The 418,416-nt window shown below is 39.2% G+C and overlaps 12 protein-coding genes, 2 long non-coding RNA genes and 1 pseudogene across 23 annotated transcripts in view; 5 read left to right on the top strand and 10 right to left on the bottom strand.

Moving 5' to 3' along the window:
* Window positions 1-16,344, top strand: part of HSPBAP1 (HSPB1 associated protein 1) — a 60,053-nt gene extending 43,709 nt beyond the window's left edge. Inside the window, exons 5-8 of one of the 3 annotated variants that reach the window (XM_049628297.1) lie at window positions 728-899; window positions 3,661-3,744; window positions 14,015-14,125; window positions 14,253-16,344. In XM_049628297.1, the coding sequence (XP_049484254.1) occupies window positions 728-899; window positions 3,661-3,744; window positions 14,015-14,125; window positions 14,253-14,792 (907 nt within the window). In that variant the 3' untranslated portion in view covers window positions 14,793-16,344. Of the gene's footprint in view, window positions 1-727; window positions 900-3,660; window positions 3,745-7,860; window positions 10,807-14,014; window positions 14,126-14,252 lie in introns of those variants that run through there. The other 2 variants (XM_049628298.1, XM_049628299.1) reach the window with 2 other exon arrangements.
* Window positions 16,345-20,032: 3,688 nt separating this feature from the next.
* Window positions 20,033-62,275, bottom strand: PARP14 (poly(ADP-ribose) polymerase family member 14). 2 transcript variants are annotated; one of them, XM_049628290.1, is made up of 17 exons: window positions 62,011-62,275; window positions 57,109-57,242; window positions 56,315-56,348; window positions 51,671-51,913; window positions 48,732-48,968; window positions 42,057-44,305; window positions 40,903-41,139; window positions 40,121-40,342; window positions 37,780-37,858; window positions 34,964-35,113; window positions 34,596-34,658; window positions 33,657-33,824; window positions 30,000-30,206; window positions 26,701-27,300; window positions 25,054-25,187; window positions 21,219-21,393; window positions 20,033-20,640 (listed from the first exon to the last, which is right to left on the bottom strand). In XM_049628290.1, the coding sequence occupies exons 1-17, from the start codon at window positions 62,195-62,197 to the stop codon at window positions 20,351-20,353; spliced, it is 5,409 nt and encodes a 1,802-aa protein (XP_049484247.1). In that variant the 5' UTR covers window positions 62,198-62,275; the 3' UTR covers window positions 20,033-20,350. The 2 variants fall into 2 exon arrangements, with proteins under 2 accessions (XP_049484247.1, XP_049484249.1); XM_049628292.1 differs by lacking the exon at window positions 62,011-62,275 and having other exon boundaries at window positions 54,204-56,348; window positions 57,109-59,220.
* Window positions 62,276-89,686: 27,411 nt separating this feature from the next.
* On the bottom strand, window positions 89,687-111,286 carry PARP15 (poly(ADP-ribose) polymerase family member 15). Its single transcript, XM_049628288.1, is given in 9 exon segments — window positions 89,687-90,467; window positions 90,780-90,954; window positions 94,417-94,550; window positions 98,658-98,864; window positions 101,643-101,810; window positions 104,898-104,960; window positions 108,076-108,225; window positions 111,078-111,171; window positions 111,174-111,286. Coding segments are annotated over 9 exon segments (1,335 nt in total). The 5' UTR covers window positions 111,228-111,286; the 3' UTR covers window positions 89,687-90,177.
* Window positions 111,287-112,151: 865 nt separating this feature from the next.
* LOC125921016 (protein mono-ADP-ribosyltransferase PARP15-like) lies at window positions 112,152-135,694 on the bottom strand. Its single transcript, XM_049628289.1, has 4 exons — window positions 135,371-135,694; window positions 117,177-117,293; window positions 113,557-113,793; window positions 112,152-112,575 (listed from the first exon to the last, which is right to left on the bottom strand). Exons 1-4 carry the CDS (start codon window positions 135,371-135,373, stop codon window positions 112,315-112,317), a joined length of 618 nt encoding a protein of 205 aa, XP_049484246.1. The 5' UTR covers window positions 135,374-135,694; the 3' UTR covers window positions 112,152-112,314.
* Window positions 135,695-143,866: 8,172 nt separating this feature from the next.
* DTX3L (deltex E3 ubiquitin ligase 3L) lies at window positions 143,867-148,841 on the bottom strand. The gene is made up of 3 exons (XM_049628286.1): window positions 147,253-148,841; window positions 146,614-146,831; window positions 143,867-144,320 (listed from the first exon to the last, which is right to left on the bottom strand). Exons 1-3 carry the CDS (start codon window positions 148,828-148,830, stop codon window positions 144,251-144,253), a joined length of 1,866 nt encoding a protein of 621 aa, XP_049484243.1. The 5' UTR covers window positions 148,831-148,841; the 3' UTR covers window positions 143,867-144,250.
* A 3,258-nt stretch (window positions 148,842-152,099) lies between these two features.
* Window positions 152,100-188,509, top strand: PARP9 (poly(ADP-ribose) polymerase family member 9). Its single transcript, XM_049628287.1, is given in 11 exon segments — window positions 152,100-152,243; window positions 152,245-152,688; window positions 157,749-157,782; window positions 159,611-160,458; window positions 164,061-164,288; window positions 166,166-166,384; window positions 170,946-171,006; window positions 174,950-175,330; window positions 179,421-179,557; window positions 180,174-180,348; window positions 186,634-188,509. Coding segments are annotated over 11 exon segments (3,003 nt in total). The 5' UTR covers window positions 152,100-152,147; the 3' UTR covers window positions 187,014-188,509.
* Window positions 188,510-201,113: 12,604 nt separating this feature from the next.
* On the top strand, window positions 201,114-270,257 carry KPNA1 (karyopherin subunit alpha 1). Of its 4 annotated transcripts, XM_049628268.1 has the most exons (15): window positions 201,359-202,041; window positions 202,196-202,236; window positions 223,153-223,286; window positions 238,668-238,775; window positions 241,878-241,977; window positions 244,912-245,006; window positions 251,501-251,632; window positions 252,745-252,833; window positions 253,173-253,272; window positions 253,817-253,980; window positions 255,332-255,410; window positions 259,694-259,819; window positions 261,387-261,514; window positions 266,023-266,201; window positions 267,697-270,257. In XM_049628268.1, exons 2-15 carry the CDS (start codon window positions 202,233-202,235, stop codon window positions 267,882-267,884), a joined length of 1,626 nt encoding a protein of 541 aa, XP_049484225.1. In that variant the 5' UTR covers window positions 201,359-202,041; window positions 202,196-202,232; the 3' UTR covers window positions 267,885-270,257. The 4 variants fall into 4 exon arrangements, with proteins under 4 accessions (XP_049484226.1, XP_049484225.1, XP_049484227.1 ...); XM_049628269.1 differs by lacking the exons at window positions 201,359-202,041; window positions 202,196-202,236 and adding an exon at window positions 201,114-201,316; XM_049628270.1 differs by lacking the exons at window positions 201,359-202,041; window positions 202,196-202,236 and adding an exon at window positions 203,566-216,632.
* Window positions 251,470-266,025, bottom strand: LOC125921010 (uncharacterized). The gene is made up of 2 exons (XR_007457279.1): window positions 265,562-266,025; window positions 251,470-251,755 (listed from the first exon to the last, which is right to left on the bottom strand). It is a non-coding gene; the product is annotated as an uncharacterized LOC125921010 (long non-coding RNA).
* On the bottom strand, window positions 269,112-277,344 carry LOC125921009 (uncharacterized). Of its 3 annotated transcripts, none has more exons than XR_007457277.1 (3): window positions 277,255-277,329; window positions 271,596-271,667; window positions 269,112-269,256 (listed from the first exon to the last, which is right to left on the bottom strand). It is a non-coding gene; the product is annotated as an uncharacterized LOC125921009 (long non-coding RNA). The 3 variants fall into 3 exon arrangements; XR_007457278.1 differs by having other exon boundaries at window positions 271,596-271,670; window positions 277,255-277,326; XR_007457276.1 differs by lacking the exon at window positions 271,596-271,667 and having other exon boundaries at window positions 277,255-277,344.
* WDR5B (WD repeat domain 5B) lies at window positions 277,115-280,724 on the top strand. The gene is made up of 2 exons (XM_049628278.1): window positions 277,115-277,509; window positions 277,928-280,724. Exon 2 carries the CDS (start codon window positions 277,997-277,999, stop codon window positions 278,984-278,986), a length of 990 nt encoding a protein of 329 aa, XP_049484235.1. The 5' UTR covers window positions 277,115-277,509; window positions 277,928-277,996; the 3' UTR covers window positions 278,987-280,724.
* Window positions 280,725-281,662: 938 nt separating this feature from the next.
* Window positions 281,663-308,633, bottom strand: FAM162A (family with sequence similarity 162 member A). Of its 2 annotated transcripts, none has more exons than XM_049628280.1 (5): window positions 308,492-308,633; window positions 289,803-289,925; window positions 287,330-287,438; window positions 284,249-284,357; window positions 281,663-281,833 (listed from the first exon to the last, which is right to left on the bottom strand). In XM_049628280.1, the coding sequence occupies exons 1-5, from the start codon at window positions 308,523-308,525 to the stop codon at window positions 281,741-281,743; spliced, it is 468 nt and encodes a 155-aa protein (XP_049484237.1). In that variant the 5' UTR covers window positions 308,526-308,633; the 3' UTR covers window positions 281,663-281,740. The 2 variants fall into 2 exon arrangements, with proteins under 2 accessions (XP_049484237.1, XP_049484236.1); XM_049628279.1 differs by lacking the exon at window positions 308,492-308,633 and adding an exon at window positions 296,309-296,372.
* A 1,097-nt stretch (window positions 308,634-309,730) lies between these two features.
* On the top strand, window positions 309,731-335,887 carry MIX23 (mitochondrial matrix import factor 23). The gene is made up of 5 exons (XM_049628281.1): window positions 309,731-309,801; window positions 321,281-321,406; window positions 326,761-326,907; window positions 332,564-332,623; window positions 335,725-335,887. The coding sequence occupies exons 1-5, from the start codon at window positions 309,751-309,753 to the stop codon at window positions 335,773-335,775; spliced, it is 435 nt and encodes a 144-aa protein (XP_049484238.1). The 5' UTR covers window positions 309,731-309,750; the 3' UTR covers window positions 335,776-335,887.
* A 13,240-nt stretch (window positions 335,888-349,127) lies between these two features.
* On the bottom strand, window positions 349,128-361,181 carry CSTA (cystatin A). Its single transcript, XM_049628284.1, has 3 exons — window positions 360,028-361,181; window positions 352,148-352,249; window positions 349,128-349,274 (listed from the first exon to the last, which is right to left on the bottom strand). The coding sequence occupies exons 1-3, from the start codon at window positions 360,091-360,093 to the stop codon at window positions 349,146-349,148; spliced, it is 297 nt and encodes a 98-aa protein (XP_049484241.1). The 5' UTR covers window positions 360,094-361,181; the 3' UTR covers window positions 349,128-349,145.
* A 24,754-nt stretch (window positions 361,182-385,935) lies between these two features.
* On the bottom strand, window positions 385,936-386,652 carry LOC125921007 (60S ribosomal protein L8-like; annotated as a pseudogene).
* An 18,624-nt stretch (window positions 386,653-405,276) lies between these two features.
* CASR (calcium sensing receptor) overlaps window positions 405,277-418,416 on the bottom strand; it is a 29,553-nt gene continuing 16,413 nt past the window's right edge. The window contains 3 exon segments of the mRNA XM_049628285.1: window positions 405,277-407,352; window positions 408,636-408,789; window positions 412,185-412,415. Of these exon segments, the coding sequence (XP_049484242.1) occupies window positions 405,839-407,352; window positions 408,636-408,789; window positions 412,185-412,415 (1,899 nt within the window). The 3' untranslated portion in view covers window positions 405,277-405,838.

Genomic DNA, 418,416 nt, shown 5'->3' with positions numbered 1-418,416 from the left:
CCCTCTCCCTCTCCCTCTCTCTCTCTCCTTCCTTGTCTGTGTATCTTCTTATGTATACTTCTCCCTTCTTTGCCTCAAGTGTCCCCCCTTTATTGGCTGGAAGTGTGGGTGTGTCTAGTGTTTTGCGATTTAAAATTTATCGCCTCCATTTTTCAAAAATATTGAAGTGACTGAAACATCTTACAGTTTTCTCTTTTTGAGAATTCCTGTATTATATCAGTCTTTAGCTGTGGGTCATCGTTTATGCATTTCTCTTCCTCATGGATTAACCTAACACAGGTTTCACTTAAGGAATTTACAATCCAAACTGGGAGAAGTCTAGAAACTATTTGGTGGATAATACTGTGGGTGGCTCCTGGAGAAGATGAGAATACAGATATTTGAAAGGGAGGGGTTATTCAGGGTAGCTCTGGAATCAAGGACAGAATCTGATTGATGAGGAGGCAGACTCTGATCTGAGATAAGAAAGAATGATCTTACAAACTAGATCCTGTCCCAGCAATAGGGCTGCCTCAGGGCATCAGGAGATACCCACTAGTTGTTGCCTTACCTGCACCCCTGTCTGCATAGGAGATTCCACCACTGAGAGATGGGCCCAGTGACCACTGAGATTGCTCTTGTATTCCTTTATGGACTGAATGAAAATGAACACTTAGCCACTGCCTTCTTAGGTGTTTTTTCTCAAGTTCAGAGTCTTAACTTATATCTTTTTTTTTTTTTTAATTAGGAAAAGATGGCATCTCTTTCCACCTGAAGATACTCCTTTCCTTTATCCGACTAGAATCCCTTATGAAGAATCTAGTGTGTTCAGTAAAATCAATGTTGTCAATCCTGATTTAAAACGTTTTCCTCGGTTCTGCAAAGCTCGAAGACATATGGTTACCCTGAATCCAGGACAGGTAATGGGGGCTTTAAAACACTGATGACCTGTCAGCACACACCCCAGCTATAACTTCTCTCATGTTCTTATGCCACATGCCCCACCACCAGTACAAATGAGAATGATTTTCTTCCCTGCTGCTCTGCTATTAGAAGGTTTCAGACATATACTTCTTAGTTTCACAGGTCCTGGAACTATGGGAAAAGGGAATATAGCTCCTCCTACTAGTGAAGAGGAGAATGAACTTTGGAGGAAAACAAGAACTCACCGTGTTTTGTTTTGTTTTTTAATTTGAGAGAGAACATGCATGAGCAGGGGAAGGAGGGAGGAAGAGAGAGAGAGAGAGAGAGAGAGAGAGAGAGAGAGAGAGAATGAATGAATCCCAAGCAGCCTAAATGCCCAGCCTGGAGTCTGACATAGGGCTTAATCTCATGAGCTGTGAGATCATGACCGGAACCGAAATGAAGAGTCAGACATTCAGTTGAGCCACCCAGGTGGTCCTAACAGTCATTATTAATAATGTTAAGAGAAAGTGTCAAGGCATGGGTACTAGAGAAACTTTGGAATATTTATTCACAATTAGTATCTTTCCAACTATACTAGAACATAAATGCAGGTTGGAATGCATCCAAGTGATGGGGTAACAAAAGCAGAATGAACAGAGAATGATTTGCTGTTAAGCAAGAATGGATGTTCCTTTTACAAAGGACTGTCTCTGAAATATTCCAAACATTTTGTTCTTAGTGCTTCGGTCCAGTGGGGAAAATCACCTTTGCAACATTGGCATTTGCTGTCTGGTATTTTATTAACAATTTGAAAAGTTTTTTAGGTTCTTTAGGAGATTTTATTTCCTCAAGTGCTCCTCTCCCCTGCCTGTTTTCTTCCTTCACTCCCTTCTCACTGGCTCTTTTCCTGCTTCCTTTTATGAGTACAAATAATGTAACTTGACAAAGTTGCTTCAACCCGTTAGCTGTCACTCCCTAGACACCTATCCCCCAGCCTCTGACAACCACTCATCTCTTTTATATCTCTATAGATTTACCTAATCTGGACATTTCACTTAAGGGCAGTCATACAGTGGCCTGTTGTGTCTGGCTTCTTTCACATAGCACCAGGCTGTAGAATGTTATCAGTACTTCATTCCTCTTTATGGCTAAATGTATTTCATTCTATGGATATACATTTTGCTTATCCATTGGTCAGTTAATGGACATTTGGGTTGTTTCCAGTTTTTGGCTATTATGAAGAATATGGACACTTGAGTACAGTTTTTGAATGAACATATGTTTTCAGTCCTCTTGGTTATATACCTAGGAGTGAAATTGCTGGCAGTGATATGGCAGCACTGTGTTTAACTTTTTGAGGAATTGCCAAACTGTTTTCCACAGCAGCTACACCATTTTACATTCCCATGAAGCAATGAGTGAAGGTTCTGATTTCTTCACATCTGCACCAACACTTGTTATTTTCCATTATTACTATCATTATCACTATTTTATTATTCTAGCCATTCTAGTAGATGTGAAGTGGTTGGTAATTCGTCTTCTGTTTTCATAGCCAGATTTGAATGTGTGGTTCTATTATATCAGTGTGTCTTATATTCTGCTCATTCTTTAATCTACCAATGACTGGTTCCCTCTCTTACCACTTTACTGAAAGTATAACCTGATGGGACATTTATGACCTCCTAATGACTGAGTACAGTAGCCCTTTTTAGGGCTCAGTTCTCCTAAAAGGTGCTTCTTCCCATATCGTAGCTCCACTTTGTTCATAGCAAATGCCACCAGTTTTCTAAATCTCTGAAGATCATCCTATCTGCTCTGCCCAACTTCCATGGGTGCTAATCTCATATTGCATCTGGACAAATGCAGTCCTTCTTGACTCTGTCTGTTGCTTTTGTTTACTATATCTTCCATTTTAAATCTTAACATTTAATAATTAGACCATTATAAGAATCTCCTGTCCTTCCCAGGCTCTCCCATAATGTCTCTATTCTGACTGTCCCCCTACTAAAAACTTCTTAGCAACTCTTTAATGCTTACAGAGTAATATCCAGATTTTTTATTCTGAGTTCAGGGCCCTCCACTGGCCCTACCCTAACTCTCCCACCTTATCTCCCATTACTCTGTCTGTAATAGTAAGACTAGCCTACTTTCTGTGCCTCAACAGCCCCACCTCCCTGTGCTACTTCTCCCTCCTGACATGTCCTCATTCTTTCCTCTGTCTACATTCTCTCCTAACCCTGGTTCAGACCACACTTCCTCCATCTGGGCTGCCCCTGCCCTCCCTGGTTCCTGCCTGCATCTCCCACCTCTGACGTTCTCTAGCACCAACGTCCGATCCTCTAAGTTATCACTTATCCAGTGCTCCCTTTCCACCTATTGTTTCTTCATTGGCTTCATTTTTAGACCATGAGAAGACAAACTACTTCCTATATTTTTACCTATGCCCTCTTTCAGAATGCGTACAACTAGTTTGCATTGGAAAGGAGGAAAACTTAGAATCTCAGAGTCCTTTACTAATATTTAGATGCAGACAGAACAGGTTTAGGATTAAGGAGACTGGAAAGCTAGCAATATTCTTTGTAGAAGATATGAACTTATCAATTAAAAAAAGGAATACAAAGATTGCGTGTTTGTTTTTGTTTCTTGTTTCCCTTTCCGACAGCAATGTTACTATAAATTTGTATGTATTCCTAGCAGTTTCAGCTAGGGTCTGATTCTGACATAAAAACAAAATGTGCTGTTCTTGTGCTAACTTACTTTTTGTTTGTTTTTCAGGTTCTGTTTGTTCCCAGACACTGGTGGCATTACGTAGAATCCATCGATCCCGTCACTGTCAGTATAAACTCATGGATTGAGCTGGTACTTTTTTTTTTTTTTTTTAAGTAAATGTAATCCCTGCTTTTAAGGTATATATAGTCTGTCTATAAAAAAAGTTCCAGTATTAACTTTGGTTTGATATGCTATCATTGATGTATTCTATGCTGTGTTAATGGGTGTTTAGGTTGGAATTAGGATTCTCGGTGATGCACCATTCTTTCTTTTCAGGGCACATGATGGGCCCCAATGTTGGTGTGCAGGGTCTTCTCCTTTGACTAGTGTTATTAGGAGAACTGTGTTGGGCCTGTCTAGATCTGCCGTGTATGTTCCACATTACCAGTCCTTTCTATACCATCTGGGCCAGAGATAACTGCTTCTTGGTTCAGGGTCCTTATTACTAATTGCACAATTCTTTGTCCTGGCTTATACATTTCCTTAAAGTAGAGTCTTTGAGTGCCAAGACTTTATCATTTCATTTCTGCCAGAGGACTTTTCCCTGAAATATGCCCTGCTTAATCCTGGTCACCTGCTCTACTTGACAATGAAAATGGCTGCCCAGTGTGGTTCAACCAAGGCCTTCATTGCACCTGTGCCTCTTTAACCAGAGGCTTTGATTGCAAAGGTTTTGAATGCATCTCTCGTTTCTCTTTGGCTACTGTATCCTCCCCTCGGGATTTCCTCATCCTTTGGTAATGGGGAGGGCTTTGTCATGGGTGGAGCATAAGGAATACTAATCACAAGAAGCTGTACTATCGGGGATTAGGTGAGAGGAATGGTGGGAGATCTGTAGACTCAGTTAGTTACTCAGTTCTGCTGGTAGCATGCTGAATTGTAGTTGGGGCAAATGTCAAAATACCATCCACTCCCAGTCCTGACAGTGCTTCACTCTCAAGGTAGCTCTTTTCGTTGTTAAATATTGGAGCTGTCACCCGCCTGCTTATCAATGTACCGATTATTTCTGAAACTATACACAATTTTTTTTTAAGTAGGCTTCATGCCCACTGCAGAGCCCAGTGTGGGACTTGAACTCACGACCCTGAGATCAGGACCTGAGCTGAGATTAAGAGTCAGCCATTTAACCGATTGAGCCACTTAGGCACCCTGAATTTTTTTCTTTTTTAAATATTTGACGATACTTGCCATATGTCTCCTTAAATTTTTCTTTCCCAGGCTCAAAACCTCTGGTTTCTTTAATACTGTTTTTTATATGACTTTTATTTTTTTCCAGACTCTTCACCATTTTGGTCATAGACTTTGGAACTTGGTAGGTTTAAGTTTCAGGTCTGTACCTTTATTAGCTGGCTAACCTAGATAGTTAGCTAATCTCATTAAGCCTAAATTTCCTCACTTGCAGAATGGGGATTATGATTGCACCCACCTCAGTAGGGTAGTTGTGAGACTGAAGTTGGGGAAAACTAATCCGCTGCCTAACACATGGGAAGTGTTTAAAAACAGAAATTGCTATGAGGAGGAGGAAGGACTATTATGTCAAGAGTAGCCCTCCTAATGTACAAATACCAGGAGGCCTCAGTTCATGGAATATGATTTCTGTCTCACATGACTTAGATCCTAAATTTATTCAGTGCTGCTTATAATATTGCATTAGCCTTTAGGAATCTGATCTCACTTTGGGTTCATATTCAGCTTGAGAATATCCAGTGCTTTTGTTCACATGATCAGCTTCCATGTCTGGCTGCCCTCCCTTGTGAAGCTGTAAAGCTGGTTATTTAAACCTGCATCCAGGACTCCAGTCACCTCTCTCAGCTGTTGTCATGGTCATTTGGTTGAGCATTCCAGCTTGCCAAGATAGTTTTGAATTTGGTTCTCTTCTGTGTTGTTAGTGAACTCCTTCAAGCGGGCCTGTGCCCTTTTGATATGTCCTCATTCATCCTAGAATGTATCCTTGCTTTCTAGTACAAGAAGATATCTCAGGATTGCCTTGTATTTTCCTTGCCTCACACTTGGAAATCAGTAATTTCTCCAAGTGGTCATGGTTCGTTTCAGTGAGGGATGGTACTTAGAAACTGAGATTGGGGCTCTGAGGCTGTCGTTCGTTTTTACTGGTGTGTCACTGTTTCCAGACCTTTAAGTGATAAAGCTAGATTGTAAGATAGATAGATAGGTAGGTAGATAGGTAGATATGCATATATTTATATTTCTAATTCAAGATTAATATTATAAATTTTTTCCCTATTTGTTTCTGTGTTTTTATCTCTTCTCTTACACTGAAAATCCAGATCCATCCTTACAGTAACATCTACTTATTTCCTTTATTCACCTATATATGTTTAAGACGTTCACATTTACAGTTTCAAAATTCCAATATCAAAACTTGCAAATAAAATTTAAGATTCTTTTTGATCCTTTTTATTGTTAGACCATATTCCAGTAAGGGGTACAAAGTACTGTGTTTAGAAATTACTGTGAAGGGATTCTTTTCACTTGTGGTCATGTTACTAATTTTAGGTAGATTTGTTTGTTTCAGTGTGTTTTCAACATTAGGATTTACTTTTTTTCCCATTTTGACCTAATTTAATATTTTGAATACATTAATCATTTAACTTGTTAAAATGGTATTAAAAAGTATATGTAGAGAATTCTCCTTTTCCTCTCTGTCCCCTCCATTCCATCCTTCTTCCCTTGGGCAAGGCTCTGTTTTTAATTATTTCTAGTTTATCATTCCAGTGTATCTTCTTTGTGAACATATATGGAAATAATTAAGTAAATGAACAAATATATTTATGACTTTATATGTGAATAATAATATAAACAAACCTTTATATATTTGATTTATATGCTTATCCATATATATTCCCTCTTAGTTCCTCTCCTTTCTTACACAGAAAGTAATAAGTTACAGTGTTCTGCACCCTGCTTTTTTCACACAACAATACTATAATGCTATTCTGAACTTGACTACATGATATTACAGAGATATTTTCACTTTTTTCCCCAACAGCTGTTCAGTACCCCATTATATGGCACAGAATCATTTATTCACTGGTTCCCATGTGGATGGATGTTTGGGTTGTTTCCAGCCTTTTGTAATTATAAATAGTGCCAGTGAGTAACCTTGTGCACATGTTGTTTTATATTTGCCAGGAGAGTGTCTTTGGGTAGTCTTAAAAGTGGGTTAGCCAAATCACGAGGTAAATGGATCTTTAATTTTGTTAGGTTTTGCCAAATTCTACTTTACAGTGATTGTGCCATTTTGCATTTCCATCAGTAGTACATGATGTGTTTCTTTCCTCCACAGCCTCACCAACAGGATATATTGTTGAACGTTATTGCTTCTGATTTCTGAATCATAGTTAGAAAAACATTTCCTTTTTCCAGGTCATAAAGGAGTTTAGAACTTGGATTGTTTCATTTTTTTTACATTTAGGTCTCTCATCCACTTAGTGGTTTTTACTAATGTATGATGTAAGGTTGCGGTCTATTTTTTTTAAATTTTTTAATGTTTATTTATTTTTGAGAGAGAGAGAGAGAGAGCGCAGTGGAGGGGCAGAGAGAGAGAGAGCAGGAGAAACAGAATCCAAAGCAGGCTCCAGGCTCTGTGCTGTCAGCACAGAGCTCAAAGCAGGCTCTAACTCACTGACGGCGAGATCATGACCTGAGCTGAAGTCGGAAGCTTAACCGACTGCGCTACTCAGGCACTCTGAGATCTATTTTTATCTTTTACCAAATGATAATAGAATTGTCAGGGACATCATTTATTTTAAAGTCTGTCTTTTCTCTGGTGATTTGAAATGTTGCTTTAATCATATACTAGATATCTATGTGTACTTGGTTGGGTCTATTTCTTCCATTGGCCTTTCTTCATGTTCTTTCAACACTTCACCCTGTTTTATCTAGAGAAGTCTTACAGTATGGTTTTAGTATCTGTAAGGGCAGAAACCTTTTTTTTTTTTGCAGTGTTTCCCTGACTCTTCTTGAATTTGTTTTTTCATGTGATCTTTAGAGTCAGTTCATCTACCTTCAGGGAAAAAAATGATTGATATTTTTATTCCATTTATATTAAATTTTATATGAGCTGTATGGTGTTGAAATGTCCTATCCAGGAATGAGATATCTTTCTTCTCGTCCAAGTCTAGTTGTCTTTGTTCCAGGATTGTTTTAAAGTTTTCCTCACATTGGATTTGCACATTTCTTTTCAAGGTTTATTCCTGGGCATTTTATCTTTTTTTGGCTGCTATGGTAAGTGAGGTGGGTCTTCTCTTCCATTATATCATTTGAGTGGATGTTGTTGGTGTATATGAAGACTATTGATTTTTGTGTTAATTTGAATTATTTTCTTGTGTGTAGTGATTTTTTTATTGACTTTCTTGGGTTTTAAGGTATCTCTCAGATTATCTGAAAATTAAGATACTTTTACCTGTTCCTTTCCAATTTGTTTTCCTGTAGTTATTTTCCTTTGTCCAATCACATTGGCTAGTACTTCCAAATCAATAATACAAAATAATGGAGATAGGGGGCATCCTTGTCTTTTTCTGATTTTAGAGAGAATTCTCTAGTGATTTTTCTTGAAGTAAAATGCTGGATTTGTGGGTGAGTTGTGTGTGTGTGTGTGTGTGTGTGTGTATATATATATATATATATATATATTAAGTATCTGTCAATTCATTACTTATTTTGTTGGGGTTTTTTTAATTCAGGAAAGGTGTTAAACTTTGTAGAATGCCTTTTAAGCATCGATGGAAATGATCAAATAAGACTCCTCTTTAGTAAATATCTGGTATTTGAGTAAATTAAATCAATGGATTTTCTAGTATGGGCCATCAATTTCTGGAACAAATCCATACTTGGTTGTGATGTATTCTTTCTTAACGTACTATATAGAATACCATTTGTTCCTGTTTTATTTAGATTTGAGTTCACCTGGCCCCAAGATTTTAAAAGCCTTCACTATGGTCTTTTTAGAAGTTTGTTATATACTGTCTGTTCAGCTGTCTCTCTTAGAAGTTTTCAAAGGATTGGTGTCATTGAGTATACAAGTTACGCTGACTTAAAGTAGATGATTTCTGTCCTTCACCAAGCCAGAAATGTAGTTCCTTCTATAACTTCTATATACTTCACAGTTCATTCATTCTTCCTTGAAAAACTGGAATGCAGATTAGGAGCTGAGTAATTATTATCTTCCTCTGTCATGTGTTGCTTTTATCCTTATCTCTTCAAGCACTGAACCATAGTTTTTTCACGTTGCCAAATTTGACTCCAAAAACCCTTAGGTTTTAAAACGTAAAATATTCGGTAACTCAGGCAAACTCCTGACTCTGGTATTCTTGTCACAAGTCACATAGATTTGGGGAAAAAAGTAGAAATTTTAGTTCTGTTCAGGTGGTACAATATTCATCTGTTCTTTGTTTCTCTGTTAAAGTGGTGCAGATTCTATTTTAATATTTTCCAAAGGATAAAGTATATTCTCAATTCTTCTCAATTGTGCCTTTTTAAAATCTGTTTCTTTTAGTATTCCTCCTTATTCTTTTAGTATTGAAATATATTTACTTTATTAATATTTTCCCCCAAACTTTAAAGAATATTTTTGTTAATTTTTTAACAACTTTCCTCTTGCTCTAATAATTTTTCCATTTTTGTGTCTTTTGTGTTACATTATTTTATACATGTAAAATAATATATATGTAACATATTTGTAATGGTGTAATTTCGCTCATCCCCCCCCACTCCTCTCCTTTCTGGATGAAGGGTAGGGGGAGGTACAGCCTTCCAGTTATGGAATGAATGAGTCACGGGGATGAAAGGTACAGCATAGGGAATAGAGTCAGTGGAATTGTAGGAATGTTGTATGGTGACAGATGGTGACTACACTCGTGGTGAGCATAGCAGTGTATAAGTTGTTGAGTCACTATGTTGTACACCTGAAATGAATGTAACATTGTGTGTCAGTTATACCTCAATTAAAAAAATTTCTTGGAGGTTTTTGAGAGCTTCGAGGAGGTTTACTTCTTTTACTAGTTTTGGTAGCTTTAAAAAAGTGCAGCTTTTTAAAAGCCCATTAAGAAGCAAATGGACTAGAATAGAACTATTTTAGGATCCCAAATAAGTGCATTTGAATACTCTGTGGAAAAACAATAAAGCGTGAAGTTCAGAAATTTTAAGTATATTCAGGAATTGTGCGATCAATTATGGAAAGAGCCTAAATGTCCATCAACTGATGAATGGATAAAGAAATTGTGGTTTATATACACAATGGAGTACTATGTGGCAATGAGAAAGAATGAAATATGGCCCTTTGTAGAAACGTGGACGGAACTGGAGAGTGTTATGCTAAGTGAAATAAGCCATACAGAGAAAGACAGATAACATATGTTTTCACTCTTATGTGGATCCTGAGAAACTTAACAGGAACCCATGGGGGAGGGGAAGGAAAAAAAAAAAGAGGTTAGAGTGGGAGAGAGCCAAAGCATAAGAGACTCTTAAAAAATGAGAACAGGGGCGCCTGGGTGGCGCAGTTGGTTAAGCGTCCGACTTCAGCCAGGTCACGATCTCGCATTCCGTGAGTTCGAGCCCCGCGTCAGGCTCTGGGCTGATGGCTCGGAGCCTGGAGCCTGTTTCCGATTCTGTGTCTCCCTCTCTCTCTCTGCCCCTCCCCCGTTCATGCTCTGTCTCTCTGTCCCAAAAATAAATAAAAAACGTTGAAAAAAAAAATTTTTTTTAAAAATGAGAACAAACTGAGGGCTGATGGGTGGGAGGGAGGGGAGGGTGGGTGATGGGTATTGAAGAGGGCATCTTTTGGGATGAACACTGGGTGGTGTATGGAAACCAATTTGGCAATAAATTTCATATATTTAAAAAAAAAAAGTGAATTGGGGCGCCTGGGTGGCTCAGTCGGTTGGGCGTCCGACTTCAGCTCAGGTCACGATCTCACGGTCCGTGAGTTCGAGCCCCGCGTCGGGCTCTGGGCTGATGGCTCAGAGCCTGGAGCGGGCTTCCGATTCTGTGTCTCCCTCTCTCTCTGCCCCTCCCCCGTTCATGCTCTGTCTCTCTCTATCCCAAAAACAAATAAACGTTAAAAAAAAATTTTTTTTTTTAAAAAGTGAATGGATTTCATAAAAAAAAAGGAATTGTGCGATCATACTACAATCAATTTTATTTTATTTATTTATTTTTTTAATTTTTTTTTTCAACGTTTTTTATTTATTTTTGGGACAGAGAGAGACAGAGCATGAACGGGGGAGGGGCAGAGAGAGAGGGAGACACAGAATCGGAAACAGGCTCCAGGCTCCGAGCCATCAGCCCAGAGCCCGACGCGGGGCTCGAACTCACGGACCGCGAGATCGTGACCTGGCTGAAGCCGGACGCTCAACCAACTGCGCCACCCAGGCGCCCCACTATAATCAATTTTAGAACATTTTCATCAACCTGAAAAGAAACCCCTTGCGTGTTAGTAGTTGCTCCCCTCTAGCTGTAGGCAATCACCAACCTATTTTCCCCTCTAGCTTTAGGCAATCACCAACCTATTTTCTGTCTCTATAGATTTGCCAATTTGGGAATCATGTAGTATGTGGTCTTTTGTGGCCAGCATCTTTCACTCAGCATTATGTATTTTCAAGATTCACCTATGTTGTAGCATATATCATACTATCTTCCCTTTTTTAAAAAGCGTTTTAGGGGTGTCTGGGTGGCTCAGTCAGTTAAGCGTCCGACTTCGACTCAGGTCATGATCTCGCGGTCCGTGAGTTCGAGCCCTGCATCAGGCTCTGTGCTGACAGCTCAGAGCCTGGATCCTGCTTCAGATTCTGTGTCTCCCTCTCTCTCTCTGCCCCTCCCCTGCTCACGCTCTGTCTCTCTCTCAAAAAATAAATAAACGTTAAAAAAAAATTAAAAAAAAAACATTTTAACATTTTGGCTTTTTTTTTAAACGTTTATTTATTTATTTTTAGAGAGAGAGAGTGGGAGCAGGGGAGGGGCAGAGAGAGGGGGAGAGAGAGAATCCCAAGCAGACTCTGTGCTGTCAGTTCAGAGCCCGATGCCCGGCTCTATCTCACCGACAGTGAGATCATGACCTGAGCTGAAATCAAGAGTCGGTCGCTTAACTGACTGAGCCATCCAGGTGCCCCGATAATTCATTCCCTTTTATGGCTGAATAATATTCCACTGAATGAATATACTACATTTTGTTTATCTACTCATCACCTGGTGGATATGTGGCTTGTGTCGACTTTTTGCTATTATGAATAATGCTACTGTTAACATTTGTGTACAGTTTTTTATGTGAACATATGTTTTCATTTCTCCTGTGTGACCATCTAGGAGTGGAATTTCTGGATCATATGCTATATTAATGGATCCTAAGGACAGGCCAGCAGGCTGGAAACTCAGACAAGAGTTGAAGTTTAAGTCTGGAGTCTGAAATCTGTAGGATGGCTGGCAGACCAGAAACCTACTCACTCAGGGTCTCAAGATTTCTATTACAATCATGAGGCAGAATTCCCTTCTCCAGGAAACCTTAGTCTTTGCTTTTAAGGCCTTCACATGAGGTCCACCTACATTATTGAGGATAATCTCCTTAAAGTCAACTGATTGTAAAGGTTAATCACCTCTATAAAGTATTTTCACAGCAACATTTAGACTAGGTAGGGTTTGACAACTGGGTACCATAGCCTAACCAAGTTGACTAATAAAATTAACCATCACAGGGGCGCCTGGGTGGCTCAGTCAGTTAAACATCTGACTCTTGATTTTGGGTCAGGTCATAATCTCACAACTTGTGAGCTCAAGCCCTCACTGACAGCACAGAGCCTGGTTGCGATTCTCTCTCTCCCAATCTCTATACCCCTCCCCCACTTACAATCACTCTTTCTTTCTCTCAAAATAAATAAACTTTAAAATTAACCATCACATATAGCAACTCTGTGTTTAGCCTTTTGAGAAACTGCCAGGCTGTTTCCCAAGCAGTATTGTTTCACCAGCAGTGTACAAAGATTCTGATTTCTCCACTTCCTCACCAACACTTTATATTTTCTTTTTTATTATAGCCATTCTAGTGTGAAGTGGTGTCTTATCATGGGGATTTAATTCATTTTCACAGTGGTATAATACTGTCTTATATTAATGTACCCAGTTTATTCGTTCTTTGTTCTGTTGCTGGATAATTGAGTGTTTCCTATTTTTTGTTTTTATAAATAGAATATTCTGTTACACATGTACAAGAGTTTCTCTAAAAACTATGTACTTCTCTAGGAGTAGAATTGCTGGTCTGTAGAGTATACAGCACTCAATTTTACAAGATAATGCCAACATGTTTTCCAAACTGCTGTCCCAGTTTGTACTCCCACCATCAGTGAGTCTGTCAATGCACATTTCTCCACCACTTGGAATTATGAGACTCTCTTTCACCAATTTCATCAGTTTCTTGATTTGTATCTCCTTATTATTCATGGCATATTTTCATGTTTATTAGTCATGTGATTGCTCTTTTTTGAAATGCTTGTCTTCATGTCTTTTGCCCATTTTTAAAAAATTTTTACTTATTTTGAGAAAGAGAGAGTGAGTGAGCTCAAGCATGAGCAGGGGAGGGGCAGAGATAAAGGGAGCGAGGGAGTCCCAAGTAGACTCCATGCAGTCAGCGTGGAGCCTGGTGCAGGGCTTGAACCCATGAATCATGAACTCATGACCCGAGCCAAAATCAAGAGTTGGAGGCTTAACTGACTTAGCCACCCAGGCACCCCCTTTTTCCCATTTTAAAAGATTGGGTTGTTTGTCTTACTGATGTGTGCAGATTCTTTACATATTCTGGATATTAATCTCCTACCAGTTTTATGTGTTACAGACATCTGGTTTGTTTTTTCCCTTTTGGTGCCTTTTGATGAACAGAAGTTGATTTTAATGTAATTTATCATTAACGCTATAGTCTTTGCTTATTGTATCTTTAAAAAAAACGTATTTGGACTTTTAGCCATTCCATTCTTGTGGCCAAGAATGTTTATTACAATTTTTCTTCCATTCCTCAATTAGCTTATCAAATTCAGTGCTTTTTAAAAAAAAAAAATGTTAAACATGCCAACAAATGGAAAAAATTGGAAAAAACATCACAAGATGGCTCATACTTAAGGCCTATGTCTTATAGACAAGATAATACTTCCGTTTGGTTGGTGAAATATTCTGCAGCTCTTCTAGATGGCAGGTGATAGTGAATACATAAAAGTTGTGGTCTTCCAACAACATGTTCATTCCTTCTATAACAAAGCTTATATTAATAAGACAATAGGACACACAATTAAACTCTATTCTGTTTTAAGCCATGAGACATACAGACAAATGAAAAAAAATGTGTTTTTTGATATTGACTCAGGAAGAGGACCACCAAGCCCGGGTAGAAGAGGCAATCACACGCATACTTGTGTGTGCCCTCAAAACTGCAGAGGACCCACACAATACCAGAGCTTGGTTAAACCCAACTGAGGTAGGCCGCTTCTGGATTTCATCATGGCAATTAATTTCCTGTAATAAATCGACCCTGGCTAGAACATTTGCTTTCTAATTCATGTAAATGCACATATCCATTCTAAAGAGTTTTTCTTTTTCCTTAGGTTGAGGAAACATCCCATGAAGTCAATTGTCGGTACTTAAATAGAGCTGTTTCCGCCCTTTTCGATTATTACAGAACATCTAAGGTAGTAGAAATCCAAGCACTGAGAACAAACAGAGAGCACATGAAAAAGGAAGGATTAAATGTGCACAATCACATGGAGATGGAACAGACAGGTGGCCAGGACTTAAGCTTGGGAGTGGTAAAACAGGAGGCAGCAAGTCTCTTTGGCCCTGATCTGGTTCCTGTAATACTGACTTCTGAAGAACTACCCTCAAAGACAGGAAGTATATTTGAAGGTGATGGTAAAGACTTTGTTGGAGAAGATGGAGAACACTCTGGAAAATTGCATTGTACCAAGAGGCAACGAATGATGAGTAAAAGTGAGGATGCAATTGTGGAGCAAAATGCTTCAAATAGTAATATGGCTCCTTCTCAAACACTTATTTCTACAGATGACTTGCTAGACTGCTTGCTGAACCCACAAGTAACCAGGATAGTGGCACAGCTTCTGATACAAGGAAGAAGTTTGTGGTTCTAAGGAAAATGGCTTTAAAAATAATACTTTTAAAATATTTTTTGAAACGGTGTGATTTTTAAATAAAAGATGGAAGAGCAAAAATTAATGGTACATGCTTATAAATGTACTTGTTCTTACCTAATTGTGTTTCAGTCTCTTGCCACCTTCATTCATGAACATTGCTCCTTGGACAGACTGGCTCTTTGTTATTTGTTGGGCCTTCTTTCTTCAGTGACTTTGCCTTTCCTGTCCCATCCTATCCTTTCAGCCTACCTCAAGTCCCAGGTGTTCTTAACAGAAAGTAATCTCTTCAGCAGTCTCAAGCAGAGGTCAGCCTGCTGCTTGTTTTGTAAATAAAGTTTTATTGGAACACAGCCATGCCATTCATTTACATATTGTCTATGGCAGCTTTAGAGTTACAGTGTCAGAGTTGAGTAGTGACTAAGACAGCTGGCCCACAGAGCTGAAAATACTGTCTGTCTCCTTAAAAAGTTTGACAAACCCTGGCCTAATGCATCCATTGGGTGGATTCTAGCCTTGATCTGAAGTGATCACACTTGTGACACCTGCAGAATTCTCACTGGTTAACCCCTGCCATCTAGAGCAGGAAAAAAAGTAGATGGGGGTCCAATATAAGTCCTCTCTATGGAAGGAACTGAGACATCTAGAAACACCAGTCCTGGGAATGAAAAGCACTGGAGGTTACTGACTCCTGAAACTAACTAAAAGTTTGATTTAGTGAAATTGATCCTACCTACTTTCATTACATTTGCAAGAAGATCTGGGGATAATTATTACTATTACAAAGTAAGAATTTAGAATTAGAAAAGTATGTTGATTTCTGAGTAACCATTTGTGAAACAAATATATAACAGAAAAGATAAGCAAAATAATATTTTTTTTGAGAGCGAGTGGGGGAGAGGGGCAGAAGGAGAGAGAGAGAGAGAATATCTCAAGCCGTCTCCATACTCTGCACAGAGCCCAAAGCAGAGCTTGATACTACAACCCTGGGATCGTGACCTGAGGCAAAATCAAGAGTCAGTTGCTCAACTGACTGAGCCACCCAGGTACCCCAAGCAAAGTAATCTTTTCAGATGAATTGACAACTGTCTCCATCCTTCTCAGTCTTCAGACTCAGGGTATCAGTACATCCAAAAAAAAAGTATATGCCCTCTAGAAGAGAGGAAGGTGTTATATGAACATGCCTAGGAAAAGAAGGGTCTGGAAGAAACCTGTCTGTAGGACTTACTACCAATTGACCACTATATACCTATTTATTTGAATTACCTATTTATATAATTATTGTTTATTAACCAGAATGTCACTCCATGGGAGTATGGACCTGGTTTTGATTATTACTGTATTCATAGAGCCTTGATCAGAGTGTCCAGCATACTGTTGGGGGCTTGTTAAATATTGGGCTGAGTGGATTATAAAAAGAACTTTTTGGCAATACTCCATCAAATACATTGGAGTAAAGGATGTTGTGGCCAAGGGCAAGATGTCTGTTCCCCTTGGGAAGCGGATCCTTACTGCAGAAGTAGACATATTAATATAGTAAGTGAGACCAGCATTTTTATTTTTTTTTTAAATTTTTTTTTTCAACGTTTTTTATTTATTTTTGGGACAGAGAGAGACATAGCATGAACGGGGGAGGGTCAGAGAGAGAGGGAGACACAGAATCGGAAACAGGCTCCAGGCTCCGAGCCATCAGCCCAGAGCCTGACGCGGGGCTCGAACTCACGGACCGCGAGATCGTGACCTGGCTGAAGTCGGACGCTTAACCGACTGCGCCACCCAGGCGCCCCAAGACCAGCATTTTTAAAAAGTGGAACAGAATAGGTGATTTCAGTGAACTCTTTAGAAAGTGTATTATTTCATACAATTTTTCAGGAGAAGTATTTTTCCAGGATAAGTGTATTTCATAAAACTTTTCAGTTATATTTGTGTGTGTGCTAGGCCTGATATAAAGTATATTTCTTCATGTCCTCATGTAGGTTGGGGTCAGAGAAATTTGAAATATATTCTGAAATAAAACATTTAATTCAGTTAGAGGTAACAGTCTTTGACACGCTGAGACCTGGGAAGAGAGTTAGGACATTGGTATGAATGGATTTCTAAGTGTAAGTGGGTGATGGGAGATATTTCCTGATTTTATCGAGATGGAGATCCTGGCTATGTGTGGAGTATGGTAGTGAGGAAAGACAGTAAAAGGGGGAGGCCATCAGCCACCAAAAGGAGCTGGATCGCATTTCATCCTGCATTTCTCAGATAAGCATGCCTGAGTGAGTGAAATTATTAGATAAATGCATTGACCCTGCAGAGGCCAGAGGCGTCAAAGAATACAGGCTTATTCTCCCCTGTTTTCAGGACCGGGCCACATCTGGGTAGGGCAGTGGGTTCCAGCTCTGCTCACAATGAGAATGGAAGAACTCCAAACAAAATTTTTAGTGAGAATACAGACTCAGCATCACACCCAAAGTACCCAGGCATTAGCAGGGCGAACCTGTCCAGTTGGCACAGTGACTAGAGCCCATGAGCTTTTAGAGTTCCCCAAAATGCTTTAGATTCTTTTGAAATTAAAAAAAAAAAACAAGCAAACAAAAAACATGTAATTCAGCTTCAATTGCATTCACAGTTATATCATTTCAGTTGCAAAGTGTAATTGTTAATACTTTTTACTTTTTATGGAGTAAGGGGCCCATGAAGGCAAAAGTCCCTGGAGTCTTGAAAGTCCTACATGGCTCTGAGTATCAGGATATCAGAATCATTTGAGATGCTTGCTGAAAATGCATATTTCTAGGCACCGCTCTAGAGCTACAGAACCTGACTCCTTTGGGATGGGCCAGAACTTGTTAGCTCAGCAAACACCTTAGGTGATTCAAATACCAAAAATATTTAAGAATCTCTGGCCCTAGGGGAAACCCCCAAGACCTCTCACAGTCTCAAAGTGGGCTTGGTTTAGCAGGGACTTCTTATTGGGGTCAATTTGCCCTTCAGATTTACTGAACTAATCCTGTACTGTGCCCTTACTGTAATTTTCAGCTGAATATTATTAACACTCTGAGGACCCCTTGATGCTCTCGTGTTTAGTTGTAGTCTTGTATCAACAGTGGCCTGTGTTTATCATCAAGCTCTCCTGTATCTGCCCTTAAGGATAAAGAGGTTTACCACCAAATGTATTTTCCAAATATTTTATTCAAAAAGGAGGTAAATGACATACATTTGTTTAGATTGAGGATAACTATGACATTTACTGACAGGATCATTACACTTTGGTGCAATACACCCTGATACTCAGGTTTGCCCTGAGTTAACCAAACCAGTGGAAAACAAGAGCAAATCAGAGAGCAGGTCTCTCCTTTTTATTTCTTACATTCATTGTCAAGCCTGCGTTCAGACACCAGTGGCTGTGAAGCCACTCCTAAACAATAAGGAGTCTTTGCCAATCCACTTAAAAAACAAATAGCAACAGCAAGAAAAATTTCAAGATGTCCATTAATGAAGCAGTACCTGTGGCCCCCTCAGCCTCCCAAACTTGGAGTGAGGTAGTTCGCAGCAGCCAAGGAAGAGTGCCTTTAGCCTCCTAGCGACACCCCCTGGCATCAGTCTAGTCTCTTGGCCTACAGAGTTTCAAAGGAAGAGACTATAGTGGAAATCAAAGGCAGAAGGAAAAAGCCAAGGAAATATGAGGGTCATTCATAGATAACCTGAGCTGTTTCTGAAATGGTAACATTAATCAGAGGCCATATTCTGTAATGGGAAGAGCAAAGGGCTTGATGACACAAGGACCAAGATTGTGTTTCTGTCTCTGAGGACTACTACCTAGGTGACCTCAGGCAAGGAAGCTTCTTCACTCTGAGCATGTTTCCTCAACTTTAAAATGTGGATATGGGAGCGCCTGGGTGGCTCAGTCCATTAAGCATCCAGCTCTTGATTCTGGCTCAGGTCATGATCTCATGGTTTGTGAGGTTGAGCCCGCATAGGTCTCTGCACTGACAGCACACAGCGTGCTTGTGATTCTCTCTCTCCCTCCCTCTCTCTACCCACCCCTCAAACTCACACTCTGTCTCTAAAAATAAATAAAAATAAACATGAAAAAAATAATAAAATGGGGATATATTCTTACCTCATAGAATTGTTTGAAAGAATAAAATAAATACTCTATGTGAAAGCACTTATTATATTACCTGGTACAATCTAGGTGCTCAATGAATAGTGTCTGAATCTAAAATTTACCTGGGGGAAAAAAAAAAAACCACAACACTTTACTATCTAATAGATACTGAGCTAACAAATTAGCAATATGACTGCTTGATTCCTTTGGTTTATTTATGCACAAGTCTTTAAAATAATCAAAATTGAGTGCATAAAGAAAATATGCTATTTAATAACATTAGAACATAGTAGAAGGGTTTAATCTTAACCCTTAATCTTAACATAGTAGAAGGGTTTCATGCTGACAGTGTGGCAGGCTTATCTCACTGTTGTCACTGGGCAGAACTAAGACCAACAGAAGATAGATGAAGGCAGATTTGGGGTCAACATACAAATGGACCAGTCTGAGCCAGGGTTGCTGTGCTGCACAAGTGGGTGGGACACAACTCCCTTGGGCCACAAACTAGACCACAGCCCCTGAACCATGTGGGGCACATCTGCACTGTGATTCCAGAAGCCTGACTGGAGCTGTCCCACCTGTCATGGTTCTATTCCCTGTCGTACAATCTTCAATTTAAGGCAAAGTCTAGGATGTAAAAGAGATGGCTCCTACTTTGGGTTGGAGTCTGACTATGCTTTCTCTTTCTTAGTTGGTTTATAAAACGTTTCTAGAGCTTCTGTTTACATAAGGCACAGACCTCAGCCCAGGGATTAAAAAAAAAACAAAATGAGTTAGACACCATCCCTGTCCTCAGGGAAATCAGCAATCCTACAGTAATATTGTGCTCAGTAATATTGTGCTCCTCAAGGAATATGGCATCCCAATGTGATACCAGCTGTCTCCTTCAGCAGCAGCTAAAATTGCATGGCTGTGCCCTCTGACTTTAAGATGAACATTATTCTGAGGTGCCTGGGTGGGTCAGTTGGTTGGGCGTCCGACTTCAGCTCAGGTCATGATCTCACAGTCTATGAGTTCGAGCCCCACGTCAGACTCTGTGCTGTCAGCTCAGAGCCTGCAGCCTGCTTCAGATTCTGTGTCTTCCTCTCTCTCTGTCCCTCCCCCGCTTACACGCTGTCTCTCTCTCTCTCAGAAATAAACATTAAAAAAAAAATCAGATTATAAGATGAACGTTATTCTCTCCTTCCTGAAAATACAAATATGTTCTTTCCTTCTACAGATTTGATGTCCACAGTTGTGGACAAACAGTTGCAACTAAGTTATCTGATTTAAATTCTCAAATTTATTGCTCTCAAGAGAGGTACATTCCAGTTATGAAGGAGAAGCTGAAGAAAGTCTGATTTCAGTGATAAGTATCCTTTGATCTTAGAAAATGCTGTTAAGAGGGGGGAAAAAATCTGAACTTGTTTTACAACACAGTATGTATAGATGAGCAATGTCTTCTGGGAAGGATACCAAGATGTTAATATGTAAAAGTAATGAGGTACTCTGGGTAAGCCTGGTAGTCATAAAATACCACAAATAAACCCGGATTATGCACACAGTCTGTGACAGTGTCATACAGATCAGTAGGGTTGTCAGGGCTCTTTGGTGGAGGCACAATCAGTGATTGATTTCCACGTGTGTAGGTTCCAGTAAGTACTCGCACATAGTACATATGCTTTTTCCCATTTTTGTCTGGTCTGGAGTATGTATCGCTGGCAGAATAACAGGCATTGACGGCAAAATAGGTTCCCTTTCCATATGCCACAGCTGTGAAGATAAAGAAAGACATTTTTTAAAAGTTCAATTTAGTCTATAATCTGACATATTGACCCGGTACGTCAAATAATGTTATAATAACGTTCAGTTCTTCTCTCCAAAGCCTCTTAAGAATTTTTGTCATGTGTTTTAATTTTTTTAATGTTTGTTTATTTCTGAGAGAGAGAGAAAGAGAGACAGAGACAGAGACAGAGACAGAGCACAAACTGAGGAGGGGCAGAGAGAGAGGGAGACACAGAATCTGAAGCAGGCTGCAGGCTCTGAGTTGTCAGCACAGAGCCCGACGCGGGGCTCAAACTCGTGAAATGCAAGATCATGACCAGAACTGAAGTTGGACGCCCAACTGACTGAACCACCCAGGTGCCCCTCATGTGTTTTTAATTTTTAAAAATCACTTCTCCACCCCCGAGGGCCAGTCAGTCCTTCTGGGAGGACACATAATGACTCTTAACCCTGAAACTCTGGCTGCAGCACAGCCACCAACCCTGCAAACCACACTGTCCCTTGCCCAGGTTGGGTTCTCGCAGCTGACACCCCATTAGTAGCAGGCAGATTGCTTGCTGCCTTACCGTTTTTCCCAGCGTAACTGCGGTTAAAGCCATTTCGGTTGACATGTGGCACTGAGTCAACATCTGTCCCATGGAAGAGCTGCTTCTCATTGTTTTTATGTCCATACTTGGCATCCATGGCTTTTTTCTTTGTTTGGTAGCTATTCCAAAGATCTGGATTCTGGATCCTCTCAATCTACAAATCAATAAAGAAAAATATTCTGTCGGTGCCAAGAGCCTTTGGCAAGATACAGCAAATGAAACATGACCATTATTTTTCATAAATGAAAATTAAAATAAACAACAATTTCAATGCCAGATGGCACCTTTCTGCATTCAGAAATCTTTTTAGATCCAGTGTTTCACAAAAACAGACCGTGGGAAGAATATTAATTTCATTTTTTAACATCTTTTATGTACCACATGACAGCAAACAGCGTTTAGGATCTTAAGTCCTCGTTGTGTGAAGTTGGCTGACCAAGCCTCCCCAACTCCTGCTTTTCACCTCCAGTTCAAGGGCAGTTCAGTTTCTGTCTATGTCACTTTGTCACTTTGCCTCTCTCCTCCTCAGTCCTTTTGGGACACTGGTTCACCTGGTTAGCCATGTTCTAATTGTGGGAGAAGTGCTAGAGGGTCTGGTCCAGAAGGAAATTAATTAATGAAAATCAATCTCTGGTCCAGTTGGAAGAGTGGGGCATAAATCCTGGTGGGATAGGATCTGCTTGCAGACCACAGTTATGCTTTGACCATCCATTCTCTTTGGGAGGTGGCCTCCAGGGTTGTGGGGGAAATTCCTTGAGTCCTGGCTTGCAGGACCCAGGAGGAATCAGACAAATCTAGAATCTGTAAGCAAACTTGCTTGGGTTCTTAAAAAAAAAAAAAAAAAAAAAAAGGAAGGAAGGAAGGAAGGAAGAAAGAAAAGAGAAGAAAAGAAAGGAAAGGAAAGGAAAAGAAAAGAAGAAAGAAAGAAAAAAGAAAATCTAGGCAAGACAGAGCCAGAATGTGGGGCATTCTATAATACAACTGGCTTAACCTCTTTAAAAAATTCAGCATCATGAAAAATGATTTTTTAAAATGCAAGAGTATATTCTAGATCAGAAGAGACAAAGGAGACAAAATGACCTAATGCAGTGTGTGAACACATATTTGGAGAGGGGGGAGTAATAAGAAAGCAATTGGGGAAATTTGGATATGGACTCTATTAGATATTACTGTATTACTGTTAATTTTCTTATATGGGATAACACTGTTATTTAGGAGACGGTCTTTATTCATATGAAATATGTGCTAAAATATTTATGAGTGTCATGAAGTCTGCAACTTACTGTCAAATGCTTCAGCAAAACCTGAGAGAGTAAGAGAGAAAAAGCAAATGTGGCAAAATTACTGAATCTATGTGTAAGTTTATGGATGTTAAAAGTCTTAGTCCCAGGTCCTAATAGTCATGGAGGATGACAGCCACCTATTTTTCCTGTTAGTGCTTTCATACTGTCAGGGATTTCCAAAGAGGTGTCTTAAGTATTACCTAGCTCTACTTTTATCTGTTTCACACACTGGACTTTCACATAAGATTTTATTTTTAAAAAGTGTCTACAAAAAAATAGTAAAATCATTTCTCTGGCCGTCCACTAACACATGGCAAACCTCCAGAGCCCACTGTAGACATGGCTGGTCCACCGGACAGTCCTGCTCAATCTGGACTTGGCATCTCCTCAAAATGTGCCAGTCAGCCACTACCAGATGACTGTACTTGATATTTGAGATGAAACATATTTGTTATTGCAGAACCAGACCATCAAAGTGCCACACACCTGAATCACACTGTCTTGGTACCTCAGAATTGTTTTTGCTCAAATGGTTTACGTTGAGGATTAAAAAATGGAAGCTGTGGTACAAAGTTTGATATTGAATTTATTGTGAGGATGATTTTGAAAATATTCTCCAGGACTTGATTCACAGGATAAATCTCTCAGTAGCCAGTCTCAGTACCGTGAAAAGCTGTGAGTCTCCTGATTACATGATTTTCTTTCTGATTTATGAAAATTATGAATCTCAAGAATGCGTGTTTACTTCTTTGCCTTGTCTACCAGGAAGCTCAAGGAAACAAATCTGTGGTCCTTCTAATAACTACCTAGGAACTCCTGTTATATATTTTTGTAAATGATAATACCTCTGTATTATCTTATTTTTCCTACCCTCCTTTTCTTTTTTGTCCATTTTTCTTTATTTTATCTGAAGATATGATATATATCCTTGTTAAGACGCTTCAAATCGTTTTGAGTTATTATGTGCTTAACTACATAAATAAACAGAGTGGTGGCAGAAATAGAAAATTTGGTAAGAAAGAAAATGCAGGCCTTATTGGCAGACTTGTTTTGATGGATGAAGGGAAGGTACCCAAAGGTCTCTAACTTTACTCAGAAAGTGGTGGAACCAAGGACAGAAGTGGGGAAGGAAAGGGAAACAGTGAGATGAGTTAGATTTAGGGAAATTGATTTAGCAGACAGATATTAAAGCAGAGATATTTTTAGGCCATTGAGTATAGGTTGTAGGGGTGCCTGGGTGGCTCAGTCAGTTAAGCATCTGACTTTGGCTCAGGCCATGATCTTGCCATTCCGAGTTTGAGCTCCACGTCAGGCTCTGTACTGACAGCTGAAAGCCTGGAGCCTGTTTCAGATTCTGTGTCTCCTTCTCTCTCTGCCCTTGCCCTGCTCATGCTCTGTCTCTGTCTCTCTCTCTCAAAAATAAATAAACATTAAAAAAAATAATAAAAAATAAAAATACATGTTGTAGAGTATGATCAAAGATCCAGGTTGGTGATGTTGATTTGGGAGCTGTCAACATTGAAATAGCAGCTGAAGCCAAGAAGGGTAAAAACATTTCTTGATGAAGTACAGAGACAGAAGAGCAAACTATAAATCCTATGGGCAAAGCTAGGATTAGCAGTTTGGAGAAGAAATAAATAACAGGGATAACAAAAGGAAAACTAGTTAAAGAAGAAAGCATTAATATAATATTGCCATAGAGGTCAAATGGGAACATAATTTCAAAGAGCAACACTGAAGCTTAAAAGTGGAAGATGCCAAAATGAGGGAGACGAACAAGGAAAGGGCCATTGGAATTAATCACAGAAGCGAGTGCTGCTGATGTGTGAATGGTGGAGCAGAAGCACAGAATCCTGATCTGAGGGCCTCTGTGTGTCTTTGTGGTGTTTTCTAGTTATCGAATCCAACCCTGCAGCTCTATCTTTGAATTTTTACTAGCTTGCTTCACAGATTCTTGTGAATTCGTTTCTGCTGGGATATCAGGGTGGGTGGGGGAATGTTGCTGTGGGTCCGTTTTCATTTTCTTGGGCTAGCTTTTGGAACTTTTTCTTTTTCTTGAAGCTGCTGCCCTTGCTGTCAGCAGCCTCTTCAGGTCCGCTGCTGAGTGGCTCCTCCTTTGGAGGAAGAGAGTTTCCTCTTTTTGGGGGGATGTTCCTGTTTTCTTCCTCTACAGGGTCACTAACTGGTTCCTCTTTGGGAAAAGACTTCTTCCTTTGGGAAGGCTTCTACTGTCAGCTGTCTCTTCAAGATCACTACTAACCAGCTCCTCACTGAGTCAACACGTGTTTTTAGTATTCTAACATCATATCGCAATCTAATATTATATTGTAATAACTGACACGATCTCAATCTTAATGTCTCTGTAATTATAGTGATGGGAGTAGAATCTACAATCAAAAATCGAATTGCCATAAAATATTCTAATTCTGGGAAAACAATGTGGTTGCAAATGTATTTGTAGATTTATCCAGGACCATGATGCCACTCATCTCCACCATTCTTAAGAAACTCCATGTCAGCAGAAGGCTTACCTTCTCTATGTAGAAGTGCGAGCAGGTCTGATTAAACTTGCTTGCCACCGTGTCATATTCTGCATGACCAGGCTGTAGCTCAACCACACAGACATCCTGCTGTTTCATATCACTCCAGTGCTCAGGGATCCCAACTGCAAAGAGGACATTTGAGGACTCCCACACACCTGGGAAGGCCCATCCACACGCTCCTGGTATGCTCTGAAGAACTGAGTATCATCTGTGTTCTTACTTTATTATCTCCTAACTCAACGTGTTCAAGAAGTTTTTATCTTTCTCAGAGAATGTCTCTCAAAGCATGGCCCACAGACAACCTACATCAGAACCAATCTTAATGCTTGTTAAGAGAAAACCCCACAGGGGCGCCTGCATGGCTCCATCTTAGGTTAAGTGTCTGACTTGGCTCAGGTCATGATCTCGTGGGTGTGGGTTCGAGCCCCACATCAGGCTCTGTGCTGACAGCTCGGAGCCTGGAGCCTTCTTCAGGTTCTGTGTCTCCTTCTCTCTCTGCCCTCCCCTGCTCATACACTCTCTCTCTGTCTCTCTCTCTGTCTCTCTCTCAAAAATGAATAGATGTTAAAAAAAAAAAAGAAAAAGAAAAAACCCACAGATCTACTGAATCAAACTCTCTGAGGGGTGGAACCCATGTACCTGCATCTTAACAAGTTTTGATCATGCTCGGATTTAAGAAGTGCTGATGTGGTGTAACTCAAGCTGCATATTCTGTTCAGCCTCTAATCTGTCATCATTTAATAATTTAACAATAAATTATTTCCCTACAATGGTCTTGTTAGAAAAGTGTGGAATTTTGCCGGAACGCCTCACTACCACAAGGCCCTCCGCATCTATTCATTATTTTTCTCCCCATCCTTAAGAGCTGGGTGGCTGGCAGGTTTTGCTGTCTTCTCTTCTGCTAAACAGAATATCATACTTGATTTGTCATTCCCCTAGGGTGGCTCAGAGTCTGAGGAATTCATTCACACGGATCTCATGAGAGATAAAGATAATGTACCAGAAGCCAATTTACTAGTTTTCGGTGCAGGACCTGTGTGGTTCAAAGGCAGGAATGTCTATCTACACAACACAAACAGTCCCTTCTCGGGGAGTAGATCCAGTCAGAGAATTCCAAGGCTGCCTCCTGATGCATGCATTGAGGAAGACTTATGTTCAGGGCAGGAGAGGAAGTGAATTCTGGGAGAAGATCCTACAAGCTCCCAGTGCTCTCCAGGTTATCAGTCACAGAGAGAGTGCCCACTCTGACCAGGCTGTCTTCTCCTTTTGTTCTAGAAAACCTTGAGCCACTTTTCTTTAAAGCCCACGGCTTTCCCTCTTCTGACTGAAGGAGCCATTATCTCTGCAGCAGAACTGGCTCTGGAAAGCTGATAAACTGTAGAGATGGGAACAACTGCAAGGCTTGGGTACTGTCACCATTAAGATGGTCAGCCTCAGACTGTTGAGTGCATCCATGCTACGTTTCCCCAGCCATAATGTAAGTGCATTAAGCTCAGACACCAGGTTTTCTATTTTATCCCATAAGAGTTACCTGAATTTGATCTGCTTGAGTACAATTTCGATGTATGTACCAAATAGTGTTAAGCCCAAAGTAGGGGTAAAATAATGGATCACAAGCACACAGGTTTGACTCACCTTCAGATTTCATGAGGCGCCGAACAGGTAAACTGCGTCCTCCTGCATCTATAGCACTGTACTTGCACAGGTCCACGGTGTAGGTCTGGTGATTAACTTTGACAACAGCTATCCTTTTTTTTGCCTTCCTTGCATTCTCCAATTGCAGATTGATTATTTTCTTAAAACTATGAAAAGTGTCTTTGTCATAATATTGCCATTCTACAAATTCACTAATAAAATCTGCCTGGGATTTCTGTTCTTTGGCCAATCTAATTCTCTTGATCATTTCCTCAATTGCATTTCTAGCCTCTGTCAAATCTTTGCCAATCCCAAAAACTTCAATCAGAGGTCTTTTACTGTCCAAGCAAATGGCAATATTTAAGTTCTCCTGCAGCTCATTCAATTTCTGATATTCTTTTTCATTAAAATCTTTGATACACTCATCTTCATTGGTGTAAGGACACAGTTCCTTTGTAATCAGATCCTGTATCCAGGTGAGAGCGTTTTCCACACATTTTACATTTTCACCACACACCTGAAAACTTGCTGATTCTGTTTTCTTTTTCAAAACCAAAGGATTCTGCTTTTGGGGAGATTGACTCGAGGACCCCATAAATGCTAAAAAAAGAAAAAGAAAAAGAAAAAAAGAAAAGCAAAGAAAGGAAGATTAGCTATTTCTTTCTCTCTCTCTTTTTGGTTACTGTGCTGTACATTAATCTCCAGGACTTATTTATCTTATAACTGGAAGTTTGTACCTTTTGTCCCTCTTCACCCATTTCATCCCTCCTCACCTCCCAATCCCACCCCCTGCTGCCTCTGGCAACCACCAATCTCTTCTCTGTATCTAACAGTTTGTTTGTATTTTAATATTCCACATATTAAGTGAGATCATCTTATTTCATTTAGCACAATGCCCTCAAGGTCCATCCATGTTGTCACAAATGGCTGGATTTCCTCCTTTTTTATGGCTGAATAATATTCCATTGTCTGATATATATATATATACATATATATATATATGTATATATATGTGTGTGTGTGTGTGTGTGTGTGTGTGTATATATATATATATATATATATATATATATATATCACATTATCTTTATCCATTCATTTGTTGGTGGACACTTAGGTTTTTCAATGTCTTGGTTTTGTAAATACTACTGCAATGAATATGGGGGTACAGACAATCTTTTTAAGATAGTTTTTTTATTATTACCTTAAGATAAATACCCAGAAGTGGAATTGCTGCATCATATGGTAGTTCTATTTCTAATTTTTCAAGGAACCTCCATACTGTTTTCCACAATGGCTGGACAAGTTTGCATTCCCACCAACAGTGCATGAGGGTTTCTTTTCTCCATATCCTCCCCAACACTTGTTATTTCTTGTCTTTTTGATACTAGCCATTCTATCAGGTGAGGTGATTTCTCCTTAGGTTTTGATTTGCATTTCCCTGATGATTAGTGATGTTTATCACCTTTTTATGTGCCTGCTGGCCATCTGTATGTCTTCCTTAGAAAAGTGTCTATTCAGATCCTCTGCCCATTTTTAAATCCAATTATTTGTCTTCTCCTATTAAGTTGCACAGTTCTTTATATATTAACCCCTTTGTATATTAACCCCTATCAGATACATTATTTACAAATATTTTCTCCCATCCCATAGGTTGCCTTTTCATTTTGTTTATGGTTCCCTTTGCCATGAAAAGCTTTTCAGTTTGAGGTAGTCCCACTTGTTTATTTTCTGCTTTTGCTATTTGTGCTTTGGTGTCAAATCCAAAGAAAATCACTGCCAAGACTGATATCTAGGAGCTTACTCCCTGTTTTCTTCTAGAAGTGTTATGGTTTCAGATCTTTAATGCATCTTGAGTGGATTTTTGTGTATGGTGTAAGACAGTAATCCTGTTTCATTCTTTTGCATGGGGCTGTCCAGTTTTCCTAGCACCATTTATTTTAGCATATGTGCTGCTGAAGCAAGCACCCAAACACTATTTATTGAAGAGATATCCTTTCCCATTGGCTCCTTTGTTGTAAATTAATTGACCACACAGATGGTCCCCAACTTACAATGGTTCAACTTACTATTTGTCAACTTCATGATAGTATGCAAATCATACTCATTCAGTAGAAACTATACTTTGAACTTTGATCTTTACCTGAGCTAGTAATATGTGGTGGCATACTCTCTTGTGATGTGGGACACTGGCAGTGAGCCATAGCTTCCAGCCAGCCAGGCATTGTGAGGGTCAAAAACCACTACACTTACAACCATTCTGTACCTGTAAAGTCATTCCGTTTTCACTTCCATTATAGTATTCAATAAATTACACGAGATGTTCAACACTTTTCTATAAAATAGGCTTGTGTCAGATGAGTTTATCCAACTCTAGGCTAATGTGTTCTGAGCATGTTTAAGGTGGGATAGGCTAAACTATGATGTTTAGTTGGTTAGGTGTGTTAAATGCATTTATGACTTATGACATTGTCAATTTACAGTGGGTTTATCAGGATGTAACCCCACTATAGGTCAAAGAAGATATGTATATGTGTGGATTTATTTTTGGGCTCTCTAATCTGTCCCATTAATCTGTCTGTTTTTATGCCAATGCCATACTGTTTTTATTACTATAGCTTCATAACATAGTTTGAAATCAGGAAGTGTGATGTCCCCAGCTTTGTTCTCCTTTCCTTTTTTCTTTCTTTCTTTCTTTCATGTGCATGAGCGAGTGCAAGCAAGGGAGGGGCAGAGAGAGAGAGGGAGAGAGAGAATCCCAAGAAGGCTCCAAGCTGCCAGCACAGAGCCCAATGCAGGGCTTGAACCCATGAACTGTAAGATCATGACCTGAGCCAAGATCAAGAGTCAGATGCTCAACTGACTGAGCCACCCAGGCTCCTCTGTTCTCTCTCAAGATTTCTCTGGTTATTAAGGGCCTTGTGGGTCTGTACAAATTTAAGACTGTTTGTTCTATTTCTGTGAAAAATGCCTTTGGAATTTTGATAGGGATTGCATGGAACCTGTGGATTGCTTTAGGTAGTATGGACATTTTAACAATACTAATTCTTCCAACCCATAAGGATGGTATATTTTTTCCATTTGTCATCTTCAATTTCTTTCATCAATGTCTCATAGTTTTCAGAGTATAGGTCTTTCACCTTCTTGGTTAAATTTATTCCTAGGTGTTTTGTTCGTTTTGATAAAATTGTAGATGGGATTATTTTCTTAATTTCTCTTTCTGATAGTTATGTTTAAGATTAGCTATTTCTCATGTGACATCCATATTAGGAATATGCATTTCATAAAAAAGGTCAACTCACATGTTAATTTAGACGGCAGAGACTGTTGGGGAGAAGTCAGAGATGGTTCTCTTTTTTTCATGCTGGCCCAAAACACGTCCAGTAGGTGAGGCATAAAGATAACAACTTTAACTTTTTTCACAGACTGGACAAATCCTTTTTGGATAAAGTCTTCAATGGCATCAATGATGGCATCAGCAACCATACCTGGGTCTTGTTTGGCATTTCCTAGAAAAGCAAATAATAAAAACAGGAAGGGGTAAAGACCCAACTGGGGAGGCTGAGCAGTAAGTTGGGGATTCCAGTCCTCACAGAATGAATGCCCCCCCTGCCCAACTCTTTCATCATCTCAGGCTTTTCTAGCAATGCACGGTCAAACACTTTTGAGGTCCTAGATGCAACAGGGAGCTTCTATTCCAGGATGTCAGGAAGTCACTAGCCCAACAATGAACAAAGGACCCAGAAATCTAACTTTTGGTTTCTGATGTTCATATCTACTCTGTTGAGCTGACCCTACCTCACTGTGTTCTGTGTTACAAGGATAATTAACTATTCTCAGCTCATTAGTGTCCTCAAAAGGTCCATAAAAAGCAAAATATTCTAATATATGTAGAAATATCATACTCTTTTTCTTTTTTGCTCAGAGTCACCTGACTATATGCATGTATCTTTATTCTTCCAGATGTCTTTGGGGACCTGATTTAAACTAAGCTAATTTTGTAAGATACCTGGCGCTGTAAACTATCTGTTATAATCTATAATTCTTTGCACACAAGTTATCCATGAGCCTCTAGGAAATATTTTCTAGAACACTCAGTGAGATTTTAGCTGACTTTCTAGGTTTGAGGTGCCACCTAAGCAAGTCTTTTTCTTTGTATAGCACGTTCCATATCTTGTTTCCCAAGCCTAATGCCCAGGTAAGATCATGAAAAGTCCCTTGAAAAGTCCCATGAAAAGCCATGGAAGCAGTCACATACAAATAAATGGCAACTGGAAAATCACAATGGGGAGCAGTGTAAAAATCCCTTGACCAACCTGGTGTGGTAGACTAACAGCCCACTTGGATGTTCCCTGTTGACGGTGTCCACCTCTAATGCAGAAATGAGAGTAGACCACTCTGGCCTGGCTACATAGACACTTGTGGGAATGTAGACAAACCCTGTACAAAACTAAACAAATGGGTTTGTTCAGGTTTTTTTTTTTTTTTATTAGATGATCAGGAAAAGAGATCAATTCTCCTTTGCAAAGCTATGGTTATCCCGTGATTTTTGGAAGATTTTAAATGGGAGTGTTCAGACACATTCATTCACTGTCAACAAACATTTACTATGTCCCATCATGGGCTAGCTCTCAGCTAGGCACTTAGAACACAGAGGATGTGATATATGGGCATAAATAGGTATTCAACAGGTGAAGTAAGAGAAGCTGAGGGAAAGGCTATGCCTGATAGAACTGTAACAGGGGTTTGATATGCTTAGCCTGGTGTGTTCAGGGCAAAAGATCTGTTTTTGAGAAGGATAAATCTAGGGGTGGGTCTCCTCCACAGGAGCCCATATCTAGATAGGAGGCTATAATAAAAGTTTAGGCAAAATACCAGAGCTGAACAAAAAGAAGAGGCCAGAATGAAGAGTCAGGTACAGGGACTGAGAAGACAGTTGGGAAGTGAAGTCAGCAGGACCTAGTGACCAGCTGGGTTTATCTTTGACCCTGTGTTCCTTCTTTTTTGCCTCCCACCCACCAGTATGTGTGCATCATGAGTCGTGCTGTATTGCAGTAGTTTGTTTACATGTCTGTCTCTCACAGTAGGCTAGGTGCTCTTTATGGACTAGACCCTTTTCTGAGACATCTTTCTGTCTCCAGTGCCTAAACACAGTGCCTGGCACATGGCAGGCACTTGGTAAACATTTAATCAAATTAGTTAATAAGCTAATGAACATAGGAGTGATAAAGACTGTAGAGTCAAGGATTATAAGTAGAAAGTGATGCTTTTAACATGATCAGGGATACAAGAGGAAGGGCAGGTTCAGGGCAGAAGACAACAGAAGAAAGTTCATAGTCTACATTGAACTTGAGGTGCTTGCGAGTATCGCTGGACACCCACCCCTTCCCCCAGGCATGTGTCTGTAAGGAACCAGGGAGAGGGCTTCTTTTACTGCCAGAAGCTGTCTCAATCACAGTCCCAGTTCAACACATAAACACCACTAAAGGTCCTTAGTGCTTTAGTCTAAGAACCAAATCAGGTGGTGATAGAGACTGGTAAAGACAACAAGCAAGGAGAATCTGCTAACCTTGATTCATTTGTGCAGACCAGCAATGCAACCAGGTCAGTGGAAGAGACAACAGGTTTTCAGTAACCCAGAAATACTCAAACATGTATATATTTATATAAAATGAAAACTGCCTCATTTCCTTGTTTTTTCTTGGGAAGGTCTATGCCACCCTTGAATTGTCTGATTTCTTGGCCCAAATAAAGTTTATGTAGAAATACAAGACCAGAGCTCAGAAGAAAAACCAATGGAGACAGAGACTGGTGAGTCATTAATGCGTGTTCATAAAAGATAGATACACAGATACATAGATAGAGATAGAGAGATAGAGAAACAGGCAGACAGACATGTTGGCTAATCTCCCAAGATTGGATAATACTACATGGGGAATGAAAACATAAAGGGACTATAAATTATACTTTCAGAAATAGGAAAGTAATAAAATAGATGTAGCATTCCATGTGGGAACATTAAGAGGAATGGTAGAGAATTACAGAAATCAAAATAACAGAGGATTAGAAGAAGGCTCAGAAAATGACAAGGGTGGTTAAGTGTACTGAGCTAAGCTTTTGGAGGGCTTAGAATGCCAGTGGGCAACACTCAATTGCTGCACAATGGAATCACCAATCCAGGGCTCTTTGGGACCAATCAGCTATGTTCCACTTCAAGTCTGAAAATGTTTGCCTCCCGGACCAGCTCTCTTATGGAAAACTAAGCAGAAATTCCTAATCAATGCCCATGACTCAGATTCCTGGGAAAAGAGCTCAAAGAACATCACCTCACTAATGGTAAACCCAAAGCACCATCCTTATACATGAAGACCCACACAACTATTAAATAGTTTGAGGAAAACAAAAGAGGCAAGTAGGCTGAAAAGGGGAAATTTGGAGTTGAATTTATGACCCATTAGAACCAAAACCCATTAAGCTCTGGTGACTGAGAGTCTTCTGTGTGGACATGTCCTAAGGCCAACCCACGCAGCCAACTGTCCAAGAGGTGTAAGAAGAAGGCAGGAATATTCATCTGAGAGTCAGCAACTGCGAGGTGCAAGCGGATGCTCTGATGGAGCAGGGATGGAGAAGGGATGGAGCAAGAGGTTAAAGACTAAATAATGTAGGGGACAGAAAAGAGAGAGACTGAGGAATCAGACGGAATGGGTGGTTTCTTTCTTTTCTCTCCCTTCCTGTCTCTTCCCTACCAATTAGAGAGAGCAAATGTCACTCTAATTAATATTCAACACTGTCTTCAGTTTTCTTGATGTTTTCCTCTTACTTAAACCACCCACAGTCTTTGCTTACTCCCTCAGGGGGCTGCGTTGGAGTGAAGACCCTTACTCAGTCTCATCATTAACTATATTAACAGCACCAGATCCAAGGAAAGGTGGACGCCTTGATAGCCAGAGGTTACAAACCTGTCCCAATGGCTGGGAGGCAAATGGACGAGTAATTCCGTTTTTCACACTCTTGCAAAACATAGGAGATTGATCTCTTGACATCGTTTCCACCAATAACGTGAACAATATTTTTGCACCTCAATAATCCACCTTCGGTAATTATATAATCACTGTTGCCCTTTTGAACTGGGAAGCATAAAACAGAGAGGTACAAAATTAGATACTGAACCTACATTTTTTGTCTCTTTTTTTCATTTCATTTTATTTTGTTTTTTTAATTTACATCCAAGTTAGTTAGCATATAGTGCAACAATGATTTCAGGACTAGATTCCTTAATGCCCCTTACCCATTTAGCCCATCCCCCCTCCCACAACCTCTCCAGTAACCCTCTGTTTGTTCTCCATATTTAAGAGTCTCTTATGTTTTGTCCCCCTCCCTGTTTTTATATTATTTTTGCTTCCTTTCCCTTGTGTTCATCTTTTCTATGTCTTAAAGTCCTTGTATGAGTGAAGACGTATGATATTTGTCTTTCTCTGACTGACTAATTTCGCTTAGCATAATACCCTCTGGTTCCATCCACGTAGTTGCAAATGGCAAGATTTCATTCTTTTTGATTGCCAAGTAATACTCCATTGTATATATATGTACCACATCTTCTTTATTGAACCTACTCTTTGATTGTTTAGGAAGCAAAATGTTTGGTTTGGCACATAAAGCATTCTATGTGAATAAGAGACTCCTAAAATATGGTCTTTGATGAATCTTTTTTCTCTTTTTAACTGTGAGATTGCTTTTCACTTCTAATTGTCTATGCTTAGAAGTCTTTGGTCAAATGTATGATTTTAAGATTAATACGTTTTCTCCCCAATCCCAAGACTTTCCCCAGCCTCTCCAAAGCCTTCCATATTCAGCCTCCCACTTACAATTTTGAAGCAAAAAATAGTATTGTGCCTTACCTTGGCGAGAACATTCCATTTCCACATTTTGTCCAGCACATTCTAAAATTGCTTTGGACACCCCTACAGGAGAAAAAGCAAAGTTACAAACATGAATTTTAAAAAATGAAAATAATACATTTGAATCAGAATGATTGCCTCATTAACTAAAAGCTTTCCCGATCATCAAAGGAATCCTATCACCTGGTATTTCTGATAAGAAAGAAGAAAAATTTATAAACTACCAATTAGCAGAAACCGTGTCAAAATAATTTTAAAGTTATTAATTAACGTTAATAAGCCAAAGTTGTAGAAGCCAGTTTGTAGCAATTGTAGCAATTGTAGAATAGTTGACTATTACCCTACTCAAAATCTGACAAGTCAAGTACCTGCTTTGAGATTAAATGTCTTTGATGTTGAGTTTACAATCATATCTGCCTCTTCTTTGGTGATATCTCCAAAGGCCACTTGGAAGATGATGGGACCAATCATCATTTCATGCATTCCTACATCTGGGCTAAACCCAGTCCCATAGAAAACTGAGAAGAAAAATGGAGTCCATCACCAAGTTGGCAACAGTAAGAACAACTTAGATCACACACTCCTCACACGTGCTCCTCTCATACTTCTTCCCCCTCTCTGTGACTTCCGGCCCTTAACCAGCCCTGACTCTAAGCCCCAGTGATGGTCCATTTCTGAAAAAGGATTATAACATATAATACATATTGGGGCACCTGAGTGGTTCAGTCAGTTAAGCATCTGGCTCTTGATTTTGGCTCAGGTCATGATCTCATGGTTGGTGAGTTCAAGGCCCGCATCGCACTCTGCTCTGTGCACAGCCTGCTTGGGATTCTCTCTCTCTCCCCCACTCTCTGCCCCTCTTCTGCTCACACTGTCTCTGTCTCTATCAAAACAAAGAAATAAACTTTAAATATATATACGTATAATAAATACATAAAATATATATTTATATATAAATATATATAAATAATATCTATTATATAAATATAATAGATATAACATAATACGTATCAAACATGACTTCTGCTGCTGGCCAGGGTGAAGTCAGGCCCCCTAGCATCTATTTCACTCATGATTTACAATTGAAAATGCAGGATAAATACAAAAAAGCCACTAACTGAGAACTGAAAAGTAAACAGCAGGCAGACTGGGGGAGGAAGTCAGTACTTGAAGAAGGCACCTGGAAGGGGAGGGGGAGTTTCTCATTTTATTTTGTTTTGAAATATTTCCTCTTTTCTCTCCCAGCACTGGCCCAAGGTGGCCCAGTTGCAGAACTACGCTATAAGAATTCCTGTCTTTGTGGCCAGAGGATTAGGAGAAAGGGTCCCTATGAGCTAAAGAGTATGAGAAGTAATCATCATGGTTGTGCATAATTTTTCTTTTTTAATTCAGGCCCTGACTCAAGGTGGGCCCAGTCACAGAACTCCACAGTGGTACCACAGGGAGCATTCTGTATTTCTGTCCAGAAGAATCCAGAGAAAGGGCCCTTATGGTCTGAAAAGTGTGTATGTATGGGCAATACCTGAGGCACGCTCTCTCTCTCTCTCTCTCTCTCTCTCTCCCCCCGCCCCCTTCTCTCTCTCCCTCTCTCTCTCTCTCCACTTTGCCTACAAGGGCAATCTTACCATGCAAAATTATGAGGCAACCCAACAGGCAGCTTACACTCCCAGAGACGCTGTCTTTCTGGCCAGAGGATCTAGAAAATGGGCTCCCTTGAGCCAGAGAGTGCAGGAGTCCCAGACACGTGAGAGCTGGAGAAGGAAGCCCCTATTTTGTGTGTGAAGTGTGATAAATCCTGAACTCACACAGAGCTGCAAGTGTGGGAGCAGACCCAAGCAGCATAACAAAGGCTTTGAGAACTAAATTAACATTGGAACTGCTACCCACACAGAAGGTGAGACAGAACCTTAGAGTGAACTGAACGGACTGTCTGCTAGAACAAACAAAATGATCACCATTTTCCAGAGGATTGTTTTTGTTTTTGTTTTGTTTTGCTTTTTGAGAGACAGAGAGAGACAGAACATGAGCAGAGGAGGGGCAGAGAGAGAGAGAGAGACACGTAGAATTTGAAGCAGGCTCCAGGCTCTGAGCTGTCAGCACAGAGCCTGACGCAGGGCTTGAACCCACAAGCTGTTGAGATCATGACCTGAGCCAAAGTAGGATGCTTAACCGACTGAGCTAACCAGGTACCCCAGAGGATTTTAACAGGACCCAAGTTTCACAGCATAACACTTAAAATGCCCAGTCTATAATCCAAAATTGTTTGTCATCCAAAGAACCAAGCAAATGTGATGAGTTCTCAAGGATAAAGACAATCAATTTCAGATGCTAATCTCAAGATGATCCAGATGTTGGAATTATCAGACCAAGACTTTAAAGCATCTGCTATAACTATGCTCCCTGAGGTCAAAGTAAACATAGTTGAATTCATGGAAATGATTTGGCATGAATGGAAAAAATAGGGGCCCTGCAGAGAAATATAAACTATTTTTAAAAAGAACCAAATGGACATTTTAGAGCTTAAAAATACAGTATCTGAAGTAAAAAAATTCACTGGATGGCTAGTGGACAGAGCAAAGAGTCCATGAACTTGGAAGTGGATCAAAAGAAATTATCCAATGTGAAGAACAGAGAGAGAAAAGAGATTTTAAAAAAAGAAAAAAAAGAGATCCTGGGGCCCTGTGGAATGCTATCAAAACACTTCACATTCTTGTTATCGGGGCACTGGAGAGAGATCAGTGTGGTAAAATAATTGAAGAAGAGACTGAAAAATTCCCAAATTTGATGGGAAACATACACATTCAGAATCAAGAAGCCTCAGCAAACTCCAAACAGGATAAACTCGAATATAGCAACAGCAAATTTGACAGAGGAGAAGCATTTGGTTGGTACTGTCTCTTTAAATCTATCTGTTTGAGAAAACATGCCACATCATCCTTAGAAAATGGTAGCCTTATTACTACTTAAAAATCCATTGTACAGGTTATATAATTTAGCCTACCTACTCTTTCACTTTAGGTTACATAAACACAGCCAGTGTCTTACATGCTCAGGTGTATGGGATATAATTTAATATCTTCTTTATCAGTAATTGATTCTTTCATAAAAAAACATCACTACCATCTTTCACTGAATAGTTACTTAGCAACTAGAAATAATTTCTCATTTAAAAGCTTTACTGAACCTTGTTTATCTTCAGCCTTGGGAATTTTGTCACTGACGAAATTTCCATTAGTCCTTCTGGCGAATTCATCTGAAAATGCCTGGAAATACAAAGACAGTTTTGACCACTACAATCCTCAGTAGATGAATAAATTTGATTCATCAGGGCTTTTGATCTTGAATGCACACATACTCAGGAGAGAACAACTCTCAAAGTGTTATTTTCATAATAGATTTTTAAAACTATGAAAATAATACATATAACTCTGTTTCTACAAATGCATTCTAGGAAAACTATTAAATATGTGAACAAAGATATAAATTATATATAAAGCATATTCATTACATGCTATTTATAACAGAGAAAATATAAAACAGTTTACAATCCAACAGGAAAATGGTTAAATAAATTTTAGTATATCCATGTGTTAGAATATTTAGTAGCCATTTCAAATCTCATTTTCAGGGGAGTCTAGGTGGCTCAGTCGGTTAAGCGTCTAACTATTGATTTCAGCTCAGGTCATGATCTCACAGTTCAGTTCATGAGTTTGAGCCCTACATTGGGCTCTGTGCTGACAGTACAGGGCCTGCTTGGGATTCTCTTTCTCCCTCTCTCCCTCTGCCCCTCCCCTGCTTGCACTCACTCACTCTCTCTCTCTCTCTCTCTCTATAATTAAAAAAAAAAAAAAAGTACACATGTATAAAAGAAGGCCAGGATGAAATTCAACTAAAAGAATGAATACATTTTGTATGGTTCAAATTTTCTACAATGAATATGTGTTGTTTTCATAATCAGTGAGAGCAGGTATCTTGCCAGTTGTTAAAAAAACCCGCAGTATTATGAGAAAGATAGTCACATGGACAGAAACACTTTATTTTTTAACTTCTTATTTGTACCAGGAGAGGAACCATTAGGGGAGTAGTCCTCTCTGGGATAAGAGGCTGGTGTATGTATTCTAGAGTTAGTGAGCCTGTGAATTCCATTTCTTTTCCTGTTAGTGACACCATCAAATCATCACTTTATTTCTCCTTTTAAACAAGCAGGAGAGATTTTTTTGGGGGGGGGAAAAATGAGTAACTTTTTTGCTAAAAGACTGATACAGTAGCTGGAGGGGGCCAGGGAAGACTATAGAGCCAGGGTCTCAGGCTCATGGGCCTCTAGGGAAGCTCCATGTGTAAAGGTGAACAGCCGGTTGAAAGACTTTCCACAACCGAAGGGGGTTCTGGTATTTCTAGTCCCAACTCTCCTACCCACATGGGGATGTGCTGAGTTCATTCTAACCCCACCTTTTAGTTGTATCTCATCCTGACATTCTCCTCATGTTATTTACAAGACTACAACTGCTTTTTCTCCTATTTAGAGGACTACAACTTTTATATTATGTATTAAGATTTCCATGTTCATATGGAAGGGAATCCTATAGATTAAAAGAGGATTAAGGGATATCAGCTCCACTGCAATATAGGGGCCTTATTTGGATTCTGATTAAAACAAACAAGCTATAAAAACAAAATAAGGCCTTTATGAGACAATTGGAAATCTGAACATCATTTGGTAATTGCTAAAATAATGAAATGATTTTCAATTTATTTTATGTGTGAAATAGCACTGTGGCCATGTTACCTTTCAAAAAGAATCCTATTGTTTAAAATAAAATAAACACTGAATTGTTTATGGATAAAGTTATGTCTAGGATTTGCTCAAGAGACAAATACCATATGATTTCACTCATATGTGGAATTTAGGGGGAAAAAAAGATGAACACATGGGAAGAGGGGGCGGGAAGAGAGGGAAACAAACCACAAGAGACTCTTAAGGATAGTCAACAAACTGACGGTTGAGGGAGGGAGGTTGGGGGGGGGGGGAAGGGCTAGATGGGTGATGGGTATACTAAGGAGGGCATTTGTTGTGATGAGCGCTGGGTGCTGTATGTAAGTGATGAACCACTAAATTCAATTCCTGAAACCAATATTTCACTTTATGGTAACTAAAATTTAAATTAAAAAGATAAATAAATAAAAAGAAAAAAATAACATAGGAAGAGGGGAAATAAATAGAGATAGAAATGAAACATATTGGCCAGAGGTTGATAATTGTGATTGATGAGTAATGGGTACAGGGAATTCATTATACTATTTTGTCTACTTTCATTAATGCTTAAAAATTTCCTTAATAAGAAGTTAATTTTTTTTCCATATCCATAAATTTGCTTGAAATTTGCTGTGCTACAACTAGTCTACACTATTCCTTTACTTTCCCATGTATGGGAAATACATGGAAAAAACAACCTAATAGACCAAGAAGACATTTGAGAACATGAGGGCTCAGCTGCCAAAACAACCAGAAGTTAGTGAGATTGTACCTGAATATTTCCATGATCACTCGGGTGCAGCAGAAAGTAAACCTCTTGTAAAGTTGTCAGTTGAGTCTTGCTACTAAATTTTAACACTTCTGAAATGATTAATTCAGCAAAAATGGTTTTAGGAAACCCCAAATTTCCTGTTCCTATGGCTGGAAATGCAATTGATTTCAAGGATAAGCTCTCAGTGATTTCCAAACATTTTCTGATTATGTCTCCCATGATCTGAAAGGCACAAAGCACAACTTTATGCATCTTTCCTAGAATTGGGAGTCAGAACAAAAAGGACAAAAATTTAGCAACTTTGACCGTGATCTCTGTCTACTCCTCCGCTTTCAACAGAGGTGAAGGGCAGTCAAAAAAAGGAAAGAAGAGTATAGGAGCTGATGAGGAAAAGAAAAAGAGAACGTCAGAGGCCCTCCAAAAAGATCCAAACTTACTCAGCAATGAAGATAAGAAGCAGGGCAAAAACTGTTCTAATCCTTCATCCTCTTCCATTCTCCATGCCCTCGCCTTGCTATCCCCACTGAGGACGCGCCATTTTCCATACCTCTTAATGAGCCCCAATAATGACTGGGCGCTATAATCAATTTATATTATTAACCAGTCTTCAGAAGTCAGCTAGGGCTAAAACAAAACAAAACAAAACAAAACAAAACAAAACAAAACAAACAGCCCAAATGATAGAACCTGCTGAGAATGTGACAGAGAGACAAGCTACATTACCCTGAGAGGAGGGTCCAGAGGGCTACCCAATTTCCTAGAGAACCTAACTCCTGGCCCACCTTGTATGAAGATGTGCTGTCATCTCTCCAGTTCGGAGCCACCACGTGAAGCACACGGCGGCAGTGCAGACTGTGTCCGCTGGTTTGGAGAACTGTGCCCATGCCAACAATTGCCATTTGTCCGACAATGTTCAATTCCTCCTGGAGCTTTGGCCCAGCTTTTGCCAGGAGGGCCTGAGAAAGGGGCCCTCTATTAAGCTCAAGATCCATGGGAATGGAGTTGACAAGAACATCAGCCTTAAAGAGAAAGCCAACAATTTGTCTCAGATGCTAACAAAAAGCATTCATCAAGGAGGACTATGTTTGAGCCACGTGCTTGGCACGATGAGGGGGAAACTAAGATGATTAATTTCAGAGGTTGAAATGCCATCCAAGGCAAAGGGTTACTAGAAGCTTATTTAATTAACACTCTAGGACAACAGAGAGCTGTCAAAAAGCAATATATAAATAGTATGGGGTCACTGAAGCAGCACAGAGGAAGTGACTTCTGGGGTCTAGAAAACGGGAATCCCTGCAGCAGGCAGAGGAAGACAGGACAGTCATCTGGGAGGGGGCCAGCATGAACATAAGCCCGGTACGTTTGAGCTGTGAGCAGATTGGTTGGACCTGATAGAGACTTTCTAAATCAGGCTAGATTAAGGCACCAAGAGAAGAGAGGAGAGGGAATGTGACCAAGCGATGTTCACAGCTGCCCCGCATGGGTCACTGAGGAGTAACGTGGCTCACCCTGGTTCAGCGCCATTGACAAGATTCCTGTCCTCTGCCCTCATCAAATATTCTAATTTTTCTGTATCTGCTCTCTGTAAATTTGACAGGAAATTAACCTTAGATTTGCCAAAATATGACAGGTATAAAGGCACTGAAAAAGTATAAATGTGTAAGTGGTGAGGATAAGTGTAAATGTAAGATCTTCCTGTGGGTTTTCACATTTACCGGAGACCTAGCGATCTGAATACACTTGTAGTCCCCACGGTTAACTGGCCAATTGCTGTTAGTAAATGCCTCAATGAAGCAGCCCAGTTTTCTGAGGAAACCGGTTTTGAGGCCGGGAGGGCAGGCATGGGATTCTTTCCCTCGATCCTAATCTTCCTTTGGCAACAGGCTAACTGGAGTCACAGCACCTTGGTGGGTGTTCTGTAGGTAGGGACACTCACCGTAGCACTCTGCACATCCCCTTTCACCAGCAGGAGCCTCAGATTTCCCTGGGACAATGACATTTGTCCGTTTCCATGAACTGTTACCAAGCTGGGCTGGACTGCTGCGGGTAAACTGGGCAGCGAAGCGGCAACAGACAGGGAGTCTTCAAATACAGTTTTCACTGTCTCTGCAAAGGCCTCCACAGCCTTCTCTGCTGTATCCACAAGGTAAATCTCTTTCAAGGTATTTCCATCCTGGTTAAGCTGGAAGTTTTTCTTGATAGCCAAAACAATAGTCTTCACACACCGGGCTAAGGGAAAGCCAAAGACTCCAGAGCTGATAGCAGGGATGGCTATGGATCGGTACTTGTATTTTGCAGCCAAATGGAGACTTTCTTCTATAGCTTTCTTTAACTGGAGCACACACTTCAGGGCCTCATCTCCCTTCCACTTGGGCCCCACGGCATGAATCACATGCCGGTATGGGAGCTTTCCTGCTTTGGAGATGACGGCACGGCCAGGGGGGATCTTGCCCATCTTCTTCGCTATCTGGTCACAGTCTGCTTGGAGCTCAGGGCCAGCTGCTTTAGAAAGAGCAGCTGCTAGGCCGCCAGAGAGCTTCAGGTCCTCATTTGCAGTGCTCACCACCACTTCCACAGGAAACTGTGTCAAGTCGCCCTGTTGCACAATCAGAGAGACTCCAGGGGCCAGCTCTGCCCGAGAAGAGCACTTCTGTCCGTCAGTGCCACCTCCCTCCTTCTTCCCTCCGTTCTCCTGTAGTTCAATGAAACATCCAAATAACCGTTTGACTTCACTTTTATAATACTGTGCTTTCTCCTGGAAGAACTGGCTGACTCCTGGCTTATCAATATGGATGCTTTCAACACAGATGGATTCCCAGGCTTGCTTGATGATGTGCATGCCGTCCAGGACTTTAGCCTTTGGGCCAATTAGTAAAATGCCTTTTTTTTTATTCTCAGCATTGAAAATTACTTGAACATTTGTCTTCTTTATCTTTTGCCAGAATGGCTTTTTTTCTGTCTTCAAATAATCAATGATTATGGAAGGCTCTATTTCAACCAATCTCTCTATTTTCGTGTGTTCTTCCACAAAGTCAAAAAGCAAGCTATAGGTTTCATTCACTTCTCTCACACAGCCTGCAATGATAACCTCAGCTTTGGTTCCTGAAGTTAACTCATCGATTATTACAGTCTTTGACGAGGAATTATGTTTCTTATGCAATCTGTGAGTGAGCCCTTTCCATTTCTTGCCATTAAGAATGTCCTTGTCCTCAATGTCTATGCGCTTAGAACTTAAGGCACTGACCATTTGCTTTTCAGCATCTAATAGGACTTCAGAGAAATAGCTGGTTAGAAGAACAGCTGTACCCTCTAGCTCATAAACAGCAAGAATTTTCTGTGCTATAAAAAGAGACTTAGAGAATTCTGTACAGTCTACTTTTTGCAAAAATTGAAAAATCTCGGGGGGAAGCTGGATGTTTTTTTGAGCCATGGTGTACATCTTTTTCTGTATTTCACACTTTGCTTTATACACATCTGTGCGGAGTCCTTTGAAGCTCATATGTTGAGAAGCTTCATCATAAGACATCTCCATCTCTGGGCACTCAGTGCGGAGACGCTCCAGGATGCCACTGTGACACAAAAGAGAATACCTTCCTGGAGCAATGGCCACTTTTTCCTTTACACTTTGCTCTTCTTTTTTAATTTTTTGAATTGTACTTTCTATTAATTCCTTGATTTGTGGCTCAATATTCTGTACATCCTCTGATTTCCCCACTAAGGTTACAACCCCCATAAGTGTATCAAATTCAGTCAAAATCCTGTCGTCTTCTAAACTATTTTTTATGGTGTCCCACACTATGGGATCCACTTTCAGTGGGGTGACTTTATATTTAGACCTGATGCTAGAGAATGCTATGGAAACATCTTTCCGCCAAGTCCTGATCCTTAGTCTACCTAGACTGAATAATGTGGTTGCAGGTCTGATGGTAACTTCACCACTGAGTTCGGACCACATTAGTTCAGAGTGACAACGCCTCACTTCTTCATTTATCTCATCCATCAGATGGTGCTTTTTCTTCAAGAATCTCCATAAGGGAAGATCTAACGATTCTCTGAATGGTGCTGGAAGCTTAATCAGAGGTTTTTCCTTTCCGTACAAGGCCGTGCCCAAAGAGGCATAGTACGGAAACACAGAGAGCGGCATATTACTGAGGTCAAGTTTCTTGGTCGTGATGGTGTGTAACACTTAAAAGGAAAGAAACAAATAAAGTAATCCCAGAATAATGTATTTCAAGTGAAAAAAAAATCTTTTCTATTAGAGAAAAAAAAGCCTCGTGTTTGTAGAACTTTGATGTTATAACATGCTATTAAAAAGCATGTTATTATGCTCAAATATAAATAGATTTGTATTAATACTGCATAGGTATCCCTTGTTTAATGGAATACTTTCCAACCAAGATCACCCTATGGTGAAATTCTGCTAAGCAAATTCTATCTTCTTTTTATTTTATTTTATTTTTAAGTAATCTCTACACCCATCATAGGTCTCAAAATTATAGCCCTGAGATCAAGAGTCGCGTGCCCCACTGATTGAGCCAGCCAGGCACCCCTCTATTTTCTGTTTTCTGGTAACACTGATATATCACCACCAGATTAACAAATAGATAAGAATTTGTTCACAAGTATGGGGGCAATGTTTGGTCCCAGTGTAAAGAATGTTCTGGTGCTGAAAGCAAAGCTCACGTAAGAATCATGCTATTTGCTGCTTCTTATACAGTCTCACAATTTTAGGCTTCATAGATGATTTAGATTCCATTAATACCTCTAAGAGGGGGAGCATAATAATAATTACCATAGCTTACCATGTGTCAGACACCATTTTAAGTGCTTTACATATATTTATTTATTTAATCCTCACAATAACCCTTTGAGATAGAGACACTATTATTATCATCCCTATTTACAAATGATAAAACTGATGCTAGGAAAGGTTAGAGAACTCAAATAGGGTCATCTAATATTAGTATTATCTAAGATTTGAGCCAGTGTCTAACTCTCAAGCCAATGCTCCTGCTCCTTTACCAGGGGTTCCAAAGAGGATCACCTCCTAGTCATTAGAAAGCCCAACCCCAAGGATTCTGATTCAGTAGGTTCTGAACCTCCCCTTGTCCCTGCTATGACCCCCTCTCCTGCCACTTCTACTGGGAAAGTTCCTAGGGTGGGATGTGTGTGTGTGTGTGTGTGTGTGTGTGTGTGTGTGTGTATGGGCGGGTACTCTTCTTCCCAAAGCCCCTCTTCATTTTGTGTTAGTTATTAGATGGGCACAAGAGGTCTAAGAAGGAAGGGAATTAGAATGAACTCCAGTAACAAGTTGAATTAAAATAGCATCCTTGTATAAAGGTGTTAAAAATAATTTCCCCTTGTGCATGATTGTCTCTTAGGCCTGGAGCCAGACATCATGAAAAGGATGTGGCCTTCAGAGGTCATTACACATAATATGAACTTCCCAACATGGCTTTGTGCAGGATCCAAGCCTGGGCAGGATCACTAACGTGATCAAAAAGACAAGAAATAACAAGCATTGGCAAGGATGTGGAGAAAAAGGAACCTTCATGTACTGTTGGTAGGAATGTAAATTGGTGAAGCCAATGTGGAAAACAGTATTGAGATTCCTCAAAACATAAAACATAGAAAGACCAGACAGTCCAGTAATTCTACTAATGGGTATTTACTGAAACCAAACAAAAAAAAAACAAACCCTACTAATTAAAAAGATACATGTACCACTATGTTTATGGCAGCATTATTTACAATAGCCAAGATATGGAAACAACCTAAGTGGCCACTGACAGATGAATGGATTAAGAAGATGTGATTATACACACACACACACACACACACACGATGGAATATTAATTAGCCGTAAAAAACAATGAGCTCTTGCCATTTGTGACAACACGGACGGACCTAGAAGGTATTGTGCTAAGTGAAATAAGTCAGAGAAAGACAAATACCATATGATTTCACTTTTATGTGGAGTCTAAAAAACAAAACAAATGGGAGCACCTAGGTGGCTCATGTCATGATCTCATGGTTTGTGAGTTGGAGCCCCACATCAGGCTCTCTTCTGTCCCCCTCTCTCTGCCCCTCCCTTGCTTGTACTCTCCCAAAAATAAATAAAATACTTGAAAAACAAAACAAATGAACAAACAAGCAGACCCATAAACAAAAAACTGATGATTGCCAAGGGGAAGTGGGTTGGAGGATGGGCAAAATGGATAAAGGGGAGTGGGAGATACATTCCAGCTACAGAATCAGTAAGTCACAGGGATGAAAGGTATAGCATAGGGAATACAGTCAGTGATATTGCAATAGCCCTGTATGGTGACAGTAGCTACACCATACAGTGATCAGAGGATAAGGTATAGAGTTGTTGAATCCCTATGTTGAACATCTAAACCTAATGTAACATTGTGTGTCAACTATATTTCAATAAAAAATATATTTAAAATAATGAAGTAATAAAGTAATTTGCCCAAGATCACGAAGCTAATAAGCATCAAAGCCAGGATCTGTCTGACCCAAGAATCATCACAGATGACTCCTTATTGTGGCTTAAATTCTCCACCCTGTTTCCTTCTCTGTACAAGAAAAAGTAACTATATGTAAGTTATTACTAGGATTCAGTGAAATACTGTGATAGAAAATACAACAAAAGATCTCACCTATAACAGGTATTCAATAAGAGTTCCTTCTCTTAAGGGGCGCCTGGATGGCTTGGTTGGTTAGGCATCCAACTCTTGGTTTTGACTCAGGCCATGATCTCATGGTTCATGAGTTGGGCTTTGTGCTGGCAATGCAGAGCCTGCTTGGAATTCTTGGTCTCTGCCCCTCCCTGCTCACTCTCTCTCTCAAAACAAATAAATAAACATTTTTTTAAAAGTCTGGAACAGTTCCCCTCTCCTTAAAAAAAAAAAAAGAGTTCCTTTCCTTAAGATTTTGTGAATCAGGCTTTGTAAAATTGAACAAAATAATTTTAGAGTAAGTGCCTTACTTATTCCTCTTAAATAATCTGCATAAAGTGTAGACTGCTAAATAAATTATCCGTTTAATCCAGCTTTAGCTACAGTTTGCCTCATTACTAATAACCTGTTGTAAGTGGTGAGATGGCCCATAAGAAAAATTAATGGTATAGGTGAGCGGGAGATTAGGAAAGAGTGGAGAATTTAAGAGCATAGATTAGGGTCCAGTCTAGCCATGTTCAAATCCTGGCTCTATCATGTACTAGCTGTGTAACCTTGGTCAAGTTATTTGACGTTTCTCTGCTGCAGTTTCTCATTTGTAAAATAGGAATTACAGTAATAGCAATGCCCATAAAGCAGTGCCTGTGAATGTATTTTGTAGCACCTTGCAGGGTTATGCAAATGTAAGTCATCATCATGAGAAGGAGCAGCCAGAGAAAGAAAGGGAAGATCAGTATATCTCAGACCACGGAGAACACAGAGTTTGTGGGTTTAGAGCAAAAGGCATGGTCAACACAGTCAGACAGCATCAAGAGGTCAGGGCGAAGGGGAACCTCTGAGAGTACCCTGCTGTTCACAGATGCAGCTCTGCATAAAGTAACCCAGATTAAGCAGTTCCTGTTATTAGCCATACAGAATGTAATGTAGACATTCTGAGGACACAGTCAACTGCCCAAGCCTTCAAGAGGTTGGAAGCCCCACCATAAACTGGGAAGTTAACTTCTAGAGTAGACAGCTGTTAATCCCAAACCCAGGCTCAGGGAGATTTAAAGAAATTGTGACAGAAGCTCCTCTTTTGTCCCCTTGTCCAAGGAATACTAGGAATTTCATTCCATTTTAATCTAAACCATACCTTCACCCGTTTCCCTAACTCATCAAAGCCCAAGGGAGCTTCCTTCCCCTATGCTCATGAAGCAGTTTATCTTCAGTGGGTGGAATACCACGTGATCCTGTCTCATGCTCCCCCTGGTAATCCCAAACTCACTGTTCCTTCTTTCCCTAAAATGTCTGACCCCCTAATTCCTACTCCTCAGCCTTCACCTCCGAACATCAAGTGGAATCTCTGCGCTGACTTTGCACATGCCTCGGAGAACTGGCAATCTAATATCCACAAAACCCTCAGAAGTGTTTCCCTGAGATTCAGCTGGACATGGTTTTCACAGGGTTGCTGCAAAGAACTATCCAGCAGGCATCCAATGGATGCCACTAACCACCCCTATTAATTTCTGAATGATGATACTGACAGGTGAAAGGGGAAGTAGTATAGGAACTGTATGTGTTTCTGAGCATTTCTTTACCTAATCTTGTGGAAATTAACTTGAAAATTTCTACCAAGTATACAGCTAAAACACAGATCACCTCTTCTTTAATACAGTATTTCAAAGATTCTAAGAATTATGTATTTTCCATTATAGGTAGAGACTCATGAGAGAATCTCCTTATGTCTTCAGCATTGCTTCTCTAATGTTTAAATCACTGGGCCCATTAACTGTGATATCCCAGATGAATGGGATTACTAATTGGATTTCCAATGAAATTTATGAATAAAAAATAACATGCATCAGAACTCAACTGATAACTATTAAGATCCGCTAAAACAGTTTAGATTATGTCAGGTAGGTTTATAATGTCAAGCTCATAGATATTACCTTTTTTGTCAAAAAACTCAATCAGAGCTGAACTCTCTTCAGGCAAACACTGAATCCTGGCAATTCTTCCTCCTCCATATAGAGGATTTTCAAATAAACATTTCAAATTATAGTCATCAGCCCCAGGTGGCAGGTTTTCAACCCTGATTGTTTTTGTCACTTCCAGAAGTCGTGGAGAAAGTTGAAGTTGTTTCACTGAATGGTGCCTGGCACAATCATCAACAAATTTCACAGCATCTACAAATCAAAATTAATCAATCAATCAGAAAATTATGATTATATCTTTATATTATACAGAAGAAACTGTCTGAATATTAGTTGAGATAAAGGAGATAGATAAACACTCAATTTTTAGAGGCAATATTTTATTTTTATATGAGGATTTACATGCTTAAAACTCCTGGTCTCTGAACAGCGATACACATATGAATGTTTTACCTGGATTACTGCCACTGAGCTCTGTCCCTGCTTCCAGTCACAGCCCTCCCCCACCCCACTTGACATCTTACCCCTACCGGAGAGCTCTGTCTACAATACAAATCGTCTCATTTCACTTCTTTCTCAAGTCCTACAATGGCTCCCCATTACCTGTAGGCAGCAAGCATCAGTTCACACTCCTCAGCTAGGCTAAAAATGCCCTTGTTTGGCTATTTGAGTCTAAACTAATTTCCAAACATCACCTCTGGTTATTCTCTGCCATTCGTTTTATTTTCCATACTGCCAAAAAACCTAGTCATTATTTTGAAATCCTCATTCCCTTTTGCCTCCATATATACAATTTCCTATGCCTGAAATGCCCTTCTCTGATTTAAAAAAAAAATATCCTTGTCCTATTCCTCCTTCAGGACTCAGCCTGATTATCTCTTTGAAATTCATAGATATTGATGGTGGACCCACAATGTGACAGGTACTCTGCTAGGATCTGGGGATAAAGAAATGAGTGTAACAAGTCCTTGAAAGTTCACCACCTAGGAGGGAAGGAATCTTGAAAGCAAACAAAGGACCTATTGTAGGATCAGATGAGGCAGGAAGACAAATACAGGGAATCCCGCAAGGATCCCCAGAGAAAGTGGATGCTGATCTGAATTCTGAAAGATAAAGAAGAGATTAGCAGACAGATAAGGGGAGGAAACATTTCAGACAGAGAGAAGAGCAGTGGCAGGAAACAACAGTGTACCAGGGACCCCGCAGACTGGGATCACTGGAGTATAAACTTCATAGGCAAGCAAGGCAAAACCAAGCCACCTTGTTTGGGTTCCCCTTCCTCCCATTCCCCACAGCCTGCTGCTCATGGCTTCACCTCTTGCATCTGCCATTTTTCATTTACATATGGGTCTCCAACTCCATTTGAGGTCCTCAAGAGCAGGAACCAAGAATTATTCATCTCTGTACCCATAGCACCTAGCCTGGCACATAGTAGATATTTAAGAGTTTTGATTAATGAACAAAAGCAGGGCCATTTAGTTTTACCTTTATAAGAAATAATTATAAATTTGATATAAGAATAGCTCTTTCTTGAATCCTTATCATGTCTTAGATACTATATTAAGAGCTTTGCAAACATTATCTCATTTAATCCTCTTAGAAATCATATCAGGTAGCTACTACTTTCTCCATTTTACAGATAAGAAAAGTAAAGCACAGAGGGTAGTAACTCAGACAACCTCAGATAAGTGGTCAAATGTTGGAGCTAGAGTTCTGACTTTGTGACCTGTGCTCTTATTTAACCATTCTACTACCATGGCCACGGAATAGCGAAGGCTTGGAATTGGGAAATTTTCTTGTCCTTCTGAAGACGACTCCTCCCACAGACCTTGAAAAGCATTCATTTCCTGCATCCCATCCACTTACCCTCCTGCCTACGTGATGACCATGAAAGTACTAAGGAAATATATTGTAAAGGAGATAAGTGAACAGGGCTGCCTGGGTTCAAATCCAAGAATTTATTAGCATCCTGGCACCTCTGTCTCCTCAACTGTAAAATGAGGAATAATAATAATGATCTCAAAAGGTTGTTGAGGAGCTCAGTTGGTTAAGCATCCGATTCTTGATTTTGGCTCAGGTCATGACCTCCTGGTTTGTGAGCTCGAGCCCCACATCGGGCTCCACACTGACAGTGTGAAGCCTGCCTGAGATTCTCTCTTCCTTTCTCTGCCCCTAGACCCCTCTCTCAAAGTAAATAAACAAACAAAAAAAAAGGTTGTTGAAAAGAAATAAATACATGTACTGAGCTTACCATAGTACCTGACTTATAGTATCACTATATGACTGCCTGCTATTATTATTACCTTCCAATAAGTCCAGTTTGGTAACACGTATCAATATTTACTTATCCCAATAAGATAACACATGTGAAAATGCTGACTCCTCTGCCTGGAATCACTTTAATTTTTTTCTTTTAATGTTTATTTATTTCAAGAGAGAGAGCATGAGTGGGGGAAGGGCAGAGGGAGAGGGAGAAGAAGAGAGAGAATCCCAAACAAGCTCTGTGCTGTCAGCCCCATGTGGGGCTGGATCTCACAAACCAGGAGATCATGACCTGAGCTGAAATCAAGAGTCGGACGTTTAACTGACGGAGCCACCCAGGTGGAATCACTTTAATAACCTTAGACTTTAGATTTCTATTTGGGTGTGTTTTCTCTGTCTCTGTCCCTCTCTCTCTCTCTTTCACACACTCACACACACACACACACACACACACACACACACACACACACACACCACTCATACACTAAAGTCTGATTTACTGTATATATCAGAATTTAGTTTTAAAACAAAGTTGCTTCTCTTTCAAAATAAAAAAGCATCGATATTAACTTGGAGTCCTCTCCTACTAGCTACTGGAAAGAGTCCAACTTTCAAAGACATTAGCTGGATGTCTCAAATCCCAAAGTGTGGTGCAAAGAAAGATAGGTAAATACAGCATCACTTGATCTTACCTATACATTTTTGAAAGGTAACTACAGCAACATCAAAATCTCGTATTACTTCCACTTGAAAATCAGCATTGGACAGGCCACTTATGTTCTCCACTAGCAAGGTTAACATTATATCAGTTACATTTGCCTTGAGATTTTCAAATGCAACCAAAGAGGAAATATTTTCACATTCTTCTGAGGTATCTTCCACTTTTTCTGATCTTCTGTTGAGAGAAAGTTTTGTATCCAATTCTTCTGACACATCTGATTTTAGAAGGACAAAAAGATACAAGATGTTATATTAATCTACCATGATCTTAGCAAAGTAAATTATCTTAAGACACTGTCCTCTTTCCTTCTCATTCTCTTGGCTAACTCAAACAGATTTTAGAAAGCTTTTTGCTTAATGTAATTAAAAGTAAAATGGAGCAGGGTACCTGGGTGGCTCAGTTGGTTGAGTGTACAACTTCGGCTCAGGTCATGATCTCACAGTTCATGAGTTTGAGCCCCGCATCTGGCTCTGTGCTGACAGCTCGGAGCCTGGAGCCTGCTTCAGATTCTGTGTCTCCCTCTCTGCCCCTCCCCCTCTCTCTCTCTCTCTCTCTCTCTCTCTCTCTCTCTCTCTCTCTGTCTCTCTCTCAAAAATAAGTAAACATTAAAATTTTTTTAAATAAATAAAATGGAGCACTTAACAGTCTATTGTTATTATTAAGTTTGATTTTATTATATCCTTTCCTGCCTTGTCTCTCTGAGGAACCTGCCTTTTGTAGTATTTGACACATGCTTCTATCAAGCACCTTATTATAGTTATTCAAGTCAGCTTCTCAAAAGCAAGGGATATATTTATTCATCCTGTATTGCTGGCACATAGTATATTCTTGAGGTTCAATAGCATTTGCTGAATTGGAGATTTACTGCTTGGGCCACTGGAGGAAAGCGAGAATATCTTACGATGCCCATGTAACACGTTATGCTCTGAAAAGTATTAAGTTTTCATCACCGAAGAGAAAAAAAGGATACTTGCTGAATGACCAAGGAAGACACATAGAAAGTAAAATTGCCTAGAGAGCTGTATGTATATGTCAAGCTCACTGAACAGCAATCACCCCAGCCAGCTTATTCCTCTCCGCTGTTGGCCCTAAGTGAGTTCCATCTCTGTATCAGGTCAGTCTCACTCAGACCTCACTCACTCACTGCAGCATGATGTGTATAAGATCTTTAGACGTTCTGTGAGTGACTATTCAGTTGGGGCCCTTATTATATTCAAGGCACTAGAGGTGTACAGAGGGATGCATACACAAAACATGAAATAAGGAACTTACAGATTTTTCTCATGGAGGCATACAAGAAAAATGACAAAGGGAACCGACATTTGTAAAGGTTTATTATGACAGAGTAAAATGCTCTGTGCTCACCAAATCCATTTTGTTTTCTCTCTGAGCAACATTTCCCAGACTTCCCACAGTCAAGCTCATGTGGCTAATGGGATACGTGTGGAAGTGTGAAGTGTACTTCCAAGCCTGGCCAGTACAAATCTCCTTTATGTGACTCTCCATTCTCCCTTGCAGTGACTTTGGAGGCCACATATCAATAGTAATATTGTCAAAAGATGGAAGGAATCTGGGATTCCTGAATGACTGTGAAGCAGTCTAGACTCCCCCACTCCCCAGCTGCCAACTATATCGACCTATGATTTGTTACCCCAGTCGGATCACCCTCACACATACTCCTGTTACATGCTAGATGTAACACCACACACACATATACACATTCATGCCAAATAAAAATTGGCTTGAGGATTCAATAATAACCTAAATTATCTTTCAATGAGACAGATGTCATGAAGCAGGAGGACTGCTGAGCTGGGGATGAGGTTGCCTGAGTGCAAGCCCTGACTCAGCCACTCTTTAGCCATGTGACCTCAGGCATGTCTCTTTACAAAATGAAGAGTATTGGATTAACCGAATGGTTAGAGCCTTTCCAGCGACATAAGCTTCTATGACTATTAGAAGCTCCATCACAAGAGAGGCTTGAGGCTTGGTTAACTGCCAAATAAAGAGCATCAACAATCCATCCAGGAGTCTGAGAGAGAAAGAATGGGACTGGGCTGCCTTGGAAAGCCTTCAGAGAAAAGGGGAGGCTGAGTGGATCTTGAAAGCTCTCTAGAGTGTAGGTAGAGAGAAGTGGGATGGAAGGGGTCGTGAGCAATAGAAGTACAGGCAGGGTGCTGTGACTGCCCCAAACTACTTAGGAAAAGGTGATCTGACTGATGAAGCTCAAGGAGCACTTGTGTGCAGACAAAAGTGAGGCCAAAAAAAATCGTCTTTGTCCAGAATGTGGTGTGGACTTTATCTTGCAGTTGGTAGTAAGAGTGAGTTGTGGAAGGTTTCTGTGATAAGGGTGACAGGATATTCAGCAATAGTACAAAGGGCTGGTCAGATTTCAGGGGAAGGACATCAGAGAGACCCCAGATACAGGGCACTCCTGCCATACTGGATTTGTGAGGTAATAATGGGAGTCTGGCATAAGGGAGGGACAGATGAGGAAAACTTACATTGATCGTCTCTGTGACCGATGTCTGTGAAGGCTTAAAGAGGAGAGACGACTGAAGTTTCTAGTAGGTGACGGGCAGACTGGTTGTGTACTTCAAGAGAAATAAGGTAGCCGGAAAGGGTAGGAGGAGGAAGATGACACAGGTAGCTTCAGACATGGTGGCTCTCACATATTTTCCAACAGGAAGATCAGACACAAGGTCTGGAATTTAGAAGAGTCCAGGCTGGAAATATAGATTTGAAAAAGCCAGAGTTTGCTGACCACAAGGGCCAGTGTTTCTCTGCTCTTGCGTGTCTCTCTTCTACAGGTTCTTCCAACTGCTGGTTTCCACCTTTCAGACCCATCCCAACTCTGCTTCGCCGGGAATCGAACATTAGCTCAGGGCTCACATCCCCTGATGTTGGTGTGTGGCTTGATTGACCTATCCTTACTCTGTCAACTGCTTGTCCATCTCCAACTTCAGGATTTCGTGCATGCCCCATGCACTCTCAGGGCAGCATTCTCCGTTCTTATCGTTCCTGAAATACGGGACCTATTAGGGAACCACCTTCCACCCTGATTTTGCTCGTTCTGAAAACTATCTATACCATCCCAATTAATTTCAAGAGTCCTAGCCTTAGGCTCACTGTTAGGATTCAGTGTGGAGTAACCATTCAGCAAAGGACCTCCTCTTATGTCTCTTAAAGGGGACCATTAAGTATTTTGTCAAAGACTGCCCAACTTCCTGGCTGGTGACTATCATTAGAGTCTGGGTCATGTAAAAACAGGCTAGCCAATGAATCTAAAATCTCCAGTATGATGAAAATTCCACTGGTGGGTGGGGCTGGATGGCTCTTCCTTATACTTATTCACTTATACTTGGGGTTATAAGTGAATCTGAAATAGTGCTGACAAATCAGTTAAGACACAGTGAGGGTAAAATCTATGAAACCGTAAGAAACACAGACTCGATTAATTCTAGACCCAGGAAGTGGTACAGATATAAATTTACCAGTATAAAACCACTTCCTGGTCTAAAATTGAGTTTGAGGGTACAACACATAAGGCATTTTCCAAGAATAGATAAGGATTTAGGGGGTCACAATGAACACCGGGAGTTGTATAAGCCAGTTCCATATCTGAAGAATAGAAAGCAGGAATTACTCCAAACAGACAAAAAAAATTCCTATCTTATAAGAATCATGAGCTTCTAAGAAAACCATGCATCCTAGATTCTATAGTTTAATAGCATGTTAGATGAAAACAATCTATACATCCCTATCCAGTCGGTTTGCCAAGTAAAGGCAGCCCTCAGCTTAGTGCTATTTTCAAAAGAGAAGGTTGCAAACCTCTAAACATGTTCTCAAGACAATTTCAATTTTAGAGGACAATAATTTATACATTTTTTGGGATTCCTTTTGCCTATGATTTGGGTATATACATCATTTTATCTCTCTTACTCAGCCATTCAGCATAGGTCCTCATCCCTCCCCTTTATAACAGCATGCTTAGCCAGGAAAACTAATTGCTTCTTTAGTAACTGGCAGGTGGTACTACAGGCCAACATCCGGACACAAGTGAAGCAGCAGGATCCACAACAGCTACTAGGTTGCAGGCCGTTTCCTACAGCAGATGGGATGAAAAGAGCTGCTGCTGGCCTGGGGGGTGCTGCACTCACATCCTGCACCCAGCACTTAGAAGCCTTTGTCCACCCTCCTGTTGTGGCTCCAGAGGACAGCACCCTCCACACTCAGTGCTCAGAAATAGACTTAGCCACATACGGCACCCACTGACACATCATGTCTTTGCTTCTTGATGGGCTCTAAAGGTTGGCTTATCACCATCTCCCAGGCACCTCTTTGCTTCCCTTCAATTGCAAGGTGTCTCCCAGTCCCCACAGAGAGAGCTGTTTCCATGCTTCTACCTGAGCCCTAAGCTCTCAGGGGGTTTCCCCAATGCTCACCCTGAGAACAACTGGCCGAGAATATGTAGATAAGGCAGCCTGAGGCGTCTCTAAGCTGAGCACACCCTGCTTTGTGAAGTCAAGAAGAGAAGGATGACCCTTGCAGGTGCCATCTGTAATGAAAGCAAAACTGCTGGCGAAGGCCACCTGTCTCAGTTCTTTGACCTTACCTGGTTCTTTGACATGTTCTTTGCCTTCCGGTTCCTGAAATCCAATAGACAATAGAGTAGCATCAATAAATTACTAATAATTTCCTTACATTGAGAAACTGTCCCTGGGGACTGGCCTGGAGGCGTAGGGTCAATAGAAACAATAATAAAAAGCTCTAGCAATTATGCTGTTGAATGCACCTCGTGCATAGTGTTATATCTACTTAGCTCCAAAATCATTGGTAAAATGAGTCACAAATAACAGAAATTCCAATTAACACCAAGCGTTTGGGGTATGGAGTAAGCCCTAAATCTTTCCCCCCATTTAACATGTATTGAGTGTTTGCTATTAACCAGCACCGGGCCAGATGCTTTACAGAGGTTGTCTCTTTAATCCTCACAACAATCCAACAAGGTAGATACTATGACTATCCCATTTGACAGTCAAGGAAATAGTACATGCAGTATGGATCACTGTCCCCTCAAAGTGATGTAAAGATAAAGCAAACAGAGCAAGTTCCAGGTTAAAAGCACCCAGGACAAACAAACCCAAAAATTTATACCTTCAAACCACCCTTATTACAATCTGAAAATTCTGACTTTCCGAAAGTGCCTAAAATCAAACAAAAAGCGCCCCCTCCTTCATTATTCCATAACTACCTCATGACCACTCTCACTCCCTCCACATCTGTAAGGTGCTTTCTACTCCAATTTGATTTATACTTCTCATCCCACCGTATTCCCCATGTTGTGATTCCCTTCCCACACACCTCGGCAGAACATCCTACTTCCCTTTTACTCATGTTTTGACTTACCTTTGTTGGAATTTCCTCCTCAAAGGCATCCTGGACCTTGTCTGGGGCTGTGGGCAACTGGACAGTTAACTTGAATGTTCCTTTTCCTGGCCATATTAACTCATGGTTCTTTTTCTCCAGAACTTTTTGCCGAACTGAAGTTAAAAAAAAAAAACTGTCAAGAAATTTTTATTCACAAAATTACTCCATGATTTCCAGAGGGTTTCATCATCATCATTCAATGGCTTGGTCATTTTCCCAAGTGAGTCCTTGTGTGGTGAAAAGAGGAAAAGTTTAGCAAGTAGACATGGATTTCAATTCCATCTTTATACCTACTTTTTTTTTTAAACATTGGGCATGTTCTTTAATAAGTCTTACTTACACAGCCTCAGTCTCTTGTCTATAATAAGTTATTAATGAAGACTGTCTTGTACAAGTGTTGTGTGTTAAAAAACATTATAAAGAACTTAGTTCAGTACCTGATGTTCAGTAGGCACTCAGAAAGGTAGCAATATTTATTCCACAAATGAAGGAAAGTAATCAAAGCATGCCTCATGGTGAGCCAGTGAAGATTGGGTGCTGGGACATGGCATGATGACAGCTGTGTTTTAGGAAGGCGACTTGAGTGACCATGAGCAGAATGGCCAAGTGCCTAGTGCAAAAGATGTTTCACTCAGTTCTTTAACCTGTGATAAGACCCTCACATCCAGTAATAAAAGGAGTAGAAAAGAAGGGAGGTGAGAGATTAAAAAAAAAAAAAATAGAATTAGCATTCCAGGCAGCTGGGCTGTAGTGAAAAAACTGACCAATGAACATAGGAGTCCAAAGACTTGGATTCAAATTCCAACTCTGCCAAAAACTAGATGAGTGACATTGAGAAAATATCTTAACTTCTTGAGTCTGTTTCCTCCCTTAAAGCAGTGCCTGTGAATGAATTTTGTAACACCCACAAGAGTTATGCAAATGTAGGTTATAATTATGAGGAACGGCCAGAGAGAGAAAAGGAAAATCTGTACCTAAGGCCACAGAAAATAGGGAATGAGTGACTTTAGAGGAGAGGAGATGTGGTCAAAATAGTTAGATGGCGCAAAGAGGTCAGGGTGAAGGGGAACCTTTGAAAGTGCCCTATTACTCACAGATGTAGCTCTGACACGAATGTTGGGCTACCATGTTGTATTCTGATGTGGATGGTCTGAGAGGCCAAGGATATAGGGAGTCATTAAGAGGAGCTTGAATAACTTTCCCACCTCACGTATCCATGAAGGGGTAGGAGAAGTGAGGCCTTAACTGGATACTAACTTGGAAAACAAGCCCCATTAACAACATGAGAAGGAATGCCAGACTCTAATTTCGCTCTTTATCAGGCAGAAGAGATTTTCACACGGACTCTTAAGGGGCTGTCCTAAGCTAGAGTGAGGACTGAGGACTGGATAAGACCCCTGAAGCCTTAGAACAAGCCAAGTTTTATAAGCCAAGTTGTCTAGAGTCGTGGGCTTCTGTGATGCATTCCTTTTATTATTCCTTAGACTTTGGTAGAGTCCTATCTAGGCATCTAAATGCCAAAGCCTGTTCTCAGATTGTGCACAATATGTACGGCACCATTATTTCAAGAGAGCAGGCAGGAGCAATATCAGTAAGTGATCTGCAACAAGGAGAGGTGAATCTGGGAGGAAAAAGAGCTGAAACTCTGATGTCCAGCCACCCTTACCCCCTGTGGACAACCTCCCTTCTGCACTAACTTCAGACCACCTACATTTAATTTACTTAAGGAGACGGGTTTCCTTACCCCAAAGAGACTGAAAATAATCAGGAGCCAAATTATGACCAGAAAGAATGATAAATGCACACATCTGAAACACGGATTAAAATCGTATTAGTCAATTTATACTTGATGTTTCAGAAATTGAGTGAACTATTTACAAGTAAGATACAGCAGGGTGCCTGGGTGGCTCAGTTAGATAAGCATCCAGCTCTGATTTTGGCTCAAGTCATGGTCTTGCAGTTTGTGGGTTTGAGCCTCACATGAGGGTCAGCTCCTCGTTGTCAGCTTGGGATTCTCATTCTCTCCTCTCTCTCCCTCTCTCTCTGTCCTTCCCCTGCTCATGTGAGCGTGTGCACACACACACACACACACTCTCTCTCTCTCTCTCTCTCTCTCTCAAAATAAATAAATAAACAAACAAACAAATAAAAGTAAGATATAGCTTCTGAATACTTCTGTTTGCTATGCATTAATTTCTATAGAGAAGTGCTGTTGGGTTCATTCTTATTATGTGAATTATATGGATAAAGTTGTGCTACACTGTGGGCCTATACCTGTTGAAGCCAGTTCCTAGAGTGGAGGGTGGAGGGAATTCCTGCAAAAGAAAGAACACCCGAAGGACCCACTAGGGTGGGTCAACCATTGTTGGCAAATTTCTGATAACCTGTTACAGAGGCAATGGTTCCTCTGGTAGGAAACTGAAACTGAATAGGAACCCTCCCCCTCCCCCCAACCCACCCAGGGTCTTTGTCCATAAAAGGTTTTGAGTTGTACTAAGTCTGAGTTGTCTGTTTGAGAGGGGCCACTACTGTAGCCTGGGGATGGAGGTAGGGGTAGTGGGCTGGGCAATGTGAGGAAAGAAGCCTGGCCGGGACACTGAAACCATTTCTGTTTTCAGGGCTGGAAGAGAATGATGTTATTGACACAAAATCGTATTTTGCACTGTTGATATTTTTATGCCATTTGTACTTTCTTTTTTATGCCATTTGTACTTTCTGTAATCACATTCATTCAGGGTTGTCAACAAACAACAGGGTTTCTCAAACTTTAGCACACCAGGGGCACCTGGGGTGCTGTTTAAATGTGCAGATTCCCGCTGACCCAAACCCAGGTTTCCTAAATCTCTAAGAGAGAGCTGGGACTGTGTCTGTTTAGCCTGCTGTGAGTCAGATGCAGAGGTCTGTGGCCCCAATTTGAACTACTCACAAGGATAACGGGATTCTAAAGGAGAAGGAAGAAGAGTCCCTAAGGGCCAGGCTCATATGATGTGGACAGTTGTAATCAAAGTGGTAAAACTCCTTGAGGAAAATGAAACCCAGGGGACACAGCTTACATTGCACAGTTGCCTTCTCAGCATTCTTTGGTGAAATTAATCCTTGGAAAACTTGGTACTTTGTTTTCATAAGGGCTGTGAGCCTAACAGATCTCCTGTCCCCTACCTGCCTCGCCTTTTACACACTTAGTTGTGGACCCCTCTTCTCTTTGGGTTTCATTCTTTCCTTTTTGGATCTCTGCCTAGAGCATTCCAATTTCTCACATGTAAGCCTCATTGCCTCTCCTCTGGATCAAATACTTGTCCAAATCCAGCGACAGGAAGCTGGAAGCAGGGGTTGTCCACATCATTTCCTATGAGAGTCCAAAGGAAAAAGCGAATGCTCTGGGAACAACAGGTCACAAGCCTCTCAGTAAAGACCCGGTAGTGTTTTGAACAAGCAGATTGGTGGGTGCTTATCTGCCCCCTTTCCTAAGGGTGACAACAAACCGGAGGAGGACGAACTCAACCACTCAGCTGCCTGTGGGGAGGAAGCTTCCCACCCACAAAGCTCAAAACTCCCAACCCAGATCAACTCAGAATGTCACCCCTACCCCCAGGCCAAGGACCACCATGAAACCAAGGGAAGAGGTACCAACGCACCCTCAACAAAGATTCTGCGTGCTGATCAGCAGCACACGACCTTCTCCCTCCAATAACTTTCTATATTTACACCCAATGTGATTTTAGGCAGCACTTTTGTCCCCAAGTGACCCCAGAAACACTGGGAGAAAATCCCTATGACTCCTCACCTAAAAAAATAACTGAAGAAAAGAGACTCTCTCTCTCCCTCCCTCTCTCTCAGAGCATTGACCTCAGTTACCAAATCCAGAATACCACACAAATACGTATCTTCCATCCCCAGGCTGATTTTCATTGTTCAAGGGCTTGCTTGTCCTCACCTAGAATATTGCATGACTCTCCTAAAAGTTCAGATTTCCAAGCTCTCTCCCAAAAGAAGTCAAAGTACTTATTTTCAACCAAATTTATCTCCTGAAAGTATATTTGGACATGCCTCTCCCCTGCCAAGGGGGTGGAGGGCGTTCCTACTCTTTATGGTATCCTACAAGGCCCCCTACCATCTCAACTTTCTCTTGGCCTGAATTTCCTGCCCACCGTTTCATAAGAAGGAGGTTTAATAACAGAAGGCCTAAGATTTTTAAAATACAGGTGTCTCCTTCATGACCTTATGAAATTTCCCAGACCCCACGTGTTATTTTAGGACCCAGTCTGCAGACCTTGCTTGTACACAGGGATTAGTAGACTCGCTACTCAAGCCAAACCTCCCAGAGAGCGCCCTGCATGTTGCCTGAAGATGCCTTGTGCTTTCCTGCCCCCTGCACTGCAGCCCACGTGCTCCCATCTGAAGAGCCTTCCCCAACATTCTTCCTATCAGGAATTGAACTGGCTCTCAGGAATCAGTTTACATGTGATTCTCCCCGGAAGCTTTCTCTTCCCTTAAAATTGTGCTCCCATTAACCTCTGGAGTTCTAGAACAGCTGCTTTAATAGGAAGGAAAAAACTGCAATGGACTTGCAACTCTGCCACTAACACACTATGTAGCCTTGTAAAGTGAGGTGAATAAAGCAGCCTGTCAACTCCTTTCTGTTTCTCCGTGCTACATGTTGAACTCACTTGCGCGGTTCTGCCGCCACCTTCAGGCAACACCGGGAGCGCCTAGAAGCACTGCGCCCCTCGCGCGCTCTTCGTCGGTCCGGCAGCCCCTCGCCCTCCCTCATGGCTGCTGCTGGAGCCGGGAGGATTCTCCCGCTGCAGGCCCCAAGCCCAAGTTTACCCTGGGGGAAGACCCTGGTTGTCCCATCTCACACCCATCCCTCGCGCCCCTCACCGTCCTCTCGATGGAAGAACACTAGGAAGCGCCCCGGCCTGCCCGGTTCCTGGCGGACCTCACACTCCCCGCCTCCCGATCTCTTCGGGCTCTGGAAGTACATCTGCAACTTGGTGCTCAGGTTCTTCGGGGGGTCGGGGCCCCAGGACCCTTCGACCAACAGCGGGACGGAGCCTGACACAGCCATGGTCAGCTCCGCTAGGCTGCCTCTGCCGCCCGACCCACCCCAGCAGAGGGCGGCTGGTTTTGCCCCTTTCGGTTTCGTTTCCCAGAAGACTCCTCCCTGTCTTTAGTTTTTGGCCTTTGGCTCTGAACAGCTGTCCCAGGATTGAACTACTTACCGCCGCCCGCCCAGTTCTTCACCTTCAGGTCTGGCCCACAGCAAGTGCTGGGCATCGCCACTCCAAGCATCTGGTCTTCCTCCATTTGTGCACCTGCGTCCCAAAGCTCGGGCACTGTGTGCCACTCACCCAAGTCACAGCCGAAACCAGCGTCTTTGAGTCACGCACAATACCTTCGCAAACAGAAAGCTTCACTTTTTCTGGAGGCCAGCATTTTACAAGAAAATAGAATGTATTGACAAACTGTGACTCTTTAAAATGTGTAATGAAGTCCCCAAATAGGCCCCAAACAAATCATAAGAATTTTACCTTGCTTTTCTTTTGCATTTTGTTCCCTGATCTGTTAATATTATATGTCTAGAAATTCAGAAAGGGAGGGCCATACATTCACAGTTCTTTGTGGAATATTTAGTAGGTGCCATGCCCTTGGGATGGTCTCAACGAACATGGTTCCTGCCCTCATTGAGTTCACACAGCTGTGGGGACATAGGAATGATGACTGTGCAGTAGGTGCTTCAGGAGGAAATATACAGGTGTTCCTGGAACAAATTAGGAGGGCTTCTAGCCCGGTGTAAGAGCTCAGGGAGAATTTATGGGGAGGTGACATGTGACCCAAGGCCAAAGGATGATGGGGGTATTGATGCTAAAAGTAAAAGTCAATTATTTTAACCAGAAAAAAATGGGTTTATTTGGTAATAGCAGAGAACTGCAATTCAGGGCAAGCAAACTACTGCAAAAACCATCTGTTTGTCCAACAAACAAAACTGAGGACAAGAAGGAGGAAGTTGGGAGGGGTTGTTTTGCACACAAGGCTACTGGAGAAAGCAAGAGTTCAGGGTGATGACAGTTTCTCATTGGCTGAGTGGCTGGGGTAGTCAGTTTCCTGCTGGGGCTCCTCACTGATAACTCTCTCCTGTTGAGTATTCTTCTGTTGGGGTCTGTAATTGACAATTCTGCCTGTGACTGACATGGAGTGATATGCCGAGACAGCTCTTCCTTCTGGCCTTCCAGCTCCATTTCAGTGAGGTTTCCCTTTATTAATTTTCAAAGGGGGATAACCTTGGAGGGCTGAGAAGGGAGGGGTTCCCATAATGTAATTTACTTGTATAGGATCACTCTGGCTGTGTAGTCGCTGGAGTAGAGGCAGGGAGGTCAGCCAAGTAGCTACTGTGGTTTCCCGAGTGAGGGATAAGGGTGGTTGAGAGCAGGATGCTGGCAGAGGAAGACCTTCTGAGAAAGGGTGACATTCCAGTTTGACATTGAAGGCACAGATGCAGGACTTGCTGAAATATGTGGACAGTGGAGAAGATGCTCAGGTATGACTCCATGGTCGTCCATGGACAGCCTAAGCAACTGGCTAGACATAAGGGCATCAACCAGATGGGAGCATCACCTGTGGCCAGGAATGTGGGAGGGAGGCTAGCAATGTATGTACCTTTGACCCGTAATAAAATAGGGTGTCGGAGCACCTGGGTGGCTCAGTCACTTAAGCGTCTGACTCTTGGTTTAGGCTCAGGTCATGATCTCACAGTTTCTGGGTCCAACCCCTGCCTTGGGCTCTGTGCTGACAGTGCAGAACCTGCTTGGGGTTCTCTCTCTCTGTCTCTCTCTCTCTCTGCCCCTCCCCTACTCTCTCTCCCTCTCTCAAAATAAGTAAATAAACTTTAAAGATAAAATAAAAATAAATAAAAGAGGGTGTCAAGTGAGAAGAAGCAGTTATCATTCAAAAACCACCATATAAGGAAGTATCTCGTGGACTGCGGGGACCACATGCACTGTCTCCTGGTGAGGAGGGAGGAGAGGGACATGGCAGTGGACAAAGGACTGAAAGGAAGGGAAGGAAGTGGAAGCAGCATGCATAGTCAGCTCTTTCCAGAAGTGTGACTGTGAAGGAGTTAGCAGTGTATAGGGTTATAGGATCAGGGAGCTGTTGTTTTTGTTTTCTAGCTTTAAAAATATTTTAAGATGGCAGAGTCTTAAGCATGTTTAATACTGGTGGAACGAAGGAAGGGACGGTTGAAAATGCAGGTTGTGGGAGAAGGTGGGAGGGGGTTCTGGAGGCATTAGCTTCAGGCAGGTAACACTTTTCTCACTGCACCAGGACAGGAAGAGGTGGAGAACAGAGGTAGGTGACTATGGGGGTGCCTGAGTGGCTCAGTACATTGAGCATCTGACTCTTGATTTTGGCACAGGTCATGATCCCAGGGTGGTGGGATAGAACCCTGTGTCAGGCTCCATGCTCAGCATGGAGCCTGCTTAAAATTCTCTTTCTCTCTCTCTCTCTCTCTCTCTCTCTCTCTCTCTCTCTGCCCCTCTCCCCACTCGCACTCTCTCTCTCCCTAAAATAAAAAATTTTTTTTGAAAAGTTAAAAAACAAAAAAGAAGTAGGTGATTCTGACTGACTGTTGGTGGGAAGCTATGGGGATTCTCCCTGGGGGATCTGTTTGCTTCTTGAATGAGGTGGTGAGGTCTCAGGCACAGCCAAAATTAGAGCGGCTTCCCGTGCAGGATTGGACCTCACATGTTGCATTTTAATCACAATGAAACTAAATTTCAGGGTGAAGAGAATCAAGGATGGGCCAAAAGAGATTACTGACTGGGCTTTTATTCCTGCTCAGTAAGTAACAATGCTGAACTGTAGGCGGGTGTTTTCTCCTGCCTCCAGCTTTCTACCTGCAGGTGGCGCACATCATCCAGTCCACCGCACCCTGAACCCCAGCAGGGGAGGTGGGGAGGACACAGAAGGGCCAGGCATAGCTCTCACCACACTGTGGTGACTGCTTGCCCCAGGATGCCTCACCCCAAACAACAACTAAAATCAGCACCCTTCTTTCCCCAGAGTTTGGGATTCCAGAACTGGGCAGTTCATCTTTTTTTCCTTACATTATCATTATACAAGAAATAGAGTGAAACTGAAATCATTAATTTATAGTGGAATTTTTATTTGGCTATCTCTGGATTTTTTTTCAGGAATTTGGGGCACCTGGGTGGCTCAGCCAGTTAAGCATCCGACTCTTGATTTAAGCTCAGGTCATGATCTCACAGTCGTGAGATTAGGTGCCATGCTGAGCGTGAAGCCTGCTTGAGATTCTCTCTTTCCCTCTGCCCCTCTCCCCACTGCGCTCTCTCTCTCTCTCTCTCTCTCTCTCTCTCTCTCAAAAAAAAAAAAAAAAAGAATCTCCTTAATTATCAGCAATGTCTTAGGGCTGCTCAGACTCAAAGCCTGTTCATCATCCCTGGATGGAATGGGAAGGAGTTATCAGAGGATCAGGATGGCAGGTCTTGAAAACCAAGGAAAGAAAGTTCTAGGAAAAGCAAATTGCTCATCATCAGCCCCTGAAGTATTTGTCTTTTATCTTAAATGGTTTTGTCCCTATTCACTTGTTGAGTCTGTACCCTACCCCCTCCCACTGTGTGTTTATCCTCTCTCAATTCTCTATCTCCTGAAACTCATTTCCTTCCAAGGAAGCAAGTCCTCTCTGGGCGTGGGAGGGAAGTGGGAGTGGCCAACATAGAAGAGGCTATGTCCACCTATGAAAGGTGAAACGAAATGGAATCATTTATGTCGGGTTTTAAATTGGAGCTGGAGGCCACTAAGGAGGTAGGCCTTATGCCCGTCCTCACTGGGTGGAACTTCTGAACTAAGCCAAACCACAAATACTCCACGGACTCTGCATAAACACCTACAACTTCCTACATAGCTGACTTTTGCTCAGAGATAGCCTGAGCAACCAATTAGGTTTAACCAAGACTGGTTTTCTGCCACCAACACCAATCAAAATTCTTTGTAAACAACATAACAACCTTCCATGCTTTGTCTTTAAAAACCCCAGAGTTTTGCTCCCTAGGGAAACAATATTTGGGTTGCTGCCCAAATCTGTGTTGCCAGAATTGCAATTTTAAGACCCCAAATAAATGCTTTTGTTATAATTCTGTTCTGCCTCTTTTCCTGGTCAACACCCCTCATAGCTTCAGCTGATCTTGCTATAAAACCCACATCTGCATTTTGGGGCTAACTTCCCTTTCTTTACTTCATCTAAATTTCTCCTTTCAGCTTCTCTGCAGACTTCTATAACTTAGCATCAGGCTCCTTTCAACTTCTCTACAAACAAGCATCAGGCCCCCATTTCTCCCACGGAAGTGTATTTTGGGGAAAGGGTGGCTTTCCCGTCTCTTGAATCAGTGAGTTGTGAGTGCCTCATGCTCATCTCTCCACCTCACTTTGGTCCCGAGGCTCCTGGCCCAGTTCTCTACAATAGAATGTAACATCAGAAATAAGGCAAGCCACCCTCTGTTGCCACTCCAAATTCAGTCCTCAGGGGGAGTCACCAAAGGGACACACCCAGTTTCTGGCCTCACTCCCTGTATTCAGGTCCCCTTCAGAAGCTTTGTGTTCTTCGAACTTCCACAGGGTAAGTCCCTAATACCCGTCGCCCTGCCAGCATAGTAACAACCCCTAATGGTACTTTTTCCCAAATAGGAGTCATATAGGTTCACTAACATTATCATTGGGTGGGAAGTAGAGGGAGGATTCTGCAGAAGAGTTCAGAGTAGTCTAGATCTAACAAGTCTGTGCGAGGTGAACAGTAAAGCAAAGCAACAATCCTCCTGGCCACTGAATAAGACACACATGCATGTCTCAAGACAGGCATTAACTCTCAGAGATAATACACTCTAGATCATATTTTAAAAGAAAAACATAAAATATTTTACTCCCATATCATACAATGCATGACTTCCTCCAGTGACATGCTGTTAAATATTGAACAACCAGCTCTCTGGAGAAAAATAGTTTGCACATACGTTGTGGTTTATTATACATTTTGTGGATATAAAGATTGCATAGCACATACTTTGCAAATGATAATTAAATATATAATCCTCTTTATTGTAAATTTCAAATAACCAGTTGATCCTCACAGAACGTTTCAAAGATTTTTGCCCAACTCTTATCTTTGTAGCCAGCCTATGGTTGCAATTATGAGTGAGTATAATTCTTACATAAATGTTGGTTGATGCTTCTGTTTACATTAAGTGAGATGAAAATGAAACAAGGAAGACATGTGTCAGAACTCTTATCTGTCACTGACATGAGCTCCTTCTTTGCTGGATTGGATAATAGTTTTCAAATGCTGGAAGAATATTTCTTCATTTGTGTTCTTTAAAATGTAATGGATGCAGGGGTGCCTGGGTGGCTCAGTCAGTTAAGCGGTTAAACGTCTGCCTTCGGCTCGGGTCAGGACCTCATGGTTCGTGGGTTCGAGCCCCACATTGGGCTTTCTGCTGTGTACACAGAGCCCACTTCTGTCCCCCTCTCTCTCTGCCCCTCCCCCGTTTGCACGTGCTTGCTCTCTCTCTCTCAAAAATAAAAATAAATGTAATGGATGCAGACATGAGAAATGTTTCAATTTAATCTGCCTTATTAACATCTTCTCCATCGTTTTCTTAAGTCTAGACAATTAACAGAACAATAAATCAAGCCCTGATTTGTGGTGTTTGCCAATTTTGTGGTGTAAATATTCCCACTATGGCTGACTTGAGTTCCCAACATGATGTCACTGAATGCAGAGTTGAGAAGGGATAAACAGTAACACACCATTATATAATACTTTACCATACAGATACAATAGACAGAAATAACTCAAATATAGACAATAATAAAATGTAGTAAAATAATTAGGAAATGATGAATTTTCAGTATTTATTATTTTTAAAAAATATAATCTATTTTTATTTTATTTTACTTCTCATTTAAGGAAGAATTGTTTTTACTAAGGAAATACTGAAAATGGTTGCATAAAATCAAATGGTTCCAAAAGTCTTGCAGTAAAAACAGCAGTCTCCCCAACCTCAATTGTCCTTTTCATTGGCAAGCATTTCTATTCTCTTAGATTTTCCTTCTGGTAGTTATCGTCTTCATGTTTCTCCCCACCCCACCCCCATTAATTACTTTGGTAGTTTTTCTTTTTTTTTTTTTAATTTTTTTTTAACATTTATTTATTTTTGAGACAGAGAGAGAGAGAGAGAGAGCATGAACAGGGGAGGGTTAGAGAAAGAGGGAGACACAGAATCTGAAACAGGCTCCAGGCTTTGAGCTGTCAGCACAGAGCCCTATGTGGGGCTCAAACCCACAGATGGCGAGATCATGACCTGAGCCGAAGTCGGACGCTTAACCGACTGAGCCACCCAGGTGCCCCACTTTGGTAGTTTTTCAAATGAAAGCATGTCTTATGTCTTAAGAAGTGTAAATATTTTTTGACTTTTAGAGTTTATAAAAAAAAAACCTGAGCAGTCTCTTGCCCCACATCCTCCCTAGTTCTCCAGATATATGGCTTTTAACTTTTAGCAGTTTCTTCTGCTGTTTTTTTGCAAATAATTATTTGGTCACGTCTTAATTTGTTACTTTACACATTAGTGATTTCCTGATATGACAGATGAGGATTTAGCTCTTACACCACTATGCCCACTTTTCCTCCTATATTGTCCCCAAATAGTTATCAATAGTTATTTAAGTGCATTACAGACCACTTAGATTGCTGCTACATTCTTGTATAAATCTCTAGATAGATATGTAGAAGGTTTTCTCTTGGTATTTATCCATGAGTGAAACTGCTAGGTTGAAAAGTATGTGTGTCTTCATCCTTAATAAATATTGCCAACATTGTAAAAGGCTGACAATGTTAAGTATTGGTGAGAATGCCACGTCTGATGCATACGGGTTGGTACCTTACGACAGATTTAATTGGTATTTCGCCAGTTACTTGCGGGAATGTGTATGTTTGCATGTATTTCTTGGTCGTTTGAGTTTCCTCTTCTCTAAATGGCTTGCTTCTTTCTCTTATCAATATCTAAGTTCTAAAAATTCTGGCTACTAATAGTTTGCTGACGATGATCCTTGCAGAGAGCTCCATTGTGTTCTTAGGGTATGTGAGTCTGTGAGTCTTATGCACTATTGATTCCTATTCTTCTCTGTGATCTGTTTTCCCCCCTCTATGGAAGATTTTAGTAAATTCCTTTTTACTTTTGATGTTCTCTATCCTAAGTTTACTGCTGAATGTAAAGGGCTCAGTTATTATCTTAAGTAATTGTTCATGAAAACAAACACATGATGCTTCAAAGAATCTAATCACAGCAGGCATACCTAATGCATGAAATAACACACCAAACTCTGATGTTGTCAATGGTTTACAGCATACGTTTTTCTACACATACTACATACATTTATTGAAAATTTTAGGTACTATACACAATTTGCTTCTTTTACTTAGCAGTCTTTGGCATTTTTCTGTCAATATAATTATTAATACAACAATCTCTAAGAAAATTAATATCAACTCCATCTTACTATGAGGAAACTGAGGCACAGGAAGATTAAATACTTGCCCAGGTTCACATAGCTAGTAAATGGTCAAGCTAGGGGGGGCGCCTGGGTGGCTCAGTAGGTTAAGTGACCAACTCTTGATTTCGGCTCAGGTCATGATCTCACGGTTCGTGAAATGGAGCCCTGCATTGGGCTCTGTGCTGACAGTATGGAGCTGGCTTGGGATTCTCTCTCTCCCTCTCTTTTTGCCCCTCCCCCATGCTCACTGGCTTGCACGTGCTCTCTCTCTCTCTTTCAAAAATAGATAAATAAACATTAAAAAAAAATGGTCAAGCTAGAATACAAACCCAAGCTAACATGATGCTGTACCCGTGTAGTGACGTTCTACTAAGATCCCTTCTTCAGGGTAATAAACCAGTTCTCTAGCTGTTGGCAATATTCACTGTCCACAGCTCACGGCAGTATCTCACAGCAGTATCCTTCACTGGCCTTGCCTTTCCTCATCGCAGAGAATATTTCTGTCTCCTACATTTGAGTCCAGCTCTACCCCCAGGCCAAGTTAATCATGTCGTATTTATGTGGCCTCAATAACAAAGCTGGGATAGTGAGCTTGTGGGGAAATGGGGTCTCTCCTGTGTGATGGGTGATTTGTTCATTTCTCCTTGTAATTTTGCCACCTTATGAGCTTATCTTCTTTTGCTCAAACCTGTTTAGGTTTCAGATTTTTATATACAAGTGAATTGTTCCTTTTCATCATTAATGTGTGCCTGTCTTTCTCCTTTATTGATTCTCACTGCCTTAAAAATCCATTGTCGTATATTAATATTGCTCTGACCACTTTAATCTGGTTGGTCCTTGCTGAGTGTGACAGACACTTCGAGTAGGTTGGTTGGTTAGACACAAGGGCAGTCTCTCCTTCCTTGTCAGGAGAACTTCAATTTTGTTTCGATACTCAGCGGTGAAGTGCTTAGGTAAAGTACATACCCTTTCAGACCCACACTCAACTTATGATTTGGCTAAGCCAGTTTTAGTCATCTAATTACATTCTGGTGGGATTGGTTTAAACATAGTCATGTGACCCAATTCGGCAAAAAGATCTAAGGGGAAGTATGCTGTCTGTCCTAGAAAATATTTTCTTACTCCATAAAGAGACACTTAGGAGAAATCCTTTTTCCCTATTTTTTAAAAATGTTGTCAAGTGGATGTAATCATGGGAGATGCTGCAGCTGTTTTGTAACCGTGAAGCCCGATACCTCAGAAACACTGAGAATGGCAAATTGGAGAGATAGAGCCTAAATCCTTGATGGCATCATTAAAGAACCAGCCCTAGTACTACCTATCTCCATATTTCTTATTACATGAGTCAGTAAACATTCTTGTAGTTTAAGCCTATTTTAGTTAGGTATTCAGTTGCCTACAGCTGAAAGCATTCTGATATACCTGAATAACTTTTTAATTCCTTTTTGTCAAATGTTCTGTGTCCTTAGTTTGCTTGTATCTCTCATTAGCAAAATGTGGCTGCATTATTTTTAATCCAATTTCTTCTAATTAGTAAATATAAGTGTGTAGACATTATATATGACTAATATAGTAGGTCTTATTCCTACCATTTTGTTTCATGAATTTTTTAATTACCTATGATTTTTCCTTGTTTATTTTTCTTCCTTTCTTGTTTTGTATTAGATTGATAGTTTTTCTTTATTCCGTCTTTCACTCTCTAGTTGGTTTGAATTAACAAATTCTATACCTATTCTTTTGCAGATCTTAGACTTAATAGTCTAAAATTAATCAATACATCTTCTCAAACCTGAGAAAAATATATCCCTATCTTGCTATCCTTTTGTTGTGAACTGTTTTTTAAAAGCTTAATCTTTTTAAAAATAATCAATATATATTTTGATTTAACAACATGTTTGGCAATTTCTTTGTTTTTGAAGCCCTCTCCTTTCTTTTTCACTCAATTTTCTTCTTTCTAATGTAGACAATTACCCTTTACAGTTCTCTTTTCGAGAGCTTATGGATGGTGAACTTTCTCATTCTGTTTGTCTGAAAATGTCTTTAATCTTAAAGATTTTTTTTTATTTTGAAATAACGTTTACAGAAAAGAGAGAGGAGAGAGAGAGAGAGAGAGAGTGAGAGCAAGAGGAGTACAAAGAACTTTTTTTTTTCTGAACAATTTGAAAGTAAGTAGTTGATGTGATTATTTTCCATAATGTATAATGGTATTAATGTATCACAATTTTTTGATACTTAATTTTATTGAGAAAAGCAAACCACAATATGAATCCCCTAGAAGCAAACTCTGAGACAGAGAGGTGAGTGCAGAGGTTTAGTAAGGAGCCCTCTAGGGAGACAGATCTGTAAAGAATTGGGTAACACAGATCTGGGCATGGGGAGAAAGTGACTTGCAATATAGGTGCAGCTGAAGCCTCAGCCCAACCTATGAGGAACTGTGGAACTAAAACAGGTTTTGTAATTGTCCCAAGCTGAGGAAAGAGATCTTTTCGTTTGAATCTCTGCATCAGCCAGTTATGGGAGGGGCAGTTGTCTGCAGGCTCAGATCAGTTTACAGTGAGGGATGCAGCTGTGACCTGTCAGCAGCAGATAGTCCTAGCAGCTGGGAGAAAAGATAGTCATTCCTAAGATGGGGATCTGGATGGATACCCCTTTATGTAATATGGTGGTGAAGGCCTAAGTCAGATAGACTTGGGTTCAAAACTAATTCTGGATTTTACCAGCTAGGTGACCTTGGGCAAATTAACCAAAATCTATAAATCTTAGTTTTCTCATCTTTAAAAATAGATATAATGTTACTTTCTAGAATAGGGTGTTTTCAGGATTACATAAGATAAAAAGATAAGTATATAAACAGCACTATGTAGTACCTGACTCATAAGTTTAAATTATGCTGTTATATTTCATTAGTCTGCTAGAGGTCTGTTAGAGGTCTATCAATTTATTACTATTTTTAAAAAACTAGCTTTTAGATGTATTGATTTTTTTCTTTCTTTTCCTAATTTTGATTGCATTGATTTCTGCTTTTCTTTTATTTCCTTTCTTTGACTTGTTTTGGGTTGAATTTGCTCCTCTTTTTCTAGTTTGGTAAGACAGAAGTTTATACCATTGTCTTGAGATCTTTCTCTTTCTTAAAAAATATAAGCATCAGGGTGCCTGGGTGGCTCAGTCAGTTAAGTGTCTGATTCAGCCTGCGTCAGGCTCTGTGCTGACAGCTCAGAGCCTGGAGCCTGCTTTGGATTCTATGTCTTCTCTCTCTGCCCCTCCCCCACTCACGCTCGCTCACTCTCTCTCTCAAAAATAAATAAACATTAAAAATAAATAAATAAAAATATAAGCGTCTATCTCACCGTTTGTTTGGGGTGGAGGGCAGGAAAGAGTGATGAGGAGTGATGAAGTGGAACCTTTTTTCTGGGGCTCCTTAGAAAACATACTAGAGAGGGAACTGGGTGGCTCAGTCAGTTAAGTGTCCAACTTCAGTTCGGGTCATGATCTCATGGTTCATGAGTTTGAGCCCCACATCACGCTCTGTGCTGACAACTCAGACCCTGGAGTCTGCTTTCGATTCTGTGTCTCCCTCTGTCTCTGCCCCTCTCCCGCTTGTGCTCTCTCTGGCTCTCAAAAATAAAATAAACATAAAACAATTTTTTTTTAAAGAAAACATACTAGAATTCTTGGTTAGAGATTCTTGGTCCCAGTCTGCATCAGTTCTCTGGAAATGGCTAATAGTGGATATAGCTATTTCCATAGTTAGCCCTTGTCTTCCATATTAACCACAAAACTTTCATTCGCTTAATTTTATGAGTAAATATGTATATTTCTGGCTTCGTTAAGGAAAAAGCATAATTGAGAACTTACGATTTACACGTGTAGACTGTCAAATGGAAAAAATGATTTAATTATATCTACAATAACATTGTGTTCAGCGTCCCCAAGACCACCCACTGGTTTAGTAATTCTCTAGGTGGACTCACTAGATTCTGCATATGTAGTCATACTCACAGCTGTGGTTTTTTAAAAAAATTTTTTAACATTTACTTATTTTTGACAGACAGAGCATGAGCAGGGGTGGGGCAGAGAGGGAGGGAGACACAGAATCTGAAGCAGGGCCAGGCTCCGAGCTATCAGCACAGAGCCCAATGTGGGGCTCAACCCATGAACCATGAGATCGTGACCTGAGCCAAAGTCGGACGCTTAACTGATTGAGCCACCCAGGCGCCCCACAGCTGTGATTTCTTACAGAGAAAGACTACTAAGCAAAATTGGCAGAGGGGAAAGGTGTATGGGAAGAGGGTTAAGGAAACCAGACTTGAGATTCTCAGGGGTCACACAGGATATGCTTCATTCCTCAAGCATCCAATTGTGAAAATGCGTATGAAAGGTTATCTACCAGGGAAGCTCTTTGGAGACTCATTGCCCAAGGTTTTTTGGGAAGCTGGTCATGTAGGCAGTCTTTGTCAAGCCTGCACCAAGATTCCAGATACCCTGAAGGAAAGCAGATGTTCAGCACAAACCATGGTGTTTGTACAAACAGTTTAGGCACTCTGAGAGCCAATTCTCTTATCAGTTAGGGAATTGGGGGAACCCTCCCTAAGTTCAGATGCCAGCCAGGGGCCACTCTCGCAAGCAGGCCTTTCTAAAGATAGCAGTCTTGCTGTGTTAATTCTTTTCTACACAAGCATGTTCCTATCAAATCAATTGGATTAAGCCATATTCTTCAAAGTAGTAACTCGAAATACAAGGTGATCACCTGGGATTACAAGCTTTCTATAATTAAATTATAGGGTACAGGAAAAGTGGCTTTTGACAATATAACATCCAAATCTTTTTTTTTTTTCAATTAAATCCTGCGTCCTTAGTAATTTTACTCAAAAACTTTTTTCAAGTCCAGTGAGCAGTGAGAGATGTGGTCAAGTCCAAACTCAAACAAATAAAGTTGTAGAAATGTAGTTCATAGCCAGAACCTAAAATATACCCATAGCCTTGAGTTGGCACAAATTTTGACTAGAATTTGGCCACATAGCCAGAAACTTTAGAATAATTCAGAGGGTCATAAAGTCCTCCCTAAACCTCTGGGGAGACTTTGTCATCTTCTTGAGTCTCCTGAAAGCTCAGTCAGTTCCACTGAACTGATTGCCCTGGTTTGAACCCTGCCATTTGCACTCCAAAGACATTCTTAGAAACAAAATGGATGATCCACACTAAGCCAAAGTTTTCACCTCTTTTGAAGTATTTAGCAACTTGTGGTGGTCGCAGTGATGAACCACAAAGAGTGCCCTAGAAGGAGGGACTTGTAGACTCAGCTACTGGGAGTGCTCAGTCAACAGCCTTTAGCTCTTAGCCCATTAGGGATTGCATCAGCTGCACAGCTACCTTGCCCAAGGTCATGCCCTTCCTGGGGCAGTCCCCACTCCAATGACTGATTCTGGTAGGAGTACAGAGATTCAGCCCTTCCAGCCCAACGTGGAAAAACTCGGATGTGCCCTTTTAGTGCTCAAGCAACCCTTAGAGCCGACTGAGGCCGTTGTCAAGCCCCCACGGCAACTCGACCTCTTTTCCCATTCTTGCTTCCTCTGTTTCCCTTCCAAAGGTGCTGACCGGAAGGGCGCTCCCTAATAAACATCCTGCACATTACATTTCACATCAGAGTCTGATCCCTAGAGAAGCCAGCCTATAACATAATTGGGTATGACATTTTAAAGCATCTTTTCACTCTCTTGAATGAAGGCAGATCAGCAACTGGGAACAAGTGCCATCTGCTCAATCCGTGTGTCTTTCACAGCCCAACCAGAGCACCTTCTGAAGAAATCCCAGTGTCCTTCTGCCTTGCAGCTCAGATTCAAGGTATTTGGATGTTATATCTATCATCAGTCTGAAAGTACAGTCTTGTGGGTTTTTCTACGTACAATAAGGTGGATATCTCAAGGCCCTTCCATTCTAGAAGTCATTGCTCTGTGAAAGAGGTTTGGTAAATTCTGTTTCCATAAATTAGTCATATGCCTGAATTAAAATAAATAAAACCTTCATCTTACATATCAACTTCTTCCCTAAATTCCATAATCTGCCAGTGAAATAAAGACTTAAACATAGAGAAATCTCAATATAAATTACTCTCCTTTTGCATCAGGCAGCCAACCTCACTTTTAAACATTCTTGGCACAGCAGGAGATGAGTAAATTATTCGTTATCTTTTGCTACTGAACAATACTCCCCCGAATTTAGTGGTATAAAATAACAACAAACACTTATTATTATTATCTCTCGACATTCTGGCTCATGCTGGCAGTCTCCCACAAAGTCTCTTGAGGTTTGTAATCGGACTATGACTGAGGCTGAAGTCATCTCAAAGGCCATTTTACTCACAGCTGTCTGATTGCTAGACCGGGACAACCTGAAACAACCGGGAGCTCCTCTGGCATCTCTCCCAGTGTGGGCTTACCACATGGTCCCCCCAACATGGCAGCGGCTCCAGGGAAGCTCAGTAACTAAGGCATCTCAAGAGTGGGTGGGGACAGGCAGAGAGAGAGAAACCCAAGGGGTATCCTTTTTTATGACTTAGCCCTCAGAACTGTCACTTCTCCAGCATTCTATTGCCTAGAAGCAAGTCACTAAGCCTAGCCTATATTCAAGGAGAGGAGAATTGGACCTCCACCTCTTATTGGGAGGAGTGTTTCAGAACTTGCAGATGTGTTTGAAACCATCACATTGCCCTACATTTTTCTTTTGAGCTGAAAAGCAGTTGAGTTTCCTTTGTTTCTTTCTTGGTAGGTATTTCATCCTGGCCAAGTGATACATGTTTTCATATATATTCCAGAAAACAACAGGTAGTTATAAGAGTGACTTTACTGAGGGCTTGCTGTGTGGTCATTACTCAGTTCCCAAGTTCTCTATCCTGTTTGGATTATTCTTCACTTACTATCCAGATGAAATGTCCCAAGTTCCCCTCCAGTGCACTGCAGGAAGGTCAAGAACCCTCTCCAAAATACCGCTTTTCAAAGGACTACATTTTCCTAGAGAAAGTCCACATTGAAATCTGCTTCTTGGCTGCTATTTCCACACTGTAAGAACCATTCTTAGCTTGTAGGCAGTGAGCTGGATTTGGTTTGCAGGACAGTTTACCAACTCCCATGACAGGGCTGGGGACTCCATATAAGGTGCTTCCCTAAAAATAATGAAATATGAATTTTGCCACTGCCTTGGAAGCCAGGAGTCAGCTGCAGTTAGTTTTTTGTTTTAGATAGTATTTCTACCATACATATTTAGTCCCTGTCTTAATTTCCTGGGGCTGCTGTAACAAAGCACCACAAGCTAAGTAGCTTAAAATGACAGAAATTTATTCTCTTGCCGTCTAAAAGCCAGAGGTCTGAAATCAAGGTTATCTGCAGGGTTGGTTTCTACTGGTGGCTCTGGGTGAGAACGTTCCAGTGCCTCTCTCCTAGCTCTGGTGTTTGCCCCCCAATCCTTAGCTTGCAGCCACATCATTCCTTTCTCTGCTTCCATTGTTCTATTGTTTTCCCAGTGTCTGCCTGTGTCCACATTCACATCTTCGATTTAGGACAGTGGTCATCAGGTCAGGGCTTACTCTAATCCAGTATGAATTCATTTTAGCTTGATTACATCTGCAACAACCCTGTGTCCAAATATCACATTCACAGATATGGGGGTTGGGACTTCAACGTATCTTTTTGGGGGAGGGACACAGTTCTACCCACTGCAGTTTCACTTCTCAAATCACTTTCCGGAAGTGGCCAGGACCTAATAGTTCTTTTGTTTTCACTAACTAGGAAACATTCTTTTTTGCTAAACTCTCAGTTGCAGTATGCCCCCTCAAAATATGACTGTAGAAATTCAGGACATGCCACTCCCAAAACATGCTGCTTTGGTATATTGATTATTTTGAGCATTTATAGAACAACAAATGCAGGGAGAGGCTTTCTCTGAACTCCCCTTATCTACCTAAAGACAGATCCTCCAAAAAGGACTTTGTTGTCATAAATCCCCTCCCAAGGAATTTCATTAACTGGGGAGGACTGACTTCACAGGAGGTAAGACTAGAAGTCAACACCACACCAAGACAAACTTTGTCGCAAACTATCATACCTCCCATCTATTCTTCTAAGGGCCTATTCATCTGTCCTAAAGAAGGGACAGATTTACTCTCCTCTAAGAAACCTATGTCCCCCAACCCCTTTCCCTATTAATGGTGCTTAAGGGGGCGCCTGGGTGGCTCAGTCACTTGAGCGTCTGACTTCTGCTCAGGTCATGATCTCACAGTCCATGAGTTTGAGCCCCGCGTTGGGCTCTGTGCTGACAGCTCAGAGCCTGGAGACTGCTTCGGATTCTGTGTCTCCCTCTCTCTCTGGCCCTCCCCCGTTCATGCTCTGTCTCTCTCTGTCTCAAAAATAAATAAAACATTTAAAATAAATGGTGTTTAAGTCTGAATTCTGAGCCACCTCGGGTAGTTATCCATTCTCCCTGGGTATCTCCCACGTATACGTGAAGTATACATAATAATAAAGGTCTGTTTGCTTTTCTCTTGCTAATCTGTCTTATATTACAGGGATCTCAGCCAAGAATTCAGAAGGGTAGAGGAAAAATTAATTTTCCTCCACTACAGAACATTGCCCTGGAGTAGCAGACCTACCGTAGCCATCATTTACCTCTGACCTTTTTTCTATGAAAACATTAGTTTCAGTAAGGTTCCCATGACTGGCTGGAAACACCATCATCTTTCCATCTTGTCTAGTTAAGCAGGCAGCAAATAACTGTATTTCTATAAGCCAGTGAAATGCCCTTTAAAGAAAAATCTTTCTCTCTTATAACAATATTAAATTCTTTAAAAATCTAGTTTTAACAACCTTACAGGATAATTCACTATAAGCCCGTTGATCTTAACCCAACTTGAAACATTCCCTACTCTGTCCTTTTGCCTCCTTGGCCTATACATATTCATGGTTATATGATAGTTATAATGGATATGTATACATAATTTGGTATTCATCCCTTTATGTAACATGATTTCACCAAATATTCTCTATTTCCTGTATCATCTTCATATTTATCATTTTTAGTGTGTCACTAGAGTATATCATTTTGATACAGCACAATTAATCTCTATATTTCTGTATTGTTGGGCTCTTTGCTTTCTTCCAGTGTTTTATAATCATGAAATAAACATTGTATATGTATACTTTTGGTTTTTATTAAACATTATTTCCTCAGGATACATTCTATTCCTTGGTCAGGGGTTAGACATATTTATGATTCTTTCAATAACGTAGCATTTGCCCTTCAGAAAAACTGGATCCATTTACCTTGCTATCATTAATGCATGAGCATATCTGCTTTCCTGAAGCCTTGCAGGCTTTGGGGTCTATCACTTCTCAGAAGTTTTTCTAATTCTTTTTCAAGTACAAAATGAAACTTCACAGAAGGTTTAATTTGCAGTTATTTTGCCAAGAAGGTTGACTGGATATTTCAAAAATCATGATTTAAAATCACGTTTCTTCTTGTTGTAAACTGTCTTTTAATCATTTGTATAATGGATGGTTGGTATTTTTACCCATTTATATGAGCTCTTCGTACTTTTTAGTCATTAGACTTCTGTGTTTATGGTCAAGAATTTTCTCCATTCTTCTGAATTTTTAACTCTCAGCTTTATTGGTATTCCCGCCATCAGAGCTAAAACTATCTAAGGAATGAACCTGTCCATCTCTTTTTCATTTCTATTCCATCAATAGTCGAAAAGTGACCCCCCACTAATGCTAGTCTGTCCACATATGTGGGAGTGTATTTATTTTGATTTTAAAGTATTTAACTTTGGAATCACTTGGAATTTTTTTTGGAGAGTATGGCAGAAAGTGTGGGTCTTTTGAATATTCTCATTATTGATATTCTTGTGCACCAAGGGTCTCAAATTGGTTACCAGTACATTTTAATGTCTGCTAGCACAAATTCTCCTCATAATCCCTTTTGAATTTGGCATACTGTTTGACATTCTGGCCTATTTATTTTCCTATGTAAATAAAAATTATGTTAATGTTATGAAGCATCTTATTTCTAAATAGTGGCTGGTCACCTGAATCCAATAATGTGTTGTGCTGAGTTGAGGCTGAGTTGCAGCCCTGGTTAGGCCTCAGTTTACCTTGATTTTACTCCTGTCTCTTCAGGATATTCAGCAGAAATCCCCTGGTTAAATCTCGAATTCTAATCTTTGTCTCACAAGATTTTTGAAAGCTCTCTTCTGCTTCTGGAGGATTCTGCTTTTGTTTAAAAAAAAAAAAAATGTTTGGGATGTCTGTGTGGCTCAGTCGGTTAAGCGTCCAACTTTAGCTCAGATCATGATCTCAGGGCTCGTGGGTTCGGGCCCTGCATCCGGCTCTGTGCTGAAAGCTCAGAGCCTGGAGCCTGCTTCAGATTCTGTGTCTCCCTCTCTCTCTGCCCCTTTCCCACTCACGCTCTGTCTCTTTCTCTCAACAGTAAATAAAAGGTTAAAAAAATTTTTTTTAATGTTTATTTTGAGAGAGAGAGCCAAGTAGGGATGGGCAGAGAGAGGGACACAGAGGATCCAAAGCGGACTCTGTGCTGACAGCAGAGAGCCCAGTGCGGGGCTTGAACTCACGAGCCATGAGATCATGCCCTCAGCCACAGTGGGTCGCTCAACTGACTGAGCCACCCAGGCGCCCCTGCTTTTATTTTTAAACCTCAGCCTCATGCATCCCCAGATTTTAACAGACATTCTGAAGGGAACTTTCAAATCTCCTCCAGTAGCTCTGCTGGTCTCTCTCTGGTAGTGGTGTTCTATGGGCATGAGGCCCTGGATGGCCAGCCTCTGGCTCAGCCCAGGAGGCAGCAACGACCCCTGGGTAAAGTGGTTGTGGGAGGCAGCTTCTCCCTCACCAAGTTTCTCCTCTGAACTCTGAGCTTTTCCCCTTTTCAGTGACTCAGCAGCTCTCCTCTGCCTTAAAATAGATGATCTCTCTTTTGTTTGGACTTTTGGTTATTCGTGGTTTGAGCATTGGTCTGTCACTAGTTCATCCATCCTACTTGGAAACAGAGGTTCATTTCACCTGAAACACTTTCATTTTACCTTCATATATATATACTTTTTTTTTTAATTTTTAAAAGGTTTTATTTTTAAGTAATCTCTACACCCAATATGGGGCTCGAACTTACAATCCCTGAGATCATAATCTGATCCCCCCCCCCCCCCCTTCCTTCTATTTTTTTTTAAGCTTATTTATTTATTTTGAGAGAGAGAGAGAGAGAAAGAGGACGTGGGGGAGAGGCAGAGAGAGAGGGAGAGAAAGAATCCCAAGCAGGCTCCACACTTCCAGTGCAGAGCCAGATGCAGGGCTTGATCTCACAAACCTTGGGATCATGATCTGAGCCTAAATCAAGAGTTGGACACTCAATCAACTGAGCCATATAGGCGCCCCACTTAAAATCAAATCCTCTTTTTTTCTTCATTATTGAGATATAGTTGACATATAACATTGTGTACATTTAAGGTATATAAGGGGTTGATTTGATACATTTATATATTGCAATGTGATTCCTACAGTAACATTAGTAACACCTTAAAGTCTTACTTCTGTTTGATATATCCCTGTAAGGGGGAAAAAGTCTCTTCCTCTTTCTTAAGTTTTCCACCCATGGCCCTGTTTATTGGACTGACAAAAGACAGATTAAAAAGAGAAAAACAAGTTTATTAACCCGTGCATCATGGGTTACCCATGTGTCACATGGGTGTATGTACCCAGAGATGAGTAACTCAAAGATTTGGTTAGCACTTGAGTTTATATATCATCCTAGCAAAGGAACAATAAATTTTTAGAGAAGTAACAGGACGAAGGAAAAGACCCTGAGTCTCTATGGGTGGAAAATCGTGGGAAGGCAAATATATGGGAAACTACTGGTAACTAAAGACTAGGCAGTAAAATTTGTTTCATGGATTCCCCTGGTGCCATCTCCAGGCTGAGAAGGGTCTAATGTTTCCAGTGATTGAGTTTTGTTCTTTCTAGTAAAGAGGGAAGGGACGCCTTTGTTAATTTATATACCCTGTTTTTAGGCAAATAGGGAAAGAGTGGAGACCTTTTCTTATTACTTGCACTTGCTGCTTCTTAATTGTCTTCAGCTCAAGATAATTCTTACGTCAAAAGGCTATTTGGGGGTCACCTTCTGGTTTCCTTCATTCCTCAGGAAAGCCTCCCTTGACTTCTAAGACTCGGTTAAATCTTCAGTTAAGTACATCTTACAGCACTCCCTATTTCCCCTTTAATACTTATTGCAATTTTGACGAATTAATTATGTGATTATTCCTTTAATGTCTCTCTCTCCCCTGCTAAATTATGTGCTCCTTGGAGGCAAGAACTTCATCTATCTTGTTTATTGTTAGATATCCAGTACCTAATACAATGTCAGACATAGAGTCAATAATTATTGAATGAATCAATGAATATCATTTGTTGAATTAATGAATGATATTCAGATCAGTTTCTTTCAATTTCTTCATGCATTTTCGGATTGTTTTTTCTATTCTAATGCCTCATATTTTTTGCCTGTTTTTTTTTATAAATTTAAACTTATTTACTTAGCCATATGCTTAGTAATTATCAAAGATCTAGTTTACTGCTTTTTGACTTGAAAAATATATTTGCATTTGATTGCTATACTTTGATCAACTTTTAAATTTTGGCCTCTCTTCCTCCCCGGCTTCTTTATTTATGTAAACCCTAAGCAGCAAATAAATTGGTTTTGTATGACACGGCAGTGCTTCCCCCAACCATTATAGTTAGAGGTGGCAAACTCAGGGACTGGAATGAGTGATTTTTATTGTGATGATTAATTTTATGTGTCAACTTGGCTGGGCCATGGCACCCAGGTATTTGGTAAAAGATTTTCCAGATTCTTCTGTGAGGATGTTTTTTGGATGAGATTAACATTTAAATCCATGGATTAAAGCAGATTGCTCTCCACCATGTGGGGCCAGGGGCTCACTCAATCAGTTGAAGCCCTTAATAAAATAAAGCCTGACCTACCCAAAGCAAGAAGTCTGCCAGCAGACTGATTTTGGACTCAAACTGCAATTTATCCCTGAGTATCCAGTCTGCAGGCAGATTTTGGACTCACCAACCTTACACAAGTGTGTGAGTCAATTCTTTAAAATAAATCTCTCTATATTTGTATACACATCTTGTTGGTTCCTTTTCTCTAGAGAACCCTGACTAATACAGTTGTGTGCCTCCCAGGCTTTTTAATAGTAAATTTAATAGTGAAGGGCTTTTCTAACTTTTATAATTGGAAGGTAGAAATGACCTGGAAGCTCTTTTAGCAAAATATGGTCTAAAAGTTATGACAGATATGACACTTATATATACTGAAAAATTAATCATGCCTACATTTAATATTTTCTTTTTCTTTTCTTTTTAAAAAATACTTTAGGGTGATAGATAAGTGGGAAAGAAGGAAGGAAGAAGGGAAAGACAAGGAAGGAAAGAAGGAAGGAAGGAAGGAAGGAGGGGAGGAAGGAAGGATAAGAATCACCTCCCTCAGGGGCACCTGGGTAGTTCAGTCAGTTAAGCGTCTGACTCTGGCTCAGGTCATGATCTCACGGTTTGTGAGTTCAAGCCCTGCATCGGGCTCTGTGCTGACAGCTCAGAGCTTGGAGCCTGCTTCAGATTCTGTCTCCATCTCTCTCTGCCCCTTGTGCTGTGTCTCTCTTTCTCTCAAAAATAAACACTAAAAAAAATTTAAAGAATCACCTCCCTCAGGGCAAAAAATACTTTCACATCGTCTTCCTTCCCTCCACCTTCAGGCACTCAGTTTCCAGCTCCTCCTCCTATGCAGCAGCCTAACAGGGCTGGAGAAGGAATGACTATGACTTCCAACCAGTGTCATAGGTTGTGAAGATTTTGCAGACACTAAAGGAAGCATGGGCCTTGCTAATTGCTGGGGAAAGGGCCATAGGCTGGGAAAGGAGGGAAGGCTCAAAGTTGGGAGGAGTAGAAGAGGGAAGAGGGGAGAATGAGGCAGCGTAAGGAGGAGAGGAGGATTCCTTATTTTACATGCTTCACCTGATGAAGGTCTAGATGAGGACACTGCATGTATGGTCCCTAGGGATGAGTTATATCAGATGTATGTGATCTCCTTGTTCCCCTACAGTGAGGCTTCTTCCCCTAGGGAACCAGGAGTAACGAGCATTTGGAGCATTCCTCACTGGGTGGCCTACATGTGTTCACCCCACAAAGAGAGGGGAATAAAGTAACTCTCTCACTCCCACCTCCCCAGTTAGTGACAAACCTGAGCACCTCAATGGGAACAGAGCCCACTCTGGGGGATGACTGTGCCAGTGTTTGGATAAGGTCAAATTACCTCAACAGCCTCTACCCTCTGTGGAAGGGAAATGGAAATTCTCCTAAGGGCAAAGAATTGTTGAATCCGAGTTGAGACTTTGTCTTCTTTAATTTGGGAATTCGTTTACTTACGGTTTCTAAATGTACAGTCTCTTCTATCTTTCCTCTTTTTATTTGGTATGTTTTTAATTAGGCCTTATCTATGGTACACCTGCACACCCTGACTTGCTTTTCATAGTGGCTGTTCTAATTTATTCTTCTACATCCCCAATGCTCGATACTGTTAGACATTATTAAATTTTCCCAAGCTGATATATGTGAAATAATACGTTAATGATGTTGAGCATTTAAACGATCTATTTATTGATTATTCTAGTTTCCCTCTTCTGTGAACTGCCTTTTCGGTGGTCTTGTTCATATTTTTGTAGAGATTCTTGCTTTTTCTGTTGATGCATAGTTCTTGATATTGTCATGGATATAAGTCCTTTACTGGTTGTCTGCATTACAAATCCTCCAGTGTTTTTTTTTTTTACCTTATTTATTGCTTTTTAAAATTATCATACAGAAGTTTTTAAGGTTTAAGGTATAGTATTTGTTTTTTTAAATAGGTAATACATTTGTGAGATTCAAAATTCAAAAAGTATGGAGGTATGCAGTGAAGTCTCCTCCTATCCCATCTAGCCATCTAGTTTCCTTACTTGCAGAGAAGACAATGCAAAAATGCTATGATTCTACATTAAGTAACCTTGTACATATATCAATCATCCTTCACTTTTAAAGAAAAAAAAACATTAATGTTTATTTATTTATTTTGAAGGAGACAGAGCACGAACAGGGGAGGGGCAGAGAGAAAGGGAGAGAGAGAATCCCAAACAGGCTCTGTGCTGCCAGCATGGAGTACAACACAGAGCTCGACACAGAATTTGACATGGGGCTCGATCTCATGAACTGTGAGATCATGACCTGAGCTGAGACTTAACCGACTGAGCCACCCAGGCGCCCTATCACTCCTCATTTTTATCTGTATGACAAATTCCTAGCAGTCAGATCGCTGGGTCAAGGATAATGCACTTGTGATTTTGACAGTTATTGCTTCTTGTGTATCCTCCCAGAGATATTCTATGCATATCCAAACATGTGTTAACATTTGGAAGAATTTCTCTTATTTGCGCAGACTTGTATTTTCTCCTGCATTGTAGACTACGATGACCAGAAGGCTCTTTTGCCAATACTGACTGTTAGAAATATCTTTCTACTGGAATTTTGAAATCATTCACTTCACTGTCTTTAAGCTTCCAGTGTTGGTGTTGAGAAATCTGAAACCATTCTGATTCTTGATCCTTTGTATGTTTTATTTTCTTCCCTCTGGTAGTTTGTCCTTAGTGTTCCTGAAAATTTCCCATGGTATACCTTGGGATTAGTCTATTTTTTTTTTTTTTTTTTTTGCTGTTGTACTAAGCACTAACTACAGGCTTTCAATCTGGAAACTCATGTCCCTTAGTTTGGGGATTTTGGGAATAATTTCTTTCATTGATGATTTCTTCTGTGCTTTCTGATCTCTGGTTCTGGAATTACTATTAATCCAATGTTGGGCCCTTTGGAGCCGTCTCCTAATTGTATCCTTGTTTCCTTTTTTCCATCTTTGTGTGCTTTTACTTTCTGAAGTTTCCTCAACTCTATCTCCCATATTTTTCACATGTTATTACACTTTTTAATTTCAAGACCTCTTGTTTCTTTTTTTTTTTTTTTAAGTTTATTTTTGAAAGGGAGAGAGCCTGCTCAAGCAAGCAAGTGGGTGAGGGGCAAAGAGAGAAGGGAGAGAGGATCTGAACTCACAAACTGTGAGATCATGACCTAAGCCAAAGCTGGACACTTAACTGATTGAGCCACTCGGGTTCCCCCTCTTGTTTCTTTCTTTCTTTCTTTTAAATTTTTTTTAATGTTTATTTTTGAAGGAGAGAGAAACAGCATGAGCAGGGGAGGGGTAGAGAGACAGAGGGAGACACAGAATCTGAAGCAGGCTCCAGGCTCCCAGCCATCAGCACAGCACTGATGCGGGGTTCGAACTCACAAACCACGAGATCATGACCAGACCTGAAGTTGGACGCTCAACCAACTAAGCTACCCAGGAGCCCCTGCTGTCAGTATCTTTAGGGTAAAATTTCCTCTTGACGTGGACAGGTGCAAAGTAAAAATGTCCAATGTCTTGCCTGAAAAGTAAAAGTCTGGCTTCTGCTATTTTGGGAGTCAAACAGGGAAGGGGGCTTTGGGAGAGCTGTCCTCTCAGGATTTAGTATTTGTTATGCATTTGGCCACAGACTCCTCTGTTTTTGCTATAGTACCTAAGGCCTCATCTTCTCTTCTAAAATTTGGTCTTTGACCCTATTTCTTGACACAGAGTTGCTAAATACCTTGGAATTTCTTGGGTGTGGCAGTAACTTTTGTTCTAATGAAGTGACTTTTGCTGGTTTCCTGGATTTGGAATCAGTCACCTAAAAAGGTCAAGCCATGATTAGGAGGTTGGAGCTTTCAGAGCGCCTGGGTTATCGAACTCAAGGAGGGGGATGTGGGCACACTGAGTATAAATCAGTAGAAGCACAATCAGTCAGAAGTACAGGGAACAACCTAGGATTTGAGATTGGCATCTGAAGTGATGGGGAGGTGAGATAGTCTCATGGGGCTGAGCCCTTGTGGGATCTGATGCTATTTCCATGTAGGTAGTGTCAGAATTGAGTTAAATTGTGGGACCCCCCATATAATGTTGTAGAGAATTATTTATATTGGGAAAGACCCCACACATCTGTTGTCGGAAGTGTTCTGAGTGTGGAAGTGTAAGTAAAGGAGAAATAGAGAGCAACAGTTTTTCCTACACAGCTTGTAAATGTGATAATTCAATCAGTTAAGCTCATAAAGCATGTTCACTATAAGAAACAGTATTTGTTCTAATAAACAGTTTAGCAGAAACTGAATTGGTTCATATTAGCTGTAAATAATCTTACCAGCATTGTGATAATTAGCCTACCAGCTGAAAATGAATTCACAAATCCTGGGTTCAACTAACCTGTCAGCATATATACTACATGGAATCTGTTTCTCTACTCTAGAAGAAAAAAAAATAAAATGTTTCCTCTGATTCATTCAAGCAGAATGTGTGTCCTCATCCTCCCACAAGTAAGGGGAAGGATTAGAGGGAAAAGAAAGGAATGAGAAGGAGAAAGATGCTAAAAGAAGTAAACAGAGAAAAGGAGAGAAGATATATGGGAGAGTAAAGCCATCTGACTACCAGTCACAATTGTAGTTTAGGTTTTCTGGTCTCAGATCAATCAGGTACCATCAGCCTGAACTCTGGAAATCCATAGAAAAGAAACCTAGTTCATCAGTAGTTAGCAAAGTTAAAGCCTTCCAATTTTGGTTAACTGGAAACAGTGCATTATTAAGAGAGAAGTAGAGACTATTCTAGTCATATGTTTAGAGAATGTTAAGCCAACTGGGAAGGAGAGAGACATAAAAGGTTGAAAAACATGATTTGGCTTCAGACTGATGGAAGGTAGACTTTATAATACCTATATAATTATTGGGGTGTCTGAGCCTGGGTGGCTCAGTTGGTTAAGCGTCTGACTTTGGCTCAGGTTATGATCTCGCAGTTCGTGAGTTCAAGCCCCACTGCGGGTTCTGTGCTGACAGCTTGGAGCCTGGAGCCTGCTTTGGATTCTGTTCCTCTCTCTCTCTGCCCCTCCCCTGCTGACACTTGGTTTCTCTCTCTGTTTCAAAAATATAATAACTATATAATAATTGACTGGCTTATATTTTGTTTCTCAAGAAACGATCACAACTTTAATATCATGGGTGTATTATATTCAAGACTTCTATGTCTTCTTGTGAAGTGGGAGTATAGCAAAATCAAGTGGGGAGTCCTTGAATATTGGAGGAAACAGAAGACAGCAGTTTAGACTGCAAGTCAACTGCAATGTAGTTGCAGTACTACCACCTAACCTAAGTAAAAAGAGTCCTTCCATGTTTCAACCCGGCTTACTAGGATTCTACACTGGAGCTGGGAGCCAAGGCCCACGTAGTAGCAGAGCGTTATTTAACCTTGCTTTGTTCTCTAGGTCTTTATTTCCCTCAAGAAGTTCAGGAGGTGGTGTCTCATTGAAGGTAGATTATGGTCCTTTGCACCTCATAATCCAACCATATGTTTCTCTAGAAATATAGGGCACCCTACTTTGACATGACATTTATGTAGAAACATACAATGAAATACTATGCAATCATCAAAGTTATATGTAAGATATTTAATGACATGGGGGAAATAATACAGATATATTACAAAAGAAAAACTGGATTATTAAACTATAAGGAAAGACTATGACATTTTAAGACTTTATAATTATATATACATAGAAGGAAAATATATAGTGGAATAGCTTGGCGATTAAGATTATGTTTATAGTAAAAATTAATAACATGAGAGTAATACAATGTTAAATGAAAAAAAGGTAGATGCAATATTGTATAATTAAGTAATTGAATAAAGTGTGATTTTGACTTTGTTGAAGGTGGATGTAGAAGAAACTAGAAGGGAATGCATAAGAACGTTGGCAGTGGTTTCCTCTGAATGTTGCAGTTATGGGTGATAGAGTATGGTGAAGAGTGCTGTTTTCTTTATACGTCACTCTTTTTAATGTGCATGTGCTTATTTATGATATAAACCCATCTTAAAAGTCTTCAATTCTTAAAAAATGATGCTTCAGGATAAATAAGCTGCTAAACATTTCAAGAATTTGCCTGACTCCAATAGAAGGAAGAGATGAATCTGAAGGGCCACCATCTGTAAAAAGAATGAGATATGTACTGCGTCCTCCAGAAGGTGGAACAGTGATTAGCAGGCAATAGACTCAGAAGAACAGATATCAATTCAATGTAAACAATAGTTTTCCAATAATTAGAACTGTCTCAAATGGAATATCCTTAAGATGTGGAGTGTTAGAAGCAGTCAAGCAGAGGCTGAAGGACTTTTGGCCCTGGGAGTAGGAGAAGGTGAGAGAGAAAGATGAGAGGACAGTGGTCCTAGATGGCCTCTAGAGTCCTTTTCACTGATAACATTTTATCAAAGTATTAGTCATTCACTCATTTATACAGCCTCTAAGATGGTCCCCAGTGATCCCTACTGGGATCCATACCCTTGGGTAATTGCCTCTTACACTGAATGAGCTGATCTATGTAACCAATAGGTTACTATAGAAAACATGGAGTATGACTTCAGAGGCTAGATCATAAAAGATATCATGGCTTCTTCTTTTCTCTCTCCTGAATTGCTGACTGTAGAGTAAGCCAGCTGCAAGCAGTCTAGAGAGGAGAGGACTCCTGCCAACAACCAGCAAAAGCTGTCTAGCTATTTGAGTGATTCACCATAGAAGCAGATCTTCCAGCCCCAGTCAAGCCTTCAGATGACTGCATCCCCTGCCAACATCTTGACTCAACTTCCTGAGTCAAGAGACCCTAAGTTAGAATGACCCAGCTAAGCCATGCCTGAATTCCTTACCCAAAAAGCCACTAAATTTTGTAGTAATTTGTTATGTAGCATTAGATACTGGTACAACACATTTTTGCCTGATTTGTTCCACAACAGATTTGAGGTAATACTCTTTGATTCTGTCATTAAAAGCTGAGCTATTGCTAATAAGTATTCTTAAGGAGGCAAAATTCACAGTTATTACAGATGCACAACAGCAGCCTATTCATTTAATAGTACAGTTGGGCTCAACACAGTTTGATGTCTTAACATGTTCTGTAAGGACAACAGCTTGGTTTTAAAGTGATTCATCTTATGTCTTCTCTGCTAGAAAAAAAGTAATGTGCTCTTTGTTTTCCTACAGACTTGCTGTCTGTAAATAGCTGTAGCTATAATTGTGTCATCTACGTTTCTTAGCTTCCACCCATCAATGTGCTCTGAAGAGAGGTATGCTACAAATTTCAATAGAGCATTTTTAAAAGGCTGTTTTCAGCATTTTAGCACCTGACAAATTTTTATCTATAAAAACAGGCCAAAGGCAAAGACAAAACCCCTATAAATTGTTTTTATGAATAGACGACTAAATCATCTCTTTGAGATTAAAAAAAAAACAACCCCTATTTTTCAACACCTAAAAGTTATGAGATATTCTGGGTAAGCCTGATTATCAGAGAACACCACAAATAGGCTTGGATGTTGTACATTGTCTGTGACAGAGTCAAACAGATCTGTGGGATTGTGAGGGTTCTTTGATGGAGGGGTAACTAATCCTGCATATCCAAGTGTGTAGACTCCTGTAAGTACTCGCACAACATAAATATGCTTTCTCCCATTGCTGTCTGGTCTGGAGTACTTATCATTAGCAGAATAACTGGCATCAATAGCAAAATAAGTTCCCTTTCCATAGGCTGCAGCTGTAAAGAGAAACACAAAAGCCTTTCTAAGAACATAAAATTATCACAGTTATGTAGAACCATGCCCAAACCTGACACAAAAATTTTTTAATGTAGTTCTTGCCCACCAAAACCACGTTTCATCATTTCTAAAATTTACTCCATCTATCCTCAGAAGGTTGCCATCCTCCTTTCTGGTGACACACAATGAGCCTTATCCTGACAATGACAATATGGCTGCCATACATGATTCTACACTGCTTGGGTGTGAATAGTCAACGCTAGAACTATCATTCACCTCATTCTGGTTGGCCAGATTACTCACTTCCTTACCATTCTTCCCAGCATAACTGCGATTAAAGCCATGCTGATTGACGTATGGCACTGAGTCTGCAGCTGTCCCATGATATAGGACTCTCTCATTATCTGTATGGCCATTCTTGATGTCCATATGCTTTTTCTTTATCTGGTAGCTCTTCCAGAGCCATATATTCTGTATCCTCTCTATCTGCAAATGACAAAAAAGCAAAACATTTTGAAAATGACTTTAGAGCTCAGTATATTGTGTTTGTTGTAGATTTTTTTTTTTAATTTTTTTTTTCAACGTTTTTTATTTATTTTTGGGACAGAGAGAGACAGAGCATGAACGGGGGAGGGTCAGAGAGAGAGGGAGACACAGAATCGGAAACAGGCTCCAGGCTCCGAGCCATCAGCCCAGAGCCTGACGCGGGGCTCGAACTCACAGACCGCGAGATCGTGACCTGGCTGAAGTCGGACGCTTAACCGACTGCGCCACCCAGGCGCCCCTGTTGTAGATTTTTTAAAAAGCAATTTGGAGAAGAAGAGAAGCAGGAGGACTGGAGGAAGGAAATGAGAAGGAAAAGAAAAATAAAATGCAAATAAACAGCAAATTCAGAGAATAGGTAGCTTTCCACCTTTAGAAAAAGGCTAGGTTAAGAGTACCTATACTTTGTAATAGTGCTGATTATTATCTACTTTATATAACAGAACTTATAACTTACATAAAAATGTTTACCTGGAATTCCTGGAGATTTACTAACATTCAAATTCCTACTCAAAAATTTGTCAAGTAATGATTTCCTTAACTCCCTCTGATCTCTAAACCCATTCCATTGGCTTCTTCCAGTAACAGTTTTCTTGTATTGCTCTGATTATGGTCACAAATTACCTCATAACTGCCTAATCTAATGACTATTTCTTTCTAGACCTTCAATAACATTTCAAACCATAAATCATCCCCTCCTTGAAATTTTGTCTTTCTTGAAAATTTTTTAAAAATATCATTCCCTACAGTTCTATTTCCTTCTAGAAAATGAACTTATTAACATACATTCAGTAATCATCTATTGAACATCTACTATGGATCAAGCACTGTGTTGGATCTCTGCCCTCAGTCTAGTGGGGGAAAAACACAAGAAAAAAAAATCACTACCTCCCAGAGTGATAAGGGATGGGTTAGGAGAATACACATGGAGTATGAAAGCATAAGAAAAGGATCCAGATAATCTAGGTCTAGGGAGAGAGGAGGAAATCTGAAAGAATGATGTTCTAGAAACAAAAGAAGAAGAGAGTTCAAGAAGAATCGAGTGCACCCCCATGTTCACTTCAGCATTATTCACAACAGTCAAGATATGGGATCAACCTAAGTGTCCATTGATAGATGAATGGATAATGAAGATGTGATATATATATATATATATATATATATATATATATATATATATATGTATTTTTTTTCATAATAACATTCCATTATATATATATAATTCAATTATATATATGTATATAATTCTATTATATATATAATTCCATTATATATGTATATTCTATATATAGGAATATACTATATATATATATTTTCATACTATAGGAATATAGGATTCCTATATTCATACTATAGGAATTCATACTATAGGAATTCATACTATAGGAATAGGAATACTATTCAGCCATTAAAAAGCATGAAATCTTGCCATAGACCTTGAGGGCATTATGCTAGGTGAAATAAGTCAGACAGAGAAAGACAAATACCATATGGTTTCACTTACATGTGGAATCTAAAACAAACAAAACCCACAAAAAACAAACCAAAGCTCACAGATACAGAAAATAGATTGATGGTTGTCAGAGGCAGGGGCTGGGGGGGTAGACAACATGAGTGAAGAGGGCCAAAATTTACAAATTTCTAGTTATAAAAGAAATAAGTATGGGGATGAAATGCTCAGAATGGTGTTTATGTTAATAATACTGAATTGCATATTTGAAAGTTGCTAAGAGAGTAGATCTGAAAAGTCCTCATCACAAGAAAAAAAAATTTTCATAACTATGTATAATGATGGATGGTAACTAGACTTATTGTAGTAATCATTTTGCAATATATACAAATATCAAATCATGTTATATACTTGAAACTAATATATTTCAGTTATTCCTCAATTTCAGTAAATAATTAAAAACAAATACATAAATAAGAAGAATGGAGTGGTAACCTGTAGCAGATGTTGAGGAGAAGCCAAGTAATAAAAGCAGGAGGGAAAGTTTTTTTTGAGACAGATGAAGACCTCAAGGAGAGTGTTGAAATTTTGCAATGGAGAATGCGTGAGGGAGTTGACTGGAGGAAGCAATAAAAATTTCAGGCACCCGGACAGTGCTGCAGAGGTTGGGGACCATGAATTAATAATGATTTTATCCAGGGGCAGCAGGAGAGAAAGTAGGCTATGGAATTAATCCAAAGCTGAGGTGTTTCAAAATGGATATGATAGAAGGATAAGAGCCAAGAAAGTTGAAGATATTGGGTAAACACAATTGAACGAGGTTCTTGTACTCTCAACATCTTTTAACATCAATGAAGCATCTCTTCCTTTAAATTCTCTCCTTTCTGCAAGAGTCTCCCTCTTTTGATTCTCTTTCTTTCTCAGGAATTAAGTTCATTTAGTAGGTACTGTGTCCTACAATATGCTAGCTACCGTGCGATGTACGAGGAATGCAACTCCTACCTTAAGAAGCCCACTGTCTAATGGAGCAGTCAGGCATGTGAAAGCTTATGAAAGCACAATTTCTTAAGTGCTATAGTATGGTTAAGTACACTGTTGTATGGAAGTAGCAGCTAGATTTTTAAATGACTAGGATGGAAATATCAATTTCCATACCCTGCTCTGACATACATGGTATGATAATGACCTAATAAATTCCTGTACCGGCTAAAATTTTTATGCAGCATAGTGGATGTTGTGAGAATCTGAACATCCATTCCACTTCATTCCCGTTGTACAGCAACTCCTGGTTGGGTGGAGATGGCCTCACTTACAGCTCCCGGGTGCAGCCTAATTGGGTTTAACCAATCTGGATAATCTCATGATGGGATCACACAATGATGGCATCTGATAGCCCAGGTATAAGCCAGTCAGCACATAGCACTCTCCCAACACAGACTAGCTGTAGTGGTACATTCAACACAAAGCCTGGGACTCTAATCCAGTGGCTGTATCCCTTCTGTGGTATGTGAATGGAGGACATAGAGACCCCCTGATTGCCACCAGCAGCCATCCCACAATTATGAAGGGAGTCCAGCCTTTGGATGAAGGTGACAAAGCCAGAGAAACTGGATCCAAGACATCACTGAGTCACTGGATTCAACTGTTCCAAAGACCATCCTACTTCTGGACTTTCCATTAATTTCAAATACATTTCTTCTTGTTCAATCAGTTTGAGTGAGTTTGTTTGTAAATTGTTAAGTGAAAGGATCCAAACATATATATGTCGCTTTTGGGAATCTTCTTCATTACTGCTAAGGAAGGAACCATGAGATTTGAAGTCTAGGAGCTTGAGTGAGTCAAATTAAAATAAATCTAGTAAGGCATAAAGGAAGGAAGAGTGTTATTTTAAAAAGATATCTTTGATGTTAGTTCTTCAATATTTGAAGGAAGTAATTTTTTAGGCACAATATTACCTTCTCTATTTTGTAGGAAAGACAAGTCTCAGAGAACTTGTCCTTTACGGTGTCATATTCTGACTGTCCGGGTTGTAGTTCGATCACACAGGACAGCTGCTGATTCATGTCAGTCCAGTGTTCAGGAATATTATCTGGAAAGTTAACATTTGGTGAAAACACGATATCCATTTCCAGGGACCATTGAAAATCAGGGCACTTCCTATGCTCTTTTTTCTCATTCATCTAATCCTGGTCTTTGAGAAAAAACAAAACAAAACAAAAAGCTACACATTTCATAGTTGCTTCTTTTATCATCCTCAATTTGTCAAACACAGATGAAATGAATGGTTCTGACGCTAACATGACATATATTAATGCCTAGCTAAAATATTTAGGTAAACTTAGGTTCACTATAGCTTGAAATTATAATTTTCCTAGACAGCGCTGTGCAATTAATTCCATAAGAAACTGATTATAAACATGAAACCCGATTTATTGATGTCTTCATATTTATCAGTTTATTTAGCGTGGTCCTTTATTATTTTTCTTTTGAAACATGTACCTTGCCAAAGTTATTTAAAACACATTGTTTTGTACCCTATCTTCTACACGAAATAGAGAAAGCACTATATAAAGAAAATAGTGGAAATTCTAAGTGAAAGCTTTCATATGAGATGATGATGCTCAAAATTTTCCTTTGCTTTCCAATGGCTTCCGGAAACTTCTAACACATTGAGGCTACACACCAAGTTGCTGAGATGGCTTGATGAATAGAAATATGGACAGACTGTAGTAGAGAATAAAATGCCAGAAAATGGCACAATACCACAGATAAAGGCCAAAGGATTTCTCCTTACAAACAAAGCCAGAATTTGCTCATTGTTAGTGAAAGATATAATAATCCAGGAACTCACTTCCTGTTTAGCGAGTCCATCCAGGGAATGAAATTCTGATGACAAAAGGAAACATCAAACCCTAATCTAGAAGCTCTTTTCAAATTCTGCTTTAACTACTTAAGCAACAGAGTGTGTTGTTTCTGCAAATTAAATTCTTTCCTTTCTCCCACTGTCCACTCCCTCCAGATCTTTTGGCCTCATCATGTCTAGTCCTAGGTCTTAGAGTCCTCTTGGACCTGCTACATTCTTTTCTCTGAATACAGCAAGCAAGCCTGGGAAGTAAATATAGTTTTTCTTTGGGCTCTCTCTTCTTTCATGTCATGAGTTTGCAGAGCAGAAAATACCAGTGCTTGGAATCAGAAGACCTGATCAGCCTCAACCTGTGACCAGCCATAAGACATGGAACAAGTAATACCACTTCTGAGTGAATTTTCATGCTCTCTTTTGCAAAATGGAACTGATACAATCTGCTCTATCACCTCATGGGATTGTTTCAAATTTAAAACATAATGAAGGGTGTGAAAGCACTTTTAGGGAATGCCAAGTCCTTTATTAACATGGTTATTATTCTCAAAAAAACAATTAATCTTGATCTTTCCTACATCCCAGAGGTATATTAAAGGGGAGTAAAGCTTATGGAGAGCTACAGCTTAAGTCACACACTTAAACCACACCAAACCGTGCTACCTTACTCTGTGGACAAAAGATGACTGTGGTTGGACAATTTAGAGATGAGAAAACCTAGTCCCAGGAAGGCTGAATATTCACACATCCATTGTTACATGGAAGGCCTCCATCCAAAGAAGGAACAGAATTGTGTTCTATTGACTTGCAGCCCAGTGCTTCATGGGAAATAACACGATGGCTCTTTAAGTGTTTACCATGCACCAGTCACTTTCCCAAGTGCTTTTCCTATAAATCTCTTTTAAAAGATAAATGTCACTCTACTTTCCCATTCCTGATGTTTGGGATAAATGCCCCCCTGCACCTCTCCTTGTGCACCCTGCCTCAGTTTCCTCTCCACAGGTGGAGGTGGAATTATACACCAAGAATCCTGGCTCTGCTTTCAGCCTTTACTCTCTCCACCTTCACAGTCTCCATGGATAATCCAGTCCACACTCAATGGCTTCAACTCCCACCTACTTACACGACTCTCAAGTCCATGTCTCTAGTGTCTGATATTCAGCTGGTGCTCAGTAAAAGCTCTCTGAATCAATCAAAGCTTTAATGTGCATTGGAAAAGCAATTGTGGACCATCGGCTCAAATGCAACTTAAAGTTGTCCTCTGTAAATTCTTTTTTAAAGAAGTCCACATGATAAATTCTTATTAAAATTCAAGTTTGTGTGTCTGCCAACAAACTTCCTTTTATCTGACATTTTATCTGCATTATTACTTTCATCTAACAACGAAGATTATGTAAGGCAGTTTTGTTGTTTGTTTTTGCTCCAAGTGCCATAGGGTCACTGGTCTACTCATTTTAGTTAGCTTTTGTTTGCTTGTCCCTTTAACTTTCGTGTCTATTTTGTAAATTTCATAAGTCAATTTAAAATCTCGGTGTAAGCAGGGAATGGATGAACCAGTTTCACTTGATTTTTTACTTTACTGATAATGACTTATTGCTCTTGTATTTAAATACAAATTTTCCTCTACAAAGACCAAAGTGGGGGGCATGTTAATTTATATATCCCTAGATACTCTAGTAGGTATTATAATTTTTAACTATCCAGCAGCCTTTTCCCCTTCTTCTGATAAAAGCATCCTGAATTTCTTTTGGTGAACAACCCTTCCCCATTGCTTCGGAGAGTGATCCCTTTCAGTTCAAGTATAGAGCATATAGACTCTGTATTGCTAATTAGTGTAATTCCAGTTCCCTCGCTGCAATCATTACCTAAGTTGATTCAATCAGAATTTCAGCTATATGTGAACACCTCTGTTCCCAGGCATCATGTTCCTGATGATAAGTATATATTGCCACAGGATATACTCTTTCCTATTGGACCTGACCATATAGGGATATGAGCCTGAAGCTGCTAGCAGCCATCTTTCACCATGTGAAACCTAAGCCTAAAGACAACACAGCTGACAAGAGAGAGAGAGAGATGAAGAAAGTCAGGGTCTAGATTATATAATATGAGCACCAGGATCAAACTGGACCTGAAGCCAGGTATGAGTCAACTTTATAGTCATGTGAGTCAATTCATTCCATTTTTTTGCATAAGCCAGTTTAAATTGGATTTTCTATTATTTGCTATTACAAGAGTATTAACAGATCCAACTATTATTTTCATTTCTATTTAGTGCATGTGTGTGTGTGTGTGTGTGTGTGTGTGTGTAACTCTTACATATGCTGTATGTGGAGGCACATTGAGAAAAACAGTTGTCAGAAAATAGGTGTAGGGGTGCCTGGGCAGCTCAGTCGGTTAAGTGTCCGACTTTGGCTCAAGTCATGATCTCACCGTTTCCAGTTCCCAAGTTGGAGCCCCGCATTGGGATCTGTGCTGACAGCTCAGAGCCTGGAGCCTGTTTCAGATTCTGTGTCTCCCTCTCTGTCTCTGCCCCTCCCCCACTAGTGCTCTGTCTCTCTCTCTCAAAAATAAATAAACATTTAAAAATTAAAAAAAAAAGAAAATAGGTGTAGAGAGCACTGAAATTCCTACTGGTCGTGTCAGAAAACAATTTCCAGTTTAGGGAGGCTCCTGATGACAGGTACATTTCATCACTAGTGAAACTCACAGTGCTCTTTGAGTGAGTGCTCCAAATAAACAAAAACAGTGATCGCAAGAAGAGGCTGTTTTTCTAGGCAGTACAGAAGCCACAAAATGGGGGACAGAGGGGCAGGTCAACACAGATACTTAAGCATAATGCATACACACATACCTTACAGAGAAGTAGCTGGGAATCTGCCTGCTCATGAAGTAACACAACCAAATGACCCTGACCACTCTCTTCTTGCATCTGCTTCTATTCCCAGGCTAACTTGTCTGGTGGTGGATAATCAATAAACCAGTATTGGTCCACTTGTTCACAGCTACAAGGGACACTGAGAGTTAACACTAATCAATAAGTATATAATGAGACAACTAGCTAGGATTTTCAAAGCCTATCCTCCTCTTCCTGCTTTCTCACTTCTATCCTCTTCCTGTTCCTTTGCTATTCCTGTTTCCCCAGGAGTAATTTTGCCCCGCAGAAGAATAATCAGCTGACAGGAGGCTGCATTCCATAGTTCGTGCACTTTCCCCACATATTATAGGAGGCTGTCTGTAAAATCCTAAAACTGATAAAACACTGAGCATCAATATCTAAACATTTGCTAAGTGATATGAGAGAGAACCACATGATCTTTTTAAAGAAGAACATCTTACATGCAGTCTCGAAGAATGTGGACTGAAAGACGGGTGATGCAGAATTTTCTCTCTTTTTCATGTTGTCATAGAATACATTTAGCAGTTCAGACAGAAAGATGACAACTTTAACTTTTTTTAATGATGGGGTGGAATGTTTCCAGGCGAAGTCTACAACAGCACTGATCATGTCATCAGCAACTATGACTGGGTTTTTTCTGGCGTTGCCTGAAAAAGAAAAAATTTTTAGATGACAAAAAGAAGCTTTAGCTGGTGTTAGTCAAGTGATAATATTTGGCAGATGCAGTTTTTGGTGCCAAGAAAGAACGCAGCCCCTAACAGCCAGAACAGATCTGGCGCTCATAGCTGGGTGTTGGCGTTCTCTGGCTGAACTCAAACAACTTCATAGAACAGCATCGAATGTAACCACTCTGTGGCTGTGATGAGTCAAGTCAAAAACCACCGCTGGATAATCATGTCTGACCACAGATAAAAACACGAACACCAGCCAAATCACAAAAATGGCCAAACACTCTCCATCTTGACTAATAGGAGCAAGTGCTGCCTCATTTATAACCATGGCTTCAGCCACACTTTCTCCTGTTCCAGGTAAGACACCCAGTCATAGAACTATGTCTGCTTCCTTCAAGTATCCAATCCAGAGCAAAACCCCACTTACCCTAGACTGCCAGAAAGTCACCCAACACAAGCTCACATCCCTCAATGATTCCTTAACAACCCTTGGTGAGATGCTGTGTGGTTCTTTACAGTGCGTGCTCCTGGTGGTCTCTGACTAAAGGGCTTTGGAAGCACAGAGAAAGGAACAGGTGATTTGGGTGCAGAAGGTCTGGGTTTATGCCCTGGTTCTCCACTGATTAGCTGTGTGATCTTGTGGAAGTCATTTGATCCCTCTTACATTAGTTTGCTACGGATGCCATAACAAATTGCCATGACTGGTGGCTTAAGCAACAGAAATTTATTTTCTCACAATTCTGGAGGCTAGAAGTCTGATATCAAGGTGCTGGAAAGATTGGTTTCTTCTGAGGCTTCTCTCTGAGGCTTGTAGATGGTGGTCTTCTCCCTATGTCTTCACGTGGTCTTCCCTCTGTACCTATGGGTGCTCTAATCTCCTAACAAGGACACGAGTCGTATTGGATGAAGGAGAACCCTGATGACCTCACTTTAATTTAATTACCTCTTGAAAGACCCTATCTCCAAATACAGTCAGATTCTGAGGTACAGAGGTTAGGGCTTCAACATATGAATTTGGCCAGGGGAACATAACTCAGCCCACAACACCTCCAAACTTCACTTTGCTCATTTGTAAAATTGAGATGATAATAGAAGGTAATAGCTAAGAGACATAAGGACATGGCAGCTAAGAATATAGTAATGAAGAGCAAAATGGTAACAAAACCCACATAACATAAAAAAAATGTAATGGTTGCAATGTAAAGACCAGATTTCCTGGATTTGAACCTAGTTACACTGCTCACTAGCTATATGACTTTGTGCTTTAATATTTTAAGTTCTTATCTGCAAGATGGGAAAACTAGGAGTCAGGGGTGGGTCCAGGTTTTGTACGATTTGAAACTTATACATCTTGGAAAATAAAACAAAATAAAAATATAAAATTATGCATATAAGTGAATATTTAGACTAAAAAAAAAGAAATCCCAATAAAGTATAAATTTTAAAATGTTGAAAATCATATTCTCAAGTCAACTTTCCTTAACTATATTCCAAAAATGCTTGCAGCCTCTCCAATGCCCAGTGCCAGGAAAAGTCTGAGGAGTCAAAGTGGGAAGAAACAGTGATCCTAACCCATAGTGGTTAAAATGCCTTACTTCTGAAGCTTTACTAAATCATATAGCCATGTGATGGCTTTATTAGGGCCCTCTCAGTCCATTTTAAAAAGCCTGTGTAGGGGCACCTGGGTGGCTGGGTCAGTTAAGCTTCCGACTTCAGCTCAGGTCATGATCTCACAGTCCATGAGTCCAAGCCCCACGTCAGACTCTGCTGACAGCTCAGATCCTGGAGCCTGCCTAGGATTCTGTGTCTCCCTTGCTCTCTGCCTCTCTCTCTCTCTCTCAAAAATAAATAAATGTTAAAAATTTTTTAAATAAGTAACCTGTGTAATTGGGCATGAATGAATCATGGGTGGGTCATTAGCATCACCTTCAACTGAGAAGAAATTACTGTATGCTATGATAGAGATGGGGGAGGAAAGTGTTCCTCAAAACTGTGAACAGGACAGACCTGAACTTGTTGCTTAAAGGATGGCGACTGCATCCTATTCACTGATTTTATCCCTAGGAATTTGCAGTGGGCCTGGGAAAGAGCATTGCAATCTAGTGAATGTGCCAATGAGGAGCCAGTGAGAGATGCTGCTGTAAACCCAATGGGGGAGGTATTAAGGCTTTGGAAATAAACAGGAAGGCTGAAACAGAACAACCCCTGGAAGATTTAGTAGAATGTGCTGACTGTGCAGTCTGGGGGCACAAAGAAGCAGGGTACAGAACAGCTGGGGGCATCATGGCACCCCTGCAGGAGGAAACCAGGAAATGATGCAACTCAAGAAAAGTGGCTGTTTGCAAGGGATGATGATGATGTTGAATCTGGATTCTGATATAAAGTTTCCGGTAACAGAAATCTCCCAGAGGAGGTCTGGGAGAAGGAGAAATGCTGATCTGAGAGTCAGTGCAGAAAAGGCAACTGATATAATAAGAACAAATAAATCCCCCAAAGGAAAAAAAAATGAACAATAAGAAAACCATGAAGTTAAGGACCAAACATGGAAAGATACTTAGGGAACATACAATTAAGGACAAAGATGTATGAGAGAGGCATAGGCCCCATAGATGGCCCTCAGGGTCTGAAAGTTTGCCTACTCTGGTTTAATATCACTATCACTGCCTGGACTCAGCATGGAGTTCATGAACAGTGAGCCTAAGTCTAAAGGAATCTGGATTATTCAGAATCTCTGAGTGATGAGAGGCTGCAAACCTGTTCCGATGGCTGGAAAGGAAACAGAAGTGTACTTCCTCTGCTCACACTCTTCCAGAACAGTGGAAACCGTTTTTCTGACATCATTTTCCCCAAGAACATGAATTATTATCTTGCACATTAAGTATCCACCTTGTGTAATTATAAAATCTCTGTGAGGCTGTACAGCTGGAACAAAAGAAAGAAGGAAACACATAGCACATTACTTACAGGAAGCAACACGATGACCACTGAGAAATGAAAACAGCTGAACTCAGAAAAGCCGTGACGATTCCTGACCAAGTCCAGCCTCCCTCCATCCAGCTAGTTTCCCTCACTGGGACTGTGACAGGCTCATTTTCTTTACAATCAGGATTCTCCCCCCGCCCTTATTATTTTTTTTTTAAATTTATTTTTAGTTTTAAATTTACATCCAAGTTAGTTAACATACAGTGCAATAATGATTTCCCGTAGATTCCAGTGATTCATCCCCTGTGTATAACGCCCAGTGCTCATCCCAACAAGTGTCTTCCCTAATGCCCCTTACCCATTTAGCCCATCCCCCACCCACAACCCCTCCAGCAACCCTCAGTTTGTTCTCTGTATTTAAGAGTCTTTTATGTTTTGTCCCCAGCCCTGTTTTATATTATTTTTGCTTCCCTTCCCTTATGTTCATCTGTTTAGTATCTCAAATTCCTCATATGTGTGAAGTCATATGAAACTTGTGTTTTTCTGACTAATTTCGCTTAACATAATAACCTCCAGTTCCATCCACATTGTTGCAAATGGCAATATTTCTTTTTTTTTCTGATTGCTGAGTAATACTCCATTTTATATATATACACACCACATCTTCTTTATCCATTCATCCATTGATGGACATTTGGGCTCTTTCCATACTTTGGCTATTGTTGATAGCACTGCTATAAATATTGAAGTGCATGTGTCCCTTCAAAACAGCACACCTGTCTCCTTTGGATAAATACTTAGTAGTGCAATTGCTGGGTCGTAGGGTAGTTCTAGTTTTAATTTCTTGAGAAACCTCCATACTGGTTTCCAGAGTGGCTGCACCAGTTTGTATTCCCACCAGCAGCGCAAAAGAGTTCCCCTTTCTCTGCATTCTCGCCGACATCTGTTGTTGCCTGAGTTGTTAACTTTAGCCATTCTGACTGGTGTGCAGGATTCTTTTACTCAACAACTATATTGTTGATATTTGGGGTGCTTTTCAAAAGCACTGTACCTGCATTAATCCACTCAGTCCTCAAAACAAGGCTATCAGGTAGGTACTGTTTTCTCCATTTCACAGATTAAACAGAGGCTCAGAGAAGTAAGGTCCCTAGCAAAGGTAGCCTGGGATTTGAACCTAAGCAGTCAGTGTCCAGAGCTCTTAACCCCCAAGCTGCTGTCCAGAAGAGCAATTTATGTGCTCATTTAGCTAGATCAATTTTTCTAGGAGACAAAAGCAATGTATTCATTGGTGTGGAGGTGTGAATGGATGAAAACTCCTCCCTCTCTCTCGACCCTGAAAGCTCTTGAACACATGGAAATCACCAGAGCTTGTTTTAAGGCACTGAGTAAGTACCTGAGGAAGGTGGGCCTCTGGCAAATACAGGAGGAGGAGAGTGGGCCCACCCCACCCTGCCCAGGCACTCCCTGCTGCCCCTCGGGTGTCCCAATGGCTATCCCATCCCAGGCAGCCTCGGTTTCCAGCTTGTTCGATACCCTGCTTCATTCTCTGCTTCTGCCTTCCAAGGTACAGCTAGCTTTTCCAACCCACAAATTCCTGCTAACATCCTCATGTTAGTGGTCAGTATTCCCTTCCTCTAACCCCTCTCCAGGAATACATTCATTCCAGAGAAAACGTCTTAATCAGAGGAGAGCTATCAAGATAGAACTTTGAGGCACAAAAGCAAGTCAGTTGTGGGACTGTTTGTCAAACATGAGACCTTGTGACTTTTTAAAATCACACTCGTAGCTGATAGTCTCCTTGGCAAGACATGAGTCCTGACTTTGAAGGATAAATAGTTTAGCATCACTCTTACAGGTTCCCCACTGTGGTATAATAAAATACAAATATTTGATCTTTGTTCATGGTTCTTGGCTCAGAGTTCCTCAAACACTTTGGAATCTCCTGAGTAATAAGTCTTTTGTAAGCAAATGAGACGACTCTTGAGGGTTGTGAGGCTAGATAGCTTCAGAATGGGGGCTGGTCTTCAGAAAGACCAAGCCATGGTCAGAGTCCCACCCTCTGACCTCTGCAGACCTCCATCAAAAACAAAATTAATGATTTTTTTAATTTTAACAAAAATAAATTAATGATTTAATTAATTGTAACCACATAACGAAACCTCCATAAAAACTGCTGAAAAAACAGGATTGGGGAATTTCTGGGTTGGTAAACACATCTGGGTACCGGGAGAGTGCTGCATCTGGAGAGGGCAGGGAAGCTCTGCCTCCCTTCCCATATACTTTCCCCTTTGCATCTCTTCCATTTGGCTGTTCCTAAGTTGTATTCTTTATAATAAACTGGTAAATGTAAAAAAAAAAAAATAGTGTTTTCTTGAGTTCTATGAGTCATTCTAGGGTATTGCCAGACCTGAGAAGGGGGTTTTGTGAATGCGTGAATTTATAGAGGATGAGTGAGAAGTACAGGTAGCCCCTAGGACTGGCACTGGTGTCTGAAGCGGGGGAGTCTTGCAGGACTGAGCCCTTTACCCTGAGGGATCCAATGCTAACTCTACAGGTACATAGTGTTAGAATTGGAGAATTGGTTGGGGTCAGAAAACACCTCAGACCCACCCAGGCTCCACATTTCTTCACAACAAGTAGATGTGGCGCTATAGGAAGTAGAACAGGGTTGGGAAAACTGAAAGATAATTTATACAGCACTTACAGTTTACGTAACTTTTCACACTCATTGTCCTGATCCTCACAACCACGTGTGAGCCAGCCATTACCATACCCCTCCTTAGTAGAGTCATCTTACAGATGAGAGAAACAAAGCTCTGACAGATTAGATGGCATGCCCAGGAGCCCTCAGTAAACGGTTGAGCCTGGACCGTTGGGACCCAGTTCTTTTTAATAGTCAGGAAGAGACAGGTGAGATGGTGGGAGAAAGGACGTCTTCCACACGGCCACAGTTACACCACCTGTATCTGCTCTCCCAGGGAATCGACCTTTTTCCAAAGCACTCAACACTCCTCCTGTAGGTCCTATTAGAGTACTCAGCCCTCTAATTTGCAGTAGATTGTAGCCAAAAGTAACATGTGACCATACCTTGTACAGCACATTCACTTTCCACAGCTGGTCCGGCACCTTCCAAAACTGCTTTTGACACCCCTAAATAAGACATGTTAATGGTAAAAAGCATTAGTTAAAATCCAATACAAGACTGTAGCTTTTGTACCTTAGACTTTTATTCAGCTCGCCCCTTGGTGCGTAATTCATGGATACCCCCCCCATAGAAAAACCCACCTTTTCAATAGCAACCTTCATTCAGTAGCTGATCAATAAACAATCTGAGCTGCAGCATGATGGCGCTGCCCAACAGCCGACAGTCTCCTGTGTCTGCAGCTTTACAGGCTCCATTTGTACAGGGATAGTTTTGCGGTTATGTGAAATTGTTTGCATTCTACCCTTACTATCTTATAAAATTGAAAAATATAAAAATGAAAGTTCTGATGCTAATGGGAAGCATGGATCTCAAAACTAAAATAAAACTGAGCATTTTGCATAAGCTTTTTGGTTTTAATTTTTTGTTTTGTTTAGCTTTGTAGGCAGGTAGGCAGCTGCCTTCAGGCCTGTGAATCTTCTAGTCAAGGTTGTGGCTTCACCGCTTTGGTCACCACTAATGACAGCCGAGTTGAATGGCTAAAAACACAGACTATGCATTTTGACAGACTGTTAGAGTTGCCTCCACCATTTACCGGCTAATATGTGACTAGTCACTCTCTCACCTATTATACAGAGGCTAGCACAGTACTTCCCTCACAGGGTTATTTGAACATTAAAAGAGGCAATGCATACAAAATGCTTAGCGTGGAATCTGGCACACAGAAAGCATTGAATAATTATCAGTTATTTTATCATTTTAACGATCTATCTTCTATCCTCTATCTATCTACTGTGTCTCTTTGATTCTGTGTGTGCATTATGAATTGTCTCTTTTTTAAAAATTCCTTTTTTCTTAGTATGTGTGGGTCTCTGACTTTGCAATAATGGAGGTGTTCTTCAAACGTCAGATGATCTTCACCAGTCCATTCATGTTTAAGAGTGAGTTTGGGAGGACCATGTAAACGACGCTTGCTGACTAGTAGGCTTTAGTGTAAGGTAAGCAGGCAGTAAATACTAGGCTTTAAGGCAGCCGGTTTCTCCCCAGAAGGCTCCACCGATCTCATGCCTTGGAGGGCAGAAGCCGGTGTGCTGTTCTGGGAGCCCCACAAGGACAGGGGCTGGGCACTCACGGTTCAGTACAGAAACTTTCACTTGAATACTATCCAGCTCCCCCTTTCATCTCACCTGTGCTTCCTGCTCTAAGTCCAGAATCTCTCTGGTTCTGTTTCTCCAGAAAATAAACCTCCCATCTCTGGCCAAGGAAGAGCAAGGGAAGTTACTGGTGCATCGGATGGATGGAGGATAGAATGAAGGATGTGAGTGCTACTCATACAGAATTGCACCAATTCTTTTTTTTTTTTATTTTTTTTTTTACATTTATTTATTTTTGAGAGACAGAGAGAGACAGAGTACAAGTGGGGGAGGGACAGAGAGAGAAGGAGACACAGAATCGGAAGCAGGCTCCAGGTTCTGAGCTGTTAGCACCGAGCCCGATGCGGGGCTCAAACCCACAAACCGTGAGATCGTGACCTGAGCTGAAGTCAGACGTCCAACTGACTGAGCCACCCAGGCACCCCAGAATTGCATCAATTCTGTTTTCATCTCTTTACTTGTCCTCTGCCTTCCCAGGTACCTGCTGCCTCCAACTCTTGTGTCTCTAGGGTCTACCATTCTCTCCTGCTGATGCTAAGCTTTCACCACTCTGCTTCTCATATTCTAAAAGTACATTGTTGTCTCTTGTTCATTATTGGTCTCCCTCTGACTCTCCCTTTCCTTGTGGGTTTATGCCCTTTTATTTCCTTTACTGATGCTTTTTTTAATGTTTATTTATTTATTTTGAGAGAGAGAGAGAGAGAGAGAGAGAGAGAGAGAGAGAGAAAAGAGAAAGAGAATGTCCCAAGCAGGCTCCTCACTGTCAGCATAGAGCCCAACATGGGGTCCAGTCCCACGAACTGTGAGATCATGACCTGAGCCAAAATCAAGAGTCGGACGTTCAACCTACTGAGCCACCCAGGCACCCCTCCTTTACTGTTGCTTCAATAGAATTTTCCAAGGAAGCAGGAACAAATGTGTACGTTCAATTTACCATGTTTCACATAACTGAATGTTCTTTATGTCTGCATTTTGAATGACCAATACATTGGATGGATATTCTACATATTCACTTCCACATAGTAAGTTCCATGATATTTTGCAGTTTCAAAAATGTTTAAACTTCTATTTCTATTTATGTATTATCTTACCCTTTTAATCTCAAATTCAATGCTTTGTATTAAAAATATATTAACATAAGCTTATATGTATGTAAGTTATAAACAAATAGACGTGGAGAGGGCATGCTCAGAGGTGTTACATCAATGGAGCTGGTCAGATATTCCAGGAAAAATCAAGAAAAGGCTGAGTTTCATTTCTGGATCAGTGTGACATAGAGAAGGGAAGAATTACAAGAGGTGAGATATGAGTGCCAACTGAGTTACATAAAAAGGGAAATAAAAGGGGCACCTGGGTGGCTCAGTCAGTTAAGCATCTGACTTTGGCTCAGGTCATGATCTCACAGTTTGTGAGTTCAAGCCCCGCGTCGGGCTCTGTGCTGACAGCTCAGAGCCTGGAGCCTGTTTCAGATTCTGTGTCTCCCTCTCTCCCTATACCCTCACCCCCCGTTTGCACTCTGTGTCTCTCTGTCTCAGAAATAAACATTAAAAAAAATTAAAAAATAAATAAAACTTTCTTAAAAATGGAAAATAAAAATAGAACTTAAACTTATTAAATTAGAAATGTGGCATTTTGATAGGGCTAAAGTGGGGACGAGAGCTAACAGAGACTAAATCTGACATGTCAGTTACACTTCACCTTTACATGGTTACACCCTGTCTAATCCTCCTGTGGGAAATCAACATCTGACAGGCAGAGAAACTGAGGCTCAGAGAGGTTAAATGATATTTCCAAGGCCACACAATGGTAAGAGGCATAGTAGGGATTCAAACCCAGGTCTTTCTAATTCCAGGGCTTACCTATGTTCTGCTATATGCTCCATCTACTGAGGCAACATTAGCCACAATTTCCCTCCCAGACGTGAGTCATGTTAATAGTTACAGTCAACTACATTGCTTAAATAAAATACCTGATTTCAGATTAAATGTCCTTGTTGTTGAGTTTACAATCACATCTGCCTTTTCTTTGGTAATATCTCCAGTAGCAATCTGGAAAGTAACTGCACCAATTTTCATTTCATATGCTGTGAACCCAGGGTCGGAGACAGTTTTGAAGATTCCTGAAAAGAAAGCAAGCAAATGAAAGAATGGCTGGAGAAAGAACAAAAAGAATGGGGTCTTATTCTCTTCCCAGTCCTCTTTCTTTCTCCTGTATAAACCCAAACAGTAACATGCCTCCCAGCCTGTTAAGCTGCTGGGTTTTTTGTTTGTTTGTTTGTTTGTTTGTTTGTTTGTTTGTTTTGAGGAAATTAGAAAATAATGTTTTGTAGCAGTAGGAGTATCATTTTCTGAGTTAAATAGGATGAGGCAGAAACATCTGATTGGTCCATCTGCCAGTCTGCAAAAGTTGCTGTAACATTATAAGAAAGGCAAGAGGAAGGATAGAGGGCAAAATGCTCCCTCGTGTCATCCCTACACCTCTTGGGGACTTTTTTTCAGCTTTTTTGAAGTATGATTGACAAATAAAAATTGTAAGTATTTAATGTGTACAATGTGACGTTTTGACATTCACATACATTGTGAGAGGATTATCCAACTGAGCTGGTAACATACCCATCGCCTCACACTTTGTGTGTGTGGGTGAGTGTGTGCACATGCATGCGGGAGAGGTGAGAACCCCTGAGATCTACTCTCTTAGTAAACTTCAAAAATATGAAACATTAGGGGCGCCTGGGTGGTCCTGTTAAGTGGCCAACTCTTGGTTTTGGCTCAGGTCATGATCTCACCGTTCATGAGTCCAAGCCCTACATCAGGCTCCATGCTATCAGCACAGAGCCTGCTTGGGATTCTCTCTCTCTCCCTATCTGCCCCTCCCTCACTTGCTCTCTCTGTTTCTCAAAATAAATAAACTTAAAAAAAATTTTTTTAAAAGAATATGAAACATTATTATTAACCTTAGTCCCATGCTACATATTCGGTCTCAAGAATTTATTCATTTCGTGACTGAAAGTGTGTACCTCCAGTGATTCTTTTATTACCATTTAAAAAAAATTTTTTTAACGTTTATTTATTTTTGAGACAGAGAGAGACAGAGCATGAACGGGGGAGGGTCAGAGAGAGGGAGGCACAGAATCTGAAACAGGCTCCAGGCTCTGAGCGGTCAGCACAGAGCCCGACGTGGGGCTCGAACTCACGGACCGCGAGATCATGACCTGAGCCGAAGTCGGACGCCTAACCGACTGAGCCACCCAGGCGCCCCTTTTATTACCATTTGATAGAAATGGAAATGGTCTCAGTGGCTAGGTCATTTGTCTCATGTTCCACAACAGCTCACTATCTCCAAACATGAGCTTTTCCTGTTGCCTCACATCTCCCTGGGGTAGCCATATCGAGGCTGCTTGGAGGAAATTACCTTGACTGTGTTGGCACATCACCGTCCACTCTACACTCTGAGGCTTTACAACTTAGCTGCGCCATTTATACTCATCCCTTAAGCTCTTCAGGTCTCCCCTTCAACATGACACAGTGGCAACAGAACCACCTGCCCAGGCAGCCATTGTATAGATTAAATAATATATATGAAGGGGCACCGGGTGGCTGAGTTGGCTAAGCCTTTGACTCCTGATTTCAGCTCAGGTCATGATCTCACGGTTTGTGAGATCAAGCCCCACATCTGGCTCTGTGCTGACAGCGCAGAACCTGCTTGGGATTCTCAATCTCTCTCTCTCTCTCTGCCCCTCTCCCCACTCCTCTCTCTCTCAAAATAAATAAATAAACATAAGAAAACTTTAAAAAAATATACGAAAGCAATCAGTGAAGTTTAGTGTGTCGTATGCATTTTAGTTATGTATGCGTGTGTGTGGTTCTTCAAAGGCCTTTACTGGATGAGTCCTTCAGAGTGGGAGGACACAGGCCCAGGAGGCTGTGGGCAGGTCCTGCTCCCAGCTACCCACACCTCAGTGGAATGAACTCTAGGCAAGGCAGGCTCTAGCACATTCACTTCTCCAGGGGCACGGCCTCTTATCACATACATGTGTGCCAACAGCACATGGAGGCAAGAGCAGTGCTTCAGGCCAGCACATCCAGGGCATCCCCCTCAGCGTACTATGCCCGCAGCGGCCCCAGGTAGGCCTCCCACTTGGTGTGAGGATTTTGCCGCGGGTGAAGCGGCACACAGGGATGATCAAGGAAGCCACAGAGCGGTCGCCGGTCCCACCCCTGGCCTCTGTCTTGTTCCTCCATCTTCAATTATCTTTAATTATCATACCTTAGAAACCCTGGCCTCATTACCAGGGATTTGGTTCGTATCCTTATGGTACATGCTGGATAGCTGGTTTGTGCAAGCATCCCCTGAATGGCCCTGTTAATCACTATCCTGAAAATGTAGAGATCCTGTCCTCCCTCTACATTCCCATCAGGCAGAATGTGCAGAAGAGCATGTTGTTCAGTGTTCAAAGCCAGGGGCTGGTTGTCGGGGGTTGGCCAACCCTGAATGTCCTCTTATAATGAAGAGTGTCCAAGTGTCAGGCCTTGATCTCCTTGGAAATGCTGGCCACACAAGGAGGGGAAGGGCCACTGATAGTTGCTAGGGTAAGTTGCTGTGATATGAAAACTTGCTGCATATAGATCCTAGCAGTAGAGCCTTTATCCCGTCAGCCACTCCCGGACTCCCTGTACATAAGTTTCCCCAGTAAAGCTATGTCCCAGGTGGTGTCTCTTTTCTTTGGCCTCACTGGACCAACAACCACCCTAGGCTTAGACTTTGCTGGGGTGCAGTAGCATAGTGTCTGTGATTTATTCTTTGTGTGCTCAGACAACAGAACATGCTCTAACACATGCTGTAATACCCTCTCCATCACTGATTTGTTCCTCATGTGAATTAGCTTTGTCTCCTTCTGTTGGCCGTAAGCTACCACTGAAGAGCTACGAAGCAGAGGGAAGTAATTTCCTCAGCAGAACAACTTTGCCAGACCTTGGCCATCTCCAGCCATGAGAATCCTGTCCTTGTCAGGATTTCCTCTTGACCATTTGGTGAATTCATCTAAAAATGCCTGGAAATAGAAATATAGTTACCGACTACAACAATATTCTGTAAAAATATTAATCCAATTCTTTGGAGCATTGATCACCAAACATCATTTAGGAACAATAGTTCTCCCTAGATTTCCACTTACCCAGAGACTTTTTAATTAAAGGATTACAGTTCAACCTAGGAATTTTCGCAGTATATATCAGTGCTGATTTAGTTTATTTCAAGGAAAGCCCACAATTCTATCTCAGATACCTGAGAATAACTAAGACCTTAGAAAAGAACACTATATTTGATATCTTTTTAAAGTACTCATGTTAGTAGTTTATAGCAATAGCCCTTAAAGTCAGGTAATGAAAAGATAATAATAACTACTTCTGCAACCAGTTTTGATGCTTGCTATATGCTAGACACCATGCAGAACATTTCAAATACATCTTCTCTTAATTCCCGCATCAACTCGAAAAGGCATTATTGTCATATTCACTCTACACATGATAAAACTGAGATTCAGAGAGGTTGCCTCACTCAACCTTTAAATGGCACAATTGAAATGCAAACCTAGCGGTAACTTTCTTCTTTGTACTTTCATATTGCTTGCATTTTTGCTATAACTAAGCACAATTTATATAAAATCAATATAACTTTGTCAAGAGTGAAAAACAGATTTCGGTACTCAGAGTGGGCCAATCAGCTAAGGAGTGCATCTCAAGGAATGTCACCTTACGAGGTCAGGTGTCAGGGGTTAAGTACTTACTAACTGTGCTTTGACTGCTTCTCTACTACTGAATACTCTACTGATGTTTCTAGCTTAAGACCCTCCTGGATTTGGATAGACTGGCTATATTCTAGCCCAAAAACAACAACACCAACAATACCCTAAATTCTTGAGGTTTCTCTCAGTTGGTCTTTTCCCTATAAATAAAGCCATGACTTAGCTTTCATTCAGTCAGTGTTAAAATGCCTTGGCCAATTTTATGCCAATAGCTTTTTGCTTTTTCCTAAGAATTTATTAAGTACAAATTATCTTGCCTCTTGCTAAACTATCTGGGAAGGATTATATGAGTTCTCAGTGTTATAAGTCTTACGACAACTCCCTATCAGTAACCAACACTTATGGACAGGGAAGTGAAAACATTATTATTTATAGATCTACAAAGACATCTGACTACACTTAGGTTCACTTGCCCGAATGACCAGACGAGATAGGTAACCGTACCTGATGGATTTCGTTATCACCTGGATGTATCAGAAAGTGAACTTCTTGTAAGGTTTTCAGCCATGCACTGCTACTAAATTTGAACACTTCTGAAAGGATTAGTTCAGCAAAAGTAGCTTTGGGAAAACTCAAATTTCCTGTTCCAATCATGGGAAATGTGATTGATGAAAAAGATAACTCTTCCATAGTTGTCAAACATTTCTTGATTATATTTGCCATGATCTGAAATGTACAAAATACATTTCTGTAAGTTAGGGCTTAAGCTGGTGAGAAATAGAGAGAGCTACAGCTCCAAAAACTCTGACTAGGGCTTCTCTGCTATTCTTGGCTTTGTCCGGGTCTGGGGTGTCAGAAAGGGAACCTAAGAGGGAAGAGGACATTCCAGGGAGATTCTAACTCATGCGGGAAGAAGGTTCCAATAGTATGGGAATGGTCACATAAACAATGGTGTCTTGATGCAATTAAAAGCGATGTTTATGAAGAGTTTCTAACAACACGGGGAAATGTTTAAGTAAAAAAAAGCAGGACTAAAAAAATGTTTGGAAGGGAGTCTCAACTAAGAAATAAGTATGCAGAAAATTGATTCAAAGGGATTACAATAAAATGTTCACCAAAGTTATCTCTAGATGGCTGGATTATAATTTTTATTTTTGTCTTTGTACTTCCTGTATTTTGTCCAATGTACATGTATTACTTTTATATTCTAAAAAAAAAGAAAGTGGAAGTTAAGCTGGGAATAGAGGTGAGAAGTCATCAAAAGAAGGGCAATGACCCTTCATCCTTTACCACAGCTCTAGCTGCATCTCTGTTATGCTGAAGGATCATTACACTAATTTTCAGATATCATTCTCGGAGAACCCCAAGGATTGTTACTACTTTCAAGGTCAGTTATACTGTAATAACTGGTAGCTGTGATGGACTGTTCATGGAATGTAATAAAGATTTCAGTAAATTGACAAGGCTCAGTCAATACCAGGGTTTCTCAACCTGGGCCAGAAAAGTCTGTGTTATGAAGGCTCATGTATGCTTTGTAGGAGGCTTAGCAGCATCCCTGGCCTCCACTTCCTAGCTATCAGTAGCCAGTGTAACAAGCCAAATGTCCCCTGGGGAATAAATTCACTTTGCTTGAGAACCACAGATCTAGATCCTGCCAGAAGATTACCAGAGCTATCAATGTAGCAGAGAACTAAGGATTTTCTCTACCTGCTGAGAAGACCCTGCTCCATTATCCCAGCCTGGTGCCACGACATGGAGCACAGCTTTGCAGTTCAGATTGCAGCCACTTGTCATGAATATGCTACCCACTTTCTCCTCTGTTCCCTGCCTGGTGGCATATAACTCTTCCTGGAGCTTTGGACCAGCTTTCTGCAAAAGAGACTGAGATAGTGGTCCTCCTCCAAGCTGAAGATTCATGGGAACAGTGTTGACAATGACATCGGCCTTAAGGAAAACAGCAACATGTTTGTTAGAGTTCCAATCCATAGTTATTAAGCACCTATGACTTGCCAAGTATTATGAGGTAATGCACAAGATACGTTTGTCTATCATACTGACCTCCCAGCCCTACCCTCAAGGGGCTTACAATCTGTTGTTAGTACTTAGGTATTGTAATGAGGTGAGCCCCAAAACTTAGAAATTAAGGAAATATATCACCCACTACTGTTAAGTTAACATACGATGAGTCAGAGTAGGGCTACGAAAATGAGCAAACAGAAAGGAGAGTCAGAATGAAAGGTAGAAGCGGAAACAGAAAGATAGCTAGACAGATGGAAACAAAAACAGAACTCTGAAAGAGACCACTGAGGAAGAAAGAGTATCTTTTAGGCTCGCAGGAACTGAGAGTAATTGTTCTGACTTGATTAACATACCTAAAGAAAGAATGGGTCCATCTGAAGGGCAGGGGCAGGGAGGGGGTGCAGATTCTGGTATACCCTAAAGGCCTAAACAAAGGAAGGTCATTGAAGTGAAGGTAGGCAGTGTCCACTCAAGCCATTCCAGGGGTATGGGGATCTCCAAAGCTTGCTGAGGCCATCCCCTTGGTGAGATGGGGTCATGACCTGATGCCGACAGATGTTAAATATTCAATTCATCCAATTCTATTTGTTCCTATTTTGTATTCAAATTTAGAGGGCAGAATGCTTTGCTCATGTGGATTTTGAGTAGTCTGGTTCCTTGGGAGCTCTTCTTCATTGTAAATTAAAAGGTGTATATGTCTTTGGGCCACATAACAGTTATATTTCTCACTATCATGGGTCCACCTCAGTCTTGTATGAGGTTAGTTAACATAAACTAATCTCAGGACCTGAGAAGCTTCCTGCAGGGAAAAGTCAGTGAGCCTTCCACAGGGCAGTTGGTTAAGCATCTGCCTCTTGATTTCAGCTCAGGTCATCGTCTTACAGTCCATGGGATTGAGCCCTACATTGGGCTCTGCACTGCTTGGGTTTCCCTCTCTCCCTCTCTCTACCTCTCTCTCTCTCAAAATAAATAAATAAACTAAAAAAAAAAAAAAAGTCATTAAGCTTTCCAAAAAAACAAGATTCAGCCCATTTTCACCCTGCTCCCTGGTTACTGATTCCTACACAGTTTGGGGAAGCAATATATTAACATGTAAAACAGCAAAATAGTCTTAATGTTTATATCAGTTCAAGATAATCAAAAGAAACTGTGTTAAAAATACAATTAGTAATTGCTATAGAATTTCAAAAAAAAGCAGGAATCCTTTAGACTGGACTGGTTAGTAGAGTCTTTACAAAGAGGATAAGGGATGAATCTGGGACAGGGGAAAAGAAGGCAGTAAGCATTCTAGGTGGGTAAATATTTAAGAACACACACAGAATTGCAAAAGGTCAGAAAGCAGTCCAATTTAGTGAATGGAGAGTATTAATGGTAAGAGACAGGACTGGAAAGAGATTTGGGGCCAGATGATGTAAGACTTCGTAAGCTCACATTTTTTTGGGCTTTATGCTGCAGGCAGTAGGGAGCACCTGATAAATATGCATCAAACAGCTATGGAGAGAACAGACAGGAGGGTGAGAGGGGTGACTGGGGGTGCTGAAAGACGAGTTGACTGTGGGAATGAAAAGGAAAGGGCATGTACAAGAGACAGTGTGCAAGGAGGCTGGGAAACCAGTTGGATAGAGAAAGGAACTCAGAGAAGAAAGATTTAAAGGGCTCCAAAGTTTATATGGCACCATCCAACCATGAGAATAGGTATCCTGACAGGGTTGGCGAGAGTTTATCAACAGACTATGTCATGAAAAGACCTCAGTTTCCTCATCTATAAGATGAGGGTATGTAATATCTGTCTCAGATTGTAGCACTGATTGGGTGAGGTAAACTTTCAAGTGGTCTGTCCTAAGTGGATAATGATGATAGCTATCATTTTTTGAGTCTTCACTATGTGCCAAGAAGGTGCTAAGTGCTTTGTGTGGATTATTTTACTTGACCTACCGCACAGGAACCCTAATATTGTCATCATCCATAATTACAGGTAAGGACACTGAGACATAAGGGGGAATGTTGACCAAGATCATTGGCTGGTCAGTGGTAAAGTGGGATTTGAACCCTGCCAGGACTAACTTTGGAGTTGGTCTGCATAACCACTACACTATGCCTTCTAGAGTGAAAAAGAAACTTCCTATACTTTTATGTGACCCAGTTGTTTTCTGGTCTGAGTATGCTCACCAAACAATCTCATAATAGGCAGCTACAGAGCTCTCTATTACCCACAGCCATGGCAATTAGCTTCCTCTTTGCAAATTAAATAATTATAATTCCAGTTTTATAAATAAGTCTTCTGAACTTGATTAGTGCCACCTTTCTGGGTAAAATTATAAGATTCAAATTTTCACCTTGAAGCTCTGAGTCAAGGTCCTGAAACCATGTGACAAAGAGAAGGACTCTAGCTACTCTAGAGAACATGAAGAAACTGGCTGGCTGCCTCCCTGCTGCTATCTCATTAGATGCAGCAAAAGCAAAGAATATTTCCAGTGGCTTATAATCCATGAGTCTCCAAATTTCTCAGAAGAATTCTCCTTTCATTAATCTTGAGTGTATGCCATCTGGTAAATATCAAGTGTCAAAATGGTGGAAACTACAGAATTCTGAAGAAGAATCCACATCAGTAAATCTCTTCATATTAGAATCACCTTGAATTCTTTTAAAAACTACTGATCCCTCCCCCCCACCACATACCTGACCAATTAAAATCAGAGTCTCTAGGGGTAAGTTCTTGGCATCTATAGTTTTAAAAGCTTCGCAGATGATTCGGATGTGCAGCCAGCACTGAGTATCATGGATGTCAACTACAGATGGGGTATAGTGCCTGCACCTCCTGCTAATTGGTGATTCCAAGGGGAGGGGAGGGGGAGCAATAGAAGGGGAGGCAGCAAAAGCCAGGCTGAGCATTTAGTACCTGTACTGGTAATCTTTATCCTTTCTCATTCTGCCTGTGTCTCAGAAAGTGCTCAGACAGGAGCAACAGGGTATTTGTGAAGGATAATATTATAATAGGATGTGTATATGTCCTCCCCATAAATGTCGATTGGAACAGGAGAATAAAAACAGAACTGGGTTGAAAATAGGTAAAGATAAGTTATAGAGAAATAAAAGAGGTGCATATGCACAGCCTGGTTTGTGATCAACTTGGATCTCTTCACATGAGAACACATGGAATGCAGGGGATGGTGAGTATAGCCCTGCTTGAACCTCGGGTGGGTTTAACTTCCCAAATTTATATGGTCTTCATCTTTGACCTTAAATCACAGAACCAGTTAATTAGACGCCATTGTTTCTTGATGGATTTACTAAATAGTACCACTTACCTGGAAATAAATAACATCTCCACTTATCATCACAAGCTTTAGACCTTCTTTGGTTTGGGTTGAGGCTATCACATGTCTGTTGGAAAGATCATTTTTCCAGCTGGCTTGGTCTCTTGACTGTGGAGAAAACAGTAAAAATAATTACCAGGCAATGCTATCTGGAGACTTTCCTCATAGGTGTCCAAACAGAACCTATTAGATTCATCATCTCTCTAACTCAACTCATAAGCCAACCCTAAGATTCAAAAGCAAATAATGTATTACCACAATGTATTTAACACTTCAAATGCCAGTGAGCTCTTTTACTTATTCCCCCAAGAATTCTAGCTTAGGAGAACCTGCTCATATCCCCTGGCTCTTACTATTTAAAGGCACTTGGGTCTTATTTCCAGCTGTATGTCTTTTCTTTCTTTCTTTTTTATTTTTTTAATGATATTTATTTATTTATTTTTGAGAAAGAGACAGAGTGGGTAAGAGAGGGGCAGAGAGAGAAAGAGAGACGACGGGGGGGGGGGGGGGGAGACACAGAACCTGAAGCAGGCTCCAGGCTCTGAGCACAGAGCCTGACACAGGGCTAGAACTCACGAAACTGTAAGATCATGACCTGAGCCGAAGTCAGACTGAGCCACCCAGGCACCCCTCCAGCTGTATTCCTTGTCAGAGGAGTTTCTGTAGTGCCAAAGCCTGCTTTGCTTGCAGGTGTAGCAGAGAGGAATTGCAGGTAAATTAACGAGCCCTCCCACCACCCCCTCTCAAGTCCTCATCCAATGATTGATAGGAGTTCCTGTAAAACCACCCCAGCAACCTTGCCTTCCAGGTAGGCCTCACTCTGAGTTTCCCCAGTGAGATTAGTGGTAATGGATTTGAAAACACACCATCAGTATCTTTTATTTCCCTATTTAGATCATTTGCACTTGAATCCTGTCTCAGGTTCTCTTCTGAGGGAACCCAAACTAAGAAACACCCCTTAGTTCTCCACAACAACGCATTTATAACTTGACTATTCATCAGTCATAGAATTTTAGAATTTAAAGGGTCATCACAGATCATCCAGTACAGAAACTTCATGGGGGGGGGAGGGGGTGACCGGTGTACAAAGAGATGAAACCACCTACTTAAAGTCAAATTATTAGCTGTAAGGACACAATCCTTGAATCTGCCCTTCACAGAATCTGCAAGAGGAGCTGATCTGCCTGATGGTATTGTCACACTTACCAATGGTAAAAACATGGGATACATCACCACCCCATCCCATAAACCTTGTCATCCACATCTGTCACAGACATTAATTGGTATCAACACTCTTTTTCAATCAATGCAGATAGTTTCAGAATCTTGCTCAACGCAGAGCTCCAGGCAACAACTGTCGTTTGATCAGAGGTAACCCATGAAATGAAATGTATTTTCCATGCCTGATCTAACTCAAAAAGGATGTGACTTTTCTTTGCTTAAAATAATCTTAGAGAATTTTCCACACTCTACTTTCTATAACAAATAGGAAACTCCAGAAGGACTGGAAATGGGCTTGAACAGTCCTCTTCACTTGATCAAGAATTTCATTTTTTATACTCTCCTGCATGTACTGTGGTATGTTTGCTGCAAGCATTATCAATGACCTCCCACCCTGGTGAGCGGTGGGATAAATGGGTATTAAGAAGGGCCCTTGTTGTGATTAGCAATAGATGTTATATGTAAATGATGAATTGCCTAATTCTACTCCTGAAACCAACATTACATTCTGTTAACTAACTAGAATTTAAATAAAAACTTGAAACAAACAAACAAACAAAAGAATGACCTCGATCTCCCACCCTGAGAATTCCTCGGGTATAGACTTTTTCAAAGCACTGATATGAAGACTAGAAAACCTTTCAGAAGAACCAGCCACATTCTCTATCAAATTTTTTTTCCTTTTCAATGTTATGATTGGTGTCTTGTGTTAAATTCTTTTCACATCCTACAAACAACCTGTTATTATGACCACTTCCTTGACTATATGAGACTCAGTTGAAGTCCTATCATCCTCTATGCTGTTTTTTATGTCTTCCCATACTGCTGGTTTCATATTCAACTCGGTGACTTTATATTTAAAGATGATATGGCAGAAGTTTTTGGAAATGTCCTCTTTCCAAGTCTTGATGACATTGATCTTTGTTCTTCTTTGAGTGAGTTCAGTGGTCGCAGACCTGAATGTTACCTCTAGCCTCTTACAGTTGACTTGGTGCCATGTTACCTCAGAGTGTCACCTTCCCCTTTTATAATTTATCATTCCAATCAGGCGATGCTTCTTCTGCATGATCTTCCATATGAGAGGATGCAGAGCCACCCAAAATGGTGCTAGCAACTTTCTCAGGGGCTTCTTTCCATATAAGGCTACGCCCAAAGTCACATAATATGGAAACACAGTAATGGGCCTTTCATTGAAGACAAGCTTTTTGGCCAAGTAGGTGTCCACCACTAAAAAAAGAAAAAGCAAAAGGTAGGTATTCAGACAAAATCTTTGGCACAAAAAGAAATCCTGGTACTAATGAGACTCTGCAATATAGTATATCTCCCTAAAATGGTACCACCACTGTCAGGCAGCTCAATGAAAGATGTGACATTCATGAATGCAATGGACCCAATTCGCACTGAATGAAATAGATCTATTCCATTCATGTTTACTTTGTAGTGAAGGTCTGTACAATTAATCTGGTATTCCCATTGACATTCATTACAATATTGGGGAGGTGATTTTTTTTCTGAAAAAACAAACAAACAAACTTGGCTCTTAAAGATTCAATAAATACAAACAATAATGCATGAGCAATTAAAAATGAACTGTTAGAAGTAAAGCCAATACCATTTTTAAAGGAATAGTTGTAATAGTCAAAAATAGTTAAAAACAAGTGCATGCTGTAATAAAAAAAATTCATAAAATTAGTTCAGATTCCCTAGAAGCAGAGCCTGAGATGAGGATTCATGTGAATTATTAAAGTTGTACCCTCAGGAAAAACCTGTAGGATGTGAGAGACAAAGACAGAGAATGTGGTTCAGGTTAAGCCTGGCTTCTGCTAATCCTGCAAGGAGCTCTGGAGTATATAAATTGCATTATGGTGTTATCCCAACCTTGAGACAGGGAGCTGGGTTTTAGAACCTCATACCAGTCAGTTATTGTCTACAGGTCATCCTGGTTGGGTGATGAATGTAAACTCCCAGATACCTCCAGTTCCCAGGCCTTTAGTCTCCTGAAGGCAATCTCTCTGGAGAAGGTTGTGAGTCCTTCACAGCAATACCTATAGCAGTTGAATTATGAAAGAACCTAATAAATAAAAGAGACCCCAGGACTTTTGGAGAAGCACCAAAAGAAAGGAAGGGCACTAAGAAAAGTCCAAAGAATAACTGCACAAGTTTGGGAGAAAGAAAGTGTGGCTTAGCAGCTAGTATAAAAACATCTAAGGGATTTCGGTTGACAGTAAATTCTGTATAAATCAACAGTGATGTAGCTGTGTTTAAGAAGGAAAAAAGGGGGCGCCTGGGTGGCTCACTCGGTTAAACAACTGACTCTTGATTTTGGCTCAGGTCATGATCTCACAGTTTCATGAGTTCGAGCCCCGCATTAGGCTCCGTGCTGACAGTGCAGAGCTTGCTTGGGATTCTGTCTCCCTCTCTCTGCTCCTCCCCAACTCGTGGTATCTCTGTCTCTCTCAAAGTAAAAATAAATGTAAAAAAAAAAAAAGAAAGAAGAAGAAAAGAAAAAAAGTCACCAAATGCTGGGAAGCACATGGAGCAGTAGGAACTCTCATCCATTGCTGATGGGAATGCAAAATGGTACAGCCACTTTGGAGACAGTCTGGCAATTTCTTACAAAACTAAACATACTTTTACCATATGATCCAGCATTTGTACTTTATGGTATTTATCCAAATAACTTGAAAACTTATGTCCACACAAAACCTGTAAATGAATGTTTATAGTAGCAATATAGCTTTATTCATAATTGCCCAAACTTGGAAGTAACCAAGGTGTCCTTCAATAAATGAATGGATACATAATGGATATGATGCCTCCATAAAACAGAATATGATTCAGAGATAAAAGAAATGAGCTATGAAGCTACAAAAAGGCATAGAGGAAATATAATGCCTGTTGCTAAGCAAAGGAGCCCATCTGAAAGACTACATATTATATGATTCCAACTACATGACATTTTTGAAAAGACAAAACTGTGGAGACAGTAAAAATATCAGTGGCTGCTTGCAGTTTGGAGGAGGAAGGGAAGGGTGAATAGGTGAGCACAGGGGATTTTCAGGGCACTGAAATTATTCTGTATGAAACTATAATTGAGGACACATGACATTATGCATTTGTCAAAACCCAGAGAAGCATCCAACACTAAGAGTGAGCTCTAATGTGATGGAATTTAGTTAATAATAATGTAGCAATATGCTTTCATCAATTGTAGCAAATGTACCACACTAATGCAAGATGTTAATACTAGGGAAAACTAGGGGTAGGAGGAATTCTCCTTACTTTCTGCTTAATTTTTCTATAAACCTAAAATTGTTCTAAAAATAAAGTCCATTCATCTTTAAAAGGGTAGTAATGAGATTTGAGGCTATAATTAAAAAAAAAACAACATAGTAACAAGAATATGTATGGTGAATAAATAACCCTATTCTACTTTTGACTGGTAAAAATAGGCAATACCTGGGGTATGGTACTTAGTTTAAGGTGCCAAACATTGCAAAGGGATTATGAAAACTAGCTATGGTGTTCTGAAGAGGGAAACTGATGCTGTAAAAGGATTCAAAACCACATCACATGAGGATATATAAGAGGAACTGAATATATTTAACTTGCAGAAGTACAGATAATAAGTAGATGAAGGGAGCTGCACGTAATAGTTGTCATTAAACATTTGAAGGGTTATCTTATAAAGGATTTATTTCTACAACTTTAAAAGGAATAACAAGGACTAATAAGTAAAACATATTTGGGCTTCATATGCTGCTAAATTTTTTTAATAATTAGAACTGTCCTAAGGAAGAATGGGTCAACTTGGGGGACAATGAGTTCCCAGCCAAGCAGAAGATGGACCATCACTTAGGGATGTGATTTTACATCTAAGACAACCATTTTTCTTTTTGCGGGGGCAGGGGAGATTTTTCTCTAAATTAAATTCATTAGCCTATTTCTTTTCCTTCCTTCTTTCCTTCCTTCCTTCCTTCCTTTTTTTTTTTTAGAGAGAAAGAGAGCACACAGGTGTGCAGGAGTGATGGGGGGCAGAGAGAGAGGGAGAAAAATAATTTGCTGTGGGGCTCCATCTCATGACCCTAAGATCTTGACCTGAGCCGAAATCAGGAGTTGGATGCTTAACCGACTCAGCCACCCAGGTGCCCTGACTAGCCTATTTTCAAATACATGTTACCCAGTAGAAATAGTTTATTACAGTACTTTTATGTCAGAGGTGATAACAGTATCAGAATGAAGGACACCGAACTATTCAAACATCGCTTAATAATAGCACTTTATCCTGTAGCAGCTGAGACCTACATTTATCTAGAACACAATTCATATCTATTATTTCCCATCAAATTAGTAACTTATGCTTTCCATTCTTTCCTAATTTGATAGTTATAATAACTTTATTTATTGAATACCTGGTTTGTGTCAGGCAGTGTACAAATATTATCCTACTTAATCTTCATAACGACCCTGTGAGATAGGTTTTATACCCATTTTAAATGAGGAAACAGAGTAAGGAAGTGACATTGCTATCACTATCCAGCTAGTAAATTCTAGAATTTAAATACGTATCTTTGGGATTCTAAAGGCCAGTGATGCTCTATTTCTATATAGAAGGCTTAGGAGTGACAATCTGGCTAGAAGTAGGGGGCAGTATGTGGAACTTGTCTTAAAGCTGTATTTCCTTGGATTGTGTAAGTAAGATGGCACCAATGATCCCTGATAATCATGCCTTTCTATAACTTCCTTCCATCTTGTATCAAAGTTGGTCTCTGTGACCAACAGAATATGGCACAAGTGATGCTGTGTCACTTCTGACGCTAGATGACAAAAGGCACTATAGCCCTTGCCCCCTCCCCTGCCACCCTCTCTCTCTCAGATAACTCAGTCTGGGGGCAGCCAGCTGCCACATCACGAACAACCCTATGGAAAGGCCCTCAAGGCAGGGAAGTGAGGCCTCTGGCAGCAGTTATGTGAGTGAGCCTAGAAGAAACTCTCCAGTCCCCATCAAGCCTTCAGATAACTGCAGCCCCAAATAACAGGTTGATAGCAACCTCATGAGAGATCCTTATCTGGAATCACCCAGTTAAGCTGCTCCCAAATTCCTCACCCTCAGAAAGTAGGATAATAAATGGTTGCTATGTAAAGCCACTAAATTTGGTATGGAGCAATAGAAAACTAACACAGACCGTATGCTTATTTAGGATGGCTTGAAGAGGCAGGCTGGTGGAGACAGAGGAGATAAGGTTAAAACCCCTACCCCCTAATCCTTTGTGTCAAAGTCATTGCTGAATGCCAACCTCTGATAACTATGCAACAATATGAATTTTAAGGGTCTTAACAAAAAAATATAAACAACAACAAAAGCCTCAAAACCCAACCAAACAAAAACAAAACAGAATATAATAGAAAACAGAGTATAACGGTTCCTTAGCAAGAAATGCATGTTGCGGCAAAACTTTTTTTCCAAATTGCAACAAATGTTTTTGTTTTTACATAAGGTATGGGTTGAGATATAAAATACCTATTTTTATTGTGCCCCATGGTTTACAAAAAGTTTGTAAAATGCTGCACTACACCCTATATCACTCTGCCTCTCCTGATGGCTTCTTTAGCTCACAATGGTTGGAGTGCAGACTCAGGCTTTTAGCTAACCCAACTTGCACATTATCTCGAGACATTGACTGTGCTTAGCCACTAGCCATTTACCAGAGTATAACCATAATTAACTGTTAAAAAAAAAAAAAGCTCTTCAGATGTCAACACTAGCTAAGGACTAGGTGACAAGTATGCAAGAGAGATGGGACCTTCATATTTTGCAACTTTGAGAGGTTAGTATGAGTCCTAAGAATTACACCGTTTTAAATGTAGACGTCTGCCAGGTGAGGGATACCCACACTAAACATTTGTCTTCTCATAAAGTGCCAATTAAAAATGTCCAGTGGTGTGGGGTGCCTGAGTGGCTCCAATGGTCAGGTGTCAGACTTCAGCTCAGGTCGTGATCTCACGGTTCGTGGGTTCAAGACCCATGTCGGGCTCTATGCTGACAGCTCGGAGCCTGGAGCCTGCTTCAGATTCTGTGTCTTCCTCTCTCTGCCCCTCCCACGCTCGTGCTTTGTCTCTCTCTGTCTCAAAAATAAATAAACATTAAAAACAATGTCCAGTGGTATCAATTCATTGCTATATGAAGAATCAGATATTATTTCAGTCTAGTCCTAAGACTATTAGCTTCTTAAACCACTATTGAAAGTTAAGCTCCTTTTCTTTCTAGAGAGGATCTCAATTTTTGGCTTTCCTGCTTGACTGGTTTCCTTCCAAGCTATGTGAGAAAGATCCTAATTTTTGCTTCTCTTCTCTTGACCTCATTCATTTCCATCCCCCAGCCTTCTATCTCCACCTACAGTTTCAGGGATATTTTTTGGCTTTAGCAACTCTTCCTAAGGATCATAGTTAGGAGGGGATGTGCAGGTGAAATATGGCCATTAATAATGGTATTTATTTAGTCATATTATCTAAAATATAAACTACTCTGTGGCATAAGCTCTTTGGGAGTTTGTTACTACCTTTAAAATGGTTCATTTAATTTTCCAAATTCTTATCATGCTCTTTGAGAAGTGATCAGATTATGAATACATCTTGAAGCTAGAGTGAACAGGATTTCCTAAGACTAGGTGTGGGATATGAGAGACTCCCAGGTTTTGGCCTGAGCAAAAAATGATGAGTTTTTGGGGTTAAGTGTGGGGGCGGGTGGGGGGGAGGGGGGGGAAAGAGGGCTGGAGCCAATGACCAAGAAAGAATTCTTGAAGACGTCTTCAGTGCAAAAGGTGATGTTATTAAAGCACAGGGACAGGACCCATAGGCAGAAAGAGCTGCACTGGGGTTGTGAAGAATGGCTGGTTTTATACTATTGAGTTGGGGACGTAAAGTCAAAAGGGAGGTCTCCAGAGGGACTTTGATATGCTAAAGAGGACTCCTAAGATACCTGAGGCCTTGCTATTGTCAAGCTTTGTTTTCCCTCTACTAAGGCATTAACATTAGGATGGTAGGGGGTTCCAGGAGAAATGCTACACTCTGTATTTGCCTTAAGTATTTGTCAATGGGCTGCCACTTATGAGGATATTCAATTTTACCTGCCATTTTCTTCTTGCCTTTGTTTCCCATATCACTACTGAGGGGTGATGCTGGGGCTCCAGGAAACAGAGTCTATAGGTTTCTGGAGATTAGTCTATTGACAAGATTGCCTTTTTCTTGTAATTTACCAAGATATTTGTAAACTGATGGAGACCCACGTCCTATATGACTGTGGTTTCTATCAGTTAGTCATTTGTTTTCTTTCCTCTCCTTTGTCCTAGGGTAGCCAGCAGTGCCTGAGGAATATCACACATGTCCCACCTAGGGTGTGTGTGTGGTGTGTGCTAGTCTGTATTTTGCCCTCAGCCTGCCTCAAGCTCCCTCATCACTAGGAGGATGGAACTGCTATCAACTGAGATGGGAAAGCCTGTGGATAATGCAGGTTGGTGGCATAAGGTGAGAAGGACTGGGAGTTTTGTCTTGGACATGTTATATTTATGTCACATACTTTTAGGCAACCAGGTGAATAGGTCTACTAGCAGTGAAAACTGACATTGGAGTTTATGAGAGAGTCTTGACTGGAGACATGAATTGAAAGTCATGGATACATAGACAGTATTTAAAGCCACCAGATCTCCAAGGAACTGAGTGTAGACAAAAAGAAGTAAAGAACCGAGCTCTAAATTAAAAGTTGAAGAAAAGGTAAAATGAAGGAAGAATGAGAATTAGCAGCTACCGAGGTGGGAGAACAAAGTGTGGCATCCTAGCAGCAAGTGAACAAAGTGCACTTAGAAGGAGAGAGTTATTTATCATTGAGTCAAATGCTATGAAGAGATCAAGTAAAATTAAGCCTGAAAACTGGTTCGTGAATTTAGTTTAGGAGGTCATTGCTGACCTTGACGAGAGCAATTTTGATGGAATAGTGGGGGTAAAGCCTCCTCTCGGATGGATTTGAGAAAGAGTAAGAGGAGAGAAAATGGGGATGAGTAATGACAAACTCACCTGAGAAATTTTTCTGCAAAGGGAAACCAAAAATGAAGCAGTAACTGCAGAGAAATTGAGGTCAAGAGAAGTTTTTGTTTTCTGTTTTTTTTTTTTTTTTTTTTTTTTTTTACTGCACAAAAAACAATTCTTTCATCTAGGTCTTCACAAAGACCTATTCAAAGCCTTGAGTTAATTCATGGCATATTCCAGTAAGAATGGGTGGCTTTGATGGTTTTCCTAACCACTTGTGTGGCTTCTAATTTGACTTCATTTGTGCATGAAATGGTTAATAATAACTGTAAAGATTTAGAAAGAAGAGAATCAATTACCTTGGTAGTCAGAAAACTCAACCAGGGCTGAACTCTTCTCTGGGAAAAGCTGTGCATTTGTTACTCCTTCTCCTCCATTTGTGGGGTTTTCCAAGAAAATTGTTATGTAATTTTATCAACATGAGGTGGCAGATTTTCAATCCTAATGGTTCTTGTCAGTTCCAGAAGTCTTGGGAAAATCTGAAATTGCTGAATTCTATAGTGTCTGACACAAACATTAACAAATGCCTTGTCATCTACAAATAAAAATCAGTTTATTGGTACTATAATCTCATTTCATGGCAAAAGAAAACAGATTTTAAATAGTAACTTGATTTAGAGGCCATAACTAAGAATTAAAATTTAGATACTATATTTCTACATAAAGTTAAATTTCACAGTATCAACTTCAACCTATCCCACGTTGCTTACTGAGAATGCATGAGTGCACACTGGCCTCCACTTAAGACCATTTTGGGAACATGTATCAACAGCTATCTCTCTAAATGAAATCAAGTATGTGCAGCCATTGTGTAAGCTGATAATAATAATGATTATAATATGATATTGTTTCTTCACTCTAATTTCTCTCTGCCCCCCCCCCCCCACCAATTTCACCATATCTTGGTCTCTATTTGGACATGTCATTGTCATAAGAATAAATTTGTTTATGCTCATAGGAAATTTGAGGGCATAGTCACAGTGGTTAAGAAAATACACTCAGGGGGTGCCTGGATGACTCAGTCAGTTGCGTGTCCAACTCTTGATTTTGGCTCAGGTCATGATCCCAGTGTCAAGGGATCGAGCCCTGTGTCAGGCTCTGTGCTGAGCATGGAGCCTACTTGGAATTCCCTCTCTCTTTCTCACTCTCTCTCTCCTTCTGCCCCTCTCCCCTGTTCATGGTCTCTCTCTAAAGTAAAAAAAGGAAAGAAAAAAAATACACTCAGAAGTCAGAATATTACTAGCGGTGTGACTGTGACCAAATCATTTAATTCTCTCTAAACCTAGATTTCTTTATCTGTAAAATGGCAGTAATAACAGTACCTATCTCATAGTGCTATATGTTTTAAGAAGAAGCAAGTAAAAATTTAGCACAGTGCTTAGCATAGAGCAAAGCACTTGATAAATGCTAGTTATTAGGAGTACCGGAAATAATAATACATAATCCTTTGCAATTGTCTTACTGGGAGTTAGAAAGAGCACAACTTTTAAACAAAACCCACTGTGAGATGTCTAGAATCTCAAAGTAGGATACAAACACAATTCGCAAATGAAAGGTTAAAAGATATTGTCTGTCTTACCAGTATTTTTGAGAAAAGTTATGACAGCAACTTTAATATTGGGTATTATTTCCACCCTGAAGTCACCATTGGCTTCTGACCGGCCACTAATCAACTCCACAAGCAAGGAGAGCACATTCTCAGGCATGGTGTCTTAGATATTGTGAAATACAATCAAAATGGAGGCTTGTAAAGGGTATTTTGAAAACTCCTCTATTTCATCCTCTTCCATTTCATCCATTTTATCCACTCTTCTGAAAAGTATTACTTTTATACTGAGGTCTTCCAACTTAGCAATTTTTAAGGAGACAGATATGTTTAAGATGTTAGAAAGGCTTTGGCCTTTATATTACTTTCTGATGTTTTGGAAGAAAATAGATTTCACTCATTGCCTTATAAGAAAGAAAGAAAGAAAGAAAGAAAGAAAGAAAGAAGGCAAGGAAAGAAGAAAGAAAGGAAAGAAGGAAGGAAGGAAGGAAGGAAGGAGGAAATAAAGGAAAAGAAAATAGTAACTCTGGCTAAATGATCATGTAAAATTAAATATTATTCTTTGTAAGGTCAGATCTTCTCACCAAATCACAAGGAAAAAAAAAAACCACACAAACATGACAATAAATGATGGTGCTCATCCACTGACATAAATTACTAGAGCTATAACTTGTTACTGAAAAGAAAGAAGTTCCTGTTACTGCATAATGAAAGGGCAATCTACAGATAACCAAAGTACAAAAATACTACACATTCACAAAGAAGACTGGGTATGGGGTAGACATTTATGGGGAGAATAGAGACTATTGCTTTCATTTTTCACTGTTTTTAACCCTTGAAAGAGAAATAAAGGAACTTTAAGCATGATAAAGAGGCTTACTCTGAACTCAGAAGTTAACAGTATTCACAGTGAAGAAACATGACAGTCACTCTCCTTAGAAATGTGAAAAACAAAATAAAACAAAAACTAAAAATGTGCTCCGTTACCACTTCTATTTTTGATATATTTTTCAGAATTCTTCCTGGTCATCAAAATAAGGTGGTGAAAAGAAATGAGGATAAATATAGAAAGGAAAAGATATCCAAAACAGTCATTCTTTATAAATACTACAACCACATATTATGAAAAAATTTTAAAATCATCAACACCATGAAGACAATGAAAAGACAATCCATAAAATGGGAAAAAATATTTGTAAATCAGAGTTGATAAGGGACTCGTATCTAGAATATATAAAGAACTCTTACAACTCAATAATAAAAAAGCAAATAATCCAATTTAAAAATAGGCAAAGGATTTGAACAGATACCTCTCCAAGAAAGATATATATATGGCCAATAAAGACATAATAAAATGTTCAATTGTTAGTCATTAAGAAAATGCAAATCAAAACTGCAATGATGTACTACTCCACACCCACTAGAATAACTAAAATTTAAAAAGACAGACAATAACAAATGTTGGCAAGGATGTGGAGGAATTGGAACCCTCATACCTTGACAAACCCTCATACCATGGGACTATAAAATGATACGATCACTTTGGAAAATACTTTTGCAGTTCCTCGAAAAGTTAGAATTACCTTATGACCCAGACATTTTACTCCCAGATAAGAATATACCCAAGAGACATGAAACCTATGCCCGCACAAAAACTTGTTCACAAATGCTACGGAGAGAATGTGTGCCCCCAAATTTCAGGTGTTAAAAATCCTAAATCCTTGGGGCACCTGGGTGGCTCAGTTGGTTAAGCGTTCGACTTCAGCTCAGGTCATGATCTCACAGTCTTGAGTTTGAGCCCTGCATCAGGCTCTGTACTGAGAGCTCAGAGCCTGGAGCCAGCTTCGGATTCTGTGTCTCCCTCTCTCTCTGCCCCTCCCCTGCTCATGCTCTGTCTCTCTCTGTCTCAAAAATAAATAAAAACATTTAAAAAAATTTAAAAGATACCAACATGATAAATTATAAAATTTGACAAAATGGAAGCAAATATAACTTAAAAAACAAGATAATACCAAATGAAATGATAAGGGACTTTGGCCTGCTACACTTTAAAATGCATCTTTCCACAGCCTGGAACAAAATATTTGCAAAAGACAGAACTGATAAAAAAAAAAAAAAGCTGTTATCCAAAAATATAAAGAACTCTTACAATTCAACAATAAGAAAACAACCTGATTTTAAAATGGGCAAATATTATCATCCAACAGTGTATCACTGAACATTTTAGGTAAATAATACTCAAATATCAATCAATAGCCTCTGCCAGTGATGAGTGATTTACCATGTCTACGATCCTAGTTGCCTTCTTCTCTTCTAGGAGTAATTAATCTGAGTATGACAACTTAGTTTAGGCCAGAACACTAAGACATTCAATCTAATGGACTTAAATTAATTAAATAAGATTTTGACTCATCATCAGGGAAATACAAATCAAAACCACAATGAGACACCACCTTACACCTGTCAGAATGGCCAACATTAACAACTCAGGCAACAATAGATGTTGGCGAGGATGTGAAGAAAGAGGATCTCTTTTGCATTGTTGGTGGGAATGCAAGCTGGTGCAGCCATTCTGGAAAACAGTATGGAGGTTTCTCAAAAAACTAAAAATAGAACTACCCTACAACCCAGCAATTGCACTACTAGGCATTTATCCAAGGGATACAGGTGTGCTGTTTCGAAAGGACACATGCACCCCCATGATTATAGCAGCACTATCAACAATAGCCAAAGTATGGAAAGAGCCCAAATGTCCATCAATGGATGAATGGATAAAGAAGATGTACTGTATATATACAATGGAGTATTACTCTGCAATCAAAAAGAATGAAATCTTGCCATTTGCAACTATGTGGATAGAACTGGAGGGTATTATGCTAAGTGAAATTAGTCAGTCAGAGAAAGACAAAAATCATATGACTTCACTCATATGAGGACTTTAAGAGACAAAACAGATGAACATAAGGGAAGGGAAACAAAAACAATATAAAACAGGGAAGGGGACAAAACATAAGAGACTCATAAATATGGAGAACAAACTGAGGGTTACTGGAGGGGTTGTGGGAGGGAGGATGGGCTAAGTGGGTAAGGGGCACTAAGGAATCTACTCCTGAAATCATTGTTGCACTATATGCTAACTAATTTGGATGTAAATTAAAAAAAATAAAAAATAAAATAAAAAAATAATAATATTATGGGGGAAAAAAAGAATAGATGATGTTATAGGAAGTATACCAGAAATTCTGGATATAGTAACTTTATTCATAACTGCCAAAACTTCGAGGCAACTAAGATGTTCTTCTACAATAGGTAAATGGATAAATAAACATTGGTACAGCCAGACAATGGAATATTATTCAGTGCTAAAAATAAATGAGCTCTCAAGCCATTAAAAACATGGAGGAAACTTTGGGGCGCTTGGGTGGCTCAGTCGGTTAAGCGGCCGACTTCGGCTCAGGTCATGATCTCGCAGTCCGTGAGTTCGAGCCCCGTGTCAGGCTCTGTGCTGACAGCTCAGAGCCTGGAGCCTGTTTCAGATTCTGTGTCTCCCTCTCTCTGACCCTCCCCCATTCATGCTCTGTCTCTCTCTGTCTCAAAAATAAATAAACATTAAAAAAAAAATTAAAAAAAAACATGGAGGAAACTTAAATGTATATTACTATGTGAAACAAGCCAAATCTGAAAAGGCTAACAAATGATTCCAACTAAATAATGTTTTGGAAAAGCCAAAACTATGGAAACAGTAAAAAAAAAAAAAAAAAAAAAAAAAATAAAAATAAAAAAAAAAGCAGTGGGTACTGGAGATTAGAGGAGAGGGAAAGATGAATAGCAGAGTACAGAAGATTTTTAAGGCAGTGAAACTCTTTTGTATGGTACCATAATGGTGGATATATGTTACTAAACATTTGTCAAAAATCATAGAATGTAGTATACCAAGAGTAAACTCTAATGTAAACTATGAACTTTGAGTGATAATAACATGTTAATGTAGACTCACCAATTGTAACAAGTGTACCACTCTGGTGTGAGATGTTGATAGTGGGGGAAATTGAGGGGGGCCAGGTGGTATATGGGAACTTTCTGTATCCTCTGCCCAATTTTTAAAAATGTATCTTTAAGTAGTAATTATAAAGCTAAACAGTTCTAAATTAAGAATAGATGATGTGATGCAGGCAAAAATCTCTGATCTTGGCTGCAGCAACTTCTTACTCAACATGGCTCCGGAGGCAAGGGAAACAAAAGCAAAAATGAACTACTGGGACCTCATCAAAATAAAACACTTCTGCACAGTGAAGGAAACAATCAGCAAAACTAAAAGGCAACCAACAGAATGGGAGAAGATATTTGCAAATGACATATCAGATAAAGGGTTAGTATCCAAAATCTAGAAAGAACTTATCAAACTCAACACCCAAAAAACAAATAATCCAGTGAAGACATGGGCAAAAGACATGAAGAGACACTTCTCCAAAGAAGACATCCAGATGGCCAACCAATGCATGAAAAAATGCTCAACATCACTCATCATCAGGGAAATACAAATCAAAACCACAATGAGATACCACCTTACACCTGTCAGAATGGCTAACATTAACAACTCAGCCAACAACAGATGTTGGCAGGGATGCGGAGAAAGAGGATCTCTTTTGCATTGTTGGTGGGAATGCAAGCTGTTGCAGCCACTCTGGAAAACAGTATGGAGGTTCCTCAAAAAACTAAAAATAGAACTACCCTACAACCCAGCAACTGCACTACTAGGTATTTACCCATGGGATACAGGTGTGCTGTTTCGAAGGGACAGTTGCACCCCCATGTTTATAGCAGCACTATCAATAATAGCCAAAGTATGGAAAGAGCCCAAATGTCCATCAATGGATGAATGGATAAAGAAGATGTGGTATATATAATACAATGGAGTATTACTTGGCAATCAAAAAGAATAAAATCTTGCCAATGCAACTATGTGAATGGAACTGGAGGGTATTATGCTAAGTGAAATTAGTCAGTCAGAGAAAGAACAACCCATATACCGGGCGCCTGCATGACTCAGTCAGTTAAACATCCAACATCGGCTCAGGTCATGATCTCACGGTTCATGAGTTGGAGCCCCGCATCGGGCTCTGTGCTGGCAGCTTGAAGCCTGGAGCCTGCTTCAGATTCTGTGTCTCCCTCTCTCTCTGCCCCTCCCCTACTCACACTCTGTCTCTCTCTCTCTCTCAAAAATAAGCGTTGAAAAAATTTAACACAATTTTTTAAATGTTAATTTTAAACACTCTAAAAGTAATAGAATAAAGGTTCTATACTTATATATTTCTATAAATACATAATATATAAATATATATCTATAATCTACAATGTAATATCTATATATAATGTGATATCTGTAATCTATAATCTGTAATATTATTAATTTATATATAGATTCTATATTTATATATTTATAAATGCTTGTAAATATAAGAACATTTACTCTACATCATTTGGAGTGACAAACAAATAGATTCATTAAGAGGAATTAATAATCCTAAGTATGTGTACAGCTAATAATAGATTTTTAAAATATATGAAGCCCAAACTGATAGAACTTCAAGGAGAAATAAATCTGTAATTATACTTGGGGATTTCAGCATCCTTTCTCAATTACTGATAGTACAACTAGTCATAACATAAGTAAGGATATGAGGACTTGAACAACACTTTCAACCAACCTAATCTAACTGACATCAATAGAACACTTAACCCAATGACCACAGAATTTATCAAGATAGCCATATTCTGTCTAGAAAACAAATCTCAGTATATAAATTTAAAAGGATTCAAATAACACAAGCATGTTCTTTAACCACTGTGAAATTAAATTAGAAAGCAATAGCAAATTAGTGATAGTTCCAGCTCTGTGGATGAAAATCAACTGCCTTATGCTAAGTGGAAGAAGCAAGGCTCAAAAGACTATGTGCTGTACGGTTCCACTTATATGACATTCTGGAACTATCAGCACCAAAATCTGACCAGTATTTGCCAGGGACTCACCTTGAGTGAGCTTGATTCCAAAGGAACTGGTGGGAATTTTCAGGGGTGATGAAACTCTTTTTTCTATCTTTCTGTCTTTGTATCTTTTATACCTTGTGGTTGCTACACGATTGTGTACATTTGTCAAAACACAGACTGTACACTAAAAATTATAAATTTGCTGTATATAAATTGTACCTCAATTTTAAAAATGAAAGGATGTCAATAGCGTTCATATACACAAATTGAAGATATAATGAATGAAAAATCTCATTTACAATAGCAAAAAAAAAAAAAGAGATAAAGTATTTAGGAACAAACTTAACAAATATTCTATGTAAAAAAACTATAAACACTCTTTAAAGACACAAAAGTAAACCCAAACAAATGAAATTATATCCTTTGTTCTTGATTAGAACATCTCAACACTATCTCAAGATGTCAGTTGTCTGTAATTTATAAGCTTAATGCAAATCCAGTACAAATCCCAATGAGCTTTTTTTTTGACACTGATCATAAATCAGAAGTCAATCCTAAAGTTTATAAGATAAGCACATAAGAATAGCTAGGAAAACAGCAGGAAGGAAGAGCTCTTAAGGGAGCTAGCCCTGATATTAAAATATATAACAAAGCCTCTCTGCAGCAGATGAATAAACATGTCAATGGAATAAAACAGAAGTTCTAGAAACAGCCAAAGTACGTATAAAAATCTGGTATATGATAAATGTTGTATCTCAAGTTACTGAAGCAGTGCTAATCTTTTTAATAAATAGTGCTGGGACAAGTGGATACCCATTTGGGAAAAAGATAAAAGTTTTATCCATTCCTCAAATCATAAACAAGAATAAACTCCAAATGTATCAAAGATCTAAATGTAAAAAATAAAGCATTACAAATAAAATGCGTGACTATAACCTGGGCGATGAGGAAAGCTTTTAAAATATGCCCCAAATTCCAAATGCAATAAAATAAAAGATTGGTAAATTTTCCTATAAAAATAAAAACCGTTTGCATGGGGGGGAAAAGCCACCATAAGCAAACTCAGAAGACAAATGAAAGGTAATAGTTATAACATTAGTGATAACATTATTATCACAGATAAAAGATTAATATCCCTGATTGATAAGGAACTTTTGAAATTTGAGAGCAAAGAGACCAAAGATTCCCAGGAAAATGATGCCCGACACTCTACTCTCTTCCGAAACAAGTCGCGGCGGTAAGCTCCTCCCTAGGAAGAGAGGGTTCGAAGGCCCAGCGGTCTTCCGCGACGCCTGGTGCTGCTGTGTCGCGCGCCGCCCTCCGCACCCCCGCCCGTGGCGCCCCTCACCATCCTCCCGGAGGAAGGGGGCCAGGAAGCGGGTCGGGCTGCCGGGCTCCCCGCCGACCTCGGCCTCCCGGCCTCCCGGCCTCCCGATCGCTTGGGCTCTGTTCGCACAGCCACAAGTTGGTGCTCAAGTTCTTCGCGTGTCCGGGCCCGGAGAAGCACAGCGCAGCTCTCCCCAGCTTCGCCGGTCCACTGTCACCACCCCGGACCCACCCAACCGGCGTGTGCCTTTTCTTTCACTTTCTTTTCTGTGAAAAGCACTTCTGCCTTCCTTGCGGTCTTGAGGTTGCGAACAGCTGCCTAAAGATTATATCATCCATTGGGGACAGACATTGCTGTCACAAATTTGGTGGCCAGATTCTGAGCTCTGCGATTGGTCAGGTGTGGAACCCCAGTCGACTGCATCTGTTAACAGTGGGCATAGCTACTTTATATTATCATGGCGATTAAATGAGGCAAAGTATGAAATACTCTTCGAATTTCTTTGCATTAGAAAGAAATGTAAGTCTGTCATAAAAGCAAAGTGTCTGTAAAGGTGAACTTTCCACCTGGCTGGCTCAGTCCCTGGAGCATACCAGTCTTGATCTCAGGGTCTGGAGTTCAAGCCACAAGTTGGGTAGGAAGCCTACTTGAAAAAAAAAAAAAAAAAAAAATAAAGGAAAGAAAGAAAGAGAAAGAAAGGAAGAAAGAAAGAAAGGACAACATTAAAGGTGAGCTTTCCAAAAGGGGTTCGGGCCACATGTATACTCAAAATGGGTAATCGAAGAGAGTTTAATAAAGTAATTACCTATATAGGTGGAGGCAAAGGGTTAACAGAAATTGGTGAGAAATGTTGAAGCAGCCTCACCCTCCCCTTACCATCTAGACTGAAGGGACAAGGGAGGAGTGTGTTCTACACCTGTTACAGGAACCCAAGTTCGACTGCCCTTGGTTAGAAAGGCCAATACACAAGAAAGGAGTTTTGATTGAAACGGAATATAAGCTTTATTCAGGAGGCTGACCACCTGGGGAGAAGGCAGACTCTTGTCTGAAAACCTACCTCAAGGTTTCTGCCTGGCCGATAGATTTTTACAGGAACTTTAGAGAAGTTAATCAGTAAAAGGAGAGCACAGTGATCTGTAGTCTGTAGCAATTCTTTTTTATTTTATTTTATTTTATTTTATTTTATTTATTTTATTTTTATTTATTTTTGAGAGAGAGCACGAGTGGAGGGAAGGGCAGAGAGAGAGAGAGAGAGAAGGGCAAAGAGGATCCAAAGGGGGCTCCATGCTGACAGCAGAGAGCCCGATGCAGGGCTGGAACTCAGGAACCATGAGATCATGACTTGAGCCGAAGTCGGAAGCTTGTGGGACTCAACCATCCAGGTGCCCCTGTAACACTTCTTGGTTGCATGCAAACTCAATGGTGCCAGCCACAGAAGTTCTCATAGTGGTTGTGTTTTGGTGTGGGGGCTGGGTTGTGCAAGAGGGTTTGGTTCCAGTCTTTCTAGGAAACAATGCATGATCTATAGATATACCAAGAAAGATTTAGTTAATCAATCACACGGGCTAAATGTACTTGCTAAAACTTAGACTACTAAGTTGGCCGGAGGGTCAGAGGCAACGGCTTCAAACCTGGTAAGAGCCATATACCTACAGGAGAGAGCCATTCCAGGGGAGCCATGGCTGCTTTCCAGAGACAGCAAGGGAAATAAGTCCCCCAACCACTAGCTTCCCCTACCTTCCTATCTCTTTCTGGTACTTACCATTGTTGAACCTAACCAACAATCAGGGCACAGAATGGAGTTGATGCAGTCCCAAGGTAGTGGATTTTGATAGCACATCTGTATTAATAAAGATAGGTATAAAGTATTAGGAACACAAGGAAATAGGGGATTTGTAATTTGAAGACAAGTTTGGAGGAAAGTGTTACGGAACCAGGCTGGAATGCTGGCAGAAAAACCAAGTGGCACTCGGAGATCTTGGTGGATCCGAGATTTATTTAACACTGGCGGGCTCAGAGGGGACCGTTTCTCCAAAGATCTGAGCTCCGAATGAAGGGGGGAAGGGTAATTTATAGTTGTCAGCTTCCATATCTATGGCGAGTTTTCACACATGGCAAACAGGGCAAGAAGAACCTGGAAGAGGGGTCTCTAAGCTAGAGACCAGAGCTTGTTTTAGTCCCATGGGCCATCTTATGGTGTAAAACTTTATTCATTTTCCCAACATTCCCCCCTTTGCTGCCTTTTTAAAAATCTTTTATTAGGCATTACTTTTTAGCTCTGGCGGTTGGTACTCTGGGAAGGCTAAGATACGTGCTGCAGTTTGGCGAGCAACAGTGTTTTCAATAAAATGTACCAGGGTATTTAGTATGCAGGAGCCAATGGTCACAAGTAAAATTGTGGAAAGGAGGGGCCCTGCCAGGGCAGGGAGCCAGGGTGCCCAGTCTGTGAGATCCCATCTTCTCCACTGACTGATATTTTCCTGTTACCTATGTTGAATTCTTTCCTTGAGTTCCTTAACTTTAGTCCTGACTATTCCTGATTGGTTTACAAATTAGCAGCATTCCTCCCCCAGAAAGATACAAGTCCCTCCTTTTTCTGAAGTGAGGAGATCGAGGGCTCGCCTATTTTGGAGGGACACTGCTGCCAGGGAGTTTTTTTGGCTTTGTCAGGTTACCAGGGAGTCTGCCATCCGTTCCACGTCCAGCTTGTTGGTGCAGTCTCTCTCAGTCCAACAGCAAGAAGCAAGATCAGGGCTATGACACCAGTAAGGGGCAAGGGCTGGCAGAGTTGCATCCGAACCCCTGGGCTCAGTCCACACGTTGATTCCTCAAGCTTCTGCCGTGCACAGGCCAGCCAGCTTCTGGGGTGTGGCTGGAGCAGGGCTGGAGATCTCAGGGGCCAGTGTCTTTTTGAGGGTCAGTTTAAGCGGGTTGATTGGATCTGGATCACTTCTCCAGGTTGTGGATTCCCCTGAGTTGGCCTTCTTAACTCTGGAGTGATGGACCCATGGGGTGATACCTGAAACTGAATCCTCTATTTGGTTGTATATCTGTAAAGACCACCTCCAAGTCTTCGAAAGGGGCAGGTTTCTGATAACTGTCAGATCAGGTTTAGGGAAGATATGGTTTGCATATTTAGAGATCCATCCTGTTTTCTAGTTGTTTAAATACTCATATGCCCATGGGGTCTTATTATTATCCCTACAGAATAACAAACACAGAAGATTGTCTATGCATGAAACACTGTGGCAATTTTTCTGAAATTTACCTCAAGTTGTCTAGTTTAGGCAAACAACAAACATTTAAAGACAATCATAACTAGAATTTAATATCCATAATGGTGCATTGTTGAAACATAGTTTTTCTCTCTAGAAACCCCCCTTTCCAGAGATAGCCAAATTGAGACCAATGCATTTGTAGAACAAATCCAGTCTTAACAAACCTGGCCTAATTATTTACGTAAGCCCAGCAAGAATAGCGATTTATCATGAGGATCTTTTAAAGTTTGCTTTTCTGGAACCTTTTATAAAGAATCTCCAGGTTGAACTTTTAGTAGCCTCTCTAGGCCAGAAGCCAAGCCAAATACCTGCCATCAGGCAGGCCTGCAATACCTGTAGAATTGGGCAAATTCCTCTTCATGAGGTCCCCAAGATATCCTGAGGTTCCTGCACCTGCCAGGAAATGACCTTCTTTACTCACCTGGTGAAGCCGCTGGGAACTCTGTAAGCAAGGTATCAGGTCAACACTTCCAAGGGGCTTTATGGCTCCATGTTTCATAAAGCCAACCATAGTTCCTTAAACCTGTCTGGTCATATCTGAGTTTATGAATGTCACTCTCAAATATGACATTCCAGTCAAAGCCTTGGCAAAATAACCAGTATTTCCAATGGTGACCTGTTACAAGATGAACAGATTCTTATTGAACTTATGCAAACAATTGTAATTGCCATGAAATAAAGAATACTCACTGAGAGTTTTTGAATTTCAGGAGAGTTATGTAGAGAGAAAAGATAAATGCTTCAGTTTACAAATGAATACTTTATGACATTTCTGTATATCATAGATATCTTAAGAGAAAGTTTCCTTAATCTGGAAGAGCAAACATTAGACAACCAGCAATATTTTCAACAAGAATCACAAAACTATAATCTTCCTTAGTTCATTTAATCCTATGTTCCTAATTCTTGTTCAATTTGAATTCAGCTTTTTAGTTCTGGAAATTCTTACCCATTTTAGTATTAATCTTAAATATGTCGAATACCTGTATTTTTCCCCAAATTCCTTTTTATAAATCTCCTTGAAGAAGAAACACATTTTGTGAGAGAAAACAAACAATTATAAATGACAAAATCTCGGGGCGCCTGGGTGTCTTGGTCAGTTGAGCGTCTGACTTTGGCTCAGGTCATGATCTCGCAGTTCGTGAGTTTGAGGCCTGCATTGGGCTCTGTGCTGACAACTCAGAGCCTGGAGCCGGCTTCAGATTCTGTGTCTCCCCCCTCTCTCCCCCTCTCCCCTGCTTGCGCTCTGTCTCTATCTCTCAAGAATAAACAAACTTAAAAAAATTATTTTTAAATAAAATAAAATAAATGACAAAATCTCAGACACAGACATTGTTAAATATCTGATGAGAGTTCATTATGATGCAATTGACAAAGAAATTCGGTTATTTCTGTGACACATAACATTTCAAGTAATCAGAATATTAAGTGATGGCCTTATACCAAAACATTAAATCACTTTAGGACTTGCATATATATCTGGGCAGTTACAGCATTTTTACCTGTGCAATACAACCTAAGGTTTACCATTGTATGACAGTGCTTTTCCAAGTAACTTAGCATCCCAAATAAAAGGGCCTAATTGGTAAAAAAAAAAAAAAAAAAAAAAAAAAAAGACTTCATTTACCATTTAAATCCTGGGAAGTTTGTTAAAATCTTAGGAAGTTATAAGTACATCCCAAATAGGATTACAGATCATTACAAATCTTAAAACTTTATTTATTCAATCAAGGTGAAAATAAAAGATCCTAATGGTGAATGTATAGCATTATATATTGTTACCAAAACCTAGCTCCTTTAACATTGAGAAGTTTTAACTAAGTAATCAAAGACCTGAAACTTTGGTTTTCCTGGAAGACAAACCTTTGTTTGCATTGTCTTATCAAGAACAGATCAACAGTCCAAGAAAACTTTGTAATTTGAGCAGAGAGAAAAGCAGAATTTCAACCTTATACCAGTGTACTTGTAAAATTCCATTCATCTCAACCTTAGTCCATCCTGAGCACACATAGAATTCCTTTCCAAAGATTCCCCTTCATGAACCTTCTACAACTTTGCTTTGCCTTCAAACTTTGTCCCAAAGCCATTTCTCTCCAAATAACCAGTCTCATTTAGGACAAAATTACTTTCTTCTACCCTCAACAAAAATGTATTTCCATTCCTTATATCTTTCTTACATACCTTCTACTTTCCTACATACAGGGTTGCTTTCTTTATTTCCATCAGTCTTAAGCACACTTAGCAGAATTTTAACTCTTCGGAAACCTTAGTTTCCAATTGAGAACTTAGTAACCAACCATCAGAATTTTTTTAGATGGTAAATTCATGAACCAATTAAGTACAAAGCATGTTTTCCAATAGGTTCAAATAGCCTTAATTTCTCTGCAACAAGAAGTTAAAAACACAAACCTATGTTCAGTAATCAAAGCTTTAGCAATTCATTCTATTTGGAAAAGACTTATATGTCCAAAGGGGTGCACTTTACTCTTTGACCTTGAGGATGGGAGGAGGAACCAATGGTGCCTGAGGCACTGAGGGGGATACAGGACCCAATTATGTAGACCACATCCAAGTTGGTGCAGAAACAGCAGGGGGAGCAGAAGGCAGAAGAGGCAAGGTGCCAGTAGAAGGCAGAGAAGGAAAACCTAATTCAAAACCTTAACTCAGACAGAGGAACAGACGCCATGTTTTTTCCACCAAAGTGGAAATACGGAGTCCACATCAGGCAAGAGAAGACCGGGAATTTCCCCGAAACAAATGGAGTTTCAGCAACTGCTTGAGCTGCTCTACCAAATTAACTGAATCCAAGAAGAGGGTCATGGAGAACCAGAGATTTATAGCCCTTCAGTCAGAAGCACAGGTAACATCCTAGGCTTGCTTTTGGCATCTGAAAGGGGGGGGGGGAAGTCCTGTGGGACTGAGCCCATAGTCTGGGGAATCTGATGATGTCTCTGGGTAGAGAATGTCTGAATTGAGTTGAGCTATAGGACACCCAACTGGTGTCAGATAATTGCTTGTATGTATGGAGGGAAAACCCACACATGGAAATTGGGTGCAGAAGCTATCTTTAGAAAAACATCAAATATCTTTAAAAAAAATTTTTTTTTAAATGTTTACTAACTTCTGAGAGAGAGAGAGAGAGAAAGAGCACGAGTAGGGGAGGGGCATATAGGCCTGAGGCAGGGCTCGAACCCACAAACCGCGAGATCATGACCTGAACCAAAGCCGGACGCTTAACCGACTCAGCCACCCAGGTGCCCCAAAACATCAAATATCTTAATACTATTTTCAATTCTTTCCTCAGGGAAAAGAAAAAAGGAGTAGGGAAATAACACAATTTGTTCCTAATACATGTATAACTATATTTATTTATTTGTTTGTTTATTTTGAGAGAGAGAAAAAAACAGCAGGGGAGGGGATGGGGGGAGTGGGACAGAGGATCTGAAGTGGGCTCCATGCTGACAGCAGAAATCCTGACACAGGATTCATGGCACGAATCGTGAGATCATGACCTGAGCTGAAGTTGGAGGCTTAACTGACTCAGTCACCCAGGCACCCTGTATATAACTTTATTTAAAGCAGATACAAAAAAATAATGAAGCAGATACAGATGATAATACCATCACAGAACAAGAGCGGTAATCCAAAGGCTCTCAACCGCTGGCACCATGAAACTTGCCTTTGAGCACACATTGCAGTCAAAGATCCAGAACTTAACAGGAACCAAACTTTTGCTTTTTTGAAGCAAATTTAGCCAAAAGATCTGTAGACATAAAACAATCCTAATAGTAAAAATTTGAATCATCAAAAACTAAATGCATAATCTGATTTTTTAAAAAAGACCTATCCCTTAACTCTCTGGACAAAGGAAAAGATTCTGGGTTTTTAAGTTCTTCATATAGGACCACCTTGGAGGAAATCTACTTTGGGCACTGTGCAGGAATCCACTTCTGAGAGAAGCCCAGAATCATGGGACTCCTCAGCTTGCCCAGTTGGAGCAGGGTAGCTCTGGGGTGCAGAAGCCTTGGTGCCAGACTACCTTCTTCAAATCCCAGAACTTCTACTTATAAACGATGTGACCTTTGTCAAAGTACTTATCCTCTCTGTGCATCAGTTTTCTCAGTTATAAAATGGGGATAGTAATAGTATTAGTCCCAGGAATAAAGCCCTTAAAAAGAGGATAAAATAAATCTATAATAAATATTAGCTAAGCTATTACCATATGATTATAAAAAATGTATATGTGTGTGTATGTGTATCTTTAGGAAAAGAAAAAGACTTCCATCTTTTTTGGAGAGGGGCTGGGACATGGATAACCAGATAATTTGCTAGTATAATTTTCTTCTGACTTGGAAAACCATTTAAAAGTGCATTTTGACATGTCATATATTAATAGCAGGCTCAACTTGCTTTGTCTCTGTCCAGAGATAATACCAGGGAGAGAGATTTTAAGGAAGAAAACAGGACTTGGTGGGACTTAGTAAAAGAATGGAAAAACTATTATGGGGGCTACATAACTGAGAAAATGGTAGTCTGTGGAAACTAAGGAAAGGTTATTTATCTGGAAGCAGGGTATACTTAAAAAGTATAGTGATATCCAGAGGAAAAAATGTTCAGAAACGTGTAGCATTAGTATGACAGGACAAATGCACCCCATATGGCAGATTATAAAACTCAGGAAGGAGCAAGGACCAAGTTAGAGGACTGGTCAGAGTTCAGAGTTTAGAGGTTAAGTGTTCTGGAGTAAAGAAACTCAGTTTTCCACATCAGTAGTAAGGTCTCCAGATATGGCTTCCTTACTCCTGCCTCTGTCAAAGATTCAGGGAGCATATAACCCTCTGCTGGGTTATTAGTAACCTGAGTCCGGCAGCAAAGCATTATGAGGCACCAACTGCATACCAGGCTCTGTACTGTGAAAAATAATAGACTTATTCCTTTGTTGCCCAATCTCTGCTTCTGGCCACTTTTTTGGCCATGAGGGAGGGAGGAAAATGTGTGTCTCTAATTTTCCATAACCAAAGCCCTTTCCTCTGCCACTCATACTAGGATTTTACTTTTAGGGTAAAGAGAAAACAAACAAAAAAACCCCAAAAGGCTATGTCAGAGAGAGCAGTAGAAAGAGGATCAATTGACAGCTACTATTTCAACTGAAGAACACAGACTATTTCAGACCCCCAGTACTCCACTCCCTACTCCCCAAAGAAGACACAAGAATGAGGCACAACACCTCTGCAGCAAAATCACATTGATTTTGGAGCTTTCTTTAATTTTTAATTTTTTTAATGTTTATTTTTGAGAGAGAGAGAAAGTACAGGGGAGGGACGGGGGTGGGGCGGAGAGGATCTGAAGTGGGCTCCATGCTGACAACAGAGAGCCCAGTGTGGGGCTGGAGCTCATGAACTGTGAGATCACAACCTGAGCAGAAGTTGGATGCTCAACCAAGTGAGCCGCCCAGTCACCCCTGGAACTTTTATCTTCCATAAAAAGTAACACTCCAGAAATGACAGACTAGTAGATTCTTACTTCTAAACAGACCACTTCTTGAGATGAAAAAAATTTTAAAGATGTTTCTTCAACTGTGTCTTTTGAAAGCTTGGCTCAAGACATCCTTCCAGCAGTTTTCTTACTCAATTCCTTTATCTTTCAGCTCTTGTTTAACACGTTTCAAATAACCAGGATCAGGGTAGCCAAACCTGCAGAAGGAAAAAGCCCTTTAGCTTCTTCACAAATGGTCTTAAGAAATCTGTACAGTAGATTCCTGGCATTAACATTCAGTGTTGCAAACATTGAAAACAATCTTAAAGACAGATGACTTATAATCACTTGTAAGTGTGTGGAGGTGAGTCATTTAGCTGGTAAGTGAGCCTAGCTGTCTGCCCAGGATCTGCCTTCCAACAAGATGTTTTCATTTTCAGCTCATTGGTAAGCAGTCACTTTCCTAAAGTCATTCTATACTATATTTTTATGGAGAATAATAATTTTCTACAGGAGAATTTTCAAATTTGGTAAATTTTCAAAAGTCTCAGGATGCATTCCTTTTTTTTTAAGTTCTTTTTTATGTTTATTTTTGAGAGAGGGATAGAGTGTGAGTGGATGGGGGGGGCAGACACACACACACACACACACACACACACACACAGAATCCAAAGTAGGCTCCAGGCCCCAAGCTGCCAGCACAGAGTTACTAGCACAGAGCCCGATGTGGGGCTCGAACCCATGAGGAAACTGGACAGCTATATGGAAAAGAATAAAACTGGACCACTTTCTTACACCATACCCCAAAATAAATTCAAAATGGATTAAAGACCTAAACATAGACTTGAAACCAAAAAATTCCTGAAAGAAAACATAGGTAGTAATCTCTTGGATGTTGGTCTTAGCAACTTTCTTCTGGATATGCTCAGGCAAGAGAAACAAAAGCAAAAATGAACTGTTGGGATTACAGCAAAATAAAAAGTTTTTGCAATAAAACAAAAAGGCAAAATACTGAATGGGAGATGGTACTTGCAAATGATAAATCTGATAAGAGATTAACATCCAAAATACATAAAGAACTTATTACAATTCAACACCAAAAAACCCACACAAATAACCTGATTTAAAAATGGGCAGGGGACCTGAATACACATTTTTCCAGAGATATATAGATGGCCAACAGACACACGAAAAGGCACTCAACATCACTAATCATCAGGGAAATGCAAATCAAAACCACAGTGAAATATCACCTCACAGTTGTCAGAATGACTAGTATCTTAAAAAACAAGAAACAAAGTGTTAACAATGATGTACAAAAAAGGGAGCCCAACAGGTGGGAATGTGAACTGGTGCAGTCATGACGGAAAACAGTATGGAGGTTCCTCAAAAAGTCAAAAATAGAAATACCATATGATCCAGTAATTCCACTGCTGGGTATTTACCCAAAGAATACATAAATATTAGTTTGAAAAGATATATGCACATATGTTTATTGCAGCATTATTTATGATAGCCAAGATATGGAAGTGACCTAAGTATCTATAGATAAATGGGCAAAGAATATGTGATATGTATCTCTATCTATCTATATGTATATACACTCTATAGCTATGTAATAGAATATTACTTAGCCATAAAAAAGGATGAAATCTGCGGCACCTGGGTGGCTCAGTTGGTTGAGCACCCGGCTTTGGCTCAGGTCATGATCTCACAGTTTGTGAGTTCAAGCCCCACATCGGGCTTGCTTATGTCAGCACACAGCCCTCTTTGATCCTCTCCCTCTCTCTCTGCCCCTCCCCCACTTGAGCTCTCTCTCTCTCAAAAATAAATAAATATTAAAAATTTTTTAAAAAAGGATGAAATCTTGCCATTTGCAACAACACAGATAGACCTAGAGATGATTATGCTGGGTGAAATAAGTTAGAGAAAGACAAATACACCATATGACTTCACTTACACATCAGATCTAAAATACAACACATACACACACACACACACAGAAACAGTGTCACAAATACAGAGAACAAATTGGTGGTTGCTGGAGTAAGGGAGGCTGCTGGTTGGGGGAGATAGGCAAGAGAGGTGAAAGGGACTAAAAGGTACAAACTTCCAATTGTAAAATAAATTAAGTCACAGGGATGAAAAAAGTACAGGGAATATAGTCAAGATATTATAAATATTACGTCTATAATGTATATAATATACATTATATTATGTATATAACATATATATTGTATATACATGTAATATAGTCAGACTAACAACTTTGTATGGTGATAGTAACTAACTACACTTGTGGTAAGCACCACCTAATGTACACAATTGTGGAATCAACAGCTGCACACCTGAAACTAATATAACATTGTATATCAGCTATACTTCAAAAAAAGACTTTATTGTATCCAATCTCACTGCTATAAAGTCTCCTTATAGCCACATCCTCAAATTGCTGTATTTTATAACCTCTAAATCCTATTTAGCAATCATTATGTTTCAGAAGGTTCTCACTTTTGCGGGCCCCCAAAACGGGATGTTTTGTGGTGGATGTCATTCCATGTAATGACATCTGAGATTCCTAATACTCGAGACTCCCCCACCGTAAAAATCAGCTTTTGGTTAAAGGCCCTACGAAGCAGTCTCAAAACTTCGATTCCTTCCTCATTATTGGGCAGGTATGCTGTTCGTTGTATTCCAGAGTATGCCTTTCCTGGGTTTGGGTGCTTTTCCTGTATGAAGACAAGAAAATATCACCTGAAAACACTCCCATGTCTAAATTTTATTCTACAGATAGACATGCTCATTGTAGATAAGGAAAATCAAAAACAAACAAAATATTAAAGGTTTGTGCATATTCTCAATAATTCATATTTCTCCTCTCTCCCTACGTTCATGCTGGAAACACTATTCATCTTCTGATTTGCACCATTCTAACACATAATCACCACTCACTCTTTCTCTGCCTTAATAAACACAAAAGAGACCTAAGTTATAAGCAAACATTGCTACCTTTATCACTATTTAAAGCCCTTGCATATATAACCATGAAAATAATACCCTGGGAAATCCAGTAATTGGCAAGAGAACAGCCTCTTGCTCTGTAATTCTAACATACTGGAAAGAAACCCATGCACCTCAAGAAACACTTACTGTTTGAATGCCTCCTTTCATGTTATAATTAATCACAATGGAGCCACAGGATTCATAACCTGGAAGTGAGTCTCCTACGACAGTGACAGTCATGGTTCCCTCTGGCTGATTGCCTTTCTGGATACCATAGGAAGTCTGGCACACAGGACAGACCGGTTTATAGGACATGGCTTTGTTGATACAAGGGGAGCAGAATGCATGCTTGCACTTGGGTAGCACTTCTTTGTTACTAATCATGTCCATGCAGATGCTACATATGTCCTCTTCCTTGTCCATGTCTGACGCCCCAGAACCGGCAGAGTGCTGGAATGTGGGTGAAGCTGTTTTTGAATCATTACTGTCAATGTCCACGGATGTTTCATGGTCCTCATCCCATTTGTCTCCAGCTAATGGGGACATCCCCACTTTTTTAAAGATATACTGCTTTGCCTTTGCAAGGTGATCTGGCAATCCAATCAAAGTCATTGACTCTTGATTCAGTACAAAGTGTACATTTGGATGCTTTTTCCTAAAGCCATCAGCAAACTTGGTCCCATGTAAGTGCATTCTCTCTTTGCCCAAAGGTTTCAGTGAAAGCACTTCTCTCATCACCTGACATGACACATGTTGATAGACATCAATGAAACTTGCATAAGCATGGGCAGACAGATCTAATTCCTTGTCCTTAGGTTCAAATAGGATGCAGGTTTTCTCAGTGTTTCCTGAAACCTTACATTGAGTGTCATACTTTTTTTCTATCTTTGGTATCTCCTGGAGTATTTCAGCTTCTAAAAGCTTATACTGAAAAGTATCAACTTCAATTCCATTCATCATGCATCTGGGAGTTGATATTTTCACAGGTCCCATGACAAGACTTTTAGAGTCTTTCAGAGCAAAAAAACATCTGGCAGCTGAAATGTCATCTTGGGTCCCAAGGAGAGTTAATTCTCCTCCTTTCTCCTTTATAAGGAGCTTTGTAAACCGATGATTCAATTCCTGTTTGATTTTATTTGCCTGCTTACTGTCTGCGAAAGCAACACATTGTTGCTCCAGAAGTCCTGCAGTTTTCTGAAATTCACTGACAAAAAACTCCTGAGCTGCTCTGAGGTCACCTGGTTGATTCGAGGTGAAGTCTAAATAGACTATGTTCGAACTCTGCTGGATTATTATTTTTACACCAAATCTGTTCTGTATTGAGTCCATTTTATCAGGATAGATAAATTGGAAGTATTCAAAGAAAGGCAAGGGAATTTCAAAATGGCCACTTTTTTCTTCTGCCCTGTTTTTCGGTTCAGGGGAATAAGGGCAGCCGTTCTGGTGCTGATGGACTGGCTCCTTCTCTGTTGTCAAAGAGGAAGATTCATGTTTCTGCCCCCTTTCCCGGAGTTGCTTATTCAAGAAGTGATGTATTTTTTCAATATCTCCGAAGGTACCACACACCTTCTCAATTCCATTGTGCCCTTCCATCTTTTTGATGTTGGGGCAGATGGTGGTTATGTGTTCCCTCTGCTCTTTAGAGAAGAGGTCACAGTTCAGGTCAGCTGTGACACTAAGGAAGATCTGAAATTTTAAAAGGAACAAACAAAATCTCTCAGACATCAGCTCAATAGTCTCCTGTCAGGACAGTGTCTAGAGACCAGACAAATAGCCATTATGTCTTCCCTTAGCAGAGAGGGTGACTTCTTTCAAACCCTTTTTGCGGAGGGTGCGGTATGCTACAGCCCAGAGGTTCTCAGCTCTGTCTGCACATTAGAATCACCTGGGGAATGAAAACAAAGCAAAAGAAAAACAAACAAACAAACAAACAAGCAAACAAGCCAAGGACCAGGTCCATCTCCAGAGAGTCTGATGTAACTGTGGAGCCTGGGCACGAGGCGTATTTAACAAGTGACGTGGACGAGAATTCCGGATTCTAGAGCCTCCCACTCTCTCCGCTATTGGGGAATGGAGTGAAGGGAAGGTACTTCTGCTTTCGGGCCAGCAGCTGTGGTTCTCACAAGAGTCTGTGACCTTGGAAGGGAGTCATAAATCTGAAAAGGATGTTTTTTCCTATTCTTTTTTTTCCTATTCAGTTTTTTCACTTCTTCAATTCCCCTCCTTTTTAAAAACAGAAACAAAAACAAAAATTAAACACCTAACTGCATGCAGTATTGCTGGGCCCTCTAAATCCTGTCCTTTGAGAAGCTCTAACATAGGACAAAAAAACAGCAGTTAAGCTAAAAAGGACAGAGGCAAATTGAATGTAATCGAAAAGCCAGATTTCTATGATCTGCTCCCCTCAAGGTTTTTGCATGTGCTATTTCCTCCACATGTAACGTCCTTCCTCCAGATCTTCTTTCAAATGTTTCTCTGAATGCGGCCACTTCTTACACCTCCATCAGGACCACCCAGACTCCAAGCCACTGTCATCTTGCTCCTGGCCTGCTGCAAGCCCTCCTAACTGGGCTCTCACCTCCTGCTTCTGCTCTGGCCCCTTCTGAGGACACTCAGTCCTCCACACAGCAACCATTACATTACATTTAGAAATGTAAATCAGATCACCCTACTCCCCTGGTTCAAAATGATTGATCAGATGAATCCCCTAATATTGAAGTTAAAATCCAAAGTCCCTACCTTCATCCCCCCAAAAACCTGACTTCTGGCTACTTCTCCAAATTCCTTTCCTGTCACTCTCTTCCTTGCCCACTGCCTTTTAGTCACACCTGTCTCCCTCCCTGAAGCCTTGGGGTTGAGGATAGAAGCTCCTGTCTCAGTGCCTATGCACTTGTGCTTCCCTCTGCCTCAAACATTCTTACCTCACTTAGTTAGCTCCCTTACTTCATTCATGTCTCCACTCAGACACTATCTCATTTGAGAGGTTTTTTCCTGATATCTTATTTACAACAGTGGTCTCCAGATCCTGTGACAGTGCCTGGCACACAGCAGGCAGTTGATATTGATTGGTTGAATGACTGCATGGCTGGCTCCTTCTCATCACTCAAGTCTCAGGCCAAACGTCATCTCCTCAGAGAAACTGTCTCTGACTTCTGGTCAGAAGCAGCACCACTCCCTTCCCCTTCCTCACCCTGGCCCTGTCACCCTCTAAGGCAAAACCCTATTATATTTTCTTCATAGCACATATCACTGCCTGAAATTATTTTACTTATCTTGTTTACTTGCTTCTTGTCTTTCTATGTACCTCCCCACCCAGCAGGGACCTTGTCTCTTGTGCTCACTTCTATGCCCCAAGGCCTAAAAGAGTACCCGCCTCCAAGTCAGTCTTCAGCAAGTGGTGGTTGGATCAATAATGAAAGATATGGTGAATGGAGAAGAAGGTGCAGGAACATACCCACCTCCTTCTTTCAGTCCTCACCTTTTGGACACAGGAATCCACAGCATTAGGAATATGTTCTTTGTTTGGATGCCTCTCACCAGAAGCATCTTGTGACTGTGCCAGCGAAGATGTTCTGGGTCTTGCATTCTTGTCTGTCGGATTCTCAGTGGGCTCCAGAAAAACAGTCACAAGTTTGTTGTCAACCATAATTTGATGCTTTTCTTTCTTCAAGACTCTCTCTTTAGCTTCAATGGAAACATTTAACACACACATACCCATGGGAAAGGCTTCAAATAAACCTCTTATTCGCGCATCTGTACCCTGCCCCAGCAGCTTCCCAGGAAGGCTGCTCCCTGCATCCTGGAATGGTGGACTGATGACAGGGCATCTGTGCGGGAGCTATTCAAACTCTAACGGGGGCAGCTGTAGAAATGAAAGCTCATGATAATGGAATACAGGCTACTCTTTAAAAGTCGCGTTTCTGAAAATGTCTCCAACTTCCCATTTTAATGATATGGAATAATGTTCATTATATAAAGTTAAGTGAAAAGAGCAAGAATCAAAAATAGAATTCCTAAATGACAAGAGTTTACAGGTATCTAGGGGAGGGAAAGGTGTTCTTCCCAGAGCTAAGAAATTTGAGTCAGGATGAGGATACTGGAAAGCATCAACTTTAAAATGCAGTCTGATCAGGGGCCCCTGGGTGGTTTACTTGGTTAAGCATCTGACTCTTGGTTTTGGCTCATGTCATGATCTCACGGTTTCGTGAGTTTGAGCTCTACATCGGGATCTGTGCTGACAGCATGGAACCTGCTTGGGATTCTCTCTCTCCCCTTCCTCTGCCCCTCCCTCTGCCCCTCCCCTGCTCATGTTGTCTCTGTCTCTCTCATAAATTAACTGATTAAAAAAATGCAGTCAGATCAGATCACCAACCAACTGGGCACTACTGGGCTCTCGTCTCCCTGTTGGGTTGCATCTTTGGGCAGCAAGAGGCCCTCCCCCACCATTCCTCTCCCCACCAGACAGTGTGTAGCAAGCAAAACGGAGTCTCTTATGTCAAACAGGGGCCTGGGTCAAGCAATGACACAAGTAGTTAAAGGTACTGCAGGTAAGAGACATCGCTGGGCCCAGCATCAGCTGACACCCCAGAACTGATAACGAGCAGAAGCAGAGGAGGTCGGCAGGGGCCCAAGACCAATTAAATCCCTTTAAAAAGCAGGAGGGGATTTTTGTAGCAAACTGTCAGACTCTTCAGACATGACCTCTCTATGTCGGACCACTTAAAAAAGGCAGCTGCAGAGGAAGGTCCTGCCCCACTGATCTACGAAGAGAGCTGAGATCCTTCACCGCTTGAAAATAATAAGCAGTAAGTGCTGAGAGCTGACCCCAACGAGAGAGAGGCCTTATCTCAACTGCGCGCTCACAGACTGATGTCACCTTTGGTTCGTTAACTTCCTACACCCTTCTGTTACTTTGTTGTGTGGCTGGTCTTCTGTCCCGCTCCGTGTGCTGTGTAAGAAGTGAAGTTTAATCACATGGTGAAATGTCACTGAGTGTGGAATCCTGAACCTGCTTTATAATTGTGGTCAATTTTGCTATATATATGCCGAATAAAGCTGACCCTCTGTGGAAAGACACAATTCCTGTGTGCACCTTCACCCCGTGCTCACGATCCGGTGCTGTGCTTTCTCCCGCCCTCTGTCTCCTACGTCACCTTGACCTGGGTCTGCTTGGAATCCCTCAGGGCCGGGTCCCTTTGCACCCGCAGCGGCCCGATGCTCACCTTCCCTTTCCATGAACGTCACCTGGAAGGTGACCTGGTCCCTGGGGTCGAGGGGCTGGACGGTGCACTCCCCGCCGCCAGAGTTCTGGCTCTGGAAGTAGATTCCCAGCTTCAAGCGTGTTCGGGGGCTGGACTCGGACACCCGCACCAGCAGCGGGGACGGAGAACGGAGGGTCGAGGCCATGGCTCTCGGCGTCGTCGGGCTCCGGGGGTGCGTGTAGGCCGGGGCGCGAGTGCGCCGCTCCCCGCCGCCCTGGGCCGCAAAGTTTCAGTTTCGCTTTTCCGGAAATCCCTCCCCGTTTCTGCAGAGTCGTTCCCCCTCCTCTCTGGGCTGCCCTCCCTGCTGTGGCCCGCCCGCCGGGTGAGTAGGTCCAAGCCCCTCAGCCCCTGACCCGCCGCCGGCCTAGGGTCGGGGGGCGCTGCCGCTTCTCTCCTGCGGGCTCGGGCGGGGTGGGGGTGGGGGTTCCCAGGGCCCTGCGTCCCCTTGTGAGGATGGGGACGGCGCAGAGCTCTACGTCAAACTAAGTTTCTCCTGTGTTTATGATTCCTTTTATTAACTCTTCTTGTTGTTACTATTATTTGCGGCGAAAATGTAATTCACATTGTGAATTCGGGTAAAACGTACCTACATTTCTTTTAAAATTTGAATTTGTTTACCTGCATTATGACATGTCAGCAGTTATCTCCCTCCAACTCTATCTTTAGAGTGGCCCTTGGGACTTTTGTACCCTGAGGCCTCGATTTGGCTAACAGTACCGACCTGGGTAACGTCCTGCGTACCAGGGAATAAAGATAAGAGCAGAGGCCCTGACCTCAGGGGCTGGGAAAGGAAGGTGGACTTGTGAATAAAGAAGCAAAATCTTTTGAAGGCCTCCAAGAGTAAGTTGGAAGCAGAATCTTAATTAAGAGTGAGGGGTGGGGAGCATCTGAGGCACTAGGATCCCTGGGTCTGAAGCACAGAGGGAGGGGCACTTGGTCTTGGAGGAGGTGAGATGGGACAGAGGAAGTGTCTGGGTCAATGCCGACCAATAGAAATAGGATAGGAGGTATGTAGGTAATTTCAAGTTTTTTTAGTACCCATATTTTTAAAAGTATATGCTCATTGATCAGTTAACACCTGTGTCAATTGACCTAAGTACAAAGTTGTTCTTTACAGCCTTTATTACAATAGCAGAAGATTGGGAACTCCTTAACTATCCATAAATAGGGAGACCTAAAAGTTTAATAGCTTATAGTGCATCTATACAATAGAATGTAAAAAGCAGCAAAAAGAATGAAGAAACCCTTTATGTGGTAACATGGAAAGATCTCAAAGATACATGACATGAAAAAAGGCAAAATGCAGAAGAGTGTGTAAAAGATGCTACCTTGTGTGTAAAAATGCCTCTGAAAGGATCCATGACAAGCTAATAACATTGATTGCATCTGGGAAGGAAGCTTAGGGGTACAGGAGGGAGACTTTTCAATTTGTTGTAAATGTGAACCAGTAAACATTATACCTGCTCAAACAATAAAGTGTAAACTTGAATACATTTCAATCTTTATTTTCTTTAAGGTTATTTATTTATTTTGAGAGAGAGAGAGAGAGAGTGCACGCGCATGCACAGGAGGGAGAAAATTGCAAGCAGGCTCTGTGCTGACAGCACAGAGCTTGATGTGGGGCTTGAACTCACGAACTGTGAGATCATGACCTGAGCTGATACCATGAGTTGGATGCTTAAAGCTTAACTGACTGAGCCACCCAGGAGCCCCTACATTTCAATCTTTAAAAAGAATATATTGCCTCAAGGCAACAGGCTCTGAGGCCCTGAAATGAAATTTTGTCAGTGGGCAAGGAGAGTAGGGGCAAATGTGAAAGTAATTTAGGTGGTCAGGACCCAGTGATGGGTTGAATATGGCACAATGGAGAAGATTCTAGATTTCTGATTTGAGTGGGAAAATGGTATATCATTTACTGTACTGTGGAATCCAGGAGATAATGTGTGGATTTTGGAGGGGCTGGTGAGAACAGTAGGGGTTAGGGAGTAGGGAGGGAGAGATTATGGGTCTAGTTTTGCAGAGGCTGTGTGTGAGGGGACTATGGGACATCCAGGTGAAGTTGAAAATTGAGGATCAGGAGAAGCATAGCCTAGAGAGAGATAGGTATGGAAGTCATATTTGTGACTGGTGAGTTGGAGCCTTGAGAGTGGATGTGATCACCCTTGGAGAGTGGGTCGAATGAGCTGAGAAGCACCGGTCAGACAGATTTCTGGGGCATTCAATTAAAGAGTAGACCATGGAAGTGAATCCAGGCAAAAGGCCTGTAAAGGCAAGGTGAGAGGTAACAAAAGAACCCAGGGAAGTTGGCATAGGAGAAGCCAAGAAGGCAGAGTTTCAGGAAACAAAGAATGAAATGCTGTAGAGAACCGTCAAGTAAAGATTAAGACAAAAGATAGACTGCTGAGATTAACCATATGGAGGAGTGCTGGGGTGAGATGGAGAGCCAGACTACAGTGTGCCGAGCATGCAGATGGTTAAGAGGAGAGCCAACTCCTTCATACTACCCACGGAGAGAAAGAATAGGAACCATTGATGGAAAATCGGGAAGGCATTTGTTCTTACTGTTGTTTTTAAATTGGAAGAGACTGAATGGGGCAATATGTTCCTTGTTTCTAATTTCTTTGGGCTTAAGTGAACCCCACTCCCACTGCCAAGTCTATCCCTAGGTCTTCAAGGAAAATCCCTAGATCTGAAGGAAAAACAAGTACAACAGCATCTAAAGCAAAAGCCCACTGGAAGCCCATAGCCAAGCAGACACTGAAGCCATCCTTCTTTTGTGAAAACAGCAGTGCCCTCTAAAGGCAGAAATGTATCTTGTCGTTGCATTTTGGGATTCTATTGGACTTGCTGCTTTTCCTGATTCTTTTTTTTTTTTTTAATTTTTTTTTTCAACTTTTTTTTTTTTTTATTTATTTTTGGGACAGAGAGAGACAGAGCATGAACGGGAGAGGGGCAGAGAGAGAGGGAGACACAGAATCGGAAACAGGCTCCAGGCTCCGAGCCATCAGCCCAGAGCCTGACGCGGGGCTCGAACTCACAGACCGCGAGATCGTGACCTGGCTGAAGTCGGACGCTTAACCGACTGCGCCACCCAGGCGCCCCAACTTTTCCTGATTCTTAAGAATAATTAGTGCTCTGGGGGGGCGCCTGGGTGGCTCAGTTGGTTAAGCATCCAACTTCCACTCAGGTCATGCTCTCATGGTTTGTAAGTTTGAGCCCCACGTTGGGCTGTGTGCTGACAGCTCAGAGCCTGGAGCCTGCTTCGGATTCTGTGTCTTCCTCTCTCTCTCTGTCCCTCCCCTGGCTCATGCTCTCTCGCTCTCTCACTCTCATAAATAAATCAGTAAATCAATAAATCAATAAAAGAATGATAGTGCTGTGCTGCTGTCGATAGTGCAACAAAAGTTTTCTGCAACAGAGGCATTAGAAATCATTTCAGAGGCCTGAAGGCAACTATGTGGGCAACAAAGGTGAGCAACTGTATCTTCAAGCATTGCCATCATCATTCTCCTAAAACTTGCCAGTCTTCAATTCCTCCCTATTAGAGGGACAATTTTTAAGATACATTTTTTGAGAGTTTCTGATTTTTATCCAGAATATCCCCCCCCCTTTTTTTAAGTCTTATTTAGTTTGAGAGAGACCACAAGTGGGTGAGGGGCAGAGAGTGAGAGAATCCCAGGCAGGCTCCATCCTGCCAGCACGGAGCCCAGGCAGGGCTCAATCCCACGACTGTGAGATCATGACCTGAGCCAAAATCCAAGAGTCAGCCAGCTGCTCATCTGAATGAGTCACCCAGGCGCCCCTGACATTCCGCTTTGTACTTTGATCAAGGATATTTATCACAAACTTAGTAACACACACTCTTCACTGGCACAAGCACAATTTCTTCTTTCTTTAGATACCCTTCAGGCGTCTTCATGCACTCGTAAGTCCGGTTTTTCGTCATTTTTTTTTCTTTTGAATGCAGTTCTCAATCCTACCTCTTGGTTTCATCCTCCTCTCCTAGATATGTAAAAGCTTGCTCCATGTTTCAAGGCCTGGCTCTGCCCTTGCCTCTTCCCATAAAGGTTTCCCTGCTGTTGTCCACATAGCTCTTTTCTTTCTCTGAACTACGGGGAAGGTTTCAACCGGAACCTCTCTGTGAAGGATAGAAGGCGAACGAACAGCAACAACAGCAGCAAAAACAATGTGTGCTTCTTCACCAATGAAATTAAAAACTACTCAAGATCAGAAATCATATTTAGTCTTCCTATGGTGTATTCTTAGCAAATTCCCTGAGAAACTAGTCCGTGCTTATTTCATCGTTTCTATTCATTCCTAGAAGCAGGCAACCATATTTGGGAATGACAAGTTTATGCTTGGAAACACAAAACAGAGTATAAGCGGTTAAAGACCCCAGGGGCCTAGAGGATGGACTTTTCCAAGGTAGAAAGTGTAAGTATCTACACATGATGAACTTTGATCAGCACATGAATAGTTTTTCCTGTAACAGAATCCTGGGGTCTTTAGTTCTACTGGGCATTCTTCTTTGGTTTTAATAGCCCAATGAAAGTTTTTACCTTGCACCATGTGAGAGATGGGCAATCAAGAATGTGCTAATGTAAGCAACAGAGTCAACATGAGAATGGGCGTGGTTTGTTCGTTTGTTTGTTTGCTTTTCAAACAAACGGAGCTCAACGGGGCTTGAACTCCTGACTCTGAGATCAAGACCTGAGCTGAGATCAAGAGTCAGACACTTAACCCACTGAGCCACCCAGGTGCCCCAAGGATGGGTGATTTTTAAAAAAATGTCATCTCAGTATCGTTTTGATTCTATCTACTCATTCAGCAATTCTGCCTTTGCAGGATGAGTTGGGGAAGATAGGAGAGGACTGAAAATCAGAGAATAGAGAAAAGGCACCTCATGAGTTTAAACTGAAAATTCTATGTTCAGGCTTGTGTCCTGAAATAAACCATTGAAAGTAGGTCCTTACTGGTAGATGGGGAGGTGTAGCTGATGAGGTTCATGTGCCCATGTCTCCTGTTTTGTCTAGTGAAACCCCGCAAACCTTTGGAGATTGGAGGCCTCTCTGGGAGTTTGGGGTCATTTTGGTTTGTGACCTTTGGACCTTTTCAAGTGTTAATCTCCAACCCTTCATCTCACCCTGAATTAGAAGTTCATTGGCCTTCAGGGAAGTAGGGTAGGGTCAGTGTTTGCTGGGACATTTAGTATTTCAAGTATGTCAGGTACACAGATTAAACAAACACGTGTTCCCCTTCCCCCTCAAACTTAGTGCTTTTTGTGGGGTTTTTGTTGCTATGTATTTATTAGGCTGTAATTGTTATAAGTAATTCTGTAGTCGTTCATTTGCAATTTTTTAAAAACCATTTTATTTATCACAGGGTCCTGGAGCAGTGGCTTACAGTGAGAAATCAGGTAGGATCACCTCACTCTTGTTTCAGCGGATCTCTGCTTAGGCCTTTCCTCCTTGGAGAAAGGGGAATCTAGAAGCAGAATGTGTCCTCCCTCCCCAGGTGCTCAGGTGTGAGAGGACATCATGGTGACCCAGCACATTCCTCAGAAGGGAGACTGCTTCAGGGGCAGTGTGACACCAGCAGGCGTATTCTCTTAGTGCTCCCATTGATCTTTTGCTTTGCCCACCAGATGTGAGACTCTACTGACCACAGCCCCAGAGCTGATATTGGCCAGAAGTGACCCACTGATTGTCCTTGTGCTTAGCAAGTTTTATGAGCCGAATGGAACCTGCCTAATCACAGGAGTGGCCCATGTGAGATTTTTGAACAAAGCACAGGCCAACTTGATTTGACTATTCATATGCTGCCACCAGAGACTGAGGCCACCAGAGATCTTTCTAGGTGGCTCAGATTAAAAATGGGAGTTGAAGTAAAATGTAATTACTTACTATTTTATCTGTTTTGTGACACACATTTTTTCACATCTCTGAAATAGGGTTACTCCCTAACGGTCAGTAGAGTGCCTTGGCTTAACTGGCATCGTTGTTTCCTCTCTCAGTGGCATGTGATAATGATGGCTTAGGCTTCATGAAATACAGTGTCACAGGTTGGTTTCTCCAGGAAGCAGAAACTGAGATGGAGTTAGGGGTACACAAGGTTTATTGTGAAAGGAAAAGAAAAGAAACCAGACTGGGTGGTGGAGACTATAATGAAAACCTGGCAGAGCTCTGCCAGCCTGAAAGTACCCATTACAGAAGCCCTATGTTGAACGTGAATGACCGGGCTCAGCCGTTGATGGGTGCCACCCTGAGGATACTGTGACCTTGGCTGGAAAGCTGACATGGACCCTGAGGGACGACTAACAACTGGAAGCTGTTACCTTACCCTATTCCTCCCTTCATAACTGCATTGAAGTTTGGGGGAGGGGGGTCCGAGCAGCACATCTTATCTGCCACATACAATAAAAATACTTCTTAGGTTTAATTCCACCAGAATTGTGCCATGAAAGTAGAGTATGATGAAGAATCATTTACTGTAGCACTATCAGTGCTCCACACACTTGCTGGACCATGCCCCCACAGAAGCATCCTCAACCGGTGACTGATGGAAGTTGAATAAATATCAGGTTTTACCCCTCTGGTGGTAGAACTGAGACACATGATCTGCACTGCCCCCTAGTGAAGTGAAACTTCATTTGCTTTGTAACACACCCTGTATTCATTTCCTTCCTTGCAGGTCTTACTTCCTTTTCACTCCACCCTCCTCATCCTCACCCACCCCTGGTGTTTTCTAGGGTCACCTCCCGAATAAACTTACACTCAAATCCTTATTTCAGAGCCTGCTTTAAAAGAACCCAAACTGAGACACTGACAAAAGCAAACAAGTTAGGAATAAAGCCTCCATATATATTTGACTCATAATTAGGTCCTTTTCCATACATAGGCCTTAAGCATGGGTTCCCAGAATCACCGTATTTACATAGATTTTAGGAATTCGGGAGTCCCCATACACATAGTTTTCTCACCACCATCACTGTAACCTACCATTTACTGAGTACTTACTGTGTGCCAGACACAAAACTAAGCACTTTATAGGTGACCTCTCATGAACAACTCTTGTATATACGTGGTCTAGTTACATGTCTGGTTGAAAAAGAGAACCAGGAAGGGGGCGAGAGGAAGTTCATCTCTTTTGCACGTGGGAAGCTCAGTGTCCTGGTGTGAAATGGAATTACATCCTTTGCAAAGGAACCCTTGCTCATTTATTTTTTATTCTCTCTCCTTTTCCAGAGACTGCCACTCTTGAAGAAGGCTATGGTTGGCAAATTCCCATTGATCACAATGTCTTCACAATTTTAAAAAATAATGAGAGTCAGCTGTGTGAAGTCCTTCAGAATAAATTTGACTGTATCTGTACCCTCATCTCTCCATCCCCAGAAGGTAACAGTGAGTCTCTGCAAGTCTTCAGAGAAATGCTCATTCCTGGGTTGGAGTTATCTGTTTGGAGGGATGACCTCACCAGACACACTGTTGATGCTGTGGTGAACGCAGCCAATGAAGAACTTATTCACGCAGGAGGCCTGGCCCAGGCCCTGGTGAATGCTGGAGGCCCTGAAATCCAAGAGGAGAGCCGAAGGTTTATTTCCAGATTTGGTAAAATACCAACTGGTAACATAGTTATCACAAGAGCAGGGAGACTTCCCTGCAAGTTAATTATCCATGCTGTCGGGCCCCGGTGGGTGGCAAGAGATCGTCAGAGATGTGTCTGTAAGCTGCAGAAGGCCATTAGAAATATTCTGAATTATGTCACCCTTACCGAGTCAGACGTTGAGACAGTAGCGATTCCAGCCCTGAGCTCTGGGATTTTCCAGTTCCCTCTGGACTTGTGTACACAGACCATTGTGGAAACTATCAGTTTTTATTTCCAAAGGAAGCAACTGGCTGGTAATTTGAAAGAAATTCACCTGGTAAGCAATGAGTACCCTACTGTTGTTGCCTTTAAAAATGCTTCAGAAGTAATCCTAGGGGTGAACAAGCCAGGAGCCCGGGTGAACCAAGAAGCCACCCCACCTGTCAACACGATTATTGTAAACAATTTGACTCTCCAGATTGTCCAGGGCTACATTGAACAGCAGGAGGTGAGTCTTTGTTTCTGATCTCTTGCACTGCCAAAGGAGATCCCTGGTTACCTACCAAGTATTTTTTTTTTAATGTTTGTTTACTTATTTTGAGAAAGAGACAGGCAGGTATGGGGAGCACAAATGGGAGAGGGGCAGAGAAAGTGAGAGAGAGAGAATCCTGAGCAGCCTCTGCACTGTCAGTGTGGAGCCTGACTCGGGCTCAAATTCATGGGCTATGAGTTCATGACCTAAGTCCAAATCAAGAGTTGGACACTTAACCAAACGAACCACTCAGGTATTTTTCTTAATACATACTATTTCAGATGCTGTTTAGAAAGCGTCTTGTTAAGGCTAAGAGTATGAACTTCAGAGACAGTCCCTCTGGATTTGAATGCCAGCTGTGCCATTTGCTAACTGGGTGATCCGAATCGAGTTCATTTGTCTTCGGTCCTGGGTCTCCCCACCTGTAAAATGAGAATAATCATAGCACTTATATCTTAGAGCATGAATCAATACACATAAAATGTTTAGAATAGAGCTTGGCACATGATAACTATTTATGATTATTATTGTCATTATTCTTAGGTAGCATGAGGAAATAGAGCAATCTTTGATTCCAAGGAACTTGAAATCTATTATACTTTTTAAAAATGTTTATTTATTTATTTTGAGGAGGAGAGAGTGTGAGTGGGGAAGGGGCAGAGAGAGAGGGAGAGAGAGAATCATAAGCAGGCTCCACACTTAGCACAGAGCCTGATGTGGGGGTCAATCTCACGACCGTGAGATCAGGACCTGAACGCATATCGAGAGTCAGATGCTTAACAGACTGAGTCGCCCAGGCGCCCCTATTATCCTCTTTTTATGTAAGAAAAAAATTCTCTATTTGAAAAATCCCATTGGGGAAACAAACCATCTGAACATTTCTGAAGCAACCTATCATTATTAAACAAAAAAGTCTCAATACAAAATAAATTCGCAGTATTTAAGAGTATGTAAATTTGTGACAAGAATGTAGTAGACCAAGAAAGATTACTTCAGGAGACATGGGTTTTGAATTTGATCTCAAGTTATGATGGGTATAAACTGATGAGAGTGGCAGCCTGGCTGCTTAGAAGGACTTGATCAGAGAGACGCAGAAGTGGTGACAGACTGAAAATAATGGACGAGACAAGTCAGGACTGGTCAGGACCAGTCAGGAGATCTGGTGAAGCTGTAAGTTGTATACTTAGTATACTGCTATGTGTCAGGGGTTGTGGAGAATACAGAGGGTAACTTAGCATTTAGCCAGGGCTCATTGGGCACAAAAGTGAGGGCCCTGGCAAGGAGGAGAGAGAATCAGGGTAACATGAACCTGGATATTTCTGGGTTAGTGAAGCTCCCCTGTTGGGCAGAGCACCTTAAGGATGGGGATCATGACTTGTTCATCTCTGTGGCCCCAGGGCCCAGTCTGGGCATGCATGCATCTAGGTGTTCAGCAAATTATTGATGAAAAAGTTAAGGGGCAGCAGGGAAGAGGAAGAGAAAGAATATAAGGCTATATTCTTTTTATTTCTGACCAGTGATGTCACACTTAAGTTTCTCCTATGGCCACAATCAAATAGACTTAATCATAAGTGAGAAAATACCCCAAATCGCCAGCAAGACAATTAGAGAAGAAGACTGAGGGGACCCACCCCACAAGATGAAACATTTATTCAATAAGTCATTAATATGCCACTTAAAAAAATTTTTTAAGTTTATTTATTTTGAGAGAGACGGAGACAGTGTGAGCAGGGGAGGGGCAGAGAGTGCGAGGGGGAGAGAGAGAGAGAGAGAAAGAAACCCAAGCAGGCTCCGATTATCATGCAGAGCCCAACGCAGGGCTTGAACTCACGAAACAGTGAGATCATGACCTGAACCGGAACTGAGAGTCACATGCCTAACCGACTGAGCCACCCAGGTGCCCCATTAATATGCCACTTTAAAATTAAAGTGGAGGGGCGCCTGGGTGGCTCAGTCGGTTAAGCATTTGACTTCAGCTCAGGTCATGATCTCACGGTTCATGAGTTCAAGCCCTGTGTCAGGCTCTGTGCTGACAGCTGGGAGCCTGGAGCCTGCTTCGGATTCTGTGTCTCCCTCGCTCTCTGTCTCTCTCTCTTTCACAAATAAATAAACATTAAAAAAAACTTTTTTAAAATTAAAGTGGAGATATCCTAGTTGAATAACTTACCCCTTTCAGTTTACTTTTATTTTTATAAAAGTAAAATTTTATTCTATTTACTTACTGCCAGCACCATTAAGGACCTTAAAATTTTATTCTATTTACTTATTGCCACCACCATTAAGAACCATAAAATTAAAAAAAAAATTTTTTTTAATGTTTTATTTATTTTTTGAGAGAGAGAGAGACAGAGTGTGAGTTGGGGAGGGGCAGAGAGAGAGAGAAGGAGACACAGAATCTGAAGCAGGCTCTAGGTTCTGAGCTGTCAGCACAGAGCCTGACTTGGGGATCAAACCCACAAGCTGTGAGATCATGACCTGAGCTGAAGTCAGACGCTTAACTGACTGAGCCACCGAAGCGCCCCAAGAACTATAAAATTTTTAAAGGGTGCCAGTGCCCCCAGATTGGAAATTCCGATCGCACTTTCAAAACGAAGCATTCATTAACATCCATGAAAAGTACCTGGGTTGCCCGCAAAGAGGGCCAAAGCCATCAGGATGATTTAGGAGGATTTGAGCATGAGGGGAAATAAGGCCACCACCCCCTGTCACACAGCTCTCAGGGATGCCTAGGAGGTGATTTTACTGAAAATACAGCCCATGTGTATGTGCAGCTCATTGCTGAAAGGACAGACGAAGAACAGGTAAGAGCAGTTGCCTGTAGGACAGGTGGGTGAGTGAGGCATCCAGGGAACCCAGCACGAGGGAGGCCTATTTCCACTGAAGACTTTTTTCAACTCATTTGTACTTTCTTTAACCATGTACTGCTTACCTTAAAAATAAAAACATCAGGGGGCGTCTGGGTGGCTCAGTCAGTTAAGTGGCCAATTTGGGTTTAAATTATGATGTCACAGGTTTGTGAGTTCCAGCTTTGCTGCTAGCCTGGAGCCTGCTTCAGATTCTGTGTCTCCCTCTCTCTCTCTCTGCCCCTCCCCCACTCACACTCTGTCTCTCTCAAAAATAAATAAACATTAAAAAAATTTTAAAAATATAAATAAAAACATCAGGAGGTAGAAATTTGCTGAGAAATTTTATTTCTACTCTCTGTAAAACAAAACACAATTCACACAAAAATAGTAAAATGGGGCAGGGAATGAAACCATTTCTTGATAAAGGTTAAAGCAAATCACAGGAGATGCTTAGAATCTTGGAATATAGGGTGTATAAGGCAGCAAGGAGTTGACAGATGTTTGCAATAAAAAATTGTATCATTTATACATTTTACCTAATTTCTGAATCGGACAAATGGACTCATGGCAATCAAATGGTCATTCTTTGGACTTAAGAGTTTCTATCCACTGTCAAATGATATTTTGTGAATTTAGGGTCTTCAACAGTATTTTTAAAAGCTCCTCAGCAAAATAAAATTTAAGAAAGAGTAATTTAACAAAGATTCCTATCCATTTTTTTTTTCTTTTCAGACAGATGTAATTGTTAATTCTGTAAATCCACTGTATGGTCTTAAGTTCGGACCCGTGTCGACATCAATTCTACAACAAGCAGGAGAAGAAATAGAATTGGAATTTAACCAAAAAATTACTGAGATACCTCAAGAGTCTCAGTTGGTACTGATCACAAAAGGATTTAAATTGTCCTGTCAATATGTATACCATGTGTTATGGCATTTAAGATACCCCAAACTGACAACAGTAAGTGCAAAATAAGTTTGTCTTTACATAGTTCCATAGTCTGTGTAGTCTTTCTGGATTTCCATCATGTCATTACGTTTATTAAACATTGTTAAGTGGGATAGTCCTCATTTTCTACCACCCTGAAATATGGAAAAGGTGTTGTCACAAGTTATCTTAAGAAGTTTAAGGGATGCCTGGGTGGCTCAGTTGGTTAAGCGTCCGACTTTGGCCCAGGTCATGATCTCACGGTTCATGGGTTCGGGCCCCACCTTGGGCTCTGTGCTGACAGCTCAAAGCCTGGAGCCTGCTTTGGATTCTGTGTCTCCTTCTCTCTCTGCCCCTCCCCTGCTCATGCTCTGTCTCTCTGTCTCTCTCAAAAATAAATAAACATTAAAAAAATTAAAAGAAAAGTTTAATTTAAAATATTACATAACCCGTGTCTAGATTGTAAGTGAGCAAAGAGACATGGAAAGATCAGGGCTCCCTCAGTCTACACACCCACTCACCTCACCACACCATGACCCTGTCAGCCTTTTCGTAAGAGGGCCTGGAATTCAGCCTCTCCATATTTCCCTCCATCTGTTAAATGCCAGAAGGATCTGGGATTTCCCTTCCAGCATTATTCCAGGTAAATCTATTACCTAAGGTATCTTCCCACCTATGCCTGTGGTAGAGAGAGATTGGCTTTCTGGCCAGCTCTTCACCTGAGGCACATACAATGTACACATTAAAGAGTAGGGGGATGGGGTGCCTGGGTGGCTCAATTGGTTGAGCATCCAACTCTTTTTTTTTTTTAATTAAAAAAAATTTTTTTTAACATTTATTCATTTTTGAGAGGCAGAGGGAGACAGAGTATGAGCAGGGAATGGACAGAGAGAGAGGGAGACACAGAATCCAAAGCAGGCTCTAGGCTCTGAGCTGTCAGCACAGAGCTCAGTGCAGGGCTGGACTCACGAACTGCGAGATCATGATCTGAGCCCAAGTCCGATGCTCAACCGGCTGAGCCACCCAGGCACCCCAGAGCATCCAACTCTTGATTTCAGCCCAGGTCATGATCTCATGGTTTGTAGGTTTGAACCCCACATTGGGCTCTGTGCTGATAGTGTGGAACCTACTTGGTATTCTTTCTCTCCATCTCTCTCTCTGCCCCTCCCCTGCTCTCTAAATAAATAAATAAATAAATAAAATTTAAAGAGTAGGGGGTACCCCCTCAGATGTGGAGAAAGGCAAACAGTCCCCTTCTCTGACTTTATTTTGTCACCATTTCTGGTCCTTTGAGTAAGAGCCCTCTAAACCCAAACTGGTCCTCCAGTCACTCTCTACCCCTCAGTTTTCTGAGGCTCTTCCACAGACAACCTTCCTGTACTCGTATTCAGTCTGGATGTTGAAATGTTGATGGAAAGTTTAAATGTGCCAAATATATTAGCACTTCTTGAGGAGAAATTACATAGGACATTAGGACATATCTTAAAGACCCTGGATAAAGCTGCTTGCTTATTTTACCCTCTGTCTCCTTTATTAAACTTCCAAGAGCTCTTTGTTTTGACCTGGAAGTGGCAGGTAAGTGGGGATAAACTGATGTTTGGGTCTCTGACCTGACCTGGGGAGATGGGCAAGGCTACATTAACTGGGAGAAATCACAGTGCCCAAATGTCCTGAAGAGGATAAAACAGGCCCTCAATTATTTCTCATCATCTAACCTCTCATCATCTCATCATCATCTAACCTTATGGCTGCAATGGGTTTCCCCATGGAGTGGGGGCCTTTCCTGCTCTCTGAGGAGGCATGGACATGATCCTGAGGGAGAGTGGGAGGTTGGCATTATAAAATATGGGGGAATCAAGGGGTAAGTGAAATTTTATTTTGACTCAAAGGCTGATCTGTTTTTCCTACAGACACTGGGAATGGCAGTGAATGAATGTTTGCAGAAATGCCTTGAATTAAATATCACTTCCATTTCCTTTCCTGCCCTTGGGACTGGAAGCATTGGTATATGGATGAATATAGCAGCTAAGATTATGTTTAATGAAGTTTTAAAGTTTGCCAAATGCCATTTGAAAAAACAATTAACCGTAAAGTTTGTGATCTTTCCAGAAGAACTGGAGGTCTATAATGTAAGTTAATATCTTAGAAACGTCTTGTAGTTCGTTCATTCATTCATTCATTCACTCAGTAACATCTGTTTAGTATCTCCTGTGAAGACATGAGCTAAGCACCTGTACAACACAGTGATATTCTAACTTGGTGAATTTAATTTTTGTAAATTGCCCATCTCTGACCTAGTAAAGAATGTCATTATAGAAGCCATCTTTTCACTGCTACCTAACTTCCCTCTTTTCCTTTGTTGACATTTATTCTTCCCTCTGCTCCTCAAAGGTAAGCAAGTTTCTAGTTTTAGTATGAGGTCCTCTGCTCCTCTCTCTTCTCTCTCCCTACAAGAACACAAGTATTCTTACAACTTCTACCATGACTTCTGCAAAGTCCTGTCTTCTGAGTCACCTTCAGACCTGTACACCTAACCCTCTCTCATTTCCATTTGGTTATCTGATTGTCATCTTAAATCCAACATATTTAAAACAAATTCTTTATCTTCTCTCCAATCAACTTCTTTGGGCAAGTTAATTTGCTTTTCTGTGCCTCAATTTCCTTATCTTTAAAGTGGGATAATAGGGGCAGCTGGCTGGCTTAGTTGGTAGAGCATGTGACTCTTGATCTTGGGGTCATGAGTTCGAGTCTGTAGAACTGGGCGTAGAGCTTATTTGAAAAAAAAAAAAGTAAAATAAAGTGGGAATAATAACTACCCTCGTAGGGAGCTGTTGTGAGCATTAAATGAGCGTATACACATAAGACACTTAGAACGGTACTTGGCATACAGATAAGCCCTCCATGAAGGTCCGCTGTTGTTGTATCAGCTGTAAGGAGCTGTGACACACTGAATGCTGAACTGTATACTAAATTAAATGACTCGTTTGCTATCTTTTTTCCCCAATTAGATTATAAATTCTTTCACGGCACAGATATATTTGGCAGCTTTTGCCATGTCCTTGGTACTGTCCCCAAATTCAATCTGTTGTTTCTTAAGTTCTATGTAGATGACCTCAGAGGGAAGTTGGTTGTGTTCTGATGCAAAAGGGAGGGATGTGTGTGTAGGAGAGTGTGTCCATGTGTCTGAGTGCAGAGATCTGTGTGTCCAGCTTCCTTTGTTTTCACTTCAGCTCAGCTTTTTGTTTTAGAGTGGACAGATTAAGCTGAGTTTCTAACCTGTGAAAAGTTCCCTGATATAGTCAGCATAATTAGTATATAGTGCTGTGCTGTTCTGCCTTTAAAGTACCGTCTCTGTGCTTTATTTTTGCTTAGCTGGCACTTTGAGAAGACACTGTCAGGATGTTAAGGAAGAATAAAAAAGGAAGTGAAATAAGATACAGAAACTTAAAATAGGTTTTCAAGACATGTTTTTGATTCTGCCAATAGCAACATCCAAGTGCTAGTGCAACTTCCCAGGCGTGTGTCTGGGTTTTGGGTAGAAAGGGCCTTGCTCAGCTCTGGCAGGGAGAGTGGCTCCGAACACTAGTCCTCTGACTGCTCACTCTTCCACCTCCCAGCCTGTCTCCATGTGGGTGGTTGCCATTTTATCTCTCCCTACAAGAAAACGAACTTATTCTTATTCTAGCTTGCTCTTTCCTGGAACAAATGTAAATGTTCTTATTTCTTTTGCTGCCTGACTAGACACAGGGAGGTTTGTAGCATTTGCTGATATTCGTTGCCGACTTCAGGCTCTGAATGTGAGATCACTGAAGGTGGAGTTGAGAAGAAATGTTCAGTGAGCTCTTGTGAGCCAATGTCAGCCAGCTCTAGTATACCACTGTGTCTCATCCACAGCTGACCTGCAAGGTGACGGAGAGTTACCTAGCCAAGTAGCCTGCCTTCCAGACAAAATGAATCATCCTGTCTTTTAAATGAAATTCCCCCTAAAAGCAGAGCACTATCAGTGGGCCCAGATAAATGCCCCAACCATATCCCTGAATTGCTCATTAAGTATCATAGCCCTACAAGGGGAATTAACTGCAGCTAGAAAAGAAGGTTCATTCTCTTCAATACACAAACAAGAAGGTGCATGGCGGTTCAAATGAAGTAGAGAGGTCAACCACAATTTGAGGGCTCTCCTAAGGATTAATAATAGAAATAGCTGCCATGTATTGCATCAGTCAGGTATTATGCTAAGGAGAAGCTGTCTCATTTTATCCTCTCTTCAATCCTGTGATGAAGCCACGATTGTCACCCCCATTTTACAAACGGGAAAACATACAAAGAGGTTAATAGGCACACAGCTAGGCAAGTGGCAAACCAAGAATTCATCCTGGGTCTGTCTCACCTCAAAGCCTGTATGTTCTTAACCACTAAACGGGCACCTGGGTGGCTCAGTTGGTTAAGCAACCAACTTCCACTCAGGTCATCATCTCGCGGTTTGTGAGTTCGAGCCCTGCATCGGGCTGTGTGCTGACAGCTCAGAGCCTGGAGTCTACTTCAGATTCTGTGTCTCCCTCTCTCTCTGCCCCTCCCCTGATTGCACTCTGTCTTTTTCTCTCAGGAAATGAATAAACATTTAAAAAGTTAAAAAAAAAAACCAAAATAACGTGAGAGATGATACATCTTTCAGTTTTGTGACTCGTGAGGAATATCTTACACAGTAATTTATATTATACCCTGAACATTGATCATTCCTTCAGGTTTTCATCAATATTATAACCATGTTGGAATATGACTTGTGTATACACATATGTATAAACCTCTAGCCTTCTGATAAGCACCTGTTTTATTCCTAAGTAAGCCTTTCAATGAGGGGTATGTTTTCAGAAAGAGCAGAGAGCAACTTACACAGTTTCTTATAGGAGGCATTACTTTGGCAAGGTCCCTGCATTCCAGAGAATGGATTTGTCAGACATTTAGAGTTGACCTGACTCAAGAAGATCAACCAATACCAAACTTCCAATAAAGTGAGACTTACATTCACACACTTAAGAAATTTCCAATTCATGAATGACAGTGAGTAAATGACTCCCAAGCTGACTGAAATACTCGTATCTACCAGTATTTCATGATGATAAGGTTTACTGGATGGAACAGAGTATCTATAAAAGTCAATGGATCATCGTTCCTTTGGCTATTTAACAAATATTTATAGCATATCTACTTTGCGCCAGACACAATGTCTCAGAGTAAGGAATACCTTCTCTAGGGACATGCTGCTGACATCCTTCACGTTAGGTGCTATGGACAGTTGCTGCAGCCCTGAATCTGCCAGATACCTGCTGTCTGGGTCCACTTTTCCAAACCACTTGCAGACCATCTGCTTGCTATTCATACTTTCTATGTTATTGACATTGACTTAGTAACAATTTTCTTTCACATTTAGTTCAAAAGCCTTGCCTAGTTGTTTCTAACCCTGTAAAACATCCTTACTTTTTTTTTTAACTTTAGAGAGAGAGAGAGCAGGGGAGAGGGGCAAAGAGAGAAAGGGAGAGAAACTCAAGCAGGCTCCATGCTTAGTGCAGTTAGACGTGGGGCTTGATCCCAAGATCCTGGGATCATGACCTGAGCTGATATCGAGAGTCAGACGCTCAACCAACTGAGCCACCCAGGTGCCCCACATCCTGGTATTGAAAATGACTTCTAGAGAGAGATGTTTTCTATTCATTTTACATATGACAGATGTTATATTTATCAGCAGATAATGCTATCCCATTTGTTTTATTTCCAAGTCCTTGGACAGGGATGCAAAAGAAATACCCTGTCATGACCTCTCCAGGTACTAAATGTGGTACGACTGAGGGCTTTTTGCTCTGGATATAGCAGCTGCAAATACAATTGATGAAGAAAATTGTCCTACAGATTAAGAAACTTCATTGTTAAAGTTCAGGTGCAAAGCCAAATCTAGTCTTTACCTCATTATTTACCATCTTTCCAATGAAGTAATTACTGCCAATTGAATCAACTTTAGATAAGGAAGACACTGGGTAGTGGCTCCAAACCCTTGCAGAAATTAGTTTTTAAAAAAGACACTCTGTTAAAGGATCTGTGTGGCAACACACACAATTTTTTGTCTATAGAATTATGTAATAATAATTACAACAATAGCTAACATACATTGAACGCTTACTGTGTGCCAGGTAGAGTTTTAAGCACTTTACAAGAATTGATCATCTATTCAGTCTACAGACAACGTGTGTGCATATACCTTTTTTAAATGAATTTATGTTTTGTTAATTATAAGAACATTTACCTATATTTCTCTTCTTGAGTGACACATCCACAGCTTTAGTTCAGTGTCTAACATGCAAGAAGCAGAGCATGAATGTTTGTGGAATGAATGATTATATTTTGCCTTGGAATACACATTCTTTTTTTTTTTTTATATACCAGATTTTGGTTTTTTTTTTTCCAGTTTTTCTATTCTTGTTTCCCCAAGATATTCTAATAGATTGTGGTACTGCATAATTTGGGGCTGGAATTGCTATTCTCTAGCACTTACCAAAAGGCTGCTTTAGATTTGTGGCAGTGGGAATGGGGATTGACAGAGTGGATGAGGTCAGGTGTGGTATGTGCAGGTAGACGGAGGGATTTTGATGACAATGGCTGAAAGCCCCACTTATGACTCTCCTGTTTTTCTTCTTACAGGCTTTCAGTGCTGAAATGGCAAAGAGTAAGTCCAGGCTACGGGGTTTCAATAATTACAGTGGTGAGTACAAAATTTACAGCCTTAGAAGTAGACTCTACCCACCAGAAATTCATTCTCTTCTTTATCATCTGAACTAATGGAAGGGAGAAGAAGAAATAAGCCAAATATATTTCGCTATGCTCCTGCTTGGACACCAACCTGCTTTATATCTGATCATGATTCTATTTTTGCTCAGGCCAGTTTCATGATAGGAATAGAGAGAAGCTAAGCCACAGTGGGTAATCCACAGTGTGGGTAGTCCATTAATAGATAGCTGTCTATACTTTTTCCCTAAGAAAAAGTTCTGCCCTTCATAAGATGACGAAGCCAATTACTCTTTCTGCTCTGAATGGGGTTACATCTAAATGGAGATACTCATTAGTCATTCTAGAAAACACATCTAGGTAATACCAAATAGTAATAAATGGATTAAGCTGATGCTACCCAAACTTGGGTAATCACTGGGATCATAACAGAAACTTTAAACAAATAAACAGACAAACAAACAAAAATATGTATAGGCCCCAACTGTGTAGATTCTGATTCAGGAGCTCTGGGTCTGGGCCAAGCATGTATATTTTTCAATGGCCCCCTAGTCAATTTTGCTGCTGAACTAGGTTTGGGGATCACAGGACTAAACTAATCCTGGTTGGTGTTAGAGAAAGATTAACTTTGTCTCATAACTCCTTTTCTTTAGTGGAGTTTGAGTTGATGGAGTTAGAATTGCCTCCTGACAGCTAGGATGTATACTTCGGAAATAGTACACATCTACAGTATTCTAGAAATAGTATTTATCTACAGTATTCTATAAATCTTAAAAACACTAGACATTCAACCAGCAATAGAAACTCTCAGGCTATTTCCCAGTAGGGTCACAATGGTTTGCTTACACCCTTTAACAGAAGAGTTTGCTTATGGATATGCTGTGGTCCAGCAGTGCTGGAGAGCTGTGGTCTGTGGCTGTGCCTCTTAGGAACCTGCTTATTTATCTGTAAAACGATAATGACAGACTTTTGTGAGGATAATTGGAGATCATGTATGAAAAATGTTCTGTAAATGCAAAGCATTAAATAAAGGCCATGGAATAATGAGCAAGAGGATGGACAAACAACCCAGGTGGCCCAGAGGAGGGAGAGATTCCTTCTGACCGGAAGGGATCAAGAATGACTTCTTGGACAGGTGGATCTAAGTTAGGCTTTGAGGATGGCAGATTTTCAATGGCAAGAGCTGGTGGGGTTGGGCACCCGAGGTGAAGAAAACCCACAGAAGCAAATAAATGCAGTGCATATATGGGGAACTTCACTGAATCTAAGAAAGGTAGCTAGGAGTCTTAGATGAAGATAATATGGAAAAGGAACATACAAATGTCTCTATGTTGTTAGCCTGAATAGTAGGGCCAGAGGTTACCCGTTATTTCAGTAATTTTTGAGGGCAACTATAAAAGAATTATGATAGCACAGGACAATAATTGACATTTAAAATGGGTTAATGGTGATGATCTCAGGTTAACAAGGAAAAGTTGAACAAGAAAGGCAGGGAAATGTGTTTTCATTAGAAATATTTAAGTAATTAAATAAATAATTTAGCTAATAAATAACTAATGTGTTTTGATGCTAGAAGAGTATCCCTTAGTGATCTGAACCAGTAGTTACCCAGAAGAACAATTCTTTTTTTTCTGGTAGTGATGAATAAATGAAATATCACCATGTATTGCTTCTATTTTCTCCTAAAAAGTAATATAAGCTCCCAGCAGAACAAGGGTTAAAAACAAACAGACAAGCTCTTATGCCTCCAATTTAAGAACTCTTGTTACTTCTGTAGTCTAAAACATTGGATTTTATTTTTATTCAAAGGAAGCCACCCTCCCTCTCTTACTTCTAGGTCTATCTTGGTACTATTTCATAGTTCCTGGTACCACCCAACTGTTATGTAAGGGTAAAAGAAGCTAATTACCGCTACTAACCTGGGATCACTCCTGGGGAGGCAGACTGCCCACACCTACTAGCTCCATGACCACCACTTACTAGTCCTATAACCATGGGCAAGTTACTTAATAACTCTGAATAAGTTTCCTCATTTGTAAGAGGGAGCTGTTAATAGCAGCCTCCCCTATCCTGTAGGGTTGTTAGGAGTGAACAAAATAATTTATGTGAAGCACTTAGAGCAATGCCTAGAACATGGTAAGTGCTCAATTTACTTTTACCTTTCAAAATACGTTTTTGAGATTCTTCTGAATAGCTGAAGTTCACTCCTTTTTATTGCTATAATAATATTCCATTGTTGAAGAGCAATTGAGTCATTTCTAGTTTTTTGCTGTTACGAATGAGAATGTGAACTTTCTTGTACATATCTCCTGATACACACATGCAAGAATTTCTTTACAAGATATAATTATAGGAGTGGTTGTTCCAGTTTTATGTCCATCATGAATATATACAGGAGCCCCTGCTCTATATCCTTCCACAAACTTGGTATTGTCAGGCTTACGAATTTTTGCCAACCTGGTGGGTAATTTTTCATATGCCTGATTACCAGTGAAGATGAGCATCTTTTCACACATATAGGGGCCCTTTGTGTTTCCTTTTTTGTGAAATCTTTTGCCTGGCTGGCTACTAGGTTCTTTCTTTTTCTTGATAATTTGAGAGAATTCTTTATGCATTCTAGATACTGCCTCACCTATCAATTTCCTCTCAGTTAGTACATTGCCCCCTGAGTTTTTTTTTTTTTTTTTTTTTCAGTTTGGGTTCAGGGTCACTCTACTCCATCTAAGAGATTCTTCTTCTTTATATATATCTTTGCTTGTTATGGAGGGGGTGTTTAGAGAGGGGTACACATGGGTACCCCCTTTATTCCACATGGGTTGGAATAAAGTTCCATTATCTTTTCTGCTGGGATATACCATGTCAAGCAATAGGAAGTGCTAAGCTCCAGATTCTGTGGAGGTGTAACATGTCCTTTTCCATACAGGTGATATATAAAGAGGAATCCCAGGTAGTAGAATTATGAGTAGTTTTTCCTTTCATTATACTTGGGTAACTTTCTAATTTTTCAAAAATAAATGTACTATTTTTACAATCAGAAATACTCATATTGTTCAAAAAGAATTTTCACTCTTTAAGTTCTATGGCTTTCAGAGATGTTTGATTTCAAACTCGGTAGTAGCAAGAGGTTAAGGAAACTCCCAGTCAGCAGGAAATAAAGGCTTACCTCATTTTATTGAGCTTCACAGATACTGCTTTTTTTTTTTTTTTTTTTTTTTTACAAATTGAAGATTTGTGGTAACCCTGCATCGGGCAAGTCAGTTGGTACCATTTTTCCAACAGCATTTGCTCACTTTGTGTCTCTATATGACATTTTGGTGATTCCCACAGTATTTCAAACTTTTTCACTATTATTATGTTTGTTATGGTCATCTGTGATCAGTGATTATGACTCACTGGAAGCTCAGATGATGGTTAGCATTTTTTAACAACAAAGTATTTTTTAATTAAGGTATTTACATTGGTTTATAGACACAATGCACACTTAATACACTAAAGTATAGTGTAAACATAACTTTTTTCTGCACTGGGAAACCAAAAAATTCATTCGACTCACTTTATTGCAGTATTCATTTTATTGCGGTGATATGGAATCCAAACTGCATGTATGTCTATAATAGTTGGTTAACATCCAGGGTGATATCAAGGTGAACTCACCTGTGAATTGACAAATGCAACAGAGCAGCAGCAAGACATGAGAGAGCCAACCCCCTACAGGCTCCACCGTTCTCAAGGAGACTGTAAACCACACATTTAGATTTCCTTTGTATCCAACACAGCTCTCAGAGCTAGGCACTTAATTGAAGTTGCTGCTGCTGGCAGTGGTCACGATATCCTCGGGGCAAATATTGGCATTGGTGTTTTGTTCTGCTCCGGTTTAAGGCCCACCTGCCTTCTGTGGTTGTTCATGATAGTCTTTTCAGTCCCCCAGTTGACCAGAGAGGAGAAAAGAGAAAATGGGCTCAAAAGTAAATCTCCTGCCATCAGCCTGATGGGACGCAACATGGAAAAGATGAAGGAGGCCCAAGCGTGGATCCAAAGGATACTGACCCTCCAGGACCACCACATCATTGAGAATTATCATATACTCTACCTTGGAAAAAGGGAACATGACATTTTGACTCAGCTTCAGAATAATTTAAGGGTCTCTATCTCAGAGATTATCAGTCTGGAAAAGGTAATTTTAGAGATTAAAGGAGCCCAGGCTAGCCTCGTTGAGGTGGTTATGAACATTGAACATATGCTGTGTGAAGTTCAAGAGGAAATGGCAAGAAAAAAGGAGCTAGCCCTTTGGAGCTTGTCAGGTGAGTAACTTCCAATTGAGTTGAAAAGTCGGCTCTCCCAACTGTTCCTTCTTATGGGTGTGAGTGCACATGTATATATGTGCGTAAGATATAGCATGGGAGAGAGAACAAACCATGCTGGTTTGTGTTAAGCCATAAACTTTTATAACTGTTTTTTGGCTCTCTTTCTACCAGCAAGGTTAATTAGAAAATCAACACACACACACACACACACACACACACACACGTACGTGAGTGATTGGATTTACTTATGATGAAATGGATTGCCTAAGAAGCAGTTAAATGCCTAGCAGTTAAAAGCCTAGGATAACATAAGCCCAGGCTCTGGGGAAAAAAGTACATCCTTAATTCTACAAATGGAATGTTCAAATTTAGACAGACACATTACACTTGATTAATTAATTTCTTTGAGTTCTATTGCATTTATGTATTTGTTGCTAGCAGCATTAGAAACCCTAAAATTACTTTGAGCTCTCTCACCAAAGTAAATTATTCATTCTTACTGTGAAGTACACTCAAGTATCTCCCATGCAGCGGGGCAAAATTCATCATGATGACTGGGAATTTGGGTTCGGAGATATCCTTTTAACATAGCCCTAGAGCTAAGAAATTATACCATTGAAAATGCCACCTTGAGAAACAGAGACTTATTTCATTTATTTATTTGTTTAATGTATATTGTGTCTATGGTATGTGCCAAGCATTGTGCTGGGTGCTGGCGATACAGTGATAAGATGGACGTTGTTTCCACTCAAAATCCAAGTAAGGATACTGAGAAGCAAGCAGGTTAGTTATGAAAGAGGAGGGTGAAAGTGCTCTGGGAGCACCTCGGAGAGGCACTGTGATATTGCGATTTATAAGATATGTTTGGTCATTCAGATGACCAAAATATATGGTCATATACATTTGGTCTTCGTCAACATTTCTGGCTTACAACTCTCAAAGCCCTTGGATTTCCTAAGTGTTGAGAGTGATAAAGATGTCTTTTGTTATGTTAAAGAGGTGACTCTGGAAAGCCCCTAAGAATAGGACTGGTCACTAGGACACCAAACCCTGTGGTTGGAAGATTGGAACTTTCAGTGTTCCCCCACCCAACCTCCAGGGATGGGGCTAGAGGTTGAATCAGTTGCCATTGACCAATGATTTAATCAGCCACGACTATGTATGGACCTCAGTAAAAACCCAGAAGGACAGGTTCAGAGAACTTCCAGGTCAGCGAGCACGTGGAGAGTTTTAGTGCATATAAAAGTTGCATGTAGGGAGAGTGGCTTGCTAGGAGAGAGGATGGAAGCTCTGTACCCTGTCCCCATTCCTTCCTTGCCTTATGCATCTTTTCTGTCTGGCTATTCCTGAATAATATCCCTGTATAATAAACCAGTAATCTAGTACGTAAAATGTTCCTCTGAGTTCTGTGAGCTGCTCTAGCAAATTGATTGAACCTGAGGAGGAGATGTTTTGACCAGCTGGTCAAAAGTACAGGTAACAACCTGGACTTGCAAATAGTGCCTGAAATCCACAGAGAAGGTCATTGGAATCTCCAGTTTGTAGCTAGTCAGTCAGAAGCACAGGTGACAACCTGGCTTTTGACTGGTGTCTGAAGTATGTGTGCGTTGAAGAGCAGTCTTGTAGGACTGAACCCCTAACCTGTGGAATCTGATGCTATCTTTGGATAGACAATAGCGGAATTGCTTGGTTGTACATATGGGAAACCCTCCTACACACAGAGACTTTGAAATTGGTCTCAGGATACCAATTTAGGCACTTAACCCAGACTTGGGAGGTCAAGGGAAGGCTTCTCAGAGAAGGTGTCATAAATGGAGAATGAAGAATAAGTAGAGAGGTTCCTGGGTGTCTTAGTCAATTGAGTGTGCTGCTCTTGATTTCGGCTCAGGCCAAGATCTCATGGTCGTGAGTTCAAGCCCTGCTTTGGGCTCTGCACTAGACGTGGAGTGTGCTTGAGATTTTTCTCTCTTCTGCCTCTGCCCCTTCTCTGCTTGCTGTCTCTCTCTCTTTTTCTCTCTAAAAAAAAAAAAAAAAAAAAAAGAAGAAGTAGAAATTAGTAAGGTAAAGAAACTTTTCAAGCAATCAGACCATAGCAGGGTCTAGATTATGAAAGACTTTATAAATCACATGGAAGAGTTCAGAGTTTTTCTTGAACAAATGGGGAGCCTTGAAGGATTTTAAGCAAAGATAAGGTCAGACTTGTATTGTAGAAAGATCACTGTGATGTTGATGGGTTTGGTACAAAAATTCATATGTGAAATTTTAAAGGGCACCTTATTTTCACTTGTGTTTGTAAAAATAATTCAGGCAGTTGTGGTCAAAGTGAGTGGGGGTATACAATAAGTGTTTTATCCACATTCCCCAGAAAAACCAGTGTCAAAGAACATGCACAAAAATAATACACAAGGATAAGACCAAAGATTTTCATTTCTACTTAGTTTGAATTGTAATGACTGTGGATATTTAAATTGACTCTGATACTTTCCAAGAGAACAAGAGGCAAAAAAACCACTGGCCTATAAAACTTGTGGCATTACTTTAAACTAACTGCATTCATAAGGTTGATCCACTCTCCCAGCAGTTGGCAATTTAGTCATGTGAGTCCCATGTTCTGGTGCAAGGTGGCATTTTTGATAGGTGATGACTAAGCATATTATCCCACAGCAGTGTTTCAGAGTTTCCTACAGACTCACCCTCTCTTAATCAGATTAAGACCTTCATTAACAAAATGGATACATTTTCAATGAGTTATTACTACAAGAAACATCAACTATCCGTCAGAACAATAAAATTTAAGTAATAGAAGTTAGGGATTTCCTCTTTTATGCTGCTTTTTAAATCTTTCCTGGTGAGTGCTTCTTCGGTGCCCAACCCAGGGCCAGGCATATAATAGGAGCTCAGTAAATGAGTTGCTGAACTCAAGTGAACTGAATTCTATTACTTTACTTTATTAAGGTCAGCTATTGCTCTTGAGATTTAATTTACAGTCTCTTCCTTAGAAATTTCCTGGGTTTGGAGTTTCTCTGCTATGAAATTTTGTCCTTCCTGCTTTCCAGATTTACAACTTGGCCCCTCTAGTGACTTTCTTAGGATTTATTATCTGCTTTTTTGTGGTTAAATTGAGACCACTCAATTAAATAATGTGCTGGGAATTTTGTCATTTTTGTATATTTGGGTTTACGTCAAACTGAAAATAAACTGAAAGAAGAGAAGTCTTTTTGATAGTGGTGGTGGGGTCCATTTGTCCACTGTGTATTTTGTCCAATAAGGAGTTGCTGGGCAATAACAGGTTGTCCCTTGAATTTAAAAAGGAAGGAAGGAAGGAAAGTTAAGGGAGAAGGAACAAAGGAAGAAAAAAAGGAAAAAAGGAAGGAAGGGAGGAAAGACAGGACACCATAGACTCTGAATCTCCAAATTTTGCTCTTTGTGGTTGGGTGGCATATGAGTGATACATGTACCAAATATTCTGCCTTGCCACTTACAGAAGGCACTGATGAAAGCCAGGTTTATACTCCTGGGTATGTACCTATTAGCTATGTGATATCAGGCAAGTCACTTAACTTCTCTGAGTTTCAATTTCCTTCGTTGTAAAAGTGTGTTAATTATAATTATTTCAGTGGTGGTGTTAAAATGCTCAAATGACGTTGAGATATGAAATCTTTTTGAGAATCTTGGAGTTTTATGTAAATGTCATACTGTTTTTCATCATTCCTTAATGTTTTGTTATGCCTGTATCTTTTTGTTGATGAGCATCCTGGCAAGAAATATAAACATTACCTATTGGCAACACAATTCTATATCATCATTACAACATTGATGGGGGAAGTATATACTAATGCTCTTTTTTCTCTCACCCCCTCAGCCTCATAATCCAAATCATGTGAGGACAAATTTATTAGCCCCCTCTCTTATCCTATGACTTCTCATTATATGATACTTTCCTTGCATGCCTAAACATGTAAGGCATACAGTGTAAACTGGCTAATCTATTCCTTTAAACATCTATAATTTGTTTCATTACATTTCTTTACAAACCTTTTTCATCTCACAGAGTATTGAGACCAAGTTTTGTGTTACTCGTTTTTAGGACAATGGACTGATTGGCAACCAAAAAACCAGGATGAAATGAAAAGGAATACATTTCTGAAATGCCTTAAGCTTTCAACTGAGGAAATTCAGAATCAGAAGAAACAGTTTGAAAGCTGTGGTTTGCAGGTTATAAAGGTATACTTAATTAAGGGAAGGGTTTGACCTGTCGTGGGTCTATAACCAAAAGAAGAATTCACCTGCTGATGACTCTAAGCCAGCTGCTCATTGACCTGGAACCCTGGGATTAAGACTGAAAGTGGGGCAGGGATGGGCACCAGGAGGTAGAAATGATGTCAGGATATACAGAAGCACCGATGAAGATTTGGGGGAAAGTTATCTGCCTATCTTGAAGCAAAGTGAAAGAAATGGAATAGCATATACCACACTGTATTATAATTGTTTACCTATTTTTACCTCTCATTAAACTGTGGGCTCTTAAAAAGGCCAAGAATGTGTATACACTGTTGACCAATTCGTTACCACTTCTTGGCATATGGTGAGTGCTCAGTGAATTTTTATTAAATGGATTTATCAAAGAAGGGACAGGGAGTTTTGAAGAGACAGAAGTCAAAGTAGGAGAGGGTTGGGGCTCGGAGAGACTCTTTAAAAACTTTATATAAAAAGTAAATTGCTTGCAAAGTAATATGCACGTAAGAACCATTATCTTTGAAGTGGAGTATCAGGCACTTGAAATACGGGTTCTCACCCTTTTTTTTCAGTTTTTTCTGTTTTTCATATCCTTGGGTCATAGGTGGAGGAAATTGACAATGTGTTTCTCATGGCTGTCTTCCAAAGAAAGAAGAAAATGGTGGAAGAAAGAACACATAGGGATCCTGTGAGCCACAGGTTGTTTCAGCAAGTTCCTTACCAGTTCTGTGAAGCAGTATGCAGAGTTGGCTTTCAAAGAATGTACTCGATGCCCTGTGGTAGGTATTAGCCCCTCATCACTGGGGGGCTCTATATGTGGGAACTGGTAAGCAGACATCAGCAGATGACTCACCACTAATAGTATTTGTTGCTGTGGTGAGGGGATCGCTTGTAAGTGGGATTTTGTGGTAAAGTCATTTGGAAAGGGTCATATTTTTTATTTTTCCTTCATATTTTTTATTGCTGATGGGTTTAATGTTGACAAAAGTGAACGGTGAGACTACAGTTCACTGTTTTTCTCTTTTCTGTGGTCATGTGTTTTATCTGCAGAGAGCACCCTGAAGCTTTTCTCTCTCTCTCTCTCTCTCTTTTTTTTTTTTGGCTTATTTCCACAAAATTATTATCAACATTACCAAACCTCATCCCTTAATCAAAAGAGCACTTTCCTGAACTTCATAAAGTTGCTCTTTTCTCTTCCATGCTCTTCATTTCCTGTAGGCTGCTAGTGAATGAATTAGATATCTGGCAGGGGAAGTAAATAACATCTTAAGATCCTTTTCAGCTATGGGGCTTCTATGTGTAGCTCTCATGTCTCTTTTCAGTTGTATGAAAATATTGCATATTTAACTGCTGTTTTATCCCCTTCAGATGTCTCCAAAGGAGCCTAAGAAGTTTAGTGATGATCGTGATGGATACCTAACGATGAGGCTTGATTTTGCCTGATCTATTGACTATGTTCTTGATCTTTATCTTTCAAAATATATAGCATGATCCTTGCTGTGAAGCTAACTCCAACTCTTGATTTCTAGAAAGCAAAGTGTCTAGAAATCATCTCTTTGCCCCAGAGAGAACATAAGCAATACCTGGAGTAAAAATTGAACATGGAAAATTCCTGGGGGTAAAAACTCACAAGTGAATCCCCACCAAGAAGTCTTTGATTATAACTAGAAAAGTGATATTGGCAAAGTCTTAAAAATTCACAACATCCATTTGCTCCTAAACCCATTGTAACTGGCCTTCTCTGCACTCCCCCTCCCTACCCTTACCTAAACTATTCTAAGACCATCACTGTCCTATTTTTCAAATCCAGTAGTGCCTTCTTTTCAATCCTGTGGCAGACACTGCTAATTGCCTGCCTGACATCTGTACATGTCTTTTTCCCTAAAAGACACATACACCACCTCCCAAGGAAGACAGCCTCCAAATCTCATCTTGTCTCATCATCAGCTTCAAATCCAGAAAGTCCTCTCTTAAAGCTTAAAAGCAAAGTAATTGACCTAACCCACTTGTTATATAATGAGAGGAGAAGGAGCAGGAAAATTGCAATAAAAACTCCAATTTCTAGGGGTGTCTGGGTGACCCAGTCAGTTAAGCATTAACTCTTGATTTCAGCTCAGGTCATGATCTCACTTCGTGAGTTCGATCCCCGCATCAGGCTCTGCACTGACAGTGTGGAGCCTGCTTGGGATTCTCTCTCTCCTCTCTCTTTGCCTCTCTCTCTCTCTAACAAAATAAATAAACTTAAAAATAAAACCCCTCCCATTTCTAAATGGTAGAAGGAAAGTCACTGGTCCATACCACTAATCATACTGCTGGATAGGCATAGAGAGGATTCTCTATTCTGGGAGTGGTAAGACCCTTGTTTTCCACTCTGGGAAGAATCTTCCTTATGTGTTGCCACCCTTGGTCATTTCTAGGCCCTCTGCCTATCAGGGGTCCGTGGATTGCCTCAGGGACTAGAATGCTCTCAGGCTACTGTAGCCAGGCTTGCAGTTTCTTCAGCAATACAGTTCCTTTAAAACCTCAGCAGGCAGGAAACCTGTTTGCTTCTGGTCAAGTTTGTGTCTTTATAACCCAGCTAAAGGTCTTGTCTCCATCTAGTCTTTAAGCCTTAAGATTCTTGTCTTTTACCTACTGGCCTCTGTGCTCTGTCCATGTCCCTAGCTCTCAGCTTAACACCCACTGCCTGAGGCAGTTCAGATGATTAGAGTCATTATACCCATAATGTGACTGTACCAACATGTCTGTGGGGAGCATGCTTCACCAAAGGTGCTTGAGAAACACAGGAGATATTTTATTACCCCGAAATTGTTTTGCAACTCTTTTTTAAACCTAGTTTTTTTTTTTTGAACGTATATTCTGAGACAGAGAGAGAGAGCGAGCATGGGCAGAGGAAGGGGCAAAGAGAGAGGGAGAAAGAGAATCCCAAGCAGGCTCTGCATTGTTAGCACAGAGTCTGATGTGGGGCTTGATCTCACGAACCGTGAGGTCATGACCTGAGCCGAAATCAAGAGTGAGATGCTTAACTGACTAAGCCATCCAGGTGCCCCTAACCTAGTTTTCATTTGGACTACAAAGTCTTTTTTACCCTGCAAGGTTCCAAATTATGGGACTCTTGGTCAATTCGGATGGCTACCTATAGGCACAGGGGCTTCTATTAATGAAGTTGTATGTATATATTTTCTATATTGCCTTGTATTCCAGCCAGTTCATCTCTTGCTTGTAGGGCTTGGCTGAATGTAGCAAGAAGAAGAATACATGCTTGTGATTTTTTTTATTGGGTTCATCCATTCATTCCACAAGTGTTTCTTGAACACGTTCTATAAGCCAGGCCCTGTGCTAGGTGAGAGGAATACCACAGTAAACAGAACACACAGAGTTCCTACCCTTAAAATTTATAATCTAGTGAGTCCATCTGTTGCCCATTCTTTAAATGTTCGTGTTTTCTGGAGTGCAAAAGGAATCCTTCTCTTTTGTAACCCTACAGTGTCACCCTGGGTGATTGCACCCATTCCTATGGCTTCAAACTCCTACCTCTATGGATGACTTATGAATTTGTAACTCTGACCCCCTACCTCTCCCCTGACCTGCAGGTCCATATTTCTGACTGTCTTTTGAACATTTCTGCCTAGATGTTCCAGAGCTACCTCAGACTGAACTCTTTTCTTGGCCATATTTTACCCTGAGAAATATGCTTCCCCCTGCCCCCCAGTACTCCCTAACCTGACTAATACCATGACCATCTATCTACTGGGTCTCCTAAGCTGGAAACTCTACCATCTTCCACTCCTTCCTTCCTCTCATTCTTATGTCCAGGCAGTCACACAGCCCTACTGGTTCTCTCTCAGTGACCTTTGCAGCCCAGTCTCACCTTGCTATTCCTACTGCCTTTGTTGTTCTTCCCCTGGGCCTGGGCAATCATCAGGTCCTTTCCTTGCCTCAAAACCAACCCTATCCAACCTATCCTTTACTCTGCTACCAGAATTATCATCCTAAAAAAGTACACATGTTGCAGGGAGTATGGCCGGAGTTGCAAAAGATGAGCCTGCAAACATTAAGTGAAGGTCCTCATACTCGAGTCGGAATGAGGCTGGTCATTAGAAAAAGGATTGGAAGTGACTGGATAGGCAGTCTTGCATTTAACATGAGTGGTAATTTTTCAGGTAAAGGAGGGGGGTATACTTTATTGTAAGGAGGGGCAGTAGCCTCCAAGTTATCATTTGTGAGTGGCGGTAGAGGCCATTCTGGTGAAGTATCTTCCTCAGGCGCTATAGCCTTGATTTCTTCAGAAGAAGATTCATCCTCAAAACTATCAGATGTAAAATCCGACTCATCTCCTTCTTCTTGATGAGTTTTTAATTTAGGTGAACTTATATTTTGTTCTGAGTCAGACTGTAAAGGCTATAAAGCCATCTCAATTAAAGAGCATAAAGACCAAACTTTTAAAGAAATGATATCTCCATTTTGATGAGCGTGCCTAAGTGTTTTCATAATCAATCTCCGTTAAGGTTTAAAAGATTTTTTCTAGAAGGGTTAAACCAATAGCAATGTTTTTTAAACAAGTACCAGAGCTCATCAAAATACATGCTTGTTTAATATCTATTTTTCTAGTCGCCTACAAGGTAAAACCCCAAACCCCTTAGCAAAGCACGTAAGGCCCTAGCCCCACATTATTCACCCTCCTTGTCACTATGTTCCTCAACACTTCAGCCATGAACTGCTTAAGAGTTTCCTAAATGTGCTGGAGATTTCCTGCCTTTATGCCTTTGCATGTGGAATGCCTTCCTCTCTCATCCTTTTTTAGCCCGCAAAGTCCCATTCTTTCTTCCAGACATAGCTCAAATGGCATGTCCTGGTTGACACCTTCCCTAACTCCTGCAGGCCCAGGAACTTGCTTCTTCTTCTGTCCTCCTGCACTTCTGATATTCCTTTGTTACCACATCTGTAACTCCAATAAGTATCAAAATTTACAGTTCCACAAAACCTGGGTGTGGGTCTTGTCTTCTTTAGTGCTGTAAAATGGAACTTTACCTACATCTCATGCTCCTATGTCTGCAGATGAGGAAAACTCTTGATGGTTCAAGATGAACTCAGTCATTTTCAGAGTTTTCTTAGTCCCTTTGGGGTTTAAACTCAGTTCCTGCAAGGTGTTCCCCTTCTTCTCTTCTGAGAGTGCTTTAGATTATGGGACAGGCATTTGTGAGGAAGGTGGTTTGGTTCATGGTCTGCATCTATCTGTTCTCTGCCTCCCAATGTCCTCTGCTAGATAAGCCATCCTGGGCATCAGTCATTAGCACCCTCCAGTGCTTAAATTCATGGTGCCCTTTGCTCTTAGTGTCTCCACAGGGCACTCTGTTTTTCATGCTGAGGGAATTCCTTTCCAAGCCACTGTCTGTGCCTGTCCTAGAGCACAGGAAATTTTTGAGTGTGCACATCCTCCAAGCTGAAGTGCAAGGTCTTATATAGCAGTCCTCAACTGTTCTGGACATCTTCCCCAGCCATTGCTACTTTTCACTTAGATGCCAGACTGGAGGAGGGGGCTGTACCCAGTAGAGTCAGGCAATGGTTCCTTCTACTTTAGAAGTACCCGTCCCTGTTTTTCCAAGATTCTTGTTGTTCTGCCCCATCTTGACTCCCAGGGCTCTTTTGAGGGAATGGAGCAGTGAAGTGAGCCCCTTCTCAGAATCCCCAAGAGTTCTAGTCATGTCCTCTCTGGTTCTTCTCTTCCTACCAGGTGAAATGAAGAATTTTTATTTATTTTGAAGTGAGAAAATTATTCTGAGAATATCTTTCATCCTTCTCTCCTCTGTTACATATGGCATAAACACCATGCTATGAATTCTTTAGGTTTTTATTAATTTTTATTTATTTTTAAAGTTTATTTATTTATTTTGAGAGAGACAGAGAGAGCATGAATGAGGGAGGGGTAGAGAGAGAGGGAAAAAGAGAAAATCCAAGTGGGCTCCACACTGCTAGCACAGAGCCTGATGCAGGGCTCAAACTCCCGAAACCATGAAATCATGACCTGAGCCAAAACAGAGAGTCGGATGCTTAACTGACTGAGCCACCCAGGCGCCCTGAATTCTTTAGGTTTTTAGATTTTGGTTCAAAAAACCCTTTCTCTCTCATAAAACCTAACTTTCAAGACCACAGTCTCTGCTTTGATTAAAATTAATTACATAGGATATAATTATACACACACAAACACACACACACACACACACACACACACACACACACAAACTGACCTTATTCTAAGCTCTATCCTTTTTTCCCTGAGTAATAAGTAGGAAGAACTCAATGGGTGGAGGAATCAAGAGCAAGAAGAAACTCCCAGGAAATAAATCTCTGATTTTTATCTCAAAATGTTTGCTCTCCACATAAAATTGTGTTTACATGTGGGGAGTTCCCTTTGTGAATTGTTGAGACCAGGGATCATGTCTTAGTCATTTTTTTAAGCCCTAGAGCTGCATTGTCCAAATGGTTGCTACTAGCCACATGTGGCTATGGTGCACTTAAAATGTGGTTAATCTGAATTGAGACATGCTCTAAGTGTAAATTAATTACACTTGATTTTATTTGTTTATTTTTAATTTTTTTAATGGTTTTTTTTATTTTTGAGTTGGGGGTGTGTAGGGGTAGAGAGAGAGGGAGACACAGAAAGAATATGAAGCAAGCTCCAGGCTCCAGGCTCTGAACTGTCAGCACAGAGCCTGATTTGGGGCTCGAACTCATGAACAATGAGATCAAGACCTGAGCCGAAGTCAGACGCTTAACCAACTGAGCCACCTAAGCACCCCAATATATACTGATTTTAAAGACCACTACCAAAGAAAAGAATATACAATATCTCCTTAATAACTTTTATATTGATTACATGTTGAAATACCATACTGAATATAACAGATTAAATAAAAATAATTACATTAGTTTTACCTGTTTCTTTTTACCTTTTTATGTGGCTACTAGAAAATGTAATAGGACTAGAGAGAGTATACATGTTAGTACCCAAATAGGCAATATGATTCAACAGATCATAATGATCTTTTTTTTTCTTTTATCAGACCCAAAATATGGAGTTGGTATATACTTCACCAAGAATCTGAAAAACCTAGCATACCAAGTCAAGAATACATCTGCCACAGATGAACTGATCTATGTGTTTGAAGCTGAAGTACTCACAGGCTCCTTCTGTCAGGGTCATCATTTAAATATTTTCCCCCCACCGTTGAGTCCTGGAGACATAGATAGCCATGACAGCGTGGTTGACAATGTCTCCAACCCTGAAACCTTTGTTATTTTTAGTGGCACACAGGCTATGCCTCGATATTTGTGGACTTGCACCCAGGATCATGTACAACCACAGAATGACTCAGCAGGACCAATGATGCTATCTTCACAGCAGCCTTGGGAAAGATTCTCAAGTGGTAGCTCTGTTGATTAACCTCTGTTGATTAACCTCCACATCATTTTGACAACTGGCATGTCCTTACTTTGGAGGAACTATCCAAATAATGACCATCAGTAAGTCAGAGTGGCTTGAATATGTCAAATGGGTTGTCCATGTGGACTGATTGTGTTATTCAAGGGACCCACCACATCCTCACATCTTAGTTCTTTCATCTTTGTCTTCATCTCTTGGTATTGAGGTGGATAGATCCCAACTAAAACACTCTCAGGACCATTCCCTCTCCTTCAAGTTGTCCTTTCACTTCTTTTACTATAGGTAACAGCAAAAATGTTTTACGTGTAATGAAGGGATTTTTCTAGCATACAATCCAAGCCTTTTTAGTTTCTAAAATGGATAGTGTAATAGCAGGATGCTTTTGGATTTTCCAGATAATCTTATATAGTGTTTTAGATATCAAAATAAATCACCTTTGTCTGAGTAACTGGCTTTGAAAAGTTATATGTAAAATGACATTATTCGAAGTGGAAGGACATCAAAAGGCTGATATTCTACTGATATCATATTTGGATTCAGCCATATCAAGCAATGCCATTCAAGCATCATGAGGCCAAATGATTAATTCACCAAATATTTCTTGATCATCAGATGTGTTCCATTTTTCTGGATACTGGGGACATGATGCCAGACAAGGCAAATATCTTCAGGCAGCTGGCAGCCTGAATAATCAGAAATGCAGCTATATGATTGAGTATAATAAAAGAGGATTTACAGATTCTTTGGAAAAAATTAAGAGGGAGAGGAATAAATTAATCAGGGGTTGGGAGGAAGGCCTTCTAAAGAAAGTGAAACTCAAGATGAAACCTGAAGTATTTGTAAGAGGTAGGTGAAAGAGGGATGTAGCAAATCAGGAGCAGAGATGGAAGAATACTTTATGCAGAGAGAAAAGCTCTTATAAAGGCTGAATCCACTGTGACTTTGCCCAAATTTGACTTCAGAGTTCTGTAATGTAAAGGCCAGCTAATCTCACCATTTATCTCTTGCCTATTCTGAAATCTGTATTTCCCTATGCTTCCAAAATTTCCTCACCCTCATATCCTTACACAGAACACTTCTTCCTCCTCTTACTGTAACCAGCATTCTTCCTCTTTTTTTAAATCCCTTTCACCTATTTCACCAACCCCACCCACCTCCCCTCTGGTAACAATGTTTGTTCTCTATAGTTAACAGTATATTTCTTGGTTTCTTTTTTTTTTCTTTGTTTTGTTTCTTAAATTCCACATATCCGCGAAATCATATGGTATTTGTCTTTCTCTCCCTGGCTTATTTCACTTAGCGTTATATCCTCTAGCTCCATTCATGTTGTTGTAAATGGCAAGATTTTATTATTTTGGGAGGGGATGAATAATATTCCATTGGGTATATCTATACCGTATCTTCTTTATTGATTCATCTATCAAGGGGCTGCTTTCATAATTTGGCTACTGTAAATAATGCTGCAATAAACATAGGGGTGCATATATCTTTTCAAATTAGTGTTTTTGTATTCTTTGGGAATAGTGGACTTACTGGATCATATGGTAATTCTATTTTTAATTTTTTGAGGAATCTCCATACTGTCTTCCACAGTGGCTGCACCAGTTTGCATTACCACCAACAGGGCATGAGGGTAACTTTTCCCCCCACATACTTGCCAACATTTGTTGTTGTTGTGTGTGTGTGTGTGTGTGTGTGTGTGTTTTAATTTTTAAAGAAGTTTTAAAATTCCAGTTAATTGTTTGTTGTGTTTTTTTATTTTAGCTACTCTAACAGATGTGAGGTGATATCTCATTGTGGTTTTGATTTTCATTTCCCTGATGAGTGATGTTGAGCATCTTTTCATGTGTCTGTTGGCCATCTGAATGTCTTCTTTGGAGAAATGTCTGTTCATGTCTTTTTCCCAGTTTTCAATTTGATTATTTGTTTTTTGGGTGTTGGTTTATATATTTTGGATACTGAGTCTTTATCAGGTATGTCATTTGCAAATATCTTTCCTCACTTTGTAGGTTGCCTTTTAGTCTTGTTACCTTTGCTGTGCAGAAGCTTTTTATTTTGTTTTTCCCCTAAACCATGTCTCCATACTATCTACCTTCCCTAATGTGGCCTTTTCTCTCCCTCTAGTTGTGTAGTTTGCTCTGTCAGTATTCAGGTAGATTTTATGGGATTCAGAATGATTTGATAGTTATCTAATTGTGCTCTAGGGATGAGAGGAGTGTAGGGCCCCCCTACTATGCCCCACCATCTTAGCTCCTTAGAAGCTTTATTTTGATATAGCCCAATAGTTTATTTTTGCTTTTATTTCCCTTGCCTGAGGAGCCATATCTAGAAAATGTTGCTATGGCTAATGCCAGAGAAAGTACTGCCTGTGCTCTTCTAGGATTTTTATGGTCTCAGGCCTCATATTCACATCCGTGATCCATTTTGAGTTTATTTTTGTGTATGGTGTAAGAAAGTGGTTTGGTTTTATTCTTTTGCACGTAGCTATCCAGTTTTCCAACCACCATTTGTTGAAGAGACTTTTTCCCAGTGTATATTCTTGCCTCCTTTGTTGAAGATTAATTGACCATATAGGTGTGGGTTTATTTCTGAACTCATTCTGTCCCATTGATCTATGTGTCTATTCTTGTCACTACCATACTGTTTTGATTACTACAGCTTTCATAGTATATCTTGAAATCTGGGATTGTGATACCTCCAGTTTTGTATTTTTCGAAGATTGCTTTGACTATTCAGGATCTTTTGTCATTCCATATAAGTTTAGGATTATTTATTCTAGTTCTGTGAAAAATGCTATTGGTATTTTGGTAGGGATTGCATTAAATGTGTAGATTGCTTTGGATAGTATGGCTATTTTAACAATGTTTGCTCTTACACTCCATGAGCATGGAATATCTTTCCATTTGTGTTGTCTTTAATTTCTTTCACCAATGTTTTATAGTTTTCAAAGTATAGGTTTTTCACCACCTAGGTTGTTTATTCCTAGGTATTTTATTCTTTTTGGTATAATTGTAAATGGTATTGTTTTCTTGATTTCTCTTTCTGCTACTTCATTATTAGTATATAGAAATGCAATGAATTTCTGTATATTGATTTTGTATCCTACAACCTTACTGAATTCATTTATTAGTTCTAATGGTTTTTTAGTGGAGTCTGTAGGGTTTTCTATACATAGTATCATGTCATCTGCAAATAGTGAATCTAATATTTCTTCCTTACCAATCTGGATGCCTTTTATTTCTTTTTCTTGTCTGATTGCTGTGACAGTATTCTTCCTCTTGAAAGAAGCATGCTTCCTATCTCATATGGTACTGTCTTTGGATATGGTCAAAAGAGGCCCTGCCCTGAACCTCTGGTTTGAGAGGGCCCCACTCTGGTCTGGTTCTATGTGTTCTCATCTCTACAAGAGAAGTAGTCTATAGGGTGAAGAGAATGTATCAATTATAAGCCTTCATACTTCACTTCTAAACCACCCACTAGGTACCTGGAACCCCAAACTTTCTTGACTGAACAGCTCCAAGTCTATTTCCAGGGCCTAACTTGACCTCTTTCTTGGTTCTGTCCTCTTGAGGGTGGACTGTGCCACAGTCTGCATCAAGAATGGCCAAAGAGTGACTGTTTGGGTCATGGACAGGAGGGCTGAAGCATTCGTATGCCTGGGGGTAAGCTTGCGACATAAAGCTAAAATAGTGCTTAAATTATCTATAACCTTAAAGCTTATATTAAGAAAAAATGAAGGCATAAATTAATCAGCTAAGCATCCAACTTAAGAAAATCAGAATAAATTTGAAAGGATAAAAACAGAAAATAATGAAATAGATGCAAAAACATTACAACAGAGGGAATAAAGTAATAGCTATTTCTTTGTAAAGATTAAAATTCTTTTAAATGTTTATTTTTGAGAGAGAGAGAAAGACAGAGCCTGAGTGGGGGAGGGGTAGAGAGAGCAGGAGACACAGAATCCAAAGCAGGCTCCAGACTTTGAGCTGTCAGCACAGAGCCCGATGCAGGGCTTGAAATCACAAACCGTGAGATCATGACCTACGCTAAAATCAGATACTTAACAGACTGAGCCACCCAGGTGCCCCTGTAAAGATTTTAAAAATATGCAAATCTTTGGTAAGATTGATAAAGAAAAAACAAAAGGTACAAATAAAGAATTTGAGGAATAAAAAGAGGACGTAACTAAAATACATTAGAGATCTAAAGGTAATAAGATAATGCCAGAAACAATTTTGTGCTAATAAGTTGAAAATTTAGACAAAATATAGATTTTCTGTTGAAAATATAACCTATCAAAATTGATTGAAGAACTAGAAATCCTGAATTTTCTAAAATCTATTAAATAAATTGAATCAGCAATTGAAGTTTTACCTACCAAGTAAACAAATACAAGCTAAGATGATTTTACTGAGTTCTACCAAATCTTCAAAGAACAGATAATTCCAATTTTATATAAAATCTTCTAGAGAACTTTTTAGAGAAATAAGAGGGAACTTTCTCCAACAAATTTTTCAGGGCTAGTTTAACCTTGATACCAAAAATAGACAACCAGTATAGATATGAAAAATCCAGATACAAAGCACAAATCTGAAACTATTAACAAATATAGTTCAGTTCTGTATAAATAAATAAATCATGGTCAAGTTGGGTTTATTTCAGAAATTCAAGGATAATTTAACTTAAGAAAATCTGCTAGTGTAACTCACCATATAAATATATAAAAGAGTATGCTCATTTCAATGTATAGAAATAAGTCACTTAATAAGCAATTCATAAAAAACCTAGAGCATTATATTTCATAGTAAAACATTAGAACAATTCCCTGCAAAATCAGGAATGAGACAATGGATGCTTTCTATCACCACTTACCTTCTCCAATGAGTTAGAACTCCTGTCAAACACAGTAAACAACAAATTAAAAACATGACTAGTGGTGGAGAAATAAAAATGTCATTAATCAAAGGAAATATGGTTGTCTATAGGAAATCCAAGAAAGGAGCGCCTTGCTAGCTTAGTCAGTGGAGCATGTGGCTCTTGATCTCAGGGTTGTGAGTTTGAGCCCCAGGTTAGGTTTGGAGATAACTTAAAAATCTCTCTAGAAAAAAAAGAAAATCCAAGAAAATCTGGAGACAATTATTAAAATGAATAAAAGCATTCTGTAAGGTGCTAAATAGAAGTTATGCATAAATCAATTTCATTATTATGCATGAGAAACAATAAATGTAATGACTTTTTTTACCATTATAACAGCAACACCAAAAAAATAAAGTAACTAAAAATAAGTTTAACAAAAGAGTATAAAAACTTCATGAAAAACATCACAACATGTTTTGAAAGGCATTAAAGAAGACCTTATAAATAAATGGAGCTATATACTATATTGTCATCGAAAGGGAGACTTAATATAATAAAAATCTCTATACTCTAAAAATAAATCTTATCAATTCAATGAAATTTCAGTCAAAATCATAAAAGTTTTTTTCATAGAAATTGATGGAGTAATTGTAAAATTTATATTAAATAAAAAGACCCATGAAGAGCTGAGGCAATTAAAAGAATTGTTTTTAATGTTTATTTATTTTTGAGAACAGGAGTGTGAGTGCGGGTGAGGGGCAGAGAGGGAGACACAGAATCCAAAGCGGTCAGCACAGAGCCTGACATGGAGCTCAAACTCATGAACGGTGAGGTCATGACCTGAGGTGAAGTCAGGTGCCCAAGTGACTGAGCCACCCACGCTCCCTGAGCTGAGGCAATTTTAAAGAAGAAAAACAAAGTGGAGGTGACTTGACCTACAGCATATCATGACTTACTATACAACTACAGTAATTAAGATGTGTTACTGGTGCAGGGACAAACAGACCAACTGAATAGAATAGAAAGCTGCAAAACAGACCTATACCAATATGGAAATTTGAGAATATATGTATCTTGAGTGAATATATATATATATATATATACACATATATATATACATACAGAATACATTTACAAATATATATCAAATACATTTATAAATAAATAATATATAAAATATATAAATATATGATATACATAAAATATATACAAATAAATTTATAAATATATGAGATAAATATATCTCTTAAGTTTATATATTATATATACTATAAAAATTATATATTCTGCAATATTTATGATATACTTTTTCACATTGCAGGTTTTATGGTGTCCATGTATATATATGAATGACAGAGGTAAAGTTGTGGATCATTGGGAAAACAATAAACCAATCTTAATACATGGTCTTAGACAACTGGTTAAGGAAGTGGAATATTAAATTTGGATCTTGTGGGGATTCTTGTTGAAGTGACTTATTGGAGTGCTTTTGGGAATGTGGGAATCAAGGAGACAGCATAGGGCAGGGGAAAGCTAGCAAGAGTATAGTCTCAGCTGAAGACTAGCTTCAATATAATTCCAAGGGAAAGCTCTAGGGAAAAAATTGTACCATTAGAGTAAGCTGAACACTGTAGCAGCAGTTGGCTTTTTTCTTTTTTTAAGTTTATTTATTATGACAGAGAGAGAACAAGCAGGGAAGGGACAGAGAGAAGGAGAGAGAGAATCCCAAACAGGCTCTGGCTATTAGCACAGAGCCCAACATGGGGCTCCATCTCACGAACCTCAAGTTTATGACCTGAGCCAAAAGCAAGAGTCAGACGCTTAACCAACTGAGCCACTCAGGTGCCCCAAAAGTTAGCTTTTTGAAGTAATGTCAGTTGTTGGCCTAGGTCTGTCCTTGAGGGTGGGAGCGGGAGCCTTCTAGCAAGCTGACTCCTATTAGGCTTGCACTTCTTCAAAGATGGCAGTTGAGAGTTACCTGCCAGCACTCACATCAGGTTGGGGAATGGGTATATTGGCCAGATGGAGTAGATTCATTTCATTTCCCCACCCGTACAGGTGGGGAAGAGTGACCAATTGTCCTGATTTGCTTGACTTTCCAGGTTTTGGCACTGAAATTCCCACATCCTGGGGAAACCCTCCCAGGACACACAAAACATCCTGGTCTTCGATGGGTGTGGAAGGTTGGGGGAAAATTACAAAACCCATCCATATGACAGCCCAGAAAATAGGAGCTGAAAGCAATCATGCTGCATGTCAAATAGATATAGCAGATTCTTTGACGTCTGTAATCACTATCAATGTTTTTTCCCCTGCCCATTAATATTAGTAACCATGATTTGCAGTTCACAATAATTATCATCCATTGTTGCATTGTTCTGAGGAATATGACTTAAATGTGAAGTTTAAGTGCATTATAATCATAAGCATTAACAGTACACCTTTGGCTTTGCCTGTGGATTAACCGCTGTGCCTTTTACAAGTTGATTTTTTTTAACATTGTGAATGTGGTGACCATATTTTATAAGAGCAGAGATAATGAAATGAGAATGATTATAACACCAACAACAACATGATCCAGACATCACTGCATAAGAAAGATAAACAACTATGTAATATTAATGACCAATGGAAGACAATATATAGCTGGATTAGGAAGGTAAATAACAAAAACAGAGCATACTGCACAACATGCAGAAAGACTTTTGGATTGGCTATGGTAGAGAAGAGGATTTGAAAGCACATACGGAGACTGAATCTTACAAGTCTGGGATAAGACAGACAAGTACTTCAAAATCAAAAGTTTTTTAGTTTCTCAAAGATACCATTGCTCAACTGAAAATAGCAGCTGCTGAATTAGCTTGGGCGTATCACATGAACCAATGTGCATTATTGTATTGTACTTTCTACTGCTCTATGGAACTAAAAAAGGTTACATTTCCTGATTTAAAACAAAAAACCAAAACTCTCCTCTAGCCCTTTAGCCAATTTAACCTGAAAAATGGAGTTTCAAATTGGCTTCTTAATGTTTATTAAGATTTTTAAATGAAACCATGAACATATAACAAAGGGTGTTATATCTTGTCCAAAGACAAAGTAGCCTTGGCTCATTTATCTGCTTTCAGTGAAAATGTTAATTTGGACAAATTCTATTCAGTCTCCACACTACTTACCAAAGAAAATGAAACAATCTCATTTGCCAAACACCTTATACATAACAATACTAAAAAAAGGTGTGGTTTACTCACCTGTGATATGGAGGTTTTCATAATAGAAGTGTTTGGTCATTTCAGTTTCCTCAAAATATGCAGAAGCATTTAATTAAATTTTTGGCTTTATAGAAATGGAAGGAGTTAGCTACCTTAAACATGTGCCTACAAGATGACTATCATTGAGGGTACCTTGCTGGCTCAATTGGTAGAGTATGAGTCTCAATCTCAAGGTCATGAATTCAAGCCCCACATTGGTCATAGAGGTTACTTAAAAGATAGATAAATAAATAAAACCACATTATTTTAAAAAAAGATGACTATTATTATTGTTAGCCATAGAAAAGATGTTAAAATCCTGGCCTGCCATAAAATCATATTTTCATAGTGTGGAACAAGAAGAATGTCCTGTTCCAATTTGGAAATATGTTGAGGATGAGAATGGAAAGGACTACAGTGAAACAGAAATAAACATGCTGGTTCTCTAAAAATGTGTGATAATCTTGAAGAGGCCATAAGGAATCTAGAAAAAGATGAACCAACTGCACCTGAGTTATTCAGTGTTATACTAGGTTGAGTCAAAAACTCCAACAGATAAAAAAAAAAAAAGATGAATTTTCTGGAAATAAAACTGTTTCAGAACTTTTTAAGAAGTCCCCTCCACCAAAGGCAACCAAGTTAAACAGAACTTTCTGAATTTCTTTACTAAAATTGTAAACTTACTTGGAAGCTAACTTCAGTTTTCACAAGTTTAAATTACTTCTGTGCTCTAAAGCCATTTTCCCTGGAGAAGAGAAGTTTAACTTATGACGACATACAGTGTGCTTCAGAGTGTTTTTTAAATGATGAGGATTTTAGATATGGAGAGCTCACATGGTTAATTTATACATGCAAACACCCTGATTGACAAACATCTGGCTTACCAAATCAAGTCCATAGATACAAAGCAGGTAGATACTTTGGAGAGCTGGAAATGAATCCCTATAAATTTAGAAATGTGCTGTGCTCGTAAATAAAATTCTAAGTATTCTGTGCTCGCTTTTTGATAGAATATGTATTCACTTTAGCTATTATGTAAAAAAGAAAGAAAGACCTAAAGACTCCAGGCAATTCAGATAAGTAGTAATGGAAAAGGAAACAATGAATGAAAAAATTTCCACTGTATCATAGAACAAAGAAACATACCATTGTTATTTTTAAATTTAATATAGGTAGTATCTGTTTAATTAGTCCTACTGTATTTACATTCTCCTTAAAAAAAACCTCTTACATTTATGTTTCTTAAGAATATACAATGGTAGATCACATGATACTCTATTTGGAAAACCCAAAAGACTCCACCAAAAAAACTGCTAGAACTCATCCATGAATTCAGCAAAGTCGCAGGATATAAAATCAATGTACAGAAATAGGTTGCATGTCTATACACCAATATAGAAACAGCATAAAGAGAAATCAAGGAATCTATCCTATTTATAATTGCACCAAAAATCATAAAATACTTAGCAATAAACCTAACCAAAGAGGTAAAAAATCTATACACTGAAAGCTATAGAAAGCTTATGAAAGAAATTGAAGACACACAAAAAGGTGGAAAAACATTCCATGCTCATGGATGGGAAGAACAACTATTGTTAAAATGTCGATCCTACCCAAAGCAATCTATACATTTAATGCAATCTCTATCAAAATAACACCAGCATTCTTCACAGAGCTAGAACAAACAATCCTAAAATCTGTATGGAACCAGAAAAGATCCCGAATAGTCAAAGCAATCCTGAAAACAAAAACCAAAGCTGGAGGCACCACAATTCCAGACTTCACGCTGTATTACAAAGCTGTAATCATCAAGACTGTATGGTACTGGCAGAAAAATAGACACACAGATCAATGGAATAGAATAGAGATCCCAGAAATTGACTCACAAGCATATGGCCAACTAATCTTTGACAAAGCAGGAAAGAATATCCAATGGAAAAAAGATAGTCTCTTCAGCAAATGGTGTTGGAAAAATTGGACAGCAACATGCAGAAGAATGGACCACTTTCTTACACCATACACAAAAATAAACTCTAAATGGATGAAACACCTGAATGTAAGACAAGAAGCCATCAAAATCCTAGAGGAAAAAACAGGCAACAACCTCTTTGACCTTGGCCACTTCTTACTTGACATGTCTCTGGAGACAAGAGAAACAAAAGGAAAAATGAACTATTGGGACCTCATCAAGATAAAAAGTTTCTGCACAGCGAAGGAAACAATCAGCAAAACTAAAAGGCAACTGACAGAATGGGAGAAGATGTTTGCAAATGAAATATCAGGTAAAGGGTTAGTATTCAAAATCTATAAAGAACTTATCAAACTCAACACCCAAAAAACAAATAATCCAGTGAAGAAATGGGCAAAAGACATGGACAGACACTTCCAAAGAAGACATCCAGATGGCTAACAGACACATGAAAAAATGCTCAACATCACCCATCATCAGGGAAATACAAATCAAAACCACAATGAGATACTACCGCATACCTGTCAGAATGGCTAAAATTAACAACTCAGGCAACAACTGATGTTGGTGAGGATGTGGAGAAGGAGGAAAACTTTTGCACTGCTGGTGGGAATGCAAACTGGAGCAGCCACTCTGGAAAACAGTATAGAGGTTCCTCAAAAGATTAGAAATAGAACTACCCTATGACCCAGCAATTGTACTACTAGGTATTTATCCAAAGGATATAGGGGTGCTGTTTTCAAGGGGCACATGTACCCCAATGTTTATAGCAGTGCTATCGACAATAGCCAAATTGTGGAAAGAGCCCAAATTACTCGGTGATAAAAAAGAATGAAGTCTTGCCATTTGCAACAATGTGGATGAAACTAGAGTGTGTTATTCTAAGCGAAATAAGTCAGAGAAAGATAAATATCATATGACTTCATTCATGTGGAATTTAAGATACAAAACAGATGAACATAAAGGAAGGGAAGCAAAAATAATATGAAAACAGGGAGGGACACAAACCATAAGAGACTCTTAAATACAGAGAACAAACTAAGAGTTGCCGGAGGGGTTTTGGTGGAGGAATGGGCTAAATGGGCAAGGGGCATTAAGGAGGACACTTGTTGGGATGAGCACTGGGTGATAAGTAAGTGATGAATCACTAAATTCTATATCTGAAAAAAAAACAACAAGTTCTTTTAAAAAAAGAGAATATACAATAATATAGCTGACAAAATTTAAATATGCAAGAAGTAGTTAAAAGAGTTAAAATAATTTCTTGCACCCAAGGACAGAAAAGAACATAAAAATATTATGTTAAAAAATATTGTTATATTTTTCTTACACATTTTATTTACTTAACTATCATTAGTCCTCCTATTATGAATTACCACTTTTGACTAGTCCTGTTGCTATTTTAAGTAATAGCATTTATGCAACAGAAAAGAAATATAACAGAATATATAATTTCAAGTAAATACCTATTTTTCATGTTTTTATGTTAAAGTGATAACATATGAGTATAATTATATTATTATTTATTTTCACACCTATAAGATTGAGAAAAAAAAAAGCCAGACATTTTCAAATGGTAGCAAGGATATTTAGAAGAGAAACTTATATACTGCTTGTGAGTATAAATTGGTACAACCACTTTGTGAAATCATCTAGCAATATTTAGTGTATTAGTTTTCTATTTCTGTGTAACTAATTACCAGTAAAGCATTTTCACAGTTCCTGTGGCCCAGGAATCTAGGCTTAGCTGGTTTGCTGGCTCAGGGTCTCACAAAGCTGTAATCAAGGTATAAGTCAGGGTGTCTTCTCATCTGGAGGCTTGACTGGGGAAGAGTCACTTCTAATCTCTCTAAGGTTGTTGGTAGAATTTATTTCTTCATGGTTGTAGGGCTGAGGGCCCTGGCTGCTTTTGGGCTGTCAGCTGGAGGCACTTAGGTCCTAGAAGCCATTAGTAGATCCTTGCCACATGGCCCTCTCCTTAGGCAGTTCACAGCATGACAGCTCACTTCTTCAAGCCCCACAGGAGCATGTCAAGCCCCAGTTTGCTAAGATAGAGACTTATATAATGAAATGTAATCATGGGACTAACATCCAATTATCTTTGCCATATTCTATTGGATATTAAAATTAAGTCACATGTCCCACCCACACTTGATGGGTAGAGATTAATACGGCAACACCAGGGGGCAAAGATCAGGGGGCCATCTTAGACTTCTTCCTATCACAGTTAGTAAGGTTAAAGATGCAATATCCTAGGATCTAGCAGTTTCCCTACACACATGAAGATGTGTGCAAAAATTTTCATAGCAGCATTGTTTGTAAAAAAGAAAAACCCTATTGTTATACAATTTAAAAATGTCTCAAACTACAAAAAGATGAAGTCAGAGAGATATTCACTAATAAAACACATTGCGTGGTATGATAACATTTTTGTAAAAGTAACTATATATATATATATATATATATATATACATATGAATTTTGCTTCAGAAATGGCCTACTGTTGTCTAACAAATTCTCCCACCACTGAGAATCACTGGACAAAACACAAAAACATTAAGGCATGGAGGAGATACCATGGCAGTGAGAATTTATGGGTCCAAGATCTGTAAGAAAAGGGAAGCCACAAGAGGTGAGCCTGACATTTGCCATCACTTTTCCACCTGAGGTGATTGCTAATTCTGAAAGCAGTGGCTGAAAAACTGAGTGGAGCTTTTAGCTATCTCATGGGGCTGAGGAAGCTGGGCCAAGGACAAAAGGCCCTCATCAGGAGTAAGGGTGAACTGGAAAGAAACTAGTTTTCACAAGGACTAAGTCCAGCTCTGAATAGTCTCAGTTCCTGATTGGAATGAATTGATCTCTCCTCAGTTTAACGATGGTGGGGTATACTTGCCCCCAAGTGTCTCCCTTACAACAACCTCCCTTTCCCCAATCCCCCTGCTCAAACTCAACTCACTCTAGAAGATACAGCATTCACCAGTGGAGAATACTGATGTGGCAGGGAGAGATCCAGGACAAATGAACATTGCATAGCCTAGGATTCATGTAATGTAGTCCTCCCTTCCATACTTATAAATGAATTGAGCTACCAGACCTCTTTCACACTGCTTCTCTGCCAGTGTTTTAAATTGATCTGATAAACCATGTCACATGTGAGACTTTCTATTCTGTGACCTCTGCTTGGCTGGCTGGCTTCAGTCCTTTTTCTTTTGAAGGTACTGCTCAAAAAGAATTCCGTCAAATTTAACAGTAACAATTATTTGCCCAAATTTTCATTTGCAAGCCCTTGAGAGTGAAGCAACTATTTATGCTTCATTCAATTTCTTAATTGTTTTTGATACTTCTCATACATTATCAGGCATAGGGGAAGGGGGGGGAGGGAATACCCCGAAGTTTCCTCACACGTGCTGCCTGTGAATGCCTTAGACATGAGGCACTGACTTAAATTTTTTTTTTTTAATGTTTATTTATTTATTTATGAGAGAGAGCGAGCGAGCAGGGAAGGGGCAGAGAATGAGAAAGACACAATCTGAAGCAGGCTCCAGGTTCTGAGCTGTCAGACTCACCAACTGAACCGTCAGATCATGACCTGAGCCGAAGTTGGACGCTTATCGGACTGAGCCACCCAGACACCCCACGAGGCACTGACTTTTAACACTTGAAATACGCCCTCAGCCTTCATTCATTCCAAGGTTCGTTCAATAAACGTGTGCTAGGTACCAACCATGTTAGAGGCTGGTTATGGAAAGGTGAGGCAAGGATCCATCCGCCCTGGAAGAGCTACGAAGACAGGTTTGTAGACATACTTTTGCAATTCAAGCTAAGTACAGTCCTATGGTCCCTACACCACGATTCTCCAACCTTTACCTTTGACTACTACCCTCCTCCTCAGCGAAACCTCCCAAATCCTCGACTCTTCATTGGTTCCCGCTAACCTCTAGGGCTTGCAGAGAAAGACGGCTGGAAGACTACGTCTCCCGGCAGCCTCTGCATCAGGGCAGCAGAGCGGAGTGCGCAGGCGCATGGGTCGGCCCCCGCGCGCAGGCGCACTGCGAACGCCCGCTGAGCAGGGTCTTGCTGCTGGGTGCGCGGCGGCGGAGAGCGAGGGCCTGGTGAGCACCGGCGCTGGCCGGCTGTTGGAGCTTGTGCGCGGGAGAGGAACGGCGGGCAGGCAAGCGAGCAAGCGGCTCACCCCAGCATCGGCACCGGGATCGGTTGCCTTGAGTCTGGTGAGTGCGGGGCCCCGCGGCCTCGGCCCCTCCCCCTCCCGCCGGCGGATCCGGTAGTCCTCGGCGGGACCCGGGAGAGGCCCCGGGGCGAGGGCGGGCGCCGGACGGGCTCGAGCTTGGGTTCCTGGGCCCGGGCGCTCGCGGCGCGTCCATGCGTCACGGCCCGGCGGTCCTAACGGCCGCGCGGCCGGCGGAGGGGAGGGTGGGGGTGGGGATCGCTGGTGTGATCGCCATCGGGAACGCCGGTCGAGGCGAGGCAGGGCGGGGCGGCGGCGGGGCTGGAAGCGGCGCCGGGGACTGCGGGGCGCCGAGGCAGCGGGGCTGAGAGGAGGCGAGCGCCGAGCCTGCGCCGCGGCCCCGTGCGAGCAGGGGGCGGGGGTGGGCAGCGCCGGGTGCTGGGATTTGAGGCAGGAGGGAGCAGGGGGCGCGGGTAGAAATCCCGTCTCGGGAATTCACAAGTTACAGCCCGTGCTGGAGCCGGTGGTTGGGAGGGGGGGGGGGGGGGGGTGGAGACGGACGACTGCAGTTTACAGATGTCATAACAACATGGGCCTGAAGCGGCTGACCGGGGTGTGGTAATTATAGGAATGACAGAACTTAGTCTGCACACAGCGTGTGTAACTGGTGATGCGAGGGAAACAGCGAAGTATTCGATGAAGCGCAAAATGGGAGGAGAAAAACTGAAGGATGACTGGAGTCAAGGAAGTCTTGAAGGAATGTTTTAGGTTTGAATGAAAGTATTTAATGTTTCACTTTTAAGGGAAAGATTTCAAAATCATTGATTTTTAAGGTTTAAATGCCAAGTAAACAAATTTGAAGTGCTTTTTTTCTAAAACATGCTAAAATCAATATTACTTTTTCATCCTTTTTTCCTTTAAGAAACGGTTCCTTCAAAACCCCTGTTTCTCAGCAGTAGATGAGTAAGTGATTTTACCCTCTTGTTGCTTCCAGGCTCATTCTTGACATTAACTTGTTCTTGTATTTGTAATATTTTGGAACGGATCCAGAAGTTATTTCCCCTTAAAGATTGTTAAGATGCAATTTTAACTTTTTGAAGGCAAATGATAGTGAAGTATATTGCATTTTCACTGAAATCATTTATTCTTGGGGGGGCCACTCTGTATACTTGATTATAAGATGGAGGATGTGCGAGAAGGAATGAACATTTGAACTCCTTTCCAGGTATTTTGCCGAGTACTTTAGGTATGGTAAAACATTTAATGCTTACAGTAACTCTGAAGTAGATGTTAATTTTTTCCATTCTACAGATAGAAGCTTTGAAAGTCAGAGAAGTTAAGTAACTTACTTAAGGTCATCTAGCTCTTTTTGGAAACAGCCTGAAAACCCAAGATCACTGCCATTTTAAGAATTATTTCTCCCCTCCTTACATACCTCTTGGTTGTATATGTGTGTGTTTTTCAAAAATTATTACTTGGGGCGCCTGGGTGGCGCAGTCGGTTAAGCGTCCGACTTCAGCCAGGTCACGATCTCGCGGTCCGTGAGTTCGAGCCCCGCGTCAGGCTCTGGGCTGATGGCTCGGAGCCTGGAGCCTGTTTCTGATTCTGTGTCTCCCTCTCTCTCTGCCCATCCCCCGTTCATGCTCTGTCTCTCTCTGTCCCAAAAATAAATAAAAAACGTTGAAAAAAAAAATTAAAAAAAAAAAATTATTACTTAATGCATTCATTCAGTATATACTTAATGAGTGATTGTATGCCTTCAGACTAGGGATACAGACACCGCCAAAACGCTGTTACTACCCCCATGGAATTGATAGTGTGGAGGGGAAGACTGACATAGAGTGAATACAAATATTAACTGCTTGGCATTTTATCAGTCATTATAACTGAGCAGAAATTGTAACGTACTCTAGTAAATAGCAAGTTTAAATGGAATTAGACATGAGCCTTGAGGACAAGGTTTACAGTCTAGTAGAGAAACAAAACATATAAAAACCTAAAACCAAATGACAGAAGTAAACACCTCACCTGAAGTCAGTATACTTGCATTTTGTTACTTTAGGCCCTCTTCAGAGAACTATGATTTAATGTTACGGACATTGACTTTTATCTACGATTGGTACGTAAGAAAAGACAACATGAAAAAAATCTTCATTGCTTATTTATTTTTTGGGCCTTATGAGGTAGATACCTTAGAGACAAATTCTTTTTAAGAGCCCAGTGGTAGGCTTTTTTTTTTTTTTTTTTTTTTTTTTTTTTTAACAAATGACTGTTTTTATTAGATCATTTGTGTTTTGTAAGCCATCCTGTTCATCCTGTTGCTCTTCACACTTTGGCTATTGGGAGTGGGGTGGGAGTTCAGAGCTGTGTCCAACTTTTGTAATTTTCCTTAGCCTCAGCCATGTTATAAACTATATCAGATAGTTTGGAATTTCTCTCAGTTGTTTCCTGGACTATTTCTTTGTTGCTCTCAATTTAGTTTCTACCTTTTCCCTTTCATTTGAGATTAGGGATTATAGCTTACTCTTCTTATCACCAGTGTTTTAACACAATGTTTGCTAAATTAGCAATTGTCTTGATTTATGATGTTTGTGTTTTGAAGTCTGTCAGATTGTTTTTAGAAATATGTATGAATACTTTGCATAAAATCAATTAAGATTTTGGGCCATGCAAATAAAGGTGACTGACCTAGTGATGAAGGTAATTCCCTATTACTCAAAGTCTTTGTTTTAAGATCACTGTACTCTGCAGGTATTATGAATTCAGCCATAATAATGGAAGAAAACATTGGAAATGGTAAACAATTCAATTAGCTGATTGGGGCTGATTTCACTCCGTTCTTGCTGCAGTAAGCAGGAGGTGGCCCCAGGCCAACGGGGGGCCAGATAGGGCCTGCATTAGAAAATTTTGAGGCCCTGCAGTGAAAGAGCAGGGATGAAGACTGATGGAACGTGCAGTTCTGTTTTTTTGTTTTTTGTTTTTTTTTTTTTTAAAGATGTTACAACCCCACCAAATACAGATCTAAGTGATAAAATGTTTCTGACCTAGTATAGTAGATTAATTGGGGCAGTTCTTGAAAGCAGGCAATAATCCAGAATGTGGATAATGGGGATAATCTTCTTCACATAACAAGAATAATGCTGCCCTTCATATACAAAGATAAGTCTGCTTACTCATCGTGATTGATTTTCCAGCATGAGGAGGGATATTTGCTGAGTTGTCCATGAGTCTCTGTATTCTGACCAACAAGGCAGCTTGGGGTCAGAATGGGGGCTTGTAGCTAGGAAACAAAGACAAACAGGAGGGACTAACATCTATTGATGGATCAAGTACTACATTAATTGTTTTCACTTAATTATCCTTGCAAAACCACTTTGAAGAGGTGGTAACATGTATAGGGTGGTTAGGTAACTTGTCCTACTTCATGGAGTACATGATGGAGCTGGAATTCAAACAGGGCTATTTGTACTATGTTCACACCAACCATTGAAACTTGGTTTTTTCTTGGTTTGCAGTTCAGTCTTCCAAGCAGAATAAACTAGATTTAGTTGGTTTAGCATCATGAAATGATACTGTGAAGATCTACTTCACTAAAGGCTGAAGGAAGACTGTTCAAGTTCCTTCCTTTATTGCCATTAAAAAATACAATTTTTTAACTAGAATAATATGTGAAAAACAACTGTCCCCTGTCCTAGCCTCTGTACTATTAGAGGCTATCTTTTTTTTTTTTTAAGCTGTTTACTCTCATTTATTAATAAGTTGTTTCTATTGCTTTTTCATGATATAGCAATTTCAGGCATTACCTATGGACTTTCTTACACACACACACACACACACACACACACACACACAGCCTCTCCCTCCCAGTCTCTCAGTATAATTATCATAGTCCTTTATTAAGTCAATATTCAGAGTGTTTACAATAACTATGTAAATATTCACAACCGAACCATGTACTATTATGATGTCATTTCTTCTGTTAACCTATTTGTGTTTTTCCAGGAGTTAATACTTTTTTTTCTCTCTTTATTTCCTGAAATAGTTGTCTTAGAACTCTGTCTCTTTAATGCAATCTGGACTGGTTACTTTCTAGGCCTACTTGCCACCTGTTATCCTGGAACTTATCTTTACATCACTCTTAAAATTCTCTTTGCCTCTCTCCTGTTTTGGGTCTCGTGTTTCTCCTATTTTTTTTAGCCTCCTGAGAAAGAGTACCTGGGAAGTAAAAACTTTCTGAGATTGTGCATAATTGAAATAGATCTCTAGTCTATCTTAACATTTCATCAGTAATTTGGCTGGGTATAAAATTGTAGGCTTAAAAAATTTGAAAGTCATAGCTTGTTGTTTTCTTGTGTTCCATTGCTGCTGTTGAAGTCCAAAACCATTCTGAATCTTCTTTGTTTGTATGTGATCTTCCCATGAACAAACTGAGCCACCCAGGCACCCCAGAATATTATTTTTAACCCCTGAAATTCCATGATAATATGCCTAAATAAGTTGTTTTGTTTTAATTTTTTTTTAACGATTATTTATTTTTGAGACAGAGAGAGACAGAGCATGAACGGGGGAGGGGCAGAGAGAGAGGGAGACACAGAATCAGAAGCAGGCTCCAGGCTCTGAGCCATCAGCCCAGAGCCTGATGCGGGGTGAGATCGTGACCTGAGCCACCCAGGCACCCCATTGTTTTTTTAATTTAAGGGCACTTCATGAAAGCTTATAAGCAAGAATGCTTCATGTCATTTAGTTCTGGAAAATTTTTTAAAATTATTTTCTGGACTTTAGGTAAAAATAGTTTTCAAGTTAATTATGCTTCCCAGTTCTTGACACACTATCAGCAAACCATACAAGATCCTTTAAGTTTTTCTTTGATTTCTGAGCCCTACTTCCCCATTACCGTTTTCAGTAGGCATTCACTGCATTGTGATTGATATATTCCTTGATTATATATGAATCATTGAATAATTGTGAAATATGTAGTGGTGTGTGTGTACGTATTTAGTTTATTATGTTATAGACCTTGTCCTGTTTCTTACTTTTTTAAATTCAGCATTGTTTTTAGAGACTTTTCTGTTTTGTTGTCTGTACATATAATTGTGTGTGATGTTATTCCATAATACACATCTGGCACATTTTATTTTTCTTTCCCACCTGAGTTGCCTTTCTGGCATCACAAATACACCATGGTAAATATACTCTTGTACATTATTGTGGACCTGTGTGAGAAGTTCTCTGGGATATACACACAAGAGTGGGATTCCTGGGTTATAGAATAGGAGAGCTAGTTTATGTGCCTAGTAGAAGTATAGGAGGGTTCTTGTTTGCCCACATCTTTGTCAGTATTGCTTTTATTCAACTTTGTAATATTTGCCAGCAATGGATATAAAATGGCATCTCACTATTTCAGTTTACATTCTCTGATTACTAATGAGTTTGAGCATCTTTTGGATCCGTTCAAGTTTTCCCTTTTGAAAATTGTCTATTTTGTCCTTTGTTTCTCTTTCCTTTGGGTTACTGTCTTTTTGGTTTGCAGAGGTTCCTTGTGGAGGTTAGATTTGAATGGTCTGTTCCTTTTAGGCTTGGAAAATACCTTCTCTAAGCCTGTCATCTTTCTTTAATTTTGCCTATAGTGTCTCTCATTGAATGGGTATTCTAAATTTGATGCCTTGTTTCTTTGATAATCTCTTCCTCATCAATTTTTTTTGTTCTCTCTTGGAATTTGTATTTGGGTATTGGAACTCTTAGGCTGTTCTTTTAATTTTCTTTTCCTTCTTATTTTCCGTTACTTAGTCTTTTTGTTCTGCTTCCTAAGAAATTTCCTCAGTATTATCTTCCAACCTTTCTATTGAGTTTTTAATTTCTATCCACATTTTAAGTTTCTTAGAGCTCATTCTTCCAGTATCTTAAATTTTTTTTTAATGTTTATTTAATTTTGAGAGTGAGAGCACAAGCAGGGTAGAGGCAGAGAGAGAGAGGGACAGAGGACCCAAAGGGTCTCCATACTGATAGCAGAGAGCCTGATGCAGGGCTCAATCTCACAAACTGTGAGATCATGACCTGAGCCGAAGTTGGATGCTTAACCGGTTGAGCCACCCAGGTGCTCCTGCTATAGTATCTTTATATTGATTCACAGACACTATAATCCTTCTGAAGATAATAGTTTTTAAGTTTCCTCCCTCCCACTCCCATTTGCTGTTTCTTTAAGTTCCTTTTTTTGTTTCTATTGTTGTCTTTTCTGTATAGAGGCTTTCCCCAGCCTTCATCTTACAGGGTTTGCCCATTCATATTTAAGAGTGAAGTGTCAAAAATGGAATTGAAAACTCTGTAGGTGTGGCATGTTGAAGGTGGCCATTTATGGGAGGAGGGGACACTCGTAGGTCCTTTCTCGTGGTCTCATCAGTTTCCCGGATCCAGAAAGAGAACTTCCAGCCTCTTGCCTGGAGGATATATATACCTGGCTGCTATGTTTTGAGAATTCATCTTAAAAAGTAGCTGGAGTTCTCACTGTTCATTGTGTTCATGTAATCCTGTTTTCTGTATGGCACCTGTACTTAGAGTCTCTTTAGTTTGGTTTCTGCAGAGCAATCCTCTCAAGAACTGTAGGGTTGGGGAAGGGATGGTTGCTGGCTCTAAACAGTGGGGGAGGAAATCTGGTTGTGATGACTGTAGATTTTCAGCTAATCTTCTAGGTTTTAGTCCCATTCCTGTCTACCTTCAAAGATGCCTGTGAAGCCTCCTGCTTGCGGGCAGTGTGAATCAGCTTTTTTGGAGGTGTTTAGGCTTTAGAGTTCTCCACTTTGCTAATAAAATATCATTTGACTATTTGTTTTACAGCTTCTAACAAGGTTTTGACATCTCATCTGTGATTCTGTCATTCCCGTGGTTCATTCCTTTAAAAAAATGTTAATAATTTTAGCATCGATTAATCTACCAGATTTACCATTTTATTTCTTTATATAAACTCTTTTTTTCTATTTGAGTATAGTTGACACACAATATTATATTATTTCCTAAACTCTTTATTTTCTGATCTGTTCATTCTTTCCACAACATTTGAGGGACTGCTGTATGCTCAGTGCTATGCTTAGTATACATTTAAAATTTTTTTAATTTAAAATTAAATTTTATTTACTTATTTATTTATTTAATGTTTATTTATTTTTGAGACAGAGAGAGACAGAGCATTAATGGGGGAGGGTCAGAGAGAGAGGGAGACACAGAATCTGAAGCAGGCTCCAGGCTCTGAGCTGTCAGCACACAGTCTGATGTGGGGCTTGAACTTGGGAATGGCACGATCATGACCTGAGCCAAAGTCGGAGGCTTAACCAACTGAGCCACCCAGGTGCCCCTAAATTTTATTTATTATTATTATTTTTAATGTTTATTTTTGAGAGAGAGTGTGAGTGGGGGAGGGGCAGAGAGGGAGACACAGAATCCAAAGCAGGCTCCAGGCTCTGAGCTGTCAGCACAGAGCCTGACACAGGGCTCAGACTTGTGAACTGTGAGATCTTGACCTGAGCCAAAGTTGGATGCTTAACTGACTGAGCCACCTGGCACCTCTAAAATTACATTTTAATTTTTTTTTTTTTTAGCATTTATTCATTTTTGAGAGACAAAGAGTGAGTGAGGAAGGGGCAGAGAGTGCGAGTGAGACACAGAATCTGAACGAAGCAGGCTCCAGGCTCTAAGCTGTTAGCACACAGTCTGGTGTGGGGCTCAAACTTACAGACTGCGAGATCATGACCTGAGCTGAAGTGGGATGCTTGACTGACTGAGCCACCCAGGGGCCCCAAAAATTGATTTTTAAAAAAATTTCTGAGGGGCTACTGGGTGGCTCGGTTGGTGGAGCCTGCAACCCAATCTCGGGGTTGTGGGATTGAGTCCCATGTTCAGTGTAGAGATTATACTTAAAAATAAAATCTTAAAAAAAATTATAATTTCTGATCTTTAGTTGTTAATATGTTTTGGGAAGAAAGGTACATCCTATATGTGCTGCTTCTTAATTTGAAATGTGAAAACCCTCATAAGTGCACATGTGATAGATATATTACAGAACTAATAAATTCAGTAATGAATATGAATTGGATTAAGGCAAGTTTGTAAAGTTTTTTTTTAACATGAAGGAACTCTACACCAATTTTTGGGAAAGATTTATCTAAAAAAATCCAGCTACAAATAAATAAGGGAAGAGGTAGTTTTTCTTAAAGATCTAAAGTATTCGATCAGAACTTTGATGAAATAACAGAACATTGAGATGATAAAATTCTAGCCAAAAGTAAAGAAATTTCAGTGTTTTAGGTAGGCTAGGAAGCTTCACTGTAGTAAGTACATGCTTTCAGCTCTAGTTTTTGAAAGTTTTTTTATTGTATAAATAGTACAGTTGCTTACTGTAGAAAATTTGGAAGATATAGAAAAATATTAATTTGCTCTTAAAGTATTTGTATTCCACTTTAAAAATATAGAAAATAAGTTGGGTTTTTGTTTCTCAGCATCCAGATTTTTCATACGTTATTGGCCAGATTTTTCCCATGTTAGTATTGCTTTTCTCATTTTTCAGAATATTATTATCATTTCCATAACCAAGCCCTCAGTTTGGAAGTTTTAGGTTTACAATTTTTCATTGTAACAATCACAATGCAGTGAACAGTCTTACACATACTGCTAATTTTATTTCATTTGGGTGTATTCCAAAAGTAGAATTACTGAATCCTATGGTATGGATTTCTAAAAATCCTTAGTAAATATTTTCCTTTAAATGTTTGGATATTGAGAATGTCTTTGGTGAACATTGCAAGTTGGGAATCTGTAGATACTGGAAGGTGAAGTCAGAATTCAGGGTCAAAAGTTATAGTCAACTTCTCAGTGGAAGAAAATTTGAAGCTGGGACATGAGAGAAAATAGAGATTTCTATTTAGATTAATGGGGTTAGAGCTAGAAGATGGAACCAGAGATGAGCACCTATGAATTATGTCTACAGCATTGACTTTTCACAGTAGTGGCTTAGGGCTGTGTTTTCCAGGCTTTGCCCCCCCCCGAACACTAGAATGTTGTCACTAAAATAAAGGAACTCTTTGAATCACTTTACAGGGAAAAAAATGAGTAGAATATTTTCAATTTTATTTTTCTTCTCTAATTTTTATTAAAATATTTTAAAGGGGCCTGCTACCACTTGATTAGAAGTTGGTAAGAAAGGAGTAGTATTTACAAATGAACTGAAAGGTTTTTTATACTTAATTCATTTATGCTTAAATTTATAAATCCATAACTTATTTTGTAATCATATTTTGTGGTTTTGGGTTTTTTTTTTATATTAAAAGCATGTCATGTTTTCTAATTAAATTATGCTTAGTTTATATAATTAACTATATTAGTAATTTATGGTGTTTCACAAAGAATATTGTGAATGTTAAATATTTAGAGCTTTTAGTGTGTTGGGATTTACTGACTGGGTGGATTGACTCAGAACAGTAAATATATATCATCTTGAATATAATAAAATATAAAAAGATGTACAGTCAGTATGTTGGGTAGGCATTGGTATAGGATGAAAAGAATATTGAGTGAATCAAGGTCAAGGGATCTTGTAGGACAAAGAAGTTCAAATTTGATCTGAGATATGCCAGAGACTCACTCTGGGTCCTTAAGCATTGAGGTAATACAGCGGAAAAGGTGTTGAGATTAATCAGAGAGCTGTGTGAAGGATGAATTGAAGAACAGCGGAGTCCCAAGGTTAAGGAAGGGTGGGTTAGAGTTTTTTCAGTTATGTGGATATTAGGATGACAAGGACCTGGACCAGACTGGTGGCAGTGAGAATGGACAGGGGTAGATAAAATCAAACACTTGGGATAGAATAGTAAGGAAAATTTGATAATTAACTAAATGGACATGAAGGAAAAGGTGGAAGATTTCATTTTGGAAGAGTAGAGTGCATTCTGTTTTACCACCAGTTTTGCATCTGGTTTTTAATTTTGTTGCTTTCTTGGCTTTATTTCCTTAGAAACCATGGAAAACTAGGCACGATGGCTTTAATTTTTAAGGCTTCTGGTTCCTGAGAGAGTATTTTGAAAAATTATTGACAGTAACTTAGGTTTTTTAAATTAATTGTGTAGGTGATAATACACTAAAAATAATTGCTTAGGGTTAGCAAAATTGTTCATACTATTACTTTGTTGTTCCTTTTATAATCCTGTATAGATTTTGTTTCATTTCTTTGTTATCAAAGTTCCTTTCAATCCAATGTAAGCTTACGTTTCAACTGTATTTTGCATTGTTTTCCAGTAAAGCTTTTGCTTCACTATAATGTTTTTCAGTTGCAGATGCATATCAGAATTTACTTGGAAATCTTTAAAGGAAAAAACTAAACACCAGAGACCTAGTATGTGCTTCAGACTTATTAATCAAATTCTTTGGAAGTACAGCTGAGGTGCCTGTTTTTCAAAAAGCTCTCCCACATGGCAGATATAATCCCCTCTTTTCTCCATAAAGAGGGCGAACCAACCAATCTCAGTTATCAGTAGGGATGTAGAAATATTTAAGATTTTTTATTTTAATATATACTTTTTTTTTTTGAGTAGTTTTAGGTTCATAACAAAATTGAATGGAAAGTAGAGTTCCCATGTATCCCACTACCTTCCCCACCATCAACATTCGCATTAGAGTGGTACATTTGTTGTAATGAAACTAACACTGATACATGATTATCCAAAGTCCATAGTTTACATTAAGTTTGCATTCATTCTTTGTGTTGTACATTCTTTGGAGTTTTGACAAATATATCGTTACTGGCATCCACATAATCCAGTAAAGTATCATACATAATAGTTTCACTGCCCTAAAAATCCTTTCTGCTCTGCTGTTCGTTCCTTCCACCCTGCAAACCTTTGGCAACCACTTATCTTTTAACTGTTTACATAGTTTTGCCTGTTGTAGAACGTCATTTAATTGGAATCATACCCATGTGTTTTTTCAAAATTCTCAATGTGGCAGATATATCTCTGTACCCCACAAAAAGGAGGAGAGGAAGATATTATATTAAATAATCTCATTTATGTATAGTGGCATATAAATTTTTCTTTTATTTTTTTTTAATGTTTGTTTATTTTTGAGAGAGGGAGGGAGGGACAGAGCAGGGGAGGGGCAGAGGAAGAGGGAGACACAAAATCTGAAGCAGACTTCAGACTCTGAGCTGTTGGCACAGAGTCCGACCTAGTGCTCTAACCCACGAACTGCAAGATCATGACCTGAGCTGAAGTCTGATGCTTAACCAACTGAGCTACCCAGGCGTCCCATATGGGTTTTTTTTTGTTTGTTTGTTTCTTTAATTGAAGTTGTAGTTGATACAATGTTACATTACATTCAAATATACAACATAGTGATTCCACAACTCTATACCTATGCAATACTCACCACAAGTGTAGCTACTATATGTCACCATACGACATTGTTACAGTACTGTTAACTATATTCCCTAGTGTCTTCTTTCCCTTCCTTCCATCCCTGTGACTTATTCCATAACGGGAATTCTGTATCTCCCACTCCCCTTCATCTCTTTTACCCATCCTCCCACTCCTCCATCCCCTCTGGGAAACCATGTTTGTATTTATGGGTTGGTTTTGCTTTTTGTTTTGTTTTTTAGATTCTACATATAAGTGAAATCATAGGGTATTTGTCTTTGAGTTATTTCACTTAGCATAATCTCTAGGTCCGTCCATCTTGTTGCAAGTGGCAAGATATCTCTCTCTCTCTCTCTCTCTCTCTCTTTTTTTTTGGTTGGCTGAGTAACATTCCACTGTGTATATATACACCACGTCTTTATCCATTGGTTTATTGTCTATCAGTGGACACTTACTTAGCTTCCTTTTATACCTTGGCTGTTGTAAACAATGTTGCAGTGAACGTAGGGTTGCACATATCTTTTGGAATGAGTGTTTTCATTTTCTTTGGGTAAATACCCAGTTGTGGAATTACTGGATCATTAAATGTTTATTATTTTTGAGAGAGAGAGAGACAGTACAAGCGGGGGAGGGGCAGAGAGAGAGGGAGACATAGAATCTGAAGCAGGCTCCAGGCTCTGAACTGTTAGCACAGAGCCTGATGTGAGACTCAAACCCACAGACCACAAGATCATGACCTGAGCCAAAGTCAGATGCTCAACTGACTGAGCCACCCAGGCGCCCCAAAATGGTGTGAAAATTTTAAAGAAAATATTAACATAGAGTTTAAAAGGGTGATACACCATGACCAAGTGTGTGTATTCCAAGAAGCAATCATTCAATATTAAGAAATCTATTAATATCTCACCATACTTAATAGGTCGAGATAGATAAACTTGACCATTTTAATAACTGCCAAAAAAGTCATAAAAATTCAACACACATTTCAAGTTTTAGAAACAAGTAAAATAGATATGAATGGGTGGTAGGTACTTAGATGTCATTTTTTAAGATATCTCAAAACCATACTGCAACACAGCTGGAGCTAATAGATTGCTGGTAGGAATGCATGATGGTATAGCCACTTTGGAAAACAGTTTGACAATCTTCTGAAGTTAAACATACTCTTATCATATGACCCAGCAGTGTCGTTCCTAGTTTTTTTACCAAGAAAAATGTCAAGAAAAATGACAATATTTGTTCACACAAAAACCATATGTGAATATTTATAGTAGCTTATTCATAATTACCAAAAACTGCGAACAACCCAAATGTCTATCAGTTGGCAAATAGATCAAATGTGGAATACAGTGGAATACAATTCAGCAATAAAAGGAATGAATTATTGATAGATGCAACAAAATTGATGAATCTCAAATTAGTTAATACTGACTGAAAGAAGCCACATTCAAAAGGCTACATACTGGGTGGTTCCAGTCATTTTACATTCTGGAAAATGCAAAACTATAAGGATAGAAAATAAATCATTGAGTGCCTTGGGTTGAGAAGGGAGTGGATTTTCTAGAAAGAGACCTGACAGAACTTCTTGCAGTAAAGGAAATGTTCTCTCTTTGTGTTTACTTAAATGTTAAGTTTTACTGAATGTAAATTATAAATTATACCTCAATAAACCTGGCTTTTTAAAACATGTTTATTTTGAGAGGGATAGAGGGGTAGAGAGCATGCATGCATGTGTGAGAGCCATCCAGGAGCAGAGAGGGAGGGAGGGAGAGAATCCCAAACAGGCTCTGTGCTCTTAGTGCAGATCCAATGCAGGGCTAGATCCCATGAACCGTGAGATCATGACCTGAGCTGAAACCAAGAATCAGATGCTTAACCAGCTGAGCCATCCTGGTATCTTGTAAATACATATTTAATTCTTCCCCAAGAAGACAGTATTGTAAAGATGTTGAGTTTCTTTAACTTACAGTTAGAATGTTATCTGAATATCCAATGACTTTTTTTAAAGAAAGAAAAGATTGGACTAAGTTAATTACTTTTTTGGCCTGGGAACTTCTTTACGTTCTTATTGAGGACTCCAAAGAACTTTTGTTGATGTTATTGTTTTATATCTGTTAATATTTATTATATTAGAAATCAAAACAAATCTTATGTAAAGTGTTTTTTAATGTTTACTTATTTATTTTGAGAGAGAGAGAGAGAGAGGAAGGGGCAGAGAGAGAGAAGAAGAGAATCCCAAGCAGGCTCTGCGCCATCAGCTCATAGCTCCATATGGGGCCTGACCTCATGAACCGTGAGATCATGACCCGAGTTGAAACCAAGAGTTGGATGCTTAACTGACTAAGCCAATCAGGTGCCCCGAATGAAATATTTGGAACACAGAAATACACAGTACACATTCTATTAAGCGTCAGAGTAATGATGTCATCACGTCATAAAGCTTCTGAAAAACTTATGAGTGAAAGTGAAAAATAGCATAGGTAGTATCTTAGTAATATTATGAAAATAGTTCTCATGAAAAGCATTTTTTCACATATGATATTGTCAAATACGGAAAAGTTTGAACCAGTTTTGAGTTTAATGATGGTGGTGGGCAACTTCCTCATACATGCTGGTGTACATTGGTTCAGCATTTTAGAGAGTACTTTGATTCTCAGAATTTTAAATGCACGTGCTTTAGACCTTTAGGTTACACTGTTTAGAATTCATTAATGGATATAACTGAATGTGTGCAAATACATGAAGGAGAATATTGGTTAAAGCATTATTTGTGATAAGAAATTTGTGATAAGAGACAAACCTAATTGTCGTTAATGTTTAGTGTCTAGTTGTTGTATAAAAATTACTTTATTAAAAATAATTTATAGGCATTGAAATGGAAAGTTGTCCAGAGTTGAAGCAGAAGTGCAGAACTGAGTGTATAATTTCCCCATCCATGTACAATAAAAACCAGAAGGATATGTGTATACTTGTATAACCAGTTTTTGAAAGGATATGCAGAGAACCTGATGGTGGTTACCTTTAAGAGGAAGTACATTTCCATTTTTCTGTTTATGCCCTTTCGTAGTGTTCATTTTTTTAAAAATGTGAGCTATTTATTTATTTAAAATTTATTTATTTTGAGAGAGAGAGAGAGAGCATGTGTGCGTGCACAAGTTGGGGAGGGGCAGAGAGAGAGAATCCCAAGCAGGCTCTGTGCTGGCATTGCAGGAGCCTGCTTGTGCACTGCCAGCACATAGCCTGAAGTGAGGCTTAAACTTACAAACTGTGAGATCATGACCTGAGCTGAAATCAAGAGTCGGACACCCAACCAATTGAGCTGCCCCAAGCCTTTTTATAATTTGAAAGGCACAAGTGCACTGTAAGGATGATAGAAATTATTAGTTTGAGTGTTGAAATCATTTGTGAGTTCTCAGATTCCACCATTTAACAGGAAAAGAAAGAAAAAACAGGTGCTGGCATTTCTCATGTCTGTTTACTTTTGCAGAGCAGTTGCTCTAATCAAATAGGACTTCTTGATATTCTTCATCAGTTGTACTTTCTAACATCTGTGCCTTTTTCTTTGTACTCTTCTCTGTTTTGTGTGTCTTTCTCTTTTAACTTCAACTGCTGAAATCCTATCTATCCTTTACAGCCTAACTGAAACACCATCTTCTCTATGAAGCTATCCCTCATCACTTTAGTCAGAAGAGATCTTTTTTTGAACCTTTGGAACTATTTATAGCCATTTCTTCATTACACAAATATCAGATGTGAGCTATATATGGGCCAGACAGCGGGAGTATGCTTTCATCTTTTTTCTCTTCACCTTATAAGGTAATATCCCCATTGTGCACATAAGGAAACCGAGGCTCACAGAAGTTTAGTATTTTTTCTACGTCGTCATACTAAGAAGTAAATTTGAAAAGAGAGCTTCAAGGCCAGCACTCTTCTCTGGACTTGCTTCTTAAGTCTCTTTAATAAACAGAAGTAAGTGAATAGTAGTTTTGTATGAATATTCCTTCCCTGTTAGATTTTTTTTATATTAAAAAAATGTTTGCAATAATTTGAAAATTTCAAGAAGTGTATAAAAATCTCCTTTTTACCCTTCATCCACATTCCACATTTTATCTTTTACTCCATTTGTTTTATCATTTATTCTTTCTTTCTGTATATGTGCGTGTGTGTGTATTCCTGACATTGCTTTTCCTAAATTATGTGCCCTTCCAGCTCCATGTTGAGTGTAGGCTTCCAGTTATTGAAGTCTAATTGGCTTTTGGTATTGTTAAACTTTATCCAGGTCTTGCCCTGTTACTATAGACTTTCTCCTTTCTCTGACCTAAAACTTCTGATTCTTACAATGCTATATTGTGATATTTCAGAGCCAAAATGCTGTTTGCTTCAGGAATCCAGCTTTTTTCTCTAGATCATTTGTCAGCACCATTAAGTGATTCCTTCAGGATTATTTGCAAATTCTCATCTGCATTGCCCCCGCCTTTCAGTCTAGTAAAACTCAATCTGACAAAATGCCACTGGGTATATGTATCAGTCTGCTTAGACTGCCGTAAAAAATACCACAGATTGGGTAGCTTAAACAACAGAAATTCATTTTATCCCAGTTCTGGAGGCCAGAAGTCCAAGATCAAGGTGCCAACAGGGTTGGTTTCTGGTGGAACTTCTCTTCCTGACTTGCAAATGACCACCTTCTTGCTGTGTCCTCACGTGGCCTTATTTGTGGGCACATAGGGGGTTAGAATGGGGGAAGAGATTTCTGGTGTGTTTCTTCCTTTTTTTTTTTTTTTAAGTTTATTTATTTTGAGAGAGAGTGTGAGCAGGGAAGGGGCAGAGAGCGAGGGAGAGAGAGAGAATCCCAAGCAGGCACTGCACTAGGACCTAAGTCAGCACAGGGAACCCAGTGTGGGACTCAAACCCACGAACCGTGAGATAATGACCTGACCTGAAATGACCTGAAATCAAGAGTTGGATGCGTAACCCACTGAGGCACCCAGTGCCTCTTTTCCTCTTCTTATAAGGACACTTTTCACCCTCTCTTCCTCTTTTTATAAGGACACTAGTCCTACTGGATTAGGGTTCCACACTTATGATATCTTAATTAACCTTAATTATCTTCTTAAAGGTCCTATTTCCAAATATAGTTATATCGGAAGTTAGGGCTTCAATATATATAGTTGGTGAGGGTGGAGGAGTACAGTTCAGTCCATAACAGTAGAGCATCAGGTTTATAATCGGGAACGTAGGTTCATATCCTTGCTGTATCTTGTATTATGTAACCCTGGCCAAGTCACCTCTTTTAGCCTCCTGAGTCCTTAACTGTAAAGGATGAGAATAATAATTTCTTGCCTCATGTGTTTGTTAAGAGATTCAGGTAAAATAGATGATGCAACACAGCGCATTATAAATCAAATGATTCTGAATTCAGGTGTGCAATAAAATCATCTTAAAAGGAACTCTTCTGTGAATTCCAGTCTGACTGCACAAGGAGCTCTACAGACCCACTCCCTAGTAAAAGTGGGAAAAACTTTAAAAACAGCTGTTTAAAGCTTCTGGAAATGGCCCTAGGCTTCCATTTGGGGGAAGGTTTTCTTCTTGGGAGGAGCAGGACATCAGGATTTCTCTTCCCACCCCCAGGTGCCTGATGCTGATGCTAAGTTTTGGTATATGTGGTGGAGAGGTAGTTCTGGTGCCACCCACCCTCCTACCTACCTGGACAAAATACTCAGCGCCTGTAGGGGTTATCACTCAGAGAAGCGTGCTATTGTCTGTACTCCCAACTTGAGAGCCCTAGTTCAGAGATTTGGTTGGGTGGTTAGGGAGAAAAGCGGGTCATAAAATAGCTCCTCATCTCTTCTTCAGGGAATTAATTTACAAGGGAGCACTGATAAGAAGAATAGCTGACTCCTCAGCAGAAACAATGGAGGAGAGAGGCAGTGTAATAATACATTTTAAGTACTCAAAGACAAATACAGTCAACCAAAAATCCTATATATCCAGCAAAGCTATCTTTTTAAAATGAAAGCGAAATGAAGATTTTCCCCAGATAAACAGGAACTGAGAGAGCTTATTACTTACAGACCACCTTGCAAGAATGCTAAAGGAAGCTTTTTATCCTGAAAGCAAGTAATCTCAAGAGAGTAATTTGAATCCATATGAAGAGTACCAGTAAAGGTAATTATGTAGCTTTAAAAGAGAATATAAGGACATATTTTTTCTCCTTTTTTCTTAAAACTGATTCTTGGGCTTATAAGGTATGGGAATGTAGTATATTTGTAGCGTATCTGTCAATAGCACAGAGGAAGTGAGTGGAGGCAAAGCTATGTCAAGCTAAGGAAATGAATATAGGTGATAAATAATTATTACAGTGCATTATTAGGTTTGTAACATTAAATATATCTATAACAATAATTCCATCAAATGGAGGAAAAGGCAGTAGAACTATATAGCATAGCATTTCTACATCTTACTGGAATTAAGCGAGTAATAAATCTGAAGCTAGTATAAGTCTGAAGTTAAAATGTTATATGGTAAGCCCTTGAGCAGCCACTAGGGGGAAAAACTAAAAATACAGTGAAAAAGTCATTAAAGAAATTTTAGTGCTTCATTAGAAAATTTTCACCTAATGCAAAAGAAAGCAGTCAAAGTAATAAAGGAACAAAAAAGACATGAGACACATAGAAAATGAAAAAGCAGTTGTAAATAAACTGTAAGTAATAACATTAAACATGAATTGATTAAATTGTGTAATAAAAAAGGCAGAGATTTTCAGAGTATCCCAACTATATGTTCTCTACAACAGATGTACTTTAAGTTTAAAGATACAAATACATTTAAAGTATAAGGATGGAAAAGATCTGTTATGCAAACAGCAATAACAAGAACACTGGAGTGGCTATTATAATATCTGAAAAAATAGACTAAAGCAAAACGTGTTACCAGAGGTAACTAGTAAGTAGGTTACTAGAGGTAACTAGGCATCTGAAGTGAACGTGGGACATTTTCAAGGATAGATCATATACTAGGCCACAAAACAAATCTTAATACATTTAAAAGGATTGAAATAAAAAAGGTGGTCCTCTGACCACAGTGGAAAGAAATTAGAAATCACTAACAGAAATTTGGGGAACTCACAAATATGTGGAAATTAACATACTCATAAATAACCAGTAGGTCAAAGTAGAAATGAAAAGAGAAATCAGAAAATACTTTGAGAAAAATGAAAATGAAGTTACTACCTAAGAAAACAGTGCTTGGGGCGCCTGGGTGGCTCAGTCGGTTGGGCGTCCGACTTCGGCTCAGGTCATGATCTCGCGGTTCGTGAGTTCGAGCCCCGCGTCAGGCTCTGGGCTGATGGCTCAGAGCCTGGAGCCTGCTTCCGATTCTGTGTCTCCCTCTCTCTCTGCCCCTCCCCCATTCATGCTCTGTCTCTCTCTGTCTCAAAAATAAATAAAATGTTAAAAAAAAAATTAAAAAAAAAAAGAAAACAGTGCTTACAGGGAAACTTCTAGTGATAAATGCTTATATTAAGAAAGAAGAAAGATCTCAAATCAGTAACCTTCCATCTTCAGTCACTGGAAAAAAGAGCAGCCCAAAACAAGCAGAAGGAGAGAAATAATAAAGATGAGAGTAGAAATTAATGAACTAGAAAATAGAAAAATGGTAGAGAAGATTAAGGTAACCAAAAACTGGTTTCTTGAAAAGATTGACAAAATTGGCAAACCTTTAGCCAGACTGACCTAGAGAAAAAGGACTTAAATTAGTAGAATCAGAAATTACTGGGATTGCAAAAATGGAAAGGATTATAAAGGAATACTATGGACAACTGTATACCAATAAATTACATAGCTTAGATAAAATGGACAAATTTTTAAAGACAATTGCTGAAACATTTATATGGACACACTGAATAGTAGACCTATAGCAAGTGATGAGATTGAATTAATCATAAAGGTACCCACAAAGAAAAGCCCAGGCCCAAATGGTTTTACTGCTGGATTCTGCCAAACATTTAAAGAACAATTCTAACTCTTCCTAAAAATTGAGAGGGGTAATACTTCCCAACTTGTTTTATGAAGCTGGTATTACCCTGATACCATAGATATTATGAGATAACTATAGACCACTATCTCTTACGAAGATAAACACAAAAATCCTCCAAATACTACCAAACCTAATTCACCAGCATATAAAAAGAATTTTATGCCACAACCAAGTGGCATTTATCCCAGAAATGCAAGGTTGGTGTAAAGTTCACAAACCAATTACTGTAATGTATCAGTAAACAAAACAAAAAACAAAAGTCACATTGTCATCACCAAAGACATAGAGTTTTTGACAAAATCCAACACTCTTTAATTGATAAAAACATTAAAAAAAAAACCGAATAGAAGGGAACTTTCTCAACATGAATAAAGACACCTATGAAAAATTCAAAGATAATGTCATACTTAATGTTGAAAAACTGAATGCTTTTCCCCTAAGATCAGGAATAAGACAAGAGTGTCTGCTTTCTCCATTTATATTTAACATTGTGTTAGAGTATCTAACTATGGTACTTATGAAAAAAAAATACACAAAGTCATCAAGATTGGAAAGAAAGAAAGAAAACTGTCCCTGGCGGGTGACATGCTCTGGTATGTAAAAAATCTTAAGGAATCCACTAAAAAAATATTAGCGCTGATGCACAAGTTCAGCAAAGTTGCAGAATACGAAGTCAGTATACAAAAAAATCAATTGTATTTCTGTAGACTTATCATGAACAATCTAAAAGTGAAATTAAGAAAAAAATTCATTTGTAATAGCATCAAAAAAATTAAAACAGGAATAAATTTAACGAAGTGTACAACACTGAAAACTACAAGATATTGTTGAAAGATTCTAAAGAAGCTCTGAGTAAATAGAAAAACATCCTGTCTGTGGTTTGGAAGATTTAACATCAAGATGGCAATACTCCCCACATTGACCTGCAGATTCAGTATAGTCCATATCAAAATCCCAGCTCAGTTCTTTGTAGAAATTGATAAATTGTTCACTCCTAAAATTCACACGGAATTGCAAGGTGTCTAGAAGAGCCAAAACAATCTTGAAAAAGAATAAAATAGGAGGACTTATACTTCCTGATTTCAAAACTTAACAAAAATGGTACTCAAGATTATGTGGAATCAGCATAAGGGTATATACATACAGATCAATGGAATAGAGTTGAATAAAACCATATAGATATGGTCAATTTGATTTTCAACAAGGGTGTCAAGACGATCAGTGGAGGAAGAAAAATCTTTTCAACAAATGGTGCCTGCCTGGAACAAATGGGTAGCCAGTTATGAAAGAATGCATTTGGACCCTTACCTCATACCATATATAATAAATCGCGCAAAATGAATGACCGACCTAAATGTAAAAGCTAAAATTTAAAACTCCTAGTAGGAAATTTAGGATTTATAATCCCTAAGTATGACACTAAAAGCATGAGCAACTACAACAAAAAAATAGATTGATTTGGACTTCATCAAAATTAAAAACTTTTGTGTTTCAAAGGACACCATTAAGAAAGTGAAAGGACAACCTATAGAATTAAAATATTTAAAGAATATAAATCTCATAAGGATTTCTATCTAGAATATATAAAAAATTCTTACAATTCAGTGATAAAAAGACGACTTAACAATGGGTGAAGAATCTGAATAGACTTTTTTTTTATGGAGGATATACAGTTGGGAAATAAATTTATGTGAAATGACAGCAGATACCAAAAATTGTAATAGTAATTGTCGGCGAGGATGTGGAGAAATTGTCAACCCTTATGCCCTGCTGGTAGAAATGTAAAATAGCACAGCACTTTGGAAAAATATTTTGGCAGTTCCTGAAACGATTAAACAGTTACTGTGTGACCCAGTAGTTCCATTCCTAGGTATATACCCAAGAAAAAACATATGTCTACATAAAAACTTGTCCACAAATGTTTGTGGAAGCATTATTCCTAATAGCCAAAAAGTGGAAAGAAAGAACCCAAATGTCTATCAGCTGATGAGTAGATACAAAATATAATGCAGTATATCCATATAATGGGATATTATTCAGCCATAAAAAGCAATAAAGTACTGCTATATGTTGCAACATAGATAAACTTTAAAAATATGCTAAATGAAAGAAGCCAGGCACAAAAGATCACACATGTGATTCTGTTCATATGAAATGTCCTGAATAGGAGTGATAGGCAGATGGTATGCAGTTTCTTTTTGAGGTGATAAAAATGTAAAAAAAAAAAAAACAAAAAACAAAAAAACGTGTGGTGATGGTTTCACATGGCTGTGAAAATACCAAAAGCTATTGACTTGTACACTTTAATAAAGCTGTTAAAAAAAGTAACCCATTTCTGGTGTCCCTACAGAGTGAGGGTGGGCATGTATATATTTAAAAGGCTGAGCTATTAGAATAACAGAGCTCCTTACCATAAGCTAAGCTCATTTGTTCCCTTCCTCTCTCATTTTTGTAGAAATCATGACCACCCCAGGAAAAGAGAACTTTCGCCTGAAAAGTTACAAAAATAAGTCCCTGAATCCTGATGAGATGCGCAGGAGGAGGGAGGAAGAGGGACTGCAGTTACGCAAGCAGAAAAGAGAAGAGCAGGTAAATCCTTTTACCCTTTTAAATTTATTTTAAAGAACTTAATGTTAACATATTAAGCCTGAAACCACTTCTATTTTAGTTTTGACGGTGTTGGATGTGTGAGTGTGTGTGTGTGTGTGTGCGTGTGCATGTGTGTGTGTGTGTGTATCCCCTGTATCATAAAATCAACATGTTTTGGGAGTCCGGGAGAGGAGGTGATGAAAAGTAGAATACAAGAATAAAGAAATCTCTCAGGTTCTCATATTCCCAATACAACCACTGTTTAATATTTTGGCCTATTTGTTTTTAGTGTGTTTTATTTTTCTAAAGTTGGAGCTTCCTTAAGATTTTATGTGCATATTAATGAATTCTCAAGTGACCAATAAAACACTGCTTTTCATTACAATCTTTGATTTGAAAAGTTGTAAACATAGAAGATTAAAGAATAGATAGTGAACCTTATAAAATCATCCTATGGATTCAGTAATTGTCAGTAGCAGGCCATACTTGGTTCATGTCTATCTTTACGTTTCTTTATTATGTAGTATTTTAAAGTGAAATCTCAAGGAATATGTCTTTCTACCCCTAAATTCTGCAGGCTTCATTAGGACATTGATTTTTTATCTTCTTTTTTTTTTTTTTTAAATTTTGGTCATTTTTAACTTAACATCTGAACATCTACAGGAGAATTTGGGACTCTCTCTCATTTTACCTTCCTCTAAAAATGCTTAGAATGAACAGTCCATCCCCATCCCTTTTGGCAAAGAGATTTAAAGACATTTAGGTGACTTTTTTTTTAAGTTTATTTGTTTTGAGAGAGACCAAAACAGCGTGAGTGGGGAAGGGGCAGAGAGAGGGAGACAGAGAATCCTAAGCAGGCTCTGCACTGTCAGTGGAGCCTGATGTGGGGCTTGAACTCATGAAACCATGAGATCATGACCTGAGGTGAAACCAAGAGTCAGATGCTTAATTGACTGAGCCACCTAGGCGCCCCACGTTACTTTTTTTTTTTTTTTTTTTTTGCTAAGGAGAGATTTTTGAGCTTAGAAGGACCATTTGACCCCCACACTGCAAAAGCTCCATAAAAGGCGAATAAATGACTCCGTCCTTTCATACCTGAGAAATACGGTAATCTGTCATAAATATTTTGCAGTTAACAGTGAGCTGTTTTCAACATACACTGTTTTTTTGAGTAACACTGCATGGAAAATCCAAGTAGTTAAAGTCTAAGAGTACATTACAACTTCAGTGTTGTTTTTTTTTTGTTAGGGCTGTAGATATTTGAATCAAACAGTGTCATTGTTACTGTTATTTTTGGGCAAAGAGAGTTTGTAATATTATAATAAAGTTTATATTAAGTGTAGTAAATTAAGTTATGAGTTACCACTTAGTCATAAAAGGATGAGTTTCTCTGGGTTTCTTATTACCTCTTTATTCATCTCTGTGTCTTGAGGTGGAACCTTTTCTTTGAATAAACTTTTATATTAGCTTCTATTTTGGTAGTAAATTTCAGAAATCATAATAGCATTGTTACATATTTATATTCCTATATATGAATACATAAATATATGTACATGAGCCCAAGTATAGGTCTGAATATAGCCACCAGCTTATGCATCATATTTGGCATAAAGCCATTTGAAGGTGTAGTAATGATACTCTGCCATTAACAGTGTTCATATTATTCTCTTCTTGGTGATGGGTGATTTCATGTAATTAGACTTCATTGTAAAGTCTGTGTAAATAAATTTTTTGTATTCACTTACCTGCCTGAAGGCAAATGCTCCCTGTCCTTAATATATCAAGTGGCAAGTATGGTCCCATATATTGGGCTAAAAATATTTGTAGTTGAAATTCTATTGGCTTCATTGTATGAGATCTGAAATTTTGCTATGGCTTTAATAAGTTTCTGTGATAAGTTTTTGGAATACTGCTCTATTGAAAATCCTCATTTCTTAATTTCTTATGTGCCGTGTAACGTAGAAACAACTGGTAAAAACTAATCAGGCTTCTTAATACCATAACAGTACTTGTTTCATGCCTGCTTTGTAAAATGGTAAATATCAGTAAGATACAGACTCGTTTAGGTGCTGTTTATCTTTCCACAGTTGCTTTGTCATCTATTGGGAAACCTCACAGGTCTAGGCCAGCTGATGAGCTAGATGTGAGAGTAGCACAGGAGTTGATGTTGCCAAGTGCACAAAAGATAACTTGCTGCATCTTTATAGAGTTATCCTTTTAGCAGACTAACATTTAATTTTTGTTATATCTGGACAGCACTGTAAAAATGACCCCTGTATACTTGTCACTTACAGACCAAACTAAAATTATTTTGGGCAAAATATTTTGCTAGTTGGTATCATTCTGATTGAGCCAGTACTTATAAATTTGAATTAAGCAGACTCTTGTTAACTCTGAGTGAATAGGTAACCTAGTGCTGCTTAAATAGAAATTGCCTGATGTTTCTAGTTATAAGAAATATCTTGTGAAGTGAGCAAGTTGATAAACTTCCGGACAGGCAACTTCCATTAATTAACTTGGTTGACAAGTGCAGGCAACATGTAGTCTGTAGATAAGGCCTACAGATCATGATTGTTTTGGCAGTTTTTTCTTTTTTTAAACCTGTTTTTCTCTGAGTAATACATGTTGTTGAAAAAGGTAAATAGTACTACAGTACTTGAAACCAAACCACCAGTGTTCTTGGTCTCATTCCCAAGTAAGCCACTTCAATCCTCTTAACTATTTATTTATCAATTTAAAGTATTATCTATTGATGTTCTGTTATGGTGGGTGAAGATTTAAGCTCTTACACGACTTTTCCCATGTGTCTATTCTCCTAAACAGTTGTACTATCCTATGTAAGTATCATTTATTGCTGAGCTGAGTAGTATACCATGGTTACATTTCCTTTCTTTGTATTTGTTTTTCCTGGCATTAATTGTCTGATTTTTTTTTTTTTTTTTTTTTTTTTTTTACCTGCTTGGCTTTTTTTCTGATTCCTGGCTGCTTTTCCTTTTCTTTTACAGCTCTTTTAAGTTATTTTTATCTGATTTTCTACTTGCTTAAACTTCTCAGATAATTTATCACTTTCATATTTTTTCCTTTGGAGACCTCTTCCCTACATTTTCTGACCTCTAGCACCAGTCAGAATTGTTTGTCCTGTGTTCTTGCTGTATCGCTGTAGTCTTAGAACTTCCCTTAACTGGAAATTTCTCCTGTCTTATCTTGTCATCATCCTTGTGATGTAAGCGCTTTGGTGTTTTTATTTCAAATCCTACTTGTTTACCAGCAGTTGTGGTTTTCATGACCCATAGTAAAGATCGTAACAGTATCCTGCCATTCCATATTAAAAACACTGCTTGTGGATATAAATTTTGCAATGCCAATAGATGTAATTTTAGTGATTAGGCTTGATTTAGAAGTCCTGCAAATGCTTTAGTAGTTGTGAAACAAAATGAAATCGTAATGAAGAAATCCTTAAAAATAAACAAGAAGATTCAGCTGGGTCTAGCTCTGTGTCATGCTTGTGGCTAAACCACACAGAGAGGAAATACTTTAATACACTTTGAAATATGACAGAATGGTTAATTATTTCTGTTGGGCTGTATCTAAAGGACAAAAAGGAGTAGAAAGAAATCAACTGCTTTCGTAATCATACAGGATTGATCTTGAAACTATGCATATTTGTGTATGGATACAGTACATAATTATGTTAATATTAGGAACCTAGATCTTTTAGCTTCCGAAAGAATAGAAATATAAAATCAAAGAGGTTATATAAATTTGCATTGGCGATATCATTAGGGATTCATTATGTGTTTTCTTTTTAAAACACATGCACACAAACCAGCTTTGTCCTAGAAAGGCTTAGAAGTAGTGAAATACCTTGTATCAGTGAGCACCTCTAGCACCCTGAGACTGTGGTCATTAGAGAATTTTTCTCTTAAAGGAACAAGGTTTCTTGGAAAAAACACCTGATTCTTGATTAAAGGTAGGGAATATTCAAGGCAAATGTGTAATATTTTTTCATAACATAGAGCAAGGAAGTTTAAGACCATTGAAAATTGTGTTGAAAAGAATCAGGAGATAGCTTGAACAGGTTCCCATTAGCCAAAAGTGGGATTTTTTGAGTATTAGGGCACTTTGAGGACTTCTGCTTCCAGCCAAAGTGGAATAGCAGGGCCCAGATTTACCCTCCTACCTGAAGCAAACCCAAGAATAACCAGACAAAATACATGAAACACTAATTCAAGACACCAGACATTAGCCATTGAAGGACAGTGATCTCTAGAGATGGGAAACAAATGAGTTGAGCCCTGTCATTGCTTCAGCTTACTGCCCAACAGAGTTTCCAGGTTGCAACACAGGGAGAGGGAACTAAGGGCCAAAGCCTTCCTGAATTGAGGAGACAGAGCTGAGAGTCTGGAGAGACAAAGACATCCATTCATAGGAGGGAATACCAAAAGGGAGACTTGTGTCTATAGAGAGAAGCCTGGAGATCTTCAAAGTGTTTTTTTGAATATTCAGCAGAGTACTGATCAGCATATGTGCTTGAGGAGACTACTAAGGCAAGAGAAACTTATCATCCAAAAAGATCAGAGGGAGCAGTGCCTGGCCCTTACACAGTGCTGACACTAGTTCCTGTTCCTATAGCCAGACTGGAGAAACTCATTTACGGGGCCATTAGGTATTCAGGAGAGTCTTGCCTCAGTAGTGGAGATTAATTAGCCATAAATTTACTACTGCCCCAGACCTACCTAACAAATCATAAAAGCAAGATCTGAGAGGATCAAACTGCAGGTTTTGGTTTTCCTGAATTAGTAGTCATATAGGAAAAAGAAATAACTGGATTTTCTCTGTCTTCATTTTCAAAATGAATTGGTTTCTTAGCATCCTCCAGAGGGAGCAGGAAAGTCTGTTTTTTAATATTATTAGGAACTCATAGTGTTTAACATAAAATCGATGTATTTCAGTTTATTTTTTCTGTGTTTTTAAAAAAGCAACTTTATGGCTGTATAGTTGACATACAATGGAGTGTACACTTTGTTAAATTTTGAGATATGTATATGTGAAATCATCACTGTAATTAATATAGTGAACATATTTATTGCTATCCAACTTTCCTGGTATACCTTTGTAGTACCTTTTCCCCACCCTTCACCTATCTCCAAACAACTTCTGATCTGTTTTGGTCACCACTGATTATTTTGCATAAATGGACTGAAAAAATATGTATTCTATTTTGTCTGGCTTTTTTCAGTCAGCTTAATCATTTTGAGATTCATTTATGTTGTTGTATCAGTAGTTCATTCCATTTCATTGTTGAATAGCATTCTGTTGTACAGATAAAGCCACAATTGGTTTATCTGTTCACCTGTTAATGGCAGTTTGGATTGTTTCCAGTTTCTGGTGATTACAAATAAAACTGCTATGAACATTCATGATCAGCTCTTTTTATGGACATGTATTTCCATTTCTCTAGATATCTAGGAGGAGAATGGCTGGGTTGTATAGTAGGTGTGTACTTAAGCTGTCAACTGTTTGCTAAAATGGGTTGTACTATTTTACCTTCACATCAGCAGCATATGAGAGTTTCATTGGCTCCACATCCTTCTGAGCATTTGGTATGGTCAGTCTTTTTCATTTTATCTATTCTAAGGTGTGCATAGTAGTATGCCATTATGGTTTTATTATGCACTTCCCTAATGACGGAAGTTGAAAGCATGTTTTCATGTGTTCATTTGCCCCTTTGTATATCTACTTTAGTGAAGTCTGTTTAGTTTTATTTTTTAAAGTCTGCTTAGTATTTTAATTGAGTTGTTTTCTGGATGCAAGTCTTTTGTTGGATATGTGTTTTGTAAATATTTTCTCCTAGCTGATGGCTTGCCTTTTTGTTTTCAGAAGTGCTGTTTGAAGACCAAAGGTTTTGATTTTGGAATTCCATGTATGTTTTTTTCTTTAATGGATTATGCTTTTGTGTGTCAGATCTAAGAATCTTTGCCAAATCCATGGTCACTTAAGATTTTCTTGTATGTTTTCTTTAAGAAGTTTTGTTATAGTTGAAATTTAGGTCTATGATAATTCACATTTAATTTTTGTATATAATGTGAAATAAGAGGAAAGGAGCCTTTTTTTTTTTTAAACATATGGATTTCCAGTTGTTCAGGTGTCATTTTTTGAAAAGATTGTTTTACTTCACTGATTGCCTTGAAACCATTTACATTCAATTGACCATCTCTGTGTGGATCTGGCTTCTGAACTTCTATTTTGTTCCCATTGGTTTATTTATCTGTCTTATTTACCACACTGTCTTGATTACTGTAGCTTTTATAATGAGTCTTGAAATCATATTACTAGCTCTCTAACCTTGTTCTTTCCAAAAATTGTTCTGGCTGTTATAGGTCCTTTGCATTTTTATATGAACTTCAGAAACAGCTTGTCAGTTTGTGCACAAAAGCCTGCTCTGGGGATTTGATTGTGATTTTGTTAGATGTGTAGATCAGCTGGGGGAGAATTCCTATCGTAACAATGAGTCTTCTGACTCATAAGGACCGTATTTCCCGTTTATTTAGGTCTAAAATTTCTCTCAGGGATTGTAGTTTTTTTGTCAGATTTTCCCCTAAGTATTTCATAGTTTCAATGCTATTGTAAATGATATCTTTTGAATTTCAACTGTTTTCAACTGTTCATTGTTAATATTTAGAGTCCCCTGGGACTCACTGAGAGAGACGGTTCCCCTTCTTGGAGTGCGTCTGGGAGAGATGGCATTGCCTCTTTGGGGAGAAAAGAGCCGGTGGGCACCATTTCCCTCAGTATAGGCACAGAGACACCAGCTGAAGGTGGCTAACCTGGACACTGGCTCTCTGCTGCACTTTACTCCAAACTCCATGCCTCTGTGCTTTGGTGCAACTGCCCTCCAGGGACAAACCTGCACCAGTCTCAGTGCAGTGAGACCCTCCCTCAGAGGACCGGCACAGCTTCATGTCATGCCAGGTTCGTAAAGTTTGGAGTTTGAAAACTCAGTGGGCCTGCTTGGGATAGACCCCAAGGTGCAATGTACTGCTGGGTGGCCAGATGGCTAGGACACAGGGTGAAGGTAGTGAGCTAAGGGATGCCTGGGATACACCAGGGGAAATTGCTCTTCTGGGAGGGCTTTGTGGTGGTGGGATGTGAGTTCCCCTCTCTGGTGACTAGGTGGCTGGCTGAAATAATTTTCCTCCCTTACCCCTTAGTATAAACTAACGTCAGTAAGCAGCACAGCGCCAACCGGGGTGGCTTACATTTGTTACACTAGGCCCTGGTCTCCTGCCCTCTGCAGGTGGAGCTTTACTAAGGCAGTTGTACTTGAGAACTAGAGCAGCGGGCCCCTCCCCCAGAAGACCAGCACAGGCCCTTGCACACACCGTGTCTTTTGACCATGAGTTCTGTGAAGTTTCAGCTCTAGTGGAAGTACCATCAAGTCTCTTTTAACAAGCAGACCAGAGCACACCTAGTTAAAACTCACCATACTCTGGCCAATGTTCAGATAATCCCCACTGCCCACTGCAGGAAAGGAGACTCTACAGAGGACTGACCTGAGGGAAAGAGCAGTCAAACACAGCAGGAGAGTGCACACAGCATATACCAGAGTCATTTTATTTTATTTTATTTTATTTTATTTTATTTTATTTTATTTTATTTTATTTTACTTTTTTGAGTCACTTCTTTTTTAAATTTTATTAATTTTGTTTATTTTTGAGAGAGAGAGGGAGAGAAAGTGCAAGCAGGGGAGGGACAGAGAGAGAGGGGAAGACACAGAATTTGAACCAGGCTCCAGGCTCTGAGCTGTTAGCACAGAGCCTGATGCGGGGCTCGAACTCACAAACTGCGAGATCATGACCTGAGCCAAAGTTGAATGCTTAACCGACTGAACCACCCAGGCACCCCACACCAGAGACACTTCTGAAGCACTAGGCCTTGGACAGTATATGACCTCTTCTTCATAAAGCCATTACTCTTAGTAGCAGGAAACATAACAGGCTTTCCCAACACAGAGAAGACAGAGACCTAGACAAAATACCAAGATGTAGGAATTCATACCAAAAGAAAGAGCAAGTAAAAGTCATGGCCAGGGATCTAATTGAAAAGGTTGTTAAGTAATATTCCTGAACCAGAATGTAAGGCAACAATGATAAAGGTATACTCTGGGCTTGAGAAAAGCTTAGACAACACCAAGGGTCCCTTACCACAGAGATAAAAGACTAAAAAACTAGTCACGCTGAAATGAAAAATATAATAACCAAGATTTGAAAACAAATGGATATAATGACCACAAGAAAGGAAGAACTAGAGGAGTGAATAAGTGACACAGAAGATAAAATTATGGAAAATAATGAAGATGAAAAGAGGGAAAGAAAAATACTAGATCATGAATGCAGACCTAGGGAATGAGGTGACTCCATAAACCATAATAACATTTGTATCATAGGAATCCCAGCAGAAGAAGAGAGGGAAAAGGGGGCAGAAGGTTTATTTGAGGAAACTATAGCTGAAAACTAATATGGGGAAGGAAACAGACATCCAAGTCCAGGAGGCACAGACACCTCCCATCAAAATCAACAAAAGCGGGCCAACACCAGGACATATTGTAGTTAAATTTGCAAAATATAAAGAAAAAAAAAAAACCTTAAAAGCAGTAAGACAGACGAAGTCCCTAATTTAGAAGGGAAGACAAATAATGTTAACATCAGATCTCTCCACAGAAACTTGACAGGCAAGAAGGGAGTGGCATGATATATTCAGCATACTGAATAGGAAAAATATGCAGCCAAGAATACTCTGTCCAGCAAGGCTGTCATTCAGAATAGAAGTAGAAGAGTTTCCCAGACAAAAACTAAAGGAGTTTGTAACCACAAAACTAGCCCCACAAGATGACAGGGGACTCTTTAAATGGGAAAGAAAGACCAAAGTGACAGAGACTAGAAAGGAACAAAAAACATCTCCAGAAACAACAACAAAACAAGTAATAAAATGCCACTAAGTTTGTATCTATCAGTAATTACTCTGAATGTAAATGGACTAAATGCTCCAATCAAAAGACATCGGGTGTCAGAATGGATAAAAACCATCTGTATGCTGCCTACAAGAGACTCATTAAAAAATATTTTTTTTTAATGTTTAATTTGAAGAGAGAGAGAGAAAGTGGGGGAGGGGCAGAGAGAGAGGGAGACACAGAATCAGAAGCAGGCTCCAGGCTCTGAGCTGTCAGCACAGACCCCGATGTGGGGCTTGAATTCACGAACCATGAGATCATGACCTGAGCCGAAGTCAGACGCTTAACCAAGTGAGCCACCCAGGTGCTCCACAAGAGATTCATTTTATTTTTTATTAAAAAAAAATTTTTTTAATGTTTATTTTTGACAGAGAGAGAGACAGAACATGAGTGGGGGGGTGGGGGGGGGCAGAGAGAGAGGGAGACACAGAATCAGAAGCAGGCTCCAGGCTCTGAGCTGTCAGCACAGAGCCTGACGCGGGGCTCGAACTCACAGACTGCGAGATCATGACCTGAGCCAAAGTTGGGCACTCAACCGACTGAGCCACCCAGGTGCCCCACAAGAAATTCATTTTAGACCTAGACACCTCCACATTGAAAGTGAGAGGATGGAGACGCATTTATCATGCAAGTGGACATCAAAAAGAAAGCCAGAATAGCAATACTTATATCAGACAAACTAGGTTTTAAAACAAAGACTGCAACAAGAAATGAAGGGGGGGAGCACTATATCATAATAACAACATATCATATCAACTATTATTATACAATAATAGTAGGGGACTTTAACACCACACTTACAGCAATGGACAGATCATCTAAGAAGAAAAGCAACAAGGAAACAATGGCTTTGAATGACACACCGGACCAAATGGACTTAACAGATATATCTAGAATATTTTTTTCTAAAGCAGCATAGTACACATTCTTTTTGAGTGCACATGGGACATTCTCTAGAAGAGATCACATACTGGGTTACATACCAGGCCTCAACAAGTGCAAAAAGGTTGAAATCAATACCATGTATATTTCAGATCACAATGCTATGAAACTTGAAGTCAGCCACAAGAAAAAATGTTGAAAGACCACAAATACATAGAGGTTAAATCCATTTACTTGGAGGCACCTGGGTGGCATTCTACTTGGAGGTTAGTCATTCTACTTGGGGCACCTGGGTGGCTCAGTTGGTTAAGTGTTTGGCTCTTGGTTTCAGCTCAGGTCATGAATTCACGGTTCAAGTTAGAGCCCTGTGTCGGAGTGTGCTGACAGTATGGAGACTGCTTGGGGTTCTCTCTGCTTCTCCCCTGTATGCGCTCTCTCTCTCTCTCTCTCTCTCTCTCTTTTTCTCTCTCTTTCTCTCTTTTATTTTCTCTCTGTCTCTCTCTCACACACACACACACATTCTCTCTCTGAAAATAAATGAACTTAAAAAAAATAACATCTTACTAAGGAATGAATGGATCAGCCAGGAAATTAAAGAAATAAATACAGGAAACAAATGAAAACGAAAACACGACAGTCCAAATCCTTTGGAATGCCGCAAAAGGGGTCACAAGAGGGAAGTATATGCAATACCGGCCTACCTCAAGAAGCAAGAAAAATCTCAAATATACAACCCAACCTTATACCTAAAGGAGCTAGAAAAAGAACAACAAATGAAGCCTAAAGCCAGCAGAAGAAGGGAAATAATAAATATTAGAGCAGAAATAAATGATATAGAAATAATAACAACAACAACAAAAAACAGTGGAACAAATCAGCAAAACCAGGAGCTGGTTCTTTGAAAAAATTAATAAAATTGATAATCACCTAGCCAGACTTGTCAAAAAGAAAAGAGAAAGGACCCAAATAAAATCAGGAAGGAGAGAGGAGATCCACAACCAATACCACAAATAAAAACACTTATAAGAGAATATTATGAAAAACTATATGCCAACAAATTGGGCAATGCAAAAGAAATGGATAAATTCCTAGAAACATGTAAACTACCAGAACTGAAACAGGAACAATAGAAAACATGAACAGACTGGTAACCAGCAAAGAAATTTGAATCAGTAATCAAAAATACCCTAATAAACAGAAGTCCAGGGCCAGATGGCTTCCCAGGGGAATTCTATCAAACATTTAAAGGAGAGTTAATACCAGTTCTTCTCAAACTGTTCCAAAAAATAGAAATGGAAGGAAAACTTCCAAACTCATTCTATGAGGCCAGCATTACCTCGATTCCAAAACCAAAGATCCCACCAAAAAAGACAATTACAGTCCAGTATCCCTGCTGAACATGGATGTAAAAATTCTCAACAAAATGCTAGCAAATCAAATCCAACAGTACATTATAAGAATGATTCACCACAATCAAGTGGGATTTATCCTTGGGCAATAAGGATGATTTAATATTCTCAATGAATCAGTGTAATACACCACATTATTAAAAAAGATAAGAAATACATGATCCTCTCAGTAGATGCAGGGAAAGCATTTGACAAAGTACAGCATCCTTTCTTGATAAAAACCCTCAACAAAATAGGGATAGAGGGAACGTATCTCAGCATCATAAAGGCTGTATACAAAAGACCCACAGCTACTATCATCCTCAGTGGAGAAAAAAAGGAGAGCTTTTCCTCTGTGTTCAGGAACAAGAAAGGGATGTCCACTCTTACCACTGTTATTTAACACAGTACTAGAAGTCCTAGCCTCAACAATCAGCAAAAGGAAATAAAAGGCATTCAAATCAGCAGGGAAAAAGTCAGACTTTATAACTATTTGCGGATGAGATGATACTCTATGTAGAAAACCCAAAAGACTCTACCAAAAAATTGCTAGAACTAATATATGAATTCAGTAAAGTCACAGGGTGCAAACAACATACAATGATCTGTTGCATTTCTATATACCAATAATGAAGCAGCAGAAAGAGAATCAAGGAATTGATCCCATTTACAATTGCACCCAAATTACAAGATACGTAGGAATAAACCCGCCAAAGAGGTAAAAGATCTGTACTCTGAAAACTGTAGAACAAAAAAGACACTGAATAGCCAAAGCACTCTTGAAAAAGAAAAGCAAAGTTGGAGGCATCATAGTTCTGGACTACAAGTTATATTACAAAGCTGTAGTGATCAAGATTGTATGGTACTGGCACAAAAATATAAATATAGATCAATGGAACAGAATAGAAAACCCAGAAATGGACCCACAACTACATGGTCAACTAATATTTGACAAAGCAGGAAAGAATATCCAATAGAAAAAAGATAGTCCCTTCAACAGATGGTGTTGGGAAAACTGGACAGCGACATGCAGAAGAATGAAACTGGACCACTTTCTTAGGCAATGCACAAAAATAAATTCAAAATGGATGAGTGAGCTAAATGTGAGACAGGACACCATCAAATTCCTGGAGGAGAACACAGGCAACAACCTCTCTGACATCAGCCATAGCAGCTTCTTACTTGACATGTCTCTGGAGGCAAGGGAAACAAAAGCAGAAATGAACTATTTGGACTTTATCAAGATAAAAGCTTCTGCACAACAAAGGAAACAAAACTAAAAGGCAGCCTTCAGAATGGGAGAAGATATTTGCAAATGACATATCTGATAAAGGGTTAGTAATCCAAAATCTGTAAAGAACTTATACAACTGAACACCCAAAAGTCAAATAATCCAGTTAAGAAATGGACAGAAAACATGAATGAATTCCAAATTACGGAAAGAGTCCAAATGTCTATTGACTGATGAATGGATAAAGAAGGTGTGGTGTATATGTACAATGGAATACTACTCAGCAATAAAAAAGATGAAGTCGTACTATTTGTAATGAAGTGGATGGAGCTAGAGTGTATTATTCTAGGCAAAATAAGTCATAGACAAATACCGTATGATTTCACTCATGTGGCATTTAAGAAATGAAACAGATGAACGTAGGAGGGAAAAAGAGAGGCAAACCATCAAACAGACTCTTAAACATAGGGAACAGAGTGAGAATTGCTAGAGGGGAGGTTGTGGGGGGAGATGGATTAAATGGGTGATGGGTTTTAAGGAAGGCAGTTTTGATGAGCACTGGGTGTTACATGTAAGTGATGAATCACTAAATTCTGTTCCTGAAACTAATATACTATAATGTTAACTAACTGGAATTTAAATAAAAACTTGAAATTTAAAAAAAGAAATTTTTGGCCATTTTCCAAATATATTCCCCTACCCCAATCTTAGAACTCCAGTGCATGTGTGTTAGGCCACTTGATGTCCCACAACTGACTTATATTTTGTACAGTTTTTTCAGTCTTTTTTCCATCTCTTTTATTTTGGAGTGTTTATATTGCTATGTCCTTAAATTCACTAATTTTTTCTTCTGCAATATGTAATTGGCTGTTAATCCTATCCAGTGTGCTTTTCATCTGAAAAATTTTATTTTTCATGTCTAGGTATTTGCTTAGCCTTTTTGTTCATCTCTTCCTCTCTCTCCTCATGGCTGTACTTTTACCTTTCAAATATGTGGAATATATAACAACATTTATAATGCTCTTTTCCATTTTGCCGTTTTTGTCATTTCTAGGTGATTTTGATTAATTTTTCTCTCTTCTTTTTAGTGCTTCGTAGTTTCCAATTGAATTCTAAGAATTATGAATTTTATCTTGCTTGTTGTTGGAGTTCTTGTATCTTTAAATACATATAGTTCTGAATTTGTCATTGGGTTTAGTAAATTACTTGTAACGTTTGTTTTTACGTTTCATTGGGCTGGAACTTTAATATCCTTTAATCCAGGGGCTAATTTAGCTTTAGTGCTGTGTCCATTTCCTTCTGAGTGTTGTACTAAATGCCCTTTATATGTTAGGAAGTGTTTTCTGTGTGTGTGTGTGTTTTTTAAGTTTATTATTTTGAGGGAGGGGGCAGAGAGAAAGGGAGAGAGAACCCCAAGCAGGCTCTGCTGTCAGCGTATGCCTGACATGTGGCTTGATCCCACAAACTGTGAGACCACAACCTGCGCCGAAATCAAGAGTCGATGCTTAACCAATTGAGCCTCCCAGGTACCCTAAGTCTTTTCTATCTGGTTGAAACATGAATATCTCTTGACTGATATAACTGTCAAAATTGTTCTGCATGTTTGTTGGGGGTGATTCCTTTCCCAGCTTTTCCTTACACACCTGTGCTTATTAGCAGGAAGCTAAAGACTCATGGGGAACTTTCTGCAGATTTTTAGAATTCTCTCTATGTTGATCTGTTTATTACTCTGCCTGTGGATTCTAGTTGTCTTGGCCTCCTCATTTCTAAACTCTGTCTGCTCAACTGAGTGAGCCTGTAGACCCTGTTTGGGTGTTGTCTTCCCTGTGCGACAGCCTGAAAACTCTGTGTAGGTAATAATCTGAGGCAGTCATAGGGCCAATCTTACTTCTTTCCTTTCCTGAAGGATCAATGCCTGGTCTGCCTCTTATCCATTGGCCGAAACCTGTTATTTTATGCATTTGTCTGCTTTTAGACAGGGTTGCATAGGGTGAGAGGATAAGTTATTGGTCCTCTGTCATGGTTTGATGAAAAAGTGAACTGCCTGGGACTATTGAAGATATAATGGAGGGGCACCTGGGTGGCTCAGTCAGTTGAACATCTGACTTCGGCTCAGGTCATGATCTCACGGTTCGTGAGTTTGGGCCCCATGTTGGGCTCTGGGCTGACAGCTTAGAGCCTGGAGCCTGCTTCTGAGTCTGTGTCTCCTCCTCTCTCTCTCTACCCCTCCCCCGCTTGTGCTCTGTCTGTCTCTCTCTCTCTCTCAAAAATAACATTAAAAAAAAAAAGATACAATGAGACACCTTAGTGGCTCCCTTTAGGTAGAAATATTCTTGGCCTACACAAATTGACGATTTAAAGTTAGTTTTCAGGTAGTAGTCACATGTCATCACTGGTTGTTGGACGGGTTAGAAAAGTTGTGAAGTCTCAGTCCATTATTTTTGAGGTTTAGGAGGGAAGTATTAAGCCATTCTGACATCATTTTTATCCTTTCCCACGATGTATTGGTAAGACCATAGTGTTACCAACTTCACGTAAAGGAAAGGGGAATGGCCAAGCGTGCCTCGACTCCTTTTTCACCCTTACTCTTTTTATATGTCGTGCAGTGTTAGGCTTCTCTTAGTAAGTTTTACCACATCAGGTGTTGGTAACAGCATATTGTGATTGTTAATTGCATTAGATTATAAGACTGGAGAATTCTGAACTAGTTCCTCATCATGAAAGTTGAAGGTGGCACAACCTTTAGAATTTTTAAAATGATTTTCAAAAAGCTCCATCTTTTCCTTATTGCCTTTTAAGTGGGGAGCCTAGTTTTTTGATGTTTAACTCCTTTGTATTAGAATACTTGGTAATGATTTTTTATTTTTTAGTTATTCAAGCGAAGAAATGTTGCTACAGCAGAGGAAGAAACAGAAGAAGAAGTTATGTCAGATGGAGGCTTCCATGAGGCTCAGATTAATAACATGGAGATGGCACCAGTAAGTAAGATCATGAAAGAAACTCTTTTTAGTATGTTTCTGAAGATATGAGGCTTAGCTTTCTATTTGGGTTTTTTAAAAAGCGGTTAGTAAATGGCTACAGAAATTACTTGGCATTTCATTTTTGAAAAGAGGTCATATACTTAATATCCTGGTTCATTAGATGTTTTTTATAGTTTGAATAATATACAGTTAAACAGAATTAACTAAATTGTGAAGATTAATTCAGCTTTTAAAACTTAAAAAGATAATTGTAAAATTATTCCTTAAAAGTTGAATAACAAGGGATACTTTAAAGAAAATCCCAGTTTGTTATTCATTTCAGTTATCAAATTGGGCATGTTTATATGATTTTAAAAATTGGTTCCATATCACAGCTGTTGGCTTTTCTATTACAACCTGTTTTATAACTTTCTTGAGGTTACATGAGGATCTAAAAATTATGCTTTGTTTATATGGATACCTGTATAGATTTCTCATTAATCAGTTATGTTTTAATAGATCATATATAGTTTTCAAAAAAAAATCTTTCTTCTACCTCAGTGACCCAATTTCTTTCTTCATTTGCAACCTCTGTTACTGGATTCTTATTCTTCTTGAGAAAATAAGTTTTCTTCCTCCTCCCTTTTAAGCAAATTGTGACATATTGTGCACAGTATCCTATATATATTTTTCTACTTCATAGATCTCTAGTTTTTATGGACCGTTGTTTTTTTGTTTTTTTTTTTTTTTTGTTTTGTTTTGTTTTTTTTTTTTAATTAGGAGAGCAGTTTAAATCATTTTGGAATCTATGTAGATAGACATTGTAGCCAACACTATGATTTTTTTAAATTTTTTTTTTAACGTTTATTTATTTTTGAGACAGAGAGAGACAGAATGTGAACGGGGGAGGGTCAGAGAGAGAGAGGGAGACACAGAATCTGTAACAGGCTCCAGGCTCTGAGCTGTCAGCACAGAGCCCGATGTGGGGCTTGAACTCATGAACTGCAAGATCATGACCTGAGCCAAAGTCTGACGCTTAACCGACTGAGCCACCCAGGCGCCCCAACCAACACTATGATTTTGTGGTGAATTCTTCCAGGCCCTTCAGAAAGTCAAGCTGTCCATTTTTTTAAGTGGATATTAATAGGAAGTATTTCGTGGATTATAATACTAAGATTCTATAGAGGAAACAACTGTAGGAGATTGATTGGTTGATTTTAAGGAATTGGCTCATGTAATTGTTGGAGCTAGTAAGTCCAAAATCCGTAGGGCAAGTCAGTAGGCTGGAAATTCAGGTAAGTGTTGATGTAGTTTTGAGGCTTAAGTTTCTTCAGGAAACCGGTCTTTGCTCTTAAGACCTTCTTCAACTGACTGATTGAGGCCAACTCACATTTTAGAGAGTAATGTGCTTTCCTTGATTATACTAGTTTAAATGTTAATCACATCTAAAAATTATTCTTACAGCAATATCTAGATCAATGTGTGTTCAGACAACTGGCTACTATAAGCTAACCAAATTGACACATAAAATTAACTATCCTAGTAACATTCCTTGGCAACTTGGCATGTATACACAACTCCTTAAACCATACTGAGACTCAGATAAATAAATAACAAAGTTATACCTCCATGTGACATGATATAGTTACTGTTTGTGCAAGTAAAAATGTACTAACCTCCCCGGAAGAAGATGCAAAGTCTTTGAGTGATGTTCAGTTCTCTCCTTGATATCCTGTTACTTAAATGCTGGGATATAAAATTAACAGTGCTTAAATACCATGAATGTAAAGTCAATACATCTTACATTAGGGAATAAGAGGGAAGAAAACGTGTGTGTGTGTGTGTGTGTGTGTGTGTGTGTGAGAGAGAGAGAGAGAGAGAGAGAGAGAGAATGAATGTGTATATCCAAGTGTATCCAGACATTCATAACAGAATCATATAGATACCTTTGTTTATTCAGGTATCAGTTTTGTAAGTTTCAAAGTAGTTACTTTTCTGACTGTTAAGAGCAGAATGCTTCATTCTCCCAGTTGGGATTTGCCAAGTGTTTGGTAAAGTGCTGTTTACCAACCAGTGCTGTTGGTAAGCACTGTTTCCCAACCAGCTATCATTGACAACTCAATGCAGCTTTCTTCACAGTTCATCTTGTTGACTCTAATATTTCATGAAATGACAGGAATTTTATTTCATTCTGACAGGTGACCCTAAGAAGTAGGTTAACTGCTAATATTGGGGATGGGTTATAGTAAAAAGTGGAAAAGTTCTAAGAAAGCAAGAAAATAATGGAAAACTGAAAAGTTTTAATAAAGAAAATAGAAATTTTAAGTAAACTTGAGTCAGCTGTTGAATTTGGTAGCAGCTAGAATCTGTGAATTACACAGGATTATTCTATACTCCATAAATATTTATTGAACATCTTCTATACGCCAGCCTTCGGTGATAGAACAGTAAGATAGACAGGGTCTTTGGTTTTCACAAATCTGCTATACTGGAGGAATCTGGGCAGTAAACACATAACTGAGAAAAATACCTGATAGTGAAAAGGGTTGGCATAGAATTAAAATAGAGTGATAGAGATGGAGCAGTTCCTTTAGATTTGGAGACCATGAAAAGCCTTCTTTTAGAATTTAACAAATTGGTCTGAAAGACAAGGAACAACCAACCATGTGATGAGCAAGGAGAGGAAGAATAATAAACGCCTTCTCTTAGTATTTACTCATAAGATTACTTTCTTATTGTCATGAGCTTCTTTTTTCACAATATTTATTTATTTATTTATTTATTTATTTATTTATTTATTTATTTATAGATGGGGGAGGGGCAGAGAGAGGGAGAGAGCTGAGTGTGGAACCCACGTAGGGCTTGATCCCACAACTGGGAGATCACAACCTGAGCCACTCAGGTTGCCCCCATGAGCTCCTTAATGATAGACAAAGTATTTGGCTTTGTCACATCGTTGATCATCTCAGACATTTCTACATGTAAAGATTATCCTACCTTTGTGTGACTTTTCTAGATAAATATGATTAACTTAATAATGTTGGCCACAGTTTATACTGTCTTTGTTTTCCTTTGATTTAGAGTTACAATTTTATCATTTTTGCTTTTTTGTGTTTCCAGGGTGGTGTAATTACTTCTGACATGATTGAAATGATATTTTCCAATAGCCCAGAGCAACAGCTTTCAGCAACACAGAAATTCAGAAAACTGCTTTCAAAAGGTGAGTTCTGAGTATGTTAAAGTACAGTTGACCTTGAACAACAGGGGCTTGGACTGTGCAGGTCTACTTGTAACGCAGATCTTTTTTGATAAATTGAGTACAATATTGTAAATATATTTTCTCTTTCTTATGATTTTCTTAATAACATTTTCTTTTCTCCAGCTTACTTTATTGTAAGAATACAGTATGTAATACATAACGTACAAAGTAAGTGTTAATTGACTGTTGATGTTATTGGTGAGGTTTCCTGTCAGCTGTAGGCTATCAGTAGTTCAGTTTTGGGGGAGTCAAAAGTTAAAAAGGATTTTTGACTGTGTGGGGATTGGCGCCCCAAGTTTTGTATTGTTCAGGGGTTGACTGTATATTTTTTCATTTAGATAAAAAATACTACTTTCCCATATTCTGTTTTTCACATCACAGGTAAGTTGCTTTGGAATGTGTCTATCAACAGAATAAAAGGACACTTATAGACATACATATAATTATGAGCTATGGCTAATTTTCGAATTTATTTATTTATGCAATCTTACCAGGACCAGAAAGGAGCATTATTTTAATTTCTGAGCTATTTTATAAAAGACTTTAAAGTGATAAGAACAGTAGTCAGTATTTCATGTTAATTCAAATTGAGAAACTCCATTCTTTAAAAAAAAAACAAAACAAAATGTTTTTGTTTTTTTTTTTAAAGATTTTATTTTTACATAATCTCTATGTGGGCCTCGAACTCAAAACCCTCAGATCAAGGTTTGCATGCTCTACTGACTGAGCCAGCCTGGCACCCTAAGAAAAACTGTCAAAATATCACTTGAGAGGTGCCTAGGTTAAGTTGGTTAAGCATCCAACTCCGGCTCAGGTCTTGATCTCGTGGTTCACGAGTTTGAGCCCCGTGTCAGGCTCTGCTGACAGCTCAGAGCCTGGAGCCTGCTTCAGATTCTTTCTGCGTCTCCCTCTCTCTCTGACCCTCCCCCACTCATGCTCTGTCTCTGTGTCTCAAAAATAAATAAAAAGAATTAAAAAAATATATCATTTGAAAGATCAGTGTTATTGCTGGGCATGGTAATTATTTATTTATTTTTGGTATAATTAGGGTAGACTAGAATATGATACTTTTGCCATTCTGGGCAAGTAAACAGAACTATGACTCTGAACCACATTAAAATGTTGATAGTAAACATTGACCTTAAATAAATAGCTGCTACCCTTGGCCCAGTACTAAGGTATAGTTTTTTGGAGTCATTAGTGATAAATTAATATATTCCTTGAGGGAACTGGAATAAAAACCTATAACATATAATTTACATTTTTGTGTGATACAAAAATTACATTTCTCATGTGACAGTTTATTAATATTTGAAGGCTATTATCATGTACACTTTTCCCACTCCTCTTGTCTCTTTTCAGCGTGCTAAGCCTAATGGCTTTCTCACACCATGTGACCTTTTAGGGCCTTTTGCTGCTTTCTACTACTTTACTGCCTAGATTCTAGTTTCCTAGCCATCCCTCTTAAAAATGTGATAACTAGGGGCACCTGGATGGCTCATTCGGTTAAGCATCCGACTCTTGATTTCGGCTCAGGTCATGATCTCAGGGTTGTGAGATTGAGCCCCATGTGGGGTTCCATGCTGAGCATAGGCCTGCTTGACATTCTCTCTCTTCCTCTCTCTCTGCCCTTCCCTGGCACACATGCGTGTGCGTGCCCTCTCTCGAAATAAATAAACATTTAAAAAATGTGGTAACTAGAATATAGTACTTCAGATGTGCTCTCGTTACCCTAAGGTGAGGGGACAGATTGCCTTCCTTGTCCTAGGACTGTACGTTCCAGTAATGTACTCCAAGATAACAGCAGCAGTTATTTTGGTAGTCATGGCACAGTAATGGTTCACTGTATTTGCAGCCATCTAAACTCCCATAGAACTTCTTTTCATGCACATGTGTTTTAGGATTCATCTGTGAAGTCATGTAGATTTTTAAAAATATTTTTATAAATTTCAGTTGCTAAATCCTGCTTTATCCCTGTCGTTTTATTGCAAAGTTCAGCTTATTGTTGTTCTTCCTATATGTTATTTCTGTAATCTAGCATTTTAACTACTTCATCTTTATTATAATCATCAAATTTATTTGTACTACCTGAATAGTTGATAAAACTGTGGAACCAGGCAAAGAACAGGTCATCAGAGCGCTCTCCAAATTAACATTGAACCATTAGTCACCTTTGTTTCATTAAAGCTTTGGACTTGTCTAAGAATCCCTACTAGTACTATAATCTGTCATTTTTCTTGCATCGCTCTGTGAATGTCATCAAGAACTTTGTCAAATCTCTTGCTGAAATTACCATGTTGATTGTTTAGGACATTTTCTGTTAACCCAACAGGTTTCTACCAAATGATTTCATTTATAAAATACTCTGTTGTCATAAATGAAAAGTGAGATTAAGTTGGCAAGTCATCCTTAATGAATTCTTTCTGGCTCCTATTTAACACTGCAGTTGTAAAATTAAATCCTGCAGGCACATGCAGAGTCACCTAATCCAGTTTATTAAAACAACTTCTTTTTAGAGTAAAACCCCATCTACAGAGAAGGGGCTAGAAGGCAGAATTCTGAAATAATAACAGTGGTCATCTTTGGATGTTTTCCCCCCTACTTTCTTAAGTTTTCTAAAATTATAGAAGCAATGGCTTTAATTTTTGAGAATTCTGCCCATCATTTCCATGTTAACGCGTACTTTATTGTGAAACCTTTTGAGCTACCCTAGTCTCAAAGTGACTGCGCTCCATTTTACATTTAGAATTTTACATTTTATTTCTTAGATTTCCAACATGAAAGAGATGCTAAAATGGAGGGAGGGATATTATGAAGTAAATTTGAGCTCATAAATTCCTTGGATTGAAATGAAAGAATTATTTTCTTCTTTCCTTTTATTTTATGGGGAGACAGAACCTAATCCTCCTATTGATGAAGTCATCAGCACACCGGGAGTAGTGGCCAGGTTTGTGGAGTTCCTCAAACGAAAAGAGAATTGTACACTGCAGGTGCGAACCATTTTCATTTCTTGCCTCATATTTTAAATCCCTTTACAAACTTACATTTTATATACAGCTTTGTTACTTAGGTTAATTTATACAGTGGGTTCGTTTTTGATATGATGTTCCTGACAACCACGTTGCAAGCTGCTTTTGATAGCTTTGTCAACATCTAGGCCCTTGGTTTTACTCTTTAGAATTCATGTGATTTTTATCATGAAGAAGATTATTTTATGATGATTGTGGATAACATTTAATAGGGAATCGTTTGCAGTTGAAGAGTCACTATAAGAATCTAAGTGTGGGCTACATAAAATTTGGTTTTGGAAGATTTTTAGATTACATTGGTCGGCTTTGTCAGGGCTGTGTAATATGGGCTAGGTTAGACTCAGTAATCCCCAATCCTGGTCCCAGTTAATCCTTCCCATTCCCCTGAAGAGTTTCCAGGGAGATAGCCTTATGAATCTCCATGCTTCCTGCTGTGTTAATTTAGTCTGTCAGTACTGTATTATATAGGGGTTCTAAGAGGAAATTCTGCAACTTCTGGATTGGATAGTTTTCACAGTAAAGAGAACCACCTGTCAACTGACTCGTCCTGGGAGTTATCTAGAAATTTTTAAATACTGTTTTTGGGTTTTTTTTTTCCCCTGAATAAAGTTGGAGTTTTAGTAGACTGGCAATTTTTCAGTAGCTGTACTTCCTTGGAGTAACCAATTGAATCAGTTTCTGTGTTATTCTTTAACCAATACCTGTGATATCTAAATTCTCACTTATAGGATCTAATCTGAAGGGCTTGGCCCTTTAGAAAGACTCTGCAACTATAAAAATTGGTTAGGTACAAAGTGGATCACAAAATGAGGTTAATTTTCCAAGTATATCTGACAATAACAAGTTAATCGTAAAGGTAACTTTCACCCTCTTGTCTGCTTTTGCCTTATTCTCTGAGGCTGTAGGGAGGGGAACATTTTTATAAATGATAATAACCTCTGTCCCCAGGTTCCTTACTCTCCAGAGGATTGTAGGTAATTCATAAAACTTGATGCCTTGTCTTGATATTTTCTCTCCTTTCCTCCCATCCCGACTTTCTCCTCCTCTTACTCTCTTTGTTGCGGTGATGAGTTATTTCCAGAAGAAAAACAAGAAATCCAGAAAAGGTAGAGTACTTCAATGTCCCATCAGTTTTTCTTCTCCAGTTTGACACTGACTAATCCCCAAGTTCATTTGAATTAGGATTCTGTTTTGGTGGCTGCCTCTTGGATTGTAATTCTGGTCCCCATCTAAGGCCAGGATCATCGGACACCTGAAAAATAATCAGGTTCACCTAGAGAGCAAGGAAAGAGACTTTTATCAGAAAAAAAAAAAAAAAAAAAAGGAAATCCAGACAACCAACACTGCAGAGTACCAAGCCTGAGCCCTAAGCAACCTGCCAAGAGAACCAGAGGGACCAAATGAAGAGCCTTACTGCAGTTTATCATTTGAAAAAGCTTTGTAGGAAGAGGGAGGTAGGGAAGATTATCATTTTGTTCATGTTTATATCCTCTGACAGAGTAGTTCAGAGATCATGAATTTACTCCTGGATTGAGCAGTTTTTAATAGGTGGTCACCGATGTCTAGTTTCTTAATGTGTATAAATGAAGGCCTAAGATGAAAAAAGAGAAATGGGTCTTTCCACATCTCCATGTTCTCCAGTACTCCCTAAAGAGTGCAGTATGTCCTCTTAGTGCCCTCTCCTGGCTAACACATGTAAATTTTACATCATTTGTGATTCTAATCCTAGAGCTTGGATCTTCTGAAGACGAAAGCCTTTGGAAATCTCTAATTTGCGTCTATCTAAATTCTCAGATTCCACCCTTGTGCAAACTAATAATTAGGCTGAAAGATTGAGAAATCATTCCTCTGGAAGTGACCACCTCATGATTTTCAACTTAGCTGTCCAAAGACTCTGAGAGATAACCAGCTGTTTATTATATAAAGGTCATCATCTTCAGCTTTTCTTCGGTGTACGTTTTAAGTACAACATGGTATTCTCTCCAGTGTGGGCAGTGGGTAATGTCAACCACTCCAGAAGCAGGAGGAGCAAGTATATTGAAGGAGACCGTAGAGCCAGGAGGCTTCGTGCTCACATAAGTAGACGTGCTCTGGGCAGCTCAGAGGGTACTCTTTCCTTTATCTTCTTAGCACTAGGATGGAAGTTGTCCCTGGTAGTATGTCTACTTACTAGAAATTTGAATAGTGTGCTTTTGGAATGTGGCTTCTGCCATTTCTCTTCCAGAAAGAGAGTAATAATATATGGTCATAATTATAGCTAAACTCACTGATAAACCAAGTGGACAAACTTAATCCCTTCATTCTATAGATACAGAACTGTGAATCCTAGTGAAGTCTCTTTTCACTTACATTTTGGCTCTCCTTATGCCCAAATCAGTGAGGTACCTCACACCAGGGAGATGAAAATGCCTGCTTTGGGCAGTGCTTCCCAGATACTCCTTTGCTTTCAAACAAGGTGAACATGGGTGGAATCTAGGAGTTTGGAAACATAGTTTCATCTCCCTAAGAGCATTCTCAAGCTCGGTGACATGTAAGCCTCAGACATACTTGAACTTTTGATATGCGATTGGTCTGCCTTATGGTATATTCCCTGGGCCCACTTTGTTTGGTTTTTGAATCCAGGCCCAGCATGTTTGTACTGTCCTTTGCAGTGCTGAGATGTTGCATTCTGAAACCTTCTTACAGAAGCTTAGTATGAAAACAGCTAGAAATAAGGAAATTGCAACCTAGTTGCATTCATTAGGTACTCCTCTTAAAATTGTAAATTGAAATGAAATTGGTTTAGTTTCCCCATTTTTGCTTTTCTTGTCCCATGTAAAAGCTTAATGTGATAAACTGCAGTAAGCCTTCATCCTCCTATGCCTTTTCCCATCCTCATTGATCCCTCTACCTTTCTTTAAAAGGTTGCTCAGATGACTCAGGCACTGTTCTCTGCAGAGTTTGATATCTGGGTTTATTTTTCTGATGTGAGCCTCTCTTTTCACTTGCTCTCCAGGTGAGCCTGGCATTTGCTAGGAACCAGAGTGGACCCGGCAAAGTGGCCAGCAACAGAGTCCTGATCCAAATGGAGAAAGGGAACCAGGCGTACCTCAACCTGGAGTGGGAAACTTGATAGGAGGTCAGAAGTACTTCAGCTTTGGATTCTCATTTTCCTTATTTAAGGAACTGAGCACCAGAAGGTAGAGACTGAGAAAGGGAAGAGAGAAAGTATCAAATCTTCAGTGTGTCCTTCAGATTTCAACTGTAGCCTTATTTAGCAAGTCTGGACAGTGAAAAGTAATAGTGGACTGATAATTTTTAAGCAATCACAGCATGACAGGTAGTTTTCCTTGCATGGTACCATTCTTAGAACACTAAGAATATAGTAGTTTAAAGCAAAAAGAGGAAGTAAGGGTTATAGGTACTTTGGCTACTGCTTATTACTTAAGTGATGCCATTTCTTAGATTGTATTCATCATGTTACTGATGTTTTGAGTTTCACGGTTACTTATATTACCTTTCCTGGCCATTTCTATCATAACTTTATGCAGTCATTTTTGCAACAGGACTTCCACATTTCACAGCTCTCTTTCACGTTAGATTCTAATATGGGACCCAAGGCCGAAACATTAACAACAACAACAAAATGATGGCAGTACTCAAAGAGATGTTACATAGTTTGAAGTACAACCAGTTTTTTACAAACATACATATTAAACACATTTGAAAGTTGTTTCTTCCAGCACTTTAACAGGGCCTGTATGCTGGGGGGAATTTTCTCCCTCCCTCCTCTTTCTCATTCCTACATATGTACATAGCACACAAATACACAGATGGGCATAGAAAGTGGCGTAAATATAGCTTGATGAGTTTTTACAGGGTAAACGTCAGAGTAATCACTGTGTGTGCGTGAGAGAGAGAGAATGCTTTATTCATGTACAAACACGATTTTCAGTCGCCCCTCTGGTTCTGTTGATCATCTTCATCTGTCTCTGTCCCTGGTATTTTCCGATTTCTCTTCTTACCAAGGGAGGCCTTGAATTTTGCTTTCAGAGGTTATCATTATTGTGTACTTCTTAGTAATAAAGGTAATTCTGGTACGTTCTTCTTTTGCTGAGATATCCTAATTGCCAATTTTCTCCCATCTGTGTTTAGCCTGTTATTCACTTATTCCCCATTTTTCTAATCATTTTCACTCTATTTTGTTTTGCTTCTCCATTTCATTCTCTTCAGTAGCATCTGAAATTCCCTCTCATTTCTTGTAAGACCTTTGATACTAAACATCAACAGGCAGATAGCAGTTTGAATTCTTGCAGCAGTTAGTATTCTGATTTTTTCTCATTGATAATTCTTTAATAATCCTTTACTCAGGTTGCTGTTATTTCATTTGCATCAAAATCTCACTGCAGTCTGTTTTCTCTTTAATATGGATCGGTATGTGTGCTGATCTTACTCATTCTCTACACACTGCTTTTTCCTCACAGTTTTCATTACTTTGACTGGTCTCCGTGGTATCTGACAACTCTTTGTTAAACTTGGAGCTTGCTGCCTGGTAGGAAGGCTTGCTTTTGGCTTTTGTATTCACATCATCTGTCTCTCTTAATCAGTTTTAACTCTGCTAGTTAGTTTTCCTAGAAAGCAGAAGAAACTAGGTGAACCATTCTCTTTTTTAGCATCCCCTAAATAATCTGGCGTGTATCTCTGGCATACTGTTATTTGAAATTTCTTGCCCTAGATACCAAAACTCCAAGCAATTGAAAGATTCTTGTCAGTGTTACAGGTGTGTGTCAGAGTGAAGGGAGTGGCCGGGCTTCATAAGCATACTTGATCAGGAGACGGTAATCAAGTCCTCTTTGAATGGCAGTGTAACATTACGCAGATCATTAGATTGTTGGACCTTTTTTTGATAGTTTCCTCATTCATAAACCACAAAAGCCAGAATTCTCTGGGATGTTGTGAGGAACACAGGAGTATGTGAGTAATGCTTTCATAATACAAAGTACTGAACAAATGCAAAGTTTCAATTCAGCACTGGTTTCAAGAGTGATTTAATTATGGAGGTGATATATGATGGGATTTTTATTTTGTGATGTTCAAGTGTTTAGGAATCTGTTGAACTTCTTATAACAAAGTTACCAAAAAGAAAATATTGTCCCTTTAATTGTGGTGCTCCTAGCCTGGGCCTTCTGCTTACTGTGATATCATTGTCCCGTTAGGCTACTAGACTATACTGTGTCTCACTTGCGTATGTCACATTTATAGGTTTCTTGTAATGTCTCCTTTAAGTGTGTTCTGCTGTGAATTTGCTAGCATTCACATGGCTTTGGACTATGCCAATCAGATTGTCTTCCTTGTCTTCTGCCTCCTTCCCCAAACCCCAATGATGGATGATTGTTTTCCATATGACAACTGCCTTTCAGTTGACCCAAAAGCTTTAGAAGAGTCACAGCTCCACCTTTCAATGACTTTTTTGCTCTCCCTTTCAAGGGACATACCACTGATTTTTTTTTGCATATGTGCTTCATTTAAGGATAAGTAGAAGACAGAACAGGAGAAGGAAAGAAAACTAAAGTTTAATAAGAACTCTTAAATAGAATTTCAGGAGTCATTCTTGGATTTCTCCATATTAGGCCAGAGAGTCAAATTACTACAGAGATGGGCAGATTAGTAAAATGCTGTACTTTTTGTTGGCTATAATTTCCTTCATATCTTCAGTTTACCTAACTTTAAGAATGCTCTCTAAAAAAAGTTTTAACCTCTGTGCCTTTGTTTGGAGGCTTCTCATTTGTCAGAAGCTCTTAACGCTCTGAAGTTGCCATTTCTATTGTATACCAGTTAACTCCTTTTGGCCTACTTATTACTTAAAATATCTTTTGCCTTTTTTACTGTGCCTGTATCTGGCACATTTTACATTAACATCCTCTCCCCTTTACACTTTGCTTATCCTATAGAAATTATTTACTTTTATTTTTTATTAGATAATATACATGGTTTAATCCAAAAGGTACATAAGGTTTTATGAGATTTCCCTTTCACCCCTGCCTTTCCATGTAGGTAACAAGTATTTACTTCTTACAGTTTCTTATAGTATCCTTCCAGAGATACTCTGTGCAATAACTAAACTAATGCATATATTCCTTCTTAACCCTGTTAGAAAATATAGTATGATACTATCTTAATGTACACCGTTACACTTTTCTTCTCATTCTTATCTTGGGAGATCATTCATGTCAGCATATGAAGCAGTCCCTCATTCCATTCATGGTCTTATGTCAGTTCTACTCTGACCTCCTGAATATTCTTGTAGTCTGAAGTATTTCTACTGGAATTCTCCATTTAAAATTAATACAGAATCCATCTGATTATGTGCAAATAATTTCAGATTCTTTTCTTCATGTACAGAAAACCTTATTGTTATAGCTAAAAACAAGCTATTAAATGCTAATAAGATAATAAAATTATTTTTATCTTTATAGTTTGAATCAGCTTGGGTACTGACAAATATTGCTTCAGGAAATTCTCTTCAGACCCGGATTGTGATTCAGGCAGGAGCTGTGCCCATCTTCATAGAGTTGCTCAGCTCAGAGTTTGAAGATGTCCAGGAGCAGGTAAAAAAATGAAGCAAAGAAAAGCAGGTCAAAGAATACCATTTTTTCCTTTGGTCTTACATTCAGGGCCTCAGTTTTACCACCATGACAAGCCATGGTTCATCACAGGAGTGTTCTAGAAATCTAAACCAAAATAGAAAATACCATAGTGAATGTAGGCAGAATTTCTTCTGGATTCATAAAACCATTTTCCTTCTCCTTCCAACGCTGAAATTTTTAAAGTCCTATATACTTTTTATATTATTATCATTTTTAAGATGTTATCTTTAAGTAATCTCTACACCCAGTGGGAGGCTTTAACTCACAACCCTAAGATCAAGACTTGCATGCTCCAGCCAGGCGCCCTAAGCCCTGTATACTTTTTTAGAACATGTAAGCAGTCACTGGGCTTTTACTTGTAGGGATCTCTAGTAAGTAGCAGGTCTTTGCCACTTTCATGCAGAAAAAGACCTAGAAAACAGGAATTTTTTATTACCGCCAACTTTATCAAATTCATAAATATAAATCACTGCTAAATGAGTATGATTTTCTTCTGCAGCTTAATTGAGGTATGATTTACATACAAAAAACAGCATATATTTAAAATGTACAATTTAAAAGTTTTAAGATAGGTATATACCCGTGGAACCATTATCACAGTCAAAGACAATATATTCCTCCCAAAAGTTTAATAGCTTTCTGCATTTTGATGCTCTTACATTCTTTGATTCTTTGTTCATTGCTTTCTTTTGTAAATAAGCTTAAGATAACATTTTTAATCCACTGAATAAGCCATTTGAACCTCTGCTCTGTATTAAGGGCTATATGAAAGGTTACTTTGGTGGTGGGGAGTCCCCTGAGATAAAAAATATGTATAAGAACTGGTTGGTTCCTCCTTTATTTAATAAACTTATACCCTGAGTGTTCACATGTATACTTTATAATATTACTGATCATCTTCCCCCAGTCCCACAACTATTTCATTTGATTCCCTGATAATGAACTTAGAAATGTTCATAATGTCAGTGTGTACGTTGATTAGCTACCATATAATTTTGTAAAGAGTTATTGTGGTATTTTGGCATCTGAGAGAATTCTGTACAACCTGTCATTAATGAGTAATTTTTTCACAGGCAGTCTGGGCTCTTGGCAACATTGCTGGAGATAGTACCATGTGCAGGGACTATGTCTTAGACTGCAATATTCTCCCCCCTCTTTTGCAGTAAGTTTCTATTCTTACTATTTTTTTTGAGTAGTAAAAATATGGAAAGTTCCTCAGGAAGCAGTGCATTTTTAGAAATCATTTTGAAATTTCCATTGTTCTTTTTCATTACAGATACTTTCTTATTAACTTGTTCAGGTCATTTCTTCAGGCATTCTAGCTTACTCCAGTGCCAGTATTCTGAATTAGTGCTGTTAGAATTAATTCAGCTTTATTTTCTGGAGAAAAGCTATTTAAAGACGTGTTTATGAGTAGCATTAAATGATTTAGTACTTATCTTATGCTATCAGATAATTAATGTCTATTATATAGTTTACCATTGTATCATCATGCTTATAGGTTATTTTCAAAGCAAAACCGCCTGACCATGACGCGGAATGCAGTATGGGCTTTGTCTAATCTCTGTAGAGGGAAAAGTCCACCTCCAGAGTTTGCAAAGGTAAGGATTAGGCTTATGGAAATGGGCAGAAAAAAGTACAATTAAAAGAGTGTAGCAACAAATATTAATGTGAACAGAAAGATTGGTAATTTTGCATAAAATTTAAAATGTTAGAATTTTATCTGTTTCTACAGAAATAGGGCTTTTTGTTTCTGTGTTAATTTGGGATAAATTTTCATTGTAAAAATTAGCTCTGAATTACTCTTAAAACCCGGCAATTTTTGTTTATAGCACAGTAAAATTCACAATTTATTAGCTTTAGCACTTGTGAAAATGTCTTTGCTTCTTTGGTCCACAAAGAGTGTTTTTCAACAAGGAATCTCATTCTGAGAACTGGTATATACTTCAGTCTCTGAAATTATTTTCCTTGGTCTCAGCATTCCCAAAGATGGAAATGCCACTTGGCCACTTGTTACTCCATTTCTAGAAGTATTAATCACCCCAGAAATTACCAAGTGTGTGCTGCTTGCCTTTTGGAATTTCTCACCTCACTTCTGGCTTTTATTCCACTGAATTTCATTATCATGTCATCTTCCCTTTACAGGTTTCCCCCTGCCTGAATGTGCTTTCCTGGTTGCTATTTGTCAGTGACACTGATGTACTGGCTGATGCCTGCTGGGCCCTCTCATATCTATCTGATGGACCCAATGATAAAATTCAAGCTGTCATTGATGCAGGAGTCTGTAGGAGACTTGTGGAGTTGTTGATGTAAGATATCTTAAAGTGTGTCTGTTCTTTTGTCCTTATGTTAGTTTATTAGTTTCTAAATGCTGGTAAATACTAATTAATACACTGTACTAATTTATTGGGCTTTGGGCTGCTCTCTTTTGTAACTTATATTGATGTCAAATCTGTTTGTTTTGAGGCTTATATAAAGAACTGCTCACCCTTTTCTTATGAGCAGTCCTTCAGCGGGAACATTTGGAAAACTCTGTGTAATGCCAGTTAGTGATAAATAACCTGAGACCAACCCCTGGATAGATAGCGAAAGGCATATTGCCACTAAAAGTCATTCCTTATCTTTCTGTCTCATTTAGAGCTTAATCTAGACTGGTGTTAGACTCTGAATTTTATTTTGCTGTATCTCCTTGTGATGCCTTTGTGTAAACAATTTATGGCTGTATTAATCCAATTTTTAGACAGTTCTTTAGAAGAAAAAATTAGACTGATAACATAATGGGGAAATGGTACATTTACTAGCCACATGAAATTTAATTGAAGTAAGTACAAAGTAGATGAAAGGAGACATTACCCCAAATGTGATATGTGGAATGCATCAGATGAGTTTAATGTGCAGAATACAAAACTCTGAGAGTACAGCTGACCACAAACTGAGTACAGATGAACAGCCTAATGCTGTTATGAATTAAAGGCAGATGAAGCTGCACGAGGCAGAAGTGCAGCATTCAAAACCTGGGAAGTAACCTTTTATGTTCTTTAGTCACTAGATTATGGTGTATTTTAACCATTTCTTTTTAGTCATCAGATCCTAAAATAAATGTGAGAGAAATGGCCAAGTTTTGAGAAGAGTGATCAGTCTCATTAAAGGGAAAAGAAAAGAGAATTTTTAAGGGAAGTTAAAGCATATTAACCTGAAGTTAAGATTTTCAATAAGCTTTTTTCACATATGTACAGGGTTTCATGGAGAGTATATTTTTGACTGGTAAGTTGGCTGAGGTTTAATAGAAAGAGTTCACTCTTTGAAGTGTGGAGCCTGGCTCTCATTTTTAAGTTAGTTCATCTGTTGGCACATTTTCAACTCTGAGGCAGTGAAAACTGTATTCAAGAATGAGAGGGAAATCTTGGTATCCAGGTGATGAAATACCTGGGAAAGATTATTAGGAAAGATTTGTAGTTTTTATCCAAAAGTGCTAAATAAAGGGAAAGATAATTCCTCTAGGGGATATACGAAACCCATCCTCCTAGGGTTCTCTTAACAACTACCGTAGGTACCTTTCTGCTCTAACATCATGTTACATTATTTGGTTTGGATTTCAGCCCTAAGGAAAAGAGACTAAGGCTAGAACTCTTGCATTGATATTTCTTTTTATGGTTGCAGGCATAATGATTATAAAGTGGTTTCTCCTGCTTTGCGGGCTGTGGGAAACATTGTCACAGGCGATGATATTCAGACCCAGGTATGAATAAGTGGTGACTACTGTTTCCCTTCAGAAACAGTACATTGAACCCCGTGATTATGTTTCTATTACAGTATTTAACTCCATGTTTTTGGGGAGAGTTTCATTAATGTTTGTCAAAAATGTTGCCTTAGGCAGCTCCTTTAGTACCTTCACTGTCTCTATCTTGTCTGTTTCTTGGAGTAATTTTGGGTTCCCTTTAGTTAGGTTTATTTCCCACTACTACTTGAAGTGGTTCTTGTGAGCATCTGAAGCCTCCAGTAGCAGCCTTTCTCTGTCATCTTCATCTCCTCTCTGAGAGCTTCCTTCTTTTTGTGCATGCTAAATCTCCTATGTGAGGAGGATTCTTCCTTGTTCTTTTTTTTTTTTTTTTTTTTTTTTTTGAGAAAGAGAACAAGCAGGGGAGGGGCAGAGGGAGAATCTCACGCAGTCTCCATGCTCAGCAACGATGCAGGGCTCCATCTCATGACCCTGAGATCATGACCTGAGCCAAAACCAAGAGTTGGACGCTCAGCTGACTGTGCCATCCAGGTGCCCCTTCTTTCCTTGTTCTTAATGTCACTGCCATTCTATTCAACCTCTGTATCAAGATATGTCATTCACAGTGGCTTGTTCTTGATCTCTCTGATGCAGTGGCATTGTCTTTAAAATTCTTTTCCTAGGCTTCTTTGGTGTTCCAGTTATTTTGAGTCTCCTGTCTCACAAACCACTTCTTAGCACGCTCCTTTTCCTGTTCTTTCTTGTTTGTGGGATTATCCCCTGGAGGGGATAATTATTTATTGATTTTATTTATAACTTCACCTATCACCCTGGTGCAGCTTGATTGAGAATTGAGAATAAGATTTTAGCCATAAATCTTTCTTAACCAGCTCTGACTTAGGTGGAAAACATTTAATGTCTTCACTTTTCTAATCCCTAAAATTTGGATTTGTACTCAAAGGTGTCTTCCAAATCTAATATCTACTTCAAATTTATGCTTCAGAAAGGAACCCATTATTTTCCCTGGCATATCGGGGCCTCTGGCTTATTTGTTATTTACCTCAGTGAATGGCACCAACACTTGACCAATCCAAAAACCTGGACATTAGCTAGATTATTTCCCTGTTTTCTACCTCTGTCATCAGTCACTAGCTGCCATCTCTACTCATCCCTTGCATTTCTTGCTATATTCCTGTATCACCAGAAGGATGCTTAGAAAATGCAAATTTGATCATGTCATTCTCTGACCTAAAATCTTTTTATGGCCTTCTGTTGTCCTTTGAGGGTGTTTAAGATCCTTTAAAATCTGGCACCAGTTTTAATGGAATTCTGTGCAACAGAATGAGGAAGCCCTTAAGCACTGATATAGAAATGCCTCCAGGTTGGGGCACCTGGGTGGCTCAGTCAGTTGAGCGTCTGACTTCGGCTCAGGTCAGTCATGATCTCATGGTTCATGGGTTCGGGCCCCATGTCAGGCTCTGTGCTGACAGCTTGGAGCCTGGAGTCTTTCAGATTCTGTCTGTCTGTCTCTCTCTCTCTGCCCCTCTCTTGTTTGTGCTCTGTCTCTCTCAAAAATAAACATTAAAAAAAAAAGAAATACCTCCAGGTTATATCATTTAAAAAGAAAAACAAGGAGCAGAATAGTGTGTGGATATATTAGTATTTATATAAAAGGAGGTAGAGAGGAGAGAAAAAAATAATATGTATGTTTGATTATATTTGCATAAAAAATTCTCCAGAAGAATACATAGGAAACTAATAATCTTGGTTGTCTCTGGAGAACTGGGTTGCTGGCATACCAGAATGGAAAGGAGGCTTTTAACTCTATAGTCCTTTATTATACTTTCTGAATTTTTAAACCATTTCACTGTATTTGCTATGCAAAAAAAGGTTCTTTCCCTCCCCATACCATGCTCTGTGCTTCTGCCATGTTTATTCCTTAAATTAGCTATGACCACATTCAGCACTAAGATTTAACAGAAGCTTGCTTCTCTCTGCTCAGGACATAGGCTTGCATCCCCATCCCTGCTTTTAACCACTGGCTCACACTAATGCACACTCTGCCACTAATGTCATCTCATTCTTCAGGACTTCCTGTTACTGTTTTTTTCTCTGAGAAGCCATGTTCACTTAAGTTAGGTGTGCCACCTCTTGTTTCATCCATCATACCACTTATCACACTGTATTGTAATTATCTAATCACTAGATTGTAAGCTTCTAGAGGGGGGGAACGGTGTTGATCTTGTTCATTTTTGTATTTCTGTACAGTCTTAATAGTTCCTGGCACAGTGTTTAATACTGAATGAATGAAGTTCTGTATCTATACATCTACTTCTGATGTCCCTCAAGTTTTACTCCTGGGTCTCCAGTAGCCTGTTAAATATTTCTGCTGGCATGTCTCACATTTGTCTCTCTCAGTTTATCTTCTTCCCCCAGAAAGCCAGTTCCAGGTCTTGATTTTTTCCCCCCATTTCAGTTAATGAGGTAACTATTCACTCCCACTTGAAGCTTTGCAGTCCTATTTGGTGTCTCCATCTCTCACACCTTGTATAGCAAGTCACCAGCTCTTGTTGATTCTTTGTGTTTCAGTATCCACGTCTAATTACCTTAGAACCTTGAAAGGATTTGTACTTCACAGTTTTAGTCTCATTCTTCCTTGTAGCCTGTTGTTAATTTTAGGGGTACAGAACTCTTGCTTAATAGCCTCACTGCTCTATTCTTTCCTTATTTTGGTACTTTGTTGTAGCTTGTCTCAGCATTTTTTTGTTTCCAGCCTTTCTTATCTGCTGTGTCCTTCCTCCCTCTTCTTTGCTTATGAAATCCTATCCATGTTTCAAGGCAATTTCCCCACACCCATGAAGTCTTTTTTCATGATTACTCTGCAAGTACGGTCTTTAACTTGTGACAGGTTTATTTTTTTTTATTATTTGACTTTTTTTTTTTTCCAAACAAATTTTTTTTATTTATTTTTGAGAGACAGGGCATGAGCAGGGGAGGGGGAGAGAGAAAGGGAGACACAGAATCTGAAGCAGGCTCCAGGCTCTGAGCTGTTAGCACAGAGCCCGATATGGGGCTTGAACTCACTCACTGTGAGATCATGACCTGAGCCGAAGGACTGAACCACCCAGGCGCCCAGTGTTTGGACGTGTTTAGTTTCTAGAGCACATCTTTGGCATTTAAAAAATGGCTTTGTAATATCTTTTATACTGTCAAGATTGTGCCTCTTTAAACACAAGTTTTAGTGGTTTTTGAGCTGTATTAATAGGCAACAAATGGCTTTATTTTAATTTGCGTTTCTTTCATTACTTGTGAGGTAATCTATCAAAATTGTAGTTTCTCTTAACAATTTACATGTTAAAGACAGCAACCATCTCATCTATTGTAAATTTTTTTTGCATTACATAGTGTGCATTTTAAATTTTGTATTTTTTGACATGCAAATATGTCTATTTGATGAAATTTTAATTTTCCCCCTGTAATTTCTTCCATTGTTTTTATGCTTTGAAAGTCCTTCACTATCCCTAAACCAGCTATATACTGATAGTTCTGTTTTATGGTGTCTTTTTTATGTTTACTCTTTAAATTGGTTGTGGGTTTATTTGGTAATGGGTTAAGAATTTTTTAAAAATTCTTCTCAAAAATAAAAAAAATGTTTTTCAACCAGTTAACCTCAGGAAGAACTTTATTATATATTTAATTCCTTATAAATACCCGCATTTGTTTCTGGACTAGATATCTGTTAGTTATTCAGTGATTGATTCTTGTGCCTACCACAGATTATTTCAATCATTTTAACTTCATAATTTAGTTTTGGTAGAGTAGAGCTCCTTCGTGTATGTTTGTCACTCTCTTTCACCTTTGTAAGCTGCAGGATAGCTGGGGTCCTATCCTTTTTTATCTTTGTGTCCTCTAAAGCACCTGGTGTACTTCATGTAGTATGTATTTGTTCATTGACGGCCAGGTACAGTGTTATCAGAGGACTTAAAAATCTGAGGCTACTTCATATATTTACACATCCAAAAGCCTTTTAATATGCTGTAGGGATAGGAAGGTGAAGGACTAATACATTGTAGTACCTTATGAAGTAGCAGTTGTACAGTTACAATGTGTCTAGCAGAACTGCTTTGGTAATCTTAGAAATGAATTCTTATTGTCAGTGAATATTCTTTTACATATATAAAGTTATTTCTAAAATTTCAAGGGGAGACATTATTTCTTTGCCTATATTGTTCCTAAAATAAATGAGTTAAAGATTTACTTCTCTCTGGATCAATACAAATTAAGTTTCAAACTTTTCCTTTTAGGTAATTTTGAATTGCTCAGCTCTGCAGAGTTTATTGCATTTGCTGAGTAGCCCAAAGGAATCTATCAAAAAGGAAGCATGTTGGACAATATCTAATATCACAGCTGGAAATAGAGCACAGATCCAGGTAATCCCATAGCATCTGTCTTTTTTCTTCTATTTTTATTGATAAGGTTTAGGTTTTTTTCTGTTGGGCTTACATTTTTTCTTCCATTATTGCCTTGCAGACCATTAACTTCCAACATTTGTATCTATTTTCTTTTTTTTTTTATCCTACTGTACAGACTTTTGAAACTTATACTTTGGCCTTGGTTTTTCCCTGTGCCTTAAATATTTGATGATGTGCCAAGACCTGAGAGAGTGTCTTGTATTTTTGAAATGTTATGATGGTCTTTATACTAAATAGATTGGCTTTACTCTTGCCAAGTAAAATATTTTTTCCTAGCAGACCTCATCTATTGGATAACTTCAGTTTTTCATAAAACCTTTGGGGACCCATTTTTCTCTAAAAGGTTATCTGCCCTTTAATTTTGTTCTTCTGTTAGGTGGGAGAGTAACCCATGTGGAAGATAAGCAGTGGCCCAAAGGGTTCAGCACAGGCCATGAGAAAGGCTGAACAACTGGTTGTAAAAGATAAAACACAGACCTCTGGGACTTTAATTGGAGGGGAATCATAGAGATAGTTATCTCATCCAATACTCTCATTTAAGGATGAAACTGAAAAATGATTTGTTCAAGGGAACCCCTAGTAAATGACAGATCAAGATGAAGTGTCTTTCCACTAAACTTTGCTGACTTTCTTCACTAGTGTAATAGAGTTCTTGATCAGGAAAGCATCCCCAGATGCTGCCAGGGACTGACAAGGGGATTTCAGTGATAGTTGATTACCTGCTGCTGTTCGTGTCTTATGTAGAGTTTCTCAGTTTCTTGATATAGGAAATTATACGAACCCATTTTAGGTTCTTGAGCTAAGGAGAAACATGAAAAAAGTAATGTGAAGCAGACTGTTTTAGTGTTTATATATGAGAGGGGGTGAGTAAAAGTACTCTGCCTAACTATAGGCTGTGCTGGTAATCTGGGTGGGAGTTGGTAGGTTGGAATAGGATTGTGGCAGTACTAAAAGGGAAGGAAAAGGGTGGCTCAGGAGGTTTTAAATTGAGATTGTAGAGACTTAGTGACTGATGAAATTTAGAATAAATACAAAAAAGAGCCTCTGTAAATACAAAAAGAAGTTTGAGAGGAGACCTGACCTGATATAGAGGGTAGATGATATGTTTGAAATGATTAGCAGATCTAAAGCAGATTGTTGGCTCTCATGGGCTGGGGCACCCAAAAGTGAGGACTGGAGGGTTACATCACAAGTGTCGGAGTTGGATGCTGTGAAAGAAATGAGACTAGCAGAGGAACAGAAAATTGAACTTCCATAATTTGTTACTGTGGGTGAAATGAGAGAGGACAGTCAAAGAGAAAAGAACTTGGGCAGAAAACTAGGAGATTATAAGAACATAGACTCCAGGGAGAGTTATCAGTGTACCAAGTACAGTTGAAAGGTCAGGGGTGAGAGGACTTCTTCTAGTTAATTTTTAAAGGAGGGAGGCGTGTCATTAGTGAAGCTAGCTAAAAAGTTATAATTAGTATCATGAAATTTTTGCAAGTTTTGTAATTTCCCTTTTCATTTAATTTTTAAATTTCAGACTGTGATAGATGCCAACATTTTCCCAGCCCTCATTAGTATATTACAAACTGCTGAGTTTCGGACAAGGAAAGAAGCAGCTTGGGCCATCACAAATGCAACTTCTGGAGGATCAGCTGAACAGATCAAGTAAGTGCTAGCCAGGTAGCATCTTGTAAATCAAAGGAAAAATTATTATGTCTACTAGTTATGAATGCTCTATGCTAATCTCTTGCAAGATTGTTCTAAGTTTCATACTAGACTCAAATTCTTCCATTCCTTCCTGCTGAAATAATTCCAGGATAAGAGAAGTAAGGCATAGTTGAGGTTTGAGACAATATTAGTATTTATAGGGTGGCTTTAGCCTACTCTGGAGCTTTTTTGTCAGAAACAGGTAGTCTAGAAGGTTACTTGTAGAAGCCTTAAGAATCTAACCTTGGTACCTAATTCTTGCCATTTTTTAAAAAATTATTATTATTATTATTTTGAGAGAGAGAGACACACACACACAGAGTGTGAGCAGGGGAGGGGCAGAGAGAGAGGGGGGGAGACACAGAATTGGAAGCAGGCTCCAGTCTCTGAGCTGTCAGCACAGAGCCCGACACAGGGCTCGAACTCTTGAACTGTGACATCATGACCTGAGCCGAAGTCGGACACTTAACTGAGCCACCCAGGTGCCCCTAATTCTTGCCATTTTTAGTTTAGAAGTCTTAATAGAACTGGATCAGACTTGAAAGAGAAGTCTATCTTAGAATAAAGTGCCAAATTTAGTAGAGGCAAGTGTCTCCTGAGGTCCTGTAGTATTCAATAGAGAGAGATCTCTATTAGCTTGAGACTTAAATGACTCCTTGGGTGGCTTATAATCTTAATGGCTAGAGAAGGCATAAATATGGACAGGAATCAATTCCTCAGAGGAACATCATATAATTAAATGCTAAATTATGGGCATTCAGTATTTCAGATAAAAAAAGATTAATGATGAGGAAAATGGAACCTAGACTCTTAGTCTGCCTTAACTTTCTTTATGGGGAATTCAAATGAGGGGAAGATGATTACAAATAAGTGTTGGGGGCACCTGGGTGGCTCAGTCAGTTGAGCGTCCGACTTCGGCTCAGGTCATGATCTCACAGTCTGTGAGTTCAAGCCCTGCTTCGGGTTCTGTGCTGACAGCCCAGAGTCTGGAGCCTGCTTCAGATTCTGTGTCTCCCTCTCTCTCTGACCCTCCCCCGTTCATGCTCTGTCTCTCTGTGTCTCAAAAATAAACATTAAAAATTAAAAAATTAAATTAAAAAAACCAAGTAAGTGTTGAAGTACTAATCCCTTCCTCATATGTAATATCAGGAAAAATACAACTACTCATATTGTTGCTTTGTGGGTTAAATGTTCACACTTAACTATAATTTTTAGTGCTCTGTTAGGAATTTAAAAATGTAAAAGGTAAAGTAGTCCTAACATTTCAGGAATTGGTTAGATACAGAATATAACTATACCTGAAATAATATTTAAATAGACTACATTAAATAATATTTAAATAGCTACATTTGCAAGTAGCTATTTTGGTAAAGTTCATAATGGACGGGTTTTCAAGGAAGATTTCAAGTGGTCTTCAGAAGCATTTTGTATGAGATTAGGCTTTTTTCGACCTCCTGAGATTCTATTTCTGGGGTACTATGATTATAAATATGCCACTGCTGGTAATGGCATTTATCCCAGTAATGGCAGTAATAAGTAATGTAGAAGATACATGTTTTCTTAATTGAAATGGTTACACTGTACACACATTTTTAAAACATTTCTAGGGGCATCTGGGTGGCTCAGTGGGTTAAGTATCTGACTTCAGCTCAGGTCATGATCTCACAGTTTGAGGGTTCAAGCCCCGTGTTGGGCTCTGTGCTGACAGCTCAGAACCTGGAGCCTGCTTTGGATTTTGTGTCTTCCTCTCTTTCTGCACCTCCCCTGCTTTTGCTCTGTCTCGCTGTCTCTCAAAAATAAATATTAAAAAAATAAAACATTTCTAAAATACCGTGGTATATTTCATTAGAAACTATTCAGGGTTATTTTGCTCTGTTAGAGAAGAGTAAAAAGGCTACTATTCCTTTTTAAAATTCAGCATAGTTATTTAATATTAATGGAGTTCATTATCAATCTCCTAGCAGTTTCTTCTTAAACAGATGAAGAGTTAGTTGAAAAATTATTACAAAAATATTACAGTCCAAATTACAGAAAATAAACGAATAAAAGACATCTGGGTGGTTTTTGCTTATTCTTATTGAGTAGACAAGATTTAGATGCAAGAAACAATTAGAGTAACTTGGAAATAATCCATAATTTTAGGTTAATATAATCAAATGCTAAATGTGCCTTGGTTCTTAAGGGATAAAGAATATCCCTTAAGAGGATATCCCTTTATGAGGGATAAAGAATATGGCCTTAAATTAGAGAACGTTTCATGAAAGAGAAGAAACTCGCCATTTGGGTAGAGATTTGGTTATTTTGGGAGGAGAGAGAATAGCAGGGGAAGTGTGAGGGAATGTGCACAGATAATGTTATTGGAAGAGGCAAATCAATATTGCTATAGTTTATTCTTCTGCAAGATGAGGAACTGATGGGCTTTGGAAACTGGGATGAAGGCCTTAGTATATTGGGAAGACTCTGAGTGTCTTTAGTGTTAAGAGTAATACAAAGAACATAGTATTTTGAGCAGAGGAAAGAGCAGTTGGATGTTCTTAACATCTTCATTAGTGTAGTTAGCGTATAGTGATGGCCAGGATTAAAATAATACTTATAGTAAGAGTTACAGATCTTGATACTGGAAAGAAGGATCTGTAGGACTTGTTGGCAGGCTATAAGCAAGGAAAGGGAAGAGTCAAAGATAAATGGGGAAAATGGTAGGTGGGTGCCCCTTTCATAAAAATTAGGACACAGAAGAACCAACAGTGGTATATAATAGATTAACATAATAGTGATTAATCTCTGTGTACTTTTTCTGTATGTTTTTCCGTGTTTTCTAAATTTGTAACTAACATAATCACAAAAGAAGCTTGCTTTTTGTTTTTTAAGAAAAACAATGAGAATGATACAGATATGTTAAAGGAATGGTTGACAGGTTTTGGTGACTCAAAACTATGGTGTAAAGGAAGGAGAAATGGTCAGAAATAGCTTTAAGCCTGATTTCTGTTAATAAGATATATAGCCTTTAATCGTCAGTAAGCATTTAAATAAAGTTAGACATATTATTACTAAATTCATTCCTGAGTAAATAATAAAGCTAAATATGGTATGAACTTACTTAAAAAAATTAAGACTTTTTAAAGGAGATTTTTAGTTTTACAGAATTGAGATGATAGTACAGAGTTCCTATATACTTCCCTCCCCTGCAGTGTCTTCTATTAACCTCTCACATTTAGTGGAGCTACATTTGTTAATGACCAGTACAGATACATTATTAACTAAAGTTCATAGTTTATATTAAGAATCACTTTTTGTGTTCTACAATTCTATAGGTTTTGGTGAATACATGTCCTCTTTCTGCCATTGTAGTGTCATACAGTGTCACACTGCCCTAAAAATCCCCTCTGCTTCACCTATCGTCACTACTCCTGTACCCCCACCCCTCAAATCCCTGGCAACCACTATACTTTTTTATTGTCTTTGTAAAAGTTTTGTCTTTTCCAGAATGTCATATATTTGGAATCATATAGTGTGGAATCTTTTCAGACTGGCTTCTTTCCCTTAGCATGTCTAAGTTTCCTTCATGTCTTCTCATGACTTGATAATTTTTTATGACTAATATTTCATGTCTGGATATACTACAGTTTATCCATTTGCCTATTGGAAGTATATCTTGGTTGCTTCTAGGTTTTGGCAGTTGTGAATAAAACTGCTGTAAACATTTGTTTACAGGTTTTTGTGTGGACCTCAGTTTTCATCTCAATTGGGTGAATGTCCAGAGTACAATTGCTGGATTGTATGAAAAGCTTTGTAAAAAACCACCAAGCTGTCTTCCAAAGTGACTATCCTATGTTGCATTCCTGCCAACAATAAAAAAAAGAGTTCCTGTTGCCCCACATTGTTGTTAGCATTTGGTATTGTCAAGCATTTTGGATTTTAGCCATTTTAATAGGTGTGGCATCAGTGTTTTAATTTGCAGTCCTCTAATGACATGATAATGATGTTGAACATCTTTTCATATCTTACTTGCCATCAGTATATTTTTGGTGAGATGTATGTTCAGGTCTTTTGCTGATTTTTAAATTCAGTTACTTGTTTTCTTGGGAGTTTCAAGAGTTCTTTATACAAAACAGAACTGGCCTGTTGGGCCTATGGTGGCTTTAGCACCTGTTTCAGAGGTGTGGTTATCTACAGGAACAAAAATGAAATCAGTCAAAAGTATACTATTTTGACAAGTTGCTCATATTCAAAGAAAGAGGGTGTTCTAGTTTCTTGGAGTCCAATAATTGTGGAGGGGAAAAAGTGGAGATGGTGCTTGAGAACTAGTTTTCATTTATTTGTAGGTTTATTTGTGATAAAGTGTAGCTTGGGTGGTTGAATGGGTGTGCCTGTTTTATTTCTACAGTTGAGAATGACCCACTTATTTCATGAAAGCTTTATGAAATTGAAAGCCTTGTTTGACTAAATTGTTCTTTGTATTAATTTAGGTACCTCGTAGAACTCGGTTGTATCAAACCACTTTGTGATCTCCTCACAGTCATGGACTCTAAGATTGTACAGGTTGCCCTAAATGGTTTGGAAAATATCCTGAGGCTTGGAGAACAAGAAGCCAAAAGGAATGGCACTGGCATTAACCCTTACTGTGCTTTGATTGAAGAAGCCTATGGTAAGATAGAGTGTTTTTAAATGTCCTGAAATTGTTTTTCTTCTTGCATTTCTGGCTTGTCCACATCTGTTCATGACAGCAGACTCCTTTGAAAAATTTGTTCTCTTATGAATAATGTTTAGTATGTAGAATTGGAAAAGAATATGCATTAAGTGTGAAGAGAAGTGAGTACCCTTCATAATTTAGCCATTTAACACTGGGCTCTAAATATCTTCCCAGGTCCCGGGCTCTGCTTGCCCTTCGTACTCTTTCTTACTGAGAGAAAATAAGAAAATTTCTTACTCTTCCATCTGAACCTTTAAGAACATCCATATCTACTGTAGATGATGCCTGACTCTATTCCAAGATTTACAGTTCTAATTTTGAATTGCACCTCTCAGTTCCTGTGTTTTAAAAATTTTCTTTTGATATGAAATTTGTCAAATTGGTTCCCATACAACACCCAGTGCTCATTGCAACAGGTTCCTGTGTTCTTAAAGTGTTCCTGACTCTAAAGGTTTCTGAGTTTGATCTTAAAGAGTCACTGCCTTTTGGCTTCTTCATTCTTCCAGTCTCTCAGTCTTAACTATTAATCATTGGTTTAGCAATGTACATTAACCTTTTAGTTCCCTAAGTGATTTTAATGTATAGCTGGGATTGAAAACCACTACTCCAGGGTTTGGTTATTCTTACGATTGGAATTAGGGATCACAGGTTATGTTCATCTTCAAGTTTATCAAATAATACAGAATTGTTTTCAAAATGATTTTTAACACTTTACCATAAAAAATACTGCTTATGAAAGCTATAGCCACTTAGTGTAAGACATTTTGAAATATATATAAAAAAAATGTTCCTCTACCTGGAGATCTTTCTCCATGGAGATAACGATTAATATTTTGATGTATATATTTTTAACATGGATATGTATATGTTTTTTTCCTTTGAGCAGTGTTACCTTTTATTTCCAGTATTGCTTTAGTGGTTAGGTTGCTTATGCCTGCAAGTAAAAGAAAGCTTAGCTCAGATGGGCTTGAACTTAGTAATGGGAATGTGTGGGGTAACTGTTCTAGTTGGACTTACTAGTTTAAGCAGTAGGAATTGATTCTGGTTATTTTAAGGTATTATACATTTGTTGACATATTGGATAGCTCAGAACTTAAGAATCAGAGCCAAATAATTAGGCCATGGTTATAGTTCATTTGGAACACTTCTGCTACTGGCCTTAGACACTGAATGATATGGTGACTGTTAGGGAAATCACTGCTTCTGGGGACTGGTTGTTGCTTGCATGTGTGTTTAAGGTGTCAGTTTGTAATACTAGCATTCAGATGTAATCCCAGTGATACTTTATATGCTGTTACAAAATACTAAAGAGGTAGAAGTAGAGAAGAGAATCTTCCTTTAAAGAAAGGAGACACAGCAAAATATAGTGTCATTGGGGTTTCCAATACATATATACAAAGAACATATATGTATACATACACACAAAGAGATTTTTCTTTCTTCATTCTAGGTCTGGATAAAATTGAGTTCTTACAGAGTCATGAAAACCAGGAGATCTACCAGAAGGCCTTTGATCTTATTGAGCATTACTTCGGGACCGAGGATGAGGACAGCAGCATTGCACCCCAGGTTGACCTTAGCCAGCAGCAGTACATCTTCCAGCAGTGTGAGGCTCCTATGGAAGGTTTCCAGCTTTGAAGCAATACTCTGCTTTCATGTTCCTGTGTCAGACCAGGCTACCCAGTCAAGTCCTCTTGTGGAGCCCACAGTCCTCATGGAGCTAACTTCTCAAATGTTTTCCATAATACTGTTTGCGCTCATTTGCTTGCCTTGCGCACCTGCTCTCTTACACACATCTGGAAAACCTCTGGCTCTCTGTGGTGGAATACCCTTCTAATAAAAAGGGTAACCAGAACGGCCCACTCTCTTATGGAAAATCCCTAGGCTTTGGAGATCTGCACTTAAATATTATAAGAGTCTGGGAACATACACATATTAATGTGGCTCCCTTTCTTTGTGGGGGAAAAAGAGGACTCCTCCTCATTCCCTTTAAAGTGGGGAAAAACACTGATATTAAAAGATGAGACTAAATCTTTATCTTGAATTTCACACAACTACTTGCAACAAGGGAGATGTTTAGACCTGTTGTGTACACTTCAGAGTACTTTTCATGAGTTCTTCCACAGTGAACCCTTGGATTACCTGGTGGCTTTTCTAGCCAAATTTGCATTAATCCTTACTGAGACTGGATGGTTTTCTTTCCTCTATTGGCGCCATTCTTCACAGATATTAAACCATCCGCTCCCTCACCTTCAGCCTTCAGTGAATGTGCTTTCTAGTTGTCAGGAATGCTGAAGAATTTAACACTTTGACTCTTAAATGTGATACTGGTTTGAAGATTCCCTTAGAGCAGAAAGGAGAGGGCCACATATTAATTTGTATGGCTATCGCTTCTCTTTGGACTTAAGTGTCTTAGGATTTGGAAGTGGTTCAATTCTAATGCTGGTATGAAGATCTAGAATCCTTAGTAATCGAAACAATATCCTATCATTCAATAAAATAAAAAACAAAAAAAAATCCCTCCAGTTTTCCCAAACTCAACCAGTGTGACTAGAGGCTGTGTTTCTGCATTAAAACAAATGTTTCAGGCTTTGTGGTCCTGATGAAGGTCCTCATTAAATTGGAAGTTCACCTTAGGTGCTTTTCCTCTCTGTGACTGGCAGATAACACATAATTTTTTTTTAAAGGTAACCTAGGGAAATTTTTTTCTTAGGTGCAGCTTGATTCTAACGTATTCATGCTGCATTATATGATACCTTTAATGTAGCATCCTTATCTTAAATAACCACCTTCTCAACATGACTTGTTCAACACAAATAAGGGCAGTGATTTTTTTTTTTTAATAACCTCATTGTTCCCTATTCATTTCATCTCCTACTAGTACTGCCCAGTCAAGTCCCCCCATAAAATAAAAAGTTTTTCTACCTTCTGGCTCATTTAATGATAACTGCAATGTACCTGCAACTGGCGCTTCCAGTACTGTCTTCAGTGATCCACATTTGTGCTTGGACTGGAATGAAAAAATAAGCTTAATTGCCAAGAGAACTGCAACTGAGTTCAATACGACTTCTTGGTGCTAGATGGCCATCTTGACTCAATGTTTGGACACACTATCAGGAGAAGATTTTTTTGTTACGCTGTTCAAAATGAATTCTGAAGGAAAAGTCTCTCACTTCCGTTTCAGAGACTACCCTTTTAAACCTCTTTAATCTTATCCTCTTCTAGAATTCATTATAACCCCAAAATGTAACTATCTGGAAGTTCCCCTGACAGGCTATTCTACATCTCTGGTAAATCCTGCTGAACATTAGGGATATTCAGAGCTTTCATACCTCATCATGTTGTTATTTAAGCAGCCAACTTATGTGACCTGATTTAAACTTTAAAAAATCCACTTCAAAGTAGAAAGATACAAAGACAAAAGGACATTTATCAGCCAAGCGTGTGACGCATTCTTCACATCTAGTCTGTAGTTGTGTCTGTGCTCTGGATGGATACCGTCTGATGTCTGTTACTGATGGAACAGCCACTGCAAAACTAGTCAATTCCCATCTATAACTTACTTTTTCTAGTGCTGCTTTGTGCTGAAAGGACATTTTAGTTTACTGCACTTGACCTGTAAAAGACTTTGATTCTTTGTAATTTTAGGGACAAATTAGGTGGTTAATTTAAAGAAAAACTTTCAATTTTGCCTTTACATCACATTAAAATATAACTTCTTTCAGAAGGGTAATAGAAGCACTGATTCATAGTAAAAATCTTGTTTTTAGCTTTGACTTTTTTTGTGGCTGAGTTTTTTAAACTGTACATCACTGGTAACATGTCATTTCTCTAGGATGTTTTAAATCATATACCTTCTGTTGGATAATTTAAAAATTCTCATTTTGATATTGGATGGAAAAAAGATAAAGCACACAAAATTGTTTCCCCAGATTAGTAAGAACAGCATCCATTGGGAGTTTTTGCCATTGCAGGTGTCTTCAGTGAATGAATTAAAGTCCATTTAACTACTGTGGTCTATTTTCTGTCTAAAATAGGAATTTATATTGCTCCCGTCCTAGAAGTTCATGAGCCATGAGATACGAGCTAAATTTTTTTTGCAGTAAAATGGTTAATATAAAATTGGAATTAACTAAAAGGTAAATCCCAGCATAACTGTTGGAATTGGTAAAGTGGCAGCCTTTCTGGTTATAGAAATGAGACTTTAGGAGGTAACTAAGAACTAATTTTAGTTCTCTGCCTGGCAGATTCTATTACTTTGAATTTATTGAAATGTTACTATCATTAAGATGTTACTCATTATAAAAGCATGTTAATTTCAACATAGGAAAACTCTTCTGCAATATTATATACTGATCAGGGGAGAAGTGGCTTGGTTATTCTCCCCTTCCTTTTTTTTTCTTCCTCCAAACTTTCAAAGTATATTCTTTGAAATGAAAGGTGGGGGAAAAAAGCATTGAAAGCATTTGGAATATAAAGGTACCTTGTATTTGAAGGACCAGATTAGATTGAGAAAAACCAGGAAAGGTTTTAAGATGATAGGTATGAAAAATAGATGGAGAGAGTTTTCTATGGAATACTTTAATTCATGTTCTTGTCACTAAGTAGGACTCTTAACCTTTGTCAGTTGTGCTGTTTTGAAAACTATTGCCCTAGGATTCCATCTGCCAGATAAAGCTAAATGGGCTCTGGGTCGTTTTTCATATTGTCACAAATATAAACAATGACAATTACCCCATAATAAATCTTAATTATTATTCAAAATTGTTGCTGATTTGCCTGAGAAAAAAAATGTAGTATATTTTATACACCAGACTTTGTCAACTAAATCCTGTTGTACATGGCCACTCACAGGCAACCTTGAATTTACTTCTCTAGTGCTAAACATTTCAGTTACTTAAAATCCCCTAGCTTGTGGTTGCATTATGAAAGGGTTTTCCTCAGGTTGAAAATTTTTTCTTTCTTGCTGATTAGTTTTGTGGACATTTCTGTATCAATAGGCAAGTCATTGCTTATTGATATTTTAGGGCTTTGGGCTTTTTATATATACTGGAAATCTTGATGTCTAAGGATGTTTCTCACTTAAGGAAAAGGATTCACTTTTAGAAAGGGGCATTGTTTGCTTTTCATATTTATATCCTATTTTCTACCTCCTACATTCCAAAATTTGCTCATTTGCAGAGATAGGCATACCTATATATGAAGTCTCAAATCTGAATTTTTTGCCATCTGAAGTTAACAGTCACTTTTCTTCTGTTGTTAGGTGAGCAGAGTAAATACATATCTGCCTAGTTGGGAAATATTTTGGCTACCTTTCTCTATCATCAAAAGTTAAAGTTATCAGGATACCTGGCTGGCTCATAGAGCATTTGACTCTTGATCTCAGGGTCATGAATTCAAGCCCCACACTGGGCAAGGAGCCTACTTGAAAAGAAAAGAAAAAAAGTTAAAGTTACCTTACTTAAAAATATTTTAAAAATTAAAAAGAATGAAATATTTGTTTCCTTATGGGGTGCTTGGCTGGCTCAGTTTGTAGAGCATGTGATTCTTGATCTCAGAGTCATGAGTTCAAGCCCCACACTAGGAGTAGAGATTACTTAAAAAAAAGTTCTGTATTTAAGTTAAAGTAATTGAAGGCCAGATGTGGCACCAGTGCAGTAAGTCTGCTCAAATATGGAGAGTATTTGAATAACATGGCTTTATTATCAGAAAAGGATAGGTAATAATAGTGGGTACCAGGACATCACAAGAATGTGTGATAAAGTAAAGCAAATATTGTATGCTAATTTAAAACTACCAAATTCCTACTAGGTATAAAATGCATTTGGAAGTTTGGGGCAAGAAGAAAAGATTAAGGGTAGAAAAAGAAGTCCCAGTCTGTTTTCCCATAAGTCAAAAAGGCAACTAGTCTTTGAGCCTCTGCTGTGTGCCAGGTGCCTGTGTAAGGGCTTCTGTTTTTTCTCTTTCATCCTACAATTGCTCTTTGAGGTGGATAACTGTCACTAGGACAGAGGTGAGAGAATCAAGACTTAGGAGAATTTACTTTGCCCCAAGGTCACAACTGATAGACACTGTCCAGTGGTGGGACAGAGCCCTACAGGTTGTGTCTGGAAGAAAGTAGCAGGCATGGTAGAGGTGTTCTGTACCAGGAACTCTCAGAACTGGACTTAACAGCCACAGCTGGACCAGCTTTTTGTTGGACCATTCTTTCTGACTCTGTCATCAGCAGCCTTAAAAGAACTAAATCAGGTATGAAGTTGCTTTTAGGTTGCGTATTTTGGTAATGTAGACCCTCTCAGCCCAAACTTCTTTTCCCTTCTGTGGTGCTAAAATTCTGTATATGACCTGACAAAACAACAGAAGTTAAAATATATATGCAAGTGATTGATTTTGAGTTTAATAGCATAATGGGTAAACTTAGAAACATGTTTCCATTGAACAAACTCAATTGTAGAAGGTATTGATTGACACAGAGAAGGAAAGGCTTTGGAATGAAGAAGTCTGCCTTAGAAAGCAGTGCCATCCATGGACATGAATTTAACACAGCTGACTTCCTAAAGGAGTATCATCCCGAGGAGTATCTAAAGTTAGATCACCTTTTAATGTATGTTGTTGAGTATGTTCTTACTTCATCATTATGACCACTCTATGTTGTTTTTCAAAGTGTTCTTACACTTTGATTTGGAATGGATCTGATGATTCTTTGTACTTGAATGTGGTCTGTCAGGCCATGGGTGAGTGCCTTGCACATAGTAGACTATTCAATAAATACTAAATGACTGAAGGAATATGGATCTATGTGATATTAGTAAAGAGTACGGTTACAAAAGAAAACTCAAAGGAATTTTATGCTGCTGTGTGAAACTAGGAATTAACTCTTAGTGTCTCAACATGTGTTTTATATGTGGTTACCTTTCAGGAGGACATAATTTGACATGAAGTTTACAAAAGTAGACATTGTCACAGCAGTTCATTATATAAAAGCAGACCTATGCCTTCTGAGAAAAGTTGTGGGTGTATTTTACAGGATAACTTTATATATATATATATCTATATCTATCTATCTACCTACCTATCTATCTATATCTATCTCAACCCTGTTTGTATATACCAAAAATAGCTTATCAGTCTCTTCTGATACAGTCTAAGGTTAAGAAAAAAAAAACAAACTTTTTTCCAGTTACATCCAACTTACGTGGAAGCTGATGGTCAAAATAGAGATTTTTTTTTTCATTTTTACTATTGTACGTATTGCTCAGATTGTACTGGCCAGGTATTTTTTCTGAAAACAGAATCTTAAAATATAACTAGTTCCTGCAGACTACACTGTCATCTACAGTACAAAATGACTTAGTTTACAAATTTATTAAAGCTAGGGTAGATCATTGCCCCTATTTCATTTGCCAATTTGAACAAGTGTTTTTCTCATTCTACAATCAATATATGGTCATTTCTGTCATCTTGAATGTTTATGCAGAGAATAAAATTACTCTCTAAATTCCTTTATACCCATTTAACCTGAAGAAGCCAGTGAAAAACCGCAATATGGATCATTGCCTTCTCTAAACCACTTGGGCCCAGCATTATTTAGAGTGATGGGTGAGGAGAACGTAGAAACCCAGAAGACCAGAGTGGTGGGGAAAGGACAGCATAAGGTTTGAGAGAGATGTGGGCAGGCTGGTGTGTAAACTACCATGTAAAGAGTGTAGAATATTCCAAGATTAAGTTGTGATTATGAGAAGAATCCTCCAGATGTCAACAGTGATTGTGGTTTAGGGATAGACCCAGTTTTTAGATTAACACCAGTTGAGGATTTTGGTGCCCCCTTTCACTTTAAAAAAGGTCTCTGTTTAGATAAATTTTAGGCCACTCCATATTTAGCCCAACTATTTGTATATATTTAAATTGCTAGTGGTCTTAGAAAGTGTACAGAGTTCTTGATTTTTGAGGACTGGATTTGGTTAACTGGAGCTGGCGTGAAGGGAGTCAGTCAAGACATTCCTTAATATAGGAATCACTCCCAGTCCTGACACAGAACTCAAAAAACAGTATTTTAATTAAAAAATGACCTATTTGTGGCATTTCTATTTAGAATATCTGCAAACTTTACTGAGGGGCAAGGGAAATAAACCTTTAAACCATTGAGACCTTGAGTTCTAAAACTTTTATGGAAATCTAAAGAAATCGAATTGATTTCTACAGAGAGGGAAAATTCCAAATTACCTGAAGAAGATTAAGGGCAGCAAAAATAGAAATTATGAAAAACAGACTGTGTGAGGAACTTTGCTTGAGAGCAGCAAATACAAAGCTCTAATTACAGTTTCTGCTCCTTTGGATTTACCTGTATCAGTATTCTCTACTCCTACAAACTCCACACTCTGATTCTCCCCTCCTCCCAAACTATGAAATTCTTAGGCCTAATTCATAAGGACTACAATATCAGGACTACATGTTGATATTAGAACATGACTAATAAAAAGGTTTAACTAGTTACAGTCCTAGCTTTAATTTTCTTTACACAAGTTCCTGATGTTATTTGTAAACAAAAAATTCCAGGCATCAAGAAATGATTTTAATTGTGGAAATTTCTTCAAATTCTGAGAAAATATTAAAAATTATTTCTGGATATTCCTACCAACACATTCTTTTAAATTTCTTTTTTTAAACTCTACCCCTAGGGGCGCCTAGGTGGCTCAGTTGGTTAAGCATCCCACTTCGGCTCAGGTCATGATCTCGCGGTCTGTGAGTTCGAGCCCCACGTCGGGCCCTGTGCTGACAGCTCGGAGCCTGTAGCCTGTTTCAGATTCTGTGTCTCCCTCTCTCTGCCCCTACCCTGTTCATGCTCTGTCTCTGTCTCAAAAATCAATAAACATTAAAAAAAAAAAAAAAATTAAACTCTACCCCTAACCTAGGGCTTGAACTCACCGCCCTGAGATCAAGAGTGGCATGCTCTACTCAGTGAGCCAGCCAAGTTCCCCCCATCCCCCTCATTGTTATTTCTAGTGGGTTATTAAAATCTACTCCAGCACCGGGCGCCTGGGTGGCTCAGTCAGTTAAGCGTCCGACTTTTAACCGACTTTGGCTCAGGTCATGATCTCACCGTCCCTCAGTTCAAACCCCACGTCGGGCTCTGTGCTGACAGCTCAGAGCCTGGAGCCTGTTTCGGATTCTGTGTCTCCCTTTCTCTCTGACCCTCCCCCGTTCACGCTCTGTCTCTGTCTCAAAAATAAATAAACATTAAAAAAAAAAAAAATCTACTCCAGCACCAACAACCCATCCTAGCCCTCATGTCATAGATTTACTTGTCTAATTTTCACTTTCTTTACTCTCCTAGTGCATAGAACAGTTATTGGAAAAATAAGAATTTCAATTCTTTGGAACAAAGCCTACAGTTTGTTCTCTATAGCGCTTTTAAATTTTTTGATGAGTCAATAAAAATGAAAAGTCTCAACAGATGCAGAACTTGAGTGTTTCTAAGCTTCCAGTAAAAATCACACTAATCCAGGCTGATAGGAAAGGAAAGGGAGGAGGAAGAGTTTAATCGCAACTGAACTTTAAGATATTATATAAAAAGGGAACACAAGTTCTCTTTTTAAGATGTTATGAAAAGGAAGGTCCACATTAATAAATAGCTAGGAAGAATCCTAATTTAATGTAATAAATAGATGTTCCAATTCACTTAAAAGATGGTCCTATTCCCAGCACCTTGTTATCCTTATACAATTAACCTGCGCAAGCTAAGACTAAAGTTTTTGTTAATTCCTGTCCAAATTCCAAACTAAGTCGTAGGGTCTTAAAGTAATGAGGTTTTTACTATGTTCGATTATTATACGTGATCTAATTACGTCATTGTGCCTTATTTAAAGGCTAGACTTTCAATGATCCCTAATACAAGATAGAAGCCTGTTTGCAAATGCATAACTGTTGACTGACAAAAACATCATTAAGAGATACTTGCGCCTCGGGGCGCCTGCTTAAGTTGGTAGAGCAAGCCACTCTTGACCTCCCCTGTCTCCAATTCAAGGTTCAAGCCTAACGATGGGCGTAGAGTTTGCTTTAAAAAAAAAAAAAAAAAAAAAAGATAACTTGCCTCTAGACTTCAGCTTTGCCAGAGGGAAAACCTTGTAAAGAAAACAGTGCCTCTCTTGAGCACTCTTTACTAAGAGATTACAGGTAAGTAGAAACTCAACAGGCTCCAATCTTTTGGTAAACCTTTTTCTCTCTTTTTTTTTTTTGTAAGTATACACCCAACATGGGGCCTGAACTCAGGAACCAGAGATCAAGAGTCGCATGCCCTACTGATTGTGCCAGCCACGTATCCCAGTACACCTATTCTTGTTTAAAGATAGTAACTTAACATCTGAAACGCATATATCGTTTACATAACACTCTCACACTTTCAAGGCCATTAAACTTTTGACCCTCTAAAGCCAATTACGAGTTAACCTTATACATTTCTTAACCACGTTCTACGAATCTGTCATTTTCGGTCTCAAGCACCTGTACAGAGCTCACCTGTTTTCTTATAAAGTTTAAGGCATTAGGAAGTGCTAAAACAAACGTCTGCTCGTTCCCCCCCGCACTACAATGTCATGCTAAGTACTGGCCTTTAGAGGCCCACAACATATACTCTATCCTTCCCCAAACGTTTCGGCAAAACTTTTAAACCAAAAGCTTTATAATCTGGACATAAATTCGGCTAAGCTCCCCTTGCCTATTTTCAGCTTTACGTACACGCCACTAGGCTCTATACCACACGAGTAGAGAGGAGCAGAACCGACGCCACCCGAAAAGCAGAAACTTGGCCACTCACCGGCGTCGGGGGGGGGGGGGGGACGGAGGGGGTCGACGTTGGCTACGTGCCAAATGGGGGCTTAACTTTTCCGCTAAGGGAATCGGAAAATTCAGTCCTTCCTCGTGACACGGTTTCCAAAATGAAATGAATGTTGTTTGTAATATTCGCTGCTACCCACGCTAGCCAGTCAGGTCTGGGAAAAGCCCCGCTCACCTCCTCACTCGCCAAAGGTAGTCAAAGGTATGCGAGGGGCAACCGCGGCGAAGAAGACCGGAAGGAAACGCCGGCGTCTCCTTTTGCGCAAGTGCAGGCAGACCTCTCCTATTGGTCACCGCGGCTGGAGATTGGTGTGCACATGCGCTCTGCTGACCTGCCAGCTGGGTGTGATTGAGGCGGCGGTGCACAGCAGTGTTTATCCGCGGACTGTATAGCCAACCGTCAGGGTCGCAAGTAGTGGTGCCTACACAGGTTTTCTTTTTACTTTCTGAAATCTCTTGTTTAAGCCGTTGATTCATTCATGATTATTTAAATACCGAAAGTCTGTCTGCCTGGTAGGCTTGCTCAGTGTTCTCAAACATTGTGGAATTGAGGGAGGGGCTGTGAAAAAGTGTGTAGATCACCCACGCCCCTCGTTGCTTTGCACGGCTTTCTTTATACGTTCGCAAAATACCCAACACTAATACCTTCCTTGCTGACGACGCATAGCACTCTTTTAATAGTATTTCTCAAGTATTTGTTTACAAAGGAAGCAAGGAAAAGGGGACGTGGTCCAAGCCGTGCTGGTGTATCATTGTATATAGTAGTTTAAAGACCTTCCAGAAATTAAAATCATTAAAAGCTGGTTTATTTTTGAATCTCATATTTTTATCTTCATTTTGCTGGGCAGAAAGTCGGAATATTGGGCTGCCTCGTTCAGGGCCGGACGCTTACCCAACCTACTTGGAGCTTCAGAACCATGGCGACAAAGGAGGCAGGAGATGGTGAAGCAGAGTCGAGCGTTCCCTCAGCCAATGGGAGGAAGCAAATGTCTGAAAAACCAAACTATGCTCTTAAATTTACTCTCGTGGGACATACGGAAGCAGTATCATCAGTTAAATTTAGCCCTAATGGAGAATGGCTAGCAAGTTCTTCTGCTGATAAAGTAATTATAATTTGGGGAACCTATGATGGAAAGTATGAGAAAACACTTTATGGTCACAGTCTGGAAATATCAGATGTTGCCTGGTCATCAGATTCCAGGTGGCTTGTTTCTGCTTCAGATGATAAAACGCTAAAGATTTGGGATGTGAGATCTGGAAAATGTCTGAAAACGCTAAAGGGGCACAGTAATTACGTTTTTTGCTGTAATTTCAACCCACCATCTAATCTCATCATTTCAGGATCTTTTGATGAGAGTGTGAAGATATGGGAGGTGAAAACAGGAAAGTGCCTCAAGACTTTGTCTGCTCATTCTGATCCGGTTTCTGCTGTTCATTTTAATTGTAGCGGGTCCTTGATAGTATCAGGTAGCTATGATGGTATCTGTAGAATTTGGGATACTGCATCAGGTCAGTGTTTAAAAACACTTATTGATGATGATAACCCTCCTGTCTCTTTTGTAACATTTTCTCCAAATGGTAAATATATTCTAATTGCAACCTTGGACAATACTCTTAAACTGTGGGATTACAGCAGAGGCAGATGCCTGAAAACGTACACTGGCCATAAGAATGAGAAATACTGCATATTTGCCAACTTTTCAGTTACTGGTGGAAAGTGGATTGTATCTGGTTCAGAAGATAATCTGGTTTACATCTGGAATCTTCAGACTAAAGAGATTGTACAGAAATTACAAGGTCATACAGATGTTGTAATCTCAGCAGCTTGTCACCCTACAGAAAACATCATTGCATCAGCAGCATTAGGAAATGACAAAACAATTAAACTGTGGATGAGTAACTACTAAACCCTTTAGAAATCAAGTAGTAGAGCCAAGCTGGAAAAAAAAAAGTTATTTAAAAAGATGGTTTCCCCTTAATTTTGGCATAGTTTTGTATTTCTTTTTAACATTGTCTTACAAGATTTCAGACCTATAATCTAAATTTGTAAAGCAAGACAACTGGAAAAACAAGTCTAGAACCTAGGGCTTCTGACTTTTAATCTGTTATTAATCTCTTATGTCTGTTCCTGAACAGATTCCCATTCTGTTCCTCCCAGTGAGTATTTTAGAGAATCAGTGTACTTGAGAAATATTTAGAAGTAAGGTTCACAAGATAGGATGACTATTAAGTGAGGAGAGCAAGGGAGTTTGGAATAACTCCAGTGTTTCTGATTTGGCAGATCAGATAGATGAATAAGAGCATAAGCCTGGGATAGTGGTAGATTGGAGATGTATGATAGATGCTACTCACACACTTTAAGTGATAGCCTATGTGATGGGGTGTGAAATGGTTCCATGGAATCGAGTCTATAAATTGGGAAAAGTAAGTCATGGTTAGGTTTGCTCTGAGAGTCTAAGAATTTTAAGTTTTTATCAAGATAAAAACTAAAAATAAACCAAAACATTATGTCATTTTACTGAAGAACCTCTCACTACTTTATGTGCCCTCGTGATATCAAGCAAGCTAAATGTCTGAATGAGGTGAGGCTATATTCTCTTCCACTATGTGTCTGACCTACTAACTCCTACCTGTGCTTCAAATGTGGTTCAGAAATCACCACTTTGTGGACCATCACTGCCTGCCTGACTCCAATCACAGCTGACAGCTGAGTTAGGTTTTCTTGTTCTTCCTATAGCTTCTGTTATAAAGTTCAGAATATATCTTTTACCGATTGGTATTGTAATGGTTTCACAGGCCATGTTTCCAGTAAATTATGAACTCTGTCAAGTATGTTTTTATTCATTTTTGTATTCTCAGTATTTATAAGGGACTAATGATGAATGACAATGTATTATACCACCATCACCACCACTACGACTTTATTCACTCCTTGCCTGCTTTCAACACATTTTTGGAATTAAGTCCCCATACTATTACTTTTGTTGATTAAAAGTATCTGACCATAGGCTAACATATTAACTTTAGTCAGACAAGGCTTTTAGGAAATATAAAGTGGAAAATGGTTTCTTCCCACTTTCCCTACAGAGACATGATAAACATGGGGGGGAAATCTAGACATTAAGCAAAAAATAATACAATAATTGAAAGTAAGAGGACAAAGCAGTCTTAATTTTTTTTGTATTCTTTAGTATCTTGTAATAGTGCCCATTAAATCTGATTTGCCTGACAAATTCTGAGGAATGTGAGGTATTAGAGTTATTAGTAGAGTATGACTGCCAGGAAGGTATTGTGTGAGGGTACTTGGAGAATGGGGATTAGTTAAGGACAAGTCTGAAATTCTTGGCAAGAAATTTATATTTAACCCATAAAGAAGTATTCAAAGTTACTGAATAGCAGAATGACAGAAAATGAAAAATGATCATGTGAATACTTGTTGCATGGTAACACTCGTGAGTTTTGGTTTAATGAAACTTTTATTATAGTAAATCTCCAAGGTAACACTTTAAAATATTACTTTAGAAGTTAAAAATGATATTGTTCTATGAAGAAAAATACTTATTTTTAAAATAAGTAGATTAAAATCAACTTGGTATCTAAAACATTAAGGTCAAATTATTCTAAAATAAAGTAGATCAACAGACATCATCAGATCATGAAATTATATTTGGTGCATTACATTTTACTTAGTATTTTATTAAATCAAGTTCCAATACAGCTGCATATATTACTTTCTGTTACAATCCTCTAGAGACAACTAGCAGGTTGGGATGGCTGTGAGGACTTGTCATTCATGTCATCCATTAATACTATGAAACGTGAGAATATATGAAATACCAGCATCCATACCTAAATATGAGACAGCTGGCATTGCAAAGTGTAAATGAAATACATCCTGGATGCACATGCTTATCTTTCAACACTAATAAATAAGAATATGCATTTGGTAGATTTTTGTAATTGAGAAATTTAGTGTAAAGGCAAAAGGAAAAGGACCAATTGTGAACTCTAAGCCATGCAGCAGAAGAGGTGACTGCTGGCCCCAAAGCAACTTTATGGTGCTGGGATTTCAGAGTCCTCAGAAACTCATGACCAGACCATTCTCATCACCTTCCCAGGACCTTTTCCAAGACTGCTCTCCTACAAGCCTCTGTCAACATGCCTGAAGATGGCAGAGTGTGATCTAGCTGCTTCCCAGGGCTCTCAGAAGCACCATGATATTTGGGGAGGTTAGCTCTCCAAGATGCCCCTGGGCAGTATACTGAGCTGGCTTTCCTTATCCCTCTAGAAATGAGTACACATGAGCAAGAAATACAGAACTGGAAGCCATTTTGGTTTCTGTAGAGAAATCATTTTCGTAATGAAAATTAAAGTAAGATATGGCATCTCTCTAAAGAAGAGTTAATATTAAAGTTTAAATAACTTGCCCGATTTTTCTCCAAAAAGGTGAAAGGCTGCATTTAACCTGGATCAAAGCCACAAAAATATAGACAGGTCATTTTTTTAAGGAAATTTATTTGTACCACTACAGCAGAAATTTATGTCTGTGTAAACCATACTTTCATGAAACAGATCCTCATACCATATTCTTCTTAATAACAGGCTAATTGCTGCAACATTATTCCTGCATTTTCAAAAGCCAGCCAACATGGATACCTCTGCTACTCTGTTTTGGCCTTCATAGCTGCTTCCTCTCTCAGGCGAGCTTTCTTTTCTAAGTTCAGGCTTGTTAAAGACTCGTTTCTTCTGACAGCCTAAAGTGAAACAGATTTGAACAAGTGATTATTTGTGTGGGTTTGGGGAGGATGTCATTACCCTGCACTCATGTCAATAGATTAACTGTGACAGGGCATGCCCACAATGGTCTGCTGTGTGCACATTGGGCACAGACACATCCTCCCCGTGCCTTCTGCTTCCTCTAACGCTTCACAGTACAGTAGCCCATCCAGTCAAGCATGAGAGAAATGCTGCACCTCTACCTTCTCTTTCTGGCATGTTTCTGTAAATCTAGCCTCTTCCCTTATAATTAATTCCCTTATCTTTTCCTTTTTTTCTCTCTTTAGTATTAATACCTTTTTGTTTCCATTTCTATCCTTTCTTTCCTTTCACTTTTTTTTGTTGCTACCATTTCTCCTATCCTAACTCATTTGTATATTTTCATACGCTTCAAACTCCTTACTCCTCTTTTACCAAAAATATTCAGCTTTGGAGATCCCAGACTTTACTAAATACTACGACTGATGACACTCACCAGTATCTATCCCACTACTCCAACCTGTGGGAGTAAACGGCAGTGGGGGAGAGGCAACCATTCTCTTCCCTTGTTTCCTTCCACGTGACCTATTACATGCCTGTGAAGCTTACATAAGCCGACCAGTTTCAGAAGTTTTATACCAAATAAGTGAAACTAGCACCCTATACATAAGGTAGAATTTTCTTCTGTGTAATTTCACATGTAAAGAATCAGGTATGGGAAGGGGTAGGAGAATGGGAATGGTACCTTGATGGTAAGGACAGAACATACAATGGCTAACTTCTCTCTTCTATATAGCATTAAGTCTAAAAGTTCTCCATTCTACAGTACCATTTACCAACTTTTAAGAAGTGGATAGTTCCATGTAAAACAAATGAAACGGCTTTCTGGTACATAAAGGAGAGAAAAGAAACTCTTAAAGTACATGGCGTATACCCTAGGATGACACTAGAGGAAATCCCAGGGGATAACTTGTTTCTAGAGTATTTAGACTCAGCTTACTATAATCAAGTATACAAAACCAATACAGACTTCTTAGAATTCCAGAAGCCCCTACGTCCTGTCCACATGCTTCTGCAGGTTTCAATCTGAGAACTAAGCATGAGAAGTCAAACAGGAAGTCAGAAGAAAAACTGAGGTGGGGTAGGAACAGAGATGTCTTGGAAAGAACTTCACCTAGTCCTGCACACTTGTCTCTCATGCTCCCATAAGGTCAGCCTAAATGGTCAGTATTTTCCATTCCAAGAGTCTGAAGAGAGCCAGATGTTCATTTCCTTTTACTCTGCACTCACTGGGGATAAGGAAGTCAGTTATCACTGGGTTGGCAGAAGAACCTTTTTAATATTTTATAATAGATATAAGACATCTCTTTCCACATGGAAGTTGTGATATATAAAATTAGACATAGTATTAAAATAAGGGTTTGACCAGTCCTGCTGCATATAAAAAAAAACATATTTTAATCACAAGATAGTACTATGAGTTTGGGAACTTGAAAAGTTGGCTCTACATTTTTATCCTGCCACTTATTAGTTATGTGACTTTGGGAAAGTGATTTAATAGCTCTGAGCTTCAGGTTTCTCTTTTATAAAGTATGGATACTAAGAGAACCACTGCTTAGGTTCTCAGGGCATTGTGGTGATTCAGTGAGTTTAATAGTACCTGTGACATAATGAGGACTCAATAATTGGGAGCAATTTTACTATCAACCTCAATTAGACGGGTCTAGATTCAAACTGTGCTCTGCCATTCAGGAGATGGGCAAGTGAGAAAAGCTTTCTAAGCCACGTTTCCTCATCTATAAATAAGGTGCTAATAATAGTATCTATTCCACTGTGCTGTTCTGAGGTTCAAATGAAAGAACAGCCAAGTGCTTAGAAGACAGTGAATACTCAATTAATGATAGCTATTAATAATGATATATGTTAAAACAGATTTCTGGACTTGAATACCTTTGTACCTGTTTAGGAGCTATGGTCCTTACACATATGGCCCAGTGTGGCTGAGCTTCAAGTAAAGAATGGTGACAAGAATGCTCACCAGGGTTAAGGCAGTTAGAGTGTGGATAAATAAGCCCATGTACCAGGAGTGCGTTATAGATATGTAGGTGTCATCATTAGATACAACAGTGTCATTTTTCTTGTTTCACAATTTTTTATGACATCTGTGATAACCACTTTTTTTTGTTTACTTCATGCAAAAATAATTCAGTCCTTCACTTTGCCAAAGTTAGGGTTTGCTATTTATCCCCAGACAGGATATCCCAGGTTTGTCCCTACTGTGTCTTATTTTGTTTCTTATCATTTCTTGTGTAGAAAGTAACCAACTCTTCGCAGAGACTAAATATGAGGGTCAACCCCTGATTTCCTCTAGATCCTTTGTAGAAAACAGAGACAGAGAAGAAGTCCACTCTCACCTTCTTGCCCTCAATAACCATCAAGATACATCCGGCCACTGTCAGGGCAATCATTACATAGCTGATCTTCACCCGGATCTTGTTCTTTGCAGCATCAAGCATCTCAAACCTAGTAATACAATGAGATCATGACAGACAGTTAACATTTCTCTTTCTGAAGTTGCCAGTAGGAAATAAGCTCTATGTCTGACAAGTCAAAAGTGGAGTGGTACCCATAAATATAAAAAAGATATGAGACCTGGAAATCTTGTAGGATTTGGGGGAGGATGGGGAATTTTCATAACTCATTTTAAATTTACATATAAAATCCAACAAGATAGCACAAACTTAAAGAAAAAGAGAAAAAGTGTGAAGACAGAAAGTGGATCCAGGAACAAAGGGGGAAAAAAAAGGGGCAAAATGTATTAACCTATGCTTGCTATGCTCGTCCCCAATTTTGGCTTTCAAGTTTCACATTAGCAGCCAATGCTAAAAGTGAAACCGGAAGATATTTCTCCCTGGGGTTCTTAAGAAGATGCTATGTGATACAATGATTGTCTGAACAACATCCTGACAACAAATACTGCAATGAGCTTCATGAGTTTCATATGTTTCAACATGAATCACAATTCAGACAGAAAACAAACGTGGGAGAGAGTTAAATAATGTGCTCTTTATACCCAAGTTTTTGCTTTCTGCCTTGAACCAGGAACAGATTTAATAATCTAAATCTAATACTTCTAATACTTAGATTTAGAACCAGGAATAGATTCTAGACAATATGTGCAACAGAGAAAGATCCTTTAAGCAATGCTTCCTTAATGTTTACCTTTTAACTAATGTTTTGCTAAAATTGCATGACAGTGAACTTGAGACTGTGCTCTTTGGCAAGTACGTCTTTGAACCTGTCCACTGAATACAGACCCATGTGCCTTAACAGAACACTGAGGGTTGGATTATCATTCTTGTGTGAAAACTAAGACGCCTAACAAGGAAGAGTCTAAAGAGAAGGCCATTCCACCTTTGTGATTCTGTATGGAGGCAGTGAGTTGCAGTTCTATTACATGAGCCTGGTAGATACTCAGGGAAGCGTATGAAGAGTCTAAATGGGCCCCAGAGAGAGTAATGGCCTACTCAGTAGGGATGTAGATAGGAAGTGATTATCTCTAGATGATGGGATGGGAGTGCTAACTTCCTTCCTCTCTTTTTCCCCCCAGATTTTTAATACACATTACTTTTGAAATCAGGGGGAAAAAAATACTTTAAAAATGCTTGGAAGGAGGCACAGTGTCCAGGCATTGCAGGAGGCAGAACCCTGAAAGCATACACACTGTGATATAAGAGCTGGGACCCAGTGAGGTGGCAGTGTGAAGGGAGTTCTCTAGGCACTGAAACTGGGCCTGCAGGGCAGTGGGAGGAACCAGGGACAACTGCTAAGGACAGTGAATTGCTCTGTTAAGAGCATCTGAGAGCTCACCAACCACAAACTAAACTACCCATGCTGACAATATTTTATGTGAATTGGCATGGATATGCCAGTCTAAAGTGCTGCGATACTCATGAAAAGAAACATATTTTACTTTTCATTACAAGAATTTTTCATTCAAAATATTTTACATTAAAAGAGCAAAATGCATTTAAATAAGGCCATGAGGTTGCCCTCCCACAGAAGCAATCAGAGTGGGCAGTGCCTGTTCAGAACTACCAGCACAAGGATGAACTCTTGCTCAGGCCCAGGGAAGAGCATTCTATGGTGACTCACTAGGTAGTACTTTGGGTTTAAGGGGGATCTTGGAACCACCGGCAAGGCAGACTGAAGAAGGTGTTCCATGGCAAAGTCTACACAGCACCTATTAGGGCCATGGGTATACACCAGCTTGTTTTCTGCTGGAATATTCAGGAAGAAATTAAGACACAGGCAGGAACTTAACATCATTCTTATTTCCAACTTGCTCTTATTTCCCAGGAGAGTGCACTGTCATCTTATCTAAGAAGGACCAGGGCTTTCCTGCTGAAGTAATTTTAGTGAAAATAAGGTACTATTTAATTTGACAGACAGAAGTAGAACGGCTCTGTTAAAGCCACTGTAAACAAAAAGCAAGTAAGACTTCTCTTCCTGGGAAAAGATGCCCTGAATGAACTCAGATATTTTAAAATCATGCCTTGGAACCCGAAACCAGAAGTTCCAGGAATAGTTTCTTGCTAGAAGGGAACATCTAAGAGCTTTTTTCCCAACTCCCTATCAGTAAAGATGATGATGCCCCACAGGGGAGATGGCATCTACTTCTCACAATCTCTCTTGGCTGAGATGCAAACCAATCAGGGTCTTTAACATCAGGAGGCTGGAGCAGTGGTTCTCAACCAGGGTTTCGTTTTGTTTTGTTTTGTCCCCCCAGGGGACGTTTGGCAATGTCTGGAGACATTTTTCATTGTTACAACTAAGTGCCACTGGCATCTGGAGGATGACCGAGCAAGGATGCTGCTAAACATCCTATCGTGTACACAACAGCCTCCGACAACAAAGGATTATCTGGCCCAAAATGTCGATAGCATGGGGATTGAGAAACCCTGAGTCAGAGGAATCTATACTTATCTCCAGACTCTGAAAAAAGTCCCAAGATCTCAGCCACAGCTGGGTTTAAGAAAGTTGGTGATAGGAAGCACGCTTTCCGGGATCCCAGAAAGAGAATATGTTGTTCTTAAATACTGTTATGCCTTTGGTTGAATACTTGGGTGGATTTTGTAGAATATAATTATTGTCAGTGATACCTAACTGATATACCTAGATTAAAAACAAGCTAAAAACAGTGAACATCACTGCTTAGTCAGATTTCTGTAGCTAGGAGAGGAAATCAATCAGTTGACTTTTGAGTACTTGACAGCTCTCCACTAGGTGCAACATAACATATCAATGAGAAGGCATGGATTTTCCAGCACTGTTTTTATTGCAGGTACTTGCCAAAGAGGAAACATTTACAGAAGTTAAGACTGTTCTAGGATTTGGCTGAAATGTTTTCAATAGGGACTCAAAGGAACTGTTTTTCCTTTGAAATGGATCAGTGAGAAATAAAAGCTGCTTACAACCCTAAGTTCAGCACTCACGAGACAGTCTCTGGGATTTCATCTTCCTTTTTGAAGCGACCTGACCATATCAGGATCTTCCTCTCCCAATGTGTAGGTTTGTGTAATGGCACTCTGTGGCTGTAAGTGTCTATGAAAAAAACAAGACAAGACATCTTACTTATTTGAGGTTATGACTCTCAAATTTAGCAATTAAAAAGTGCTATTCGTGCTTTTTAGCTATCCACTAAACAGAACCGTTGAGGAACCTCAAGCGAATTAGAGCTTTGTTTGAATGGAATTTCTTAGGATGCCGCATTTGTCAAATGAGATTCAAAAATCTGTGAAGGCTGAGGTAAAATAAAAGCATTATTTCCTAGCAGTTGAAAGTTGAAAGAACACCATAAGCAAGTATATAAAGATAAAGATGAACTAAGAAGGGAACAATGAGAAGCTTATTTGACTTCAGTAGAAAAAGAACAAGGTTATAAGGTAAAATAAGATTATCAAAGATCCTGAATGCCAGGCTAAGCTTTTTAAACCTGATTTGGGAACTCTGAAGCAAAGAAGAAGTTAATGTTTTAAAAGGTTAATCTGCATAATAGATGGAAGAGAGAAAGGAAGGATAGGATAGAGTGGGCAACAAGTCCAAACAGGACCTTGTAATACAACAGTCCGGTGATATGGTCCGAACTGGAGTTGGAACGGTGAGAAGAGAGACAAAAAAGTCAATCTCAAGATGACTGAAAGAATTTGGAGACTGATTAAGACAAGGAAGGAATCAAATAGCCTCAAATGTGAATGAGCAAGACAATAGTACTGTTAACCAAAATCAGGAGACTGAAAAGAACCAGTTAGGAAAGGAAAAAGCATGGATACCATTTTATATCTATCCATTGGGTCTAAATTTACAACATCTGAATAGGTTTCATGAATTAAGTCAAAAGCAGAGATAATCATCAGTGCAAAGGGAGAGCCAGTGAAGATGATTAAGACCCAAGAGACTGTCCAGGAGAAAGAGGCAGCAGACGAAAATGAAGTGGCCAAGGAGGCGGATGAACAAGAAAGGCACACAACCACAGACTGTAAGAGAAAGTCTTTCAAAAAAATAAATAAATAAAATAAAAGGAGAAGTCATTGAAGATAAGGAGCAGAAAAAGTTAGGGAATCACAAAATGCTAGGGTTAGAAGGGACCTTCAGAGATAATCTCATTTAACTTCCACGTGCTGCCTACATCTCTCACAGACAGACCATCTCCTTGACTGTTACCTACTCCTTCATACTCCTTCCCACTGCCACATCATCGTGCTGTGCCTCTCTCACTTAACCAGAAGGCAACAGCAAAGGGAACTGGGAAGTCACTAGGAAAAAAATCCATAAAGAACCAAAGGTGAGAAAAGAGGTTTAGAAGTATAGAAATGGTATTGCTGTAGTTTTATTTTTTAACTCTCCCAGCACTTGGCACAACTCTATAGTTGTTGTTTTTTTGCTTTCTTTCCATTGTAAGTACATTAAAGATAATTTGGAAAGTATAGATATAAAAGTAGAAGATAAAAACTATCCCTAATTCTCCTGTTGTAGCATAATCACTATATTTTTACTTTGGTAGTGTTTCCTAAGTCTTATCCCTGTGTGTGTATGTGTCATTTATATGTATATCATGATGTGCTTAAACACGATATAAAATTTTGTATCCTATTTGTTCATGGACATAATGACAAACATTTTCCATGCCAGTGCATGGTATTTACAAGCACCATTTCCAACAGCTGTACAATCTCATCAAGTACATCTAACATACATAATTAATCATTCCCAGATTATTTGACATTTAGATTTAGTTCTCATTTTCCTATTATAAAAATGGGAACATCTTTACACTCAGAGATTTTCCACATTTGGGGTTATTCCTGAGGATAGATACCCAGAAGTGAAACACCAGGTTGAAGGATATAAACATTTTTAAGCTCCTGATAACTATTCTTTGAGGATAGTTCTTTTCCATTCACCAAGACCTGCCTGACCCGAGCGTACACCCATGAAGAAGGAACAAGCAAATAGCTTGTGGGACCCTACAGTTTATATATTATGCTCCTTGTTTCCACAGTAGTGACAGTGACAAGGGTTTGAGTTAAGAATAGGAATACTGATGGCTGAAATTAATGCCCAAGCCAGAGGCTGGTGCTAGTTATATTGTATCCCAAACATTATTTCCTAATGTGGTTCATCTTTGGGGTTCCTAAAAGATAACTTCTAGATCACTATTTACTTTGGTGCATCCATTCTCCAACAAAAAGCTCCAATCTAATCCTGGAAATAAGAGATGAAAGTGACAAGTGAGGAAAAGGAAGAAAGCATTGCTACATGTGAGCCAATAATAGTACAATTTGGGAGGCCTCAACTATAGGACAGGGTATGACAACCCTGCGATGACTTGTCTTTTAGGTTGTTTTGATTCCAAGTTGTTCCATTCATCAGGAGCTTCCATAACTGGAAAAACGAATACATACTTACAGGGTGGAGCTTTTGGACTTTCTTGTGGTTTGGTGCAAAATCCATTTATTCTCTTCAAATCAGAGTTTCTGGTAAGTCTTAGAGATGAGGAAGCATCTCTTTCAAATAACCTAAAATAGTTTCCTAGAAAAAGACAGGAAAATGTTTCAGAGAAAGAAAATCTAATGGTGTCTCAAAATAGGAAATACCTACAAGGTTTATATTTCATTTATAAAAATTAACTCATTTAAAAAGTGAATATACTACTGTGCATGTAAGATACATATATTTAATTTTTTTAATGTTTATTTACTTTTGAGAGAGAGAGAGAGAGAAAGTGTGAGTGGGGGAGGGGCAGAGAGGGAGGCAAGAATCCCAAGCAGGCTCAAGGCTCTGAGCTGTCAGCACAGAGCCTGATGTGGGGTTTGAACTCACAAACCGTGAGATCATGACCTGAGCTGAAATCGGATGCTTAACTGACTGAGCCACCCAGGCTCATACATATATATATATGTATATATAAGATACATATATTTAAAGTGTGATCCTTGGTGCTGTTTTAAAATATACATATTTTGCTCATCAGGAAATTAGCAATTTGTAATATAAACATTTTATCAGCTGTTTATAAAAGTACTTCTCACACGTATTTTGTCATAACAATGCTCCTGATGGAAATATTACATATTACTGCACTGAGTTATTTAGGTAAAGATTAGAACCTCTCACGAGTGATAAATCAAGATGCCAAATTGCCAATATGACTCTGGTATACTCTGGGTAGGGGGCTGCAATGGCCAGCAAGGGGATCTAGAAAGCCTTGTTTTGCCTAAGCCATAATTCCCCAACTGGAAATCAACTTCAGGTATAGTAATTGTGTAAAGTTTTTAAACTATATATTAAAAAATGTATAAAGCTATATTATATATATAGCTAATTTTAAAATCTAAATTCTAAGCACACTTAGAGATCAGTACTATAAATCTCCATGCACTCACCACCCAGTGTCAACAATTATCAACACATGGCCAATAAATAGTTTCATCTGAACACCCCTCCCTACTTCCTACTGAATTATTTTAGAGCAAATCCTAAACATCCTATTAGTTCACCTATGAATACTTCAGTATGTATCTCACAACAGCAACTTTTCAAAATCATTCAGAATACCATTAGCTCAACTAAAAAATATTTCCTTGATCTTAGCATATTATGATCAAATATTATATTTCCCCAATGGGCTCATTTTTTTAATAGTTGATTTATTCTAAATAAGTGTACATTGAATACGCCTTATCATTTGTTGAAGAAACTACATCATTAATTCTATAGAATTTCCCTCATTTCAGATTTTGCTGATTGTATCCCCATGGTGTTGTTTAACATATTCTTCTAATTCTTTTTCCTCGTAAACAGATTTTTGAGGCTTCATCAGATTTAAGTTAGAATTTTTAGGAATAATATGCCATAGGTGGTACTGTGTTCTTCCTACTGTATCTTATCAAGAGGCATACATCAATTTTATTTTGTTAAGATTTATCAGTAGATGCTATCAGTCTGACTCATCCCTTATAAAGTTCTCCATCAATCTTTCATTTAATGTTTTTATCAGACATTGATGATTGTTACCTAGATCTATTGTTTCATTATAGAATATAAAATGGTCATCTTCTACATGAACTACTGGATTATTCTAAGGTAAAAGTCCACAGGAAATGTGGAATGAATGCTTGATTCTTTCCATTTGCCAGTTTCAAACTGATGAACTGTTTTCCTTGCAGCCTCCACAGGCGACCTTTTGTTTAAAAATAACATAAGGAACGCTTGCATTTTAACACATTATGTACTCCAGCCCATTTCAGTCATTTTTCTTTTTGATGCTCAGATATACCCATTTTTAGCCACTAGGAACCCTTCCAAATTGGCTCCTGAGTACTTTCAACATGTGCTCAGTAATCATTGATAGCTTCCCTACTTTCGGACATGATGCTCCAGATTTGTTTTGAATGCTTCCTGTCTCTGATTTAGAATCAGACATTCCTTCAGGGTGCTATGGTTTTTAAACAGGAAGTATTACTGGGTTTGTCATTGTTTCCATGCCTTCTCAGTTAACAAAACTAGGAAATACATTCATTCCTAAAACAAATGTATGCCTAAGAATTTAGTTTTGGTTAGCCATTTTCACATTTAGCCTTAGCATGAAATTTTTAAATCAATCATAATTAATCAGAATTCTTTTTTTTTTTTTTTTTTAGTGTTTTTATTTATTTTTGAGAGACAGAGCATGAGCAGTGGAGGGGCAAAGAGAGAGGGAGACACAGAATCCGAAGCAGGCTCCAGGATCCGAGCTGTCAGCACAGAGCCTGACGCGGGGCTCGAACTCATGAACTGTGAGATCATGACCTGAGCTAAAGCCAGACACTTAACCGACTGAGCCACCCAGGTGCCCCATAAATAAATCAGAATTCAAAGCAGAAAAAGCCAGAAATACTTTTGATGAGTGAGAGAAGAAAGGGGAGTGATTCTGAGTATGGGGGTCATAGTACAAGAGAGACCGGGGCTGATAGGATTCAGAATCAGAAGACCCCTAGGGTCCTAGAACATGGAAAAAGGGGAGCACTATGAAGTACAATGGAACAGAAAAGAAAGTTGGAAAGACACCAGTGATAAATTTACTAGTATCCCGGCACTCTGTGATGCTCTGGGTGACAAAAAAAGTAATGCCTAAAAGTTGTCTTTAATGCAACCAAAATGTTCCCTCACAGCTTTATGGATAAAAGCTCACAGGTAAGTTCAAGTAGTTTTTAAGATCTATTTGTTAGTAGACAGTCTGTCTGTACCTTTGTAGTTCCAAACTCCTACTTGGATGTCTTTGTAGCTTCAGAGTTGGAGCAATAAGGGGGAGGCAAGAGAGGGAATAGGAGTAAAATACGTTTTTTCCCCCCCCAAAGCTGACTAGAACCACGATTTATTTTTTTTCTCTTACGTTAAAAAAACTTTAAAAAGTTTATTATGTTTAAAAATCTTTAAAATTATTTTAATGTGTATTTATTTTTGAGAGAGAAAGAGACAGAGAAAGAGAGAGAGCACAAGCGGGGGAGAGGCAGAGAGAGAGGGAGACACAGAATCCAAAACAGCCTCCACGCTCTGAGCTGTCAGCATAGAGCCTGGCACGTGGCTCCAACCCACGACCTACGAGATCATGACCTGAGCCGAAGTTGGATGCTTAACTGACTGAGCCACCCAGGCCGCCCCTATTTATTTTTGAGAAAGAGAGAAAGATAGAGCAAGCTAGGGAAGGGCAGAGGGAGGGGGAGAGAGTCCCAAGCAGATTCCATACTGTCAGTGCAGAGCCTGACTCAGGGCTCAGACTCACAAACCGTGAAATCATGACCTTAGCTGAGATCAACAGGTAAGCATCCAACTCTTGGTTCAGCTCAGGTCATGATCTTGTGATTTGTGAGAATGAGCCCTGCATCAGGCTCCACACTCACAGCATGGAGCCTGCTTGGGATTCTCTCCCTCTCTCTCTCCCCCAAAATAAATAAACATTAAAAAAAATAAATGTAACAATTTAAAAGATATTACTATAGACTTAAATGGGTATATGTTTATATTTGTGTAAAGATTTTTAAAATAACACTTGATACATAACTCCATTATCATAAAACTAATCCTTTTAAAGTGTACAGTATCATGGTTTTTAGCTTATTCACAAAGTTGTGTACTGATCACTACCATCTAATTCTAGAAAATTTTCATCATCCTAGAAAGAAATGCCAGATCCATTAAGTCACTCTGTTTCTTCCTCCTTCCAACCCTTGGAAACCACTAATCTACTTTCCATCTCTATGGATTTGCATATTCTGGAAATATGGAAAATTTTTGATGTTTTTTATAAATAGAATCATGTAATATGTGGCCTTTTATGAATGGCTTCTTTCACTCAGCATGTTTTCAAGGTTCATCATCCATGCTGTAGTATTTATTGTTTTTTTTTGTTTGTTTGTTTTTTACGGACAAATTTTATTCCATTGTATGGATACCCTAGACTTTGTTTATAGTCAATGGACATTTAAGTGGTTTCTACTTTTTGGCTATTATGAAGAATGCTGACATGGAAAATTATGCACTTTTTTTTTTTTAATTTTTTTTAACGTTTATTTTTGAGACAGAGAGAGGCAGAGCATGAACAGGGGAGGGGCAGAAAGAGAGGGAGACACAGAATCCGAAACAGGCTCCAGGCTCTGAGCTGTCAGCACAGAGCCTGACGCGGGGCTCGAACTCACGGACTGTGAGATCATGACCTGAGCTGAAGTCGGACGCTTAACCGACCAAGCCACCCAGGCGCCCCAATTATGCACTTTTTGAACAAACATTTTCATTTCTTTGGGGCATATACTAAGGTGAAATTGCTGGGTCATACGGTAACTCTGTTTAATCGTTTGAGGAACTGTTTTCCAAGTGGTCACATTTTACATTTCCATCAGCAATGTTTGAGGGTTCCAATTTCTCCACCTCCTAGTCCACATTTGTTTTTTTTTTTTAACGTTTATTTATTTTTGAGATAGAGAGAGACAGAGCATAAACGGGGGAGGGGCAGAGAGAGAGGGAGACACAGAATCGGAAGCAGGCTCCAGGCTCTGAGCCATCACGGACCGCGAGATCGTGACCTGAGCTGAAGTCGGAAGCTTAACTGACCCAGCCACCCACGCGCCCCCACATTTATGTTTTTTAATAAAAGCCATCTTAGTGGGTGTGAAGTGGCATCTCGTTGTGATTTTGATTTGTATTTCTCTACTGGGTAATGACGATGAGAATCTCTTTACTTGCTTGTTGGCTAGTTGTATATGTCCTTGGGGAAATGTTTATTCAGCTTCTTTGCTCATTTCTTAATTGGGTTGTATTTTTATTATTGAGTTGTGTTGTCTGATGTATGACTTGCAAATATTTTCCTCCATTTCATGGGTTGTCTTTTCACCATCTTGATGATGTCTTTTTAATACAGAAGTTTCAAATTTTGATGAAGTCCAACTTATCCTTTTTTTTTTTTTCTTTTGTTGCTTGAGACTTTGGTGTCATATACAAGGTCACAAAAGCCTACTCCTACGCTGTTGTCTGAGAATGTTATCGTTTTAAGTTCTAACATTTAGGCCTGATCCATTTGGAGTTAATACAGGTATGCTGTGTGTGGAAGGGATCCAACTCCATTCTTTTACAGGTGAATGAATATCCAGTTTTCCCAGCATCATTGGTTGAAAAAAGCATTCGTTCCCCTGTTGAATTATTTTGGCACAATATAGAAAAAATTGAGCATAAATGTGAGGGTTTATTAGTAGACTCTCAATTCAATTCCACTAATCTATATTCCCTTGTATTCTATCTATGTTCTGTGTTAGCTTAGTGGCCACCTAATCACTGAACAGACATCCTTAAATGCCTGCCACCAAGAAGTTTGCCAGACTTTGCCAAAGGGCTCTGTGTGCCTGTTGCAGCATGCTCTAGGGTGGGTGAGGGAGAAACTGTTCCCACTGAATTAGCTGAGTTGGGTGAAAAAAAGGCAAGCCCAGTGAATGGGTGTTTCCAGGGAAGTTCCAGACAAGCCAAAAGTAACAATTCTCAGGGGTTGTGGATTTTAGGGCGCTCCAAATCCATTCTGCCTTCTTCAGTGCCTGCTAGAACTCCTGGTTTTCATTAGCTACTGTGATTGACAGGCTACTGGTTTTCAAGGCCACTGTGAAGCTGACAGGACAAAGGAAACTGTTAAAACTATTATAAAGCTTGCTATTCTTACCATGATTAAGTCATTTTTCTTGGATAAATACTACTCAGACTACCACAAGCCTCTGGTTATTTTCTAGAGTTCTGAAAAAGTTGATCTTAAGAATTTTTGGTGGTGTTTTCATAGTTTTTATATATAGGAGTGGATTTTCAGAGGTCCTCTTATGTACCAGAAATTGGGACCTATGTTTATGTAAAGATTTGTGGTTATTTGCTAATTTCTTTCATAAGGGTATGCATTTTTTCATTTTCTAATTATGTAATCCCAGAAGGCCTTGCCCAGGTCTGGGTAGCCACCCCACCAGTGCCACCTAGTGGCAGTAAGTGTGCACCATAAGGAAAGTAGATAAATTACAGTATAATTGATTTCCACACCTTTCCTCATTTTAAATGTGGATAATGTAGTATTTACTGCAAATTGAAAAACAAATGTGACAGCATTTGGCAAGATGCTTGAAATATAGCAGGCACTCTAAATTTTAAGGTTTTTTTTTTGAAGCACTACTTAAAACAATAATTTTCAAAACATTTCCATAGCACTTTTCAATTTTACCCCTAAAGTGGTCAGAATTTCTGACCATTTTATGCTAATTCTATGAATGAAAATATTCTATAAAACTTTTCAATAGTTTCTCATAGCTCTCAGGATTAAAACAAAATTACATAATGCTGTGATTCTCAAACCTCAGCGTGCACCAGAACTACCTGAATGGCTTGTTTAAACACAAAGCACTGGGGACACGTACCTTCAGTTTCCAAATCAACAGTTCTGGGGTGGAGGCTGGGAATCTGCATTTCTTACAAGTTCTTAGGTGAAGCTGCTACTGCTGATTTGAAACTACACTTTCAGGCCCACTGTGCTTGGGGTTTTAAAAATAAAAAAACTGTGCTAAAATATACATAATAAAAGTTTACCATTTTTACCACTTTTAAGTGTACAGTTCTGTGGCATTAAGTACATTCACACCGTTGTGTTACCATCACCAACATCCATCTCCAGGACTTTTTCATCTTCCCCAGAGGACCCCTTGTTTAATGTGACCTACAAGGCCCCATCTCACAGCATCCTGCCCCATTCCCTTCTGGAAGGCACTGAGACAGAGAGGAACAAGGTTAACTGGCAGTGAGCTACAAGGTCCACAGGAAACAAATTATTTCCTTAGGTATTGCTCTTCCCCATCCCTCTTAATTAGAACAGAGGCAGTTTAGCAGAATAGAAGACAAGGTAACTCTCAGCTTAGTTTGGGTAATGACGATAAGGCAAAAAATGATAACAGGTACACCTACTTACTACCAGTCAGATAAATCCATGTTTGGAGATACTCATTCAACAAATAATAACTGAGTACCTACTATGTATCAGGCATTGTTATAGACAACATATAAAAGAGGTAAAAAAAAATCGATGCTAATAAAACTTGCATTCTACTAGAGAGAAGGTATATGCACATACATATATACATACATTGTTAGACAATAAATGCCAAGAGAGAAAAAAATGAACACTGGGGACATGACATAAAGTGAGGTGTTTATGTGCTTGGAATGGAGTGTGTGAGATTTTAGATAGACTACTAAGGTAAGCTCTCTTTGAGAATGCCACTTTTGAAGGAAGTAAGGGAGCTAGCTATGCAGATATCTAGTGGCAGGATATTCCAAACAGAAACAATTTAAGAGCAAAGGCCCTACAGTGGTTCTAGGAACCACAACGAGGAGGCCAGTGTGGCTGGAATGGAGTAAGGGGAGTAAGATTTGAAGTGGAGCTGGTGGTGAAAAATAGTCACTTGAAGGCATGAGAAGTTTACCTGGATCAGAAAATATCTGCCAGCTTTTTCTTACTACAACTTCATACTGGATGCCAGTAATTTTTACCTCTCTAAAGTATAAATGCTGTTCAAAACATATGCAAATATGATATTTTACACATTAGAAATAACAAATGTAAAAAAAATTAAAACTGAAATCACTAAAGAAAATTATGAAGTACTTAATGTGATTTTTTATTCTGCAATTACAAAAAACAAAAGCATAAAAAAGTTTTAGGATCATTAAGATGTCTTTTCTTCCTTTTCTGTCTCAAAGAGATAAAATATATTGCCCTACAGACATCCAAGCCAGAAATTTTCCATCCTCTGGTGAATTACAATTAAAAACAAACATACAAACCAAAAGAAAAATGGCCCTTTAACCCTCTGGTTGCACTTGCAGCCTGCCCCTGGCTGACCAGTTCTGCATCCCTGGGGCCCTAGCAGGAAGTCGAGATGAATCCTCCCTGCCGCCTCTGAGGATGTGACTGACAAATGGCTGGTTAACTTAGAGTGGAGGTTCTCAAACTTTAGTATGCATCAGAATCACCCAGAGGACTTATAACAGATTACTGGACCCCAGTTTCAGAGTTTTTGATTCAGTATGAGAGGTCTGAGAATTCCCATTTCTAACAATTTCCCAAGTGATGCTGCTACTATTACTCTGGGGGCTCACAATTTGAAAACTAGTACCTCAGAGGTTTTACTAGGAGCTGGAAGCTATAGTTGGTCAGCTGGGATGAGGCTGGTTCAAGTACTGGCTTTTGCCTTGTTTTCCCCTCCTTTCCATAAAATGCCTTTCCAACCTCATGATAGACAGTGCAGAGAGGTAGGGATCCTTTTTTCTCAGAATCTTTCAAGACACTCCTGGAGTGAATCATCAGTGATGTGACATTAGACATGATAAATGGAGGTTCAATGAGTGCTGGGAGAGGAAGAGACTTTTAGAAGATATCTAATTTAGTGTCTTATAACCTGTATGAAAATCAGTTGCTAAGCGTGTTGCAAGTATGTTGCTAACTATGAAGTCTGCTCATCATCTGCTTAAAAATAAAATCATGGCATTTGTCAAAACCCATAAAACTATACATCACAAAGAGCTTTTAACATATGCAGATTTTAAAATATCAACCAGGATGTTGGGAGAATCCAAGGATGGAATTCAGGCTGTGACAAATGCGTCAAACTGTATTAGAAATGTATGACATGACCTAACTTCACAACCTTCAAGGTGGGGGAAAAAGAAGCTGACATGAGTAACTTTGGAAAACATTGTTGTGGCTGGAAACTGTACCAAAGATAAAAAGAACTATACATAAACACTGTACTCTAGTTGGCAAATTTGTTTCTTACAGGAGCATGGATTAATAATCCTGAAACTACAAGTATAGTAGGATTGAACAAATAAGCAAATAAATGGTAGGTAATGGGGGTGCCTGGGTGGCTCAGTTGGTTAAGCATCTGACTTGATTTTGGCTCAGGTCATGATCTCACCGTTTGTGAGTTTGAGCCCCGCATCGGGCTCAATGCTGATAACATGGAGCCTGCTTGGGATTCTCTCTCCTTCTCTCTCTGCCCCTCCCCCCTCACAATAAATAAACTTTATAAATAAGTAAGTAAATAAATGGTACATAATAAGAATCCAGAGAAAGAAGTTCCAAAAGCAAGGGTAAAAGGCTAGAATGAATGTGGTGCTGGATCAGTCAGAGAATTCAGTATTAACTCCTACAGGTTTATACAGATATTTATTGAAGTATATAAATATATTTATATTTCACATATATTTTTATGTATATAGAGAGATGATAGACAAAAGATATAAACACAGGGGCACCTAGGTGGCTTAGTTGGTTGAACATTCAGCTCTTGATTTCAGCTGAGGTCATGATCTCATGGTTTGTGGGATTGAGCCCCGTGTTGGGCTCTGCACTGACAGCTTGGATTCTGCTTAGAATTCTCTCTCTCCCTCTCTCTCTGCCCCTCCCCCACTCAAGAATGCAGGCTCTCTCAAAATAAATAAACATTAAAAAAATCCTAAGTGTCTGTGTATACACATGGGTTACTATACATACATGTATTTCCTAGCTCTACCCGGTAGGAGGGCATAGAATCATTGATACTTCAGTAGGAACAAGCACACTCAGTGCCCAGATCTGGATTTCTAAATATCATTATCCAGTCAAAGGAACTAGGGCTCCTTGGAGAAGAATGGCTGACTCTAGGCTGGAATACCCTGCAGTGCCAGAAAATAAGGAAGTATTCAAAAAACACAAGGATGTTTTTGGATCGGGGCATGTAAAGGGACACAGGAGCTGATTGGATAGAACCTAACCTGGAATAATTTGAACAACAAAATAATGTAGTAATAGATTATATAACTTAAGGTATAAAATATATGCATCCATATGGATATAAAAAATAGCTGAATAAATTAATAAACAAGGGAGAAGGGACAAATCTTCCTTACAGAAAAATCCCAAATACATGTAGATATTCTTCCCTCTGGGATTCCTCTCTCCTTGTGGAAAAGTGTGAGTTGGACTTGGTGACTTGTTTCCAAAGAACAGAGAATGGGAAGGGAAAAACAGTAACTTTACAAGGAAGAAACAAACTGGTTAAGGTTAAAATCATAAATCATGTGGATATCGTCTAATATGATGTAATAAAAAGGGTACTTGGCCTCTGCTAGTTATTCTTTCCTCAAACCCATAACCCTACTCTCACCCATCAAACAAACCCAAATTGAGACATATTCTACAAAATACCTGACCAGTATTCTTCAAAACTATCAAGATCATGAAAACCAAAGAATGTGAAACTGTCACAGACCAGAAGAGACTAAGGAGACATTGACAACTATGTCATGTTGTGGCATCCTGGAACAGAAAATGGGACATCAATAGAATAGCTGGTGAGACCCGAATAAAGTCTGTCCTTTAGTTGATAGTAATACACCAATGCTAATTTCTTAGTTTTGACATATGTAGTATAGTTATGGAAGATGTTAAAATTAGGGGCAACTGGGTGAGAGGTATACAGAACTCCTGTACTATCTCTGCAACTTTTCTGTAAATTAAAATTATTCCAAAATAAAAATGTTTCTTAAAACATGGGTACTTGGATATTAATTATATCTTGTTTTTACTCTATATGGGTTTTATGAATATTTTATATTTACTTGATATTTAATATTTTTAAAAGTAGCAAAAATTTGATGTTATCTCTATAAAAATGTCATTCTCACTTGCACTCCAATATGCTTTTGGAATGGGACAGAGAAAGAAAGGAATGGAGTAGGAAATGTGCCCAATTCAGGGTAGACTTAAAATGTGTAGATGAAGGTCATGTGACTAACGTACGCTGATGGAAATGAGATGAGAAAATTATACATGTTGGTATATATCCTGTCACACCTTGCTATTTTCAAGAATAGTTGACATCGCCTGGGAACTTGTTAGAATAAATGCAAATTCTCAGCTCCTACCCAGACCTACAGAATCTGAGTCGGTATTTTTTTTTTTTTAAGAGAGAGAGAGAAGAGAGAGCGAGCGTGTGTGCATGCAGGCAGGGTAGAGGAGCAGAGACAGAAAGAGAGAGACAATCCCAAATCTCAAGCAGGCTTCACACTCAGCACAGAGCCTCAGGTGGGAGCCTGGTGTGATCCCACCACCCTAAGATCATGACCTCAGCCAAAATCAAGAGTCAGACGCTCAACTGTCTGAACCACCCAGGTGACCGTGGGAGCCTGCATTTTTTTTTTTTTTTGAGGGCACAGGGGGAGCCTGCATTTTTAATGAGATATCCAAGCGATTCATATGAACATTAAATTTCAAGAAGCAAACAGATACCCACATTCATTCAACAGTTGATGAGTACTTACTGTGTGCCAAACACATGGAAATGAATACCACATATTCTAAAGTCTAAAACAGTACTATTTACTCAGCCTCAGCTAGGAGCTTCATAGTAGAACAAATTCGCAGACCTCACCCCAAACCTTCAGAATCTCCTGGAGTATGGTCTAGAAAAATGTTTTAATAAGCCCTCTAAGTCATGCTTATGCATACTGAAGTTTAAGAAGCCATGCTCTACAAAAGTGAATTTCAAATTTTGCATACAACAATCACCAGAGTAGCTTTAAAAAAAAATGCAGAGCCATCCAATGAAATCCCAGTGTCTGGGAGCAGGACTCTGGCATCAATATTTTTTTAAATTCTCTATGTGATTCTAATGTGCTACCACGTTTGAGAATCACTGTTCTTCAACACAATCAGCCAGAGTCCCTGTCGAGCACAGGTTACATGGATGACCAGGGCACCTCCAGAGCTTAATACCTAACTCTGGCAGAGTTCAAAATTCCTCTTTTCAACAACTAATTTGCTGAAAAGAAGCTCTGATTTACTTCTGACTTCTGCACATCAGTAATATGTAACTCATTACATCAAAAGTCTGGAATCCCTGTAGAGTTATATGCCCAGTTTTCAGATTTTACAAAAGTATGCGACATAGACTTCGGAATCTCCCTTCCAGGCTCCCATTGCTCACAAACCTACCTGCCTTCTTAATGAGGTCCATGCTGATGTTCTAGGGCTTGGAATTTAAGTGATGTCACGGGCCTAACTCATTCTGGCTCTGGATACTGTGCCTATCCATGCTCCCCCACAGTGAGAGTCCTTTTGTTTGCCAAACGCCCAAAAGGATTTGGGAAATAGGCAGAAAAGCTTTCAGCAGGAAAACAACAGTAACAATGGTGATTTTATACAGTAAATCTGAGTGCAGAATGCAGGACAGGCCAGGGGTGAGGAAAAAGTAGGGGCAAAGGAAGCAGGAGTAGGAAAACATAGATATGGGACCTTCCTTTTAGGTTATGTCACAACACTGTAGTTCAAGTGGTTTGTGTGAAGAAATAAGACAGCTATACGTCCTAATGGAGAGTACCTAAGAGATGTGAAAAATACTAGGGAGGAAAAATGGCAAGAGAGATCGACATTATGAACTTTGGTGGGCTGACTAGAACCCTAGTCACCCTTTGTAACATTGCTTCTATGGGAAAAAAATTTTAGAGTTCAAAAATAGATTTATAAATAAGCCTTTGGAAATGGGCCAGTTTTTTTGTTTGTTTGTTTTTTGGTGTTTTTGAAACCTGGCCAGTTTTTAAGTGGGGAGAAAACTACAGGAAAAAACTCTTTACAATTCTATGTATCTGGTGGCTAAACTTTAGTGAGATGGGGCCATAATTTGGTATCCTCCCATCTACCCAATAATGGCTATTTGAAACTCTCTTGGCCTTAGCTGTTGACCTAAATCCACTTTGTGACAGAAACAGATTCCCTACTTCTCCATCTGTTTTTTTGTCCTTCTCTGCAGGCCTATAAGAACACTAGGCCTTCCTTCACTCTAAACTAGTGAAGCATTCCATCTGTGATCCCTCTTACTGAGACATGTTGTGCCAAACTTATCTCACCACCTCTAGATTCTTCCCTCTGCCCTTTTCCTGCCAAATGTCTCCCTGCTTTAAAAGAAATAAACTTTAGAGAAGTAACACTTGCTCATTATAGAAAATTTGGAAGCTTAAAAAAAAAGTATGATGAAAAAATAAAAACACCTAAAATCACATCTTCCAGGGATAACAACTTGGTGTATTTCTTCCCAGGCATCTTCATATGCTTATATATAACATATACAATTTTCATAATCAAATACTATATCTTGCATATGTCAAAACACTTTTCCAAGAGATTAATTAAAAAATACCTTTGGTGGCTATATAACATCCAACCCATGGATATAACCTGAATTCAATCATTCCGTTGGCCAGATTTGTTTCCCAATTTCACTATTACAAAAATGAGCAGTTTTCTACACAAATCTTTGATGGCATTTCTGATTATTTTCTTATGTAGAATCCTGGTAGTGCAGGGTTAGAGAATATGAACCCTTTTAAGACCAGAACAACTGCTTTCCAGAAAGGCAGAACTGATTTACACTTTACTGGTAGCTGATGAGAACTCTGGTCTCATTATACCACAGTGGCACTGAGGGTACACTATCTTAGACAAAACAATCACTTGTTCTCAACAGTTCCTATAAATAAAAAACTAATCTCCTTCCTTTCATAGTTCAAATGACTGAATAAGTGGCATGTATTTAATTTACCATCTTGGTCTCACCACCCACACATTTTACTATAATGTTTCTTCCCCCGCTCATTTTACTAAAATTGCTCTAACATTAGTGATTTCCCTCTGGTCCCATGAATGTTTTTAGAATCTCACCATTAGCTCATTTGATTCTATTCTTCCCATCTTTGTGGCCATTTGACTCTACTAATCTCAGCCTTCTACGAGACCTCTGACCCTTCTTACCTTATACTGTTATATTCTCTCCCTTCATCTCTGACCTCTATGATGTACCTTCTTTAATGTCCTCTTTACCACTTCCTATTACTTATACTATGTCAGGCCTCCAAGATTCGGTCTTTGCCTCTCTCCTGCATTTGTCTGTCTCAGGGAGGACTCCCTCCTTTGTCCCCTAGTCTTTGACTGAGAGATCCCACATTTACTTATAACTCAATGTCACCTACCACTCAATAATTCATGACCATCTGCCACAGCAGTATCCCTTCTTAACTTTATTTCTGACAATGGCGCAACACTCCTACAGTCCTCCACACTCAAAAACTTTAGTTTTGGGGCGCCTGGGTGGCTCAGTTGATTGAGCAGACTTCAGCTTAGGTCATGATCTCACCATTTGTGAATTTGAGCCCCGCATCGGGCTTGCTGCTGTTAGCATGGAGGCTGCTTGGGATCCTCTGTCCTCCCTCCTTTCAAACAAACATTAAAAAAAAAATTATTAAACCCTCCCCCCCCACAAAACTTCAGTCTTCCTTAAATTATCCTGTTTCACAGAGCCATACTAATTTCTTCAAAACACCTCATATATATATAAATATATATATATATATATTCACTTATTTATTTTTTATCATTTTCATCATCACCTCACACATAGATTTCTGTAATATCTTCACAAGCAGTAGCTATTCACGTATGTAGCAGCCAATGTAATTTTCCAAAAATGCTTCTTTGGGAACTTCCACATAAAGGCTTCCTTTCTGCCCAAATGCATGTAGTTCAAAACACTCAAAAGGCCATACCTTTTCTATTACTTCCTGACTGAACTCCAAGGTAATCCTTTCTTCTTACTACCCTTTCTCCTCCCACAACCTCTCCAGACTCATTACTGCTCCTATCTTTGCTCTTGTCTGTCTCCCGTTCGGTTTCAATGGAGCCTTCAGTAGATAATCTTAACCTATACATCTATTCCTTTCTTAAAGCCAGTGGTATGCTGGGTCATGGGGGGAGGTCAGTGGAGAAAATCCCTGATTTGTAGTGTTTGCCAATAACCCTGACCACAGCAGATTTCAAGCTACCAATGTAACATGACTAACTGTGAAATTGGGAAGCAATGTGCACAAAACCAATAGGAACTGGCTCCATGACACCATGGCAGCACTTAAAATCTTTTCTGCAGTCTAGAACTTAATATATACTGTACTACATAAGCTCTCCAGATGTATTATATAGGTGTATTTGTTCATTGTAATAAACTGCAGCCCTACCAAGAGAGGGAGTCCACTCACTTTAGAGTTTTCAGAGTGTACAGGGCATATAATGTGTGCTCAATAAAAACCTGTTGGCAAGACCTGGAGTGTGTGATAAGCAAAGCCAAAGAGCACTAAAAATGGGCATGTATTCATTTAGGGTTGGCTAGCAAGAACAAACAAAATGAACAATGAAGGAGCAGAATGTACTGGAAATGAAATCGGAATGGGAGCCAGGAGATATTGGTTATGTCCCAGCTTTGCACCTGTATGACTTTTCTGGGGTCAACTCAGTTTCCTTCTGAGGCCTTAACTTTCCTCATCTGTAAAATTAGGGGGCTACACTTCATGACCTCTAAGTTATCTCTTGATTCTAATGCTGCAGAATGTCAGTTAAACTAACAAGGAGGCTCCATGGTCCACTGTATTGGTATAACAATAATGATAAAATCATTTTAAAATCTGCTGAAAAGTCAAAGAAGTGTAGGACAACAAAATTTTTCTGAAGGTGTGAAGAAACATTCTTGTAAGGCCATTCCATTCCTTTGACCTAATAATTATTCTGCAGAAATTAATAATTGTTAATTTTAAGTTTTTAATTTTTAAAAAAGCTAAAAATAATTATTCAAAGAATATCAATTGCCTGTCTACTATGAGCTGGACATTGATAAATGCTGAGGATTTAGTAAACACAATTTAGTCTTTACCGCCATGGAACCTACAGGAGTATGGTTCAGTAGTCATTTAGTTCCAAATCATTTTATCAGTGTCTTTTAACTTAAAGAGCACAGATTGCTCTAAGGAATGGATGCGAGATACAGATCCTCTCTTCCCCAAACAGGTATATAGTCATAAAAACATGAAGATAATTTCAGAGGTTCACAGGACCTCTCACCTGAGAAGGGGTCCAAGAACCACAAGTTAACAACTCTGACCTATATCTACAGCTACACCCACAAAATGACAAATTCAAGCTCATAAAAACCTATATTCTGTTTGCCAAGAAAGTACAGCAAAGATTTCCAACAGAAACATTTAAAAACAAAGGTCCATCGTTTAAAGGATTAAGCTTTGGTAATTTGAAATTTCACTCACCTAGAGTATCTTATTCCAAATAATATTCTGGATAAGTGAAGCATGCCTAGATTATGTTTCTATATGATATGCCATTCCTTTGGTTAAGGTTGTCTGATAAATCAGTCTTCTTACTGAAAATCCATTTGCACATGAATGTGTGCTTCCATTTCCCAAGTAAATCTGCATTTCATGACACTTCCATTTCACATTAAAGAGACCCAATTAGGGGCGCCCAGGTGGCTCAGTCTGACTCTTGATTTCAGTTCAGGTCATGATCTCCTGGTCATGAGATCAAGCCCCACGTTAGGGCGCCCGTGCTGAATGCAGAACCAGCTTGGGATTCTCTCTCCCCCTCTCTCTGACCCTGCCCTGCTTGCGCTCTCTCAAAATAAATGAACAAACATTAAAAAAAAAGAGAGAGAGATGGGGCACCTGGGTGGCTCAGTGGGTTGAGTGTATGACTTCGGCTCAGGTCATGATCTCACGGTTCATGAGTTCGAGTCCTGTGTCGGTCTCTGTGCTGACAGCTCAGAGCCTGGATCCTGTTTCAGATCCTGTGTCTCCCTCTCTCTCTGCCCCACCCCTGCTTGCACTCTGTCTCTCTGTCTCTCAAAAATGAATAAACGTTAAAAAAAAAAAAAAAAAGAGAGAGGCCCAGTTAGTCATGACAAACACATATACAGCACACACATATCCTATATAAGCAGCTTGAATGAAGCAAAGAGCACAAGTTCCTGAATTAGAAGGCACTTACTCATCTCCCAGTTCTAACGTTTTATGGCTAAATGATCTTGGACAACTCGTTTAACCATCTGACCTATGTTTATTCACTTGTACATTGGAGAATGAATGATAAGACTTACCTAAGAAGGATACTATAAGAAATCAATCAAGTAAAATAATGTATGTCAGAGTATTTAGCTATAAAATGGGCACAAGTGGGTGAAAAGGCAGATCACTTAGAGTTGCTCACAAAACATCAGACATTCAAAGACCCTTTGGAAAGAGTTCTTCATGTAACATTCTTAGTGGATCTATCTGGAATAAAGTAAGTTGTTCTTTTTAGCTCAAGGAATTTTGTTTTGATTGATTGCCCAATACTGAAGATCTTGAATATCAAAAGTCTGCAGAGAGGCTCTTGAATCTTTATAATGCATAAATATATCTTCAAGACAGGAAGATAAACTACTTATAAACCTTTAGTCTTAGTTCCTATGTAGTCAAAGTCACTTTAACTCAGCTATTTTAGTTTTTTTACAGAGTATTCTTTCACTTACCTTGTAACAGCTAACAGGTCAACAGGGTGTACACAAAAGATTTTAGGTAAATTAGTTCAATGAAGCTGAACAAATTAAGGAAATCAATCTCTTTTAGTGGAGGGAGTGTTTATTTTAAAAAAAGTGTATAATATTCTCTAGCTTGAGACATGTTTTCCAGTCCACTCTCCATTGGAACACAAAATAAGCTATAGAAAGGGTTTTTTTTGTTTTTTTCTTTTTTTACATTTCTTCATTTACATTTGTAATGTACATTATTTCAATAGGCAAGTTTGGGGTGATTCTTCCTTTAAAATTTGAAATAGACAGCTTTTTAGTAATTTGCTACCAAGGAAAAAAAAATCAATCATCACATCTTACCAAAGCTCATAAAGGTGACCAAAAGTGGTTTGCCCTGGTGCCTGGAAAAGTGTCAAGAGGCAAACTTTCTGATTTCTCAGCCACTACTAAGCAAAGTAGTTCCCCAAGCTCTGGTAGTTCCCCAAGGAGACAAATTAAGCTCTGACTCCAAATACCCATTACACAAATGTCTACTAGAAAAATAAACTGCAGATTCTACATAACACTTTCCCCCAAGAAATCCAAAGTACTTCACTGTAGAACTGTTTAAAAGAAACGTATCTCCCATTTTAGAAAAACAATTACTATTATTCTGTGAAACCTTAAATCCCCTTTCTCATCAGACATTAAGTGGGTAGGAAACCGAGACTCGAGGTTTTCCTTGAGAGCAGAGAGAAACTCTTGAGATGGTGAGAGACTCAAGTAGAGTTATGGACGGGAGAGGTTAGGGTGGAAACCTGGATCAATCAAGCAGATGGGGGGGGGGGTGTCTCTAGGGATGGCAGGTGCCTTAAGAACTGAGCTCAGAGGAGACAGGGGATGGGGCGGGGCGATAAAAGAACGGGGAGCAAGGGCTCTTTAAGTTAGTGGGAGCTGGGTGGACGGATGGCCAGGCACCAGGGTCACTCCTGGCCAACTCCAACTATCTGCTTAACAGTTGCTCTCTCAGCTTTTGCTCTCTCCCATCACTTTGGGTAGGATTCTGAGGAACTTGGGAGTACGTGATGAAGTCAAGCAGTTACCAGGCCTGGGGGAAGCTGCAGGATTCCTCAATCTCCAGCAGCCACGCTATCTTCCCAACCTCCCCCAGCCCGACCCGCGTCTCACCCGCCGCCCAGCGCAGGCTGCGCAGGCTCCCCATGGCCGCCTACTCCGCCGACCGGACTGCGCCTCGCAGGCGGTGACAGCGCGCGAGCCCGTTCAATGTCACCAAACTCCGCAACGGGAAAGGGGTGGGCGGTACTGGCGGACGGGACAGGTGAGACTGGAGGGAGGACCCAGCAGGCCGTGCGTGACGCGCGGGGCGTGTGGGCAGGGCTTGCGTGACGCACGGAGCGTGTGGGACGTGCGTGACGCGCGGAATGTGCGGGCTAAGCTCCCGGTTCTCTCTCAAACGGTACCGCCTCCGCGACGCGACTTTAAGAAAGCTTTTGTGGAGTCTGGGTGTTAGAGGCCTTTGCATTATCATTCTCTGTGTCTGAGAAAGTTTCCGTTTGAGATAGAAGAAATGTGATCACTGCAGAACTGTGAACTGTAGACCCCGAAATCACACTGCCTAGATAAACCCAGTATTTCAATAATGTTTTTCCAGCGTTTTCAATGAATATATTGCTTTTATCAAAAACATGCAATTAAAATTAAGCTCTTAGTGATCAATGGACACTATGTCTTAGTGACTGTGAGCGTATTTCTCAGTCTACGTGAGGAATTCACATGTATGCTTACTATTTCTTCAATTTGCCTATTTTTATAAAACCAAGCATTTCCACACCTGAACGCTTTATACAGCCCTTACCCCCACACTACCAGTAATGTTCTTTGTTTGTTTTTTACCTTTATTTTTGAGAGAGAGTGCGGGAGGCTCTGATGCGGGGCCTGAGATGACCTGGGCCAAAATCGGATGCTTAACCCACTGAGCCGCCCAGGATCCCCCAGTAATGTCTTTTTAAGAAACATCTCTTAGCAGTCCCAAATTCTTAACGAACAAAGGCCTTTGTGCTGAAGGGACAAGAGGTAAATAATGGAGTGGGAGGGTTAAGAAAAGCCTCACTTCTACTCTAGATTTCCTCTTCAAATGATCAGGTTGGTGCCACCAAGGGGAAAAAAATGGGATTGGAGTAAAACTATCCCTACAAGTTCTGATACTCTCCGATACCTCTAGGCCAGTTCCAGAGGCCGTGTTAAAGGGGTGGGAACAAAAAGAAGGATACCACGGCTACAAGTTTCGGTGCAAACGAGCACCAGGGAAAAGACAAACCTTGCCTTGGGTTTCTCGCTTTCTTCGGAATAAATTTTGTTAGGCGGCGACGCGGACACCTTTGCTCCGTGGTGATTGGCTCCCGGCGGGGGCCTCGCGTTTGTCCAATATGGCGGCGCCCAGTGGCGGTGTGAACTGTGAGGAGTTCGCCGAGTTCCAGGTGATGGGGTTTTCCTCATGTGGCAGGTGTTACCCCCCAGTTGTCCCCGGATCCTGTTCCCTGCTGTGGCCTGGGAGGGCGTGTGGATCAGTTGTGGAAGAAGCGGGCAGTTCAAGGCTCCTTTTCCCAGCCATTGGAGGTCATGGGGGCGCGGGCTTGGCCATAGCGAGGGAGCTCCGTGGGGGTCATGGTTCTCCTTGCGACGCCCAGGCCTTGAGTAACCGTCCCAGGAAACTTCGAGTGGTTCCGAGGTGGTAAAACCAAGCTTGGGCCGGGTGGTAGAGATTGTAACAACCTTTGAAGCCATCCCCTGATCTCAGTTCCTAGCCTCTGCCATCCTCCTCCTGCTTTAAGTTGACCACTCGTAGGAGAGAAGAACGTGAAGGAGAACTTATTTACTTGATAAAACAAAATAAAAACTTGGTACAAGTCTTACTGTTTTGATAGGGCAGAACGTTTGGAGTTCTTGAAGGGGCGATTAATTTTAGTACCTGCTGTGGTGCTTCTGCCTTCCTATCCATTACAGGAAATGTAACACTTAAGGAAAATGTATTTTAGGACTAATACCGACCCATGAATTAAAGAAAGGGGTCCGGATTTTAACTAAGTTGCTATGAAAGTTATTTTAATGTAGGTATAAACGTGCTGATGTCTAGATAAAGAGTTGAACTTAAAAAATCACGACCTTACAAATGTATCTTTAAAGATAATGAAAAATAATTTCACGTATCACTGACCTATCTGTAGGAAGTTTTGTTCTATGAGCCATTTTGTAGGGAGTGGTATTCTTGAAGATAACCTCAACAGACTGAATTATTTGACAAACATTATTTGGCCAAAGAAGTTTATGTGGGGTCTTTCCACTTTTTTCGTGCCCTCTTCACCACTTCAGCTCCTCCTCACAACAGATGAGCACAACAGCAGCCAACTTCAAATGTGATCAAAGTGCTGGACAAATACTGATACTTGTAAAAATCTTAAATAAGATAGAAAAAGGTCGTTAGATTATGAAGTATATGGAATATTTAAGATTAACAGGCCTGTTTATGGCCTTGATCTTTCACATTAATTAGTACTATGAATTAATGAGCTCAGATAACTGAGCAATGATAGCCTTAGGTTTACTAGAATGAGCACTGGTTAGGGAGTTAGATGTTCTGGGTTCTAATACAGCTTCTGCCATTAACAGTTTTTGGACCTTGAGCTAATTGCTTAACCACTTAGGAATTAATTTTTGAATCTGCAAAATAAGATTTTGTTAAGTGACATTTAAAACTGCTTCCATCTTTATAATTATTTGAATCTCTAAAACTAAATTTCTTTTTTTAAAATATAATTTATTAAGTTAGCAAATATACAGTGTATACAGTGTGCTCTTGGCTTCGGGACTAGATTTCTATGATTCATCGCTTATATACAACACCCAGTGTTCATCCCAACAAGTGCCCTCCTCAGTGCCCATCACCCGTTTTCCCCTCTCCCTGCTTCCCCCACCCCCATCAGCCCTCCGTTTATTCTCTGTATTTAAGAGTCTCTTATGGTTTGCCTCCCTCTCTGTTTGAAACTATTTTTTTCCCTTCCCTTCCCTCATGGTCTTCTGTTAAGTTTCTCATATGAGTGAATTCTACATATGAGTGAAAACATATGATATCTTTCTCTGACTGACTTATTTCACTTAGCATAATACCCTCCCGTTCCATCCACATTGCTGTAAATGTCAGGATTCCATTCTTTCTCATTACCAAGTAGTATTCCATTGTATATATAAACCACATCTTCTTTATCCATTCATCAGTTGATGGACATTTGGGCTCTTTCCATAATTTGGCTATTGTTGATGCCATAAACATTGGGGTACATGTGCCCTATGAATCAGCACTGCTGTATCCTTTAGATAAATTCCTAATAGTGCTGTTGCTGGGTCATAGGATAATTCTAATTCTAATTCTAATTCTAATTCCACACTGTTTTCCAGAGTGGCTACAGTAGTTTGCGTTCCTACCAACAGTGCAAGAGGGTTCCCCATTTCTCCATATCCTCACCAACATCTGCTGTTTCCTGAGTTGTTAATTTTAATGTTTATTTATTTTTGAGAGAGAGACAAAGTGTGAGTGGGGGAGGGGCAGAGAGAGAGGGAGACACAAAATCAGAAGCAGGCTCCAGGCTCTGAACTGACGCGGGGCTCGAACTCATGAACCATGAGATCATGACCTGAGCTGAAGTTAGATGCTTTACTGACTGAGCCACCCAGGTGCTCCCTGAGTTGTTAATTTTAGCCACTCTGACTGGTGTGAAGTGGATCTCAATGTGGGTTTGATTTGCATTTGATTTGATTTGTGGTTTTGATGTGTGTGTTGGCCATCTGGATGTCTTTGGAAAAGTGTCTATTCATGTCTTCTGCACATTAAGAAATGTGCACTGGATTGTTTTTCAGGTGTTGAGTTAAGTTCTTTATAGATTTTGGATGCTAACTCTTTATCCGATATGTCATTTGCAAATAACTTCTCCCATTCTGTCTGTTTGCCTAGTTTTGTTGATTGTTTCCTTTGCAGTGCAGGAGCTTTTTATCTTGATGAGGTCCCAGTAGTTCATTTTTGCTTTTATTTCCCTTGCTTTTGGAGACGTGTCGAACAAGTTGCTGCAGCTGAGGTCAAAGAGGTTGTTGCCTGTTTTCTCCTTTAGGGTTTTTATGGTTTCCTGTCTCACATTTAGGTCTTTCATTATTTTTATGTATGGTGTAAGAAAGTGGTCCAGTTTCATTCTTCTGCATGTTACTGTCCAGTTCCTCCAGCACCATTTTCTAAAGAGACTGTCATTTTTTCCATTGGATACTCTTTCTTGTTTTGTCAAAGACTAGTTGGCCAGACGTTTGTGGGTCCAATTCTCTGTTCTATTCCATTGGTTTATGTGTCTGTCTAAAACTAAATTTCAAAGTTATCTGTTAAAAGACCCAATAGTGCTTAGAAAACACCTTTGTTTTTTTCTTTTGGAAGGGCAGATAAGATGTAAGGGGAACAAAAGCTAAATTCTCTTGTAGAACCATTCCATTCACAGAAATAATGTAAATAAAAAGATCATAAAATGAATGTCATTAGTGAAACCTGGGGTAACTTTTTAAATAGTCTTTCTAGGGCTTTTCCAAATGTGTGGTTTATAATGGGGAATACCCTGGGTTAAAAGTCAGAAGATCTGATTTTCCAGAGCTGGCCTTGGCATATCACTTAACTTCATTGTAAATAAATATAAGAACATTTGCCACAACTCTCATAGGCACACATGAACATAAGTGAAGGTAATGTAAAATGTAAAAATTTAGTATAACATTTAGGTTTAGATGAGTTAGGTAAAATTATAAGCTGTGGTTAGCTGGCACACTCACAAATTCTTAATCAAAGATAATATTTTTTAAAGCTGTGAAACCATTATATTTTGTATAGAAGTACCCTAAATGTGAAAAGCACTGCACTGAGTACTGTGGAAGAGAAACAGGAAATCATGTATTTTTATTATAAAGATTTAGGTACTTTTTCCTTAAAATTTTATTATGAAAATGTTCAAATGCTACAGAAAAGTTGAAAGAATTTTACAGTGAATACTTATGTACATCTAGATTCTATAATCAGTGATTTGCTGTATTTACTTTATCACATACTCATCTCAATATATCCATCAGTTCACCTCTTTATTTTTTTGATGCATGTCAGTGGCAGTTGCAAACATCCATATTCTTCACTCCTAAATGTGTCACTGTTCATATCATTAACTAGTATTCAATATTTGTTCACTTTCATTTTGTAAAATTTACATGCAGTGAAATGCACTGATGTTAAGCATACCAGTCTTTTGATATTTACATATACCTGTAGTACAAACTTCCATCAACATAGAGAATAATACCGTCACCTCCAAAAGTTTCTCATGCCCTTCCCAGTCAATCTCAGTCCATACATCCCTCCTCCTCCCCTCTTACAGTGTACTGCTACTATCCTGATTTTTTCCATGTAGGTGCATGTTTTAAAGTTTGAGTCTTTGAAGTATTTTTAGTTTTTGCAGTTCTTACTTTTCTATTATAAAAATTGGACTTAGCCCTCCTGAAAAATATACTGTTTCCAAAATGAAATAAAGTCCAGAAAAGAATGTTTAAAATTGAGTGTCTAGAACTCCATTTGAACACTCATTTAGCAAGAATTTATTGGATGTCATATTAGTCTGCTAGGGCTCCCGTAACAAATTCCACAGACGGGGTGGCTTAAACAACAGAAATTAATTTTTTCACAGTTCTGGAGACTCAGAGTCCAAGATCAAAGTCCTGTTAGGGTTGTTTTCTGATTCATCATCTCTTCCTGGCTTGCATGTTGCAGCCTCATTGCTGTGTTCTCACATGGCCTCTTTGTGCACAAAGAGAGAGATCTCTGGTGTCTCTTCCTTGTATAAGGATATAAGTTCTATAGGATTAGGGCCCCACGCTTATGACCTCATTTAACTTTACCTCCCTATAGACTCTGTCTCCAAATTCAGTGACACTGGGGATTAGGACTTCAACATATGAATTTGGTGTGGTGGAAGACACAATTCAGTGTCTAACAGATACCTGTTAGGTACCAGACACTTGGGGAGACTCAGTGGACAGAAATAAAACAAGGAACATAATGCAAGCAGGGATATAAAACATGTAGAAGATATTTAGAATATGAATAAAATGCTATAAAGGTCAGAGAGATCAAGAGATGGTAATTGAGTTGGGCCTTAGGCAGAACCAGGGGAATTCTAAGTAGAAGGAACAGTATATAGACAGAAAATTTTATGTATCTGGGGGAAATAGCCAATCATTATTGCTGGAATTCAGGATTTACACGGACACAGGAATTATGAAAAAGATAGGAACCAGATTATGGAAGGGCTTGAATGCCAAGTGTGAGATTTGGGAGTCATTTTTGAACAGGGGGCGAAATGGTCAAAGAGATGCTTTAGGAACACTCATCAGTACTGCCACAATCTTTGTTCACACCCTATCATGTCTGCAATTAGCTTTGCAGTCCATCCTTATCTTTAGTCATTTCTTTCTCCAGTATATCCCCCTTCAATCTAATCTCCATGACTTTATACTGTTGTCTTCTAAGTTTTAGAATCTGAACCATGCATCTAATTTCAGGCATCTGTGACCAGGTCTAAACTACTTAACATGACATACAAGACCTTTTAAAACCCAGTCCCAATGTCTTCTCCCTAGTTATATCTCTACCCTCTCTTATTCATGTTTCTCCCTCCCCAACCACTGCCACCTCCAGCATACATTTGAACTCTTCTGTCCAGCCACAGAGGCCTACTTTTCCCTGAATGCATCAAGCTCTTTATCATTTCTGATTTTTTTCCACTGGTTGCCACCCTGAAATCCCTTCTTCCTGACCCTATCTCTGACCCAGTTCATATATCAGCTGAACAAAATAAACTAAGTATTTTTCCCCAGAATGTTTAAGTTTTTGTATTTCTGTTGGGAATATTTATTCATTTATACAGCATTGATTTTGCTAATTAGGTTCGGACAAAGTAGACTGTTTTCTAGCATCCATGATGATTCCTTTTGTAACATGTCCAGCTGCTCTCTGGGCCTGGAGGTGCTGGGTGCCAAGAGGGCAAGTCTGTTTCTAGCGTGGTGGGGGGGGGGGCGGGGAGCATAGTGTGAGCATTGCTATAAAAATGTGGTTTGAGGAGCAGAATCTGAAAAGAGCAGCATGTGAATGGAATCTACTTCTTGGTACCTTCAGGCAGAGGGTGAGAAGGGGAAGGTTAATAAATTCCAGATCATTCTTTGGAGTATATTTTTATTTTACTGTCATGTAATCGACCTTTTACCACTCCCCATATACCCTGCCCAAAATAATTAAAGGAATTTACCTGAGGATCAACCTTAGGAATAGAGTGTAGTATAATTATAGGGGCAATAGAAAGTTTTCTCTACCCCTCCCTACTAAATCTGGGCACTCCTTAAATACCAAAATTGGCCTGTGAGAGGATGAGATTTTCACCACACAATTACAGATAAGACATAAAATGCAATTCTAAGATAAGTGAATAATTTTATTTTATTTTATTTTTTTTTTTCAACGTTTTTTTATTTATTTTTGGGACAGAGAGAGACAGAGCATGAACGGGGGAGGGGCAGAGAGAGAGGGAGACACAGAATCGGAAACAGGCTCCAGGCTCCGAGCCATCAGCCCAGAGCCTGACGCGGGGCTCGAACTCACGGAATGCGAGATCGTGACCTGGCTGAAGTCGGACGCTTAACCGACTGCGCCACCCAGGCGCCCCGATAAGTGAATAATTTTAAATGGCCAGCCTAAAATTAGAGATTCATGATATATCAGAATCTCTTCTTGTTTTGAGGAGGATTAAAGATTGGAGAAGCTGGAGACATTACAAAATTTGGAGAGTTACCTTTTCTAATGCTTTGACATTTAGAAGTTAATTAGGGTTCCAGGTCTTATACAAAGATATAGTCTTGAGAGAGCCACTGAACTGTGTGTATTTCTGTATTATCTCTGTGGACTTGTGTTTTATTGTGTATGATGTCTGCCCAGGGATGTCTTCTATATATTTTCTTAGTGAATTTGTGAGAGAGAAAGGGAGGGAATGAGGGTGGATGCCACTGGAGCCAGGCATCAGATATTAGTCTGTAATTCCTTATGAATAATACACATGATTTATTGGGAGCACTTGGGTGTCTGTGTTGACCTTCATTTGCTCTCAGTCTATGAGGGCCAACCAAGCTTTTCTCCAGACCCTTTTGGAGTTGCCTTAAGAACTCTGGCCTTTTTTTGCACTGTAAAGAAATGTGTGCCTAGTGAGGTGTTTTATATTTCTTTTCCTTCTCCCTTTGCAAGTTTGGAAGAAATTCCTTTCTGAATCTTACCCCCCTTGCCCTTTTAGTTTTTTCAGTATCTTTTTTGTGATATTTAAGAATAGCTTATAGTTCTTTTTATCAGTTTAGAAATTGTCATTATATTTTCTCGAATTCAGTACTATCCAGTAGAACTCTTTGTAATGGTGGAAATTTGCACCATCCACTAGCAACATGTGGCTCTTGAGCACTTGAAATGTGGCTAGTGCAACTGAGGTACTAAATTTTAAATTATTTAATTTTAATTAAAATAACCTCATATAACTAGTGTCTACCCTATTAAAACTCAAGTTTTAGATCATATGTTGATGATTCTCTAGCACACAGAAGATTGATGTATTTGAAAATCCACAGTTGTAGGTTCCATTGGTAAGACTGTGAAATTGACTGATTCATTACCTAGTTAATGCAGATAAATTCCCATTGCTTTATAAAACTTAACTGTTTTAATGGAGAGGAATTTGGCTATATAGCTAGTGATAAAACTCAAAACTGGTTAAAGTTCACAGTAAATAAAAATTCCAGGGAATGTCAAGCTATGTAATCTTTTACCTGGATTGCTGTGTCAATCTCCTAACTGATCCTTTTGCATCTACTCCTGTTCCTATCTAATTCGTTTTCCACATTTTAATACTTTAACCTAAGCAGTCATTTCAGAATACAGATTTGATCACGTAACCCCACCATACCTAAACACTTCATTGGTTTTCCATTCTCAGGAAAAAGACTAAAATCCTACAATCTGACCTATAGTGGTGGGCCTCAGTTTACACTATGTTTTCTCTTACTGTGTACCGAAGCCACATTAACTTTTTAGTCCATTAAACATTCTATTCAGATGACTTGTTAAGATCACCCAGGATTTCCATCTTGCTAAATCTGAAAGTTAATTTCTGTTCACATTTTTCTTGACTTCTAGGAACATTTAACACAGGTGACCATTCCCCCCCTGAAACCTTTCTTCTGACTTCTGTGATACTAGTTTTTCTCCTGTACTTTATATGCGAGAGTTCTTTCTTGACCCCCTTCATTCCCAACAGTCTCCTTCAGTGATCTCTTCTCGTCTCATGACTTTTAATAACATCAACTTGTTAATATAACTCTAGCCTTGTTCAGTGTCAGACTGGTATTTTCAACTTTCTATCCAACTTGTCTATGCAGATATTTAAGAAGCATCTGAAACTTAACATGTCCAGAGCAGAACCTTAAAAAAAAAGAATCAAACATTTTTTTGTGTGCAAAAATGCAGTCCTATTCAAAAGGAGAGTTAGTACCATGGATCCCTATATACCCAGCCCTTAACTTCAACAATCAATTCATGGCCACTCTTTTATTTATATTCTGCCACTCACCCCATCCTAATCAGATTATTTTGCAGCACATCCCAGAAACCATATCTTTTTTTGTAAGTATTTCAGTCTCTATTTCTAATAGATGATAATTTAAACACACTACCAATATCACATACAATTAACAATAACCCTAAGTATTATCAAATGTCCTTTGAGTTGTAATAGAACTTTGATCTCATTCCTTCCAAATCTTTTCTTCCCTCAGTCTCTCCCCAACATCAGTTAACGGCACTACCATGGATTTAGTTTGTTCAGGCCTCAAACCTTGTTTTCTCATTCCTCACCACCAATTCATCAGTTTAGCCTATCTGCTCTATTTTCAAAATATATCCTGAATCCAGCTTCTTCCTAATTCTATTGCTACCTCTCAATCAAACTATCTATCTCTTGCCTAGACTACCATAGTAGTCTGCTAAAGAGTCACCCTGTTTCCATTCTCTTCTCTATAATCCATTCTTCATCTACAGGCGAAGTTATCTTTTAAAAAAATTAATCATGTTATACCATTCCCTTGCCTTAAATCCTGTTGCCTTTAGAACAGAGTCCTTAATTGTTTCCATGGTCTCTGTTGTCCTTCATTTTCTGGTCTCCTCTGACCTCACTTAATACCACTTTTCCCCTTATTCACTTCATATACCCCAAAGTTTGTTCTTGCCTCATCATTTTTGACTTATTCCCCCACATGTTCGTTTAGTTGGCTTATTCATGTCATTCAGTTCTCAGTTCAAATGCTGTATCCTCAGAGAGGCCTTTCTGGATCTCCTTATCCAAAGTGTTAGCCCCTCAGCCCCACTGTCATTCTTCATCCCATTACCTCAGTTTGTTTTCTTTTTCACAGTATTGTTCGATACTGAAATTATCTTGTTTGTTGAGGCACTTGCTTATTACCTGTCTCTCCCTATGAGAATTTTGCTCTTTGAGGGTCAGAACCTTTAGAATGTTAGAATAGTGTTTAGAATGGTGCCTGACACACACTAGACATTACTAAATATTTTTTGAATGAAGAGTGAGTTAATAAATGAACTGTGCTGGGTTCTGAATGCTTCATATGTTTAAAGAAGAAAGATTGCTGAGGACTCTCAGACAAGGAAAGAGTTTTATCTAAAAGGTATAACTTAAATCTTGGCCTCAGAAGATCATTTTGATATAGATAGGAGAAAAGAGAGATTTTTAAAAGAGGTTTCTTTCTTTCTTTCTTTCTTTCTTTCTTTCTTTCTTTTTTTTGAATAGTCAAGTTCTAGGTGTGCTGAAGTTGGAAAGGAAGGTTCCTGTCTACTGCTTCTGCTAATTATGTACTTTTTGACACTAAATGGTGCTTCTGCCTTTTGTTTGGAATTTGCCATTCACACATATATCCTCCATTGTACACAAAACACTCAAAGTGGTGGTTGCTTCGTGAATATGTTGATATTATCCCTTAAGAATTCCAACTTATAGAGAATAATAGTACTATTTACAAAAATAGAAAGATACTGGAAGAGGGGATAAGATAATGAAGCTGGTTTTAAACCTGACATTTGCCTGTGTTTTACTAGTCCAAATTATGAGCCTTCTACAAGCTATTTAACTTCTAGATTGAGATCTAGAAAAGGCTATTAAAATACTGATTGAAGATTAATAGACTGATAGGAACAGAATCTAAACTGCAGACTTAGACTGAATGGCTTAAATGGTTATTATAATTGGAAACACCTAAATGTTCATTATTGGGGAAGTAGTCTTACAGACTGTGACACTTCCACAGGATATTTATGCCACGATTAAAAATATCTTCAAGGCACTTTGAGTAACAAGGGCAAAATGCTCATGGTATAATGTCATAAAAGCAGGACTTTAAAGTGTTACAGAGGACCTCCAGTTGATAAAAATATTCATAGATGTGTACGGAAAAAACTAAAAACATCTTATAACATTAATAATAATTAACTGTGGATGACTTTTATTTTTTTAAACTTTTTTGCTAGTTTTTCTAAAATGACTTGTAATACTTTAATCATAATAGAAGTTTTTATTTTAACAAATGGATGAAGAAAGAAATGAAGTTGGTTTCAGTCATGGATTTCAGTTTGGCATAGGAAAGATAGGCTGGTATGTTGAAGGAGGCAGAGAATCAAACAAAGTTGCTTTTAATACACTTTAATATTGAATGTTAACTTGTTGGGTGTTTTTAATATATATATTTCTAGCATTATATACTTCTATTTCCCTGATGATTTTTCAGCCATCATGTTTTGCTGGGCTGGGGGGCGGGGAAGAGAATTTAAGAAACAATTAAAAAAGAAAGAGAAGAGTATAGTGCTGGAAACAGTTTGTGTTTTCTGGAGACAGAGCATACCTGATGTCCAGCCTTTCTCTAGTGACAAGTGAAAAGAAGTACCCTAATCAAAATGTAGAGAGAAGGGACTGTCCTATGTAGGTATTCTCACCAGAGTCTTTTTAAGTCCCCTGCCCTTTTAGTATTATTTTTCTTTTGGTTGGTTTTTTGAGAGTTGGAGCCTTTTCAGGAGGAAGAGATCCGTGGGAAATGTGAGTAGGGTCACTAAGAAAAGGTAAAACTAATTTCTGTTTTGTTCTATGAATAAGAAAGCCATGAAGAGACTTGATTCCTTCTATAGAAGCATGCTTTCTCCTGTACTTCTCCTGTATTTTTGTTACAAAAATAATAAAACAATCATAGTAAAAAGCTAAAAAAAGCAAAAAGCCTAAAAGGTCATAGGTTAATTTCTAAGTGAACCACTACTGAGTATTTCTTATATAGCTTTACAGAATTTTTCCATCTAGTACCACATTTTAGAATGATAGACATAGAGGCAATAGAGCAAGCAATTATGCTGGATTGTTTGGGACAATTTGAGGTAATTGCGTTTAGTAGAAACTTTTGTTGGCTGTATGCTTGGATGGAAAGAGCATACACTGTTTGCTAAGCATGTGCCACCAGGTGGGGTTTAAAAATGAATTAAAGCAGTCATGACCCTTGAGATGGTCACATTTGAGCCAAGAAAACAGGGTTGGTGCCCATTCTTAGAATTACGATTACATAACCTATTATTCTCATAATAAAGATTTTCCTGTGGTTGCACTAAATTTAGCATGGTTTCTCTACTCCTAACTTACAGGATTGTAAAATATCCAAGAGCTTTATGGATTTTTTTTTGTTTGTTTAAATGTTTCTTTTTTAACACTTAACTTTCAATTCAGGTTATTATTCTTTTATTTTAAATATATATAGGAATTACTCAAGGTGATGAGGACGATTGATGACAGAATAGTACATGAATTAAACACTACGGTTCCAACAGCTTCCTTTGCAGGGAAAATTGATGCAAGCCAAACCTGTAAACAACTTTATGAGTCTGTAAGTGTATCTTTTGAGTCTTTTGTGCTTCCTTTATGCCTTTCTTTGCAGGCAAAATAAGAAACCAATTGACATATAATTAAACTGGATGAAAGTATGACATCTTCATGTTTTCTTGCCTACGTCTGAGGGTGTGTATAAGTTTTGATCTGGTTGCTACAAACTAAGGAAAACGTGTGATCTTATGCACAAGTCTGTGGAAAGATGGTTCTAAGGAATGAGAGCATTTTTTGGCCCCTTCATGGGCAGCCTTTAACTTTAGAAACTTTATGCACCAGGGAACGAAGGAGGAAGTGAAACAGTCAAGTAAAACAGGGAAACAAGAGCAAGGGTTTTGAATGAGTCAGTCCTAAGAAGCCAGACACCTGATACAATGAATTAAAACCTTTTATACTTTCTGTATCTTTTTTCTTCCCTCAATCATCAGGGAGGGGAATAGAAGCATTTGGTAGTTGGGAGAGAAGCCACAGATCTTGTCCTCGTATGAGGCTTTGGGTTCTCAAATATATATTTTTTCATAGACTCTTAAAGAGTTCTTTTGTGTCGCTTTATAATTTCTAAAAACAAAAGGAAATAGTAATGTGGCCAAGTATTTTTTTATAATTTACTTACATCTTTTCATTAACTTGGAAGGCTAATGTTCAAATGGCATTTGCTTTTCTATGATCTCCCACAAGATTACTATTTGGATTCTTATAAAGAAGATATTACTTAAAACCTAAAATTCTATTTCTCAGTTATGAAAAAAAAGTCAGTTTTATTCATATCAATTAAATTCAAAGCATTAATAATTGCTGATGTTTTTGTCCTGCTTTTATATGAAAGTGTGTTGTTTTATTGAGTGGTTAGGTGATTCTTGTGGCTTGAGAAATAGCAAATCTGTGAACTTTAATGAGTAGAATCCAGTATTGGAAGTAGGGAGCATGAGTCCAAGCCCTATTTTATTTTGAGGTTGTTCACTTAGTTTCTTTGGGTAGCTCTGTCTGAAGAACTAGAAATTTATGATCACTTTAGTGATGCCCCCCTCACTACCCATATAATCTCTAGAAAAGAATCTCACTTGTTTTCATTTATAATCTTTTTTTAACCTAAAGATTTATAGTGTAGGGATTAGCAACATAGATTCCAGATGTAGATTAAGTCCTACCTCTGCTTCTTCCTAGCTGGTAGCCTTGAACATGTCACATAACTTTTTGCCTCAGCTTCCGTATTTGTAAAATAATAACATAATAGTACCTAGTTCATGGGGTTGTTAGAGGATTAACTGAGGTAATATAAAGTGCTAACTGTACTAAATGTTTTATATATAAATGCTTGCTGCTTCTATTATTATTGTTGTTATTATTATCCCTTTGTTGCACTAAGATAATCTTGCATATTGGAACCTTTTGTTTTGGATATTTGAGACCTTTCTGTTTTGGATATTCTCGTGTTTGTGTTTGGGTTTTTCTCTGTCTGTATCCTAAAGGGATCCAACAACATGAACATTAGAGGAAGGATTGTTTATCTAGTAATTTTGTGCCAGGGATCAGGCCTGCGGCAGAGTGCCTATGCTAATAAGTACCACTGAGTTCCCTTAGATATTATCTCAGTTAAGAGTGGAGCTCTGTGAAACATCCAAATTGCTTAAGGTTACTTTGACTTCTTTTAGCCCCTGATGGTTCCCTTCTATAGCTGATGAAGAAATGTTTGCACTCTCTAATAATAATCCTTCTTCATAGCAGATGATCAACAAAGTTATTATGAAGTACTAATTGTAGAAATTCCAAATCTTAGAAGAATACTCTTAATGAAAATAATTTCAGTGAGATCCCCTTATTAAAGGGTATCCCTTGAATCTATGATTTTTTTCTAGCTGTACATTATTTATTGTTTATTCTCAAGATAAATGTGAAAATCAATGCTGAACATTAAAAAGTCTGAATTTGGAACAGTGTTTTACAAATGCAAAACAATTACTAGTGTTACAGTGATTGATTTAGGGTAATTTTTAAGGATGTCTCTTTAATATAATGAATCTTTGGAATATATGTTTAAATGATATGCTTCCCCTTGCATCTTTTTGTCAGAAATTCTGGAGAAAGATTTGAAAAACACAAAGGGCCAAGACAAAAACTTACTAACTTTTGTTTTATTTTATTTTTTTATTATTTTTGTAAATTTTTAATAGTTTATTTATTTTTGAGAGAGAGAGAACACACATAAGCAAGGGAGGGGCAGAGAAAGAGGGAGACACAGAACACAAAACAGGCTCCAGGCTCTGAGCTATTAGCACAGAGCGCTACGCAGGGCTCAAACCCACGAACTGTGAGATCATGACCTGAGCCGAAGTCGGCCACTTAACCGTACTGAGTCACCCAGGCATCCCATGTTGTGTTTAAAAAAAAATTTTTTTTTAACATTTATTTGTTTTGAGAGACAGAGGGACAGAGCATGAGTGGGGAAGGGGCAGAGAGAGAGAGGGAAACAGAATCCAAAGCAGACTCCAGGCTCTGAGCTGTCAGCACAGAGCCCGATGTGGGGCTTGAACGCAGGAACTGTCAGATGATGACCTGAGCCAAAGTTGGCCGCTTAACCAACTGAGCTACCCAGGAGCCCCCTGTGTTTTGTTTTTAAATGATGGTTAAACCAAGGGTCAGTGTCAGGGTTCTGACAAATGATGTTTCGGAAATTAGAATTTAGCGTAGAGTTAATTTAGAATCAACCTTTGTTCAGGAAAGAAAACACCCAAAAACTATGATCACGAAAAGTGTTAGCATTGTTTCCCTTAAAGGCAAAAAGGATTGTTTTTAAATAATGGTTAAAAGATAGTAGGTGAGGGGCGCCTGAGTGGCTCAGTGGGTTAAGCGGCTGACTTCGGCTCAGGTCAGGATCTCACAGCTCGTGGGTTCCTCGAGTCTGCTTTGGATTCTGTGTCTCCCTCTTTCTCTGCCCCTCACCTGCTTGTGCTCTATCTCTCTCTCTCTCTCTCAAAAAAATAAATAAACGTTGAAAAAGAAAAAGATAGTAGGTGAAAATTTGACTAAATAAGTTCTTAGAGTTTTGGTAAAGTATAATAAAACTGGGAAGTCCTAGATAGACCCCTGTTAGACTAGCTTTGAATCACTCTCTTGCCCCATGCTAAATGCCTTCATTCTGAAATTGCATACCCCAAATCAAAGGAAGTATGGTTATGATATGGTTATTACTCAGGGATTTTCTCCTCTAACCAAAGGAGCTGCTAGTTATCAAGCGTCCTCATTTCTTTGACATGTGTACAGAAAGAAGTCTATGCATATTCCTCTTGCATATGGCTCTTAATTCTGAATTTTCTTGAAGGTTGATCATGAAAGCTAGACTAAAATAATTGATAGTACAGAATAAAAGATGATTTGCTCAGTACTTTCTGTCCATAGGGGAGTGAGTTCACAGTGGGGCTAATCTGAAGGAAAAGTATGCAGGTGAAGGTAGGAGGGTGGTCTTCAGTGAGAAGTGTATCTGCAGGAAAGGGGCCAAGTTAATGAGGGGAACAGTGGAAGAGAGCCTAACCAAGGAAGGAACCTGTGTGGTGGGAGAGGCTGAAAGGAAAATATTGAACATTTTAATAAAATGTACACAATTGGAATTTGATTTTAAAATTCAGATAGAAAAAGTGAAAATACTGTGACAGACTCCTTCTTGGTGCTAATGCTATTCCACCAATTATTGGAGCTTTAGACAAAATATTAAAGTGATTAAATAGCATCTGACATCTGAGCAGTGTATTGAGTTATGTTATCCTTAGATTTTAGAGGTAGAAAGGATATTAGCGATTATTTACTCATAATCCATAATTTTGCAAAAGAGGAAACTGAAGCCTGGAAATGTTAATTATTTAGCCAGTCTCATACAGGGAGAGCTTCTTAACTCTAAGTTAGGATGGTTCATTTCTTCTGTTTTGGGAATTTCCCTACCCTCAATGGCTCCTTTCATTTTCTGGAATTATATCTGAAGGAGGAAACAAGTAACAGAAGCAGCGTATTAGCCAATGAAATATAGGCCTTGGACTGTCCTTGTGAATCCTAAACCTTACAATGAAAAAAATTAGCATATTAGAGTAATTTAGTATAGGTGGGGTTAATGCCTCTTAGTTTGATTTTCTTCTCTTCACATAGGTATGATTTATAATCAATGCACTTTTAGTATTGTCGCACTCTAGAAATGCAAAGGTTTTTTTCCTGGTGCATATTAGATCAGTAGTTCTTAACTGCAGCGTCCTGAGATGATCATTTAAGAGATATATTTCAAATAACTTAGGAAGAATGCTTATAGGATGGTTTAGTCCTGTGTTTTATATACAAATATGTATAATAGTTAGGTTATTCCTAGTATAACTCATTAGCATAACATTAGCATATTCTCTTCAGAGGGAAGAAGGAATGATATAACATGATTAATTAGATGGAGGAAGTTAACACCTAAATTTTAGTTGGAAGTGAACCACCTTTGTTTGTGTTCCACTAATTATAATGGCAATTGCATAGTGCTTGCTTCAGCAGCACATATACTATAATGGCGATTACATATTATTTTAGTACTTTGCTTTTACTCTCCCCCAGGTTTATGGGGCGTCATCAGAATTTGGCTATGATCATGGGAGTGTGTTCAAATAATGATCATCAAACTTCGTAAATGAAGGAAGAAAATAAATGCAAATTGTTGTATTGGATTTGTTATATAAAGATGAAACTTAGTAAAGAATTGCCCTGCCAGATGTCCTTTCAGTTGGCACACACAGTTGATGGAGCCAATAATCTGTACTTCATATACAATTTTCCCATATTAATACTTTAAAGTCTTGAAAAGGGCTCTGTCTTGCATAGGTAAACATTCTTTGTTTTTCTTTAGTGTAACGTATTCCTTCTCTACATCACTTACTTCACAATTTCTTGCACTTAGTGACAACACAAGGCTGAAAAAACCAATGAAAGGACAAAAAAAAAGAGGAAGAATAGCAGCAGTGGCCCCGAAGGTGTGTGAGGGTGGGTAGAGGGTAGAACACAAGGGATGGAATACTGGGGACAGTAATGTAGGGAGAAGGGACTGAAATGAAAAGTCCTGTGTGGGGAATGCAGGAAGAGGAGTGGGAAATCCCAGAAGTATATGGAAGGAGGAAGACAACCGACCTCATACTTTACACCATGAGAGGTGTTTCCTTTGATCTGTTTTTTGGTGATTTAACTGGTTCAGCACAATTTTCTCTTCCATAGATTCAGTTTTTAAAAATTGTTTTAGAACTATTATATTTCTGTAGCCTAAAAATAAGGATTTTTTAAAAACCACTACAATGTAAAAAATTGGTATGATTTTTCTCTATTGTTCCTTTGTTCCTTTAGTTGATGGAAGCTCATGCCAGCAGGGACAGAGTCATAAAAAATTGTATAGCTCAGACCTCAGCAGTAGTAAAACACCTCCGAGAAGAGAGAGAAAAGAATTTGGATGATTTAACGTTATTAAAGCAACTTAGGAAAGAACAGACAAAGGTAAGTTGAATAAGCTTTAAATTTCTGAGCAAAAGGTTTTCAAAATAGCTGTCAAAATAAATTTAGCTATCAAAATAAAGACAATTTTTTAACACCTTATTTATTTATTGAGAGAGAGAAAGCATAAGCAGGGGAGGGGCAGAGAGAGAGAGAGTGACAGGATCTGAAGCAGACTCTGTACTGACAGCTCAGAACCTGGAGCCTACATCATACTCTGTGTGTCCCTCTCTCTGCCCCTCCCCTACTCACGCTCTGTCTCGCTCTCTCTCTCAAAAACAAATAAATGTTATAAAAAAAAAAGAAAAAAGAAAAAGAAATGGTCATTACTTTAAAAAAAAAAGGACCAGGGACGCCTGGGTGGCTCAGTCTGTTGAGTGTCCAACTTCAGCTCAGGGCATGATCTCACAGCTCATGAGTTCGAGCCCCGCGTCAGGCTCTGTGCTGACAGCTTGGAGCCTGGAGCTTGCTTTGGATTCTGTGTCTCCCTCTCTCTCTGCCCCTAACCCACTCACATCCTGTCTCTGTCTCTCAAAAATAAATAAACATTTAAAAAAAAAAAAAAAAAAGGGACCAGATTAATACTTCATTTTTAATGGGCTTAATTTTATTACATTTAGAAATTAGTTGGTATGTTAATTTGTATTTCATGAATATATGCAGTGTAGTAGCTTTAGCTTAAAGAAACATGTAATCATATTTTCTTTCCATTTTTTTATATAGTATACTGTTAAATATAACAAAGGATATCCTTATATATAAAAGGATTAACACAGACCAACACCACATCAGAAAATCTAGGGAAATCATATCTGTATCTATGTTTAAAGGCTTGACTTAAGAATAAACTTTTTTAGGGGCACCTGGGTGGCTCAGTCGGTTGGGCGTCCAACTTTGGCTCAGGTCATGATCTTGTGGTTAGTGGGTTCGGGCCCCATGTTGGGCTCTGTGCTGACGGCTCAGAGCCTGAAGCCTGCTTCAAATTCTGTGTCTCCTCCTCTCTCTGCCCCCCCCCCATGTTCATGCTCTGTCTCGCTCTGTCTCTCAATAATAAATACACATAAAAAAAAAAAAAAAGAATGAACTTTTTTAACGTATTTACATTTTGAGAATATTTACTTCTGGTTTCGTCTGTAGAAATTTGCTGAAATGCAATACAAATATTTTCAGAATATTACTCTCTTTAGCTATAAAAGTATAGTATTATTTGAATATAACCAGGTACACTAGAACCACATTATAATTTATTTCCCTACACAAAGAAGTTACTATGGATCTTTGGTTCTTTTTGGACACTTTTTTGTTTCCACTTCATTTCCCAGCCTTGCAGTTTTCACTTTTTTTTTTTTTTTAAATTTTTTTTTTAACGTTTATTTATTTTTGAGACAGAGAGAGACAGAGCATGAACGGGGGAGGGGCAGAGAGAGAGGGAGACACAGAATCGGAAGCAGGCTCCAGGCTCCGAGCCATCAGCCCAGAGCCCGACGCGGGGCTCGAACTCACGGACCGCGAGATCGTGACCTGAGCTGAAGTCGGAGGCTCAACCAACTGAGCCACCCAGGCGCCCCTGCAGTTTTCACTTTTAAGAAAACAGCAAGTGTCCACTGAGTGATATGTCAGAGGAAGCCTTTTTTCCTCAAAGTCAGCTGTAATGTAGATAGGGTGTGCACCTCAGAGTATAAGAAATGGAACAGGACTGTTCCTTTATAGCCCTTAATGGTGACATGTCAAGAAAACATTTGAAATGTGTGCCATATTTTATTAAGTGGAACTCATTGCTGTCTTCTTTTGTGGGGAGCTGCTTAAAGAGTGACTTTTTATTTTGATATAATTTCAAACTTATGGTAAAGTTGCAATAGTACGGGGAACTCACTTATACCCTTTACCTATATTCACCTATTGTTTGCATTTTGCCCCACCTGCTTTGCGATACATTCTCTCCACCCTCCCCTCCTTCTGCCTCCTCCTTCCCTCCTTTCCTGTTTCCTCCCCTTTCTACCTCACATAGGCATTTTTATTTACTGAATCATTTGGCGAGAATGTTGGGTACAATGTTCCTTTGCTCCTTACATACGTTGGTGATTTCCTAAGAAGAAGGGCTTTTTCCTATATGACCACTGAGCAATGATCAAAATCATGTCTGTATTTCAAGGTGGCACAGTAGGTGACTTGCTGACTGGGTGACTGAAAATCCAGTATGGGACAAAATTGTGTTTTTCATTACTGAACAGTCATGAGGTCTGCCCTTTGTTTAGTAGATGTAGCCAAGCTTTGAAAAGGGGACTTACCATCACTCTCAAGCCTATATTCTTGTAGCTGCCCGCAGGTGAGTGTGTGCACTTGCTCAGTCATCCCAGGGCTGCACCATGTCTTACTGGATTCAACCACCGTCTTCATGGCTCTCTTTGTTCATGACGACTGCTTCAGTCCTGTATTCCACATCTGCTCATTCATCTGGCAGTGGTGGGGTCCTCAGACAGTGAACTTAATGCTGTAATGGTCATCTTAGTCATGGTTTATGAAGGCTTGTAGATAATTTCTATAAAGCTGGTTAAAATCTAGTTATTTTGGATTTTGTATTTCAACAGACTCTTGAAGGTTTTGACAAAGAAAACTACAGGGCAGGGCTATGATATCAGAAACTGAAAACTCACTATTTGCAGATTACATCAGACAAACACTACAATTACTCCTGTTAGTGGAGAACAAAGTTCAGAACCATTGAGTCCTTGGGAGTGATTTGTTACATAATTGATCCACCCTCATCTCTGCCCTTCAGCCTCTAGGGCCCAGAGAAAATCACCAGGGTGACCATTGCAAGGAGTAGTTTTAGAAACCAGTCAGCAAGTTACAAAAGGTAGCTTTCTAGTCAGATACTGTGTAGGACTAGAGGGTGACTGTGAATAGTACTTAACCAAATAAGAAAGCTTGAATTTTTTTTAATTTTCAAGCTTTCTTCATTTTCATGAAGATTATGGAATCAGAAAGAGAACTCTTAGAGATGTTCCAGGTCTACGTCTTCATTTTTTTGAATGAGAGAACTACAACTCAGGTACTAACTGATATCCCCAGCTAGTAAGTGGTAGAGCTGGGACTTTAACCCATGTTTTCTGACTCTGGATTCAGTGCTTTTACATTAAACTGTGACTGATAGTCAAATTCTGACTACTGTAGAGAACATACTTTATTCATATGCAGAGATGCCAGTCTAAAAGTCCCCAGTTCTTTCCCTGAGTCCTTAACTCAGAAAAAGCACATTCCTTGCTGGAACTGTGTAACTGCTGTCACCTATTGTCACCTATTCAAACTTCCTTTGAAAGGAAGTTTACCTGTTTAAGACCTAGAGCCTCAAAACAACCATCTCTCAGGGAGCATTTTGTTGGTGGCACTGAAATTGTATTAGAAGTTGGTTGTAATATCTGAAGCATTCAAGAATAGAGAAAACATGGGTTATAAAGGCAGGTGGCCCTAATGAAATGAATCTCTTCTACCACTTGGTGGCTTTGTAAACTTGTAAATTAATTGCTCTGAAATAATCTGATTTTTGGTTTGTAAAATGTAGTTGAGATTTCTTTATTTTTAGAGATGAGGATTAAATGATATCATGTGTGTAAGAGCCAGCATATTACCTAATGTACTTAGTAGTTGTTTTCCTTTCCTTTTTGAGACTCTGGGACCCCATATTTTTTTACATTAATCCTCCTTACAATATCTTGGAACCATTGGTTTCTACTTTTTGTTTAATCACTACTTACGGGGGTAGGGGAGGAGGAGTATGCAAATCCTCTGTAGCAGTGGCATTCTCTTTTTGGAAGTTGTAATTATTCAGAGATTTTCTTATATATTGTGAAAATCTGCCTCCCTGTAGCATGTGATTATTGTTCCTTAATCTTCACTCTGCAAGTATGTAGGAGAAGTCTAAACCCATTTCTCCGTGACCTGCCCGTAAATATTTGTGAGCAGTTATGAAGACTGTCCTAGTGGCATGTCGTGACCCTGTTTTTTGATTGAGTTTACTTCTTTGGCACTCAGTCCAGGCTTTGACAGAGCAGTGAACCCTCAATAATTTCTGGTCCATGTAGCTGATTAAAATCTGAGGTTGCTTTGATGTCAGCAGATGGGCTTCTTCAGGCTCGTTACTACTTTACAGAACAAGACTGGTTGTCAGAAATGCAGTCCTTCCTCTCATTCTAGTTTGAGTCCTATGTACCTGACTATACTCTGACACCAGTTCTGAGTCTAGCAGAGGACTTTACAAGGAGCCATTGGATCAGTACTAAGTTCCTATCTTACTAGTGTTACATGCACATTGCTTAAACATCCTGCCTGAACTCTGCTCCTAACTGGTCAGATTCATTGGCTTGGGTCCCTGACTCATGGTTGCCTAGATCTTGTCTGGCTCTCTGGTATTTTGTTCCCAAATCTCCTGGCTTGAGTCTTAACTTTGGCCTGAGGAAATCATCCTGGTTTTAACCTCTTGGCTGCTTCAATCTGTAGTTCATGCTTTTTGTCCTACTTTTCCTGAATAGTTTCAAGCCTTCTTCCTGGAACTAGCAAGCTTCTTTCAAGTTTCTCCCACTAGAAGTGACTAGGAGTATGATGCCCCCGCCACCCCCCCCCCTCCTCCATCTGGGCCTGGCAATGGAATTGGCTACTTTTCTGATAGAGTAATTAGGTTGGCAGTTATCAGGGAAGTTAGAAAGACTGTAGCATTAGTATCAGACCTCTGGCTGCATGCTCAAGGTGTGGAAAACTCAGGCCTTTCTAGATCATTTGGGCCTTAGATATTCCCCTTCTTTCTCTGTTTTTCTTCTTGATTCTTTTTTCTTTATCCAAATCAGGTTGCCACCTCCTCCTTTTTATTCCTCTGTGCTGTCTTTATAAATCTGTATTATAGGATCAATAACTAGAACTAGAATTATTGAGTTCAAGGACATGTGAATTTATGTTTTTATAAATCTTACCAAATTGCCCTCCATAGAGGTTGCAACAATATATACTCCTACTAAAAATGTGTATGAGTGTATCTTTTCCCATACTCTCACTAGTAGTAGGTTTTATCAGAGGTACTCATTTTTAAAAATTTTTGTCATATTATGGCTTGATTTGCATTTTTCATACATTACTAACATTCTATATTTAAAAAATGTTTATTGGCCATTTGTGTTCCTGTTGTGAACTACCTGGACATTTGATTTTTTTCTTTTTGGAGCTCTCAAGGTGAGGGGCACCTGGGTGGCTCAGTCTGTTAAGCACCCAACTCTTGATTTCCACTCAGGTCATGATCTCACGATTTGTGAGTTTGAGCTCCACATTCAGCTCTGTGCTGACAGCATGGAGTCTGCTTGGGATTCTCTCTCTGCCCCTTCCCTGCTCGAACTTTCTCTCTCTCTCCCTCTCTCTCTCAAAATAAATAAATAAACGTAAAAATAAAGCTCTCAAGGTGATTATAATATGCTTGAGAACCACGACTTAACAAGATTTAATAGCAGATTAGATACCAGAAGAATGGGCTGTGTCCAAGATCTAGCCCAGGTGATACCACTAATGAAGAATGGAGGAGCAGTAGCTGCTTTTATTAGGAAACTATAAATAGAATTTGGTTTTAGTTCTTCAATTTGAATTTTCATAACTCCAACTTTTTTTTTCTTTTTAACAGTTGAAATGGATGCAGTCAGAATTGAATGTTGAAGAAGTTGTAAATGACAGGAGCTGGAAGGTATTAAATAATGCTGTCTTGGAGCGAACTATGAGGGAAACTGAACTAACAAAGGGAAACCAAGGGAGGGGGGTAAGGAGTCCCTCAGGGCTCTCAAGAAGAATAGACATCCTTCATTTATAAGCAGCTGAAAGTTTTAACCTTGAGAAGGGTGCAGTTGGCATCCAAATAAAGCCACCGTATAAAAATCAACTTTATAGTCGTATGTTAGTTTTTATGACATGTCATGGTAACAGAATTGGAGACATTTTGTATGTTTCCTAATACTAATAATGGGCATATTTGTTATTTAGGGTTATTACTAGTTAACTCAGAACCTTCAATGGCCTTATTTGTTAAAACCAGCCTTTTTGAGGCCCATTGGTTTGCATAAATTTTTATATCATTAGCTACCCTTCACAGTGACTTGCTTTCTGACATACCTGATCGTGAAACTTATTTGTACATAACTTTACTGATACCTGATAATAGAGCTTTTTATGGCTGCTAGGTTCACATGTTCCTTATTGCTGCCTGCACAGTTCTGAATAGGAATTAGATTGGAGAACCAGGATTCGAGGATCAAAAAATCACAAAATGCTGACTTTAGTTGTATGAAATGGTATATCTATATACCCTTCTCTAAAATTTCAAAGATTTCCAAAGGGAAAAATCTATGAAATCTGAAAGAATGAGCTGAAAATTCTGTTTTATCCTTTGAAATTAAGCAATGGAATGAGATTAAACACAGAGAGACGTTAACTGAACCCAAACTAGAATGTACCAACTTATAGAGCTGTGAATAAATTGCAAAATACAAATTGATTTTCTTTGCTATATCACTTTTCTTTATTTTGTCCTCTTTGACAAGATTTCCTATTCCTGCTCTTTCTACTAACATGAGAAGGTGTTTGCTACTTGAAAGATTTTGGCGATATTTGTCCATTTATGTTCTACAGAGAGATAATATTTATTCTTGGGATGGGATAGGGGAGGGGTACAATGAATATCTGATTTGAAAAACCCAGTGGAGAGGTTGGTATATGTCAAATGTAGTGGGAAGAGTGAAGCATTTTTAGATTTGATACTAGTTTTAAAGAAAATATACTCCATCCAGTCTACAAAAACCCAAGTTGTCTACTAGATTTTAAAAAAAGAAAATGTAAGCTGTGGTGCAGTAAGCCAGCAAAAGTTATGAAGGCATTTAGGAAAAAGATTTGGAGAAGCTTGGCCAAGTCATACATGTCCCAAACATTGTGCCAAGGCCACCAATCTAAAGCCTCGCCTGGTTTGAGCATTGAGAACTTGAGGGAAATGTCAGGACTGGTAACTGACAAGAGATGAACTGTAAGACTAAAGGGCCAGAGAGAGTATATTTAATTTCTGCATTTTTTTTCTTTTATTTGTGAGTTAACACATATCAAAGAGGATATAACATGTAGAATGTAAGGAATATTAATAAAATGAACACTCTTGTATCTTCCACCCAGCTTAAGAGATTGAATAATACCAGTACCATGAAATCTCCCTATGTAGACTTTTCTTTTATCTTTTATTTTTATGGTAGTCCACAGTGGCCAATATAGGTTGGTGTGTGTGTGTGTGTGTGTGTGTGTGTGTGTGTTTTAACCTTAAAAATGATTTGTTCCTTGGAGCGCCTGGGTGGCTCAGTCGGTTAAGAGGCCGACTTCGGCTCAGGTCATGATCTTGGCGGTCCGTGAGTTCGAGCCCCGCGTCGGGCTCTGTGCTTACAGCTCAGAGCCTGGAGCCTGTTTCAGATTCTGTGTCTCCCTCTCTCTGACCCTCCCCCGTTCATGCTCTGTCTCTCTCTGTCTCAAAAATAAATAAATGTTAAAAAATTAAAAAAAAATGATTTGTTCCTTATGTCATTGAAGTATGAAGGTAAATTCTAAGAAGAAATGCTTTTAGATTTTTATAATTTTTTATTTGGGCACTTAAAATTTTTAGACATGATTAAATGTTTTTAAATATTAAAGGATATATGGTAAAAATTCTACCTCTCATTTCTCCCTTTCAGCCACCTCCTTTCCTTTCCTTCTAAAAGGATGATATTTACTTTTAGATATTTGCACAATTCTAAATTTATGTATGTATATACACACACACACATTTTCCTGTTTGTTATATAGAGGTGTTACTGTCCATACTTTTTTTTTTCCTTAATATATCTTGGAGATCTTTTCAAATCAGAACATACAGAGCTTCCTTATTCTTTTTTATATTTGCATTATATTCCATTGAATGGCTGTACTAAAATTTTTATTTAACACAGCCCCATATTGACAGGCACTGAGTATAGAATGTTCTCTTAACATTTATGATACATAATTTGTTTAGGTTTTTAGAAAGAAAGTTAAATAGGGGCGCCTGGGTGGCTCAGTCGGTTAAGCGGCCGACTTCAGCCTAGGTCATGATCTCGCGATTCGTGAGTTTGAGCCTCACATCGAGCTCTGTGCTGACAGCTCAGAGCCTGGAGCCTGCTTCAAATTCTGTGTCTCCCTCTCTCTCTGCCCCTCCCCTGCTCATGCTCTGTCTCTCTCTGTCATTCAAAAGTAAATAAATGTTAAAAAAAGTTTTTAAAAAAGCGAGTTAAATAGATCAAACATTTTATAAATTTACATAGTTTAGCAAAAGATTGATTTCCCTTTAAGTATACCTACTTGTGAGAAGGATCTGGTACTCTTTTAGAAAATCACAGCAGATATCTAAATAAAATCTACATTATAAAAAGGAAAAAAGCTTTATCATAAACTTATTTTTAGATATTTTTGTTTAACTGCACAAAATATGTCCAGAATATGGAATGAAAATGTTTGCTAGTTACTATTACTCAATAAGCTAGCTTGTGATGATTTTTTCCTTGAATAATAGGAATTTTATTTAAAAGTTAAAATTGTCTTATAAATGGACTTCAAAACCTTCTGTATTTTTAGCACCTATAAGTTAGTTTGAACTGCTGAGGAAACTTCTCTGTTCCCTAAATCTGTTGACCTGGGATAAAAATGGTTTTGTCCTCCTGAACCATGCTAAATTTAATTTAGTTCCAGGCTTGATTTATACAAGATGGCTCAATGACCTTTGTTTCTGTTTAAATATTTTAGGTGTTTAATGAACGCTGCCGAATTCACTTCAAGCCTCCAAAGAATGAATAAAAAGATACTTTTTTATAAAAGGACCGGGACATCTCATAAGAGCTAAGCATGACAGATATCAACAAGGTGGGCTTCCTAGGATGATTTCTGAGCCAACAGTCCAAGACCTTTTGTTGATTTCAGCCCCACTTAGCCAAGACCTTAAGTACAAATAATTCTGATAATTATGGAAAAATCAACTGCTATTTTATACTGATTCTGTAAAAAAAAAAAAAAAATGTTTTGTAACTATTAAAATAATTTTCTGACTCAGTGTACATATTTATTTGATTGTTTTCCAAGTTGAGATCATAAGTTCTTAGAATTTAAATATGGTTTCAGTGTCTGATTTTATTTGTATTATACCTTTTTGATTTTTACAAATTTATTGCCAAGAATGTGGGCCTTTTTTGGTCACTGATAATTTTATCTTTTTATTTATGTTTGTGGGGTTTATTGCTCCCATTAAGTAAGAGGGCAATATTATAAGCTGGAAACTGTCCAAAGAAACTTTCTTTTGATACCTTAACTTGTTTTCATATGCAAAAACTAATTTTGGGTGGAATTTTCCTGGAGACAATATTTCTATGGATAATGAAAACTGTAAAATAAATCTGGGAAAGGCAGAGGAGGTCTTGCATGATAGATTCAAATGAGTCAGTAAACCTATCATTGTAGAATTCAATTATTGCAGGAAAAGCACTTTCTAGTACAGGATGACTTTATTAGTTTTCTGTTGCTGCTTAACAAATTACCACAGTTTAGCAGTGTAAAATCACATACTGTTTATCTGTTTACAGTTCTGTAGGTCACAAGTCCAGGACTGGGTTCTCTGCTTTGGGTCACATAGGCTGAAATCAAGTCAGGTAGGCTGGGCTCTTGTTTGGCGCCTCTACAGAGAGAATGTGTTTCTAGGCTTATTCAGTTTGTTGGCAGAATTCAGATCCTTGTGGGTGTAGGACTCATGTCCCCATTTCCTTGCTATTATCATAGGCCACTCTAAGTTCCTAGAAACTACCCACAGTTTTTGGCACATGGTCCACTCCTTCTAGCTAGCAATAGTGCATTGAATTCATCTCATTCTTGGAATCTGACTTCCTGTTTTGCTATAAACCAGACAAATTCTGCTTTCAAAAGGTCTATGTGATTAGATTAGGCTTGCTCTGACAATCTTCTTTTGACCCAAAGTCAAATGATTATAGCCTTAATCATACCTGCAAATCCTTTTTGCCAAGTAAGGTAACATCACAGATGTAATATCTGATATTCACAGTCTTAAAGGATTAGAGTGGGACATCTTGGAGAGCTATTTTAGGATTCTGCCTACCATAATGATTTAAACAAGCCATCTGGCTCTGGCACAGTTAGATTGACCAACTGGGTTGTAGGTAGGCATGTGTGTTGTGTGTGTGGACCCTCATCAGATTATGCATTTAGAAGTGAGCAATAAAGGTAAAAGTGCTCACCGTTCTTTCAACAGATCTTTTGAGCACTTACTGTGTGCGTCAGATACCATCTTAAGTGTTGGGGATATTAATAAAATCCACTTTTGTGGAGATTATAATCTAGTCTTCTTAATAAGGAAAAGTGTCTTAGGACCAGCAGTATAAAAGATTTTCTATAGGACTTAAAGTGAATGGTGCCTGACAGAAAGCTGATGTTTAATTTTGTTTTCTTGTATTTATATCTTTCAATTGAAAGGACACATGCCAGAAAAAAAAGTAAGGTTCAATAAAGATCTTCCTGATGCTCAGGAGGGAATTGAAAAACAATCCCTGGAAAGGATTCATAACAGCTTTTTCAGAAGTTCAGGTCTGCTAAAATACTATCTAGCTAATCCAATTATGTTACTAGGATGCCTGAATAATCCCAATGTAACATGAAAAATGTGCGATTATGGCAATGAGTGACTTTTAGTATAATGAATATTAATATATTTAGTTTGTGATGAATGGCATTTAAAGCCTCAAATATAAAGAGAAAGGGATAGCACACTGTTCTTGAAAGTTGATTTGCCTGCTGAAACAGTGTCTTGCATATAATTGCTGCCTTAACAATAATGGTTGATTTTGTTGGCTTGAAGGGTAGATAGGATTTAGCTAGAGGGAGAGGGAGAAGAAATGGAGTGCAAAAGTTCAGAGATGAGTTTGATTCTTTCTTGGCAGGACTAGCCATAGAAGAAACACCAATGGTAATCTACTTTAACAAGTATTTGAGTGTCTCACATATTCTAGGCACTGTTAGTACTAATACATCACTAGAAAAAACATAAAAAATGCCCGCTCTTAAAGAACTTACATGTGTTGAAGGGAGACAGACAATAGTAAAGAAGTAAATTATATAGTTTGCTAAAAGGTGATAAAGCTACATACCAAAAAAAGAGAATCTGGAAAGGGGAGGGGAGAGTGGGTGGCAAATGACTGATTTCAGCTGATTAGAGAATATTATAATGCCTTTGTCTTTGAAAAGCTGATTTAAATAGAGACAAACATACCAAGTGCGGTAATAAAAAGGAAGTTTTCTAATAAGTTATTCTCTCTCTCTTTTTGAAGTAAGCTCTACTGAGCGTGGGGCTCAAACTCATAATACCAAGATCAAGAGCCGTATGCTCTACCAACTGAGCCAGTCAGGTGCTCTGCTCATTCTCTCTTTTAAGTTGTGCTTCAAAGATAACTGGTTTGGGAAATGGTATGATAATGTACCCAGTGCTACTGCAGTAGTCTCTGCTTGTGTGCCATTCTACCTATTTAAGACCATGCAGGGATAAACAGGGATAAAACATTAGTTCAACATGTGGTCTCATTTCAAATCAAGAAAAATGAATATTCTGCCTAGAGTTATGTGAGCATCAAATGTTAGCGATTACTTAGGTTACTCCTAATTTCTGTGTGGACTTAGCCTACTAGTTAAGCCTTGATTGTCTCTTAAAAAAAAAACAAACAACAAAACACTGCTTATATACTTGAGCATGAATATTGAAGAATAAAGAAAATAGTCAAAAAGTGACTACTGATAGCGACAGCGTTTCTAGAAGAAGCCTAATTTACCCAACAGCATTATTTTGGGGGAGGAAACACAACATGTTAATGAGGTTTAAGCCAAGATAGCTCCCAGCTTCTGAATGCAGTGGCCAGCTGAGAGTAATCCCTGTAAAAAGGAAGAGGACTTAGCCTAGGTGAATTTGTGGATCTCCTGATGCATTAAGAAAGGGCAGCAAATCCACTGGCATTTAAAGATAGTTGCTGTAGATGGAGTGGTTTTTCCACTCCAATTTTAAAAACTGGCAGGCAAAATTTGACTCCTGCTTAAAATTCTTCAGTGGCTTCTCCCCAAGGATAAGTACCAAGTTCTTAAAATGGCTTTTGAAGTCCTTTGTGCTCTGGCTCCTGCTTACTTCTAACCTCATCCCTATCTACAATGCACTTTATTCCCCAACTACTTCTGTTTCCAGAAAAGACCTAGTGTTACCTCAGAACTTCAGCACATGCACTCTTTTCCCTGGCCAACTTCTACCCATGCTTCATGTCTCAGCTATCGCTTCTTTCAGGAAGCCTTTTCTGACCTCTCAAATACAACTTAGAGGTCCTTATTATGTGCTCCCATGATAAACACCTCTATCATGATCTTTATCATGCTCTTCAATTGCTGGTTTACCTCTACCCCACCAGTTTTTGAGGGCTGGTGCTGTGGAGTACTCAGTGCTTGGGATAATTAGGCCTGAGACACTGCTAGTTTTCTACCCTACATCCATTTTCCTCTTCCTGATCAATAAAATCCTGATTTTGTCTGTAGTGGCAGTGTGCCCAGTTTCCCTTGCAGCCCCAGATAGCAGTGAGGTAGTTTTTGATTTATAAGCAGAAGACTGTTGGGGTATTTTTGGGAAACTTTCCTGATACAGGCATTGTCCTTTCTTCCTTTTCCCTGGAGTATGGTTAGGGTTCCTAGAAATAAGAAGGATGAGGGCTGTTTGCTCATGGTGGTGATGAACATGAAGATAAAAACCACGTGTTGAGGATGGCTGAACTGAAAGACAGAAGGAGACTGGATCCTTGATGGCATTGTGGCTTGCCATTACAGCCCTAGGCTATCTGTCTCCAAACTTGTTATTAAGTGAGGGCAGGAATTTGTAGTTTATTCATTCAGGGCTATATCAAGAGTGGTTAGCTTATTTGGTTAAGCCTTTATGTTTAGGATTCTGTTACATGGAGCCAAATGCAGCCCGTAAGTGATATGTTCAATGAACGAACAGTATACTACTTACTAATAATAGCTCATTTGTTCATTGCTTACTACAGATTAGGCATCATTTTAAGTATTTTACATGATTGTCATATTTAGGAGATGAACTTTGGGAGATTCTAATAGGGAAAGGCTAGAGAAGACCAGGCCCCATATGAAGGAATGGCCAGAAGTGTGGGAAGGAATTTGGGGGAAATTCATCTTCTTTCCATAAGAAGAGTGCCTTAGCATTAAGAGCTAATCCAACCAGGACCTATTCATTACCTCCTAATGATTTGGGTCAGATCTCATTTAAATATTGCAACACATAAATGCAGGTTTGTTTGTTTGTTTGTTTGTTTTTCCTTCCTTCCTTCCTTCCTTTCTTTTTTGCACAATTGTTAAACCTACATTAAATCCCCCCTCCCCCCTCCTAATCAATCATGCCTTACTTCTCTAAGGACAAAATATTCCTGTCTGTCTGTCCATCCATGCATCCATTCCTCCATCCATACGTTTGCCATGTGGATCAGATACCAGCTACACCACAGCCCATTCTAGGGAAGACTCTGGTCCACAGCTCTTACTGAAAAACCCCTCTTTGTAGCCAATTTTACACTATGCTGATTCCACCAGGGCTGCACAACTGCCCAAGAACTGCCAAGCCTTAAGTTGGGCCAGTGTCTGAGGACATGTCCTGGTTCAGGAAGGTGATCTGGACAATTAAATTCTTAAAAGGTTTGAACCAAGAAATACTGAGTAAATGATGTAGTTAGCAGTGGAAAGAAAGCTAAGCTAGAAGGAAAGTGATGAGGTGCAATAGAAGCCATGATGGTCCAGTGTTCTGAGAAAGCAGGAGCTGTGAGGATGCACGCCATGAAGAGAGAAAATTGTACAGAAGAAAGAATGCCAATTAGAGCTGGTAGAAAAGTGGACAGAGACAGATGCAGACAGCTGCTTGGGAAATAGCTGAGCCCATTAATAATGGAACTCAAGAGTAAAAACCCATATCCATAGCTCCTCAGGTTCTTAGAGCTGCCTTGGATTCTGCTTCTTGGATCTCCAGTTGTGAGACCCAGTTCTATATGGATCCCCCTTCACAAACCCTGGCTGTTTGGCATGTCCTAGATTCCTAAGCAGGTGCATCTTTATGATAAATCCCCGCATTACATAAAATAAATTAAGTTCTCTTGAATCAAAGGAGCCAATCAAGAATGTTCCCACTGAGTCAGGTGGCCAACCAGTGTCTCCCTGTTCAAGCAATCCATTGACATTAGGACAATTTTTCCTTATCCAGTACTTCCTCATATTGTCCGTTAAAGCACAGGTATGTGCTTGGATAGTTCCTTGGGAGAAACTCCTCACTGTGCCTGAACTTCCAAGTTCCAACAAGGGAAGCCTCAGAAGCTTTCAGGGTCCAGGATGAGTCTTTTGCTTTTTTTCTAAAATAAGAAACCAGGCAGAAAATGATAGATTCACTCCCTCAGGTAAGTGAAGAAACCTGTTGCCCAAGACAGAAACAGCAACAGAAAGGCATTGCCTAAATCCCTGAGTAGTATCATGACAATACTGGTCATTTAAAAACACAGTCTTTGGCAGAGAATTTGGGAGGGCCTGACAGACAGCTGCGGTTGAGTCTTTCACCCTTGCAAGGCAAGAGTACATTCAGTTTCTCTCTTTGGGGTTATACAAAATAATTTTTGCAGTAGAGTACAAATTCTTGCTCCCAGATTCCATTTCAAATTTGGTTGGGGGAAATACTTCAGAAATGCAATTTTCCCTTTGATTGCAATGGTAGTGTATAGGAAGGCAGGGGTTTTTTTTGGGAGAAGCTTTATTTGGATAAGCCTTAAATGGCCAATGAACTTTTGAAGACTTTCCATCAGCTGGATAACCTACAGTTATTCAGTTATAGATACATTTTCTGTTATTCTGGGAATCCCAACAGTTCTTGGGAAATAAGTCTAATTGTTCAAATACCATTTCTTTAGGTTTTTTTCTTAAGTTTATTTATTTATTTATTTTGAGAGATTATAGAGTTTGTTTGTTTATTTAGTGTGTGCATATGCAAGCAGGGTGGGGGGAAAGAGAGAGAGAATCCCAAGCAGGCTCCACACTGTCAATGCAGAGCTGGATGTGGGGCTCAAACTCACAAACCAAACTGTGAGGTCATGACCTGAGCCAAAGCTGTACACTTAATGGACTGAGCCACTCAGGTGCCCTCCACTTACTTAGTTTTTAAAATAAGCCACTACCTTTAAAAAATTATCTTCCATGTTAAAATTGTTTTTTAAAAAAAGTTTAGTTTTTCAACAATAGTAAAATCTTTCAACAATATTTCAAAAACGTTTCAACAACATAAATGAAAAATTATTTTCGCACTGTTTTTATTTTACTTGGACTAAACAGATTTGGGTCACATTTTCTGATTTTTTTTTTTTTTTTCTGTTTTCATCATCTTGTTATATGTTGGTCTCAGCTTATCAATAACTAATGTTGTGACTGGACCAGCACTTGGAGTTCTTATTATAATTGCAAGATACCCTTCAGCCCTTTAGCAATAACTATCAGAAAACTTTGGGGGGGAAACTTTATTACTTATAAGACCTGGAAATTACATAGCATACCTAGGGCCACAAAGCAAAGTCACAGGGATAGAGAAAGTGACATTGTACATCCTGGAGTTCTGCTTTTATTGGTGTTGAGGGTGGGGGCCTAGGGTTTTGCGGGCTCACTCTTTATTGGTGAATTTAAAATGTAAGAGTGGAAATCTAAAGCATGGGAAGAGAGAAAGAAAACAAGTGGCCCAAATTGTTCATTATTTAAATTAACCAAGATGTCTAAAACAAGGGAGCCCACATTTGGGGGAGGCAGCTTGGTTCTTTAGCTAGTCTGTGTTTGTTCCAGATAGCCATCTTAGAAAAGGATGAGTCTTTGAAGTGGATGCCTCACCAAAGCTTATGTCAGGCACTCATATTACAAAAGCAAAACAAACAAACAACTGTCAGGGTTTACCCTACACATTTATTCAGTTTTTTTTTTTTTTAATTTTTAAAAAAGTTTATTTTTTGACAGTGAGAGAGAGCAAGCAAGGGAAGCAGTAAATGAGAGGGAGAGAGAGAATCCCAAGCAGGCTCTGCACTGTCATTGCAGAGACCGATGAGGGGCTTGAACTTACAAACCGAGAGATCATGACCCCAGCCATAATCAAGAGTCAGATGCCCAACTGACTGAGCCACCCAGGGGCCCTATTCTGTTTTTAACCTACTATTGGATAGAGAAGTCTTTTGTAATAAATTTTAAGCTTTGAAATATATTTTCAATTCTGTTAAGGCAAGTATTTTTCCTTTTTCCTTTATATCATTGGAGTATTCAACCCTGGCTGACATAAGAATCATCTAAACTCTCAGATTCTTATTCAATTGGTCTGCATGGAGCCCAATTTGGGACTTTAAAAAATTTATAAATTAAGTGATTCTAATATGCAGGGATGATTGGGAATCACTGCACACATTACTTGATCTTTTCTTCTATTTATTCCTTTTTGTTACTATGTTCTTGCTAATATGAAGTCTACTTAACCAGCAAGAGGATATGTTTATTCATTTATTCAAAACTTATATTTCTGACAGCAAAGAGCTGTAATTGTCTTTGCATATGTTCTGTATGTCCATTATTAGAGTAATTCTTAAACATGTGGTATATTCAAATTAGTGTATACCAAAATCAGGATAAAGTACAAATAAATCCAATCAATCTGATTATAGAGTTTTGTATATCCTTCACCAGCTAGCTGCTCTGAGTTTATAGCTGCAGATGTTTGTGTCCATCTTTGCATTGTTCAAAAAAGGATTCTTATTATTAGGCCAGTGGGATCATTTCTGATAGTCCTTGTTACCTAAGAACCCTATGGCATTAATATTAGCCAGCCAGTAGAGATTTTTTTGTTCACTGATTGAACTTTATATCTATGTGCTAGGAGCTGAAGGCAGATAAATAGGATAGTTTATTATGAAATATCTAGCAGTGGTTATAAAATGAATATATATATATATATATATATATATATATATATATATATATATGTATATATATTCACTATTTCAAGCCCCCCCTTACCTCCTACAAGGGTCAGAATAGCTGAGCAAATGAATTCTGAGCTTGTGTTAGTGGAGTGTAGGGGTTAAAGGCATTGTTCCTGGAGGCAAATAGCCTGGGATCATATCTTCACTTTATTAACTAGCCGTGAGGCATTGGGCAGTAACTTAGCCTCTGTACACTCAGTCTTCTGTAAAGAGGGGATAATAACAATATTTATCTCATGAGGTTGTTATGTGAATTAAATGAGTTATATGTGTAAAGTCTTTAGAACACTATCTGGTATATAATAAGCACTTAATATATACAGCTATTATATGGGGACAGGGTTGGCAAGTGGCACTACTAGGGTGATGAACAGAGTACAGAACACAGAGGGAGACATTATTTAGGGCATCTTTAAAACAAATGTCCTCTTTTCCTTTCTCTTTCCCTCCTTTCTCCTTCCCTTTCTTCCACTTCTTCCTTTCCTCTCCTTCCTGACAAGTCAGCCCAAAATCCATTAGGTAGGCCCAAGGAAGGAATACTATGGACAATCAATCATATGCCAATAGATTAGATAATACAGATGAAATCAACAAGCTTTTAGAAAGGCACGATATCAAAAACCGACTCAAGGAGAAAAAGTCAACTAAATAGACCTAAAACAAGAAAAGAGATTAAATTAAGTAATCAAAAACTTCCCATAAAGAAAAGCCAGGCCCAGATAGCTTCACTGCTACCTTCTACCAAGCATTTAAAGAAGAATTAATACCAGTCTACAGAAACTCTTCCAAAAAGCGGAAGAGAGAGGAAAACTTTTCAACTCATTCTATGAGACAAAGTATTACCTAGTATTACCTAGATATGAAAGCCAAACATACATCACAAGGAAACTACAGATTAATATCTCTCATAATTATGGATGCAAAAAATCCTTAGCAAGATGCTAGCAAACCAAATCTAGCACATAAAAAAGAATTATATACCATGACTACATGGGACTCATTCTAGGAATGTTAGGTTAATTTAACATTCAGAAATCAATTAGGGGTGCCTGGGTAGCTCAGTTGGTTAAGCATTTGACTTTTGACCTCAGCTTAGGTCATGATCTCATGGTAGTGAGATTGAGCCCCAAGTCAGTCTCCATCCTGGGCATGGAGCCTGCTTAAGATTCTCTCTCCATCTCCCTGTGCCCTTCCCCTGCTTGCGTGCTCTCTCTCTCTCTCTTTAAAAAAAAAAAAATTAATTAATGTAATACACTCTAGGAAAGAATAAAAAGCAAAGCCACATGAACATCTTAATACATGCAGAAAAAAAGCATTTGACAAAATCCAATATCCTCTCATAATTAAAAAAAATACTAAAAAAACTAGAAGAAAATGTCATCATCTTGATAAAGGCATCTACTGAAAACCCCGCAGCTAACTTTGCACTAAATAGTGAATGACTGGATGCTTTCCCACTAAGATCAGGAACAAGACAATGATACACATTCTCACCACTTCTATTTAACTTTGTACCAAAGGTTACAGTGTGATTAGGAAGAAATAAAAGATATCCAGACTGGAAAGGAAGAAGTAAAACTATCTCTCTTTGCAGATGACATGATCTTGTTGTATATGAAAATCTTAAGAGGGGTGCCTGGGTGACTCAGTCCACTAAGCTTCCAACTTCAGCTCGGGTCATGATCTCATGGTTCATGAGTCCAAGCCCCACATTAGGCTCTGTACTGACGGTGTGGAGCCTGTTTCAGATTCTGTCTGTCTTTCTCTCTCTGCCCTTCCTCTGCTTGCACTCTCTCTCTCTTGCTCTCAAAAATAAATAAACAAACAAACAAAAAATCCTAAGAAATCTACCAGTAAACAAGTTCAGCAATACTGAAGAATTAAAGACCAATATACACAAAAAATTGATTGCATTTCTATACACATGCAATGAACAAGCTAAAATGAAATTAAGAAAACAATTTCATTTACAATAGCATCCATAGAATAAAATACTTAGAAATAAGTTTAACAAATAAGTGCAAAACTTATACTCTGAAAACTATAAAACATTGTTGAAAGAAATTACAGAAAATGTACATATTTGAGGAAACATCCCATGTTCATAGATTGGAAGGTTTAATATTGTTAAAATGGCACTACTCCTTAAATTGACCTACAGATTCAACTTAATTCCTATCAGAATCCGAGAAGACTTCTTTGTAGAAATTTATAACTTGATTCTAAAATTCATATAGAAATTCAAAGGATCCAGAAGAACCAAAACATTCTTGAAAGAGAAGAGCAAAATTGGAGGATTCACACTTGTTGATTTCAAAATTTACTACAAAGCAACAGTAATCAAGAAAGTATGGTACTGGCGTAAGGAAAGACATGTAGATTAATGGAACAGAATTGAAGGTCTAGAAGTAAATTTATGTGCCTGTGATCAACTGGTTTTAACAAGGATGCCAAGACCATTCAATGTAGAAATGAATAGTATTTTCAACAAACGGTGGTGGAACAACTAGATAGCTACTTGCAGAAGAAGCACATTGGATCCTTTCCTCATACTATTTATAAAAATTAAGGGGTGCCTGGGTAGCTCAGTTGGTTAAGCATCTGACTCTTGGTTTTGGTGCAGGTTATGATCTCACAGTTTCATGAGTTTGAGCCCCACATCTAGCTCTGCTCTGGCAATGTGGGGCTTGCTTGGGATTCTCTCTCTTCCTCTCTCTCTCTGCCCCTCCCCCACTCATGCTGTCTCCATCTATCTCATATAAATAAATTAAAAAATTAACTCAAAAGGGATCAAACACCTAAATGTAAACATTAAAACTACACAACTTTGAGGCTCCTGGGTAGCTCAGTGGGTTAAGTATCTGACTTTGGCTCAGGTCATAATCTTGTGGTTTGTGAGTTTGAGCCCCGGGGCGGACTCTGTGCTGACAGCTCGGAGCCTGGAGCCTGTTTCAGATTCTGTGTCTCCCCCTCTCTCTGCCCCTCCCATGCTCATGCTCTGTCTTTCTCTGTCTCTCAATAATAAATAAACATTAAAAAATTTAAAAAAAACTACACAACTTTTAATAGAAAACATGGGAGTAGATCATTATGTGCTTGGATTTGGCAAAGGACCCTTAGATTTGACGCCAAAAGTACAACCACAAAAGAAAAAAAAAAGATAATTTGGAGTTCATTAAAATTAAAAACTTTGACACTTCAAATGTCAGCATCAAAAAGTAAAAAGAACCACAGAGAAATGGGAGAAAATATTTACATATCATATATCTGATAAGGGGCTTGTATCCAAAATGTGTGAAGAACTCTTACGACTCAATAATAAAGATAAACAGCCTGATTAAAAAAATGGGGAAAAGATCTGAATAGACATTTCTCCAAGGAAGATATGCAAATGGATAATAAGTTCATGAAAGGATACTTGACATCATTTGTCATCAGGGAAATGCAAATCAAAACCATAATACAATATCACTTCATACGCTTCAGGATGATTTGACTCAAATAGGCAGATAATAACAAGTGTCGAGAATGTGGAAAAATTCAAATCCTCCTACACTGCTGTTGGGAATGTAAAATGGTGCATCTACTTTGGAAAATGGTCTGTAAGTTCCTTGAACAACTAAACATATAGAGTTACCATATGAAACAATTTCACTCTTAGGTATATACCCAAAAGAAATGAAAATATGTATGGACAAAAAATATGTGCAAATGTTTATACATTGTTCATTACATTGTTCATAATAGTCAAAGCAACTCAAATATTTATCAACTGATAAATGATAAACAAAATGTAGTATGTCCATAAAATTGAATATTATTTGGCCATAAAATGGAATAAAACATTGGCACATGCTACAACATAGATGAATCTCAAAAACATTATGCTAAGTGAAAGAAGCCAGTTACAAAAACCCATATGTGATTTCATACATATGGAATATCTAGAATAGGCAAATTTGTAGAAACAGAAAGTAAATTCATGATTTCTTTAGGGGTGAGGATGTGGAGGAGGATGGGGGATGATAGCAAAAAAGTATGGTTTTCTTTTTGAGGTGGTGAAAATGTTCTAAAATTGGCTATGTGATGGTTGCACATATTTTTAAATGTACTAAAAACTATTGAATTGTATACTTTAATTGGATGAATTATATGGTATATAAATTATATCTTAATAGAGATGTTAGAAAATTCTGAGAAAAAAATGGCAATTAAATGGAACACTTGGTTTTGGACTGGAGCTTTTAGCAATAAAAGACATTTTGGGAATTACTGAGGGAACTGAATGTTGTCTGGGGATTAGATGTTACCAAATGTACTAACAGTACATTAACTGTTGATTTTAGTACATTAACTAAAATCAGTTAATTTCCTGATTTTGATGGTTGTATTTCAATTGTTCAGGAGAAAATGCTTCTTTGTAGGAAATGCACACTAAAGTTTTTGTTGGTGATGGGGCATCGCTGTAGGTAACTTACTCTCAAGTGTCCGGGGAAAAAAAGTTTTTTTGCAACTTATCTGTAAATTTAAGGTTATTTCAAAATATAAATAAACATATATATTTTTTAACTTTATTTTTATATATTTTGAGAGAGAGAGCATGCACGAGTTGGGGAGGGACAGAGAGAGAAGGAGAGAGACAATCCCAAGCAGGGTCCACACTGTCAATGCAGAGCCCAATGGAGGGCTTGAATACACGAACGGTGAGATCATCACCTGAGCCAAAGTTGGCGCTTAACCAACTGAGCCACTCTGGTGCCCCAAAATATAAATATATTTTGTAAAATACCTGATTTAATTTTAAAATGTGAGGCTAGGGATGGAATATTGGATTCTTAGCAACCATAGGGAACTGATCACCCATGATCTAGCCTGTCTATGGTGGGAAGGTGGTGGCAGTGGTGGTGGTCTTATCATTTGACTTTGAGAAAGAAAATATAATTAATATTAACACAGTAGAAGAGAAATAGTTGAAGAAATCAATTTATTTGAAAAGGAATGCTTCTTTATTGATAGTTACATATATTAGCAAGGATCGTTAATCAGTAGCCAGTGGAAAATACCAGACCACTTTTGGAACATGCTCTGCTAAAAGCCTGTCAGCTCATCGTCCTCGCTTTTGCCAGTCTGGTAACCAGTAAGTGTCAAAGATGAATCTTGTACTGGAAGACCTTTGAATACTTTAATGTGAATATATCTATTATCACCTACTTTCACCTAAAAGATAAAAAAAGAAAAAACAATGAAAAAGAGATTCATTCAAATGGATCTCTGTCAAGTGAAAGATCTACAGACTATAAAGACTTTACTGAAATAAGCTTTTTGGGAACAGCATTTCTAGACCAGCATTCTTAGACCCTTGATTTTCATAAATCTACCCTCTTATTTTATGAGAAAGGGTATGGCTAGAGGCATAGGTCCTTATTTTATTTTATTTTATTTTATTTTATTTTATTTTATTTTATTTTAATTTATTTTATTTTATAAAATTTCCTACAGTCTGAAAGTTCAGAGTTGCATTTCATTTTCAAAGATGCACAGAACAAGAAAACATGTGACCGTCATTTTGTTGATTCTGTTTTCTGACTTCCAAATTGGGACACTTTATTTGCTGCATGGTTTGAGAAGGGAGGAGAAAATCAGAATTGTCCTAGAAATTTTGGGATGTGTGGTTCCCATATCTATAGTAGAACCTGCTTTGTAAGTACCCACTAGTAGGACTAAGCAGGGCCCAGGGGGTGGACAGTGTAGTGTCCCTCCTAAAATAAAGGGATCTTGCTGGGAAGTCATTGGTATTGAAATTGAAATGGAAGTTTGGGCAGGAGTCTGGGACCTAGAAAATCATGGTAAGAATGTCTACCTTTGTTCTTGGTTGAAACAATGAAAGTTTATCTTATAATAATATTTTTTACATTCTGATGTTCCTTCCTAATTAACAAATACCATTTATCAAATGTTTACTGTGATTCAGAGGCTATGATGAGCATTTTATATACTTCTTACTATGAGGTCTGAAGGAAGGTGGAACAATGACAGTTTTACAGATGCAGAAGCAGATTAGGAGAGATAAAGTAATTTTCCATAAATTTCTCAGCTAATGAGTGACAGAGTCAAAATCGAAATCCAGACTCTAATGTCGACGTTCTTTTCACTCTACAGTGTAACCCTTTAAAAGCATTTATTCTGTACTTGGAACAGGGCATCAGCCTTTGCATACATTGTTAGATGCAGCACAGCCAGTAGTTAAGCATCAGACCATCTGGATTCAAATCCTAGCTCTGCTCTTACAATTATATGACCTTATTAGTTACCCCATCTTTCTGGGGCTCCATTTTTTTGCCAGTAACATAGGGGAAATGATCATACTTACCTCATAAATTTGTTGAGAGGATTAAAAGAGATAATACATGTCCAGCTCTTAGAACAGAGCAAATTATAAGTGCTTAGTAAATTTCAGTTCATTTATTCCACACAACACCTGGCAAAGTAGGTTATTATTTGCATTGTGCAGACAAGGGCATTGAGGCTTAGAGAAGATGAGGAGCTTCAATTACACAGGCACTGACTAGTGAACAAGTCAAACAAGGGTTCAAGGGTGCCAGGACTGTCTGACACCAAAGCCTGCAGCCCTTCCATTCCACCACCTGCCTCTTGATAGGTACTTGAGAAAGAACAGAGGTCACATCACCAGCAAGACCTTAAATTTAGAGAGTGGTTCAAAGCAGAGATCAACAACTAGATACAGTGGCCAGGAAGTAATGAGGGAACTGTAATCCAGTAGGAGAAATCTGACGAGGCAGGTGGTCTTAACGGAAGAAAATTTCAAGTTTTCTGATAAGCTTTTAAGGACATACATGAGCTGGTTAATATATGAAGTTTATGAACTTGGACTAATCATAAATTATTAAAACAATGATCTCAATTTTGATGGCATGCTTCTTGTCTTTGAACAAAATCATTTTTTACTGGAGAACATTCTTTTTCAGCTGTGAAGAAAGCAGATTGAGAAAGGAGGAAACAATGCCAGTGCTTTCTGAGGATAAAGTAGGATCTCATTCATGTGTACCACCTCAGGACCTGGCATATACTAGGAGTTCAAATATGGTAGGACTGGGATGATCCATTTATATAACTCAGTGTTGCAATTTTCCTATGCTCAGCTGGTTAGGACTGGTTAATTTATTTTTTGGCTCAAAACATTTTTCAAAAATGTTATATCTTAAGTAGTTATTGTTAATGAGGAATAAGCCAGAGTGTGTGTTGGTAAAATGGTTTTGTCAAGATTAAGTAAATGCATTTGAATGTCTGTTGTTATTATTTATTAAATCAGAATTGTCATCTCAATACCAAAGGGTGGAAATTGTTCCCAAATATCTATGGTTGACTTGAAACGGTTCCCTCTCAACTTCATAACGATTTTCTTCAATTACAACTAGATAGTGCATCATTTAATTTATTGATGTAGCTATAAAATTAATCTTAAAATTACTTTAAATGTTCCACTGTTTTTAATTGTACCTGCAGTGTCACAAATTGACTCCACTTATTGAATTATCAAAATTATTCAAATTGTATTAATCAAAACGCTATGTAAAGGACAAAAGTGGTTTAAGTTATTTTTCCACCTTAAATTACTTTAAGTCCTTCCGAAAATCCATTTAATTAGATATGTAGAATCACAAAGCTTTGAGGTAGAATAAGCTTCAAGATAGCATGTGGTTCAGCTCCATGCCTTCAGGCAACTGAGATACCATCCTCCCGCTTCCCATAGGAAGCAGCCATGGCCACATGCTTGGAACTGTTAATGAAATCTCTTTCTATACAATTTCTGAAAATTGTAATTTATAAAATATAATTGTCATTTAGAAGAAATCAATGTAAGAAAGCTTTCTAAATCCACAGGAAACATGGTTTGAATATCCCATTATCTACCAATTTGAGAGTCTACCACTTGGGAAGTTTCATGTGGGATAGACATCTTAATTTAGCACAACCAGAGGGACAAAATATATGGTGGAGGTGACAGGGAACATCATACAAAATGAGAAATACAGTATCTTTTAGTGCCAAGGTGGATGTTGAACTCTAACCTTAATGTAGTAATTTATTCCAGCAACCACTTGAGTTTTGTACTCTATAGCTTCAAATTTTTGGTAAGTCTCATTTGTTTTTTCTTCAAGCTGAGGTTTAACCTTAAGAAGAGAAAAGAGGAAACACATTATCAAAGCTATATTGGACTCCATTTATGTGATTTACAAGCCTGGGAACCTCGTGTTTCTGAAGGTCCTTAAACATGATAATGACAGCTATTTCCAGTATTTCAAGGATAATAAGATTACATGGGCTAACTAAAATGTCAAATTTTGTTGCGTTACATCAACTTGTGGCAATATATGGTAACGTTTTCACTAGTAAAACTCTAATATATGTATCTTTGATAAAGATGGGAGAGCTATAATTACTACTTTATTTAAAAATTTTTTATTTTGAAATAATTTCAGACTCAAAGTTACAAAAATAGTGTCAAGATCCTTAATTTAATCACAGCTGTAATTCACTTTGCCACGTAAGATAACACATTTACAGGATTCAGGGATTAGGATGTTGGCCACCATTCTGTCTACCACAGGGGAATTATAAGCTTTGATGGCAGCATTCCCAAACCAAACATGACAAGGGAATGAAAGTCTCAAATTCAATATGTGAACTTTCACTTAATCTACCAGTTTTCAGTATTGGTCCTTCATTCCTGCCCTCAGCTGAGCCTGATAATGCTAGTGTCCACTGTGTTCTCTCTGACTCAATTTCTGCTAAGAGTAGATCTTCAGAATTCTGTGGGGGTGGAGGATGGGTAATAGGTTATCATCTTTCAGCTTGGAAGGGAGTGAAAGGGAAAGATCTGGGGGCAATCTCCTCATACAGATCTGTCATCAGTTTTCCTGGTGGGAGCCCCATGCCTCACTCTTGTCATCATAAGTTTCTGGCATTGCTAGTGCTTGAGCCACTTTGGAATTCTGCACCATGAATCCACTTACTTCTGGCTCATCATTCCCGTCTGTGGTTTAGGCTTTGTCTAGATGGTCCAGTAATTTTCCCTTGTTCATCTGTTTTCCATCTTCCAAAGTTTTGTCAGTATCTCTGAGGTGGTATTTGCCTATCTCCTGTTGTCTTTCTATTTGTTGGCTTTATGCCCTTTACCCTGCAATATTTTCCTATCATTTAGAAGGAAAAGGAAATAGACATGTATGTTCAATTATACCTTGTTTATTGGGAAGTTGCCTCCCTGCCCATCACAAAAGCATTTCATGTGTTTTAGACAGGTCTCCCATGCATCTAGGGTTCTCCCAAGGCCATATCAAGTCCTTCCCATCAGTGGGCAGATGTCCTGAATCCTTTTCTATCAGCACCTCAGTTTGGGTACCAGAACTGTTTTCAAAGATGTAGACATTTCCAAACTCTTTGAGTTCTCAGACTACTTTGGAGGCTACAACACTTCATAGACCACCACCCATTTCTCCTGTGACCTTCAGAATAGATGGGAAGAATGTGATATTGCTTTCTTGAGATGGAAAATAAAGCTCCAAAGTCGACAAAGGAAGAAGACAAATCATGAGGAAAAAAGAAACCAAACAAACGGAAATGGGAAGAGGTAGGGTGCAGGAGAACGGGAAAAAAGTAGACAGGAGTGCCGAGAGAAGTCAAGTAAGGAGAGGAGTTACTGGCCTGTTGCTTCCTCTGTCTAACCCTTCTGATCCAATATGGGGTACCAGTCAAGTTAGGAGCTAAGTTGGAAAGGGTTAATCTCTACCCTAAACCCAACATTATCTATTTAAACCTCATTTTACAAATGAGGGACCTAAGGCTGTGAGGAGAACATGACTGCTTAAGGCTGAAAAATTATTAATTACAGTTATTTAAGGTTTTAAATCCCTTGCTTGATAGCTTAAGTATCTGGTTTATCAGTGGCAGTGATCTGTATTCCTTCTGGTTTCCAGTCTTTTGGTCATGTTTTTTTTTTTTACTGCATATCAGAAAACTTTATTTCCGTCTTAAAATCGATCAAAATCTGCAACCTTTCCACTGTATCTATATAGTCCACAAGTCCAGAATTTTCCATAAGAGAGCTGACTTCAAATGTCTGGTTTGTGTCAGTAAGTGCATTGGCACCTATCAGACTGTGTGCCATGATTTCAGGTTCACTCTACTTATAACCTGTAGCCTTGCTCTCTCTTCCCGGTAGAACAGACTGGTATTATTCTAACGTTGGATGCTATGAACCTGGGGTAATGAGGCTTAAGCTGAGGAGCAGGAAAGGGGGAAGAATAGGAAGGAACTGGTCAGTGAAACTTTAATTTTCAGAAGGCAACTTGGTGCTGAAAGACTCCCCAAGGGTGGGTGCTGAGAGGGTAAAGCCAGCTGGGAGTGGTGGTCTGGGACCTGATAGTACATAGACAGACCTCGAGCTGAACACAGTTGACATTCACTTTCCTCAGCCTACCATGCATGGTGGTGGCTGAGATGCTGGAAGAAGAAACAGTGTGGGTTTGTCATTTGAGCCCCAGCCAGTGGAAGGATCCTATCAGGAAGGAGCAGCTGGCAAAATACAATTACCCTAGAGATGTTCAAATTTTTTTTTCTTTTCTTTTTTCTTTTTTTTAATTGCTGCAGAGCATGAATCTTGGTGAATGGTTAGTTCTCTGGGATCTGAGGATCCCATGCTGCACCTAACACTTATGGCTTTTCCCTATCTGTAATCATTCTTCAGAAACATTGGGCTATGCATAATTTAGGGAAGAATGGATAGAAATGTGATAGAGGCAACATGGGTAAGGTATATTTTGGGATGTTTTACAGAGTAAGGAAGGAGAGTTTGGGCAGTAGCATGAAAGTATAGTAGGGCTGATGAGAAGTGACTTAGACATTTGTCATCTGACCATGTTTTGAGGGAAGGGACAAATATGGGGCAAGGCAACTGGTACACAAGAAATGATGGCATCTGACATGAGAGAAGAAAGGTGGACTGAAGAACAGAGGGCAGAGTCTTAGGCTGGAGGGAGGAATGAGATCCAGCAAGAGAAAAGGAATCAGAGTGTTCTTGCACCAGATGACTGCAATCTTTTAAGAGAAGAAACTGAGATACCTACTGGAGAGGCCATGAGGATGGAGGGATTGAGAAACCAAGGAGAGAGAAGGTCCAGGTCCACCTTTCTGGAGTTTCTAGAAAAGGGCCAACAGGCTGTGACTGAAAGCATGTTCTGGAAGCCCTAGGGTCCTGTTGCTGTTGTTTGCTGGCATGAATTCATAAATTTGTAGTGAGTGAGTTTCTGTGGTTCTGCAACTTCCTCGGCAAAGTTCTCTGGATCTGGAGCACAAGCTGAAGAGGAAGTGGTGGCAATGGGAGTGATCTCTAATTGAGGGCTGGAATGCCAGAATTTCATGGGGTCAACAGAAATCAGGGGTGGAAGAGTGTATGAAGCCACTCACCATGGGTCCAGGCTGGACGAATGCTCAAGTTGGTTTAGGCATGTTATGATGAAGATGGGAGGATGAATGCCTGAATGATTGTAGTGTGGCTGAATGGCAGGCTCTCTGGGTGTGGGGCAGTGGGATTGATGAGGAAGCTGCTGTCAGAGAGAATACAAATGTGTGGGTGAGTGACAACTGTGACATACTAAGCTCCAGGGTGTGATGTCCATGATGGTATGCGGAGGGGATGTTTGTATGGTATTATGGTCTGTGCTTGCCAGGAATGGCATTCACTAATTAAGTTTGACTGAGGTGTGTGTGTGTGTGTGTGTGTGTGTGTGTGTGTGTGTGTGTGTTGTATCTACCTGTGCATGCATAATAATAGCTCTTATTTCTAAAAGTAACTGTTGAAATAACATTTATTTCCTGCATGTAAAATTACTCAGAATTCTCATCCATTGGTTTTTTAACATATGATGTAAGATATGGATCAGCAGTAATGATCTAGAGGCTTTTGCTGGTAGGGCCACTCGGTCCTTAATTACACATATTACAGTTTTTCATAGATGGGGTCAAGTATAGCTTGTTATTTCCTTGAGTGTATCTCTTATCTCCAATCTATTTTGTAAATCTCTCTAAAGGCAGAAACCATTTTTGTGTCCCTTCTGTCCCTATAACATTTCACATGGTACTGTGTATATAATGTTTTCCGAATAAAGAAAGTGAGGTTGTTTTTCTTCATGACAACTTGTCTTTCCAGAAAGGAAAGAGGGTAGAAGAGAGGGATAGCAGAGATCCTCAACTAACACAAAGAACTCTGGGAAAGGGGATTTCTTCTACGTGTACTCTGGACCCAAGAATAATTATTATCCTTTAGTAATACATGATACACAATTACCATTCAGTCTCTGCTATCTTCAGAATGGGGACACTCTTTTCGTCTGCCTTTGGAAATGTTCAATCTCCTCGACCCCAAGCTCTTTGTTTGATTCTCTTCTCTTTCTGACTTTGTCCAACATCCCTCTTTCATTTTGATATCAAATTCCTTAAACCTGCAGTTCTCATTTTTCTTTGATGCTTTCTCCTCTCTATGAGATAGCTTTCTCCATCCTTCCTTTGCCTCCCAAATGGAGTTCTTCCTTCAGTTGGCATTCCACTAAAAAGCTCTTTGATAAGGACAGTGAAAGCTGATAAACTTCAGCTCCTCTAAGAAGCTCCTCTAAGAAGAAACTTCAGCTCTAAGAAGCTCCTGCATTTTAATAGGTGATTTAAAAAAATAAGAATACGTAAAAAACATCAAAGATATAAAATTACAAGGTAAATGACAGGTACTAGTGCTCTTCCTTGAGACCCCCTAAGATCCTACTAAGTGTATGACTACCAACACCTACCCATTTGCCTGGCTCTGACTGGGCACCTAACTAATTCTATAATCTTGTAGAAGGTGTTGATTATATTTCCTCATCTAAAAGTGGTTTTGGTAATAACTGCCTTTTGGGGTTGTTTGTAGGGAGATAAGTTACATAATTGATGGGAAGTGCTTCCTAAATGACCATTCCTCCACCTTCTAATACTTAATTGGGAATTGCCCCCTAAGGTTCTCCTGTGAGAGGGGAGCTAGCTAAATGATAACTGAGAGCTTAATACCTGATAAGCTGAACTACTATACAGTAATTCTTCACTTGAAAGTTAGGGACTTTGGGGCACCTGGTTGGCTCAGTCGGTTAAGCTTCCGACTTTGGCTCAGGTCATGATCTCACGGTTTGTGAGTTCGAGCCCCACATCAAGCTCTCTGCTGTCAGCACAGAGCCCACTTCAGATCCCCACCTCTCTCTGCCCCTCCCCCACTTGTGCTCTTTCTCCTCTCTCTCAAAATAAATTAAAAAACTTAAAAAAAAAAGAAAGAGCTTTGATGGGCAAACTCTAATGTGTTTCCTCTTCCAACCCTATGATTTAAAAAATATTTTATGTTACATCCCAGTTATCTTGACTTCCCTAAATGGAGTGTAAACCCCTTGAGGGCAGGGGCAATGTCTTAAAGTCCTCATGTATCTTCTTTTTTTTTTCTTAGTTTTTTAAATTATTTATTTATTTTTGAGAGAGAGACAGAGTGTGAGCAGAGGAGGGGCAGACAGAGAGGGAGACACAGAATCTGAAGTAGGATCCAGGCTCTGAGCTATCAGCACAAAGCACGCTTATGTATCACAGTCCTGGACACCTAATTGATATTCAAGAAATGGTTCATTCTGGGGCGCCTGGGTGGCTCAGTCAGTTGATTGTCTGACTTCGGCTGAGGTCATGATCTCAGGGTTTATGAGTTCAAGCCCTGCATTGGGCTCTGTGCTGACAGCTCAGTGCCCGGAGCTTGCTTCGGATTCTGTCTCCCTCTCTTTCTGCCCCTCCCCTACTCATACTCTGTTTCTCTCTCTCTCTCAAAAATAAAAAATTAAAATTAAAAAAAATGATTCATTCATATTTATTTCTCAAACTGATTTAAATCTGAGGCTGGCTGCTTGCACAGAGAAGGCAATTTACCATACCTTGTATTTCCCTCAACCCACATACTTCTCCATGTTCCTGCCACTTTACAGTGGAAAAGGCAGGTGGTCAAAATCTTAAGACAGGCCAGCTTCTTAACCAGGCAGTTATTAACCTCTTTGAATCTCAGTCTGAAATCTCACCTGAAAAATGGACATGATGATTTCCTTCCCTGCCCTAGGGGTTATGAAGATCAAATGAGAGGTTGGCCAAATGGATGACAAGGCTTTTAAAACTGCAAAGCACCTTTCTGGGGTGGCATAGCTACTGTTAATATCTATCTCTCATTCTACCTCCTTGATGGGATAAGCCTTGTCAGAGTAAGCCTGAGGTAAGCAGCAGGAAACACACTTGCAAGTTAATTTCATCATTTAAGATGTGGCTCACAGATGAATGTTTTTAACAACGCAAGGCCTTCTTATAACTTTATAGCTTCTTGTTAAAAAATTTATTCTTGCTAAGATAGGCTTTTAAAAAATGATTAAAATTTTCTGCATTCTCTCTATCAAATCTGTTATTCCCCAACTTTCTTACAGCTCTGGTCCCTGGAGAGTCTCAGGGGGATTTTCCGGGGTCAGGGGTGATTTCAGGTGAAGATTTGAAGCAAATAACTGTGATGCCTCACCTATGCATGTTTCTTTCTTGTTTCCAAGTCATTATTATGCACATCATCTTATTTTGCCCTCACAGCTCTGCCAGCAGAGCAAGAGATGTGATCTTCATCTCACAAATGGAATTGAGATTTTTTTTTCAGTGCCTTGCTTTTAGAAAGCCCATCTCCCACAGGTCTCTTGGATATCATGCATCTCTAGTCCTGTAGGCCGGTGAGGTCATGGACAGCAGCAGGGCCATCACCTGGAAGCTGGTTAGAAATTCAGGCTCTCGGGCCCATCCCAGCCAGATCTACTGAGTCAGAATCTGCATTTTAACAAGACTCCCAGGTAACTCATGTGCACACTGAAGTTTGAGGACACTGACCTGATATAAGGACTCAAAAAAAGGTATTAATGACTTAATATTCTGCTTTACAAGAAAAATAAGCTCCAAAGTATTTTTTAAAAGAACTCTTAAAAGGGAAACATTTAGTCCCAAAGAACTAGTGGTAGAATTCCAGGCATCTAATCTCTAGAAAGCATTCCAGAGCCCTAACATAGAGGATCCTATCTCTCTCATTCACACAAGAAGCTAATATTGTTTGCCAGTGTCATTGAAAGAAGTTTCAGAGAGAAAAACAAGGAATGAGATAAGAAAATAGGGCAACAATTTACAGGCCTAAAATGGCAATTTACATATTTTTTCTTTTCATAAAATATGCAATATAATAAAATTTTATTATTTAGGTGATATCTAATCAAAGAACACTTAGAAAAATGTATCAACTTGCTGAAAACATTGAGTTCTGTTTTCACCCTTATCAATTTTGGAATCACCATAGACTATGCCACTCCTCTTCCATACTAGTTTAATCATCTTCTAAATACTAAAAGACTAAAATATTTTCTATTTATTCAAACTGGCAGGAAGTTTGTAAATGGTATCTTTGCAATATTGTTCTTCATTTAACCCATTAAAAAAATTCCCTGTAGAGAGGGTAAAGTCTAGTTTGTCAAATTGTTAGCAACCTCAGACTTTAATTACATGTTGCCTCCATTTGGTAAGATCAGAAACCTAATTAGTAATCCTAGAATCATACACTGTAAGCCTATAAAGATGACCTAATACAAATTCTTCTTTTATAAATGGGGAAACTGAGGCTCAGAGAAGTGATGTTACTTGCCTGAGATCGCTCTCACATTTGGGATTCTTAGAGGTTTCATCTGAAAAGGTTTTTAGTTGTAGGGAAGGCTGAACAAAGCACAACACATTTCCCAGTGTTCTAGTTTTCATGTTCACCCACACACTTAACACACCTGACCTAGGAACCAAGATTTTGAATCAATCCTTTTCATGACATACATCAACTCACCTCGTTAGCAATCTCTTGGATTTCTGGAGTGGCAGGTTTGGCTTCACTTAAGCCTCCAGGTATCATTTTGACTAACTGCTTCTTTGCTAGGCAGGATGCCGGAACTGAAGTGATCAGGTAAGCGTGGAGACTCTGGTTTTTAAAGAGTCAACAAGCCCCGCCTCCAGAAAGTATTCTTTTTCACAAAGAGCAAATAGGCACAGGGAAAATGAGTATGTCTTGAAGCAAGCCATGCTGCTTCCTCAACAGAATATGCTAATAGGAATTTGGAAGAATGAGGGCTGGGGATGGACAAATGGGTGTGCCCAACAAGTCACCTTGTCGCAGGAGTCAGACTTCCTTGCATTCTCTTTGACAAGGGTTCTCTTCTATTGCATCTGAGAAATGAAATCTGAAGCCATGACCAGGGTTTCCTAATGTTTTAAAGGCTTTAATACAAAATTTTGTGTTTTAAGGGTGTATTTACTAATAATGTCAAGGCTAATTGTTTAGAATTTACTTGACTTTATAAAGAAAGTAGAAGGATCAATCTGGAGAAACTTGCTGGATATTTGTATTTTACCTTTTTTTTTTTTTTTTACCATTTCTAGAACTGCAGTAAAACACAAAGAATAAAACAACAAACACCTATACTCCTATTATCCAGATTTAAAACTTTTAACATTTTATCTTACCTATCGTCCCTTTGTTCCTTTTCTTGTTTTTTTTTTTGTTTTGTAGTTGTTTTTAAGATAAAATATTACCGACCTCCCACTCCCATCTCCCAACCTTACCCCCCACAGAGGTAAACTACATACATTGTGAGTTTTACACATTTACTTAGTGTTTTTAAAAATTCATTTAAATTGTAGGCTAAACATATATTCTGTGTTATGCTTTTTTCTTGCTCAACATGTTTTTGAGTTGTTCCATATTGATACACAGATAGACCAATGTAGTTTATTTCCTTTAACTGCTTCTTGTGATAGATTTATCTGTCTAACTATCTGTATATCATCTATTGTCTCTATCTGACTGCTATGTGCTAGTCCACATTTTACATATTTATTCCCCTACTTATGAAGACTTTGGCTTTTCTAGTTTTTTACCCTTAAAAACAAAATTGCATTTTTTCCCCTTTTGTACATGGGTGAGGGCTTCTGCAGGCAAATTATCTAGAAACAAAATTGCTGTTTTGTGTGAATTTTTAGCTCTATTATTTTATTCAATTTTGGAATATGTAACACATACATATGATAAAAATGTTCAAAAGGAACAAAATAATTTACAGTATAGGGAATTCTTCACCCACTCTTCCTCAGCCACTTTTCTACTCTTTAGAGACTATTGTTACCAGCTTCTGTATCTTTCAGAGATATTCTTTATATGTACATATATATATATATATATATATATATATATATAATTAGCTACATACATATATATACAAGTGTATGTACTTTCCTTGTATAAATGGTACAAATGGTATCCTATCACATAATCTATTATGTGCTTTGCTTTATCCCTAACAATATATTTTTGAGACTGTTTTATATTATTATATTATACATTAATACTTTAATATTATAATTCATTAATATATAATATGTTATATAAATTCTGTATTAGAAAGGTGCTTAATTCTTTATAAGGTTTGGCAGGTGCTTGACAAATTTTTGGAGATAGGTTGGTGTCTTACTGGATAATGTAAGGGGTGCTATGCAGATGAATGTCCATGGAATGCCCTCACTCATGTATTGAGAAGAAGAGGAAATGTGAATGACACGGTTCTCACTCAAGAGGCCACGAGTCATCTTAACACGTTGGCTTAGCTCTGGCCACAGATAATCCTTGACATCTTCTTGTGACCTTTCTAACTCAGGTCCTCTCATATCCAGGCCTCTAACTTTTTTTTAGAGCCACAGTCCATTTCTTCCTCTCTGTTCACCAACTTCAGGTGATACTTGTCTAAACTCCCCAGTGGTCAGGCATAGGGTAAGCAGCCTATCTTCTGTTCTCTTTCTAGAGTCTATGACTGTTAATCTTGGGTAATCCCTCTTGATTCTCAATGATTTCTTTTAGTAGCAAAAACGACCCCAAAGCAAATATTGCTTTTGTGTTTACATTTCCATTATAATATCCTAGCTCTCCTTGAAGGGAGTATGGATGCCTCTGATAGGGAAGAGTCACATACAAGGAAGTGCAGAAAAGAAAAACACAGCAATTACTATCTCTGTTAACTATTTAACTAATTAAACACACAATTAATTAAATGCACATTGTAAAGTATCTTTAAGATTGCTCTATTGGATGTTGTTGTTTTGGGTATCAATTGTTCAGGCTATTTTAATGGAACTGGACCTTCTCATATGTTTTATATTTCTTGTTTTTGAGCTCATATTTCTATAAGAATGATCTTTATTGGAGGTTTCCCTTGTGGGGGGCTGGATTGTGGGCTTCCCAATGGGGTGGTTGCCTCTACTGGGCTTTACGGGAGTACACAGGCTCCAAAGTGCTTCTTATTTTACTGTTGACTTTGGGCTCTTGAATCATGAGCATACTGAGAATTGGGGCTTATCTCCAGCATTTGGTACAGGCTTGGGGTTCTGGACTTCCCTAGTTGATGGTGTTTCCACATATGGCTGGGTAAATATATGAATTCATTCATTATACACTCCATCATTTCTACTCCTAGGTATTTACCCAGGAGAAGTGAAACATATGTCCACAAAAAGACTTGTGTACAAGTGTTCATAGCTGCATTTTAACAGCTCCAAACTGAAAACAATCCAGATGTCAGTCAACTGGTAAACAGATTTAAAGAATTGTATATCCATCTATAGAGTACTACTCAACAATAAAAAAGAGAAAAATAGTAATACATTCAATAACATAGGTAACATAGGTGAAAAAGAAGTCAAAGTAAAAAGAAGTCAAGTAAAAGAAGCCAAACACAAAACACTATGTACTATATTATTCCATTTATATGAAATCCTAGAAAAGGCAAAATTATAGTGACAAAAACAGATCAGAGGTTGCCGGGGGCTGGGAGTGGGAGAAAGGATCTACTGCAAAGGGGTACAAGGAAATATTTTCGGGAAATGGAACTGTTCTATATTTGGATTGTGGTGGTGGTTATGCAACGGTATACAATTTGGAAAATTCGTCAAATTGCACATTTAAAATGTGTGGACTCTATTGTATGTAAATTACACCTGAAAAAGCCGAAGTAAAAAAGCACTACCTTTTAAACACCTTGTTTATATGTCTCTTGGTCTTGCTTTTATACTGCTTCCTCTAATGTTTTTCATTAGAGTTTCAGCTACCACTGCATCAACATGTTGCCTTAAAAATGATTTTAAAAACCTAGTTACTACTCCTGGCTATCCTCAGGTTAGGGGAAAAGTAGAAGGTAAGGCTGATTGAGGACAGGTCATGGAAAACAGGTGAAAGATTTTATACTTTAGTTGTTAGGTAACAGAGGTCACTAAAAATCTTGAGTTATACAGAAACTATGTGTACTTTAGAAAGAAAATTGGAAGCAATGTGTAGGCTGGATTGGAGGACAAGATCCTAAAGATAGAAAGACTGATTAGGGAGTTATCACAAAGGAACAATGAAAAGTTAATTCTGATCCAATGTTGTGTCAAGTGGATTGGAGAGGAATGGGTATGACAATTTATAAAAACAGTATTAGGAGGAAGTCAGGGATAAGAAAAAGGGAGTCCGTGGCTGATGATGGTTTTATTTGGATGACCAGGAAGATAATTATACCAATAGAATTTGGATATACAGGAAGAAGAGCATGTTTAAACAAGTTGGTCAATACTAAAAATATATAAAGATACAACAGAGAAAAGAAAACCACCTCTCCCCCTTTTCCAGGAAAATCCTGGGGAGAATGAAGACTTAGCAAAATAACTTAATCAAAGGATTGCCAATGTAATGCAGAAATCACAAATAATGAACCTTGATATTTCAGTGGCCTTATAGAAATTTAATTTTCCATCATATTTCATAAAGTGTCTTGTGAAAAAAAAAATGCTAGACTGGACATTACCAGCTCAGTAAAGATGAGAAACTAGAGAAGGCTGGGGAACATTAAAATACCAACGATCTTTGGGGCAAAAAACCATAAGCAGTGCCGGGTACATGAAGATCTTGCTTAATTTGAATTGATTCCATCTTAGTATGTCACCAATAATTTAAACTTCTGTCTTGTTACTTTGCTAAGAAGCACAAAAATCTCTTCCATAGTAACCAGATGTTAACTACTATGAAATATAATTATTTTTCAAAAATGGTCTAGGACAGAACCTTTTTATATGATATAATTTATAATCTCTTTCTAAGAAGAAATTAGCTGTCTTGATAACATATGTAAGCAATTTTCTGATGAACTTGATAGGATTAAGGCTTGTTCAACAAACCCAGTTATTTCTCATAAAATAAGTAGTTACTTTTCATAAAAGATAAGAATAAGTTTCTCATACTGTTCAGAGAACTTTGAAGCTCAGGCTTCCCTTGTCATCATTAGGGCTAGACAAGGACCCTGCAGAGAATTGCAGAACCAGCCTTCAAGAAGGGGTTGGCCTCTGCTGGGACTGAGGGAGGTCATGTCAGTCCTGCTACTAAAATCTAAGCAGGATACACTCATATGTGGAATTTAAAAAGCAAAATAGATGGATATTGGAGAAGGGGATAAAGAGAGAGGGAAGGAAACCTAAGAAACTCTTAACTATTTAGAACAAACTGAGGTTGATGGAGGGAGGTACGAGGGGATGGGCTAAATGGGTGATGAGCATTAAGAAGGGTACTTGTGATGAGCACTGAGTGTTATATGTTAGTGATGCATCACTAAATTCTACATCTGAGACCAATTTTACCATATATGTTAACTAACTAGAATTTAAGTAAAAACTTGAAAACAGAAAAAATAAAATAAAATCTAAGCAGGGTAGACCTGGAGGAGGGGCTGTGACAGTGGAAGGAAGCGTCAGGAGGAAGATGAGGAAGCCTCAATGGAGAGAGAGGAGTGGGTGGCCAGCAGCCCCTGCCCAGTGGATATTTTTATGTTAGAAATACACATGGGGAGCGCCTGAGTGGCTCAGTTGGTTAAGCGTTGGACTCTTGGCTTCAGCTCAGATCATGATCTCATAGTTTCTGAGTTAGAGCCTCGCATGGGACATCTGTGCTAAGAGCATGAAGCCCGCCTGGGGTTCTCTGTCTCCCTCTCTTTCTGTACCTCCCCTGCTTGTGCTTGCATGTGCTCTCTCTCCCAAAAATAAATAAATAAACATAAAAAAAATAAGAAGAAATGCACATGGGCTGTTGAGGCAGTTGGTGGCTGGCTGCCAGCGACCATAACAGACCTCAAACTATCCAGTTCCATCAATACTCATGTAACTAGAATCTCTGCTCTTGCAGCTCTACTCCAATGCCATATACAGGGCAAATGGCCCCTTTCTCAAACTCAACTTTTGTCAATCTTTCCTCCCCCAGAGCTAGTGTAGTGGTTTTCAAATTGCCCTCAAGGGACTCTAAAGGTTTCTCAGAGTTTTTCTGGGGCCTGGAGGTGAGGGTGAGAGGAAATGTGGGAGGAGGAAAGAGTAGTTAACTATCCATAATGGCTTTGCCTCTGTTCTTTGCTTCAAGCAGAGTGGTGTAGCTATGCACAGAGAAGAGGGAGTTCTGTACCTCCCAGAATTCCTTTCAGGAGGAGTGCTCCATTCTTACAAAAGAATTTCCTTGTCCAGGTCTTTTAGGGAGAAAGCTGTGACCCTGTGGTCTGGGCATTGGCTGATATCGTGGCTTGAGAAAAGCAGTTTTTATTCTACATTCACAGAGAAAAGGAGACAGTTCAGCCAGCCAGGTGTCAGGAGGGCCAACCCATGTTTTATGACGAGACTACTCTCTGTGACTTTGAACCTCAAACCTGCAAAAAGTTGACTAAACTTGCAAAATTCTTGGCAGAAGTGGATTTTTTTGTTTGTTTGCTTTTGACCCGGAGCTCATTGTCAGAGTTTCATGCCTGGATTGCTGTGTAGCAAAATAGAATGGACAGAAGGGAATCAAGAGGGTGAACCCTTAGGGCTCAGCCAAACTCTTGCGCAGACAGAGTTTCCTCTTCTCCAAACTGGATATCTTTGGCTGGAGAGTCCCCAGTTCCCATCTGGATTGCATATATTTGGGATTCCAAGTGGGATTCTTTTTTTCCCTTTTTTTTTTTTTTAAATTGAAACATAATTTACACGTGGCAAAATGCATACATTTTCAGTGCACAGCTCAATAATATGTGCTTAAATTTTTACAGTTGTATACACCCATATAATGTTATGGAATATTTCCATCATCCTAGAAAGTTCCCTGATATCCCTTCCCAGTCACTACAGTTTATTCAACCAGTGGTTTTCCAGTTTTTAAACTTCATATAAGTGGACTCAAACTATAGATATTCTTCTGCATTTGGTTTCTTTTACTCAGCAAAGTGTTTTTACTATTTACCCATGCTGTTGCTTTTATCAAATAGTTTGTTCCTGTTTTATTGCTGTATGATATTCCATTGCCTGAATATGCCATGTTTGTTTATTCTACTGATGGGCATTTGGGTTGTTTCTAGTTTTTGGCTGTTTTGAATAAATCTACATTAAGCAAGTCATTTCTTTTGGGTATATAGCTAGGAGTGGAAATCCTGGGATAGAAGGAAGGTGTATGTTTAACTTTATTAGAAACTGCCAAACAATTTCCAGTATGGTTGTACCATTTTAAACTCCATCAACAATTCATGAGAGTTCTGATTGCTCCATCCACTTTAAAATTTGGTATTGTTATGCTAGTCTTCTAAATTTTAGCCATTCCTGTGGGTATAGTGCATCTCACTGTGATTTTAACACAGTGTTGTGCTCATCACAGCAAGTGCGCTCCTTAATCCCCATCTCCTATTTCACCCATCCCACCTCCATCTCCCTTCTGGTAACCATCAGTTCATTCTCAATAATTAAGAGTCTTTCTTGATTTGTCTTTCTCTCTCTCTCTTTTCCTTTTGCTCATTTGTTTTGTTTCTTAAATTATACATATGAGTGAAATCATGGTATTTGTCTTTCTATGACTGACTTATTTCACTTAGCATTATAATCTCTAGCTCCATCCATGTCATTGTAAATGGCAAGATTTCATTCCTTTGTATGGCTGAATAATATCCATGTATATCTATATATCTATCTATATCTATATCTATCTTCTTTATCCATTCATCAATCAATGGACACTTGGGCTGCTTCCATATCTTGGCAATTGTAAATAATGCTGCTCTAAACATAGGGGTGCATGTATTTCTTTGAATTCGTGCTTTTGTATTCTATTTATTGGGCAAATACCCAGTAGTGCCATTACTGGATTGTAGAGTAGTTCTATTTTTAGCTTTTTGAGGAATATCCCTATTGTTTTCCACAGTGGCTATAACAGTTTGCATTCCCACCAACAGTGTTTGCATTCCCACCAACAGTGCATGAGGGTTCCTTTTTCTCCACATCCTTGCCAACAATTGTTTTTATGTTACTGATTTTAGCCATTCTGACATGTGTGAAGTGATACCTCATTGCAGTTTGATTTGCATTTCCCTGATGGTAAGAGATGATGCACATCTTTTCATGTATCTGTTGGCCATCTCTGTATGTCTTCTTTGGAGTAATGTCTGTTCATGTCTTCTGTCCATTTTTTTTTTTTTAATTTTTTTTTAACGTTTATTTATTTTTGAGACAGAGAGAGACAGAGCATGAACGGGGGAGGGTCAGAGAGAGAGGGAGACACAGAATCTGAAACAGGCTCCAGGCTCTGAGCAGTCAGCACAGAGCCCGACACGGGGCTCGAACTCACATACCGCGAGATCGTGACCTTAGCCGAAGTCGGACGCTTAACCAACTGAGCCACCCAGGCGCCCCTCTTCTGTCCATTTTTAATTGGATTATGTGTTTTTTGGGTGTTGAGCTGTATAAATTCTTTATACATTTTGAATACTAACCCTTTATTGGATAAAGCATTTGCAATATCTCACATTCTTTAGGTTACCTTTTAGTTTTGTTGACTGTTTCCTTTGCTGTGCAGAAGTTTTTTGTTTTGATGTGGTCCTGATAGCTCATTTTTGCTTTTGTTTCTCGTGCCTCAGGAGACATTATCTAGAAAAAAGTTGCTATGGCTGATGTCAAAGAGGTTACTGCCTGCCCTTTCTTCTAGGATTTCTATGGTTTCCTGTCTCACATTTAGGTCTTTCATCCATTTTGAATTTATTTTTGTGTGTGGTATAAGAATCATTTGGATATTTTCTTTCATGAAGTGCCTATTTAAGTCTTGCCCTCCACTCCTTTTTAGATAGTGCATTTTCTCCCAGTCTGTAGCTTGTCTTTTTATATTCATAATGGGTATGTTTTGATGAGCAGAAGCTTTTAGTTTTGATTAAGTCCATTTTTTTCATAGTTATTGCCTATGACATTTTTTTTTTTGTTTTGTTTTAAATTTTAGTAAAAGAGAGAAAGAGAGAGAGGGAAAGGACTGAGGGAGAGAGAGAATCTTAAACAGTCTCCACACTCAGTGCAGAGCTAGAGGCAGGACTTGATCCTGTGACCCTGGGAACATGACTTGAACCGAAATCAAGAGTCCGATGTTCAACAGTCCGATGTTCAACAGTCCGATGTTCAACAGAGTGTCCAAAACCACTTAATGGGAAAAAAAAATTCATCTTTCGTTTACATTGAATTTTATCGATACCTTGGTCGAATGTAAGTTGACTACATAAATGTGGGTCTATGCACTTATGTTAAGTGCCTTTCCCCCTCAGGGCCTGGTAAGCCAAGAGAAAGGGGGAAGGCAATGACTATCAGGTATCTTGCCAAGGAAGTCTAGATCCAAAGAGTAAGACATGTGGAAGGAAATGGTATATTGTTGTTAAATTTGTTCTTCCCCTGAGCCTAAGAACAATGTTTTATTGTATATATAGCTGTGCTCTTGGTAAAGGCATTAAATGCCACACTGTAACTGGTTATGTAGACTTAGGAAGTGCCAAAGCCAAAATTGTGAGGCTGTCAGATTTCCATCCCTTCCCTAATCCCCTTAGATGTTACTATACTCATCTATTTTCCTTATCTATTAAAACTTACTCTTGCAAAAGAATCTGCAAATCTTGCACAAAAAAGTATAGATGACTAACAAAAATCATCCATGGATATTGACATTTTGGCTGAAGTAAGTGCTTTGAAATATGAATATGAAATATAATGGTGAATTTTTATGCATGGGAAGAGCAAACACATTTTGAGAAGTAGATCTGTTGATCATATCAGTTTGGTGACCACCTCCCTTTTTTACATATTAAAGCCAGTGTTTCCTTGCTTCAAAAACTTGTTCTGACTTTGTTAGACCCCAACTGTCTCTTCTTCCTCAATCCTTTCCCGGGGACCCATTTCTATTCATTCCAACAATCTAAAGTTGGCAGAAGTTGCTCAGTAGTTTTATATTATGGAAAAAACAATGTTGCATAAAATAATTTTGTTTTATTATTTTTTTAGTGTTTATTTTTGAGAGACAGAGAGACAGAGCATGAGCAGGGGAAGGGCAGAGGGAGACAGAGACACAGAATCTGAAGCTGGCTCTAGGCTCTGAGCTGTCAGCACAAAGCCGGACTCAGGGTTTGAACTCATGAGCTGTGAGATCATGACCTGAGCTAAAGTCAGATGCTTAACTGACTGAGCCACCTACGTGCTCCACATTAAATAATTTTAGAGAAGAGTTGAAAACTTAAGAAAGAATGTATCTAATTGTCCCCAGGTGTTTTATTTACTTAAATGTTCTCTAGATTGTAAAGTCTATTTAAATATACAATTTAGTGATTGGTAAGCATCTACATTAAATCTTCTTTAATGGTTCTTTCAGCTTTGTTGAGGTATTATTGGCAAAAATGTAATATATTTAAAGAGTACATTGGGGTGTTTTGATGTACATATACATTGTGATAGAATATTGTGATTATTCAATGTACATATACATTGTGAAAGAATTCTCAGAGTTAATGAACACATCTATCAATCCATCCCTCATATGGTTACCTTTGTGTGTGTGAAAACACTTAAGTTTTACTCCTTTAGCAAATTTCAATTATGCAACACAGAATTATCAACTATAGTCACCATGTTATTCATTAGATCCTCAGATCTTATTCATATTATACTTGAAAATTTGTACCCTTTTACCAGCCTCTCCCTATTTCCCCACCCCCAGCCTCTGGCAGCCATCATTTTATTCTGTTTCTATGAGTTAGACTTTTCTTTCTTTCTTTCTTTCTTTCTTTTTGTTTTAAGATTCCACATATAAGTGATACTGTATAGTATTTGTCTTTCTCTGCCTGGCTCATTTCATTTGGCGCAATGCCCTCCAGATTCATCCATATTGCCACAAATGGCCAGATTTCCTTCTTAACCAACTGAGCCACCCAGGCACCCCCCAGATTTCTTTCTTTTTTGAGGTTGAATAATGTGCATGTGTTTGCACTTGTGTGTGTATATATGTATGTGTGTATGCATGCGTGTGTGTGTGTGTGTGTGTGTGTGTGTGTGTATTCACATTTTCTTTATCCATTCATCTGTCAACAGACGCTTAGATTGTTTCCATACTTTGGCTATTATGAATATTGCTGCAATGAACATGGGAACACAGGTATCTCTTTGAGGTAGTGATTTGTTTTGTTTGGATATATATCCAGAAGTTGGTTTACAGAATGATGAGGTAGTTCTATTTTTAATTTCTTGAGGAACCTCCTACTGTTTTCCACAGTGGCTATACCAGTTTGTATTTCTACCAATTCTTCAGGGTTCCCTTTCCTTCACATCCTAGCCAGCATTTGTTATCTCTTATCTTGTTTTCTCTCACTTTTATTGAGACATTATTGACATGTAAATGGTGTAAGTTTAAGGTGTGATGATTTCACATATGTACAGATTTGAAATGATTATCACGATAAGGTTAACACAACCATCACCTCACATAGTTACCTTTTTGTGTGGTCAGAACTTTAAACATTTACTCTCTTAGCAACTTTCATGTATACAACACAATATTATTATCTATAGTCACCATCATGTGCATTATATTCCCAGCACTTATTAATCTTTAACTGGAAGTTTTTACCTTTTAACTACTTTCACTCATTGCCCTCATCCCTAGCAACCATCAATTTACTCTCTGTTTCTATGAGTTCCATTTTTTTTTTTCCAGATTCCACATACATTGCCTTTCTGTATGACTTAGTTCACTTAGCATAATGCCCTCAAAGTCCATCCATTTTATTGCAAATAGGAGGATTTCCTTCTTTTTTTTATGGCTGAATGATATTCTATAGTATATCTTGTCTTTTTACAGAAGTGTTTTTTTTGCTGTTGTTGTTGTTGTTGTTGTTGTTGTTGTTGTTGTTGTTTTAAGTAAGCTCTATGCCCAACGTGGAGCTTGAACTCATAATCCCAAGATCAAGAGTTGCATGTTCTACTGACTGAGCCAGCCAGGCACTTCTCTTGTCTTTTTGATAGTAGACATCCTAACTGGTGTAAGATGATATCTCATTGTAGTTTTGACTTGCATTTCTCTCATGATTTGTGATCTTGGAATACTTTTTTAAGTACCTGTTGTCTATTTGTATGTCTTCCTTGGAAAAATGGTTATTCAAGTCCTTTGCCCATTTTGTAATTGGGTTATTATTATTATTATTATTATTATTTTGTTATTGAGTTGTATGAGTTCTTTGTATATTATTATGGATATTAGCTCATTATCGGATGTGCAGTTTGCAAATATTTTCTCCCATTCCATAGGTTTTGATAATGGTTTCCTTTGCTGTGCAGAAGCTTTTTAGTTTGATGTAGTCTCACTTGTTTATGTTTGCTTTTCTTTAAACCTTTGCTTTTGGTGTGAAATCCAAAAAAATCATCAGTAAGACCAGTGTCAAGGAGTTTACCCCTTATGTTTTCTTTTAGAAGTTTTACAGTTTCAGGTCTGATGTTCAAGTCTTTAACCGATTTTGCATTGATTTTTATACATAGTGTGAGATAAGGGTCCAGTTTCATTCTTTTCATGTGATTCTACAGTTTTTTCCAGCACCATTTTTGAAGAGACTATTCTTTCTCCATTGTATATTTTTGCTTCTTTGTCAAAAATTAATTGGCCATGTACACCTGAAACTAATATCACACTGTATGTTAAATAACTGGAATTTAAGTAAAAACTTAAAAAAAATTTATTGACCATATATGCATGGATTTATTTCTGAGCTCTCTATTACATTGATCTGTGTGTCTGTTTTTTTGCCAATACCATACTGTTTTGATTATTAGCTTTGCAATATAGTTTTAAATTAGGAAGTATGATCTTCCGGCTTTGTTCTTCTTTTTTAAGATTGCTTTGGCTATTCAGGGTCTTTTGTGGTGGTTCCGTATGAATTTTAGGATTAAAAAAATTCTGTGAAAAATGCGATTGGAATATTGATAGGGATTGCATTGACTCTGTAAGTTACTTTGGATGGTATGGGCATTTTAACAATATTAATTCTTCCAGTCCATGAACACAAGATATCTTTCCAGTTATTTGAGTCTTCTTCAATTACTTTTATCAATATTTTATAGTTGTCAGTGTGCAGATCTTTTTTTTTTTTTTTTTTTTTTTTTTTTTTTTTTTTTGAGAGAGAGAGAGAGAGTGCACATGTGAGTGAGAGCAGGAGAGAAGCAGAGGCAGAGGGAGAGGGAGAGAGAGATTCTTAATCAGGCTCCATGCTGGGCGGGGCTTGATCTCACAACCATGAGATCATGACCTGAGCCGAAATCAATAGTCAGATGCTCAACCTACTGAGCCACTCAGGTGCCCCCAGAATGTAGATCTTTTACTTCTTTGGTTAAACCAATACCTAAGAATTCTATTCTGTTTGATGCCATTGTAAATGTGATTGTTTTCTTATTTCTTTCTGAAAGTTGGTTGTTTGTGTATAGAAATACAACTGATTTTTGTGTATTGATGTTAAATCATGCAACTTTTCTGAATTTGTTTATTAGTTGGAACACAATTTTTTGATAGGATCTTTGCAGTTTTCTCTATATATCATATCATCTGCAAATAGAGACAATTTTACTTCTATTCCAATTTGGATGCCTTTTATTTTTTGCCTAATTGCTTTGGCTAGGACTTCTACTACTATATTGAATAAAAGTGGTAAGAATGAGCAATCTTGTCTTATTCCTGATCTTAGAGGGAAAGCTTTCAGCTTTTCACCGTTAAGTATGATGTTAAATGATTATCACTAATTGAGATAATAGTTATTCTTTTAAAAGTAGAAGGTACATATGAAATGCATTTCTTATATACTTTTAAAAGTAGAAGGTACATATGAAATGCATTTCTTAGCCTATCATATCCTAATTATTGGATTCATGGCATTCTAGTTTCCTGGAATTTCCTGGTCATCCCTGACATCTCTGCCCATGGAAAATTCTTGAAACTGCAAGAAAAATCTTTCCATTTCAAAAGGTAACAAAAATTTTAGCCAGGACAAAGCAAAGAAAAAAAAGTTCTGGCCACAGAGGGCTTTGGCTTTCCATTGATAGTGGCTGCCAGTAATGAGCAGAGAGTGAGGCCCCCAAAGGAGATCCCCTGTAGGGAGCAAGATGGAGTCACTCAGGTCAAGCAGGAGCCTGTGTCAGACAATGACTCAAGCAGCTAAGGGGATAGCAGCTAATACCAGATATTGCTGAGACCAGAACCAGCTGATGACACACTCAAAATTGATAACCAGCAGAATCAGAGGAGGTCTGCAAAGGCCCAAGACCAATTAAATCCCTTTAAAAAGGGGATTTTTGCAACAAACTGTCAGACTCCTCAGACACTGACCCCTCTTTGTCTGACCACTTCAAAAAGGCAGCTGCCACTGAAGGCTCTGCCTGGTTGATCTTCAAAGGGAACTTCCATTGCTTGAACATAATAAGCAATAAGTGCTGAGAGCTGACCAGAGTTGACCAACGCCTTATCTCAACTGTGTGCTCACAGACTGACTTTGTGTTTGGTTTGTTAACTTCCTACCCCTGTTCTATCTTGTTTGTTGTGTGACTTGTCTTGTGCTTTGCTTTGTATGACATGTAAGAAGCCAAGTTAAACATATTGGTGAAATGTCATTGAGTTTAGAATCCTGAACCTGCTTTGTAATTATGTTAACCTTGCTTTATGACTAAATAAACCTTTTTAAAATAAAGCTGACATTTTGGAAAGACACCACTCATGTATGTGCCTTCATAGCGTGTGCATCACATCTCCAAAAGGTGCATTCTGAACTTCATGAATTAGAGGTTAGTACCTTGCAGGCAGTGGATTAGGGATGGATATGCACTAGGAGTAGGGAAGGCTGGGGTGGGGATATAAGGTAGCTTTTAACCCATATCTGCTTTTATGGTGCTTGACTTAGCTAACTTCAGAGAGGCTTATTTGGGTGCTCTGAGACTACAGGTGGGAATAACATACTTAAAGCTAACAAGTCTGGGTGTCACGCTGGCCCAGGCCACCCTTCTTGGTGCCAGGACACTAGGTGGCATTGGGAACATAGATTGGAGGGTTGTAGAAACAACAAGGTTGTCATCCTTCAAGAATAAATCTTTCAAGAGCCTACAGTTTTTCTCAGTTCACAACTGAGTGTAGTAGCAATCATTCTCCTCCTTCTCCACAGGGTAAAAGAACTTGTGGTCTCAACAACCCCAGTGGCTTTTAGGTATTCTCAAAACAATGCAGAAGAGCTTACATGACCTCAGAGATCATTCCAACTTTTGCTCAGTAGCCTGGTCTATGAGTTGGGTTGCACGTTTGCCCTTTGAGTGGAGAGGGAAGAGAATGTTAGGGGTCTACCCACTGTGGATACTCTTCAAATGAACTGGCAATACTGGAGTTGGCTCAGCCAATTTTTATGACTAATAATAAGTGCCAGGGTGGAGTAATATTAAGCAATTGATGTTGCTGCACCTCTTCATAGTGAGAAAATTCTGTCCCCGCCCAAACACACACTGGGATCACAGGCATCTCCCAACATGACTTTGTGTCAGTTTATATCCTGGGAAAAATTGACTCATGCATAAGCAGAGGGCCATGCTCTCAAAGGGTTTTTGGGAAATGTTAATTTTTGAGTTTGCCTTTGTGGATTGTGTTGCTGAGTTCAACTTAGCAGTGCTTCCCAACATATGATCTGAGGACCACCTGTACCATAATCCCCTGGGATGCTTCCTGAGCCCTGTCCCATATTTATTAAATTAAAATGCCATGGGGAGTGAACCCTAGAATCTGCATCTTATTATTTTTTATTTTTTTATTAAAATTTTTTTTTAAGTTTATGAGAGATAGAGACAGCATGAGTGGGGGAAGGGCAGAGAGAGAGAGGGAGACACAGAATCTGAAGGAGGCTCCAGGCTCTGAGCTGTCAACACAGAGCCAGACAAGGAGCTTGAACTCACAAACTGTGAGATCATGACCTGAGCCGAAGTCAGATGCATAACCTATTGAGCCACCCCTGCGCCCCTAGAATCTGCATTTTAAAGAAGCTCCCTAGATGATTCTTATGGGCATTAAATTTAGAGGCTTAGCAACTTACGATGTTGGTGTCATAAGTTTATAGATGCAGTAGGGAGGTGAAAAGTTGGAAATCTGGAAGAGCAGTTCACTGCTAGATGGAGGCCACTTTTACAAAGAGAAAACAAATGAAAACAGCCCATGGAAAGAGTTAAAGCAAATGTTAGTAACATGTGGCATTCATATCAAGTTACAGGCATAGCTTCTGAGTTCCTGTTGTGGAGCATCCAGTGGGGGACATGTAATGTGCCAGTACTTACTTAGTCCAGTGGCCATGTCCCCAAATGTAGTTGAGAATTCTGTGCCTGGGCAGGTGGAGCTCTTTAATCAAAAGGGGACAGATGATGGTCATAGCACTATCACATCATCTATCAAAAACCTAACTGATCAATATTTCTCCACAACCTGTGGAGTCCCTTTGACTTCTGTGTCATTTCCATTTGTTTTTTGTGCCCTATAGATAACCAGTGTGTGGTTTGTTTGTTTGTTTGTTTGTTTTCAGCTCTGTGGTTCTTATTACGATTGCAAGACACCCTCGGTAATAACCATCAGGAAACTTGTGGGAAAAAACTATACTATTTACATGTTCTGGAAATTACATGGCACACATGGGGCCACACAGTAAGGTCACAGGTGGAGAGACAGAGAAAGAGGGGGGCATGAGAGAGAGCAAGCACGGGCCTGGAGTTCTGCGTTTATTAAAGTTGAGAGTGAGGCTTTGCAGGATCATTATTTACTGGTGAATTTAAAACAAAAGAGCAGGAATTTAAAGTGCCGGAAGAGAAAAAATAAATGGCCCAAATGCTCAGTTGTCAAAACCAACCAAGATCTCTAAAACAGAAGAGCCTTGGTGGGGGTAGGGGATAAGAGAGTGGCCTGGTTCCTTATCTAGTCCCATGGTTGGCAATGCGTTTATTCAAGATAGCTATCTTTGAAGTGGATGCCCAGGCAATCAAAGCTTCTGTCAGGCACTTGCATTACCAAAAAGAAAACCCGGGGTGCCTTGATGGTTCAGTTGGTTAAGTGACTCTCGATTTCAGCTCAGTTCCTGATCTTACAGTTTGTGAGATCAAGCTCCATATCAGGTTCTGCAGTGATAATGCAGAGTCTTGGGATTATCTCTCCCTCTCTCTCTCTGCCCCTTCCCTGCTTGCATGTTCTCTCTCTCTCTATCAGAATAAAGAAATAAACATTAAAAAAAAGAAAAGAAAAGAAAAACCTACTGTTGGGGCTTACACTATACCATTTTAACCTTTCCAGTGTTCCTTTTCCTTTGCATGGATCCAGCCACCCTGGGAAAGAAGAGAGGGCAGAGTTAAGCTTTAAAACGTCTCTTATTTTACATTCATTGATATTTGGAAAATCCATATTTTTATCAAGGGCTTTCTAAAGACTGAAATAGAATATTAGCAATACAAACCTTACACTAAACTCAGTAAATGAGGTCTTGGTGTAATACTTCTGAGAGGCTAGAAAACTCTAACTTCAAGGCTCATTGCACAGAAACCCAGGGGCAATGTTGCTAGGAGCTACTCTAATACACTGGCAGTTATGATTTCACAAGGTCTCTCAAATTCACCCCCCCTTGCTGTTTCCCGGGTGCCACTCCAGCCAAGCTTTCATCACACCCTTACCACATTATTGCTGACACTTCCTGGTTGGATCCTCCCCTTCTAGCACCTCCTGAAAGCCAAACTCTTTCTCATACACTTAAAAAAATGTTGCTCCATCTTGGGAACTTCCCATCATTTATCAAGAGCATTCTAAATTCTTAAGAATAGCACTCGAGTACTCAGGGTTATTCCTGAGCCAGCCTTCTCTTTCAGAACTTCCTTGCAGCTGGGTCTTCTTCATGTCTCTCATACCTCTTACTCATTCTCATTTTCACCTCCATGCTCTTGCTCGTCCAGTGCCCCTTGACAGGGATGTTCTTCTTCTTCTCCATCAGTTTGCATTCACTACTGCTTCGAAACCACACCACGCAGAGCCTCTGTGGTTCCCCCCCCTCGTTCTTGGTTTGCATTGCATATTCCTGTTACCTCACTTACTGCGCTTACGTTCCACTTATCCTCTCCATGATCTGATTGTAATCTCTTCCATGACAGAGACTGCTGTCTTGGCTGTTACCCAGCGTATCTCTTAGACTGTCAAACAGAGCAGCTGCCCCGCAAATGGGTGAGCAAGTCCATAGGTCTCGCCAATTTCTTATTGGGAAAAGGGGGCTACTGGTCACTGTAGACTTCTGGAGTCCTTGAAGGTTGCTGGCTGAATATGTCTTGTTCAACTTCTCTGCTTTGCAAGAAAGGAAACTGAGGATCACTTTGGATTCACAGTGCTTGTTAATCACAGGACTGACACTAAATTTAACTACCAGTTTGAATGGTCTTTTCTTAAGAATCCCATATAAAGAAAAACCCAGTCAACCGCGTGGCCGGCGGGTTTTAACACCTTCTGATGTCCATCTGCCTATTCATGTCTCTCCAATGATAGAACACAATTTCACATATGCAAGAATGGTAAGGGTAACATTTTCCTTTTCTTTTCCATTTTTCCTTTTCTTTATACAGATAAGCTGGGCTTATATTTTCCAGATAAGTTGAAAAATATTTTGTTTTTTCATACAAAATAGCTGTGTTCCAGAGAGACAAACAGTTTACTGGCAAGAAAAGCAGGGCACCCCTGCCAATGTTGGGTAGCCAAAGCCTTGGCAGCCTCTGTCTTGGGCAGCAACTGAGGACAAGCCAGGGAGCTGGCCAGAATTGAGAGACCTGTGAAACAATTAAAGTGGGGTTTGACAAGCAAAGAGAGCCCTTATTTGGCCTTCATTATATTTCTTTACATATGTGGCATTTTTAAAAAAAAGTTATCTATTTATTTTGGGGGGGGGAGAGAGAGAGAGAGAGAGAACGAGTGGGGGAGGGGCAGAGAGAGAGGCGAACAGAGGATCCAAAGTGGGCTCTGTGCTGACAGTAGTGAGCCCAATGTGGGGCTTGAACTCATGACCCATGAGATCTTGAGCTAAGCGAAGGTCGGACGCTTAACCAACTAGACTACCCAGGTGCCACCACATATCTAGGTTTAAATATAATTCACACAACCCTAATCACAACCTTTAACATTGTGTCTTGAACCGATTATCTATTTTTTACCTTGCAATATGTTTAAAAGGATTTGAATCAGCATGTCTAGGTGCTTCAAACACAGCAACAATATGACCAAATGTAATCGAGGCTATTGGGAATGGAGGAGAGAAGGGAAATAAGAGTAAGAAGAAAAAAAATGAAGCCGAGGTGAAGTTATTACACTAAATGCTGGCTTTTCTAAGGTAGGGTTAGTTGCCAGAGGCAAGTTACAGATTTGGATTTTAAGGTCCTTGGAGCCAAAGCAAAGAGGGAAATAAAATTAGCTCAATAATTCATGGAGAAGAGAAAATAAAACAAACTAGTTTCTTTTGATAAGCACAGCTATTCCCTGATAGACATTTCTCCCATGGTCCCACAAAGAGGATATGTGTAAAGCAGTGACAGAGCTGTCTTCAACACATTCCTATGGTAAATGCAAGTTCCAGAAGCCTTAGATATCCTGTTTTCTATATACTGGCTAGTCCAGAAAAAGCAGTTTCAAGTAGCATGATCAGCATGAAAATTCCTTGAGTTACTTAATTCAGAGATAACATCTAAAGTATGTAGAATACTAGATTCATTGGATCTCTTATAGATATTCTTCCATAAACGTTTCTTACAGATGGACAGCCAGGAGTTAAAGGTTATACCCCTTGACAAGTCGCTGGGCTTCAGATTCTCTGCACTGCTGGCCAAGGGCTGGTCCAGATGTTTCGACAGTTTGATCAGTCATTCATCTAATATGTTCTTATAAATGAGTTGTTTGGCAGTCTGTATGCCTGGTCTGAATTTAGGCTTAAGGCCTAGTAGTTTGATCTAAGCTGGTACAGTTACGAGGCTTCTAGGTTACACAATTCCAGGGATGTTATTCACAGCATATTCTTTAAAAAAAAATTTTTTTTTTAACATTTACTTATTTTTGAGAGATGGAGACAGAGTGTGAGCAGGGGAGGGGTAGAGAGAGGGAGACACAGAATCTGAAGCAGGCTCCAGGCTCTGAGCTGTCAGCACAGTGCATGATGCGGAGCTCGAACCCACAAACCGAGAGATCACGACCTGAGCCAAAGTCAGCCACTTAACCGACTGAGCCACCCAGGTGTCCCTATTCATACTATCTTCTAAAATGGAGCTCACGTTTGCAGGATGTTTTTACTAAGGATACTTTCTTATTTTCAGTAAAAATGTGCATAAAGGGGGAGAAGGCTTTTATGGGATGAATTTAAATTCACCCACGTTTTCAAAGGAGGGCTCACTGGAGGTAGAAAGCCTAGCAAGTAATACAATGGGTTTTCAAGTTAGAGATGGCTGGGTTCAAGAATGTGGACATGTGACTTCACCTTTTTGAGGACCAGTTTCATTGTCTGTGAAATGTAGCAACAACAACCACTTCACAGGGCTGTGAGGATTAAATAGAAAATGTATGTAGAGTATTTCACTCAGTGTCTGGCATATGTATAATGTTCTATAAATGGAAGCTAGTTGCATTTTCATTTCCAGATATCCTAGCAACCGTCTTTACATTTTGCATCCTCAGCTGCATCTTGAAGGATCTAGAAATATAAAAAGAGATGAAGGAAAGAAAACAGATTAGAAGAATGCATTTGTATTTTTGGATTAATTTTTAATATTTGAGGTTAATGAGATTAAAAAGTCTCATCATTATAACCAAACCAGGCTGGGTACCTAAGTATTTTTTTCTTCTTTTTTTCCTTATGTAAAGTGGGTCCTTAGTGGAGATATTGGGTGAATAATGCTGGATGGTCTCTTGATTGCAGGGTCTACTTCTGATGACTCCCTCCATCTTCTGGTTCTTATCTTTCTGTGTCCCATGACTTGGTCCTCCTGTTTCCCAAGTCAGAAAGATGGGTGTCACCCTCCACTTTCTTTGCTCACTCTCAGCCCCCTTATCAAGTACTCACCACCTCCTGTCAGTTACAATGGACTCCACCATCTACCGCTTTCCGCTGGGATTGCACCACCCTCATTCAGGCCTTGATCATGTCTCTCTTGAATAATTGCAGTGGCTTCCCCTGTCTCCTCCTTTGACTGTGCTTCTCTTCACACATGCTCTCCCCTCTTTGCCTATGCTCCATTCTTACACAACAGCCAAATATGTTTTCCAGAAAGCAAATGTGGGGCACCTGGGTGAGCTAAGCGTCTGATTTCGACTCTGGTCATAATCTCAAGGTTTGTAAATTTCATCCCATGTCAGGGTCTCTGCTTTTAGTGCAGAGTCTGCTTGGGATCCTGTGTCCTCCTCTCTCTCTGCCCCTGCCCTGTGTGCACACTTGTTCTCTCTCTGTCTCTCTCTCAAAAATAAACATTAAAAAAAAAAAAGCAAATCTGAATATATTGTTTCCTTAGTTAAAATCCTTTGATAGCATTTTATTGTTCTTAGGATATAATTCTCACCCTTTAACATGGCTTATAAGAACTTTAAAATTTTTTAAAAAATTTATTTACTTGAGAGAGAGAGAGAGAGAGAGAGAGGGAGAGCGAGAGCACGAATGAGAGAGAGGGACAGGGGAAGAGAGAAAGAGCATTCCAAGCAGGCTGCATGCTCAGTGTGGAACCCAACGTGGGGCTCGATCCCATGACCCTGGGATCATGACCTGCGATGAAATCAAGAGTTAGAGGTTTAACCTACTGAGACATCCAGGTGCCCCTTATGAGACCTTTCTGGGGCGTCTGGGTGGCTCACTTGGTTAAGCACCAACTTCGGCTCAGGTCATGATCTTGTGGTTCGTGAGTTCAAGCCCCGCATCAGGCTTTGTGCGGCCAGCTCAGAGCCTGAAGCCTGGTTCGGATTCTGTGTCTCCCTCTCTCTCCGCTCCTTCCCCACTTGTGCTCTGTCTCTCAAAAATAAAATAAACATTAAAAAAATTTTTTTTTTAAAAAGGACCTTTCTGATTTGGTTCTTGCAAAATTCTCCTAGGGTGCCTTATTCTTTGCTTCTTTGCTCATGCCTTCTCTATGCTTCCATTTGCCTGATTCTTCTTTATCAGGCCTGTTATGGACTAAATTATGTATCTCCCCATTCATATGTTGAAGCTCTAATTTCTAGTACCTCAGAATATGACTGTATTGAAAGATAGGGCCTTTAAAGATGTGTGATTAAGTTAAAATGAGGTCACTAGGGTGGGCCCTAACCCAATATGCCTGGTGTCCTTACAAGAAAAGGAAATTAGGACACAAATATACAGGCCATGGAAAGACAAAGAGAAGATGACCATAGAAAAGCCAAGGCGGGAGGCCTCAGTAGAAAGCAACCCTGCTGACACCTTGATCTCAGATTTCTAGCCTCCAAAATTGTGAGAAAACAAATTTCTGTTGGTTAAGGCACCCAGTCTGTGGGTGCCTTTGTTCTGGCAGCCCTAGAAAACTAATACAAGGAAGGCCTCGCTGAAATGTTATTTCCCATCCCATCCCTCCAACCCACCTCTGACATCTGTGTGTCTCTGCTGCATACTCCTGTAGCGCTTTGTAATTTCTCTATCAGAGCTTTTACCACAGTGTTTTAGAATTGCCTGTTTTGCTTTTTCTGTTGTTTTCGATTGTTTATTTCGCTTTTGTGTGTTTGGTCTGTACTGTCTAAGCCATAAGCTTCTTAGGCAGGGACCATATCTGTTTTGCTCACAGTTTTATCCTTAGTGCCTCACACAGTGTTTTACACATTCCAGGCATTCAGTGAATAGTTGAATACAGGGGGTGAATGAATTGAGGATGATTAAAATCCTGGAGGTTAAACTAATGTTAATTGAAGGTCACCTAGAGCTAGAGACTCAGGATGTAATTTTGACTGTCAGAGTTGCTTAAAAGAACATTAACTAGGTTACAGTTCTCAGCACAAAGATAGAAACCATCTTCCTTCTACCATTCCAGTTACAAAGCAATACTCAAAACAAACAGAAGATAGCAGAAGATGACATCTTTGAATGAAGCAAACCACTTTAAAACTCCGAATGGAGCTTAAGATAACTGATTCAGATATACGAAGAAAAGCAGAGTGGCTGTAGGTTGAAATCAGGCCCTGATTCAGTAATGACCGGTGGGTTCTTATCCTTCACATTCATTATTCTTCCCCAGGCATGACTGGGTCAAGTTCCATTCCTCCTTCTAAGTACCATTGCTCTGCCTCATCTAATCTGCAAGCCTGTATGAGTAGGTGCGGCTGTCAGACAGCCAGAGCAGAGCCTGGAGACAAAGGGTGGAGTCAGGAGTTATGAAGTCCAGGACAAGTAGTCAGACCAGAATTTTATGCAATCAGTTCCTGATGACTCACTTAACCTGCGAACCAGGGCATTGGAAGCCTGTATGACATATTCAAGTTACTTCCTGGTTCTGTAGTCAACTGTGGTGAGGCAGTACCCTTACATTACAATCTCCTCTTTGGATCAGCAATTAGTGTACACATGATTTGCAAAATGCTTTTACTAAGCATATTATTATCTGAGAATTAAAAAAAAAAAAACCAAGATAGTATATTTTCTATGGGATAGCCAAGAAATTTAATTATTGCAAGACATTTCTTTGGTGAGCAAGGAAACCTAAACAGGGCTGAGATGATCTCAGCAGATGTTTCTTTTCTTTCTTATTCTTGTTGTTGAAGATCTCTGCTCTCATTTATGTTTAAAAATCCTTTTGCTGAGGTATAGCATGTAGATGGGGCACAAATAAGAAGCTCAGTCAATGCTTTTTGTCTTTCAAATAACATTATTTCTCTGATTATGAAAACAATATATACACAGTGTAGAGATGTTTTAAAATATGGAAAGAAAATAATTATCATTAATAATTCTCCTAATACCATCACACAGGGATCCTTTTTAACATCTAGGTGAGGAACTTTCCAGCCTTTTTCTATAGGCTGTATTCAAATATGTACTTTATAAAGTTGTAATTGCATAGCTTATCTGGGTTTATTATTTTTACTGTGAATATTTTCCTATATCATCACATATTTTATAATTTGACATTTAACAGCTGCATAGAATTTTACCCTGTGATCTTACTCTATTTAAATAATTCTCTATTACTGAACATTTAGGTTGTTTCCAATTTTTTGCTAAAATAAATAATGCTGCATAAACATTGTTCTGTATAAAGTCCTGCCCACATATATGATAAATAGATAAATGATTAGAGGATGTTGCTATTCCCAATTTCCTTGGCGAAGATGATCAGATGTCCTGATTTTGTGGGTCAGTGTTAGTTTATATTTTCAGGTCCCTGGATCCTTGGTATTAAGGAAACATAAGCCACAGTAGAGGGAAATACTCAATTGAGGAAAGTGCGGTTAGAAGTAAAAGTCAGTTTACCAACCTATTTCAGTAAGGATGACAATAATAGACACAGAATTATTTAAGAAAGATATCTGAGAACCTAGGTAAATACCAACAAATAAAAGTGTGGCCAGATAATATTTCAGGTATTTACCTATATTTTTACTCTTCTGCTTTTCCCTTGCCCATTCAAGCTAGTGGTCTCTGCTCATCCATTCCTCAAAGGACAGATGTTGCATGTTAGAAAGCAGATGTAGTCTGAAAGACTTTCTGGCTTCTGTTTCTAAGAGGTTAAATTCTAGAATAGAGAGTGGGTAGACAAGCTGTCTGTCTGAAATTGTAATGAGACTTGAAAAATATTGTCCTGACTAAGGGGAAGGGAAGTGGTGAATGAACAGAGATTTTGAGGGGGGTTGGAACAAAGGAGGATGGTAGAAAAAACCTTAAAAAGGAAATAGCTTCAAAGTATATCTAGGTGTGTGGGTCCTAGGCAGCCTCGCAAAGATTCCGGTGCCTGGGATGTCAGACAGGAGCAGAGAGGCGTGCTGACTGGAATGGTGGGCATCTGCACTGTAAATTGGGTGCACTTGAGAGTTGGAACCAGATTGTGACTCCTATTCCCCATCTTTGGCACTACATAAGTTTCTGGAACAATGGCACCCAGAGTGAGTGAGGGAAAAGAATTAAGTCAAAGAATTAAGACTGTTTCCCTGTGAGATGAGAGCTCAAAACAGAAGCAGAAATTTAGAAAATCATTATATTCCTTTAATACTTGTGCTTATGAATTGAGATTTATACCCACTATAATTTCTATATTTTCTGTAGAAATTAATAAAATTTTCAAAAATTCTTACAAGAACACTAATGGGAAGAGTTATGGGACAGAGTTGCAGGATATAATCCGTGCAAATTTGGATAGTATCATGCAGTTATTTAAAAATATCTGACATTCCTTCACACTGTTTCAAAGGAATGAAGTAGTGATTTGGGCATTTTAAGAATTAGTTTATAATATTTAGAAACTTTAAAATTTGCTTTAGAACTTTAAAAGTATACTTTTTTATATTAATTTTCAGTGCAGGTTAACGATGTCACATGTTTTACAATTTAGTGAAATCAAATAGAGGCTTATCAGAGTCCCTAATGTTCTGGCTTAATCTAAGAGTTAACTTTGTAGTATTTAGAGCAAGAGATATTTTCTCTGGCTATCCTGCAAAAATCACATTTCTCATTACTGGATTTGTGATAATAATTGGACAAAGAATACTGCAGGCTATACTATCTGGTAAATTCTCAGTGGGCAACTTCACTTTCAAGCTTTTTCACCTGATTTGGTTGGCCAACTAACTGTCAGGGAACTTTAATTATTTAAACATAAGTTACCTAATGCTTTATAGGGAGGAGATCTGGAAGCGAGACAGAAATAGCCATGGATAAATATGAGAGTTAGAGAGACAGACAAATAGAATGGATAACTGCTTTTCTAGGGAGCTCTGAATTCAGTCCCAGATCTTCTTTGGTATCTAAGCGGCCTGGGGTAAGGCCCCTGATTCCTCATGAGCCCCAAGGGTGATAATAGTCTCTAGTGACTTCCCAGGTGGGAGAGGCTCACGAGAGATGATGTGACTGAATGCTGCAAGGGCCCTGGCTCACTGTGCTCACTCAATGTTCCCAGCACTGCCCACCCCTCCCCCCCACACACCCCGCCTACCTCCTCTTTTCTGCTGAGGCTCCTTAACAGAGAAATACTTTTATATGGAGAAAGGTCATTTTATAATCCCCATCTCTTTCCAGAAAAAGTGTGCTGTTTTTTGTTGTTATTTTTCATTTTTAATTTTTTTAAGTGGCAGAAAGATACCCTTTATTGAGCCTCTCCAGTCCTAGTTCTCTTTCTCCTACACAGTCTTGGTTCTCCTGAGATGTCCAGTCCCCTGTTTAGCAATGAGACCCACTTTGCAACCAGCAGGGGTATTTTTGAAGATGGTATCAGGTTTGACAATGTGCCGGTGGTTGCCACCTCCAAAGGGATGCTCCACAGAGTTCATGGCCTCACCCCGCAGGCGTGCTCAGAAATTTCTCTTTGCCTTATACTTGTGGTAGGCACAGCAACCGAGCTTGTCAGTGCAGTCCCCTCTGGCCACCACGCCGACCACAGCTTTGTTGGCTGAAGAGATGACCTTCTTGGAGCCTAAGCGCAGCTTCATTTGGGTCTCATTGGTCTTGGGGTTGCGGTAGGTGATGACGGCGTCGTTTTGGAGGTTCTGGCCAGCTTGCCTCTGTCATCAGCTTCTCCTCCAGGCAACATATGATGGTGCTCTTGGGAATGGTGTCCATTGCGAGCACATGGCCAACGCTGAGCTGGGCCTTCTTGCTGCAGTACGTGAACTAGCCAACGTGGATGCCCTAAGCCGTGAAGAACAGCTCTGTTTCTCATACTCGTAGGGATCCCTGAGGACACACTTGGCAAGGAGTGTGTCACAACCCAGAGCATGGATGACATCCTTCCTGATGCCCTTGATGTAACTGTGTGGCTCAGCAAAGTAGGTGTGCAGCAGGGTCCCTGTGCAGCAGGGACCACTACTATCCTCCAGAAGTTTCAACGCTGCTCTTCGTCATGTATGGATTTAAAAGCAGGTAACTTCTTTCTCTCCTTCTCTACAGTTTGAAGATATTTTGCCCAGACTGACCATAACTTAGGATTCCCTATGTTTTATTCTTGGAGCTAGTGTAATCAGTTATATGGTTATCGAGTTGATCATATCTAGGCTCATGGTCTTAGGTGGACAGAGAAGAAGGACAAATACAGGGATTCTTATTCCCTCTCATACTTTGGATTCTGACCATGTGGAAGAATGGACTGAGGAAGTCAAGTCGAGGTCTTACCTGGAACTGGCTGTTCCACGAAGTAAGTGTTAGGTTAGCCACCTATATATATATATATAGTGTATATGTATATACATATATATATATACACACTATATATATATACACATATACACTATATATATATATATACACACTATATATATATATATATATATATATATATATATATATATATATGTATATAGTAGAGTTCATGGAAAACTGATGTTCTTTACCAGCAGAAAGGGGAAGTGAGGTTTTTGGAGGGCTTTCCAACTTGGAATTTTCCAGTCTAAGCAGCTGTAAGGCAGTGATCTTCAGGTGTGAGAAGACAAGTCTTGGAATCTCTCTGTAGTAAGAGGAGGAGAAGGACATACAAAGTTTGAAAACCCGTATGTGTATATGTGTTTGAAAGACCAAACATAACTACTTTAAATAATATAACTTTCATAAGAGAGGTAGTCTTTTTAATTCTTATTTAATGAGTATGTGAGTAAATAAAGTTTGAGAAACTGCTTTAGTCTGTAAAAGAAGGTGCCAGAGATGTAAACCAAGTTTAACCCCAGAGTTAGCAAAGTAGGGAATGAATAGCAGCTTAATTAGCAGAGACATAGAGAGCCAGACCTGAGAGACCATCCAACCCAGCAGTTGCCAAACTATAGCCCTAAGAGCCAAATCCAGGCTGGCTGCTGCATTAAATTTTTTTTTTTTTAATTTTACAGAGGGGGGGGGGGGGGGAGAGAGAGAGAGAGAGAGAGAGAGAGAGAGAGAGAGAGAGATAGGTGGAGAGACAGAATCTCAAGCAGGTTCCACACCCAGCATGGAACCCATGCAGGGCTTGATCTCTCGAATCTGAGTTCATGACCTGAGATGAGATCAAGAGTCAGATGCTTAACTGAGCCACCCAGGCGCCCCAGGCAAGCTGCTGATTTTTTAATGACTTACTAGCTAATAATGGTTTTTATGTTCTTAAATGGTTGAAAAAAAATCAAAAGAAGAATAATATTTCATGACATGTGGAAACTATGTGAAATTAAAATCTCAGTGTCCCTAAAGTTTTATTGGAACCCAGCAATGCTCATTCATGTATTCTCATTTGCTGCTTTCATGGTGCAGGGACAGAGTTGAGTAGTTATGACAATTTATGGCCCAGGAAGCTTAAAACATTTATTATCTGACACTTTACAGTTTCAGGTACACAGCATAATGATTCAACAATTTTATACATTATTTAGTGCTCATTAGGATAAGTGTACTCTTGATGTCGTTTATTTCGCTCCTCCCCCCCACCCCCCCCCCCTCCACTTTCTCTCTGGAAACCATCAGTTTGTTTTCCGTATTTAAGAGCTTTTGTTTGTCTCCTCTTTTCTTTGTTCATTTGTTTCTTAAATTCCATATATGAATCATATGATATTTGTCTAGAAATCATATATTTGTCTTTCTTTGAGTTATTTCCTTTAGAACCATACCCTCTAGGTCCATCCATGTTGTTGCAAATAGTAAGACCTCATTCTTTTTTTATGGCTGAGTTATAATACTCTTTTGTGTGAGTGTGTGTGTGTGTGTGTGTGTGTGTGTGTATGTATCACCTCATCATTCATTCATGGATGGATGGACATTGGGTTGCTTCCATATATCTTGGCTATGGTAAATAATGCTGCAGTAAACATAAGGGTGCATATCTTTTTGAATTAGTGTTTTCATTTTCTTTGGGTAAATACCCAGTAGTGGAATTGTGGAATTATTGGATCATATGGTAATTCTATTTTTAATTTTTTGAGGAACCTCCATACTGTTTTCCACAGTGGCCATACCAGTTCGTATTCCCCACCAGCAGTGCACAAGGGTTTCTTTTTCTCTACATCCTCACCAACTTGATATTTCTTGTGTTTCTGATTTTCACCATTCTGACAGGTGTAAGGTGATATCTTATTGTGGTTTTGATTTGCATTTCCCTGATGAATAGTGATGTTGAGCATCTTTCCATGTGTCTGTTGGCCATCTGTATGTCTTCTTTTGAGAAATGTTTATTCATGTCCTCTGCTCATTTTAATCATATTATTTGTTTTTTTGGGTGTTCAGTTGTATAAGTTCTTTTATATATTTTGGATATTAATCCCTTATCAGATTTCTCATTTGCAAATATCTTCTCTCATTCAGTAGTTTGCTTTTTGTTTTCGTAATGGTTTCCTTTGCTGTGCAAAAGCTTTTTATTTTGGTCTAGTCCCAATAGTTTAATTTTACTTTTGTTTGTTTCCCTTGCCTGAGGAGACATTATCTAGAAAAATGTTTCTGTTGACAATATCAAACCCATGTGTCCTTCTAAACATTTTATGGCTTAGTGTCTTGCATTTAGGTCTTTAATTCATTTTGAGTTTATTTTTATGTAAGAAAGTAGTCCAGTTTCATTCTTTTGCATGCAGCTATCCAGTTTTTCCAGCATCATTTGTTGAAGAGACTATTGTTTCCCTATTGTATATTCTTGCCTCCTTCATTCATAGATTAATTGACCGTAAGTATGGGTTTATTTCTGGGCTCTCAATTCTGTTCTGTTGATTTATGTGCCTGTTGTTGTGTCAGTACCATGATATTTTTTGGTTATTACAACTTGTAGTATATCTTGAAATCTGGGATTGTGATACATCCAGCTTTGTTCTTCTTTCTCAAGATTGCTTTGGCTGTTTGGGGTCTTTTGTGGTTCCATACAGATTTTAGTATTATTTGTTCCAGTTCTGTGAAAAATGTTGTTGCATTAAATATGTAGATTGTTTTGGTTAGTATTGACATTTTAACAATATTGCTTCTTCTAATCTGTGAGCATCATATATCTTTCCATTTATTTGTGTCATTTTCAATTTCCTTCATCAGTGTTATATAGTTTTCAGAGTACAGGTCTTTTAGTTCCTTGGTTAAATTTATTCCTAAGTATTTTATTATTTTTGGTGCAATTTTAAATGGGTTTATTTTCTTATTATGTTTTGCTGCTATGTTTACTAGAAAGCTTCTTAATTTCAAGGTGGAATGGCCTTTTTGTTTTTGATTTTGCCATTAATGTCTAGTTTTATTACATTGTGATTATCTTCAATCTCTTTTTAGATAGTACCCTTCTCTTTCTCCATTGATGTATTGAAGAAACTAGGTCATTTATCTCATGATGTTCCATATCTTCGATTTGGCTGCTTGCTTCTTCATATTGTCATTTAACCCATTTTTTTTTTTTTTTTTTTATAATTCATGTTTCTGTAAATTGCTGGTTACACCTCAGGCTTGATTAGATTCAAGTTTAGTGTTTTATGCGGTAATACTTTATGGGGATGCTATATACTTCCTATCGCAACAGATCATAAAGCATGTAATGTCTTGTTCCACTTCAGTGATACAGATATTATTCATCGGGTTTAGGTGAGTAAGCTTGATCCTCCATTATAACCTTCACTATCAACCTTTTGTGTAATGGTTTTAGCATCCATTGATACTGTACCCTTGACCTATTATTTCATTAGGTATAGCAAAATGATGATTTTCCTGTCATTCTTTTTGCTGGTTTTGGTTGTTGTGGTTCTATTTATTTTTAATAGCTTTATTGAGGTATAATTGATGTATAATAAAATGTACATATTTGAAGCATAAATGTTAATTAGTTTTGACATGTTTATATGCCACTTATTACTATATAATACATTATTAAATATTATATATTAATAACTACATGTTTTCTATGAAGAATTTTTCACCATCAGCTATTTGATTATCCTAAAATACAGTTAGTTCATATAGGGAAAGTCAAGTGAAATGCTTGATTCTTTCCATTAATTTATCAGTTAACAGATAATGAGTTGATGCCCTGGAAGCTTCCATTGGTAACAATTAAAGTTTTTTTTTCCAACACTTTTTTTTTGGGGGGGGGTGGAAGGGTAATATTATGAAGCATGCATTTTTATACATTTGAAATGTTTCAGTCAATTACAGTCACTATCTTTTTATTCATGTTCATGTTGTCCAATCTTAGGCTATTGGGAGCCTCTTTGAGTTGGCTCTTAATATATTTTTGTACAATTTCAGTAGTCTTTGATAGCTTCTTTGCTTTTTGGCACAAAAAGATGTCATAGATTCATCTTGAATATTTTCTACCACAAACCTGGAATCAGACAATTTTCTAAAGAGTCCTGGTTCCTTTTATTGGGGAATGGTAATTAGAGCTATGAGCTGTTCTTTATGTTTTCATTTTTAGTATTCTAAAATGATATATTGGTTTATTACTAATGGTATACATTATTGAATTAATATTTTTTATATTAATTGTTTAAGTTAATAGTGTTTAGGTTTGTTTTTTAAATATCAGAACTAAGTAATAATCTATGGCTATTTAAAGTAACTTTATTATATCTTGCCTATTTACTCATGTAGTCAGATTTTACTTACCACAAAAACTATTTATAAAAGGGCACTGGAGGGGCACCTGGTTGGCTCAGTTGGTTAAGTGTCCGACTGTTGATCTTGGCTCAGGTCATGATCTCAGTTCATGAGATTGAGCACTGTGTCAGGCTCTGTGCTGACAGCATGGAGGTTGCTTAGGATTCTCTCTCTTCTTCTTTCTCTGTCCTTCCCCAGCTTGTGCTCGGGTGCCTGTGTGTGTGTGTGCGTGTGTGCTCTCTCTTTCTCTCTCTCAAAATGAATAAATAAACTTAAAAGAAAGAGCACTGGGACAACAAGTTGGGAGACCTGGGGACTCAGGCTCACTTTATAGGTGGTATGAACTTGAGGGAACCACCAGCTCTCTCTTTTAAGTTTCTTTTATTTTTTTAAAAAAATTTTTCAATGTTTTTAAATTTATTTTTGAGAGAGAGAGAGACAGAGAGAGAGCAGGGGAGAGGCAGAGAGAGATGGAAACACAGAATTTTAAGCAGACTCCAGACTCTGAGCTGTCAGCACAGAGCCTGACATGGCATTCGAGCTCATTAACTGAGAGATCATGACCTGAGCCAAAGTCACCACTTAACCAATTAAGCCACCCAGGCAGGATCCCTCTCTTTTAAGTTTCTGACTCCTCTATACCTAGGCAGGGATTAGAGGCATTGGCCTATCTCTGTGGACAGCTGATAGCTGTATATGCTATTTGCTATATCACCCATTTGTTGGGCATCAACAATCAGTCTATCCAGCCAAGAGAGACAGCCAAGAGAGAATGATAAGAATGACCAGATAAGTTTGAGACATTTGTTCCTTTTCACCTTTTAGATCAAAGAGAGATGGAGGGGGAGGAGTGAAACAGCAAACCATAGCCATTTCTTATTCTTTTTTTTAATGTTTCATGTATATATATATATATATACATATATAATTTATTGTCAAATTGGTTTCCATACAACACTCAGTGCTCATCCCAACAGGTGCCCTCCTCAATGCGCATCACTCACTTTCTTCTATCCCCCACCTCCCACCAACCCTCAGTTTGTTCTCAGTATTTAAGAGCCTCTTATGGTTTGCCTCCTTCCCTCTCTGTAACTTTTTTTCCCCTTTCCCCTCCCCCATGGTCTTCTGTTAAATTTCTCAGGATCCACATATGAGTGAAAACATATGGTATCTGTCTTTCTCTGCCTGACTTATTTCACTTAGCATAATACTCTCCAGCCATTTCTTATTCTGAGTCTCTCAAGCCAAAGTTGTTCTGGTGGAGAAGATGTGATCGTTAAATTGGATTTGAAATTAAAATTTTACTAATACTAGAATTTTTGATAAATAAAAGTGACTGGAAAGAAAGACAGATTCTGCCCAAAATGTTAAGGGATGGGAAAGAAATTTCAGGAAAGCTTGGTCAAAGGCAGTGAGAGATGGGAGAAAAGCAAAACTCTTTGAGTTCATAGCCCACTGTGTTCAGAATGTGCAATAAACTGGGTGTATTTGGTAACCATAATGGGAGAAGTTAAATTTTTCTTATGCATCAATATAAGAAACAGAGATTCTGAATAGAAAATTTAGAAGGATTTTCTGTACTTTAAACTTAGAGATTGATAATTTCCTTTACCTACTCATCTCAGGCTTTTCCTGTAATTCAGTTATTCTCTGCTAGGTGGCAGAAGATATCCTGGTTATGCCATCCAGGAGCTCAAATTCTAATTTTCTGCTCAGATTTCATTGTAGATTTTAGCTGTATATTTTTCAAATAAAAAATAGCAGCATTATTTGAGTATTTTAATAAAAACTTTAAGTATGCTTTAATATGAATAGGAAATGTTGATCAATCATATATATATTTTTTAAATCTAAAAGGTAAACTACATAGAAGTATTTTTCACTGTATTGCTAACTAATCTTGTTCTTATCTCTAGACTGACTAGAATGCTATTTCTTAATTCCCTCTGATTTACTTTTGTAGTAATGTGTCAATAGTAAATTGCTGGCACAGTTCTGAGACTTCATGTAAACAGTATAATTCAAATTTGTTGCAGTTTCCTTCTGGTACTGGTTCTAGGATGTTGGGGTTTAGGAATAATTTTGTGTCTGTCTGTTTTTACTTGTACATAGGTTTCCATTTCTTATTTTCAGAGTTTCACTTTTATCCCTTCTATTGGCAAAATCAAGAAATGAAAATCTCTGACCTGCTGAGACCAAAAATCCCCATTCTACCAGGTTACCTTCTTCAATTAGAGGGCAGTAATTTTCCACTGATTCATAGAATGACATCACTTTTTCTTATCAGCTTTCTAACTGGAAACTCATTTAAACTACTTTACATATGAGAGTACTTATCTTGCTACATCCTAGCCACAACTCTGAGTTTCTACAAATAATTTTAGAAAGTTCTATACATTTTAAGACAAAATGTTAAGTTTCTGAGCAATAGTTCAGCAAATATTTATAAACAGTTTTAAAAAATAAATCCCCAGCTTTTTATTACAATGTTTCTAAACATTCAGAAAAATGTCCAATAAATATTCCTATCCCAACTACTCATATTAAATAATTAATATTTGCCACATATTTAAATACATCTTTTTTGTGATACATTTTAAAATTGCAGATACTGTGACCATTTACCCCTAAACAGTAGAGTCACATCCCCTAAAATGAGGACATTCTCCTACATAACTGTATCATCACCCCTAAGAAAATTAACAATACTTCCTTAATTTTATCTAATAACCAGTCCATTTTCACATTTCACATTTCTCTCAAATTCAAATTTAACACATTACTTTTCGTTGCTATTTAGAATTATTATAATCTAGAAAGGCCTTTAAAATTTTTGAAAGAATAATGATACTGTTTTTAAAAAGTTTATTTGGAGAGAGAGAGAGAGAGCACCAGTGGGGGGTGGAGGCAGAGAGAGAGAGAGAGGGAGAGAGAGAATCCCAAGCAGGCTCTGCATTGTCAGTGTGGAGCCCGATGTGGGGCTTGAACTAATGAACCATGACATCATGACCTGAGCTGAACTCAAGAGTCAGATGCTTAACCAACTGAGCCACCCAGGTTCCCCTAATGATACTGACTTTTTGAAGAGATCAGGACAATTGTCTTAAAGAATGTCCAATATTTTGCATTTGTCTGGCTTTTCCTTATAGTGTCATTTGATTCTAAGAGAATATTGTCAAATTAATTTTATGGCAACCAGTTCCTACTACCATGTGAAAGTTTTCAGAAGTTGCAGTAGTTTAAAGCCACAAAATGTTTGTACTGACTCTTTTATAGTTCTGGAAGACTTGCAACCCGAGAATGTCAGAGCAGGAAAGCCCACCCCCACTGACACATTAGAAAAGGGGAACATAGAAATCTATTGCTGCTATAACAAGTTACCACAAATACAGTGGCTTAAAACAGCACAGATTTGTTATCTTATAGCTCTGGAAGCCAGAAGTCCAAAATCAAGCTGTTAGCAAGACTGCATTCCTTTATGAAGACTAAGGGAAACTTTGTTCCTCACTTTTTCCAGCTTTTGCAGGCCATCTGCATTCTTTGGCTTATAGTCCCTTCCTTCATCTTCAAAGCCAGCAGTATAAAATCTTTAGATCTCTCTCTGGCCCTGACCCTGACTTTCCTGCTTCCCTCTTCTGCTTATAAAGACTACTGTGATTACACTGGGCCCATATGAATATAATCCAGAATACTCTTTCTATTTCAAGGTCATCTGATTAGAATCTTAGTTGCATATGCAACCTAATTCTTTTTTGCCATGTAACACAACACATTCAGAGGTTCTGGGGATTAGGACGATGATTCCATTATTCTGCCTATGACAGGAAGTGACTTGACAAGTTACTCTCAAGAGTCTTTTTTTTTTTTTAATGGTTAATTTTTTTTTGAGAGAGAGAGACAAAGCGTGAGTGGGTGAGAGGCAGAGAGAGAGGGAGACACAGAATCCGAAGCTGGCTCCAGGCTCTGAGCTATCAGCACAGAGCCTGATGCAGGGCTTGAACTCACGAACTGTGAGATCATGGCCTAAGCTGAAGTTGGACGCTCAACTGACTGAACCACCCAGGCCTCTTTTCAATACACTGCAACCTTATATGTTTGTTTTGCATTGGAATTGAGTAAAAGGTGATCCTATGTTGAACCCTCTTTAATAGAGTTTAATAAAAGAGGCATTGGAAGGATTTTATGACAAAATTATATTCTTATAACCATGTGGATACACAGCTGGCTTTTTTCCCACTTCCTCTTTTTGAAAAATTTCCTTTAAATTCAAGTTAATTAACATATAGTGTATTTGTTTCAGGAGCAGAATTTAGTGATTCCTCACTTACATATAACACCCAGTGCTCATCCCAACAAGTGCCCTTTTTAATGCCCATCACGCAGCTAGCTCATCCCCCCGCCCCCACATAGTGTTTGTGTATCTTATAAATCTGATGTCAGATCGTTTCATTTGCTAGTTTTATTTTGATAAGGAAGGTAAATGTTTTAACTATGATTGGAGAATCTAAAGGCTTAAATCTTATAATTCAACTCAACCTCTTACATTCTAATTTTCTTCTTCTGTCACTTCAAGTTAGAGTGAAAGAATCCATAAACATTGGTGGCTCACACATACCACCTTCTGGATTATGTTTAAATCAGAACTGAAGTGGATCATGCTGTCGACAGACTCATGTAGTGTTAAGAGTGGTGTTGGAGTGGTGTAGGGCAACTCAGCATCCACAGGGCTCTTTGGGTGCTGACCTCTTATTCTGATAATTTTAAAATTTTTTAAATTTATTTTTGAGAAGGAGAGCGGACACAGGAGGGGGAAGGGCAGAGAGAGGGGGGACAGAGGATCTGAAGTGGGTTATGTGCTGACACTAGAGAGTCCGATGTGGGGCTCAAACTCATGAACTGTGAGATCACCACCCGAGCCTAAGTTGGACGCTCAACTGAGTGAACCACCCAGGTGCCCCTCCTATGATAATTTTTATAAGCGCTAATGCAATAGAAATTTTGTTTCTGGCTCAAATATTTTTATCAAAATTAAGAAAATCAGAGTCATTGAGGCCTCATTAAATACAGTAAAATCTGTTCTACTAGTGTTGGTGGGTTATTCTGAAATAGCAAATGAAAATTGTTGGGTATTATTGATCAGATCAGGTAGGGAAATCTAGGAAAGGGAAAATGATGAGGTTTTAGTAGAGTGAAATGTTTTAAGTTAGTGAATTTTGGGGAGAAGACAAAATAAGAAGGAAGAAACTAAAGAATCTTGGGTATACAAAAGTTTGTTGAGCCAAGAAAATATCTGGAGTTGAACCAGGTACATTAGAGGCTTCGGTTTAAGTGTGAAATCTCTACTCTCAGCTTCCCTGATTATGAGGCCTACGCTGTAAAATTAATGATACTATAATGGGAAAATCCACAACCTCCACCTTGGGGGAAGGTCTGGAAGAAGTTTGGGAGGGGCTTGTGCAGTAGACCAAGGAAGTGATTTTGAGGGCATGGTCTTGGATTCCAAGTAACAGTGACTATATAAGCTTGGGAGCTCAAGAATGTCTTGGAAACCTCAACTATGTTGAATGTCCCACCAAAGTGGTTTTGCCAGGGGAAGTAAACTAGTGTTTTTGTGTGTCCACATTAGGTCATTTGTTCTGCCCAGTGGCCATTGCTATCTGGGAAGGAACCTTAAGATGATGGGAACTTAGAACTTATTCTTTGGTGTGTTCTTAGATCCTGACCAAGAGGGCCGCCTGCATGGGAAAACAGAGAAACTAGAGATACTGCAGGATGTTTGGGAATGAGGAGAGTGCATCACTCACATTAAGGAATCTTCAGGAAAGAGGTCCCCAGCAATGGAAGAGGGTCTCTAAAGAACATATGAAAGTACTAATGAGCAGGAGTCATCTGTAAACATGTGCTGGGTATCAGTCAGTATGGGTATGAGTATCCCAGTTTACTTTTTCTTCCTCTCTGTGCCCCATCCTTGGAGAGGATTGCCACATGTGTAGGGAAGCAAGGGCATAGCACCTGTGGGATAAATAAGGAAATGGCTGACCACAACCCCTTCCCTGAGTACTGGCTTCTCTGTCTGCAGGAGGCCTGAGCTGAGGGGAAAGGGAAGGAGACTAAATTAAACCAAGTTTGACTGTAATAAGAAACTGGACATTTGAATTACTGATTAGGACCTCGTGTCACCTAACAGTTATCAGAAAAGTCATACCCAAGTTTTCCACTTAGGGAAAGGAGAACTCGCTCACGGAGCAGATTTAGATGGATAAGGACACAGAAATAAAGTTATTTTAGGATTATATCCCATGATTTTTGCTTTTTTGATATGATTATTACAGTTGTGAAAGTTAAAGGCATAGATGTCTCGTGCCTTAATTAGGATGCTGGGGGGAGAAGGGAAGGGTCAAGAGACTGGAAAAGAGGAGAGATTGAAGGATGCTAATAATATTCTGTTTTATATTTGGGTTAAAATTTACTTACCACATTTATATAACAAAGAAAGTGATTTTTAAAATTATTCTTTGAATGCTTTACCTTCCACCTTATTTAATATTAAATATTAAATAAATCACTTAATATTGGCCAGGATGTAGGGAAATGGATTAACACTCTCCATAGCTTATCCAATCAAGAATTCTGATGGATTTACATCAAGACCCTACAAATGATTTTTTCTAATCTACTTCCCACTATAATCTTGGCCTTATAAGTCCTTAAATCATAGCTAAAATACCTCAGGTAAGGCTGTGTTTCTTTCTGGTTCCATCCCTCCCTCCCTTCCTCATTTTAATGATGTTATATAGCATTGCAAAAAAAGAGAAGCAAACAGATGATACTATTTTCCTTCCCTATATTTTCTCTTCTTCCTTTTCAATGAAACCTCATTCATATTATTCTGTGAGGTCACACTATTCTGTGTCCTACTATCCCCCTTAACATTACTTCTAGACTTGATTATGTGTTTTGACATAGTACACACACTTGTCATATCTGTTGTTTATGGGCTCTCCCACAATGGGATTATAGTGTAATTTCCTTAGCCATCCCCTGGATGTTGTGCATCTGGATTTTTTCTTGTTTGTATCACAGAACTTCAACAGTGTATAAGTGATCCCTTGGTGCAGTCTCCAGGCATGTGGCTCAGGTGGGTTCTCATGTAGCTGGAATATGTTGCCGCTAATTAATTTTGTTTCCTGTTGGATTATTTCCTTGGGAGTGTATACATAAAAGAGAAACTATTGGCACAGAGGCTGAGAAGGATCTGTTTAAACACTTTTAAACCTTTTGCCCAAGGACAATCCAGAAAATGAACCAGCCCACAGTTAGTTTATCTAAGGAGAGATCATAATAGATGACATCAGAAGATCCAGGCTGTCTTTCATCAGCCTCCAAGACCTTTTTCATATAGTTCAAGGAATTACTTCTTGAACTTTGTTGTCTTATTTTTATTTTCCAACTAAAATTTTAGCTGTTTGGCAGACTTTCAGGTTCTTTTTGAGTGTTTGATGGACGGACTTCTCTTGTGAAAATGGGGCCAGTCAAATCACTGAAATTCTATTGTGTGATTTTTTTTTTTTGGCTGATTAATTCTTTTTTATTTTTTGGATGCTTTTTAACATTTTCTATTGTGGAAATTTTAAAAACTTACAAAAATAATGTGGCACCTGGGTGTCTCAGTCAGTTAAGTGTCTGACCCTTGATTTTGGCTCATTCATAATCTCATGGTTCGTGTAATTGAGTCCTGTGTTGGGATCTGTGCTCACAGCGCAGAGCCTGCTTGTGGTTCTCTCTTTCCCTCTCTTTCTGCCCCACTCTAGAAAAAAAAAAAAAAAAAAAGAAGGAATAGAAAAATGGAGTTCCATGTACCCATTATCAGCTTCACCAACCACTAACTTTCTGTTGTTCTTTCTTCTCTTTCTCCTTGTATACTTATTGCCTCCTCATATTGTGATATTTTAAAGCAAATCCCAAACATTGTATGATTTCACCCATAAATACTTCAGTGTAAATCTCATCTTATTAAATGACCATGGTGCACATGGCAAAGCAAATGGGGTAAAATGTTATCAATAAGCAAATTTGGGTAGAAGGGATATATGTGTTCTTTGTACTACTTATTTTTGTAAATTTTCTGTAAGTTTGAGATTATTTCTAAGGAAAAAGTAAAAAAATGACCCCCAACCAAACAAAAAACATGAACACAATAATATCACAGCTGATGATCCAAGGAATAGTTTTTCTTGTTTTACTATAAATCATGCTCTTGGAAATAAATTAAGGGAGAAAACTCAGATAAATATTAAAAAGAAAATAAAAATCAGTCACAATTCTAACACCCAGACACAATCACTATTAATGATTATGTATTTTTCTTCAGTCTACACACAAACATATGCCTATCATTAAAAAAGTCAAATAGTACTAATGAGCTTATAACCAAGCACATAATTCCGTTCTCATCTTCTCAAGTACTTGCTCCTGCTTGCTCTCTCTTATCTGCTAGCAGGCTCTAATGGCAAAGTGCCAGCTGCAGCTCTGTTTTCAGCATAGTACTTTCTTATCTACCACAGCTGTTAAGATGAAAGGGTATCATATTTTGCTTGCTTTTACTCAGGAGAATGTGTTTTTCATTTTGTGTTTGATCTTAAAAATGCTTTGTTTGTGGGGCAGTGTATACTGCAGATTGGTTCATCCATCATCCACTTTGACCTCCTTCTAGCATGTCTTCCTATACTCTATAGGCTGGACAGCAAAAGCCACATTTCCAGACCCCATTGCAGCTTGGATTTTGCACATGGCCAGTGGGAGGCTTGGAAAGTTGATGTGAATGGGGCCAAGTACAGTGGCAGAGGGGTTTGATTCCTCAAGCTACAAGGAAGAGTCTAGCGTCCAGTTCCGTGTGCCATGGGTGCTAAGTGGCAGGCAGTGGAAGTAAATGAAGTTTTTGCCAGAAGAACCCCATGGAGGGATTAGATATTTCTTCTGACTGCATTGTTCCTGATTGTGTAGCATCCAAGCTTGGATCATCAGAAGTTTATAAGCATCTTGATAACTTATAACAAATCTAGGATGAATTTTATGGTCTTCAACTCAGCCACTTGATAGAAGAAATGACTGAACTCTATGATACTTCAGATTCTAAAAGCAAAACCTCCAAACTTTAGTCATCTGTGGTTCTATGATTTTCCATATTTTCCCCATACTCTTGAAGGTGATACTTTTACAGGAGTTATTTTTTTTTTTTTGGCAAATAACCAATTATGGCAGCTAATATTATATTCTCTTTACATAAGAAACTAAGACAAATAAATTTGGACATTAACTACCTCATCTAAGGACATATTATAGTTTATCTGTTATGATGTTTGGAATCCAACTCCTGGTTTTCCACGGCTCCAATACTCGACCTATTCATGACTAACAATAAAGAGAGTCCCTAAGAGTCCTGGAACCAATTATAGCTGTAGCAGGACTTTATAGGAGTGGGTAATTTTTATCTAATACAGTTTGTTTATTTGTTTAAAACTTCACTACATGGCTATTTTAAATTATTTTCTTAATTTTTTGGATATAATCTTGTGCTTTAATGTACAAAATTTGAGAACTATAGACATTTCTAAAGAAGTGGAAATGATTAGTCCATCACCAAGTAGCAGTGTCTTTACAATGTGAATGTTTTCCTAGGTCAGATAGAAACAAAACATTTAAAGAAAATTGGGATATTTTGGACAATAACCATATCTTTGGGTTGATATCAAGGAGAATAACACATTCTTCCAAAAACATTTCCTGATACTTTCGTCAGTGATCAACTCCTATATTGACCATGAGGGTTATTCTTGGGCTTTGATCTCTTACCTATTTTCAATATACTCACAAACATTTGCACTCTACGTTCTGGGAACTCAGTCTTTGAGTTAATTGTTTTATTGGTTCTAGCCTCCTACTCTAGCTAGTTATCCAGGTAGCTAGTGTCCCAATTTCAGAAGGAGATAGTTGGTGATGTGCTTCTATTACTCCCCCAGCCCCTTACTGCAATCCAGCTCTTGGTATAAATAAATAACCCTGCCTCCACTCCAAACTCCCCCCACTCTTGTGCATGATTCAGGGAGGGGATGGATGTGGTGGTGGTTCCAGCAGAAGAATGACCCCCTAACCCCACTTGATGCCTGGGTCACAGTTATCTTACTAGTCCCCAGGTACAACTTCATGCTGGTTCTGTCCAGCTTCCTGCCTCTTTTTGGCTTCTTCTAGTAGTTCTCCACTTCTCATACCACTAGCTGAGCAGCAACTCTCAAGGCTAAAACTCTTCTCCCTGTCCTTTGAATGCACTTTTGTTTCTGTGACTCATCCTACCCTGTACTTGTTATATCCCTGACCCCTACCTCACTCCTTGCATGATAACAGAGTTCTCATCCAACTGCTAGTATTTTCCCATGATCCAGGACAGGAATCCAGGGTTTCCTGGACACCAGTGATCTCATTACAACAACTTCCTTCCACCTATCCCACTCCAACCACCTTTGAGGTGCACCTTTGTATCCAACGGACTCCTAAAATGACCATTCAGTCTTAGACCAGGGATGATTAACCAGCACCCCTAACTAATGCTGTGTTGCTCTTCCAGCCCAGATATGTTCAAATTCAGTAAATGGCAGAAGGAAACTGGTCTGTGCAGAGCTAGCCCACAGAGCTTCTATGACTTTAGCCAGGCCCAAAGAGATAACATTGCTCTGAAATGCAACTTTTTGGAGAAAAACGTAGAGAAGTCCAATTTCCCCCAATTGAAATGAATGCAGTTAGACACAAAATAGCCATGTAGTGAAGTTTTAAACAAATAAACAAACTGTATTAGATAATAATTACCCACTCCTATAAAGTTCTGCTATAGCTATAATTGGTTCCAAGACTCTTAGGGACTCTCTTTATTGTTAGTCATGAATAGGTAGAGTATTGGAGTAGTGGAAAACCAGGAGTTGGATTCTAAACATCATAACAGATAAACTATAATATGTCCTTAGATGAGGTAGTTAATGTCCAAATTTATTTGTTTTAGTTTCTTATGTAAAGAGACTATAATATCATGTAGTTGATGATTATAGGGACTTGAAGAGTGATAATGTTGCATGATGATCATTACCTATAAAATTCTAATGTAAGTTCTTAAAATCTTCTAGGAAACTCTCTCATTTGAGTGAAAATCCTTCATAATTATAGAATTCATTTTTATTTTCAAAAGAAAAATAAACAGTTTCCATTCCCAATGGACTCTTAATAATCTTTTGGAAAAACTCTTGACTGACTTTATAAAAGAGAGAAAACAAACCCCTGTTTTTGGAAGCTACTGGTTTTCAGGTTTGTTCTACTAACATATAATGGATAGAAAATGGCTGTTAATGATCTAAAACCAAAACCCAGAAAGGCTAAGAACACAAGGTTTATAGTTCTCCAAACAGATTTGAAGGACTAGAATATTGGTCAGACTTTTTTTAGGGGAGGAGAGAGATGGAGCTAGTTGGTGGGGAGAGCACTAGAGGGAGACCAGGTGGATCTCTGAGAAAGGCGCTGGACTGTTTCCTGAGCTGAAAACGCTCAGGAAAGGGGGAGTAGAGTAAAAATGTTGTATTAGTTTCCGTTGCTTCTGTGACAGTACCACAAACTTAGTGGCGTAAAACAACATAAATTTATTATCTTACAGTTCTGGAGACCAGCAGTCCGAAAAGGCTCTTACTGGACTAAAATCAAGGTTTTGACAGGGTTGGTTCCTTCTGGAAGCTCTGGGGAAAATTTGTTTTCTTGCCTTTTCCATCTTCTAGAAGCCTCCATGTCTCTTGGTTCATGGTTCCTTTCCCTATTCAAAAGCAGCAATAATCTCTGGAGTTTTTCTCACATCACATCATCCTTACACTGATTCTCCGCTTCCTTCTTCCACTTCTGAGGAGCTGGTGATTACATTGTGCCCACCTGGACAATCCAAAATGATCTCCCTACCAAGGTCAGCTGATTGGCAAACTTAATCCCATCTGCAGCCTTAACTCACTCTTGCCATGTAACGTAACCATCATAGGTTCTGGAGATTAGGACGTGGGCATCTTTGGGGGGCTGTTATTCAGTCTTTGACAAATGTCTATACAGATTTGGAGACACATGCCCTGTTTTCCCTCTGGCACCTTGGAAGCTAGTCTCTATGAATTCTCCATACCATCATGGGGAGGCAGCAGTTAAGTAGAGGCCGGGAGGGAGGGGCCTGAGAGCTGCCTGGCAGTTCCTAGGCTCCAGTGTTCTCTATTCATGAGAGAGCTGGCAAGCCTGAGAGGGCCCTAGCAGTTGGGACAAAGTGACACAGCTGTGAAAATCACTGTGGATCCCATGACCGGGACCATATGGGGATGGGAGGCCTCATAGGATGCCAATGTGGAGGCATAACAATTACTGAGGACCAGATCAGAATGTTCTCAGAGATGTCAATAGGAGCTGCTGATGTTTGAGGAACCCCACCTCCCTTTACACTAAAAGCTCTCATGGAAGGGGTAAGGAAGAAACCTCTGAACTGATGCCCAGAAATCTGAACCAATTCAGAAAACTCTGAAGTTCCTGAGAAAACCCCAGTTTGACTAAGATGGAAGTTTCTGTCACTAGGCTGAATGGGAATTTGAGATAGAAACTAAGTTGTTAGAGAAAAATAAAGTTCACGTTTTACACTCCTGAATCTGTGCTGAGAGTTGTGCTGCAACTCAAATGAAGATAATGATGTTGAGTCCAACATTCTCAGATTTAATTGCTATATTTTGGCTTTGGCTTAAGAGCAGCATTTAGAGTGATCTGAGAAACTACTGCCAGACTGGTGACATTCTTCTCTTGGCGTTGTGATCATAGAGGCAGAGCATGGGGGCCTCTGGGGGGGTCTGATTGACTTTCTGGGTTTGTTGCCATGAGCAAGTGTTACTAGGGCTGATCAGAGTTCTTGGGGTTATTATGAAGAAAGTTTGTGTCATCAGTGGGCTTGTCATTAAAATCTGAATGGTAAACAAAGTTTGTTTTATATTTTAATGAAGTGAAAAAAATAATTACAATATCAGTAATAATATTAACTAATATTTATTGAATGCTTACTATATGCTAGGCACCATGCTAAAGTACTTTACATACATCATCTCATTTAATTCACATAAGCGCTCTGAGGGGAAAGAATGATTATTACCTCTATTTTAGAGACAAAGAAGCTGGGGCTTAGTGAAGTTAAGGTTCCCTGCCTGTGGTCACCCAACTTGTAAGTGACTGGCTTGAACCCAGGTCTCTCTGTCTCCAGAGCCTGAATGCTCAGAAATATGCCATTCAACCACTTTAACCACCTATGGGCAGATTCCCACTGCTGGAGGGATTTTAGGTATGGCATTTGGCAGGGAGAATGCCAGGCTAATGTCCTGTGAGAGCTCTCATGGAACACTTTCTTACCCCAGCAACTGGTAGGGGCTAATGACTGGGATCTTGTTTTCCACAGAGTCAGCTGTGGATCTGGCTTCGGGAATCTTTGGGGACAGGGATCGGGGGAACTTATGGATCCCTGGGGCTTACTTGGGCTTAGCTCATGGAGGTGAGGGTGGTGGGGTAGGCAAGGATAGGCAAGGAGCTCAATAATACTGCCTTATATTAACCAGACTGACATTTTTTCAGTTTATATTGTCCATGAACTATTATAACATTATTATAACAGAAGCATTTTCTTAGAGATAAAGCTACATATAGCAATATTAATTACAGATACAGCTCATTGGATTCATGCAGTTCCTTCCCAACAATTTGAGGTGATTCTTGTGATCCTGGAATCTAAACATGGCATCACTATGACATTCTCCACCAGACATGTTGGTGTAGGAGGGATGCTAACCTTCTAGATGTCACATGATAGCAGCAGCAAGTAGGAGACCAAATATCTTATGGTTTTCATAAATAGGAGGGGACATGTTCACCTTATGCTCTTGAACACTTGAAGTTCTCTTCCCATTGTCAAGGTGCTGGGAAGCACTGATGATGTTCTGTCTTTCAGACTCTTAACTCTAGTGATGGCCAGTCTGAACTTTTTTCACTCTGCACACTTTTGTGTCTGGGCCAGGCTGTCTGCAATGTTCAGGGCAGGCATTTCGGTGTTAAGAAAAAAAGAAGGGAATAGGTGGGTTACTAAAGTCTTGGTTTTATATCTGGGCAGTTGGATGGGATAGAATGGAGGATGAGAACAGAGGAAGAGACATGAACAGCAAATCTGACTATGATGATCTCAACACTCTGACATCTCCAACCACAGAAGGACACGGTTCTTTTTTTTTTTTTCTTTTTAACTTTAGAGGAAACATTAGTCAATTCACTGTTATTTAAAGCAGTGCAACTAAATTTGAGGTGTTTGGCGTGTCTTATTTCTCCTTCCACACACAGGGGAAAGGAGTCTGGGGCGATTCCTCATCCCTGTCAGAGAACACGATCCCAGGAATCCTCTCTGGATCCTCCCTGGACTGGCCACCTTCTTCCATTTTATGAATGCAGTATATTTTCTGTGACAGTGCTGCCACCACCACTGATGACAAAGCTTTGTGAACTGGACACTACAAGTGCTGGGGACATCTCTTCAGGGTCCTCCATCTCTGGTCGGAAGTCCCCGTCTACAGGCCCTTGAAGGCCTCTCTCCTGGGCACTCAGTTCTGAGTCTGTCTCCCCGCACTGTAGTGGGAGTAATGCCTGATGTCTGGTGAGGGTCTCATTGCTTTTCTGGGCCTCCAGGGAGTTCTGGTGCATAGAATTCCTGTGAGCCATGGCACTCTTCTGAGGCTCATCAAAGCTCAGTGAGAAGGTGACTGTGCCACTGCCGAAGATGACTTTCTGCTTGCATCTGGGCTGTGGCTGTGGCTGTGGCTGCTGCTGTAGGGACGAGGGCTGCTGTGGCTGCGGCTGCTGCTCTTGTTGGGTCAGGGCCAGTGGCTGCTGCTGCTTTTGCCTCTCGGGCTGTGGGAAGGGGTCTTCACTGTTGCTCTTACTGCTGATGGAGGAAGAGGGTGTGGATCCCGTGGAGCCCCCAAGGCTGCTGGACCGCTTGCGAGAGACGTTGCTGCGGCGTAGCGTGGCCCGGGCTGCTACTTTGAAAGCATGGGCAGCAGTGCTGCAGCGCACCTCCTCGATGGTGTTACGTGATGGCTTGAAGAGGATGATGTAGACCTTGTTGAAGAAGATGCAGGCCAGCAAGCCAAAGCTGGCTGCCAGGATGGCGATCACTTCCACGGCAGAGACAAACTTGCCATAGGTGCTGGCGTAGGCTGGAATGAAGGAGATCCAGACGATGAAGAAGATGAGCATGCTGAAGGTGATGAACTTGGCTTCATTGAAATTCTCTGGCAGCTTCCGGGACTTGAAGGCAAAGAAGAAGCAGATGGCAGCCAGTAGGCAGGTGTAGCCAATTAAGAAGCCCAGGGCCATTAGCGAGCCCTCGTGGCATGTGATAAAGATGATCTCATCCTCCAGCTCGTGGTTGCGGTAGCTTGAGGGTGGTGCAGTGTAGAGCCAGATCACACAGATGACAATCTGCATGAAGGTGCAGAGGAAGACCAGCAGGAACTGCAGGTTGAGCCCCCACCACTTGCGGTGGAAGCTCGTGGGGATCTTGGCCTCAAACACCAGGAGGACACGGTTGGTTTTCACTAGGATGCATGATATGCAGAGCACGAAGCTGATGCCAAAGGCTGGCTGGCGCAGGCGGCATGTCCAGTCCTGGGGCTCACCAATGAAGAACAGGGAGCTGGAGAAGCAGCAGAGCAAGGAGAAGAGGAGGAGGTAGGAGAGCTCTCGATTGGTAGCCTTGACAATGGGTGTGTTACGGAACTTGAGGAAGACACCCAGCACGAAGGCTGTCAGGAAAATGCCCAGCACAGCAAAGAGAGTGAGTGCAATCCCAAAGGGCTCCGTCCAGGACAGAAACTCAATCTCCTTGGCAATGCAAGAAGTGTGGTTCTCATTGGACCAGAAGTCATCGGGGCACTTGTCACAGGCACTTGCATCTGTAAAATGTTTCAGGGAAGAGTTAGTCACTGTGGGGCATAGACTAAGACCTGAGTGTAAAAGTGTTGGTAAGGGTATACAGATTATTGGATGCGGTCACTTTAAACTTTCTTTGTTAGTGAAATGATCGAACTCTGACTTACGTTTGTTAACATACTTATTTAATTTCATGTATTTTTAATAGTTCTGTTATTTTTTTCCTTTTACATGGTGGGGGGTGGTGCTACCCCTATTAGCACTACTTGCTGATGGTCTTTAGCAGAGAATGATCACTCTTGCTGGGCAGGTGGCTGGCTGCCTACATACCAGGAATCTAGCATAGTTTACCAACTTCTCACAGTATTCACACTCAGCTTGATACATTTTGGATATATGGATGGACTTTGTGGACATGTCAGAGCAGACTTCCTCTTCGATCAAGGCAGAATATCCCACACAAACGACCTGTGCCTTCCTCACTCCACATTCATGACTTTCCAATGAGGGAGACTGCAGACGCATTCAGTCAGTAGACATTTATTAAGGCTCTACTATGTCCCAAACACCTTGCAGTTTTGGGGAGTTAAAGGAACATGGGCTTTCAGTCAGAGATATGGATGGGAATCCTGGCTCTTCTGTTTACTAGCTGTTTGGTCAGGCTCCTTAACCTCTCTGAGCCTCAGTTTCAATCATCTATGCAAAGAAAGCAATAATCCCATTATTGTGGTAAGGATGAAATGAGATAATAACAGTAATAATAACAATTATAGTTAATATGTGTAAAGCATCTCCAAATGCCAGTTAAGGTTTTTACTTAACATTTATCTAGAACTTAGCATGTGCTATAACAGTATTAACTCATTTAATTCCCCCAACTCTGTAAAATAGGTTTATTATTATTTCCACTTTGTAGATGAAGAAACTGAGGTACAGGAAAAGCGTAAGTAAGACAGCAAATACGATGCCAGGCACCCAACAGGCAATATATCATGGCCTATTAATTGTGTAGTGTAGAACAGACAGAACTTTGTCTATTTAGGGCTACTGAGCTGTAAGAAAAGGAATATCAAATTGGAGAGTGGCATCAAAGTAAAACGAAAGATGTGTAACCTTTTATGGTATTACAAGGCATCCAATATTTCTTTTCTATCCCCCTCAATGCCCAGCCCAACGTGACTCTCAGACATACCTTGTTAAATGAGAAATTGTGCGAAGTACCTCCTCAGCCTACCCCTTCCAGGGACTTGGCTGACCCCAGTGCTCCAAAGTGAACTGAGCACTGCAGGAGAGCATGTTCCTTTACCTGTTTCATCACTGTACTCCCCATCAGGACATTCCACACACTCAAAGCAGCAGGTGGGCTCCCCCTCAATGATTCCTTTTCTGGTCCCTGCCAAGCAGTCTCGACTGCAGTTGGAGAAAGGTACCTAGAGAACCAAGAGCACAAAAGTGAAGGGCTGCAGCTGTGGGATCAGTCTCCCCTTTTGACACAAGCACGGAAGAGGAGTTTGTGCACAAGGACCAGTACAACAGACTTCAGACTCATTCCAGACAGAGGAAGCCCCAGAGATCCTTGTTCTTATTATCAATGAAAGGGAGGTGGGAAAAAAAAAAAGAAAGGGAGAGGTGTCCTTGGGCAAGTGCCTGCAGGTGTGCGTGCGCGCGCACACACACACACACACACACACACACATCCATGGGAGTCTGGGAAGATTAATTGTTGCCACTCTACACAGTGACCAAAATCCTCCTTAAATAACCCCCCCATTCCATTCCCTCCAAGTCCCAGAATGGGACATCTGTTTGCTTTCCATGGAAACAAGAGTTTAAGGCAAGCTAAAAGATGCAGGGACACAGGTCTACATACATATAGAGGGATAATCACAAAGGGAGATGCTGAGATGAGAGGAAATTTGTTTAGAAAATGGGATTCTGAACTTTGCAGTGAATTGCAATTCCTGCAACTTTATTTTAGGCTTTATAGGGTGACTTCTGAGATCCTTGAACCACTCAGCAAGGCAGGCAGGACAGGCATAGAGGAGCCAAAAGTAAATGGATCAGAAAAATATGTCAGGTAACTACTACCCAAAAGAAATCTGCAATAGTGATATTAATTTCAGATAACATAGATTTTATTTATTTATTTCATTAGTGGACTTCAGGTGCATGGAATTTGATTAATCATAATCCTTGTTTTCCCATCATTACTTGTTCATATTTCAATCACTTTTAGCCAGTCATTTTTAATGACTACCCCCAAAAAAAGCTAGGACTAGAACAGTAACCTGCACTTAACTGTATGCTTTCCTCTAACCTCTTGCTTCCTTCCCTACTATATATTCATACCTGAGATGACCACCATTCTCTGTTTGTCACAGGCAAATGACATTAAACATTCTTTCTTTTTAAAAAAAAACACTAAACTTTCAAGGGACAGATGAATCTAATCTTATGTGAACTCTACCAGAGATTGGGGGGGAAAAAGGGGAACATCTTCTAACTCATTCTTATATAAAGGCCAGTATAACTCTGATTCCAAAACCAGATGAGAACAGTATGAAAAAGAAAAAAAAAATTACAGGCCCATCTCACTACTTTAAGTTGTCTTTAGAAGCAGACCTGAGTTGTGGATTTGTCTACAAGTGTTTGCAAGGAAAGTTCTCCCAAGAAACCAGGAAGAGAATGGAGCAAGTCAGACACAGAAGGGAAGAAGACAGCAAGGGTATGATCTTGAGCAAAGTCCCTTAGAGGGTAGCTTCTGCCTGATCCCATAGGGGAACTCTCGACTGTAAGTTATTCCTTAGAGCTGTCCTGACCTAAGGAAAAGGGAGCCAGGGTTTTGGTACTTCCACACCACTCATTGTTAAGGATCTTTTTAGGGAAATGTAAATTTGTAGACTCTTCTGCCTTTCTGAGCCCTGTGGGCAAAGTGGGTTCTATTAGCTCGCTGGTAGTTTTCTGAAAAAGTGTGGTGAGTTCTGTTAGAAGCAAAAATATATAGAAGTCCTGGAGATATCCGCAAAGTGTAAGGAATCTGAAAGGACCTGAGAAGAGTACAGCTACTTTTTATCACTTGAATATAGATGAAAACACTAAAACAATTAACAAACTCAAAGGACATAGGAAAGAATATGTAGCATGATCATGTTAGGTTTGTGCCAAGAATGCAAACAAGTTCAGTACTAGAAAATCTATACTGCATCTATATATATATAATCCACTGCATTAATAAATTAATGGAGAATAATCATGATCATCAGTAGATAAAGAAAAAGCATTTGATGAAATTCAACACAAAATAGCAATTAAAAACTTACCTGAAAAAGGGAGATAGGAAGAAATATCTTTAACTTAAAAAGGGCAATATAAAAACTTCTTAGGTAAACATCATTCTACATGAAAAAATAAAAGCATTTCTTTTAAAACAAGAATGCCCACTATAACCACTATTATTAAACATTGCAGAGTTCATAGCTAGTGGGATAAGACAAGAAAAATAAGGGCATAAATATTGGAAAGAACTCAGTAAAACTTGTTATTTACAGATGATATGATTGTCCACGTAGAAAACTTAAAAGAATCAGCAACCAAATTATTAGAAATAATTGGGGAGCAGCCTCAGACTGCCACAGACTTTTCTTACCCAAGTTTCATTAGTTTTTCTTAAAAAGGCACTTCAGCTTTTGTTTGCTTTGGTTGATTACCATATCCTTAAATGGTTGTTTTTCACAGTTTTGTCCAATTTATTGCTTTATTGTTTCAGAAGCTCTTCTTCTCATTCCATATGATCATGTCAAGTAACACAGAAGGGTGCATACTATTTCCAAAATGTTTCTTTAAAAAAAATTTTTTTTAAAATATTTATTTATTTATTTATTTATTTATTTATTTATTTTGAGAGAGAAATGGAGTGCAAGCAGGGGAGGTGCAGAGAGAGAGGGAGACACAGAATCTGAAGCAGGCTCCAGGTTCTGAGCTGTCAGCACAGAGCATGATGCAGGGCTCAAACTCAAGGACCGCAAGATCATGACCTGAGCCGAAATCAGACGCTTAACCGACTGAGCCACCAAGGCACCCCTCAAAATGTCTCTTTAATAAGACTCTTCCCTTCTCTCCCCACCTACCTGCTTGACTTGGAGACATCTTACAAAGTTAAACACATGGAAATCAACAAAGGAAATTTTTTACTATATCAGAAAAATAACTGGTTTGACGAGGATTTTTTAGAAAACTTGAAGAGAAAATAATTGGCATTATTTTCTAATGAAAGAGGGATATAAATGACAGTATTGGACCTGATGATTGCTAAGATTCTTGGGACCTTGGGAAGGAAAAGAAAGGAAAAGAACTAGTGAAGGACATTAGTACTTTCAACTATAGTAACACAGTACCCTCAGAGATGTTATCTTTCCCAAGTTACCAACCCATTTGATTTTCTAAGAAATTGTCCTTTTGATTTATAGGTCAGCCCGGAGCTATTTGGATAACAGGGAACTACCTCTGTGTGAATTGTCCAGACCCTACCTTGAGTGATATTTCTGTTTGCTTAAATATTTCACTCTGGTTGGGGAAAGTTTTAGTCAAGGAAACTATTAACCATTTAGCCAAGGGATCAGATTTGTAAAGAATAAGAATTTTCTGAGGATTATCATCTGTATACTAAACACTCATGGATTTCATGGAGAATCTTGGCATTAGAGCTATATGACAAGAGCTAACAAGAGTTAGTGAGTTGAGGGAAGTGGTCTCATCATTTTGCAAGTCCAGTGGTGAAGCCTAAGGCCCTTCCGAAGTCTAGCACAGTTTCCTGCCTGTGGTGGAGGCATCTGTGGTTCTGATGGACAGCACATACCTCCCTGGAGAATCCACTCCACAGGATTTTCTCCTCATTGATGAAGAGCCTTTCTCCTTTCTTGGCATAGACGTTGTAATATCCGACTTCCTTAAACACTATGGAGCCATCCTCTGGAGAGAGGTGCCAGTTGATGATGGAATAGTTCCCCACCAGGTCCCCACATTCATCAAAAGTCACCTGCTCCCCCATATTGTTGGTAAAGTTTAGGTGCCGTAGGTGCTTCAGGACCTAAAGAGGAACAGAGACTTTGAGTACAAGCCACAGGGCTACCACATATGTTTAAGTATGTTATGTACTGCATGAGGACAGTAAACTATCTTGTTCTAACAAAGTGGAAGGAACATAACTTTAGGAAGAGGCACCTTTTTCTAATTTACACTAAGGTAATTGTATGTGTTAGCAGTAGCCCTGGTAAGCCACAGGCTTTACTTGATACTCAAATTGTAACTGGGGCGAAAACACCTTCTTGAAGTCAGGAAAGTAGACTGGGCACATCTCACCATGGCCCCTGGCCAAATCAAGTCTTCTGCAGGTACATCATCAACTGGTGGTGCCCCAGGAAGGGCAGGGTTTGTAACCCAGAGCCATTCCTGGTGCCTTCTGAGATGGGTTTTGGGGAAGGAGTGGAGGCATGAAGTACTTTTAAGATCTGTTCCATCTTTCTTTATGCTGCTGCCTCTGTGAAAGTGTCTTGCTGCCAAAAATCATGGAGTGGGGTGAGTGGAAGGAAGAAAGAAATGAGGCTGTGGGTGGAGCCCTCACCATCACTGTTGTAACAGTCATGGCCAATCCCTTAATCTTCGCAGGGTTTTATATGTCATATAACTCTTGTATAAAAAAGTAATGATAATAATTGTTAAACTTTAGGGGCGCCTGGGTGGCTCAGTCAGTTAAGCGGCCGACTTCGGCTAAGGTCATGATCTTGCGGTCCGTGAGTTTGAGCCCCACGTCGGGCTCTGTGCTCACGGCTCAGAGCCTGGAGCCTGTTTCAGATTCTGTGTCTCCCTCTCTCTGACCCTCCCCCGTTCATGCTCTGTCTCTCTGTCTCAAAAATAAATAAACGTTAAAAAAAATTTTTTTTAAATTAAAAAAATTAAAAAAAAATAATTGTTAAACTTTATTGGTCATTTTACTACACTTTAGGCGCAAATGCTAAATGCCTTATATTTATTATCTAATCTTATCCTTACAACAAATAGTACTATCACCCCCATTTTACTGATGGGGAAAGTGAGGCATAGGAACAGAAGTATCTTGTTTAGGGTTACACAGTTAGCAAGTGGTGCAAAGCCTGCGCTCTTAATGGCTATGCTCTATTGTAGTATTGTTAGGCACCTGGCTTTGCTTCCTATGTGCCCCTGACATGGGTCAGGAGGAGACAGTGAACACTCAGCCCCTTCATGTGGGATGTGCCAGGGGTCCCAAGGCATCAAGAGAGAATAACACATGGTCCAGCCTGTGAATATAAGTGTTCTTGCTTCTACTGCACCTCACAAGTCACCGAGATTTATCACCCTCCTCCAGCTCTGAGCATGTTTCCTCACCTTGTAATGAGAGGGCTGGTCCAGAGAGGTTGAGGAATCTCTGCAAACTCTGGTATGGACTCTTCTCTCTGTTCTGTGGCTTCATGGTCCCTGAGGTACATCTAGAGGCACCTCTCCCTTTTATCATTATTTTTATCGTTACCCCTAAAAAACCAACATCTAATCTGACACTGGGGAAAAGTTTGGGTTGAGTCTGTCTAATGGATGGCTTTACTGAGGCCTTGCACCTATTATCCAGGTTAATATTCATGACAAACTAGGTGACTTAGCTAGGCCCCTTCAGGGCACCTTTAATATTCTACCCATTCCAGAGATGACACTGCTTTTTAAAACTATATATCTGTATTCACTTTACTTTCAAATAAACATTTATTGTAAGGAAAATTAAATAGGGAAAAGGAGTCACCTGAATTTGCTCATAAACAGCTCTGGGACAAGTTTGGAGACAGAGTCAATGGCAGACCATGTATGCACACAAGCATACCACCCTGGGTGCCTCACCTAACCTTCTGTATGGGATTTACTACTTTAGTGTCCTCACTGCTACCCTGGCAGACTCTGGCTGCCCTGACTTTTGCCCAGAGCTATGGGGGAAAAGGGGGTGTCCTTCCCTTCCTGCTATCTGTTCTTCTATTCTGCAGTCAGAACTGCTGAGCTATCCTCCAAAAAGATGGAGAATGAATCCTACTGAGGATTCATGCTACCTGTGTTCTCCTGAGGCTTCCTTGATGGTCATCCATCTTATATTTTTTCCTCCATTTTTACTGACCTTTTAAAACTGTCTGCAGAGCAGTACCCCAGATATTTTCCTTTTTTATACCTCCAGTTCTCCTTCCTTTTCCTCCATGCTCTTGGAATGACCTGGCCTCCTCCTATACAGAATGATGTACATCCTTTTGTTTGTACCCCAACACATCCTTGTCCTGACACAGCTTTTCTTCCCTGAGAGGAACATACAGTCCTTCTGCTGTGTACAGCTGAGCTTCTCTTGCAGCACTTAGAACCTCATTCCTTCCACCCACTCTGGAACCTCCATTCCATAGTCATGCTTTTCTTTTCCCACATCCTGCTGGGGATCTATCATGGCTCAGATGAAATATTCTTCAAACTTCTCTAGGTAGCTTCCAAAACCTTCCATACTTTGGTTTCATGTACCTACCATTACTTGTTAGTGCAAATGTTTTATCCTAGTCATACAGTTTCCACTGTCCTTTCCACAATCATGCTAACTCTGTCTTTGCTCTGATGTGTGTAAAAGGAGATGAGAAGAGTGGAGAGGTAGGGAACTACCTCTTATTTACACTTCCTATGTGCCAGGCATTGTACTAAAGCTTTACACACAATATCTCATTTAATCCTCACAACCACTCTATTATTATATTCATTTTATAGATGAAGAAACTGAGGCATAGAAGTCAAGAAACTTGCCGGTCATAAGCTAGAAAGTTCTTGAGCTGTGATTTAAACAGGAGCTTTTCCTGCTGCACTCTCCTGCCTCTAATATAAATGATTTAGAATGTCCATGGCAAATATTTGTCAGTAATATTTCCTCATTAAATATATTTTGAAAAAGCATCACTGTTATTTGAAGAATAATTTTAAAAGCATATATACAGCAATAAAACTGGAGTATTGAGCATAAATTTACTTCCTTCTTATTCAGGTTTAATTCCTTGGTTCTCAATATGCCAGGCAACAAGCTTCCTCTCTCCTTTTCTCTGTCTTTAACTTCTCTGCAGTGAAAGTCTCCAGGCATTAGTGGATGAATAAGGAAGGGAACAGGGACAGTCATTTTATAATTAAATTGTTATCTTCTACATTGGTCAGGCTGGACAGAAATGTGACTCAAAGATCACCACTGGCTGTAATCCTTTTGTGTTGCTATTGGCATGGGATGGAGATTTCTACCATAATCCTAACATGAAAGAAGAAGAAGTCAATCAAAAATCATTTTCTTAAAGTTTCCATTAAAAAATTATTGTAAACACAGGGTGAGATGTGTGTGCTGTTAGAATCAGTCAACAAGTAAATATTTATAGACTATCCACTATGTGTTCTGAGCTAGGCTGCAGTAGTATAAGACATAGTAATATAGTCCTCATCAGCTAACTTATAGGGTATCAGCTCTAAATAGAGCTAAATTCAGAAGGGATGGAAATTTAAAAGGGCTGAAGAGGTCAATACAGGCTTGAGGCATGGTAGAAATTTGGATTGGCAAAGGACAGAAAGAAGGAGGGTGTTAAAAACAGTGGGAATAGCATGGACAAAGATCAAGTTAGGAATAAGCATGAAGTGTTCTGGGGGCAGTAAAGAAACCAGTCTCTCAAAATTCGTGTACATGCTAGAGAACAAGAGGAAATAAAGTAGATAGGTAAAGAGGATTCAAGGCAAAGAGGCTGGATTTCATATTAAAAGGCACAGGATCAGATAATAACAGGTTGATGAGAATGTAGAGAAATCTCCATACACTGTTGGTGGGGATGTAAAATGGTGCAGAGACTTTGGAAAATAGTTTGACACTTTCTCAAAAAGTTAAACATAAGAGTTACCACTTGACCCAGGAATTCCACTCTTATGTGTAATCCCAAGAAAAATGAAAACAGATATCCAAAAACCTGAACACTACTGTTCATAATTCATAATAATAAAAAATGGAAGCAACTTAAATGTATATCACTCGAATCAATGGATAAATAAAATATGTTATATCCATATGATGGGATACTATTCAAGCCATAAAAAGGAATGAAGTACTGATACATGCTACAACAAGGATGAACCTTGAAAACATGCCAAGTGGAAGAAGTCAGTCACACAGACCACATATTTTATGATTCCCTTTATATGAACTGTGCAGAAATATCCAAATATAGAGAGACAGAAAGTAGATTGGTGGTATTTAGGAATGGGGAGATGAGAAAGTAGGGGGTGATAGCTAAAGGGTATGAAGTTTCTTTTTGATGTGGTGGAAAGATTCCAAACTGATTGTGGTTATGGTTATACAACTCTGTGAATATACTAAAAACCACTGTAGTAGGTGAACTGTATGATATGTGAATTATGTATCAATAAAGCTGTTACCAAAAAAGGAGGTATTGAAAGGGATTTCAAATGTCCAAATGTGACTTCATTGGTGGAGCAGGTAGAGACCTTGATAACAAGGTAACCTTGAGTACATTTGGTATCAAGAGTTTACTAATGAGACATCGCAATTCTACCCTCAGATGGGACAGGGAGATAAGGATAGGCAGAAGGTAAAAGCAGGGCAAACATCTTATCCAGAAAAGGAAGAACCCAGGATCTTTGTGGCTAGAAATTTTATACCCAAAATTTATTAGACAAATCTCCTCTAAAGTTAAAGACACTATCTTATTCCTTTCTGTGTCCCCAGTGATTTGTAGAGGGCCCGAATTTGAATGGATACTCAAACTATGTCTGTTGAATGTTTAGTTGACAGTCTAGGCATTAAACTAACACTGTTGAATTTGTCAAGTGGTGCTCATGATGAGGTGTTCACCAGTCTGAGGATAAGTAAAAAAATAAATAAGGTCAATATGGTGTCTATATCAGTTAAAAGAGCAAGTAGGTAGAAAATCAATAAAGGTGTAAAAGACTTGAACAATACTTGATCAATAGCACTTGACCTAATTGATATTCATAGAACACTCAACCCAATAGCAGTAGAATACACACTCTTTTCAAGGGTACGGAGAATATTTACCAAGATAAACCATATTCTGGATAATAAAACCAAGTTTCCATAAATTTAAAAATATTCAAACAAAGTATGTTTTTTGACTCCTGAGAATTTAAATTAGAAATCAGTAACAGAAAGATATTTGAAAAATCTCCAGATACTTGGAAACCAAATAACATACTTCTAAATAATATACGGGGTTAAAGAAGAAGTGGAAAGGAAAGTTAGAATGTATTTTGAATTAAATGAAAATGAAAACATAGCATACAAAATTGGGGGGATGCAGCTAAAGCAACATCTAGAGGGAGATTTTTAACAATAAAATTACTATAGTATAAGAGAAGAAAGGTCTCAAATTAATGACCCCACTTTCCAACCTAAGAAACTAGAAAAAGAAGAGCAAATTAAATTCAAATAAAGCAGGAGAAAGGAAGTAATAAAGCTCAGAGCAAAAATCAATGGAATAGAAAACAGAAACATAGAAAATCACTAAAACTAAAAGCTGGTTCTTTGGGAAGATCAATAAAATTGATGACTCTCTTCCCAGACTGATCAGAAAAAAAGATGAAGATGCGTATTTCCAAACAAAGAATGAGAGAAGTGACGTCACTAGAGATCTTGCAGACATTTTCAGGATAATCTGAGAGTATTATAAATAATTTAATAAGCTGGCACAAAAACAGACACATAGACCAATGGAATAGAATAGAAACCCCAGAACTAGACCCACAAACGTATGGCCAACTCATCTTTGACAAAGCAGGAAAGAACATCCAATGGAAAAAAGACAGTCTCTTTAACAAATGGTGCTGGGAGAACTGGACAGCAACATGCAGAAGGTTGAAACTAGACCACTTTCTCACACCATTCACAAAAATAAACTCAAAATGGATAAAGGACCTGAATGTGAGACAGGAAACCATCAAAACCTTGGAGGAGAAAGCAGGAAAAGACCTCTCTGACCTCAGCCGTAGCAATCTCTTACTCG

The sequence above is a fragment of the Panthera uncia genome, chromosome C2 (genome assembly GCF_023721935.1).
Source record: "Panthera uncia isolate 11264 chromosome C2, Puncia_PCG_1.0, whole genome shotgun sequence".
Lineage (NCBI taxonomy): Eukaryota > Metazoa > Chordata > Mammalia > Carnivora > Felidae > Panthera > Panthera uncia.
The sequence above is the reverse complement of the archived record's forward strand: the minus strand, read 5'-3'. Positions and strand labels throughout refer to the sequence as shown.

Bases quoted from the DNA above. Each gene is read 5' to 3' on its own strand.
- PARP14 (XM_049628290.1), bottom strand. From the start codon at position 62,197: ATGGCTGTGTCAGGCTCCGTCCCGCTGTTGGTCGAAGGGTCCTGGGGC. The intron at 56,349-57,108 runs GTAAGTCAAAAC...ATTGGATTTCAG, and splicing joins AGGAGGAAATTCCAACAAAG to GAACCGGAAGGCAAAGAACA. The intron at 48,969-51,670 runs GTAAGATCAAGT...TTTGATTTGTAG, and splicing joins TACCTTTCAAAAATGTATAG to ATGCTGTGAAATTTGTTGAT.
- LOC125921016 (XM_049628289.1), bottom strand. The intron at 113,794-117,176 runs GTAAGTGGTACT...GTTTTCCTTAAG, and splicing joins GAGATGTTATTTATTTCCAG to GCCGATGTCATTGTCAACAC. The intron at 112,576-113,556 runs GTAGAGAAAATC...TGTACATTTCAG, and splicing joins GAGCAGGGTCTTCTCAGCAG to ATCATGGCAAATATAATCAA.
- DTX3L (XM_049628286.1), bottom strand. From the start codon at position 148,830: ATGTCTGAGAGATTTTGTTTGTTCCTTTTAAAATTTCAGATCTTCCTT. The intron at 146,832-147,252 runs GTAAGTGTTTCT...GTCTTCATACAG, and splicing joins TGAAAGGAGGCATTCAAACA to GAAAAGCACCCAAACCCAGG. The intron at 144,321-146,613 runs GTGAGAACCTTC...TTCCTTCTGCAG, and splicing joins CGTTTTGGGGGCCCGCAAAA to GTTTGGCTACCCTGATCCTG.
- KPNA1 (XM_049628267.1), top strand. The intron at 223,287-238,667 runs GTAAATCCTTTT...TTTATTTTTTAG, and splicing joins AGCAGAAAAGAGAAGAGCAG to TTATTCAAGCGAAGAAATGT. The intron at 261,515-266,022 runs GTAAGTGCTAGC...GTATTAATTTAG, and splicing joins GGATCAGCTGAACAGATCAA to GTACCTCGTAGAACTCGGTT.
- WDR5B (XM_049628278.1), top strand. From the start codon at position 277,997: ATGGCGACAAAGGAGGCAGGAGATGGTGAAGCAGAGTCGAGCGTTCCC.
- FAM162A (XM_049628279.1), bottom strand. From the start codon at position 296,357: ATGCAGATTCCCAGCCTCCACCCCAGAACTGTTGATTTGGAAACTGAA. The intron at 289,926-296,308 runs GTACGTGTCCCC...GTCTTTTTCTAG, and splicing joins TGTTGATTTGGAAACTGAAG to GAAACTATTTTAGGTTATTT. The intron at 284,358-287,329 runs GTGAGTGCTGAA...TTGTATTACTAG, and splicing joins GAAATCCCAGAGACTGTCTC to GTTTGAGATGCTTGATGCTG.
- MIX23 (XM_049628281.1), top strand. From the start codon at position 309,751: ATGGCGGCGCCCAGTGGCGGTGTGAACTGTGAGGAGTTCGCCGAGTTC. The intron at 309,802-321,280 runs GTGATGGGGTTT...AAATATATATAG, and splicing joins AGGAGTTCGCCGAGTTCCAG to GAATTACTCAAGGTGATGAG. The intron at 326,908-332,563 runs GTAAGTTGAATA...TCTTTTTAACAG, and splicing joins TTAGGAAAGAACAGACAAAG to TTGAAATGGATGCAGTCAGA.
- CSTA (XM_049628284.1), bottom strand. From the start codon at position 360,093: ATGATACCTGGAGGCTTAAGTGAAGCCAAACCTGCCACTCCAGAAATC. The intron at 352,250-360,027 runs GTGAGTTGATGT...TCTCTTCTTAAG, and splicing joins TCCAAGAGATTGCTAACGAG to GTTAAACCTCAGCTTGAAGA. The intron at 349,275-352,147 runs GTTAGAGTTCAA...TTTATCTTTTAG, and splicing joins GAATAAATTACTACATTAAG to GTGAAAGTAGGTGATAATAG.